The sequence below is a fragment of the Acartia tonsa genome, chromosome 14 (genome assembly GCF_053477335.1).
Source record: "Acartia tonsa isolate MP-2025a chromosome 14, ASM5347733v1, whole genome shotgun sequence".
Taxonomy (NCBI): Eukaryota; Metazoa; Arthropoda; class Copepoda; order Calanoida; family Acartiidae; genus Acartia; species Acartia tonsa.
In genome coordinates this window covers 17040436-17587199 of record NC_137273.1, presented here as the reverse complement: position 1 = coordinate 17587199, position 546764 = coordinate 17040436, and the positions used below count along the sequence as shown (strand labels likewise).

General features: G+C 33.0%; 10 protein-coding genes and 2 long non-coding RNA genes across 18 annotated transcripts; 6 read left to right on the top strand and 6 right to left on the bottom strand.

Annotated features, from left to right (window-relative positions):
• Positions 1-4939: 4939 nt before the first annotated feature.
• On the bottom strand, positions 4940-25478 carry LOC145305914 (uncharacterized). The gene is made up of 5 exons (XM_080147785.1): positions 25366-25478; positions 11470-11553; positions 9327-9416; positions 7423-7537; positions 4940-6897 (listed from the first exon to the last, which is right to left on the bottom strand). Exons 1-5 carry the CDS (start codon positions 25418-25420, stop codon positions 6783-6785), a joined length of 459 nt encoding a protein of 152 aa, XP_080003911.1. The 5' UTR covers positions 25421-25478; the 3' UTR covers positions 4940-6782.
• Positions 25479-46514: 21036 nt separating this feature from the next.
• Positions 46515-67785, top strand: LOC145305913 (uncharacterized). Its single transcript, XM_080147784.1, has 14 exons — positions 46515-46631; positions 52733-52795; positions 55177-55255; positions 57236-57278; positions 57559-57679; positions 58104-58182; positions 61803-61888; positions 62227-62288; positions 62716-62780; positions 64836-64903; positions 65393-65505; positions 66105-66247; positions 67022-67115; positions 67371-67785. Exons 1-14 carry the CDS (start codon positions 46567-46569, stop codon positions 67460-67462), a joined length of 1173 nt encoding a protein of 390 aa, XP_080003910.1. The 5' UTR covers positions 46515-46566; the 3' UTR covers positions 67463-67785.
• Positions 67786-75907: 8122 nt separating this feature from the next.
• LOC145305634 (uncharacterized) lies at positions 75908-80768 on the top strand. The gene is made up of 4 exons (XR_013874652.1): positions 75908-75942; positions 77669-77790; positions 79060-79125; positions 80094-80768. It is a non-coding gene; the product is annotated as an uncharacterized LOC145305634 (long non-coding RNA).
• Positions 80769-84746: 3978 nt separating this feature from the next.
• On the top strand, positions 84747-89610 carry LOC145305652 (uncharacterized). Its single transcript, XR_013874673.1, has 4 exons — positions 84747-84781; positions 86508-86629; positions 87899-87964; positions 88933-89610. It is a non-coding gene; the product is annotated as an uncharacterized LOC145305652 (long non-coding RNA).
• Positions 89611-110574: 20964 nt separating this feature from the next.
• Positions 110575-120668, top strand: LOC145305912 (uncharacterized). 2 transcript variants are annotated; one of them, XM_080147782.1, is made up of 11 exons: positions 110575-110670; positions 110808-110866; positions 111347-111384; positions 113046-113074; positions 114542-114598; positions 116161-116224; positions 116953-117021; positions 118273-118318; positions 119086-119120; positions 119617-119657; positions 120061-120668. In XM_080147782.1, exons 1-11 carry the CDS (start codon positions 110597-110599, stop codon positions 120113-120115), a joined length of 567 nt encoding a protein of 188 aa, XP_080003908.1. In that variant the 5' UTR covers positions 110575-110596; the 3' UTR covers positions 120116-120668. The 2 variants fall into 2 exon arrangements, with proteins under 2 accessions (XP_080003908.1, XP_080003909.1); XM_080147783.1 differs by lacking the exon at positions 114542-114598.
• A 70-nt stretch (positions 120669-120738) lies between these two features.
• On the bottom strand, positions 120739-123993 carry LOC145305911 (uncharacterized). The gene is made up of 3 exons (XM_080147780.1): positions 123935-123993; positions 122929-123032; positions 120739-122236 (listed from the first exon to the last, which is right to left on the bottom strand). Exons 1-3 carry the CDS (start codon positions 123974-123976, stop codon positions 120787-120789), a joined length of 1596 nt encoding a protein of 531 aa, XP_080003906.1. The 5' UTR covers positions 123977-123993; the 3' UTR covers positions 120739-120786.
• Positions 123994-125873: 1880 nt separating this feature from the next.
• RpL15 (ribosomal protein L15) lies at positions 125874-353771 on the bottom strand. 3 transcript variants are annotated; one of them, XM_080147778.1, is made up of 6 exons: positions 353762-353771; positions 129028-129161; positions 128597-128723; positions 128268-128364; positions 127126-127261; positions 125874-126314 (listed from the first exon to the last, which is right to left on the bottom strand). In XM_080147778.1, exons 2-6 carry the CDS (start codon positions 129130-129132, stop codon positions 126153-126155), a joined length of 627 nt encoding a protein of 208 aa, XP_080003904.1. In that variant the 5' UTR covers positions 129133-129161; positions 353762-353771; the 3' UTR covers positions 125874-126152. The 3 variants fall into 3 exon arrangements, with proteins under 3 accessions (XP_080003904.1, XP_080003903.1, XP_080003905.1); XM_080147777.1 differs by lacking the exon at positions 353762-353771 and adding an exon at positions 313780-313789; XM_080147779.1 differs by lacking the exon at positions 353762-353771 and adding an exon at positions 164835-164844.
• On the bottom strand, positions 129158-455877 carry LOC145305908 (voltage-dependent anion-selective channel-like). Of its 2 annotated transcripts, XM_080147775.1 has the most exons (13): positions 455851-455877; positions 134806-134920; positions 134144-134241; positions 133648-133719; positions 132999-133111; positions 132247-132351; positions 131926-131988; positions 131270-131378; positions 130759-130892; positions 130290-130384; positions 130010-130112; positions 129687-129761; positions 129158-129527 (listed from the first exon to the last, which is right to left on the bottom strand). In XM_080147775.1, the coding sequence occupies exons 2-13, from the start codon at positions 134906-134908 to the stop codon at positions 129308-129310; spliced, it is 1290 nt and encodes a 429-aa protein (XP_080003901.1). In that variant the 5' UTR covers positions 134909-134920; positions 455851-455877; the 3' UTR covers positions 129158-129307. The 2 variants fall into 2 exon arrangements, with proteins under 2 accessions (XP_080003901.1, XP_080003902.1); XM_080147776.1 differs by lacking the exons at positions 129158-129527; positions 129687-129761; positions 130010-130112; ... (6 more) ...; positions 133648-133719; positions 134144-134241 and adding exons at positions 136096-136215; positions 140120-140181; positions 140520-140616; ... (1 more) ...; positions 142219-142341; positions 145490-145579 and having other exon boundaries at positions 134918-135840; positions 455851-455871.
• Positions 147201-158712, top strand: LOC145305907 (F-box only protein 47-like). Of its 2 annotated transcripts, none has more exons than XM_080147773.1 (11): positions 147201-147348; positions 148144-148373; positions 148724-149123; positions 149870-149977; positions 150250-150394; positions 150971-151121; positions 151939-152072; positions 152713-152823; positions 157160-157256; positions 158050-158357; positions 158614-158712. In XM_080147773.1, exons 1-10 carry the CDS (start codon positions 147252-147254, stop codon positions 158134-158136), a joined length of 1560 nt encoding a protein of 519 aa, XP_080003899.1. In that variant the 5' UTR covers positions 147201-147251; the 3' UTR covers positions 158137-158357; positions 158614-158712. The 2 variants fall into 2 exon arrangements, with proteins under 2 accessions (XP_080003899.1, XP_080003900.1); XM_080147774.1 differs by having other exon boundaries at positions 158050-158382.
• Positions 158705-193056, top strand: LOC145305905 (RNA-binding protein 5-like). The gene is made up of 34 exons (XM_080147770.1): positions 158705-158793; positions 162171-162374; positions 162748-162963; positions 163181-163380; positions 163692-163818; positions 165740-165797; positions 166290-166358; positions 166799-166930; positions 170752-170802; positions 171285-171381; positions 171906-171975; positions 173186-173259; positions 174575-174645; positions 175024-175063; positions 175350-175473; positions 175875-176001; positions 176502-176587; positions 177217-177272; positions 178999-179069; positions 179584-179658; positions 181279-181342; positions 182192-182281; positions 183310-183380; positions 184171-184264; positions 184804-184884; positions 185217-185354; positions 185735-185847; positions 186166-186253; positions 186713-186792; positions 188044-188139; positions 188325-188433; positions 190491-190584; positions 191929-191958; positions 192804-193056. The coding sequence occupies exons 1-34, from the start codon at positions 158757-158759 to the stop codon at positions 192857-192859; spliced, it is 3189 nt and encodes a 1062-aa protein (XP_080003896.1). The 5' UTR covers positions 158705-158756; the 3' UTR covers positions 192860-193056.
• Positions 210234-213559, bottom strand: LOC145306175 (uncharacterized). Its single transcript, XM_080148179.1, has 3 exons — positions 213507-213559; positions 212581-212684; positions 210234-211917 (listed from the first exon to the last, which is right to left on the bottom strand). Exons 1-3 carry the CDS (start codon positions 213546-213548, stop codon positions 210519-210521), a joined length of 1545 nt encoding a protein of 514 aa, XP_080004305.1. The 5' UTR covers positions 213549-213559; the 3' UTR covers positions 210234-210518.
• sprt (PDZ domain-containing protein sprite) lies at positions 270948-446098 on the bottom strand. Of its 2 annotated transcripts, XM_080147771.1 has the most exons (19): positions 445904-446098; positions 381685-381850; positions 380757-380856; positions 377956-378014; positions 375589-375650; positions 375113-375203; positions 352691-352840; positions 310840-310921; positions 300604-300681; positions 300021-300122; positions 286589-286660; positions 285651-285720; positions 285297-285384; positions 274463-274589; positions 274031-274157; positions 273456-273586; positions 272974-273167; positions 272334-272366; positions 270948-271904 (listed from the first exon to the last, which is right to left on the bottom strand). In XM_080147771.1, the coding sequence occupies exons 1-19, from the start codon at positions 445932-445934 to the stop codon at positions 271862-271864; spliced, it is 1806 nt and encodes a 601-aa protein (XP_080003897.1). In that variant the 5' UTR covers positions 445935-446098; the 3' UTR covers positions 270948-271861. The 2 variants fall into 2 exon arrangements, with proteins under 2 accessions (XP_080003897.1, XP_080003898.1); XM_080147772.1 differs by lacking the exon at positions 272334-272366.
• Positions 455878-546764: the final 90887 nt, after the last annotated feature.

The following is a 546764-nucleotide window of genomic DNA, read 5'->3' as shown; positions in this document are numbered from 1 at the left end:
TAGTGTAATAAACAGCCAATTGTCCCCTCCCTCTCTTTGGGGTGGAATACATTTTGAGATGAAGATTTATTTACCACCCACTCTATTAAAAACTAGCGGCTTTGCCCCTAGCAAAAAAATTAAAAATATATTTTTGTGGTGCTGCCAATTTTATGTGAAGTAGTTTCCCCAGAAAACAATTTTTTTTTGGGGGGGGGGAGGGATTTCATTTTTAGGGGGGTTGGGAATGTTCCACCGCCCAAGAAAATAGCTTAAAACTATAACAGAACCAATAGGTATATACCCTAATCTTAAGCTTCAGACGGATAGACAGACGGACAGACATCAAGCTACTTTGTATTATAGATATGGCTGCATAAACTCTGTTTTTTTCTGACCTTCAACAGGCTAAACCCTTGACCGGGCATATGATATGGGAGGGAGGGATGTTTAAGCAAGGGTGGATTTTGTTAAAGTAGTAATGGAGAGGCCGCTCTAATAATATCATTTAAATAAGGATGACAACATCCATAAAAGCGAAGCATTGGAAAGGTAGGACAAATGGACATTAACACTTGTATAGTGTCAGAACTGAATAATCAGAATATAAATGTTTAAGAGTCGAAGCAAAATTGTAAATAAATTTGTTGAAAAACTGCAGGATAATATTTATGGACATGCTTACATTGTAGAGTTGCCTCGCTTATAATATTGTACTTTGTTGTCCCAGGAATCAATATACCAAAAATTAGAACAATCGGATAATTAGATCACATAAAAAGTTGTTGTTGTTGTTAGTAATTATTATAGAGTTGCTACGCTTTCTAAATCGTACCTAACTACTACAAGAATCACCATGCAAAGTTTGAAATCAATAGGACAATTCTAACATGCCTAAAGTAACGAGAAAAGCTATCCGTCTCGGACCGATGGACGGACGGACGGACAGACGGACGGACTGACCCTAATTATAATAAAGCTTTGCTTTTAATAAGGAAAGATGGGCTTCAAATAGGACCTGGCAGCCGCGCGAAAGCCACAAAGAATTCAACGATTTATAATTTCATTAGTAAGATATATAAACCTTTTTCAATTATAACAATTCGTCTTTTCAAGTAACCTTATAGCGCATTTAGATTGGTTTTACGTGATGGGGTTATGAGCAGTTTTCAAGCCCTTTCTTTAGATCTATGGTTTGTAAAATGAAGGATAAAACATTTAAGTATTGAACATACCTTTAGGGATGTTTTATTGCAACATTTTAACAGACTTAGTCTTAACATGGTTTAAGGCTATTTTGCTTTTTTTCCCTACCCTCTTCGAATTTTCAATTAGAGATTTAGAAAGAAAAGCCAAAAATTTGGGTTGGGATATTTTGCGATTTATCTACGAAGGTCGGTTGTACCCTCCCCCCCCCCCCAAAAAAAAAAAAGTTCAAAAAACCTTCCCATAGCCTATGAGAAGCTACATTATAAGGGAGAACACAGCGGTTGGAGAGATCATTCTGAGCAGACAGACAGACACACACAGATAAACATTCTGTTATTTTAATACTAGAGTTGGCTCGATATAATTATCTCCCTATTGGCTAGTTTTCTATATGCATATCTATTTCTCAATAAATCTATTTTCCTCCCCCGGCATTACTATCTAAAAGAAAGTAAATATTTAAAAATCTAAATGATTTTAAAAAGATTTTTTAAATTATATTTTTTTCTTTACATTACCATCACCAAAGGGTTAATGATGATGATTACAATTTTAGTTTAATATTTGAACACACAAAGTGTCGCCACAATCGAATTCTTTTAAAATAGAGTTTTCTTAAATTTATTATATTATAAATCTAAATTTTCTTTTTTATGATTAGAAATTAAATACATTGATATAAGGTAAATAGCAACATGAAATTAAAAAAAGGAATTTATTTTTAATAAAGTAAAATAATGGGTCTTATCGTTCTGGGCAATGAGAGTTTATTATGGATTATTGGAGCACTATGAGTTTTAAACAAATATTTCTTGGAAAACTTGAGCTTGTTTATAGACATTTATTTCCTATATAGATCTGACATGGATCTTGAAGCAATTAAGCAGGCCATTTTGTACATGTTAAAAATTGGAAGATTTCATTAAATAAAAGTTATCGCAAATATACTTAGTAAATAAGGATTAAAAATATAAATTTCTTCTAGTTTTGAAAGGGTTTTCAAGACTGACATTTTTCAAAACAAGGATGACAACATCAATAAAAGCAAAGCTCTGAAACAGCAGGACAAACGAACATAAACACTGGTATAGTGTCAGAACTGAATAATAAGAATAAAAATGTCTAAAAGTCGAACGAACCAAAATTGTAAGTAATCTGCTAAAATACTGGATATTGTTTAAGGACATACTTACATTTTAAGGACTTGGTTATAGAGATGCTTCGCTTATGACAATGTACTTTGTTGTCCTAGAAGTCAGTATTCTAAAAATCATACCAATCGGATAATTTTATCACATAGAAATTTATAATTATAGAAAAGATGCGCTTTTAACAAGCTAAGTTCCATAATGCCGTCGACATCACGACTAAAATCCAGGATATGATCTGCGGTTTCCCTCATATTAGAATTGGACCACAAATAAACATTTTGTTATTAATTGTAATTGTAAGTTCATCTGTAGATTAGGTTGAGTAAAGGTAATAACCCCTACCCCTGAAGAGCTAGAATTAAGTTTTTTTTTCCAAAAGAGGGGGGGGACTTTAAGTAGTAACAAGGATGACAACATCCATAAAAGTGAAGCTCTAAAATGGTATGACAGACAAACATTAACCCTTGTAGAATGTCATAACTGAATATACAAAATATAAATATATAAGTTTTGACAAAACTTCTTAAATACAGAATAATATACCTTATTGTAATAGGAATCAGTACTCTAACAATTCTAACATGCCTAAATTAACGATAAAAGCTATCCGTTACGGACGTACGAACGGACGGACTGATCTAATGATAGAAAAGCTACGTTTTAAAAATGTATTTTAGTGAAGGATCTTATGTTTATACAGCAGATAGATTGAATTAGATTTAGTAAATGTAATTAATTACCTCGCATGTAAAGATTTATAATTAATTTAATCTCAAATTATTTACATTTAAATAACATATCTTCTGAAGGGTATTTCTTACCCTTAATATCCTATGATATAAAGTAGAAAGCTATTTTTTGTCTGTAGCGAAGGGTCTCGCTAACCGCTGAACCGATATGGTTCTCCTTTACATTGAAGCTATACTTATAGGTCCAGGGAAGGTTTTTAACAATTTTTTGGGCAGAGTAGCTTCACCTTCTCAATAAAACAGTCTTCCCCTTCCACCTTAAGTGCTCTAAAGCCTTCTAGGGGCGTAACCGCTAGTATAATTAATAGTGGTCTAGCACTTAGCATCTAGGGGCTCAGTTTCCAAAGAATAAGGGAATGGGAGAGAAGAAAAACAAAAAATTTCCCAAGATATAAATTGAACTATCATTGGATTTAATTGAAATTTCCTACAATATTGAATCGTTTCTATGGTTAGTGAGATATTAACGAACAAAAAATACTCACTGCTCTTTTTAATATGATATTAATGTAGATGTACTAAGCAGCCGCAATTTTTTATGGTTGCGGATTTTTTATGAAAGGTAGCTTGACCACATCTGGGGATTTTGAAGTTACTGGCTGATTCTAGAAATATGTCGGAATTTTGAATTTTGAGTACCCAGCACAAATTTCAATAGTTGCAGCTGTATTATGGATTGTTGATATATCAGCGGTTGAAAAATGGTACGCCTCCTAGGGACACTTGAGGAGGGGGGGAGTTGAATTCGATAACCCATTATTTAGTTTAGATTTAAAAAGCAAAAGTAAAGAATAATATTTTTTTTTTTTTGGGGGGGGGGGGTCGTTAATTTCTTTTTCTTTGAAGGGTGGCGGTACCCTGCCTTAAAATAGTCATAAACCTTTCTAGGACCAAGAGAAGCTAAACCGTATAGAAGAACCATATCGGTTCAGCGGTTAGCGAGATCCTTTGGTACAAATAGATAGACAAACAAAAATCCTATTACTTTATTATAAGGATTTGCGGCCATTTGTAGAAAATAAGTTTTCAAGTACTTGAACCTGCGCGATTCGGCTGTGGAAAGCGGCTATGATTAATATGTCAAAAGGTTAGAGATGAGCTGTAAGAAAGAGCCGCGTTGAAAATCAAAATTATCTTAATCCACCCAATCAAATATTAAATAAACCAGTAAAACGGCACTTGCACTAAATTTTTAAGTGATTTGCGGAATTAAAAGTTATGTATCGCTTTCTTTGCGTTTGTAAAAAAAACTTATTATCATTTATAATTCAGATTTTTTAAATTCAAATTATAAATCCTTATTTGTTTACTAATGCTGCGCTACTCATTAACATGATATACTATAATATTTTTTGTCTTCTTCACTTTGTTATTTTTTTTTATATTCACCAAACCTTACGATACAAAAATAAACTATAGGTTCAGTGTTTTTTTTTTTTTTGTTAATTTGTATATGTTTTTTATTATTTTTTTTACCATCTTCAGTTAAGATATTCCCATAGTTTCCAATTTCTGAAACTGGTCAAAAGTTTTGCTGATATATCTAATTATTTTGCACACAGTTTGTATTGCAAATAAGAAGGCAATAATAATTGCAATTTCAAATGTTAAATCAATAAAGGCGCTTTCTTGCTGGGGGCCGACATTTTAGAATTAAAGACATTTTTATAACCTTTAAAAATTGCTGGTATTATCATTGAAACAAGTTCAGACTTACTACTGGACCGATTTAGTTTAAGAATCTTCACTCAGGCCCTAGGATGGTTTTAAGCCTTTTCTATGTTGCCTACATCTCCTTTCTTTTGCAGAGCACCTGAATAATAGGAGCGAGGCTAATAATGAATAAAAAGATTTATGTTTTTTAAATGTATATATTCAATCTATATAAAGAAATATATTGACAATACAAAATAATAAAATTATTTGCATATATACTTTTCTACGGGGAAAAGGATAGGTAACTTGAGGAAAAACTGTTTTCCTCCAACTTTTAAAATTGTTACATAATACTTTTTCACCTTAAAGATAAGTAGCATATTGTAATAGTTATTTATTGTAGACAGCTTTCCGCGAAATTGAAAAAGAAATATTATAAGATTAAAACTATTTTTGTCAGCCTCGAGGGGCCGAAGGCCAGGGCTAACAAAATTGGTATTAATTTTATGATTCTTATTTCAATATTCGTGAAAAACTGTTTATAATACGATGATATAAATGATTTTATAGTATAGCTGAGAACATTTTCTAATCCAGTGGATATGAATTGGTTTCCAGGTCATATTGGAATATTTGTTCTCTTCAAAGAAAAGAATAGTTTTCTTTATAAATAAACTCTTAGACTTGGCTAACGGATAAGTTGGAGGCAAATAAATTTTTCATCAGTTGCCATATCTTTAACATTTACAACCTTCATAATCATTTTAAAGTATTCTTTATTATTATAAAAGGTAAAATTATTTATTAGGAACTACTTTTTAGAATTGGAGATATTATTATTCTTTAATATAAAATGATTAGAGATTTCCCTCCAAGAGCTTTTCGAGCACAGAAAATCCCCCCTCTTATTAATAAAATATCTGAAAATAAGGGGGGGGGAGGGGATTTTTTTCTGGGGTTTTTACATGCGTTGCCTGAACACTGCGGGGGCTACCATGTACTTAATACAACCTAACCTAGCCTAAGATAACAATTAACATTAGAAAAACAATTACCCGCACTTTTATTTCTATTTTGTTGCAAAATATGGGAGAGGATCTAAGTGCTCGACTAGATACTTCGAGAGAAACCGCCTATAAATGCATAGGTTTATTAGCATATAAAACAAAAATCTATTTGGAAGAACATATGAAAAAATGTACATTGTGCTTTATTGAAAGATAGTGGGTAAAAATATTATTTTAGGAACATCTTTATTTTTTGTTCATATTACTTTTGATGATTTTATTGTTATATTAAGTTACAAAAAATGACTGTTATTAAAAATGCAGCTACTCTTTAATAGTTTTCAAACTTGTAAACATATAGTGCTAATGTTAGAGTCGTTTTTAGGGATTTATTATCAACACTGATTGAAAATTTCCTATATATACATGGCAAAATTTGATAGAACTTTATTGTTGCTCCACTTATGGACATGATTTTTTCTTGTTGTGCTAAAAAATTATTGCAATATAATAGCAACTTAAATGGATACATTATTTTTTGGCAATATATGAGTTTTAAAAAAGGATGACAACATTCATCAAAGCATAGCAATGTCTTCAATATCCAAATATAGTACGAATTGTTTTATAAAACCCCTAATCGAAGATATAATTAGGTATGTTATGAAACAATTGAAAGTGTCATGTATGACGTCATGGAATTACCCTTAAATCCATCCCTTTTTTAGGGGTTTCCTTTCTCTCTTCTTTCCTCATCACTTTTTAGACGTATTTTTATGACGTCACACATAACATACTCCAGCGCTTCATATGTGATATAAAAATTTACTCAATTCGTTGAAAAATTTCTAACAATCAACCAAATGTTTAAAGCTTATAATTCGATAGACATGTAATTTTTCCCTTCATACGTACATACATTCAAATCCTAATTATAGACAAGCTTTGCTGTTAAAAAAGGTATTATTGATTAGATTCCTCATTTGACAATGATTATACCAAACAAAAAGTTATTTTTCTATGGATTAAAATCAAGTAATAAAAGAGGCGAGTACAATGGATACAAAAATAATATTTGATTTTATGTTGTTTGAATTATTACATCCGTCTATTTCATTACAGTTCTGCACGCAGCCGTTTACATATCTAAAAAAAATAACACATTTTAGTATTTAAGGTAACTTTTGAAGACTGATTAGTTTTAATGAAAACTTTCAACAAGAATGACAACAAAGCACAAAATAATTATTCATGGACAACCCGACAAAGAGGAATAAAGAGCAGTCATTAAAAAAACAAAGGGAGAAAACAGAGGTAGAATAAATATAAAAAAAAACACAAAACCTTTTTTTAAATATTGTTTTTTTGCCCAGACTTAAAGACAAACTAATCAAATAAGCTATACACTGCGTAAAAATTCGTAAAGATTCGAAGAAAAATAATTGGGAGGGAGGGGATTTTTTTGTTTTTGGGGAGGTAGGGGGTGTCTCATCCCCCAAAAAAATAACCTAAAACCACCGCAGGACCAGTAGGTATATTCCCTGAAGAGTAGAATCCGATCGGTTCAGTGGTTACAGAGATCTTAAGAGACAGACGGACAGACAAACAAACATCCTGTTACTTTATTAAACGGATAGAAGGACTAAATCATAAAGGAAGCCAGCATCGTACCTGTCATTGAAAAAGAAAGAGCCACAATGTGACATTCTGATTATTTCCGTGTCAGTCGTGAGTGTCCCACTGTCCAGGGCGCATCCTCGTATCATTATACTATCTCCAGTATCATCTAAATAATAGTTTTATAGACAGCTTTCCATGGATAGTAACATCCTCGTATCATTATACTATCACCAGTATCATATAGATAATAGTTATATAGACAGCTTTCCATGGATAGTAACATCCTTGTATCATTATACTATCTCCAGTATCATCTAAATAATAGTTTTATAGACAGCTTTCCATGGATAGTAACATCCTTGTATCATTATACTATCTCCAGTATCATCTAAATAATAGTTATATAGACAGCTTTCCATGGATAGTAACATCCTTGTATCATTATACTATCTCCAGTATCATCTAAATAATAGTTTTATAGACAGCTTTCCATGGATAGTAACATCCTTGTATCATTATACTATCTCCAGTATCATCTAAATAATAGTTATATAGACAGCTTTCCATGGATAGTAACATCCTTGTATCATTATACTGTCTCCAGTATCATCTAAATAATTGTTTTATAGACACCTTTCCATGGATAGTAACATCCTTGTATCATTATACTATCTCCAGTATCATCTAAATAATAGTTATATAGACAGCTTTCCATGGATAGTAACATCCTTGTATCATTATACTGTCTCCAGTATCATCTAAATAATAGTTATATAGACACCTTTCCATGGATAGTAACATCCTCGTATCATTATACTATCTCCAGTATCATCTAAATAATAGTTATATAGACAGCTTTCCATGGATAGTAACATCCTTGTATCATTATACTGTCTCCAGTATCATCTAAATAATTGTTTTATAGACAGCTTTCCATGGATAGTAACATCCTCGTATCATTATACTGTCTCCAGTATCATCTAAATAATAGTTATATAGACAGCTTTCCATGGATAGTAACATCCTCAATCATTATACTATCTCCAGTATCATCTAAATAATAGCTATATAGACACCTTTCCATGGATAGTAACATCCTTGTATCATTATACTGTCTCCAGTATCATCTAAATAATAGTTATAAAGACAGCTTTCCATGGATAGTAACATCCTTGTATCATTATACTGTCTCCAGTATCATCTAAATAATAGTTATATAGACAGCTTTCCGCGGATAGAAAAATTGAAAAATAAGATTAATTATATTTTTATTTTTTATGATTTATTATTTATGATTTATATATTATTATTCGTCTATTATAAGACGTGATACAGGATTTTTCAGTATGGCTTAAAACTGGTTCTTATCCAGAGGAAAATAACCGGTTTCGAAGTTCTACTAGAATTGATATTATTATTATGACTGTTTTGCCTCGTATTATAAACGGCTTTCCGTGGATATAGAATGTACAATTATAAGATTAAAACCAGTTTTTTAGCCCCAAAGTGCCGAAGGCACGGGCAAAAAAAATGGTTTTGATCTTATGATTGTACATTTTTATATTCGTAGAAAGCTGGATATAATACGATGCTAGACATTTCGTATGGATGAGAACTGGTTCCTATCCACCGGATTCGAATGAATACGAGAAAATATTTTAAAAGGATCAAAAAAATATTTGATTTTCAAAATTAGATATAAGGAGGAGGGGGTAAAAAAAAAGATATGAGCAATATAAATCAAAATAATAAATTTGATGGACTTTTTCGTTTGTTTGTTAAAAATTCAAGTCAGGTTAGGTTAGGTTTTATTGGGTACTAGTTAGATCTGCAGGGTTAGACATAAAAAATAAATCTCCTTATTTTACAAAAAAAAAAAGTGAGAAGTGGGATATTAGTGCTTAACAGGCTTTTTATGTGAAAGCGCCGTTGAAAAAAATGTATAAAACTCTTACCGTATGTTCCTGTTATTTTGAGACAGTTTGAAGCTGGATACAATCCATCTCTCCCCTTTCTTCCTCCCAAACATGGCGCCTCATATAAACCTAAACATATTAGTTTGAAGCTGGATACAATCCATCTCTCCCCTTTCTTCCACCCAAACATGGGGCTTCATATAAACCTAAACAAAGTTAAATTATTTCTCGTATTCATTCGAATCCGGTGGATAGGAACCGGTTCTCATCCATATGAAAAAACTATGTCGGCACCTCGGGGCTAAATTTACTGGTTTTAATCTTATAATTGTACATTCTATATCCGCGGAAAGCTGTTAGCTGTTTATAATACGATGTGAGAAATAACTATTCACATCTTCACTCAATAAATTAGTTTGTCTTGGTTGTATTATAATTTTAAGAGCTTTAAATTGCAGCTAAACTCAAGGATCACAAAAGATGAGTTATTGAAAGGTAAATAAAAATTATGCCTAGTAGTAGTAGCTGGTAAACTTTGTAGGGGGAGATGCAAGAACGTCAAAAGGGTAAGGGGGGATCAAAGGTGTATTACAAAGCTTGGACGTCATTGGGGATATGGTAAAGAAAATGATAAACAAGCATTCTTTTTTATGGGAATGCTAAGTCATCTATAGTATGAGTTTGTGAAATTTACAGCCTGTAAATTCGCCACAAAAATAGTTGGCTCAAATTAATATTAATGCAAATAATCAAATATATTAATGCTTCTAATAGCATACATCTAAATATTTTAAAATTTACAAGAATCAAATTAAGAAACTCATAAATTCAATTCAAAAGTTTCCTAAACTATATTTTGTTATTGTGTGATAATAAATCTTGAAAAGTTATTTATCGATTCGTATTATAGACAGCTTTCCGCGGATATTACAATGAAGATTTAAACCTGTTTTGTTAGTCTAGAGGGGTCCAAGGCCCAGGCTAGTAAAACTGGTATTATTCTTATTTTTCATTTTATTGTACGTGGTAAATTGTCTGTAATACGATGTTATACATGATTTTTCAGTATGGCTGAGAACTGGTTCTTGGCCAGCGGACATTAATCGGTTTAAAAGCCGTACTGAAAATTGTATTACTATTTATAAAAAAAGAGAGAAATGTAATTTTCTTTTTGTAAAAGAAAAGTTTGCAAAGAATGAAATCTTTTGTTTGCCTTTAATATGTGAAAATTGGCTGGGCGAGAGAGCAAGGGTAGAGTGAAAAAGTTTTATGGCTCTTTTAAAAGCGAAGCTTTTCTATAATTAGGTTCGGTCCGTTCGTACGTCCGTTCCCCCCCCCCCCCAAAAAAAAAAAAAAATGTTTGACTTTTAATATCTAACCCTCCCCCCAAATAAAAAAAATCTTGGATGTCTTTGCCTCTATGATATAAAGATCACCCCCGCCCAAAAATTTTTAATTCTAATATCATACCCCTCAAAAAAGTTTGGACGTCTTTGCTCTAGGCCATAATCTCTATTGTTTGAAAGTAAGAACGGAAAATGTAAATTTGGGTTTCAGATTAACATTACACAAAAACTACAATTTATTTCTTTTGTATTTCTGCTTTTTCTGAAAAGCAACACATTGTGCATTAATCAAATTTACAATAATATAAGTTTTCACGAAAAATTTTGGTTGTTGTCAGTTTAGTGGCATCGCCTCTTAAGGGGCGTTTCGTCGTATTTTCACAGTAGATTTTCTCTGTAAGCCTTCGCAGTTAATGGAATAATTTTCGGTAAATCAATAATGTTAATCTAAGCAATAAGTAGTAAAATAATAAAGTGTCTTTTTTCATACTTAAAGCAAATTGCGTATTTTATCCGTTTTTTTCTTCTCATATTAATATTATGTATGTCTGAAACTAATCTAATCTAGTTACTGTCTGTCAGTCAGGGTACAGCAGCTAATAATTTAATTGATTTTTTTTATTTTGAAAGGAATTTCCCAACATAAAATTATGATCAATAAAAACTACTCTATAAATAATGTATGTTTGTTTGTCTAGGAACTCAAGCAGCTATAGATTTACCTGTGTTTTTCAGCAAAAACTACTCAATAAATGTGTTTTTTTTTCAGTAAAAACTACTCTATAAATAATGTAAGTCCGCCTGTCTGTCTGTCTGTCTGTCCGTGTACTAATTACCTGAGACATTATTATGGAAGGGATCATCACAAGATGGATTATCACCATTCACAGAAACACATTTGAAACATCCAATACTCAAAACTGAAATAAAAGGATAATATAATGTTTCGCTGACCGACACCAAGTACCCTAAAAGTGTACACTATTTTTAAATGTTACCACGAATGTAAAATTCTGATTTCTAAAGTTTTTTTTTATTATTGGTTTTTAAAGATTTTTTTAAAAGCGAAGCTTTTCTATAATTATGGTGTGTCCGTCCGTCCGAGACGGATAGCTTTTTTCGTTAACTTAGGCATATTAGAATTGTCCTATCGATTTCAAACTTTGCATGATAATTCCTTTAGTAGTTAGGTACGGTTTAAAAAGCGTAGCAATCAGAATTACCAGAAAGTCCGTACGTCCATTTTAAACACTTTGATTTTTTACTTTTTTAACAACAAATATTTCTGTGATCTAATTATCCGATTGTTCTGATTTTTGGTATACTGATTCCTGAGATAACAAAGTACAATTTTTTAAGCAAAGCAACACATAATCAAGTCCTAAAAATGTAAGTATGTCCATAAACATTATCCTGTATCAAGAAGTTTTTCAACAAGTTTACTTACAATTTTGCTTTGACTCTTACTCATTTTTATTCTAATTATTCAGTTCTGACACTATACATGTATTAATGTCCGTTTGTCCTACCTTTTCAGAGATTCGCTTTAATGGATGTTGGCATCCTTGTTGTTTTGTAAATAGAACTTTTTTAACTCTTTGTAAAACTAAAAAAAACAGTAGAAAAATATATTTCTATATTTCAGACACTTTATCAAATCAAGCAATATTTTTACTTATGCTTGTTTTTGCCGTTATCAAATTTTTTATTATTTTGATTTAAAGCAACTTCGCTTTTGATGGGTATAGTCCCTTACGTGGTGAAGCCTTTAAAAGGGCGTTTCGTCGTACTTTCACATTAGTTTTTTAGGTTAGGTAATTACCACGCAGGGTTAGAGCCCCCCGCAGGGACTATAAAAATGGGAAAAGCCACTGTGAAAATCGACGAAACGCTCCTTAAGAGGCGTTGCCGCGAAAGGTACTATACCCAATTTTTCTTGATTTCACTTAAGGTTTCTGAGATTGCAGAGGGGTGGGAAGGCTTTATATATGAGCCCCTAGGCACCCAATAATAAGTATTTGCAGAAGCCTCCCCCCCCCACCCCTCCCGGAAAAAGATTAATTGTAGTTTTATAATCGTTTTAGTTTTGGAAAATATCATTAAATTGCTATAAAGTGAAAAATATAATGTAAGGACTTAAATTATAGCAAGTAATTATTATTTAATGATTATCTATATAATTGATTTTATAATTTAGCATTCAGAGTTCTACATTTATATATTTGATTAATTTCTTTAGAAACTCATTACGTAAATGAAATTCTTTTAAAAAGATAAATGAAAAATAAGAATTTAATTCTAAAATATTTTAATAAAAATTTAAGGATTATATTATCCATTAGAAAATTTCCGAGCTATGAATTAAAATAGCAAGGACCAACACATACAGACAGACATACAAGTTGAGCTATAGATTAGACGAGAATAACACGTTTCACTAATGCAAATAACGAAGAGACGGACGGACAAAACCTTTTAAGCCAAAGTACTTTTACATAGTTACAGGGCGACGTATTTACAAACAATAACACTTTTAGAGTAGCTTTGCTTCTAAATATGGAAAGTGTCTGTCCTATTGGTTTTTTATCGCAGCCGTAGGGAGAATGTTCGATAATTACTTTCAAACAACGTCACTAATTAATAATAAAATAGTATTTATATTTAGAGAGAGAGGGGACATTGGGCTGGTTATTAGTCCCCAAAGTTTTATAAATACGTTTTCTTATTCATTGTATTAATAATTTTGAGGACTTTAGTAAATTTTTATTGTTTGGTTCATTAGTTTGAACGTTTCAACTACTAAATATATTCTACAGAAGGGGTATTTTTGTCTTTAGTTATTGGCAATGTACATCACTTTTATCGGCCATTGTCATATCCCTTTATATCCATGTTTTCCATTATAACAAGGATAATTATATCAAGAAGTGCAGCAATAATTAGTTGGTAGAAATTGTTGCAAAATAAAAGAAAATGATTTTAATACAGTGAAAAAATATTCTTGTCAACTAATAAGGGAAGGAGTGAACATTAAATTACACTGGGGTCCAAAATTTTATTCATGCTTTAAACTTTGGGTACTTAAATCTTGATTGGTAGGTTCAAATTAGTAGTATCTCAATTTTTCAACCAATGTTAATGTTTTGTTATTATCATTAGGTAAATACATTAATTTATTGTCCATTGTCTTATCTCTTAAGATCCAAGGTAGAAATACATAATTGAATTTACAGTTTTTCAACAAACATACTAACTTATCATCAGGGAGGGAGGGAACTTTGGACTGTAATGTGCTGGTCCCCAAAGTTGAATTAAAACCTTGGGGACTTATATTGAGTCCCTTTTGGATGTGCAAACTAACAAGGTCCAAACTTTTCTACCAATAATATGGAGGGCTTAAAAATGAATTTTTCATTGTCTTATCCCTGAAAATCTCTGACTATTATCTAAACAAGGATGTCAACATCCATAAAAGCGAAGCCCTGAAACGGTAGGATAAACGGACATTAACACTTCAAAACATTAACACTTATAGTTCAAAACTGAAAAATCTGAATATAAATGAATAAGAGTCAAAGCAAAATTGTAAGTAAATTTGTTGAAAAACTTCTTGATACAGGATAATGTTTATGGACATACTTACGTTTTTAGGACTTAATCATAGAGTTGCTTTGCTTAGAATATTTAACTTTGTTGTCCTAGGAATCAGTATATTAAAAATCAGAACAATCGGATAATTAAATCACAAAAAAACAATTAATAAAAATGTAAAAAAAATCTACATGTGTAAAATGGACGTACGGACATTCTGGTAATGATTATAGAGTTGCTACGCTTTCTAAATCGTACCTTACTACTACAGGAATCACCATGCAAAATTTGCAATCGATAGGAAAATCCTAACATGCCTAAATTAATGAAAAAAGCTATACATCTCAGACGTACGGACGGACGGACCGACCCTAATTATAGAAAAGCTTCGCTTTTAATAAACTTATAACTAACATAAAAGACTTGACAGTGAAAGACATATGAGCAAGAATATACAATAGAATAATACAAAATTTATATTTTGATTACAAGTCTTTTGTGTTATATGATTAATACTATTTCCTTTTTTTCTAGCACAGCAACTCTATAATGAAAGCATTTACATCTATACTATCTATAATACAAAGTAGCTTGATGTTTGTCTGTCCGTCCGTCCGTCTGAAGCTTAAGATCTCGGTAACCACTGAACCGATAGGATTCTACTCTTCAGGGTATATACCTATTGGTCCTGTGGTGGTTTTAAGCTATTTTCTTAGGGGATGGGACATCCCCAACCCCCCCCCCCAAAAAAAAGAAACAAAAAAAAAACATTTTTTCTTTTTTTCTTTTTTTTGCTGAAGATTTCCTTGGTCCTTTATGTTTTGTAGAAGATTTCCTTGGTCCTTTAACGAGTTTCGCCTTAATTTTTATCACCTCTTGGGGCAAAGCCCCTAGAGGCTAGGGGCGAAGCCGCTAGTAATATATATTTATCGTACTGTTTTATAAACAGTTTTCCGCATATAGTAAAATAACTTCCAATAAAAACAAGTTTTAAAGTCATAATTTGTAAAAAAAAAAATAACCATGAAATATTTTCTGATATGAAATACAGATATTAATGATTAATTTACATTATGGTTAGTGGGTAAAATTAAGCAATTCTTTTTATTTAATAAAAACACCCTATAAAATGTATATTCATAACTTTACTAGCAATATTTTGGAAAGTATAAGCTTCATATAAATTAGCTTTCTCGTCTTAATTCTTTTATCTTAAAAACACAATACATACTATATAAAGTATACATAGATAAAGGCACAGGCGTTCAAAAGGAAGGTGTATGAGGGTGTATCTATCCCACTGGCAAAATAAGAGGGATGGACCACCAACTAGGTGTTCATACACCTACACCCCCCTTGAAAAGTGTATGCAGCACATGATACACCCCCCTAATACAGTCTAGTATAAAAAATCCAACCCCATCGAATTTTAGGAAGGTGTAAAAAAATGGCATGTATGTAGTACCTATACCTATATCTCTGTAGACTACCCCTGCAGGGAATAATCTTACATACAATAATTGAATTATCTGTATAGAATCACTCTACTGACTATACCTATATCTCTGTAGACTACCCCTGCAGAGAATAATATTACATAGAATAATTGAATTATCTGTATAGAATCACTCTACTGACTATACCTATATCTCTGTAGACTACCCCTGCAGGGAATAATCTTACATAGAATAATTGAATTATCTGTATAGAATCACTCTACTGACTATACCTATATCTCTGTAGACTACCCCTGCAGGGAATAATCTTACATAGAATAATTGAATTATCTGTATAGAATCACTCTACTGACTTTACCTATATTTCTGTAGACTACCCCTGCAGGGAATAATCTTACATAGAATAATTGAATTATCTGTATAGAATCACTCTACTGACTATACCTATATCTCTGTAGACTACCCCTGCAGAGAATAATCTTACATAGAATAATTGAATTATCTGTATAGAATCACTCTACTGACTATATCTATATCTCTGTAGACTACCCCTGCAGGGAATAATCTTACATAGAATAATTGAATTATCTGTATAGAATCACTCTACTGACTATACCTATATTTCTGTAGACTACCCCTGCAGAGAATAATCTTACATAGAATAATTGAATTATCTGTATAGAATCACTCTACTGACTTTACCTATATCTCTGTAGACTACCCCTGCAGAGAATAATCTTACATACAATAATTGAATTATCTGTATAGAATCACTCTACTGACTTTACCTATATCTCTGTAGACTACCCCTGCAGAGAATAATCTTACATACAATAATTGAATTATCTGTATAGAATCACTCTACTGACTATACCTATATATCTGTAGACTACTCCTGCAGGGAATAATCTTACATAGAATAATTGAATTATCTGTATAGAATCACTCTACTGACTTTACCTATATCTCTGTAGACTACCCCTGCAGGGAATAATCTTACATAGAATAATTGAATTATCTGTATAGAATCACTCTACTGACTATACCTATATCTCTGTAGACTACTCCTGCAGGGAATAATCTTACATAGAATAATTGAATTATCTGTATAGAATCACTCTACTGACTATACCTATATCTCTGTAGACTACCCCTGTAGAGAATAATCTTACATAGAATAATTGAATTATCTGTATAGAATCACTCTACTGACTATACCTATATTTCTGTAGACTACCCCTGCAGGGAATAATCTTACATAGAATAATTGAATTATCTGTATAGAATCACTCTACTGACTTTACCTATATCTCTGTAGACTACCCCTGCAGAGAATAATCTTACATAGAATAATTGAATTATCTGTATAGAATCACTCTACTGACTATATCTATATCTCTGTAGACTACCCCTGCAGGGAATAATCTTACATAGAATAATTGAATTATCTGTATAGAATCACTCTACTGACTATACCTATATCTCTGTAGACTACCCCTGCAGGGAATAATCTTACATAGAATAATTGAATTATCTGTATAGAATCACTCTACTGACTTTACCTATATCTCTGTAGACTACCCCTGCAGGGAATAATCTTACATAGAATAATTGAATTATCTGTATAGAATCACTCTACTGACTATACCTATATCTCTGTAGACTACTCCTGTAGGGAATAATCTTACATAGAATAATTGAATTATCTGTATAGAATCACTCTACTGACTATACCTATATCTCTGTAGACTACTCCTGTAGGGAATAATCTTACATAGAATAATTGAATTATCTGTATAGAATCACTCTACTGACTATACCTATATCTCTGTAGACTACCCCTGCAGGGAATAATCTTACATAGAATAATTGAATTATCTGTATAGAATCACTCTACTGACTATATCTATATCTCTGTAGACTACCCCTGCAGAGAATAATCTTACATAGAATAATTGAATTATCTGTATAGAATCACTCTACTGACTTTACCTATATCTCTGTAGACTACCCCTGCAGAGAATAATCTTACATACAATAATTGAATTATCTGTATAGAATCACTCTACTGACTTTACCTATATCTCTGTAGACTACCCCTGCAGAGAATAATCTTACATACAATAATTGAATTATCTGTATAGAATCACTCTACTGACTATACCTATATATCTGTAGACTACTCCTGCAGGGAATAATCTTACATAGAATAATTGAATTATCTGTATAGAATCACTCTACTGACTTTACCTATATCTCTGTAGACTACCCCTGCAGGGAATAATCTTACATAGAATAATTGAATTATCTGTATAGAATCACTCTACTGACTATACCTATATCTCTGTAGACTACCCCTGCAGGGAATAATCTTACATAGAATAATTGAATTATCTGTATAGAATCACTCTACTGACTATACCTATATCTCTGTAGACTACTCCTGCAGGGAATAATCTTACATAGAATAATTGAATTATCTGTATAGAATCACTCTACTGACTATACCTATATCTCTGTAGACTACCCCTGTAGAGAATAATCTTACATAGAATAATTGAATTATCTGTATAGAATCACTCTACTGACTATACCTATATCTCTGTAGACTACTCCTGCAGGGAATAATCTTACATAGAATAATTGAATTATCTGTATAGAATCACTCTACTGACTATATCTATATCTCTGTAGACTACCCCTGCAGGGAATAATCTTACATAGAATAATTGAATTATCTGTATAGAATCACTCTACTGACTATACCTATATCTCTGTAGACTACTCCTGTAGGGAATAATCTTACATAGAATAATTGAATTATCTGTATAGAATCACTCTACTGACTATATCTATATCTCTGTAGACTACCCCTGCAGGGAATAATCTTACATACAATAATTGAATTATCTGTATAGAATCACTCTACTGACTATATCTATATCTCTGTAGACTACCCCTGCAGGGAATAATCTTACATAGAATAATTGAATTATCTGTATAGAATCACTCTACTGACTATACCTATATCTCTGTAGACTACTCCTGCAGGGAATAATCTTACATAGAATAATTGAATTATCTGTATAGAATCACTCTACTGACTATATCTATATCTCTGTAGACTACTCCTGTAGAGAATAATCTTACATAGAATAATTGAATTATCTGTATAGAATCACTCTACTGACTATATCTATATCTCTGTAGACTACTCCTGTAGAAAATAATCTTACATAGAATAATTGAATTATCTGTATAGAATCACTCTACTGACTATATCTATATCTCTGTAGACTACCCCTGCAGGGAATAATCTTACATAGAATAATTGAATTATCTGTATAGAATCACTCTACTGACTATACCTATATCTCTGTAGACTACTCCTGTAGGGAATAATCTTACATAGAATAATTGAATTATCTGTATAGAATCACTCTACTGACTATACCTATATCTCTGTAGACTACCCCTGCAGGGAATAATCTTACATAGAATAATTGAATTATCTGTATAGAATCACTCTACTGACTATATCTATATCTCTGTAGACTACCCCTGCAGAGAATAATCTTACATAGAATAATTGAATTATCTGTATAGAATCACTCTACTGACTATATCTATATCTCTGTAGACTACCCCTGCAGGGAATAATCTTACATAGAATAATTGAATTATCTGTATAGATTCACTCTACTGACTATATCTATATCTCTGTAGACTACTCCTGTAGAGAATAATCTTACATAGAATAATTGAATTATCTGTATAGAATCACTCTACTGACTATATCTATATCTCTGTAGACTACCCCTGCAGGGAATAATCTTACATAGAATAATTGAATTATCTGTATAGAATCACTCTACTGACTATACCTATATCTCTGTAGACTACCCCTGCAGGGAATAATCTTACATAGAATAATTGAATTATCTGTATAGAATCACTCTACTGACTATATCTATATCTCTGTAGACTACCCCTGCAGGGAATAATCTTACATAGAATAATTGAATTATCTGTAGTGAATCACTCTACTGATTGTGTATGCTTAGTATTACAATATGCTGTATCTATTCACGTCTGTCTTTAAATGAATCAAAACAAAGTAACAGGATGTGTGTCTGTATGTCTAGTAAGTTTTCTTAAACGGCTAAACCGATCATTTTACAATTTTCCGAGAAGTTAAGTTTTCTGAGCAAGTTTTATTTTATGAAATAACCGAAGCACTTTATAGTGCCTATAAAAAAGGAATTACGTCATATTGGAATAATGGACTATTCTGATATGACGATAATTTTATAGGCACTATAAAAAGCTTCGAACTAACAAAAAAAACATTGTCAAATGCGTTGTTAAGGTCATGAAATAATGAATAATAGTTCCTGTTTTACATTTGGGAGGTGGCTTTAATTGTTTTTTCACAATTTTTTTTCAAATTTGCGATAGGTTAGTCATGCATTATTTTATGCTTAATTTTGTCTTGATTAATTCCAATAAAGATGTGGATTGTGGACTGCACCTACAAATACATAATGTATATTCAATATTCATTAGAAATACTGTCTCATGCAATTCTGTAAATAAGTTTTAAGAATGCTATATTCAAGTGAGAAATCAAATTTTTATCCCAAATTGATCCAAAGATATAAAGTAGTACGGTTTTTTGTCTGAAGCTAAATTTCTTGGAAATTACTGGATCGAATTTGTTATCATTTCAGGTAAGATTTATAATTACCTTGAGTTGGTTTTAGGCCATTCCCTCCCCTAAAGGCTAAGGGCGAAACTAGCATATTTTTTTTAGAAGCAAATGTACTCTTTAAATGTTCGTGTCTGTTTGTAGCACCTCTCTCTTTAGTGAGTGCGGAGGAGGAGTGGTAATTATCCCCCGTTTGTAAGATTTATTCATGGGTTAAAATTTAAGAGGGGTAAAACCAAAGCGCTATCTCCCCCCCTTCCTAACAAACCTGAAGCTCCCCCCCCCCCCCTAAAAAAAGCTTGGACGTTCTTTAGGAGGTATTTTTCTTTAACATAATGCCAACATGTTAATATAATTACATCATATATTCATTACTTAAGTGCCATTGTCCTCTCCCTTCCTCTCATAAATTATTACATTGTTTTAAAATTTAAAATGAAATAATAATTAATTATATAGGAGGACATGAAGTAAAAAAGTTTAAATTTCTATGCATATACAGAAAAAACAAGGATGATAACATCCATAATAAGCAAAGGACAGAAATATATCTTTAAAAGTAAAGAAAAAAACGGCCCATTTGAGGTTGTAAGTAAATCCCCCAACCAAAAAAATGAGGACAGAAAAATCATATTTTCCAAAACTACGGAAAGCGACTGGAAGTCTCAGGAATCTTAAGGGATAAGACAAATATGATAATTTGATGATGTAGATCCCCGAAAAGAAACATAGTCACTCCTAGTAAAGATCATTTAAAGTCATTTATTAAAAAGTTTGGGCACAATCAGCATGAAACCGACCAATCACAATTGAACAAAAGTACCCAAAATTTTGAAGCTAACGATTAAAATAACATGGTTATAAAACTTGGTTACCAGTGAAATTTACAGTCCAATGTTCTCTTTCTCCTTGGTAATTCTAGAGTAGCTTTACTCTAACTAAATTCTCAGAAGGCCCCGAACATAATTTATTCTCAAATACTTTCCAGAATAAATTAGAAACACGAGAATTCTTTAATAGATTAAACTTACATGATGTATTTAGTTCGCGCATTTTTTTATCCGACAAAAAAAGCTGAATAACCATAGCTCAACAAGGATGACAGCATCCAGAAAAGCGAAGCTCTGAAACGGTAGGACAAACGGACATTAACACTTGTATAGAACTGAATAATCAGAATATAATTTATAAGAGTCAAAGCAAAATTATAAGTGACTTTGTTGAAAAACTTCTTGATACAGAATAATGTTTGGTTTTTTTCCGGATAATTAGATCAAATAAAAATTTGTTGTTAAAAAAGTTAAAAAATCAACATGTTTAAAATGGACGTACGGATATTCTGGTAATGATTATAGAGTTGCTACGATTTCTAAATCGTACCTAACTACTACAGGAATCACCATGCAAAGTTTGAAATCGATAGGACAATTTCAACATGCCTAAATTAACGAAAAAAGCTATCTGTCTCGGACGGACGGACGGACCGACCCTAATTATAGAAAAGCTTTGCTTTTCATAAGAGCGGATTCGCTACATGTTGAGCCACGGTCAATCAGAATAATACATTAAAAATTAGATCGTATAATGTTTAACTAGAAGAAAAATATAAAAAAAGAAAAACTTATGTAAAAGAAAAACAATTCCTAAAAGAAAAAAAAGTTGTATTCTTTTATGAGATGTAGAGAAATAAGATTTAATTAATTAAACTTTGCAACGTTTTATAATCTGACAGTTAGAACCATTGGCGTGGCAAGGGGGGTGTATATACCCCTCATGGTTCCACCCACATAATACACCCTCCTAAAACAGCCAAGGGAAGCATCAAGCTAAAAAAAATTAACCCCTCCCCCCCTTACCCACCGTTAAAATCAAGTGAGATGTGAGGAAAAAAAAATGCGCGCTTATGATAGTTGTATTACAACCCTCTCGATTTTGTTTTAAGGGGGCTTTAAACGTTTTCAACCCCCCCCCCCCCCCTTAGAAAAAACCTGTGCCACTAGTTGAAACAGCAAATAAAATAAATACAAGAACAATAATGACCTGAAAGGTGCACAATATTGGAAGTTATCAAAATCATGGATAAAAAAGATAAAATAACTGTTTTTTAATAATGTTTGTAAAATTAGGAATACTTTTACATTGTGACCGATAGACGGACGGACATACAACAATCATAAAAATGCTGCGCTACTGACAAAATTTTCCTACATTTTTCCCGTCTTTAAATAGGCTCGACAGTTGAATCAACAATTAAAGTCAAAATAATTCTTTTTTAGTCTTCAAAAGTGATTTTAAAATTTAAATTGTAGTTATTTTTTGAAGTGGCCATAATTTTTTTTAAAGAAGGTGTATCAACTTTTTCACTTTTTATTTAAGATAGCTAGCCGGCTCTTTTAGTAAGTAGTAGATGTAAAATTTTTCATAGAATTCAGATATGCAATCGGTTTTTTTGTAGACCTCTTATTTTTTAAGTAATTTAAGTTTTTTAAAAACATAATTAAGTCGGTTTTAAGGTACTAAAACGCAACAAAATAAAAGAAGAAAATGGCCAGTATGAATAAAAATAGTAAGATCTTTAATTTGACACCTTACTTTTAAAATTCTGTTGAGTAATTATTGAAAAAATCTAATTTTTTTAATCTCCGTTTAATAAAAACTTTAAACCTAAATATTTTATCAAACAGACATAAAAAATATGGGTTCATATATACCTTTAGAATCAGAAAAATATTACGAATCCATTCTAAGCGAAATTGAAAAAGTTTTAATAAATTGTAATAAAAAATAAAAAAAATAAAAAGTTTATTTTAAGAATTGTAACTACTAAACTAGCCAATCACAAATCGCGAAAATTGACGAATCGCGAAGCTTAACCTTTAAAGTTAACCAATAGAATTGCCAAAAAAAAAAGGAAAACGTTCATACAATAGATACTACAGTAAATATAGTGATATTACAGAACAGGTAAAGAATGAAAAATTATGAACAAATATGCATCAGTCTGTTTATAAACTTCAAAACAATGCAGTTAAAAATACATTATTGTTTCTTGTGTTCAAAAAATATCTGCTACATTGCATTGTCTTTTGTTTAGGTTTTGTTCAGGTTTTATTACAGCTAACCCTTTAAAGCCAAAAATTATGATACTTAAAATAAACTTATATTTTTTATTTTAGTTTTATAAAAGTTTTTCAATTTTGCTTAGAATGGATTTGTATTATTTTTCTCATTCTAAAAGTATATATGAACACATACTTTTTATGCCTGTGAGAGGACATTTTTAATTTCAAAGTTTTGATTAATCCGAGGTTAACAAAATAGATTTTTTCAATAATTACTTAACAGAATTTTAAATGTAAGGTGTCAAATTAAAGATCTTACTATTTTTGTTCATACTGGCTATTTTCTTCTTTTATTTTGTTGTGTTTTAGTACCTTAAAACCGACTTAATTATTTTTTTAAAAAACTTAAATTACTTAAAAAATAAGAGGTCTACAAAAAAAAACGATTGCATATCTGAATTCTATGAAAAATTTTACATCTACTACTTACTAAAAGAGCCGGCTAGCTATCTTAAATAAAAAGTGAAAAAGTTGATACAACTTCTTTATGAAATATCGTATTTCTTATTTTCTACCGGATGCGCTCCAGACCTCTATCTTTTGAATAATAGATCAAATTTGCCATTGGCTTACAAATAGATTCTCCTTAAAAAAAACTTACTTCTGTATGAAATACTAGCGGTTTTTCCCTTATAGACCTCTAGGGGCACTTGAGTAAAGAGAGAGAGAGGGGAGAAGTCAACCACTAACTTTCAATTTTAGTTTTAAAAAGAAATTTTAATAAAAACAAATTAGAAGGTGAATAATAGTTATCTATTATAGAACGCTTTCCGCGGGCAAAAATAACTGGTATTATTTATAGTTCGTTGAAAATTGTTTGTAATACGATTTAGTTTTTTACTATAGCAGAGGACCGATTCTGGTCCAGCGGATATTAATCGGTGTCGAAGCCATATTGGAAATTTTATTTAATTTTACTATTGATTTCACGAGTTTGGATAGCATTTTAACTTCCTTTGTTTGACGTAGTTTATTACAGATTCTAACCCACGTTCATGTTTACACCTAGTTTACAAGTGTACTTGAAGTCTCTATGTTAAAAGGTGATAAAATGCTGAATTTGCAGAATTTCAAGTTTTAAGTATCAATTAACTTTTCAAGTTTGCAGAGGATTTGTTGTTCTGTTAGTAATGCAATTTTGGTGTATAGTCCCTTTCTTGGCTACGCCTCTTAAGGAGCGTTTCGTCGTATTCTCACAGTGGCCTTTCTATTATTTCTAGCCCCTTCGGGGGAGCCGTGACACTGCGGGGCAAGCATCTAACCTAACCTAAAATAACCTTTCAAAAGCTCTTGTGAAAATACGACGAAACGCCCCTTTAAGAAGCGTTGTCACGAAAGGGATATACCCCAACTATTTACATTTAGAACATCATGTTTCAAATATAGATATCAAAATCAGTAAAAAAAAAAAAATTGTTATAGACTTTTTACACCTTCTTGATTATACTTCACTGTAACAGAAATATTCTATAATCTATAGAATATTTAAAATCAAGGGGACGTTCCTAACATGCCTTAATTAACGATGAATGCGACCCGAGATGGACGGAGGGACCGAATTTAAATATAGAAATGCTTTTTCAGTATGGCTCCGAAACCGATTAATATCCGCTGGATTAGAACCGAATCTAAGACATACTGAAAAATCATGTATCGTATCGTATAATATCCAGTTTTCTACAAATATAAAAATGTACAATCATAATATTAAAACCAGTTTTGTTACATTGGGCCTTCTGCCCATAGGGTCTAACCAAACTGGTTTCAATCTTTAATGATTTTTCATTTCAATATCCGCCGAAAGGTAATTATAATACGATGCGATAAATAACCATTCAAATAATCTTGGCCTACCTTGTACACACGATATTGCAAGAATGACACCCAACAAAAAAGATTTTTCCTCCATTTTTAGCCAATTATGATTTTTTTATTATTTAAACATTATGATTTCATTTTGCTGATCTAAAACAAATTATAAGATCACTTTTTATACTTAATATTAAAATTTGATAATTCTATTTAACACTTTTATCTATATACTTACTTAAAATGTACTTACTTAAGTGTCTGTCTGATTATACAAAAGGATCTTGCTAACCGCTGAACCGATATGGTTCTCCTTTACAATGTAGCTCCTCAGTGGTCTAAGGAATGTTCAAAACTATTTTTGGGTGAAGGTCACCACCACCCTTTCTAAGAGAAATCGACCCTAGAAAAATTACCCCCCCCCCAAAAATTTTTTTTTTATATTTTTAAAAAACTAAAATTGATAGTGTAGGTGGGGTTATAGACTTCCCCCTTACCACCCTCAAATGACCCTATAGGCCTATAAGGGCGTAGCCACTAGGAATAAATAACTTACTTATAAACATTATTTCTAATCCCTAATTTCTACCCTTAAAATGTAAACAAAGAAATAAAATGTTCTAAAAAAAATAATCTGTTTACTAAAAACACTTACTTACAATAATAAAATATATATATATTACTAAATAACTTAAGTATGTTTAACATTATTATTATAGTAGTATAGTACAAGAAATACATATTAGTATTTTTCTTTTTATCTTTTGTTATTACAAGTCATGTTCTCTTGGCTTGGCTTTGTAATATACACATAATTATTCTTCACTTAGGCTCTCTTCTTTTCAGCCTCTAATGTTTAACAGAACGTAATAGCAACACCGAAATAGAGAATGGGGGAGAGAGGAGAGAGAGAGAGAGGGGGGGGAGGGGAGAAAGAGAGAGAGACAGAGAGAGAGAGAGAGAGAGAAAGAGAGAGAGAGAGAGAAAGAGAGAGAGAGAGAGAAAGAGAGAGAGAGAGAGAGAGAGAGAGAGAGAGAGAGAGAGAAGAGATAGATGGTTTGAGAGCCTAAATCTTGGAGCAGCCTCGGAGTTATTTCTCTGGATATACAAAACCACTTACTCACCACTCTCCTTAATATATCTCTAGACAATTTTTATATTCTTTATGTTTTTAAAAGCGAAGCTTTTCTATAATTAGGGTCGGTCCGTACGTCCGTCCGAGATAGATAGCTTTTATTCGTTAATTTAGGCATGTTAGAATTGTCCTATCGGTTTCAAACTTTGCAATATGATTCCTGTAGTAGTTAGGTACGATTTAAAAAGCGTAGCAACTCTATAATCATTACCAGAATGTCCTATGTCCATTTTAAACATGTTGATTTTTCTACTTTTTTAACAACAAATTTTTACGTGATCTAATTATCTGTTTGATCTGATTTTTGGTATAATGATTCCTGGGACAACAAAGAACAAAAGTATAAGCAATGCAACTCTATAATCAAGTCCTAAAAATGTAAGTATGTCCATAAACATTATCCTGTATCAAGCAGTTTTTCAACAAATTTACTTAAAATTTTGATTCAATTCTTTCGATACTTTTATATTCTAATTATTCAGTTCAGACACTATACAAGTGTTAATGTCCGTTTGTCCTACCGTTTCAGTGCTTCGCTTTTATGGATGTTGTCATCCTTGTTTCATTTTATATTTTGTAGAAAAAAACCGGATCTTTCACCCATAACTATAAATGTACATCAGAAACTAAAAAGTTCTTCTGGGTACCTGAGAATTGAGCATCAAGATTACATTATTAGTATCTCATTTTAAAACTAGCAGCTTAAAAAATCCATATTTTTTGTTTTTGGTGGAAGTTTATTTTCTCTTTCCCCTGTAAATAAGCTCAAATCTGCCCGGGGGGCTTTTACAAAAGAAGATGATATAATGACCTATCAAACGCTTTGCTAAACTCAAACCAACACAAATTGAGATAATTTTTAAAAAATCTTCGAAAGTTTAGTAAATGTTTAATATGTTGTAAGGAGTATTGTATGTTTGAATTATTTACCTCCCCAGGATACAGGTACAAATCTCTTATAACTAGGATGACAACATCCGTCAAAGCAAAATAAGACAAGCGCACATTGACAAACATAGAGTGAATCCACTTTTAATATTGATGAAACAGAATAATATTGTAAAAATTTGCTGTAATATTTGGTTAAATGGCTAAATCACGTAAAAAATTGTTGAAATATACATATGTAAAAAAAACATGTTTAGATGAAATTTTTAATCCTATTATATAAAGTAGTAAGCGTTTTTTGTTTGTCCCGAAGGATCTCGCTAACCGCTGAACCGATATTGTTCTACTTCACAGTGAAGTTTCTTATAGATCCTGGGCAGGTTTTAAACTATTTTTGGAGAGGGTGTCTTCACCCCCCTCCCACCAAAAAAAATTTTTAAAAACTCTTTTGAAACTCAAATTCAAAATGGGATGAGGTCGACTTTTTCACCTCCTACCAGTCCCCTAGAGGCTTCTAGGGGCGTAGCCGCTAGTAATATTATAAAGTTGCTAAGCTTTCTAAATTGTACTAAACTGTTTTAGAAATGAACGATTAGGTTCAGTTGGACTGACCCTATTTGTAGAACAGCATTGCTTTTATTAGGACGGGGATAAAGATTAAAAGAAAAAATAGATATATTTAAGCACTTTTGTGGACGAGAGTGGGGGGTTAATTTTATCTGAAAAACAGCCCTTTTTGGTCTAATATAAATTTGGTATAAGAATTATACAAAATTTAGGAGAACAAAAATTTTTCGCTGATATTAAAATGAAAAATTTTAATGTTTAAACCAGTTTTGTTAGTCCCAAAGTCGTGAGCCAACCAAATTGGTTTTAACTTTATGATTTTCATGTTAATATTCGTGGAAATTGTCTGTTACACGATGCTATAAATGATTTCGTAGTATGGCTGAGATACAAGTTCTAATCCAGCGGATATAAATCTGTTTCGAAGCCATGTTGGATAAAAAAAATAATATAAGCTTAATTCCATTATCCCTGATAAAGACACATGATTATTTATCTCTATTCTGCAAACAAATCAGGGATCTAAAGGGATAAGACAACGGCCGATAAATTGATATACATCCCCAATTGACGAAACTTAAAACTACCTCTTCTGTAGATTAAAATTGTTGGTTGAAATGTTTGAACACTCAACAAAATAAACCAACCAATTAAAATTCAGTAAAAGTCCCCAAGGTTGCTAGGCAAACAAATTAGAAAACTTTATTATAAAACTTTGGGGACTAGTATAATAAACAGCCCATTGTCCCCTCATTCTATGTAATAAATATATGATATATATTTACATTTTATAGTAAAACAACGTTTTTGACTTCAATTTTATTTATCTATAAAGCGAAGATTTTCAAAAATTAGGATGGGTCCGTCTGTCTGTTCATAACGGATAGCTCTGATTTGAGTATGTAAGAATTATCTTATCGCTTCCAAACTTTGTATGATGATTGATGATTCCTGAAATAGTTTTTTGGTTGAACACATAACAGTTCTAGAGTAGCCGCGTTACTCATAATCTACAAATAGAATAATATAAATTAGAATGATGTCTGTCTGTCCATCCCTTAAGATCTCGGTAACCACTAAACCGATCGGATTCTACTCTTTAAGGAATATACCTACTGGTCCTGTGGTGGTTTTAGGCTATTTTCTTGGGGGGTGGGACACCCCCAACCCCCCCCAAAAACAAAACAAAAAAAACCATTTATTTTTTTTTGCTGAAGATTTCCTTGGTCCTTTTTTTGCTGAAGATTTCCTTGACCCTTTTACGAATTTCGCCAAAAAAATTTTTGATCACCTCTTGGGGCAAAGCCCTTAGAGGCTAGGGGCGAAGCTGCTAATTTATCTATAAAATAAAATATTGAATAATGATTTTATCTTAAACACAGAATGTTTTTTATTTTAACAGAAAAGGTCTAAAAAAACATATATGTATAACGTATATAGGGCGTAATGTATAAATTGTCCTATTGTTAAAAAGTTAATAAATTCGCAAAGTAGGCAAAAAAAAGAATGATTTATAGTTCTAAATTTGACTAATTAATATTTCCACTGGTTTTAAGTTTTTCAAACTAATTTTTGATCAGAGTCTACTAGATATTAAGATTCACTCTATTTATTTATATATTCCACCCTGTAAATTCTAAATATGTTAATGTTGTCCATTTAGATTCTATCACCGTACTACGCTTAATGTCTATAAAAAGATAGGTGCAAACAATGTAACAAATAGAATATATGTTTTTAAAAGTGAAGTTTTTCTATAATTAGGGTCGGTCCGTCCGTACCTCCGTCCATCTGTCCGTACTTCCGTCCGTATGTCCGTAACGGATAGATTTTTTTGTTTTTAAAAGCGAAGCTTTTCTAAATATAATTAGGGTCGGTCTGTCCGTAACGGATAGCTATTTTATGTTAGGCATGTTAGAATTATCCTATCGATTTCAAACTTTGCATGATGATTCTTTTAGTAGTTAGGTACATCTGTACGTACATATTAAACATGTTGATTTTTAAATTTTTAACAACAATTTTTTATGTTATATAATTATCAGATTGATATGATTTTTGAAGTACTGATTCCTATTACAATGAGGTACAATATGATAAGCGAAGCATCTCTATAATCAAGTCCTAAAAATGTCAGTATTTCCTTAGACAGTATTCTGTATTTCAGAACTTTTGCAACAACTTAACATATATTTTGTCACAACTTACATATATCCATATTTTGTAAATTCAGTTCTGACACTCCACAAGATTTAATGTTCGTCTGTCATACCTTTTCAGAGCTTCGCTTTTATGGATGTTGTCATCCTTGTTTTATTTTTCTTAAAGCAAAGATTTTTACACTAAGGGTCGTTTTATTAATACGTCCGTAAAATTTAGTCCAAAGCAAAGGGGTGAGAAAGGAGGTTTCAAGTGTTTAACCACTCCCTGACAAAATTAAGAGGGGGTGTATAGATACACCCCCTTAAATTTTAATGAGCGTATGAAGATGAAAAATAAAATGCTCGTTTCGCGCGTCAATTTTTCAGTTAAAGGACGCTTCACGAACCTCCTCGCAAAATCCTGTGCACGAAGCTGGTCCTTAACGCTAATTTAGACATGTTAGAATTGTCCAATACATTCTAAACCCTACATGGTGACTCCTGTAATTTAAACGATTTTAAGTTCATTTTCTATTAAGGCCAATAACAAAAGTAAAAGAATGTGATGAAAATAGATCATTAAACAATAAATTTATTGCAAGGAGAGATGCTCACGAAAATACAGAGTGACGTATTGACGGTATGACGGGCAAACAAACATTCCCTGATTATAGAAAAGATGAGCTTTGATAAAAGAGTGATATTAAATATAAAGCCCTTTTGCTTTGCTAAATTTGATTTTATTATTTTTGTATGACCACTCTAAATGTTTATTTAGAATTCATAATTTTTCCCAGGCAGATGTAAACAAAACGTCTTTAAGTAGTTTAGAGCATTTTATTAGATTTTATCTAGAGTATTGCGATGTTTTATGTTTATAAATGTTCTTCTTCTGATTTTGTTCTGAACCAGCGGTTGTTCCCTAGCTTCTAAGGGCTGTAGAATTTCTAAAAATCGCCCCAAGACTTGAATTTATTTCCTTATATGTTCTTCATAAATTTTTTTTCTAGAGTAAATTTTTAAAAGCGAAGCTTTTCTGCAATTAGGGTCGGTCAGTCCGTAACGGATAGCTTTTTTCGTTAATTTGGGCATGTTAGAATTGTCCTATCAATTTCAAACTTTGCATGATAATTCCTGTAGTGGTTAGGTACGATTTAGAAAGCGTAGTATCTCTATAATCGTTACATAATGTTATTTTTAAACATAATGTTTTTTTACTTTTTTACCAACAATTTTTATGTGATCTGATTTATTAGCGAAGCATCTCTATAATTAAGTCCTAAAATGTCCTTGAACAGAATTCTGTTTTTAAGAAATTTTGCAACACATTTACGTATATTTTGCCGACACTCTACAAGAGTTTATGTTCGTCTGTAATACCGTTTCAGAGCTTTGCTTTTATGGCTGTTGTCATCATTGTTTTTTCTACTCTTCAATTTTCATCTCATTTCATTTTTATTCTATGATATACTAAACTATCCAATTTGTAATAAACATTTGGAGTATAGTCCCTTTCGTTGCATCGCCTCTTAAGGGGCGTTTCGTCATATTTTCACAGTAGCTTTTGATAGGTTATTTTAGGTTAGGTTAGGTGATTGCCTCGTAGGCTTATGCAATTTGCCCCGCAGGGTTAGAGCCTCCCGTATTGGCTGGAAATATGGGAAAAGCCACTGGGAAAATATAACGAAACGCCCATTAAGAGGCGTTGCCACGAAAGATACTGTACCCAGAATTGGGTTGGATCCTGCCTCTAGGCAACATATATTTATACGTACAACTTCTTGTGTATTAAAATAAATAGAATAAGTAAAAAATATATGTAAACAATATATCTATGTGTAAATATTCTGATATTATGTATTATGTTTCAATATGTTGATTAAAATAAATATTTTGATTTTATATTAATAAAAAGGTTTATAATTATGAAAAGCAAAAAAAGAATTCATTTAGTACATTATATTATCTAGTGTCATCTTAATGTAGATATAAAAAGTCTCAATCCTATCCTATTATACAAAATAGTAAGGTTTTTTTTGTCTCAAGCTTAAGATCTCGATAACTATTGAACCGATTGGTTCTCTGTTTTAGATAAGTCTTACATCGGTCCCCTGATAGTTTTAGGCTATAGTTTTTAGATTCAAGGCTGGGGATGGTTTTAGGCTATTTTTGTAACCCCTATGTGTACCTTTAAATACAGAGCACCTAGATGCATAGTTATATTATAACTTGCGGCTTCGCCCCGAGCCTCTAGGGGCTTTGCCCCAAGAGGTAATTTTTTTAAAAAATCAGTACTACTAGTGCTGCCGCCAGTAGTTTTATGTGAACTAACTTCCCCATAAGAAAAAAAAATTGGGGGGGATTTTTTTTTGAGGGGGGGGGGGTGTCCCACCCCCCAAGAAAATAGCCTAAAACCACAGGACCAGTAGGTATATATCCCTGGAAAATAGAATCCGATCGGTTCGGTGGTTACCGAGATCTTAAGGGACAGACGGACAGACAGACAGACAGACATCGTTCTACTTTGTATTATAGATATAGTATATATTGCTGAAAAATAAAGCTTAGTCAGTTCAGCAGTTACTGAGGTCTTAAATTTCAGACAGACAAAACGTACGGACGGGCATACATAGTTCTATATTGCATCCTTATATAAAAGAGACAGGACGTCTGAATGTATGTATATTTATATGTACCAAAAGTTTTCTCTAACTGTTATTCTATCCTATTATATAAAGTAGTAAGCGTTTTTTGTCTGTCTCGAAGGATCACGCTAATGGCTGAACCGATATTATTCTCCTTTACAGTGAAGCTTCTTATAGGTCCTGGGAATGTTTAAAACTATTTTTGGGGAGGTGTCTTCACCCCCTCCCCCCCCCCAAAAAAAATTGGTTTTTTTACTCTTTTGAAATTCAAATTTAGAATGGAATGAGGTCGACTTAAGTGCCCCTAGTTAATTATAAATCAAATTAAATTTTACTTTTTCGAATGTCGTCTTTTGAGTTTCATATTTTTACTGATAGCCCTTACCGTTAATTTAGCCATGTTAGAATTGAGTTATTGATTTGAAACTTTGCATGATGATTCCTTTAACAGTAAGGTACTAAGTAGAAAGCGTAGCAATTCTTTAATTATTACCACAAATTCAGAATGTTCATAAACATGATAGCATTATCATAACATTTTATTCAGAGATGGAGGGGACAATGGGCTGTTTATTACACTCGTCCCCAAAGGTTTATGATAACGTTTTCTTAATTGTTGGCTTAACAACTTTGGAGACTTTTATTGAATTTCGATTGGTTGGTTTGTCATATTTAGTGTTCAAACGTTTTAACCTAATCTATAATTTTGTTATCATCATTGGGGATGTTTTCAATTTATCGGCCATTGTCGTATCCCTTATAGATCCATTCATACAATTACTCTTCTTTTGGAATATTGATTCCTATGACTATTTGGCACAATGTTGTAATCGATGCATCAGCTCTTTAATCAAATATAAAACTAAAATTTGAAAATGTTTGCTTAATAAGCTCCTGTAGTTATGTTATTTTACGGTAGATTTTAATAATATTTTTCTCGTATTCATTCGAATCCGGTGGATAGGAACCGGTTCTTATCCGTACGAAAAAAAACTATGTCTAGCATCGTATTATGTCCAGCTTTGAAAATAATTTGTTGCAAAACCGCTTAAGTACAGGATACTGTTTTAGGACATACCTACATTTCAAGGATTATACAAAATTTGCGAAAGAGAAATATTAATTAGCATAGTTATTTATTGCATCGTATTATAAACAGCTTTCCGCGGATATAAAAATGTACAATTATAAATTTAAAACTAGTTCTTTAGCTCTGAGATGCCGAAGGATTGTGCTCCCTTTGCTGGATATTGCTTGGCGGCTTATTTTGCGGCTGCGGATCAGGTAAAAAGCCGCTATAATAAGAAGATGATTAAAGTCCCTCCACAGATTATGACGTCATCCGATAGAATAGCCAATGAGAGGCCAGCGTAAATTTCACCAATGGTCAATTATAGTGTATTCTGGCCTCTCATTGGCTATTCTATCGTATGACGTCATAATCTGTGGTGGAACTTTAATAATCTTACTATAATAACATAACATAACATTTATTTAGATAATGGGTTTCAATAATATTATTTCTCGTATTCATTCGAATCCGGTGGATAGGAACCGGTTCTCATCCATACGAAAAAACTATGTCTAGCATCATATTATATCCAGCTTTCTACGAATATAAAAATGTACAATCATTAGATTGAAACAAGTTTTTTGGCCAGTGCCTTCGGCAACCCGGGGCTAAAAAAAACTAGTTTTAATCTCATACACTCTATATCCGCGGAAAGCCGTTTATAATACGATGCGAGAAATAACTAATCCACCCGGAAATAAAGTACCATTCATATAGCATAAGACCTTGAAAATTAATTCTTTGTTTAAACAAGGAAATGTACAAAATAAATGAGTGTTTGTTCATAAGTTTGCAACTTTGCTCCACAGAGGTGTATCCGTCCGACGTAATCCGCAACCTTGGATTACCACGCAGTACATCCGCTTGTCATCGGGGAGGTGAGGAGTTCAACACCGCGTCATAACTAAAAACGTTCAAAATTGTTCCCAATACTATTACCCCAAAATCCACGATATTAATACACAGAGTAGATGGAATGCCGTGGCCCAAAATAACTACAATTCTGTTACATAATCAAAGGCCTCGAGTGTTTGATGTACCCTAAGGTCAAAGGTTTTTAACAAATCAAATCTTTGATTGGAAGTCTTAACTAGGATGGTAATAAGTTGCGCGTTTTTTTTAGGCCAACGCTCTTACCCTTAAAGTCACGCTCCTTACCTTGAAAATAATCCAATACCTGGCATTATAAATCAACCGGATATCCGCTATCCGGATATTTTAAATGTCCGGGGTCCGGTCGGATATTGAAAATGGCCGGATATCAGGCCCAATCCTAGTGTGGAGGTATATAGTTAAGATAGGTAAAAATTAAAATTTCTGGAACCTGTAAGAAGCTTAACTGAAAAGGAGAACATTATCGGTCCAGCGGTTAGCATGATCTTAAGCTACACCCACACAAAAAAAAGACATCCTGTTACTTTCATATAAGAATAATTATATACAAACTGCCATATTAAAACTTGACGGAAAACAAACACTAAAATCATTAAATCATTCTTAAACAAACTTTCTAACAAAAAAAAGTTATTTTTATTCATGGAAAATTAATGAGCCATCGTTTTGTAGAACAATTTTTTGGGCATATGACTGTTAACACATAAACCTTGGAAGCTCACAGCTAAAAAAATAATAAATGAAAGAGAGGTTGAAAGGACCCACGACCGTGGCTCAATACGTAGCTCAATACGTAGTGCTCTGCCGACCCCCTCCCTATACCTAAAATTAATGATAGATTCTGACAGCCTTAATATGGTTTAGCTGTATTGTTAATTCCCCCCACCCTTTCCAGGGATGGGGGATCATTATTGCCCAAACTGACTATTGTATATGTATTATATTGATTCTGTTTATGATTACTTATTCCTATCTGTGTATTTATTGTTTGTTGTATATAACTTTAGTAAACCTTAGACCCTGAATAAAGGAACAACTGAATAGACTCTGTTTATTATTTAGTGATTGCTAGAGAAGCGTAGCTTCTCTATAATATAGGTGTCCACGTCTGTTCGCACTGCCGTAGTCATTTGAACTCTGGTGTCTGCCATTTAACCTAGGCGGATACCACAACTTTTGGTGACAGCTGTGTGAGATTACGGCAAACCACAAGTGTAGAGCAGACGCGCAGCTGAGGCTACGGTACTCCCAGCAGTGAAACTGGCAAAACTGACACAAGCAACCTGAATTACCCACCCTGGATAGCAAGGTCTAACTCTGTATCCGGCAGTTGTGGAAGCAAAACCTAGCGAAAGACCACTAAGTGTGGCGGAACCCGAGCTTCGGAGAGTAGCGAAATCGGACGAGAGACTGCGGAGAGCAGCGAAACTTGACGGAGAACCGCGAGAAGCGTCGACATCTAACGGAGGATTGAGCGCTCAAGGGCTGAAACAGGCCTGCGGACGGGCTGAAACAGGCCAAATAAGTGCAAACGGCTGAAAATAGGCCAACATTTACTGCAAGAGATAGCAGGATCCGAACCAGCGGCGCTGCAGGAAGGGACATTCCCTGCCGCCACCAGCTGGATTCGGATACACGGCGCTGCAGGACGGGACATTCCCTGCCGCCGACAGGCTGAAACAAGCCAAATAGCTGCGAGCTGTGAGCGAAAATACATTTTAGGGATTACCACCCTAGTGTGAAAGCTGAACAATAGATTTATGGGCAAGGCTTGGTAAACAAATTTGTTGTGTATTGTGATAAAGCCAAAAATAGAACAGGCTTGGTAAGCAAATTTGTTGTGTATTGTGATAAAGCCAAAAATAGAACCTAGATGTAATATAACAATGCATTGATAAACAATCTGACCCCCAAGCCTTCAGCACAACAAATACACCCCTTATCCCAACGGAAGGGGAGGGGCCCACCATAAATTGAAGCAAATACAATTGAGGTGACATAACAATAAGCTCAGGATTAAGGAAAAGGCACAATTACCTCACCACCCAGTTACTTCAAACCTACAGCACCCCCCTCCCCATAGGGGGGAACGGACGGTTTTACCCCGTCCCCTCACGCGCTCCCCCTCCTACCCACACTTGAATAAGTCCGCCCACGGTGTGGATATAGCGACCGGGAGAACAGAGCGCCATTTACGGGTCGTGCAGCAGAGCTTGGGACGCACAAAAAATTCAACGGACGAATAAGACAAAGCGGACCAATGAGAGAGCAGATTGAGGGATAGGTGCGCGTTTTACCTGTGTGCGCAAATCTGACGGCGCGTAGGCGCGTTGCAAGGAAAGGAGATTTCACGCACACAAACACACACACAGGAGCGGAGCTACTCCATAGCATCCAACAGAGATATTTTTAGAAAAAAAAGACTTGCAAGCTCCTCCCTCCTATCTATAGTATGATAAGGAAAACCAAATCAGTTACTGACAGCAGTTCAGACCCTCAACAACTATCTACACCTACCAGCCTACTCTACAACTCAGAAGTTAGTGACAAGTACTCTAGGTACACCTATAAATCTTTGTAGTTAAACTACCAACCTAGTGATAAACAGTGTTGGCTGCTAGGCTAGAAAGCCTCAAGTGTAAACCACTTATAGTATTGACTTAAAACTTCGTGTCCCGCCGCTGTACCTTTGACCCAATGGAGCAGCCACAAGCGCAAGGAGGCGACCAGCTCCAAGGATGGCTCCAGGACGATCCCCAGCCGGCTCCAGCTGAGTACCGCAAGCTGATGCTGAGTAACCTGCCGGAGTACCGAGGACCGCCCAAGCAATCCTGGAATTCCCACATCCGGAGATTAGAAATGTCATGGGCGGCTTACCGTGTGCCCCCCCATGACACACTAAATCGCCGCAACGCCCTTTTACTATCCCTGGCGGGGCAAGCGGCGGAGATGGCCTCTCATCTGTTTGGCGAGGCAGGCCAAGCCTTGACATACGAACAAGTCAAGGCCGAGTGTGAAATGTTATTTCGTCCAGCCTATGAATCTCAGACCCTGAAGCAAGCCTTCAGAGATTATAGGCAGCACTCGACAGAACCTATACAAGCATACATATCCACAAAGTGTGCATTGTATAGGGAGGCCTATAGCCACGAGGACCTTGAGTTATTGATAGACGAATTAAATCGTGGCATTCGTAACGCTAATGTGAAACGTGAAATGATGGGTCATGAGATCGCCTCGGTACCTGAGTACACGAGGCGAGCCATGTTTACCGTGACCATGATCACCAAGCAGCTGAAGGAGGGTGTGTGCCTAGTGGACGCCACCGACGGGCTCACGGGATCGGCCAGCGTCCAGTTGCCCCAATATGATGAGTCGGAGCCAATGGAGATTGGCGCCTTGGCTCCGGGTCTCCACCAGATGGGGAAGGTCGCCCCAGATGACAAGATTCCAGGCCCCTGCTATCGCTGCCATGGGAAGGGCAACCGAGTCAGAGACTGTCCTACGCCTATGGAGGTCAGCCTAGAAGAGAGACGCACCCAGCCCCGCCGTGACCGTCCTGCCAAATGTGAACGTTGCCATTACGCAGGCCATACGGCAGCCGAGTGCAAGGCTGACTGGGACCAGGTAGCCGGCCGGAGACGCGTCGCTGACAAGGGCGCTCCCTCAGGAAAGCCCAGCAGAGTAGCCAACATGGAAGGGAGCGCGCCCCCAGCAACACTCCAGCAAGCAGCCGCCCCCAATGCAACGGGCCGAGCCGAAGGAATGCCGCAGTTTGGAACCATCCCAGCTAGGATCAACGTGCTGGGAGGAGCGGCTGAACCCAATCGGGTTGGCCTGGGCTTCAGCCTCAACCACTTGGGACCGGAGTTCGTGCAGCCCATCAACATTGCAGAGCCAGAAGTCCTGAGGCCTCAACCCTTCAGCCTCAACATGATGGGGCCTGCCAGACCGAGTCTACCCAGCAAGAGTGGAGGGGCGCTACCCAGCGCCACCGAGACAGTGTACGGGGAGGCCCTGGCGGCCGCTGAGCGAGAGAGGCAAGAGGCGCTAGCCAGCGCATCGGAGTCGATGTATGGGGCTCCATCCGGCGCCGCCACCTGGGAAGGACGAGAGGTGCGCCCCCGCACCCCCAAGCTGATGTCTGGGGCGGCAACCGCCGCCGCCACCTGCGATGACTGGGGGGTGCTATCCAGCGCCCCCACCCTGGTGCCTGGGGCGACTACCGTCGCCGCCACCGAGATACCTGGATCCTGGAACGAGCCAGCAGCCCCAGAGGGAGGGGTGACATCTGTCACCCCCAGTCAGCCAGCGCCACCAGCCAGCAGGGAGGGTCCAGCTATCCATCAGCCAGCGCCACCAGCCAGCAGGGGGAGCCCAGCCATACACCATCCAGCGCCCCCTGCCAGCAGAGGGAACCCAGCTGTCCACCATTCTCAACTGAGCCAGGATAAGTTAAATTTGACAAATGTATTGTATCCAAAGTATTGTAACCCTCCAGCCTTGCCTGTGCCTCCCGCACCAGAGGCTGGGGAGATTGAGATTTGGGATTATAAGGACTTGCCTGTGCCACATGCACCTGAGTTCCTAGGGCAGGGGAGGGATGTAATACAGGGCGAGCCTGTGCCACACGCACTGCAGCCCCATGCCACTGGGCATGCCATGGACAAGGGAAGGGACCCCTTGGGGCTAGGGGAGCCGACACCCAGGCAGGCGCCAGTCGCCTGTCAGTCTGTCATTGGGGAGGGTATCGGGATGCCCCGGGCACCCAAAGATAACGCTCAATGGAAATTCATATCTAGCCAGGAGCAGCCTAGCAGTGTCCAGCCCCAAGAAGCAGCTGTGGCCCGAGCCGAGGATCCCGAGATGCGTGCGCGAGGTCGATGGCTGTCTGGTAGGTTCTCACACTGGTGGATGGTCCTGTGGGGCCTACTGCTCGCAGCTGTGTGGCCTACAACTAGCTATGTCCTGGTAGGGTGGGACTGTGCCAACCCCACCCATGTCACCGCCTACAACAAGGAGCAGATGTGTAGCAAGGAGCCGCTACCCCAGGAGGTGCCCTTGGGCCATGAGATACATGTCCTGCAGCAAGTCAAGATTAGGGAAACCACGGGATATAGCTGTCAACTCACAGTGTCCCAGTGGACATTTAGGTGTGGAGTATGGGGCCACCTCAAGGTGACCTCGGTCCCCACCCTCATGTGGCCAACCAAGATTGATCCAGAAACGTGCCGAGACCTGGCCAGGAACCGAGTCTACACTCTGCCAGGCAAGACCCAGCCATTGACGTTTCAGCTGAACCACCCCCTGTTCTTCACCCTCGATATGGTGGGCGCCTTGGTCAACAGCCCCGAGGGGGTGGGTTGTGAAGGGGAGGACGTCCATTTCGAGGGCCAGCTGTACCGCAATGAATTAGTGCTCCAGGAGCGACGGCTGCTGGTCAAGGAAGAGACCTATGTAGTCGAGAATGGACGGGTGGAGTCCCAGTCTGACCACCTGACCCTAGAGTGTCCCCATTCCGAGCTGTCCTGCATCACTGGAGAGGCCACCTACGTGTGGGACCACCTGGGAAGAGATTGCCCCTTGAGGCTGATCTGCAGCCTCCAGCCCAGCCTGGTGATGGATGCGTTTCTGGTTGACCATCAAGCCCAATTCTTCATCAACATGACTACCCCCACCTCAATAGTGAACTGCGACTTTGAGGCCCATGCCACCAACCACCCAGCATTGTTCGTGGCAGCCGACCCGGCCGCGGCAGCGCTGCCCAGAGTATCGGCCAGGGACGTGGATGTCCCCCTGCAGGCCCAGATACATGCAGGTTACATCGGATTTACCCTGGAAACTCGAATGAGAAGCACCGCAGCAGAAGAAGTAGCGGCCAATTGCTGGAAGCTCCAGCAGCTAGACCCGGCCCATCCGGTGCGTGTCCAGGGGAGCACGTTCTCTGTGTTGAGGGGAGATGTATTGCGCCAGCTTACCTGCCAACGCAATAAGTATGTGGTCAGGGAGAGCAATGAATGTTGGGACAAGGTGCCGGTGGAGCCCACAGGATTTGTAGATGCCGTGACAAAGGTGTATAGCGGCCACGCCACCAAAATTCCCTGCTCCTCCACCTACCCCCTAACTGTACACGCTGAGGAAGGATGGATAGAGCTGACCCCCGCACCTAAGAAGAGGCCGCCCCCGCTGGATACACCCAAGCAGCTGCTGACCGAGCCCTTGGATGACTTCAGTTCGGGAGGATTGTATTCGCAGGCTGAGCTGAACGACTGGCAGCAGCTGCTAGCGTTCCCAGCGTATAAGGCCGCCATGCTGACCGGCCTGTCGTATGGCTCATGCGTCCAGCAAGGTAGCTGTTCAGCCACCGGAGACCATGGGATCGTGTCCTACGATATTGACCGACTGGCGGAGGAAGGAGAAGCAACCCTGGATGTCTGGGCTGGGTTCAGACAGGCTATTCACGAGTGGGGAGATGGCGTAGCCATACTGTGTCTGCTGTTGTTGATCCTCAAGCTGCTGGGAGACTTAACCATCATTTCCCTGGCAGCCGCACAAGGAGGTGTACGGGCCAATGAACGCGATGTCACAAGTATTCCTGTACCACCCAACCTTGTATCGCAAGGCCTTGGCCAGAGCCAGGCTCACCCATGCCAAGTCCCGGGACTTTTCAGTAGACTGGGATGCCATTCCTATCGGCCGGGAAGCAGCCGAGGAAATGGTATCCATGCAATCAGCCGATAGTGGGAATGACCGCCCAGGCAGGCCTGGGCCACACTCTGGAAAGCCCGCGGCCCCTCGGGAGGCCAGGCTGTCGCCCAGACGGTCAACCTGGTAGCCAGTGCCCCAGCCGCTGCCAACAACCACCAGAATGCCCCGTTACTGACCGGCCCCGCAGCGGCTGTGCCCCACGCCAACCTGACACCTGCTGGCGCCGAGCTACGTGTCCAACAAAAGCCAGCCTCTACCTTCTATCCCACGTTGGGGGCCCATCAGCCCTGAAAATCACCACTAGGATTCCATTGAATCGTTATCGCTTGTATATAAATTAGCCCTAAGGAGCGGGCCGAAGGCCTCAACCACTGTCGGAAGTCTGGCAGGGAAACCCCCTCCCAGCCTTCCGAGGGGAGAGTTGTGGTATTCGGCAACCGTGAGCCATGCCTATGGCAACCCTGACCTGGGTTCGGGGAAGGGCCGAGGGCCCTCCCCCGAGTCCTGGGGAAGGGGTCTGCCGACCCCCTCCCTATACCTAAAATTAATGATAGATTCTGACAGCCTTATTATGGTTAAGCTGTATTGTTAATTCCCCCCACCCTTTCCAGGGATGGGGGATCATTATTGCCCAAACTGACTATTGTATATGTATTATATTGATTCTGTTTATGATTACTTATTCCTATCTGTGTATTTATTGTTTGTTGTATATAACTTTAGTAAACCTTAGACCCTGAATAAAGGAACAACTGAATAGACTCTGTTTATTATTTAGTGATTGCTAGAGAAGCTTAGCTTCTCTATAATATAGGTGTCCACGTCTGTTCGCACTGCCGTAGTCATTTGAACTCTGGTGTCTGCCATTTAACCTAGGCGGATACCACACATACACTAGACTATTTAATAAGGCAATCATTCATCTAATAGAAATAAGTATGTAATTGTACGTACACTTAATCAGGGATCTAAAGTGATAAGACAATGGCCAATAAATTAATGTATATTTGTAATGATGATTCACAAAATAACCCATTCTGTAGATTAGAATTAGTAGTGTAATCGTTTGAATACTCAACTTAATGAATCAAAAAATCAAAATTTACTAAAGTCTCCAAAGTTTTGAATCACCGAATAAGAAAATGTTTTTATAAAATTTTGGGGACTTTCGTAATAAACACCCTTTTGTCCCCTCTCTCTCTCTGAAACTTAATTTATAATTTCAAATTTATTTACTTAGAACTATTAATATCAGAAAATATATAAAGAGCAAATACTTCTGTATAGAAAGGTACGTTATAAAAAAATTTTAGAATATTAATGATTATTAATTTAATTAATTATAGGTTTATATTTAACCATTTTAATGATTCAATGTACAAACAAGGATGACAACATCCATAAAAGCGAAGCTCTGAAATCAGAAGGAAGAAAATCTGAAACAAACAATAAATTTTGTAGTGTGTCAAATCACAGCGTATTATAAATTGACGTACGGACTTTCTGGTAACGATTATAGAGTTGCTCAGCTTTTCAAATTGTACCTAAATGGCATAGGAATCATCATGAAAAGTTTGAAATCGATAGGACAATTTTAACAAAAGTAAAAATCAGTATGTTTTAAACGGACTTTCTGGTAACGAGTATAGAGTTGCTACGCTTTCTTATTCGTATATATCTGTTATAGGAATCATCAAGTTTGAAATCGATAGAACAATTCTAATATGCCTAAATTTACTTAAGGGCTAACCGTTACGGTCGGACGGGTGGAACGACCCTAATTATAAAAAAGGACGATAGGAGACACTTGACTATAAATTATACTGGTACCCAAGGTTTTATGACCAGTTTTTGTTATTTTTGGCCCCAAAATTATGATTTTGAATGTAAATTATACTCGTTCTCAACGTTTTTCTTAGCCCCAAAACTTTGGGTATTTCGGTGAATAGTATTCGATTATCTTAATATAGAGATTGAATTATTTTGTGTATCATCATTGGGGATGTACATCAACTTATCTTCCATTTTCTTATCTTTTAATATCTGAAAGCTATATATATTTTGAAAAATTTTCAAGGGTGCGGCGATTAAACTTCATTAGTTTTAACTTGCGAAAAAAAGAATTTTATAATGATCAAACACCAGCCAAACTTAAATAAATGTTAGTAATTTTTACCGCTGTAGAACCCATTAAATTACTTAATTTTTTTACTATTTTATAATGTAAAAAATAAACGATTTACGTAGAAAAAAATGAAGCAAAAATTATAGTAATTCAAAACTGGTTCAAACAGCTAATTCTAATTAGAAATAACAATAAAAATTAGTCAGTACTCGTAATAACAACCAAAGAAATTAGTAGGGATAAGAGAAATTTACAAACACGTACTTTTTAAAAGAGGATAGCTCTTACCATTTAGCTTATTAGCTCTTAAACACTATCCTCTATTTAAGCAATTTTGGAACAAATTTACATACAATTCTGTTAAGACATATACATTTATATCCTGCTTATCAAGTTCTAACAGGCGTTAATGTTTGTTTTTCTTACTGTCGGATTTTATGGATGTTTACAGAAAAATGGTGTAACAAATAATAACTCTTTAATTCTAATACATTCCAAACTATTATAAAAAAAATTATTTTCAAAAGAGGCTTTTCCTTTTAATTAGATTTATTTCGGAATAGTGACATCCAAGCCTTTTATTTTGAGGGGGTCAAATCAAGGTATTTCAAGGCAGTTCAAAGTTTCCTGGAGTCCTGAAGAATCAAGCTTTGCAGGATCATACCTGGAACCTAAAGTTGACTTTTATATTTTTTACACTACTTTTTATTATTATGGAATATTTTAGAACTAAACTTCAAAGAGGAAGGGGGTGCAAAGGGGTGTTAATCCCTTCTCAAACTTTGAAACCCCTCATTTTAATCACCTCAAAATTTTATAAACTACATCCCCCCCCTCCCCTGAAATATTTCAAACAACACCTCAAGATTTACTGAGGTGTCAAGTGCCCGCCAGGATCACAATAGTAAAAAGTTACAACACTTACAAGTCTATCAATAAACAGAAAAACCGAATAGGTGGGTGTCTTCGTAACCTTTAATATATTAAGGTTATTTAACAGGACGGACAGAAGATCATATTGAGTTGTTAAGCAGATATTCTCTAGTCACATGTCTAGTCACATGAGATTATTCAGACAAAATACCGCTGTCTACTATTAGAAGTACTCGTCTTTGTATAAGGAAAGTAGATAAGTAAACTTGAAATTTTGATATATTATTGTATTTATTACAGTTAATTTAAAAAGATAGAGATGGGTTCGATTCTCGGCCTGACACCGCGGCATAACATATGACGTTAAAAATGGTTCATATTGCTACTATGTCAGGTGCGTGATATAAATAGTTAGATTAGGGGGAATACCTTGGCTCATAAACAGGAGCAGCTCATTACCATGCACAGTTAGGACTTCTCAAACAAAGGTCGTGCAATCAAAGGGTTGGTTGTCTGATGGATGTTACTTAACCTAATATCCACCAGTGGGCGTTAGAGTATTGCATCCCATTACAAGCGGATTCTGTCCTTGGGTTCTCTAGATGATCACTTGATATCAAAAGAGGATTAATTAGGTAATACCCAAAACGAAAAAATATACCTTTTTCACAAAGAAAGTATATAATAAATTATTAAATTTTGTTAAAGTGATACTTATTTACATACATAAGTGCACTGGTTATATTACGTTCCTTTTCCAGTAGCGAAGCTACTCTAAAATTATAAATGTCTAACTGTCCATCCGTATGAAACGGTTAGAGGGGAAACATGATCTTATCAGCTTCAATTCAAGCTAGACGGTAGAAACTTCTTGTCAACAATTTCATCATTATCGAGCTTTTAACAGCTCTTTAGTCGCTTTGATATTTAACATTAGAGTAAAACACTAGAGGGAGAAAGGTTTAAAAAACTGTACCTCCCCATCGCAACCATCTTGTGCAATCTTTCTAAGGGTCATTGAAAATCAACCAATGTTATCGCTTATATTAACACAGCCAAGCAGCAGAAAATAATTTAGAAGCAGACGAAAGAGGTCTTTGAAAAATGAAGGGATTTCCACATACCGTTGGTGTTTTTGGTCCGATTACAAAAAATCTATAGTTTAAGAATAAATGGTGCTTAGCTGGCTATAGATGTTGTCATCCTTGTAAAATTAATGCCTTTAATTAAATGTTGAGCATACAAAGTTATAACAAAAAAACATTAATTGAACATATTTTTTCGGTGATACTTCAATTTCGCATTCATATAACATTATAAGTTATAGGGAAAATAAATGATTATTTGAGTTTTTGAGATCAATTGAAAATAAAGGGGGGGGGGGGCGTTTTTCGCATGTAAAAGTTAGGTAAAGTGTAGGCTTGCTGGTTAAGGAAACCACAAGTTTGGGTCTCCCAACAGGGTTAAAGGATACCGAGAAAAAATACACTTAACTATATAATTTATTTATTTGAAAACAAAAATTCTATCATCGCTGGGCACTTTTAATGAAAGAATACATTTGGCGGATATTTGAAGGCTCTAAACTATATATTTACTTTTAGGTGCTTAACTAAATCAACATAATTAACAAGGATGATAACAAAAAATGTTTATGGTGATTCGGAAAAGGGGGTTAAAAGAGCACAGGTTAAGTGGTCGTAAATCAAGAATATTTTTTTTAAATCACACAACCTTACATATACGTTATAGTAAAAAAAGGTTAAAAGGCTACCCTTTCTAAATTAAGTCAAACTTTTACAGGAAGCATCTTGACAAATTTTAAATCTTTAAGACAATTCTAACATGCCTACTAACAACTATCCGTTATGTATGGACTGCCGCATGGATGGGCGGAACATTTTTTTTAAAATTAGCTTTCTAAATGTATAAAACAAATATTTGTAATATTGTAAGGAACATATTAAAATGAAATATGGGGTCAGTTGAATTAGAGTTGCCGATTGTGTTCACAGTTTCCTCATCCTATCTCATTATTTACTACTAGCTAAAAAAGTTTGAAGCTTTTTTAGCTAGTAGTAAATATTGAGATAGGATGAGGAAACACCGAGGAAACTGTGTACACAATCGGCAACTCAAATTCAGCTGACCAAATATGGGGAACCATATGGGCAACCATTAGGAATTATTCAGTCACAATGGAAGCGGCAATAAGAAATGTTTTTCTTATTATCACAACATGCCTATTCATTTATCAAATGAGGTAAATTAAAAGTTTGGGTATAGTCCCTTTCGTAGCAACGCCTAACCTAATATAAAATAACCTCTCAAAAGCTACTGTGAATATACAACGAATCGCCCCTTAAGAGGCGTTGCCACGAAAGGGACTATACCAAAAAGTTTTCATGGGTCTATTTAGTAAAACATAAAATTGTTTTTCTTCATTGGTTTGTCAAATAAATATAATCTAGATACATACTCTCTAAATAAGCCTTTTCTGTAGGAAAACATTGGAGGAACAATCTGGCCATAATATTGGTTATAAAGTACATATATTTTGTTACAAAAGGGCAGCTATTTTTTTCGATCGCATAATGAGTCGGCAATTGTCGTATTTTAAAGAAAAAATCCTTTTTTGGGCATATAATATCGTGTAATGTGAAGCATATGACAAAACATATATAATAAGTCAGCCATGAAAAGTTGAATTTCTTAGAAACAAGTTGGCTTTCGGGATATTTTATTATCAAAACATTTCATCGATTGTATTATTGGAATGCCTCTGGACATTCAAAGAATCACCAAGAATTTCTTTTGACCATCTAGATCTGCTATATCTACAGTGGTCTTGGACAAAAAAAGCCTCGGACATTATAGCCTCGGCACAAAATAGTCTCAGGACAAAATAGCCTCTTTAGGAAAATAACCTCAACTGATAATAATGATCTTTGCCGCAGCGCTCGGCTCCCTGGCCTGCCTAGCCGCGGGCGCTCGGCTCCCTAGCATTATAACCTAACCCAACCTTTCCAAAAAATTCTAAAAACAATTGTAAAAATTTTAAAAATATACGAACTACTTTTTGTAAAATCCACGAATTTCTAAATCACCACAGTTGAGGCCAGGTGCGTCCAAGCTTTTTTTTTGGGGGGGGGGCCGGGGGGTAGAAATTTTTTAAGGGGGGGGGGTAATTCGTTTTTGGGAGAGTAATCCGCACTTTACCCCCCCCCCCCCCCCACCTTGGACGTCTATGGAACTTGAGGCTATTTTCTTAAGTAAATGTCCTGAGGCTATTTTGTCCTAGAGGCTAATATGTCCGAGTTTTTTGTATAATTCTTTATTGAAAAGCGCAAATACAATTTAAGTTAATCAATTACATCCGTGATATGTGGATTGAAAACTACCTGCGCTCTAATTGGTTGAATGATGTACGACACATATCCTTCTTTAATCAGATTAAATCAAAATTAATTAACTTAAATTGTATTTACGCTTTTAGAATAGAATAGAATAGAATTTATTAACTAATGCAATACATTTAAATTATTAAATATACATATAAAATCATATTTTAAAAATTGCATAGCAAGGAGTAATTAAGCCTTGGAGTAGGCCGTAAATTTACCCCTTTTATTGATTTCTTTTATTATTTTATTTATAGCGAGAATTACAAAAATTATTTATTATATAAAGATATTTACACAAATTTAATAGATCAATAATTAAGTGGGTTGACTAAATAACTATTTACAGTTACAGAAGTTGGTACTGATTTTATTTCTTACAGGAAAAGCATTTTCTTTTGTTGCAATGAAATGATTTATAATTTAAAAAATAATCTTTTTTAATCATGAACAATGATTTCTTTACAGAGTCTGAAAGCCTTATTTCATTTCTCAAGTTATTCCAAAGTTTTGGAAATGACACTGCTGGAAAATATTCAAGATGTTTTGTTATAGGTATACTTATCAGTAACTTTTTTTATCTCTGAGAAGCAAGAACTTTAAACATGTTATCAAAGCTTTCTGGGAGTTTCTTATGAAAAAATTTACTTATAAAATTTAAAATGTTTAAATTTACCAAATCATCAAATTTTAAGATTTTAGATTGTCCAAACAAGATTTCAGTGTGTGCATTATAATTAGCACCTACAATAATCCTTATTGCCCTTTTTTGTTGTTTTCTTATTTGATCAATATTTTTACTTTTAGAGAGACCCCATGTGATATTAGAATAATTTAAGTGAGGCAAAATCATTGAGGAATAAATCGTTTTCAAAGTTTTTGATGGGAGAACATTTTTTATTTGATTTAATGCATATAGAGAACTAGAAACTTTGTTTTTTACCATTTTTGTATGCTCATTCCAATTGAGAAATTCATCAAGATGTACCCCAACAAATTTAAAAGACTTTGTTTCATTTTCATTGCTGATTCTCTCAACTTCCTCCCCATTAATGAAGATTCTAAAATTATTATTGACAGGTTGCATACTGCTAAGTCTGAAGACCATGTATTTTGTTTTAGATACATTTAAAGAAAGTTTATTTGCCCTAAACCATACTGATGCCTTATCTAATTCTTCATTTAATGATGTTTTTATGGTTTCTAAATTACTTGAGGTTTTACAAAAGATTGTGTCATCTGCAAAAAGGCTACAAAATAAGGTTGTTGAATTTGGAAGGTCGTTTATATACAACAAGAACAAAATTGGTCCAATGACTCCATGGTGGTACTCCATGGGTTAATACTTTTTCTTCGGACTTTACATCATTTATTTCAACATACTGTTTTATATTAGTTAGATAATTTTCAAACCATTTTGCAGATACACCTTTAAAACCATAGTGTTTTAGTTTGGATAGTAAAATTGGAATATCACACGTGTCAAATGCCTTTTTAAGGTCAAGAAACACACAGGCACTGTATTCTGATTGGGGCTTATTCAGTCCGTCATTAACTTTGTTGATTAAATGTATCAGTGGTTGTTGTGTATCTCTTGACCTTCTGAAGCCATATTGATGTTGATATAACATTTTGTTTCCCTCAAGATATCTAATCATTTGAAAAGCAACAATTTTCTCAAGTAATTTAGAGAGGGCTGGAAGTAAGGAAATAGGACGATAATTGTCAAATCTATCTCTTTCACCAGCTTTGTAAATAGGTATAATTTTTGCACATTTATAGTTATCAGGAATGTAGCCAGTGTTTAAAGAGAGGTTAAACAGGTGAATGATAGGCTTTACAATTATTGGCATTATTTCTTTTAAAAGTTTCATAGAGATATTATCATTACCTACACTTGATTTTGATTTTAATTTGGACAAAGTTATATTGATAATAAAAGAGTTTACTTCCTGAAAGTTAAATTCTTCATCATATTGATCCCTGAAAGATTTAGAAGATTGAGGTATTGATTCAGAAAGTCTTGGCCCAACATCAACAAAAAAAGTCATTAAAACCATTGGCTATCTCAGAGAAAGTATTATAGGATTTTTGTGCATCTGTAAAAACACAAGGCACGTCATTTTTACACTTTTTTTTCTTGACTATTAAGTTAATTAGCGACCAAGTCTTTCTGATATCAGTAACACAATCTTCAAATCTTTCATGGTAATATTTTTTCTTCTCTTTTCTAGCAAGTTTTTTGAATTTATTATTTAGGCATTTAAATTTATTTTCAGCAGATTCAGTCCTATGTTTAAGTTTGTTTTTAAAGGCCCTATTTTTGGCTTTTCTGATTTTTAATAACTCCTGTGACATCCACGGGTTAATAGGAACTTTTCCTTTGTTAACACATTTTTCTTTTAAAGGGAAACTCTCTTTAAAGTACTTTTCTAATATGTTACCAAAGCTGTCAAAGGCAGTTTTCGGAATATTATCATTATTAACACCTTCCCAATTTTGTGAAGAGAGTTTCTCTTTAAAGTTTTCTATGTTATTTGGACTCATATCATAATAATATTGTTTTTGGTTTGAAGTATTTTTTTCACAAGTTACATTTAAGTAAAAAATTGGGAGATGATCAGAAATAGAAGATATAATTAGGCCGCTTTCATAAAATTCTTGCTTTTTATTGCTAAAAATGTTATCAATGAGAGTTGCTGAATTTTGACAAATTCTAGTAGGTAGAGTAATCATTGGTAGAAAAGAAGAGGATATTAATAGGTTCAAAAGATCATTTGTTTGGTTGTGGGAATCAAAGTTTAGAAAATTTGCATTGAAATCACCCCCAAATATAATTTCATCAGATTTTTTTAAAACTGGGTCAGTTTTAAGAAATGTTAATTTTTCTCCAAACCATTCTATAAAGTTATTTAAGTTACCACCAGGAATTCTGTAAATGTTGCCTATAATCTTAAATTTGTTCTTACCAAAAAATACTTTTATGAATTGAGTCTCAAATTCGCCCTCTAAAATATATGATAATTCATCAATAATTTCATAACTTAAGTTTTGCTTAAGATATATTCCTAAGCCCCCACCCCTTGTTCCTTCCCTTGTTTGTAAGATAATATCTTGATAATTTTCTAATCTAGTGGTCTGTGCGTTATTTGCTGCCCAAATTTCTTGAAATAATAGAATACTAAAAGAAAATTAAAAGAAAATTTTTCAGTTTCTATCTCCGATAATAATTCTTGTATATCGTCGATTTTATTATTTATACTTCTAATATTCTGACTATAGACTGAAAACTTTTCCTCCCTCTTTCCAATAAAGTTTACAAATTCTTGGTTTTCAAAGTAAGAACACGAATGATTTAAATTTGAATCTAATTGCAAAGAATTATGTCCAAGATTATTAACTAACTCATCATCCATTTTTAATTTGAATGCTTATATTATTTTTGTTTAAATGTACCAAAGAAAAAAAAGCATTAAACAACCCATTTTTAATGCTATGATAATTTACACAGAACATATACATAGTAAAATAAATATTAAGTGATAACAGATAGAGATTAGTTTAAAATTCGGGTTTTTCAAAATAAAATAAAATATTCAACCCATTTTTACACCATTATATTCTAGTTTGATTCACTTTCGGATTGTTTATCATATTTTACAGGAGACAAGTTGGAGTAACTCACCCACATAGTAAGTTTTAGAGTTGTCATTTTTGTAATCCAAAGTTAGCCGTTTAGGAGCCGCTCCTTTGCTCAAAGTGACACTGATAACACCATTTTCATTAGTAGTAAAATGGTTTATCTTTCCATCCCTTTTAAGCTCCTTTAGTTTTCTGATTAAATCTGAACGCCTTTTTGTGAGTTGGAAAGTTAACCAAAAGTTAGGTCGTTTTACCTTTCTCACCTCCTCTTTCTGGGCTCCTTCCACTGATGCCTCCCCCTCCATCGCTCCTCCCTCCATCTCGTTCCCCTCCATCGCCCCTCTCTTTCTTTCCCCAGGTTGACCTACAATCTCCTCCTCTTTCTTGGGCTGTGATGGCTTGGGCCCTTTCAAAATCGCCGAACATAGTTTAGCATATGCTGAACCCATCCTTCGATTATTAAACCTTATAATACCACAACCTTTGGATGTAGGGTGGCATGCTTCAATATCCAGAGCTGGGTCAATATGAACACCATAATACTTCTCTATAGTGGCGCATATTTGCTGAGTGTATGGTTCTTCTCCAATTTCTTCTGGCTCTTTTAGAATAGACTTAAGGTTCTTGGCTGCATTTTCTGGTGAGGCAAATAATAAAGTACCTTTCATTGCTCTTTGTTGGTTCTGGTCAATGTGATCGCTGTTATATCTGACCTGTGCCTGTATGTTGGTGGGAACACCATTTCCTTTCCATCTGTTGTTATCTCCTCCCCCTCCTCTGGGCAAGTTTGTACCATTCTTCCCCTTTCCACCCTTTACTTCCCACTCTTCCTCGTCGCTTGAACTCTCACTTCCTTCCTGACTCTTTAAGCTTGGTAATTTCATTTTTAAGTTGACCGATAGTTTTAATTAGGGTGTTTAAAACACTTTTAACAGAATTTTCATTTAATGTCAATTTATTTACATCAACTTTTAACTCACTTAAAAATGCACTAGTGACTGGGTCCAATTTTACTTGAGTCACTTGAGGTGGTTTGTTAGGGATCTTTTTTGGTCCCATTTTACAGCTATAACTTTAATTTGTTAGAGATTTATATATTTTTTTGAATCACCCTTGTCCAAATCTAATCACTTGAAAACATGTGTACAGGACAAGATACAAAACTAGATAAAGAATTATACAAAAAACGAATTTTATAAAAAAAAAATCCTTAAAATTTGATGCAGATTTCAAATCTCCCTCTAACATTAAAATTCTTTCCATCTTATATATCTTAATATGGATATGAAGGAAAATAACATTTATATCTATATTCATTCAGTATAGCTTTAAACAATCTGTTGAATCCACCCTGGATTGATGTCAGTGAAATCAAAGATGTCAGGAACAATATTTTCTTATGAATTGGTGTAAGAAATTCCAAAGGAGAGAAACAAGAATGACAACATCCATAAGTAGGAAATCATTAATGGAAATACGGACAAGGAGATTTAAAGAGCATGTGTTAAAAACAAGATAGAGTATGTGAAGAAAGTTGCTAAAAAATCAGCATGTGACGTCATAAAAATACGGGATTATCCTTCTCTTTTTAAGGGGTTTTCTTTTCCACTCCTCCTCTCCTCACCCCTCATTTTTATGAGCTACTTTCTTCGTGTAGCATGACTTAAAGACCAGCAGACAAAATTAAGTACTAGATGATCATTTGTATATCACACAAAAAAAATATTCTTCATTTTATGAAAGCAGTTTAGAAAATCACTTTTCCACCTTATTGTTATAAATTTATGAACTGACGGACAGACCGCCATTGTGAATTATAGAGTAGCTTAGCTGATTAAACACAAAATAGAAAAATTGATTTTAAAGATAATATAATTTACATAATAATGTGTGTATATGGAAACATAATAATGTGTGTATGTGGAAACATAATAATGTGTGTATGTGGAAACATAATAATGTGTGTATGTGGAAACATAATAATGTGTGTATGTGGAAACATAATAATGTGTGTATGTGGAAACATAATAATGTGTGTATGTGGAAACATAATATTGTGTGTATGTGGAAACATAATAATGTGTGTACGTGGAAACATAATAATGTGTGTATATGGAAACATAATAATGTGTGTATATGGAAACATAATAATGTGTGTATATGGAAACATAATAATGTGTGTATATGGAAACATAATAATGTGTGTATATGGAAACATAATAATGTGTGTATATGGAAACATAATAATGTGTGTATGTGGAAACATAATAATGTGTGTACGTGGAAACATAATAATGTGTGTATATGGAAACATAATAATGTGTGTATATGGAAACATAATAATGTGTGTATATGGAAACATAATAATGTGTGTATATGGAAACATAATAATGTGTGTATATGGAAACATAATAATGTGTGTATATGGAAACATAATAATGTGTGTATATGGAAACATAATAATGTGTGTATATGGAAACATAATAATGTGTGTATATGGAAACATAATAATGTGTGTATAATTATATGAAAACATAATAATGTGTGTATGTGGAAACAGCGCATTGTGTCCAATAAAAAATTACGTCATACGATAGGCCAGTATACAATGTACCATTGGTCAATTACAATGTAAACTGGCTTATCAATTGTCATTTGTATTGTATGACGTCATTTTTAATTCAACACTTTATGCTGTTTCGTGTATGTGGTAAAAAGATTGACATTGGAAATAAGAGAGAAAAAAATGGACTGACAAAGGGAGTAGTCAACAGAATTTACCAAAAGACCAATGAACAAATAATGTCATGTTAGGAATCTTCATTAAAAATTTCAGCTTTATATCTTAACCCTTACAGATCGGGCCCCAATTCCCACCTTAATAGATCGGGGGGGGGGGGCTCTTTGAGCCCCCCCCTCTATCTCGGCTCCTGGTACAGATAAAGACGTAAAATTTTTTTCTGGTGGTTCATGTGTATTTTTAGAGAAAATTACTTTTTCTTGTCATAGCGGCCAGACCGCTCCTTAGCCGCTTTTTAGCGGCCAGCCGCTAAATTTTAAAACAGCTGTAGAGCGGCCAATTTTGCAGCTAGGATGACCAAATTTTAGGACGAACTTTTATTTTTCATAACAAAAAAATTATTTTTTCTGATCATCGCCGAAAAACGGAAAATAACGGAAACCGCCATTTTCGGCGGTTACGTCGGTAAAACGGCGGTTGGCGGCACAAATTAATATTTTATCTGTTTATAATTGCTCAAGGATTTACCAAAAAAAATTATAGGTCTCTAGCTGTAATAGAAGCCACGATATTCATGATTTATATCTGTAGTAAAAGCCGGACAAAAATCGGTCATAAAGTCGGTCAGGGAGCGGTCAAACGGTCATAACACCACTTTTCTCAGAAGGTCATTGATATCTAAGTATTCACCAAAAAAAATTTAGGTTTCTACCTTATACACAAAAGTCATAATGTAGAAATTAAGATTTATTACAATTTTTTCTAATTTTTTTTGCTACCCAACCGACTTTGACCGGACACCACGACCGACACAGACCAGATATCCTAATAAAATCAACTCTTGCCGACGTATAATTACTAAACTTAAAAAGTCATGAAGTTACAGCTCTCCAACTTACCTACAAAAAAAATGAGATTGAAAAAACTAGAGGGGGGGGCTCTTTGAGCCCCCCCCCCCCCCCCGATCTGTAAGGGTTAAATAAATAGCTTCACTATCCAAAGTAAGAAATTTTTGTCCCACCCAGAAATGTGACACCACCTCTGATAACTATCTGTCCTATCCAGCAATATGATGAAATGTTTGCAAACGGTGACACCAACCAGGTAATTGTTCCTAAAGCTATATAAAAATCATATTTTATCACTTGTAAAAATATTACGTTTGAAGTTTTTACAACACAGAAACTGTAAATGTTTAACAACTTCAGAATGTTCTCCAATTTTTATTTAATTATGTTATTTGTACACCTTAAAAGAACCATGCAAGAAATATCCCGCTTTAGCTGCTGAAAACCTGCCAGGAGTAAACCCAATACCCAAAATTTGAAGCCTCCAGCTTCAATAACAAAAAAAAGTTACAGACATTTCAAAATGATTATTTTAGTACAATGAAAATTTTGAAAGTTTTTCATTGCTAAAAATAAAATTTTCAATATTAAAATACGTCATCTGGAAGCTAAATTAATAGCTTATCTTTGTCAAAAAACTTAGTAAGTAACTGCCAGTAACTGATAAGATTTTTACAATAAAAACACCCCTATTATAGTCAAACTGTCTTTTTAAAAAATCGGTTTAAATTGCATTTGAAAGCGTATAATCATAGCGGGAGAAAAGAAACTAATTGAAGTAATACAGATGCTCAGTTGTGATTGGTTGTTCAGCGGACTTAGCAAGTACTCAGACTTCTGATTGGCTAGAAATCCTAAAGGCTGGCATTCTCACACTACAGTACTCTCAATACAACAAAAATTAAACTGAATTTTTAAAAATGATTTTGACTAAAAAGAAGGGTGTTTTTATTGTAAAAATGTTATCTGTTATTGGCATCCTAAGATTCTGCCAAAAATAAGCTTATAATTTTTTTTCTAGGCGACGTATTTTAATAATGAAAATTCTGTTAATAGCAATGAAAAACTTTTAAAAGAAGGTTTATTAACTTTTATTTTTATAGCTAGCCGGTGCTTTTAGTAAGTAGTAGATGTAAAAATTTTCATAGAATTCAGATATGCAATCGGTTTTTTTGTAGACCTCTTATTTTTTAAGTAATTTAAGTTTTTTTTTAAAACAAAATTAAGTCGTTTTTAAGTTACTAAAACGCACCAAAATAAAAATAAAAATGCCAGTATGAACAAAAATAGTAAGATCTTTAATTTGACACCTTACTTTTTAAATTCTGTTGAGAAATTATTGAAAAAAATAAATTTTTAAAATCTTGGTTTAATCAAAACTTTAAACAAAAATATACTCTACCACAGGCATAAAAAATATGGGTTCGTGTATACTTTTAGAATCAGAAAAATATTACAAATCCATTGTAAGCAAAATTGAAAAAAAGTAAAAAAAAAATATAAAAAAAAATGGCCTAGCATATTATTTTGTACAGGCAACACTATTTTTACCCGCTCTTTACCCCCTTCCCATTTTTACCCCCAAAACAAGGTTTAAGATGGTTGCCTGTATAATATAATATAATAGTTTCATATAATTTCTTTTATTGTAGTTTATTTACTATTTTGTAAACTTTTTATTTCAATTTTGCTTAGAATCGATTTGTAATATTTTTATGATTCTAAAAGTATATATGAACCCATATTTTTATGCCTGTGGTAGAATATATTTATGTTTAAAGTTTTGATTAAACCGAGATTTAAAAAATCGATTTTTAAAAAAATTACTCAACAGAATTTAAAAAGTAAGGTGTCAAATTAAAAATCTTACTACTTTTGTTCATACTGGTATTTTTTTCTTTTATTTTGTTGCGTTTTAGTACCTTAAAACCGACTTGATTATTTTTTTAAAAAACTTAAATTACTTCAAAAATAAGAGGTCTACAAAAAAAAAACGATTGCATATCTGAATTCTCTGGAAAATTTTACATCTACTACTTACTAAAAGCACCAGCTAGCTATAAAAATAAAAGTTAAGACACCTTCTTTTCATTGAACTAAAAATATGATTTTAAAATGTCTATAACTTTTTTGTTTTTGGAGCTGGAGGCTTCAAATTTTTTGTATTGGGTCTACTCGTGGAAGTCTTTTAGCAGTTAAAGCGGTTTATTTCTTGCATGGTTCCTTTAATTTTAAGGTTGGATACTTGCATTGGATGGAACTTCTAGTGGGTAATCCTGGTAAATTAAATTTTTATTTTTCAAAGTAAGAAAATAGTCTAAGGATATCTTAACCTGAAGTAAGGTATTAACTCAATATTTAGGAATTATATTATCGAATACAATTTTTGTGTGAGTGACAGTGTAAAGTGCCTCAAAACAATGACGTCAAAAGATAAAATTTACAAATGAGATGCCAGTATAAATATTACCTTCGGTCATTACAGTGTATACTTCTTTCAAACTCTTAGACCAACAGAGCATTATAAATATCTTAAACTTATTTTTTATTGATTTCTAGGTTATCCCTCAAAACAAGAGTCTATTACTTATGGAGGTCTTTATGCGAACATGACTTTTTTGCAAGTTCTCAAAGCCAAGCTGAACCTACAGCCAAGAAGTGATTTACAAATCATACAAAAGTAAGTTATGTAGATAATTATTATTAGTCACATAACTATGCGTAAATGGGATTTTCAGACAAAGAGCAAAAGAGTGGGTGTCTAAAATATGTATGAGGGGTGGGGGGGGGGGGGAGTGAGGGACTTAATATCCAAGTAAAATATTTTTTTTTATGATTAGTAAAGAATTGGTTCAAATTATCACAGTGTAGATTTCAAGTACAAAAGTACTTAATTTTTTTCCTGTGTTATTCAGTGGAAACTTTGTAATTAGTGGCAATGACATCTTACCTGACTAATACCGCATTTAATTTTTTTTAGTGAAGCTACTATATAATTTACTGTGTGTCCGTCCAGTCACACACAATTACATAATTTTACCAAATTTTATTAAAATTTGTAAATGATTTTTTGCTAATTTTGTGAATATTTGTGCTTGTTTTAGTGATAGAGATTCAATAACTCCTACTCTAGTCACTACTGGGGAAGAAGTTTACTATCCTGTTTATGGGTTCTGTTGGCAGGTAACTAAATTATTTTCGCTTCAAAAACGATTAATATCCGGTAGATTAGAACCAGTTTTCTACGAATGTATCCGCGGAAAGCTGTTTATAATACTATGTGATAAATGACTATTCTATCCTCCAAGCATCTTAAGGGTTGATACAATGGACAATAAATTGATGCATATCCCCAGTTATAATAGCTAGGAAGTGTCTTTAGATTGGAAGAAGTAAATAAGAGAGTAAACCTTTTCAGTAGATTATTAAAATCAAAGTACCCAACCAAAAGATGTGTCAAAAGTCTAATGACCCATCCCTCTGTATATATAAACCAGCTGCTATGCACCCTAGATGCCTCTAGTGGCACTTAAGGTGGGAGGGGAATAGTCGACCACCCCCCCCCACCAATTTTCAACTTGAGTTTTAAAAAGAAAAGGGTTTTTTTTTTGGGGGGGGGGGCTGAAGAAAACCTTCCCTAAAATAGTTTAAAAACCTTCCATGGACCTATAATGAGCTACACTGTAAGTAAAGGAGAACCATTTCGGTTCAGCGGTTAGCGATATCCTTCTCTACAGACAAAAAAAAACCTTACTACTAATAGGATAAATACATATATGAAAGCTAATTAGTCATATTGGGGATGATATTTGTTATTTCCACTTTTTAATAGTTATTTCTCGCATCGTATTATAAACGGCTTTCCGCGGATATAGAATGTACAATTATGAGATTAAAACTAGTTTTTTTAGCCCCGAGGTGACGAAGTCACCGGCTAAAAAAACTAGTTTTAACCTTATGATTGTACATTTCTATATTCGTAGAAAACTGGATATAATACGATGCTAGACATAGTTTTTTCGTATGGATGAGAACCGGTTCCTATCCACCGGATTCGAATGAATACGAGAAAAGTAATTAATAAACTTTACGAGTTTTTTTAAAAGCGAAGCTTTTCTATAATTAGGGTCGGTCCGTACGTCCGTCCGTCCGAGATAGTTAGCTTTTATTCGTTAATTTAGGCATGTTAGAATTGTCCTATCGATTTCAAACTTTGCATGGTGATTCCTGTAGTAGTTAGGTACGATTTAGAAAGCGTAGCAACTCTATAATCATTACCAAAATGTCCGTACGTCCATTTTAAACATGTTGATTTTTCTACTTTTTTAACAACAAATTTTCAAGTGTTTTAATTATCCGTTTTATATGATTTTTGGTATATTGATTCCTGGGACAACAAAGAACAATATTTTAAGCGAAGCAACTCTATAATCGTTACCAGAATGTCCGTACGTCCATTTTAAACATGTTGATTTTTTTACTTTTTTAATAACAATTTTTTATGTGATGAAATCATCCGATTGATCTGATTTTTTGATTACTGATTCCTATTACACTGTTAAAAATACTTTTTAAAAGCGAAGCTTTTCTATAATTAGGGTCGGTCCGTCCGTACGTCCGTCCGTCCGTCCGTACGTCCGTCCGAGATAGATAGCTTTTATTCGTTAATTTAGGCATGTTAGAATTGTCCTATCGATTTCAAACTTTGCATGATGATTCCTGTAGTAGTTGGGTACGATTTAGAAAGCGTAGCAACTCTATAATCATTACCAAAATGTCCGTACGTCCATTTTAAACATGTTGATTTTTCTACTTTTTTAACAACAAATTTTCAAGTGTTTTAATTATCCGTTTTATATGATTTTTGGTATATTGATTCCTGGGACAACAAAGAACAATATTATAAGCGAAGCAACTCTATAATCAAGTAAAAAAATGTAAGTATGTCCATAAACATTATCCTGATTTTAAGCAGTTTTTCAACAAATTTACCTACAATTTTGATTCGAGATTTATACATTTATGTTCCGATTTTTCAGTTCAGATACTATACAAGTGTTAATGTCCGTTTGTCCTACCGTTTTAGTGCTTCGCTTTTATGGATGTTGTCATCCTTGTTTTATTTAGTATCAATTGATACTCTGGAGAGTATTGGAACCGTAAGTACGCTACAACCATATAATTAATATATAACACTATGTAATACTATATAACAGTTAGGGAGTTGAATCCATTTTTATAGAAGCAGAAATATAATCTATGATTATGGTTTGGATCCTCTAAAACTTTAATCTACCCTTCCACTTTCCCCTCTCTTGGTGAAGATATCTTCAACGCCGATACAATTTTTGAAATATAAGATTCCACTTTTGTCTCTCTTGTTGAAGATATCTTCACCAAGAGAGGCAAAAGTGGAATCTTAAATTTCAAAAATCGTATCGGCGTTGAAGATATCTTCACCAAGAGAGGGGAAAGTGGAATCTTACATTTCAAAAATCGTATCGGCGTTGAAGATATCTTTACCAAGAGAAGGGAAAGTAGAATCTTACATTTCAAAAATCGTATCGGCGTTGAAGATATCTTCACCAAGAGAGGGGAAAGTGGAAAGGTAGATTACAGTTTTAGAGGGTCCAAACAATAATCATAGATTATATTTCTGCTTCTATAAAAATGGATTCAACTCCCTAACTGTATAACAGAACCCATACATTTTTTTAGTATCGATTGATACGCTCTAGAATACTGGAAAATACGGTACAGAAATGTTTATTAAAATAGTACTATTTGATAGACTCTAGTGTACTGGAAAATACGATGTAGAAATGTTTTTTAATTTAGTACTATTTCATACGCTGTAGCGTATCAGACAATATGCAAGAGAATGGTTTATTAAAATAGTAACTATTCATACGTTCTAGGGTACGAATCCGTACTGTAAAGAATAATTGAAACAGACACCATTGGTGTATACCTCTCATGGAAGTGTTTCTGCTTGGTCGTTTTAGACAAAGATGAAATGTTACTATTTATGCTCAGATTTATAGTTTTGATTTTTGTAATTATGACTGACCATAGTTTTTATTTTTAAGGATCATGTTTAGTCCTAAACATCTTTAAAGTCATTTTTTTTACTAAATTTACATTTAATTAATGTTTTATTGCTCTGCTTGGTATGTTTGTTGATATAACAAAATGTATATGTACATATAATAATCATATATTATAAACTGATCTTTCATCCAAAGTAAAACAGTTTCATACTCTACAGAGTATCAAAAATTATGATAGAGGATATGAAAAATTGCAAAGGAGAGTATTAAAAACTTACTTCTACCGTATTGAATATTATTCCAAAGAGTGTATTGGATAATACTATACAGACAAATACATTATTTAGTACTACATGTTACTCCATAGAACACTAAGTATTGCTCAATACAGTATTGGAATCTTCCTTGTATTGTAATAAGGTTTTTTTCCTATAACGTATGGATTTATACTATACATTAATGTGAAGAATATATAGTATTATCTGATGCTAAAAAAAAAATTATTTTTAACAGTGTACAATAAGGTACAATATTATGAGCGAAGCATCTCTATAATCAAGTATTAAAATGTCAGTATGTCCTTAAACAGAATTCTGTATTTAAGAAGTTTTGCAACAAATTTACGTATAATTTTGTCACACCTTATATTTTCATATTTTGTATATTCATTTCTGACACTCAACAAAAGTTAATGTTCGTCTGTCATATCGTTTCAGAGCTTCGCTTATATGGATGTTGTCATCCTTGTTTTAGTTTAGAGAATATAAGTTGCATGAGTTTGGTTTGAAGGTTCCAACACGTTTCAACAGGTCTCAACAGGAAGTTCCTCAAAATTTAAGGTTTGTAAAAGTTAAGTCATAACGAAAATGTGATTGAATGTTCAACAATATCCCTAAAAGTGCATTTCCATCCCCACCCCACGCCCCATTTTTAAGGCCATCTTTCAGCTAGTAAGACATGAAGTGTGGGAATATTTTCTCGGCTCCTGTTAAAGATAACAGTCTGAAACTCATGTCAATATTCCCCCATAATTATAAAGAATAATTAACAATAAAATATGTATGGCGGATGGACTGCTTTTTAGCTGGATTTTAGCTATTTCTATATTATTCACAGTTTCCCGTTTCGTTCTAAGAAACTTATTTAAATGTTAATACTTTATCTTTTAAAATTTTAGGATCTTTGTAACAGATGTAGAAAAAACCACTTATTTTAGCATTGATCTTGACTCTTCCTCAGGTGAATATATCAATGTAAAATAGGTATAGGGAGAAAAATAAGACTTTTGACGTCATAAAAATGAGGGATTATCCATCTCTTTTTTAAGGGATTTTCTCCCCATACCTATATTACTAATGCCTTACTACCAAACTTCTGCAATTCTACTATGTTGCATTTTAAAATGCAAATCACATGTTACTTATGTGTCACACATTTTAAAAAAAGCGAAGCTTTTCTATAATTAGGATCGGTCCGTACGTCCGTCCGTCACGGATAGCTTTTTTTCAACAAATTTACTTACAATTTTGCTTTGACCCTTATACATTTATATTATGATTATTCAGTTCTGACACTATACAAGTGTCCATGTCCGTTTGTCCTACCGTTTCAGTGCTTCGCTTTTATGGATGTTGTCATCCTTGTTTATCTAAATGTGACTGTTTAGGTATGGTGGAAGTGCAACCAGCTGAAGGAAAACTTCAATCTATTCTTCTCACAATTAGTAGAAAAGTATTAATTTATCTTATTAATAAATGATAGATAATACAATGGTTGATAAATTTATGAACACCCCAATGTATTGCCCCTTCTGTAGATTAAACTGCAGTGGCGTGCGGTGTGTCTACTGTCTAGGTGGGGGAGGGGGGGCATTTTAAACATATTGCAAAATTTAGCCCCCACCCTAAATCATTTGGAATGGACACTAATTTATCAGCCATTGTCTTATCCCTTTAGATACCTCACTTTTCCTACATATTTTAAAAATGTAATGATAATAATTCTTAAATTTAATAGGATTAATTAAGTTTAACTATCTCATTAGCGCGAAGTGCCAGAAAATTTTGGGTAATTCTTAATCTTGTGTACACACTGGGACAATTTTGTTTTTTGGAGTTGGGAGGGGCAAAATAGGGCATTTTCCAATTTTTTTTTTTGGGGGGGGAGGCATTGGCTAGGAGGGGCAGGGGACGTTTTAGACGTTAGGGGGGGGGGTCAATTGCCCCAAGTGCCTCCTTTGGTACGCACGCCACTGTAAAACTGCAGGTGAAAATTTGGGTTCTGGTTAAATTTACTCTGCCTTCCATAGTTTTCTCCCTTCAATAAAACTATAAATAACAATGTGTCTCAAAAAAACTGCGTTTTCCAGTTTTGGGAATCAACCAGAAGGAGCATGAAAAAAAAACTTAAAAAGTATAGGTCCATACTCTCTGTAAAAATGTACATAACACTTACTTAAGGTTTTTTACTATATCTCTAAAAATGTGGCTGTTTTGATAGCCACATGAAGGGTAAAAGTGACTGATACTAAAACTGTGATAACTCAAATAACTCAATTGTTTTGCAACATGAAGATTGAAAAGTTCAATATTAAAGTAATGAAAGGTTAAATCAATGACCCCATTTGAGTTTTTTATATATATATTTTTTTGGTATAATTTATTGGTCATTGACTTATTCCTTTAGATCCCCCTGTCATAACATGCTTAGCCGAATTCAAATTGTAAGCATTACACTATTGTATACACAATATTGACGTAAGCTTGTTATTTAATTTCAATAAATTATAAAAAGAAGCCTTGCTCAAAAAAAAATAATTAATGATGATCAAGCATTGATAAAAATTCAAAGAAATATTGATTTATCAATTATTTCCTATAATATTTCTTTTGAATACTAATTGGGAAATTTTTGTATGCATTCACTACAAGAACGTCCAAGAGGAGGGGGGGGGTGTGAAGGGGTGATTACCTCCTCTCCCCCAAATGAAAATTTTTATTTTTCATTTTTACCCCCCCCCCCCCCTCCTGCCTCAAATGAATTTTGGGGGTACCATTTAAAAAAAAATTACTTCCCCCCAAATAAAAAATCTTAGACGTCATTGATTTCACTGTAATATATAAGTTTTATTTTTATTTAGAATTTATGCTTAACAAAATTTGTTCTTTAAAAATAACTTTTAAAAAAAATTTAATAGTTATTTCTCGCATCATATTATAAACAGCTTTCCGCGGATATAGAATGTACAATTATAAGATTAAAACCAGTCTTTTTAGCCCCGAGGTGCCGAAGGCATGGGCTAAAAAACTGTCTTTAATCTTATGATTGTACATTATTATATTCGTAGAAAGCTGGATATAATACAATGCTAGACTTGGTATGGATGAGAACCAGTTTCTATCCACCGGATTCGAATGAATACGAGAAATTTTTTAATAGAATATTTCGTTGAGCATGCTATTATGTCGTTTTCAAGTAATAAGAAAAATTTAGTTAAACGTTATAGCCCTAAATTCTACAAGAATAAAGCAACACACATACGTTTTGAATTCTTTAAGCTCTTAAAAGCACTATTATTTTAGGAGATATTAAAAAAACACCTTTTTTAATTGATCCATATTTTAATAGAGAATAAGAATATATAATTAATTTTTCATACTTCTACTGTTCGTTTCCCTAAACCGGAAAACACCCTGTAAATGAGGAATATCGTATTAAAAAAAAAATTTTTTTGAATAATATTTTTAAAAATCTTTAAATCAAAAACAATAATACTTTTATAATTAGGAAAACACACCAGCCAACGACAATTGTGAGCCCTATGATATGGAAACCTATTCTCAGTGTATTGACAGGTTAGACACGTTAGTACAGAAATATAAACCATTGGCATGCTCCTAGAGGCCTCTAGTAGCATTTAGGTGGAGGGGGGGGGGGCTAGTTGACTCTGTCTATTTTCAATTATTGTTTTGAAGAAAATGTATAAAACATTATTGCTATTTGTTTAACAGAGTATCTTGGTGAACACTGCTAACACCTCCACCCCCTTATTTTGAAATAAATTAAAAATCAGGGTAGGTAGTTTTTCGTTTATTTATTTATTACTTTAGGCAAGGTTAAGTTAGGTTTTATTGGGTATTGGGTTGCCCCACAGGTATTGGTTAGGGTTCCCCGCAAGGATTAGGCATAGGGAAAAAAAATAATCGCTCCTCCCCACCTCTTAATTTGATTTATTTAACAGTGTTCAACCGGCACTTTGTGTGAAGAACAAAACATTATTTTAGTAGCATAAAACCGTATTTCAGAGCTTTCATAACAGATAATAATGCAAACCAACCTTTTAGGGCTGTACAAGCTGACATCCTGCAGTACATGCCTTGTGTCCCACCTTGGTTATCAGATAATAATACTTGTACACAAAAATACACTAATCAGTCAATGATTCAATATATGCAAGGTAAATATGAGGGTTGGGCCGGATATCCGGACATTTTTAATATCCGGCCGAATACCGGATATTGAAACTATCAGGATACCGGCTTTCCAGCTGATTTATAATGCCGGATATCCGGTAATTTAACGGATATCGAACGTTAAGGACCCTGTTAACAAAATAACAAAATAAGGACCCTGTCAACAAAAATAAGGAGAGGGCTGGTTGTCAGTGCCCAAGAGGCTTTTTGTGATAGCGCAAGTGTTGCGGGGCCGTTTGATTTTGGTGCGGCTTCGGCTAAGAATTTGGCTCCGGCTCCGACCGAAAATCAAGAAAAACTTAACATATTTTTTTGCCAAGTCTAACTTTGACTTTTGAAGGTTTTAAAAGTTCAATTTTTGATTAAATGGACTTTAAAAACTTGAAAGGTGCGTTTGCACACGACACAACAGAGTAACCAAATTTAAATTAATAAAAATCTCTGTTTTGAGCTAACCCGGAGCCGGAGCTGCTTTTTAAGGAAAATTACGGCTCCGGCTCCAGCAAAATATGGCGGCTCCACAGCTCCCGGCTCCGGCTCCACAACGCTGGATAGTACCGTATTTATTTTCAACGAAATCTAGGTCTTTTTAAACTGAATTATGCCAAGCCCCTGGCATTCTTTGACAAGGCAAAAATCCTGCACGCCTGCCCTCGCCCGTGTAACAGCATGAACATTGCCTTCAAAGTTTCTGGAGAGAGCCTCACTGACAAGAAATTTTCTCAGGTAAATAAAGATAACCTACAAACATACTGTCTAAATGATGCTGTGAGTATTGGTGCAAAAAATGGGACACTATTACTGTGTTCCAAAGGAGGTTTAAAGACAAACTGGAAGCAGCTAATAGTGTCTATAAAAAAATGATTTCATACTATACAAATAATCAATGATAGGTCAGTATACGTTTTATAATTGGTCAAGTATATCAGCCTTACATTGATCAATTTGTATAGAATGACGTCATTTTTTATAGGCATTATAAGCTGCTTCGACATACTGATGGTCAAAGTAAATTACATGCTGAAAGCTCTAAACAACGGAAAACTTTATTTGATATTATAATCCACAAAGAATTTGGATTAAAAACGTCAAAGAAATGAAGAAATATGTGAAAAATAAGAAAAATATACTTGTCCTTTCATATATAGATACAAAAAAACCTTATAACGACGGGAAATTTAATTTTAATACCCTTATCTACCACATTTTTTCATATATGATATAGTTCATGATAGGTTAGATTATATTTTGTACAGGGTAGCCCCATAGGGTTAGAACACTGCAGATGTAGTCCTAAAGGGTTACCAATAAATTAAAAGAAGGTGCAATTATAAACTAATTTGTACCTGACCTAATTTTGAAATCGATAAGATAATACTAACTTGTTAATTTTGCAATAGGAGCTATCTATTACGTAAGGACGTACGGACGCACTGACTATAGATAAGCTTCGTTTTTTATAAATAAACTACCAAATGATAAAATTGTACTTTTTTTTAGGTTCACATGGTGTTCAGGCCTGAGGTTTTGGTACAGTCAAAAATAATTGGTTACACCTTCTACGATTTTCTCATTGACGTTGGCAGTTCTCTGGGTATATTTATCTATTAATCTATATGTCTATCTATCCATCCTTCATTCCATCTTACTTATCTATCATTCAAGTTTGGTTATACCTTGTACCATTTTCTATCCATCTATCTATATAACTATTTATCCATCTATCTATGTATATATCTATCTTTCTGTCTATCTATCTAATCCATTTATCTCTCTATTTATTCCATATCTATCTATCCATTTAAATAATTAACAATTCATTATTTTATGAATATTCAATTTTTTTCAGGTTTTTGGGTTGGATTATCTGTCCTAGGCATAGTGGATCTTTTTGGCGATGCCTTTTCTTGTATCAAGAAACAATTGAAATATGAGAAATGATAATTTTCTTTGAGCTTATAGTTTTCAGTTATTTATCTTTAATTTAAGCTCTTATCTTCATGTTTGCTTTATACATTAATTTTACTTACAATCTTAAAGGGAATTCCTAGTAGAGCTCTTTTTAACAAATGCTAAGATCACATCACGAAACCCTAAAAAAAAAATTATATGCAAAAAGTTCTTGATAAATATATATTAATGAAATTTCAGTTTTAAAAAAATTAATTGGTATGTTTAATTTTTGAAATCGGACCTATTTAAAAAAATGTTATTATTATCATTATAATTTCTAATTATAATAAACTTATTATTTAATACTTATATTTGCGGGAACTTTTATTTAATGAAATATTCCAATTTTTAACACTTACAAAACAGCCTGCTTTTATTGCATCAAGATCCATAACGGATCAATTTGGAAATAAATATCTATAAATGAGCTCGAGTTTTCCATAGGACAAGTGTTTAAAACTCATACTGTTTAAATAATCCATAATAAACTCTCATTGACCAGAACGATAAGACCCATTATTTTACTTTATGAAAAATAAACTCATTTTTTTTTATTTCATGTTGCTAATTGAATTATATTGAAGTATTTAATTTCTATTCATGAAACAGAAAATTTAAATTTGTTATACAGCATGACCCTCGAAAAAGTATTTTTAAGCATCTGCAGCCCTTATTTCTTAATGAATTATTAAAAAATGCATATGTCCTTGTTCTCTATAGTATTCCACGTAAGTAGATATAGAAATATTTTTTTTACCTCCATTAACAACGGAGATTTTTAGTGCTAAAGTTTTGAAAAAGTGACTGAGGAAAAAGTAACTTTTAACATGATACGACTTTTTTAGCAAAATTAAGCTAGAAATCCTTTTATTTTTGTTACTAGCAGAAACTTTATACAAAAATGAAATAAAAAATTTAGTTTTTGAGTAAAAAGCATTTTTTTACACATATTTTTTGAGTCTTTTTAGTTTAATGATATTTTGAAAAACTTACTTATGAGGCAAAATTGTTTAAGATTAAAAAACCAAATAAATCTTTATGAATATAGCAGGAAAATTTTTTTGTTTCACAATCCTAACTACAATAACAAAAAAGTTATAAAGAAAATAAAAATAAAACATAATGATTTTTTAGTCTAAAAAGCTTAATTTACCCCTTATTAAATAATTGAGATGTCAGAAAAGTAGGCGGAGCAACTGTCATAATTAATCCTTTTCTATAAATAAGGGTTGATAAATAACCTAAAATTTGCAAATAATCAATTCATTCAGTAGTATTTTTTGCCATTAAAAATTTATATTTTTTGGTGGAATAAAAAAGAAATATTTAGTTAACTTGTTTTTCTTTGTGTCTCATTATTCAATTGCCAGAAAAACATAATATAACCATCCAAAAAATAAGAGAAACAAAAAAAATTCTTTTTCTCAGTCACTTTTTCAAAACTTTAGCTCTAAAAATCTCCGGTGTTAATGGAGGTAAAAAAAATATTTTTATATCTACTTACGTGGAATACTATGGAGAACAAGGACATATGCATTTTTTAATAATTCATTGAGAAATAAGGGCTGCAGATGCTTAAAAATACTTTTTCGAGGGTCATGCTGTATAGTAAATCAAAGAAAACTTAGTTTTGAAGTATTTTGATACTAGTGACACTCCCGTAATGTGTTCAGAAAACAAAACTAAAAAATTGCAAATATTTTAACCCTGTAAGGGCGGTTATTTAAATTTTAAAAAAGGATCCCATAATATTTTAAAGAAAGAGATACAAAATCATAAATTTCATAAATTTTTAAATAAAATTAATGAAATTCAAAAAGACAGAAAAAATGGGAAGTAAAAGAGAGAGGGACATTTGATCTTGAAAAAAAACAAAGAAAATATTTTTATGCAGGATGTTCAATCGTGTATTGTATCAAAGGGTATGAAAATAAAACAAATTACTGAAATAATCCAAAATATTCTTACATAAGTAGTTGAAATTTAAGTAATCTATAGGTGAAAGTTAATATATTTATATTGATTTTCTAATATTTCCCCTGTGAATATACATTGTCCCCCCCCCTCCCAAAAAAAAAGAATTGTCAGGGAAATGTTAACAAAATTCCTATTTCTATCTTAGATAAAATGATAAATAAATTTCATAAACTGGCGGATGCGTACCTGTCATCTAAGGGGCTCTGTAATAAAAGGGGCTAGAAAAATAGCTTTAAACCATCCCATGAGCACGAATCTGAAAATGTAATACAATCATGGGACAAATGTGAAGCTCACCTAAAATAAAGAACCCAATCACTTCAGTAGATCTTAAGCTTCAGACAAAAAAAACTTTTTATAATATTAGCGGCTGCGCTCTATCATCCTGGGGCACTGTATTCAAACGAGCTAGCTTAAAACCATTCCAAGACTTTAAAAATGGAACAACCTAAAATAATCACAGGACCTATGTTACGTTTATCTAAAATAGAGAATCCAATCAGTTCAGTAGTTATTGGGATCTTAATTTTCAGACAATAAAACGTTTACTACTTTATACAATACGAGATCTAAAGCTTCAGACGGACACACGGACGGACAGATAGATGGACAGACATCAAGCTACTTTGAATTATAGATAATTGCAGCTTTGTAGCTTGAATAGAAGATAAATGACTCTAAAAGGTCTACTGACAGATCGACGGACAAAACAATGTATACAATAAAATCATTGAAACAAGGATGATAACTTCCATAAGCAGCGTAGCCCTTGAATTTAAAAAAGAAAACAACAAAGCAAATGAATGGGAATAGAATTAGTATTTAAATAATGATGTAGAGTGGTCATACGAACCTTCACACAAAATTTATCTTTGTAACAGCTAGGAAAATGAGCCGTCTTTCTAGAATAGCAATCGAGAAAAATATGTTTTTTTTCAATGTAAATCAAGTGACTGTCAGAGCATTACTCACAGAATTGCAGACTAAATAAGATATAGAGTAGATGCTCATCGCTCAGTTAAATTTTACTCGGCAAAAAGTCATCATTCTATCTAGAATAGCCTATGAGTAAATAAAATTTTGCCAAAATAAACCAAATGACCATCAAAGCATTACCGATTGGCTGTGGAGCCAGGTAAATAATAAAATGAATGCTCTTTATTATAGGACCTATTAGAAGCTACATTGTAAAGGATATTAATTTTAGAACATATAGAATTTTTAAGTAATTTGAAAGCTTTACAAGGATGACATCATTATGTCCTTATTAAAGCTAAACATGAAAATCTTTAGAATAGAATTTAGACAAATATCTTTGTTAGCAGTTGCATATCAAAACACTTCAACAGACGGACGGACAAAGTAAGTTATGGATGCTAATCAGTATGGGGAATTTTATTTTTAAATTCTAGCTGTTGATCATTAATAGCTGAAGAGAAATTCATGTTAACCCCTAACGGTTTCTTACAGACAGGCGGACTGACATTTACTTAGAGAAGCTAATAAAAATCTAACAAAATAGACGGACAATGTGGTTAAAACATTAGATGTCAAATCGACATAGAAATATATACAGTAAACTTTAAACATGTATCTCTAATAGCAGTTGATTAAAAATTTAATTACTAAAACTTTTGCATAATGGACGGACACAGTTAATTGAATATATTTAGTCAGCAAAATCCTCACAGACAAATCAGCTTTCTATTTCTATTTTTGAGTAAATCATAATTCTGTTTTTTAACAGACCTAGATACACAGTTTGTGTAATATTTATGCTAAAATAAATTTTTTTTCACATACCTCGGACCAAATGGCGGTTTTTAACCGCCGCTTTACTAGTCAATAATATTTGTACCACTTAATTTTTACATTTCTTTTATCTTAATAAATAATACTAGCCTAATCAAGAATGAAAGTGCTTTCTCCAAAATCTGAAAAACGCCTTTTGAGAGCAGTGCTTTAATAGGTTTTGTGACTAAAGCACTAAATATATATTTATATTTACCCACGACCGTAGCTCAACACGTAGCGCATCCGCTCGACGTCGGGAAGGTGATAGGTTCGAATTCGGTCCGACACCGCTTGTTAACTTAAGACGTTAAAATGGTTTCTACCGCTGCTATGTCAGGTGAGCGACATAAATAGTTAGAGTATGGGGAATGCCTTGGTCCAAAACAGGCGCAACTCACTACCATGCACAGTTAGGACTTCTCAGCCAAAGGTCGTGCAATCAAAGAGTTGGTTGTCTGATGGGCAAATGAACGCATTACAGCGCAATCCTAGGGCTTCGGGCTGACAACCCTATCCCACATCCATAAAAAGCCACATTGTTACGGAAACACTGACAAATTGTCAGTGGCCTATGCTCCCCCTGTGGAGTGAAAAGGGCTTGTTACTGTTTTTTTATATATTTTGAGCTGACAAATAATGGATATTGTCATACTTGTAATAATTTTTAAGTTAATTCAAAGCGCTTTTACATAAAAATTTTTCGTCAGCTTAATCTTTGCAAGAAAAATCCAGAAACTTTTGAGATTTAATTGTAAAAAGATTAAATTAGTTTTCAAGGAATTTATAGAAAAAGGAACGGATCTATAGTATAGATGTATATACAGAGAACTACCTCCCTTCCCTTTTCAAAGACCTTCTTCGTCAACTTCTAAATTATTTTCTGCTAATTGGCTGTGTTAATATAAGCGACACCATTGGTTGATTTTCAATTACCCAATAGAAAGGTTGCACAAAGTGGTTGCGACGGGGAGATACAGTTATTTAACCTCTAGTGTTTTACTCTAATGAAAAGGGAAGGGATAACAGCTGCCTTTTCAATTCAATATTTACATGCTAATAGAGGCAGAATGAAACAATATATTTAGAATTTAAGAGAAGAGATAAATTTTATATTCCAATGTCATATCTCTGTTTTCCTGTTAAAATGTACTTTATTCATCATTGTTACATTTTCATCAAATCGTAGCTATTCCATAAATTATTTGGTCCATAGACTTTCATACCAAGGACGTCCGTTCAAGCTCTATATTTTGGGGGAGGTGGTTGAGACAGATATCAATAGGGTAGGAGTTGTTTTTTGATAATTAAACTCATTTGTATGGCGAACCAATAAATGTATAAGTATAGATGTATTATATAATCCAGACAACTACCAGCCCCAAGTACTGGAGACACTTTTCGTTTGCTAGCAAATTGCTTTCTTTTTCCTTTGTATGGACTTGGCTGTGTTTATATTTCCAACGCTATTGGCTGATTCAATGACCCAATACAAAAAGGGACAAGGTTCCCACTAGGGTAATAAATTACGATTTCCGCATATGAGCCCTGCTTTGCGAAGCTTTTCTATAATTAGCGTCGGTCCGTCTGTCCGTCCGTAACGGATAGTTTTTTTTAGTTAATTTAGGCATGTTAGAATTGTCCTACCGATTTCAAACTTTGCATGGTGATTCCTTTAGTAGTTAGGTACGATTTAGAAAGCGTAGCAACTCTATAATCATTACCAGAATGTCCGTACGTCCATTTTAAACATGTTTATTTTTCATTTTTTTAACAACAAATTTTTTTATGATCTAATTATCCGAATCAAGTTATAAAAATGCTGCGCTACTTATGGACTAACTTATCCTTGTTTAAATTGAAACAATGTGTGAGAGTTTATTGTATAAGATTGATACAAATTACATCAGTTACACTTTTTATTTCTTTAAAACAAGGATAACAATTTTTGTAGCAGTTTTAGGCAGCTGCCCATTTTGATATGTGGCTCGGTAGATGCACACTTTCGAAACGACTCAGCTGCGGTTTTTTTGTTAAAAATGTGGCAGCAGTTTAATTTTGGCTGCCAAGAGATGCAAAATCATCCTCATAATGGTTAACACAGCTGTGGATTACTGAATAACTTGCGGCTGCGCCTTATGCTACAAATTGTTAAAAATATGGCGGTTCGCTTAATAATAGCGGCTAAATAAGCACTTTATAATTTATTCAAATAAGTGAAAGTAATAATTCGTGTCAGTATGGGTTACAAAAAGGATTGTAGTTAAAAGACGCAAATAAATTTTGGTTTTATTTTAGTGAATGGCGAGGAAAATTATACAAATAATAGGTATTCATGAACACCGTATTAGTGTCTTAGAAATTATCAGTGTGACGTAAAAATAATAGGATGTTTCGATAGTATGAAGATTTTAAGAATTGTTAATATAGCTCCGAAATTAAGATTTTTTTGCTTTTAAAAAATATAAAAAAATATTTAATAAATTGTATAATATTTTTGCTTACTTTTTATTTAACAAAATCAACGTTTTTTGCAAAAAATTTTTTATTATAATATCTTTAAAATTGAAGGTTAGTTGAAACAGCTGATTAATGTTTTGATTTTTGAATCCGGGGATTTGGCAAGAAAAACAGACCATTTTTGTTATACATTTTAAAGCAAAGCTTTTCTATAATTAGGGTCGGTCTGACGGTCTGTCGGTCCGTCGGTCCGTGACGGATTGCTTTTTTCGTTGATTTAGGCACGTTAGATTTTTATATCGACTTCAAATTTTGCATGGTGGTCCCTGTATAAGTTAGGTACAATTTAGAAAGTGTAGCAACTCTATAATCGTTACCAAAATGTCCGTACGTCCATTTTTAACATGTTGATTTTTCCACTTTTTTAACAACATATTTTTATATGATTTAATTATCAGATCGATTTGAGTTTTGCTATACTGATTCCTGGGACAACAAAGTACAATATTATATTTTTGCACACACTATTCTCCAATATTTTTTAATATACTCGCAAGTCAATGTTTACGTCAGTAGGGACATTTTACTATGTAGCTTCCTAACTATATGTAGAAGTTAAGAGGAATCATTCTTATATTTCCAAAAAAAAAATAGTTTGCATTTCAGTAAAAAATGGGAAGAAAGTCTTTATACAATGAAAAAATGGCGGAGTTAAAAAGGAAGGAAGAATTAAACAATTCACTCTTCATGGTATGTTAAGTTTAATATTATTTGGTGAGAAAGTAGAGACGTTCCAAAAAAGGGGGAGGTAGTAAATGTATGCTAGCCAAGGGTCAATTGGTTAGTGCCCGCGCATCTGTGTGTATTTCGACAGACAGTGTTTTGGTCTCAGTATCAGTCTGTACACAATTAATGAGAAGATATTTGTGAATTATATACAGTTTGGATTATTGTATAAAATATAATTTTAAAGGTACAATGTCAAATTTTAAAACAATTTTTGTCTTAATATCTACAAGCAAATTAAAATTTAAGTGTAAAAACGGTTTAGTTCAGAATTAACTGTTCATATTTGTATTTTCATATTATTTGATATATGTATTTGTAGTTTGTAGATATATTATATAGTAAAACAACGTTTTTAAAACCGAAGCTTTTCTATAAATAGGGATGGTCCGTCTGTCCATCCGTCCGTCCGTACGTCCGTCCGTCCGTCCGAGATAGATAGCTTTTATTCGTTAATTTAGGCATGTTAGAATTGTCATATCGATTTCAAACTTTGCATGATGACTACTGTAGTAGTTAGGTACGATCTAGAAAGCGTAGCAACTCTATAATCATTACAAGAATGTCCGTTTTAAACATATTGATTTTTTTTACTTTTTTAACAAATTTTGATTTGATCTAATTATCCGTTTGATCTGATTTTTGGTATATTGATTCCTGGGACAACAAAGAACAATATTATAAGCAAAGCAACTCTATAACCAAGTCCTAAATAGGTAAGTATGTCCATAAACATTATCCTGTATTAAGCAGTTTTTCAAGAAATTTACTTACAATTTTGCTTCGACTCTTATACTTTTATATTCTGGTTATTCAGTTCAGACACTATACAAGTGTCCTACCGTTTCAGTGCTTTGCTTTTATAAATGTTGTCATCCTTGTTTACTTCAATTTTATTTATCTTTAACTTAAAGTATCACGCTTTCGCAATCTTCAGAAAGATACTTTTATTTTTTTTATAATGCATTATTTATAGCAGATGTCGCCCATGGAATGAACAACTTGTATCCTCCATTCCAACAACTCAACGCCAAGCGGGTGGTTTCAGGAAAAGAAATTAATTTGATATAAGTTGCATCATATTCAGCAGATATTAAAATAAAAATGAAAACATTAAAACCAGTTTTGTTAGCACCTAGAAAAAACTAGTCTGTAATACGTGTATGGTTAAGAACTGGTTTTAATCCAGCGGATATCAATCAGTTGCGAAGCCATACTGGAAATTCATTTTTTTTCTTTATACCAGCGCGGCGGCTCTGTTCCTTTAGTCTACCCTACACTTTCTATTGTAGGTTTTAAAATGGGTTTTTCCAGAAGGCGATTACATTTGGGAGGGTGAAGGTACCCTCCCTCCAAAATAGTTATAATTATCTTTCGGTACAAACAAAAACATAAATCAAAGTAATTTTTTTTTTGCGGCAGGATGAAGTACAGGTTGAGTTTCGATCTACAAGGTAGTAGTTTTTATTGCATAGTATTATAGACAGCTTTCCGCGGTTGGAAAAGTGTAAATTATAAGATCAATTCCAGTTTTGTTTGTCTCTTAAATTTTTCGTAAAAAATTGTATAGATTCAATGCACGTTTTTTCATCATGGCTAAGAAGCGGTTTTAATTCAGGGATAATAATCGGTTTTAAAGGAAATGTAACTTTTTACAAAGATTTTACATAGTGATGGAGGGGACACTGGAATAAGAATTATCTGGGTGCTCAAAGTTGTGCAATATCCAAGTATTAATATATCTTTCTCCATAATATGGAAAGTGTCGCACACTAAAACTAATCCTTGTTATTGGGGTTGGGCCGGATATCCGGCCATTTTCAATATCCGGCCGGATACCGGATATTGAAACTATCTGGCCGGATATCCGGCAATATAATCTTTTATATTTTACAACAAAAATCTCTGTTTTTTTTAATCTTAAATAGAAGAAATTTTTTTTCTGAATATGTTTATCTTTATGTAAAGGGGTAGGTAGTTTCACGAAATGCATTTGAACTCAATTTAGTGAACCGCATATTTTTTCCTGGTTAATTGGTTAAACTACATTTATATGGCATATATTAGAAAGAATTTAAATTTTCTACTACGTAGTTTTGAAAATATCATGACTTGAAAATCGTCTTTTTGTGATATATGCACTTTAAAAAGATGATTTTCTAGTCTTGATATTTTCAAAACTACGTGGTAGAAAATTGAAATTCTTTCTAAAATATACCATATAAATATAGTTTAACCCATTAACTAGCAAAAAAATATGCGGTTCACTAAATTAAGCTCAAATGCATTTTGTGAAACTACCCCTTTTATATTAGAAATCTCAATACATAAATTTTGGCGGTGGCAGCAATACTTGGCAGCTGCCAGCCGCAAACCGACGGTTGGCAGGTAAACGGCAACGGATTTTATGAAATTGTAATATGTCATGAAGATATATAAAAAAGCCTACGTTTAAAATTTGAAATCTTTAAGTAAAATTTTGCAGTCACAGGAACCGTTTAAAGATTTCTGGAGACCTGGAGTTTCAGGACTTGGAACACCTATATTACATATGAGGATGTACGACCATAGGATATTTTAGTATTAGATAACATGAAATGCTTTGTTTAAGTAAAAATGTAAATATAAGCTTCTTATAGGTCCCAGGGTGGTTTTAGGCTGTTTAATTTTTACAAAAAAAAAGTCGTTGTAAGGTTTTAAGTTATTTTTCTGCACTTTCATGTCCCTTCTAATATCCCTAGATACTAGGGACGCAACCGCTAGTATAATATAAAACACCAGTTTATGAAGAAATTTTTTTGCGGGTATAGTTCCTTTCGTGGCAACGCCTCTTAAGGAGCGATTATTCGTATTTTCAAAGTAGCTTTCCTCCTATTTCTAGCCCCTCGCGGGGGACTCTAACCTTGCGGGGCCAATTGCCTAACCCTGCGGGGCAATCACCTAACCAAATATAACCTAACCTAACCTAAAATAACCCATTAAAAGCAATTTTAAAAATACAACAAATCACCCCTTAAGGTGCGTTGCCACAAAAGGGACTATATCCTTTTGTGATACTTTGATATGTAGTAATATGGCCGGTTATCCGGCCGGATATCCGGTAATTTGGTCGGATAACTAGATATTTGCCGGATACCGGCGTTGACCGGATATCCGGCCCAACCCTACTTGTTATTTCAGGCCTAACCTAACATCCAGTGTGCAACGTTATCACCCTCATATCTGCAATGAAGCTTGAGCGAGCGGTTCCAATTTTCTGGTTCACCTTGTACGTCTATTCAGAAGTAGATGCAGCTAGCCAGGTAAAATATTATATCAGGGAGAGAGGGAGGGAACATTGAGAAAGCATCGGACACATGACCGTGAATTTACTCTTATTCTTTGGTATAAAAACATAATTGACATTTATAAAATATTTATTGGAACAAAAAAAGCATTGTCAGAACTTTTCCACCAATAATTATAATATTTTTAAAAGTAAATCTCAAAAACAAAAATGAACATCCAGTTATTCAGTAATAGTCCCTTTCGTGGCAACGCCCCTTAAGGGGCAATTCGTCGTATTTTTAAAATGGCTTTTGATAAGTTATTTTAGGTTAGGTTAGGTTAAATTGAGTTAGGTGATTGCCCTACAGGGTTAGGCTATTTATCCCGTAGGGTTAGAGCCCCCCGCAGGGGCTAGAAATAGGAGAAAAGCTACTTTGAAAAAAACAAAGAAACGCCCCTTAAAGAGCGTTTCTCTGAAAGAGACTATACCCAGTTATTCTAATAAAAGTAAAAGGGGACTATCCACGAACAAAAGCAAGTGATTCTAAGCACCTTCCAGCATTGATCCATAAAATTTTTAATATTTGGTTTATCGACTAAAAATTGAGGTTTCATCATAGTATTATATGGAGAAAAAAAATTGAAATGTTAAGCATCTTTTAGTGCAATATCATAAAATTTTATGAGTTCTAAGTTCAATATTTTAAACAGTTTAATTAATGTACTTTTAAAATTTACAGCATTTGATGCTTTTATTTTATTTTGTCCTTTGAACTCAACAAACCATTTGATGATATTGCATCAAAAAATGCTTTACATTTCAAAGTTTTTTCATGTAAACAATGGTGAAGCATAACTTTTTAGTCGATAACCCAAATACTAAACATAAACCTAGTATATTCACTTGCTCTTGTTCGTGGATAGTCCCCTTTAACATAAAAAAGTCATAATTAAGACAATTTATGATGTATTTGCATCTAACATGTTATCCTTATAAAAAAGAAACAGGATATCTAGCTATGAGTATGTACCGAGGGATCCTTAACCACTGAATTGTACAACAGTTCTCCTTTACAATGTATCATCTCCTGGGTCCCTAGAAGGTTTATATCTATTTTATGGGAGGCGATCAAACCTCAAAAAAAATTAGGGGGGATTTACTTATCTTTTTACAATTAAAATAAAAGAGAAGGGGGTCGAATTCAATTAAAACCACCCCAAGTGGCCCTAGAGGCCCCTGGGGACGTATAGCTGTGCCTTTGCTTCTCTTTCCATGAAACAGACTATAAAACTTACCTTTTCAGGTACGCATGAATCAGAAAGACAAATACAGGCGAACAACAATACTTTGGAATCTAATTTAGAAACAGGTACAGTAGAGATGGGACATTGTATTGTAAATTACATTGGTACCCAAAGTGGCAAAGTTTTATAACTATGTTATCATTTTCGTTTGCACAAAAAATCCTTGGGTGCCTTTATCGAATCAGGGTAATTTTAATTTAAAGAATGAATGATTTTGTGTATCATCATTGGGGACATATATCAATTTATCTTCCATTGTCTTACCCCTAAAGATTTCCGTGTATAAGTAAATGTAAATAGACGATAAATTAATTTTCCCCCAACATTTTAAGCTAAGACAGATATCAGTAAGGTTTATTTCTATTAACAAAATCAAAAGGGCACTTATTTGCTGGTCTTTGGATGCCAAATTCAGTGACATTGAACAATAGAAATCATAACTTTACAGGTAGATATCGTATATAGGTTTCCAAATTACTGGCTTATTAATCAAAGAAATTTCGGTTATAGTCCCTTTCGTGGCAACGCCTCGTAAAGGGTGTTTTGTCATATTTTTACATTAGTTTTTATAGGTTGTTTTAGGTTAGGTTAAGTTAAATAATTGCCCTGCAGGGATAGGCAATTGTCCCCACAGGGTTAGAGCCCCCTGCAGGGGCTTGAAATAGAGGAATTGCCACGAAAGGGACTATACCTGAAATTTCAAAAAGTGTACCCTCTGTTTCTATGTCAATCATGCAAACAATATAATAAAGAATGGTGCTTTCAAATTGCCTAGCGAGAATAGAAACTTCTCCTTTAAAATTTTAGATAGTTTAAATTGTGAGGGGTTATCTTAAACCCAATACAACCTAACCTAACCTAACCTAAGTTAGAATAAAATACTAACACACCAAAAACTATCCCATACTTTATTTTAAAAATTTTTCCAACTAATGGGGTGTTTCTGCTTGACTGGACACTTCAAGGGAATCCTCAAAAAAATATTGAATTGAGTAAATATTATAAAATGTTGAATATTATATATTTTTTTCAGAAAAGCCACCCAGAAGCCGTGGGCGTCTCTCCCTTTTTTAACATTGCAAGTAAAAAAACATCTAAACCTTTTTAACTATTTGTCTCAGGGTATGAAAACAATGCATTTTCTTTTTTAAAAATTATTTTTTTATTAAGAACTGATTAAAAAACATAGACAAATCTAACTTTGCATTAAAAAAAAAATAAAGAAAAGTTCCAAATGATAAAAACAAAAAAATGTACCTTACAAAAACAAACCAAAAAGTCTTTCCAAGAAATCTGAAGTTGTGTTCTTTAGATATGTTTGCCTTCTATTTTAAGTTTTACTTTTTTTTATCCATTTTTTATTTAATTGTCAAAATCTAGGTGATGTAAATATTTATAATTGTTATGTTTTTTCTATTGTGATAAAGTATAAAATGTTGTATTTTTTGTGTGTATATTAATAGTTATATATCTCATCGTATTATAGTCAGATTTCTGTAGAAAATAAAAATAAAAATATTAAAACAAGTTTTGTTAGACCCAAGGGGCCGAAGGTCCCGGATAACAAAGCTTATATTAATTTTTGATGTTTATTTAAATATCAGTAATTAAGAGATTTTATGGTCTTGCTGTTATGGATGTTGTCATCTTTGTTGTTAAATGTTGAATACACTACAAAATTTATTAAAAATAAAAAAATGTTTGACTGTATAATTTCATCTTCTTATCCTTTTTAAAGCGAAGCTTTTCTATAATTAGGGTATATACCTCGGTAACTGTTAGCTTTTTTAGTTAATTTAGGCATGTTAAAATTGTCCTATCGATTTCAAACTATGCATGATGATTCCTATAGTATTTAGGTACGATTTAAAAAGAGTAGCAACTCTATAATCATTCATTATAAACGTCCATTTTGAACTTGTTTATTTTCAACTTTTTAGTAACAAATTTTTATGTGATATAATAATCCGGTTGAACTGATTTTTGAAATACTTATTCCTAGGACAACATAGTATAATGTTATAAGTGTAGCATCTCTATAATCAAGTCTTAAAAATGTAAGTATTAAACATTCAACAAAACGTACAATTCGACTTTTATACATTTATATTCTGATTATTCAGTTCTGACACTCTACATGTATTATTGTTCGTTTTCCTTCCTTTTCAGAACTTCGCTTTTATGGAGGTTCATCCTTGTTTTGTATTTGTTAAACTGAATCATTGAAATATATAAAAGAAATGATCTAAAATTTTTAACCAGTTACTCGCTAATACTGATTCCTATGACAACAAAATACAATATTATAAGCGAAGCATCTCTATAATCAATTCCTAAAAATGTTATTATGTCCTTAAACGATATCCTTTATTTAAGCAGTTTTAACAAATTTACTACAATTTTGTTTCGACTTTTATACATTTGCCCTTAACAGTCGGGCCCCTTGCTGCACCTTAATCGGTCGGGGGGGGGGGGGGGGGGGGGGAAGCACCGTTAGGGGTTTATATTACAATTTTTCAGTTTAATTAATGAATGTTTATGTTCGTTGCTACCGATTTAGAACTTCGCCTTTATGGATGTTGTCATCTTTATTTTTTTCCCCAAAATTTAGGGAATATACAAAGGGGTTACATAAAAAGAGAAATATTCGCTGAAGAAAGCATACACTATGTTTCAAACTTGCTAACCGCTGGACCGATTTGGATCTGCTTTAAATTTTTGTATATGTTCCCTCAATGTAAATCGCCGCTATTAAAACAATACGTTCCAACTAAGCGGTTTCCCCTTCACTCCTCTTCCCTCATATAATGATTTATATTTGTCATAGATATTATGCTGACAGAAGCTTGATAAATTATACAAATGACTATGTTTGCTCGAAAAATTTAAATTAATCTATGCATTGAAAACAATAATATAAAAGCTAAATTGCTATTGCTTATTCTAAAGGGCGATTTGTCGTATTTTTAAAATGACTTTTTATAGGTTAGGTTAGGAGTAAAGCTACTGTGAAAAATACGAAGAATCGCCCCATAAGGTGCCATGTTACGAAATGGACTATACCCGATATTTATTTATAGAAAATCTATATTAATTCTTCTTTGGAAGGAAAAATAAAGAAAGATAAAAACATATTTACAAAGAGTATAAAAATTATAGTATTTTGTACTCTTTGTAACATTATTTCCTAAATTTTCTTTATAAATTATAAATTATCGATCAGTCCTATTTTCCATCCCACCAGTTCTATTATCCATCCCTTTTTTAGGGGTTTCCTTTCCCACCTCTCCTCTCATCCCTCAATTTTTTGTTACGTCACTAAGTTGATTTCTAAGACAGTAATACGGGGTTCGGTATTGAACACCGTATTAGTGTCTTAGAAATTATCAGTGTGACGTAAAAATAATAGGATGTTTCGATAGTATGAAGATTTTAAGAATTGTTAATATAGCTCCGAAATTAAGATTTTTTTGCTTTTAAAAAATATAAAAAAATATTTAATAAATTGTATAATATTTTTGCTTACTTTTTATTTAACAAAATCAACGTTTTTTGCAAAAAATTTTTTATTATAATATCTTTAAAATTGAAGGTTAGTTGAAACAGCTGATTAATGTTTTGATTTTTGAATCCGGGGATTTGGCAAGAAAAACAGACCATTTTTGTTATACATTTTAAAGCAAAGCTTTTCTATAATTAGGGTCGGTCTGACGGTCTGTCGGTCCGTCGGTCCGTGACGGATTGCTTTTTTCGTTGATTTAGGCACGTTAGATTTTTATATCGACTTCAAATTTTGCATGGTGGTCCCTGTATAAGTTAGGTACAATTTAGAAAGTGTAGCAACTCTATAATTGTTACCAAAATGTCCGTACGTCCATTTTTAACATGTTGATTTTTCCACTTTTTTAACAACATATTTTTATATGATTTAATTATCAGATCGATTTGAGTTTTGCTATACTGATTCCTGGGACAACAAAGTACAATATTATATTTTTGCACACACTATTTTCCAATATTTTTTAATATACTCGCAAGTCAATGTTTACGTCAGTAGGGACATTTTACTATGTAGCTTCCTAACTATATGTAGAAGTTAAGAGGAATCATTCTTATATTTCCAAAAAAAAAATAGTTTGCATTTCAGTAAAAAATGGGAAGAAAGTCTTTATACAATGAAAAAATGGCGGAGTTAAAAAGGAAGGAAGAATTAAACAATTCACTCTTCATGGTATGTTAAGTTTAATATTATTTGGTGAGAAAGTAGAGACGTTCCAAAAAAGGGGGAGGTAGTAAATGTATGCTAGCCAAGGGTCAATTGGTTAGTGCCCGCGCATCTGTGTGTATTTCGACAGACAGTGTTTTGGTCTCAGTATCAGTCTGTACACAATTAATGAGAAGATATTTGTGAATTATATACAGTTTGGATTATTGTATAAAATATAATTTTAAAGGTACAATGTCAAATTTTAAAACAATTTTTGTCTTAATATCTACAAGCAAATTAAAATTTAAGTGTAAAAACGGTTTAGTTCAGAATTAACTGTTCATATTTGTATTTTCATATTATTTGATATATGTATTTGTAGTTTGTAGATATATTATATAGTAAAACAACGTTTTTAAAACCGAAGCTTTTCTATAAATAGGGATGGTCCGTCTGTCCATCCGTCCGTCCGTACGTCCGTCCGTCCGTCCGAGATAGATAGCTTTTATTCGTTAATTTAGGCATGTTAGAATTGTCATATCGATTTCAAACTTTGCATGATGACTACTGTAGTAGTTAGGTACGATCTAGAAAGCGTAGCAACTCTATAATCATTACAAGAATGTCCGTTTTAAACATATTGATTTTTTTTACTTTTTTAACAAATTTTGATTTGATCTAATTATCCGTTTGATCTGATTTTTGGTATATTGATTCCTGGGACAACAAAGAACAATATTATAAGCAAAGCAACTCTATAACCAAGTCCTAAATAGGTAAGTATGTCCATAAACATTATCCTGTATTAAGCAGTTTTTCAAGAAATTTACTTACAATTTTGCTTCGACTCTTATACTTTTATATTCTGGTTATTCAGTTCAGACACTATACAAGTGTCCTACCGTTTCAGTGCTTTGCTTTTATAAATGTTGTCATCCTTGTTTACTTCAATTTTATTTATCTTTAACTTAAAGTATCACGCTTTCGCAATCTTCAGAAAGATACTTTTATTTTTTTTATAATGCATTATTTATAGCAGATGTCGCCCATGGAATGAACAACTTGTATCCTCCATTCCAACAACTCAACGCCAAGCGGGTGGTTTCAGGAAAAGAAATTAATTTGATATAAGTTGCATCATATTCAGCAGATATTAAAATAAAAATGAAAACATTAAAACCAGTTTTGTTAGCACCTAGAAAAAACTAGTCTGTAATACGTGTATGGTTAAGAACTGGTTTTAATCCAGCGGATATCAATCAGTTGCGAAGCCATACTGGAAATTCATTTTTTTTCTTTATACCAGCGCGGCGGCTATGTTCCTTTAGTCTACCCTACACTTTCTATTGTAGGTTTTAAAATGGGTTTTTCCAGAAGGCGATTACATTTGGGAGGGTGAAGGTACCCTCCCTCCAAAATAGTTATAATTATCTTTCGGTACAAACAAAAACATAAATCAAAGTAATTTTTTTTTTGCGGCAGGATGAAGTACAGGTTGAGTTTCGATCTACAAGGTAGTAGTTTTTATTGCATAGTATTATAGACAGCTTTCCGCGGTTGGAAAAGTGTAAATTATAAGATCAATTCCAGTTTTGTTTGTCTCTTAAATTTTTCGTAAAAAATTGTATAGATTCAATGCACGTTTTTTCATCATGGCTAAGAAGCGGTTTTAATTCAGGGATAATAATCGGTTTTAAAGGAAATGTAACTTTTTACAAAGATTTTACATAGTGATGGAGGGGACACTGGAATAAGAATTATCTGGGTGCTCAAAGTTGTGCAATATCCAAGTATTAATATATCTTTCTCCATAATATGGAAAGTGTCGCACACTAAAACTAATCCTTGTTATTGGGGTTGGGCCGGATATCCGGCCATTTTCAATATCCGGCCGGATACCGGATATTGAAACTATCTGGCCGGATATCCGGCAATATAATCTTTTATATTTTACAACAAAAATCTCTGTTTTTTTTAATCTTAAATAGAAGAAATTTTTTTTCTGAATATGTTTATCTTTATGTAAAGGGGTAGGTAGTTTCACGAAATGCATTTGAACTCAATTTAGTGAACCGCATATTTTTTCCTGGTTAATTGGTTAAACTACATTTATATGGCATATATTAGAAAGAATTTAAATTTTCTACTACGTAGTTTTGAAAATATCATGACTTGAAAATCGTCTTTTTGTGATATATGCACTTTAAAAAGATGATTTTCTAGTCTTGATATTTTCAAAACTACGTGGTAGAAAATTGAAATTCTTTCTAAAATATACCATATAAATATAGTTTAACCCATTAACTAGCAAAAAAATATGCGGTTCACTAAATTAAGCTCAAATGCATTTTGTGAAACTACCCCTTTTATATTAGAAATCTCAATACATAAATTTTGGCGGTGGCAGCAATACTTGGCAGCTGCCAGCCGCAAACCGACGGTTGGCAGGTAAACGGCAACGGATTTTATGAAATTGTAATATGTCATGAAGATATATAAAAAAGCCTACGTTTAAAATTTGAAATCTTTAAGTAAAATTTTGCAGTCACAGGAACCGTTTAAAGATTTCTGGAGACCTGGAGTTTCAGGACTTGGAACACCTATATTACATATGAGGATGTACGACTATAGGATATTTTAGTATTAGATAACATGAAATGCTTTGTTTAAGTAAAAATGTAAATATAAGCTTCTTATAGGTCCCAGGGTGGTTTTAGGCTGTTTAATTTTTACAAAAAAAAAGTCGTTGTAAGGTTTTAAGTTATTTTTCTGCACTTTCATGTCCCTTCTAATATCCCTAGATACTAGGGACGCAACCGCTAGTATAATATAAAACACCAGTTTATGAAGAAATTTTTTTGCGGGTATAGTTCCTTTCGTGGCAACGCCTCTTAAGGAGCGATTATTCGTATTTTCAAAGTAGCTTTCCTCCTATTTCTAGCCCCTCGCGGGGGACTCTAACCTTGCGGGGCCAATTGCCTAACCCTGCGGGGCAATCACCTAACCAAATATAACCTAACCTAACCTAAAATAACCCATTAAAAGCAATTTTAAAAATACAACAAATCACCCCTTAAGGTGCGTTGCCACAAAAGGGACTATATCCTTTTGTGATACTTTGATATGTAGTAATATGGCCGGTTATCCGGCCGGATATCCGGTAATTTGGTCGGATAACTAGATATTTGCCGGATACCGGCGTTGACCGGATATCCGGCCCAACCCTACTTGTTATTTCAGGCCTAACCTAACATCCAGTGTGCAACGTTATCACCCTCATATCTGCAATGAAGCTTGAGCGAGCGGTTCCAATTTTCTGGTTCACCTTGTACGTCTATTCAGAAGTAGATGCAGCTAGCCAGGTAAAATATTATATCAGGGAGAGAGGGAGGGAACATTGAGAAAGCATCGGACACATGACCGTGAATTTACTCTTATTCTTTGGTATAAAAACATAATTGACATTTATAAAATATTTATTGGAACAAAAAAAGCATTGTCAGAACTTTTCCACCAATAATTATAATATTTTTAAAAGTAAATCTCAAAAACAAAAATGAACATCCAGTTATTCAGTAATAGTCCCTTTCGTGGCAACGCCCCTTAAGGGGCAATTCGTCGTATTTTTAAAATGGCTTTTGATAAGTTATTTTAGGTTAGGTTAGGTTAAATTGAGTTAGGTGATTGCCCTACAGGGTTAGGCTATTTATCCCGTAGGGTTAGAGCCCCCCGCAGGGGCTAGAAATAGGAGAAAAGCTACTTTGAAAAAAACAAAGAAACGCCCCTTAAAGAGCGTTTCTCTGAAAGAGACTATACCCAGTTATTCTAATAAAAGTAAAAGGGGACTATCCACGAACAAAAGCAAGTGATTCTAAGCACCTTCCAGCATTGATCCATAAAATTTTTAATATTTGGTTTATCGACTAAAAATTGAGGTTTCATCATAGTATTATATGGAGAAAAAAAATTGAAATGTTAAGCATCTTTTAGTGCAATATCATAAAATTTTATGAGTTCTAAGTTCAATATTTTAAACAGTTTAATTAATGTACTTTTAAAATTTACAGCATTTGATGCTTTTATTTTATTTTGTCCTTTGAACTCAACAAACCATTTGATGATATTGCATCAAAAAATGCTTTACATTTCAAAGTTTTTTCATGTAAACAATGGTGAAGCATAACTTTTTAGTCGATAACCCAAATACTAAACATAAACCTAGTATATTCACTTGCTCTTGTTCGTGGATAGTCCCCTTTAACATAAAAAAGTCATAATTAAGACAATTTATGATGTATTTGCATCTAACATGTTATCCTTATAAAAAAGAAACAGGATATCTAGCTATGAGTATGTACCGAGGGATCCTTAACCACTGAATTGTACAACAGTTCTCCTTTACAATGTATCATCTCCTGGGTCCCTAGAAGGTTTATATCTATTTTATGGGAGGCGATCAAACCTCAAAAAAAATTAGGGGGGATTTACTTATCTTTTTACAATTAAAATAAAAGAGAAGGGGGTCGAATTCAATTAAAACCACCCCAAGTGGCCCTAGAGGCCCCTGGGGACGTATAGCTGTGCCTTTGCTTCTCTTTCCATGAAACAGACTATAAAATTTACCTTTTCAGGTACGCATGAATCAGAAAGACAAATACAGGCGAACAACAATACTTTGGAATCTAATTTAGAAACAGGTACAGTAGAGATGGGACATTGTATTGTAAATTACATTGGTACCCAAAGTGGCAAAGTTTTATAACTATGTTATCATTTTCGTTTGCACAAAAAATCCTTGGGTGCCTTTATCGAATCAGGGTAATTTTAATTTAAAGAATGAATGATTTTGTGTATCATCATTGGGGACATATATCAATTTATCTTCCATTGTCTTACCCCTAAAGATTTCCGTGTATAAGTAAATGTAAATAGACGATAAATTAATTTTCCCCCAACATTTTAAGCTAAGACAGATATCAGTAAGGTTTATTTCTATTAACAAAATCAAAAGGGCACTTATTTGCTGGTCTTTGGATGCCAAATTCAGTGACATTGAACAATAGAAATCATAACTTTACAGGTAGATATCGTATATAGGTTTCCAAATTACTGGCTTATTAATCAAAGAAATTTCGGTTATAGTCCCTTTCGTGGCAACGCCTCGTAAAGGGTGTTTTGTCATATTTTTACATTAGTTTTTATAGGTTGTTTTAGGTTAGGTTAAGTTAAATAATTGCCCTGCAGGGATAGGCAATTGTCCCCACAGGGTTAGAGCCCCCTGCAGGGGCTTGAAATAGAGGAATTGCCACGAAAGGGACTATACCTGAAATTTCAAAAAGTGTACCCTCTGTTTCTATGTCAATCATGCAAACAATATAATAAAGAATGGTGCTTTCAAATTGCCTAGCGAGAATAGAAACTTCTCCTTTAACATTTTAGATAGTTTAAATTGTGAGGGGTTATCTTAAACCCAATACAACCTAACCTAACCTAACCTAAGTTAGAATAAAATACTAACACACCAAAAACTATCCCATACTTTATTTTAAAAATTTTTCCAACTAATGGGGTGTTTCTGCTTGACTGGACACTTCAAGGGAATCCTCAAAAAAATATTGAATTGAGTAAATATTATAAAATGTTGAATATTATATATTTTTTTCAGAAAAGCCACCCAGAAGCCGTGGGCGTCTCTCCCTTTTTTAACATTGCAAGTAAAAAAACATCTAAACCTTTTTAACTATTTGTCTCAGGGTATGAAAACAATGCATTTTCTTTTTTAAAAATTATTTTTTTTATTAAGAACTGATTAAAAAACATAGACAAATCTAACTTTGCATTAAAAAAAAAATAAAGAAAAGTTCCAAATGATAAAAACAAAAAAATGTACCTTACAAAAACAAACCAAAAAGTCTTTCCAAGAAATCTGAAGTTGTGTTCTTTAGATATGTTTGCCTTCTATTTTAAGTTTTACTTTTTTTTATCCATTTTTTATTTAATTGTCAAAATCTAGGTGATGTAAATATTTATAATTGTTATGTTTTTTCTATTGTGATAAAGTATAAAATGTTGTATTTTTTGTGTGTATATTAATAGTTATATATCTCATCGTATTATAGTCAGATTTCTGTAGAAAATAAAAATAAAAATATTAAAACAAGTTTTGTTAGACCCAAGGGGCCGAAGGTCCCGGATAACAAAGCTTATATTAATTTTTGATGTTTATTTAAATATCAGTAATTAAGAGATTTTATGGTCTTGCTGTTATGGATGTTGTCATCTTTGTTGTTAAATGTTGAATACACTACAAAATTTATTAAAAATAAAAAAATGTTTGACTGTATAATTTCATCTTCTTATCCTTTTTAAAGCGAAGCTTTTCTATAATTAGGGTATATACCTCGGTAACTGTTAGCTTTTTTAGTTAATTTAGGCATGTTAAAATTGTCCTATCGATTTCAAACTATGCATGATGATTCCTATAGTATTTAGGTACGATTTAAAAAGAGTAGCAACTCTATAATCATTCATTATAAACGTCCATTTTGAACTTGTTTATTTTCAACTTTTTAGTAACAAATTTTTATGTGATATAATAATCCGGTTGAACTGATTTTTGAAATACTTATTCCTAGGACAACATAGTATAATGTTATAAGTGTAGCATCTCTATAATCAAGTCTTAAAAATGTAAGTATTAAACATTCAACAAAACGTACAATTCGACTTTTATACATTTATATTCTGATTATTCAGTTCTGACACTCTACATGTATTATTGTTCGTTTTCCTTCCTTTTCAGAACTTCGCTTTTATGGAGGTTCATCCTTGTTTTGTATTTGTTAAACTGAATCATTGAAATATATAAAAGAAATGATCTAAAATTTTTAACCAGTTACTCGCTAATACTGATTCCTATGACAACAAAATACAATATTATAAGCGAAGCATCTCTATAATCAATTCCTAAAAATGTTATTATGTCCTTAAACGATATCCTTTATTTAAGCAGTTTTAACAAATTTACTACAATTTTGTTTCGACTTTTATACATTTGCCCTTAACAGTCGGGCCCCTTGCTGCACCTTAATCGGTCGGGGGGGGGGGGGGGGGGAAGCACCGTTAGGGGTCTATATTACAATTTTTCAGTTTAATTAATGAATGTTTATGTTCGTTGCTACCGATTTAGAACTTCGCCTTTATGGATGTTGTCATCTTTATTTTTTTCCCCAAAATTTAGGGAATATACAAAGGGGTTACATAAAAAGAGAAATATTCGCTGAAGAAAGCATACACTATGTTTCAAACTTGCTAACCGCTGGACCGATTTGGATCTGCTTTAAATTTTTGTATATGTTCCCTCAATGTAAATCGCCGCTATTAAAACAATACGTTCCAACTAAGCGGTTTCCCCTTCACTCCTCTTCCCTCATATAATGATTTATATTTGTCATAGATATTATGCTGACAGAAGCTTGATAAATTATACAAATGACTATGTTTGCTCGAAAAATTTAAATTAATCTATGCATTGAAAACAATAATATAAAAGCTAAATTGCTATTGCTTATTCTAAAGGGCGATTTGTCGTATTTTTAAAATGACTTTTTATAGGTTAGGTTAGGAGTAAAGCTACTGTGAAAAATACGAAGAATCGCCCCATAAGGTGCCATGTTACGAAATGGACTATACCCGATATTTATTTATAGAAAATCTATATTAATTCTTCTTTGGAAGGAAAAATAAAGAAAGATAAAAACATATTTACAAAGAGTATAAAAATTATAGTATTTTGTACTCTTTGTAACATTATTTCCTAAATTTTCTTTATAAATTATAAATTATCGATCAGTCCTATTTTCCATCCCACCAGTTCTATTATCCATCCCTTTTTTAGGGGTTTCCTTTCCCACCTCTCCTCTCATCCCTCAATTTTTTGTTACGTCACTAAGTTGATTTCTAAGACAGTAATACGGGGTTCGGTATTCATAGCATCTTATTAAAGACATCTTTCCGCGTATAGTAAAATGAAAAATCAATGAAATAATTCAAGTTTTCGTATCCCCGAGGGACTGAAGGTACTGACCAACAAAACCGATAATATTGTTATTATTTGTATTTTATTATGCGTAGAAAATTGTCGATAATACGATACGATATATGATTTTTAATATGGCTTAGAGCCAGTTCTAAACTTCATTCTAATCTGACCAAAAAATTAAGTATAGAAACATTCTCCCATTGCAACTTATACAAATTATTTTAGTTCATGAAATCATAGAGTAGGATTTTTATTGTTTTCAGTAGCGAAACTACTATATATGTGTCTGTTTTTAAAAGCGTCCGTACGTCCGTCCGAGATAGATAGCTTTTTTCCGTTAATTTAGGCATGTTAGAATTATCCTATCGATTTCAAACTTTGCATGGTCATTTCTGTAGTAGTTTGGTACGATTTAAAGCAACTCTATAATCAAGTCCTAAAAATGTAAGTATGTCCATAAACATTATCCTGTATCAAGCAGATTTTCAACAAATTTACTTACAATTTTTCTTCGACTCTAATACTTTAATATTCTGATTATTCAGTTCTTACACTATACAAGTGTTAATGTCCGTTTGTCCTATCGTTTTAGTGCTTCGCTTTTATGGATGTTGTCATCCTTGTTCTGTTAGTATAGTTAGGGCAATTTAAGGCAAAATAAATTATTTTTTCTTCTGTTTAATATTTTAAAATTGTGCTTATCTATAATACAAAGTAGAATGATGTCTGTCCGTCCGTCCGTCCGTCTGTCTGTCTGTCTGTCCGTCTGTCCCTTAAGATCTCGGTAACCACTGAACCGATTGGATTCTACTCTTTAGGGAATATACCTAATGGTCCTGTGGTGATTTTAGGCTATTTTCTTGGGGGTGGGACACCCACCAACCCCCAAAAAAAACAAAAAATCCCTCCACCAATTTTTTTAAAATTATTTAAAATAGTGGTGGAGTAGGGGCATCTCCAGGTAATAAAAGATGTAATTATACGCTATGGGCGAAGCCGCTAGTAATTTTAAAAGGCTCTGCAACTATTTTACATAATGGTCCTTGTTAAAAACATGAAATTGTGATATTTTTAAACATGTTTTAAAAATAAATACAATCCACACAAATAGCACATAGTGTGTAGTGATTTTAGATTAATAGGAAAGTATAACAAAGACAATTTTGTTCAGCAGATGCGTGACCTGTTAATATTATCAGCAAAAAATAACAGTAAAGTGTAAAACAGTGAAATTACATCAATGATAGTTTATTATTTGTGACAAACCATACCTCCTTGATGTTAAAATTTGAAAATATGAGGGTTACTTTTTTTCTGTGCCTTACACCTATAGGGGTTCTATACCTGCGGTGACATAACCCTGCGAGGCTACCCAGTATTACCTGACCTAACCTAAGTAATAAAAAAAGACTACTAACCCTTCAATTTTTAATTTATTCTAAAGATATGGTGTGGGGGAGTGAGGGGAGGATTTTCTTTCAAACTATTAATCAGACCACTTTTTTCGCCAGATGGAATAATTCACGGCACTGTTGTTGAAAAGAGACTATTCAAGGAAAAACACACAGCTCAATTGTAGAAATATATTTCGATTAAATCACATCTAATCCTTGTCAATCTGCACAAAACTAACCATATTTCATATATTTATAATAAAATCAGATACATATTTTTAATAATATAGATTATTTTAAAGTAAAGAAACAAAAAAAATAATGAAAAAGTGCTCGAAAATACGTAATTTTTCGCCAAAATTGAGACATAGCAAATTTGCCACATTATGTATAAAAACGGACCTATATGGATGTTGTCATCATTATTTATACTTGAGGTGGCATAATTTGTAATGTTTTTAAAGTCATATCACCTTTTTACACTTTTAGAAAAAAAGCTGTTAATTTTCTTGGATGATTTGATTTTAAGGGCGAAGCTACTCTATATTTATCTTTATCTGTCAGTCCGTAACGCTTTTGGGGAAATGTGATTTTCTTGGCTTTTAAAGATAGACAGCTGAAATTTTTAGTAAAGATTTCTATGACATTGGCACAACTAATCTATAAATTATCATGAATCAACCTCATTTTTTAAATGTTTTGTGATCTTTTGAGTTTTTGTATATTATATCTCTTTCTTTTCTTTCTTATGACAACGTTATCCTTGTTGACTTTTAATGTTATTAAGCGAAATTTTTTCTTTAAAATTCCTCTACTACTGTTTTGTGTGGTATTTCCTGGTTATTTATGAATAGCAATTTACTGTTATTTTTAACCAAAATGTTAATTTCATTATTTTATATTTGCGGTTTCTGCAAGTGTAGGTTTGTAATTTTTTCCTTGTTTTTATTGTTGACCACACAATTGTCCTTGGGCTTTTTCCTTGCCAGGCCTCTCTACAAGGATGACAACATCCATAAGTAACAAAGTCTAAATTCATTCCTGATAAGCAGCTTATAGTGCTTATAAAAAAATAACGTCATACAATACAAATAACCTATGATAGGCCAGTATCCTATTATATAAAGTAGTAAGCGTTTTTAGTCTGTCCCGAAAGATCTCACTAACCGCTGAACCGATATTCTTCTCCTTTACAGTGAAGCTTCTTATAGGTCCTGGGAAGGTTTTAAACTATTTTTGGGGAGGGTGTCTTTACCCCCCTCCCCCCCCAAAAAAATATTTTTTTTACTCTTTTGAAACTCAAATTTTAAATGGGATGAGGTCAACTTTTCTCCTTCCTATTGTATTTGTATTGTATGACGTCATATTTTATAGGCACTATGAGCTGCTACTATTTTGAGTGTTATTCTAAATAACAATTTAATGTTATTTTTAACCAAAATGTAAATTAACTAGCGGCTTCGCCCCTAGCCTCTAGGGGCTTTGCCCCAAGAGGTCTGATCAAACTAATTTTTCGTGTTTTAGTTTTTAAAGAAAATAAAAAAAAAATTTGGAGGGGGGGTTAGTCGACCCCACTATTTTAATTTTAGTTTTAAAAAAATTGGGGGGGGGGTTAGGGGTGTCCTACCCCCCAAAAAATAGTTATAAACCTTCCCGGGACCTAAGAGAGGCTACCCTGTAAAGGAGAACCCGATCGGTTCAGCGGTTAGCGAGATCCTTTGCTACAAACAAACAGACAGACAAACAAACAGACAGACAGACATCGTTCTACTTTGTATTATACTAGCGGCTTCGCCCCTAGCCTCTAGGGGCTTTGCCCCAAGAGGTGATAAAAAAAATTAATATTTATTGTTTTTAGTGAGAGAATGTTACTATTCTTTCATTCAAAATAAATGCTGGAATAAAAAATAATAAAAAGGGCAGCCTGCGGCAGCCTGTACCAGAGCAAAATAAAGAATAAGGGGGGGATTTTTTTGTTTTTGGGGGGGTTAGGGGTGTCCCACCCCCCAAGAAAATAGCTTAAAACCACCACAGGACCAATAGGTATATACCCTCAAGAGTAGAATCCGATCGGTTCAGTGGTTACCGAGATCTTAAGCTTCAGACGGACGGACAGACAGACAGACAGACATCATACTACTTTGTATTATTGATTTATATTGTTTTATATTTATGGTTTCTGCATGTGTAGGGCAAATGATAAGCAGCTTATAGTGCTTATAAAAAAAATGACGTCATACAATACAAATGACCACTGCAAGTCCAGTATACATTTTAATTGACCAATAGTAAAATGTTTACTGGCCTATCATTGGTCATTTGTATTGTATTCTTTTATAAGTTGTTTCAATTCCTAGACAATTGAACTAAGCGAGTTTAAAATCAGATGTTCAATTTTATATATAGAAAACTATTTGAATCTTCTCCTCAAATTATAATTGAATTTATCCATCCTTGATATCAGACTAGTAGTAAGGATCTTTTTGTCTTAAGCAAAAGATCTCGAAAAATGATGGTCTAAATTGATTGAACTTACAGAGTGGGTTTATAAAGAGTTGTTTATATCATGCAACCATAAGGAAAAAGGATAAGAGGATGAATACTCACCCCTTTTTCATGGTAAAATACTACTTCCCCATCCCTAAATTTAGAAGCAGACAAAAATCAAAAATCGCCCAGGGCTTTTTGTAAGTCAATCATAAATAATAATGTGAATAAAAAGAAAAGCGATATTTAGCAAACAGCCGTGGGCGGTCAGAATCAGCTGAATGTTCATTATGAAAAAAAATTTCCCCCTTTTTAGAAATAGAATGATTCATCTTTCATGAACAAATTTTTTAAATAAAAATAACATTCTATGTAATTTTTAATTAAAACATTAAAACGAAAATATCTAATCTAATATTCTTGCCCTAAATATGGAAATGGTAAAAAGTAAAAAAATATTTTTTTAAAATAAATTTTAATCCTCCCATTTGAAAAGTAGTGGAATAGCAATAAATTTTAGCGCGGCAACAGCGCTGAGTAGGCCTCTAGGCCCACTGCCTATTTTCATCTTCTAGTTGCTTCGATTCCTCTCTTTTATTTTTTTCTCTATGCATGCAACCCTTTTTAAAAGCGAAGCTTTTCTATAATTAGGGTCGGTCCGTACGTCCGTCCGTTCGTCAGAGATGGATAGCCTTTTTCGTTAATTTAGGCATGTTAGAATTGTCCTATCGATTTCTAACTTTGCATGGTGATTCCTTAAGTAGATAGGTACGATTTAGAAAGGGTAGCAACTATAATCATAACAAGAATGTCCGTACGTTCATTTAAAACATGTTGATTTTTTTCACTTTTTAACAACAAATTTTTATGTGATTTAATCATCCGATTGTTCTGATTTTTGATATGTTGATTCCTGGGACAACAAAGTATGATGTTATAAGCAAAGCATCTCTAAAATAAAGTTCTAAAAATGTAAGTATGTCCAAAAACATTATTCTGTATGAAGCAGTTTTTCAACAAATTTACTTACAATTTTTCTTCGACTCTTATACATTTATATTCTGATTATTCAGTTTTGGCCCTATATGAGTGTTTGTCCTACCGTTTTAGTGCTTCGCTTTTATGGATGTTGTCATCCTTGTTAAATGTACATTGAAACTAATCCTTATAATAAAGTAACAGGATGTCTATTTGTTTGTCTGTGTGTTTGTCTGTGTGTTTGTATGTTTGTCCCGAAGGATCTCGCTAACCGCTGAACCAATATGATCCTCCTTTACAGGGTAGCTTCTCATAGGTCCCGGGAAGGTTAATAACTATTTTGGTAAAATTTTTAAATTTACGTACAGACTTGAACGCAACATAGACATATTTGAAATAAGGAAACAAACATTGAAAGTGCCACTGGAGGCCTCTAGGGGCGTAGCCGCTAGTGTACTAATAAAATAACTAAAAGATGATAAAGGTTCTAGGATAGGAAGGGAGGGGGGGGGGGTTAGATTGTTTATCTTTTTTGTTTGTAAATTTGACCATTTGTCAATCAATTTTTGCAGCTTTTTATTCTTACAAAAAAGTACATTATAACAAGTAGATTATAGATAAATTATCTTTGGATATCTGGAAATAAATAACGCAAAAATCAGAGAACGTTTTGTAGAGTAGATTCGCCACTAACATGGCTGTTTAAATAAGAATGACTAAGTATTATTATGAAAATTTTTGAATTAAGTGACAAATTTCGTATAATTTATTGAAATTATTCAAGCTTATGACTTTGTTTTCATTGTTGCATAATATTAACATTAATAATTCTAACGCCAAAGTTTTTTTTAATTTCGTTTAAGTACGTTTGTATTGCTTTTTATTTTAAAGAATTATCGAAAAAAATTTAATTTTTGTAGTAATCAACTCAAAAGCGTCCTGTTGAGGCAAAAAAAACTCTTTTTGTGAGGGGTGGGGGGGGGGGGGGGGCAGAGTAGTTTCCGGTGGTGATTTATTTTTATAGGGTGGTATTACCCTTCCTCCAAATAGATATAAACCTTCCTAGGACCTTCGAGAAGATTCACTTTAAAAAGGAATCCAAATCGGTTCAGCGGTTAGAGAGATATTTAGGTACACACGGATAGACACTCACTTAGGCTAATAGATATCCTGTTACTTTTATATAAGGATAACTTAAAATGCAGAAGCTGTAGCTAAATTAAAATTTTGGCGGCCTACAGCAGATAAACTTACGGCTCTCTCTAAGCCAAATTGGCTGGAGGTAACTGTTTACTGCACGGCTAAGAAGCTTTGATGATAGCGGCTGCGGCCTCTTAAAGTTGCTGTTGTCGATTCCTGTCCAAGTTTATACAATTTTTTTAACTTTATTATTTTTAGGAATCTAGATGCTTTGAAATGGATTGCTTGATTGTTAAAAGCGAAGCTTTTCTATAATTAGGGTCGGTCCGTCCGTCCGTCCGTCCATCCGTAACGTGTTTTAAACATGTTGATTTTTTTCACTTTTTAACAACAAATTTTTATGGAACCCAGTAATAGTGTCGGACTGATTATGACGTCAAAAAACAATTAGCCAATGAGAGGCCATTATTCACCAATGGTAAAATTTATAGTGGCCTCTCATTGGCTAATTATTTTTTTTACGTCATAATCAGTCCGACACTTTTACTGGGTTCATTTTTATGTGATTTAATCATCCGATTGTTCTGATTTTTGATATGTTGATTCCTGGGACAACAAAGTATGATGTTATAAGCAAAGCAACTCTAAAATCAAGTTCTAAAAATGTAAGTATGTCCAAAAACATTATTCTGTATGAAGCAGTTTTTCAACAAATTTACTTACAATTTTGCATCGACTCTTATACATTTACATTCTGATCATTCAGTTCTGTTACTATACAAGTGTTAATGTCCGTTTGTCCTACCGTGTCAATGCTTCGCTTTTATGGATGTTGTCATCCTTGTTTTTGTTTATTTTAATGTGTTAAATGTTAAACATTTGAAAGTTTAATTTATAACCCAATGTTTGTTCAAAACCAAGCCCTCAAAAAGCATTACTTATAAAATTGTGAAGTTGTTATAAGTTTTTATATTATATAAATATACCTACAGGGTCTAACAACATTGTCCAATCTTTTTTTTAAAACAATGATTTTTCTGGTTTCTAATTTGAATTAACTTTAATAAGTTTAAAATTGCTAGGACGATCATATCATATCTAAATTGATTGTTGAAAAGCTTTGTGTTGATAATTGTAGAAAGCAGTGATGTGCAGTAGGCGGTGTATCCACTCGCCTGGTAAAATTAAGGGGGATAGATACACCCTTCAATTTATCCACCCCCTATGACATGGTGCTAAGCCCACCTGTGATGCAAGCCCTTAATACATTCAAGGGGGTGTCAAGGGTTAAAAGCCATATTAAAAAAAATTGGAAGGTGTTGTTAAAAAAATCTGCGCGCTTCGCAAAACTCTCTACACGCCACTATTAGAAAGTGTTAGAGAATTTTCATACAGTACCCTGTAGATGCCTAGTGCAATGGATATGATATACATATGGATAATATGACAGAGGAAATGTTATCGCCAATTTAGGTTGCCACTATATTCCTCATTTATTGGTCAGTACATCCTCCAGTAGGAGTGTAGGGGGGGGGGGGATGGAGTTAAAGTTTTGGATATATATTAGTCATCTGTAAGTAAAATTTTATGAGAGTAGGCGAAAATATGGTGCAATATCCAAGTTATTATACATCGATTCCTAGTGGCCACCCAAGCGTGCGCAGATTATGTATTCTTCTTTTAAAAGCTTTTTTGTCGGTGTTCTATCATTAATAGCTAAATTTTTTCAAAAAATATAATCATAATGTTTTATTTTGAATCTTAGACTTCCCAAAGATTTATATAAACCTAAAGCGTTAGATTTAAATCAGCTTTAATTTTTTTACTTCAACTTAAGTAAGTCATCACAAATATGTTCTTTTTTATAAAATTAAATTAGATAAAGGGTGGGGGTGTTTCTCTCTCTCTCCAAAGATTTTTTTAAAACGTAATTGACAAATTGTTATCCTTATAGTAAAGTAACAGGATGTCTGTCTGTCTGTTTGTCTGTACCGAAGGATCTCGCTAACATAGGTCCTGGGAAGGTTTATAACTATTTTGGGGGAGGGTACCACCATCCTTACAAGAGAAATCGCCCATGAAAAACCCTCCCAAAAAAAAATTTAATTATAATTTTTTTAACTAAAATAGAAATAAGTGGGCTTTTTTCCTTATTTATGAAATAAAAAAATGGTTATCAAATTCAACCCCACCTTCTAAAGTGTTCTAGAGAACTAGGGGCGTAGCCGCTAGTAATTAAAAATTTAAGACATGATTGGTTGCGTGCGTTTTAGTGCAGAGTTTTGCAGATAATTATTTTTTTATTTCATTGTATGAATCTTTTTTTATCGGACCATGCCCGTTGGGACATTAGACAAATAAAAAGAAGATATTTTTCTTATTTTTTAGGAAAACTGTTTTATTATTTGCTCCAGGGTAGCTTATAATAGGTCCCATGAAGGTTTTTAACTATTTTCTTGGGGGTTGGGACACCCCTCCAAAAAAATTCCCTCCCGCCCAAAATAATTTTTTTAAACATTTTTCTTTTAAATCTAAAATACAAAAAAATAGGTTTATCAAATCTCTTGGACCCCTAGAGGCAAGGGGCGAAGCTGCTAGTATTTTTAAAAAGTAAGACTTTTTTAGATTTATGGTAAGTCTGCCTATCCGTTACCCAGTTATGTATAGCTATGCTCTTTAATTTGTTAGAAACGTTTTTTTGCATTATTATTATTGCAAAAGTATAAACAAAATTGTAAGTAAATTTGTTGCAAAACTGCATAAATACATAATACTATTTAAGAGCATACTAACATTTTTAGGACTTAATTATAGACATGCTTCGCTTATAACATTGTGCCGTGTTGTAATAGGAATTAGTATTCTAATCATTTAAATCGGATAATTCTAACATACAAAAATTTGATGTCAAAAAGTAAAAAATTTATATGTTTTAAATGGACATATGTACCTTTTGGTAATAAATATAGAGTTTCTACGCTTTCTAAATAGTACCTAATTACTACAGGAATCACCATGCAAAGTTTTGAATTGATAGGATAATTCTAACATGCCTAAATTAACGAAAAAGCTAACCATGACGATTTCTGCGTTTTTAACAATTACACATCAACCGTTATTTGCAATTTTTCTAAAAATTATATATGATTATTAAATAAAAGTCATGTACTTTTTATGCAAATTTATAAAAGCTTTTGTGTTTTAGGAACGACAGAAAATATCAAAAGATTATTTCTAGCAGGGAGGATGGAAGAATAAGAATGTAATTAAACTAATTAAAACTTTTCTACGAATAATTTTGATTTATAAAAGCGACATTTTGTTCATTGTAATTGGTGGTGTACATCATTGTATTATTCCTTGAGATCCCTCATTCACTTTTTTACATTGCATTGCATACTATTTGACTTTTATGGGAATTTTGTACAACCTGTATAAATACAAGTACAACCCCTCCCCAATAGGTTAATTTTCCCGAACTACATATGATATGAACTTGTTTTGTCCCCCCCCCCCCCTTATTCTTGTACCATAACTGGTGTTTATACAAATGCGCCAATTTAAAATCCCCCCCAAGTTTTTAAAAAAATATTTCTTATTAAAACATAAATTAAAAAGTAGAAGGGCGGTTGACTTATCTTCCTCCCACCTTAAGAATACCTAGAGGCTTCTAGGGGGCGTTGCCCCTAGCCTATCTTAAAATAAAAGCTATATCTTGCATTTTTTTCAATTAGGTGTTTGATCATGAATTGCATTGCATATAGTAAAAATATTTTTCTTATTTAATTGCTATCCTAATAAGATAAAAGTTATACTTGAAAATTGTTTTAATAGCTATTATTATATGTTGTATTTTAAAAAAAAAAACACGAATATTGATCAGAAATTTTGTACATATTTGCGTCATTTCTATTTTCAGATTTTTTAGAGAAGCGATCAATTTCCCTTTTTAAAAGCAAAGCTTTTTTATAATTAGGATCGGTCCGTCCGTCTGTAACGGTTTCGGTTAGATTTGTCCTATCGATTTTAAAATTTACTTGATGATTCCATTGAGTCATTGTTCGTTTTTTTTCTTCATCCATCTAATTTTAGAGCTTTGCTTTTATGGATATTGTCATCCTTAAGCTTTCTTTAGAATTTATTGAGATTTTTGTGCGCAAACGGTAACAAACCCCATCCCGTTGTACTTTCCCATTTCACAAAAAAAATATTGTAAAATTTAAAATGTCTTTTTATTGACATGTTATTGCTATAAAATGAAAAAAAAATGGTATGGTTATTCTAGTAGTCCATAGTGATCATTCTAATGTATACTGCTTGTGTGTATGATCGTGCATTATTAGGTGTCCAACCAAAACCACCAGTGATTTAGGCTGAAAGTAAGCAACTTGTACCTTTAGAAAAAAGCTTTAACTTGCAATAACAAAAGTTATATTTGAAATAAAAGAGATTAAATATTTCTTTAAGTACGCCCTTCTATTAATACTTGTTTAAAAATATTTGCTCTTTTTATTTTATTTATTTTTTTTTTTCAAAGTATCTTTAAGTGAAGTTTTGTTTAGCTGTTTTATATAAACCCACTAAGCAAACAAAATTGAAACGTAAATATAGTTTTAGTAGAATATAGTTAGTTGTGAATCAACCTTTAAACTGGCAACAATGACAAATAAATTGTCTTTTAAAACAGAAGTGAAACTTTGAAATCCTGTAACTTAATTCTTATTTTTTTTTTATTTCGGATTGATGATATTAATTTTCGTTGCAGTCACCAGAATTTAGGGATCCTAAGTGATAAGACGATGGATATTATCTCAATTAAACTTTACTAAAATAACCAGTTATGTACAACAAATTTATTGCTTGAAAAATGTATACTTTGTACTGACAAATAATGAATCAACCTAGACCCCCAAAGTTTTTAAACAATGAAAACTTTGGGGTCAGTATATTTAATGTTAGTAGAAGTGGAAGAAGATTGGATTGTCGCATTTTTGCTTTTTTTACTGGCTATGGAAAGGATTATTCTTTATATGTTAACTAGCGGCTTCGCCCCTAGCCTCTAGGGGCTTTTCCCCAAAGGATTTGATCAAACTAATTTTTTGTTTTTTAGATTTAAAGAAAAAAAAATTTGGGGGGGGGTTTTGGGGGGGGTGGTATTTTTCATTTTTTGGGGGGGGGGTTAGGGGTGTCCCACCCCCCAAGAAAATAGTTATAAACCTTTCCGGGACCTATGAGAAGCTACCCTGTAAAGGAGAACCCGATCGGTTCAGCGGTTAGCGAGATCCTTCGCTACAAACAAACAGACAGACAAACAAACATCGTTCTACTTTGTATCATAGATTATCACCCAATCATTACATGATTAAATTGAATAGCCACTCTGTCCACCCACTTTTGTTAAAAATGGCTCATTTTGGTTTATCTACTTTTATCATTACTAGCGGTTACGCCCCTAGAGGCCTCTAGTGGCACTTTAAATGTTTTTTTTTATATTTAAAATATGGCTTTTGACGTTTATTTTTCGTTGAACTCTCTTTCTAAAAATCGATAAATTTAAAAAAAGTTTAATTTCTCTAGGGAGGGTGGTGGTACCCTCCCCCAAAATAGTTATAAACCTTCCCGGGACATATGCGAATCTACCCTGTTAAGGAGAACCCGATCGGTTCAGCGGTAAGCGAGATCCTTCGGTACAAACATACAAACACATAAACATCCTGTTACTTTATTATAAGGATTAAACGCGAAGCTCTTATACGTTTTGGGTCCCGGTCTGTCCGTCTAATCGTTAGCTTAAGCATGTTTATACTCAGCTTTAAGATTCCTATAACAGTTAGGTATAACTTTGTTATCGTAGTAACTCTTTTAAGAGAACCTTTTCATATTTATGGTTTAAAGTGTTAATTTTTTTGATAGTTTGTTATACCTATGTTATTTTATTTAGATACTAGCGGCTTCGCCCCTAGCCTCTAGGGGCTTTGCCCCAAGAGGTTTGATCAAACCAATTTTTCGTATTTTAGATTTTAAAGAAAATAAAAAAAAATTGTTGGGGGGGATTTTTCATTTTTTGGGGGGGTTAGGGATGTCCCACCCCCAAGAAAATAGTTATAAACCTTTCCGGGACCTATGAGAAGCTACCCTGTAAAGGAGAACCCGATCGGTTCAGCGGTTAGCGAGATCCTTCGCTACAAACAAACAGACAGACAAACAAACAACAAACAAACATCGTTCTACTTTGTATTATAGATTTACATACAATTCTTTTTCTTTAACATTTGTATTATTGACCGACTTGTTGGGCTTCGCTCTTAAGTTAAAAGTATGTTATCATCCTTGTTTTAAACTAGATGCAAGGGGCGCAGCCGCTAGTTTACACATAATATATTTAAATTTTTAATCACAAATTTAAATATTAATACATTTTTTTTCAAAGTACAAAAACTGCATTTGTTCATGATCATTGATTTTACTTGCCGAGTTGACGAGCTTCGCTCTTAGGTTTGTTATCATACTTGTTTTAAACCAGTGTTATCAAACAGGGATCTAAAGGGATAAGACAATGGCCGATAAATTGATGTACATCCCCAATGATATTACACAAAAAATAACCTTTCTGTAGATAAAAATTAGTGGTAGAAACGTCCGAACATTCAACTAAGTGAATCAACTGATCAAAACTCAAAGTCCACAAAGTTGTAACGCAAACGAATAAGAAAACGTTATTATAAAACTTTGGGGACTAGTGTAATTAACATTCCATTGTCCCCTATCTCTGATTATCAAAAGTAACGTTCACTTGTGAGATATGGAAAACAAAAGGTTAGTTTCAGATTCGTAGTGCTCAGTGAAAGACAGTTTTACTAACAACAACAAAAAAACAAGGATGACAACATCCATAAAAGCGAAGTTCTAAAAATAGACTGTAGAACAAACGAACATTAAAGAACTTGATAAGAAAAAAATAAGTTAAGATAATAATTTAGATTAAATGTTTCGTTACAAAATTTGTACCTTGTTATCCTAGGAATCATTGTTCCAGTAATCTGATCAATAGGATAAATTTATCAATTATCAAATTGTAAAAAAGTTAAAAATCAGCCGGTCTTAAATGAACCTACTTTCTTGCAACGATTATAGAGTTTATATCGAACATAGCTATTACAAGAATCATATTGCCAAGTTTGAAATCGACAGGACAATTCTAACATGCCTAAATTAGCGCTGAAACAGCTCTCTGTTACAGACGGATGAACGTACGTTTTCTCGAATAAGCATGATCGTCTACTGAATGCCAAGAATTCTATCAATCATCTATCAAATGAGTAATATTTATTAAGAAAAGGTTTTATGATCAAGGTTTACTTCTGCAAAATTAATGCTTACTTAAATGTTGCTATTATAATTTGCAATGGAGAAATGTGCGTTTTAGCAAAACATTATGATATAATCTAATCATGCAATTTTCTTTTTGATTTTATTAATTTTTGTCAAAATTAGCGGCTTCACTCCTAGCCTCTAGGGGCTTTGCCCCAAGAGGTCATATCAACGCCCCAAGATAGTGGCACTTTAAATGTTTTTTTTGTATTTTAAACGATAGTATACATATTAACAGATTTTGTCAGATTTTTTCTATGTTGCGTTAAAGTCTCTAAGAATAAAAAAAGATTTCTCTTTGGAGGGTGGTGGTACTCTCCTTAAAAATAGTTATAAACATTCCCGGGACCTACCCTGTTAAGGAGAACCGTATCGGTTCTGCGATTAGCGAGATCCTTCGGTACAAACAAACAGACAGACATACATCGTTCTACTTTGTATTACAGATTTCCTTTTTAAAGAAAAATTTAAGGTTGCTTATTTAGAAAGTATGTACATATGTATATGGCTTTAAAAGTCAAAACAAAGTGCGTTGTTGTTGTCAGGGATTTTAGGGGATAAGACAATGAACAATTAATTGATGTACATCATAAATGATGACAAAAAAAATACCCATTCTTTAGAATAACATTATTGGTTGAAAAGTTTGAGTACTGCTAGGTTAATCCAACCAATCAAATACTTTTTGGTACAGTCTATTCACAGTGCGTTCGAAGGTGCTTTGACTTTTGTGTTCAAAATTGTTCAAAATTTTAAATCAATAATCTTTGCTTTTCTTGTCATGATTATGCGGTAACTCCTAGGGGATGAAAATTGAACTAAAAAATTTCAATTCTAATTTTCTCAAAAACGGCTGCATTTTAGATTTTTTTGAAAAGTGAAATGAAGTTACCTAACCTAGGGTAATGCAATGCACTATGTCCCAATTTAGGTTCTGACTCAAAAGTCAAAGCACCTTTGAACGCACTGTGTATAAGCAGTCCATTGCCCCCTTCTGCGCTTGTATGGCGTAAAAACCAAAACATGATAATTGTCATGTTTTAAATTCCACATATTTCAGCGTACGTAGTTGCGTCAAACTTGATTTTGACTTTTTCTTGGTTTAAACAAGAATGAAACAAAACGTTTTCTGAAATAAAATTACAAAAATATGATATTTAAACTAAATCTAGACCTGGATTAGCCTTATAAATAAATTAACAGGCTGTCTGTGTGTGTGTGTGTGTACCAAAGAATCTCGCTAACAGCTGAACCAATATGTTTCTCCTTTACAGGGTAGCTTTTCATAGGTCCCGGGAAGGTTTATACCTATTTTCGGGTTATACCCCCACCCCTCAAAAAAAATTAATTAATAGGGGATTTTACTTTTTCTTTTTGACACTAAAACTAAGAGGGGGGGGTGGGACAAATTTAATTCGTCACCTAAAGTACCCCTAGAGGCCTAAAGGGGACGTAATTTCTTGAAGTAACACAGAAAAAAACAAGCTAACATTTTTGATGAAAACGTCTTGTCAATGTAAGCTATTTAATTTTCGAGATCCAAGTTTTATTATACGTAATTTTGACAAACTAATGACGGACGGACATACAATAATTTTAAGGTAGATTCGCTACTTTTGTTATTGCTGCAGAATAATTAACAACAGGGAGGGAGGGGACATTGAACTTTAAATCATATTGGTCCCCAAAGTTTTATAAATTCTTTCTCGTATTCATTCATTCGAATCCGGTGGATAGGAACTGGTTCTCATGCATACGAAAAAACTATGTCTAGCATGCAGTGTATTATATCCAGCTTTCTACGAATATAAAAATGTACAATCATAGGATTAAAACCAGTTTTTTTAGCCCAGAGATACCGAAGGCACGGGCAATCTTATAATTGGACATTTTATATCCGCGGAAAGCCGTTTATAATACGATACGAGAAATAAATATTTTTTCATTCCTTGTGTAGATCAATTATCTTATCCCCTGAGATCCCTGACTAAACAAAGACATAGATAAGGAGTACAATATTTGTTACTAATATTGCAGGGATCTGAAGGGATAAGACAATGGCCAATAAATCAATATACATCCCCAATGATGATGCACAAAATTACATCTTCTGTAGATTAAAATTATTGGTTGAAACGTTGAAACACTCAACTTAATTAATCAACTAATCTAATTACTAAAGTTGTTAAGCCAACGAATAGGAAAGTGTTATTATAAAACTTTGGGGACTAGTGTAATAAACAGCTTATTGTCCCCTCTCTCTCTCTCTGCTAATATTGTGTTGCTATCATGATTGCCCATTCTACTTTTACAAGTTTTGGTCATTAGCAACGTATCATCTTCTCTCAGGGATACTGGGATCTGGCAATAGTTTGGGTCAGTAGCAACGTATCATCTTCTCTTCAGGGATACAGGGATCTGGCAATAGTTTGGGTCAGGAGCAACGTATTATCTTCTCTCAGGGATACAGGGATCTGGCAATAGTTTGGGTTAGTAGCAACGTATCATCTTCTCTCAGAGATACAGGGATCTGGCAATAGTTTGGGTCAGTAGCAACGTACCATCTTTTCTGCAGGGATACAGGGATCTGGCAATAGTTTGGGTTAGTAGCAACGTATCATCTTCTCTCAGGGATACAGGGATCTGGCAATAGTTTGGGTCAGTAGCAACGTATCATCTTCTCTCAGGGATACAGGGATCTGGCAATAGTTTGGGTCAGGAGCAACGTATCATCCTTTCTGCAGGGATACAGGGATCTGGCAATAGTTTGGGTCAGTAGCAACGTATCACCTTCTCTGCAAGGATACAGGGATCTGGCAATAGTTTGGGTCAGTAGCAACGTATCATCTTCTTTGCTGGGATACGGGGATCTGGCAATCCTTTTAATAAAGTAACAGGATGTGTTTGTATGTTTGTACCAAAGGATCCCGCTAACTGCTGAACTGATATGGTTTTCCTTTACAGGGTAGCTTCTCATAGGTCCTGGGGAGGTTTTTAAGTAACTATACTACCACTACCCTCTCAAGAGAAATCGCACACTTTTGTACGATATATCTAACTATCCTTCCATCTGATTTTTGAAACAATGATTTCTTGAACAACAAGGCACAATATTTTAAGTAAAGTATCTAAAATGTAAGTATGTCTTTGAACAGAATAATTTTTTAAACTTTCAAATTAGAATTCTACTTATAAAGTTTTGACACTCTACAAGGGTTAATGTTCGTTTGTTTTACCGTTTGATTTCAGAGCTTCACTTTTATGTATGTTGTCATCCTTGTTGCAAGTGATTGTCCTTGTTTATGGTATTATTTTTATTGCTGGGAACCTTAGCATTTGATTTCCCTTGTTCCAAAACATAAATCTTTTGACATGAGTCATCATGCTTGTGGGTTTGGGTTAAAAAGAAATAATAAAAAATATCTTATTGAGATAAAATTGGTTATTTCTAGATATAAAAAAAATCTACAAGATATTACTCATTGTCATAGCATAGGTTTCCAAGTAATTCACTGCATTGGATATAGAATACATGCATATTGTGAAAGATTCTTGCATAAAATGTTTCTCTAAGCTGGCTAACGATACACCCCTTTATGACTTTACCCAATCCCCTCCCCTTACCCAAATATCTGAGGGCTATATTAGCAGCCTAAATATCTGAGGGCTATATTAGCAGCCTAAATATCTGAGGGCTATATTAGCAGCCTAAATATCTGAGGGCTATATTAGCAGCCTAAATATCTGAGGGCTATATTAGCAGCCTAAATATCTGAGGGCTATATTAGCAGCCTAAATATCTGAGGGCTATATTAGCAGCCTAAATATCTGAGGGCTATATTAGCAGCCTAAATATCTGAGGGCTATATTAGCAGCCTAAATATCTGAGGGCTATATTAGCAGCCTAAATATCTGAGGGCTATATTAGCAGCCTAAATATCTGAGGGCTATATTAGCAGCCTAAATATCTGAGGGCTATATTAGCAGCCTAAATATCTGAGGGCTATATTAGCAGCCTAAATATCTGAGGGCTATATTAGCAGCCTAAATATCTGAGGGCTATATTAGCAGCCTAAATATCTGAGGGCTATACTAGCAGCCTAAATATCTGAGGGCTATATTAGCAGCCTAAATATCTGAGGGCTATATTAGCAGCCTAAATATCTGAGGGCTATATTAGCAGCCTAAATATCTGAGGGCTATATTAGCAGCCTAAATATCTGAGGGCTATATTAGCAGCCTAAATATCTGAGGGCTATATTAGCAGCCTAAATATCTGAGGGCTATATTAGCAGCCTAAATATCTGAGGGCTATATTAGCAGCCTAAATATCTGAGGGCTATATTAGCAGCCTATCTGGATATTTCGAGGAAGTTTTAAAACTTTTGCTAATATTTGTATTGATAATAATGGGAGGGATATTGATAATGTAATTTTTGAACGTCCAAAGTGAATTATAGAGTAGCAACTATTCTAGTAGTATCAGTAATTGACAAATATATAAAAAAATATCATTTTTATTGATAAGGAAGGACTAGAAAAGACTTATCACATATCTTTGGCCTAAAGTATTTAAAAAATATTACAAACAAAAGAATAGAATAATACAGTAATATCAAGATAACAAAAATGGCCCAAAACCATCAAATTTGCATATCCCCCCCCCCCCCCCCACCCCTTAAATATTTATGTAATAAAGTCTAAACCAAGATATATCTATCTATCTGTCCATCCATCCTTTTATTTATCTATCTAACAATTGTTGATTATCATTGGGAATCTACATAAATTTATCGGCCATTGTCTTATCCCTATATATCAGTCTATCTATCTATCTATCGATCCTTTTATTTATCTATCTATCAATTATATTTATCATTGGGAAATAAAGAAATTTTTACATTTGAAGAGAATAATAAATGATAAAAAATATCTAATATATCTAATGGTTGAAAAGTTAAAACCGGGTATCTTTACTCGCGCCGAGCAGGGCAATAAAACTAGCGGGTATTTTTACTCACGCCGAACCGGAGTTATATAGAACATAATTAAACGATAAAAAAATCATATAAAAAAATAATAATTTGAATAAAACGATTTCACAAATGAATGTAGTTGCCAATAAACTTTAAATTTCACGAAAAAAATCACTAACTTTACTTCATAAACAAAAAAGTTAGAAGGGGTATTTTAAATCACCTTGTTTTTCTTGGTTCACCCATTTTCGATGAAAGATTGTGGCCGACCGAATAGATAGAAACGCTTCTCTCTGGGGGGAATTGAAAAACAGCGCAGTAAAGGGTAGGCTCATGCGAGCATGATGCAATCCTGAAACTGAAAACCGTTTTTTTTCGGCATTTTCTGGAACCGGGCGTTAAAAGCCGGTTCGTCACTAATGGGTTAATTTAGGCACGTTAGAATTGTCCTATCGATTTCGAATTTTGCATTGTGATCCTTATAGTAGTTAGGTACAATTTAGAAAGCGTAGCAACTCTGTACGTTCATTTTCAACATTTTGATTTTTTAACTTTTTTAACAGCAAATTTTATATGATCTATTTATATGATTGATCTAATTTTTGGTACAATGATCTGTATCAAGCAATTTTCAACAAATTTACTTACAATTTTGCTTCGACTCTTATACATTTATATTCTGATTATTCAGTTCTGACACTATACAAATGTTAATGCCCTTTTGTCCTACCGTTTCAGAGCTTTTCTTTTATGGATGTTGTCATCCTTATTTTTGACAAGGACTATAATTCCCATAAGCAGAGTATAACAAATTTTAAAACTTTTTTGCGTTATATCGAAGCTGAAACAATCTGAAATACTTATGTATGTTTTATAATTTAATTTTATTCCTTTTTGCAGTAAAATCACTAAAAAATATATAATTTGTTTTCAGATTTAAAAATGATGTTGACAAAATCTGGAATGGTTCTACTGTTGGTGAATGTCGTCACAGCCTTTGACTGGGTTGATCACAAGTAAGAAAATAATAATCATAATAAAAAATCAGGGTCCAAAAGCCTTTCAGAAGCCTCATAAGCCGCAGCCAATCTTAGCCACGTAGTACTCAATTAAAAAAAATTTCTAAGAGGATAACGCCTTTAATTTTATTTAGAAACGCGCTAGAGAGCCAAGTGGTGACAATGGAAAGAAAACACATCTGTCATTTTATAGGTTAGTCTAGCTTTTACATTATGACGTCATACAGTACAAATGACGCCATACAATACAATTCACCAATGATAGGCCTATACACAGACTAAATTACCAATAACTGACCAGTATACATTTTAATTGACCAATGGTAGCGAAGTATACGTCATTTTTACATTCCTTATAAAAAGCTTCAATTCTTGAGCACCGAAAACGCTCCTTAATTTAAAACGCCTGATAAAAATCTAAATGGAAAATAAAAGGGTATTTTTATTGGGGGCTTTATCGCTGAGGGGCCTATAGTATTAAAAACCTTACATTAAACAAAACAATTCCCCCCTTATTTCAATTTTTCCCCAAAAATTTAGCAGTGCTCAACAATGAACTTTATTTGAAAGTGCCAAAGCTTTTTCTAACTCCCACATGGGGCTGTAACCCTGTGGGGCAATTACCTCTACAAATTCTAATTCAATTCTTGTGTTCAAATTCAATGTTTTGTAGATGCTAATGGCAGAGAGTATATTGGTACAGTCAGAAAGGTAAAGTGGTAGTTTCACGAAATGCATTTGAACTTAATTTAGAACCGCATATTTTTTGCTAGTTATTGGGTTAAACTATAGTATATATTTATATGGCATATATTTGAAAGAATTTAAATTTTCTACCACGTAGTTTTGAAAATATCAAGACTTGAAAATCGTCTTTTTGTGATATATGCAATTTAAAAAGACGATTTTCAAGTCTTGATATTTTAATAACTACGTGGTAGAAAATTTAAATTCTTTCAAATATATGCCATATATATAGTTTAACCAATTAACCAGGAAAAAATATGCAATTCACTAAATTAAGTTCAAATGCCTTTTGTGAAACGTGAAAATGTTTATCACGCAAACCGTGTTCTACAAAGTTTAACACTTCCTTTACTAAGTCTGTATAGTCCTAACTTTCTTTAAATAGTCGCAAAAAACGCGCGGCTAGAGCTATACTACACACACAACAAGAACAAACTTCATGGTAGAAAATATATTTCGCTTTATTTAACCCTTCTAATTCTAATCGTTTGAGAGTTTCTTTAAATATTACATTGAATAATTTTTATTCCAGTATCGCTTTGAAACCGGTTAATTTCCGGTGGATTAGAACCGGTATTTAGACTGAAAAATTATGTATAGTACCGCATTATATCCAGTTTTGTACTAAAAATATTCAATCATAAGATTAAAACCAATGTATATTTTTATACCCGCGGAAAGCTGTTTATAATATTATGCGATAAATACCTATTCTGATTTAAGGAAATTTTGAACCATGGCGTAGTAGTTTCGATGTCTTGCAATATTTAAACAATACTCCATATGAGTGCATTGTCCGCTAGTCTGATCGTTCATAAAACTGTGGGGACGAGTTTATTTTGCAGATTTCTTGTAAATATTCTCCTAGACTAGAAGTAGTTTGCCATAAATTGTACGTGAAGAATGTCGCTCAAAAAATCAGCATTGTAACGTCATTAAAAATGAGGGATTATCAGGGTTTTTTTCCTACTCCTCCTCTCCTCATCCCTCATTTTTATGACGTCAGAATTTTTTGAGCGACCTTCTTCACGTACCATAAATTTAAAACCTTGGGTGTTTTTTTTCTTATTTTTGGACAGTGTTTTCATATTTTTGTGTTTCGATTTTAATGTTTTTTTTAATACCGAAGCTACTTTGCAATGCAATTTGTCTGTTCGTCCGTCAGTAAAGTTATGGCGAAGATACAACTACAACTTACTTGGTCCGTCAGTCTGTCGGTCATTCTACAAAATATCTTTTATAAATGTTTCATGGTTTTCTAATACTTTTCATACTCTGTTTTAACGGCCACTGAACTATAACATATTACTTTTTCCGTTTTCAATTTATGTTTTTTTTTGTGCTATGCTATTTATGGATGTTGTTAAAATTGTTTTTCTCGTATTCATTCGAATTCGGTGAATTAGAACCGGTTCTCATCCATACGAAAAAACTGTCTAGCATCGTGATATATCCAGCTTTCTACGAATTTAAAAATGTACAATCATAAGATTAAAACCAGTTTTTTTAGCCCGTGCTTTCGGCACCTGGGGGCTAAAAAAACTGGTTTTAATCTGATAATTGTACATTCTATATCCGCGGAAAGCTGTTTATAATACGATGCGAGAAATAACTATTATTTTCAGGGAGGAGATGTGTGTGAGGGTGTCAGTCGGTAAGATTTTTTCAGGATTTAGGGATATGACAATGGACAATTAATCTATCATTGGAGTCAAAGCTTATTTTTTTCTTGAGAAAATAAGAAAGGTTGCATTAGTTCTTAAACACAACTCAGTTGAAGAGAGCCATAAAGTAATTTTGCATCCATTATCCCATCCCTTTGATCATAGTTTTTTTAGAACAAAAATTGTGTTTATTATACAAGGGAGATATGAAAATTGTAAAGATCTTGTAATCCAAGTTCACATAGTTTTACACGACACTCGACAAAGTGGCTGAAAAAATTGGCCGTGTGACGTCATAATAGGGAGAGTTGAGAGGAAAAGTGGGAAAGGAAACCCCTTAAAAAGAGATGGATCTATTGACGTCACACGGCTCATTTTTTCAGCCACTTTGTCGAGTCTCTTTTTACAAACGTTCTCATATGCGTTTGGTTCCAGGACAAACGCAGGAGGCGCAAACGTCGAGTGGACAAACGCAGGAGTGTAGTATTTCTATACAGATTAGGCTAGGTTAAGATATAAATGTACAAATAAGCCCCTCGCAGGGGTTAGACATATTAAAAACCTATAAGATGGTCTAAATTAGGTTAGGTTAGGTGTCCACTCCGAAGTTTGTTATAGGACCCTTTTAATAAATCTTGATTGGGTTGGAAACTAGCAATGCCTAAATTTTACCAACAATTTTAATCCTCAAAAGGGTTAAGTTTGTTTATTGTATTTGTCTTTTCCCTTAAGAACCCTGGTTTTCACTAGTATTATTTTACTTTGTTGAGTGTTTGTTAGTGTACCCAAAATTTTGTTTGCAAGATCTCTACAATAATCACCTCTCCAAATAAAAACAGATTAAAACTAGAATAGGAAGAAGATTAAAAAACAAATAGTAGAACAGAGCAGGTGGCTGTGTTTATTGCCCTAGGAAAATGGGGATTGATGTCACAGCTTTTGGCCTACCTATTCTATTGACGAAAGAGAAAGGGAAGGGGTAAAAACGGGATGGGGTATAGGGTATCGTCAATAGAATAGGTAGGCCAAAAACTGTGACATCTGTCCCCATTTTGCTAGGGCACTATGGACAGCTAAACAGGGCAGATAAAGGTTTTAGTACAGGTTCGTTCAAATTTGGATATTTTGTTATAATCAGAAAAAACGGGTTATATTAGGGATTATATAGTATTTGATTGGATTAATTTTAACTTATCCTCTAACAACGAACGTGTTACTTAAATCTCTGTCAGTCCAGAGGTGGATTCTTAATAAAGAAAATTGAAGATTCGGCTAATTAGAGAATAATCGCAAAATAAAAAATGTGTTTGGTAACAATTTAAGAGTTTTAAATTTAAGTTTTAAAAAATTCATTAAATTGAAAGATGAAGAATTTTTTGATTGTGCAGCGACACTAAGGCCGATTCTTTGATTCGTTTTTTTAAGAAACCAACTCTGTTCAACTATTTGTTTTTTAGACTTTTTGTCCCTGTCCCTGGGTCTGAGGCAAAACTTGTTAGAGAAAAATATGCAAGGTTATTTTTTACATCCACAATTTGAAGGCATATATGTAGGTAGCAGCTAGCTGCCAAAAAGCTACTAAAAAAGCTGTAACTTAACTGTCATTTCGCGGCTTAAAATTTTTCAATGAGGCAAGGATGTTTAAGCTTTTAGTTTTTTTTTCTGGGGCTGGGTTTATTTTTTGGGGAATTAGTACCCACGGGTTGTTTTGGTACATGATGCAAAAATAAGACATTTTAGAGCATCCAAATGATTTACAGGTTACTAGCTGCTTCGCTCCTAGCCTCTAGGGGCTTTGCCCCAAGAGGTAATTTTAAATAAGTATTTCTGGTGCTGCCATTTATTTTAAAATAAAACAAGGATGACAACATCCATAAGTAGCGAAAAACAAAAATTGTGGATGGGAATACGTAGAAGTAGATTTAAAGTGTATTTATTAAAATCAAGAATAGATTTGTTGGAGAAAATAAACACGAAACCTTGTTTTATTTTGTATGATGAAGACGGTTAAAGTAAATTACATACTAGATGCACATAACAATGGAAAAAATATGTTGAAACTGTTAATGCAAAAAAGTTTTAAAATTAGACCAAAAATACCAAAGATATGGGGAAATATGTCAAACATATAAAAATAGCCAAAAACCTGCTAAAAGTCAGTTTGGCCGCCATTGTTTCTTTTCTTAAAACGCCAGGAAACTTAATTTTGATATCTTTAACAGAAAAAATTTTGAAAATCGGACCATAAACACCAAAGATATGGGTAAAAATGTGAAAAATATGAAAAATAGCCCAAAACCTGCAAAAAGGCAGTCTGACTGTCATTGTTGTTTTCTTCAAACGACAGGAAACTTAATTTTGATATCTTTAACTGAAAAAATTTTGAAAATCGGACCATAAACACCAAAGATATGGGGAAAATGTGAAAAATATTAAAATAGCCAAAAACCTGCAAAAAGGCAGTCTGACCGTCATTGTTGTTTTCTTCAAATGACGGGAAATTTAATTTTGATATCTTCAACTGAAAATTTTTTGAAAATCGGACCATAAACACCAAACATATGGGGAAAATTTGGAAAATATAAAAAATAGCCTAAAACCTGCTAAAAAGCAGTCCGATCGCCGTTGATGTTTTATAGTTAATTTTGCTCCTTAATGATGGGAATGTTGTCAAAAAATTTAAGCTCTCTATCTTTTATAGGAGCCGAGAAAATCACGTTTCCCCCAATTCATTAATTACGGACGGACGGACAGACGGACAGACGGACAGACGGACGGACGGACATTGTGAATTATAGAGTAGCTTCGCTACTAAAAATGGTGGGGGGATATTTTGTATTTGGGGGGTCCCAACCCCCAAGAAAATAGCCTAAAATCACCACAGGGACATTAGGTATATTCCCTGAAGAGTAGAATCCAATCGGTTCAGTGGTTACTGAGATCTTAAGGGACAGACGGACGGACAGACATCATGCTATTTTGTATTATAGATGGATTTATGATTTCACTGCTGGTGTTTAGTGGCCGCCAAGGCAGCCGTTTAAGAGACATTTAAAATCATCTAAGTTTTTTTTAGGGGAGATGGATTTAAAGTGAAGTCAAAGCACACTTTTTCTGTTTTTTCAAATACTAAAAACGAGGTAATCTTAATTACTTTTTACTTATTTACATTTTTATTGGCCTGCACTATTAGAAACAAGTTGAAATTTTAAAATCTTTTTTAATTGTGTATTTCCTTAAATCATATTTTAACCAGTAAACAAAGTAAATTTGTAGCAAAATTACTCAAATACAGGATACTGTTATGGACATACTAACATTTTATATTAATATTATAGATATGCTTCGCTTATAACATTGTACCTTGTTGTCCTAGGAATCAGTATTACAAAAATCAGACGAATAGAATAATTATATCACATAAAAAAATTATTGTTCAAAAAGTTAAAAATCAACAAATTATAAATTGACGTATGGACATTCTGATAATGATTATAAAGTTGCTAAGCTTTCGAAATCGTACCTAATTGTTAAAGGAATCACCATGCAAAGTCCAAAATAACGAAAAGAGCTAACCGTTCCGGACAGACCGACCCTAATTATAGAAGAGCTTCGCTTTTATTTATAAATCCCTAATTTTTTTACTCGTATTCATTCGAATCCTGTGGGTAGGAACCGGTTCTCATCCATACGAAAAAAACTATGTCTAGCATCGTATTATATCCCGCTTTCTACGAATATAGAAATGTACAATCATAAGATTAAAACCAGTTTTTTTAGCCGGTGCATATAATTGTACATTTTATATCCGCTGAAAGCCGTTTATAATACGATGCGATAAATAACTATTAACAATTTTTTAATGTAGAATATTGGATGGAAGTATTGCACTGGAGGCCTAAAGCCAACAAGAGCCATCCCCTGTGATCTAAATAAGGTAGTTTTTAACTTTTTTTTTTTTGGGGGGGGGGGGGGGGTGGTGACAAAAAGGCTTATTATTCCAATAAAAAAATATGGATGCTCTGGATCGGTGATCTTCTGTGTGTCTTTTGCACTTTAAACTTATCTTAACCCCTTACAGTCGGGCCCCTTGCCGCACCTTAATCAGTCGGGGAGGAGGGGGGGGGGCAATCAACGCCCCCCATGTTATCTCAGTTCCTATTAGAGCTAGAGGGCTAATTTTTTTTTGTGTAAGTCCCCTGTGTTATGATGAATTTCCGACCTTAAGTAAGTCAAGGTCAATTTTCGCTTCCTTCACCCTTTTATTTAACAACCTTTGTTTTTAGGTCCTTTTTTACTTAAAAATTTCAAACGGCTGTAATTTTTTTATTTTTGAAGCTAGAATAAATTTTTTTTGCAGAAAATGTTAATCTTTATGTAAATTTTATATTTCAAATATCAAAATATAAATTTCAGCGGCCGCAGCTGTACTTAGCAGCTTCCAGCAGCCGCAGTCGGCGGGAAAACGGGGGCGGATTTGAAATTTTATTATGAAATTTTAATACGTTATGTAGACATGTAAGAAAAGCTTAAGTTTAAAATTTTAAGTCTCTAAGTCAAAAATTGCGGCCACAGGAACCATTTAAAGATTTCTGGAGACCTGGAGGATCATACCTGGAACCTGAAATTGACTTGAACACCTGTATTTAATATGAGGATGTACTGCTAGAGGATATTTTAGTATTTTGGTAAGATAAAATGCTTTTTTCAAGTCAAAAAAATATTTTTGCTGTTTACCTGGATGACCCTGCCAGGTTTGCTGGCATCCTGTGCCCGCCAGGATGGAGATATTCAAAAAATTTCAACTCTCAGTTATGTGTCATACCCAAACTTAAAAAGTCACGCAGTTTGGGCTCTTTATCTTTCACACACATAAAATGAGATAGAAAAAAACGGATGGGGGGGGGGGGGGGGGCGTTCAACCCCCCCCCCCCCCGACCGTTAAGGGTTAAAATTCTGTTTAATATGAAAAACTAATATTTTGAAGGCTTTATTTGTGCTTTTCCTTAAATTGACAGTCGAGAACTATGATCCTTAAATAGTTTTAAAATAAATTGAAAATAAGTGGGAGGTGTAGTTTTTTTTACTTGCGATGCCCTAACTCTTAATAGGGAAGGCCGGCGTATTTGTGCTCAACAGGGCGCTTTGAGGGAAAACTTCCCCTTTTGTTCAATAATTTATTCTGTAGGGTTATGGAGAAGGAAACTGCTTCCTTGGACGTGGAGTTTATGGAGGTAATGTACGTTTATTTCCAACATGGCGGGTTCTTGGTCATACTGAAAAATCATGTATCGCATCATATCCAGTTTTCTATGATTATATAAGAATGTAAAATCATAATATTAATACCAGTTTTGTTGGCATCTCGGGGTTAACAAAACTGGTTTTAATCATTGTAGATTTTTATACCCAAAAAGGCTATTTATAATATGATGCGTTAAATGACTATTACAGTATAACTAGCCAATAAATTAAATTATTATAGGAAATATATTATTTATAATCCCTACCATGGCAAGTAATGAATATTTTTTGCCTAACAAATGGAACGATAGCTCATCCCTCTTTTGACCTTTGCTACTATTGGATGTTGACATCCTTGTTATTATTTTATTCGTTTATTTCCATCTTCATTTAATTTAGCCCTTAAGTTTAGTGTAACATAACAAATAGCTTAGAAACTACTGGTCAAAATCATACTTGCTACCTATTCATTTATTTCTATAATTTAATTGTAATTTTTGAAAAGTAGGTGTAAAGTTTTTGCTTAGCTTTTCTATAATAAGGGTAGGTCCGTTCGTTCGTTACGGTTAGCTTTCTTCGTTACTTTAGACATGTTAAAATTGTCATATTGATTTTAAACTTTGCATATGAATTATATAACAACTTTCTGATACTCTACAACTGTTAATGTTTGCTTGTCCTACCATTTCAGAGCTTTGCTTTTAAGGATGTTGTATCCTTTGTTTTTGAATTTTTAAATAAAAGTGTGATTTTTTAGATGGAATCTGCTCAGAGGAATTTGGTTTCATCCAGGTAAAAAAATAAATCATTTCACCAATAATTATTGATTTCATCAAATAATAATAATAGCCCAGTTCACAAAATACAAAGATGGACCTATAGAAGCTTTAGGTTGACCGATTATTTAAAGGTATTTGTGGGTTGTACTTGTTTAGGTTGACCTATAGAAAAAAAATCAGTCGACCTTTAAAAGTTATTTGTGAACCGGGCAAAAGTCTTATAATTAACAGTGTGGTTTCAAGATTGATTAATATCCGGTAGATTAGAACCAAAGGATCTAGCTAACACCTAAACCATTAGGGTTCTGCTTAGAAATATAGCTTCTCATAGGTCCTAGAAAGTTTTATGTCTATTTTAGAGGAGGGAACCTTATCCCTCCCAAGAGAAGTTGCCTTTGAATAAAAAAGTAAAACAACCCTCATTAAGTTTAGTGTTTCAAAGAAATTTTTTTTTTTGCATCTTATGACCATTTCAGATTCTGTTTTATTGACAATTAATTTTATTTCAGGGTAACTTGGTCCATATGGTTAATCATGGAAAGCACTCGAGGTAAAATAGTTTGTGTTTGTAGCAATAGGATTTTCAACATTTGAATTTTTGTACTGAAGATTCTCTATAGTTCAAATATCAGTTTGTCCGCAATAAACGGTATAAGTATAGGTACGTTGAAATGTCTCGTTAGATGATTTTAGTTTTTGGCGAAAATTTCTCCATATTAATGATCACCAAATATACAGGGCGTTTTACTTTGTCCGTTGGTCTATCAGTAATGCCTTTTCTTCATTTCTTTAATTGGTCTTTTGGTAGTGTTTTTTTCCCCCTGAGGACATCATTATCAATTAGCTTTGTTTCTTATGGGTGTTGTCATCCTTGTTTTCTAAATCAGTATAAAACTTCATTTTTACTTGTATGTCAACATTTTTTCCATTTAATTAAAATATTTTTTTTTCAGGTGCCCATTCCGTTACTATATGGTAGAGAAATCCGAGCCATCAAAATGTGTATGATATGATTATCCTGATATTATTAAATTATAATGTATTTATATTAATTATTTAAGAGTTGCTTTAAATGCTAATTTTATTGAAAAAATCTATTATTTTGTATTAATTGCAGAAAAATAAGTGATACCGTTAAGTACTACTTTTCAGCTACCTAAAATCTTAAGAGATAAACAGTACAAGAATTAATGTTAACTTTGTTTCTGAAAACTAGAGCTTTCAATCATATTAATGGAATACATTTCATTTTTCTACTTTTTATGCAAGCTTAAAAACTGAATTTCTACTAAAATCTACATTTCTAGCCACTCTTTATCACTTAAGTTTTCATTCTGTAGTTTTAAGTTTAAAATAAGATTCATTCCTTATTATTTAACTTATATATTTCGTATTAAACCTATTTTAGCTTTAAGTTAACTTAATATTTTGTATTTAAAGTTTATCATTATTTTATTTTCAACTAATGTACCATGTACATTTATATTTTTGCTTTTATTTTTTACATTTATTACACATATTGTAACATTGTCAAATTTTAAAAAATAAATTTTGAACAGAGGATTATTTTTTTATTATCTTTTGTGGCGCAGCTACTCTGGGGTCTTTGGGTATATAAAGTAAAAAGTAAAGACTATATAAAAAATATATTTTAAATTGATAGTGTTACAAAAAGTAAACTAAAATTCAACTTTTTTCTTGAACAATTTCGACATCGTTACTTGTACAGGGATTTCACTGGTTCCAATTCCAGCTAATGCTACAGCTGTTCTTTCTTCCATGTTTTCCAAATCAATCCTTTTTAGAATTGGCAGCTTTAAGCAATTGATGACAGATAGATTAAGATTATTGATGTACACCATTTTTAGTTCTTCAATTGTATGTAAATTATCCTGTATCATCTGTAGAACTAAGCCTCCATCACTATGATATGCAAATTCTAGTCTTTTCAGTTTAGGCAAGTTTAAGTCGTGGTTGCCAGTTTCATGTAGTTTTTTACAATTATACCACTTTAGATAACTTATGTTTTCTTTGGCAGCTTGAATAAAAGCAAGAGCAGCTAGTGTATTTATGTCATTAATGTCTATAAATTTAAGATTTGGCACGCTCAATTGATGAATAGCACCAACATTAAGATTGCCAATGCTATGTACTTTTAACTCCTTGATTGTATCTTTGCAACTTTGTAATATTTGCAAAGCAGTATTACCTTCAGTAAAGAGTAATTCAAGTTTTGAAACATTTCTTAGCTTGATGTCAAAGATTTCAGTCTCATTAAAAAATTCAATACTTTTTAAACTTAAATCAAATATAGTATCTTTGCCAGCTTTGATAAGTTGTAGAGCAGAATAAATAGTTATATCTTTAATAGCATAATTAGTGTTAGATAAAGAAAGTCTCTGGAGGCTTGGTAGCTGTAGATTTTCCATTTCAGGTGCATTGAGATTTTTCACATTTCTCATGTCTAATTCTTTAAGAGTATCTTTGCATGACTTTATCAAAGCTATGATAGCAATTCCATCAACTATTCTCCATAATTGAAGCCTTTTCAAGTTTGGTAGGTGTAGATCTTGGAACTTATCTACTTTTAGGTCATTAACATCAAACAGTTTCAATTCAGTTATGCTACTATAACACATTGTAATAAGAGCACCTGCAGTTTTTCCATTGACTGACTGTAGCTCTAATGTATTTAGATTTTGGTTGGGCGTAAAGTTACCAATGTCCTGAAAGCTTAATCCATTGATGGCAAGATGTTTAAGTGAGACAGCATTTCTCTCTATTAAATCAAAACAAACATTTGTTTGAAAACTGGTTCCACTCGAAAATTTCATTCTTAAAAACTGAAGGTTTACCGGAAAAAATGGCTGAAGAAATTTCATTTCTTCGTTATCACCAAAAGTTATGTTTAAGGAGAAAATATCTTCATAGTATTTTGAAAGAACTTGTTTCTTTGTTTCATTTTCCACTTCCCAATCGAATTCAAGGCTCAAATTGACCACCAGTCCGTAAGGTCTTTCAATCGCTGTGGTGAGATTCGAGACTAATTCATGACATCTCCAATTTTGAAACTTGATTTTGTAGGTTCCAAAAATAGCTTTATATTCCTCAGATACGCGTTCAAAAAACCTTAAAAAATAAAGGAATATAATTTTAAGCTTGTTTCATGCACTTATCGTAACAACAAGTCATTGATCTAAAGGGATAAGACAATGGCCGATAAATTGATGTGCATTCACAATGATGATCATCAAGATAACCCCTTTTCTATGTTACATTTAGTGGTTACAATGACCTATCAATCAAAATTCAACAAAAGACCCAAAGTTGTAAAGCCAACTAATACAAAAACCTTATCATAAAAACTTTGGAATAGTTATATACAGTCTAATGTCCCCTCCCTCCCTGAACATAAGTACGTTTTAACATCATTGGGACGGACAACATTTCTAAATATTCTGTTTCGGTAATACTAAAATAAACTCTTTATTTTTCAACGTTTATTTGTTCATTTGGTGATGCTGACCTCTTAAGGGATCAGTGACGCGTTGGGTACAATTCCTCTTCACGTCCCATACTCTGCGCCTGTTTTGGGACAAGGCACTTCCCCTTCTCTTACCATAAATTTCGCGCATCTGATATAGCAACAGTAGGAACCATTTTTAACGTCAATAGTTTCTACGCAGTGTTGAGCCGAGATTCGATCCCCTCACCTCTCCGACGGATGTGCTACGTGTCAAGTGGCGGGCATTTGAAGGTTGAGCCTCGCTTATTTGAAAGTTGGCTTCCTTATTCATTTACGTATCCGCGGCAAAACTTACCAAGGAGAAGCCATTCTTAACACTTTTAAATCTTTGACTGTTAAGAAGGATAAAATATTTGCAAATGCCACCAGAGGAAGGGTTTGAAATATGTCTCTTTCATCCTAAATTAAGGACAATTATGCAGGGATATAAAGGGATAAGACAATGGCTGATAAAATGATGATACAAAAAATTTATTAAAAAGTCCCCAAAGTTGTTAAGTCAACAAATGAAAAGAAGTTCTTAAAAACTTTGGGGACTAGTAAACAATTACACAAGTCCACGAGTAGCGTTAGCGGCTATAAAAGTATAAAAAAAGAACATTACACTATACTAAACTAACAGGATGTTTGTGTGTCTGTTTGTACCGAAGGATCTCGCTAACCGCTAAACCGATCGCGTTCTCCTTAACAGGGTAGCTTCTCTAAGGTCCCGGGAAGGTGTATAACTATTTTGGGGGAGAGTACCACCACCCTCCCAAGAGAAATAATAATAAATCGAAGTTTTTATTTTTAGTATAAAGACTCCTACGTAACATTGCGAGGTATTGTATAAAGAGACTTACGCAACATATCGTAGATACTTGAACGCAATAAAAAAACCAAACATTTAAAGTGCCACTAGAGGCTTCTAGGGGCGTATTACTTAATAAAGTAACAGGATCTCTGCCTGTCTGTACCCAAGGATCTGGCAAATCGATTATTTGTTTCTCCTTTACAGTTTAGCTCTCATAGGTCCTGGGAAGGTTTATAACTATTCTGGGAAAGGGTACCCCAACCCCCCAAAGAGAAATCGCCCCTAGAAAAATGAACCCCCCCTAAAAAATATTATGCTAGGTCGCCTACCTCCTCCCACTTAAGGGCCGCTAAAGCTTTTAAGGACGGAGCCGATAGTCGCATAGTATTAATGAAGTAAGATATTTTTTGCCAGCTACAAGTTTCACATGATAATCTGGTGTAAGATCCAAGTAATAATAAATCCATAACATGGGATAACTAAAATTAATTGAGTACCGTAGCTTTACCTGAAGATCTAAGAGAAAAGCGTCATTAATAACATCAGCCATTGCAAATTTAATGACAAATATCTGAAAGAAAAAGTTTTGAGGTAAAAATCAATAGAGATAATCTAGAGACATACTCTCTCACTCAGCCAATAGGAGAACAATGGAGGTACATTCCAGATAAGTCATTTGTTCTTAGAACAAATGAACATCTGTACGGTTGACTCTATGTTCTTCGCCAATTTAGATGTTTTGATCGTTGTTTTAAAAACAGATTCTCATTGAAGTATACACTTTGTTAAAATTGATTTTATTTGTACTTTGTTATACTAGGTATCAGTATACCAAAAATCAGATCAATCGGATAATGAGATGACATAAAACATTTGTTGTTAAAAAATCAACATGTTGAATATGGACGTCCTGGTAATGATTATAAAGTTGCTACACTTCCTAAATCGTACTTTACTACAGGAATCACCATGCAAAGTTTGAAATCGATAGGACAATTCTAACATGCATAAATTAACGAACAAAGGCTTTCCGTCTCGGACAGACGACCAACCCTAATTATAAAAAAACTTCGCTTTTAACAACATGTGTTTTATGTTCTGTCACAAATGATAAATTCATACGAGCGACTACGTTATTGGATGGATGTAGAATATACGTGGATATTTTGACAGGGGAAAATTTTGGTTGCAACATCCCCTCACAATTATTGATTGGGCCGTTTATCCAGTAGGAGAGGAGGCGATGGGGGTAAAGAAGGTATAATATAGTTATATTAGCTAGCTTCAGAATTCACTTTATTGTGTAGAACATGAATAAATCCATTGTTAATGGACGATAAAATTCAAAGCTAGCTCAATTAAATTTTGCAATTTCTCGGAAACTAGACTAGACATGAGAGAAGAAAATTTTAGGCTTTCAGACCGATAATACGGCCGGATTGTTTCTAAACTTCTTCCTCTTGTCAGATTTAGATAATATGGATCTAGATCATTTGAATTAATTCACATTCCAAACGAACACACCATAAACGTAGAAATATTTGATTGTAAAATAATTTAACTTATTGCAAATATCTAAACAACATTTATATGTTGCTTTAGGACAAAAAGATAAGACTAACAAAGATAAACTAATTTCATAATGCTAAACTTTGTTATCTTTCATTGGGCTCTAATGCAGTTCAATCTTTAAACATTAAAGCCTGCTAACGGCCAAACAATCAACAGACAAAAGGAGGCCTACAAACAATCTGGATAGTCCCATCTCGTAGTGTACATAAATGCGCGAAAGAGACTTGTACTAAGCGTTTTTCTCAAGTGAAACTTTCCCTGTGGACCATTGTAGCTTAGCTCTTCCGGTGTGTTTACTAAGAGATATAAGTTTTCCGGAATTGTAATGTAGGGAGTAGATTTGAAATCTGCATCAAATTTTAAAGATTTTTTTTATAAAATTCGTTTTTCGTATAATTCTTTATCTAAAAGCGGAAATACAAATTAAGTTAATTAATTTTGGCATCTGTATAGGTGGATTAAAAAATCTGCGCTCTGATTGGATGTCGTACATCATTCAACCAATTAGAGCGCAGGTAGTTTAAAATCCACCTATCCTATTGGTCAAAATTAATTAACTTAAAATGTATTTTCGCTTTTAGATAAAGAATTTTACAAAAAACGAATTTAAAAAAAAAATCCTTAAAATTTGATGCAGATTTCAAATCTACTCCCTACATTAAAATTCCGGAAAACTTATATCTCTTAGTGTTTACAGAGTCTTCTGATATCGCTGAACACAGTACATATGTTTAGATGCTAAAATTTGCTTCAAAACCAATTTATATCCGGTTGATTAGAACCGGTTTTCAACAAACAAAAATTAACGTAACTATAGAGTAGCTTCGCTATGTATAACATAATATATATAAAAAAAATTTTAAAAAACGTACCAATCTCAGTCAAAAAAGTATATTTTCACAATTAATGTATAAAAATATAAAACAATGACACGAGAAAAAAAACTTTTTGGGAAAGTGTGTATCACAGGAATGCGATGTTACATATATATTTGTACACGACATGTTTAGATTACAAGATGGTCAGAGGTGTACACATACAAAGCACATTTCTTTACAGCAATACAATCAAATAATTGCCATAACATTGTTGCCAAAGTAGAATGCAAAAATAAGAATATTGCAGAAATGCGCGGATGTAGGTTGACGGGTAGATTAGCGGGAAGGACGCTTGCGGTGGAGCCTGAGGGTGTTCTTTGAGATCCATCTCTTGCGACGGGAACCTCCCTTGGTCTGGTTGAAGCGGGAGCCGTGGCCCAGACCTCTATGCTTCTTACCAGCGGAGGTCAAACCTCTGCACTCACGCCTCTTCTGCTTCTAAATAAATAATTATATATTAAATAAAGGATGTATAAGATAGGACAAACAATGTTCTATTGTTAGAATCTTCTTCCCAATACTGAAGTAATAGATAAAAAAAACGTGGATACTGTGAGAAATCTTCGTGCAACCTGGTGAAAGGATTCTTCCAACTGGCTAATATAGCCCCCCCCCCCCCCCCCCTAAATATAATAGGAACGCATTTAACATAATGAAAAACAAAGGCAACCTAAATTAACAAAAATTCCCCTCATTACAAAATCCTCGTATTTTAAATCCATTAATAAATTCTACTTGTCGGCTCAGCCGTTTAGCCGTTGTTTTGCCTATTTTCAGGGCAAATTCATCATTAATTACGTAGGAATCAACTTTTTAAAACATATTTTTGGTTTAATTCATGTTAAATGATAGCAATAACCATTTTTTATATTTCTAGTACAAACAGCTACCGGCTAGAACCGTTTGATAAGGTTTTTGGGCTACAAAATGTATATGTGGAAATAGGTTTCGTGACTAATTTGCTTTTAAGATATCCAAAAAATGGAAAAAGGCTGAGCCGCCAGCCGTTACTTTTCCAACTTTTTGTTCGATTTAGGGAAAATAGACCTACCAAGAATTATTCATGCAAAATTTCAGATCGAAATTCGAATTCTAACTGCCATTTAATCATTGATTACGAGATGGTTGCATTACCCCCCCCCCCTTATAGCAATAGAATAATGTTAAATCCTTTTCAAATTAGCCCAACGGCAATTGATAAAATGAGACACAATAAACTTCTATTTCATGAAACTAACGAAAAACTTACGGCCATGCAAATCCAGTTCATGTGGGGGTCATTTCTGATTTGTGGCTTGGTCACATCAACCATGATAACCTCGTAGTACTTGTAGGTGGAATCCTGGGCAACCCAGTAGCTGTTCAATACTCTCAAGCTCTTCAGCCTTAATAAAATTATAATTAATTTTCTCGTATTCATTCGAATCCGGTGGATAGGAACCGGTTCTCATCCATACGAAAAAACCTGGTTTTAATCTTTTGATTCTACATTTTTACATCCGCGGAAAGCTTTTTATGAGACGATGCGTTAAACAACTATTATCTTTGATAGTAAAAAAGGAAGAACTCATCCATAAGTAGCGAAGCACATAAGTCAACAATGGGATTTCAAAAAGCATTTGTTACAAGACCTTTCTAGGGTATTATATTTTTAAAAATATTTATATTTTGAAGCAAGAATGACGAAACGACGGACAAATTAAATTGCATAATGGATGCTCATTGGTATTTTTATCTCCATACACTGTGGGCTAGAATTGAATCAAGACAAAAGTAAGTGCCGAGCCCTGAGACCTATGTATGGTGAAAATAGACATAAAACCATGATGATTCCAGGTAAAAACAAAATATTTCAGCGGGGGCTTTTTGAGAAAATTAGATTTGAAAATTTCAAGTTCAATTTTCACCCCCTAGGAGTTGCCGCATAATCAAGACAAGAAAAGCAAATATTATTTATTTTAAATTTTGAACAACTTTGCTTCTATAAAGTTCTTCATAAAACCACTCCTGAAGGAAGTTAATAAATGGCCATTTTTATCACTTGCTTTGCAAAGGTCACGAAAATTCAGCCTAAAATAAATCATATATAGAGAGGTTTTAAGAAGGACTTCATAGAAGCAAAGTTGTTCAAAATTTAAAATAAATAATATTTGCTTTTCTTGTCATGATTATGCGGCAACTCCTAGGGGGTGAAAATTGAACTCGAAATTTTCAAATCTAATTTTCTCAAAAAGCCCCCGCTGAAATATTTTGTTTTTACCTGGAATCATCATGGTTTTATGTCTATTTTCACCATACATAGGTCTCAGGGCTCGGCACTTACTTTTGTCTTGATTCAATTCTAGCCCACAGTGCATACTTATTCTAGCCTTTTAACTATCCAGACCTTACCTGTTACCAACCCTCTGCTCGGCAATAGCCTGAAGGTTTCTGTATGGCTTCTGCTCGTTGATAGCACCAGAAGTCTTGGGCTTACCGTAAGCGCAACCTAAACGAATAAAACAAATGTATAGTTGTTATTAAAGCTAATAACACAAAATAAATAGTTTTTAGTTCGACCAAGTATATTAGGAGATACCCTTTTTCGTATCCATAACAGAAAAAAATCAGAAAACATTTCATTAAGACATACAGAAGAATATTTATCGAATCCGGAGCCTTCGTATTAGATTCTTGGGCATCTATAGTTAGCCACGCATACAATGTCTTATTTAACTCACCCTTGGGGACGGGACGTTTTCTGCCACCACGACGCATGCAGACTCTATAGATACAGAATCCAATCTTGTTCTTGTAGCCCAGACGTCTGGCTTTGTCAGGGCGGGTAGAGCGAGGGGCACGGTGCACCTAAACAAGGAATATAATTACAAATACAGGGGAGTATATTCTTTAGCAGGGGATCCCATTAAAAAATATACACCCCTGCAAGAATTACGATTAAACATACAATGTAATCTAAATGACAGTTAAACCAATGGTAGTAAAGCTGTTTGAAATTGCAATTGAAAGAACGCACACAAAGAACATAGTTGACCACTTAGTTAAACTACCAATCAAAATTCACTTTAGTCCTTAAAGTTATAATGTCAACAAAATAAGATCGTACTATAAATATACTAGTGTAATAAAGAACCGGCTAAAAGATGCTTACCCTAGTTAGCTGGCGGTAATGCCAGGCCCTGATACGCAGCAGGTACCTCATAACATCGCTCTGCTTCTTCCTGTATAACTCCGACACATACTTGTACGCTCCCATTTTGGTACCCTACCTTAACGGAGACTTCTGAAATGTAAAAAAAAATAACAAATTTAAATTTAGCATATTATCAAAGCATATTACATAGAATATCACAATTTTAATGGGTTTCTTTCCAGTATGAATTTTATAACTGCATAACTCAATCAGTAGATGATTAAATCATCTCAAAATCTTAAAACATTGCAGCTTGTGGCGGTTCCGCCATTTCAACATCCCTGCACTTGCTGTGTTCCAGCTCCCGCCTTATTTCTGGTGTAATGGAGGAGTGATAGTGGATCTTGCAAATTTCCAGCAGGGCATGCTTCTGCTCGCTGGAGACGTGTTCCTTGTACCGCTGGGCAAAGGTAAGGAAGCATTGGTACCATAGCACAGGCAACTCACGCTTTTCTCCCCTAAAAGTAATAAACTTTATTACTCAAGGAAAAACCTACACTATAAAAAAAAGTGGGTTAGGGTTAAGCTTGTATTAACGAGTAAAATATTGAAATCAGTTAAGCTGAACTAAGCAAAACAAGAAAAAAAATAAGAGAAAATTGGGTAAAGTGACTAACCTGAAACCAAGGAAATGGAAAACGACGGCATCAACAACTCTGAAGGGCAAGGCATACTTCTTGTCCAGTAATACTCTAAATAAAAATCATAAAATAAGGCTACACGTATTGTATATACATACTAGCGCTTGCACCCCTAGCATCTAGAGACTCCATATTCGAATGGATATGACTATAGTAAGCCATACTTTTTTAAAAAAAAATAGCCTCATACTATCTCAGGGCCTATGAGAAAAAGGAAGGATATTTTGTCTGAAGCTAAAGATCTCGTTAACTACTGAACCGATTGTGTAAATTTAAATCGCATCACTCAAATTACTCACCTCAAAAATATAGAATTAGCACCACTGTATTCCATCTCAGCAATCTTCATGATAGCCGCACAAGAATGGAGGATGGGAATAGAACATTTAGCCAATACTGAACCTAAATTAAGAGGTTATTATATATTTAAAAAGTATTCTATCTAATGTATAATCAAACTAATGTGAAAAATTAAAATAGTCATCTAAAAGTGCCCAACAGAAAATAAAGAGGCTACGAAACAAAGATTAAATAATAATTTCTCTATCGTAGACAAAATAACTCAAATTAAATTCTTACCGATAATAATAGATTCTCTCAAGGTACAATTTCTTTCTTGACACATGGGCAAAAGAAATCCTTTGAAAAATGCGCCTGGCTTAAACAGAGCTTTCCTGAAAAGTTAAGATTAAATTTAAGATTCAATAAGTATATCAACAAACACTCAACGATAAAACTTTTTGTAATTAAAATTGAACTAAGTTTTCAATTGGACACAGAAAAATTGTAATCTAAAAAGTAGTACGGTTTTTTTAATCTGAAGCTTAAGATCTTAATAACCACTGACCGATTTGATTCTTTATTTTAGGTAAACTTGACACATGTCCTGTAGTAGTTTAAAGCAATTTTTCAAGCTCCAAGATGCTAAAAGGGTAGCCGCTAGCAAACTTATCAAGAGGCTTATCGGAAAAATAATATAGTTGCGATTTTCAAAAATATGAACTTAATTTAGAAGTTAAATGATTTTAAAGCATGAAAAACTACTAACCTCATAGCTTGATAGAGATGGAAGTTTAGCTTCTTAAATTCATCAATATCATCTCTAACACGAGGCATAAGGATCAGATTGAAGAATCTTTGTGCCATTCTCTCCTTCAAGGAGGAAGCAAAAATTTTTGTTGCCTAAATAGAAACTTTGTTTACGGAGCAAAACAAGACAATTTAAGTAAAATAAAAAACGAATAGCAAACTTTAATTTTTGGGCAGGGATCAAAAGGGATAAAACAATGGCCGTTAAATTGATATACATCCACATTAATAACACGAAATTACCCAATTTGAAGATAACAATTTGTGGTTGAAACGTTTAGACACTTAATGAATCAACCAATCAAATCAAAGTTGTTTAGCCAACGAATAAGAAAAGTTATTAAAAAGCTTTAGGGACTGGTGTAATAACTAACCCAATGTCCCCTTTTCCTCCCTGATTTAATAGAAGAAACCCCTCACCCACATACACATCTCATATCAACCCTTTAACTACCGGCCCCTCACCTCACCTGAAACATGGCAGCAGCTGACCATTTCTCTGGGTTGGTCAGGTACAACAACTGTTCCCAGTTCTTGAAGTTTGCGATAACTTTGAAAGCTTTGGGTACCTTACCAGATCTAAAAATAAGGTTCTGTAAGTAAAGATATTTTGGGAAGAAAGGGAATAACCCGATTTTTCACCCCTTCCGTGCATTAAAGTACTATTTTCAGTTAATTTTCATTGCTACACAAGTAAAAAATTTGAAGGAGTGTAAAGGGGGGGGGGGGGGGGGGAAAGTGACACTTTTTGAAACCAAAACTAATAGTCAAAGGAACTCAACTAAAAAAAAGAGTTACAGGTCTGACATTTTGCATGGCAGTTGCTTTATAGGGGCACAATATGGAACTGAAGAAACGGCGGCGCAACCGCCGAAAACCGCCGAGAAAAGGCACACAAAATTTCGGCGGGAAACGGCGGTTTTAGGCGGTTACGCCACTGTTTCTTCACAGTTCCATATTGTACCCCTATAGAGCAACTGCCATGCAAAATCTCAGACCTGTAACTCTTTTTAGTAGAGTTCCTTTGTTGACTTTTAGTTTTAGTTTCAAAAAGTGTCACTTTCGCCCCCCCCCCCCTTTACACTCCTTCAAATTTTTTACTTTTTACTTTTACAAAGATTGATACCTATAAATTGCCATCACTTCTCCAACTTCTGTATACATCTCCACAACCTTAGGATCTAAGTCCCTACGATAAAAATATTAAGTCAATGCAAAAGAAAGAATTTTAATTTGGAATTTTGGCAGATTCTCGTGATTTTGGGGGGAAACATTTCACAATCACACTTAAGACTTCTTGTATCGCCCCCCAAATACTATTAGATTTATTTCGCTAGTTGGCTTTACCTTAATCCTAAATAGTAACCCTGTGTTGCAGACATATTGACGTTGTAGCACACAGACTAATTTGTATACGAAATTCGCTGTAAATTAAACACAAACTTACTTTGTAACTTCAGTATTATCAGAAAACTGGGTCAACAGTTCAGTTTTTCTCTCGTTGATTTTCTGCATGATCAGATCTCCTAGGGTAACCCTTGGTGTTACATCCCTGAAAATTGTAGGGTTAGATTAACAGAATATTAAAATTTTATGGGATCTATAAGGATAAGACAAGACGATAAATTGAAATACACCCCCAATTGGAATAGTTTTAAGGGGGAGGTTATAGTTTAACAGGCAAAACTTTAATAACCAGAGCTGGATCTTTAAATCATTTTAGTGGTGAGCCAATTTTCCACCAATGCAATGAGAGCACAGCATTTTATGAAATGCCGCGCTGTGATTGGCTGAAATTCTGCTCACCCCGATCTGGCTCACCACATAATGATTTAAAGATCCAGCTCAGTGTAATCTACAGCCTAGTGTTTTCTCTGGGATTACTAAAAATTATAAAGTTAAACAGATATGAAATTGTGAGCTTCACTAAAATATTAAGTAATCCATAAGGATAAGACAAAAGACGGAAATTGAAATACACCCCCAATTGTGACAGTTTTTTAAGGGGAAATTTTCAATAACAGGTAAAACTTTAGGAACCAGTGTAATTAAGTCTCTAGTTTCCTCTAGGAATACTATCAATCACGGGTGCATTTAAAGTAATTATTAAGAGCAGGACAACAAACAATTTTTTTGTCATGGGACGAGGTGTAATAGTTTAAGCTAGCAATTAAAACCAAGCAAAATCTTAAGTCTTACTTGCTCATAAACTTCCTTACAGCCAAGTCATCATCAGCATTGACCTCTATTTCAGCATCATCAAATCTGTGAATCTCTAGATCATCGTCAGCCTGGTCATCATCGGAATCGTCCTACATAAAAGAAACATGTAAAACAAGATGAGAACATCCATAAGTAGCGAAGTTCAAAATTAAGGACAGACAACCGGAAAAATGAACTATTGTGTAAACCAAAGTCATAAAAAATAAACATAACTGTTAAACAATATATCACGAAACCTTTTAAAACTTAAAAAGTGTAAATCTAGGAATCGATCTGGCACCCCAATTAATTGACAAATCTTATTGAAATTTGGTCAAAATAAGAAAATATAAACTTATTCAATCCCTAAATATTTCAGCCATCTATCTCAAATAGGAGTCGGAAAACCACGTTTCCCACAATTAGTTTCTGACGGACATACGGACGGACGACATTCAAATTATAGAATAGCTTCGCTACTTAAAAGGAAAATTACATCCAATACTAGTTTAACCGTGAGATAAAGGAAATAACAAAACAAAACACAGGGCGAAAATATCATGTGATTACATAAAAATAAGGAAATTCGCACACGTATCAAATATCGTCTTCATTAGTCAAAATTCCAAATAAATAAAATACTTACGCTCATGTCTAAGTTGGTGGATTTGATTTTAGGTTTGGTGTCGATTCCCAGCTCCTTGTTGACTTCCTCTGCCTTAAATCACATAAAAGTTTACAATAATGACAACCAGGAACGTCATTCGGGGGAGGAGATTGTTCTGGGATGTCCCAACGAACCCCCCCCCCCCCCACATCATATCATACATAATCATAATATCCCTCCAACATATTCTTTTATTTTTTTTCACCATAGAGGGAAGAAAAATGGGAAAAATCTTTCAGTTTTCGAAATTTTTACTCCCCCCCCCACCACATATTTTTTTTATTTTGGTTAACCCCCCCCCCCCTTAATCAGGGTCAAACTTGCAGAATATAAACCCCTGACCACAACTTAATAAGTTATTAAATGATTGGACGGACAAAACAACACCGTCGAAAGGTATTTCATTCTAAAAGATAATAAAAATGTATACGATCGTTGAACGTAGCTTCTATACAGTTTGAGTACTATTACCAACCTGCAAAGAAGCTTGTCTCAAGATGCTAGCACTCAATTTTCCTTCCACAAGTGTCTCATCGCGGATTTGAATATCTCCCTTATACCGCTTTACACGACCTAAACATTTAAATATAGATTATAAAAAAGTTTGTTGACTTAAATTTAAGTAGTTTAACATATCATAACTTTCACTTTAGAGAAGTTATGGGCATTTTAAAATAAATATTTGTTTTTTAATTAAAGATGTCGTGAATGATAGATTTCAATGACCTAACTTCTCAGAAAACGTGCTAATTAACTGTAGACATGATGCGGTCGAAAGATTCTTTGATTAGCTCACAGTGATATAATAGTTATTTCTCGCATCGTATTATAAACAGCTTTCCGGGGATATAGAAAGTACAATTTTAAGATTAAAACCATTTTTTTAGCCCAGAGGTGCCGAAATTATCTAGTGAAATAACCGTGTCTAAATAATGGATTGGTTCAATTTATATTGAAAAGTGTAGAAATTCTGAAGAAAAAAAAACAACTTCAGCAAGCAATTATTTTTAATATTTTTATCCTCTCATCTTAAAGCGCGCAAACTTTTGTATTAAAAGTATTTCCTTTAATTCATCCGTTAAATTAATTTTACATTTGATCCATTGAAGGGTAGTGGAAAAAAACACTGTTTCTAACCTGTGGGGACAGCAAATTCTCCCTGTTCAATCTGTTGGCCCAGTGGGACCAGATTAGCATTCTGCTGCCTCGACGTCACTTTAAACTTCTTGGCTTTCCCCATTTTAAAATATCTATAATAAGGAGTAACTTTTGTAGAATTAGAATTATGATAAGGATCACTAAAATATGTACCTTCAGAATAAATTCCAAGACACACATTTTTGCGAAAAATATCATGATAAAACTTTTAAAATTATTTTAAAGAGAAGTAAAAGGTTTGCTCTAAAGAGAAGGCTCTAATTTTTTTTATACGTTCAATCTCCATGAAATTATCAAGTTAGGCATTTCATGTAAATCAAACTGGATTGATTTTATTCAAAAAGTGCAATTTTAATCTATACAATAACGAACATTCCATGGCCTTTTGCTCTTAAACTTAACAATTTTACAAGCAAACTTAGGAAAAAAAGTGTAAATTCTTACAGATGTATCAAAGAGGAAGGAAAAAGTGACTAATAGCAAACTATTTGATACACTTAAGATATTTCTATAGAACCAAAAAAAATACTCGATGTCCAAAACAGATTTTGAACAAATCCAAGCAAAAAATGCGGTATTTCTATCTCATTAAAAATATTGAAACACAATCTGCTCTAAAATTGCTTCACATTTCTTACTTATATTTTCATCTTTTGTAGGTGTAGCAAGTTCGATTCTCTCAGGTTCAATGCAAAGGCAAATTTCAGATCAATTGCGGTTCAAATATATAATACATAATAATCATACACATAATATAGAATGAGGTTAAAATGAAGTAACATATGTATTATTAAATAATAGCTTCGTTTGTGTTTTTTTTTTGGTGGATTTTCTAAAATTTTGGAAGATTTTCTTTGACCAAAACCAGGAAGGACAAAATATAAAGAAGTGGAGACAGTAAATACACTGGAGGCACAAGACCAAAGCTAACACAATAACATCTACATGATCAACTACCCAAAATGTTGTGGTTTAAATATTAATATTTCATCGGCTGCGGCTGCCAGTTTAAGCCTGAAACAATCATGGATATAGGATTCAGTCAATGTAACCAAAGAACATTTAATTTTGTCAGTCAGTAGCAAAATTAATTTAAGAAAAACAGGAAACCGCTAAACAGTAATAATTCAGAACTTTGCGAGAGTTAATGCTTTAGAAAATTTTTAGAATGACTGTGATTCAGCCAATTAATTCAAAATGAAATTGCCGAAATACCAGTTTGCGCTACAATACAAATTAATCATTGAGCAAGAACGATTATATCCATGCCTGCATCTCGAGGGCGCATCCGATCTTGTGGCCGGGCTGGTTCAGCTTGGTGCCATCCAGCAGAGCAGACAGAGTCATAGTGATACCGGGTCTCAATGACTGCTGGTAGCTCAAACCAACCTAAATTTCGTAAATTGTAACTTTGTAAAAACAAAATGTATTAAATAATTTGTTCTTATTTTTAGGGTAAAGCGGGGCGATCTCGGTTTTTAGGTGAAGTCGGTATTTTTTTGACCACCTTCATTAAATGACATTTTTCTCCATGTTCTAATCGACTGACAGAAAAAACATAAAATCAAATTTGTTCCTTATTAAATTGCCTACAAAAAAGTATAAAATGAAATTTTTGTGAGATGAATTTTTAGGGTACTTATTTGGTCTTAAAGTCGGACGACAAAAATTTTTTTTTTCGATTTTTTTGCTTCGGTCGGAAAAACGGTAAGTTGGACAAAAACTGGTAAGAGCTAGAGCTTAGACGTCTTCAGGGGACTTATTAAGAATCTAATAGGCTATCCATTTCCGTTTAAAACTTTAAAAAATCTTGTATAGTTTTTTCTTAAATCGACTAAAAGTGAAGCGGGGCGAATTCGGTTTTTTCACTTTTTATACTAACTTTTTCAATTTTATATAAAGAAGTGAAATTTTCGAGAAAAAAAGTCAAATTTCTCGTACTTAGAAAATATTTTTTTTTTGTAGAAAAAATTGTCCGATCTTCATAATTTTTTTTGTGAATGTTCTTTAATACATTTAGCAACTTTAACCTTTAGGGCATGCTGTAATTAAATTACTATGTCATAGGTTTTTTGAAGCTGGAAAATCGACCACAGATTTTGCCAAACTTTTCTCTTTTTTTCAACTTTATTTTTTTAGGAAATTTTGCTAATAGAACTAATTTTTTTTTGGCCAAATTTATTCAAAATTGCCTGAATTTTAATGATCAGGCCTTTAAAGTCATAAAAAGTTATTTTTTCTAGTAGTATTTTTATGTTTTTTATCAACGAAAAATTTCGATAAAAAAGTCAAATTTCGCGTACTTCGGAAAAATAATTTTTTGGTAGAAAAAATTGACCTATCTTAATAAAATTTGTTGTGCATACTCTTTATTACATTTAGCAACTTTTACCTTTTGGGCATGCTGTAATAAAATCAATACGTCATCGATTTTTTGAAGCTTGAAAATGCCCTACCGACTTCGCCTCAAGGCGGGGCGAAGTCGGTGCCGTTTTAGAGATCAATTTTGACAAACTTCCCAAAGTCCTAGGTTTACGTCCTTTTAGGACCTGATCGACTTTTCCGAGATCTTTCTACTGGTCTTGGTCCCATTTAAAAAAAATAATTTTTACGATTTGCAGGTTCAAAAAACTGAAAAAAACACAGAGTTCGCCCCGCTTTACCCTAGTCTTAAAAATTTAACAAAATCATCCTTTTTATTCAGGGTGGGGGAAAAAGAGTAACATCCCCCAAAATCCTTATAATAAAGTAACAGTATGTTTGTGTGTCTGTGTGTTTGTACCGAAGGATCTCGCTAACCGCTGAACCCTCCCTAGAGAAATTAAATTCTTTAAAAATTTCTCAATTTTAGAAAAAGAGTTCAACGAAAAACAAACGTCAAACGTCAAATTTTTTTTACTTTTTCTTTTAAAATCTAAAATAAGAAATTGAATTATTAAATTCGACTCTCTCCTCAAGTGCCCCTAGAGGCCTCTAGGGGCGTAGCCGCTAGTATATGTTATAAATTAGAAGCTACATTCTAAGGGAGAACTGATATGGGTAAAAAAAGAACAATGATCCAGCAGGTCTTTAATAATTTTTTTTAACAGAAAGTTTCCTTATAGTCCACTCATATACGACAATTGGAATAAAACTTGAATTAATGCAGTTTGTAATAGAGACAAATAAAATAAACTTTACAGGAAAACCAAAAAATATATTAACTATTATTAAGTAAGCTACTTTTAACTATACATAAGCATGAATACAAAGAAATCAAAATGAATATGCCATGAAATATATATGACACGCAAATGGGACAAAGAAGCGCAATTTTTTGTGTCAAAAATATTTCGAACGCAAAAATGCACGTAAGACCTAATTCTATTTTGAAACGAACTATGTCAGATATTTTTAAGTAAGAAATGCATTTTTCCACAAATAAATCAGCAGGAAATACTTGTGTGTAAAGTCGTAGTAAAGAAAGCTATTTATGCTTTCCCCCTCTCAGGGACCATAGGATAGGTTAATCGAAGAATTTTTTTTGCTTTACAATAAATAGTAAATCTAAAGTTTTAATGATATTAGAAATTTGTGACAAAATTATGCACAATTTTGCTGTCCCTAACACCGGATTTTCCCCTCTTAAATATGTAGACTAAACGTGTAAATAAAAATGTAAACTATTTGACTTTCTAGAGGAAGTAAAAAGCTTTCAATTAAAATATATTTAGCAGGTCTGTTTCATCAAAGTTTAGACACGAAGAAAGCTTAATCATTTATCAGCGAATTGGCCAATTTTATAAGACTTAGAAAACATTTGCAATGTCGATAACAGCTAAGCTTTTCTGTAATTAGAGTCGGTCCGTCAGTCCGAGAAGGATAGCATTTTTAGTTAATTTAGGCACGTTAGAATTGTCCTATTGATTTCAAACTTTGTATGGCGATTCCTGTGGTAGTAAGGTACGATTTAGAAAGCGTAACAACTCTATTATCATTACCAGAATGTCCGTAGTTACAATTTTGCTTCGACTATTATTTATATTCTGATTATTCAGTTCTGACACTATACAAGTGTAAATGTCAGTTTGTCATCCTTGTTTCAATGTAATTATGCTACATTTCCCAAGATATTACATATAAAAATATATTGGGAAAAATCAGCTGATAAAAAATGTCTAGAGTGAGTAAAAAGAGAGAATTGATGTGGTAGTCTATTTGGGGGGGAATAGAAGATTGTCCTCTGTGTTCGTACAATCCAACAGCAAAAAAATACACAACTTGGGAAAAGTGAGAAGAAACATTTTAATTTTCTTTATAAAACCATAGAATAAAAAATACTTCATAATTTTTAAATAAATTATTCATGGATGGGTTATATTGAAAGAACATACATGCAAGCAGTCTTATATAACTCAAACTTTTCCGCAGAAAAAGTAAGACATTCAAACATTTGTTTCTTCAGGGGGGCATTAATAGAACATCTAGCAAAGTGTATATTATTTATCAATAGATTTTTAAGTGGCTTACTTATACTATAAAAAACCCTATACAGAAGTAAAAAATAAAAAAAAGTTTTCTTTTACTTGAAACTATTCATCTATTTTCATTACATAGATATTTCTATTTAAAACTGGGCCAGAGGGAAAATGAGAAAGGGGAATAGAAGATTACAATTTGGCCTTGGAGCCAAGCAAACCAATACACTGGCCGAAAAAAATTACTTGAGAGTTTTGATAGGTTTGAATATTGTACACAATGAAGAGGAATCATTTAGGTATTAGAAGTTTAAAGTAACCGAATAAAATTGCGTACGTCCATTTAGATAAAGGATTTTTTTTATAACAGCCTTAAACGGAAAGTACATCTAGACATTTTAAACGAAGGATTGAAATATAAAAATAAATGAACATATACAACTGGAGTTCAGAGAGAACTTTGGCCAATGACCCAAAAGATAAACTTCCTTTTTATCATACAAAAATATTAACTATATAAATATTTATGTCATACTTTATAATGTAAACGAAAATTATTTAGAGAACTCGTAAAAAACTTTAAAAATCTTAAATCCAACTTGTGAAGAATGGGCGTGAATATAAAAAAATCTAATTTTATAACTGAACAGCAAAATTTATTTCTCACATCTTATGGTTAACAGCTTTCCGCAGATATATAATTAACGGTTATTATACAGCTTATATTCGTAGAAAACTGGATGCAGTACAATGCTAGACATAATTTTTTCGTATAGCTGGGAACCGGTTCAGGATATTTATCAGTTTCGAATGAATACGAGAAGTAAGATTCTTACCTTGCTGGAGTTATCAACCTTAGCTCTAATGCTGGCATCATCACCGAGGTTATACTTGCAACCTAAATTAAAAATTATACAACAGGTTAGAAAAAATATGAAACCGATTAAAAATATTTTTAAGAGCTGTTTAGAGAGGGATTAAGTGAATGCCTCCTTATTCACTGACCCCATCCAGACTTAAATAAAATTCCCTAAGGGGGATATGTGTTCCATGGCGGTTTAGAGGAAGTTACAGGAATTTAAAATGTTAATTGTCTTCATTCCTTTAGAATCACGACGTAACAAATTCCTTAAGCTATAAATATTGCATTGCGAAAAATTTTAAGTGCTAATGTACAATCTTACAAAACGTAGTATATCTTAATATCTGCTTGACAAACAAATTGTCTATCCTTACCAATTCCGAAGTCTGTGTTGCCGGCAGCGGATGTGTTGACGGTGACACCGGTTTCGAGTCCTGGCCTAACCTTGTGGTAGATACCACCGCCGAAGACCTTAATACAAAATATAATTACAGAGAGGTTAATGTTAACAAAATATTTTATGTATTCCTAAATAATTTTAGTTTAGTAATTCCTCACATGTATAGCTCAAGTAAATTATAGTATTGATTGAGAAATTAAATATTAATGCTACAATAATGTATTCAACTACAACAAAACATAGAAAACTTCAGAAGAGTGCGAGAATAGTGAGGGGGTGTCAACTCTTCACGAATATTTGGGTAATAATTCTTTTTTTGAACCCCAAAAGATTTTAAATATTCATGTGGATCGCTGAGAACACCATTAGATAAATTACTATTCTTACAATAATAACAAAACAAGTTTATAAAGCATACAGTTGACAGACATGTAACGTAAAAAGTAGGTCTTGTGAATAAGGGGGGGGGGGGAAGTTTTGACACATTTGCGTAAACAGGGAGTATAGGCTTTATCTTTGGACTGAGAGTATAGGTTATTAGGGAAAAAATCATTCTTATATGATGAATTTTCCCAAGTTTTAAGATTTTTTGGATAGGCCTCCAGGTTCCGGAGCTCCAGGCCTCCAGGTCCTCTCTGTACAGGTAAAAATGAAGAAAATTTTTTTTTTTTGAAGAGTTAGAAGTCAACTTATGAAACAAAATATGCGTTTTTTTCTTCAAATATGTGAATAACATTCAAAAAAATGCATATTTTGTTTCATAGGTTGACTTCTAACTCTTCAAAAAAAAAATTATTTTTTTAATTTTTACCTGTACTGAGAGGACCTGGAGGCCTGGAGCTCCGGAACCTGGAGGCCTATCCAAAAAATCTTAAAACTTGGGAAAATTCATCATATAAGAATGATTTTATCCCTAATAACCTATCCTCTCAGTCCAAAGATAAAGCCTATACTCCCTGTTTACGCAAATGTGTCAAAACTCCCCCCCCCCCCCCCTTAGGCATAATTTATTAAAATCTGTCTTCAAGCTGTTTATTTAATCAGTACGTGGCAAAATCTTAATTTTCAGAACAATCCATTTTAAGTAACTACAAATAATCTGAGCTTTCCAAGCTACAAATAAATTTTAATATTATAGTTTCTGTACCTTAGCGTCATTAGCAGTAACGTGGAGAACCATATCATTAGCAGAGTATCCAAGAGCAAGGTTGTTCTTGACAATAGCAGACTTGCCGGTGTCGAAAGCAGTGCTGTAGCCGAGAGCCCATGGGCCATGTCCAACGCTGGTGCTGCAGTTAATAACGGGGCTGGCGGCGAGTCCCATGTCGGCGGTAAAGAGAAGCCTCTCGTGTTTGTACTCAGTCTTCAGCTTGCCGGCAATTCCACCGCTGGCGGGCTTGAAGGTGCTGTCCAAAGTGACCTTAAGGCCGGGCATAAGCTTGTCGGTGACGTCAAGGCTGGTGTTCAAAGTGTTGTCGGTGTTCCACTTCTCGGTCACGGTAACTCCATAATCGGAGCATTTGTACTAAGAAAAAGAAAATATTAGTTTAAAATTAAATTAAACTTTTAAAAGCTGTAGACTTAAATGTTCTCATTCGAGATTGTACAGCGATAAAAACATAATTACAGGTGTCCCTCAAATATGACGAAAGTGTGAAATATGCCTATCATACCTTGGTCTCAAGGTTACCAGAGACAACACCGCTGTCAACGGGAGAGCTTCCGCCGCAGGTGAATTCAACGCCGTTGCTGGCCTTTGACTTGACCTCCAACTTCATCAGGCCAAAGTGGTAGCCCTAAATTAAAATTTGAATTAGAAAATCTTACATTTACATAAACACAGGTCTCCTTAACAAAACTTTAGATTAAAAAAAATCTCGAAAGAAACGGACAGCAGGGCCTTCAAATAGGGTACAGTAGTGGTCAGAATCCGTTGGAGATTAAATCTTAGCTGCTCCTTCTTGCCAGATATTGCATTTTGAAGTTTTGTGGTAAAAATGCCTAAAATTACAAGAATTCCAAGGATATATGCATAAGTAAACACCTTAATTCATCAAATAAAAAGGGTGAGTTTAACATTTGAAGAGTTTATATGTCTCTGCATATGTAAACTACACAGTCCCTCCCCATTTAGAAAATTTTGTTTCTTTAAAGAAATTATTTAACGAAAAAGGTACATTGTTCTGTTTACAACTTTAAGCTAGAGGCTGTTACCCTGGAACCAGTAAAGAAAACCTCAGTTCTAGTTTACATATAGCTAAGGTTAATATTTGAAATACTCTCAACCCCCCCCCGACCCCCTTCAACCCCCTCCTGCAACCCATAAATTTTAGGGGGGAGGGCAAAGTAATAGTATTATGTTTTACTCAAAACTTCTTGAAGTATTGAAAGAAAACATTATATGTAAGATTTTTAGGCCCAAAGTTTCTGGAAATATTGTTGACTACACCTCCCCCCCCCCCCCTAATTGGAAGGGGGTAAAGAGGCAGAAGAGTTCTTTAGATATATATAAGCTTTAGTACTTAAACTTTAGTAGGCATCAAAATCTCTTGCAAATATTGCTGCAATCAACCCACTCCCTCCTTCTTAGACCACAAATAATTAGGAGGGGGGCAGTGGATATGGAAAATATTCTTGTGTTACTTTGAAATAACTGAATTATATTAAGCAAACTTTGGATTTAAGCTTTTTTGGGATATTAGTTACTTTTACAAATATTGCTGAATTCCCCCTCCCCCCCTCCATCCGTTGGAAGAAGTGGCTAGTGGCATAGGTAAATAATATTGTATATTATTTAGAAATCTCTGGAGATATTCAGGGTTAATATTTTAACTTATGTAGGCTAAATTTAATTTTATAAATATCTATTTCAACTACAACTCTCCCAATCTAGTACAATTATTTTGCTATATAATCTCCTCCAGCCTATTGGACTAATAAAAGAATTATTGTCAACCCATTGCTCCTTCCCCAAACATTGAATAGGTAATACATATAAAGCAATTTGAAATCTAAAAGTTTTATTCCAATGTTTGCTCCTTATTGCTATAGTGGTTTCTGAATAAAACACAGGTGGTGAGGTTGTATGGAGGGTAGCTGGAGAGGGAGGGGGAGGGAAAGCAATATTTTGATATTTTTTTATGGGGGTGGAGGAAATTGAGCGGCAATATAAGTTTTCTGGATGGGGTTGGTTGAGGTTGGGGAAAGGTCAGCAATTTTTGTTCAATTATGAAGTAATTATGGACCTACTAAAGTTTAAATCCAAAAGCACTCTATATCTTGAGTAATCTCAAAGTAAATCACAAGGGTATTGCTATACTCCCTTCTATTACTTATTTGGAGGGAGGGGGGGGGGGGGGGGGAGATTGTAAAGCAATAGGGAGGGAAAGGGGGCTTGGAAGGAGGTTTCAGCAAAATTTGTTAAAATTACTTTTGACCTACCAAAGCATATTTGCTTTGCTGCTACAATTCTATTGGTTTCTTAGTAACACACCATAGTAGTAACCTTTCAACTGCAACCCAACCATTCTCTCTTTACAAAATTTTATGTTTTTGATTTATGAGGGGAGGGGAAGAGGTCAGCAATATTTGTAAAAGTGCTTTGGGTCCCACAACAATACAAATCCAAAAGCTTTATATGTATCTCTAATATTTTCTTAAACCACATTGGAATGATCTTCTGTCACCTCCCCCCCCCCCCTGAATTATGTCATGACAAGGGGGAGAGAAGGTGGTCAACATAATTTTTACAAAATTTTGGCCTTAAAACCTTACATAAACATTTTTCCACTATACTTCAATTAGTTTTTGAGAAACACATAATAGTATAACTATGCTCCCCCCCCTCCACCCTAAAGTTTGTAGGTTGTGAGAGTATGGGGGGGAGGGGGGAAGCAGAATTACGAAAAGTAACTAGGGCCATATGTAAACTTAAACAGAAGTTTTTTCCAGGGTAACAGCCTTTAGGATAAAGTTGTAAAATGGGCAAACCTCTTTAAGCTTATAGTACCTTATTTATTACTCTTATTGAAGTTAAAAACATCACTTATAGTGGTAAAAATTGTTCTAAATGGGGATGAAGTGTGTAGTTTACAAATGAAGAGATATCTAAACTCCTCAAATGTTAAACTCGCCCTTTTTATTTGATGAATTAAGGTGTTCACTTATGCATATATCCTTGGAATTCTTGTAATTTTAGGCATTTTTACCACAAAACTTCAAATTGCAATATCTGGCAAGAAGGAGCAGCTAAGATTTAATCTTTAACGGATTCTGACCACCACTGTACCCTATTTGAAGGCCCTGCTGTCCGTTTCTTTCGAGATTTTTTTAAATCTAAGGTTTTGCTAAGGAGACCTGTGTAAAAACATTAAAAATTATAACGGGTCCGACACGTTGTTTTAAGAGGCGTCAAATCGGACTTTTATATAATATTAAACCTCCAATGCATTCAAAGTCATAAATAGAATGAAAACCCCGGACGTACCGTCATAAACAAATATGTAAAATAGGAAGGCCCTATTGTCAAAACTTTAGTTCGATTAAATACTACATCGAACGAGTTCTCTATTTTAGGGAAGCTTTACATTAGTTCACGGATGGTATTTGGGGATAATGTCGAAATGTGATAGTTAAGATCGTTTTATTACACTTAACTTCCATATTAAATACAGATTCGCTATATACTTAATTTAATAAATAATAGTAGACCAAATAATTGAAGGAGACAATAATTTAGGCGATTACAAATATCAAAATAAAGCATTTGTTGGAAAGCATAGACATACGATATTTTTAATGCAACACATACGTACATGATACAAAGTATCTTCTGATGAAAAATACCAGGAAATAGAGAGTACTAAAGTTAAAAATCAAATGTTCCAAACCATCTTTAATTATCAAAGTTCCATTAAGAATTAGGGAAGAGTAAATAATAATTACCTTGCCAAAAACATCGCGGGACTGCTTGCCGATGTCGGAAAATGAAGGAGGGGCCATTGTAAATTAGGTAGTTGATATAGAGTTAAGTCTGAAACCAATTCTTGTATTAAAATCAATAAAAGGTGGCCAATAATAACAACTTAGATATTACCAAATGTCACATATTAGAATCAAATTTTATCGATTGAAGATGGATTCCTATCGATAAGACTAATGAAATTATTGGAAAACTTTAGAAATAGAACTAATTTGCTTTAACAGGATTATTCCAGATAAAAACTTATGATACAATACAAACTATGATTGAGAGTATTAACTAAAATTCACAATTGAACAAGAACAATACATTTCAGTTGTCAATAAATAATTAAAATCATATAAAATAAATTAAATTGAAAGTGTGTGTGGTATAATATTAATAACTAGCGCATGGAGGCTGTGCTATATTGCGAGGCAGAGAGAAGTGTCTGCACTACACACAAACATGGCGGCAACTCCAGCTTCCGCCAAGTCGATCAGCTGATCAACAGCGTTCCCGAATTTAGGAAAATTATTTTTCACATTTATCTTCATTTTTGAACAAAATTAAAATTCGCGCATTTTTGTTGTTTCAATTTCTAGTTTTAAAATATTTCAGCTAAAAACAGAGCTAATTTAATTGAAAAATGCTAATTTAGATCTTTAAAACAGCAAAAAAGGAATTTCATTATGTTACAGTTGGCTACTTGAGCAGGAAGTGTATCACGAAACCTCGAAAAAATAGGCTTTTTGTAAAATTTATTAAATATAAATATAAAATTGCTCTAAAAACCGGCGGTAAAAATATTTTTTTTTTATATAAATACTTTTTTTTCAAGAGTAAGGAAAATATTTGATTTTTTTTAGATATGAGGCATCAAAATTAATAATTCTCTAAAACCCTTATTTTACTAAAAGCCATTATGAATTTGCGAAATTATGCCGCGTCCATTATTTTGATTGTTTATTTACATTAATTTCCAATGCGTGAATGATTCAATGTTTTAATTTTTATTATGATTGTTATGTGTAAATTAAGTAACAATTTATGAATGATAGTCCATTTCAAATGTTAGAATCTGTCATTTTTGATTTTATTCCGCATATGGATAAGAATATGAACGTAAAATTGATGTATATCCTTATTAATGATTACAAATATTTTTAGTAGGGTTGGCAATCCGTCTATTTTTTGGACCGGATTCGGATTCTTACAAGAATCCGTCCTAAAATAAAACGGATTTTTCGCGGATTCCTGATGCTTATTTTTTGGACGGATTCTGGATTTGATCCGGATTTTTGTAATATTTTAAAAGGCTAAATTAAGAGTTGAAGTATACCGGGATCGAGTACTGGGAAGAATCCTGATCTCTCCACTTAGTGGTGTATGTGGGGAGAGATGGGGGGGGGGGGGGGTTGTGGTGATCTTTGCCTTCAAAGAGTGGGGGTTGAAAGAAAAACTCAAGACGCTAACTTTAGCCTAAAAATTAAGAATCCAAATCCGCTATATAAAAAACGGATTCTGGATTCCAAAATTGGGCGGATTCCGGATTCGGATTGCCTTCATAAGTTTTAAATTAATGTTTGAACATATAATTTTTAACCATCCATTCAATATTGGTTAAAAAATATCGCAGAGAATTTGAGAAGCATTTTTATTAAACTATTCATTAATGTGTAATTTATAGTCCAATGTCCCTTCCCTCCATGGAAATAAGCTGAACTAAGGAAATATTAATTTCAGATGTCGAGTAGACAGCATGCAGGTGGCGAAGGAGGAGGCTACTGGTGGAAAGTGGCAGATTTTAAGAGTCTTCAGAAAATAAACTCCCTTAGATTAGGTATCTACTATTTACAGTTATGTTGTAAGAAAGGGGTATGGAAAGTAAAGATCCCGTTCCTTAAAAACGTCTTGGAAAGCCACAAAATCATATATATATTCAATTAACCATAAGTACGTCTAAGGTGATCAATTGGAATGAAATATCTAAATGTCATTCTTACCCATTACTGTTTTATTATACGCATCAGTAAGTAAACAATTATATGCAACAGTACTATTTCTTCAAATTTCCCGTCCTTCTAAAAGTTACAAATGAGCAAGAATTACCATATTAGTTAGTTAACTCAATTTATATTAGAATTTTATTGTATTATTAGACCACTTATACTTTTGTTTAATATGATATTATATAAACCAGGGTTTCGGATCCGCATTGATTTTATGCGGATCCGGATCCGGATCCTCAAAATTTGGTCAGTGCGGATCCGGATCCGGATCCGGATGCGGATCCGGATCCTACTGGATCCGGATCCGGATCTTTGACAATAAAAATAAAATCACCAAATTTTTCAAAAAAATTTTATTCTTTAAAGTTTAATTCGAAGTCAAAAATACTTTTAATTTTCAAGTCTGAACCTAAACCTTAAAGATTGGCTCTCATCAAGAGAATGTCTGAGATTTTATATAAATTTAGGTAGATTTTTCCATTTTTTCCGCATTTTTTGGAGTCTAAGGATCCGGATCCGGATCCTTGGACTCAAAAATATGCGGATCCTTGCGGATCCGGATCCGGATCCAGATCCGGATCCGAAACCCTGATATAAACTAATAAATTAGTAACTATCTTTTTTAGAAGAAAATCTGAACACACTATCTCCTCAACATCTATTCCACATCTACCGCCATCTCGACCTGACATCTCTTGGAAATTTGTCGTTGACTGCCAGAACTTTTTCATATTCCATCGTTAAATACTTGCTAGAAGAGGCAAAGCTTAAGCAAGTCTTGTACAGCTTTACTCAGTTTAAGGGAAATGTGGCTTCCACTAGTCAAGCCCAGCTGTATTTGGCAAAGGCAAATAAGGTAACACGCCAACAAAATTTACCAGTAAAAATAATAGTAGATTATAATACAGTAATAACACACCTACAAATATAAAACAATTTTATTTAATTTTTATTTCAGTCAGCATAGTAAAATACAGTAGGAGGATCAAAATATTTTTTTTTTCAAATTAAGTGTTAGTCACAGAACAAGACAAATACCTACTAAGTAATGTATAAATAAACAACGCAACGTTTAATACCTAATAGATCTTATTAATATTTAATTTTCAAATGTACATTCTAAAAACAAAATACAACAAAATTAATGTTTAGTTATATTCAAACGAATATTTATACATCTGATAATCTGTTTCGCTAATTATTTAGGTGGAATTCAATATACAGGGTGATATTTCTGTGTTCAAATATTACCAACTAACATCTCCTGTAGATGGGAGGAAAAACTTCAAAGAACTTGGCATAATGCTTAAGCGGGTCACCATGCTAAAATCTACCAAAGACCGTATGCAAATAATGCTGCAGATTGTCAACAAATTCATGCTGATACCACAACAGTCAAACAAGGAGATTTGTGAGATGTTCGCTCTGTTCCTGCACATGTTTGTATTGGGATGGTTTGAGGGCGAATGTCTATACGCCTTGAATACATTCGTACGTGCTCCTGTGACACAATCTTATGCAATCCGTGAAAATGGACTGGAGCTAAATATTGGAACTGTTATGGATGAAGTTGTGCGTATTACTGCAGATGACTACACGTTTGGAGGTAGTCAATTCTTTTTTAGAACCTTTGTTGACCCTTAGTTGTTGTTTTTTTTCTTAACTTTCGATCGGTTGTATTAAGATTACATAACAATATTAGTTTTCGAATATAACAGTAATTAGGTTCTTATATTCTTTATTGTAGGTTAACTTTTTTAAAGGGGGGGGGGGGAGCGGAAGTGACATTTTTGAAACCAAAACTAAAAGTCAAAGAAACTCAACTAAATAAAGAGTTACAGCTCTGAGATTTGACGTGGCAGCTTCCTTAAAGAGGTACTATATGGAACTGTGATGAAACGGCGTTGGAACCGCTGCTACCGCCGAAAATCGCCGAATTTATTTTTGCCTGTTCTCGCCAAATTAGACAATTTTCAATCATCTGAGAAAAACTTTTTTTCATAAAAATTTCCCTTTTATTGACACTTGTAATATTTCAAATATGTTAATATTAAAAAAATTCTAATATAAGGAACGACAGGAAAGTGGAAGGCTGCTAATGCAGGAAAGAGAAGTGTGGTTTTACTAGAAGTATGATGATGCGGTTCCACCGCCGTTCTTTCACAGTTCCATATTGTTAATATTTAAATGCCATGCCAAATCTCAGAGCTGTAACTATTTATTTAGTTGAGTTCCTTTAACTTTTAGTTTTGGTTTCAAAAAAGTGTCACTTCCGCCCCCTCTCTTTGTTATAGTTTATCAAGCAAATAATACATTATACATCACATTTTATAAGCAAATACAAAAATTTAGATGATCTGGAGAGAGAGAAAAACCTTCGTAATTTTCTTCATTCTGTTTTCTTCCCTCCAAGTTCTGTTAAAGTTGACCGTAAAGTGTGGCTCAAATTGATGCTTCAAGGAAAGCATATTCATTTTTTTTGTTTAAATGAAAATTATTTGAATTTTCTTATTTTTATAATTGACTATTCAAAACCTAAGGGGACGCTATGAATTATCCCTAATAAGCAGAGACAATAAAGTTAAGCTTTCACCATGGCAAACAGGCAATACGTCGGTTTAATCTTCGACACAAATGCTTGCCTAGAAAATATACCCCAATTAGATTTACTAGGTTAATTATTTTTCTTCAAACTTAACCTTACATTATAATAGAATATGCTTTTGTATCAGTATTTGCACCTTACGGTGATTGCAGCTGTATCAGCAAGTTGTTGTTAGTGGCCACTGCTCCATTTAAAAAATCTGAATGCGCTAATCTGCAGTGGCAGGACAGTGTGGAAGCAGTTCCTGCCTGTGTACGGGTGGCAACTTTCAGGTATTGTAAAGTGAAAAAGGAGGGGGTGTGGGGGGGGGGGGGTGGTGACCCGTAACACGACATACCAGCAATTTTATTTTGGGTGCTAATCCTTTAGTTTTAGAGATATAATGATTGGGTAAAATTTCTTTGGTTGTGTCAACAGTTGCCCCAAGTTTTGGTATCTTTAAAATAAAAACAGCGGCGGGACCGCCGCTCCCGCCGTTCACCGCCACTGCTCAAAAAAGTACTTCTCCTGTGCTTTTGAAGATATTGAAACAAAATCTTTTTAGGTTGGTCAGTAAAAAATATTTGGAAAAAAACGGCGGCTGGGATGTCATGTTTCGAGTTACCACATTTCCCCCTCCCCTTTAACGTATGGCTTCACCCCTATATTATTTTGTTGCAATAATACATTTATACATGCTTTATTTTTCGTTAACCCCAAAACCGATTGAGCTCTCCATTATATGAAATCTATTCACGTGTCCTTACATGATTTTAAGCTATTTTATTTTAAAATTGAAGTCCAAGGTTGGTTTTAGGCTATTTTTCTATTGGTCTACGTAGCCACTTTGACATTTATTGCTAATTTAGATATGACGCGTTGGTGAAATCCGTATTGGCTCTATCCAGGATGCCCAAGTACAGAGAAATGATTGTCAGAGTTATCATGTTCATCTTTATTGAGCCTGACCAATGGCTGCCAGAAAACAAGGCCAGCTTCCTACTTCTTGCTGGTCCACAAGTAAGTGGTATATATATGAATTTCTAGAGGATACACTCCTAGTAATAAACCTACAAATATGCATAGATGTATAATCATAACTATAACTATAACAACTACCTGAATCCCCATGTTGGGGACCTTGTTTCGTCTGCTAGCAAATTGCTTTCTTCTACCCCTTCTCCCTCTATTGTTTTTCTTATATCTCCTAGTGGCCTCAAGGGACACCTAAGGTAGTCGACCATCAACTATAAATTTTAGGTTTAAAAAGAATTATTTTTAAAAAATTTGGAGTGTGTATTCTTTGGGAGAGGGGATATACCCTTACATCTCCAAAAAATAAATATTCTTATGATACCTATTAGAAGCTTCACTTTAAGGGATAACCATACCTTTTCAGCGTTTAGTTAGATCCTTAACTACAGAAAAGCCTGTTTCATTTTCATAAAGATTGACCCCCTCTCTTAAAAAACTTCCTTTAATGCAATACGTTTACTGGCTCTACTCTTTTTTTCCTTATAAACAGCCAAGCCTTTGATTTTACGTTTTTTCACTTTATGTGCCAACAACCCATTCCAACCCAGGCCTAGCTATTCTAACAATCAATTCTTTAAAAATTACGAAACCTTTGAAAGTATTGTAGGGGTAGGTATATTTTTTTATGTAACTGAAGAGGGGTGGGTAAGAAGGGGGAGGAAAAGGGAGAGGGGGTTGTGGGGAAATTTTCCTTTAGAATTGTTTGTCAGAATATCATTCCCTTTTCTCTGACCCCAACCGCTCATTTTTCACTATAACTAGTAATAGAGTACAATATTTAATATATGAAATGTTTTTGTAGATAACGAAGGTGTATCTGATGTTTGTAGTGGACCAAAACCTTCTGTATGTAACTCAGAATGGCAAACAAATAGAAGAAACAACATTTCGGTCTGTTGGAGATATCTTCATGGGACTCTTCATGATGCAGTCTAGGTTATGATATACGAAAAGCTAATATTAATATTAGGGTTGGAATTCTGTCCCAATTTTTGGACCGGATTCTTATTCTTACAAAAATCCGCTCAAAAATGAAACGGGTTAATCCGTAGATCACTGATTCTTATTTTTTGACGATTCCAGATTCTAACAATTTTTAAAAGGCCTTTTTAAAAATAAAGTAAGGGATTAAATTTTACAGGGTACTGGGAAGAATCTAAAACGGCGTTTATTCATTTTTCTTAGTAGCTTTTCTTCTATTTCTAGACCCTACAGCGGCCATTATGACTTTGTTAAGAAAATTAAAATATATATTCGGACCAAAAAAAATAAAGACGCTAACAATTAACAATCCGAATCCGCTATTAAAATAACGGATTCCGGAGTTCCGATTGCCAACCATAATTAATATATAATCTCCGAAATCCCCCACCCCATCAATTAGAATTGGCTATGGCAGATTTCGCAGTATCTCTCACAAATTATCAAAATATTAGTCTCTAGTAAAAATTAATAAAAAAAACTTCACCGATAACTTTTTTAATATTGCAACAGGTATTTAAATTTTAGTAGTTTTAATGGACAAAGTAAATAGTGGACACACATTTAACTACTTGTAAAGCAGAATATTTTTTAGGTTTAAACGTAGCCTGGAACCTGTGTTTACACGGCTAGATGAATTGCTCTGCCATATTCCTCAAAGTGCTAATCAATTCTTACTGAAAGCAGTTTGGAAAGCTTTGACAAGGTAAAAATCTTCTTATATGTTAAAATATATTTTCTTTTGATAAATAGCTGTTCTAAAACTTTTATTTGGTTAATTAGGTTCAATAAACAAAATTTTGATGATATGGATTCTACACTAAAAATTTTCATGAATTGATGTTAGTTAAATGGATTTAAAATACGTGGATAATGCGGGAGATTTATGCATAATACACTGAAAATATGCTACTTCAAACTATCTAATATAACGATACCCCCCATTCACACTCTACCCCATCCTCTTTTCTCCTTCTTTAGAGGAACGAACTGGCCAATAAATGAGGATTAAAGTAGCAACCTACATCCCGACACAATTTCCTCTGTCTAATATCCCCGAATTTTATATCCATTTCTATAGATGATATTTTTTCGTGAAGATTTTCTGAACCAAAGACCATTCAGTAAACTTTGTTCGTCGGTTTGTCAGTCATGCTATGCTTTAATATAAATGAATACTTATGTTTATAAAGGCTTCCAGATTATTATGATTCACCTCATGTTATTCCCTCTTATTCTTATGAAAACTTAAAAACGAAAATCTGCTAAATAATTCACTTTGTCCGTTTGTCCATTTATGATTTTATTCTGCTCCAATACTAATGGTTGCTTTCATCCTTGGTCAGGGGTGTATATTCTGCATGATTGACCCTGCTCAGTGCTAAATGGGGGGAGGGGGAATAAAATATAATATGTGGTTGGGGGAAAAAAACTGAAAATATTTTTTCCATTTTTCTCATCTCCTTGGTGAAAAAAAACTACAAGAATATGTGGGAGGGGGGATAATATGAATAAAATAAAGAGCTCTGAAAATATTTTTTCATTCTTTCCCTTTCCTTGCTGGAAAAAAAAACTGGGAGGGAAAAGAAATAAAAAAATTTGCAACAAGGTAAAAAATGAACCTTGCGCAGAATATAATACACCCCTGCTTTTTTATGAAAACTGAACAATGAAAATTTACTACATAATTCACTTTGTCCGTTTGTCCATGTCCATTCATGATTTTTTGTGCTCCAATACTGATGGATGTTGCCATCCTTTTTAGGATGACTACTGTTCAGGCGCGTCTCTCTTTTGGACTGTGGAGTCCAGAGAATATGGCCACCCTGCTCCTCCATGAATTCCTTTTTTTGGCAAGTGCTTCAGCTTCTCCCCATGTTAATTCCAAATTAAAGAGGTCCTTTTCAGTGCTCCGCCTCCAGGTCATTTTTGGTTGTCCCCGTTTACGTTTACCAGTGGTGGGGTTCCATTTTAAGCACTTTTTTGGAAACCTATTTTGTTCCATTCTAAGCACATGTCCTAGCCACCTTAGTCTTTTAAATTTCACTTCTGCTTCAATACTATTGCACTTGGTCTTAGCATACAGCTCAATGTTAGATATTTTGTTTGGCCAGAATATTTTGCAAATTCTTCTTAGGCAGCTATTGTGAAATGCATTAAGTTGATTTGTTTCAGTTTTCACAGTTCTCCAGCATTCAGCTCCATAAAGAAGAACTGATTTCACATTACTGTTGTAAAGTCTGATTTTTGTTTTCAGAGCAAGTTTCTTTGAATTCCAAACGTGGTGTAGACTGTTGAAAGCAACCCTAGCCTTATCAATCCTGGTTTTAATATCAGCTTTTGAGCCATTTTCACTGCTGATAACACTCCCCAAATAGGTGAATTTGTTGCTTTGTTTCAATTGTTCACCATTTATTGTTATAGTTTGATCAGGGTTTGTAGGTATATTCATAATTTCAGTCTTCTTGACATTAACAAGGAGCCCGACTTGTCCTGCGTATTTGACTAGTCTATCTGTCTTAGCTTGTAGATGTTTAATTGTTTCTGAAATCAGTGCCAGGTCATCAGCAAAGTCCAGATCTTCTAGGTGTCCTAGTATGCCCAGCTGGAGACCACGTTTTTTGTCCTCTGTGGTTTTCTTCATCACCCAGTCAATGACCAATATAAATAGAATAGGTGATAAAATGCATCCCTGTCTAACTCCAGTGCTTATTTGAAAGAAATCAGATGTCTTATTGTTTCCAACTGAAACACAGGCTTGGAAGTTGTCATAAAATTTAGTTATCATAATTATCATCTTTTCAGGTATACCATAACTTCTTAGTATTTTCCAGAGTGTTTGTCTGTGTATGGAGTCAAAGGCCTTAGAGAAATAAACAAAATTTACATGGAGTGGCTTGTTAAATTCAACACATTGTTCAATAACTGTCCTAAGGGTGAAAATTTGGTCAACACAGCCTCTTCCAGCACGGAATCCAGCTTGTTCTTCTCTTAGTTTATTGTCAATTTTCTCATCAATTCTGTTTAAAATAACTTTACATAGGACCTTGCTTGGGATAGAAAGCAGCATAATTCCTCTCCAATTATCACAATTGTTCAAATCTCCCTTCTTAGGTAGTTTTATGATTATTCCTTTAGACCAGTCAGTTGGTATCTTTTCTTGTCTCCAAATTTTATCAAAGAGATCAGTCAGAGTCCTAGCAGAAAGATCTATGTCTGCCTTAAGCATTTCGGCAGTTATCAAGTCAGGTCCAGGTGCTTTGTCATTCTTTAGACTATGTATAGCAGCTTTAACTTCTTGAATAGTTGGTGGTCTTGTGTCTATGTCTATTTCATGTCCTGGTTCTGGTTCTGCAGTAATTTCAGGTTCAGGTCTGTTCAACACTTCTTCAAAATGCGATTTCCACCTTTCAGCAACTTCTTTTTCTGTAGTGAGTAATTTACCATCTTTAGCCTTGATAGTTTCACCACTCTTTTTGTTATATTTGCCACTTAATTGCTTGGTTATGTTGTATACTGTTTTCATGTTACCGAAGTCAGCTGCTCTCTGGGCCTTTTCAGCCATATTGTCAATGTAATCTCTCTTGTCTTTCCTTGTGCGCTTTTTGACTTCTTTGTCTTTAGCAGTATATTCAGCTCTTAAATTGCCCATGTCAGCCAAATGTTGAGCATTATGAATTTTGTTTTTAAGCTTCTTTCTCTCTTCTATTTTGTTCCGTGTCTCTTCAGAGATCCAGTCCTTTTTCTCTGGTTTCTTGTGTCCTAGGATTTCCTTAGCAGTAGATTGAAAGTTTTCTTTAATTGAAGTCCATGTGATCTCAGTCTCGTCATTTAGGTCCTCTAAGACTTGAAATCTATTTCTGAGATTTAAGACAAATTCATTCTTTATCACTGGGTCCTTTAATCTTGAAGAATCATATTGTCTACCAATCTCACTCTTTTTATCATGGCCAGTACGCTTCAGCTTTAATTTAATCTTACTGACAACTAGTTCATGGTCACTGAATATGTCGGCTCCTCTAAAGCTCCTACAGTCTTGCATTGACTTGACCCATTTTCTATTGATCATAAAATGGTCAATCATGTTTCTTGTTTGTCCATCAGGTGTTGTCCAGGTATATTTGTGAATGTTTTTGTGTTGGAATAATGTACCTCCTACGACCATATCATTATTTAAACAGAATTCAAGTAAAAGTTCTCCATTTTCATTTCTTGTACCTATGCCAAAGTGTCCCATTGCATTTTCCACTCCAGTCCTGTCAGTTCCTACTTTAGCATTCATATCTCCAAAAACTAGACACATGTCATGTTTGGGTACTGAGTTTCTGATTGATTGCAGTTGATCATAAAACTCTTGTTTTACTTCTTCACTTTTGTCATTTGTTGGGGCATAGCATTGGATAAGGGTCAACTTGCAGTGCCTTGATTGGAATCTAGCCTTAATTATTCTGTCTGATATAGGTTTCCAGTCTATTAGTGAATTGACATGTCGTTTTTGAACAATTATAGCAACACCATACATGTGTTGGCTTTCATGACCAGAATAAAGTATTAGGTGGCCATCTTTGGTTGTGGTTTGTCCTTGTCCTGTCCATCTACATTCTGCAATTCCAAGTATTCCAATATTGTAACTTGTCATTTCTTTAACTATTTGGGCTGTTTTAGTTGACTCATACATTGTTCTAACATTCCAGGTTCCTATCTTACAGCTTTGCTTAGAACTTATTGGTCCTGTCATCAAGTTGATAGCTTCCTTTCGGATTTCACCATCATCTTTCATATTCTCAGTAAACTGACTACTGACTAGTATTAAAATGCCAGTCGTACGTGGTCAGGCGTCATGCTGGAAGGGTGACTAGATTTCGCGAATTAAGAAAAATGTATATTATAGCGAATTCAATAATCTTGCAAGCATTGCTTTTATCTTTTAGAGAAAAATATTAAATCAAAAGCGAAAAGTAAGATCTGAAATTTGTGTCACCCTTCCAACATGACGCATGACCGCGAGAAACGGCAATTTATTCTTTGTCATTCTTTCTTAGAGAGTTGAGCGATGTGATAGGACTGGAGGATGAAGAGGATGACCAGCTGAGCAAGGACTCAAGACAGCACCTCAAATCAATCCTCACTAGACTAGGAAAACTTTACTTTTCAAAAATTCATAATATTTATTCATCTCTTCGTATTATAGACAGCTTTCCGCGGATATTAAAATTAAATTTAGAAGATTTAAACAGTTTTGTTAGTCCCGAGGGTCCAAAGGCCTGGGTTAACAAAACTGGTATTAATTTTATAATTTTTATTTTGATATTTGGGAAAAAATTTATTGTAATACGATGATATACATTATTTTTTATTATAGCTAAAAACCGGTTCTAATCCACCGGATATCTATCGGTTTCGAAGCCATACTGGAAAGAGTATTAAACTACACAAGTAGTAAACCTTCAAATTCTTCTTAAGGTAGATAATTTTTCCATGAAGATTATTTTTTAATTAATATACGGCTAAGATGTATTGCTCATACACCTCATCAATCTCAAGATGACAAAAGGGGGGAGGCGGTTGTGACACTTTTTGAAACCAAAACTAGAAGTCAAAGGATTTCAACTAAAAAAAAGAGGAAATTGGTATGGCAGTTGCTTTAAAGAGGTGCAATGTGGAACTGTGAAGAAATGGAGGCGGAACCGCCGCTATCGCCGAATTGTTTTTTTTTTTGGCGGGTAGCAGCGGTTTCACTAACTTTTCTTCACAGTTACACATTGTACATCTTTAAAGCGACTGTCATTCCAAATTTCAGTCCTGTAACTCTTTTTCAAGTTAAATTTTTGTAGTTTTGGTTTTAAAAAGTGTCACAGCCGTCCCCTCCCTTTCATCACATAAAGTAAATTTTATTGTTCACATATTTGTAAATAAAGTTATTATGACAGGAGTGCGCATCACCATAAAAGCATTTGGAAAGAAAAACGACAGCTGTCCCAACCACAGATATAGTCATGAAATGGACACAGAAGAATAAAAACCTTGATTGATAAATCGTGACCTTTTATCTATAAAATATTACTCAACTATTACAAAATTCCAGTGATCTCTGAAACATTTTTAATTATTGTAATTTAGTCATAATTTGTGAAAATTAGTTGTATTAATTAACTCCTTAGTTTTATTATGTACCTATAATTGTTATTGTTCTATTATAGAACTTATTTGACTTAATTTCTTCTAAATTTGCTGTGATATGTAACTAGAAAATTTTTTTTATTAAGTCGGGAATACGAAAATAGTTTTTCTCCTACTTTTTTTGGTCTATTCTCACTAAAAAAAAGGTACACAAAAATTGTAGTTTTATTTTTGTGCACTGCTGTATGCAGTTTTTTTTTTGTAGAACTTGTGTAGCCGGAATTTTTTCTTTATTAATCCAGTGCTGCTAGCTACTTTTATAGCTGTCGAAAAATTTGCCTTTCTTTGTGTTGACGACATAATCTAAATAATCTAGTACTTGTACTGACTGACCTTTTTAAGAGTACCTGACCACATAACCAAATTCTCTGTGATAATGAACCCCTGTGCCAGTAATATTGTAATATCTTTCAGATTCAAGTTATGTTATAAGTCAAATTAAAGACTAGACACGTGAAAATGAATCGTGGAGGAAATAATTTCTACAATAATGACGGTAAGTGTTTCAAGTATGGTTGGCAATCCGAATCCGCAATCCGTCTTAGACCCAGAATCCGAATCCGCAATTTTAATTGTATTTTTTTATGACTTTTGTAGCACTTAACATTTTTTTGTTTAAAATGTTGCAGACAAAATCCAAAAAAGTATCTTATTGGTTTTTAATTACAAGTAAAATGGTGGGTAGCATCCATAGTTTGTTTTTACTATTTTATTTTCACAGTAGCTTTTCATGCTTATTTAGTTTTGGTTTAGTAAGGGTTAGAAAATGTCCGCTGAAGGGGCTAAAAAAATTATAGAAAGACCTTAAAAAATATTGCTGGTATCCACAATCCGCAAAAAAAACAGGAATCCTCATTCGACGGAATCCGCCAATCCGGTATATTTTTTGGCGGATTTTTGTAAGAATCCTAATCTGACCCGAAAATTCGGCGGATTGCCAACCTCAGTTTCTTCAAGTGCATACATTATTATTTATTAGCGAAGCTACTCTATAATACACTTTGTCCAATCCCAATGCAATTGGAAAAATGTCAATTTTTAGTAGCGAAGCTACTCTATAATTCACTTTGTCCGTCCGTCAGTCCGTAACGCTATGGGGGAAATGGGATTTACTCAGCTCCTATAAAAGATAGAATGCTGAAATTTTTTGACAACATTTCCATTATTAAGGAGCACAATTGTCTATAAAACATCATTGGCGGTCGGACCGATTTTTAGCAGGTTTTAGGCTATTTTTATATTTTTCACATTTTTCTCCATATCTTCAGTGTTTATGGTCCGATTTTCAAAATTTTTTCAGTTATAGATATCAAAATTAAATTTCCCGTCGTTTAAAGATACAACCATGAAGGCCAGACTGCCTTTTTTTTTGCAGGTTTTAGGCTATTTTTTATATTTTTCACATTTTTCTCCATATCTTCAGTGTTTATGGTCCGATTTTCAAAATTTTTTCAGTTATAGATATCAAAATTAAATTTCCCGTCTTTTAAAGAAAACAACTATGACGGCCAGACTGCCTTTTAAGCAGGTTTTAGGCAGAGATGGGAAAAAAACAGGTTTTTTTAAAAAAGATCAAACCAGTGTGGTTTATTTGGTTTAAACCGGTTTTTATTGGTTTTTATTAATAAAAACCAGGTTTATTTGGTTTTTTAAATAATTTTTTTGGTTTTTTTTAATAATATCCAAATTAAAGTATTCTAATTTAGTATAAAGGGGTAGTTTCACGAAATGCATTTGAACTTAATTTAGTGAACCGCATATTTTATCCTGGTTAAATGGGTAAACTACATTTATATGGCATACCTATATTTGAAAAAATTTCAATTTTCTACCACATAGTTTTTGAAATATCAAGACTTGAAAATCGTCTTTTTAAATTGCATATATCACAAAAAGACAATTTTCAGGTCTTGATATTTTAAAAACTACGTGGTAGAAAATTGAATTTATTTCAAATATATGCTATTTAAATGTAGTTTACCCCATTAACTAAGAAAAAATATGCGGTTCACTAAATTAAGTTCAAATGCATTTCGTGAAACTACCCCTTTAGTATAAAGATTTAAACTATTAAAAGAATTTTGAATTAGGTATTTATGTTTTTGACTGTATTTTTTACATTATAAAAAGACTAGCGGCTAGGCCCCTAAAGGCCTCTAGGGGCACTTGAGGAGGAGAGAGTCGAATTTAATAATTGAATTTTTTATTTTATATTTTGTAAGAAAAAGTAAAAAAAAAATTTTTTTTGGGGGGGGGCGAACATTTTTTTTGGGGGGGGGGTTGCCCCCCCCCCTAATTTTTAAATTTAGTTAAAAAAATTAAAAAAAAAAATTTTTCGGAGGGGGGGTTGGGGGTGTCCCACCCCCAAAGAAAATAGTTATAAACCTTCCCGGGACCTATGAGAAGCTACCCTGTTAAGGAGAACCCAATCGGTTCAGCGGTTAGCGAGATCCTTTGGTACAAACATACAAACACACATACAAACATCCTGTTACTTTATTATAAGGATATAACTGGAAAGATAGGCCTTTGTATTAAAAAAAACATTTAAACCATCCCACCTTGGTTTTTTTTGTTTTTTTTAGCCTTTTTTTTTGGTTTAAACCACTTGATTAAAACCACGTGGTTTTTATTTTGCCATCCCTGGTTTTAGGCTATTTTTATATATTTTACACTTTTCTTCATATCTTCAGTGTATATGGTCCGATTTTCCAAATTTTTTAAGTTAAGGATTTAAAAATTAAATTTTTTTTTCGTTTTAAGAAAACAACCATGCGGCCAGACTGCCTTTTATCAGGTTTTTGGCTATTTTTATATGTTTTACATATTTCCCCATATCTTTGTTTATTTTGATCCAATTTTCAAACTTTTATGGGATATCAGTATCAAAATAATTTTTCCCATTGTTATGAGCATCTTTAATATAATTTACTTTGACCATCGTCATCATACAAAATAAAACAAGGTTTCATGTTTATTTTATCCAATAAATCTATTCTTGATTTTAGTAAAAACCTTTTAAATATACTTGTACGTATTCCCATCTACGATTTTTTGTGCTTCGCTACTTATGGATGTTGTCATCCTTGTTTTCTTATTAATTATCATTAATCTATATAATATTTTGTCTGCTCTATCTCTAGATTATAGATTATATCATTCAACAACAAGTCTCTATCGTGTTTTGTTTGTTGGAATGTCCTAAAAAATAAGGGGGTGGGGGGGGGGGGTTAATGCAACCATCTTGTAATCAGTAAGCAAATGGCACTTAGAATCGAACAAAAAGTTGGTAAAGTAACGGTTGGCGGCTCAGCCGTTTAGCCGTTTTTTTGCCTATTTTTAGGGTAAATCCAACATCAACTTTTTAAAACATATTTTTGGTTTAATTCATGTTAAATTATAGCAATAACCATTTTTAAAACTTCTAGTACCAACAGCTACTGTCTAGAACCGTTTGATAGCGTTTTGGAGTGGCAAAGTGTATTATGTGTAGATAGGTTTCGTGACTAATTTGCGTTATAGATTGGCAAAACGGCTGAGCCGCCAACTGATAGCCGTTACTTTTCCAACTTTTTGTTCGATTTAGGGAAAATAGACCTACCAAGGATTACTCATGCAAAATTTCATATGGAAATTCGAATTCTAAGTGCCATTTGCCCACTGATTACGAGATGGTTGCACTAAACCCCCTCCCCCCTTATTCTTAGCATGCCAAAACCTAAAAGGTTTTTAGAACCTACAAAAATACCTACATATTCTTATCTTATCTTAAATTGAAATGTCCAAGTAAAAGTCAGAAAAGTTGTGTTAGAACTTATTGTGCAACGTTAATGTTATAACATTAACCATAACATTAATCTACTTTCATTATAGGTTATCGAGGTGGTGGGGGTAATCAATGGCGTGGAGGGGGAGGTGGAGGCCCCTGGAACCGAGGTGGCGGTGGGGACTATAACAGGGGCGGACGCGGCGGTGGTAATTTCGGAAGGGGCGGCCCTCGTGGCGGGGGCCCCGGCGGGGGTTATGGAAATAATTGGAGGAATAATTGGGGGGGAGGTCAAGAAGACGACTTTGACGGTAAGTGTGTTTGTGTGTGTGTCCATGTTCGTGTTTTCAATAAATATTTACAATTAGGTATAGGTATATTAATTCATTGTATCGATAAAGGTTGGACCGGATACATATTTGGCCGGTTATCCGGCTGATTCATAATACCGGATACCTATTGAAGTATTAAAAAATGTTAAAACTTTAAAAACATCTAAATGTCCGTCTATACGTCTGTAAGTCCGTTTATCTGAAATATTAATAAGTGTTATTTAATACACATATAAGTACCAAGAATTTAAGAAATATCGATAAATACATACTAAGCTAAACAATAAAATGTTAACAAATTTTAGATGATTTTTAACCAACATTTATGTTTTATTTCCCGTTTATTTTTTAGGTTCCTGTTATGATGAAATGGGAGGAAACGGTGGAATGAGGGGTGGTATGATGGGGGGTCGAGGCATGATGGCGGGAGGAGGTGGCGGCGGAAACTGGCAACAAGGAGGCGGAGATGGGGGTATGATGGGAGGTAGTGCGGGTATGATGGGCGGTAATGCGGGTATGATGGGAGGAGGGGATCAAAATCAGCAATGGTATTCAGGCAATTATCAAGGTAAAAACTTTTATCTTGTTTTTAATTTTGAAACAAATAAAAAAATTTTCCAGGGATTAGGGAATGCTTCTTACCCCCTTCCCTTCAGTTACATAAAAAACAAGTTTTACGCCAACAAAATATTTAATTTTGGTAATTTCAAATTGAATTAATTGGCTGAATAGCAGCCCCTGAAATTTTCAAAGTTTTTGTGCATTTTTTATTTTCACTTATTTAGGAAATGGACAGGGCGGAAATTACGACCACTATGGCGGTGGTGGTGCTGATTATTCCAACAACCAACAGCCGGCCCAACTTCAACAGCCGTTCCGGAGATATGACAGTGGCAGCAACAATTCTTATGGGGGTAATAATCAACAGGATCAATATGGAGCTAATAATGAGGGACAACATGATGAGCAACAGAAATGGAATCAGGAATGATTTAATAATTTTTTTAGATGTTGGATTTAATAACTTTCTTTTCTTAAAAAGCTATAAAAACCTACCCATGATCAATGTTGCATTTGACCAGTGAAAAGAACAAACAAGTTTAAGGGAATGCTATTCTAACAAACAAGTCTAAAATTTCCTCACAACCTTCTTACCTTCTCACAATTTCAAATGAATTAATTGGCTGAATAGCAGCCCCTGCATTTGACAATCTACCTTTTTTTATGATTTAATTTAGTCTGGCAAAAAAAGTTTAACTCTCAAAATGTAAATTAAAAAATTATTTTATCAAGCAGCAGTCAAACCAAATGCAGCCGCGACTCAATCCTGCACCACCCGTTGACAAAGATTCACAGGAAGCAGGACCGCAGCCGCCCAAACCGCCGGAACCGCCAGCTGATAACAGGACATCCCAAGATCAAGGTATAAACTTAACCAAAATAGATTGAAGTAATTTTTTTAAAATAAACAAAAAAAACTGCGTAATAGTTTTTCGTTCATTCAGGGGTGTGTATTTTCCAACCTAAGGGGGGAGGGGGGGGGGGGGAGTTTGTACGCTTAAAGTAAATGAAAATTCAGTATCAAATTTTACCCTGACATTTTGGGCTTGTTTTTATAGTTATCAACCTAATTCTTTTTGTAAATCTCATATGATTGGATCTACCTGTAAAACTTTGAAAATTGAATTTTGGGACTTAGGGGCTTAGGGGCTAGTGGGGCAAATAACCCATCCAAACACTAAAATTTTAAGTACTGAACTTATTTTTAAAGATATCGAGTTGATTTTTTTATTGGAAACTATTTTCACATAACTGAAATAAGTAGTAACTACAGATTTTATTTACGCACTATCCTTCTAGGGGCTTTTGGGGTAAAACAACCCCCCCAAATACAAGATTTATAAGTTTTGAGGTTACAAGCCCCTAGAAGTAAAGTGCAAAAATGTAATATAAGGTGGCTAATCAACTCAATTATGTAACAAAAGATTCCATTTAAAAAATCATCTCGATATCTTAAAAACTTAAAATTTTAGTGTTTGGGGGGTCTATTGCACCCCTAGCTCCTAGAAGGAAAGTCCCAAAATTGAATTTTCAAAGTTTTACAGGTAGATCCAATCATATATGAGAGTTTACAAAAAGAATTAGGTTGATAACTATTAATACAAGCTCAAAATGCCAGGGCAAAACTTTATACTGAATTTTCATTTCCAATAACTGTACAAACTTCCCCCCCCCCCCCCCCCCACTTGAATTTCTTTCTTCCTACCCCTCACTATTTCTTTAGTAAAAATTCGAATTTTTAACATCCATGTAAAAATATTCACCCCTTTTATATTCATAAAAACTTAGAACATCCAACTAAACTCAAGACTGATGAGGGTGCAATGTCCACCGAAATATATTTCAATAAATAGCTGGGAAGTATCAAAGACTTTTTCACTTAGTGAATTTATCATATTAGAAATCAAACATAATGCAATCTATAATACAAAGTAGCTTGATGTCTGTCCGTCTGTCTGTCTGTCCCTTAAGATCTCGGTAACCACTGAACCGATCGGATTCTACTCTTCAGGGAATATACCTACTGGTCCTCTGGTGGTTTTAAGCTATTTTCTTGGGGGTTGGGACACCCCAACCCCCCCAAAAATAAAAAAAATCCCCACTTCCAAAATTTTTTTCTTAATTTTTTTAAAACAAAAACCAGTAATTGGGGTGGGGGAACCCCACTGCAACATGGGGCGAAGCCCCCATGAATCCCCCCCCCCCAAAAAAAACCAAAATATATTTTTTTTAATTTTTATTTTTGTGTAGGTATGCGAACAACCTAGGTCTAATTTTTATGAATTGAAATTTTTGTGTATACGGCAAACAACCTGGGTTTAATTTGTACAAATTAAAATTTTTGTGCATAAACTGCACAACCTGGGTTTAATTTTACCACAGAGTAATTAAACAAAGAATAATTTTTTGAATATTTCTATTAAGGAGGGTTGACTTCCCAAAACTATATAGGGCAAAGCCCCTAGAGGCTAGGGGCGAAGCCGCTAGTCTATAGTATAAAGTATAACGATGTCTATTTATCTGAAGCTTAAGATCTCGGTAACCAATGAACCGATTGGGCTCGACTCTTCAGGGAATATACCTACTCAACTGGTCCTGTAATGGTTTTAAGCTCTTTTCTTTTAAAAAATCCCCCTCCCCCCCCCCCCAAAAAAAAAATTCTTACTTTTTCTTTTTAAATCTAAATATGAAAAATTAGGATGATCAAGACTCTTGGAGCACAGCCCCTAGAGGTTAGGGGCAAAGCCACTAGTTATATTTAAAGCAACTTTGATCCCTTTTAGAAATTGAAGAAATAACACCATCAGAAAAATCTTCAAAGAAAAGCAGAAGTAGAAGCAGGTAAAACAAATCTCTTTTTTTAAGAAGATTAGCGGCCACGTCCCAAGAGGCCCCTAGCGGAACGTAAAATGTTTTCTTAGAAATCTATGTTAAGTTCAGCTGTTTACCCAAAAATGTTTAAAAGCTCGCTAGGCGTGACTAGTTTTGCAGAACATGATTTTTTGACGATTTCTCTTGGGAGGGTGGTGGTGCCTTCCGCCAAAATAGTTTAAAACCTGCCCAAGACCTATGTGAAGCTGCACTGGTAAGGAGATCCGTGTCAGTTCTGCAGTTACAAAACAGACAGACAGACATAGACATGTTATTTTTTATATAAGGATTATTCTGTACAAAATAAAAATATTACCTAAATAAAATAACTCAATAATACAATCTACGCACAATAATCCTAGCTAAATATATAGCTGCCGAGTAAATCACATAGGTGGGACAGAACGAGAGAAAAAGTGATTTATAGAGTATCTTCACTTCTTAAAATAATTCTAATCTTAGATCTCGAGACAGGAGACGTAGAAGGTCAAGGTCTAAATCACACAGCAGACGAAGATCTAGATCAAATAGGTAATTATATAACAATATTAAATGCGTAGCAACTAATTTATGATTTTAAAAAAGGGTTCTTTATATTTGAATTATGTAGTTAGTATTATAACCTTTTTAAAGCGAAGCTTTTATTTAACTTAACATTTTTAGTGTAATATAGGTAATAATCCTATTCTTCTGATTTGTGTAATAATGATCCTTAGGACTGCTAGTTACAGTATTATAAGCGATGCATCTCTTCAATCAAAATGTAAAAATGAAAAGTATGTCCTTCTATTGTATCATTTATTTACACAATTTTATAACAATTGCACAATTTTGTCTACAAATTATGTACTGGATATTAAGTTCTGACACTATGCAAGAGTTATTGTTCGTTTGTCCTTTAATCTGATGTTTTCATCCTTGTCTTAAGTTATATTTTTTATTAATGTTGATAATTCTTGCTAATGTTTTAGGAGGCGAGGAGGTCGAAATACTGGTAGTCGTAGTCGCAGTCGCAGCAGAGACAGACGCTCACGCAGTCGTAGCAGGGATAGCAGAAGACGGAGGAGGTCAAGATCTAGATCTAGATCAAGAAGTAATAGAAGGTATGAAATAAGAAATATCTATAATACAAAGTAGAACGATGTCTGTCTGTTTGTTTGTCTGTGTGTCTGTTTGTTTGTTTGTAGCGAAGGATCTCGCTAACCGCTGAACCGATCGGGTTCTCCTTTACAGGGTAGCTTCTCATAGGTCCCGGGAAGATTTCTAACTATTTTCTTTGGGGTTGGGACACCCCCAACCCCACCAAAAAATAAAAAATACCCCCCCCCCCCCAAAAAAAATAAAATAATTTTTCTTTTCTTTTTAAAACTAAAATTTAAATAGTGGGGTCGACTAAAGGCTAGGGGCGAAGCCGCTAGTCCTTATACTAAAGTAACAGGATGTTTGTCTGTCTGTGTGTCTGTCTGTACCGAAGGATCTCGCTAACCTCTGAACCGATCGGGTTCTCCTTAACAGGGTAGCTTCTCATAAGTCCCGGGAAGGTTTATAACTATTTTGGGGGAGGGTACCACCACCCTCCCAAGAGAAATGACAAAAAAATCAAAAAAAAATTAAATTTAGGGGAGACTTCAACGTCAAATAAGGTGGTATCGTACATAAAAAATTAACTTTAACAAACAACAACATTTAAAGTGCCACTAGAGGCCTCTAGGGGCGTAGCCGCTAGTAATATATAAAGTAGTAAAAAAGATTTGTCTTAATGTTAAGATTTCAATACCTACTGATCCGATTGAGTTCTCCATTTGAGGAAGCTTGACATTTGGCTGGGTTGTTTTTGGGTAGGGTTGGGCCGGATATCCGGTGTGGCCGGATATCCTGCCATTTTCAATATCCGGCCGGATACCGGATATTGAAACTATCCGGCCGGATATCCGGCAATATAATCTTTTATATTTTACAACAAAAATCTCTGTTTTTTTAAATCTTAAATAGCTGTAATTTTCTTATTATTGAAGATAGAAGAACAATTTTTTCTGAATATTTTTATCTTTATGTAAATTTTATATTAGAAATCTCAAAACATAAATTTTGGCGGTGGCAGCAGTACTATGCAGCTGCCAGCCGCAACCCGACGGTTTGCAGGTAAACGGCAACGGATTTTATGAAATTGTCATGAAGATATATAAAAAAGCCTAAGTTTAAAATTTGAAATCTTCAAGTAAAAATTTGCGGTCACAGGAACCGTTTAAAGATTTCTGGAGACCTGGAGGGTCAGGACTTGCAGGATTATACCTGGAACCTGAAATCAACTTGAACACCTATATTACATATGAGGATGTACGACTATAGGATATTTTAGTATTAGATAACATGAAATGCTTTGTTTAAGTAAAAAATATTGGATCTACTGCAGTTCACGGTAAAATATTGCTGGTAACGAATATTGCTAAAAATCTATGAATTTGAAAGGCTGCTAGCTGCCAAACGGCTGAACGTACAGATCATACCCGCACACCATTGTAAGCGGTATTAGAAGGCCTGCAAATAATCTGGAATAGCCAAGATCCAATGATGCACAGGGAAAGCTTCACGGAAGAAAAAACGCATAAAATAGGCCTTTTTCGCTCATTTCTCTGCACTGCGAGATAATTATGCATTATTGATTTATGGCTATTCCAGATTATTTGTAGGACTTCTTATGCCGCTTAAAACTGTGTGCGGGCATGATGTGAACGTTCAGCCGTTTGGCAGCTAGCAGCCTTTAAAATTCATAGATTTTTGGCAATATTCGTTACCAGCAATATTTTACCGTGAACTGCAGTAGATCCAAAATATTTTTACATTTTACCTGAATGACCTTACCAGATTTGCTGGCATCCTGTGCCCGCCAGGAAGGAGGTATTAAAAAAATTTCAACTCTCAGTTATGTGTCATACCCATATTTCGAAAGTCACTTAGTTATAGCCCTCTACCTTTTATACACAGAAAATGGGATAGAAAAAAACAGAGGGGGGGGGGGGCAGGCATTCAACGCCACATCCCCGCCCATCTTCCAACCGTTAGGGGTTGATATTACAGATTGAGGGAAGTAATAGTTCATTAGATTTATTTGCTAAGAAGAAAGATTTTAATACTTACTTAATTTTTAAGTTTTAATCTTAATTTTATCCTATTATACAAAGTAGTAAGCTTTTTTTGTCTGTAGCGAAGGATCTCGCTAACCGCTGAACTGATATGTTCTCCTTTAGAGTGAAGCTTCTTATAGGTCCCAGGGTGGTTTTAGGCTGTTTCATTTTTATAAAAAAGTCGTTGTAAGGTTTTAAATTATTTTTCTGCACTTTCATGTCCCTTCTAATATCCCTAGATACTAGGGACGCAGCCGCTAGTATAATATAAAACACTAGTTTATGAAGAAATTTTTTTTGCAGGTATAGTCCTCTTTGTGGCAACGACCCTTCAGGAGCGATTATTCGTATTTTCACAGTAGCTTTCCTCCTATTTCTAGCCCCTTGCGGGGGACTCTAACCTTGCGGGGTCAATTGCCTAACCCTGCGGGGCAATCACCTAACCAAATATAACCTAACCTAACCTAAAATAACCTATTAAAAGCAATTACAACGAATCGCCCCTTAAGGTGCGTTGCCACAAAAGGGACTATATCCTTTTTTGATACTTTAATATGTAGTAATTTGGCCGGTTATCCGGCCGGATATCCGGTAATTTGGCCGGATAACCGGATATTTGCCGGATATCCGGCGTTGGCCGGATATCCGGCCCAACCCTAGTTTAGTTATGCAAAATTCCAAACCAAGTGCATGTATTAAGATTAATATATTTTCGCCCTAAGTTGTTTTACCATATTACTTACATAGCCTACATACCAAAGAAGATGTCCTTAAATCATATCTGAAAATTTAATCCCCTCCAAACTATCGTTGTATATTAATTTTAAAACAAGGATGACAACATCCATAAGTAGCGAAGCACAAAAATTGTGGATGGGAATACGTAGAAGTAGATTTAAAGTGTATTTATTAAAATCAAGAATAGATTTGTTGGAGAAAATAAACACGAAACCTTGTTTTATTTTGTATGATGAAGACGGTTAAAGTAAATTACATACTAGATGCACATAACAATGGAAAAAATATGTTGAAACTGTTAATGCAAAAAAGTTTTAAAATTGGACCAAAAATACCAAAGATATGGGGAAATATGTCAAACATATAAAAATAGCCAAAAACCTGCTAAAAGTCAGTTTGGCCGCCATTGTTTCTTTTCTTAAAACGCCAGAAATTTAATTTTAATATCTTTAACTGAATTTTTAAGAAAATTGGACCATAAACACCAAAGATATGGGTAAAAATGTGAAAAATATGAAAAATAGCCCAAAACCTGCAAAAAGGCAGTCTGACTGTCATTGTTGTTTTCTTCAAACGACAGGAAACTTAATTTTGATATCTTTAACTGAAAAAATTTTGAAAATCGGACGATAAACACCAAAGATATGGGGAAAATGTGAAAAATATTAAAATAGCCAAAAACCTGCAAAAAGGCAGTCTGACCGTCATTGTTGTTTTCTTCAAATGACGGGAAATTTAATTTTGATATCTTCAACTGAAAATTTTTTGAAAATCGGACCATAAACACCAAAGATATGGGGAAAATTTGGAAAATATAAAAAATAGCCTAAAACCTGCTAAAAAGCAGTCTGATCGCCGTTGATGTTTTATAGTTAATTTTGCTCCTTAATGATGGGAATGTTGTCAAAAAATTTCAGCTCTCTATCTTTTATAGGAGCCGAGAAAATCACGTTTCCCCCGTTTCCCTCAATTCATTAATTACGGACGGACAGACAGACGGACGGACGGACATTGTGAATTATAGAGTAGCTTCGCTACTAAAAACTGTCAATTTATTTCAGACGACGTGATAGATCAAGATCCAGTGGGGGCAAAAAACGCTCTCTTGACAGGTTAAACGAATTTTAGCACCTCTGCAGTGATTGATGTTGTTTGTGTATCTGTCCTTCTTTCTGCTCTCTATTCGGTTCTCTTTTTTTTCCTCGCTTTTTTTTCTCTCTCTTTCTCTATTTTTCTCTTTCTTTTTCTTTCTCTCTCTTTTACTCTCTCTTTTTTTTCTCTTTCTTTCCTTCTCTCTTTTTCTCTCTTTCTCCCTCCCTTTCTCTCTTTCCTCTTTTTTTCTCTCCTTCTCTCTCACTCTTTCTTTCTCTTTAACTTTCTCTCTTTCTTCTATCTCTCTCTTTCTCTGTCTATCTCTCTGTCTCTCTCTCTCATTTCTCTATCCTACTATCTTTTTATCACTATAATCAATCTATCCCTTTTTACTTTCTCTCTCTTTCTCTCTCACTTTCGCTTTCTCTATCTCTCTCTCGCTTTCTCTATCTCTCTCTCACGCTACTTTTATTTAGCCGTAATCGTCCTTGTTTTTGTTTAGGAGTAATGAGAACATGGGGCAGGATGGTGGTGGTGTTTATGAGGGTACAAACACTGTTATGATCAGAGGCTTACCTGTCTATATTCTGGAACAAGATGTAAGTATATCATCCTTATAATAAAGTAACAGGATGTATGAATGTCTTTACCAAAGGATCTCGCTAACCGCTCGCGGCTCAACCGATATGGTTTACTTTACGGGTAGCTCATCAAATGTCTTGGGAATGTTTTCAACTATTTGGGGGGGAGAGGGGGGAGTACCATTACCCTCCCAAGAAAAATCGCAAAAAAAACATACCTGACAAACCGCAAAATATATTTTGGTAAACAAATGTTCTAAACATTTATTAAAAAGAAAACCTAAAGGCCTCTAGGAGCGTAGCTGCTTGTAATAAATAGCTCAATCACGGCTTTTCAATGACTTGGCCATGTTAGTAGGTATTTATCTTTTGTTTTTGACACCTTAAACTCAACAAAGCATTTAACGTTTTTAAGACATTGTAGGTAGTTTTTATGAGGTTGTAAGAATGAATTGTTTTATTAAAATGAACGGGTTTATTAAAAAATAGGTTAAGTCTACTAAGGTATAAATGGTATTTGATTCTTATTGTTTTTATTTAAGGTGATTGACAATATTCTGACGCATGGTCTCGAACCTAAGGAGGTTCGTCTGATCAGGAAAAAAGATACCGGTAAGTACCTTTTTTTGGGTCAAGACAAGTCCCTTCCGATATGTGAAAATCTCAACCCTTAAAAAATTAAACTAAGCAGTGACCTCGTGTTTTAATTATCCATTGGCGTTTTGGTCATGTTGTTGTTTTACTTTCATAGATTTTTTAAAACTTAAATTAATATCTTTTTAATGAAATACCTATGATAAATCTCTATGAATTTAAAACAATTTGATAACGTGTACGAAAAAAAATACAGTCAGTTAAGATTTTTTTAGTTTTGAGGTTTAATGTGCACTAAAAAATAATACCTAATGTTTAAAATTCCTAATTTCGACGTGTTGGAAATTTATCTTTCGAGTCTAAAATTTTGCAATGTAAGCTATAGTAGTATTTGTACATTACAACAGAAAGTTTTTTTTATAGGTAAATAAAACCTTACGTTGAACTATGCTAAACTCTGAGTAAAAAACTGACATGTAAAATACCAATTTAACTACCCTTTAAATGACACTAGTCAACATTTGATTCTATGATATATAAAAATTTCTGTTGTACTGTATAAATACTACTGACTTCAAGTTATTGGTGAATAGAGCAGTAAACTGAAGGAATAACAATTGAGTTCATTTAATTTTAAATTATTAAATAAAAGGCTACCTATTGCTTAAGATCGTGGAATTCATTTAAAGATACTTAAAGACTTTAATGCATTTTTGGTAATCCGTGTATTTTTACATCATTATTTCTCCCCAAAAAAATCTTTCAATTTATTGCTATTATTTGACCAAAGAGGTAAGTTTAGTATTTAAAAATGCTATCAAAAAGGTCACTGCTTAAAATAAAAATTAGTCATATGATACAACTTTACATAAAAAAAAGTCAAAAAGGTAAATTAAGTGCCTTTAGTGGGTCTCCACTTATATATATGATCCAGGGTCAATTGTATTACGTTTAAAAAAAAAAATATATATTCCAGTACAGCGGTTACAGCTTTTATATCATATTAATCTAAGCTCTACGGAGTATCAACGAAATATGAATTCTACGCGCCATTTAAATATTGATTCTACGCGACGCTAGTTGTGAATTCTATGCACAATGCAAATATTGACTCTACGCAATTCTAGCTAAATACATGTGACTTTGAAATAACTTTCTATCTATCCCTGCCTCCCTATCTATCTATTGTTATGAATGAAATTAATTTGGTTGTTGCTCCACAACTTAGGAGAATCCCGGGGCTTCGCATTTGTTGAATTCTCCAGCATTGACGAGGCCAGAGAGTGGATCGAGGCTGAACAGGTATACACAAACACACGTACGGCCATGATATCTAGATGTCTTTTTTGATGTCTACATCAGGTTCTTAAAGACTAAGACTATTTAATACAAATTACAGTTTTTAATTACAATTCTAAAGGACCTTTACTTATTTCAAAATTTGCAAAGTACAAATATACCATACATTACTTTTTACCATGCATTTTTTATTGGAAATTTGCAAAATTGTGTTTTAATAAAATCACCAGTTTCATGTAAGATTATATAGCATCCAAACCATGCTTATTTATTCAATCAAAACACATTGATTCTGCCCACCCACCTACTGAACACTAAGAAGAACCACTGAGCACAAATGCGCATACTCAAACATATGAGGTGATCTCTTCTGTTCTCTGATAAAGCAATGAAAAATAAGCGCAGGAATATAATTTGAGAAGGCTTGTCCACAGAATATTGATATTTGTACGGGTAAATAAAATCTTTTAACACTGCATAAAAATATTTCAATCTGATTCTACGTAGCTCTGAAACTGCGTGGAAATCGTGCTTGAATATTCTACGCAGTTCTGGCTATTTTATTTACGGCAATACTAGTATCCATATTTTGTCTGGACAATTTTTCGGGACCCGTGTCCTGGGCTGTTAATTGCAGGGATTTGAACTCGCTGTCCCGTGACAGGTTGGAAAATTGGGGCCCATTACTGTCTTGAAGGTTCAGGATTAGATAATATACCTAAAATCAGTTTTACTTTTAATAGATCATTTAGATAACAAGTTCAACAAAATGCGCGAAATTTTTGTACTCAATAAAATATAAAGATAAATAATGAAATTTTACTGAAGTTTACAACAGTAACGGTGTAACTATGAATAGATCTTTTAATTTGTAGGTACTAATAGAGCTGTTTAAAAATAAGGGTTAATGCAAATGTTTTAGGTATATTCTCTTTCGTGACAGCGCCTCTTAAGGGGCGTTTCGTCGTATTTTCACAGTAGCTTTTCCCCAATTTCTAGCCCCTGCGGGGATAATCACCTAATTTAATCTAAATAACCTTTCTAAAGTTACTGTGAAAATAAGACGAAACGCCCCATAAGAGTCGATGTCACGAAAGGGACTATGTCCAATGTTTTGTTTTCAAGTTATGCCTTTATTAAACAAGTTCTTAACATGGTCTTTACACCAAAAAAATCTTTAAATGTATTAGAATATTATTTATCTTTGATAAGGCACCATAAGGCAAATGACAAGCACTAACATGAACTGGAAAGGATAAAGGCAGTTGGTGGACCTCTGCTTGGTGATGATTGACTGACACTATGCTCCGTGTTTCAGGGCATGCTCCAGTTTGGCACCTGGAAGGTTACTATGCAATTCAGCCAGAGCCAGTCTGAGGACATTCGCAGGAATGGCTGTCCAGAATTTTTGTAATAAGATTTGTGTGCTTCTAAAAATCAAAATACCAAAAGCGTTATCTTGTGGGTATTTGATTTTGCAGGCGGCGAAATATGTAATTTTTTCGAAGGACCTTTTTATAACTATAAAAGTTTAAGTCTAAAATAGCTTTTCTTTTTCTAGAGTAACACACCCTCCCCCACTCTTTTTAAATTTACACCTACCGTCCATAAAATTAGGATTAAGTATCGTTCTCTACATCAGTGGGCCATCTCAATTTCAATACAGAATTTCATAATTGTAAATCTCTGTAGGGCCCAAAAAGTGTAAAAATTAATGAGCTTACATATTAAATGAAATAAAATTCTGACACCCATTATTTTCAACAGAGAACCGGCCAGAAATCTGCAAGACTGGTATTGCAAAAAGGTGAGATTCTGTTTTGGTCAAATTTATATGAAACTAGAATACCTAATGTGTGAGAGGGGAGATAATATAAATAAAATAAAGAGTTTTTCAATTTTATCCCTTCCTTGCTTGAAAAAAAACAGAAGGAAAAAAAAATTTGCAGCAGGGGAAAAAATTAATCTTGTGCAGAATATACACCCCTGTGAAGAGTAGAATCCGATTGGTTCAGTGGTTACCGAGATCTTAAGGGACGGACAGACGGATAGATATCATTCTACTTTGTATTGTATTATTTACTTTCTTTTAGTGTGACATCCAGAACTTTAAGAGGCGCGAAGCGTGCTTCAAATGTGGTGGTAGGAGGCCAGAACCGGAGGTGCCTGCGGCTCTACTAGAGGAGGAAGACGAGAGTAGTCCACATCCTTCTAAAAGTGAGTCCATAGATAGATAAATAAACATTGATAGATAGGCAAACAGACAGACACATGGATAGATAGACAAACAGACAGAAACATGGTAAAGATAGACAAACAGACAGACACATTGATAGATAGACAAACAGACAGACACATGGTAAAGATAGACAAACAGACAGAACATGGTAAAGATAGACAAACAGACATATTGATAGATAGATAAACAGACAGACACATGGATAGATAGACAAACAGACAGACACATGGATAGATAGACAAACAGACAGACACATTGATAGACAGACAGATGGACACATTGATAGACAGACAGATGAACATCTCGGGGCTAAAAATACTGGTTTTAATATAGCGGAAAGCTGTGTATAATACGATGCGATAAATAACTATTATTTTAGCCTTACTCTTTACCAACCTGGACCCGTTGACGGTGGAGGACACAGTTTGGGAATCTGCACAGAGTTTCAGCAGACAACCAATCAAAAATGTCACAATTCCAAGAGACAAACTTACTAATATGTCAAGGTAATGAGATGGACCATGCAAAAAGTTGTATCATTGGATATGTAAGCATTATAAATCAATCTGCCCATTTATTTATTTTTTTTGGGGGAGGGGGGGGAGGGAGGAGAGGGGTTTATTTATCCAGAACATTCCCTGGTCCAATACTAAACTTCCCTGAATTTTTTTTTTGAAGCTATCTGTCCAGGCGTTTACGAGTACTTAATCACAACTTATTACATTACAATATAGGAAAATTCATTGAAATGCAATATAAACGTGCGAGTTTTCCTAGGTGAACTTTTATTAATATTCTTAACCTTTTTTGAAAAAATAGAACTACTTGACCAAATATTTTTTTGCAATCCCAGTACAGACTTCGAAGTTAGAGTCGTGCAATCAAAGGGTTGATTATATCTCCCTTCTACAGACATGTAAAAATAGTACCTACCTTAACATTAGACAAATATTTTACACATTTGCAAACATAATTTGGCGGATTTTTTTATTTTTAACATTTTCAGGGGAGTAGCACATGTAGAGATGCACTCAATAATGGATTCAATGATGTTATATAAAAGGCTAACAGAAACTTCAATCAATATTGATGGTAAAAATTTAATTAATATTATAGAAAATTACAAAATTATTACCTATACCTATTTATTATCTACTAGCGGCTACGCCCCCTAGAGGCCTCTAGGGGCACTTGAGGGGGGGGGGGGAGTCGAATTTGATAACCCAATTTCTTATTTTAGATTTTAAAAGAAAAAGTAAAAAAAAGTTTTAGGGGTGACATTTTTTGGGGGGGGAGGCCAAGGGGTGTGACTCCCCCCTCATTTTTAATTTTAGTTAAAAAGAATTAAATTTTTTTGGGGGGTATTTTTCATTTTTTGGGGGGGTTGTGGGTGTCCCTATGAGAAGCTACCCTGTTAAGGAGAACCTGCATTGGTACAAACAGACGTTCTGTTACTTTAGTATAAGAATATAATGAGATAACTCCTATATTAGGGACCCTCCAATTTTAATTCCAGGACCTGCAAAAAGCTACACTAGTTTTTCCCCAAGGATAGGAAAAAATAGAAAAGGTTTTAAGTACCCAGTCTTAATTTTATTCATTTTTCCCTACTCCTACATATTTTTCTAGTTTTTTCCCTAAGGAGGGGAAAAAATGAAGAAAAAATTCAGTTCTTATGATCCGGGGATCTCATGCAGAATATACACCCCTGAATTATTTAGGACGAAAGTTGATTGTTGCATACAAGCGGTCGGAAAAGAAACAGGAAGAAGAACCGGTAAGTTCAGGGATTAAAGGATAGGATAATGGACAATAAATTAGTTTTATAAACAAGAAAAGCACACATAAAACTTGGCGGAAATTGTGGTTTTTGGCTGAAGCGGCAGTTTCACCGCCGTTTTTTCAAAGTTCCATTATTGTACCTCATTGTTGCGAGACAAATTATACGTTAGACTCCTGTTATAAAATGCATTAATAACCCCCCCCCCCAAAAAAAAAAAAAAAAAAATTGCATATATCACAAGAATACGATTTTCATGTCATAATATTTTGTAAACTACATGATAGAGTATTGAAATTCTTTCAAATATATGCCCTATAAATGTAGTTTGATCAATTGAACAGGAAAAAAATATGCAGTTCACTAAATTCAAATTTAAATGCATTTCGTGCAACTACCCCTTTTGGAAAATTAATAGTAGGTTTGTATGGTTTGAGGCAAAACTCAATCACTCTGCAATGAATTATAATGATCTTGAAATCTGAAACAGTTAAACTTCATTAATCCTTCATGATACATATTCTTAGAATTGCAATGACATCAACTTTCAATCAATCAATAATAGTATAAATTTTTCGTTTTCTTTGACTTACTAATTCCTATCTATATCTTGATTACTCTATGTTATTTCCCGTTACCCTTCTTATCTTAATTTTTCTATGTTATTTCCCGTTACCCTTCTTATTTTGATTACCCTATGTTATTTCCCGTTAACCTTCTTATCTTGATTAGTCTATGCTATTTCCCGTTACCCTTCTTATCTTGATTACTCTATGCTATTTCCCGTTACCCTTCTTATCTTGATTAGTCTATGCTATTTCCCGTTACCCTTCTTATCTTAATTACTCTGTTATTTCCCGTTACCCTTCTTATCTTGATTACTCTATGCTATTTCCCGTTACCCTTCTTATCTTGATTAGTCTATGCTATTTCCCGTTACCCTTCTTATCTTGATTACTCTGTTATTTCCCGTTACCCTTCTTATCTTGATTACTCTATGGTTTGACTTTGTACTAGGGTTGGCAATCCGTCCAATTTTTGTGTCGGATTCGGATTCTTACAAAAATCCGCCCAAAAAAAAGCGGATTAATCCGTGAATTTCGGATTTTCGGATTGGGGATTGCACATTCTAGCAATATTTTAAATTGTCTTCTTGCAAATAAAACAATTCTGGCCCCTACAGCGGCGGCCATTTTCTAACCCTTACATAACCTAACTTAACCTAAAATAACCATGAAAAGTTACTGCGAAAATAAAATACAAAAAAAACTTTAATCGATACCAACAATATTACCTGAAGTAAATACCTATACAGTAAAAAAAATTCTGCCACATTTTAAAAGATTAACAATCCGAATCCGCATTTCAATAGCGGATTTCAGATTCGGATTCTAGGTCAAAAAATTGGTCGGATTGCGGATTTTGGATTCCGGATTCGGATTGCCAACCGTACTTTGTACATGACTTTGCTTGCTTGCTTGATTGATTGGTAGGTATATGATGGCTTTGATGAATCTTAAACAAAGACATTATTACTGATCAGCGGGGAGTAATTAAAACGTTTAGATTGATGAGAATAGTTATTTCTTGCATCGTATTTTAATCTTATGATTGTACATTTTTATATTCGTAGAAAGCTGGATATAATACGATGCTAGACATAGTTTTTTCGTATGGATGAGAACCGGTTCCTATGTTTTGTTCTATCCTATGTTTTTTTTAGAGTGAAGAAAACGTTGCTTTAGAAGAGGAAAGGAAAAAGGCTGGACGTTCTTTTACAGAAGAAGAAATAACGTAAGTGTCGACTTTTTTGTTTGTATCGTAGCAACTCTTTATTTTTAATACAAAATATGGTTGTAAGTAGCGAAGCAATAACAGACTAACATTTTGATAACAATGCTAAGTAACTTTAACAAAGGGGGGAGGCGGATGTGCCACTTTTTGAAACCAAAAGTAAAAGTCAACAAAGGAACTCAACTAAAAAAAGAGTTACAGGTCTGAGATTTTGCATGGCAGTTGCTTTATAGGGGTACAATATGGAACTGTGAAGAAACGGCGGCGAAACCGCCGTTTTCCGCCGAAATTTTTTTACCTTTTCTCGGTGGTTTTCGACGGTTGTGTCGCCGTTTCTTCACAGTTCCATATTGTACCCCTATAAAGCAAATGGCATGCAAAATGTCAGACCTGTAACTCTTTATTTAGTTGAGTTCCTTTGACTTTTAGTTTTGGTTTCAAAAAGTGGCACATCCGCCTCCCCCCTTTGAAACAAAACATACCTAATTAAATATTAAGTTTTACTTTTATTTAGAAAAATGGCGGAATTTTCTGCGGATTTGTACGCCAAACATGCGGCTGAAAGGGTCTCATTCATTGAATATTACAAGTAAGTTTTTTTCTATCTTTTTATTAAAATGTAAAACAGGACATATTAACATATGTAGATTTAGATACAGAGATAAAAGTAGGGATGGCAATCTGTCAAATTTTTTGACCGGATTCGGATTCTTGCAAGAATCCGTCCAAAAAATGGCGGATTCTCCGCTGATTTCGGATTCTTATTTTTGGCGGATTCAATTCCGGATTCTAGCAATATTTTAAAAGGCTTTTTTTTAAATTAAAAAATTTAAGTGCTACATTGTCCTAAAAATTAATGTTCTTGGTGTTCTCTAATTCACTTCCTTGAATCGAACCAGATTTTAAAAGATATTATATATAATGATGATAATGACAAGTATCAAAAAACTAAGACGCTAATTTTAGCCTACCAATTAAAGAAAGCATGCAAGAAATACCACGCTTTAACTGCTGAAAGACTGCCACAAGTAGACCAAATACCCCAAATTTGAAGCCTTCAGCTTCTATAACAAAAAAGTTCTAGGCATTTTAAAATGACATTTTATGTACTATGGAAATTTTGAAAAAATTGCAATGCTCATGTTGAAAACTTTAAAATTAAACTACGTGGCCTAGAAACAAAATTATAAGCTTATTTTTGCCACAAATTTAGGTTTCCAGTAACTAATTATATTTTTACAATAAAAATACCCATTTTTATAGTCAAAATCATTTTAAAAAATTAAGTTTTACTTGCGTTGTACCGAATGTACTGTAGCCAATCAGAAGGCTGAATCAGCTTAACAACCAATCACAGCTAAGCTTGTATTAGTTTACCCCTTTGTGTCCGCTATGATTTTCGTTTAAAAATGCAATTTAAATCGATTTTTTTTCATAGATTTTGACTATGAAATGTGGTGTTTTTATTGTAAAAATGTAATCAGTTACAGGCAATCTAAGTTTCTGACAAAGATAAGGTTATAATTTTATGTCTAGGCAACGTAATTTAATATTGTTTTTTCTTTTATGACCATTGGAAATCTTTCAAAAATTCCATTGTACATAAAATGTTATTTTGAAATGCCTAGAACTTTTTTGTTATTGAAGCTGAAGGCTTATAATTTGGGGTATTGGGTCTTCTTGTGGCAGTCTTTCAGCAGTTAAAGCGTGTTATTTCTTGCAGGCGTCCTTTAAGAATCCTATTAAAAAACGGATTCCGGATTCGGATTCCAAAATTGGCCAAAAATTGGGCGGATTCCGGATTCGGATTGCCAACCCTAGATAAAAGAGAATCAAATCATGAAATAAATTTGGGAAATGCTAATTAAAACTTTTTGCAATAATGATTGTAAAGAAATATACGAAAACTTAAGAAAATCAAGTTTGTGTCTATTGAAGCATAACCGACAGACAGACGGATAAAACTCTGTGTAGAGTAGATGTGTGTATGTCATAAGAATCTTCACTAAAATTTTTATCTGTATATCTTCAATAGAAGCTGAGAAAATTACATTTCCCCCATAGCGTAACGGATTGGCGGACGGACAGATAGACAAATTGAATTATAGAAAAGCTTCGCCACTTACAAGGTTGCATTAATACTATACAATATAGGTTCAAATAGACAATAATCAGTTTGAACAATAATTAATTAATTTTTCTTATTTAGGAAATATTATCGGGAAGGGGGGGATCCTACACCCGCTCTGAAAGCTATTTATGGAGATAAAAAGGTTAGAATAATTATTTTTTTTTTAATTGAAATGTGGGGGTGGGTGGTCCTATTTATTTTTCTATGTGTTACACCTGCAGGGCTACCCTGTACTCAATTTAACCTAACCTACCTCATCTTATTTTAATTTATTTCAAAATTTCAGTGCTTAACTAGAGAAAACGTCGAATATTTTAATTTGGTCATCAGATTAAATTAAGTGGGAGGGGTTTTTAATGCAACCATCTCCTAATCAATGATTAAATGGCACTTAGAATTCGAATTTCGATCTGAAATTTTGAACGAATAATCCTTGGTAGGTCTATTTTCCCTAAATCGAACTAAAAGTTGGAAAAGTAATGTCTGTTTGCCATTTTTTCGCTATCTTAAGAGTAAATTAGTCACGAAACCTATCTCCACATAATACTTTTTGTCGCTCAAAAACCTTATCAAACTGTTCTAGCTGGTAGCTGATGGTACTAGAAATTTAAAAAGTGGTTATTGCTATTATTTAACATGAATTAAACCAAAAATATGTTTTAAAAAGTTGATTCCTACGTAATTAATGATGAATTTGCCCTGAAAATAGACAACAACAAAAAACGGCTTAACGGCTTGATTATAGTGTTCGACCATATTCTTTAGTTAATAGTCAATTGTCAACATATTTATTTTTTTGTCACTTAGCAGTGTGATACTGCAACATTAAAAATAATAGTTCTAATTTTTTCTTTCTTTTTTTCCCCCTTCCTTGCTTGACAAAAACCAAGAGGGGAAAAAATTAATCTTGTGCTGAATATACACCCCTGGATTAACAAGAAATCGACTTATATTTTGTTAATCTTTAAATCCTGCAATTAATTTGTTTTAGAAAGCCGCAAACAATTTAGCGGCCAACGCAGTCGGAGCTGGCAATGCAATGGGGGCAATGCAGGCGGCTGCAGCCGCTTTACAACATCAGGTACCTAGCTGCTATTTCAATTTATATTTTCGGATGATGAAAAAAAAACGAAGTTTCGGGTTTCGTCGTATTTTCACAGCAGCTTTTCTCCTATTTCTAGCTCTGCGGGGAGCTCTAACCCTGCAAGGCAATGATTAATATTTACCTATCTTAACCTAAAATAACCTATCAAAATTTGCCGTGAAAATACGACGAAACCTGCTACTTTGTTTTCTTTCCATGATTCATATTTTCACCAAAGCTTCTAATTTAATTGTTTTCATACTAGTCATTCTTAACTTTTAAGACATTTAAAACTTTTTCAAATATTTCTTTTGCCAAATGCATTCAGACTATAACTTATGTACGCAGTTGGTTCTTCAGTTTTTCCAATTTCCAATTGCCATCCAATGTAACGTTTATCTTCTATCGTTTCTGGTGTTGAGTTTAAAACATAACATCTACCAGTCTACATTGTTCTTGTTAAAAGTTAGCTTTTTTCGTTAGTGTAAACAAATTAGAATTGTCCTATCGATTTCAAACTCTGCATGGTGATTCCTGTAGTAGTTAAGTACGATTTAGAAAGCGTAGTAACTCTATAATCATTACCAGAATATCCGTACGTACATTTTAAACATTTTTACTTTTCTAGGTACTTTTTTAAAAAGTAAAAACAAATTTTTATGTGATATAATTATCTAATTGATCTGAGTTTTGGTATATTGATTCCTGAGACAACAAAGTACAATATATATTATAAGCGAAGCAACTCTAGAATCAACTCCTAAAAATGCATTTATGTCTATAAACATTTTCCTGTATCAAGCAGTTTATCAACAAATTTACTTACAATTTTGCTTCGACTCTTATACATTGATATTTTGATTTTTCTGTTCTGACACTATGCAAGTGTTAATGTCCGTTTGTCCTACCGTTTCAGTGCTTCGCTTTTATGGATGTTTTCATCCTTGTTTGTGTGTAGTTATCACTCTTGTTTGTGTGTAGTTATCACTCTATATATATCTACTATCTATCTATTTGATTATTAGGAGAATAACAGCCTTGGAACAGTATGGGTCAATGGTGTTGAATATAAAAGATACCCTCCCCCGGATACAAGGTATCTACAATCCTTATGATAAAGTAGTAAGAGTTTTTTGTCTATCCCGAAGGATCACGTTATTATAATAAAGTAACAGGATGTTTGTCTGTTTGTGTGTAACGAAGGATCTCGCTAACCGCTGAACCGATCAGGTTTTCCATAACAGGGTAGCTTTTCATAGGTTCCGGGAAGGTTTATAACTATTTTGGGGGAGGGTACCAATTGAAATCGACCCTAGAAAAAAATTACCACCCCCCCAAAAAATTATATTTTTTTAACTAAAATTAAAATTGGGGGTGGGGGGCCTCCCCCAACAAAAAAATATCCCTCCCCTTAAATATTTTTTTTTACTTTTTTGAATCAAAAAAATAGATTGGGTTATCAAGTTCGACTCTCCCCTCAATTACCCCCTAGAGGCCTCTAGGGGCATAGCCGCTAGTTATTATGGAAAGTAATACAAAATAGAAAGCCAGAAACCACTGGATTGGTTATAGGTTTTGGACGAAGCCGATAGTCAAAAAACTAAGATCCAAATGTGATAGTCAAGTAAGGAGAAAATTAGGGTTTGGCCGGATACAGGATATTTAAACTATCCGGAAATCAGGCTTATTTCTAATGCCGTATATCCGGTATCCGGCCCAACCCTAGAGAAAATGTTACAGTTCAAGTTGGTTTTTCTCGAGTTTTTACAATCAAAGATATTCTCAAAACTAAATATTTTACCTAACTATTGTTTTCAATTCATCTATTATTTTATTTAATTGAACTAAAACTTAACCAAAATTCCTAACACACATTTTTATTTCAGTAAATATCAATACGACGAATCAAGTGGATATTACTATGATCCTGTATCAACACTGTACTATGATGCTAACTCACAATATTATTATAACTCAAAGGAATTCAGCAATTTTAGAGAGAAAAAATTTAGCGGGGAAAAAATATCCTTCACAAAAAATTCCTATCAAAGTCTTTGATTGCACGACCTTTGTCGATAAATGGTAATGAGTTGCGAGTTTTTGGCAGTATTATTTCACCTCTACTCTAATTATTAAATTCGTGCATCTGACATAGCAGCAGTAGGGACCATTTGAACATCTTTGTTTATGTTTAAGTAACAGGGTGTTCGTCTGTGTGTTAGTATGTTTATACCGAAGGATCTTGCTAACCGCTGAACCGATAGGGTTCTCCTTAACAGGGTAGCTTCTCATAGGTCCCGGGAAGGTTTATAACTATTTTGGGGGAGGGTACCACCACCCTCCCAAGAGAAATCACAAAAAAATTGCCAGGTGTCGTAGAGACTTGAAAGCAACATGGATACTGATAGGTATCGTAGAGAATTGAACCAAATAGCCAAACATTTAAAGTGCCGCTAGAGGCCTCTTGGGACGTAGCCGCTAGTTCAAGAATTAAATAGTAAAATTGCTTTGGTACTCAGACAAGTTCATTCTGTTATTGGGACGCGACACACGAAACTTTCTTGCCGGCACCAGATTCAGCCAATCAGAACACAAACCAGGTATATAATTTTACAGCATATAAAGACAAATAAAGAATCAAATAATAATAATAAAATTGTCCGATTCTTCTGTTTTTTTGAAAACTGATTCCTATTACAACAAAGTACAATGTTATAAGCGAAGTATCTCTATAAACAAGTCCCAAAAATGTAAGTATGTCATTAAACAGTATCATCTATTTATGCAGTTTTTCAACAAATTTTCTTACAATATTGTTTGTACTGATGCATTTAATATTCTGCTAATTCAGTTCTGACAATCTACAATGTTCGTTTGTCCTTCCATTTCATAGCTTCGCTTTTATGGATGTTGTCATCCTTGTTTTTTCTAGGGAGATGGAGAGAAAGAGAAGAAGGGAGGAAAGGACAGCAAAGTAAAAACTGCCAAGAAAATTCAGAAGGATATGGAGAAGTGGGCCAAACAGTTGAACCAAAAAAGTAAAGGAAACACCTCGTCCGCCCCTGTACAGGTATTGTTATTTAATTTTTTTTAAAATTTGTGATTGGGATATCCGCCATTTTTTTTTTGTGGGGCAGGGTTAATTTTTTTCTTCTTTGGCCCTAAAAATGGTGTAGATTCCCCCCTTCCACATAAATGAGCCACATACCAAACCAAACTTCTTATTTGCAATTAAAAAAACATGTTTCTAGGGCACTATTTAAGGGGGGGGGGGGATCTTCTAACCCTTGGTTTAAGTTAACCTAAAACAAGTACCTACAAATATTTGGTATTTTTATAAAAAGTATTTTGTTTTCTATATGCTATAACTGCTAGGTAAAACACTCTTTTTGTGATATTCATAAATTTTTCTATAACTTTTTATTTTTGATTAAAAACTATTTATTATAGGCCCCAGCACCAATGATGGAACCTGCAGCCCCAGAAAGATCTGGAGGAATGGAGGATGTTGCATTCTCGATTCTCCAGAAGAAAAATATTCAATCCATAGCCGCAGAGCAAGGGTAACATTTTGTTCTTGTTTTATGTTTATTAAGTGTCAAAGAAAACAAAAAAAAATTTCGCATTATACCGTAATGTTGTGTGAAAAATTCCAGTCAAATGCGCTTATTGGGCAAAACCGTGCCATGCGTTTAGTCAAAATTAAGCAGCTTGACCTAATAAGTGCATTTGACTGCAAGTTATAACGCGTTGTTGGGTCGAGATTCAAACCTATCACCTCTCGGACGACGAGCAGATAAAGTACGTGTTAAGCCATGGTAACCCTTTTAAAAGCAAATCTTAGGCGATGCAATTAAAAATATAATTTGAATTTATTTCAGGGTTGATACAGATGACTTTTCTGCGTTAGAAGCTCAGTTTTCTGATTGGGCAAACTTCACCTGTCTTCTCTGCAAGAGAGCTTTCCCTGTAAGTATTCTATTTAGGGATGGCAATCCGTCAAATTTTTGGACCGGAAGAATCCGTCAAAAAAATGGCGGATTCCCGCGGCTTTCTTAAAAAATTAAAAAATTTAAGTGCTACATTAAGGACATATGTCCTAAAAATTAATGTTCTTGGGCGGATTCCGGATCCCGGATTCGGATACGGATTGCCAACCCTAATTATATCCTAAAGAAAAGTAACAGGATGTCTTTCTGTCTTCTCTACTGAAGTATCGCTGAACTGATACGGTTCTCCTTTACAGCGAAGCTTCTTATTGGTCTTGAGAAGGTTTATAACTATTTTGTATCTGTACCCTTCCAAGAAAAATAGTCCATGGAAGAAGAAAAAAAACCTCACCCCACCATTTCTTTTCGAATCTAAAATTTGATAATGAAGGAAAGGGGGGTCGTCATTCAAGAGATCTTAATTTGAATGTTTTTTTAGTCAAAAGAAAAACTGATGAAGCACAACAATGTTTCTGATCTTCACAAAGAGAATATACAAAACTGGCGCACTGAACAAATGTAAGTAAAGTACACTTAGAATGTTAGTTAAAGTATTTCTAAATCTACTCTGGATATAACCTTATATTGGTGTTCAATTTACATCAGTTCAAACTTAATTTTTATTCTTTTAACTAAGGGTGGCCCAACAGTTAAAACTTGGGTTTAGGAAACAAAATAAGGGGGGGGGGTAAGTTCTGACACTTGCATAAATTAAACAGTGATTATAGGATTTGTCTTTGGAGTGAGAGGATAGATTATTTTTGGGATTTAGTCTCCTATTTTAAAAAAAAATTGGAATTGGCCTCCAGGTTCAGGTCTGGCTGGCCTCCAGGTTGTCTCTGGACAGGTAGAGATGAAAAAAGAATTTGAAACAAAATATGCATCTTTTATCTTCAAATATGTAAATAACATTCAAAAAGATGCATATTTTGTTTTATAATTTGACTTTTTTTCTTGTTTCCTAAACCCAAGTTTAACTGTTGGGCCACCCTTAAAAGAATGAAAATTAAGTTTGAACTGATGTAACTGGAATATCAATATAAGGTCATGTCCAGAGTAGATTTAGAAATACTTTATTTGAGATTTAGCATCTACGCCCCTAGAGGTCTCTAGGGATTCTTAAATTAAGGGGCGGGGGGGTGTCTATGTCTAATATTTTAAAATTATTTTATTTTAAATCCTTATAATAAAGTAACAGGTTGTCTGTTTGTCTGTCTGTGTGTCTGTTTGTTTATGAGTACCGAAGGATCTCGCTAACCACTGAACCGGTCGGGATCTCCTTAACAGGGTAGCTTCTCATAGGTCCCGGGAAGGTTTATAACTATTTTTAGGGAGGAAACCACCACCCTCCTAAGAGAAATCGCCCCCCTAGAAAAAAATTACCCTCCAAAAAATAATTTTTAAAATTTTTTTTTTAACTTAAATCAAAAATGGGAAGGGGACACTCACAAAAAAAATTCTCCTCCAAAATTTTTTTTTTCTTTTTCTTTTAAAATCTAAAATAATAAATTGGGTTATCAAATTCGACTCTCCCCGCTCAAGTGCCCCTAGAGGCCTCGATGAGCGTAGCCGTTAGTATAAAAATAATTGGAGGGCGTTTTGTTTTAAAAGTGTGGTGGTACCCTCTCCCCAAAAAGATATAAACCTCCAGAGGACCTATTAGAAAATGAAAAACCATATCGGTTTAGCGGTTAGATCCTTCGATATATACAGACAGAAACAGATCATGTTAATTGTATTTAGAATTGTTTAAAATATGTTTCTATTAAGTGAGAAGAGAGTTGCCTTGGCTGGTAGTGGATACAGAGATAGGGCCGCTGAAAGGAGGAATAAATATGGTGTCGTAGATGAAGCTCCGCAGAATAAGTAAGTTTATCAATTAAACAAGGATTACAACATACATAAGTAGCGGAGTAAAAAATCTGGAAGGGAAAACGGCCGGATATCCGGCCGATTTCTAATACTGGTTATCCGGTAGTTTGCCGTTGGCAAGATATCTGGCCCAACCTTATTAATTAGTTTTTTTGTTTGTATTAATTTTTTTTTTATAGATTTAAAGACAAATACAACCGAGTGATGGAGCACCTGTCCAGTTCCTCGAAGGGGGGAGATGGAGAAACAAAGATTCAGGAGGATAATGTCGGCAATAAGATGTTACAGGTAAACCATGATTTAACTGTCTGTCTGTCCGTCTGTCTGCCTATTAGGAGAAACCAAGGTTCAGGAGGATAATATCGGCAATAAGATGTTACAGGTAAACCATAATTTAACTGTCTGTCCGTATGTCTGTCTGTCTGTCGTATGTTTGTCTGTAGAAAACAAGATTCAGGAGGATAATGTCGGCAATAAGATGTTACAGGTAAACCATTACTTAACTGTTTGTCTGTCTGTATATCTGTCTGTCTGTCTATTTGGAGAAACCAAGAATCAGGAGGATAATGTCGGCAATAAGATGCTACAGGTAAACCATAATTTAACTGTCTGTCTGTCTGTCTGTCTGTCTGTCTGTCTATCTGGAGAAACCAAGATTCAGAAGGATAATGTCGGTCATAAGATGTTACAGGTAAACCATAACTTAACTGTCTGTCTGTCTATCTGTCTGTCCGTTTGTATTTCTCTCTGTCTCTCTGGAGAAACCAAGGTTTAGGAGGACAATGTCGCCAATAAAATGTTACAGGTGAAACCATTACTTAACCGTCTGTCTGTATCTATCTGTCTGTATATCTGTCTGTCTGGAGAAACCAAGATTCAGAAGGATAATGTTGGCAATAAGATGTTACAGGTATTTTAAGACCTGGGCTGGCAATTCGAATCCGCCCAAATTTTGGACCAGGAAACCGAATCCGCAATTTAAAATGATATTCGGATTTTTAATTTTTATGACTTTTGTAGCACTTCAAAATTATTTTAAATGTGGCAGACTAGAACCAAAAAGTATTTCATTGTTTTCTTTACTACAAGTAAAAAGGGGGGTAGAATCCAATTTATTAAATTTTATTTTCACAGTAGCTATTCATGATTTTTTTTATGGCAATCTAGGGGCTAGATTTTTTTATTTATAAAAAAAAACTTTAATAGTTATTTCTCGCATCGTATTATAATCAGCTTTCAGCGGATATAGAATGTACAATTATAAGATTAAAACCAGTTTTTTAGCCCCGAGGTGCCGAAGGCACGGGTTAAAAAACTGGTTTTAATCTTATGATTGTACATTTTTATATTCGTAGATAAACATTGTTCGAGGCTAGACATAGTTTTTTTCGTAAGGATGAGAACCGGTTTCTATCCACCGGATTCGAATGAATACGAGAAAAATATTGCTACAATCCTCAATCCACGAATTAATCCGCTTTTTCATTTGATGCAAGGACGTATCCACCATTTTGTTATATAAATTTGTAATTTTTCTGTCTGAAGCTCAATATATCAAAAAAAAACAGTTCTCTATTTTTGGGATGCTTTACCCAGGTTCATAGTTGGTGTAAGTCTAAGTATGGTTTTGTGCTATTTTTCTACCCATCCCTTCGAATACAAAGACCCTAGGTGCCAGGGAATCATACGCTAGTTTGTAAAATAGTTGTGCTACTCTGAGTTTGCAATCCGAATCCGGAATCCGTTTTTTAATACTGGATTCGGATTCTTAATTGGTAGGCTAAAATTAGCGTCTTGAGTTTTTTCTTTCAACTACCCCTTTTTGAAATGCAAAGATTATCATCATTATATATAACATCTTTTAAAATCTGGTTCGATTCTCGGAAGTGAATTATAGAGAAGACCAAGAACATTGATTTTTAGGACATATGTAGCACTTAAATTTTTTAATTAAAAAAAAAACCTAAAATATTGGTAGAATCCGGAATCCGAATCCGGAATGCGCCAAAAATAAGAATCCGGAATCTGCGATAATTCGCCTTTTTTTTCTTGTAAGAATCCGAATCCGGTCCAAAAATTTAACGGATTGCCATCCCTAGTGTTAAGATTAAGAATTATTTTTAAAATCGTTCCACTTTCCTTTTATGTCTGTCCGTCTGTCTTTACGAAAGTCATGACTCAATAGTACACAGAACCGGTTTTCAATGGGCTTCCCAAGCGCCGCCGGTGTTGAGTCACGCACATTGCTATATTATTGCAAATAATGTTCAGGTATATCATTCCAATCAATTTCGCTACTGTATGACGTAATCATCCTTGTTTCTCATGGCAATTTTATAATTTAGAAAATGGGTTGGAAAGAAGGCCTTGGTCTTGGTAAAGATAACCAGGGCAGAACTGATATCATAAGAACAGATGATGGAAGAACAAATAGTGCAGGTCAGTAGGGAGGGAGGGGACATTGGGCTCTTAATTACACTAGTCCCCAAAGTTTTACACTAACATTTTCTTATTTGTTGACTTAACAACTTTGGGGACTTTTATTGAAATTTGACTGGTTGTTGTATTAAGTTAAGTTTCTTAACCATAATTAAATTACAGTTGGGGTAATTTTGTTTATCATTGGAGGGGATGAACATTAGGGCGGATTCATATCGGAATTAGACAAAGAGGGGATATGCAACAGATAAAATTAACCTTTAAAACATTTCTGACCGAAAAAGAATTTTAAAAAATTGAGTTTTAGAACGCGACCACTAAAAAATATATTTGATTACTTATTAATATGCAAAGACGACATTCAAAATTTTTTTTAATCAGAACTATGGCTTCATGGTGCTACTTGGAAAGGCCTTGAGGAGCTGAATCAGGAACTTTTGTCCGTTTCAAAATATCTCGTTCCTAGCCTTAGAAATCACTAAAAAAACACATTTTAAGGTTTATTGAGAATTGTCCAATTTGTAGAGGTTTATTAGTTTTTCTCAGGCTAGGAACGAGATTTTTTGAATTGGTCAAAAGTTCCTGATTCTACTCCTCAATGCCTTTCCTGGGAGCACCATGAAGCCATAGTTCTGATTCAATAAATTTTTGACACCCATTTACAAATAGCTTTACAATTGAATGTCTGGTCGTCAGCGGTTTTAAGACTTAGGATAAATTTTAAATCATCCAGAGGTGTATTATACTCATACAAATCATTTGCAGATCCCCGCTTTGGCCTCAGAAAAAAATGTCCAAAATCGACCCACCCTAATGAACATCCATTTTCTTATCCCTTTAGACCCCTTGGTAGGTCAGTGTCGCGTCATTGAAAGTATCAAAAGTATAATATGGATGATGTTGGAAGTACATTTTTGTTTAGTTTGAAGGTTGGCCGAATATCGTTAAACAGAAAACAAGGATGACAACATCCATAAGTAGCGAAGCTCAAAAATGATCAAGATATATCGGGGGGGAAATATAGAGCAGTGCCATACAATAAACATTAAACTTGATAAAATAGGGAAATTACGAAATCTTCAAAATCACTCAACCTGACTGACTGACAGACGGACGGACGGACAGACAAAGTGAATTATAGAGTAGCTTCGCTAATAAAATGGATTAGATAAGTCCAAACACAAGGCTATGCAAAAACCGCCTACGATGTTCATTTTACAGTATAGCTTTCAAATTCTTTTTTTCAGTGGATAAAAATATACTTTTACAGGAATTATCTCTATCATTTCTTTTCATTTTTATCCGCGGATAACTGTCTACGTCTTATTTCTATTATTTTTTCAGGCCTTGGTGTGAAGACAGCTCGTTTGTCAGGTGTTGATGATTATAGAGTTGCTGCTAAAGCCACACTTTTCAGCAGATTTAATGAACGCTGAAAAAATTAATACTTAAAAAATGCTATCCTCAACAAGATTTTTTATATTGACAGGGGTGTTGTATATTTTGCATAGGGTAGAAAAAATTAAATTTTATTAATAATGTATTTAATAATAGGAAAAAGAAAACTTTATTAGCTGACTGCCTTTAGGGAAGGAAAGGGCTACTACTTTGTTTTTGGAGTGAGAGGATAGATTATTTAACAAAAAAGTTTTCTTTTGGGATGTAGTTTTCCTATATTTAAAAAAGTTTTGGATTTGGCCTCCAGGTTCAGGTGCTGCAGGCCTCCAGGTGATAAAGAAAAATTAAGAGTTAGAGTTCAACTTATAAAACAAAATATGCATCTTTTATCTTCTAGTGAATAACATTCAAAAACATTCATATTTTATTTTATAATTTGACTTCTAACTCTTCTAAAAATAATTCTTTTATTCATTTTTTTCTGTCCAGAGGAAACCTAGAGGCCAAATAAATTTTTTTTTTAAATATGAAAACTACATCCCAAAAGAAAACTTTTTTGAAATAATCTATTCCAGATTATACTAATAATAATTTGTAAAAAAATCACGAAACCTATACGTGTTTTTCAGCTGTTGTTGGGGGGCAACACATCGTAAAATTGATGACCTCTCCATTTGCCCCCCAAATATTATTTTAGATTTATTTTGCTAGTTGGTTATACCTTATTCCTGAATCTATTCTCTCACTCCAAAGACAAAGCCTATAATCACTGTTTACGCAAAATCAATCAATCTTTGTAATCATCGGCTTGCCTGAATTAGATGACTACCGGGTGGCGGCTAAAGCAACATTGTTCAGCAGATTTAATGAACGCTAAGAAGAAGTAAAGAAAAGTTATAATATCCATTCAGATTTATATAAAAAAAATTGGGTATAGTCCCTTTCGTGGCAACGCTCCTTAAGGAGCGATTCTTCGTATTTTTCATAGTGGCTTTTCTTCTATTTTTAGCCCCATGCGGGGGGCTCTTACCCTGCAGGGCAATCACCTAACCTAAAATAAAATAACCTTTTTAAAAATACGACGAATCGCCACTTAAGGGGCGTTGCCACGAAAGGGACTATACCCAAAAAATGTATTGAGATACATTTTAGATCAGTTAGAAAAACTTACAAGTTAAAAAAACACTGATCTTACTATTTAATTTAATTAAAAACTCGCTTGTATTGATTCTTGTTATAAAAATGGCTGAAGTAATAAGCATGAAGCATGCTCATAAACAATGAAATAAAGTTATAAAAAGCTCTGGAAGACAAGAGTAATCCGTGTCAGAAAAGCTGCGAAAGCTACACTGTTCAGATTTAATGAACGATGAAAAATTCAAGAATTTTCTGGGAATATCTAAAACATTTTTTTTATGTTAAAAAATCATTAATTAATGTAAGTAGTTCTAAGAAGTGCATTTCAATAGTAAATACTCTTTAAATAGATTTAAACATCATTGATGAAGATATTTTGTCTAATAAAGATATTTAAATTAGGGTTGGGTCGGATACCGGATATCCGACTGATTTATAATGCCGTATATCCGGTTACGGCCGGATATCTGACCAACGTTCGATATCTGGCAAATTACCGGATATCCGGCATTATATCCGGATAGTTTCAATATACGGTATCCGGCCGGATATTGAAAATGGCCGGATGTCCGGCCCAACCATAATTTAAATAACCATATGCACATTTTGTGACTACCATGCTATAACCTCCCTTTAAAACAGAAAAAAATATTTCCCATATAATGTAACAGGCCCAAGATTCTCTTTTTCAGTAGAAAAATGCTTTACTTTAGGAATTCCTTGCATTTTATTTCTGTAATATTACTTCTTTACTACAGAAGTCTATTTTTTTTAAGAAAGGGATAAATTTAATTTGATTTACTATAAGGTATGCTTCTTTATTATCTGAGAAAGTTAATTTCTTTTCATAGAGACTACCTTACGTTATTTTTGTGCATGTTTGTTACTTAAGTATAACTTTTTAAATCCTGTATTATATTCTGTATTCAATTATTATCAGTTGAATAAATGTTTATTTAATTTCATATTGATTTTTATTGGTATTGTTAAATGTTTGATTGTGATAAACACGTATTTCTAGGCCTTTGGTTAGGTTAATATGAGTTGTGAGGATCAAGTCTATGACGTAACGAACGTACCTAAAAGTGGGCTGGTTATTGGAAGTATAAAGCCTATAACACCGCGACCATACCTATGGAAAGGTAATATTAGGCACTAGTCTTTTACCCATTCTAGCATACTGAAATACACATCTAAAACAAGTATTTTATTAGGACATAATCATTAAATAGTAACACATATATATTAAAATAAGTACTGACATTATTTTCATATATAGAACAAATGTAGATGGTTAGTAGCGTTCTGTAGAGGATCCGGGTTTGCTTTCCTTTTCCTATTATATAAAGTAGTAAGTTTTTTTTGTCTGTAGCTTAAGATTTTAAAGACTACTGAACCGATTGAGTTCTCCACTTTATGGAAGCTTCTTATAGGTCCCTTGATGGTTTTAGGCGATTTAATGCTTATATCTGGGTTTAGTTTCAGGCTATTTTCCTTACTCCTTCGAATATAGAGCTTCTAGATGCTAGGAGCGAAGTCGCTAGTATATTATATTAAAATAAGTACTGACATATTATTTTCATATATAAAACAAATGTAGATGGTTAGTAGCGTTCTGTAGAGGATCCGGGTTTGCTTTCCTGTAATGTAAATTGTGACATATTGTTCACTTTGGTATATTTTATTCTCATTAGGTTCCATATTGATGGGAATTTTGACTAAAAGTTTCAGCCATCTATCTTAAGTTGTAAACGGTAAAAGCGGTTAAAAAGCTGCTTAATGGCAGTCCAACTGCCATGAATGTTTTGATGGGAAAGCTGACAAGAAGTTTCAGTTATCTTTCTATTATTTGATCCGAGAAAATCAGACAGATATATCAAATTGTTGATGAGACCATAATTAATAATGTAAAGTGTCATATTGACGGACATACCAGAATACTCTAGAATAAAATAGCTGCACTACTTAATAAAGTATTCCTTTAAAAACAGATCTATAGTATAGATGTATATACAGTTAACTATCCCCCCACTCCTCTTTTTCATAGACCTTTTCGTCACAAGATCATGGTGATGGAGAAATACAGTTATTTAAACACGTGACTTTTGTTTGAATGTGCCACCCCGCCCCCCCCCCCCCCCATTTTTTATTTTAGTTTAAAAAATTATTTTTTGGGGGTTATTTTTTTTCAAAGGGCGATTTCTCTTGGGAGGGTGGTGGTACCCTCCCCCAAAATAGTAATAAACCTTCCCGGGACCTATGGGAAAATACCCTGTTAAGGAGAACCCGATCGGTTCAGCGGTTAGCGAGATCCTTCGGTACATACACACAAATAGACAAACAGACATCCTGTTACTTTAGTATAAGGATTTTCTTGCTATAGCTGCGAATCATTGAACATACCTAAAAGTTCTTGATTTAGGAAAATTAACCCTTGGTCAAAGTTTCAAGATGACTTAACAATAAAATGTTATACTATTACTTTGCTAAATCAAACAAAATATACCATTTTTTGCAGAGCCAAAGAGAAGAACCATATTTTTCTTGTCAAAAAAGTTCTGGGTGTTCAACAGCAAAAGATTGAAAAAATAAAATTATTTTTTTTTGAAATTTTTTATGGTCGAATTTATTAACAAAAATTAATATTTTTTTGAGATATATCAAGACAAAAAAGGGGTATAGCCCCTTAAAGGGCGATGTGTCGTATTTTCAAAATACAGGGTCATTCAAGAGAAATGATTATTTTCAAAACTTAATTATGCATAGAAAATAAAACAATTATGTAAAATGCTTTATATATTTGGAAAACCTATTACGAGACATTTATGTCAAGTATTTAAAAATCATTATTTCAACAAATTATGCCCTAAAAACCGGTTTTTCCAAAGGCCTTTTTTTTCGAAAATTTGTGGATTTTAAGGTTGTGCAAAAAATACGCACCTTTTTCAAATTAAAATTGCTCGGCTTGTGTTCATAGTAGAAAAATGTTATGAATATCGTTGGAATCGTCATAAGCTCTAGTTTCTTAATATATAAAAACCATTCCTGTGATACGTACAGTTTAGAAGCTACGTGGTGAAATGTTCCAATTACTTAAAACTTTTCAACCTTTTTCTCAAATTTTTCAAAATTGCTCCTTAACTACAAATAGCACTAAAACAGTACTTATATTTACAAAAACTAGAGCTTATGACGATTCTAATGATATGTGTAACATTTTTCTACTATTAACACAAGCTGCGCAATTTGAATTTTAAAATGTGCGTATTTTTGCACAACCTTAAAATCCATAAATCTTCGAAAAAAAGGCCTTCGGAAAAACCGGTTTTTAGGGCATAATTTGTTGAAATAATAATTTTTAAATGTTTGTAACATAAATGTCTTGTAATAGGTTTTCCAAATATATAAAGCATTTTACATAATTGTTTTATTTTCTAAGTATAATTAAGTTTTGTAAAAAATCATTTCTCTTGAATGACCCTGTAGCTTTTGATAGGTTAGGTTGTATTGTATTAGGTGATTGCCCCGCAGGGTTAGGCAAATTGCCCCACAGGGGCCAGAAATAGGAGAAAAGCTACTGTGAAAATACGAAGAAACGCCCCTTAAGGGGCGTTGCCACGAAAGGGACTATTTTGAGGCCTAAGTTGCATACATTTAAAGCGAATCTTTTCTTCTATTAGAGTCGTACGTCCGGAAATATCTTATCGTTAAATTAGGCTTATTTTATCTTTGGAACAGTGACGACTAAGTGTTTATTACGTACGTTCTGCCTGATTTTAGAACTTTGATTTCATGGTTGTTGTTATCCTTGATATTATTAAATTTATTGTTATGCCTTTTCTAACATACTGTCATAAACCCACATTATTTCATGTTAGCTTTCTAAAATGTTTCTCTAAGATTTTTGGGTGTTAACAATAAAGAATTCACAGATTTGTACAATGTTTCGGGGATTTTAAGTACTAAGACAATAGACCCCAATTACAATAAACATAATTACCCCTTTTGTAGTTTTTAATTATTTGTGAAAAAGTTTGTACATTTGATAAAGGTCACCAAAGATTGGTAGCCTACGAATGAGAGAAAATTTTGAAAATACTTTTGGGACTATAAAATAATTTTCAGTATAATGCCCTCCCTACTCGGGGATCTTAAGGGATAAGACAATAGGCAATAAAGTTTGCCCACAATTATAATAAACAAAATTACCTCTAGTAGGTTCTAAATTATTGGTTGAAAAGTTTATACATTAAAGGTTAGAACAACTTAATAAAGGTTTTTGGGAGCCAACTAATGTTATTAAAAATACGTTGGGGACTATATTAAAAATGAAAGGGATAGTCAATCCTTATAATAAAGTAACAGGACGTTTGTTTGTCTGTCTGTCTGTCTCTTTGACTGTGTGCTAACCGCTGAACCGATCGGGTTCTCCTAAACAGGGTAGAATCTCATAGGTCCTGGGAAGGTTTATAACTATTTTGGGGGAGGGTACCACCACACCCCCAAGAGAAATCGCCCATAGAAAAAAATTAACCCCCCCCCCAAAAAAAAAAAAATTCTTCTTTTAAAAAAAAAATCTAAAAAAATAGATTGGGTTATCAAATTCGACTCTCCCCTCCTCAAGTAGCCCTAGAGGGGGCGTAACCGCTAGTAGTCGATAAATTGATATATAATAAAACTCCAATTAAAATTTCTCCATCTTTGGGTTATAATTATTGGTTGAAATGTTTAGACATTGAATATTTTCACAAAATAAAAACATTTTTAAAAGTAACTAAAATTTTTGAAGAAGATTGATTGGAATTATTTAACATTTTAGGAAATTTAGAATGTTACCATATTTTAAGGTGGATCATGAGGCCCGAACAAAATTTGGGGTTGATATTTGCAGGGATGTGGGGATGGTATTTGGAAATGATAAGAAAATCGCACATGTTGGGACTTTAAAGATTTTATTCTTTTTACTAGCGGTTACGCTCCTAGGAACCTCTAGGAGCACTTAGATTGGGGGAGGGGGGAGAAGTCCAGCCCTTCCTATTTTCAACTTATGTTTTTTTTTTAAATTAGGGGGTTATGGATAATTTTTTTAGGAGGGTTAGGTTACCCTACCCCCAAACAGTTAAAAAACCTCCCTTGACATATAAGAAGCATATCGGTTCAGCGGTAAGCAAGATCCTTCGATACAAACAAAAAAAGCTTACTACTTTAAAGTCTTTTTATAGAGAAAGGAAATAAAATCAGTTTTGGGGTTACCCAAATAAAATGCCCCGAATCCCCCAAAAAATTAATATATATTACATAGCCTCATCCCACCGAAAAAAAATCGATCTTAAATTAGTTAGCTTAAATTCTTTGGAAGAAATGTTTGAATAATAATTTATTCAAATCTTAAGGGGTAATTTGGGTTATCATAATTGGGAGGTACATATATTAGGGTTGGGCCGGATATCCGGTGTGGCCGGATATCCGGCTCTATAATTTTTTATACTTTACACTAAAAATCTCTGCTTTTTAAAATTTTAAATGGTTATAATTTTCTTATTATTGAAGCTAGAAGAACATTTTTCTGAACAAGTTTAACTTTATGTAAATTAACATAAGATTTTTGAAGAAATTTTTTTTTGCTACTATAGTATCTGGTAATTTGGCCGGTTATCCGGCCGGATATCCGGTAATTTGGCCGGATATCCGGCCGGTTACCGGATATCCGGCGTTTGAAATCAGCCGGATATCCGGTATACGGTATCCGGCCAAAAAAGTATCCGGCCCAACCCTAAACTGTCATATATATTGTCCATTCCATTGATCCCTGATATAATACATAAAGGTTAAATTATAGGGTTACAGTTTTATATCTTGGAACAAGCATAAAGAATAGTTATTTATCACATCGTATTATAGAGAGCTTTCCGCGGATATTAAATTAAAAAATTATATGATTAAAACCAGTTTTGTTGAAAACAGTAAAAGTGTCGAACTATGACGTCAGAAAAATTAACAATTAACCAATAAGAAGCCAGTATTCACTGTGGTAAAATATATAGCGGCCTCTCATTGGTTAATTGTTAATTTTTTCTGATGTCATAGTTCGACACTTTAACTGTTTTCGTTTTGTTAGCTATGTGAGGGGTCAAAGTCCTGGACTAACCAAATTAGTATAATTTCAATATAAATATTTGTAGAAAATTGTATATATTACGTTGGTTTACATGATTTTAAGTTTGACTGAGAACCGATTGAAATCCAGCGGATATCAATCGGTTTCATAGCTAAACTGGAAATCAAATGATTTCATTTTATAAAACTTTAAATTTCTTCCCTTTTCTATTTTAAGTATATGATATATTAGTTATTAGGCTTTTGAAATTTTATAAGAAGATTTCCCTGACTAATAAGCAACTGCTTTTTTTTGCTTTGTTCGTCCTACTATTTATTGAGATTGTACCGAAGGATCTCGCTAACTAACAACTAATCCGATGTGGTTCTCCCTTACAGGAGAGCTTCTCATAGAATTCCTCGAAGGGATCATAATTGAAGATGATTAAAGTCCCTCAACAGATAATGACGTCATACGATAGAATAGCAAATGAGACTGTAATTGACCAATGGTATAATTTATACTGGCCTCTCATTGGTTATTTTATCGTATGACGTCATAATCTGTTGAGGGACTTTAATCATTCTTCATATAATTTTTGTTGTTGTGGGCACCATCACCATATAGAGAAATCGCAAAAAAAAACATAATTAACCCCATCTAGCGCCTGAGAAATTTTTTGGTAAACAGCTGATTAAAGTATTTAACGCAAATTTAAAAAGAAATATGTTTAACGTTCAACCGCTAAAAATAGATAAACTTGTTAGAATTTCAAAATAATATCAATCCATTGATACTCAATAATTGTAAACGTTTATCTGTTCCAAGGTCTTAATACCTGTACGTGATAATAAAAAGATATGATGCTAGTTGGCTTTATTCAAGTCTTTGCCCCACTGTGAAGTAGACAATTACTGATTTGGTTCGCCTATTTTTCAAAAATTTCGCATGAAAATTGGACAAATGGTTAATGGATATATCATTACTTGAATCTTACACCAGATTTTCATGTTATATAATTAAAACTTGCAGCTGGCTAAAATAACAATTCCCCTAGCAACCCTCTTTACCCCATAAACCCCCCTCCTACTGGATGAACGAACTGACCAATAAACGAGCTCCATGTTAGCAGGGTAAAATGACGATAATTTTTCATCTGTCATAATATCCACACATATTCTACATCCATTATTGGACAATGGAATTTCCTGAAAAATTAAAAAGCACAGAACAACATGGTTATGCGAATTTAAATATGCTCAGGGCATTAAAAAATTATACTTCTTTGAATAAAATTCAAAAAGGAAGATCTATATAGTGCCTATAAAAAATAACGTCATACAATTCAAATGACCAATGATACGCCAACACACAACAGACTAAATCACTAATGGCAGGCCAGTATACATTTAAATTGGCCAATAGTATAACGTCATTTTTTTTATAGGCACTATAAAAAACTTCCTTAAAAAGTCCTCATAATTCCTATATAAAAGCAACAGGATATCTCTCTGTCTGTCTGTGTGTACCAAAGGATCTCGCTAACTGCAAGAACAATATGTTTCAGCTTATCAATGTAGCTATTCACAGGTCCTAGGAAGGTTTATAACTATTTTGGGGGAGGGAACCACAACCCTCCCAATAGAAATCGCCCCTACCAAAAAACTACCCCTCCCCCCTCCTACCTGCAATAAAATTTAATCTAAGGAGTTCGACTGCCTATAATCAAGTCCTGAAAACGTAAGTATGTCCTTAAACATTATCCTGTTTTTAACCAGTTTTTCAACAAATTTTGCTTTGACTCTTATACATTTATATTCTGATTATTCTGTACTGACACTATATAAGTGTTCATGTCCGTTTGTCCTACCGTTTCAGTGCTTCGCTTTTATGGATGTTGTCATCCTTGTTATATTAAAACTATTGGTTTAAAAGTTTGGACAATACCATTATGAAACTAATTTCTATTTTTGCAAACATTTTAGGCCAAAGAATCAGTTAACGTGGTAATAAAGCTTTGGGTACCAGTGTAATTTACATCCCACCCCCCCCCCACCCATGCATATAACAAAATGTGGAAATGTAAAAATGGTTTTTACATTGAAAATTTCATAATTGTCCTGTTCGCATTAAAACATTAGACAAAATATTCTAGAGCAAGCGCTCAATCCTTTTTAAAAGCGAAGCTTTTCTATAATTAGGGTCGGTCCGTCCGACCGAGAAAGATAGCTTTTTTGGTTAATTTAGGCATGTTAGAATTGTCCTATCGATTTCAAACTTTGCATGGTGATTCCTGTAGTGGTTAGGTACGATTTAGAAAGCGTAGCAACTCTATAATCATTACCAGAATGTTCGTACGTCCATTTTAAACATGTTGATTTTTCTACTTTTTTAACAACAAATTGTTGTGTGATTTAATTATCCGTTTGATCTGACTTTTAGTATATTGATTCCTGGGACAACAAAGTACAATATTATAAGAGAAGCAACTCTAAGTCCTAAAAATGTAAGTATGTCCATAAACATTATCCAGTATCTTTCAGTTTTTCATCAAATTTACTTACAATTTTGCTTCGACTCTTATACATTTATTTTCTGATTATTCAGTTCTGACACTATACAAGTATTAATGTCTGTTTGTCCTACCGTTTCAGTGCTTCGCTTTTATGGATGTTGTCATCCTTGTTAAAATTAATTCTTTTATTATTGAAAGCGGAGGTTATCTATATTCAGGAATTGTACGTCAGTGCAACTGTAAAGTTTAGGTCTTTTAGATGATGATTTCTGTAACAATTAGGTTAAATTTAGAGAGAAATTTGATACGTACATTTAAATTTATTGAAAGATATTATTTTTCTATTTATTTTTAAAAGCGAAGCTTTTCTATAATTAGGGTCGGTCCGTCCGTCCGTAACGGATAGCTTTTTTCGTTAATTTAGACATGTCCATTTTAAACATGTTGATTTTTTTACTTTTTTAAATAGCTTTTTTCGTTAATTTAGGGATGTTAAAATTGTCCTATCGATTTCAAATTTTGCATGTTGATTCCTGTAATAGTTAGGTACGAGTTAGAAAGCGTAGCAACTCTATAATCATTACCAGAATGTCCGTACGTCCATTTTAAAAATGTTGATTTTTCTAACATTTTTAACAACAAATTTGTATGTGACCTAATTATCCGATTGGTCTGATTTTTGGTATACTGATTCCTGGGACAACAAAGTACAATATTATAAGTGAAGCAACTCTATAATCAAGTCCTAAAAATGTAAGTATGTCCATAATCATTATCCTGTATCAAGCAGTTTTTCAACAAATTTAATTACAATTTTGCTTTGACTCTGATACATTCGTATTCTGATTATTCAGTTCTGACATTAAACAGTATTAATGTCCGTTTGTCCTACCGTTTTAGAGCTTCGCTTTTATGGATGTTGTCATCCTTGTTGGAACAAAGATTCCTAGCGCACCTAGGTACAATATTTTAAGTGAGAAATCTCTAAAGTCATATCCTAAAAAAGTAAGTATATGTTATATTTAGTATCCTGTATTTATGCAATTTTCTAAATTTCTACTCAGTTTTGTTGATTTGATAACCATAGGCCTCTCTCTGAATGAATACTCTTTTTATCTCTAATATGTACATACAAAATTTCATGAAGATATGAAGAGAGAGAGAGAGAGAGAGAGAGAGAGAGAGAGAGAAATTAGGAAAGAGAAAGATAGAGAGAGAAGATAGGAAAGAGAAAGATCACACAAAACACATATCATGAGAAAGCAAAGCAAATTGTTATAACAGTTGGGGGTTTTACAAACAGACTTTGGGGGTAAGATTTATTTGATTTTTACTTTCCCAACTGTTAAGATCACTGCCTGCCAAAACTTTGTAGCCGATTCTTAAATTCTATTATTGCCACTTTTATAGACAGCTAACCTAAAAATTACTCATCTTTTTAGCGCCCCCATATCCCTCAATTAACTAAACCTAAAATAAGGAAATTGATACATATATTTTTAGCAGTAGTGATACTTTATGATTTTTATATATCTGTCTGTCTATCTCTATGTTAATATGCCTGCCTGTCAGCTATCCATTAAGATCACTGCGTGCCAAACCTTTGTAGAAGTTCCTAAAATAATGTTATTAAAGTAGGGGGAGAAAGTCACTCAAAAATCAGATATGTGACGTCATAAAAATGAGGGTGATGAGAGAAGAAGTGAGAAAGAAAAAACCCTACAAAAGAAAATGATAATATTAATCCCTCATTTTTATGACTTCACATGACTGATTTTTGAGTGAATTTCTCCCCCTACATTGTTGAATCTCATACTGACTGACAAAGGTTCTTGCCTTGCATGCTTATAGCCTTAACTTGATATAAAAAGGATTAAAATATGGATTATAATATATATATTCCTTAAAAATACTGTCTGGCTGCATGTCACTCCTTTAAAATGTAAAAGTATTATTTCAGTATTTTAATTTAAAAGGTTATTTTATTTTATTACAGGTTCTCAATTTAATGAGACAATAATAAGACAATGGCCAATAAATTGATGTACATCCCCAATCATGATTCACAAAATTACTCCTCGTGTAGATTTCAATTAGTAGTTAAACCATTTGGACACCTAACTAAATGAACCAACCAATCAAAATTCAATAAAAATCTCCAAGGTTGTGAATAAGAAAATATTAATTTAAGTCTTTGAGGACATGTGTAAGACACAGCTCAATGTCCTCCCTACCATGCTTATTTTCACCCAAGCTATTGTTAACTTTGAATGCTGCGTTACTAATGGACGTGATATCCCTTGTTTTAAATTTTTAAAAATTTAAATTGGGCACAGAATGGACATTTTAAAATAGACAACAAAACCAGGAAGGGGGGGGAGATTGGACTATTAATTACACTATTCCCCAAAGTTTTATATTCATCTTTTCTTACTCGCTGGAATAACAACTTTTACAACTTTTATTGAATTTTCATTTGTTGGTTTATCAAGTTGAGTGTCCACACATTTCAACCACTAATTATAATTTTGTGTATCACCATTTGGGATGTATATCAATTTATCGGCCATTGTCTTATCCCTTTAGATCCCTGCAACAAAACCACTTTCAGCTTCCCAACTGCTAGATTAATCCATATACATTATACATGTGAAAGCAGTTGAAAGGTTAAACGAAATTGGGCAGTGGAGCTTCCCTGACAAACTTAGAGGTCTAGTACTGACATATTATGTCGACAATAAGGCATATAAGAAAGTGTTAATAACTGACATAAGGGCGTCAGTCTGGATGATATTTGCGACATTAAGCACAACCATATGCTGTTGATATAATAACAGCACATAATTTTAACATGGATCTTTTTTGGTGGGAATATAGTTTTCAATTTGAAGGGTTGGTAAAATAGTAATTATTGCCAGGGAGGGAGGGGACATTTGGCGGTTTATTACATTAGTCCCCAAAGTTTTATAATAACGTTTTCTTATGCGTTGACTTAACAACTTTGGGGACTTTCATTGAATTTTTATTGGTTGGTTAGGAGTCCGAACGATTTAACTACTAATTATAATCAACAGAAGGGGTAATTTTGTGTACCATCATTAAGGATGTGCGTCAATTTAACGGCAATTTTTTAATTCTTGAATTTTAATTTTAATCTTGTATTTTAGCGAAAAAATGCAGGGAAAGGTTAATAGAAAAGAGAATTATATCTTTCAAATAATCAGAATTAAAACAAAGAAGACAATTTCCTTAGTTTAAGTAGCGAAAACTGAAATTTAAGATGGAATTATGGACAAAATAGAATTAAAGAGCAGGTGCTCAGTGGTTATAAATCAAGAAGAAGAAAAAATAGAGGTTCTAAAAATCTTAAAATGAAATAGACTAAAACCATCGAATGTCTAAATGTCGATAAAACACCAATTGATGAAAAACAAAAGTTGAATTTGCATCTTATGTAATCGGGACGTATCAAGCTTATAACAACAGAGCTATTCTATAGTTCATTTTGTCATTCAGTTTATCTGTAACAATGTGGGGGATATGTGACTTTCCCAGCTGCTATTTAAGATAAACAGCTGACATTCCTGACAAATGGGCATCTACTTAGTCTAGAAAAAGTGGCACCAAAAATATGACGTAATACAATAAAGTTGACCAATGAGAGGCCAGTATATACTATAATTGACCCAAGGTAAAATTTATACTTGCCTCTCATTGGTTATCTTATGGTTAACGTCATTTTTTTGGTGCGCTGTCTCCTTAGTATAAACATTGTTTTGTCCGTCTATCTGTCTGTCGGTCATGATTAAAAAATAACACAATCATCTATAATACAAAGTAGAATGATGTCTGTCCGTCAGTCTGTCTGTCTGTCTGTCCGTCCGTCCGTCCGTCCGTCCCTTAAGATCTCGGTAACCACAGAACCGATTGGATTCTACTCTTCAGGGAATATACCTACTGGTCCTGTGATTGTTTTAGGCTATCTTTTTGGGGGGTGGGACACCCCCAACCCCCCAAAAAAATAAAAAAAAATCCCCATAAATTTTTTTTGGATGATGCAGATGATACCAACTATTTGGTGCTTCACCACATGTACTACATTTTTTTAAAATTACCCCTGGGGCAAAAGGTGTGTGTTTCCAAGGTACTGACAAAGTGAATTATACAAAGGTTATCTATGATACAAACTAGAATGATGTCTTTCCTTGAGATCTCGATAACCACTGAACTGATCGGATTCTATTCTTCAGGGAATATAACTACTGGTCCTGTGGTGGTTTTAGGCTATTTTCTTTTAGGGTGGGACACCCCCAATCCCCCCCTAAAACAAAAAATCCCACAAAAAAATATGTAATTATACCTCTTGGGGCAAAGCCCCTAGAGGCTAGGGGCGACGCCGCTAGTAGTCCTGATAAAACACTAAATGATAAGGTGGGCGGGGTTTTAATGGTCGTGTTAAAGGTAAAGTGATAAGTAATTTGGATTTATTAAGGAACTATTTTACAAAAAAAAAAAATGTACCTACCTAATATAACCAACCTATCCTGACTAAAAGTAAAACAAAACAGCTCACCAGCCATTGAGTCGATGGGTGTTTTTTAAAACTGTTTCACAGCTCCCTACTGCTATTTTGATTTAAAGATCCATGTTTTCTTGGCAGCACTGGCAATGATTTAAAGATAAAACTATGTACTTATATAAGTACTTAGAGGGAACCTGCTCATTACCTATATCTTTATCCATGATTACGGAGCATCAACAATTTTGATATTAAAAGAAAACATGTTATTACACTTGTGATATTTGGAAAAGATAACAAACTTTAGGTTTATTAAAAACTGCAAGAATTTTTCTTATAAAGGCAATGAATGTAAAACTCTATTAATTTTTTGTTAGGGGGGATAGGGGGAGGGCCAATCACACCTTACCCCCCCCCCCCCCCCATTTTAAATAATAGTTTTTTTGAATATATATTTTTAAATGGAATAATTTTTTTTCTTGGGGCGGGAGGGTGGACTGGTAATACCCTTCACAAAATAGTTATAGGACCCATGAGAAGCTACAATATAAAGGAGAACCAGATCAATTTAGCAGTAAGCGAGATTCTTCAGTACAAACAGACAAATAGACAGACAAACATTCTGTTACTTTATTATAAAAACAAGCGGATACGCCCCCTAGAGGTCTCTAGGAGCACTTGAGGAGGGTTAAGTTGGATTCAATAACCCAATTTAATTTTATTTTAGATTAAAAAAAAACAAAGTAAATAAAATAACCCCAAAATAGTTATAAACCTTTCCAAGAACTATGAGAAGATACCCTGTAAAGGAGAACCATGCCGTTTCAGTGGTCAGCAAGATCCTTAGGTACAAACGAAAAGACAAACAAACAGACAGATACACATCCTGTTACTTTATTATTGTTCTGCAGATAATATTTCAGCCATGACCACTTTTTATAGTACCCCAAATGTCGACATGAATAATCCTTCCATGAAAATAACAGGATGTTTGTCTGTAGCGAAGGATCTCGCTTACAGCTAAACCGATATGGTCGTGCGGACAGACAGTGAATTTCCCAATTTATAAGGAAGCTTCAAAAAAAAATTTGTTGTTTCAAAAAAACAATTTAACAAGTTCAAGTGTTTTCAAAATTTTTATAATTTTCTATCTTTAACAAATCTGTCTAAATTTTTGTAATACTCAAGTGCATAAAATGTTTTATTTCCTTTGTTAATGTCATTGTAGGTATTAAATAGCATTTTTTAGTAGGTTTATAATTCCAGGTGATTTTAAAAATAATAAAAAAAATAATTTCCCTGAGGCTTTAAGCTAGGCGACTGACATGTATCTGCTGAGCCAGGGGGTAATGGAGGGGACAATGGATCGAAAATTAAATTTTAGGAGTCTCAGACTTTGGGTACTGGCTTAAAGGGAATGTGCAAGAATTTAGCAGGTTCTGACTGACTTTATGTACTAGCGCATCATTGCCGCTAACTTGATGAGTTAGTTTTGAATATGGCAGACAAATATCAATAAACTTAATTTCTAACAGACGGCAGGTTTTTAAAAAAATTTTCTCCAAAAAATATCATTACATAGATAAAAACTTTATTGTGATATTTGTGTAATAAACAATCTAAGAACCCTTAAATTAAATTTTTGTATATAGCGGTATTTTTAAATTTAGAGATATGGGGTGAACGAGTTCCAGGGAGATTGTTCTAGTAATTAATTACAGAATGGTTACTTCAGTCTGATGTACTGGTAATTTCAAATGAATGGTTTTTTTTCTAATAACTTTTTTCTTATTTTATAGTTTTTCTAGATTTGACTAACATACCCTTTACAATTTTCTTTATATTTTCTGGATAAATCTGGATTTCATGGCCTTTCGTTGAAAACTTTTAAATTGAATTAATTGCCCATTGTCCCCTCCCTTACACCCTGCTCTTGAGTACTGATTTTTAAATTAGAAAATCAAACGCTGTATGAAACTATATCAAATTGTTATAAGCACATCAGACACAATTAAACAAGAACGACTAAATTCAATAGTATTTTAGTACACAAGCGAAGCTTTGTAAATTAAGACAAATAGTATAATTTCTCGAATCGCTATGAAACCTATTAATATCCGGTGGATTAGAACCGGTTCTCAGCCATACTATTAAAATTATGGCTAGCATCGTATTATATCCATTTTTCTTAAGAGATCTTAAGGTACATAAACACAGACTGCGCTACTTATCAGTTATCTAAAGGGATAAGACAATAGCCGATAAATTGATATACTCCCCTAATGATGATACACACAATTCCTCTTTCTGTATATTAAGATTAGTGGTTAAAACGTTCAACTTTGAACACTCAACTTTATGAATCAAAATTCACTAAAGTCCCCAAAGTTGTCAAGCCAACGAATAATAAAACGTTGTTATAAAACTTTGGGGACTAGTGTAATAAACAGCCCATTGTCCCCCCATCTCTCTCTCTCTGACTGGATGACCTACGGACCAAAACAACTAAGTCGTAGAGTAGCTTTGCCGCTGTAAAAATATTATCAGCGTAGAAAATCTTTTTAAAATGTTGCTTTATCATGAACATAGTTTTAGTAAAAATGAGGTAAAAAATGTCTTTTTTTTGTTTTAAATATCATACTCTATAATTCACTTTGTCTATCCGCCAGTCAGTCTGTTTCACCGTTTCAGAGTTACACTTTTATGGATGTTGTCATCCTTGTTAGTTATAAGAATCAAAAATAAAACAATTATACTAAAAAATAATATATATTTATAAATTATTTACAGATATTAAAATATTTATTTACAAACAATAAGATTAAACAATATGAATTCGGCAGCCGGCTTCAAATCAGCTCTTTTCAGGCAATTGGCTGCTAAAAAAGCGAAATCTTAAAGTAATATGTTTTTACGGTGTAGATTTTACATAAATAAAAGGACAATTCATTCAATCAAAAAGATGCTAAGATAAAAAGTGAGGGAGAAAACTAGAAAGATAGGCTTATCATAATTTAAACAGATAAAATTTTTAGTAGGTATGGAATAAAGTTAAGGACAAGGTCAAGGGAACGCCAGTCAAGTCAACAATTCTAGGAAAATCACAAAACCTACTCTGGTAACCTTCTGGAGCATATAGCGAAAAGGAAGTTGCAAACTACTTGTATTTTGTACTATCGTTCACTTCAGGGGGTATAACACATAAGCTATCACCAAACCTCATTATCTCACAATAATTGTCTGATTCTAGAATCAAAACAAAGCTTTTTTACTAAACAATTTTGAATTATGGGGATAAAAAAATTTTTGAAAATACTTCCTAAAATTAAAATCTTTGAATTTTTTCTTATCCATAATATTTGTAACTGTTTAAAAACAAAAACAAAATATTTTGACATATTTTTCATCCAAAGCATTTTCAAAAACTTTAATTAACCCCTTGAAGCAAGTTAAGTCAAAAGTTTCAAAATGATTAAATTACTAAAAAATATCTCACTTCATGAATCTACTAGCAGCTTTGCCTAAAGCCTCTGACGGACAGACATCATTCTACTTTGTATTATAGATACAAATGAAATAGGACAAATTCAACCCTAACAATTTGAATCTTTGCTTTTTAAAAAAACAAATAACCCTTAAACAAAAAATACTAATTTCTTTTTGAAGATGTCAAGAGATACAATTTTTTTTTTAAGTTGTAAAGGAAGGCAAAATTAAACTACAACAAATATAATAAAATGTATGATTGGGAAAAGACATAGTTATGTAGTTCATAATTTTAGGTGTTGTAAAAACCTTTTCTTAATTTTAATTTGTAGATGAGATAGATATTTAAACAATCTTAAATATTTTTCAAAGTATTACAGCTATTCACTAATTTTTAATGAATTTCATTCACTGTTTAACATATAATCTACGAGTAGTTTATGATTTAGATAAAATATCAAAAACTTGTAAAAAAAGCTTTATATCTGGTTATACATCTTTAAACTAAACATGCAATCAATCTCTGAAATCCTTTTTGCAGGGCTTTGAGTAAAGAAAGCCAAAAGTGAGTTTCTTATCGAATTCTGCCAAAAGGTGCTTAATCTCATCATCACGTTTAAACTAGAAATCAATGAAATCAGCTCTAAAGCATTGTTTTCCAGAATAGCATTCCCTTGTACCTGGTTAAGACTATTACATAAATTAAATTTCTCATAATACATTAATAACATAGAATTATATTACACATGGTTACAATTCTATTTTGTAGGCACTTTTTAAATTTATTTATAAAATACTTTTTTGTAGTATTCAGAATATTCTGAATAGTCAAAATCGTCATGATAATCATATTCCACAAATTGTATTTCAAGTTTTGGCAGCTTGATATTGTTAATATCATCTTCACTTAGATTTTCAATGTATTTTACCTCTAATCTAGTGATAGAATCTTTACACGACTTTATCAATGCTAGAGCAGCATCTACATCCATTTTAACTAAATGAAGTATTTTAAGATTTGGTAACTGAAAACTGTTGATAACAGCTACATTTATATCATCCATTTCTATTATCTTTAATTCAGTGAGAGTTTCTTTGCATGACTTAATCAAAGCTAGAGCAGCATCTCCATTGATACTAAATAAATGAAGTAATTGAAGATTTGGTAACTGAAAACTGTTGATATCAGCTACATTTAGATAATTAAATGCATCACCTACTCCCAACTTTAATTCAGTAATCATTTCTTTGCATGACTTAATCAATGCAAGAGCTGCATCTTGATTCATCCAGAATAAATAAAGTATTTTAAGATTTGGTAACTTAAAACTGTTGATTACATCTACATTTAAGTCATAAACCTCTCTTATCTCCAATTCAGTAAGAGTTTCTTTGCATGACTTAATTAATGCTAGAGCAACATCTCCATCGATCCAGCGTAAATATAGTATTTTAATATTTGGAAAATGAAAACTGTTGATAACAGCTACATTCAAATTATCAGTATTTGCTGTCTTTAATTCAGTGAGAGTCTCTTTGCATGCCTTAATCAATGCTAGAACAGCATCTCCATCCATGTTAATTATATGAAGTATCTTAAGATTTGGTAAATGAAAACTGTTGGTATCAGCTACATTTAGGTCATTTATCTCTAATTCAATAAGAGTTTCTTTGCATGACTTTATTAATGCTAAAGCAGCATCTGCATCCATATTGTATAAATCTAATGATTTGATATTGTTCAAGACAGGTAATTTAAGAATAGTATCACAAAGATATCTGCTAAGACCAATATGTGTTAGAGAATTTGCATTGTTCTCCAAAACATTTTCAACAAGTTCTTTTGTTTTATTCTCCAAACTGAAACAATTATATTTGAAATCTACAGTAATTGATTCAAGTTCTAAAGGAAAATCATTTTGTACAGATTGACTTTGAAGATCATTCTTATTAATATCAACATCTAATACAGTGATATTATCTCTGAATTTTGACAACAATTCTCTCTTTGAAGCTGAATCTATCTCTCGAATTTTAAGATTTAATTTGTTATCCAGCCCATAAGGTCTCTCCATAGCAACTTCCAGAGTTCTTTGAATCTCTTCAAAATTCTGTCTGGACACTTTTATTTTGTAAGTTCCAAAAAGCTGCTTAAATTCATTTGATACTCTCTCAAAAAACCTAAATTGGATTAGTTTTAATGAAACTTTACAACAATTCCCTCCTCCCCCCCTAATTTATTGAAAAATAAGTAAACAGAAGAAAATAAACCAAAAGTTCATATGAAAACTAAAAGAACTAGACAGTGAAACAGAATGCTTGACTTGAAAACAAGGATGACAACATCCATGAAAGCAAAGCTCTGGAATGGTAGGACATACAAACATTAACACTTTTAGAGTGTCAGAACTTAATCAGAATATAAATGTATTTAAATTGAAACAAATTGTAAGTAAATTTGTTGAAAAACTGCTTAAATACAGGATAATGTTTTCGAACATACTTACATTTTAAAGACTCGATTGTAGAGTGCTTAGCCTAAAACATTGTGCTTTGTTGTTTTAGGAATTAGTATTCCAAAAATCAGATCAATCAGATCATTTCATCACATAAAAATTAGTTGTAAAAAAAATTAAAAATCATCATTTTTAAAATGGACATACTGACACTTTGGTAACAATTATAGAGTTTCTACGCTTTCTTAATTGTACCTAACTACTACAGGAATCACTATGCAAAGTTTGAAATCGATAGGACAATTCTAACATGCCTAAATTAACAAAAAAAAGCTTTCTGTTTTGGAATTATAGAAAAGCTTCGCTTAAAAAAAAGTAAATATTTTACCATGGTGAGACCCTTCTCAGTAGTTTTATTTCCTTAACAGTTAGGAAAAACAGAATCCTTCTGAAGGCCACCAGAGGAAGAGTCTTAAACTCATCACCAGCATCCTTAATATAGGAATAGTTATATTTAAATCGTTTTATAAACAGCTTATTAAAATGTACAATAATAAGATTAAAACCATTTTTTTGCCCTGAGATGCAGAAGGCACAGGCATTTATATAGGCAAAAAGCTGTCTATAATACGATGCAATTACTATACAAAAAAAACACATTCTACATATCAAGCAAATTATATCATGCTTTCCCTCGTCCATGCTCCTCATTCATAATATGAGTGCCATTAATTTTGGTGCCTTAAGATGAAACACCTGCCAAAACTCTAGGCTTGGGTGATGTAGTAATAGAGTAGCTTCCATGGGAATGGATGGGTCTGCTTAAATATAATGAAACATAGAATGCACTCAGCTATGCGCGAAGGTTGCAAATCTATGATTTGCCAAAGGATTTTCACCTCCAATCTCCGTGTGCATCTAAATCCTAACTTCACTATCACCTATTATTTAACTAATTCTCCTTCAATTTCATCTAGAGAACCCTATGGCATCATCCAAATGTAATGGGATGCAACACTCTATCACCCACTGTTAGATATTAGGTAAGGTAACATCCAACAGACAACCAACCCTTTTTATTGCACGACCTTTGTCTGCGAAGTCCTAACTGTGCACGGTAATGAGTTACGCCTGCTTATGGGCCAAGGCATTCCCCTGTTTATGTCGCGCACCAGAAGTTGGAGCTCTTTTCACGTCTTTAGTTAGAACGCAGTGTCGGGCCAAGATTCGAACCTATCACCTACCCGACGACGAGCAGATGCGCTACATGTTGTGCCACTTACAAACACTATACTAAAATTTAAAAAAACAAACCTCTAAGTGAAGAAGAAAATTATGATTAAGATTTTCAGCCATGACAACAAACAATACCTTAAAATTATATGATAATTATTTCTAATAGCAAAGCATTTCTATAATTACAGTCGGTTTCTCCAATCCCTCTATGTTACCCTAATAGTTATTTCTTGCATCGTATTATAAACAGCTTTTCGCGTATATAAAAATGTACAATTATAAGATTAAAAACCAGTTTTTATAGCTCCCAGATGCCATAATAATATGATACGATACATAATTTTTCAGACTAGTTCTAATCGGGTGGATATTTAAAAGGAATATATTCCTATTTCTATAAAAACAATTAAAAATACATATTATATAATAAGTACGAAGAAAGAATAAAAATTACCTCTTTTATTGATTATGAAGTTCAGTTGATAAACTGAGAAAGATAAAAAAATATTCATATTTGTAAATTTCTTATCTTTTATATTTTTTTTCTCGTAAGTATTCGAATCCGGTGGATAGGAATCGGTTCTCATCCATACGAAAAATCTATGTCTAGCATCGTATTATATCCAGTTTTCTACGAATATAGAAATGTACAATCATAAGATTAAAACTAGCTTTTTTAGCCGGTGCCTTCGGCACCACGGGGCTAAAAAAACTAGTTTTAATCTTATTATTGTACATTCTATATCCGCGAAAAGCCGTTTATAATAACTATTCTCGTATTCATTCGAATTTGATTAATATCCGGTGGAATAGAACCGGTTCTCATCCATACGAAAAAAAACTATGTTTAGCATCGTATTATATCAATTTTCTACGAATGTACAATCATAGGATTAAAACCAGTTTTTTAGCCCTACATTTTATATCTGCGGAAAGCTGTTTATGATACGATGCGGGAAATAACTAATCTCTCATCATTTGCGCTTGAAACCTGCTGAGATGGGTTTTTGAAAGAAGAATGCCGCGTTTTTATTATGAAAATATTATGAAAATGCCTCGTAGGATTTAAACAGAGTATATAACTATTTATTTAATTATTTCGCTTTTGTTGGTACGGCTTTTATAGAAGAAAAATAAACAATCCTAAATCCATTTTTGCTGTATATTAATTAATGCATCTTTTTAAAGCTTTATTAGACATTATACAAATGGCTGAAATAGTAATTGAAAAAATTTGAATTCCTAAGTTGTATACTCTACGAGGCATTTTCGTAATAAAACGCGGCATTCTTCTTTCAAAAACGCATCTCTGAAAAGCAAAGTTTTTTATAATTGGAGTCCGTCCATCCGTGCTAGAATTATCGTATAAATTTCAAACTTAGTATGCTGATACCTGTAATAATTAGGTACGATTTGGAATGGGTAGCATTTCTATAATATTTACCAAAAATTCTGTACAAGTTGATTTATTTTTTTCTCGTATTCATTCGAATCCGGTGGATAAAAAACGGTTCTCATCCATACGAAAAAACTATGTCTAGCATCGTATTATATCCAGCTTTCTACGAATATAAAAATGTACAATCATAAAACTAAAACCAGTTTTTTAGCCCGTGTCTTCGGCACCTCGGGGCTAAAAAAACTGGTTTTAATCTTATAGTTGTACATTCTATATCCGCGGAAAGCTGTTTATAATACGATGCGAGAAATAACTATTATATGATTTAATCCTATTCATCTGATTTTTGGACGGACCGACCCTAATTATAGCTGAGCTTTGCTTTTAAGAAATTTTGTCTAGCTTTCTTTGTATAAAACAACGACCATAAGAGCAAAGCATAGCCTTTCTAAAATTTATTTGTTATCTCTTGCACAATGAGATATACATTAATTATTTAAATTGTTATAGGAATCATTAACGAAAAGAGCCTACTTTCCTGGAAGGACTGACCGACCCTAATTACAGAAAAGCTTTGCTAAAAAAATGAATAATTCTAAACTTCAAATTTTTCAATTTAGGTGAAAATATGCATTTTTAATACCCCTACCCACAAATCAAAAAGCGTAGACGTCCTCGACATGTTTATAATGACGTACAGACCATCATTGAAGAGTAGCTACGCTATTCTACAAATGTCTGTTGCTCTGTTGTAGTACAAATTACTCTTTGTGTCTTTAATTTAAAAATATGTTGGAAAGGCAACAAGGATAGCATAATGAAAAATAATTTATTATTAACCAAAAATATTCGATATCACTATAATTTTGTTATTTATTTGAAAGTTTTTGACGCTGCTGGTTTAAAAAAGTTAATAAAAATTAGATTTAAAAGAAACTTAAATTTTCTAAAACTTAAACATTGGTTATAAAATTTGGCTACCAATATCATTTAGAATTTAATTTCAGAATCAGAAATGTTAATGCAGGTGGGAAGGGATTATTGGAAGGCAAATTTAACTGGGGCCCAAAGTTTTTTAAACACGTTATCTTAACTGTTAGATCTTTTGTGAACTTTTATTTAACTAATAATGCTTAATGATCTAATCAAATGATTTAAATCTGCTGAAAGGGTTATGATTGGGAATCTAAATCAATTGATCGTCCTTAAGATCCATGAACAAATGTCTTTAAATGGCAAAGCTTCTTTGTATTTCGTTACGTGTTGGTTGGTCTATCATACATTCCATTTAACATCAACTACATAAAAAACTAATCACATTTTGACCCCTTGGTTTAAAACTCCAATAACTATGGCTTAATCTTTTTTTGGTCAATTTTGTTTTTATTTTTGAAAATCTCGTGAGGGAAGGGGGAGGGGGATTTCTTATTACTTATTACACTTCCTTTGCCATTAAACCAATAAAGTCTGCTAAGACTGTAGAGAAGCATTGCTACTACAACAAATCAGGGGACAATAGACTGTTTATTACACTAGTCCCCAAAGTGTTATAATAACGATTACTTTTTCGTTGGCATAACAACTTTGGGAAATTTTGATTGAATGACTTATCAAGTTTAGTATTCAAATTTTTCAACCACTGATTTAAATCTTCAAAAAGTGTAATTTTGAATATCATCATTGGGGATTTACTTTAGTTGATCCGGCCATTGTCTTTTCTCTTTAGATCCCTGACAACGAATAATTCCGTCATATTCAAATTGAAATATTATAAAACTTCCAGGAACAATAGATATATGACCTAATTTAAACTACATTCCGGTAAGATAAATTTTTTTAAGTGTTTATGTTTTTATGTCTTTTATGCTACGCTTACTCTATCTGCATTATTCTTGTTAATAGTTATTTTGTATAAATACTAGCGGCCACGCCCCTAGAGACCTATAGTAGCCCCTGAGGGGGGGGGGGAGGCCAAGTAGACCTAACCCACTTTCAATTTTAGTTTTAAAAAGAAAATAAGGGGGTCATTTTTTTCTAGAGGCGATTTCTCTTTGGAAGTTGGTGGTATCTTTTCCAAAAATAGTTAAAAACCTTTTCTATACCTATAAAATGCTTCACTGTAAAGGGGAACCATATCGGTCCAGCGGTTAGCGAGATCCTTCGATACAGACAAAAAGCTTACTACTTTATAGGATGGACTTATTCTATGAGCCAATAAAATGTATGATAGGGATCCTTTCTTAAATACAAAACAAAAGGAATCCGCTATACCCACACTATTGTGTAATTAGTAGGGATAGGCCGGATACTTTTTTGCTAGATACCGGATATCCGGCTGATTGATAATGCCGGATATCCGGTATCCTGCCTGATATCTGACCAACGTTCGATATCCGGCAAATTATCGGATGGTTTCAATAACCGATATCCGGCCGGATATTGAAAATGGCCGGATATCCGGCCCTACATTAGTAATTAGTGGGTTAGGCCAAACTGTAGAACCACACTCAACCAATATAGTTGGTGGCGAAGCCAAGGACAAAGCCCAATCTGTCCTACTTTTAATTACTGTGATGTCAAAAAAATGATGGAGATGAGAGGAGAAGTGGGAAAGAAAACCACAAAAAAAGAGATGGATAATCCCTCATTTGTATGACGTCACAGGAATTAAAAGTAGGACAGATTGGGTTTCGTTGGAGCCAACTCATATACCTATAATATATCATTTTACCTAGTAATGGCATATTCTTCTAGCAGTTATTTGTTTACTATTGATTAATAAACTTGTGATTACTTCAAACCTAGTGTGTTGTTTTATACTTTGGGAGTAGAGCAGCTTTCTTTTATATTTGTAAAGACAGATATTTAAATCATAGTAGTTTGTATAGATGCAGTATCCCCTGCCCTTGAAAACTCCTTTGAAAAAAATTGAAATCTAAATAATTCAATTATCACGGATTGAGACAATTTTTTGGAAAACAAAAAGGATGCAATAACTAAAAAATATTTTTTTGTTGAATATACACCATATACAGTTCATACGCAGTAGCCTTTTTTTCTACATAGGAACAGAAAATATTACACACAATTTGTGTTAGATTTTTAAAAATTATTGAGTTGATAATTATAAATATAATAGTCTTAGCATATTTTGATAATTTGAAACGAGTTTTATTATTTTTATTTAAGAATACATACCCTTCTCTAACAGTTATATACTTGAATAGATTACTCTTTACCGAAAAAGCATTTTATTTCTATACGTACTTTTTAAGACTTCTTCTTTTCTCACTAGTTTCTAGGAGATTTATTTTGAAAAGTTGTCTTAATTAGCCTAAATATAAAAAGCTTCTAAAACTTCTAAAAAAAGCTGAACCGCATTGGATCAACTGTTCAAAGTAAAAAAAATGTGTATTTAGGAGTATCAATATACTGTCGATGTGTCGATATGGTTCTCCTTTACAGGGAAGCTTCTCATATTTTCCACCCCTTTCCAAGACATATCTCCCAAAATGACCAACGTCTCTCTTTTGAATTGAAGTTGAGGATCCGCCCCCTTTCCCTTAGATGCCTCTAGGGGCGTAACTGCAAGTAGTAATAAACAGTAAACTATTCGAGTACCTAACTATCTAATTCAATTATAATACTACACGAAGCGGAGATATCTAAATCAACATGAATTCAATACACCTGTTTTTTAAAAAGCGTAGCATCTCTGTAATTTTCCACTTCCCTCACTGAATTACTCTTTCCTTCAAACATAAAATACCGCTATTAGAGTTTATGTCACAAAAGCGCCATTAGAATCAAAACTAATAGAGTATTTTAATATATATGTAAGATAACAATCTTTTATGATTCTACAATAAAAACCTGTTCAGTATTTTTACCTATTTTTTTATTGTACAAATATCCCAGGAGGGATGGGACAATGAAATTTCTAAAAAAGATTATTTCTCTCTAATATAAGGGATCAAAAGGGATAAGACAATGGCCGATAAATTGATGTTCACACCCAATTATCTATAATTCAAAGTAGAATGATGTCTGTCCGTCCGTCTGTCTGTCTGTCCGTCCCTTAAGATCTCGGTAACCACTGAACCGATTGGATTCTACTCTTCAGGGAATACACCTACTGGTCCTGTGGTGGTTTTAGGCGAAGCCGCTAGTGATACACAAATTTACCTCTTCTATAGATTACAATTGAAAGTTAAAGCGTTTGGACACTCAACTTAATGAACCAACCAGTAAAAATTCACCTAATGTTCCCAAGCAGTTAAGCAAATGTATAAGAAAACGTTATTATAGAACTTTGGGAACTGGTGTAATAAACAGCTTAATGTCCCCTCCCTCCTTGCTCTAATATACATTGTTAAATTCATAAACTGCTTTCTCCTTTTAACAAGAATGGCAACATCCATAAGTAATGAATCACAAACAAATCCTTGATAGACAAACGGACAGAGTGGGTTATAAAGCATATGTTTACTGGTCAAAAGAAGGAGTGATACAATAAGATTAATAACAGAAAATCACGAAACCTTAGGTTTAGGGTTGGGCCGGATATCCGGCCGGTTTCTCATGCCAGATATCCGGTATACTACCGGATATTAAAAAAGGTCCGATATCCGGAAAATTACCGGATATCCGGCATTATAAATCAGCCGGATATTCGGTATCCGGCCAGATATTTAATAAAAGCTAACTGACATGCAAACAGACAAATTGAGTTGAATACTGGAAGCATTTTCTCAATCTCCTAAGGCCTGACAGGCCGACGAACAGGTAGCTGGACAAAGTGTCTAAAAAAAATCAGCCCTGTGACGTCATAAAAATTAATTCATTTTCTTTCTCACTTCTCCTCTCATCTCCCTTATTTTTATGACGTAACATGGCTGATTTTTGAGATACTTTGTCCAGCTACACAAACGGACGGACAGACAAAGTGAGTTATAGAATAGCTTCGCTACTTATAATTTGTTTTCTTAATTTTGGCACTATTTAAAAAGCTTTCCAAGCTGAAGGACATCGTTGTTCTTGTTATATTTTGTAAATGCATAAATAGAATTATTTCCTACCAGATTATACAAATAAAAATATAGAAGTTGCACCCCATTTTATTATTATTTATTAACTTTAGTAGCGCAGCTACTCTATTGATTTATCTTGGATATGTACGTACATTCATATTTTTAATCAGTCCGAGTAAGGTAGGTAAGATTTTTTTCCATTTATATACGTCGGATTATAACTCATCCTTACTGAACAATCTTTTGATATAAAGATTACCTAATATACAAGGAACAATCTATCCATCTGTTTTCGTGATCTTATGACACAGGCGCATATACTGAAGAAATAATAGTCTAATTGTTTTAAATAATAGATTTAATATACAAATAAAACACGCAACCTCTCATTTTTTTTAAAGTCCTATATAATCAACCGCTTGTACAGTGTTTTACAAAGGGTATACAATTCATCTGAGTGTTTGAAGGTGTAATTGAATTATTCAGGGGAGGGGGTAAAGGGGTTGTTTTCAGCACCCCTTTCATTGCACGCCCCTGCCTTCAAGTCTAATGATTTGGACTTAACTTCGTAATGATGCTATGTTTTAGGGTGTTTTAGTATTTTAGCTAATGAACAGTTTAACGTTATTTGTATAACAGATCTACAGTATAGATGTATATAAAGATAACTACCTGCCCTCCTTTTCCAAGGACCTTTTACGTCTGCTAGCAAATTGTTTTCTGCTACTTGGCTGGGTTAATATAACACTATTAGTTGATTTTTAAAGGCTTAATGGAGAGTCAGCACAATGGCACTTCTACGTGAAGATACAGTTCTTTAACCCCTTTCCTCTTATAGTGTTTTACTTTAATAGGCAGATTATGCCAATATTTTGACAAGTAAAGCAAAGTAGGCCAATATTGTAAAAGTAATGCAGAGTATGCCCAGGGAGTAAGGGAGGGGACAATGGGCAATTAATTCAATTTAAGAGTTTTTGAAGAAAGGCCATGAAAACCAGAATAATCCCGAAAATATGGTGGAAATTGTAAAGTGATTGTTGATTAAATCTAGAAAACCATAAACTAAGAAAAAAGTTCCAAGAAAAAAAGCAATCATTTGAAAATAAGATTACCAGTATTACAGACTGACATAACCATTCTGTAATTAATTACTAGAAATATCTCCCTGGAACTCTACAGATGACAGGGAAAGAGAAAAGAGATTTGGGGGCAAGTGATGTGAACATGGAAAAAAGGGGCAGGCAGGCGTGTAGCTGGATGGGCAAGTATATGACCCGCACGCCTTCCTGCCCCTTTTTATCCTGTTTATTTCCCCCACCTCCCTTCTCCATTTCCCTTTCTCGTTTACTTTTAAAAAGGAGGTGGGGATGAAGGGAGTGAAATATAGTATGGGAGGGGGGCCGTGTATTTATATTTGAACTACTCTCTGTCTGCAAAACTATATATATTCAAAACTAACACAGCGAGTAACGGCATTTCTTGCGCAAGTCCCCAAACTCAGTCAGAACATTCTCAGAACATTCCCTTTAAGCCAGTCCCCAAAGTCTGAGACTCCTAAAGATTGAATATTCGATCCATTGTCCCCTCCCTTACTCCCTGGAGTATGCCACAACAATATTCTGCCTAACTTGGTCCGAATAATATTTTTGTTTATTGACTGCAACATTTGCTTTACTACGTTACCTTTGAAAATAATTGTCCTTGTTTAAATTTTAAAACACCTATCTAAATGTGGCGAGTGTTTGGGTTTTTACACTTTTTACACACCTAGAGTTAATAACAATGGACTATAGAGCCCTAACTTATGCCCATTTCTTAGTTGGGTATGTAAGAAAACTTATTGTAAGATATCTTATTTGAATTTAGTTAGGTATATAATACAATTCATGTAGGTTAGAAATGTAAAAACATTTTACACCTAGAATTAATAAAATTGGACTTTGAGGCCCTACCATAAGCCTAGTTCTTAGTTGGGTTTATAAGAAAACTTATTGTAAGACATCTTATTTTAATTTAGTTAGGTATATAATACAATTAATGTGCGACAAAAATGTTTAAACATTTAACACCTAGGGTTAATAACAATGGACTATAGAGCCCTAACTTATTCCCATTTCTTAGTTGGGTATATAAGAAAACTTATTGTAAGACATCTTATTTGAATTTAGTTAGGTATATAATACAATTCATGTACGTTAAAATGTTTTCCAATTAACACCTAGAATTAATAAAATTGGACTTTGAGGCCCTAATGTAAGCCCATTTCTTAGTTGGGTATATAAGTAAACTTATTGTTAGATGAATAGTTTGTATTTAGTTAGGTATATGACACAATTCATGTAAGATTGAATTTTCATCTTTTTCACAACTATAGTTAATAACAATGGACTATAGAGCCCTAACTTATGCTTATTTCTTAGTTGGATATATAAGTAAACTTATTGTAAGATATTTATTTATTAATGCTTTGAAAATGATTAAAAATGGTTTTAGTATTGTTTAAGCATTTAAAGCCGCAAAACCTAGGGAGGGGACATAGTGCAGTTTATTATACTATACCCCAAAGTTTTATGATAACGTTTTCTAATTCCTTTGTTAAACAAATTTTGGGACTTTTATTAAATTCTTATTGGTGGGTTTATTTAGTTGAGTGTCCATATGTTTCAACCACTATTTACAATCTACAGATGTGGCAATTAAGTGTAGCATCATTGGGGATGTGCATCAATTTATTGGCCATTGTCTTATCCCTTAGAAACCCATATGGTAAAATGTCGGGGACCCCTTCCAAAGAAAGTTGATAGGCTATCATAGGTCATTAAATACCTCCCGGGGGGGTCCTCTTTTGTTTACACAAATAGAAAAGTGCATGCAATTTTGTTTTTAAGGCGCAGCTACTCTATAATTATCAATTATTTGTTTGTCTATCTGTAGACATGTTTATCTGAAAATTAAATACCTCCATGAGACCGAGTTCTCATTTTTTTACAAAGAAATGTTATTGCTAAAAAAATTCATGTTTTTTTTGCGACGCAGCTTTTATATAATAATTAAAACTTATTTGTCTGTTTTTTGACAAAGCCCAAATTGTGTTAAAATTGTATCAAAAATGATCCATGTGACGTAATAAAATGAGGGAGATGAGAGAAGAAGTGGGAAAGAAAACCAGTAAAAAAGAGATAGACAATGCCTCATTTTTATTACGTCACATGGATGATTTTTGACACAATTTTAACACAATTTAGGCTTTGTCTGTTTTTTAGTAATTGGCTCACATGAGATCCAATGAAAGGGGTAAAATCTACTTTTGAGTACGTATCTTCTCAGTAAATATGAACTTATGTCCGTTTAAGTCAATTTGGTAGAAAAAAAATTATATCTTAATCAAATCCTAAAAACTTTTCTTTAATTAGGGTAACGGATGTTCGGATATTTCCTACTTAACAAGGATGACAACATCCATAAAAGCGAAGCTCTGAAACGGCAGGACAAACGGACAATAACACTTGATAAGGAATAATGTTTATGGACATACTTACATTTTTAGGATTTGATTATAGAGATGCTTTGCTTATAATATTGTACTTTGTTGTCCCAGAAATCAATATATAAAAAAACAGAACAATCAGATAATTAGATCACATAAAAATTTGTTGTTAAAAAAGGAAAAAAATAACATGTTTAAAATGGACGTACGGACATTCTGGTAATGATTATATAGTTGCTACGCTTTCTAAATCTTACCTAACTACTACAGGAATCACCATGCAAAGTTTGAAATCGATAGGATAACTATAACTTGCCTAAATTAACGAAAAAAGCTATCTTTCTCAGACGTACGGACGGACTGACGTACGGACGGACCGATCCTAATTTTAGAAAAGCTTCGCTTTTAAAAATTATATCTTAATCAAATATCTTAAAAACCTTTCTTTAATTAGAGTAGTAGATGTTCGGATATTTTATATTTAAAAAGTATACATTACTGTGCTACTTATAACGAAAACAGTAAAAGTGTCTGACTATGACGTCAGAAAAAATTAACAATTAACCAATGAGAGGCCGCTATATATTTTACCACAGTGAATACTGGCTTCTTATTGGTTAATTGTTAATTTTTTCTGACTTTATAGTTAGACACTTTTACTGTTTTCACTTATAACCTTTTACTTTCTTTTAAAAGAAAATCTGACAATTTCACACAATTTACCCTTTTGAGCACTGATAACCCCCCTCCCCTCCATCCACCTTATTTTTAGATAGATTGAAAATAAGGGTGGTGGTTTTTTGGTTGTTTGTTTATTACAAATTTTTTTTACCCCCCCCAAAATTTTTACCACGGGGGTAAAATTTGCTTGGGGGGGGGGTAATTAACCCCCCTGAAATCTGTTTGCAGGGGTAAATTTAGTTTACCCCCCCCAAAATTTACCCCCGGGGTAAAATTTTTGGGGGGGTAATTTAAAATTTATTAAATATATAGTATTAAAAATGCGCGCGAAGCGCGCAAAATTTTTTTTTATAAGAGATTTTTTATTTTGGGGGGGGTATTTACCCCCCCAAAATTGTTTGGGGGGGGGGGTAAATACCCCCGCCTAAATGGTAAGGGGTGCCTACGGCACCCCCTGGGTAAGGGTAAATTTTAAATGGGGGGGGGGGGGTAAAATGATGCCTGCAGGGTTAGGGCATTGTAGATATTAGGTATAGGGAACAAACTCCCCCCCACCCTCCTCCTATTTATTAGTCTATTTAAAACGAAGCTTTACAATTGTCTAAAAAATCATAAAAATGAGGGATTATCCATCTTTTTTTAGGGGTTTTCTTTCCCACTTCTCCTTTTATCTTTCATTTTTATGACGTCACAAGGCTGATTTTTTAAGACACTTTGTAAAGCTTCATTTAAAACAGATTGAGGGGGGGGGGGGCGGGGGGGGAGTCAGTGCCCAACCGGCACTATCTGTGACAGCAAAAAAATGATGAAAAAGCCAGAGCGGATAGAGGTAAAAGTAATATAAATCAGTTTTACAAATTATACCTACGTCATAGAACCAAAAAGAGGTTCTTCAAAATAGCATTGACAATCACGACCAATTGGTTAGTATCGCAGCTACTCTAAAATTTGGGAGTGTCTTGTATCTAAAAACTTGAGGCCGAATGATCCCTAATGACGTCATTTTTATGATAATCAACTATTCTTATATGGCGTCATTTAGAATACTTTGGCCAAAAGTATTATAAAAATTTATTTTGTAGAACTACCTTTTAAAAAACGCGAAGCATTAAATCATCTAAAATTCAACCCTTATATAAAATACTTCGTGTAGGGGTATTATTTCACATGTTGTTTTTATGTTGCAACAAATTATTCTTTTTAGCATAGATATTTTGAAAAACGAAGCTTTTCTATAATTTGGGTCTGTCCGTACGTCCGTCCGGATCGGTTAGCTCTTTTCGTTAATTTAGACATGTTAGATTCGTCCTATCAGTTTCAAACTTTGCACGATGATTCCTATAACAGTCAGGTATAATTTAGAAAGCATAGCCACTCTATAATCGCCCGAACGTCCATTTTAAACATGTAGGTTCTTAAACATTATCCTGTATTTAAGCAGTTTTTCAACAAATTTACTTTACTTTTGTCTAGACTTTCAAAAAATTTATATTCTTATTATTCAGTTCTGAGATTCTACATGATTTAATGTTCATTTGTCCTACCGTTTTAGAGCTTCGCTTTTATGGATGTTGTCATCCTTGTTATAAGCGCATCTACTTTTTAAACTATCCTTATTAGTAACAGGAGTTTTTGTGAGTTTCTATGTCTGTCTGTCTGTCGTTGTGTACCAAAAGATCTCATTCACCGTTGAAAAGCAATCACCCCTAGAAAAAATAACCCCTTCCCATTTTTTTTTATATTTTTGTACTTTTTCTCATTAATTCTAAAGTTAAAAGTGGGAAAGGAAAGACTGTGTCCAGTGTCCATCCCCCATTTTAAGGCTCCTAGAGGCATGTAGGGACGTTGCCGCTAGTCAATGAGAAACAAACAAAACGAGACAGCGTAAAGTGCCACCATAAATGACGTCAAACAATTAAATTGACCAATGAGAGGCCAGCATACACTGTAATTGACCAATGGTAAAATTTGTAAATTTTTTTATTTGTAAATTGACCAATGAGAGGCCAGTATACACTGTAATTGACCAATGGTAAAATTTGTTTTTGTAAATTTGTAAATTGACCAATAAGAGGCTAGTATACACTGTAATTGATCATATTGGTAAAATTTGTACTGGCCTCTCATTGATCAATTTTATCGTATGACGTCATTTTTTTGGAGGCACTTTACGCTGTCTCAAACAAAACATCACTAAAATTCTACCTCATTAAAAATAGTTGTTTCGTATACACATGATTATTTAATTTTGAACAGGAAAACATATTTCTAAGTGTATAACAGTCCCTTGCATGGACGGAGGGGACATTGGGCTGTTTATTTGCACTAGTCCCCAAAGTTTTGTAATAACGTTGGCTCAATAACTCTGGGGACTTTTATTGAATTTTGATTGGCTGGCTTATTAACATAAGCGTCTAAGGGTTTCAACCGCTAATTCCAATCATCATTGGGGATGTACATCAATTTATCGGCCATTGGCTTATCCCTTTATATCCCTGAACAGTCCCCCCTATACTTTTAATAAAATAACAAGGACAATTATTTTTAAAAGTTTTTTGAGCACAATAATTATTTTCTCCCTTTTATAACAGAAAAAAGATTTTTTTTTATCAAACCCCATCCTCTTTATTCTCCCTATAATAGGCCAAGGCATTCCCCATTTTTTGAGAAAAACTTATTCTTTACATGGCCCAAAAATGTTTTTTGTTGTTTATGAGAATACTGTTCCTTGCCCTATACATCAACCCTTGCGAAATAGGCTTTAATTGGGAAAGAAACTTTCATTTTCTTGAACCCCCATTTTTTAGATGATTTATTTAGATTTTCGGCTACACTAAAACTCACATATTCCCGCGTTAATAAAAATAATAAAAAAGAAGAATAGCCAAATAATTTTCCACGATAATTAGAATAAAAATAATAAAATTCAACCCCTCAGCTGCAAATAAAAATGATTATGATTTTATAATTTTCATTTGATATCCGCGGAAAGCTGTCTATATATATATACCTGTTTCAGAAATGACATGATAACGAACGAACATACAAAGAGACTTATAGATTTTGCTACATTTTTTTGCTAGTTGATAAATATTGGGCCCAATTTTTTTTTATCAATTGTAGACATATAAATTGCAGGGACTTAAAGGATATGACAATAAACGATACGCTAATGAACATCCCCGAGTTTGATAGACAATATTACCCCTTCTACAGCAGTTTAACGGTTTTTTTAAATCTAACATTAAAGATTCTAATTAATAGCAAAAGTTTTAAAGCCAACAAAGGAGAGAACATGTTTACAATACTTTGGGTACCAGTATAATTTACAGTCCAATGTCCCCTCCCTCCCTGGATAAATTGTCTTGTTTGATAGATAATGCTAATTTACATTTTGCAGAGGTGTATAGCAGGGAAGGAGGGGACAATGGCCTCTTTATTTCCCTAGTCCCCAAAGATTTATAATAAATTTTCTTGGGAACTTTTATTGAATTTTGATTGATTGGTTCATTAAGTTGAGAGTTCAAACGTTTCAAACATTAATTTTAATTTACAGAAGGTTTGATTTTGTGTATCATCATTGGGGATGTACACAAATTTATCGGCCATTGTCTTATCTCTATATAGACATGATTTTGATGAAGATGAGATATATTGTGGGAGGGTACAAACACCCTCCCAAGAGAAATCGATCTTGGAATATATGACCCTCCTCAAAAGAAACTAGTGCCCCTAGAGGCCTCTAGGGGCGTAGCCGCTAGTGTCTAGTATATAGCAGTAAATCGTCACGACAACTTAATACTAAATACTGTGTCGATAATAATTAATAATTTTTTCGATGTGAACAATAATACATCTTTTATGGGGGGAGGAATGATTTATCTTTAATTTATCTCTCCCTGAATCCCTGTCAAACAAAAATGACAAATTGACCCCTTTATGCCTCAACCTTGACAATCAATGCATAGGTGATCCTACAAAACGACCAAACAAAAATAGACATAGTATATCTAGATTGACCAACCCCATAAGACGTCCAAATTAAAAACATAATTTTTGCAGACAGAAACTGTTGTTTACATTTTGTTATATACTAGATACGGGCGACGAAATTTGAGACGAATTTATTCAAGGATATAATTTTTAGAAAGATAACTTTATCAAAAGAATACTTCACAACAGATCTATAGGATAGATATATATATACAGACAACTAACTCCCTTTCTTTTTTCAAAGACCTCTTTCGTCTGCATCTAAATTATTTTCTACTACTTGGCTGTGTTAATATAAGCGACACAATTGGTTGATTCTCAATGACCCAATAGAAAGTTGCAAAAGGCGGTTGCGATGGGGAGATACAGTTTTTTAACCCTTTCTCCCTCTAGTGTTTTAACTGCTTCACATTAAAAGGGAAGAAATTTATACACGAATTAATTTACCCAGGAAAAACTAAATCCTAATATATGCGACAATTTGTCATGAATGTTCCTTCAGTATTCTACTATAGGTCCATTTATACAATATGTCTCTAATCAAACAGAGAACAAATATTGAAAAGCAAAGTTTTGATCAGTAGTAGCTCTGTAAAGCATTATGTTTTAAATATGTGGTGATTTGCTCTGAACCCTTCCCCTTTTTTGAGTATATTAAAGATAAAACGATGGTAGATCTTTTCCTTATGCCTAACCCTAAAACACCTTAAAATTGAACTTTTATGTACAATAAAACGCAGATAAACTTTCAGGCAAAAATAAATTTACTGTACTGTTGAAACTATTTCATATTAGAAAGAGAATTATTGTCAAAGATTTTGTGTTAGTGTATCAAAAATTAAAAGAATGAATTTATTAATAAACTGTTGGTCTGTCGGTCTGTCTATATTTTATTCTCTCATCTTTTGTAGTAGCAAAGCTACTCTACTGTACTGTTGCGTGTCTGTCTATATTTTCTTTTTGTTGGTAATTATAAACAGTTACTCTACTTTTGGACATAATTTTCTTATTTACATTCTAAATATTTATCTTTAGATTGCATATTATAATAATATGAAACCATTCCTATATTTGTTTTAAAAGCTTTGCTACTATCCAAGAGATAGGGGACAATAGGCTGTTTATTACACTGGTCCCCAAAGTTTTTCTTATTCGTTACTTTACAACTTTGGGGACTTTAGTGAATTTTGATTGGTTGTTTAATTAAGTTGAGTGTTCAAACGTCATCTACAGAAGGGGTAATTTTATATATCATCCTTGGGGATGTACATCAATTTATCTGCCATTGTCTTATCCCTTTAGATCCCTGATCAATATTAGCAAAATCTAGATCTAGATATTGCCAAATTATAGATAACAATTTTACAAATTGTGCACACTCCGCGGAATTTTATTGTAAATTGTTGGTCAAATTTTCTGTAAATAATAAATCTACAAGCAATTATTGGTAAAATTTTATAATTCAGGATAGAATGTGTAAATTCATCTAAATTAAATTTAATTAAAATATTATATTTACTTTTTTTAAGAAACAAATGTGAATTTCATAAAAAAAACACATTATAGCTGCTATGTAAAAAGAAATAGCCTATAAATGGAGTTTTGATATAAAGAATATCCAATAAGTTTTATTGATATAAAAAATAGCCAATAAGTAAAGTTATCTAGGTGTGCTAATATAAAAATTAACCAATACATAAAGTTAGTTGGGTGTGTTGTAGTATATACATATATGTGGTGTAGTTGTCTAATCAAAACACTATTTGAATCTAAGATCCAAATTGAAAAATTAACCAAAATGTGAAGATAGCTAGGTGCAGGGGCTTCCAAGCTTTGTTTTTTTATGGGGGGTAAAAATTTTTAAGGGGGGGGGGAGTCAAATTTTTTTGAATCAGAACTATGGCTTCATGATGCCCCCAGGAAAGGCATTGAGGAGTAGAATCAGGAACTTTTGACCATTTCAAAATCTCGTTCCTAGCCTGAGAAAATCTAAAAAATCTCTACAAATTAGACAATTCTCAATAAACCTTAAAAAAATGTGTTTTTTAGTGATTTTTAAGGATAGGAATGAGATATTTTGAAATGAACAAAAGTTCCTGATTAAGCTCCTCAAGGCCTTTCCAGGGAGAACCATGAAGCTATTGTTCTGATTCCAAAAAAATTTGAATGTCGTCTTTGCATATTAATAAGTATTGAAATATATTTTTTAGTGGTCGCGTTCTAAAACTCAATTTTTAAAAATTCTAGTTTGGTCAGAAATGTTTTTAAGGTTAATTTTATCTGTTGCATATCCCCTCTTTGTCTAATTCCGATATGAACACACCCTAGTAAATACCCCCTCCTAAATGGTTGGGGGAGGCTACGGCACCCCCAGGGTAGGGGTAAATTTTAAATTGGGGGGGGGGGGTAATCCCCACTTCCCCCCCCCCTTGGACGTCTATGGCTAGGTGTGCTAATATGAAAATTAACCAATACATAAAGTTAGCTGAGTGTGTTGTAGTATATATGTGGTGTAGTTGTCTAATCAAAACACTATTTGAATCAAAGTTCTAAATTGAAAAATCAGCCAATAAGAGAAGTTAGCTAGGTGTGTTAATATCAAAATTAACCAATACGTAAAGTTAGTTGGGTGTGTTGCAGTATATATAGGTGGTGTAGTTGTCTAATCAAAACATAATTTGAATCTAAGATCTAAATTGAAAAATTAATCAATAAGTGAAGTTAGCTAGGTGTGTAAATATGAAAATTAGCCAATAAGTCAAGTTAGCTGGGTGTGTTGCAGCATATATATGTGGTGTAGTTGTCTAATCAAAACACTATTTGAATCTAATGGGATCATTATAGTTGATTACGACAAGGACAGTGCAGGAAGAATTGGAACTAGAGTGTCCACGCAAAAATAACACACAAATTAAGTGTTATCCTCTTAGAATTTATTTTTGTACATCCCCAATTATGATACACGTAATTACCCCTTCTGTATATTACAATTGCTGGTTGAAACGTTTGACACTCGACTTAATAAACAAACCAATCAAAATTTAATAAAAGTCTCTAAAGTTGTTAAGCCGACAAATAAGTAAACGTATTATAAAACTTTAGAGACTAGTGTAATTAACAGTCCATTGTCCCCTCCCTCTCTTACTATTTGAACTACAGACGCAGGTTCTAAAATTTTTGAAAATTTGCTAGTGTGGTTTTTTTCCGTTTAACATGAACACTTTTGAATTCAACTCTAATCAGAGAATGAAAGAATGTTGAAAAAAATCACATTTTACTGAATTATACTTTTAACAAGGATGACAACATCCATAAAAGTGAAGCTCTGAAACGGTTGGACAAACGAACATTAACACTTGTAGAGTGTCAGAACTTAATAATTAGAATATAAACGTATAAAAATCAAAACAAAATTCTAAGTAAATTTGTTTAACAGGATACTGTATAAAGATTTACCTACATTTTATGACTTGATCAAGGAGATGATTCGCTTATAACACTGTACTTTGTTGTCCTAGGAATCAGTATAATAGAGTATTCATATCTAACTACTTCAGGAATCATGATAAGTTTGGAATCGATAGGACAATTCTTACCTGAGCTGGATCTTTAAATCATTTTAGTGGTGAGCCAGATCAGGGTGAGCCAACTTTCCACCAATGAGAGCACAGCATTTTATGAAATGCCGCGCTGTGATTGGCTAAAATTCGGCGCACCCCGATCTGGCTCACCACTAAATGATTTAAAGATCCAGCTCTGTTTAAATTAACGAAAAGAGCTAACTGTTTGTGTCATGTGACGTACGGACAGACCAACCCTAATTAAAGAAAAGACAATTTTTAAGTATTTTCACAGAAGATTTGGAGAATTTCATGCGTGGTGTCATAAAAATACGGCTAAATCCATTTATTTTTTAGGGGTTTTCTTTCCCACTTCTCCTATCATTCCTCCTTTTTAGACGTTATTTGATGACGTCACACATGACACCTTTCATATCTCCATTTTCAAAAGCAATTTCGATGAACAGCAAAAAAAACTTTTCTTGCTTATCTTAGGTTAGGTTGAGTATATGTAAAGGCAGTCTCACAAGGGTAGGACCTCCACAGGGAAGTATGGACAGACAATGTCAATTTTATCATTTCCTACACATGGACGTACGGACATTTAGAATTATAGGTTTGGTAATGGAAATTAGAGAGAGAGGGGACAATGGGCTGTTTATTAAACAAAGTTTTATGTATAATAACGTTTTCTTATTCGTTGGATTAACAAATTTGGGGACTTCGTTGAATTTTGATTAGTTCGTTCATTAAGTTAAGAGTTACTGTTCAAACGTTTCAACCACTAGTTTTTATCTCCAGAAGGGGAAAAATTTGTGTATCATCATTGGGGAAGGACATCATTTTATCGGCCATTATCTTATCCCTTTAGATCCCTGAGTACAAATACAAAATATATTTAAGTAAAGGAATAATGTTTACATCGTGTAAAAAAATTGTGTCCTCAAAAAGGTTAATAAGTACTGTTTTTAAAAGCAAAGCTTTTCTATGATTAGGGTCGGTCCGTCCGTACGTCCGTCCGACACAGAGAGATAGCTTTTTTCGTTAATTTAGGCATGTTAGAATTGTTCTATCGATTTCAAACTTTGCATAATGATTCCTTTAGTAGTTAGGTACGATTTAGAAAGCGTAGCAACTCTATAATCATTACAAGAATGTCCGTACGTCCATTTTAAACATGTTGACTTTTTTACTTTTTTAACAACAAATTTCTATGTGATCTAATCATCCGATTGATCTGATTTTTGGTATGTTGATTCCTGGGAAAACAAAGTATAATGTTATAAGCGAAGCAACTCTATAATCAAGTTCTAAAAATGTAAGCATGACATAACATTATCCTGTAGCAGTTTTTCAACAAATTTACTTACAATTTTGCTTCGACTCTTATTCATTTATATTCTGATTATTCAGTTCTGACACTATAAAAGTCCGTTTGTCCTACCGTTTCAGTGCTTCGCTTTTATGGATGTTGTCATTCTTGTTGCAAGTACAGAAACTTTAAAATTTTGACTTGTATGGCCGTAGAAACTCAGGGAGGGAGAGGACATTGGTGACACTTTTAATATGAACCTAGTAAAAGTGTCTGACTCTGATTATGACGCAAAAAAATTAGCCAATGAGAGGCCAGTATACACTTTAATTGACCAATGGTACAATCTATAGTGGCCTCTCATTGGTGGTAAATTTTTTTGACGTCATAATCAGAGTCAGACACTTTTACTAGGTTCCTTAATATTGACTAAAATCCTCATAAAAAATAACAGGATGTTTGACTGTGTGTAGCAAAGTAACTTGCTAACTGTAGGGCCGATATGATTCTTCTTTGAAGTAAAACTTCTTAGAGGTCCAAGGAAGGTTTATACCTAATTTAGGGAAGAGTAAATCCAACCTCTCAAAGATTGATTTTTTGGATAGTGGACATAATAATGCCACGGTCGTAGCGGTTATGCGTCAGGTTGGAAGGGTGACACAAATTTCAGATACCAGATTTGGCGATTTGAGAAAAATTTATCTTTATATTATAGCGAATTAGATAACCTAGCAAGCATCGCTTTTATCTTATAGAGAAAAATAGTAAATCAAATAGCTAAAACTAAGATCTGATATTTGCGTCACCCTTCTAATATGACGCAAGACGCATGACCGCTACGACCGTGGCATTATTTTGTCCACTATCCAAAAAATCAATCTTTTAACCCCCCCCCCAAAAAAAAAAAATTAATTACCCTTCCAAAATGATCAACAAACAAAATTACTGGTGGAAAAGTTTAGATACTGCTACTTTGCATAGACCAATCATAAGTACCAATTAGAACTAAAAAGTATTTGAGCCAATGAATACGAAAACGGGGTTTTTAAAACTTTTGGTACTAGTGTAATTTACAGCACAATGTCCCTATATCCTATATATATCCCTATAACCTATTCGAACCTAAAATATGACCGACCTACAAACGTCCTGCCATTTTTAATGTAACGAATTTAAGACCGTTAAGCTAAAATTTATTTTTACTTTCTTAAAAAGCAGCCTTGGGCGATTTTTAGCGTCTCTTCTGTATATAAGTACACTATTTCATATCAAAATATTTATCTTAAAAATTACGTGTAAGAATAAGATAAAAAAAGGATGACAACATCCATAAAGGCGAAGTATTGAAACGGTAGGACAAACGAACATTAACATTTGTTTAGTGTCAGAACTGAATAATCAGAATATAAATGTATAAAAGTCGAACGAAACAAAATTGTAAGTAAATTTGTTAAAATACTGATAATTAGATCACATAAAAATTTGTTGTTAAAAAAATAAAAAAATCAACATGTTTAAAATGGACGTACGGACATTCTGGTAATGATTATAGAGTTGCTAAACTTTCTAAATCGAACCTAACTATCACAGGAATCACCATGCAAAGTTTGAAATCAATAGGACAATTCTAACATGGCTAAATTAACGAAAAAAGCTATCCATCAGGGACGTACGGACGGACGGACAGACGGACGGACGGACTGACCATAATTATAGAAAAGCTTTGCTTTTAAAAATGACAATTTTAACCGTAAGTAGCGCAGCAATGACAAAATGCAATGCATAAAGTAATACTATATAATACTGAATTATAATTATCGTATATTATTGACGTTTTTTTTAAATTAACCACTGCACTGGAGCAATAATGTTCTATATTTTACGGAAGCTTCCTTTTAGTGCCGGGATAGTTTCATTCTATTGTATTGCTCTAATAATGAAAAGTCGACATGAATCAATGTAATTAAAGTAATGTCATGTCGTTAATATGTCAGCCACGATCACTTTTATTTAATGCTTTGATATAACAGAAAGGTTTACAGCTAATTTGGTCATAGAACAACATACAACTGACGGCCAAAATAAGTTATTAAGTTGGTCTCAGAACGACATACAACTGATGGCTAAAATAAGTTATTAAGTTGGTCTTAGAACGACTTACAACTGATAGCTAAAATAAGTTATTACGTTGGTCATAGAACGACATACAACTGATAGCTAAAATAAGTTATTAAGTTGGTCTTAGAACGACATACAACTGATAGCTAAAATAAGTTATTAAGTTGGTCTTAGAACGACATACAACTGATAGCTAAAATAAGTTATTAAGTTGGTCTTAGAACGACTTACAACTGATGGCTAAAATAAGTTATTAAGTTGGTCTTAGAACGACATACAACTGATAGCTAAAATAAGTTATTAAGTTGGTCTTAGAACGACTTACAACTGATGGCTAAAATAAGTTATTAAGTTGGTCTTAGAACGACATACAACTGATAGCTAAAATAAGTTATTAAGTTGGTCTTAGAACGACTTACAACTGATGGCTAAAATAAGTTATTAAGTTGGTCTTAGAACGACATACAACTGATAGCTAAAATAAGTTATTAAGTTGGTCTTAGAACGACTTACAACTGATGGCTAAAATAAGTTATTAAGTTGGTCTTAGAACGACATACAACTGATGGCTAAAATAAGTTTTAAAGCTGCTGCGCTTCCAAATGGGCCATTTGAATGGAATGTGTGGCGAAATTGAAGTACGTAAACAACATGTTTATGTTTATTAAGCCGCGCAGCTACTCTATAATCCTTGTAATAAAGTAACAGGATTTTTGTTTGTCTGTTTGTTTGTACCGAAGGACCTCGCTAACAACTGAACCGATATGGTTCTCCTTTACAGGGTAACTTCTCATAGGTCCTGGGAATGTTCGTAACTACTTTGGGGGAGGGTACACCACCACACTTCCCAGAAAAATCGACAAGAAAACTTTGCAATTAGCTAAACAAAACCTAACTAACACCATATAGCGGCGAAAAAAATTATATGATAAATTAATGAAAAGAACAATTTTACGTGTCCCTAGAGGCCTCGAGAGTCTAGGGACTATAAAAGTAGACGGATGTCTATCTGTGTGTATCGAAGGATCTCCCTAACCGCTGAACCAATATGTTTCTTCTTTACACTATAGCTTTTAATAGGTCCTGGAAAGGTTTGAATCTTTTTTGGGGTAGGGTACCAACATATTTATGTTTATAAGTAGCGGAGCTACTCTATAATTCTGATATAAAATCCTCTAGTTGTGTGTACCGAATGATCTAGCTAACTGATAAACTGGGTCCTAAGACAAACGCAGGAGTCCCAAACGTCGGAGTGGACAAACGTCGGAGTGGATACTTTACCTAACCTAACCTATTTTAGACCATCTTATAGGTTTTTTAAATGCCTAACCCCTGCGGGGGGCTTATTTGTTCTTTCATATCTTAACCTAACCTAATATGTATAGAAATACTTAATAAAATTGATATTTTAACACTCCTACGTTTGTCCACTCCGACGTTTGGGACTTCTGCGTTTGTCCTGGAACCATAAACTGATGTGATTCTCCTTTACATAGTCTAGCATGTCCTATTCTAGGGTAGGGTAGCACAACCCTCCTAAAAGAAATCGACCCTGGAAAAACAATCCCCCCCCCCAAAAAAAAAGAAAAATAACATTGTAAATAAGAGGGGGGAGGGGGTGAGTATCTGTATAGTAACCTAACCCAACCTAACCAATACTTCAATATTATCATATTTCAAAATTCTGGAGGGATTTTACAATATAGAAAAATTTATATTTTCCCCCAATAATGATAAACAAAATTTCCTCATTGGTAAATTAACATTAAGTTTTTAAATTGGTACTTTGTACCATTTAATCAATTTCATAAATAATTTATTTTTCTCTATAAATCTGTTTAGTACTGCGAGGTAGTTGAATGAAATGGAAAACATATCGGTTCAGAAGGAAGCCAGATCTAAACGGACAAACAAAAAATATTTTTCTCGTATTCATTCGAATCCGGTGGATAGGAACCGGTTTTCATCCATACGGGAAAACTATGTCTAGCATTGTATTATATCCAGCTTTCTACGAATATAAAAATGTACTATCATAAGATTAAAACCAGTTTTTTTAGCCCATGCCTTCGGAACCTCGTGGTTAAGGTGCTCTATATATTCGAAGGGATATGAAAGGGTAAAATAGCCTAACCATACCCAGACTTATCTATAAAATTAAAATAGCTTAAAACCATCCAAGGTTCAGCGGTTAGCAATATCCTGCGCTACAGACAAAAAAGCTTACTACTTTTTATAATAGGATATGAAATATGCTTTTTTTTATAGGATATCGTTATGTAGTAAGGGGTTGCATTTCTGACACCCAGCAAAAATTTGTTCAAAACTAGCGAAGCAAAAACAAATTGATAATTTTTTTTTCTAAATGCTATAAAAAATTGTTTGTGTTTTGGAACAAGGCCAGGGGTCTAAAGGGATAAGATAAAAGACGATAAATTGATGTAACTCTAATTTAATCCTTACATAAAAGTAACAGAATGATTGTCTGTGTGTTTTACCGAAGTATCTGTCTAACCACTGGACCGATTTGGTTCTCCTTTACAGTGAAGCTTATCATAAGTCTAGCTAAGGTCTAAAACTATTTTTGGGATGCCTCCAACACAAAAAAATCTTTTAAAACTACAAAAAAAAGATATTTTAAAACTAACCTTTAAAAACTAAAGGATGGACTCCCTCCCTCATATTTCCCTAAAGGCCTCTAGGGGCATAGCCGCTAGGAAATTATGAAAGTGTAATGATGGACAAACAATCCATATTTAAAGAGTAGCTGCGCTACAGAAACTGTTTTAAAATATTGTAATAAGTGGAAAATTATTAGTTACTTTTTTCTATTTTTATCATGCAATAATGTTTATTTTATTTTCTCTTTTTAGTAGCGAAGCTACTCTATAATTCACTTTGTCCGTCAGTCCGTCCGTAACGCTATGGGGGAAATAGGATTTACTCAGCTCCTATGAAAGATAGAATGCTGAAACTCTTTGACAACAATCCCATCATGAAGGAGCACAATTAACTATAAAACATCAATGGCGGTCTGACCGCTTTTTAGCAGGTTTTAGGCTATTTTCATATTTTTCACATTTTTCTCCATATCCTTGGTGTATATGGTCCGATTTTAAAAATTTTTTAACGTGAGGATATAAAAATTTAATTTCCTGTCGTTTAAGAAAACAACCATGGCGGTCAGACTGCCTTTTAGCAGGTTTTGGCTATTTTTATATGCTTTTCATATTTCCTTATATCTTTTTTTGGTCCAATTTTCAAACTTTTTTTGGATATCTGTATCAAAATAATATTTCCCATTAATATGAGCATTATTCATGTAATTTACTTTGACCGTCGTCATCATACATATAAAACAAGGTTTTGTGTTTATTGTGCTTCGCTACTTATTGATGTTGTCATCCTTATTTCTCTTTTTATTTATGTTTTATTTCTTTTCTTAAGTTTAAATCTAAAACGTTTATTCCCTTTCTTTCTTAGAATATTATTTAGTTTTTACTCTTTTTTTCTGTCTGTTTTTTTACCTTTTTCTCTCTCTTTCTTTCTTTTTCTCTTTTTACGACCAATTTTCTTTTTAATATATATTTTTTCATCTTATGTTGTGTGCATGGGTGTGTGTGTGTGTGTTTGTCCTAAAAGATCTCTTAAACAGCTGAAAAGTTTGTTACATCATTTAAAGAAAAATATAAGAAAAGTTTTCAGAAGTTAGATGATGGGGCGACACTCACCCTCCCCCCGAGAAAAAGAATACTCGCCACCATGAAAATATTTTTTTTTATGAAAAATATTGAGGTTTTTGATCGGGGTAGGTATCCTAAAGGCTATGGGCCAGGCCACTATTAACTTAAAAGTGAACCAACATAGTTCACTAATAATGCTATCATGCTTAACCGATATGGTTCTCATAAGGTTTATAACCTCTCCCCCTAAAAAAATTGTACTTTTTCTTTTTAAAAAATTACAATTGAAAGTACGAGTGAGATTAAATCCCCCACCCCCCTTTTCTCAAGTGCCTCCAGAGGCCTCTACATCCATAATGATGACACATAAAATTACTCCTTCTGTACATTTATTGGTTGAAACATCTTGAAACTCAACTTAATGAACCAACCAACGTAATTCCATAAAAGTTTCCAAAGTTGTTAGGACAACGAGTAAAAAAAAACAGCATTATAAAACTTTGCGGACTAGCATGATAAATAGCGCAATGTTCCCCACCCTCCCTAACATTTACTAATACAAAGATGACAACATCCCAAAAAGAGAAGCTCTGAAATGGAAGTACTTACGAACATTAACACATGTAGAGTGTAAGAACTGAATGAACTGAATATTAATGCATATGTCTGTCTATACAAAATTGTAAGTAAATTTGTTGCAAAACTGATTAAATACATGTTACTGTTTAATTACATACTGAAATTTTTAGGACTTGATTAAAGAGATGCTTATCTGATAACACTATACCTTGTTGTAATAGAAATCAGTATGAAAAAAATCAGATAAATAGGATGATTTTAACATTCAAAATTTGTTGTCAAAAAAGAAAAAAATCAGCATGTTTTAAATGGACGTACGGAATTTCTGTTAACGATTATAGAGTTGCGACGCTTTCTAAGTCGTACCTAACTGTTACAGGAATCACCATGCAATTTTTGAAATCGATAGGACAATTCTAACCTGTTTACATTAACGAAAAGAGCTAACTGTAACGGACGTAAGGACGGACCGACCCTAATTATAGAAAAGCTTCGCTTTTAATAATTGCATGTTGATCCAACAAAACCCAAAGTATAATCTTAACGCCTTTTGGGAAACCTTCGTTGTGTTTTTATCCTTGTTTTTTTTGCCTTCTTTACAAAAATAAAGTAAAAGTAGTAAGGTCTTGGAAGTTTTTCTTGGCCGTTTTTACATGTTCATTGGCTCCAGGGATCTTAAGGGATAAGACATCGGAAAATGAATTATTTTACACTGTACACTCCTAAAATGATAATAGTCAATTATCGCATTGTAGTATATAGACAGATTTCCGAGGATTTAAAAAAAATACTCATAAGGACCAAAAATAACAAAACTAGTATTAATTCTATGCTTCTTTTATTATTCATGGACAATTGTCTGTAATAAGATGCTATACATGATTTTTAAGTATGGCTGAGAACTGGTTCTAATTTAGCGGATATTAATCGATTTTGATATCAATATTTAGGAAAAGTCCCAAATGATAGATTGAGTTTAAAAATGTTTTGGTACCCCTCCCTGATTGGCCCACATATGTACAAATTTAAGAAAATAAAATTATTACTTATTAAATCTTTTTAACATATGGATAAATATTCTTAAAAAACAATTGTTAAGGAAAACGTTTCATTTGTAAAAAAAATCTTTACACAGCCGGAAGGATAGCTTTTATTGTAAAATTAAACATTGGTGGAAAGTTGGCTCACCCCGATCTGGCTCACCACTAAAATGATTTAAAGATCCAGCTCAGAACAAGGGTTTTAAGGGGATAAGACAATGGCCAATAAATTGATGTACATCCCCAATGATGATACACAAAATCACCCCTTCTGTAGGTTAAAATTAGTGGTTTGAACGTTTAAACAACCAATCAAATTTCACTAAAGTCCCCACATTAGTAAAGCCAACGAATAAAAAAACGTTATTATAAAACTTTGGGGACTATAGTATAATAAACAGCCCATTATCCCCTCTCTATCTGATCGATTCAGAACACTTATCCCTGGACGGACCAACTAAAACTTACTAAAATCATCTGAAATTGTTATATTCAGAATACATATCCATGCTAGATGGACGGACCAACTAAAACCTACTAAAATCATCTGAAATTATTGTAATTTTCTTGTTATCGTCGTCAAGTGGTCATGGATTGAGGGAATGGTCAATAGGAGACAAATTTATACGCCACCCTTAAAATATTATTTCTAATATATAATCAACATGCTAACATTTTTAGGATTTCAGTAGAGATATTTTTACCTATAATTTTTTACCTTGTTGTCCTAGTAATCATTACTAAATAATTCAGATAAATATAGTTTCTATACTTTCTAAATCGTACCTTACTGTTATAATGAATCATCTTAAAAAGATTAGAGTAAAACACTAGAGGGAAAAAGGGTTAAATAACTGTATCTTCCTATCACAACCGTCTTGTTCAACCTTTCTATTGGGTCATTGAAAATCAACCAATGGTATCGCTTATATTAACACAGCCAAGTAGCAGAAAATAATTTAGAAGCAGACCAAAGAGGTCTTTGAAAAATGAAGGGAGGTAGTTGTCTGTATATACATCTACTATAGATCTGTTATAAAAAGTTTAAATTTCTAGAACAATCATAACATGCCTGAATTAACAATAAGAGCAATCCGTTAAAGACGCACGTACGGACCGACCCTAATTATAGAGATGCTTCGCTAATATAGTCGCCATCTAGCCGTCAAATACCATTTTGAATTTAAAGAATAATTTATCTTCAATTTATTTATCCCTGTATCCTATTAAGATTGTAGAGTATATAGACTACAATTGTCTAAAAACAAATTACAGTTCTCGATCATAGAAAAATTATACTTTAGAGAACACATTAAAAGTTAAAGAACATATTAAAACCAGAGAGAGAGAGGGGACAATGGGCTGTATATTACACAAGTCCCCAAAGTTTTCTTATTTGAATTTTGATTGGTTGGTTTATTAAATTGAGTGACCATACGTTTCAACCACTAATTGTAATCTACAGAAAGGGTTATTTTGTGTATTAACATTGGGGATGTACATCAATTATTTGGCCATTGTCTTATCCCTTTAGATCCCTGGATTAAGACCCAAGTGGCATGATGAAACATTTCATGTTTGTTCTTCTGTAGCTTAAGATTCCGCTAATCACTGGATCAATAGATGACCTCGTTGAAGAAAGTTGTAGGGGGATATCGCCCCCCCCCCCTTCCCTTCTAAATCTTATAACAAAATGATTTATTGTCAAATAACTAACCAATTTAAAGAAAATTTTTGAGCAAAATTGTAAAAAAATCATTTAAAAGATTATGTAATACATCAAAGTTAAATATGAATTAACAGACTTTTTTTGATAATAATTATTAATTTCTAAGATTATGCCCCATTACATGAATCTCTTTAGGTAAATTAAGTACACTTTCAAACATAAAAACAGTTTATTTCTTGAATTCATTTGAAACCGATTAATATCCGGTGGATTAGAATCTAGAGGCCTCAAGGGACACGTAAAATTGTTTCTATTCAATCTATTTCAAAATCAGCTATTTACCAAAAATATTTTTTTCGCCGTTATATGGTGTTAGTTATGTTTTTAGCTAATAGCAAATTCGTCCACAGGGCGGCGTTTTTTTATCTTTTTTTTATTTTTGTCGATTTCTCTGGGGAGGGTGTTTGTGCCTTCCCCCAAAATATAAACCTTCCTGGGACCTTTGAGAAGCTACCCTGTTAAGGGGAACCCCATCGGTTCAGTGGTTAGTGAGATCCTTCGGTACAAACAGACATCCTGTTACTTCATTATAAGGATTACTTCCAAATATTTTGCAAATAGAATATTATCTATAATACAAAGTAGAACGATGTCTGTCTGTTTGTGTGTTTGTTTGTGTGTTTGTCTGTTTGTTTGTAGCGAAGGATCTCGCTAACCGCTAAACCGATCGGGTTCTCCTTTACAGGGTAGCTTCTCATAGGTCCCGGGAAGGTTTATAACTATTTTCTCGGGGGGTGGGACACCCCTAACCCCCCCCAAAATGAAAAATACCCCCCCCAAAAAAAAAAATTTTTTTCTTTTTAAAACTAAAATTAAAATATTGGGGTCGACTAACCCCCCCCCCCCGAAAAAAAAATCCCCCCCCCAATTTTTTTTTCTTTTTTCTTTTAAATCTAAAATACGAAAAATTGGTTTCATCAAACCTCTTGGGGCAAAGCCCCTAGAGGCTAGGGGCGAAGCCGCTAGTAATGTAAATTGTATTTATAAAATTTTGAAATATCTACCTAACTAACCATCTAAAGTCAACCATCTGTGTAAAGAAATTTAAAAGTTTAAATTGATAAGTCTTATTATTTTCAACTAATAGAATATATCTCCATACAAGCTTATGAAATTATGCGCTATTTAGAAAGTAGCTGGAAGATAATTAAAATCTCGGAAATGGACAAATCTTTGGACCAAGGCAAGTTTTAGGCTATTCTACGAGTATTTATTACAAAAGTTACTGTAAATAATGTCACAGAATATTATCTATTATGTATTAAAGCGCAGGTAGATCTAAAAAAATTCTTAATACACATTACACATCTAGGGCAGGTTTAAGGCTATTATAGAGGTGTAATGCAAAAACTTCTTAAAGAAAGAAACAAATTATTTGGTGACCTCGATTTTTAAACTTTTAATGTTTTTATATTGAATAAATGATGTATATGTTAAAAGAAAATTGTACATAAATGCGATGAAAAACTGTTAAAATACAGGAAAATGTTGAAGGACATACTTACTTTTTATGAATTTGGAGATGCTTTGCTTATATTATTGTACCTTGTTTTCCTATGTTTTAAATGAAAGTATGGACTTTCTGGCAATAATTAAAGAGTTCCTACTGTTACAGAATCTTAATGCAGAGTTTGAAATTGATAGGACAATTCTAACATGCCTAAATTAACGATAAAATCAACTGTTACGTACTGATTGACCCTGATTATTGAAAAACACTATTTTAGAAATTATCGTTCAAGTAACATGTAATAATCAGTAAATGTAGTTTGATGTGCAAGGAATTAGTAAAAAAAATTACGAAAAAACGCGGCTACTTTTGGACTTAAATGGTCCCTGATATGATTCGCATGCCAGTTACTTTTGATCACTGGAAAAATATTCAAGATTTTTAGGTAAGGTTTAGTCTTTATGTCTAATATAATATTATTTTTTGAACAATTAAATTGTCATAATAAAGGGGGGGGGGAGACATTGAACTGTAAATTACAATGGTACCCAAAGTTTTATACTAATTGCATGCATATACTTTTCTAACCAGTGAGGAAGAGGATTTTGGGCTAGTCCCCAACGTTTTATAACAACGTTTCCTTATTTGTTGGCACATCAACTTTGGGGAATTTAATTGTATTTTGATGGGTTGGTTAAATAAATTGAGTGTCCAAACATTTCAACCAATAATTTTAATCTACAGAAGAAAAATTTTGTGTATCATCATTGCACATCAATATATCGTCTTTTGTTTTATTCTTTAGATCCCTGCTCAAAACATTTTTACAATATTTCTAAGGGACTTAGTCAGTGAGGGTAGCAGAAATTGTCTTATCCCTTTAGATCCCTGCAATAACAGTATACAACACAATATTTAACTAAACCGTCTTTAAGAACCTTGATTAATAAGAAAAATTCAAAGGAGCGTGCGACTTTCAGAAAAGCATCATCTAATTTTTAATGCAATTTCCAATAAATTCGTGTTAAGCAATTTTTAATCCCCCTTTTGTCCTTAAATTTAGCTAAACCTGACCGACTTTAATAAGCTTGGGTTGAAGGGGAGGTCAACCAACCCTTTCATGACCTAACATTTGTCTAGAGGTCCTAACTCTGCTTGGCAATGTCATGGTCATGATCCTGCTTAGAAGCCAAAATATTTTCCTTTTTTTTAAGCTATGATTTTCGCATCAAAAATATTTAACGTCTCTAGTATGATAAAGTGTGGCTCTGAATCGCTCCTGCCTTATAGCAAGCAGGTACGCAACCATTTACACAAATACCATGGGCTATAACCAACATTTTAAGAATAGATTGATACTTAATTTATGATAAGGTTGTTAGGGGCGTCCTCCATAGCACTTAAAGCTCTGTTTTCAAATAGAGGGAAGGGGCAAAAGGAAATAAAATATTTGGATTTAAATAAAATAGCCTAAAACCATCAGTGGAGCTACGTAAAGATTTCCAACAATGTTGAAATTAAACGGTAGTAAGAGAGATCTTAACGGGCAATATTATAGTACTAGCGGCTACGCCCCTAAAGACCTCTAGGGGCACTTGAGGAGGGGGGAGTCGAATTTGATTTTAGAAATATTTTGGGGGGTGAAAATTTTTTTTTAGGGGGGGGGTGCCCCCCTATCATTTTTAATTTTAGTTAAAAAAATATTTTTTTTTTTTTTGGGGGGGGGGGTATTTTTCATTTTTTGGGGGGGTTGGGGGCCCAAGAAAATAGTTATAAACCTTCCCGGGACCTATTAGAAGCTACCCTGTTAAGGAGAACCCGATCGGTTCAGCGGTTAGCGAGATCCTTCGCTACAAACAGACAGACAAAAAAACAGACAGACAGACAAACAAACAGACAGACAAACAAACAGACAGACAAACAAACAGACAAACAGACAAACAAACAGACAGACAGACAGACAGACAAAAAAACAGACAGACAGACAAACAAACAGACAGACAAACAAACAGACAGACAAACAAACAGACAAACAGACAAACAAACAGACAGACAGACAGACAGACAAACAAACAGACAGACAGACAAACAAACAGACATCGTTATACTTTGTATTATAGATTCTCAGGAAAGGGGGTTTAAATTTGAACAAATAAGCTTTATAGGAAATTGCTAGGATTTTTTTCAACATCCTGACAGGTTCATCAAACAAGAATGTTTTACATTCAAAGGTTTTAAAGACTAAGATATCCTGTTAAATTGTGAGACATTTTATTGTTAGAAAAATAGACTTAAAACTTGATTCTTGAATTAAGTAGCCTAAAACCATACTGGTAAAAATGTAAAGATTAACTGATAAGGAAAACTGAATCATATTAATATCTATTGAAATCTTAAGCCTCAGACAATAAAAACTTACTTCTTTATATAAATGGTTATAGAATATACGTGGAGATTATGACAGGGGAAAAATTGTAGCCAATTTAGGTTGCTAACATGGACATTATTTTTTGGTCCGTTCGTTCATCCAGTAGGACGGAAGGCTATGGGGAAACGATGGGGGTATCGTTATTTTAGCCAGCCTAGAGTTTCACTTTATTAGGGAAATTGAAAATCTGGTGTAAATTCCAATAAATCATATACATATCTCGATTTTATGAAGAAAATCTGTATAGAACATATTCTGCGTGTGAAAAAAAATCCGCTAGGGATTTTGCGAGATAATTTTCTCAATAACTGAAACATAACAAGTTTTATTAACATGTTGCCAAACTAATATTTTGTATACCCAAAAAAATGTTGGACATATATTTAAACATATCTAAATTTAGAGTATATACTTATACTAAAGTAACAGGATGTCTGTTTGTCTGTCTGTTTGTGTGTTTGTACCGAAGGATCTCGCTAACCGCTGAACCGATCGGGTTCTCATTAACATGGTAGCTTCTCATAGGTCCTGGGAAGGTTTATAACGATTTTGGGGGAGGGTATCACCACCCTCCCAAGAGAAATGGCCTTAGAAAAAAATTACCCCTCCCAAAAAAGAGACTTGATCGAAACATAAACCAATTATTTCTCTAATTAGATATTTGAAATAAAAAAGGCATTGAAAGTGCCACTGGAGGCCTCTGGGGGCGTAGCCGCTAGTTGAATATAGACTGCTTACTCTTTAAGTTTGAAGATCAATTATTTCGTTGTATCAAATTGTTCTAGGAATGAAAATATGAATATTTGTGGATTTTTGAAATGGTTATAGAGCTGCATTGCTTTTTAGAATGGATCTTGTTGTTACTGGAATCATATTGCAATGGTATTAAATTGAAAGACGTGCCTAATCCATGCGGAGGGGTCCAACCGTGTGGAGCATATACCTGCGATGCCATAACGCTGCTGTGAGATTTTCAATTGATTCTTTTTTAAAAGTATCATTGTCTGTCTGTCAAAATGTTGCCAACCGCTAAATAAATATAATTCCGTTTTACAATATAGCTTCTCATAAGTCCTAGGAAGTTTTATAAATATTGGGGGAGGGTACTAGCCCCTCATCTTTTTACCTTTTCTTTTTAAAATAAAGATTGGGGGGAGGGGGCCAAATTAAACCTGCACCACATCAAGTACCGCCTTTAGGCCCTCTAAGGGCGTATCCGCTAGCAATAGGAATTGGAACAATTTCTTTTCTCGTCTAGGCCCCCTGAAGGATTCTGCAAACGATTCAATAAATTTAAAATGGTATTTAATTTATTTTTATTTTGGCGGCTTAGTTAATTTTCTCAGATTAATAAGTAATAGTCTTTCAATTAAATTTTAACTTGGGAAAATTATTAAGACAGGAACAGATTTATAGAAATCTAAATCAATTTTGATAACATAATGTTTTTGCATAGTCCCATTTTTAGTCCACTCTCAAACTATTTACTATGTAACTCTATTATTAACTTTGTCCGAGCGTATGTTAATCCTATTGTAGAAAGTAAATGTATAGTCTAATTTCTGAACTGATTGAGTTCTCTTTTTACAAAGAAGCTTTAGATAGGTCCATGTATGGTTTTAGGCTATTATCTACCTTTTCTTACACAGAGACTCTAGATATCAAGGGCGCAACTGCTAGTTGCGCTTTAAAGGAAAACTGTTATATGGAAATTTTTATACGTTGGATTTCTTGAATTTCTTTTAATTGTGCGAATATCTGTCCCTATGTCAAAAGTCGGAAAATCCACTAGTTATGCAATTAATGCCAGGGAACGTACAATAGATGATAAATAATATTTCTGAAATCAAAAGGAAGAGAGGGTACATCGAACTGTGAATCAAACTGAACCCATTCTTTTATTAGGTGTCTTTGAGTACTATAATTATCCTTATACTAAAGTAACAGGATGTGATTGTTTGTCTGTCTTTGTGTCTGTCTGTTTGTACCGAAGGACTCGCTAACCGCTGAACCGGTCGGGTTCTCCTTAACAGGGTAGCTTCTCATAGGTCCCGGGAAGGTTTATAACTGTTTTGGGGGAGGGTACCACCACCCTCCCAAGAGAAATCACACAAAAGGTATCGTAATATTTAAAAAAAAACATTTAAAGTTCCACTAGAGGCTTCTAGGGGCGTAACCGCTAGTCTAATTAAAATAAGCAGTGACCAAACTTTTCAACCAACTATTTTACTCTACATAATGAGTAATTGTATTTATTATAATTGGGAATGTATATTGTATATTAATTTATTGTTCATTTTCTTGTGATTCTTGGGGTAATATTGTTTATTTTAATTAAAAAGTACATTAATTTATGGTCAATTGGACTATCCCTTAAGATCGCTAAAAAACAAGGAAATGAATTTGAAATAGATAAGTCTAGAGATAGAGTGATAAATAAAAGGTAGATAGATTAATTCTACTCCAAATAAAAATACAAATCAAATATTTGGAAATCCAAAATAAAAGTAAAATGATCTCTGTCTGTCTATCTGTATCAAAGGATCTCGCTAAACGCTGAACTGATATGGTGGTCCTTTATACGGTAGCTTCTCATAGGTCCTGGGAAGGTTTATAAAAAAAAAATTTTTTGTGGGGGAGGGGTACCAACACTTTCCCAAGAGAAATCGCAAAAACGCAAAAAAATAACCCCATCTAGAGGCAGAAAATATATTTTTTGGTGAACAGCTGATCTTAACATAGATGGAATAGTTATTTCTCGCATCGTATTATAAACGGCTTTCCGCGGATATAGAATGTACAATTATGTAATATAGAATGTACGGGCTAAAAAAACTGGTTTTAATCTTATGATTGTAAATTTTTATATTCGTAGAAAGCTGGATATAATACGATGCAAAACATAGTTTTTTCGTATGGATGAGAACCGGTTCCTTTCCACCGGATTCGAATGAATACGAGAATAATAATTCCTAGGACAACAAGATAAAATATTATTTAGGGAAGTGTTTTAATATTTTTAAGAATCCAACTCCTTATTTTAATTAAATTAGATCTGTCTTCATTTATTAAATAAACTTTGTATGGGGTAAAAAGGTTAAATTAAATCTTAAATTTTAATGAAACCCGGACATGATATAATCAAGGAGGGAGGGGATAATGGGCTGTATTTTACATTAGTCCCCAAAGTTGTTCAAAAATGTTTTAAAATCATTTGGAGATTATTATCGGTTAGTTCATTAAGTTGGATGTTTAAACATTTCAGTCACTAATTTCAATTTACAGAAGGGGTAATTTTGTTTATCATTATTGGTAATGTACATTATTTTATCAGCTATTGTCTTATCCCTTGAGATCCCTGGATCTAATTAAACTTAAACCCAATTTAAAACCTATGAACACAGTGGCGTGCGAAGCACTTTGTCTAGGGGGGGGGGGGATTTTGAAGATTTTGCACAATTTTGCCCCCCACCCCCCTAAATCAAAGAATTCCCAGGGGGCACTTAGCTTTAGGGGGGAGGGGCATTTTGATTATATATATACTAATTTTAAATAAGGGCGTTTATTTGATTATGGGCCTTCTAGTCCTTATCCCTTCTTCCCCATCCCTATTTCCCACTTCTATCCCCCATCTCTTCCCCCACATCCCCCTATCTCTTCTCCCCCATCCCTTCTCCCCACCCTGCAATGACTGCAGGGATGGGAGCTAGAAAGCATCTTCGAAAAAAAGTACAGAAGATGATTTAATCTCCCCCCCCCCCTCCCCACCACCACAAAACATTTTTTTATGGGTGAAGGGGGATGTTATAAAATCTCAGCAAGGAGGATGAATAATATCATTGTTTCTTAAATTTTGGTAGCTGTTATTACAGAATGTTTACTTCATTGTGATGTACTGGTAACCTAATTTACAAGTAGATATTTTTTTTCTTGTAACTTTTTCTTATTTTGGAGTTTTCTAAATTAGATAACATAAACACTTGATTTTCTTCACATTTTCTGGATAAATCTGTTTTTCATGGCCTTTCGTTGAAAACTCTTATATTGAATTAATTGCCCATTGTCCCCTCCCTTACTCCCTGGGTTTATGACGACTAAATGACTGTGATATAAAGTGGTCATAGCTGACCTGTTATTTTAAAACTATTTTAAAAATATTTTGTAGTCATGTAACAAAGTTTTAGTCGATAGCCTAATCAGTAAATGTTTAATTAAAGTAAAACATTAGAGGGAGAAAGGGTTAAATAACTGTATCTCCCCATCGCAACTATCTTTTGCAAACTTTCTATTTGGTCATTGAAAATCAACCAATGGTGTGGCTTATATTAACACAGCCAAGTAGCAGAAAATAATTTATAAGCAGACGAAAGATGTTTCTGAAAAAGGAAGGGAGGTAGTTGTCTGTATATACATCTATACTACAGATCTGTTAATGTTGCTTTCTGCTCTTTTGTAGCGACTTTGCTGTGTTTATATTACCGACGCTATGGGCTGATTTATAAAGACCCAATTGAAAGTCGGCACAGGGTCCCCACCCCGGTGTGTAGATTTGCATGTATCTCGTGCTCCCTCTATTCTTCACTTTGATGCCTAAGCCAAGAAAATTCCAATAAGAAATTATTTGTTTTATTTACGATGCCTTTCTTTTTTTCGTTCAAGTCGTTAAACACTTGCTAACCACTGAATTGTTTCCCATTTCAGGGAGGCTTCACATAGGTTCCAGGATATTTTAGGCTATTTTCCTCCCTACCCCTTGAAAACAGAGCTCCTAGATATTAGAGGCGCATCTTCAGTTAATATATAAAGTAGTTTTGTTGAACTGAACCGTTTTATGGATGCTTCACATAGGTCCTAGGATGGGTTTAGGATTATTTTGTTTTAGCTTTCAGTCTAGGGATGCTTTTAGACTATGTAGTTGTAATAAAAATATTTGGAAAGGAAGCAGCTTACAGTGACTATTAAAAAAAGACGTCATATAATACAAATGACCACTGACATCCCAAAATACATTTTACCTTTATTGGTAAATTACAATGTATACTAGCCTATCATTGGTCATTTGTATTGTATGACGTCATTTGTTATTAGGTACTATAAGCCGCTTCCTTGGAAAGCTTTCTGAAATTCTTTGCAGAGATAAATTCCAAGAATTTGTCAACCAGGAAGCGAGGGGACAATGGGCTGTTTATTCCACTAGTCCCCAATGTATTTTAATAACCTTTTATGTTCGTTGACATAGCAACTTTAGATACTGTTATTGAATTTTCATTTAGTTAATTTATTAATTTGAGTATCCAAACGTTTTTATGTATCATCATTGGGAAAATACATCAATTTATTGGCCATTGTCTTATCTTCAAGATCCCTGAGTGACAACAATAAAAGTGTGCAATTATTCCCGCAAATATTTCAAATTATCAATTCATCAGAAACGCATATTATTACAACAGCGCAAACTATCCATTCCAGGGATCAAAAGGGATAAGACAATGGCCGATAAATTGATTGAGCCCTCAACGATTATTCACAAAATTACCCCTTATGTAGTGTAAAATTAGTGGTTGAAACGTTTAAACATTCAACCTAATTGTGTTTTTTAACAGGAAGGGAGTGAACATTGGGCTATTAATTGAATTTAAAAAAATGAATAATTTTATTTAATTTTGATTGGTTAATTTTTTAACCAATGATTGTAATCTACAGGAGGTGTGGTTTTGTTTAACATCACTAGGGAACATGGATTCCCCCCATGATTTTTTTTTATTTTTATCCCCCCCCCCCCCGAAATAAAAAAGCTTGGACGTCCTTGCTGGGAATTATTATTCAAGTATAAGATCTTTTGGGGGTATGCATAACATTTTGATCATTGCGTATTTATTAATTTGTTTGAATTTTTGGGGAATCAATCGAATAACTCTACAACATATGTGTAATGTATGATTTTATCTATGAGAGATGGTCACTCATCATTGGTCAATTTCAGTGAGAGAAAGAGAGGGGACAATGGGCTCTTTATCACACTAGTCCCCAAAGTTTTATAATATAATTATTCGTTGGAATAACAACTTTGGGGACTTTAATATTGCTTTAAATACCACTAGCGGCTTCGCGCCTAGCCTCTAGAGGCTTTGCCCCAGATCAACCTAATTTTTAATATTTATTTATAAAAAGACAAGGATGACAACATCCATAAAAGCGAAGTACTGAAACGTTAGGACAAACGGACACTAACACTTGTATAGTGTCAAAACTGAATAATCAGAATATAAATGTATAAATGTCGAAACAAAATTGTAAGTAAAATTGTTGAAAAACTGCTTGATACATACTTACATTTTTAGGACTTGATTATAGAGTTGCTTCGCTTATAATATTGTACTTTGTTGTCCCAGGAATCAGTAAACCAAAATCAGATCAATCGGATAATTAGATCACATAAAAATTTGTTGTTAAAAAAGTAAAAAAATCAACATGTTTAAAATGGACGTACGGACATTCTGGTAATGATTATAGAGTTGCTACGCTTTCTAAATCGTACCTAACTACTACAGGAATCACCATGCAAAGTTTGAAATCAATAGGACAATTCTAACATGCCTAAATTAGCGAAAAAAGCTATCCGTTACGGACGGACGGACGGACGGATTTACGGACGGACGGACCTACCCTAATTATAGAAAAGCTTCGCTTTTTAAAATTTTAAAAATAATATTTTTTTGGGAGGAGAGGTTAGTCGACCGCCCTTTTTAAATTTTAGCTATAAGAAGAAAAATATTTTTTTTTGAAGGGTGGAGGGTTGTAATTTACATTTATTATTTTTTTTTTTGGGGGGGGGGAGGGGTGGAGGTCTCTGACTCCCACCCCCCGTAAAATATCTTAAAACCATTACATGACCAGTAGGTATATTCCCTAAAGAGTAGAGCCCAATCGGTTTGGTAGTTACTGAGATCTTAGGCTTTAGGCAGACAGACAGATAGATATCGTTCTACTTTGTATTATAGATAAATTAGAAAAAGCATTGAAATATTTTATAGAGGCAAAATCTAAAATTGGATAAATGTTTCTATCTAAGTGTTGTAATAAGTGTTTTTCATGACACTTATCACTGACAACTTTGATAAAAATCTTAAAATTTGTTTTTACCAAAATCATCCAGAAGTTCAGAAATTCTTTTGTTGCAATGTCAACTTTTAACGTCTTTAAGTAGTTTCTACTTATCACATAATTTCTTTTTAGTAGCGAAGCTACTCTATATAATTCCCTTTGTCTGTCCGTCAGTCTGCCATTCCGTAACGCTATGGGGGAAACGTGATTGTCTAGGCTCCTGTTCAGGTATTCAGCTGAAATTTTTAGTGAATATTCCTATAATATAAGCCCATCTAATCTATGCATTGCTTTGTTCACCTGTATGTTAATTGGGTTGCTAGATCGATTCCTAAATTTTCGCGCTTTTTGTAATTTTCTCGACTCCTTTTCAAGATAGACGACTGATATTTACTGGCATTAAATAAGATTACATTCTGCATTCACAAAGTTTCATTAAGATTTGTATGTTAATTGGGGTGCTAGATCTTATACTCTGTTAAAATCGTACGGGGCATTGATCTTCAAGATACAATAAGGTTTTTAACAGAGTATACAACTTAAGAATTCAACATTTTAAAATTATTATTTTGGCCATTTGTATAATGTACGTCTAATACAGCTCTAAAAAGATGCATTAATAAATATGCAGCGAAAATGGATTTAAGTTGTATTAGACATTATACAAATGGCTAAAATAATAATTTTAAAATTTTGAATTCTTATGTTGTATACTCTGTGTTGAAATCCCATCGTCTTCGTTCAATCAATCAATGTCTAAAAAATTGTCGAAAAAACGCGGCATTTTTTAAAACCCCATCTCTGAATAAGTGAATGCCGTGTTTTTTCATTATCATTTTTTGACTGTTTCAAGATCAATGCCCCGTAGGAATTAAACTGAGTATACAACTATTTATTTAATTATTTCGCTTTTGTTGGTACGGCCTTCTCTAAAGAAAAACAAATTATCTTAAATCCATTTTTGCTGCATATTAATAAATGTATCTTTTTAGAGCTGTATTAGACATTATACAAATGGATAAAATAATAATTTAAAAATTTTGAATTCTTAAGTTGTATACTGAGTTAAAATCCCACAGGACATTTTCATAATAATGATTGATTGAACGAAGACGATATGTCTAAAAAAATGTCGAAAAAACGCGGCATTCACTTATAAAAACCCATCTCTGCTCAAGTTTATAATTACAATAAGCGTTGATTTGATCTAATTACTATCTATCATAATTACTCAATACACTCACACACACACACACACTAAAATACATACACACACACACACACAAACACACACACATACACTCATTAACACACACAAATACCTACCCCAACAGTAATTATATTATTCTGACTTTACTAAAATAAGGGATTGTTAGTGCTCTAAATTAAATATTAGGCTTACTAAATTTGAAATTAAAAAGTTTTTAAGCCAATGAATAAGAAAACATTTTCATAAAACTATGGGGACAAGTGTAATAAACAGCCTATTGTCCCCCCTCTCTCTCTCTCTCTGGGTTATAACTATTTCTGGATTTAACATATTAGTAAAGTTACAATGTAATGATTAAATATGGAGCGCTTATTTTATCTGATAGTTATTATAACTGTTATTAGTGAACATTTGATAACAAAGATCTAACTACTGTTGCAGTCAGAGAGAGAGAGAGGGGACATTGGGCTGTTAATTAAACTAGTCCCCAAAGTTTTATATTAACGTTTTCTTGACAACTTTGGGGCTTATACTGAATTTTGATTGGTTGGTTTCTTAAATTGAGTGTTCGTTTCAGCTACTAACTTTAATCTACAGAAGGGTTAATTTGTTTAATATTAATGGGTATGTACATCAATTTATCGACCATTGTCTTATCCCTTTATATCCCTGGATGCAGGAAAGAATGGAATAATTACGATTAAAATAATCTACAACTCTTTCTTTCCCTGTAAAATATAAATTATTGTGTCCATATTTCCAGGGAGGGGGGGGGGGGCATTGGGGTGTTTATACACTAGTCCCCAAAGTTTTATAAGAACATTTTCTTATTTGTTTGCTTGACAACTTTGGGGTTTATACTGAATTTTGATTAGTTGGTTTATTTAATTGAGTGTCAATACGTTTCAACCACTAATTTGAATTTACAGAAGGAGTAATTTTATGTGTCATCATTGTGGATGTACATCAGTTTATCGGCCATTGTCTATTAGTCTAATCCCTTTAGTTTTCTGTGCCAGGAGGGAGAGGATAATGGCAGTAATTTGATAACAACCCTTTCTTTCCCTGTAAAATATGAAATATTGTGTCCATACTTCTAGGGAGAGAGGGGACAATCGGCTGTTTATTACACTAGTCCCCAAAGTTTTATAATAACGTTTTCTTATTTGTTTTCTCAACAACTTTGGGAACTTCTACTGAATTTTGATTGGTTAGTTTATTAGGTTGAGTGTTCAAGCGTTTCAACCACTAATTTTAATCTACAGAAGGGGTAATTTTATATGTCATCATTTTATCGGCCATTGTCTTATCCCTTTATATCCCTAGATGCAGGAAAGAATGTAATAGTGACGATTAAAATAATCTACAACTCTTTCTTTCCCTGTAAAATATGAACTATTGTGTCCATATTTCCAGGGAGGGGGGGGGGAGGGGAGGGACATTTGGATGTTTATTACACTAGTCCCCAAAGTTTTATGATAACGTTTTCTTATTTGTTTTCTCAATGAGCGTGGGGACTTTTACTGGATTTTGATTGGTTAGTTTAAATTAAGTTGAGTGTTCAAACTTTTCAATACTCGCGCTATTCAAAATAAAGATACCCACCATCCACCCCCTTTACCCCATCCACCTCCATCTTACTAGATGAACTGGCTGACCAATAAATAAGGTCCATATTAGCAACCCAAATTGACGACAAAATTTTCCCCTGTCAATATATCCACGTATATGATAAATCCATTGCTGAAACACCGTTTATTAATGTTAAGGTCAATTTATGTCCTTTAGCACCTTAATAAGTGTCATTAGCGTCAGAACTATGGTAATAGTTATAATTTTAGCAAAACTACTCTATAACTCATTTTGTTCGTTTGATTTTCTTGCATTATATTGAACTAGCGGCTACGCCTCTAGAGGCCTCTAGGGGCACTTGAGGAGGGAGTAGTCGAATTTGATTTTAGACTTTTAAAAAAAAGTAAAAAATTTTTTTTTTTTGGGAGGGAAGGTATTTTTCATTTTTTTTTTTGGGGGGGGGGTTAGGGGTTTCCCACCCCCCAAGAAAATAGTTATAAACCTTCCCGGGACATATTAGAAGTTACCCTGTTAAGGAGAACCCGATCAGTTCAGCGGTTAGCGAGATCCTTTGGTACAAACAAACACACAAACAGACATCCTGTTACTTTAGTATAAGGATATATTATGTTTATTTTTTTTGTAAAGATTGATATGACCTATACACGTCCATTATATACATTGTTTTGTCAGTAATGCTTTGAGAGTCATTTCATTTTGTTACAGGGAAATCTTGATCTTCTCAACTTCTAAAACAATTTAAAGCTGATTTTTTTTGTGTAGATTATCTTTTCTGATCTCCTTTTTTTAATTTTTTTTTAAAACGTGTTAAGAAAAATAATAATATTAGACAAGAAGTTATTTTCAGCAGAAATACTTTTCCTTTTATTTATAGAAATGTAATTATAATTAGCAAGAGGATGTCTTAATCAAGTTTTCACTGTTTATACATAACAGACAAAAATTAATGTGGAAAATACGTGGATACTATGACAGGGGAAAAATTTTCGCCAATTTAGGTTGCTGACATTAACATCCTTTATTGGTCAGTTCATTCAAAGGGAGCGGATCATGTAGCAGAACAAAGTGTCTCAAAAATCAGCCATGTACCGTCATAAAAATGAGGGAGAGGAGAATTGGGAAAGAAAACCACTAAAATAGATATGGATAATCCCTAATTTTTATGACGTCACATAACTAATTTTTGAGACACTTTGTCCCGCTACGGGGATCGTTATTATAGCCAGCTACAAGTTTTACTTTATTATAGTATATGATAATATCCAAGTAATGATAAATTTATTTAAACAAATATTAAGTTTTTTTTCTGAAAATTTACAAAATGTAAAGATTCATATGAACTTTTTTCAGTAAGTCTTGAATATACTTGTTTGCAAGAAACGTATTTTTTTTAGTCTACCCTAACTATTATTGTCAAGCATCTGATATAGCAGGTTTTTTAACGTCTTCAGTTATGACATAGATTGAAGAGCAGGAAAGTGTCGTGTGTGACGTCATAGAAATACGTCTAATTCTATCTCTTTTTTTAGGTGTTTCCTTTCTCATCCTCTCATCCATACTTTTTAGACGTATTTTTTATGACGTCACACATAACACTTTCTATCGTTTTCCACAGATATCCAAAATTTTAATGTAACACCTCCTCTGCAAACTAGTAGACTCAATAAATATTTTGCTAGAATTGTGGTTTCACAAATTGGGTGTTTTGTACAAACGCCAAAATTATTACAAATGCTCATTCTCTCCAGGAACCTAAAGGGATAAGACAATCGCCGATAAAATGATGATATATCCCCAATGATGATATATAAAATTACCCCTTTGTAGATTACAATTAATGGTTGAAAAGTTTGGAAACGCAACTGAATGATACAACCAATCAGATGTACTAAAAGTCCCCAAAGTTGTTAAGGAAACGATTACGAATAACGTTATTCTAAAACTTTGGGTACTAGTAAGTCAGGAAGGGAGAGGACATTGGGATGTTTATTACACTAGTCCCAAAAGTCTTACAATAACGTTTTCTTATTCCTTGGCCTAACAAACTTGGACTATCATTGAATTTTGTTTAATAGGTTCATTTTATTGAGTCTCCTAACGTTTCAACCACTAATTGTAAATTAAAGAAGGTGTAATTTTGTGTATCATCATTGTGGATTACATACATTTTTCGAATGTTAAGGGATAAGAAAATGGACGATAATTTGATGTATCCATTGATGATAAACTAAAATACCCTTTCTATAAATTAAACTTATTGTTTGAAAAGTTTGGAGACTAGTTTAAAACCAAATTCATTAAAAGTTCCCAAAATTTTTGAGCCATCGAATATGAAAATGTGGTTATAAAACTTTGGGTACCTGCATAATTTACAGTACTATATCCCCTTCCTCCCTGGTAGTTAGTGGGTTTATTGTTGCAAAAAAATATAGCAAATACTGAAAATCATTTCAATTTGCGTAGCAACTCTATAAAAATGGCACATCCTTACGTCCATATGTCTGTCGCAAGACTACGATAACTGTCTTTGTTTGAGTCTAATATTAGTGCCTTATATCTATAATACAAATTAGCTTGTTGTTTCTGTCTGTCCGTCCCTTAAGATTTTGGTAACCACTGAACCGATCTTATTCTACTCTTCCAATTATATATTTATTCGTCCTTTGGTGGTTTTAAGCTATTTTCTTGGGGGGTGGGACACCCCCAACCCCCCCAAAAAACAAAAAAAAATCCATCAATTTTCTTAAATTTTTTTTTGATGATGCAGATGATACCAACTATTTGGGATGATGCAGATGATATCAACTTTTTGGTGCTGCACCATTATGTTGCACATGTACTGCAAATTTTTGTAATTACCTCCTGGGTCAAAGCCCCTAGAGGCTAGGGACGAAACCGCTAGTATGCTACAATTAGCTACAATTTAAATTTTTTTTGATGATGCAGATGATACCAACTATTTGGTGCTGCACCATGAGCTTCTTATAGACCCAGTAAAGTTTTATTTTTTAGGGGGGCTCAACTACTGCCCCGCCTAGAGATATTGCCCCTAGAAAGCATACCAACCCTTTTTTAAAACGGTCCTAGAGGCCCCTAATCGACGTGTTCGCTAATTAGAATTTATTGTACAATACCCTAACCGAATAATTAGGGTTATACTCGTAATAATTCTCACAGTATGACCCATTCTAATTATTCGGCTATTTATGAGTCTTGCTAATTATTTTATAAATGGAAGCTAAAAATGCTAAAATAACAGCATTTTTATAGACATTTGTAAAAAGGCATGATGAATATTAGTATTACTAGAGGATTTTTGGGAAATTTGTCTTGCTAATCTAATCGGTACTATTTTTGAAAATATTTTTGCTTAAAACTTTTTAAAGACCAGTAAATTGATATACATTCATCTCCAATGATGATAAACAATATTACCCCTTCTGTAGATTAAGATATTTGGTGGAAAAGGTTGAACCAACAAATCAAAATTGATAAGGTGCTAAAATTTTTGAGCCAATGAATAAAATAAAGTGGTAATAAAACTTTGTGTGCCATTGTAATTTACAGTCCAATGTCCTCTCCCTCCCCGGTTAATCCACTTTTTGAAGCTATCATCATAATTATAACATAAATATTCTTTGTTAGAAGTTATAATTATCAGAAATAGAGTTATTACCGTTTAGAAATAGAATAAGATCGATACGTACACTAGTAGCGATGCTGTTATTGTACAATACAGTCTGTACGTCTGGAACGGATAGCTTTTTGCGTTAATTGAGGCATGTTAGGATTGTCCTATCGATTTTAAACTTTGCATGGTAATTCCTGTAGTAGTTAGGTAGGATTTAGAAAGCGTAGCAACTCTATATTCGTTAGCAGAATAACCGTATGTCTATTTTAAACATGTTGATTTTTTTACTTTTTTAACAACAAATTTTTATGTGATACATTTATCTGATACAGTATCCTGTATTTATGAAGTTTTTAACAGATTTACTAACAATTTTGTTTCGATTTTTTATAAATTTCAATTATGATTATTCAATTCCTTGTTAGGGTTTTTTTTTGGAGGGGGGAAGGGGGGGTTAAAAATTCTTCTTTAGATCTAACCCTATTTTCAAGCAATATTCATTGCTTTTAGTTATGACTTGGATATATTTAATATTCATAGAAAACACTTTTTGTTCACTTATTTTTGCACCTCTGAATGTTGTCATACTTGTTTTTGCTATATGATCAGAGAGAGAGAAAGGAAAATGGGCTGCTACATTACACTAGTCCCCAAAGTTTTGTAATGACGTTCTCTTATTCATTTGCTTAACAGCTTTGGGGACTTTCGTGAATTTTGATTGGTTGATCCATTAAGTTGAGTGTTCAAAAGTTTCAACCACTATAATTAATCTACTGTGATTTTCTGTATCATCACTGGGGATATACATCACTTTATCCGCCATTGTCTTATCCCTTTAGATCCCTGTATATGGTGGTCATTTTCTACAAATGGATTAAGTCAAAGGTAACCTTCCCCCTTAAAACATACAATTCTAAAAGAGAAAGAAAAAGAAAAAAAAGAGATAAATTGAAAGTAGTTAAAAGAAAAAAGGAAAGAAAAGAAAAGAAAAAAAGAAAGAGAAAGATATATTTAGTAATACAGTTTAATATTTAAGTATCATTCCATTTGTGATAAGTGGAAAAATTTTCAAAATAAAGATAAAACAAGAGATAAAAAATGAGGACGGAATGAAAATGTCAAAAAGAGAGAAATTGATAGAAAGTAAAAGAAAAAGAAAGAAAAAGAAAAGAAGAAAGAAAAAAGAAAGAGAAAGAAATAGCAATACTGAGTAATGTATGATTTTTTTTGATAACAACATGTTTTTGGAAAAAAAAAGTTAAAGCACACTTTGACCATTTGGTGATTTTTTTTTTTGGGGGGGGGGGGGTGACACACACCCTACCACAACTTACTACCAAAGCGTAACATAGTTGGTTTTTTTGTGGGGGGGGGGGTATTATTAATATTGTTTAAATGAAACATTAGTAAAAAACAAGGGCACTAAGAAATTAGTTATCGAGATACGCCCTTGGTGGGGTCTTAAACATTATTTTATCATCTTTTTGCATCTAAAGAAAGAGAGTTTTGCCCTTAACTTTTGTTTATAAAAAGGCCTCTAGTGGCAATTTAAAGAGTTAGGCGACGTTCCACCACCTGTAGAAAAAAGGACTTTATAATTTGGTATGATGGAGGTACCATTCTCCAAAATAAATGTATATTAGTAGGTGCTTTGCACTTAGTATTGAGGGGACAGAAAAATAGGTCAGGAAAAAGCCTAAAGCCATCCCTCATAGACGTCCAAGGGGGGGGGGGGGTAAAGTGGGGATTACCCCCTCATTTAAAATTTACCCCTAACTGGGGATTTTTTATTTTAGGGGGGGATATTTACCTCCCCTAAACATTTTTTTTTTTTTGGGGTGGAGGGGTAAATACCATTTTACCCCCCAAAAACGACTTACCCCCCCTTAAAATTTTTTTTACCCCTCCCCCCCCCCCCCAAAGAGCTTAGACGCCCCTGCCATCCCTATATATTTTTAAAGCTTCCCTGAAACGTAAATTAATTCGTTCCACTAAGAGGCTTTTCTGTAAATGAAAACCATTCCGAGATCTTTAAGGACATAAAAACAGACAGATATACAGACATCATGTCTATTTTATGTACAAAAAAAACATTTAGTCTCGATAAAAAAAAACTTGCTGAAATAGTTAGGACCTTCCAAAAATGACATAAAATCAAAAGTTTAATAACATTGGTGTGCACAGCAAATAATAAGGAGAAGGGGGGGGGGGGGGGTAAAAAAAAGGAGCAGAAATGACTTCACAATTTTTAAGGGGGGTGTTACATCCCCCCTACCGCACACCAATGCATTGCAATGGTTGATTTTCTTATACAATTTTCTCATATTACAGTAAAACACTAAAGGAGGAAGAGGTTAAATAACTGTATGTCCCCATCCCAAAGACCTTGCGATGACTCTCAATTGGGTATTTGAAAATTAACCAATAGTTTCGGGAATATTAACACAGCCAGTAGTAGAAATCAATTTGCTAGCAGACGAAAAAATGTCCTTGCAAAAGGGGGGTAGGTAGTTATCTGTATATACAGCTATTCGATAGATATGTTTTACTCAAAATAGTTTTAAAAACTGACACTTTATAGCCTTTAAACTGATTTGAAAAAGTACCAGGCTGAATATTTAAAAAAAAACTCAGAAATCGGGGATAAGACAATGAAATATAAATCAATCTTCAACCGAATTTTTATTTGGAATTATAAAATACTGCTTTATCTTAAGTTTAAGTAGAAAAAGAAATAGTAATAAATTTGCTTTCTCGTATTCATTCAAATCCGGTGGATAGGAACGGTTCTCATCCATACGAAAAAACTGTGTCTAGCATCGTATTATATCCAGATTTCTACGAATATAGAAATGTACAATTATAAGATTAAAACCAGTTTTTTAGCCCCGAGGTGCCGAAGCTGTTTATATTACGATACGAGAAATAACTATTCCATTATGACTTCGAAACCGATTGATATCCGCAGGATTTGAACCGGTTCTCAGCCATATTGAAACTGTATAGCATCGTATTACAGACATTTTCAACCGAATATTAAAATGAAAATAATAGGATAAATACAAGTTTTGTTAGCCTAGGCATTCGGCCCCTCGGGGCTAAGAAACTGGTTTTGACCATATGATTTTTCAGTTTAATATCCGTGGACAGCTGTCTATAATACGATGCGATAAATAACTATTCCTCAATGTTTAAAACTTTAGTAATTGAGTATTTTTTATTAATCAAACATCATCAAACATCAAATATTTATTTCAGTCAACATATTAAAATACAGTGATAATTACAGATTAAGAATATATAGACAAATAGTAGAGTTTAAATAAAGTATTTCGTTGTTTATCTGAGCTTGATCTTTAAATCATTTCAATGGTGATCTAAACCACCCCGCGCGAAATTTCAGCCAATCACAGCGGCGCATTTAAAAAATTTTAAAAATGCGCCGCTGTGATTGGCTGAAATTTCGCGCAGGGTGGTTTAGATCACCATTGAAATGATTTAAAGATCAAGCTCTGTTAAAATTTCAAAATCTCGCTATCTGTTGAAACAAATGGACTGTTCTTTAAAGGAGGTTGCATATTGGTCATAGGTTTTTTAAGTTGTGGGGGAAATCCAGCTTAAAAAATCCTAAATTTATAACTTTAGGAGACGGCGGGAAAGGTCCATTAAAATGTATACTGGCCTGGCATTGGTAATTTAGTCTGTGTATTGCCCTATCATTGGTCATTTGCATTGTATGACGTCATTTTTTTTATAGGCACTATAAAGAGCTTCTTACTACCGAAATCTTTAGCTTCCGACAAATCTTCTTTTTGGTTTTTCCTAATACTTGTATCTATGGATGGTAAATGTTCAAAACAAAACGGAACGCCCTAATTTAAATTATGGCTAAAAAGTGTCTTTTAATCAGGGGTACAGGTACACGACAATGGCCGAAAAAATGATGTATCTCCCCAATGGTGATTCACAAAATTACCCTATCTGAAGATTACAATTTATGGTTGAAACGTTTTGATGCTCAACTTAATAAACCAACCAATCGAAATTTAATAATAGTCTTCAATGCTGTTAAGCCAACAAATAAGAAAATGTTATTAAAAAACTTTGGGGACTGGCGTAATAAACAGCCCATTGTCTACTCCCTCCCTCCTTCCATGGATACAGGGAAATGATAATGGATGAAAATTTAAACTTTCCCCATTTGTCCCCAGTAATTTAGACATTTACAGGTTACTGATAATAGCGTATGCGCCTTTAGTTTCTAGTAGCTCTCATAAAACGGCAATGGAATAAAAAATAGCCTAAAATTATTCCAATACTTGAATCTATCAAGGATGACAACATCTATAAAACCGAAGCTCTGAAACGGTAGGACAAACGAACATTAACAGTTATATAGTGTCTGAATAATCAGAATATGAATGTATAAAAGTCGAACTAAACAAAATTGTAAGAAAATCTGTCGAATAACTGCTTAAATACAGGATATTGTTTAAGGACATACTTAAATTTTTAGGACTTGATTATAGAGATGCTTCGCTTATAAAAATGTACGTTGTTGTCCTACGAATCAGTATTCCAAAAACTAGACCAATCGGATAATTAAAATTCCATCACATAAAAATTTGATGTTAAAAAAGTTAAAAAGCAACATGTTTAATTAAGGGACGTACGAACTTTCCGGTAACGGTTATAGAGTTGCTTCGCTTTCTAACTTGTATACCCTGCTCCTATTGGAATCATCATGCAAAGTTTGAAATCGATAGGACAATTCTAACATGCCTAAATTAAAGAAAAGAGCTATCTGTTACGAACGGACCTACCCTAATTATAGAAAAGCTTCGCTTTTGAAAGCCTGAAACCATCCCGGGACCTAATAAATCTGAAGCTTCACACTAAAAAACCTTACTACTTTATATAATAGGATATAGGGACTAATACATAAATAAAAACTACAAGAATCACGAGCAAAACTACCCCTCACCCCCTGCATATGAAAATTATTGGTTGAAAAGTTCTGACACTACTAGTTTGGAACTAACCAATCAATATGCAGTAAAAGTACAAAAACATTTTGAGCAATTACATTGTAAAAGTTATAAAACTTTAGGTACCAGTGTAATTTACAGTTTAAAGTTCCCTCCCTAAATTGTAATTAAAAATAAGAATGACTAAAAAGGTGTATACAATGAATAATTGAAATGTTATGTAGATTAATTTTTCTTATATTATCACATCCCTCAAATCCTAAATTTTCAAATACAATTATTTTTCATTACCTTTTAAAGTTGGTCTGTTAGGTTATAAAACTGGATATATTTAGAATGCTTAAATTTTGTGATAAGGAAATGTTTAGGTTGCTCATATAGTCCTCAGATATTGGTCATCTCAATACGTTACTACGTGGTCAGGGAAGGGGATGGGGTAAATTCCTAAGTAGGAATGTGGATGGGAGGAATCGATACATTATCCAGCTGGGAGAAACATTATATCAAGATTCATTGTATACAATAATCTCTCATTATATCTACTGTTATAAAAAATGAGATAGAACAATGAACGTTCTTCCCCCCCTATTTTATTCAAATTCTTCCAAAAGTAACCTGTACTTTTTGAAACAGCGTGTAGTGTCCAATAAAAAATGACTTCATACAATATAAATGACCAATGATAGGCCAGTATACATTGTAATCGACCAATGGTAAATTGTATACTGGCCTATGATTGGTCATTTGTATTGTATGACATCATTTTTATTGGACACCAGACGCTGTTTCGTTCTTTTTGTTAAACAAAAAAGGTTTTTGATTAATAATTCATTATTGACTTACATATTGATAGAATAACAACATTTTCCTAGTTAGGACTGGCATAGTAGCAGAAGTTATTACGAGCGTCTAAAATGAATTTAAATAATCTTTTTATTGTACCACCCATTGTCTTGAAGTCCTAATTGTCAGGGATTGATTGATTGATTGATTAGCCATAGTTTCTTAGGGTTTGGGCCTAAGTAGTCATGGAGTAGGCCGAGACACTTTTGTCTAGCCACAAGGGCTATCAAGCTCCACGTTCAAGCACATTATGACTTGACCCGCTGTCTCATGAGAGCTACTTATTATTACCTCACCCTTGCCGAATATGGCAGGTGTCCCAAATTAAGTCACTGTAATGAATGACGCTCTCCGCAGAGAAGCTTGGGATAAGGGTATTACTGATATTATGTACGTGACTATTGAGTATCCAAACTTACTCAATAATCCCCTTCTAACACAACCAGGGGAAGTTGCGTGATTATTATTGCGAATGAGAAATTCGAGTCAACACACGGAGAAATTAACTCAAACTCTCACCACCGTAGTTCAGTGTGTTACCACTGAGCCACGGCGCCCCCAACTGTCAGGGATGGAGAACATTGGTCAGTACATATACCAGTATTTCTAGCAGTGTCTACATTTTAATCTCTAAACAGGGTAATGTTGTTTATAATCATTGGAAATGTAAATCAATGAATATATTATTGTCTTATCCTTTTGAATTCCTGTATGAAACGAAGACATTTCAAGTATTAGGTATATTTTTCAACGTTTCTAGCATGACGCATTGTGGTATAGACTTACCGATTACGCTAATGCCGCGAGCTACTCAAAATCAGCCATGTGACGTCATAAAAATGATGGAGATGAGAGGAGAAGTGGGAAAGAAAACCCAGAGAAAAGTTATGGATAATCCCTCATTTTTATTACGTCACTTGGCTGATTTTTGGGCCACTTTGTCCCACTACTCGCGGGTAAAACTAACAACCATATTAAATTTTACTTCTGCAAAAAGCTTTTCATTCATATAACAACTTCCTTAACTTACAGCCGTTTCTGAGATATTATATTACAATGCTATGACATCACAATATCGACCCAATCTTAAAAGAAAACATACTGTTATTATATAAAATAAAATAGCCTTAGGAATTTTCTTTATTTCCAAACACTTACTCCTATAGTTTATGTGGGTTTTGTTACGATTTCCCCTATATCATTTTATTATGTCGTAATAATAGAATTGTAAACAACTTCCCGCGGATAAATAATGTACAAGTATAAGTTTTTTAGCCCTTGCCTTCGGCATCTCGGGGCTAAAAAAACTTGTTTTAATCTTATGATTGTACATTTTTATATTCGTAGAAAACTGGATATACTACGATGCTAGACATCGTTTTTTTTCCGTACGGCTGAGGACCGGTTCTAATCCACCAGATATTTTTCGGTTTCGAATGAAAAGAAAAAGTTTTATCATTTCCAGGGATCTAAAGAGATAAGACAATGGCCGATAAATAGCACTATGACCTTTGAAATCACATTGCGACAAAATGCTTCACATTTCGAAAGGGAGCAGTAAAACAGCCTAAAACCAATCAAAGACATAACTTTAACACTAATACTAAAATATCTTACAACCATCCATGGACTAATAATGTACAGCTTCCTTGAATAAGTGCAAGAGTTAAAGAGATCTTAACGGACAAACAAATAAAATCCTTACTACTTAACCCAACCTAATCCCTAACTAATGACTATTTTGCAAAATAGTTTAATATTTTTTATTTCGTAGCCCAACTTTACAAAAGTCAAATAGGTTTGAATATTAATCCGTGAAGCACGTCTATAGTTCGTCAGGGAAACAAGGATGGGAAACTGGATATTATTCTACACCCCTTTCTTTTCCTAATCTCTATATTTGTCGCATTCTCAAGGAATATTATCACTTTATTGGAGTTAAATATGAAACTGGCAGCATTTTGTAAAAAAAAATACGATATCAGTGGTTTTTTATGTGATATAATAATCCGATTTATTTGATTTTTGGAGTACAGAGTCCTTGGAAAACAAAGTATGCACTGTTATAAGCGAAGCATCTCTATAATTAAGTACTATTTATGTAAGTATGTCCTTAAAATAATATCCTTTATATAAGCAGTTTTTCAACAAATTTACTCACAATTTTGTTTCGACTGTTATACATTCATATTCTGATTATTAAATTCTGATAATCTACAAGTGTTAATGTTCGTTTGTACTCCCGTTTCAGAGCTTTTCTTTTATGGTTGTTATTATCCTTGTTTCAACTAAAAATATGGCATTGGATAAAAGTAGTTACGAGTAACATATTAATGACAAAATGTTATTTGTATACCTTATGCGTATGACTTTTAATTAATAATCAATTTAATATTCCTTGTCTTATCCCTTTTATCCCTGAGTTTAAACAACATTCTATGAAATCAGGGATAAAGTAATGTTAAAGTAACCAGAAATTAATAAAATTGCATCTACTTGTTGTATTTTGTCGTACCTTTTTTAGGTCAAGGCACTTTCTACACTATTCGAACTACACGTGTTCTGCTACTAATTAAACAGAATTAGGTACAGTTTTAACTTTTTTACGTATTATAAACAGCTATCCGCAGAGATAATAATGTACAATTATAGGATTAAAATTAGTTTTGTTAGCCCAGAGATGCCAAAGGCATTATTAGTTTTAATATTATGATTGTACATTTTTATATTATAAGAAAACTGTACATAATACGATAGGATACATGATTTTTTGGGTCATGTGAAGAAAACGAAGTTGTGGTTTTCGTCATATTTTCACAGTATCTTTTCTCCTATTTCTTGCGGGGGGCTCGAACCCTGCCGGGCCAATTTCCTAACCCAGTGGAGCAATCCTCTAACCTTACTTAACCTAACCTAACCTAAAATAACCTAAAGCTACTGTGCAAATACGACGAAACCCACAACTTCTTTCTTTCACATGACCTGATTTTCAGTATAGCTGAGAACCGGTTCTAATCCATCGGAAATTAATCGGTTTGGAAGCCATACTGTAGATTCCTATCTCCCTGAAGTATAGTGTAACATTCATATTCATGTCAATTCAAGTACATGAAAAAAAGATTTCCATACAAACTTTTCACCATTTTGTTCATACGTTTTTGTATAACGGAGTAAGTTTTTTTTGTCTAAAGCGAAGGATCTCGCTAACCGATGAACCGATATGGTCCTCCTTTAATGGTCTCGGGAATGGGATGGTTTTCGGCTATTCTATTTTTATAAAAAGTCTGGGTATGGTTTTAGGCTGTTTTTTTTGCCCTTCCATATTCCTTCGAATATAAAGCTATTGGTTCAAAAGTAGTAAGGTTTTTATGTCAGATGCTAAAGATCTCAGAAATTGTTGGTCCAAATGGGTCTTATTTTTAAGCAGAGCTTTATAAATGTCCTGAAGTGGTTTTAGGCTATTTTCATAACCTCCCACGCTCTCCCCTTGAAGCTAGGGGCCAACCAACAAGTGTAATATAAAGTAGTAAGTTTTTTTTTGTCTGTAGCTTATGATTTTGATAATTACTAAACCGATTGGGTTCTTGATTTTAGAAAACTTTACTTAACTACTGGGGAATATTGATGAGCATTATATACTAAGCTAAACATCTTTTTATATTTATCAACTTTAAAAGCTTTAATGTTCGTTTGTCTCTCTGATTTGTTGAGCCTTTTAAAGATGTTGTTAAGGACCAGAAGGGATAAGACAATATGCGTAAATTGATGAAAATCCCCAATGATTATACACAAAATTACCCCTTTTGCAGAGTAAAATTACTGGTTGAAACTTTTAAACACTAAACTTAATGAACCCACCAATCAAAAGCTCCTAAAGTTGCAAGGCCAACGAATAAGAATTCGTTATTATAAAACTTAGGGGACTAGTGTAATAAACAGCTTATTGTCCCCTCTCTATTTTGTTGTACCTATCCTAAGAATCTGAGTGTGTTGATATGAAAAGATCATGCATGTTATTTTTAACAAGTACGCCTTACCAGGAATCTTAATGGACAATGGACGAAAGAAAATTATTATACTCCGAATTATGATAAACAAAATTACCCCTTGAATAGATTAATTTTAATTGGTAGATAAGTTTGAACACTTAGTTTGAACAACTAATTCAAAATTTAAAAAGCTTTTTAGCCAGAGATAGGTTTTTGAATCAAGAATGCCGCATTTCTTCGACATTTTTTAGACCGATTGTCTTCGTTCAATCAATCATTATTATGAAATTGTCTCGTAGGATTTAAACAGAGAATACAACTTAGGAATTCAAAATTTTAAAATTATTATTTCAGCCATTTGTATAATGTCAAATAAAGCTCTAATCAGACGCATTAATTAATATACAGCAAAAATGGATTTAAGATAATATTAGTAGTTGCATACTCTGCGGCATTCCTGATTTAAAAACCCATCTCAGAGATACATACATACATATCAGACATATCAGACAATGGATGATAAAATGTTATACATTCCCAATGATGATAAACTAAATTACCCCTTCTGTAGATCGATGAAATGTATTGGTAGATAAGTAAACACATCCAAACTTTAAAGCCTTTTAGCCAGGAAACTTAAGGGATAAGACAATTAACAAAATTTGATGTACATCCCCAATGATGATAAACAAAATTACTGCTGAAAATCAAAATCATTCATGAAAAATATTTTATATTAATCTCCAAATATTTATCCAACGATGTGAGGAAGGTAATTTTAAACATTGGTAACCCATTTGATATACCTTCCAATATCCCCTCCCTTCCTGATCAAGCCTAACATAACAAGGATGAAAGCTGCCATAAAAGCACAGCTAAACAAATAAGACAAACGAACATTAACAATTATAAAGCAAGAACCAGAATATTGTCTGTAAGTCTAAACTAAAAAATGTCTTTATTTTAATGATTGTATAATTGCTACGCTTTCCAGATTATATTACAGTCATTACAGGAATCATTAGACAAGGTCTAAAGTCAATAGGCCCATTTTAACATGTTTAAACCCACATAATAAGCTATCCGTTACAGGCGGACGAACGACTTCTGACACAATCTAAATGTAGAAAAGCTTTGTTTTTGATAATATAATCTATAGCAAAGCTTCTGTGTATATACATTATATCAGTCTGTATGTCCATAAATTTTCTGAATAATAAAGGGGGAGGTAGGTTGTGCTAAAATTCCGTAAAGGTGTGAGTTTTAAGGCTTAAAACAATAGTAGAACGATAATATTCTTTAAATATGTGTATTTCTTATTGAAAAGAACTACAGACAATTTTTTTTTAGGTTAAAATAAATTTTATCGTTCTACTACTGTTTTTAAGCCATAAAACTCACACCTTTACGGTTAAGCCTTTATAGAAAAACATAGATTACAACATCCATAAATCAGATGGTAAGACAAACGAACATTAACACTTGTAGAGTGTCAGTACTTAATAAGCAGAACATGAATTTGGCCAATTTGTTGTAATATTACGTAAATACATTTTTAGGAATTAGTAATAGAGATACTTTTTTGATGAAACTGTACGCTGTTGTCCTAGTAATCATCATTATAATAATCAGATGAATAGGATAATAAAAAAATCTTTGCTATTGAAAGAAATTTTTTTTTTCTAATAAAAATTTATTTATTTTTTTTTTATAGATAATACATAATATATTTAAATTGGAGTATATAACATTGAAAAATAATATAATAGTAAGGAATAATTCATCTGCAAAAAATTGTATTAAAATATTTCACTACATAAAACGTTATTTGTTTAAAAACAGCTGTTATTAAGACCATCGAAAAAATAAAGGCATTAAACTGGGACGTCAAAACTTTGTATTTTGATGGATGTAAAATGTTGGGTTTTAAAGGGTTTTACCTCCCATGTTTTAAAAAGAGCTGATTTATAAAGTTTAAAAGGTTATTTTCCCTGGAGGCCTAAAGGCGGCTAATTTTTATTGAGTTTTAGAAAAATATATAAATATGAAATATGAAATAATGGTATCTACAAAATAATTAAAACATATTATATATAGATATATCATATATAGGTAAAATAAATGGCAAATCAACAAATTGTGAAATTATCATAAGTAGCGTAGCTAAAAAAATTGAATAACATGTCAAATTTAGGATTGTAGTAATTAAAAGGATTTAAAAAAAGATTAAACTTGTTATAGAGCAGCTTTGCTATGATATATGACATAAAAATTAGTGGCTATGCCTCTAGAGGCCTCACAATAACTTTCTTTATAAATTAAAGAAATATTTGTAACATATTCTTGAAAAAATAACACATAATTAATGAAATATTAATAAAAAAAAACATAATATAACATCAAATATTAAGATGAACTGGTAAAAATACTCACTGTATAAGTGTAGTTTAAATGACATTTGGTAAATATGTATGTGTGTCCTTTTTCACTATTTTTTATTTTAATTAAATTTGGTATTCACAAAAAATCTTCGAAAATTTTGGAGAAAAATCTTCATGTTTTGAAATTTTTTGTCCACGGTTTTATTTACTGAAGATTTCCAACTATGGTGTTTTGCGTCTGGGGGCCCCTGAAATATATAAGTTTGATTAAGTTATTTTCTCGTCTGCTATTATAGATAGATGTCATTTTTTTGGGGAAATTGAATGAGTATCCACTCTGTAAAAACTCACATTGTCAAATATTATCAATTTTTGTTTATTGGATGTTGTTATCCTATTAAAGCAGAACCCAGGGATTTTAATGGACAAGACAATGAACGATAACTTTATGTACATCCACATTGATGATAAACAAAGTTACCCGATCTGTAGATTTGAATTATTGCTTGTTTGAAACAAACTAATCAAAAATAATTAAAGTACCCAAAGTGTTTGAATCAAAAAATAAAAAGCTTGATTATAAAACTTTGGGTACCAGTATAATTTACAATCCAATGTTCCCCATCTCCCTGACAAATTATTTTTTTTTAACGAGAAAAAAGTGTAAAACTTCTTACATATAGGTAGATGTTGTGTTTCGTACAGTGTATCTAAAACGATACAATAGTAAAGAAAAACACTTAAAATTGGGAAAGAAATGTGCTTTAGAGGCCTTTAACATATTGTAAATAGTTTTCTCGTATTCATTCGAATCCGGTGGATAAGAACCGGTTCTCATCCATACGAAAAAACTATGTCTAGCATCGTATTATATCCAGCTTTCTACGAATATAAGAATGTACATTACAATCATAAGATTAAAACCAGTTTTTTTAGCCCGTGCATTCGGCACCTCGGTACTAAAAAATTGGTTTTAATCTTATAATTGTACATTCTATATCCGCGGAAAGCTGTTTATTATACGATGCGAAATATAACTATTAAATTACGACAAATATTATGAAAAAAAACAATAAATATAACATGTTTAATGATTTTGAGTATGTAAAAACTTTCAAAAATAAGTTTGAGCAAGACTGACAGACAGACGGACAAAACAAAGTATATAATAGATGTGCATAGTAATTTTCAGTGATAATCTCATCTTTATATCTTTAATAGCAGACGAGAAAATCACATTTCCGCATTAGCGTTACGGAATGACGGACAAACAAGTTCATAATAGAGTAGCTTCGCTACTAAAAAATAGCTTAGTACCTGGAAAATGGCAACTTAACCAAATTAGAGAGCGTAGCTACTCTAGAATTAGCCCTCTCCAGGCCACCGCCGCCGCCTCTCCTAGTGTCCAGTGTCCTCTCCCCGACCTCAGACCGCCTGCTGTCTGCCAAGTCTGACCGCCTTGTGACGTCGAGTGACCTGTCCCCGCCCCTTCGCCGTTCTCTTGCCTTGTCCTAGAAAAATATTTAGTTAATTTTGGCATGAAGGTTTATAACTATTTTTTTGGGAGGGCAACACCTCCGTTTTGAGAGAAATCGCCCCTAGAAAAAAAATACCCTTGATGTCTTGATATTTTTTAACATTCTTATAAAAATATATGCCCTTTAAATGTTACTTAAACCATTGAACAGAAAAAATATGCAGTTCACTAAGGTCAAGTTTAAATACATTTCGTGCAACTACCCCTTTAAAATTATTTAAACCATTGATTAATTTGATTTACTAAAAGCGTATATAATTACCTGATTTACAAGAAGCCTAGCAACATGATGGCTGTCTGGAGAATTGCTCCCCTCACTCCCCGCCCCACTGTACACGCCGGAACTGCTGCTCACCGTGTCTAGGGGCACCTCAATACTGGCCATGTGGCTACCTGAAATAATTACTGAGTTACAGAGAGAGTGGGGGATGGAAAGGTGTGTAGAACAATTATCGCAATATGAAATAAGTTTATAAGCCAATGTATGCTAAAAACAATATCAGAGTTATGAACAAGATATTCAGAAAAGTAGTTGCGTAAAAAAATAATTTGGGAAACGCCTTTTTGACCTCCTCCATACATGGATGCCATGTGACTATCTGTCACTAAGGGGAGGGGGTAAGTTCTGACATATTTGCGTAAACCTGGTATAAAGGCTTTATCTTTGGACTGAGAGGATAGCTTATGGTATAGGTATATGGGCCAATGCAATTCCATACATATGATTAGGTACAAATATTTAATATGGCGACAATATGACGTTAGATTGTTATTGCTGGCGGCACATTAGCAATATTTCATTGACAACAAGTTGATGCAATAACTACACAAAAATACCTCTTTGATAGACCAGGTTCTGTAGGCCCAGGGTGTCCAGCTTGTGCAGGGTGTCCTGGATTTCTGTGTTCAGCGTCCGAGACAGGGAGTCACGCACCTGGCGCAAGCTTCGCTGCAGATCATTCACCTAAATGCAAAAAAAGATTAGATTTCGTGAAAACTTAGTCTTTTTAAATGAAGAATTGCCTAACTCACTTATAACACTTTAATGTCAGGTTTAGCAACCATGGATAACTAAAGGGTGCCAATCTCTTCTTTTCCTTCCAAATACCTTGGGTATTGGGTAAAGTAATACGCAACAGACAACCAGACATTTGATGGTAATGAGTATGGCCTGTTTTGGGCTAAGGCAATCAACATACTCTATATATTAATGTTGCGCATCTGACATTGCAGCAGAAGAAATGTTATTTGTGACTGTAAAACACCTACCTGTTCTTCTAGATAGAATATTCTGTGGTTCAGTCTTGTGTTCTCCCTCTCCAGGTTTTCTTTTTCTTTGGACACCATCCCCAACACTGTTGACACATCCCTACCCTCCTTTAGCTTCTCCTCCAATCTAAAATTAACACGGATATTAGTCCCCAAAGTCTCGTGTTCTCCCTCTCTTTTTCTTTGGACAAAATCCCCAACACTGTTGACACATCCCTCCCCTCTTTCAACTTCTCCTCCAATCTAAAATAAACATTGATACCCAAAGTCTTAAATTACCTTTTTTCATATTTACTTAACAACCTTGGGGACTTAATTTATTGGAATTTGATTGGTTAGGTCATTTAGTTGAGTGTTCAACCGTTTCAAGCACTATTTGTAATCTACAGAAGGGGTAATTTTGTGTATCATCATTTGGGATGTACATCAATTTATCAACCATTGTCTTATCTTAGATTCCTGGATAATAGAGGGGTAAGACAATGGATGATAGTTTGAAATACATCCCCAATGATAATAAATAAACTATATTGAAGCTTCTCCTTCAATCAAAATTAGTAAGGGAGGGAATGAACATTAGGCTTTTTAAAATAGTAACCAAGGTCTTCTCAGGCTACTCTGATCAAAACAAGCTACCCCACTCTTTATCTACAGTTATCTATAAGTCCAAATAATTCTCTAATGAACCAAATAAGAGCCTTAACCCCTTAGCCTATTTTGTGTCTTTTTCATTATCCCATTTTCTTATTTTGACAACTTTCAACTTTTTTCAAAATCTGAGGTTAATTCTTAAAAAAAACCTTTTGCCAAATTAATCCTTAATCCAAGCTAAATCTACTAAATTGACAGACAGACAGACATACAAAGTTTCTAAAGGGTTCAGAATAAGATATATAGATATTGTTGTCATTGTGTTGTTATAGATATTTTCATGGAAGGAGGGGACATTGGACTGTAAATTACACTGGTACCCAAAGTTTTATATTCGCGTTATCTTATCAAAGCTTTTGGTACTTTGATTTGTTAGTGTTCAAACATTTCAAACAACGATTTTAATCTAGAGAAGGTTTAATTTTCTTTATCATCATTGGGGATGTACATGAATTTATCATTCCTTAAAATCCCTGGTTGTTTCGGTGTATATGGGGAGTAGAACTATGTTGGGGGGTTGGGGTCCCCCTGGGGTTGGAGAGGGTTGACCTTGTTGCCTATGAATATATATTTTGTGTTTTGTGCTAAATATTAGAATGGGGGATATTTGGGGGTGGGGTGCATAGGATGTTTCTTCAAAACAAAATAAGTTTTTAATGATAGGGATAGCAATATTTTATTCAACAGAATTAAACAATTAGGTCTTGTTTAGGTACACTTAGACCAGATAACCGTTGGGCCAATATCCTAGAGCGACAAACCATTTGATTGTAAGACCTTTGAAAGAAAGTTCTAACTGTTCATGGTAATGAACTTGGCCATTATATTGGCCAAGGCATTCTCCTTTTCTTACAATCTGCTTTAGCTTTGACGTTGACATTTTTTTAATGATTAATTTTTGAATTTTTGCTTTTTTGTGTAAACAATTTGAGGCTTATATTCGTGTATTTTTAAGGCTACATAATGACAATATCATAGTTAAACTTGAACCTATAACCCACGGAGTGGAGCTACTCTATATAACCTATAACCCGGAGAGTTTGGCTACTCTATAATATCATAGGAAGGATGACATTAATTTGTATGTCTAAACAAAATTGTATGTTAATTTGTAGCAAAAGTGATGTAATACTTTCATTTTTAGGATTTGATTTGTCAAACTTATAATATTGTAGTTTTTTTTTCTAGGAATCATGTTTTCGATGAACGTGAGGACTGTCTAGTAACGATTATATAGTTGCTACGCTTCCTAAATCATACCTAAACCTATTATAGGAATCATAATGCACCATCCTTGTTTATTGTACGACACTGCGGTTTTTATATTCCCAAACAAACCTAACCCTCAAAAACTTGACATTGACTTTTGGAGAAATAATTTTAGCAGTGAATCTACTTTACAAATTGTCTGTATGTTTTAGGCTGATAGTCTCCTCCCTCTTTCATTTGCAAATTCCTTGCTTTTTCATTGAAAATCTCTATCGAAGCGATACGTTTTATAGACAACTTTCCGCGGATATTAAAATGAAAAATTGGTATAATTTATTTTATTTTAATATTTGTAAAAAATAGTCTGTAATATGAAACTTTACATGACTTTTTAGTATAACTGAGAGAGAACTAGTTCAAATCCAGTGGATATTAATCTGTTATGAAGCCATACTGGAATAAATATTATTTCATGCTTATCTTTGCCATATTGAACTGCAAATTAATTTTAAATTTCATCATCCATGCTAAATCTGTCTTTAAACATACTTTTTTCTATGGTTAACAGTTACTCTACTGATTGTCAAAACTGTGCAATCATTTCCGCAAAAATATAAAAGAGAGTGGGTATATTAAGCTGTTTATTACACTAGTCCCCAAAGTTTTTAAAGACTTTTGACTTTTATTAAATTTTGATTGCTTAGTTCATTAAGTTGAGTAAGGGTAAATTTGCAGGGATCTTAAGGGATAAGACAATGGCCGATAAATTGATGTACTTTCCCAATAATGATACACAATATCACCCCATCTGTAGATTAAATTCAGTGCAGTGGTTGATACGTTTGAACAATCAACTTGTTGAATCAACCAATCAAAATTCACTGAAGTTCCCAAAGTTGTTAAGCCAACGAATAAGAAAACGTTATTATAAAACGTTGGGGACCAGTAAATAAACAGCACTCCTTCTCTCTGGGATATAAGGCTATTAATTATACTATTCCCCAAAGTTTTAAAACAACTTAATCTTAATTCGTTGGGTAATTGTAATCTAGTGAGGGGTAATTTAATGAATCATCATTAGATATGTACTTGTACGTACATCAATTTATCGGCCATTGTCATATCCCTTAAGATCCCCACAAAAAAGACACAATATTAAAAATCTATGAAGGGTTATTTGGTGATAAGAAGGGGCAGTTTGTTCTGTTGTAATAAAATGCGATTATGATGTTTTTATAATATAATTAATGTGCAGAAGTGATTACACATAATTGTCAATAATGAGGCTAAAGTAACTTCGGAAAGTTGAAAATATTTTTTTGTTAAAATTGAAGTATGACAGAATCGCTTCATTGATTTAAAACATAACTGTTATGTTTAACAAATAGCTCAAAGAGTTAACAAAAATAAGTGTAATTTTCTTGTTTATCGGCAAATTTTAAAATTGCGGAACGTCCTGCGTAAAAAAAGAATAACGTCATAAGAAGCAAAGCACAAAAAAACATGGATAAACAACAGATCTATAATATAGATGTATATACTGATAACTACCTCCCTTCCTTTGCCAAGGACCTGTTTCGTCTGCTAGCAAATTATTTCTGCTACTTGGCTGTGTTAATATTTCCGAAAGTATTGTCTTCAAAGACCCAATTGAGAGTAGGCTCACGGTCCTTGGGATGTGAACATACAGTTATTTAGCCCCTTCCCCTTCTAGTGTTTTACTTTATTGGATGAACAAACGAACAGACAAACTAAAATACATAGTAGCTTCTCTCCTAAAAAGTGTATTATTTAGTAGCTTCCCTACTATATAATTTGTCTTTCTGGATATTAATATCCGAACTTATTTGCAATTTTGGGACCTAAAAATACAATATTTATGAGTTTCGAAGCTATAAATATATGTTTTTCATGTCGTAAGGCCATTTAGTTGCACAAAAGTTCAATATTTTTGCAATCAATATCTTGGATAGATGGATAGATACAGAGGCGTGTAGAAGGGTGACGTATCCACCCCCTGGTAAAATAAACGGGGGGGGGGGTGAATACACCCCGCTAGGAATGAACCCCCTGATATATAAATTGTATGGGGGTTTGATTTAGGTTTAAGGGGTGTTAAAAATTGTACGGGACTTGTCAAAAACCCCTGTGAACACCACTGGATAGATAGATAGATAATATGGTCGATAAAAGAAAACTAAGTAGCGGGTTTCGTCGTATTTTCACAGTAGCTTTTGTTTATGTTAGGTTAGGTAAAGGTTAATGATTGCCCCGCAAGGTTAGAGCTCCCAGCAGGTGCTAGAAATAGGAGAAAAGCTACTGTGAAAATGCGACGAAACCCGCTACTTCATTTTCTTTCCATGATCCAATGCTTTTGTGCTTTTTATTTACAAAAAAATTCAAACATCTTTTTGTCCTTTTATAAAAAGATATTAACTTATTTTAAAAAGGAAATTTCTATTGTTAATATTTGATGACTAGAAAATTAAAATTTTTATCAAGTAAATGTAAATAGGGCGTCTGTCTGTTTTTCATTAAAGATCTCTAAAATAGTTGGATTAATGTTTTAAAATAAGAGAATTAATCTATAATACAAAGTAGAACGATGTCTGTCTGTCTGTCTGTCCGTCCGTCTGTCTGTCTGTCTGTCTGTCTATCCGTCCGTCCGTCCCTTAAGATCTCGGTAACCACTGAACCGATCGGATTCTACTCTTCAGGGAGTATACCTACTGGTCCTGTGGTGGTTTTAGGCTATTTTCTTGGGAGGTGGGACACCCCTAACCCCCCAAAAACAAAAAATCCCCCCCCTCATTTTTTTTGTAGAAGATTTCCTTGGTCCTTATTTCGCCCAAAAAATTTTAGAGGCTAGGGGCGAAGCCGCTAGTATTCTTATAAATGATAACTAAGCTAAGTTTAAATTAAAGGGCATGTTAGGTTGTAAGAAGCGAAGCTACTCTATAATTTTGAAATGATTTACTCAGCTACTATCAAAGATAGGTATTTTTTGGTTGATTTTGTTATTGTCAGTCCGTCGAGATTTGTTTTAAATTTCTTGGCTTCGCTAATTAAGACTGTTGTCACCAAGAAAGTCCACGCTTTTTTAGGGAAGTAAACTAAGGGATTTTTAATAGTTTAAGGAGTGTTATCGATTATTTTTTCTAATTTCCAGGGGGATGTAAAATGAGGTATTTTAGTGTGAGGGGGGAAACAGCCATTAACGCCCCTCTCTTGGTTGTCATCCTTGTTATTTCATTTTCTTTTATAAGTTTGTTTCTCCAAAACAAATTAAAATTGAAAGTTAATTTTATTTAGAAGAATTAATGAAAACAAGGAAGAAAACGTTATTATAAAACTTTGGGGACTATTGTAATAAAAAGCCCATTGCAAAATTCAGCTCCCTATCTTTGAGAGCAGCAAAGTAAATTACATTGTATCCATTGCTTGTAAACGACCAACAAACAAACAAACGTACATATATTTTAATAACCATACGAAAAGTGAATTATAGAGTAGCTTCGGTACTAAAAAGAAACGATTATACGGCCTCTGATTTCTAACTGAACAAATAGATTGATTTTTAAAATAGAATTAGATATAAGTACTCTAGTAAATAAATTGTGGAAAAGTAAATTTAAGGTTAAAATTTCCTTGTATTAAAGTAAGTGGATGTCTATCTGTATGTATATAACTAAGGATCTCGCTAACTGCTGAACCGATGTGGTTCTCTTTTTTTATGTACCTTCTGATAGCTCCAGGGAAAGTTTATAACAATTATTGGGGAGAGTACCGCAACCCTCCCAAAAGAAATCGCATCTAGAAATAAAAGACCCCCTCCACATAAAACATTTATAACTTTTTTTATAGTTATTTTAGGGGAGGGTACTACCACCCTCCAAAGAGAAATCGAGCCTTGAAATAAATGACCCCCTCCATAATTTGTTTTTACTAAATCTTTTGAAAACTAAAATAGAAAAAGGGGAGGGGTGACTTCCCCCCTTGCGCCTCCAGGTGATCCTAGAGACCTATAGGCCCGTAACTACTAGTTTTAAAAATAATTGACAGATTATATGTTCCTTTCCTTTAATTTAAAGATCAATGCCAAAAAGAAAAGAATTTAATTATTTTAATTACAACAATGTTAATTCACTAAAAGCCACAGAAACAAAGTTTTGTCAAAGTGAAAGGGATAGTTTCATATTACGCCTCCCAGAGGCCTCTAGGGGCACTTCAAGAACTGGGGGGGGGGGGGGGGGGAGGTGGATTGGGTTTAGAAGACCCACTACTTTCAAATCCTATTATATAAAGTAATAAGCTTTTTTTGTCTGTAGCGAAGGATCTCGCTTACCGCTGAACCGATCGGGTTCTCATTATTAGGGTAGTTTCTCATAGGTCCCGGGAAGGTTTTTAACTATTTTGGGGGAGGGTACCATCACCCTCCCAAGAAAAACCACAAAAAATCAAAAAAAATTTTACGTATAGACTTAAACGCAACATAGACATGTTATTAAAAAAACATTTAAAGTGCTACAAGAGGCCTCTAGGGGCGTAGCCGCTGGTTAGTATATGAAGAAAAAGTAAAAAAGAGGGTGCGGGTATTTTTTACGGGGGGTTTTCTCTTGGGAGATTCTTCCCAAAAAAAGAATTATAAACCTTCTCAAGACCTATAAGAAGCTTCACCAGAAAGTATAGTCATGTAGATCCAGCGGTTAGCGAGATCTTAAAATACATACAAACAGACAGATGGATATATATCCTGTTACTTTTATATAAGAACATGTTAAAATTTTACAATATATGCTGATTTTCAGCCGATTTTATAGTGCTTATTAGAAAGCTACGCGTGAGTATATTACGAAGACCAAGAAAGTCTCTCAATAAATCAGCTAGCATGTTACGTCATAAAAACGAGAGATTATTTAACTCTTTTTTAGGGCTTTTCTTTCCCACTACTTTTCTCCTCATTCCTCATTATAATGACGTCATTGAAGGACTTTCTTCGTCTTCGCGTATTACTGACAGACTGACAGACCACAACATATAAAGAATTGTAGAATATCTTCGCTACTACACAACAACAAGATCGAGCCAAACACAAAGCCCTATTGACCTTTAGCCCCGTTACTATTGTATTTTTAAAAGCGAAGCTTTTCTATAATTAGGGTCGGTCCGTCCGTACGTCCGTACGTCCGTCCGTCCGTCCGTACGTCCGTAACGGATAGCTTTTTCCGTTAATTTAGGCATGTTAGAATTGTCCTATCGATTTCAAATTTTGCATGGTGATTCCTTTAGTAGTTAGGTACGATTTAGAAAGCGTAGCAACTCTATAATCATTACCAAAATGTCCGTACGTCCATTTTAAACATGTTGATTTTTTTACTTTTTTAACAACAAATTTTTATGTGATCAAATCATCGGATTGATCTGATTTTTGGTATATTGATTCCTGAAACAACAAAGTATAATGTAAAAGGCGAAGCAACTCTATAATCAAGTCCTAAAAATGTTAGTATGTCCATAAAAAAATTATCCTGTATCAAGCAGTTTTACAACAAATTTACTTACAATTTTGCTTTGACTCTTATAAATTTATATTATGATAATTAAGAAACACTATACAAGTGTTAATGTCCGTTTGTCCTACCGTTTCAGTGCTTCGCTTTTATGGATGTTGTCATCCTTGTTATTTACTAAGTATATTTGCGATAACTTTTATTTAATGAAATCTTCCAATTTTTAACATGTACAAAACGGCCTGCTTAATTGCTTCAAGATCCATGTCAGATCTATATAGGAAATAAATGTCTATAAACGAGCTCAAGTTTTCCAAGGAATATTTGTTTAAAACTCATAGTGCTCCAATAATCCATAATAAACTCTCATTGCCCAGAACGATAAGACCCATTATTTTACTTTATTAAAAATAAATTCCTTTTTTTAATTTCATGTTGCTATTTACCTTATATTAATGTATTTAATTTCTAATCATAAAAAAGAAAATTTAAATTTATAATATATTAAATTTAAGAAAACTCTGTTTTAAAAGAATTCGATTGTGGCGACACTTTGTGTGTTCAAATATTAAACTAAAATTGTAATCATCATCATTAACCCTTTGGTGATGGTAATGTAAAGAAAAAAATATAATTTAAAAAATCTTTTTAAAATCATTTAGATTATTAAATATTTACTTTCTTTTAGTTAGTAATGCCGGGTGAGGAAAATAGATTTATTGAGAAATAGATATGCATATAGAAAACTAGCCAATAGGGAGATAATTATATCGAGCCAACTCTAGTATTTTTATATAATTAAGGTCGGTCCGTCCGTACGTCCGAACGTCCGTACGTCCGTAACGGATGGCTTTTTTCGTTAATTTAGGCATGTTAGAATTGTCCTATCGATTTCAAATTTTGCATGGTGATTCCTTTAGTAGTTAGGTACGATTGAGAAAGCGTAGCAACTCTATAATCATCACCAAAATGTCCGTACGTCCATTTTAAACATGTTGATTTTTTGATTTTTTTAGCAAAAAATTTTTATGTGATCTAATCATCCGATTTATCTGATTTTTGGTATATTGATTCCTGGGACAACAAAGTATAATGTAATAAGCGAAGCAACTCTATAATCAAGTCCTAAAAATGTAAGTATGTCCATATACATTATCCTGAATCAAGCTGTTTTTCAACAAATTTACTTACAATTTTGCTTTGACTCTTACACATTTATATTCTGATTATTCAGTTCTGACACTATACAAGCGTTAATGTCCGTTTGTCCTACCGTTTCTGTGCTTCGCTTTTATGGATGTTGTCATCCTTGTTTTTACAAGCATAACTTCAATATTATTATAGTTATCTGTTCGTTTGTACATTTGTATTTAGTTTGTTCTGTTTAAACATTTAGCTAATTTAAAAGGGGTAGTTGCACGAAATGCATTTTAACTTTAATTTAGTGAACTGCATATTTTTTTCTGTTTTATAGTTTAAACTACATCTATAGGAAAAATATTTGAAAGAATTTCAATTTTCTACTTCGTAGTTTTAAAAATATCAAGACTTGAAAATCATATATTTTGGAAATATGCAACATAAATGGATGTCCTGTTACCACAAAAAAAAGCATGATGACTATTTTCGGGGTGCCTAATTGATTGCTTTTTATTGTAATACAAAATTATATATCTTGTAATTTATGCTTGCAATCAAACGTGTTAAATGCACTTCATGCAACTATCCATTTTGATTTCTTTAGAAAAATCTTGGTTTTAAGATGTATCTATATGGGAAAGGAAATATAAAGTGGGTTTGATTGCAGGTAGGGAGGGGACAAATTAAACAGTAACACTGGTACCCAAAGTATTTGTTGGCTCTAAAACTTTGGGTACTTTTAATTCATTTGTTCCAAACCAGTTGTGTCCAATCCTTTTAACTAATAATTTTAATCGCCATTATGGGCAATTTTTGATTGATTGATCGATATCACTCCAAATTATTGTTTATCCCTTGTCCCTGGTTATTTCAAATTAATCATTTATGTAAGTCAGGTATCTATATTTGTCAAACCTATTACATAAAGTAGTAAGGTTTTTTTGTTTATCAGATAATATCTCTCTACCACTGAACTGGTCGAGTTCTTCATTTAAAGGAACCTTCACGAGGGTCCCAGGATAATAGTCGGCCTTTTAAGTTTTTTGATGGTTTTAGGCTATTATTATACTGGCCCCTTTCTTCTCCTTCAAATACAAAGCCTTCAGATGCTAGAGGCGCATAATCTAATAATTTATTAGATTCGAAATTAACAAGCACATTATTCAAATAAACTATTATGGCTGCGCCACTCTTGTATATTGTCTAGTATCGTCCTTGTTTATTTAGCATTTCAATTGTTGTTTATTGAATCTATTATTAAAGTCACGGCTCTATATTTAAATACTAGCGGCTACGCCCCTAGAGGCCTCCAGTGGCACTTTAAATGTTTTTTTTAAAATAATACGATACCCATCTATATGGCTTTTAAGTCTTTACGATACCTTGCTATGTTGCGTTCAAGTCTCTTAAGGTAAATTTTTTTTTGTGTTTTCTCTTGGGATGGGGGTGTTACCCTCCCAAGAGAAAACACAAAAAAAATAGTTTTACACCTTCCCGGGAGCTATGAGAAGCTACCCTGTTAATGAAAACCTGATCGGTTCAGCGGTTAGCGAGATCCTTTGGTACAAACACACAGACACACAAACACACAGACAAACAGACAATATAGACATCCTGTTACTTTAGTATAAGGACTAGCGGCTGTGCATCTGGCCTATAGAATTAATGCAGATACAGCTTTGTAATTTAATACTATCGGCTGCGTACCTAGCCTTTATAATGATTAAAGTTACGGCTCAGTATTTAGATAAGTGCGCCCATTGCCTTTTAGGATTATTTAAATATTAAAGGATGCGTCCCTAGCCTTTAGAATTTTTTTTGGGTTTTGTCTAATTAATCCTATTATATAAAGTAGTAAGGTTTTTTGCCTGTAAGGAAGGATCTCGCTAACCACTAGACCGATATTATCTCATTTACAATGTAGCTTCCCATAGGTTTAAAACTATTTTGGGGGAGAGTAACACCACTTTTCCAACATAAAAAAATGACACCACCAAAAGTGTCCCTAGAGAGCTTTAGGGGCGTAGATGCTTTCCCTCAAAATGCCTAAAGAGCACAGAAATCCCTTCCCCTTATATTTGAATTGAAAATAAGAGGGAGGGTAGTTTGTTTTAATAAAACCCCTGTGGGGGGCCTATATCTGCAGTACCCTAACTCTTCGGTGCTACCCTGTACTTAAATAACCTAACCTAGTTAAAAGCAACAATTAATACCACTAAAAAACGCCCACTTCCCTTTACCTTAAATCTGATTAACTTTAAAATAAAGGAGGTTTTCCGTGATCGACTAGGAACAACGAGGGAAACCGCCCGTTGAAATCCTACCTTGATTGAATGAGAGCTATGTCTTGTTGTAGACCTTTCATTTCTGCTCCCTCCTCATTACTTACAGAGTGGCCTCCCTCTCCACATCCTAAAATATATTAGATTAGTAAAAATATACAACAAAATAATATGTATAAATCTATGATATAAATTAGTAAGCTTCTCCCTTAAGATTTACTGTGCAGATTGAGTATTCTTTGTTTCAAATAAAACAAAATCCTAGATGCTAGGGACGAAGCAGTAATATTTTTTTTTAAACTTTCCGTCAAACATTAAAACCACTGTTAAATTTTCATACCGTCTTGCATTTCTTATGATTTGCTTTTATGGATGTTATCATAATATATAGAGTACCTGTATTATCATGGCCAGGTCCTGGTCTAGCCGCCACTAGTCTCCAGGGAAGGTTCACGCGATCCTTCACCTTATAAAAAGAAAAAAATGTTTTTTAATTGCAGTTAGAATAAAAATGTCTGTCTGTCTAACTGTCTGTCTGTCTATCTATCTATCTATCTGTCTGTCTGTCTGTCTGTCTAACTGTCTGTCCGTCTGTCTGTCTGTCTGTCTGTATGTCTGTCCTGTCTGTATATCTAACTGTCTGCATGTCTGTCTGTCTGTCTGTCTGTATGTATGTCCTGTCTGTCTGATTGTCTGTCTGTCTTTCTGTCTGTCCATCAGGCACTAATTATTAACTATACCTGGAGCCAATCCTCTTCTATCTGTATGGAAAGCATACTCTCTCCATTAAGTTCCAACACGTCTGTCTGTCTGTCTAACTGTCTGTCTGTCTTTCTGTCTGTCCATCAGGCACTAATTATTAACCATACCTGTTGCCAATCCTCTTCCGTCTGGATGGAAAACATACTCTCTCCATTATAGTTCCAACACGTGTATCTGTCTAACTGTCTGTCTGTCTGTCTATCCTGTAGGTCTCTCTTGTATGTCTGTCTATCCATCATGCACTAATTATTAATCATACCTGGATCCAATCCTCATCTGTCTGTCTGCTTGTCTGTCTGTCCATCAGGCACTAATTATTAACCATACCTGGAGCCAATCCTCTTCTATCTGTATGGAAAGCATACTCTCTCCATTCAATTCAAACACGTCTGTCTGTCCTGTCAGTCTGTCTAACTGTCTGTCTGTCTATCCTGTCTGTCTGAATTATACCTGTAGCCAATCTTCTTCTATCTGTATGGAAAGTATACTTTCTCCATTTAGTTCCAACACGTCTGTCTGTCTGACTGTCTGTCCGTCTATCTGTCTGTCTATCCTGTCTGTCTGAATTATACCTGTAGCCAATCCTCTTCTGTCTGGATGGAAAGCATACTTTCTCCATTAAGTTCCAACACAATATCTCCCTCCTGAAAAAAGAAAAATTATATTTATAAGATTTACTTCTGACATAAATTGTGATGAATCCCTTAAAAACAAGCAGGACAGGATCCATAAAAGCGGAGCTCTAAAATCAGAAGAAAGGACAAACCATCACAATATCTCCCTCCAGAAAAAAACATCATTTCCAATAATTTAAAGAAAAATGGGATTTATAAGCTATACTTCTGACATTTCCGTGGAAATTCCTTTAAAAAGAAACATCTGATAAATAGATTGCTTTGTCAGCGCGTCTGTCAATTATTTACTCGAATGGTATTTGATGTAGACAACTGATTTGTTATTGTGAAGATTCTACATGTTTAATGAGAAAAGAATAAAACTTATTCTGTAAATAGTAGGTTAAAAATATTACGGGGGGTTCGTGTAAGGTATTTATTTGGGCAAGGAAAAGAACCAGTAGGCTAGAGACGCAGCCTTTGGTGTGCAATGTATTTTCCTGGAAAGTGTTGGGCGGGGCAGGGTACTGTACACCCTTCAGCCGCACGCCCGTAGTCGCAGCATTAACATTTTTTTTTGCTTTTTTAATAATAAATTTTTGAGTACCTGAATATTTGAGGTTTATAGCTGAAAAAATTATTGAAATTTACACCCCAAATTATTTATAATCATTTTCAACAAGGTTTTATATTATGAAGGTTGGAAAATAGCAGGACAGGGCAAACTATGATTAATTTAAAGTAACAGGATGTCTACAGACGTCTCTGTTTCTCTCTGTAGCTAACAAACTCTTCTTACAGGTTAAGGGAAGGTTTATAACTGTTTTTGGGGAAGAAGGGTAACTATAGAAAAATAGCCACTAAAAAATATACCTCAGGCCCCCTCCCCCCCCCCCAAAAAAAAAGTCTTTTTCTTTTGAAGTAAAATTTAATGTTCCCCCCTATTAGGGTTGTATATCAATTTATCGTCCATTGTTTTATCACTGCAGAAAACACACAAATTTTTTTGGTGCTTTAGGCCTTATATCACGGATTTTTTAGGGGATTGGTTTTAAAACATTTAAAGGAAGTTCTGTAAAATTTTTTTAAAAAAGGATAGCAATATACATAAAGTTTTTAGAACATTGTTATGTCGATAATTTGTCAGCTATGACAACTTTTGTGTCATGTCATTTAGTCGACATAAATGTTTAAAGTCTGTAAGTTTTTATATGTTCGATCATATATATAGCCATAAATGTTAAAAAATGCTTACAATACAGACCTTTTTCGACCTAAAATGCATAAACAGCTTATTTACAAGCCCAAGTGATCATACATATTTAAACTTGGGCTTGTAAATAAGCTGTTTTAGTATCTGAGGTAGAAAAAGGGCTGTTTTATAAGCATTTTTTACACAGTTATAACTATATATATGATCGAACATATAAAAACTTACAGACTTTATATCTGAAAGGTTAATAAAAAAGAAATACCGGTAAATAAAAAATACCGGTAAATACCGGTAAATAAAAAAGAAATACCGTTAAATAAAAAAGAAATACCGGTAAATAGCTAACCGTACCGAACAGATAGGCATACTCATTTACTTATTAAAGAATTTTTTTTGATAATTTAATTATTTCTTAGGGGCAAAAGCTGTCATATTTTGTTAGTTTTACTTCATATATATAATACTTTTTTTATACTAGTCGCTTCGCAGCTAGCCTCTAAATGAGGGCGAAGGATTTATGAAAAATAGCTTAAAACCTCTAAAAGACATTTATAAAGCTTTCCTGAAAAGTTTAACCATTTAATTTATATAGTCGTATCAAGAGTAGATACATCGTCCATAATGGATAGTTTTGATCAATGATCAATGCAAAATGATTCCTGTAAAATGTAGGCATAATTTGGAAAGCTTAGCAGCTTTTTGATATAAGAATTTTCATGATTTTCAATTCTATAATAGCAAATTAATTGCAAAGTAGCTTCGTTAGTAAAACTGCAAAGTAAATAAAAAGAGAAACCTATTTTTATTGTGTCATTACAATCGATTTATAAAAATTGGATGTTGCACGGGATTTTCATGTACTCTAACAAAGTGTTACTTGCAGCGGGCTAAAATAACGATACCCCCATTCAACCACTTTTCTACTGCATGAAGAACTGACCAATAAATGAGTTCCATGTTAGCAACCTAAATTGATGATAAGTTTTTCCCTGTCATAATATCCACGTATATACTATATCCGTTGTCATTACTGAGTTTGATAAACATAGAATATTACATTTAGATAACTTACAACCAATCTATAAATGTCCCTGCTTCTTTTTTTCATATTCCAAAAGACTGTGGGGAGCAAAAACGCTGTTTGGCCAATAACTGCGGTGCCCAAATCCCAAAATTTCCATATTTCCTATCGCCATATGGCAATTTATTTAGAATTTTATGCTAACCAATGGCAAAACGAGTTTTTTGGGTGGCAATAATTTTTAAAGTCTATTGCCCCATCCCTCTCTATCTTTTGGCAATCATTCCATTTATTTTCAACCTATGTCCATAAATCAGGGAGAAAGGGAACATTGGGCTGTTTATTACACTAGTCCCCAAAGTTTTAAAATAACGTTTTCTTATTTGTTCGCTTACAAATTTGGGGACTTTTATTTAAATTTTATTGGTTGGTTTATTAAGTTGAGTGTTAAAAAATTATAATTAGAAAAGGGGTAATTTTATGTATCATCATAGGGGATGTACATCAATTTATTAGTAATTGTCTTATCCCTTTAGATCCCTGGCTATAAATAAATAAGTTGTAATCCTTCAAATTTCAAATGGATGACTTGAGTATTTTGTTTGCACTGTTTATAGCCCTGTCAATCTGTTATGTTATTCTTATATCAACATAAAACTATTGTTATCATGTCATTTCATAGAAAAGCGGGTGCTTTCCCCCAAGGTAACTGTCAAGAATTTTTTTTATTCCCCCCAAAATTTTTACCCTGGGGGTAAAATTTGCTTGGGGGAGGGGGGGTAATTACCCCCCCTGAAATCTGAAATTAGTTTACCCCCCCCAAAATTTACCCCCGGGGTAAAATTTTTTTTTATTAGAGATTTTTTATTTTGGGGGGGGGGGTATTTACCCCCAAAAAATTGTTTGGGGGGGGGGGGGTAAATACCCCCTCCTAAATGGTTGGGGGTGTCTACGGCACCCCAAGGGAAGGGGTAAATTCTAAATGGGGGGGTAAAATGAAAAAAAAAATTTTGGGGGGGGGGGTTAATCGCCCCATTACCCCCCCCTTGGACATCTATGAACCCCCCTCCCACATTAATTTTTAAAACAAATTTAAAATAAATGGGGGGGGGGGGGGGGAATTTTTCTTCTTACAAACGAAAAATTCTTATTTTTAATTTAGGGGAAGGGTTCAATTTTTATTAAGGTACTTTAATTAAAAACGTCGTTAGAAATAGTTTGCATAGAGTAACTGTAAGTCGACAATATGTCAGCCGTCACCACTTTCATTCAAATTAAATTTATAATGTATATCAAAAGAAAACTCCTTTAGTTTGTCTGGGTGATGAGTTGTGCTTTATAGAGAAGCTTAGTGTCAAAAGTAGTCAATCCATAAAATATTGCAAATCATTGAGATGAAAGTATTAAGAGAGGAAGGGAACATTGGGTTGTTAATTACACTAGTCTTATTATAACATTTTCTTATTCTTAGGCTGAACAACCTTGGGGCCTTTTATTGAATTATTATTAGTTGGTTTATTTAGTTGAGTGTCCAAACCTTTTAACGTACCACTAATTGTAATCTACAGAATGGGTAATTCTGTGTATCATCATTGGGTATAATCAATTTCTTATCCCTTTAAATCCCTGATTAAGATGAGAGTTTGTTTGTTCATCGGTTAGTAAATCAACCCTTTAAATGGTAGAAAAATAGCCCAAAACCACCGAAAGCCACTTGGTAAGCTTTCCTGAAAAGCAAAATAATAATTAAGATAATATAGGCTAGTTGCCTTACCTATAGGTGCTTCTCGGGACACTTTAAAAAGAGGGATGAAATTAGATGAAAAAAATTTCCTCCAAATAGTTTAAAACCTTCCTAGGACATGATATGCTTATTGTAAAAAGAACCAAATCTGACGCCATTAGCGAGATCTTAAAGTACAAACAGACATATGTAAATATGTATGTAACTTTTTATTAGATTCATAATAAATAATATATGTAATTTTGTAAATGTTTGTTCCAAAACCTGTACTTTTAATCATTATCAAACAAGGATAAATTGTAATACAGTAGCGGAGCGATTACAAAAGCAAGTGGTTTAGGTTGGTATTTTTGTGCAAAAAGGGAAGGTATATTTATTACAGTAGCCCCCAAAGTTTTATAACAACGTTTTCTTATTCGTTAACTTAATAACTTTGGGGTCTTTAATCGAATTTTGATTGTTTGGTTCATTAAGTTGAGTGTCTAAAGAAGGGGTAATTTTGTGCATCATCATTGGAGATATACATCAATTTATCGGCCATTGTCTTATCCCTTTAGACAAAGACAGACAGACAAGAATTAATTGAAAAGTAGGTCTACAGCTAAAAATGCATAATTTTAAAATTTATGTTTGTTTTTTCGTGACAGCAGAAAAAGGACCTACATCGTTTTGACGTTTAAGTAAAAATGCTAAAAAAATCTACCAAGAACGATTATGCCCATAAATAAAAGTAGACATGACTAATATATTATCGACAAAACGATAGGCAAAACTTTTGCAGCAAAAGACTCTATGGCTATATATATATTTACACAAAAGTCCTTTTTTATTACAGCATGCTATTATTTAATTAAAGGTTTGTCTGAAGCTTAAGATCTCTGAAAATGCTGATCCCAATAGGTTGTACTATTTAGGGAAACATTACAATTTTCTTAGGGTGGTTTTAGGCTATTTTCCATTACTTTCCAGCTCACCCATCTAGAGGATACAGGCGAAGCATCTAATTGTTCAATAAACTGCAGAGTATAATACTGAAGACGAGAAAGTCCCTCAAAAAATCAGCATGTTACGTCATAAAAACGAGGAATTATCCACCTCTTTTTTAAGGGTTATATTTCCCACTCCTCCTCTCATCATCCCATATCTTTATGACGTCATTGAGGGACTTTCTTCGTCTTCATAATACAACATTTAAAACTGATGACGATATCGCTAAAATAAAATATTTCTACAATACAAAAACATAAAATTCATCTCATTATTTAATTGATTTTAGAGACCGTTAATTCAAGTCAAAAAAATTCTCAAATTGGAAAAAAAGGCAATTATAAAAAATCAAAGCTTTTTGGTACAGGACAGGGATCTAAAGGGATCTAAGACAATGGCCGATAAATTGATTTAAATTCCCAACTATGATACACAAAATTAACCCTCCTGTAGAATAAAATTTGTAGTTGAAACGTTTGGACACTTAACTTAATTAACTGAACGATTAAATTAGTAAAGGCAACGAATAAGAAAACGTTACTATAAAACTTTGGGGACTAGTATAATAAACAGTCCAATGTCCCCTTTCTCCCTGGGTCCAGGAATAATTTAAATACAAGCAAGGATGACAACATTCATAAAAAGCGAAGCTTTGCTTATAACAATGTTTCTAATAGTCCTTGGATTCGTCATTCAAAGAACTTGTTAAAGAGAAAAAATACTTAAATTGGTGTTTTTAGAATTGAATTTCATATAATGATCTAAATCGTACCTAACTATTACAGGAATCCTTAATCATGCAAAGTTAAAAACAAATAGGTAATTCTAACAGAGGTATCTGTTACAGACTTGCGAACGAACGTATGTCCCGACGACAACCTACAGACCAACCTACCCTAAATGTAGAAAAGCTTCGCTTTTAATAAGCAGAACAAAAGTTCAGTTAATTTAGTTATCAAATATTTGGTATCTAAACACTGAAATAGCTTTAAGTGTGAATTGTAAGATCTCATGAATGGCTATATCGGTAGATTCACAATTTTCAGTGAAGCCTAGAATTGGCAAGGAGGGAGGGGACATTGAATCATAAATTACACTGGTACCCAAAGTTTTATAACCACGTTACCTTATTCTTTGACTCCAAATTGTTGACTACTTTTTCTGAGTTTTGATTGATTGGTTCCATACTAGTAATGTTCAAACTTTTAAACCAATAATTTCAAGAAGGGGTGATAATTATTGTTTATAATCATTAGGGATATACCTCAATTTATCGTTCTTTGAATTATCCCTTAAGATCCCTAAGAGTTGGTCTTGGAAAAGTTAAAATATATTTTGGGAGGTGTAAATTGACCCACCCCCCTGAAAAAAAAATGTTGACCTTTCACCCCAGTTGAGGGTGAACTCTCAACCTCTAAAGGATCAAAGCTCCTTAAGGCTGGGTCGAAGCCATATTTAAAAATGTATTATATAGACCTATATGTAGTAGAATGTAGATAGATAGATGGATGCATAAATTTAATATATGGCAGATTTTATTGATCACTTATATGCAAATTTTAAATTACGAGTTCTCATTTTGATTTTAATGTTATGCCAGGGATCTAAAGGGATAAGACAATGGCCGATGAATTTATGTGCACCCCCAATGATAATACACAAAATTACCCCTTCTGTAGATTACAAATAGCATTAAAATTGCATGGTTTTAAGCTATTTTTCAGAAAAGTAAGACACTAAAGGCTAAGGGTGCAGCCGCTTGTTAATTTATAAAGTATAGCTGCCAATCTTAGAAAAGACAGTCAAGCCAATAACCAGGGCTCGGCAGCCGCCGATAAGCCGCCTATTTAAACACGCTTGGGTGGTATTTTTTTGAAACTTACAATATTTATATTGACTTCATGGCCTTATTAAAAGAGATTTTTAACAGGATTTTTTAGATTATAAAACAGCTGCCGAGCCCTGAATCTAAATCTATGAAATTTGCCAACGACAGTTTGACAAATCATGATGTCAGGTGAAATTGATTTTTAACTTCTTACCACGGAGAAAGTTATAAGTAAATACATTGTATAATTTAATTGTCTATATGTATATTCAATAATTTATGTTGAATATCATATTACATAAATAAGGTTTTTTGGTCTGAAGCTGAATATCTCAGAAAAGGCTGTCTGAACTGATGAACTTATTTGGAAAGCTTTATAGATGTTTATGGGTGGTTTAGGGCTATTTTCCTGACCTCCGTAGCTCTTCCTTAGCGGCTAAGGACAAAGCAACCAGTTTAGCATTAATAATTGCTGGACTAGAACTGGTGTTCAGCCATGCTGAAAAAATAATGTAAAGCAAAGTATTAGTGACAATTTTCGACGAATATTAAAATAAAAATCATAAAATTAATACCAGTTTTCAAAGCTCGGGCCTTCAGCCACTCGAGCTAACAAAACTTGTTTTAATCTCCTCATAATTATTAATTTTAATATCCGCGGAAAGCTCTCTATAATACAATGCGATGAATAACTATCAAGTGTCATTTTTTTTATTTCAGGAAAGATTTGCCTAGTCTTTTATCTCTGGCTCTTTTGCATATTGACTTATAGAGGTGTGTATTCACTTCTGCACATGTATTATATTATCAAATCAGCAAAAACTGCATATTATTACAATATCACAAACAGTCCTTTTTTAATTGTTTTTTTTTCTTCCCTGTCAAAACTATTAACATTTCTGTCGGTGTACTATGAAAACAAAACGGCCATGCACAATGACATTATTATTAATTTGTTGACAATACATTATGAGTAGAATTTTAAAACCATAGCAACTAGGATCTTCGTATTCAAAGGAGGAGGAATGGGATGAAAAATAGCCTATTATTCTAATATCAAAATAAGGATGACAACATCCATAAAAGCAATGAAACGGTAGGACAAACGGACATTAACACTTATATAGTGTCATAAATGTATTAGAGTCGAAGCAAAATTGTAAGTAAATTTGTTGAAAAACTGCTTGATACAGGATAATGTGTATATGGGCATACTTATATTTTTAGGACTTGATTAAAGAGTTGCTTTGCTTATAACATTATACTTACCAAAAATCAGATCAATCGGATGATTAGATCACATAAAAATTTGTTGTTAAAAAGTAAAAAAATCAACATGTTTAAAATGGACGTACGGACATTCCTGTAATGATTATAGAGTTGCTACACTTTCTAAATCGTACCTAACTACTAAAGGAATCACCAAGCAGAGTTTGAAATAGGACAATTTTAACATGCCTAATTTAACGAAAAAAGCTATCCATCTGTGACGGAGGGACGTACGGACCGACCCTAATTATAGAAAAGCTTCGCTTTCAATAAAAAAAAGACAACCATCTAAGGGCCCATGTTAAGCTTCCCTTAAATGAAGAACCTAATCTGTTTAGCTGCTGTTATGGATATCTTATCTTAAAGAAAAACAAAGCCTCTATAAGAGTAAAGGAAATTAAAAGGAATTGAAAGGAAAACATGCGTAAGTTGATGCACACCGATATATTGACATGTGCCCTCATAAATAATTCATTAGAATTTCTTTGGGGTCCACGAGGAAGGGAGGGGACATTGGGAAGTTTATTATAGTAGTCCCAAAAGTTTTATAATAATGTTTTCTTGGTTTAAAAACTTTGGAGACTATTTTGATTGGTTGGTTTATTCAGTTGAGTGTTAAAAAGTTTCAACAACTAATTGAAATCTACCAATTTGTTTACTATCATTGGGTATACACAAATCTAGCATTCTAGAATTCTTAGAAGTTTTTTAAAAAGTTTTTTAAAAATAATTTTGCTATATAAACCTGTAAATAAACTAAATTTTTTTTTTATTTGCCCCACTGCACCGTAAAGTGATTTAGATTTCACTTAACGGTTAGAAGTTTGTAGTCATAATGTAACAAGGATGACAACATCCATAAGTAGCGAAGCTCAAAATTATGAATGGATATCGGGAAAAATTACTATAAAGCAGTGTCATACAATAAACATTAATCTTGATAAAATAAGGAAATCAGGAAACCGTAATAATCACGCAACCTTAAAAACCACAAAAATTAAAATATCAAAGAATCGATCTAGCACCGCAATTTATAGACAAAATTTTTTAATGAAACTTGATGTAGAATATGCGCATATTCAATCTCTGATAATTTCAGCTGCCAATCCTAAATAGGAATCGAAAAAACCATAGAAAACCTAAAAATCTAGGAATCAATCTAGCACCCCAATTAATAAATGAATCGCAATAAAGCTAAAGGAACTTATGTAGATTGTAAATCTAAGCAATCCCTGAAAATTTCAGCCCATTATCTTAGAAAGGAGTTGAGAAAAACAAGAAAACATGAAAATCTAGGAATCGATCTAGCACCCCAAAAAACAGACAGATGGACAAAACAATGTATAGATTAGATGGGCATATGTTATGAGAATCTTCAGTAAAAATTTCAGCTGTCTATCTTTTATAGGAGCCGATCACGTTTCCCCCACTTTGTCTCAGACGGACGGACAGACGGACAGACGGACGGACATTTCGAATTATAGAGTAGCTTCGCTACTAATAATATGTCACCCATTAACACTTTTGTTAAAAGCTATAAAGTTAACATAAAAAAAGTTACTAGAATAATTAAGTCATTAATATGTCAGCAATGGGCACTTTTATTAAATGTTATAACCTTATATAAAAGCAACAGGATCTGTGTCTGTGTGTCCATTGAACCGATATGGTTCTTTTTTTTTTACAGTGTAGCTTCTCATAGGTTCAGGGCAGGGTATTTTGGAGAATGGTAAATAGCTTCCAGAAAAAATCTTCACATCCAAATGCTTTTTTACTTTTTTAAAGCTAAAATTAAAAGAAAAGTGTTGGTCGACTTCCCCCCCCCCCCCCTACATAAAATGCCCCAAGAGGCCGCAAGGGGCGTAGCACATCGACAGAATGAAAATTTTAATACTCTTAAAGTTTATCGCTGTCCGCGAGATCTTAAAGAAGAAAAAGATATCATAAATCGTGAAAGGCATGTTTAGCGTGTGTTAATGTCAAACCATTTTTAGCATTGGGGGGGAGGGGGGGGTCTTACAGTTAATTTTTATTCAGCTAAAATCAACTACGAAATTAATTCGGGAAAAAATCACGATTTTCAGCTCTCGTTGGGGTGCAACAATTAGTAGAATTTACGACCTTTTTAACTGCCCCCCAAATATTATTTTATATTTATTTCGCTTGTTGGCTATACCTTATTCCTGACTTTTATCAAGCAGCGAATTACTCCTATAATCTAGGGACTCTGTATTCGAATGGGGAGGGAGGGGTAAGAAAAATAGCTCAAAACAGCTCTAAATCTTAAATAAATTATGAAAATAAAATAGCCTAAAACCATTACAATAACTTTGTTAAAAATTACCTCATTATATTAACAAGTAATTTTTTTGTTGTTGTTGAAATCTTAAGATTTCTATACCTGAAGAACTGATTGAGTTGTTTATTTTAGGGAAGATTCACATTAGTCCCAGAATAATTTAAGCTATTTTATTTTTAGATTCAAGTCTTGGGTGGGCTTTAGGCTATTTTCTCTGCTCCCATCCTAATTCCTTATATTCTTTTAAGGATTATTTTATTATATTTTTGCTGTCTTCAAATGGCTGGCTTGTTCCCACTGCTTAGCTTTCCTAACTCTTACGAGTGCCTGTATAATTTTCTAAGATTGTTAGAGTGACGAAAATACAAAATTGGGATTTGAAAATCTATGTACATATGTATTAATTAACCAAGGTAAACAGAATGATAGGTTATGACGGAGTGGAACCCATCCCCCTTGATTAAATTTTGTTTTAGAATTTAAAAGATTTTCATTTTGGGAGGGTTGAGCTACCCTTCCTCAAATAGATGAAAATCATCACACAAAGCAATATAACCCTATCGGCCCAGAAGTTTCAAAGATCTTTTGGCACAGACATACTCACATTTTTACTTTCCTTAGCAGGGAAGTTTCTCATAAGCACAGGGGAGGTTTTAATCTATTTTAAACCACCTTTTTAGATAATTTGCCCAACCCCCTTAAAAAAATAACCCCTCAACCAAAAAAAAACTTCCCTCAACCTCTCCACAAGGGGCGTAGATACTAAAGTTTAAGATAATATTGCTTTCTATGTATATATAACTATAGTAAAAATATTTTTAAGTAAAATTATTCCACCCAATATTTGCATATGTGAATATCATATTAATACGGGGACTAGGATAAATCTTACCCCAAACAAAAAAAGAGGGGATTAAGGGATGTAGATTAGGTTAAGGGGGGGTTGTGATCAACCAGACACTTATATATTATCCCATAATTTTCTTTAAGACTTTATATTTCTTATTGATCACTTTTACGGAATACTATATTTTTCTTAACTAGCGGCTACGCCCTAAAAAAATTTTTTTTTTTTTTTTTTTTTTTTTTTTGGGGGGGGGGGGTGCCCCCCCCCCCCTATAATTTTTAATTTTTGTTAAAAAAATTTAAAAAAAATTTTTTGGTGGGGATTTTTCATCTTTGGGGGAGGGGTTGGGGGTGCTCACCCACCAAGAAAATAGTTATAAACCTTCCCGGGACCTATGAGAAGCTACCCTGTTAAGGAGAACCCGATCGGTTCAGTGGTTAGCGAGATCCTTCAGTACAAACAAACACACAAACATCCTGTTACTTTAGTATAAGGATATAGGATCCATTAAAACAAGAAAGTGTGGCTCTATGCTATCTTTCTTTATGAAATTTTGCCCAATTGTACAAGAAATCATCATTCCAAAAATTAATTCATTTTATTTTAAAAAGCAAAATTAAATATTTAAAATGGAAGAAAAGTCTTACTAGTAATGATTATAGAGTTTCTAAACTGTACCTAACTTTCATAGGAATCATTATGATTATTTGGTACTTTTGTATTAACATAAAAATTCAAAACTATTTGTTAAAAAGAAATTTCATTCAAAAACTTGAATAAAATTTTCTTAAATATGTAGATTGACTTATTTTGAGTGAATTTAAATATAATATTATGCCGAAAAATATGACATTGCGGTTTACTTCATATTAAAATAAAGGAAAGGGATAACTTTAGCTTAACTAAGCATCTCACCAACCGCCGCGCTGGTCCGATATGGTTCTCCATAACAGTAAAGCTTCTTACAGGTACAGGTAAGGTTTTTAACTATTTTTAGGCAGGGTACCTATTCATCCCACTTTGTACATCTCCTTGTATGGATGTCTGTCCGCATATTTGTCTGTATGTATGTCTGTCTGTCTGACTGTATGTCTGTCTAACTGTATGTATGTCTGTCTGTGTGTCTGTCCTTCTATATGTCTGTCTGTATGTCTGTCTGTATATCTGTCTGTAAGGCTATAAAACGCTTACCTTCAAATTAAAAGTTGATCCTCATTTAGTACAATTTATTCTATATGTCTGTCTGTATGTCTGTCCTTCTTTATGTCTGTCTGTATGTCTGTCTGTATATCTGTCTGTAAGGCTATAAAACGCTTACCTTCAAATTAAACATATCATGTCAAATTATAAGTTGATCCCCATTTAATACAATTCCTTCTGTCTATCTGTCTGTCTGACTTTCTGAATGTCTGTCTGTATGTCTATCTATCTGTCTGTCTATCTGTAAGGCTAGAACGCTTACCTTCAAATTGAACATATCCTGTGCAATGATAAGTTGATCCCCATTTAGTACAATTTATTCTGTATGTCTGTCTGTATGTGTGTCTATCTGTCCTATAAATCTGTATGTCTGTATGTCTGTCTATGTGTAAGACTGTAACGCTTACCTTCAAATTAAACATATCCTGTGTAATGGTAAGTTGACCCCTATTTAGTACAATTTATTCTGTATGTCTGTCTGTTTGTCTATAGGTCTATCTGTATGTATGTCTTTCTGTATGTCTGTCTGCTTGTATGTCTGTCTAAAAGTCTGTCTGCATGTCTGTCTTTCTATATGTCTGTTTGTCTGCCTGTCTGTATGTCTATCTGTCTGTATGTCTCTCTGTATTTCTGTCTGAATGTCTGTCTGTCGTCTGTCTGTCGTCTGTCTGTCGTCTGTCTGTCGTCTGTCTGTCGTCTGTCTGTCGTCTGTCTGTCGTCTGTCTGTCGTCTGTCTGTCGTCTGTCTGTCGTCTGTATGTCTGTCTGTTTGTCTGTCCTTCTGTATGTATATCTGTCTGTCTGTCTTTAAGGCTGTAACGCTCACTTTCAAATTGAACATATCCTGTGCAATGATAAGTTTGTCCCCATTTTAATTAGTACAATTTATTCTGTATGTCTGTCTGTATGTCTGTCTGTATGTATGTCTGTCCTTCTTTATGTCTGTATGTCTGTATATTTGTCTGTAAGGCTAAAACGCTTACCTTCAAATTAAACATATCCTGTGCAATGATAAGTTGATCGCCATTTAGAACAATTCCTTCTTTGCTCCTCAACTCACGGCTTTGGAGGCTGATTCCAGGGAACTAAAATATTGAAAGTGTTCGAACCTTTAACATCAATGTGCATCATTTTCCAGATTAGAAACTTAAAACTAGTAGGTATGTAAGTCTAATAAAGACGTTTAGGTCTAATATTAGCAAAACAGAGAGAGAGTGAGAGAGAGAGAGAGAAAGAGAGAGAGAAAGAGAGAGAAAGAGAGAGAGAAAGAGGGAGAGAAAGAGAGAGAGAGAGAAAGAGAGAGAGAGAAAAAAAAAGAGTGAAAGAGAGAGATAAAGAGAGAGAGAGAGAGAGAGAGAGAGAGAGAGAGAAGGGGGGTGGAGGGGAAATGAAAGAAAAAAGGTGATAAATTAAATTAAAGAAAGTAAAGAAGTTTATACTGTAAGATAAACAAACAGATATAGAAACAGGCAATGTTATAGAAATTAGTGTTACAGAGAACCGAACAGAAAGCAGCATTACAGAAGGTAGAATAACAGACAGACCGAAGCTACTTAAAATATTTACCTTATTAGTGAGAGTAAAAAGAGTGTCCGTATGAATTCTTGATTCTCTTTCCAACGCTGTCTGTAGCTGTTGAATTTCCTAAAAAAAATATTTTATAGTACAGTCTTTTTTTAGAAGCACATCTTCTCTTTAATATGAGTACGTTTAGAGTTGTTCAACTATTGTTAATTTAAAGATCTTTCTAGTATGGCTTCAAAACCGTTGAATTGGAACCAGTTATAAGCCATAAAAAATCATTTAAAGCATCGTATTACAGACAATTTTTCACGAATATTAAAATAAAAATCATAAAATTAAAATCAGTTTTGTTTGCCCCGGGGTTAATCGTATAATTTTTCCTTATAAATACGATACGATAGATATTCCGCGTAGAATAGGTTAAACTAGCGGCTACGCCCCTAAAGGCCTCTAGTTTATGTTTATTTTTTTGGTTCAAGTCTCTACGATACCCATTTATGTTGCTTTCAAGTCTCTACGATACTTATCTATGTTGAGTTGGAATCTCTCAGAGTAAAAAAAACAATTCGATTTTTTATGTTTTCTCTTGGGAGGGTGGTGGTTACCCTCCCCCAAAATAGTTATAAACCTTCCCAGGATCTATGAGAAGCTACCATGTTAAAGAGAACCCGATCGGTTCAGCGGTTAGCGAGGTCCTTCGGTACAAACACAGAGACAAACATACATCATGTTACTTTATTTACAAGAAAGAATTGTACAGAAACTCTCAAACAATTAGAATTGAGAAGGCTTGAATAAAGCGAAATATATTTTTTTACAAAGAAGTGTGTTCTTATTGTGTAGTACAGCTCTAGTTGCGAGTTTTTTTAAGGATAACTTCGCAGTCTAAGCAAATGACACTTTTACTTTAGTACTTTCAATTTCAATTCTAGCATTACTTAAGCTTTTCTGGGAAGGACTTTCATTTTTAAATTAAATTAATTTTGTTAATTTACAAACAAACAAATAGGAGAGTGTGTTTCTAGGAATTCTAAGACAATATTTAGTAGCGAAGCAACGAATTGAATTAATACAAGATGAATACATCGGGGAGGGAGGGGATATGGACCTGTGAATTACACTCTTACCCAAAGTTTTCTAACCACGTTAGTTGATTCGTTTGCTTAACAACTTTGGGTTCTTTTATCGTTCCCAACTTATCATCCAATAATTTTGAAGTAAAGATTACATATAAATTTATCTGTGTGTGAATGTACTAGTATATACAAGTGCGTGCGGGACTAATTAACATTGTGTAGGAGCAGTGTACTTTGTAAAAAAGGTAGACATTGTTTATTTCATTAAATTTACTTTACATAATGACGTTAGGACGTACCCTAGATTTAGTGTAGCTTCGCTACTGACAAAGTGAAAGGCAAAGTGTGTAACAGTGATCAGGGAGGGGACAACTAGCTGTTTATTACACTAGTCCTCAAAGTTTTATTTACACTGGTCCCCAAAGTTTTATAATAACATTTTCTTAACAACTTTGGAAACTTCAATTGAATTTTGATTGGTTGGTTCATTAAAATGAGTGTCCAAACGATTCAACCAATAATTTCTGCAAAAGGGTTAATTATGTGTGCCATAATTTGGGATGTAAATCAATTTATCGGCCATTGTCTTATCCCTTTAGATCCCTGCAGAGTAAGTAAGAGTGATAGACATAAGTGTGTAAAAAAGTGAAAGGGGTGGAAAAAGGATAAGTTTTCTTAACGAGAAAAAAAACGCCAATGTATAATAACGAAATTGTAGGGTCCACTAAGTTGGGTTTTTTTTGTAGTTATTTTTAATCAATTGAATATTGATTAGGTTATAAAAAGTAACAGTGTACACTTTTACCACCATTAAGTGTTTCTTATTATAATTGAGGGGGGGGGGGGAGTGATTAATTGAACCCCCCACCCTCTTTTTAAAAATTATTTGGTGTAGGTGGGGAAGGGGTTGGACAGCTCAAAAAAAGTAAATTGTGTGTAAACACCTAAAATACAAGGATGACAACATCCATAAAAGCGAAGCTCTGAAACGGTAGGACAAACGGACATTAACACTTATAATGTCAGAACTGAATAATCAGAATGCGAATGTAAAAGAGTCAAAGCAAAATTGTAAGTAAATTTGTTGAAAAACTGCTTGATACAGGATAATGATTATGGACATACTTACATTTTTAGGACTTGATTATAGAGTTGCTTCGCTTATAATATTGTACTTTGTTGTCCCAGGAATCAGTATACCAAAAATCAGACCAATAGGATAATTAGGTCACATACAAATTTGTTGTTAAAAATGTAAAAAAATCAACATGTTTAAAATGGACGTACAAACATTCTAGTTATAATAGAGTTGCTACGCTTTCTAAATCGTACCTAACTAATAAAGGAATCACCATGCAAAATTTGAAATCGATAGGACAATTCTAACATGCCAAAATTAACGAAAAAAGCCATTTAAAAAAGTAAAAAATACAATGGACGTACGGACATTCTGGTAATGATTATAGAGTTGCTACGCTTTCTAAATCGTACCTAACTAATAAAAGAATCACCATGCAAAATTTGAAATCGATAGGACAATTCTAATATGTCTTAATTAACGAAAAAAGCTATTCGTGACGGACGAAAGGACGGACCGACCCTAATTATAGAAAAGCTTCGCTTTTAAAAATTCAAATTAAATGTCTCCTTCCCCGATAGAAATGCAGAAAACTAAAAATGTTCTAGTTGGCCGAGTTAAACATTTTCATGAAAAAAAGAAACAGTAAAGTGTTATACAGTAATAATTTAGAAAATAAGGTCTTATTTTGAACAGTAAATTTTGAATTGTTTCTAATGTTATTTTTGGATTTATGTCGTCTATAAAGTATTAAATTAAAGTGGTCATAGCTGTCATTTTATAAACATCCTTTTATTCAAATTATTTTATTGTCATTATTCATATCGACTATATGACAAAACATGAAAGTAATCATTGCTGACATACTACTGACAAAACATTATTCTACCGACGTTAAAACGACATATTTATGTAAACAAAATTGTGAAAAATATCACCGTGTTCTGATTAAATGAGAGAAAAGGTGTAGATACTGTAGACTAAGGAAAAGACTGCGAAATTACTTTTAAAGGTTCGTTTAAAATATTATGTACTGCTGCAATATCAGGCGTGTTAAATAAATCACAATAGATATGCCAATGAACAGTGGCAAATCGTTAACATTAACGGTAAGGACTTTTAGAAAAGATCGTGCAACAAAAGTGTCTGTCGGATGTTAATTTCACCTAATAGCTTTTTTTATTTGTCAAAGCTTTTATGTTCATTGATCGAAGGATTGACTAATTAAAAAAAAAACCTTTGCTGCAATTGAATTTAAGTGTCCTTGCCTAAATTTGCCGAGTTTTTTTTTTTTACTTTATTCGTGGAGCTTTCGATTGTGTGCTAAAAATCAATCAATCAATCAATGTTACTTGTTTTTCTTAGTAGCGAAGCTACTCTATAACTACTTACTTAATTTATGGGGAAGAAATGATATCTCAGCTTATATCTAATATAGAAAGATTAATTTTTGTTTGTAAGGGCAGGAGGTACTTCTTGAAGTACTGGGGGATATTGACGTCCCTCCCCTTACCAGTCACCCTTCCTTCCAGGGATATGAAAGGTTTGCGTAGGACTAACTATCCTACCTGTAAAAAAAATCTGTTCAAGAAAACACCCACAGAACCTCAAACACTTATGGCTTTCACACAGCCAGAGGTGTACATGAAACAAGAACTGTTGGAACTGATGCTCAGTTTACTGAGAATATGAAAGATGATGGTCAAATCCGAAAGGAAGCTATCAACTTGATGACAGGACCAATAAGTTCTAAGCAAAGCTGTAAGATAGGAACCTGGAATGTTAGAACAATGTATGAGTCAACTAAAACAGCCCAAGTAGTTAAAGAAATGACAAGTTACAATATTGGAATACTTGGAATTGCGGAATGTAGATGGACAGGACAAGGACAAACTACAACCAAAGATGGCCACCTAATACTTTATTCTGGTCATGAAAGCCAACATATGTATGGTGTTGCTATAATTATTCAAAAACGACATGTCAATTCACTAATAGACTGGAAACCTATATCAGACAGAATAATTAAGGCTAGATTCCAATCAAGGCACTGCAAGTTGACCATTATCCAATGCTATGCCCCAACAAATGACAAAGATAGAGAAGTAAAACAAGAGTTTTATGATCAACTGCAATCAATCAGAAACTCAGTACCCAAACATGACATGTGCCTAGTTCTTGGAGATATGAATGCTAAAGTAGGAACTGACAGGACTGGAGTGGAGAATGCAATGGGACACTTTGGCATAGGTACAAGAAATGAAAATGGAGAACTTTTACTTGAATTCTGTTTAAATAATGATATGGTTGTAGGAGGTACATTATTCCAACACAAAAACATTCACAAATATACCTGGACAACACCTGATGGACAAACAAGAAACATGATTGACCACATTATGATCAATAGAAAATGGGTCAAATCAATGCAAGACTGTAGGAGCTATAGAGGAGCCGACATATTTAGTGACCATGAACTAGTTGTCAGTAAGATTAAATTAAAGCTGAAGCGTACTGGCCATGATAAAAAGAGTGAGATTGGTAGACAATATGATTCTTCAAGATTAAAGGACCCTGTGATAAAGAATGAATTTGTTTTAAAACTCAGAAATAGATTTCAAGTCTTAGAGGACCTAAATGACGAGACTGAGATCACATGGACTTCAATTAAAGAAAACTTTCAATCTACTGCTAAGGAAACCCTAGGACACAAGAAACCAGAGAAAAAGGACTGGATCTCTGAAGAAACATGGATCAAAATAGAAGAGAGAAAGAAGCTCAAAAACAAAATCCATAATGCTCAACACTTGGCTGACATGAGCAATTTAAAAGCTGAATATACTGCTAAAGACAAAGAAGTCAAAAAGTGCACAAGGAAAGACAAGAGAGATTTCATTGACAATCTGGCTGAAAAGGCCCAGAGAGCAGCTGACTTTGGTAACATGAAAACAGTATACAACATAACCAAGCAATTAAGTGGCAAATATAGCAAAAAGAGTGGTGAAACTATCAAGGCTAAAGATGGTAAATTACTCACTACAGAAAAAGAAATTGCTGAAAGGTGGAAATCACATTTTGAAGAAGTGTTGAACAGACCTGAACCAGAAATTACTGCTGAACCAGAACCAGGACATGAAATAGACATAGATATAAGACCACCAACTATTCAAGAAGTTAAAGCTGCTATACATAGCCTAAAGAATGACAAAGCACCAGGACCTGACTTGATAACTGCCGAAATGCTTAAGGCAGACATAGATCTTTCTGCTAGGACTCTAACTGATCTTTTTGATAAAATTTGGAGGCAAGAAAAGATACCAACGGACTGGTCTAAAGGTATAATCATAAAACTACCTAAGAAGGGAGATTTGAACAATTGTGATAATTGGAGAGGAATTATGCTGCTTTCTATCCCAAGCAAGGTCCTATGTAAAGTTATTTTAAACAGAATTGATGAGAAAATTGACAATAAACTGAGAGAAGAACAAGCTGGATTCCGTGCTGGAAGGGGCTGTGTTGACCAAATTTTCACCCTTAGGACAGTTATTGAACAATGTGTTGAATTTAACAAGCCACTTCACGTGAATTTTGTTGATTTCTCTAAGGCCTTTGACTCCATACACAGACAAACACTCTGGAAAATACTAAGAAGTTATGGTATACCAGAAAAGATGATAATTATGATAACTAAATTTTATGACAACTTCCAAGCCTGTGTTTCAGTTGGAAACAATAAGACATCTGATTTCTTTAAAATAAGCACTGGAGTTAGACAGGGATGCATTTTATCACCTATTCTATTTATATTGGTCATTGACTGGGTGATGAAGAAAACCACAGAGGACAAAAAACGTGGTCTCCAGCTGGGCATACTAGGACACCTAGAAGATCTGGACTTTGCTGATGACCTGGCACTGATTTCAGAAACAATTAAACATCTACAAGCTAAGACAGATAGACTAGTCAAATATGCAGGACAAGTCGGGCTCTTTGTTAATGTCAAGAAGACTGAAATTATGAATATACCTACAAACCCTGATCAAACTATAACAATAAATGGTGAACAATTGAAACAAAGCAACAAATTCACCTATCTGGGGAGTGTTATCAGCAGTGAAAATGGCTCAAAAGCTGATATTAAAACCAGGATTGATAAGGCTAGGGTTGCTTTCAACAGTCTACACAACGTTTGGAATTCAAAGAAACTTGCTCTGAAAACAAAAATCAGACTTTACAACAGTAATGTGAAATCAGTTCTTCTCTATGGAGCGGAATGCTGGAGAACTGTGAAAACTGAAACAAATCAACTTAATGCATTTCACAATAGCTGCCTAAGAAGAATTTGCAAAATATTCTGGCCAAACAAAATATCTAACCTTGAGCTGTATGCTAAGACCAAGTGCAATAGTATTGAAGCAGAAGTGAAATATAAAAGACTAAGGTGGCTAGGACATGTGCTCAGAATGGAACAAAATAGGTTTCCAAAAAAGTGCTTAAAATGGAACCCCACCACTGGTAAACGTAATCGGGGACAACCAAAAATGACCTGGAGGCGGAGCACTGAAAAGGACCTCTTTAATTTGGAATTAACATGGGGAGAAGCTGAGAAACTTGCCAAAGACAGCAGGAATTCATGGAGGAACAAGGTGTCCGTATTCTCTGGCCTTCACAGTCAAAAAGAGAGATGCGTCTGATGATGATGAATTTTTGTTTGTCTACAACTTTTTCCGTCCGACTATCGATCATACTAAAATTTCTTTCATTTTAAATGACCATTGAAAATCATGTTTTTGGTCTGTCGGTCTTCTGTAATGCTGTGGAAACCATATAAGTAACTTTCTCGGCTATAGCACAAAAACAGATGGCTGACTTTTACTGTGATGAATCTGTTGACTAAAGTACATCTAAAGACACATTGCCCATCTGTCTGTTGTTTTAAATTCACGAGCTTTGTTACTTATGGATGTTGTTTATTTTTCAATATTGTGGTTGCACTTTTACTTTTGAATCGCGAAATATACAAATTCATCATATTTTAATGAGACCAAAAAAATTGGAAAAATGGAAAGCAACACGGATTCTCGTTTAATTCAGGGATCTAAAGGGATAAGACAACGCCGATAAATTAATTTACATCCCCAAATATGATAAACAAAATTACCCCTAGTGTATATTAAAATTAGTGGTTGAAACGTTTGGACACTCAAATAAATGAACAAACGAATAAAATTTAAACCCCAAGGTTGTTAAGTCAACTGAAAAAAAAGAAAATGTTATTTTAAGACTTTGCGCGGACAAGTGTAATAAACAGCCCAATGTCCTCACCCTCACTGCTTTAAATTAGATCTGTTTGTACGTTACTACGTCAGGCAGGCAAAAAGTCTTCTTTATTACAAAGTACAACGCTTTCTTCTATAAACTTACAAAAACTTTAGATCTACTGCAGTTCACGGTAAAATATTGCTGGTAAGGAATATTTCTAAAATTATTATCTATGAATTTTAAAGGCTGCTGGCTGCCAAACGGCTGAACGTACAGATCATACCCGCACACCATTTTAAGCAGCATAAGAAGGCCTACAAGTAATCTGGAATAACCAAGATCCAATGATGCACAGGGAAGGCTTCACTGAAGAAAGAACGCGTAAAATAGGTCTTTTTCGCGCATTTCTCTGCACTGCGAGATAATTATGCATTATTGATTTATGGCTATTCCAGATTATTTGTAGGCCTTCTTATGCCTCTTAAAACAGTGTGCAGGCATGATCTGTACGTTCAGTAGTTTGGCAGCTAGCAGCCTTTAAAATTCATAGATTTTTATACTGGCCAGAGATCTTAAGGGATAAGACAATGGACAATAAATTGATATACATCCCCAATAATGATAAACAAGATATCCCATCTATAGATTATTTGTCGATATTTTTTTACTGTTTTTGAACCAACCAGTCAAAATTAATGAAGTACCCAAAGTTTTTGATCCAACGCATAAGATAAACGAGTTATAAAACTTTAGGTACCAGTGTATTTTGTTTATAAGGAGCGCAGATACTTTATGGTATAAGTTTGTACGTTAGTTCGTCACTGGCTATGCTATTGAATGGATATATTTGTCCATGTTAAACATTTATTATTAAGATAAATTAGATGCTCGCGGAAGCAAAACAATTTAAGTGGAGAACAAGAACGAGTAGATACAATAGTAGCGATTCTAGCGAAACCTTTACAACAACAAAAAATGTTTTTAGTTATTTTGATCCTTATAGACAAGTAACAGGATGTCTATCTGATAATCTGTAACTTAAAATCCCCCTAATCGCTTTACCCATATGGTTCGCCTTTAGGGTGAAGCTATTTATAGGTACACGTCAGATTTATAACTAGTTTAGAGAGGGTAACTCAACCCTTCATTAAAGTACCTAAAAATACCTCTAAGGGTGAAGCCGCTAGTAACGGAAAAACCAACAACCACACAATAATTGCAGAGTAGCCTGGCTACTACCAAAATAATAACATAAAAGTTCATCAGTATCTGTCTTATTTTTAGTAGCAAGTCTACTCTACAAGTTATTTATGTTAGCGTGTCGGTCGGAAATGCTTTCAAATAAGTTATAATTTGAAAGGGTAAAAGAGTTTGGACAAGGCACTTAAAAGTTAAGATTTTATATAGGACATCTATAATACGAAATAGAACGATGTCTGTCTGTTTGTTTGTCTGTCTGTTTGTTTGTAGCGAAGGATCTCGCTAACTGATCGGGTTCTCCTTTACAGGGTAGCTTCTCATAGGTCCCGGGAAGGTTTATAACTATTTTCTTGGGGGGGGGGGGAGGGGTGGGGGGGTGGGGGGGTGGGGGGGGACACCCCTAAACCCCCCAAAAAATGAAAAATGCCTTCCTTCAAAAAAATAAATTAAAAAAAAAAAAATTCTTTAAAATCTGAAACACGAAAAATTAGTTTGATAAATCCTCTTGGGGCAAAGCCCCTAGAGGCTAGGGGCGAAGCCGCTAGTTGAGTATAAACTAAACTACCCCTCATAAAAAGCTCTCTTTGGGAATGAAGGCTTGTAGATTTACTTTTCTTTATTGATACCACTTAAAGCACATTAATGAACTTACAAAATATAAAATTGCTTCTTTGGTACTTAAGCATTCCAACTGTTTTATCTAATTTGAAGATTTTTAAAGTGCCTATAGAAATATTACGTTATACTGGCCTACCATTGGTCAATTTAGATTATACTGTCCTGCCATTGGTAATTCAGTCTGTGTATTGGCATATCATTGTTTATTTGTATTGTATGACGTATTTTTTTCATGGTCTTATCCCTTTATATACCTGACTATAAAGAGCTTCATCTAATTTGTTATAGAATTACCCAAGTATGAAATAGAAAGTATATGTTTTGACTTTTTATAACATCATTAATTTAATTTTTGATAGCAAAGATTTTCTATAATAAGAGTCTGTCCGTCTGTACGTCAGTACGAAGCTTTTGTAGCTAATTTAAGCATATTAGAATTATTCTATAGATTTCAAACTAATGCATGACGATTCCTGTAACAGTTGGATTTGATTTAGAAACGTAGACTCTCTATAATCAAGTCCTTAAATGTAAGTATGTCATACCTATATTTAAGCCATTTTGCAAAAAAAAGTATAATTGTTGGCTGACAGAAAAGGTACAGGTAAAAGAAGCTCTTTACAGTGCTTTATAAAAAATGACGTCATGCAATACAAGTTACCACTGATAGGCCAATACACAGACAAAGTTACCAATGGCAGACCAGTATACATTTTTATAGGCACTAAATAAGCTTCCAGGTAAAAAAAAACAAATCATGAAATATTTAACCACTGCGTTACTACAAACAATAGTTATTAATCGTATCGTATCATGGTCAGCTTTCCGCGGATATTAAAAAATTAAGATTAAAACCAGTTTTGTTAGCCACAAGGGACTGAAGGCCCAGGCAGACAAAACCGGTATTAATTTTATGATTTTTATTTTAATATTCATGGAAAATTGTCTGTAATTCGAAACAATATATGATTTTACTATGGATGCGAACCGGTTCCAATCCATCGGATATTATTCGGTTTGGCAGCCATACTGGAAATGTCTGACCTGTGAGATCCCCATAACCTCAACTTGTTCCCTCTCAATAGTGAACTCCAATTCCGCAGCTGAGATACACGCGTCAATATTCCTGAAAGTAAAATAATTGTTTAAAATTAAACGCGGCATTTACTGGAACTTCTGCGCATTTATTAATATAAATAATGAAATGTAGCATTTTAAGGCAGAGGGGACAGTGGGCTGTTTATTATACTAGTCCCCGAAGTTTTATGATAATGTTTTCATAATCATTGGCTTAACACTTTTGAGGACTAGGGTGAATTTTGTTTCTACAGAAAGGATAATTTTGTTTATCAACATTTCGGGTGTACATCAATGTAATGACCTTTGTCTTATCTCTTTAGATCCCTGGCATCTGTCACATAGACGTCCAAGGGTGGGGGTAAAGGGGTGTTCAACTCCCTCAAACTTTGAACCCCTCATCTAACCCCCTAAAAATTATAAAAAAATACTTAAGGTTAGCCACCTCAAACCTTTGAAACACCTCAAAAAAATACGTCCTTGACCAACATACTAAGTGAGTATAAAAGTAGATGCTTTATAAAGAAATTTTTGGGTGGTGTAAATTCCTTAAAAATATAATTACAATATTTTGACCTAAAATTATCTTATGAAATTTTTCACACTTTCCCCTGTGTTTGGGATTGGAAATAAATATGATGAAAAATATATTTTTAATCATGAATTCTAAAGGATAAGACAATGGCCGATAAATTGATGTACACCCCAAATTATGATAAATAAATGTACCCCATTTATAGATGTAAACTACTGAGGAAAAATTCTGGATACTGCTAGTTTATACAAATCAATCAAGAATCAATAAAAGTTCCTTACAAAGTTTAAATCAGCAAGCGAGAGGACGTTTTTATAAACTTTGGAGACTAGTATATGTAATTGTTTATCAAATAAGAGTTTTTGGAAAAGAAATATTAATGGGACATAAAAGATTTAAAGAAAGGTTCCAAGTACAGTCGATAGAAAATTTAGAAAGAATTATTTTTAAAAATTTCTGTAGAAATCTTTTTAGGAACACATATCTTTAGTATTTCTTTGAAAACTGACTGACAAGTTTGTCATAGAATAAATTTGTTCAACTTCATAGCCATTTATTTATCTATCTTTCTATATTTTTATCTATCTATTTATCAAAGTTTCGAATCCATTCGTGGTCGAGGATGTGCTAGGTTTGAATCCCGGTTAAAAACTGGGGGAAAACTAGAGATGTTACTTTTTACCTTCTGCTGTTATGTCGACAGTAAGAATATGGAGAATGCCTTGGCCCAAAAAAAACAGGCGTAACTAAGGACAATAAGGAGTTTTGACAAATGTCGTGCAATCAATGGTTAGGATATTAGTGTCCTGGGTCTAATGTAAAGGTCTTTTATATTTTTCCTTTAATAACCTTAATATTTCTTGCAGTTTCTATCAAAAACTATGTGTACTTAAAATATAAGGACATAAACAAAACAAAAAGTTGTAAAGACAGACCTTAAAGAAGTCTTTAAAAATGACAAATTTTGAAATTATTTTAAATTTTAAAAGAATATGATTTGAATGCAAGATACTTAATAAGGACATACTTATAATTTCATGACTCTATTATAGAGATGCTTTGCTTAAACATCAATATAGGAATCATCATTCCAAAAATAAACAAGATAGAAGGATGATTTTATATATGCTTTCTAAATTGTGCATTGTTGTTACAAGAATCATCAAATAAAGTTTTAACGCGATTGGATGATTCTATATCCTATTTATGGCTAATTTTGAAAAGTTAAAAGTATCGTGTCACCACTCTGTTTGAATGCAGGGAGGGAGGGGACATTGGACTGTTTTTTCACTAGTCCTCAAAGTTTTATGATAACTATTTATTATTCATTGGCTTTACAACTTTGGGGACTTTAATGAATTTTGATTGGTAGGATCATTAAGTTGAGTGTTTAAACTTTTCTACCTCTAATTGTAATCTACAGAAGGTGTAATTTTATGTATTATCATTGGAGATGTACATCAATTTTTCAGCTATTGGCTTATTCCTTTAGTTTCCTGATTTGAATGTCCGTCTGTCCATCCCATGTCTAGAGTGTAGATAATCTTAAAATCTGCAAATCATCTGTCTTTCTAACTCTCACCCTGTTGCTATTTTTTGTTCTTACAGGGTGCCAAAATTAAATGCTCCATCTAATATACAAGTGTAATTTGACCTGAAATCTTAAAATGGCAATATCTCGCAAGAAGGAATGGCTAGGATTTTATTCTCAACTGATTCTAACTACCACAGGGTCCTTTTGAAAAAATAAAATATCAAGCCACTAAAATTAGGGTTGGGCCAGATATCCAGCCATTTCAAATATCCAGATGGATACTAGACTATAAAAGTTGGAAAGATTTTTAATCAATATAATAGATTTGAAATCTGCATAAAATTTTAAGGATTTTTTATAAAATTCGTTTTTTATATAATTCTTTATTTAAAGGCGCAAATACGATTTAAGTTAATAAATTTTGACCAATAGGATAGCTGGATTGGAAACTACCTATGCTCTAATTGGTTGAATGATGTACGTCACTTAAGCTTCTCCAATCAGAGCGCAGATAGTTTTCAATCCACCAATCACATATCTCAAAATTATTTAACTTAATTTGTATTTGCGTCTTTAAATAAAAAATTATGTAAAAAACTAATTTTATAAAAAATCCTTAAAATTTTATGCAGATTTCAAATCTATTATATTGATTAAAAATCTTTCCAACTTTTATAGTCTAATGGATACCGGATATTGAAACTATCCAGATACCAGATATATGCTGATTTATAATGCTGGATATCCGGCATTGGATGAATATCCGGCATTGGATAGATATACCTTTTCAGTTTTCAACAGACAAAACTCTCTTTCATTATGTTCGTTTACTATCTATTTTAGTGAAGCATTTTGAGTATTATAGTTGCTTGATATTCCTAATTTTCTTTAAAAATGTCTAAATAATAAGTGTTTTTCTTCTAAGCAAATGGGAAGCTCTTCATAGTGACTATACAAAAAAATGATGCCATATTGGAATAGTCCATTATTCTAATATGACGTAATTCGGGATTTTTCAGCAAAAGTTGTTAAATTTATCCCATTTTTTATAGGCACTAAATTTTAAAATTCCTATTTGGAGGAAGAAAAGGTTGTAAATTTAACCATCTTTAGTCTTAATTGTTTTGATAGTTTGATGCTATCACCCTGTAATTTCAGGATTTTGAAAGGATAATGTTTTTTTTTGTCCATTGTCATGGTAAGTTTTGAGGAAACCGTGTAATTTAATTGTATACACACACACCCACACCCACACACACACACACACACCCACATATGTATGAATCCCTCATACCCAGTCAAAAATTTTGATGTTATTGTATCAACACCGAAAGGAATATTGATTTCTGGTATTATTGATGATTGTCGAAGAGAATTTCATGCTGATAATATGTTAACCATGGTCACATTAATCCGCAGGTTTTTTTTAGCATATGTTGTTACACATTAATAATGCAATTTGGAACTCAAATACAAACAGGAAATAAGAGGCAACTTAGATGTTAATCAATTTTAGCCCATTAACAACATGTTAACTACACTTTTTTCCACCCAAAAATTTTAAACAAACAGATAAAGGATTTTTAGATATGTGAATTTTTTGGGGAGGGGGTGAGATCGGTTATCATCCATTATCCTATCCTGTAATCAATAGGGAAGGTTTACTACTAAAAAATTTAGTCAGATGGACTAAGTAGGGGCCCAAGGGGGTTAAACCAGCTATAAAAATAAACATTGCATAATAAAAGCATGACTGTTCCTGTCAGGTACGTCAGGAGGTTGTACGTTCATTCTCACATGCACAAAATAGCTGTTGTCGCCATTAGTGTGCATTTACTTCCGCAGATTATAACATTTAGCGTTTCATATTAGCTTAAAACATGCTAGCTTAATTAATTGCTTACATATATAATGGTAATATTGAATAAAGGGGAAATAGTTAGCTGTTATAATAATAGCGATTTGATAATTTTATCATGTGCGGAAGAGATTGCATACCGTAGCCGTAATTATTTAGAAAACATGATTTTTAAAAATTATTAAAAATATACTTTTGTCATGGTAATCACATGTACTTCAATTTAACATAAATTATAAATTAATGGATGGATAGATAAATACAGATATATAAATAAACAGATACATCCTAAACATACAATTTTTTTTGTCTAATGCTAAAGTTTTGTTTGTTTAAAGCTAAAGATCTCAAAAATTGATGGACTAAATGGGTCTTTCTTTTCAGGATAGCTTTGTAAATATTTTTGATAGTTTTTGGCTAGTTTCATTGATAAGACAATGGCCAATACATTAATGAACATCCCTGATGATCAAATACAAAATTACCCCTTCTCTATATTACACTAAGTGGTTGAAACGTTTTGACACTAAACTTAATGAACCAACCAATCAAAATTCAATAAACGTCCCCAGGGTTGTTAGGCCAACGAATAAAAAATATTAATAGACTTTAGGGACTAGTGTAATAAACAGCCCAATGTCTCCTGCCTCCCTGATATTTGCTACTAAAAAAATAATATTAAATACTGTCCTTTTTTGATGAAAACATTATTGTGTACACACTTAGATGTGTGCAAAAATACATTTATGCACAAAAGTATACACATTAAAAAGTGTACAATCAAAAATGTAAAAATGATATTTAAATAAAAAGACTAAGATGAAAAAAAGAAAAGTAAATTGTAAAACAAAATTTTTTTGCTAAAAATCATGTAGTATTTATAAGAGTAAAACACTAGAGGGGGAAGATGTTAAATATCTGTAATCTGTATGTCCCCATCCCATGGATCTTGTAACGACTCACGGTAATATCCTCTTGAAAAAAAATTTCTAAGAGGAGAACGCCCGAATCTCAATTGGGTCTTTGAAAATCAACCAATGGTGTCGGGAATATTAACACAGCCAAGTAGCAGAAAAAAATTTGCAAGCAGACGAAAAAAGGCCCTTGGAAAAGGGAGGCAGGTAATTTTCTGCATATATACATCTATACCATAGATCTGTTTGGTATACATCATCTGTTTGTAAGAACGTACAGATAAACTAGCTATAGATAGCTGCGCTGTTATAAAGTCTTTTCGTCATATTAAATCGTCATACGGTCGCTATACTCAATATTTCAAGCGTAGCAACTCTATTAATTCAGGGATCTAAAGGATAAGACAATGTGCGATAAGTTGATGTACAATGTACATCCCCAATGATTATTCAACAAATTAACCACTTCTATAGATTACAATTGGAACGTTGGAATTAGTTGGAACGTTTTTGGAACTTTAGTGTTTAGGACACTCAACTAAATGAACCAACCAATCAAAATTGATTGAAGTCCCCAAAGTTGTTCAGCTAATGAATACGAAAGCGTCATTATAAAATTCTCTCTCTGCTACAAATTAGTTGTGTTGTTGGAACATTTATATTTTACATCCTTGAATAGCGTCAACAACAAGTTGAGGAAAGTGTGGCTCAAAAATAGCAAAATTATTTTTTTTGTAGCGCAGCTACTCTATATTTTTTTTTATTGATAAAATGTCTGTCAATTGAATATTTTACTTATATCCCCCTACTTTTGTCAAAGATGACTGCCTGTTTTACCCTAATATTTACTATTTTTGTTACTTGCTTGACTAAACAGTAGCATGTAACATTTAATATCTTAGTTATGACAAGGTTTCACCCTTAAAGACCATTACAGACAACTAACAAATTAGTTGACACATTAGTTATTTTGCTATTTTGTAGCCACACTTTAACTATCTGCATTTTTGCAAGAAGATGAGTTCTTTAAAAGGTGTTACTGCACAAAAACAAAAAATTTTGGTTAGTTTTGTCATGAAGTAATTAGATTAATAATTAACGATATATATATTTTGTTTTTGTAAAAGAAATGAATTGATTTTAAGAGAAACCAATTTTTTCTTTAAAGTAGTTTCCAAAATGAAAATAATATTTGATATTATTGCACAACCTTTATCTTAAAGTTTCAGTTGTGTAGTAATAGAGTAGCACGTGCCAGACATAGCAACAGTAGTTACCATTTCTGACATCTTTATCTACTCACAATTATGGAAGAGAATCAAAGCCAACACTTCATCGTCAGTGGGTGAGTGTGCTACGTTATAAGCTACAGTCGTTGACTGTTAAATAAATTAATGTTGCACTTTTAAACGCACATCTATTGAAGTACATTTTAAGCCTTTAAAAAACTAACTTCCTCTAGCCCCCCCCCCCCCCCCACCCCCCAACTTCTCTAAAAAATACCATAATTTGCCCATTCCATAGATAACCATGAAACAGGGATAAGGCAATGGCTGAAAAATTTAATTCTCCTTTGATGTTAAAATGAGAGATTTCATATTTAGTATCTTTAGGATAATAATATAAAGGGGTTGTAATTTTCAAACATTTTATATAAAATTCATGAAGAATCTTGCTCACCACTGAACCGATTTAGTAATACCCTATAGAAAAGCTCCATGTAGGTCCTTGAATGTTTTTAGGCAATTACATTTTAAATTTTAAAAAGTCTTGGGGTGGTTTTATGTTATTTTTCACAACCCCCTTATAAATTACTGTGCACGCCACTGTTATAAACCTTAAATTAGGACCATCTAGATGCTAAGGGCGAAGCTGCTAGTCATAAATACACGACGAAAAAATTATTGACATGGTAACCCTGAAATGTTTATAGAAACAGAATGATAAAGCGAATTACATTATTCGCTGCGGACGAACATTTAGGAAATATTTTACCAGGGAGGGAGGGGACATTGGGCTGTGTATTACACTAGTCCCCAAAGTTTTATGATAACATTTCCTTATTTGTTGGCCTAATAATTTTGGGGACTTTTATTTAATTTTGATTGGTTGGTGCATTAAATTGAGTGTTCAAACGTCGCAACCACTAATTGTATTCTACAGCAGCAGGGGTATAATTGTGTATCATCATTAGGGATGTTTATCTATTAATCTTCCATTGTCTTATTCCTTAAATCTCTGCATATATTAAATTATCGAAGAAGATTTTTGGAGAATTCATGAACTTTATATTACAGAATGATCTTGATTAATATAATTGGTGGAAACGTTTAGTCACTGCTAGTTACACAAACCATTCAAGATCTAATTGAAGTCATCAATTTGTTTAACCAACGAATGAGGGAACATGCATATAAAACTTTGGGGACCAACTAATATCCCCTCTACCTCTGGATCAATAGAATGTAGGGATGAGTCAATGGTGGATAAATTTAATCTTCAAATAATTCTTATATATTTTGTATTATTTTGCTACTAAAATTCATATTTTTTATTTACTTAATGCTTAAACTAAAAAATTTCTAAATACAAGTCCAAATATTTTGCCCTTTGGACAATACAAAACGATCTATTAACATAAAGCTAAAGGCTTTTTAAATCAAGGGATAGGATAAGGTTTTTTTTAAATAAAAAGGACAATAATGTCAAAATGTGACGTATCAATGAAAAGCTAATAAAACAGATCTATAGTATAGATATATGTATATTACATATACAGATGATTACCACCCCCCTTTTTCCACTGCTAGCTAATTGTTTTCTGCTACTTGGCTGTGTTAATCTTCCTGACACTATTGGTTAGTTTTTAAAGTCCCAATAGAGAGTCCACATTGGGATAGTGTAATACAGTTATTGCCAGCAAGGGTTAAGCAATTGACCCCGTAGGATTACAGGGGCTAGAAATAGGAGAAAAGCTACTGTGAAAATATGACGAAATCCGCAACTTCGTTTCCTTTACATGACCCATTTTGGGCCATGGAAATTTGAATACAAACATTAACTGACCGTCAAATAACCAAAGAACGGACAAATATATTGTAGATTTGCTGAACTAGCCGAGAAAAAAACGTTTTAATGACATTTTTCCAACATTCCACATAAGATTGGAGTGTTTACTAAAAAAGGTTTGGGCATGTTATAAAAAAAAAGCTTTTACCCCTAGTGGGTAATGGGTTTTTATAGTAGCAAAGCTACTCTATATATACACGATAGTGTCCGTCAGTCTGTCTATCCTTCCTTTTGTCTGTATGTCGCCTGTCCTTCTGTCTGCCTCTCTTTTTTTCTCCCTTTTTCCCTCTTTTCTTTTTATTTATTCTCTCCCTTTTTAGTGCATAAGTACAATCCCCATCGCCCTATCCTATTTGATTTACTAGTTTCTTCTCTAGAGGATGGCAGGAGTTACCAGGAAAATATTCTAAAACCATCCAGATACCTAACTATGTTGAGTATTACTAAAATGGAGAACGGTTCGATAGTTGTTGATGTATTAAGCTTAAGACATAAAACCTATACTACTTTATATAATAGGATGTAATTAAATTGCTACGTTAGCTGTTACATTTTGCATCCTTGTTAAAAAAAGGAATTTTGAATATATATGATAATTTTATTAATGTGAAAGCCTAGAAAAAGCTTACCAACTTCTCAGGGAGGGAGTGGATATTGGGCTGTTTATTTTACACTGGTCCCCAAAGTTTTATAATAACGTTTTATTATTCGTTATGGACTTTTATTGAATTTGGATTGGTTGGTTCATTAAGTATCCAAACGTTTCAATCACTAATTATAATCTACAAGGGGGGTTATTTTGTGTATCATCAATGATGATGTACATCAATTTATCGACCATTGTCTTATCCCTTTAGATCCCTGCAAAATCTACTCTTTAACGCCCACTTAAAATAGATATTTAGAAATTTTTCAAGAATAAATGAATAAAATAAGGATGACAACATTTATAAAAGCGTAGCGCTTAAAATTATTGAAGACGAAAAAAGTCTCTAAAAAATCAGCATGTTACGTAATAAAAACGAGGGATTATCCATCTCTTTTTTAGGGGTCTTCTTTCCCACTCCTCCTCTCATAATCCTTCATTTTTATGACGTCATTACGGGACTTTCTTCGTCTTCTATAGATTACTAGGGATCTTAGGAGATAAGACAATGGACGAATAAGTGATGTACACACAAATGACGTTAACAAAATAACCCTCTTCTGGGAAATTTTTGAAAAGTTTAAACACTGTAATTTTGTACCAACCAACGAATAAGAGAACTTTTTCACAAAACTTTGGGTACCTGCATACTTTTCATTTCAATGGAAATATCCCTTCCCCCCCTGCGCGCAATATAGACGTAGGATATATAAGTTGGAAGGAATTTTAATGTTAGAGGGAGATTTGAAATCTGCATCAAATTTTAAGGATTTTTTTTTTATAAAATTCGTTTTTTGTAGAATTATTTATCTAAAAGCGGAAATACAATTTAAGTTCATAAATTTTGACCAATAGGATAGGTGGATTGGAAACTACCTGCGCTCTAATTGGTTAATGATGTGCGACACTTAAGCTTCTCCTATCAGGGCGAAGATAGTTTTCAATCCACTAATCACAGGTGTCAAAATTAATTAACTTAAATTGTATTTCCGCTTTTAGATAAAGAATTATACAAAAAAAGAATTTTATAAAAAAAAATCCTTAAAATTTGATGCAGATTTCAAATCTCCCTTTAACATTAAAATTGTTTCCAACTTATATATCTTAATATAGAGATAGTTATATGCTTGTTATTTTGGTTAAAGAGGCAAAAATGGATAATGGACAAATTTTAGAAGAAAAAGTTTCAAAGAATTTTACATTACATATAAATAATTTACGATAAATACCCTGTGAATAAAATTTATCGATATTATCTCGCCATCAGCTTGTAGTTATAATGTCATTCGATTAATATGTCAATATTATGACACCCATGGCTACTTTTCATGTCGCTACTATGTCAGCCGCGACCAAGGGGTAAGTTTGATTATTATCATTGGGGATGTTTGACATCTTTGTCATAAACCTTAAGATCCTTGATTAATTTTTAGTTCATTCCTTTTTCCCATTAAATTTTATTTCTATCTTATTACAACACTAGCGGCTACGCCCCTAGATGCCTCTAAAGGCACTTGAGGCGGGGGGAGTTAAAGTTGGTAACTAGTTTTTTAGATATTATTTTTAACTAAAGAAAATTTTTTTGAGGGGGGGGGTATTTTTTTCTAGGGGACATTTCTCTTAGGAGGGTGGTGTTAATCTTCCCAAAAATAGTTATAAACCTTCCAAGGAACTATGAGAATCTACCCCGATCAGTTCAGCGGTTAGCGAGATCCTTCGGTACAGACAAACAGATAGACATCCTGTTACTTTAATTCAATTAAAGCATGTCCCTCTCCCGGGCGTAAAGCCTAATATTTATTTTTTGATGTCTTTGACAAAAGATTGTGAGACGGCAGAAAAATTGTTTATATCATACTTCCATAAACTTCCTGTTTATAGGGAATCTACTCTACAAATAGGGTTGTCCGTTTTTTCTTCAAAACAAACGGTTAGCATGCACGGGGGAAGGTTGCGTGATTGTATCGCCAACAAATTACAACATTGAAAAAGTTTATTTGATTATACTGCCCGCCCTTTAGTTTGTCGTAGACGTTTAACATTGGCAAGGGAATTTTATTTTAAGGGGAGGGTGATCTATAACATTACCTAGTAAAACCAAGTGTTGTACTTCATAACTAAAGACGTTAAAAATGGTTCCCAAATCATGTGCACGCCCCTAATAGTTAAAGTAACGGTAATGCCTTGGCCCAAAATAGGCGCAACTCTTTACCATACACAGTTAGGATTGGTAATCTGAAGGGCGTTTGACAATATAACCATGCATATCATTATGCATGATTTGGTTAAATTTTATGAATGTTGTCATCCTTGTTAGCATAAAAAAATCTTTACAATTCCACTGTATGTGAGGAAATAATAATTTTTTTATATATAAAAATCATTAGTTGGTATCACAGAAAAAGCGACAAATAAGAGAAAGAGTAAACTACATAACTTTTTGTGTCGTTGTGAAAAAGACGATTCCTGTGACGTCATAAACATTTCGGAAAAGAAAATGGGAAGGGGGGAAGAAAATCTCTTCCAAAGAGATGGGAGAAAAGGGAATCGTCTTCCTCAAAAGTGACACAAAAGTTATGTAGTTTAGTCTTTCTCGACAAACAAAAGTGGTCATAAATGACAAATATTATTGACATGCTTTTTTGTAATGTCATGGACAGGCCAACGAACTAATTGTGTTCTGGATACGCATCTGATTAGAAAAACAAAATGATTTCTGGCAGAGGGACAGACAAACAAACGGGCATTTTGAATTACGGAGTAGCTACGCCGCTAGAATTATGACGAATATGTAAAGGATATAACTGAAATTTTAAACAAGGACATTTAAATCCATAGCTTGAAAGTAGATCAGTAATTATGAAGAAAAAACACACAAAATGTAATTATGATTTATAGCATCATATTATAAACAGTTTTCCACGAATAGTAAGATAAGACGATAATAAATTAAATCATATTTTAAGCCCCGACGTACACAAGGCCCGGTCTAACAAAACTGGTATTAATAATATTATCAATTCAATGTGTAATTGTAGAAAATTGTTTATAAAACGATACGCTACATGTAATTTCAGTATGGCTCAAAAATCAAAATAAATCAAAATAATAGAATATTGCTGAAAGTAAGAAAAAAACAATTAAATACTGATGAAGTGACGTTATAACGTACATACCCTAGTTATAGAGATGCTTCGCTCTACTAAAATAAAGGAATTAGTGACGTAATAACGTACATTCATATCATAGTTAAAGAGATGCTTTGCTGGGAATAGTCCCTTTCGTAACATCGCCCCATAAGGGGCGATTCGTCGTATTTTTAAAATGGCTTTTTACAGGTTATTTTAGGTTATGTTTTGTTATATGGGTAAGGTGATTGCCCCACAGGATTAGGTTATTGGCCCCGCAGGGTTAGAGCCCCCCGCAGGGGCTAGAAATAGGAGAAAAGCTACGGTGAAAAATACGAAGAATCGCCCTGTAAGGTGCGATGTTACGAAAGGGACTATACTCGCTTTGCTCTACTTAAATTAAGGAATAAGTGACGTCAAAAACGTACGCTTATACCTAAATTACATAGATGCTACGCGCTACTAAAATTAAGGAAATATCACACTGCGAGTAATTGGGATAAATAACCGTCCCGTTTTTTACAACAGCTTAATCTAATTTTGTGTATTTTTAGGTGCGAAGCTACTCTATAATTTGAAATAATATGTACGTACGTCCGTCCGTCAAAACATCACCCAAAGTTCGTTACTTTGCTTCACAGTCTAAATTCAAAGTTCAATAAACACGATCTCTTATTTGTTGCATTTAAAACATTTGTTTCTTTTCATCAAATCATGATTGGTTGGTCCAAACTATTCAATGAATAATATCAGTCTTCAGATGGTGAGTTGTGTTGATCATCATTTGGGATGTACATTGTACACCAATTCATCGTTTACTGTCTTATCACTTAGGATCCATGATTTTTTCTGATATTACTGCACAGCTATTTAAAAGTTCGTGCGTTTTTAATGAATGTTGTCATCCTTGTTGTATATTATAATCTAAAAGGATAAGACAATGGCCGATATATTGATGTACATCCCCAATAATGATACACAAAATTACCACTTCTGTAGATTACAATTTATGGTTAAGACGTTTGAACACTAAACTTAATGCACCAATCAATCAAAATTCAATAAAAGTCCCCCACAGTTGTTAATCTAACGAATAAAAATGATATAATAAAACTTTGGGGACTAGTGTAATAAACAGCCCAATGTACCCTCCCGCCATGATATATCTACCTAAAATTGTCAAATTCGATTTAATGTCTATCTATAATTTTCAAAAATAAAACCCCACCTTTGGTTATGTTTAATCAAAAAAAGGCATGATTTGGAGAACATTAAAACTGTTTTGTGGATTTTTATGCAATTTCGTAATTTAAAAAAATATACATTTATGTGGATTTTTTTTTTCAAAAAAAAAGAAACAGTTAATAATAAGATTAGTTTTTACGAAAATGATAATTTTTATTTATCGCATCGTATTATAGACAGCTTTCCTTGCATATTAAAATGAAAATTATAAGATTAAAACCTTTTTTTAGTCTAGAGTGGCCGATTGCCCGAGCCAACAAAACTGGTATTAATTTTAAGATTTTTATTTTATCATTCGTGGAAAATTGTTTGTAATACGATGTTCTACATGATTTTTACGTATGGCTGAGAACCGGTTCTAATCCAGATGATATTTATATTAATCGGTTTCGAAGCCATAAATTGTTTTTAGTAACTTAAAGCTAAATCAAAACTAGCAAATCTGATGATAAATATGAAGATTCCCAAAAAAAGACATACATACATACATCCTACTACTTTGGATCATAGACGTCGAATTACTGACGGAAAACCATCAAATAATTAATAGCCACGCTTGTGTGATATAAAGGAAATCAAATCAACGAACTGAATCAACAAGATCTCAATAAAAAAAAACTTAACAAAAAAATGGGTGCTACAATTTGTTTATAAAATTGTAATAGCTAATGAAAAAAAAATTATTATATAAAAGGTTTATCATATTAGTCCCCAAAGTTTTATAATAAACTTTTATAATTCGTTAACTTAACAACTTTGGGGACTTTAAGTGTAAAGTGTGAAATCGTTTCAACCAGGTAATTTTGTGTATCATAATTAGGGATGTACAACAACTTATTGACCATTGTCTTATCCATTCAGACCCCTGAAAGAAAGCTCTTGTTTGTAAGACCCCTTAGCAAATTTATATTATGGCCATTTCCGCCACCCCACCCCCCTCTTATATAATTAGGGATATTCAGTTATCTAAGCTTTTTAACATTAATGCTTCATCGTCTTAGGGATCGCCATTCAAAGAATCAATATTATAAGATAATTACATCGTGTAAACGTAGTTAAGACGACTCTATCATACAAAAATAACCTTTAGACGGATGGACCGACCCTAATCATAGAAAGCTTCGCTTTCAACAAATTAGGTAAACATTGATGACAGGAAATCATGAATCAAATGTTTGATCAAATTTGGTTATAACAGTATAGGTACTTAATATCTAATTAGTACAGGTTTATACTTTACTATCGGCTACGCCCCTAGAGGCCTCTAGTGGCACTTTAATTTTTTTTTTTTTTTAATTAATACGATACCCATCTATGTTGTTGACAATACATAGCTATGTTGCGGTCAAGTCTCTATAAATATTTTTTTGTGATTTTTCTTGGGATGGTGGTGGTCCCTCCCTCAAAATAGTTATAAACCTTCCCGGGACCTATGAGAAGCTAACCTGTTAAGGAGAACCCGATCGGTTCAGCGGTTAGCCAGATCCTTCGTTACAAACATACAAACACACCGACAAACATTCTGTTACTTTATTAGTTAGTATGTAATGCAATTGTATAATGGCGATCATCCCAAAATAGCCTAAAACCATTCTAAGACCTAGGACAAATCTTCTAAGATTGAGAACTAAATCGGTTCTCTAGTTACCGAGATCTTTGGACAAACAATCCTTACTACTTTTACAATAGGACAACACACACAAAAAATTATTATTCTAAAAATGTACTTTTTTAATAAAGAAGTTGTATCAACTTTTTTTTTTATAGCTAGCCGGTTCTTTTAGTAAGTAGTAGATGTAAAATTTTTCATAGAATTCAAATATGCAATCGGTTTTTTTGTAGACCTCTTATTTTTTAAGTAATTTAAGTTTTTTAAAAAAATAATTAAGTCGGTTTTAAGGTACTAAAACGCAACAAAATAAAAGAAGAAAATGGTCAGTAAGAACAAAAATAGTAAGATCTTCAATTTGACACCTTACTTTTAAAATTCTGTTGAGTAATTATTGAAAAAATCTATTTTTTTAACCTCGGTATAATAAAAACTTTAGACCTAAATATTTTCTCAAACAGACATAAAAAACATGGGTTCATATATACCATTAGAATCAGAAAAATATTACGAATCCATTGTAAGCAAAATTGAAAAAAATTAAAAAATTAAAAAATTACAGAAATGGCCAATTATTTTTTTTGTTCAGACAACACTATTGTCTTCCCTTTTTTACCCCCTCTTTACCCCCTTCCCATTTTTATACTCAATTGAAGAATTAAGACGTTGCCTGTACAACATAATATGATATTTTCATATAATTCCTTTTATTGTAGTTTATATACTATATTGTAAACTTTTTTTTTCAATTTTGCTTACAATGGATTCGTAATATTTTTCTGATTCTAATGGTATATATGAACCCATATTTTTTTATTTGTGAAATAATAAAATTAAGTTCAAAGTTTTTATTCTCGTGGGTTTAAAAAAATCGATTTTTTCAATAATTACCTGACAGAATTGAAAAAGTAAGGTGTCAAATTAAAGATCTTACTATTTTTGTTCATAATGACCATTTTCTTTCTTTTTTTTGTTGCATTTTAGTACCTTAAAATCGACTTAATTTTTTTTTTTTAAACTTAAATTACTTAAAAAATAAGAGGTCTACAAAAAAACCGATTGCATATCTGAATTCTATGAAAAATTTTACATCTACTACTTACTAAAAGAACCGGCTAGCTATAAAAAAAATAGTTGATACACCTTCTTTACAAATGTCTCTTTCACTTCAATTAAAAAATTCATTTGTCACAAAATTTTGTCATTTAAAGACATTTTCTAGAGCTTTAATTGTGTCTTACACAGATTAGTGGATAGTTTTTCATAAAATTAATGTAAAATTATTTGCATGTCCTATCAATTTCAAATTTTGCTAGATTATTCCTGTGACAGTTAGGTATAATCTGAAAAGCATAGCAACTCTCAAGAAACAACTATATTAAAATGTTTTAATATAAGGGGGGTTCATTTTTCGTTTGATTGTTTATTACTGAATGTTAGGTTAGGTAATATTGGGTTAGGAGGGGAGAGGGGAAGGTTATAAGTGCTAAATAGGCAACACACCTTATTTTTTTAGCTTCCCTCCATAGAATTTCTCATACTTGTTATTTGGTTGCCATATGGGTATAAAAAGTAGAAATAAAACACAAAAACATAAAATGATTAAAATATTTGAATCTGTGTCATTGTTTATATGTGTGACAAAAACAGCATGGACGAAAGGAAAGCAATGGGGGGGGGGGCAGATTCTAGAAATTTTGTATTTTTGGTTTTTATGTAAAACAGTCTCTAAGCAGTTTATCTGAATTAGTAGCGAAGCTTCTCTAGAATAGGGTTTTTATAAGACATCAATTCAGGTCCAGGTCTAATTGCAATTATTGATATTAAATTGTATTTTTGTGTATTTTTAGAATCTACCCCCTTGGCGTAATTTTGCACTTACGGATTCAAGACATGAATAAAGTTTCTAAATTTTTTTTTGAATTTTAAAACAATTTAAAGGACAATTTTGAATTGTTCATTATTATCATTAGCATAACAATTTTGATATCGGCCACACCACGTCATACTAGAGACGTTAAATTGTTAACTACTGCTGCTATGTCTAATAAGTGACAATAATATTGATAGTTGGGGGGAATGCCTTGGACAATAAACAGGCACAAATGATTGCCATGCACAGACAAAGATCGTCCAATCAAATGGTTGGTTACTAATTGACAGGGATAATTTTTTTTCCAAGAATCTGTATACAGTCACGTGACTCAGCACGCACGTCACACACACTGCAGAGACTCAGGGAGGGAGGGGATATTGGGATGTTTATTACACTAGTTAGTCCCCAAAGTTTTATACCAATGTTTTCTTATTAGTTGGCTCAACAACTTTAAGGACTTTAATTGAATTTTTGTTGGTTGGTTATTTAAATTTCAACCCCATAATTGTAATCTATAGAAGGGGCTGTTTAGTACGCAATTCCCCTTAGTTTTCGTCATGAGGTTTTCTTATTCGTTGACTCGTCAACTTTGGGGACCTCTATTAAATTTTGATTGGTTATTTAATAAAGTCGAATTTCAACAACTAATTGTAATCTTCAGAAGGGGTAATATTGTGAATCATCATTGGTGATTAAGAAGACAAAGAAAGTCCCTCAAAAAATCAGCATGTGACGTCATAAAAATTAGGGATTATTCATCTCTTTTTAGGGGTTTTCTTTCCCACTCCTCCCTTCCTCATCTCTCATTTTGATGACGTCAGAATTTTTTTTGAGAGACTTTATTTGTCTTCGGTGATTAAACACCAATTTATCGACCATTGTCTTATCCATTTGTATCCCTGGCAGAAACTACAAGCAGCGTGATCACACACACATACACACACATACACACACCCACACACACACACTGCAAGCAGCGTGATCACACACACACACACACACACACTGCAAGCAGCGTGATCACACACACACACACACACACACTGCAAGCAGCGTGATCACACACACACACACACACTGCAAGCAGCGTGATCACAAGCATTAAAATTGTAATGACTAATAAATCTTATTTAGTTCCAACTTTTACAAATTATTCAGGGATATACAGAGATAGGACAATGGGGGGTTAATAAATCTTTCCACAAACCAACCAAAATAAAACCTTAAGTATTTTTTAAAATTTTCACTTGACTTATTTCGAACCTAGTAATAGTGTCTAACTTTTTATCTTTGTGACGTAACATCTCTTTTTTAGGGGTTTCCTTTCCCACCTCCCCCCTCATCCTTCGATTTTTGTTATGTCACAAGGATAAAAAGTTAGACACTATTACTAGGTTTCTTATTTCCTTAAGTTACATTTACGTAATAAGCAATATTATTTTCCATTTCAATACTGTAATATGGTTTACTACTATTCTTCGAAAGTTAAAGCCACTTTCAAAGGTTTTTGTCGACTATATATATGAAATTAAATAAAAGTGGTCAAAATTGACATTTAAACCCTTTGTTAGATAAAATTCTAGGTTTAAGGGTTTCTAGGGGGGTGGAGGGTTTTATTGTAAATGTTAATTGGGGATAGTTATTAGGGTGGGTCGATTTTGGAATTTCACATTAGTAGACATTGGCAAGGGTTACTGGGCCAATATAAAACCCTGTGAAACTTGAAAGAGGTTTTTAAATCCAAAAACAACGGGCGCGCGGGGGGTATAAAATGTGCCCACTCACTTTTAAAACCAAAAATTGAAATTCCTTCAAACACAGGCATGTTGCATATCAAAATGACCGCATTGAAATGCTGATCACAGATCTGAAAACCGTTTTGAAAAATATTGATTCAGTCTGAAATGATTTTCAAATAACCTACCAAAATGAACATTTTTGACTAAATCAGCTGTTTTAGGTACTTAATGAGATCTTATTCGAACTAGGAGCAATATTTTTTAAAACGGTTTTCAGATTCGTAATCAGCATTTCAATGCGGTCATTTTGATATGCAACATGCCTATGTTTGAAGGAATTTAAATTTTTGGTTTTATAAGGGGGTGTGCACTTTTTATACCCCCCGCGCGCCGGCAGCCATAAGAGCCAAGTCAATTTTGAAACTTGAATGGGGCTTATCATACATATATATGACTTCCGCAACTTATGATAACAGTAAAATCTAAAAAAGAGTGAAATGGACCCACCCTAATAGTTATATGATATTCATAAAAAAAACAAGTGGAGGAGATGCTATTTGACTGTTATACTGGTACCCAAAGTTTTATAAACATGCCCACTCATTCATACAACACAAGGGGTAATAATGCATATAATCATTGGGAATGTCTATCAATTCAAAGTCCATTATCTTAACCCTTAAGGTATAATGGTAAAATATGAATTATTTAATTTCTACATTTATCATATATCGCTATTCTAAGAATGACATAATTATGACTATAGTATTATGTTGATACAATAACATCCTAAAAAAAAGAAGATTGACAGGGCCAGCTAAAAAAAATAATAATCCAACTGACAAGCGGCCTTCGAAACATATTTGTTCTACTGTTGTTTTGATTTTCATAGATACGGACAAGTATTCTTCAATTTTGTATAGTAGTTATTTATCGCTTTGTATTATATACAACTTTCCGCGAATATTAAAATGAAATATTATAAGATTAAAACCTGTTTCGATAGCCCTTATGGGTTAAACTGGTATCTAACTGGGCTAACAAAACTGGGATCAATTTTTATGATTTTTATTTTAATCTTCGTAGAAAACTGGATATAATATAATTTTTTCGTATGGATGAGAAACGGTTCTAATCCAGCGGATATTAAATCGGTTTCGAATGAATACGATAAATATCTTTCCCTAAGCGCTGTTGTTGTGTTGTTATGTGTTGATAGTAGTATTTTTTTGCCATACAGCCAATTTTTTGCTATTTTTAGTAGCGCAGCTACCCTATAACTAAGGTAGGTCCGTAGGTACATAGTATAATCTACTTATTTGAACAAAAAAAGCCAATTGTTTTAGAAATAGCTTAAACCATATCGTGAGAACCCTAGGAAGGTTAGGTGAACAAAATAAAAATAAAAAGTAAAAAAATGGTGGGTGTCTTTTTTTTCTTGATGCGATTTCTTAAGAGAGGATGGTGGTAGCCTCCCCCAAAATAGTTATAAACCTTTCCTGGACCTATAAGAAACTACATTGCAAAGGAGAACCATATCGGTTCAATACAAATTTGTCCAAGTTGATATTATGATTCGGCATGTTGTAATTTTATGAGAGGACAAAAATTGTGCGGGAGCGTAGAAACCCTACAACACACACACGTCAAAAATTGGATATTGGCCAAAATTTCGGTGCCAAATGGGAAAATTTAATTTTACGCCTGATCAAAATAAATTCAACTGTGTAGCTAACAAACAGGGGAGGGAGGGGACAATGGGCGGTTTATTACACTAGTCCCCAAAGATTTTATTAAGTTTTCTTATTGGTTGGCTCAACTACTTTGGGGACTATTAGGAAATTTTGATTAGTTGGTTCATCAAGTTGAGTGTCCAAACGTTTTAACGTAATCTACAGAAGGGGTAATTTTAAGTGTCATCATTAGGGATGTACATCAATTTATCGGCTATTGTCTTATCCCTTTAGATCCCTGGTAGCAAATAGTTGTTGCCCTATTAAAAATGGTGGTATTGTGTTGACTATTTATGTCGATAATATGTCAGCAATGGCCATTTTTTCTAATGATCGACAGAGTCGTTATTAATTATTCTTATTAATGGATTTATATTACTTGGAACTCACACTAGATTATCATGTTCTCTAATAAAGTGAAACTTGTAGCTGGCTAAAAAACGATAAACACATCCCCTTTTACCCCAACTCTTCACTCTTACTGGATAAACGAACTGACCAATAAATAACAGGGGAAATAGCAACCTAAATGGACAACAATTTTTCCCATGTCAAAATATCCACTTACATTCTATATCCATTTTCTTAAAAATTATATGTTGATATTTTATCAGCCATGATAACTTATAATAATAACAACTAATCGACTAAGCTAATAAAAAGTATGTCAACGTAATAATTCTTGGTTCAATAGGATAATAATAAGGGGGGGAGGGTTGGTATTTAATAATATGTTTAATGTGTAAAATTTATTTCACCATAAAAGGTTTAATAATCAATAAATATAATATTAAAATAGTAGAAAGAGAGATAAAGAGAGAGAGATAAAGAGAGAGAGAGAGAGAGAGAGAGAGAGAGAGAGAGAGAGAGAGAGAGAGAGAGAGGGAGAGAGAGAGAGAGAGAGAAAGAGAGAAAGAGAGAGACGGAGTTAGAGTTAGAGGTAGAGTGAAAGAGAGAAATGAAAGGAGAGAAAAAGAGATATTAAGAAAGAAAAAAAATTTTATTAAGGGAGAAGTAATTTTTTTTTCTCGTAACCATTCAAATCCGGTGGATAGGAACCGGTTCTCATCCATACGAAAAAACTATGTCTAGCATCGTATTATATCCAGCTTTCTACGAATATAAAAATGTACAATCATAAGATTAACCAGATTTTTTAACCCCGAGGTGCCGAAAGCACGGGCTTATAATCTTATAATTGTACATTCTATATCCGCGGAAAGCTGTTTATAATACGATGCGAGAAATAACTATTATCGTCATCAGAAATGTACATCAATTTATCATCCATTGTCTTATCCTTTAAGATCTCTTAAAACTTTTTCTAAAGTAAAATAATATATTATTAGAATCTTAGGGGAAGCCATAATTCTTATGTAACAAATACAATTACTTCCAAAACTAGCGAGCGACGAGGCCAATACAAGCTAGAGTGTTTTCAATCAACAGTAAACCATTGTACAGTAAAAATATGAAAAATAATATTGGATAAAGGATAAGACAATGGCCGATATATTGATGCACATCCCCAATGATTATACACAATATTATCCCTTCTGTAGATTTATACAAATAATGATTAAAATGTTTAAACTCTCCACTTAATGAACCAACCAATAAAAATTCAATAAAAGTCACCAATGTTGTTCATGAAAAGGTGAAGAAAAACCCAATTATAAAACTTTGGGGACTAGTGTAAAAAACAGCTCAATGTCCCCTCCCTTCCAGCTTTATTTGGGATTATAAAGCAGCTACACTACTTAAAAATTGTGCATTTTTTTCAATTAATCAATAAATCACTATCATAGCCATATTACGGCATAAATCAATGATTAACCTAATAATTTTATAGAAATCCAAATATTTATTCCGTTAGGGTAAGGACAATGGCAAAAAATATATAACTTTTCTCCATTCTACAGGTTTTTATTTTTGAGGGATAAGACTATGGACGATAACTTAATGTACATCCCCAATGTTGCTTATCAAAATCACCTCTTCTGTGATTTAATAGCCTCATGAACAAGTTCTTTTATTCGTTGGCTTAAAAACTTTGGGTATTTTATTACATGGGGTAATTTATTGAATAGGTATGTTAATTTATCGTCCAATGTCTTATCCCTTAAGATCCCTAAATTTTCCTGACTACAGAACAATACATTGTAAATTTTAAAAGCGAAGCTTTTTAAAAAAGTTTGTCTGTAGGTATTACTAACGGATAAATCTCTTAAATTAAGCAATCTAAATTATGTTTCTTGAAGAATTTCGTACAAAAGCGTTGCTACTCTAAAATTTATTTGTGTATGTGTCTCTTTATTTTGTTTTTAAAGATTAGAAAACCAGGGGATCTTAATGAATAAGAAAATGGACGATTAATTGATGTAAAATCCCAATAATTATAAACTAAATTACCCCTATCGTAGATTGATTGAAAAGTTTGGATACTGTTAGATTGAACAAACATGTAGCAGATTTAATAAAAGTGCCAAAAGTTTTAATCTAGCGAATGGTAGAGCCTTTATGTAAAACTTTGGGTACCTTCATTTATTTATTCAATGCGAAGACTCTGATTACCATTGCATTGCGCTACTTTTGGACAAACATGATATTGTTAATTTCTCAAAATTACTCAAAATTCCCATTGTTTAAGAAGACCTTGGGTATTTTTAAAAGCGAAGCTTTTCTTCATTTGGTTAAATCCATACGTCCTTTCCGTAATCTTTACTTTTACATGGTAGAATTGCTATATACTTGTCAAACTTGGTATGAAGATCCAAGAAACTATGATTATCATATCAGCTATACACTTTAAAAACTATGATTCCTTTACCAATAAGGCACAATGTCATTTCATAGAATTTGTTAAACAATTATAGTGTTATCATTCAGTCATGGTTAAACTTTTCTGATTTGTTTAACTTCGCTTTATATGGACGTTGCCATTCTTGTATATGCTATTCATAAAAATGTTACTTTTTTGATGTATAGATTGTAAATTTAGGCCCTTTAAACTGTACACAATTTACCAATGATTGGCCAATGAAATATAAAATAATCTGTATGTCAAATTTTCGTATAGTTTATGTAGTCAGAATGTCAATGGTTAACATTATGTCGATATTATGTCAGCTATTACCACTTTTTATTAAGCTAGTGGCTACGCCCCTAGAGACCTCTATTGACACTTAAAGGAATGTTGGGTGGGGTAAGTCGACCCTTCTTTTTCGAAATTTTTTTTTTTTAGGGGGGTCATTTTTTTGGGGGGAGATGGAGATACCGTTCCCCAAAATAGTTACAAAACTTCCCTAGACCTATAAGAAGCTTCCCTGTAAAGGAGAACTATAGGTACAGTACAGTGCATCGGTTAGAGAGTTCCTTTGCTACATACAAAAAAAGCTTACTACTTTATATAATAGGATACAATAGGATTCGATATCCTAAGAAGGTGAGATTATTTTATTGTCCATCGTCCTATCCCTCAATTCATATTACGACATATTATTGCTAATGTGGTAAAATTCTGAAATGTTTTTTTTATTGATACTATTTCAGATTACATAACCAATAAATATCCTGAGTAGCAAAGCCTCTCTAAAAGACCTTTATGTCCGTTTTAACTAGGGTTGGGCCGGATATCCTGTCTGGCCGGATATCCGGCCATTTTCAATATTCGGCCGGATACCGGGTATTAAAACTATCCGGTTACATGATATCCGGCTGATTTTTGACGCCGGATATCCGGTTATCCGGCCGGATATCCGGTAAATTGCCGGATATTGAACGTTGGCCAAATATCCGGCCGGAACCGGATATCCGGCATATCCGGCCCAACCCTAGTTTTAACGTCGTTCAGTAAATTGTAAATTTTACAAATTTAGGTCGGGCATTATATTTTGAAATAAAAGTGATCATGTCTGATATATTATTCATAATTATTTTATGTCTACTATTTGGCATTATCTTAATAACTCAACCGATTGGGTTCTCTAATTAAAGTAAGCACCATATAGGGCATGTGATGGTTTTAGGTTATTCTATTTTCATATTTAAAACTTGAGATAGTTTTAATCAATTAGTTAGAAAATGTATATTATCATCCTTGTTTAATCAAAATTACAAATGCATTTTAATAAATAAAGAAAGTCTAGATACACAATCTATGGACCAATAGGGACACAGTGTAGGAACAGTGCTATCATATTATTGGTTAGAAAGTGTACATTTGGTACGATGTGGCATTATTGTGGCTTGTATTATGTCGGGATCTTAAGGGATAAGACAATGGACGATAAATTAATGTACATCTCCAATTATCTTTGCTAAACAAAATTACATGTAGATTAAAATAAGTGATTGAAAAGTTAAGACAGTATTAGTTTTGAACTAATCAAATCACTATCCAATAAAAGTACCCAAAGTTTTAGAGCCAATAAATAAAAAACGTGGTTATAACACTTAGGGTACAGTTTAAATTTAAGTTCGATGTCCCCACCCTCTATAGTATCATTTATAATACAAAGTAGAATTATGTCTGTCCGTCTGTCTGTCTGTCTGTCTGTCTGTCTGTCTGTCTGTCTGTCTGTCTGTCTGTCCGTCTGTCTGTCCGTCTGTCCGTCCCTTAAGATCTCGGTAACCACTGAACCGATTGGATTCTACTCTTCAGGGAATATACCTACTGGTCCTGTGGTGGTTTTAGGCTATTTTCTTGGGGGGGGGGGGGGGTGGGACATCCCTAACCTCCCAAAAAACAAAAAAATCCCCCCCCCCATTTTATATTTTTTTTTTGCTGAAGATTTCCTTGGTCCTTTTACGAATTTCGCCAAAAAAAATTTTTGATCACCTCTTGGGTCAAAGCCCCTAGAGGCTAGTGGCGGAGCCGCTAGTGTGATAAATAATATGTGACTAAATATAAACAAATGAAACTCCCCATAAAGTTGTTTGGGTTATTGTGTCATAATGATCATCTAGGGTCATACATCTATTTTCATGTTATATTGTTATTATCAATAATGTTTATCTATACATCACAGATGTTTGTTCTATTAAAATATTTTATTCATGGGCTAAAATTGGACAAAAATTTTGTGTTGATTTTTTACAAAGTATATTTAAGATTAGTCCGTACGTCTGTCAATATGTTATGTCTGTATGTTATTATTATGTCTGTAACATATATTTAGCTAAGAGCCCCAACTTTTCTGTCTATAACACCACCTGTAGGAGTAATATTTTTTCTCGTATTCATTCGAATCCGGTGGATAGGAACCGGTTCTCATCCATACGAAAAAACTATGTCTAGCATCGTATTAAATCCAGCTTTCTACGAATATAAAAATGTACAATCATAAGAGTGAAACTTGATTGATCTTACAATTGTACATTCTATATCCGCGGAAAGCTGTTTATAATACGATGCGAGAAATAACTATTCCAGTAGGACTTTGAAACCAATAAATATCTACTTGATTAGAACTAAGATTTTTTTTAGATACCAGTTTTTTTAGTCCAAAATTGAATTAACTGGAATTAATCTTATATTTTTCCATTTTACCATCCACGGATAACTGTCTATAATACACGATGCGAAAATAACAATAACAATTGCATGTCCTAGTTTTTTTTAGCCCAATGTGATTTGCATTATACTTTCACCAGTGTTAATGCATTCTTTTTAATAGCCATTTAAATCCCCTAATCATTTTCACATATACATTTTAAAACAGAGAAGCTTTTATACTTTAATATCCGGTCAGTACGTCCGTCCGAAACGGTTAGCTCTATTCACTAATATTTTTTTAGAGAAGTTTTTATTATAAAACAATCATTTTAAGGTTTATAAACACGTTCTATCCTTCGTTGGATTTACAGGGGGGGGGGGAAGGCGGGGTATGCAAATTTATACAAAGCAGTACGATGTCTGACTGTCTGAAGCTTAAGATCTCAGTAACCACTGAACTGATTGGGCTCTGCTCTTCAGGGAATATACCTACTGATCCTGTGATGATTTTAAGCTATTTTCTTGGGGGGTGGGACACTCCAACCCCCTCCCCCCAAAAAATAAAAAAACACTTCCCCCCCAAAAAAATTTTATTTTTATTTTTCTTTTTAAATTTAAATAACACAAAAATTAAAATTCACATAAAATCAAACATCTTTGGGCAAAGCCCCTAGAAGCTAGGGGCGAAGCCGCTAGTAATATACAAAGTAACAGTGTCTAAACTTTTCCACCAATGATTTTATCAAAAGCATGAAAGCATAACAAGGTACTGAAAGGGTACAGGTACGGACAATTTAGATCGTAAATTTGATTATGTTAGAATCATCCTGTAGAGTTCGAATTTTGTGTGACAATAGGAAATTAATCTTGGCATTATTTTTTCCAGTCCCACGGATCCAGATGAAATGCGCGGCGAATGTAAACGCGTATGAAATCAGTTGATAAAAATATATTTTTTTAAAGAATCGAATCATTACATTGGAGTAAGCATGTTAACGAGGTGGGAAAAATACCTCCCCAACCCCCTTCAACCTTAATTCTAAATTTCGTCCAAATGAGGGGGGGGGGGGGGATCTGCTTTCTATGCCCTTTGAGGGAAAACGCCAAAAAATCAGCTGTTTTAAGAATCGAACCATTACCATTGGAGTAAGTATGGGAACGTGGTGGGAAAAAAAATTCGGGAAAATTTATTTGCTTCCTCTTCTGCTTGGGGGCATTTTATTGTAGTTTTTATTACAGGGAGGGAGGGGACATTGGGCTGTTTTTATTACGCTAGTCCCCAAAGTATAATAAAAACGTTTTCTTATTCGTTGTATTAACATCTTTGGCGATTTATTTATAATTTGATTGGTTGGTCCATTAAGTTAAGTGGTCAAACGTTTTAACCCCTAATTGTAATCTACAGAAAGATTATTTTTGTGTATCATCAATGTGGATGTACATAAATTCATCGGCCATTGTCTTATCCCTTTAGATCCCTTTGTTTAATTGCAAGGGGTGAGGGAGGGGGGTTGTTGAAAGAAGAAAGAAGGAATAAGAACGATAACGTCCATTGGTAAATTAATAGAATAGTAATTAATATCAGGAATCTTAAGGGATAAGCCAATTGACGATTAATTGGTATACATCCCCAATGATAAGAAGCAAAATTACCCCTTCTATAAATTAGAATTTTTGTGTAAAAATTTTAGCCACTACAAGTTGGAAACCAACCAATTAAAATTAAATTAAAGTACCTAAAGTTTTTGTAGCCAACATGGTTATAACTTTGGGTACCAGTATAATTTGCAGTCACATGCCCCCTCCCCCTCATTTAGGAAATAATTTGCATCTAATATGCTTTTGCATAATGTTTTGTTTTTAAACGCACATATAGAACTGTATTGTAGAGTTGATACGGTTTTATTACACATAGGGAGACACGGTCTTTTATATCAATTAGAGGGGTTCTTATATCATAGAGGCTTTAGGGAGAGACAAATATTCTTTTAAAAAAATAGTTGTATGCTTTTTTGTCCAGTAAAATCGTGTAAAGGGCTGGACCGATCCATCCACAATTTTCTTAAGACCTTGGCAAGTTTAAGGCTATATTTTGAAGAGGGAAATTAAACAACTCCCTTAATGATAATGCACAAAATTTTCATTCTGAAGAATGAAATTATTTGTTGAAAAGTTTAAACACTACTAGTTTAGAACAAACTAATCAAAATTAAATTAATTAAATTTTTTGAGCCAACGAATAAGAAAAACAGACTTACATTAATTAAAAATCACAATTTTTACTATTTGATTTGTTGAATACCTGTTCTTTCGTTTATAAATCTTAAACAAATTATATATTTCCGGAAAAATTTATACTTTTTTTTCATTGTTCAATGATATAAGAAAATATAATCAAAAGCAGAGCAGCAAATTTATATTTTCTCCATCCCTGTATTTTGGGAGGACAGGACGTTTTAGTTATTTTGTCCTTATAATAAAGATCATAACTCTTTTAGACGGGAGAGAAAATATGGTCCACCCCTTATAATAATTATGGTTTAATTTGTTAGCAATTTGAAATCCAATGACTTTTGAGATCTTAAGTGATAAGACAATGAACGACAATTTATATACATCTCCAATGATGAGAAATAAAATTACCAGTTCTATAAAATAAATAAATGTTCTTTAAAACTTTTGGCACTGCTTATTAACAAACCAACCAATCAATACTTAATAAAAGTACCCAAAGATTTTGGGTACTTTCCTTCATTGTCCCCTCCCTACCTGGGCAAAATTAACATCCCCCCTAAATTAAATCACCCTCATTTCCCATGTTTTATTATTTCAAATGTTTTGAAATTCTTTATTTTATTTTTAAAAAGGATATCATTTATTCTATTTAGTTATGCCTTTAATAACAAGTGTGACAACATCCATAAAAGCGAAGCTCTAAAAGTGTCTAAAACTAAAGTTTGCTATCTTTATCAATTGTTGCTAAAAATTACTGTATGATATTTTGCTGTTCTTTTATTTAATGATTTTATAAGAACCTCCAAATATTGCTACCAAAGGCTAAATTTTACAAGTAAGAAGTGGGGGAAGGGGTAATGAACATATTCATGTCCCCCCTCCCCCCCCCCCAAAAAAAAAAAATGTCTCAAAACTTTTTCTCATAGATTTTTTTATGACCGGATATCAAAATAAAATCCAGCATTTATATTTTAACCCTTCCGCTGAGCCTTTTTTTAAAAGCGAAACTTTTCTACAATTAGTTTCAGTTCGTTTGTCCGTCCGTCAATTTAAATTTTTGCCTAGTGATTCCTGAAACAGTTTGGTATAATTTAGATAGTTCAGCAACTCTACCAAAACGTCAATATGTTTATTTTGAAAATAATTATTTTTTTTTCATAATTTATATCAAACTTTTTCGTAATCTAGTTGTCCTATGAACAAGATTTATAAAATGGTGATTCATAGAAAGATTAGACAACATGAAATGAGCAAAGCATTTCTATGACCAAGTTTTTTAACAACTTTATCATCATGCTTACAGTTCTAAAGAAGACCTCTAAAACGATGGTTAGTATGCAAAGAAATAATATTGCCCAAATATTACCAATAAAAGTCTTGCTAAATAAGATTATACTATTCTCCAATTTCAGTAAAAAATTCTTGTATAATATTTGGTAACAATAAAACCAAATTTGTTTGGACAAAATTCCTATTTTTTTATTCGCACCCTTCCTTTAAAGTACTACCTTTTTGGATACAGACAGGGGACTGTCTCAACCATGACACTTTGGTTGAGCTTGGACTTCCGAATTAGCGGGAAGTTCACGAGATCAGTTGGCGAACATACAAAACCCCCAATACCAGGAACCATCAAGTTTCAACAGCAGGTTTGAATATAGATTTATTGATGAAATTATTTCAAAGACCTGAAATTACAAGATCAATTAATAAACAGAATAAAATATTATTCGTTATCTTAAAACTTTGAGCACTAAAAAAATCTTTTTCTTTTCTTATGGTTAAAGAATCTTTGGAAACTTTGGCTTTTTAAAGGAAAATTATTTGGTTTAATAAATCATTGTTAAATGCAACAATAAGGCACACAAAAATTACTAAAACATATATTAATCATAATTAAGTTTCATGCTTAGCTGGCTAAAGCCTTTTTAAAACTACATATAATCGTCCTATACACCATACTTCTTAATCAAATTAACAAATTCTACCTGAAGCTCTTATGGTTTCAAATCCCTGATATACTAGGGTCGTTCGCACATTATGAGACCAATGATAGGCCCAATTTTGTTCTCCGAAATCTTCACACACTCATGTCCCTTCAAAAGTGGAAAACGTGGGCGCATATAAACAATCCATGCTGCGTCACATTATGAAAGGAAAGCCCTAAAAGACGACATTTGCGCTTTGTTTTTGGTTTAATGATAAGGAATTTAATTTCGAACTTGATAAACACAAAGCTTCCTCGAAAAGAGGTTAAGACACACCCCCCGTTTGAAAGTCAAATTAACTTCCTTAACGAGATTCAAGGTTTTTTTCGCGCTGAGCACTAGCAACATTTCTCACTAAACTCAACTCACCATAATCACATGAGAATGGCCACATCCCGAAAACGTGACAATTTTGCTCCTAACTAAATGAAACCCCGTGAAATGCATACACAATATTATACTCCTCACTAGGACTCATAATACCTCACATTTTAGGATAGAAGGATGGGGATTGGTTTGTACCATACAACATTCCATGCACATGACAATCATAAGATCACATACACAAATCCTAAAATGGATAATCCTATTAATCATGATGTTGTAAATATAACAACTTATACTAAATAATAATCATTTCATAATCAATAGGTAATAAATCATTATTAATAAATCAATAAGTACCTACGAAATCAGGTCGAAATGTAAACAATAATGGTAAAATAAAACGAAATAAATCTTAGACAAGAAAATTAAGATTTATAGGTACTTAAAACTAAATTTGTTAAGCATCAAAAAGAGTAGTAAGAAAAAATGTTTCAAAATCCTTGGGCAGAAAGTTTTTCAAACTTAATGAATAAGAACTGTAATATCTTAATCAACAATAAAACTTTTTAATACTTAAAGAATAGCAAAATAATAATATCTTCGTTAGAATTTTCATTGAGATTATGAAAAAAAATACCAATTTTTCTTTGTAAAAAAAATATGAGACTTTAAATATGAATTTTCAATCATTCCTTGATCTGAATAAAATGTTTTACTTGATTGAAATTCCTATATAATTTTTTTTAAAAAAAATCTGCTAAAAAAAATACTTGATTTTTTCTTAGAATAAATATCGAATCACGCAACCTCGACACATTTATTCCTTTTTGTTAAACTTTTCAGGTAAGTTTTAAAATGAATGGTACTTTTGAAAAGAAATTAAACTCAATAAAATTAAATTTGAGTATATGAAATAGAATAAAAATTAGTCGCATTTCATTTGATTCTTATTTTAGGCATAAAATAGGCATATGAAAATGTGGCTTTTTACTAAAAAAAATGTTCTCAATTTTCATAAAATAAGAATCAATTATTGATCAAAAATTTTTTTTTTTTTAAACCGCTTTTATTTCAATATCTGCGATAAAATGAAGGAAAGGTTAATTTAAAATATGCATAGTTTATCTTAAATTAATTCTGTGATATTCATATAAATAATAATCAATATTTTAATAATATCATACATCGTGTTCATTACTATAAATGCTTATCTCATAGAAAATAGAGTTTACATTTTTAAACATGAACGAAAATATATATGTACCTAAGAAAATAATTGCTATAAATACTTTCTCAAGGTTTAAATTTGTCCGAAGTCGCTAGGTACATATATTACTACGAATCTCTGCTCTCGGAATGAAGAAAATCTTTACGCGTGGATTATTAGGAATCCTTGCCTCCGGAGTGAAAGAAAAAACTTTATTTGCTTACAAATTAAAACAAATATCTTGATTTTTTGCGATAATCTTTTTAAAATAATAATCAGAAATATTTTAAACATTATCATAATAATTTTACATGTTGTGTTCTTTACTTTAATGCATTATCTCATATGAGACTCTGAGAATAACATATTTAAGCAACCGTGAACCATGAAAAAAATACCTCGAAAAATACTTTTAAAAAATCTATTTTTCTCAATCTAAAAAAATCTGCAAAAATCACTTTGTAGTTAATACACACAGACTTTTGCTTTTCAAAATCATACTTAAAGAAACAAAATCTTTTAAATCTGCTTTAAAAGTCTAAACAATTTTGTAGAATTTTTGTGCTTAAATATGAACAATAAAATTAGTTGAATAATGAATACTTATTCTTTGCAGAACCTTTTTAGGTTCCCTTCACAAGCTTAATATATAACTTGTAATATTTTTTCTTTAAAGATCATTTTCACATAAATAGTTTGTGTTGTAGATTAGATATGTGTGGTTTGAAATTTTTCAATGACTTTCTGGCGGCAACACCCGCCATATTTCCACCCGCCATTTGCAGGCCTCTTACCCTGTATCAGGCGGCAAGGTTGGCAGCAGCCAAGTCGATTCTTGATTCATGACAACACCAGGGCAAGTAATAATAGTGTGACTGTCATAAAATTTAGAATCATCTACCGGCTTTTGTCCGGCCGGAACCGAAACTCCCGTCGGCTCTTGTCCGGCTGGAACCGAATCATTCAGCGGCTCAATACCCGCCGTAACAATATTCTCAACGGCTACAGTATCGTTACCAATATCATCAGGAATAACTGCAGCACAACTAACATCAACTGCAGAAGTAACAGGTTTCTCAATAACAGCATCACAAGCAGAACCAACAGGTTCATCATTAACAGCTACGGCAGACCCAACCGGCTCATTATCAACAGCTACGGCAGTACCTACCGGTTCATTATCAACAGCTATGGTAGTACCAACCGGTTCATTATCAACAGCTACGGTAGCTTTAAACGCAGATTTCTGCTGACCAGCTCCATAGTCAGCACTTGTACAGATAAAACCACTACCAAAAATGGTTCGCCACAACATAGACTGGCCCACTTTCTGGTAGGTTGATGGAAACACGTCAGGATGTGTATTTCCAATGATGATATCTAAGCCTCCACTGATATATGTAAATCTTTCTGGCGGCATCTTAAATATTTTGGCGGCGGTTTCCGGATGGACCGAGCGCATCTCGTTGCCACCTCCGAGGTTAGGCATAACAGCTGCCTCAAATTCTCTCAAGTTACCATCCCTGTCCTTCAGATAGAACACCACATTGCGGCAGGATGATTCTCTACCATCAGCAACAGAAATGTTTGTATATCTGCCGGTAGATTTCAGCTTCAACTTGTGGGACATCTTCTCAGATATAAGTGGTAGACTCGAACCCGAATCAAACATGACGGCGGCATGGCAGGCGCCGCCGCCAGGTGCTACAACTGGAACTATTTGCAGCAGGAAGGTACAGGTGCTAGGCGCAGAACTTGATTTGTAGACTGTATTCACACTAGCACTAGCCTCATGCAACATACGACTATGATAACCGTTGCAATTATTGGTGCCACAGACACCAAGCTTATCCGATTTATTACAGTTGTCAGCAGTATGACCATCACACAAGCAGAGTTCACACAACTTATTCTGCTGGACAACTTTTTTTCGGTCAACAACATCCATCTTCTTAAATGTGGGACAACGGAAAATAGGATGTTTATCCTCGCAATTTTCAACAGGACATGCACTGTTCCACTTGGAAGCCTTGTCCTTTCCAGCCTTTCCATTCTCATTGTCACTGCGGCCAGACACTTGCGCGGCGGCAGCTCTATCACGATTTCTCTTGCCGGCGCCATTGTCATAGGACATATCACCGGCCAACATGGCACCCCTGGTCCTCTCCAGCAGTTCTACAATCTTCTGGATGTTTGGTTGGTTCATGCTACCTAGCTCCATCATAATTTTGTCTCTCAAATTTTCAGGGCACTTGTCTTTAAAAATATGAATAAGAGTTAGGTGATTGTAATCCTTAGCTGCAGAACCAACGATGGCTTCTACCTCCTGCATCATGCTCTTGAAGGTAGCAATTGCGCTAACCACGTCCACAGGTTTATCCACAGGTTTCATCTTGTTCAACTTAGTTAAAATCCTCATGAACCGGCGAGTGTTTGATAAAAACATCTGATCAAGAAACGCCCATTGTTCATTATGATCTCTAATCGCTGACACTTGCTTGCGTAGTTCCGGGTTGGTTATCACCTTCTCCATACACAACATCAGACTTAACCTCTGGTCAGCAAATCCATAACCAGAGCATAGATCTTTAAAGACCTGTTTAAAGTTTGGGTAATCCGTGTCAGTACCGTCGAACGACGGCAACAAACTGTTGTCCCAGCGCCCATACTGCGGGTTGGAACTCCGAATATCCACGGCAGACATACTTCTGGAGAGAATGGCAGGTGTCCCACTCTCATCCAAATTAGATGAACGACGTTCCATCTCTCTAAGCCTTCGGTACATATCACGTACTTCTTGGCGCAACTCCATGGAAATTTTAAGCACTCCCATGTCCATCTTCACCTTCTCAATGACGTCGAGGTTCCTGGCGACAGTGCTTGACCTCGCGTCGTCTGAATCATTGTCAAGCCAGTACAGAATTTTTGTACACTGCTCCAACGACGCATAAACTTTATCTGCAACAGTTTTCTGCTCACTAGCTTCATCCAAATCACGCTTGAACTCGCGCAGCTCACTAGTATCCACGGCAGGTTTTAGACTTTTTATTAGGTCAGATTGGTCCTTGACCTCACTAAAAATGTCACGAATTGATTTTAAATTCACATTTTCACATGAACTAAAACTTTGGCAGGCTTTTAGATTGTCATAAAACACTTTTAACTGTTCATCAAAAACTTCTAGCCTTTCACTGCCAATAGCGATAGCTCGCTCAATTTTCTGCTTTTTGGTTAGTGGCATATTGATTCACTAGGTAATTATTTCACAGAAAAATTGTCAATTTGAAATTGCTTGTGCAGCGCCTTCAACCATCAGGTTATTTGAAATTCGCTTGTGCAGCTCCTTCAAACTCCATTCATTTGAAATTGCTTGTGCAGCTCTTTCTTTTTTGCATCAATAATCTAGATGCTATTGATCTCTTGATGAATGCTAACGCCTATTCATCAGATATTTTGAAATTGCTTGTGCAGCTCCTTCAAACATCAGGATATTGAAATTTGCTAACGCCTAAACTTCAAGTCTTTTGAAATTGTCTCAACCATGACACTTTGGTTGAGCTTGGACTTCCGAATTAGCGGGAAGTTCACGAGATCAGTTGGCGAACATACAAAACCCCCAATACCAGGAACCATCAAGTTTCAACAGCAGGTTTGAATATAGATTTATTGATGAAATTATTTCAAAGACCTGAAATTACAAGATCAATTAATAAACAGAATAAAATATTATTCGTTATCTTAAAACTTTGAGCACTAAAAAAATCTTTTTCTTTTCTTATGGTTAAAGAATCTTTGGAAACTTTGGCTTTTTAAAGGAAAATTATTTGGTTTAATAAATCATTGTTAAATGCAACAATAAGGCACACAAAAATTACTAAAACATATATTAATCATAATTAAGTTTCATGCTTAGCTGGCTAAAGCCTTTTTAAAACTACATATAATCGTCCTATACACCATACTTCTTAATCAAATTAACAAATTCTACCTGAAGCTCTTATGGTTTCAAATCCCTGATATACTAGGGTCGTTCGCACATTATGAGACCAATGATAGGCCCAATTTTGTTCTCCGAAATCTTCACACACTCATGTCCCTTCAAAAGTGGAAAACGTGGGCGCATATAAACAATCCATGCTGCGTCACATTATGAAAGGAAAGCCCTAAAAGACGACATTTGCGCTTTGTTTTTGGTTTAATGATAAGGAATTTAATTTCGAACTTGATAAACACAAAGCTTCCTCGAAAAGAGGTTAAGACAGGGACAATGGGCTGTTTATTACACTAGTCCCCAAAGTTTTAGAATAATGTTTTTATAGATTGTTGGCTTAACGACTTTTATTGAATTTTGATTGATTGGTTCAATAAGTTGATTGCCTAAACGTTTCAACTACTAAATTGAATGTAGAGAAAGGTTAATTTTGTGTAGCATCAATAGGGATGTATATCAAATTATCGGCCATTGTCTTGTCCCTTTAGATCACTGTGATACAGAGCTATGGCAATTGATAATAATTCCCCCCCCCCCATATTCCATTCTTACAATGAAATGCTTTGATTTATCAAATAATGAAACGATAGATAGATAGATAGACAGGAAAGCTAGAATAATAAGTCATATTTAACAACTAGAGCTTTCAAAAACTTAGAAATAAATTGTTTACACTTTGAACTTGCGTCCATTAGTTTTCATATAAATAGTGTTCTTTCAAAATACCTAAAAATTGTGATTCTAATTTTAACGAAATATGGAAATTGTTATTACTAGTGAGGCTGTAGTAACAAACTAACTTGTTTTTCTAAAGAGAATTACGAAGATTAATTTCTAAAGAATCGTGTTTAAATCTTTTTAAAACGAAAACAGAAAATAGGCTATAAAAATTTGTATTTTTTGTATGAAATCTTGGCAGAGACAAAAATAAAATAATTATTATTTCCGTTCTATTTCTGTATTTGGTTCAAGTATGATTAGATAACGCTATTCTTGTAATTATGCACTTATTAGCCTGAACAAAAGTAGTCTCTGAGGGGCTTTAAGCTAAAGATGCATATTAGTAACTATTAGCTTTAAAAAATAAATGGAAAATAAAAAAATTCGCTAAAACACAAAAAGTAGGGCCAGGTAGTGGGGGGGGGGGGGGGCTGGGTCTGATTGAAGGTTCAATAATTCTTGTGGCAATTCTCTTATGGAGGTGAACCTTAATCCTTAATAGCATTAAACCTACTTTCTTATGTTTACATAATAACAAAACAATTTTTAACAGAGCCCTGATATATGAATTGATCGACATAACTCAATAAAATTGTTTCCAGTATGGCTTCGAAACCGATTAATATCCGCTAGATTAAAACCAGTTCTCAGCCTTACTGAATAATCATGTATCGCCTCCTATTATACATACTTTTCCACGAACATTAAAATAAAAATCTTAAAATTAATACCAGTTCGACAAAACTGGTTTTAATTCTATAATTTTATTTAATATCCGCGAAAAACTGTCTATAATACGATGCGATAAATAACTAATGTTGTTATATTTAATTGTTACATAAATGTGATCCTGAAACCCACTTGGCCCCCTGAAAAAATTTGGGTGTGAGAAAAGTTATGTTTAATTATGTTAACATACATTAATGTATTTGGGTCATTTAAATTTAAATTTCCGAATGTGTACACAGTTTCCTCGGTGTTTCCTCATCCTATCTCAATATTTACTACTAGCAAAGTTTGGAAGTTTGAAGCTTTTTTACCCAGTAGTAAATATTGAGATAGGATGAGGAAACACCGAGGAAACTGTGTACACATTCGGAAATTAAAATTCAAATGACCTGTATTTAGGTATATCCATAGGATTAGGACAATGGAAGATAAAATAACTTATCAAAGGTAAGTTCCGTCCTTGGATAGGTGAAATTATATTAAAATGCCCTCGTCTATTGGATTAAACAATTGACAATAAAATTATGAATATCCCAATAAAGATTTTAAGCATTTGCTTGTTCTGTATATTAAAATTAGTGGTGGTAAAGTCTGAGCATTGAATGTTAGTGGTTAGCTTTAACAAAAAAATTTACTGCTTTATAGAATACGATTTTTTTAATATCCTAAAAAAATCCAAAAATCATGAAAAGCTTCCCTAGAATGAAGAACTCAATCGGTTCAGTGGTTATCTAACCCAATCAAAACAATATTGCTTAATATAACAGGATTTGAAATTTCTTTTCCAAATTATTTTAAACCTAATTTGTGGGAATAATACTTGATGATTTCATTAATGATTATTAATCATATAGAACACTATGGGCGTCAATGTGTTTCTTGACAGGGAGGGAGGGGATATTAGGCTGTTTATTACACTAGTCCCCAAAGTTTTATAATAACGTTTTCTAATTCTTATCTACTTTTAGGACTTTTATGAAATTTTGATTAGTTTGTTCATTAAGTTTAGTTCCAAACATTTCAACCACTAATTGAAATCTACAGAAGGCGTAATTTTGTGTATCATCATTGGGGATGTACATCAATGTATCAGTCATTGTCTTATCCCTTTAGATCCCTGGTTCCTAGAGGTTTCTAGAATCTTTTATTTTAACAGAATAACAGTTCAATATCAGGCTTCTTATAATCCTTATATAAAAGTATCTATCTGTCCCTCTGTATGTGTGTGTTTAAGTGTAACGTAGGATCTCGCTAACTGCTAAGAAAATATATTTTTCCTTTACACTGTAATTCTAATAGGTCCTGGGAAGGTTTAAACCTATTTTGAGGGAGGGTACAACCACCCTCCCAATAAAAATCAACCCCTACTGTTATTTTATTGTATTAAACTATCCTAGAACCCTGAAACTGAATCATTAAGTTTTATAGAAGAACAAGAGTAGTTGGGTGTTTTTTCACTTCCCCAAAAGAAAAATTAGAACTGAATTATCCAGTCTTTAATTGCCAAAAGATGGTAACCTATAGTTGTCCAAAAATATATACCACTAAAAAATGCCTCTAAAGGTTGTATTGATTTTGGTTTTAAAATATCTTTGTTAATTTCTAGTAATTATCTTTTTTAAATTTTTGTAAAATTCGAGAAAAATTAAAAAGAATAGAGTATTTAATGGAAAAAATCATACCCTTAATGTTAATAGTATAGAAGCTCAAACTTTGAATGGCTAAATTTTTAATAAAAGATCAATCAAATATCCCCCAAAAAATAGATTTTTTATACAATATTTTTTTTATAATTTGCGCTGTTAATGTACAATTTAGCGTAAATGAAAACACACCTCTCAAGTTTTTCTTTTGTCTGTCCGTCCGTCTGTCTGTATGTCATTTATGTTTGTGGGAAAATGAGTCAATGAGTAATATTCAGGGAGGGAGAGGTCACTGGCAACTAAAATTAATCACGAACCATTTTATTCAGCCCTTATATTTACTACCATAAAGTAATTTTTACACATTTTTGGAAAAAAATAAAATTATTATCTATTATCATTTCCCTGATTATGTTATAATCAAAGGAAAATCTTGCTTATAATTTAAAGCTCAAATCTATTATTACTTAATTTTAAGAATTTATGAAATGATTGTTTGTCGACTTTTGATGTTTTTTTTTATTTTCTCCTAATAAATTATTTATTTTTATCAGAGCTGGATCTTTAAATCATTTAGTGGTGAACCCTTCTGGCTCACCCCAATCTGGCTAACCACTAAAATGATATAAAGATCCAGCTCTGTACTGATTTTCTACAAATGGGGTTTATCCACCCCCGTACACAACCATTAAATTAATAGCGTTTTTACCAAAAATTAGTTTCTTCTTAAAACTAAATATCATTCTTGAGTAAGTTATTACTAATCTTTAAAAAATGACAGTTCAAAATTTTAAACCAAGCAGCTTAAAGAATCTGCCTTTAAAACCGTCTGCCGCACTATTTTAAGGAAGGCGAAGTTATTTATTTATAATTCGGCCGCAGCTGCAGATCAACCGTGCGGCCGCATATTTAGTTGTTTTAACTGGTCGAGATAAATGTATATAAACTACATGGATATTGTGACAGGGAAAATTTTTGTCTTTTAATTAGGTTGCTAATAAAGTCCTCAGATATTGGTCAATATATTCCTCCATGATCAGGGGAGGGGATGGGGAAAAGTAGGGGGGTATCGTTTTATTAGCCAGCAGAAAGAAACATTTTATCAGGGTATGCGAGAATCTTTCACAATATCCACATATTATATATCCATTATTCTAGATTTAATCTGAATAAAAAGCAAGTTACACACGCTCATCCATTCAAATTTATAAGCCTAGCTACTCTATAAGCTTTAATATTTGTTAGTTTGTCCATTGATAATAAACATTTTTACCCTGTTTATCTTTAGTGCTGGTAATATGTCAAACAATGGTATATTTCAATTTCATCAAAAAAAAGTAATTTGGTTTGTTATTGCATGGTAAAGTTAGGATAGGTTAGGTTAGGTTAGACATATGTATTGATAGAGCCGACTAAGTCCCCGTGGGGAAAGAATTTTTGTAGGTAATCATTATTCTGAAAAAGGGTAATGATAAAAAAAACAGAAGGCAAAAGGGGGTATTTCCAATCCCCTGGTGAAACCCTCTAAGGTGGCCTCCTCTTGATATTTTTTGCCAACACTTCTTTAGACCATCCAATATATATTACATTTATAAAGAGAAATCTGTTCTAATAATGTAAAACTTCATGCTTGTATATTTGAGTTACATCTATTTAAACTTCATTTTAAATCGCGTGTACATGCACTTTAAGATAGACTTTAGGCCCTTGGGAAAAAGGTTCTTTTCAGAAATATAACCTTTTTATTTTTTATTGAGGCCATGGCCTCATTATGTCCTAGAAGTTGATCATCAAAAATTTAATTTAAAAAAGCTTTTTTGTTCAATATCTTTATCACATGGAGGGAGTGGACATTGTACTTTAAATTACACTGGTAACCGGTATCGAAAGTTTTATAACTGCGTTTTCATATTCGTTAGCTCAAAAACTTTGGTTGCCTTTATTAATTGGGGTAAATGTTGAAAGTTTTAGACATTATTAGTTTGGAACCTACCAATTAAAATTTAATTCAAGTTTTTGAGATAAAAGATAACGTGGCTATACAACTTTGGGTAACAGTGTAATAGTCAAATATCCTCTCCTCCTAACTATGATATAGGATCAAATGGATCCTGACAAAAAAGAAGACAACTTTAAAAGTTAAGTGTAGCACACACCAAAGGTGTGGATTAGTTTCCACAAATTAATATTCTCTCAAAATGTTATTTTTTGCAAAAAAAAAAACACAACAGCTTATCTTATAATAAAAAGTATGGAGCTTGCTTTGTGTCTGAAGCTTAAGATCTCAGAAAATGATAGTCCGAAATGTTTATACTTTACAGAGGAGCTTTAAATACCCTGGAGTTGTTTTAGGCTATTTTCTAACCTCCCCGCCCTCGCCTCTAGAGGCTAGAGGCGGAGACTTAGTAAACAAAAAAATGGGGTGTTACATTATAAAAACACTAGTTGCTCTGCCCCTCTAAACTCTAGTGGATTGTCAGGAAAATAGCCTAATACCACCCCAAGAAATTTAATAAACTTCCTTGAATAGTACAAACAATTCAGACCAGCAAATTCTAAGATCTTAAGCTTAGGCTTCAGACAAGCTGTTTTTTAATGCCGGATATCCGGTAATTTGCCGGATATCGAACGATTTACCAGATATTCAGCCGAAACCGAATATCCGGTATCCGGCCAAAAAAGTATCTAGCCAAACCAATAGTCCTGCTTATTGATAATATTTGCGAAATTGAATGCACACCCCAACCAACCATCCTACTGTGCAGATGTATGAATAGTAATTTACAGTTAAAGAGTTAGGCATTGTAGAAGCTTCCCTGATAGGCAAAACTGGACCCACTTAACACCCCTTAAACACAGGGATCTAAAGGGATAAGATAATGGCCGATAATTTGATGTACATCCTCAATGACAATACACAAAACTACCTCTCATGTGGATTACATTAGGTGGTTGAAAAGTTTAGACACTCAACTCAATAAATCTACCAATCTGAATTCAAGAAGTCCCCAAAGATATAAAGCCAACGAATAAGAAAACGTTATTTTAAAACTTTGGGGACTAGAGTAATAGCTAGCCCATTGTCCCCACTGGGGGGTAGAAAACATCCATTTCACAAGAATGGTAAACTTTTGTATACAAGAAAGAAAGAAAGAAAAAAATAATTGAAATTAGACTTCTATTTAAACATAACAACACAATTGTAAACAAGATATAATTATTTCTTTATGTGTATTTTTTTCATTAATAGTTTCTATTTGCTGCTTCGCCCCTAGCCTCTAGTGGAGGGCTGGTATTTGGGAAAAATAGCCTAAAACTACCCAATATAGCTTCCCTGAAAAGTTCATCAATTTATATTATTTCCAGCTTCAGATTGAAAAAAAACTTACTACTTTATATTTTAAGGATACCTAAAGCGGCTACGCCTTTATTTAGGCCCATAGGAAGAAAGCCAATTTCTTGGAGGGGGGGGGGGGGGGGAGGGGTAAAAAGCTTTCCCAAAATGTAAACTCTATTATACCAGTTTTTTTTTTTTTTTTTTTTGTGAAGGATTGACCGACTGACCTATCAAAAAATTTAAAATAAATTTACTTACTCATTGGACTTGATGCGCGACAGCTTTTTCCGTTTGTCGGTCAGGATCCTCAGTTTTCGTTCCCGCTCAAAATTTAGGATTTTCAGCTTCATTTCAATGTTGAGTTTTAGTGGATTTCTTGACGAACTTTCACACATGGCGTGTTTTAACCTAAACAAAAGAAATAAGAATTAGATCAAAATAAGATGTGAATTCATAGAAAAGTTTCCTGGAGACCTGGAAGATTAAAACCTTTTAGTCCAAGCTTTTTATTTTGAATGGGGTAAATGAAGGGTTTCAAAGATTTAAGGGGGTAATCAATTGTATTTTTAAAAAACTTTATGGGGTTTCAAAGATTGAGGGGGATAAATAGTAATACCCTTTTTTGACCAAAACTGTAGGGTTGATATTGAACAAAATTTGAAGCGATTGGTTTTTTTAACACCCTTTATTTGCTCTGTACCATCTTTGCAGGCATCCTATGGCAAAGATGATAATGATATTCAAAAATTAATTGGTTTCTGTCTTTTACTCACAAAAATGGGAAAAAACCTGAAGGGATATTGATTAAAAATGCCCCTTTGATAAGATATTTCAACACAAACAAAAATACATTACTATTTATCCTTAGAAAAGAAATCTTATTTCTGCTAAAAGACATACTCAAACGGACATACGGACGGACAAGTCCTAGTTATAGAGTAGCTGCATTACAAAAAAAATTAAATAACATTCAATTTGAAAAAAACAAAACAGACAATTAAAAACTTGTCAGGAACTTAAAATAAAATTAAATGTTGGGTTTATTAAATAGAAAACAATAGTTGCACGTTCAGAACTATCAGAGAGGGGACAATAGCTCATTTGCAATAAAAAAACATTATGTCAAGCATTTTAAAAACTTTTTTATGGGGGGGGGGGACAAATATTCCCATAAAATAATTCTATAAATGTACAGATAGCTATGTGGGAGGAGGAGACGTTTTTTCATCTTACCAGCAATATTTTACCGTGAACTGCAGTAGATCCAAATAATTCTATAAATGTACATGTGGGAGGGGGAGACGTTTTTTCATCGTGTATTACCCTATCCTTGTAGAAAATTATGGGATCTACTGCAGTTCACGGTAAAATATTGCTGGTAAGCAATATTTCCAAAAAATCTATGAATTTTAAAGGCTTCTAGCTGCCAAACGGCTGAACGTACAGATCATACCCGCACACCATTTTAAGCGACATTAGAAGAACAGCAAATAATCTGGAATAGCTAAGATCCAATTATGCAAAGGGAAAGCTTCACTGAAGAAAAAATGCGTAAAATAGGTCTTTTTCGCTCATTTCTCTGCACTGCGAGATAATTATGCATTATTGATTTATGGCTATTCCAGATTATTTGTAGGCCTTCTTATGCCGCTTGAAACAGTGTGCGGGCATGATCTGTACGTTTAGCCGTTTGGCAGCTAGCAGCCAAAAGGGGCATGTCGATAATATGTCAGCAATGGCAATCTTTTATTTAATGCCATATAGTCGAGATAAACAATTAAGATTCTGTCGATTTGCAATTTCAATGTTTTTGTCGACTAAATGGATTTAGTAAAAAGTGGTCACCGCTGACATAATAACTACATAACTATGTTTTAATGACTTAAACAAGGATTAAAATAATATTGAGAATAACTATTCCTGTCTCCCTAGCTAATAGATATGTTATAACTTAGATGTTGCACAAGATTTTCATTTACTCTGATAAAGTGATACTCGCAGCTGGCTAAAATAACGTTAAACCCCTTTACCCACTCCCCTACAATCCATCTGGATGAACGTACTGACCAACAAATGAAGTCCATATTAGCAACCTAAATTGACAACAATTTTTCTCCTGTCAATATATCCACGTATAATATATTCATTTATCTATTTTGTTCGTGCATGGGCTTTTAAAGCCATTTAAATTTCTTTTTATTCATCCCATTGTATTAAACTAGGGTTTTTTTTACTTAAGCATTACTTTTCTACAATTAAGAGTCAAATGCAGGGATCTAAAGGGATAAGACACTGGCCGATAAGTTAATGTACATCCCCAATAATAATACACAAAATTGCTGTAAAATACTCAGAGGTTGAATTGTTTGGACACTCAATTTAAAGAACCAACTAATCAAAATCAAAGTCCCCATAGAGGTTGAGCCAACGAATAAGAACTTTTTATTATAAAACTTTGGGGACTGTTGTAATTAACTGCCCAAAACCACTCCCACTCGTAAATGCTTTAAATAAACTTAGCTCTTACATACGTATGTCATCCTTGTTTTACTCATTGTTTAAGAGAAATTTCACTTTATATTAAATCTTTTAAATGTTCATGTGGCTTCGCCACTAGCCTTTTGGCGAATTTTATAGAGGAGGGATGGAAGGTCACCCCAACATCTAATCTGCATATTATTATTACAGCACAAACAGGCCATTTCCATTTTAGCTTTTCTATAATTAAGGTCGGTCCGTCCGTAACGGATAGCTTTTTTCATTAATTTAGGCATGTTAGAATTGTCCTATCGATTTCAAATTTTGCATGGTGATTCCTTTAGTAGTTAGGTACGATTTAGAAAGCGTATCAACTCTATAATCATTACCAAAATGTCCGTACGTCCATTTTAAACACGTTGATTTTTTTACTTTTTTAACAACTAATTTTTATGTGAACTAATCATCTGATTGATTTGATTTTTTGGTATATTGATTCCTGGGACAACAAAGTATAATGTAATAAGCGAAGCAATTCTATAATCAAGTCCTAGAAATGTCCATAAACATTATCCTGAATCAAGCAGTTTTTTTCCAACAAATTTACTTACAATTTTGCTTTGACCCTTATACATTTATATTATGATTATTCAGTTCTGACACTATACAAGTGTTAATGTCCGTTTGTCCTACCGTTTCAGTGCTTCGCTTTTATGGATGTTGTCATCCTTGTTTATATAAGCGATTGTGACTTTTTGAGGTAATGAAATACTATGCAGGCAGATGTGTCAGTATACGAAAGTAAATCCTCACACATATAATAAGCTTCCCTGTAAGAAATACTAAATCAGTCTTATTTATACTAATACTATCAATATCATCTAGGGGCTTTGTAGGTAAGGAAGGGCTAAAAATAGCCTTAAACTATCCATGGACTTATGAAAAGTGAAGAACTCAGTAGTATAGTAGTAAAGTAGAAATGCTTTTCTACTTTATATAATAGGATAGTAAGAAAAAGACAGACAAACAGGCACACACACATACATCATACTTTTATTAATAGGAAAGTTTCTTTTAAATGCATGTATTACATTTAAGTAACCCCCCCCAAAAAAAAAACTTTTTGCTTAAAAACGATACATATGTAAAGTTAGATTTTTTGGGATATATGTTTTTCTTAATTTCTTATATCCACCCATCTTTTAACATATTTAAGTGTGGCTAGCAAATAGCAAGTTTATATTTGGCGTCTGGGGCAAAAAATAATATTTTTCAAGTAGCGCAGCTACTTTTTGACTAGGGCCTGTCCATCGGTACGTCCATTACAACGTCACTACGTTGGAGTAAGTTAAATTTCCCTTCTTTACAAATTACATTGCTAACTTTGCATTCCTTTTAAATAAATGAGCTTTAATTTTTAAACGCTTATTCCTTATTGAATAATGATTTACAATTTTGTAAAAGTTTTTAAAAATCAAAATGCTATAAATAAACACACTGACTTTCTAAGTAATGGTTAGAGAGTTGCTATGTTTCCTCTATTATACCCAAATCTAACAGGAATCCTCATAATCTATCGCAAGATTCTAATATGACAAAATTAGAACTATCCGTTTCGGTTGTAGGTACAGACAGACCCATCCTATTATGTTTGTAGCGAAGGATCTCGCTAACAGCTGAACTGATATGGTTCTTCTTTACATTAAAGCTTCATATTGGTGAAGGGAAGGTTGATAACTATTTTGGGGGAGGGTAACTTAACCCTCTTGAGATAAATCACCCCCAAAAACAGCCACCTTTGCTTCGCTATAAAAAATAACTAAGTCCAAATTGTGTCAAAAATGATCCTTTTGACGTAATAAAAATGAGGGAGATGAGAGGAGAAGTGGAAGGAAAACCCCTAAAAAAGAGATGGATAATCCCTCATTTTTATGACGTCACATGGATAATTTTTGACAATTTTAACACACTTTGGGCTTTGTCTATAAAAATGTTTCTCCCTGTCCTCGTAGAGTGCTATATTATGCATAAAAATTATTCTAAACTAAGCAATTATGTAACCACACGTTTCCACGTTTAACTAGGGATGTAGGGATAAGGCAATGGCCGATAAATTGGTGTACATTCCTTGTGATAATACATAAAATTACACCTTTTTTAAATACTAAATTTGGACACTCAACTTAATGAACAACCAATCAAAATTTAAATATAGCCTCCAAAACGTTATTATAAAAAATTAGGCACTAGTGTAATAATTTTATTGGCTTATCTTGAATACATTCTTTGAAATAATTGGTCAAAACTGACATAAAATCAACATACCATTAATTTTAAAAGTGGTCATAATTGACACACAATCGACAATCCTTTACTCTTATCACAGATCTATATTATAGATGTATATATGGATAACTACCTGCCCCATTTTTTCAAGGACCTTTTTCTTCTGCTAGCAAATTATTTTCTGCTACTTGGCTGTTTTAATATTTCCGACACAATTAATTGATTTTCAAAGACCCAAATGAGAGTCGGCACAAAGTTCTCGGGATGGGGATTTACATTTATGTAACCGTTTCTCCCTTTTGTGTTTTACTCTAATATTCTTATGATTAAAATTATCAAACATTAACTATTCTTTGATCCCTGTTAAAACTTTATATGTATTTGAAATTCAAGAATAGCCGAGAGGGACATAACTATTTTCTAAATACCGATACATCACAGTGGAATGATATGGGAGTTTCAGTACTGACAGACAGACAGACAGACGAACAGACAGATAGAAAGATAGACAGACAGACGGACAGACAGAGAGGGACATAACTATTTTCTAAATGCCAATACATCACAGTGGAATAATATGGGAGTTTCAGTACTGACAGATAGACAGACAAATAGACAGACAGACGGACATACAGACAGACAGACTAACAGACTAGAGACAGAGAGGGACATAACTAATTTCTAAATGCCGATACATCACAGTGGAATAATATGGGAGTTTCAGTACAGACAGATAGACAGACAGACAGACATTCACATACAGACAACAGCCTACTGATAGTTAATCTCAAAAACGCGCGGCTATAGCTAACTACACAGTAAGAACACACTACTGATAGTTGAATCATATGGAAGATTTTTAAACTGTAAAATAGTGCCTAAGCCAAACTCATTATTACAGAGACAATAATCATATAACATTACACCTAATCGTAATAGGAATCTCTATTCAACAACAGTTCATATAATACTTTTACAATTTAAAACTTGACATTCATAATACAAATTTAACTAATAGTTTTTCTTTTTATAATTATCCGTTTTTAGAAATTTTTGTCAACTGTGCCAATAACCCAAAACCACTAAAATTTCTAATTTTAAAAATGGATTTGATTTCATATATTTCTTTTTTGAAATGCATAGCATCTCTATAGATTTTTAGACCAGTTACTTTTCAACTTTTTAATATGATATTTTGTGATTTATTTACATACTTGCGGATGCATCCCTAGCATCTAAGAAAGCAAATCATATAAACAAGGATGACAAAATCCATAAAAGCGAAGCCCTGAAACGGTAGGACAAACGGACATTAACACTTGTATAATGTCAGAACTGAATAATCAGAATGTAAATGTATAAAAGTCAAAGCAAAATTGTAAGTAAATTTGTTGAAAAAACTGCTTGATACAGGATAATGTTTATGGACATACTTAAATTTTTAGGACTTTATTATAGAGATGCTTTGCTTATAATATAGTACTTTGTTGTCCCAGGAATCAGTATACCAAAAATCAGACCAATCGGATAATTAGGTCACATGCAAATTTGTTGCTAAAAATGTAAAAAAAATCAACATGTTTAAAATGGACGAACGGACATTCTGGTAATGATTATATAGAGTTGCTACGCTTTCTAACTCGTACCTAACTTCTACAGGAATCACCATGCAAAGTTTAAAATCGATAGGACAATTCTAAATTAACGAAAAAAGCTATCCGTTACGGACGTACGGACGGACCGACCCTAATTATAGAAAAGCTTCGCTTTTAAAAATAGCCTTTAACCATTCAAAGAGCTAAATCTACAATCTTCATGAAGCTTACATACAATGGAGAACTCAAACAGTTCAGTAGTTATTGAAATCTTAAGCTACAGACAAAAACAACTTTATGTAATAGGATAATGATATTTATGTTTAAATTGATTTTCTTATTGAATATATATTTTAGATTTTATTAATTTGAATTTTCTTTCGACGTTTTCCATTCTTGTTAAATGTCCAATGTATCTTCTTTCCGTCTTTACGTCAATCAGCCTTACATAGTTTTAGGAGATTTTTGGGGACATTTTAAAATTGACTTAAAATGTCTTTTTTTCCCTTAGAAATTTTTTTCCAGTATGGCTTCGAAATTGATTAATATCTGCTGGATTAGAAACGGTTCTCAGCCATGCTGAAAAAATAATGTAAAGCATCATGTTACAGACAATTTTCCACGAAAATTAACATCAGTTTTGTTAGCCATGGCAGGGTCTAGTTTTGTGTAATATTATTGGGGATTTACATCAATGTGTCAGTCATTGTCTTATCCCTTTAGATCCCTGTATTGGTTCGCTACTTATGGATATAATTATTCTTGTCATTGTTTATTTAAAATAATTGATATTGTTGTCCTGCCATTTATATTTTATTTACATAAAGCCGTGAAGACACTCCTTAGAAGCAGGGATATTAAGGGATAAGACAATGGGGAAAAAATGAATAACTCCCCTATTTAATATCAACAAAATTACCCCTTGTTACAAGTGTTACATTAAAGTGGTCATAATTTGGTAGCTGTACAAAGTGTTAAAAAATCAGCCATGTGACGTCATAAAAATAAGAAAGGTAAGAGGAGAGGTGGGAAAAAAAACCCTAAAAAAGTGATGGATAATCACTCATTTTTATGACGTCACAAGGCGGATTTTTTGAGACACTGTCCAGCAACCAAAATTTGGGATTACATCATTTTTTCCTTCATTGTCCTATCCCCTCAGGGTGTTACTTTAAGCAGGGATCTAAAGGGATAAGACAATGGCTGATAAATTGATGTACATCAGCAATGATATTATCTCTTCTGTAGGATACAATTAGGTGTAATGAAGCAACCAATCAAATTTCAATAAAAGTCCCCAAAGTTGTTCAGCTAATGAATAAAAATACGTTAATATACAACTTTGTGGAGCAGTGTAATGAACAGCCCAATGTCCCCTTCCTCCCTGATATTAAAAGACTTAAATTGATGATCTAAAATTTTTCTGTAAAACAGTTATGCTCATCTACTATGCCACTCTCATTGTTTAGGCATAAAAAAGGTGTTGTATATATCTTTTTAAAAGCGAAGCTATTCCATGATTCAATATGTCTGTCCGTCTTTTGTCTGTTGTATTTATCTTTTTCTAAGTAGCGAAGCTACCCTATTATTCATTATGTACATCAGTCTGTAAGTTACGGAAGCCCGTTAATTTCTCAGCTGCTATTTCAGATAGATAGCTGAAATTTTTAGTGAAGATTCCCTGTACCCATAAGAATACAGTATATAGTGTTGTCATCAAAAGTAAATGAATTTCTCGGCTAATACTAAAGATAAAAGTGTGATTTTTTGTGAATATTTCCTAAAACAATACTCCGGGAGGAAAGGGACATTGAGCTGTTTATTACACTAGTCCCCAATGATAACGTTTTGTTATTCATTGGCTCAACAAAATTGGGGACTTTTTATTGAATTTTTATTGCTTATTTCATTAGGTTGAGTGTCCAAACGTTTCAATTACTAATTGTAGTATACAAAAGGAATAATTTTGTGTATCATCATTGGGGATGTCCATCAATTTGTCTGCCATTGTCTTATCCCTTTAGATCACCGAACAATACTACTTTGCATCTTAAAATGTCCATCTGTTCTGCAATAATTCGTTTAATCAGTTGATATTCGAGATAGGCTTCTTATTTTTTGTGCTGATTCTTTTTATAATACTTTCCTTTAACTTACTTAGTCTATCAGTTTTTTTATTCAAATTTATGTGCTTTGGTACTTATTGATGCTGTCATTCTTGTTTTGCTTTTTACATGTATGCTATGTTTACCTTTTAAATACCAATATAAACTCTAAACAAGGATGACAACATCCATAAGTAGCGAAGCACAAAAATCATAGATGGGAATACGTACAAGTAGATTTAAAGGGTATTTATTAAAATCAAGAATAGATTTATTGGATAAAATAAACACGAAACCTTGTTTTATTTTGTATGATGACGATGGTCAAAGTAAATTACATTAAAGATGCACATAACAATGGGGAAAATTATTTTGATCCTGATATCCCAAAAAAGTTGGATAAAAAAAAACAAAGATATGAGGAAATATGTAAAACATATAAAAATAGCCAAAAACCTGATAAAAGGCAATCTGGCCGCTATGGTTGTTTTCTTAAAACGACAGAAAATTAAATTTTTATATCCTTAACTTAAAAAATTTGGAAAATCGGACCATATACACTGAAGATATGGAGAAAAATGTGAAAAATATAAAAATAGCCTAAAACCTGCTAAAAAGGCAGTCTGGCCGTCATGGTTGTTTTCTTTAAAAGACGGGAAATTTAATTTTGATATCAATAATTGAAAAAATTTTGAAAATCGGACCATAAACACTGAAAATATGGAGAAAAATGTTTAAAATATAAAAATAGCCTAAAACCTGCTAAAAAGGCAGTCTGGCCTTCATCGTTGTTTTCTTTAAACGAAGGGAAATTTAATTTTGATATCTATAACTAAAAAAAATTTTAAAATCGGACCATAAACACTGAAGATATGGAGAAAAATGTGAAAAATAGCCTAAAACCTGCTAAAAAGCGGTCCGACCGCCAATGATGTTTTATAGTCAATTGTGTTCCTTAATGATGGAAATGTTGTCAAAAAATTTCAGCATTCTATCTTTTATAGGAGCTGAGTAAATCCCATTTCCCCCATAGCGTTACGGACTGACGGACTGACGGACTGACGGACTGACAGACGGACGGACATAGTGAATTATAGAGTAGCTTCGCTACTAAAAAGACTTAATGGACATGATTCTGTTATATATAAAGTAGTAAGCTGTTTTATTTCTTTGTCCATTAAAATCTCGGTAACTACTGAATAAACAAATCTATTATAGGAAAACATTAAAGGGCCAAAGGATGGATTTAGGCTATTTTATAATATTGTTTTTAACTTTGTATAGTTTTAGGCTACTTCCATTAACTCCCCCAGAAATACGCATTCCCCCTCATATTATTTTTTGTTCAATTTCATTGGAATTTTTTAGAGTGCATATATCCCATTTCTTTCTATCTGTGTATTATATACTTTATGCCTAATATGGACATCAATTTTGTCAAACCTATTATCTATCTATATACCGCTAAATATCTACAGGGTGTCCTCCAAAATATTTTAAATTAGATTTAGAAATCAGAGAAACTCTATAATCGTTATCAGAAAGTCCGTTATGTCCATTTAAGACATGTAGATTTGTAACAAATATGATAGTTATCCTATTCATATAATTTTTGAAATAATGATTCCTACGACAACAAGGTACAATGTTATAAACAAATCATCTCTATAATAAAGCCCTGAAAATATCAGTATGTTAATAAAACGTATTCTGTATTACTACAAATTTACAAACAATTTTGTTTAGAAATTTAGATTTATTTTCTGCTTACTAAGTTTTGACACTCTACATGTGCTAATGTTAGTTTGTCCTACCATCTGATTTCAGAGCTTTGCTTTATATGATGTTGTCATCATTGTTAATCTTTTGTGTTGTTATTGACTCTAGAGAGAGAGGGGACAATGGGCTGTTTATTACACTAGTCCCCAAAGTTTTATAATAACGTTTTCTTATTCGTTGCCTCGACAACTTTTGGGGCTTTAGTGAGTTGTGATTGGTTGGTTTATTAAGTTGAGTGTTCAAGCGTTTAAACCACTAATTTCAATCTACAGTAGAGGTAATTTTGTGCACATTATTGTGGATGTACATAAATTTATTGGCCATTGTCTTATCCCTTTAGATACCTGTATTGACCCACCCTGTATGTGTTTTAGACTAATATGGGCATCAATTTTTGTCGCAGCTCTCTGTTTAGGCTTCTACAGGCCTTTTGTTTCAACCAGGGAGGCAGGGAGGGGACATTTCAGTGTACAAATAATACCACCCAATCCCCAAAAATTACAAATCGTTAATTGATTAAAATTCTTCATTGATCGCATATAAGTGACAGTGTTTAAACTAATTCACCAATAATTTTAATCTAAGAGCCTGTAATGTCATATGCATGACATTAATGGCAAGACTAAGGGAAGAATGCCCTGGCCAAAAACAGTTGCAACTCATTCATGTAAGACTTTTATACTGTGGATGTGCAGTGCAATCAAGTGGTTGGATGTTTACAATAGTTGGAATTTAGAGCCTTGGGACCTAACATAAAAGGTCCAACCCTACTTTATTATGTATTGTCTTATCCCTTCAGATCCCTGAATTCTCACCACAAGCCACACATGCACAGACAAAATAATATGCCTGGCACATATGTCTTTATACATTCAAGCAAAAAAAATTGAGACAATAAATAGTTCAATAGCATTTTATTATTTGCAAAGATATGACTAAACATTTTATTTTTTTGATAAAAGTCTAGAACATTTTTTTCGCCCAAAAGCAATTATGAGGCTTGGAGGGAGGGAAACATTGGGCTGTTTATTACATTTTATAATTACGTTTTGTTTTTTTGTTGTCTCATCAACTTTGGGTACTTAAAATTAATTTTTATTGGTTGGTTCATTAATTTAAATATCCAAACATCTCAACCCCTAATTGTAAATTACAGGTGGGGTAATTTTGCATATTATCATTGGAAATGTACATCAATTTATCAGCCATCCCATAAAGATCCTTGCTAAGGATGAGTGACAAGACCTTTAAAAACTAGCCTTAAATCTGGCTACAATATTAAGATTTCTGAAAATTGTAGACAAAAACATACAGATCTAAAGAAAGTAAGAATTCCTTCTACTTTAGAATAGATGATTTAATCTTTAGTAAAGCTTCATATTGACTGTAATGTAAGAACTCTATATATATAAAGGCATATCAATATGACAGCATCCATAAGTAGCGAAACTCAAAATTATGAAATGACTTAGTACAAATTAAAAAGCCAATCATATTAGCAAAACATATTAGAAATCGTTACAAGAAATACCTCATATAGCAGCCGAGTAATCATAGCAATCTCATATTCCCAAAGCGTTACAGACAGACAAATAAAATATAATGATTCTTATTTCATTTTATACAGATAAACGGCTATTTATAATTTAAGAGAAGCTTCGCTGTTAAAAAAGAGAGAGGGGACAATGGACTCTTTATTGCACTAATCCCCAAAGTTTTATAATAACGTATTCTTATTTGTTGGCTAAACAACTGTGAGGATCTAAGTGAATTTTGATTCTTTGATTCATTAAGTTGAGTGTTCAAACGTTTCAACCACTAATTTTAATCTACAGAAGGGTTAATTTTGTGTATCGTCATTGGGGATGTACATCAATTTATCGACAATTGTCTTATCCCCTTAGATCCTTGTAAAAAAAAGCCTCGTGTTATTTGTCTTTACCGATGCATGATAATACGAAAATCAATCAAGCGACAGTGCCTTTAATTTTTTTAAAAATCTTCAAATTTTTTTCAAAATCCCCCAAAATGAAAAATACCCAGAAAACTATAAACAAAAAATTTAAATGTAATTTGTCCAAAATTTGATTAAGCCTACAATATTTTTATTATTTTGTTTATGTCAACTATATGACATAAAATAAAAGTTCTCATAGCTGATATACTATCAATATGCAATTACTTACATTATTTAAGTCGACTACATAGCATTAAATAAAAGTGGTGACGGGTATAATAATATTGAAATAACAAAATTATATTAACATTATGACGTTCCCCTAATTCTAAAATAAGATGCCTTTTATTGTGCCTACAAAAAATAACGTCTTACAATAAAAAAATACCAATGATAGGCCAATACACAAACTAAATTACCAATGACAGGTCAGTATAATTTTAAGTGACCTATGGTAGGCCAGTATGACGTCATTTTTTATAGGCATTATAAAAATCTTACGAAAATAACATATTTTTTTACTGCGTTATACTGTCCCTTTATAAAAGATGAGCTTTCGGGTGTAGAGGCCACCAGGGATCTAAAGGGATAAGACAATGGACGATAAATTGATGTACATTCTCGAAGATGATACATAAAGTTACCCCTTTTGTAGATTACAATTATTTGAACACTCGACTTAATAAATCAACCATTCAAAAATCAAGAAAAGTCCCCAAAGTTGATAACCAAATTAGAATAAAAAAAAACTTTAGGACTAGTGTAATAAACAGCCCAATGTCCCCTTCCTTCCTGACAGGCCACCCTAATAGCTTATGGAGAGCCGCCGACAAAACGGTATAATGTCCATATTAGTCAAAATGGCGTTCTGTCGTACCAACCAAAAATTAATAGCAAAAAATTTAAATATTGAAAAAATCTATGTTTTCAAACTAAGCAATAATAATCATTTAGACAAAAAGTATTGTTATTTCTTCAGCAACATTCTAATCCTAATAAATTTCATTTGCTATATTATGAAAATTATTTACATTATAGAAACAACTTTTCGTGGTATAGATTTTTATCGCGCCAATCTTTTTGGGTTTCTCTTACTATTGTATTATTTTTCCTTTTTATTTTTTAGGAGCGATGATACTCTATAATTAAGATGTGTTTGTAGTCCAACAGTCGTACAGATCAACTTAAGACTGACTTCCAAGGTGATTTTATTCAATTTTTTGTCGAAACTTATCACCCTTAAACATTTTAAAATTGCCATTTTTTCGACATGAAACATTTTATATACATTATAATTACCCTATTCAAGTAATGTTGGAATAATGATTCCTATTATGATTGAACACTATGTTATAAGCATCTATATAATCAAGCCTTAAAATATAAGTATGTCCATGTAAAGCATTCTCTATCTAAAGTACTTGAAAATTATGTTTAGACTTCTATATAATATACTTATTTTTAATGCCATTCTGTACAGGGAGATAGGGAAGGGGACAATGGGCTGTTTATTACACTAGTCCCCAAAGTTTTTCAATAACGTTTTCTAAATCATTGGCTTAACAACTTTGGGGACTTTAATGAATTTTGAATGGTTGTTTTTTTTAAGTTGAGTGTACAAACGTTTCAACTATTAAATATAATATACAGAAGGGGTAATTTTGTGTGTTATCATTGGCGATGTACATTAATTTATCGGCTATTGTCATATCTCTTTAGAACCCTGCATTCTGTTATTGTTAATGTTATTAAGCTTCGCTTTTATGAATGTTTTGTCATCCTTGTTTATGTATTATAAGGGTGTGTTAGTATGTCACATGTCATTGATAAGCTTCCACTTGGTCACTTCTACGGTTAACCTAATTCTAAGGAGCGAAGCTACTCTGCAAGTTAAGTATATTAGTATTTACATTGGGGTAATTGAGTCAACCAAAGCTTTAAGTTCAAGTAATGTATGACTTATTGCACTTTGTCTATTGGAAAAGAATACACAATTTTTTGAAAAGTGACATTTTTTACAATAAAACCCCTCCCCCCTCTTTTTATTTCATTTTTTGAAGAAAAAACACAGTTTTAGCAGAAGCCCTGCGCGGTTCTTCTAGAAACACTTGACCCAACCTGACTTAAAATAAGCACAGTTTTTTTTTATATAAAATGTTCATTTGTGGTCCATTTGTATTACGAGGAAAACCACCAAAATTTACTATCTTAAGAATCAAGTTTGAAATCTAAAGGACAATTTTAATATACCTAAATTAACGATAAGACCTATCCGTTAAAGACAGACAAACATACAGACAGTCGGACCCAACCTAACGTAAAAAGGTGACTTCAACGAAAAAGATGAAAACATCGTATATTCTAAAAGCGGAGCAAGAGGGTAGAAGAATAGCGTAAAACCATTTCAGCAGCTCTAAAGCTTCTCTAAGATTTGGGGATTTGGTCAGCTTATTACACTAGTCCCCAAAGTTTAATAAGAACGTTTTCTTATTCGTTGGCTTAACAGTTATGGGGACTTTTAATGAAGTTTGATTGGTTTGTTTCTAAAATTGAGAGTCCAAACTTTTCAACCACAAATGGAAATCTACATAAGGTGATGTTTTTTAAATTTATTGGCCATTGTCTTATCCATTTAGATCCCTGCCTTCCTAGACAGCCTAATTAGCAGAGCTTATGATTATCCAACAAAATTTGTCATACGCAGAAGAAATTATGCGGGCTAATTGCAGGGATAAGGGAAAAGGACAATGGCAATAAATTAATTCACCCCTCCAAATCTAAATATATAAATGTTGGTTATTATTGGTGAAAAAGTTCAGACACTGGTACTTTAAACAAACCCAAGTATGAGTAACCTTAGCTCCCTCAAAGGTTTACGTTATTTTTACCAGCTTCAAGTTTCACTTTATTTGAAAACATGATAATCTGTAAATGTAAGATTCAAGTAATAATATATCCGTTGCCGTAATAGAATAGCTCATAAAATTTTAAACTAACTAATTCAGAAGAGCAGCAATTAATTAAAAAATACTTTTCTAAAAAAACTAATTTTTGAGACACATAGCACAGACAAAAATTGTATCATTAGAATGTCATATTTAATGTCATAAATTTACCATATAAGTAGGAGCAAACAAACGGATAACATTTATGTTTTTTGTCTCATCCCTTACACCCCTGCTATTTGTTTTTCTGTTTTCCCCCCAATTTCAACTCATTTCTAGCTAGGCCATGTCTGTTTGCTTTCTTGCTTTCTAGAAAGCTAAACAAATGCTCTTCAAAACAGCAAAAAATAATGGTTTTTGTTACAGCAAATCAAATGTAACAGATCTTAAAGTCATTAAACAAAAAAATAATCTTATAAAACGAAACGGTGTTTAAACGTATGGACCATTTATCTTAGACTATTCAAAGAAAATATAAAAAATTACTAAAATTACCATAAAGGGCCAAAGCCTACCCGCCCCCCCCCCCCTCACAACATTTAGTTTTTTTCCGTAAAAAACAACAGGGGTGTTTGGTTTTATATTGAGAGGGGGGAGGTTTAAAGTTTAATAGTTTTAAAACCTAAAGATTTATGTCCAATCTCAATTTGATTATTTAGAATAGAGATTTGCTTTTGCATTCAACAATTTCTAAGTTGTAATGTAAGAAAATCGTCTCAATTGTGACTGCTTGCTACCAAATGGGTGTCCGATTAATTCCGCAATATAATAAATATAATAACGTTTTCTTATCCGTTAGCTTAGCAAGTTTAAGGACTTTAGTGAGCTTTGATCGGTTGGTTAATAAAGTCATGCGTTCAAACATTTCAACCACTTTTTTAAAAATAAAGAAGGGGTAATTATGTGTATTATCATTGGGGTTGTACATTAATTAATCAGACATTGTCTTATCAACTTATAAAACATAATGATTTGATAATGTGCGAAAGTGAATGCACACCTACCCAACTTTGTGTATGCAAAAAAATGAGCTGTTTGTTTTGTAATAGACAACGTAGTATTATGGATTGGCGATTATTTGCTTTTAGAGCAGCTAATATATAATTATGGTCTGTTTATCAAGACTTTACGACGTCAAGATATTGGTATTTTTAGCTTTTGCAACGGCCAACTCAAAGTATCAAACCATGCATTAAATTATTTTCTATTTGTATGCTTATGTTGAGATATACATGACATTTAAATTTTAGTTAAGGCAATTGACTTAATGCGAATTGATACTAGATGTAAGTGAGTCTAAAATAAAAGAGTAAGGTGGGGGGGGGGGGGGGAGAAGGGGCAGAAAAAACATCCCAAAGCATATATCTAAAAATAAATAGCCTTAAACTATTCCAGTACATATGTAAAGCTGTCTATTATCTTATCCCTTAAGATTCCTGCGTTTAATTATAAGAAATATAATTTTTGGTTTAATTGCCGATCTACATCAAGCTACTTTGTCTATGTGTCTGATGTCACGCAATGTAAAAGCAACACAAAATGCAACTTACTGTCTTAGAGTAGGCCGGTTCACAAAATTTGTATTCCCAACAAAGAACAACAACCATATTCTTTTAGATTCAGTAGTCAATTTTTTTCTGTACCCTAAGCTTTTTATAACTAATAAAGTAACTTAGTTTTAGGAAAGCTTCACAGAGGTCTCGGGACGGTTTTAGCATATTATTAGTCCTTACCACTTCTTTGAAACAGAAAATTTTTCATTTAATCTAATTAAATTTTTTTATGGCTTTCTTAATAATCAATTTCTTTATGTAAATGCAGGTGCGCCTCTACTCTTTATGGGTATCTTAAATTTTCGGGAAATAACCTAATACCATCCCATTACCAATAAATAAATTTGCCATAAATAAAAATCTTAATTAATTCATCCGTTAGCGAGATCTTAACAGACAGAAAAAGAACTCTAAATTTTATATTACGGAACAAGCGGCTGCGCACCTAATGCATGCAATTGTCCTCATTGAAATGAATAAGATAAAAAAGATTGAGCCGCCCTATTACTTTTGAGCAGTTAAAAAGAAAGCAGGAAAAGGAGAAATAAGCAAATAATAGGGTTACATCATGGAATCTTAAGGGATAAGACAATAGACGATAAATTGATGTACATCCCAAGTGATGATAAACAAAATTACCCATAATCTAAACACAGTTGGTTTGATCCACCCAATTCAGATTTTTAAAAAGTACCCAAAGTTTTAAAGCCTGAAGAGGTTGTCATTTAAACTTTGGGTACTAGTTTAATTTAGAGCAAAATATTCCCTCCCCTACTGGGTTAGATTACCTGGGAGAGGTTAGGTTAGGTAAGAAGGGGTAGAGAAGGGGAAGGGGGGCAATTTCAAAGAAATGCTATCCAAGAGAAAAAAGACAACTGTTTAAAAAGTTTTGATCTTATTTGCTTATTAACGGGGATCTAAATTAAGGGATAAGACAATGGACGATTAATTGTTGTACATCCCAAGTGATGATAAACAAAATTGCCCCTTTTCATAACTATTGTGGAAAATCTAAACACAGTTAGTTTGATTCACCCAATCCGGATTTTTAAAAAGTACCCAAAGTTTTTAAGTTTGAAGAGGTTGTCATTTAAACTTTGGGTACTAGTTTCATTTAATGTCCTATTTCCTCTCCCTTCCTGGGTTAGATTACCCTGGGAGAGGTTAGGTTAGGTAAGACGGGGTTGAGAAGGGGGAGTGGGGCAATTTCGAAGAAATGCTATCTAAGAGAAACAAACGAATGTTTAAAAAGTTTTGGTATTTGCTTGTAATCAGGGATCTAAAGGGAAAATACAAAGGCCAACAAATTGATGTACATCTCCAATGCAAATACACAAAATTACCCCTTCTGTAGATTATAAATAGTGGTTGAAACGTATGGAAACTCACTTAAGTAAACCAACAAATCAAAATTCATTATAAGTCCCCAAAGTTGTTCAGTCAAAGAAAGAAGAAGAAAACTATTTTTATAAAACTTTGAGGGCTTTTGTAATAAACAGCCCATTGTCCCCTCCCTCTCAAGCTTATTATCCTATAGCAATGTTAAAAAATATAAAGAGGTAGTTTCACGAAATGCATTTGAACTTAATTTAGTGAACGGAACCGCATATTTTTTGCTAGTTAATTGGTTAAACTATATTTATATGGCATATATTTGAAAGAATTTTAATTTTCTACCACGTAGTTTTGAAAATATCAAGACTTGAAAATCGTCTTTTTGTGATATATTCTTTCAAATGTATGCCATATAAATGTAGTTTAACCAATTAACCAGGAAAAAATATGTGGTTCACTAAATTAAGTTCAAATACATTTCGTGAAACTACCCCTTTTAATATTTTTTTTAGTTTAAGTAATTTGTTTCATATTTGTTTAACAATTAAGGGAAGCTACTTTGAACAGTAAATCATACCGGTACTCGAATTTTTTTTTAAAGTTATAACCTCATTAGTTGTCTTGAAAACTTAGGGTACTTTTATGACATCTTGATTGACTGGTCCAAATTAGCTGTGAAAACTTTTTAATTACACTAATTTGAATTTACTAAAGTTATAGTTTTGTTTATCATCATTGGGATTGTATATTAGTTTTTTCTTCCATTGTCTTATCCCTTTAGATCCATGCATTTTAAATGTCTGTCTAATCAGGGAAGGAGTGGGATGAAGATGACAAGCTACAACCTTTTCTTCCCCCAATAAATAAGAGCTAACAATAGTAGACTATAAGGGAAGGGGTGGGAGTAAAAAACAAATGATCGTCCGAGATGGGTTTTTGAAAGATGAATGCCGCGTTTTTTCAACATTTTTTAGACATTGATTGATTGAACGAAGACGATAGAATTTCAACAGAGTATACAACTTAATGTCTAAAACAGCTCTAAAAAGATGCATTAATTAATATGCAGTAAAAATGGATTGAAGATAATTTGTTTTTCTTCTATGAAGGCCGTACCAACGAAAGCGAAATAATTAAATAAATAGTTGTATACTCTGTTTAAATTTCGCGAATAAAAAAACGCAGCATTCATCTTTCAAAAACCCATCTTCGTTGTCCTTTCCCCGTAACCCTAATTATTTAAAAGTAATCAATCTCAAATCAAATCCAACCATAAAAAGTCTCTAATTAGAGCAATAGATGAAAGGCTGGTGTTCTATTATTATCGCTAAAAAATCAAATAATCATAGCCGCTAAATTACAACCAAATGCATTTTGTAAAATTTCTTATCTATATTTCAAACAAATTATGGGTTATTGAAATCAGTTTTAATGAATTTTTTTATAAAATTTTTGACAGATTTTTACACAAAATTAATCAAAAATTATGTAAAAAAAAATACATGACATTGATATTCATATGAAATTAATATGAAATCACATGACATAAGCTTTCAAATAAAATAGCATAAAACAATCCCAGGACCAATGTGGAGCTTATACAAAATAGAGAACTCAATCGGTTCAGTGGTTGGCGAGATCTTAACAGACAAACAAACAAACATATCACTTTTTATAACAGGATAATCGCAAAATATTAAAATAACCAAACATTTAAGTTTATTTTAATCCTAAATTGTTTATTAAGCTACTATTTATGAACACAATGCCGAATCAATATTTTGAAATTGGTGTTAGTTCACAACCGCATAATATCTACATACGCATTTTCGCAAAAAGCCACAAAAGCTAGGGATCTAAAGGGATAAGACAATGGCCGAAAAATATATGTACATCCCCAATGATGATACATAAAATTATCCCTTCAGTAGATTAAAATTGGTGGTTAAAACGTTTGAATACTCAACTTAATGATCCAACCAATCAAAATCCACTCCAGTCCCCTAAGTTATAGGCCTACGAATAAGAAAACGTTAATATAAAACTTTGGGAACAAGTGTTATAAAAAACCTATTGTCCCCTCTGAATGATAATAATAAAACAAAGAGGTGTGGTAATAATATGCAGTTCTCAGGATTTAAAACAGTAGCTACTATTTTAAAATTGTATGATTTCATGGAGTACCACAAGGCTCTGTACTTGGTCAGAGAGGGAAGGGACATTGGGCTGTTTATTACACTAGTCCCCAAAGTTGTATAATAACGTTTTCTTATTGGTTGACTTAACAACTTTGGGGACTTTCATCGAATTTTGATTGGTTGGTTCATAAAGTTGATGTCAAACATTTCAACTACTAATTTATATCTACAGAAGGTGTAATTTTGTGTATCTTCATGGGGGATCAATTTATCTGCCATTGTCTTATCCCTTTAGATCTCTGTGATATCATACAGTAGTACATGTGCGTTAAAGATTGCATACGATTTTGAAATTGTATAATTGATATTCTGTAAGGTTTTTTTGTCTTATAGTCATGCAATATTAATTTTTAATTTTTTGTCTATCTGTTTATCTTTCAGTCTATCTATCTACAATATTCTTCTATATATCTGATCATCTATCTATACATCCATATATCCATTTATCTATCTATACACATAACAATCCATCAATTCATTCATCTATTCATACATCCATACATTCATCTATTTGTCCATTAACCCATCTATCAATCCATCCATACATTAACCTCTCTATTTATTCATCTATCAATTATATTATTATAATTCCCAATAATGATAAACAAAACTACTCTTTTAATTAAAAATTCCAATGTCCTCTCCCTCCCTCCCCCTGGATGATATAAGTGAATCTTACCAAAAAAGGCAAAAACTTAATATCTTCAAAAAAGAAAAGAAAAAATAATTATTTTGAAATTATGTTAAAAATATTCTTTTTTTCTTTGATGATGTATTTTAATTTTAATACAAGGACGCTAACTTTTAATGGTGGAACTTTTTAGCCAAATTGGAAGAAGGGGTAGGAGTAATCGATATATTTTTACTTGGATGTTGCAACCAAATTTTCATATACTCTGATAAATTGATGCTCGCAGCTGGCTAAAAAAACAATATACCCCATTCACTACTAACCTTATCCTCGCCCCTCCTGACCAATAAATAAGGTCCATATTAGCAAGCCAAATTGACGACAAAATTCATTGTTGTTCAAAACTAAGAACAATACCAAACTTTCTTTATAATAAAAAGTGTCAAGACAGCCGTTTAAGAGATCTACATAAAAGGAAGGGAGGGGACAATGGACTGTATATTATACTTGCCCCAAAGGTGATTTATGATTGTTATGTACAAAGTAACATTGTTCTAACTTTTGCAATCATAATATTAATTCGATTATAGAGTAGCTTCGCTAGTAAAAGAAGTATCGATAACAAAATGATCAATCTATTTATAATCATTTTTCAATCTTGAAACACAGACCCTTTGTTTGGAAAAAAAACAAAAATTTAGGCAGTTTCCTATTTCATTTGTGTTGGATCCATATCACCCCCCCCCCCCTCCGTTAGGTGTTTAAAAATAGCTCATGAATAAAAGTATCTTTTTTAAAAAATATACAACGAGCAGTAAATAAAAATCGTTAATTTAGATATGTTAAAGTTGTCCGATCAATTTCATATTTGGCATCGTGATTCCTGCTTATTCAGTTCTGACACTCTACAAGTTTTAATATTTATTTGTCCTACCATGTCATAGCTTTGCTTTTATGGATGTTGTCCTGTTTGTTTTATAGAAATATACGAATTTTTGTCCAAATTAGTGGGGGTGTGAAAAAGGGTGTTAACTATACAACTTTGGATATTGAAATTATAGATTTAAATGTGCCAAAATGGTATAAATTTCAAGTCAATTAAGTCCTATTTTTGGGTATATTGTCTCAGGAGTAGAGGGATTGATATTCAGAAAATATTTTTTCTTTTAGAATTTAATTATTAACTATCCTTTTGTAAAAGTATGTTTGTGAATCTTTTAGTACCAAAGGATCTTGCTAACCACCGAACCAATATGGTTCTCCTGGGTAGATTTATTCTGGGATTAATAATCAGAAAATATTTTTTCTTTCAAATATTTGATTATTGACGTCAAGGGTTCATAATCCCAGCAAATTCTTAACTAAATACCCTTACATAAAAGTAACAGGATGTTTGTCTGTGTACTAAATGATCTAGCTAACCGATGAACCGATATGGTTCTCCTGGGTAGATTGATTCAGAGATTAATAGACAGTAGAAATTTTTTCTTTCAAACATTTAATTATTGACATTAATGGTTCAAAATCCAGTAAATTGTAAGCTAACTATCATTATATACATAAAGTAACAGGATGTCTGTCTGTTTGTACCGAAGGGTCTCGGTAACTGCTGAATCGATATGGTTTTAATTTACAATGTAGCATCTCAGAGTTTCTGGGAAAGTTGATATTTTTTTGGGGGAAGAGTACCATCACACTCCAAAGAGAAATCGCCCAAAGAAAAAAAAGAACCCCCAACCCACTTCGCCAGTGCTCCTATTATAACATTAGTATAATTTTAATAAAATATGGCCAATATACCAAAAAAAAATAACTTACTGTTGAATAAAGTTGTCTTGGATTTCAATTTCTTTCTTGAGTAGGGAAATGTCTTTGCCGTGGTTGGCGACCATGGTATCAGCTGCGCTTACTAAACAGGGTAGCCAAATTTTAGACGATTTTTTTCCATTTTAAGAAGGTTCAATAAATCCGTCCGTCTGTAAGTCCATTTTTTTGTGTAAAATCATTTGAAAATTAGTCTACATACATAATTTTTTAGGGGGGAGGGGTTGTGATTATCTCGGCTGTTATCAGTCATAGATGTCTTTGTTTTTATATTGTTCTGACCACTGAGCAAATACTCTATAGATTTCTTTGTCTGTTGGTCTATCTTGGGAACATTGAACTTCTTTCAAAGAACCAATTGAGAGTCGGCACAAGGTCATTGCAATGGGCAAAACAGTTATTTAACCCTTTCTCCCTTAAGTGTTTTACTCTAATGTCACTCGTCTAAAATTTGGTTGGGGGTGTCCTGCCTGCGGTGGGGGGTGCAGGGTTTCCCAGAGAATACTGGATACTTCGCATCTTCTTCTCAACCCTAGATAAGAGTATTATAACCAGCTTTTCGCGGATATGGAAATGAAAAACCAGTTTTTTAGCCCCGAGGTGCCGAAGGCCCTGGCTAACAAAACTGATATTAGTTTTTATGATTTTTATTTTGATATTCGTGTAAAATTTTTTGTAATAAATATGATGCTATATATAATTATTTGGGTATGGTTATAATCGAGCGGATATTAATCGGTTTCGAAGCCATAATGGAATAGTTATTTCTTGCATCGTATTATAGACAGCTCTCCGGATATTAAAATGAAAATTATAAGATAAAAAAAACCCAGTATTGATTAACTCCGAGGTGCCGAGGCCCAGGCTCTTAAGTTATAAAGCCAAGCAAAATTACCCTTTAAGTAATTTTTGACATTGCTTGTTTGAACTAACCATTCAAAATTTAACAAAAGAACCCAAATGTTTTTTTATCCAACGAATGAGAGAAAGTTGTTACAAAGCTTTTGGTATATTTACAGTCTAATGTCAACACCTTCTCTGGAAACATTGTCCGCGGATAATAAAACAAAAAGAAAATCCTTTTCGTTCAAAATTTCTATAAAACTATGTATGAATTCCAGAACCGGTTTTAATCCAGTGGAAATTAACATTGAACCGTTATGTAAGCAAATACTTAGTATCCAAGTTCAGTTTAAATGTAAAAAAATCGTTTTAGCTGACTGCACCTGTACTTTTTAGCTATTTGTTTTTTTAAAACCACTTCCCCAATAGGTCAAAAATATCATCATAGAGAAAAATTATATAAAAGAAATGTTAAAAATGATAATTTCTATAAAAAGATGATTAATTTCTCAAATGATACACGTTCGCTTTTGGGTGTTTTTTCGTTTCAGCGAATAGCGCAGAATTTTACATCTTTTTACAGATACCTATTTTTTCTCCAAAAGTATCTAGTCAAGAAAAAAAGCATTTCCCATTAACAATGATTCTATTTTTGTAGGATTAAGCTAGTTCCAAATTTTAATATTCGTTGTCTTAAAAACTTTGGGTACTTTTTTAAAAACTTGATTGATTAGTTCAAACTATCATTTTAAACTACAAAAGTGCAATTTTGTTTATCATCATTGGGGATGAACAAAGTTAATCGAATCAACGTCCAATGTCTTAATTAGTGGCGTGCACAGCGATTCGAAGCTGCTCATAGTGCCTGTAAAAAAAGACGTCATACAATACAAATGACCAATGATAGGCAAATACACAGACTAAATTACCAATTGCAGGCCAACATACAATTTATTGACCAATTGTAGGCCAATACACAGACTAAATTACCAATGGCAGGCCAATATACATCTTAATTGAAAAATGGTAGGCCAGTATACATTTTAACTGACCAATGGTAGGCCTGCATGGCGTCATTTTTATAGGCACTATAAAAAGCTTCGTCTTAACCCATAATATTCCTTGTAGCAATGTATAAATCCCGTTCCTTATGAATGCAGGAAAAAGCTGCGAAGCGAAGTTAAAACAAGGACGAATGTATCATTGAATAAGTAGCAAAGCGGTACATCATTAAAAATATGCTTGTTTTGTATTTTAATTTCTAGTTTGACTTTGAAACCGAATCATATCCGCAGGACTAGAACCGGTTCTTGATCATACATAATAAATAATGTATTGTATCGTAAAATAGACAATCTTCTATAAAAAGTAAAATTATTTTCATTTTTCAATTTACTAACCGTGGAAAAATGTCTTTGGTACGTTGCGATGAATAACTAAGTCATGTTTTTAAAATAAGTGACGGACGTTTGTATGCAGAAAAATATTAAGTATAGAGTAGCTTCGCTCCTATAAAATCATCAAAAAGCCGTGTTATCAATCAATGTCTTAATTCATTAAATTAGTTACTAGCCTTTTCATCGGGAAATGGCAACCGCCCGTAAAAAGAAGTTTGTTTATTTTAGGTTAGGTTAGGTTGTGTTGGGCACCGGAGATATAGGCCCCAGAGGTTAATGCTTCCAGCAGTGGTTGTCATTTGTAAAAATTATCAACCTTTACTTTAAAATATTCTAAAAATAAGGGAAGTGTTCAGGATTCTCTTAACAAATTAGGGTCGCTGAATCGCTGGTGAGGCAAAATTGTGTTTGTGAAAAATCCTCCAAAATTACATAAAAAATCTACAAAAATAAATTTTGCATCACCAGCGATGCAGCGACTCTATTTTTTTAAAGAATCCACCGCAGTGCTCTATAAGCACTTTCTAACCTTAGCATAAGTCTGGACGGTGTCCGTTTGTCTGTCTGTCCGTAGGTCTTTACTTTTTAAAGCATTACCTTTCAAGTTTTCCTTCGCTTGTCTTCTTTTTCATTGTCTTTTTATCGGTCAGCGTATTCTAAACAAAAAGGTAATATATTAAACATTATATATAGAACATCTAGGAATCATTATATGTACCGTAATACAAAGTGGGAAAAGCTAAGCTTTTTAAACATACTTGATGTTGTAAAAAGTTATTTACATACGTACTTTCATACAAACGGTAAGCTAAGCTAATTATAACATACTTTGCATGTTAAAATTACAGACATACATACATATTTTGCAAAATTTTGATACAGATAGATAGTCACAAATACAAACAGACAGTCAAACAGAAAGTCATACATACATACACTAATATGAAAAAAATACATAGGTTCAAACAGACAGAGTGAGGGAATCTAATAACAAATATCTTACCATACTACAGCTGCGCCCATAGAGTCCAGGTATGCCTGATACAACACTGGTCACCTTATATACAGACAGACAGACTGAGAGACAAACAGACAAACAGACAGAGGGAGGGAATCTAATAATAAATATCCTACCATACTACAGCTGCGCCCATAGAGTCCAGGTATGTCGGATACAACACTGGTCACCTTATATACAGACATACAGACAGACAGACAAATCTACAGAGTGAGGGAAGCTAATAACAAATATCTTACCATACTACAGCTGCGCCCATAAAGTCCAGGTATGTCGGATACAACACTGGTCACCTTATATACAGACAGACAGACAGACAGACAGATAGAGGGAAGCTAATAACAAATATCTTACCATACTACAGCTGCGCCCATGGAGTCCAGGTATGTCGGATACAACACTAATAACCTACTATACTACAGCTGCGCCCATAAAGTCCAGGTATGTCAGATACAACACTAGTCACCTTATATACAGACAGACAGACGGAGGGAGGGTAGCTAATAACAACTATCTTACCATACTACAGCTGCGCCCATAGAGTCCAGATATGTCAGATACAACATTTGTAACCTTATATACAGACAGACAGACATACAAACAGACAGACAGACGGAGGGAGGGTAGCTAATAACAAATATCTTACAATACTACAGCTGCGCCCATAGAGTCCAGGTATGTCGATATAAAACTAGTCACCTTATATACAGACAGACGGACAGACTGACAGACAGACATACAGACTGACAGACAGACAGATCTACAGAGTGAGTGAAGCTAATAACAAATATCTTACCATACTACAGCTGCGCCCATAAAGTCCAGGTATGTCGATATAACACTAGTCACCTTATATACAGACATACGGACTGAGAGACAGACAGCTATACAGACAGAGAGGCAGATATACAGACAGAGTAAGGGAATAATAAATATCTTACTATGCTACAGCTGCGCCCGTAGAGTCCAGGTATGCATGAAACAACACTGGTCACCCTATATACAGACAGACAGACAGACAGACGGAGTGAGGGAAGCTAATAACAAATATCTTACCATGCTACAGCTGCGCCCGTAGAGTCCAGGTATGCCTGATACAACACTGGTCACCTTATACAGGGCGTTTCAAAAAAAACTGCGTTTTCCAGATTTGGGAAACAACCATTAGGAGTACAAAAAAAATAGTTATATGTCCATATTCTCTATAAAAATATGCATAGAATTTGTTACAGGCGTTTTTTAATATCTCTTAAAACAACAGCGCATTTTAGAGCCCAAAGAATTCGAAATGTGTGTGTGTTATTGTATTCTTAATAATTTTATGCTATAAGGTTGAATTTAATCCTTTTTTTTACTTGAAAACAACATTATAACATAAACTTCAAAATAATCTAATAATTACATTTAAAACTTAATTTAAAATGCCTTTTTTTAAATAAAAAATCAATATTCTTTTTGCTTGGATTTTAATTCTTAGTATTAAAATTGTTCATATTCGTTCCTCTCCCCTCCCCCCTTAATCTCTTAATATCTTAATTTGATTGACAGATTATAAGAGATCATCTTATAAAACATGAGTAATTAATGAAAACGCACTTTTTACGAACAATTTCAAACCATGATAACTTGCTTATTTTTAAAGATATTGAAATGAAATAAAAAGTGACTTGTTTTATTTGTCAATGCCTACAGTATTAATAGAGATTTTTTTCTAAAAATGACTTTGTCATAGAGAAATAGAAAAAAACTAAATTCTGAAGAACCTAAAAAGGTCTTTGCATGGAGCCAAAAAAGAAAATATGTAAAAAAAATTTCATATGGGGACATTGATTTAAGCTTTTACTACTTCGATATTGTACTTTTGAAACAATATGTTGCAAAATATACAAGTTATTTCAATCTAATTGATATCTCATATTCAACATCAAGCATTTTTCCCCTACATGTACCAATCAGTACAGCCGCATTTTTAGAGATATCATAAAACACTTTAAGTAAATCTGATGTACATTTTTACATAGAATATGGACCTATTATCCTTTTTTTCATATTCCTTCTGGTTGTTTCTCAAAACCGGAAAACGCAGTTTTTTTTGAAACACCGTGTATACAGACAGACAGACAGACAGACGGAGTGAGGGAAGCTAATAACAAATATCTTACCATACTACAGCTGCGCCCATAGAGTCCAGGTATATCACCTTATATACATACATACAGACAGACAGACAGAGTGAGGGAAGCTAATAACAAATATCTTACCATACTACAGCTGCGCCCGTAGAGTCCAGGTATATCGGATACAAAAATAGTCACTTTATATACAGACATACAGACAGACAGACAGACAGAGTGAGGGAAGCTAATAACAAATATCTTACCATACTACAGCTGCGCCCATAGAGTCCAGGTATGTCGGATACAACACTGGTCACCTCCTCCTCGCAATCGGAACCGAATAACCGACCCATACCTCCCAACCTTGAAAGAAATATTTTAAAATGTATTATTTTACCTATAACCTAGGAGATACTATGTTGTCTTAGAATTTAAGTGATTGTCTTAAGACCATTTGGCATTGACAAACTAACAGACAACCAATCATTTGAATGCACAATCATTAACCTAAACTTTCCCTATGATTAGTGATACAGAGAGAGAGAGGGGGAACAATGGGCTGTTTATTACACTGGGCCCCAAAGTTATATAATAACGTTTTCTTATTCGTTGGCTTAACAACTTTGGGGACTATTGTGAATTTTGATTTGTTGATTCATTAAGTCAAGTGTTCAAACGTTTCAACCAAACTATGAAAGTGGTAATTTTGTGTGTCATCATTTACGATGTATATCAATTTATCGGCCATTGTCTTATCCCTTTAGATTTCTGACAGTATTACGTAACACTTGCAAGGCATTCCCCCTGCTCTTGCTATTCATATGATGCGGTGTGGTCCAGACTCGACCCCAACACCTTCATGACAAAGAAAGCAGGCACGGTACCAACATGTGTTAAAGTGCAGGGTTCTAAAGGGATAAGACAATGGCCGATAAATTGATATACTCCCCCAATGATTATAAACAAAATTACCCCTTCTGTAGTTTTAAATTAGTGATTGAAACATTTGAACACTCAACTTAATCAATCAACCAATAAAATTCCCCAAAGTTGTTAAGCCAACGAATAAGAAAACGTTATTATAAAACTTTGGGTACTAGTGTAATAAACAGTCCATTGCCCCCTCTCTCTCTCTGGTTAAAGCGTCTGTCAATCTGTCTGTCTGTCCGTCCATGACTAAAAAATTAGTACCTGTTATGTCTATGTTTCCGCTGTTTAACATTAACCACACTCTGAGTCCTTCTCTCCACGCCCGGGTACATGCCCCCGTGACCGATGTGATGACCGCTGTGACCGTTTGTGGGGGTACTGCTCCCCCCTCCCCCACCCCCATCACTGTATATGTCCACTTGCGAGCCTGAAATATAAATTAGTAGTTAGTCTTCATTATGTGTATAGCGTTATCAACAAGCATCTGTCCGTCTGTCCAAATTCTAATCATAGAGTAGCTGCGCTACCAAAAAAAGAATAAACCGGAATTAATTTAGTGTCAGGAAATTTGTTGATTATTTTTGTATTTTCTTGTGGTTCTAGAACTTAATTGTTGTCTAAAGTTTAATAAAGTGAAGATTTTATAAATTAGGGGCCAGTCCGTTGAATAGAGACGACAAAGTGTGTTAAAATTCACCCATGTGACGTCATAAAAATGTGGGAGATGGGAGAAGTGGGAAAGAAAACCACAAAAATCTCCCATTTATATGACGTCACATGGGTGATTTTTAACACACTTTGGTCTTTGTCATCGGAGACACGTAAAAATTGTCCTATCGACTGTAAACTTTGCTTGTTGAGTCCTCTAACAATTAGGTATAATCTTGTCTGTTTATCAAATTAAAACTTAATTCGATAAAATATAATTATATTATCAACTTGATTTAGAAATTGTTTTTCCAAGGATGTACGGCATGATTTTAAAAGTTTAGTATACATCTAATCATAGCTTTAAAAATAAGAATTTTTTTATATCAAAAGGTTTGACACTTCATTATTTCTATTTTTGATTTTGTCATCCTTGTTTAAATTGACAATATTTAAACAATAAAAGTCAAATCACACAAGGAAATCAAACATTTTAGTATAATTTTAGAACGAAAAAAATACATGGTGATTCCTGTAGTAGTTAGGTATGATTTAGATAGTGTAGAAACTCTATAATCGTTGCCAGAATGTCCGTACGCCAAATTAAAACATGTTGATTTTTAACTTGTCACTTAATCAGTTGCTGACACTCTACAAGTGTTAATGTTCGTTTGTCCTACTAATTCAGAGCTTCGCTTATATTTATGTTGTCATTCTTGTTTTTTTTTTTTTGATAAAGAATATACTACTCTGTCATAAATTAAAGATTTTTCAAACCATGAAATAAAAACCACAAATTTCGTCGATTTTTTTAAAGCTTCTCGATGATTTTTATTTACAAATTACCATATGATAGTATTTAGACGATTATATATCAATTAGTACAGAATTGATAACCTACACATAAGAATGAGAAAGAGAGAGAATGAGAGAGAGAGAGAGAGAGAGAGAGAGAGAGAGAGAGAGAGAGAGAGAGAGAGAGAGAGAGAGAGAGAAGGAGAGAGAGAGAGAGAGAGAGAGAGAGAGAGAGAAAGAAAAAGAAAGATAAAGAGAGAGGAATATAGAAAGAGATCATGCAAACCGCTGAACCGATATGGTTCTCCTTTACAGCGAATCTTTTCATTGGTCTAGGAAAGGTTTATAACTATTTTGGAGAGGGTACCAACGACCTCCCAAGAAGAATTACCCTAAGGAAAAAATCAACCCTCCACATTTTTTCTTTTCTTTTTAAAACTAAAATTTAAATGGAATGGTTGTCTATTACCAACCCCCCCCCCTCAATTTTTTTTACTTTTTAAAATCTAAAATAAAAAAGTTGGTTGTCGAAATCAACTTCTAGTTTGCTAAAAATTAGCTAAACTAATAAAAATAATTGTAATAAAAATCATGAATCTAGTTGTTCTTGTTTGAAACCATAATAATGTGTGTTTAATGAAGAAAAACAATACATTAATCATTAATATTCAAAATATTTTAAATAAAAACTTTGTGACAATTAAGGTCCGTACGTCAAGCATTTTAAATTCATAATATTTTCATTTGAAACTTAAAAAAATAGCCTAAAACCCACTCTGTTATGCTATTAGCGAGATCTCTTGCTACATCATTAATATTCAACATATTTTAAGTAAAAACTTTCAAACAATTAGGCTCTGTTCTTCAAGCTTTTTAAATCCATATTAATTTTATTTGAAACTTCTAAAACTAGCCTAAAACCCACTCAGTTGTGCCATTAAAGAGATCTCTTGCACTGTTAAAAATAATTTTTTTATTTAGTATCAATTGATACTCTGGAGAGTATTGGAACCGTAAGTACGCTACAACTATATAATTAATATATAACACTATGTAATACTATATAACACAATAATTATTACTATACAGAACCCATACATTTTTTTAGTATCGATTGATACGCTCTAGAATACTGGAAAATACGGTACAGAAATGTTTATTAAAATAGTACTATTTGATAGACTCTAGTGTACTGAAAAATACGCTGTAGAAATGTTTTTTAATTTAGTACTATTTCATACGCTGTAGCGAATCAGACAATACGCAAGAGAATGGTATATTAAAATAGTAACTATTCATACGTTCTAGGGTACGAATCCGTACTGTAAAGAATAATTGAAACAGACACCATTGGTGCATACCTCTCATGGAAGTGTTTCTGCTTGGTCGTTTTAGACAAAGATGAAATGTTTCTATTTATGCTTAGATTTATAGTTTTGATTTTTGTAATTATGACTGACCATAGTTTTTATTTTTAAGGATCATGTTTAGTCCTAAACATCTTTAAAGTCATTTTTTTTACTAAATTTACATTTAAATTAATGTTTTATTGCTCTGCTTGGTATGTTTGTTGATATAACAAAATGTATATGTACATATAATAATCATATATTATAAACTGATCTTTCATCCAAAGTAAAACAGTTTCATACTCTACAGAGTATCAAAAATTATGATAGAGGATATCAAAAATTGCAAAGGAGAGTATTAAAAACTTACTTCTACCGTATTGAATATTATTCCAAAGAGCGTATTGGATAATACTATACAGACAAATACATTATTTAGTACTACATGTTACTCCATAGAACACTAAGTATTGCTCAATACAGTATTGGAATCTTCCTTGTATTGTAATAAGGTTTTTTTCCTATAACGTACGGATTGATACTATACATTAATGTGAAGAATGTATAGTATTATCTGATGCTAAAAAAAAAAATTATTTTTAACAGTGTGCTACATACATTTATCATTAATATTCATATTTTTTAAAACAACTTTTGGACTTTTGTACGTCAAGCTTTTTAAATTAATAATAATTTTATTTGAAACTTCAAAAACTAGCCTAAAACCCACTCAGTTGTGCCATTAGCGAGATCTCTTGCTACATACATTAATCATTAATATTCAAAATATTTCAAATAAAAACTTTTTGACAACTAAGGTGTGTTCTTTGTATGACAAGCTTTTCAAATCCATAATAATTTTATTTGAAACTTAAAAAAAATAGCCTAAAACTCATTCGGTTGTGCCATTAAAGAGATCTCGTGCTACATACATTAATCATTAATATTCAACATATTTTAAATAAAAGTTTTGTGACAATTTCAAATCCATAATAATTTTATTTAATATTTGACAGTAAAACTTCAAAAACTAGCCTAAAACCCACTCGGTTGTGCCATTAAAGAGATCTTTTGCTGCATACATTTCCAAATAAAAGCTTTATTTTCATGTATGTTGAAATCCTAGATTTTGTCTGTCCTTCCTTCTGTTAGTCAATCAGTCCGTAACGCTATTGGGGGAAATGTGATTTTCTCAGCTACTATTTGAGATAGACAACTAAAATTTTCAGTAAAGAATCCTAAGACCTGGGCGCATCTAACATGTAAATAGTTTTGTCTGTCTGTATGTCGTTAATGCTTCAAAGACATAAATACTTATTTTTTTTTAAATTTTATTTTCTTTATCTTTCCGAATATTGTCTCTTGTTATTTTCTGTTTCTTTGAGAACTGAACATCTGCAATAAAACAAACTTTTTTATTTGGCCGTCCATGATTTTTTTTGTGTTTTGCTATTTAATGATGTTGTCATCCTTTTTTTTCTATGTGTTTTTATGCATTATTTCACGAAATTGTCGTGTATTTCCTTATTTAAGAAAAATATAAAATAATAATAATAATAATATACTAAGAATTCATGCTTTGAATTTCAAACTAAAATCATATTTATTTGCTTCATTAGGCGTTTTAATTCTATATTTTTTGGTTCTACAAGAATAATTGCATTCAATATTTCATTGATAGCGAAGCATTTTAAGTGGGTTAAAGAAAGGAATATGGTCTTTTACTTTTAGTTCAAGCAATAATCTGTCTATCCGTCTGTCTGTATGTTCTGTATGGCCTTCCATATGTCTTCCCTTATTACTTTCTATCACTCTCTTTATCCGTTTGTATGTCTATTATCTATGTGTCTCAAGCTTAAGTAATTTTGGTTGCTAATCTGATTGGCTATTGTCATAAATTGGTCTCTTTCATAAGAGTTGAGACACCCAACCCCCCTCCCCCATTCCACAAGTAAAAAAGGAGCTTTCTTGAAAGCTGATTTCATACATACCTAAGAAAAATTAAGAATTAGTTAAGAAAAATTACAATCTAATATCAATATTAATTGTTTTGAAATTTTCCATGAAATTTTACAACCAAATTTTTTTATCATGCGCATAATGCCCTGTAGTTTTTTTAACCCATGTGCATAATGCCGCGTTGTTTTTTTGTCAAGTTGGCTTACAAGCAGTGATCTTCTGCAGTGAACAATATTCACGATTTTGCATTAGGGTAAAAGTAGTTTTATGGATGCTTAGCCAATGTGCTCCAAAATCTGGAGGATTTTTAGTGGTACAAAAACAAATTTTGGTACTTTCCCATAAATTTCCAATTTGAGCTACAAAATCAAACTTTCTTTAGAACAAAATAAAAAATGTGAAGGGACAAGTTTTTTTTTCTAGATTAAGAATAGAAAATAATCCCCCCTCCCCATTAGATTCACATTTTAAAAAATAAAGTGTAGATTTTCAATAAAAGTTGGAAGTTGTTCATAGATAAGAAAGTATACAATTATGAAATAAACTAATTTTTTGTTGATGCTTATTTTATTTTTCCTTGGCAATATCTAAATCAAAATTATACTATAGGTCAAAACTTACAATCCTCTCATATGCATCTTTTGGGAAACATGTTGCTTGTAGCATGTGCACACTGCACACAAACCCTTTCCACTGCAAAAATATTTGAAATTTATCAGGAATATGGTAATAGGACAATGGGAAATTCATTTTCCAGTATGACTTCTAAACTGATTTATATCCGCTGGACCAGAAACTGACTTAAAAATTATGTTACAGACAATTTTACACAAATTTAAAATAAAAATCATTAAATTAAATTGTGATGGGGCTAACAAAACTGGAAATAATCTTATAATTATTTATTTTAATATCTGCGGAAAGCTGTCTATGTAATACAATGCAATAAATAATATATAATTCATTCTATCTAGTCTGGCAAAACTAAAAAAACGGATTTAAAATGTGGATTAATTTGCATACACCGCAATTTAGCCTCACCCCAAAATATTCAAAATTAGCAAAAATGATAAAAGTTGCATTATCCCACACCCAAAAATAACAAAGATTATAGAATAATTGTTATTTCCCCTATATCCCTGTAAATTCGTTGACAGTTTTTGAAGGATGATAGAAATGGAAAGTTTGCGCAATGTTTGCAAACAGGGTGGACCCTAAAAACTGCCATTTTTAAAAAATGCACTTAGAGGTGCTTGTACGAAAACGGGGAGATAGTGCAATATATAATTTTGATAGTATCTACTCTATTACATTCTACTAGCAGCTGCACTCCTAGAATCTAGTAGCTCTGTAAACGAAGGAATAAGGAAAGTGGTTTAGTAGTTATCGTAATCTTGACCTACAGACAAAAAAAAACCTTACTACTTTATATATATTCTATTCTATTAAAGAAATGTGATGTACTTAAGTTTTTTTGGGGCCAACTTTAATATCTTTTGAGAATATTTCCTTTAACAATGTACATCTACTCTATAATTCATTTGTAAGTGAGTTCTACAAAGAGAATGTTATTTATTATGCGTCTAATATATAACATATGCTTCTGATATTTATTACAATGATTCTCTTGGCCAATCACTTAACTTCTTTTTATTTCTGGGCTTCAGTTACAATATTGTTTTTTTTAAATATATATAAACTTCTAACACATTTTATATCTTAGTGTTTAGTTTATGAACCGAAACACCCTGTAACATTTACAAGCAATGTTTACCTTTAGGGTCCTAGGACCTACCCCAAAGTGCCCTAACCAAAGTACAAAAAATATAGAGATAAATTAAAGGTACACCCTGTATTATTTTTAACAGTGACCTAACCAAGCTACAAAATATAGAAATATATTATAGGGACACCCTGCATTATTTACAAGCATTGTTAACCCAGATGGGCTACAGTGACCTAACCAAGCTACAAAATATAGGGATATATTATAGGGACACCCTGTATTATTTGCAGTCATTGTTAACCCAGATGGGCTACAGTGACCTAACCAACCTACAAAATATAGGGTTATATTATAGAAACACCCTGTATTATTTCTAGCATTGTTAACCCAGATGGGCTACAGTGACCTAACCAACCTACAAAATATAGGGTTAAATTATAGGGACACCCTGTATTATTTCTAGCATTGTTAACCCAGATGGGCTACAGTGACCTAACCAACCTACAAAATATAGGGTTAAATTATAGGGACACCCTGTATTATTTCTAGCATTGTTAACCCAGATGGGCTACAGTGCCCTAACCAAGCTACAAAAAATATAGGGATTAATTACAGGGACACCCTGTCTTATTTGCAATCATTGTTAACCCAGATGGACTACAGTGACCTAACCAAGCTACAAAATATAGGGTTAAATATAGGGACACCCTGTATTATTTGCAGTCATTGTTAACCCAGATGGACTACAGTGACCTAACCAAGCTACAAAATATAGGGATATATTATAGGGACACCCTGTATTATTTACAAGCATTGTTAACCCAGATGGGCTACAGTGACCTAACCAAGCTACAAAATATAGGGATATATTATAACGACACCCTGTATTATTTCTAGCATTGTTAACCCAGATGGGCTACAGTGACCTAACCAAGCTACAAAATATAGGGTTAAATTATAGGGACACCCTGTATTATTTGCAAGCATTGTTAACCCAGATGGGCTACAGTGCCCTAACCAAGCTACAAAAAATATAGGGATTAATTACAGGGACACCCTGTCTTATTTGCAAGCATTGTTAACCCAGATGGGCTACAGTGACCTAACCAAGCTACAAAATATAGGGTTAAATTATAGGAACACCCTGTTTTATTTGCATTGTTTACCCACAGGGTTTCAATATACAATTCCTTACCATAAAACAGTAAAATAAAAGATAAAAGTCACATTAAAAAGACTTTTCTTGGGTAAAATTATTTCTTAATACTATAACAATTTATTTATTTTCATAAATTTTGTGTATAAAATTGATTTTTATTTCAATATTCTTTATGTTTTTCGCTGCATTAAAATATTTTCCCAAGAATATTTTACTATTCATTTTCATCTAGTTTGTAACAAGTAAAGTGGTATTTTAAAATTGTTCTTGTATTATTAGTAATGCTAAAACATATATTTGCTTGTGTGTGTGTGTGTGTAAGTGTGTGTTTGTGTAATGTGTATGTGTTTAAAAACCACTTAAGCAGAAATAAAAATTTGTAATGCATAATTTCTTAAAGGTTAGGTCATATAAACCTTGTTAAACTAAAGATCACTTTGTTGACATATGTTTTATGTCGACTATCCTATGATACAAAGTAGTATGTCTTTTTGTCAGAAAATGCTAATTTTGTTGTACTTTTTAGTTAAGCTTTATTAGTGTCTTGGGGTGGTTTTAGGCTTTTTAATCTGACTTTAGGTAGACTAAAGAAGCGAAGCAAGTCCTATTATACAAAGTAGTAAGCTTTTTTGTCTTAAGCAGTTGCTCGTCTTAATAGGTTTAAATTTTCAGGGAAGCTTTATGTTTATATATATCTTGGAGTGGTTTTAGGCAATTTTTCTGACCTTCACTAGAGTCTGAAGGCGAAGTATATTATAAGTTAAAAGGCTTTTAAACGAAATATGTTGGCAGTTACCTTTAAGTTCCTAGCAAGCACAGAACTCCCTTTCTATTTGGTGTTTAACTTTAGGTTAGGTTATAAGGAGTTAACAAAGTTGGAGCTCCCCGCAGAGGTTACCCATAAAGAAAAATACAAATCCGACCCTCTTTTAAAATAAGGGGGGTGGGCTTGTGCTCGCTAAGAATTTAGAGGAAAAGCACCAAAAATCTAATCTCGAAAAGTTCTTCATAAAAAATTATAGGCCATGTAATTGTAAATAAATCCCTGAATATGACATTTTTTGTATTTAAACTTATCTCGTACCCCATCCCTGTATCCCCTGAGGGGATTGTTGATTAATTTTGAAATCATGCTGAATTACGGCAAAAAAGTGAATTATTTTGGCCCAAAAACCAAATGGATTTTTGGCATGATGTTATATACATTTTAATAGTGGTAAGCCATCAATTTCGCTAGATGTGTCATATAATCTTAATTTCAATGCAAGGAAGTCCAAACCCTTTTTTTCCTGAGGGGCAGGGTATATTATCTTAATAGGGGGATATTAAGTTTTTGGGGATTGAATTAAACCTTGGCGCGGGGCAGGAGGGGAGGGGAGGTTATAAACCCATTACACCCACACCCTTAGACGTGCCAATACCAATGTAAAAAAATTATCGTTGTTTTTTCATTACAAGTATGTACTAATATTGTAAGTATGTATTCATAGGAGTATCAATATGGTAGGGGGGACAAAAAGTCTAAAAAAAATTGCCATGTGACGTCATAAAAAAAGAAGAGATTATTCATCTCTTTTTAGGGGCTTTCTTTCCCACTTCTCCTCTCATCTTCTATATTTTTATGACGTATGGCTGATTTTTTAGTTACTTTGTCCCCATACATCAATATGTTTATTTTATGTCAGCTATGGCAACTTATAGCCTTATAGTCGACATAAACCCCCTGAATTTGAATGTCATTGAATGTCAACAATTTCAAATTATTACTAAAGCACAAAATGCCTTTTTTTCCTTTAATTCATTCTTATCATAAAAAATTCACAGTTTTCTTTCTTTGGCGATTATAAAGCACTTTACGGATGTGATAATAAGCGGTAATGATAACCAACCTCTTAATAATGTATTTATAATAGCGCAGGTTTGTTATATCTAGAGAACGTCCGTATGTCCGTCCGTAACTTATTGATTTTTAAGAGTATATTTTTCTCTGCAAATCAGAGAAGGGGGAGGGGCATTTGACTGTAAGTACTAGCGGAACCACTGTTTATAAATTTATTATCTTATTTAAAACTTTATGGATTTTAATGGTTAGCCTAAACTTTCCTATAAATAATCCTGATAATAAAGTAACAGGATGTGTGTTTGTTTGTGTGTCAGTACCAAAGGATCTCGCTAACCGCAGAACCGATCAGGTTCTCCTTTACAGGGTAGCTTCTGGGAATGTTTATAACTATTTTGGGGGAGGTACCACCAACCTACAAAGAGAAATTGCCCCTAGAAAAAAAATATCCTCCCCCCAAGAAAAAATTTTTAAAATTTTTTTTAACTAAAATTAAAAATGAAAGGAAGTTTTCCACCCCCCTAAATTTTTTTTTTAAATTTTCTTTTAAAATCTAAATAAAAAATTGGGTTATAAAATTCGACTAAACTATGTTTGATAAATCTTTGTCTGACCTGTTCTACTATTGAAAAAGAAAGAAAACCTTAAATATCTAATGATAAATCATAACATTAACAGGTATATATCATATTAAGCATAGTAGGAAGTCTTTTTAATCATTTTCCACCCTTGGCACCGAGTTTTAATCTTAGAAATGTTTATTTTAATATGCGCGGAAAGGTGACATAAAACGATGCGATAAATAACTATTATGTCAATGAAAAAAATCAAACAAACGGACAAACTGAATTATATATTATTTCTGAAACAGGGATGACAACATCCATAAAAGCGAAGCTCTGAAACGGTTGGACAAACAAACATTGATTATAGAGATGCTTCGCTTACAGCAATGTACTTTGTTGTCCTTGAAATCAGTATACCAAAAATCAGATCATTCGGATAATCATATCACATAAAAACTTGTTGTTAAAGAAAGTTAAAAATCGTCATGTTTAAAATGGAGGTACGGACATTCTGGTAATTATTATAGAGTTGTTACGCTTTCTAAATCTACCTATTTACTACAGTAATCACCATGCAAAGTTTGAAAGCTATAGGACAATTCTAACATGCCTTAATTAAAGAAAAAAGCTATCCGTTCCGGACGACGGACCCTAATTATAGAAAAGCTTCGCTTTGACAAGCATTCAAAGCGCATCATAAATTATATTTAAGAAACTTAACGAAAACTTGTGGCCTTAAGGGCTAGCCAGTCAGGGATCTAAAGGGATAAGACAATAGCCGACAAATTAATGTACATCCCCAATGATGATACACAAAATTACTCATTCAGTAGATTATTAAAAGTGGTTAAAATGTTAGGACACTGAACTTAATGAACCAAAATTAATTAAAAGTTCCCAAAGTTGTTAAGCAAACAAATAAGAAAATATTGTTTTAAAACTTTGGGGACCAGTGTAATAAATAGCCAATTGTCCGCTCCATCCCTGGCTAGGCAGGGGGGGAAAGGACAATAGCCATAAGGGCTAGTCAACATCATTATAATATTTCTTCTAATGGGCACATACTATAAGTGGTGTTTTTAAAAGCTGTCAAAAAATTTTGTATTCATTTTATATAAATGATAACTTTGTTTTGGTTAGATTGATTAAAATGTAACTTAACCTGGCGGGACTAGATATTTTCTCAGCATATAAAGGTCCCTGATCTGAATACCCCCCCCACAAAAAAAAAATCGAACTTGAATTTGCCAGTTTTTGGGACATTGTTAAAACACCTAACTCAAGATGGTATATATCAAAGAAATAAAGTAGAGACATATAGATTGATAAAAACGTCTTTAAAAGGATAAAAAAAATCCCATGTACATTTTTAAGTCTATACAGCTAGAAAGAGGAGAACAAAATCGAAAAAAAAAGAGAGAAAGAAAGAAGGAGAGAAAAAAGGTAAACAAGAGAGAGAGAGAGAAAAGAGATGTAAATACTATTTCAATAAAGTCAGAGTATTAACTTTTAATTATTAACAGAATGTCTTTCTTACTAATGCAAAATATCTCGCTTACCACTAATCGAATATAGTTATTCTTTACAGTGAAGCTTCTTATAGGTCAAAGGAAGGCTTAAAACTTTGTTGGGGTACCCTAATTCTCCTTAGAAAAATCAAACACAATTTATCCACCACCATAAATTTAAAATTTTTCACAAGGGGCTTTGCGCATTCTAAAAGAAATTCTATTGGAGAAAATAAGGAATCTACGTAGGGTTATTAATCGTTGTTTTAATAGGGATAGCTAACTAGAAGGTTATCAGGGTTAGGGCAATGAAAGTTAATTAGTTTTCTTCTTACTTTTTTGGGGGGGCAGGGGTTTGTATAATGAAGATTCTTATGGCAGGTATTGAATTTTCGTTATATACCCTTCAAATTTGGTTTCTTTTAAAGTCATAAGCTGGAAGCAATGACATTAAAGTAAACACTAGAGGGAGAAAGGGTTAAATAAGTATATATCCCCATCACAACCAACTTGTGCAACCTTTCTATTCGGCCATTGAAAATTAACCAATGGTGTCGCTTATATTAACACAGCCAAGTAGCAGAATTAATTTAGAAGCAGACGAAAGAGGTCTTTGAAAAAGGAAGGGAGGTAGTTGTCTGTATATACATCTATACTACAGATCTGTTGCAATAACAGCAGGCTACCAAAGCCATGATTTTTACATAAAAAAATTGTCCATTTTCCTATCATTGCATATTTATGAGAGAGGGAGGGGACATTAGACTGTAAATTCATAGGTACCCAACGTCTTTTTCGTTGGGCCATAAAACTTTGGGTACTTTTATTGAGTTTTGACTGGTTCAAACTAGAAGTTCCAAACTTTAACATTTTGTTTATCATCATTGGGGAGGTATATCAATTTAGCGTCCATTGTCCTATCCCTTAAGATTCCTGGATTTTAGCCAATTTTTAAGAAAATTTTTAATGATTTATTATAAAAATAATTATGTTTCTATCATAAAAAGATCCACGAAGTGATTAGATTGGGAAAATGATAAAAACGAATAAATTATTATAAAAATTATAGAAATTTTTTATCTATATAAATTATTTAATAGTTATTCATTGCATCGTATAATAGGCATATTTCCGCGGCTATTAAAAGAAAAAATTAATGATTAAAACCAGTAGGCCCTGGCTAACAAAGCTGGAATTAATTTTAAGATTTTTATTTTAATATTAGTGGAAATTTTTCTGTTCATAACGATTCTAGTAGAGGTATGCATAACATTTTTCTACTATTAACACAAGCCACGCAATTTGAATTCTTGCACATTCTTTAAATAGGTCAGGGTCCCTTAATCTTAAAAAATTAGGTACTTTGTAAATACCGGGTTTGAGGCATATTTTGTAGAAAACCATGAAATGTTTTTTTTCTGATACAAAAGGAAGAAATGAGATATTAATTATTCTCGTATTTATTCGAATCCGATGGATAGGAACCGGTTCTCATCCATACGAAAAGATTATGTCTAGCATCGTATTATATCCAGCTTTCTACGAATATAAAAATGTACAATCATAAGATTAAAACCAGTTTTTTTGCCGGTGCCTTTGGCACCTCGGGGCTAAAAAAACTGGTTTTAATCTTATATAATTGTACATTCTATACCCGCGGAAAGCTGTTTATAATACGATGCGAGAAATAACTATTATTTTCTGTCAATGATAAGTGGGTTAAATTAAGCAATACTTTAGTACCATTAAAAAACCTGTAATATTTATCTTTTAATGACTTTTCCCTGAATATATATACCAATCAACAGCAAACCCCCTAATGATTTCAGTTTTAATTAAATATGAATAATGAGTTCAAATATATTGTTTATAATTAAAACAAGGATGACAACATACCGAAATGCAAAGCTCTGGAATCAAACGGTAGAACAAACGGACATAGACATTTGTAGAGTAACAAGCATAATATCAATTTAAAGGTATAAACTTGCTGCAAATACCAGTTTTGTTGCCCCATGGGGCCAATAGCGAGGGCTTTTTTTGGTGGAAATTTGACCATAATCGATACATGATGGCTCCAAATTGGTTCTATTCCAGCGGATAAGAATCGGATTTGTAGCTAAACTGGCAAGCAAAATATTATGTACAAGTCTTTCATCAATCTATCAAAAACTACGACAAATGCTATTCAAATTTTTACCAATCTTTCTAGAAATCATAATTATAAACAACTAAAAATCAAATTACAATGACAATAAAACTACCTATGTTTTTAGAATTTAAAACGACTTTTGCGATAGTATAAATTTTCTATGTAAATATTTATGCGGAACTGAAAACACAACTAAACAATTAAATGCTATATCCTTAAGCAATTTTGAATAATTAAAATTAAAAGTTTAATTTAATAAATAATATATTATTTTAATGTTTATTTAAATTAATTTTCAAATACGTTTCCGTATTACATTTCTTATAGTAAATGCATGGGCATGTTAAAATCGTTCAATTGGTTGCAAACCTTGAACAAATGCAATAATTTAGAAAACATATTAATTAAAAGTTATTTTTAAAAAGTTTGTTCAAATTAGTCATTTATTTTTTTTATGATTTTATAATAACTTGAATTGAAAATGGTAATTCGTAGTACGATTAGACACAATGTCGTAAGCAAAGTATCGAGTCCAGCAAAAGCATTTTAATTAACCAATAAATTTATAAGAGTTTTGCATAAATTGATATTCATACTTATAAATGATTTCTTTAATTTACATTAAATCATTTATCAATAATATCTGCCAATTATTATGAATTTATAATGGACCGTAAATTATACTTGTACCTAAAGTTTGAATACATAAACACGTTCTTTCTTTCGATAGTTTAGAAACTTTAAGTATTTCTATTCAGGGAGTAAGGGAGGGGACAATGTATCGAATATTCAATTTTTAGGAGTCTCAGACTTTGGGTACTGGCTTAAAGGGAATGTGCAAGAATTTAGCAATTTCTGACTGAGTTTGGGTACTTGCGCATGAAATGCCGCTACTCGTTATGTATGTTTTGAATATTGCAGACGGGGACAAGGGATAAGGGAAGTGGGGGCAAGGGAAATAAACACTCGTTGTGTTAGTTTGGAATGTAGCAGACGGGGAGAAGGGAGGTGGGGGCAAGGGGCAAGGGAAATAAACAGAATAGAAAGGGGCAGTCATATTCTTGCTAGCAGCTGGCCGGGTCCAATAATCTTGTAATATAAAAATCACACCATAAAACCTCAGTATATTTCATCAAAAACAAGTTGTGATTTCACTTTACATGACGCTATAGAAATCTATTATTCAATTAACGATCCTTTTATAATTTCCTACAAATTTATTGGATTAAACTGGATTTCATGCCCTTTCTTTGATAACTCTTATATTGAATTAATTGCCCATTGTCCCCTCCCTTACTCCCTGATTTCTATTGAATCCTGATTGGTTGGTATAAACTAGCAGTGTCCAAAACTTTTTGAAGAATTACAGACGGGGTAATTTTGTTTATTATAAGTTGAGGTGTAAATCATTTTAAAGTTCATTGTCCTATCCCTTAAGATCTCCAAATTTCAGCTAAGCGTCGCTACTATTGCTACGCTACTTATAAATATAATGCCTAGTCCTTGTAGATAACTGTTTATCAAAAATCATGAAAGAACGAGAGAAAAAAAACGAAGAAAGAAATAAAATCAATAGAATAACAAGGATGGCAACATTCATTAAAGCTAAGCTAAATACATAAACGTACATTTTTATCTTTGGGCTTAATGTGGACATACGTACGTTTTAATGTGTTATTATAGAGAGGCTGCGCGTCTTACATTGTTAATAATCGTTCCAGAAATAACCATTAAAAAAATGGTTTGTATTCATAAAGTACTTTAAGGTCAAAACAGTTTAAATTATAGAGATGTTACGCTTTCCGTATTATACCTGATTGATACAGGAGGCATCATGCAAAGTTCTAATTAATTAAAACAATTCTAACATGCTTAATCTATCGATTTTTAATTAAAAACGTACGGATGGACTGACCCTAAATTTAGAAAAGCCTTGCTTTTAAAAACCAGTTATACAATATGTTTCTTTTAGTAAATCATCATTTTTTTAGGGAATAGAATCGCCCTAGGTGTTTTAAATCTTTGATTCGAGTTTTTTAGTTTTCTTATTATTATTGATATGCAGCAGGAATTAGTCACTAGGAGATAAAATTTGTTTCCCTGAAAAAATAGATTGGGGGAGGAGGGATTTATTTAGAGAGTTATAAAGAAGAAAGAAATAGACAAAAAGAGAGAGACAGACAGACAGAGACTGAGTTTGAAAGAAAGAGAGAAAAGAGAGAGGTGGAATAAAAGATATAAACGACAGTTAGAGAAACAGAGGAAATATGTATATAGACAGACATAAAATCAAAGAATGAGAGAGAGAGATAGAGATAGAGAGAAGGAGATATATCCTATAATATAAAGTAGTAAGCTTTTTTGTCTGTAGCAAAGGATCTCGCTAACCGCTGAAACCATAAGGTTCTTCTTTACAATTAAGCTTCATATAGGTCCAGGGAAGGTTTTTAACTATTTTTGGACAGGGTACCTACTTTTCCCCAAAAAATATCTTAATGAAAAGGAAATGGGGGTAGACTTCTTAAGTGCTCCTAGAGTCTTTTATGGGCGTAGCCGCTAGTATATATTTAAAGAAAGGAATACGACAGAAAGAGAGACAGAGAAATATAGATAGACAGACATACATCGTATAATCGGAAAGAAAGAAGGAAACATGCGAGAGGGAGATGTAGAGAGAGAGAGAGAGAGAAAAGAGAGAGAGAGAGAGAGAGAGAGAGAGAGAGAGAGAGATAGATAGAGAGAGAGAGAGAGAGAGAGAGAGAGAGAGAGAGAGAGAGAGAGAGAAGGAGAAATATATATATTTAAAGAAAGGAAAAGAGATATAAAAAGATAAGAGATATAAACGACAGAAAGAGAGATAGATAAATATAGATAGACAGACATACATCTTATAATATAGGGAGGGAGACATGAGAGAGAGAGAGAGAGAGAGAGAGAGAGAGAGAGAGAGAGAGAGATAGAGATAGATAGAGAGAGAGAAAGAGAGAAAGAGAGAGAGAGAGAGAGAGAGAGAGAGAGAGAGAGAGAGAGAGAGAGAGAGAGAGAGAGAGAGAGAGAGAGAGAGAGAGAGAGAAATAAAATGAAGATAATATGATTGATTTTTGATATAATGCAGTTATAAGTTATATCTCCATCTGTCTAATTTTAGCTGTTTTTGATACATTTGGAGGAGAGAGACTTATTTTCAAACATTTTAATCATTTAAAATTAATTTAATGTAATTTTATACATATCATCCCCAAAATATAAGTCCTCCCCCCCGGCCCCCCCCCCCCCCCTTAAATCAAATTTATTGGAAAAAGGAAAATAATCAACAAAGCCTTTTGCGAGAACGGGGAGGGTATCTCCATCCTTCAAAAAATGACAACCTTACCGACTAAAAAAATAACTGAGGGGGTGATTGACTTTGCTCCTTTCACCTTAAGCGCCTCGTGAGGCCTCTAGTATTAAATAAAATAAACAAAAAAGTTTAATTTAATAATATATTACTTAATTCATCAAAAGGTGTCAAAATTGTTTATCTTCCTTGAAAACTTTTCCCGTAATTATCCCATACTTCATTTGCGTTAATTTAGTTTTAAGACTCAGTCTGTCCGTATGTCTGACTGTCGTTATATACGTCATTATATTAAATATCGTGTGTCCCCCAAAGTTTTTTGATAAAGTTTCTTATTGGCTTACAACTTTGGGGCCTTTAATTGCTCTTTAATTGGTTGGTTCATTAAATATGTGTTCAAACGTTTTATAACCACTAATTTTAATCTACAGAAGGGGTAATTATGTGTATCATCATTGGGGATGTACAACGATTTATCGACCAGTGTCTTATCTCTTTAGATCCCTATAAATTTTGATTGATTGCTTCAATAAGTTGAGTGTTTCAACCACTGATTTTAATCTACAGAATGGGTAATTTTGTGTATCATCACTGGGGATATACAACGATTTATCGGCCATTGTCTTACTTATCCCTGTAGATCCCTGCATAGACACACATCTTTTTCGATTAGTCGCGCTTCGCATGGAAATAACCATTCTTGTTGTTTAATTGTTCAATTATGAAAAACAGTTTAGTGTAATGTGAAAAATATAAAGACGATACTAGTAATTTTATATTATCAACTTAAAATGCCAATTAACAATGATTATTAAGACTATTAATAGCAGAATACAAATAAAATATACATAATAATATTTTAAATGCAGTAATAATTCAATGATTTATTCAGTAAATTTGAAAAGTAAGGAACCTCAAGATTTGTTCAAATGGGAATACAAAATCGTAACTGGACAAAGTGTCTCAAAACTCAGCCATGTGACGTCATAAAAAAGGGGATATCCATCTCTTTTTTATGGGTTTTCTTTCCCACTTCTCCTCTCATCTCCCTCATTTTTATGACGTCAAATGCATGATTTTTTTGACACTTTGTCCAGTTACTACAAAAAGCAATGCATAAACTACATTGTTTATTTATACTACCATCAATAACTTTAAAGTTAGCTTTTACAGGGATAAGACAATGGTCGATTAATTAGTGAAAATATAGTTAGTGGTTAAAACGTTTAGACATTCATCTTAATGGACCGGCTAATCAAGTTCAATATAAATAATGTATAACAAACAGCCCAAAGTTCCACTCACCTCCCCCCCCCCCTTGCCTTTTTTTGTTCAATTTTCTGAATATGTTCTGTTTTCCATACTCAAATATAACCAAATTCTTAGGTCCTCTAATTACAAACACACACAACACATCAGGGAGGAAGGGGACATTGTGCTGTTTATTAATTAGTCCCCAAAGTGTTTTATAATAACCTTTTCTTATTCGTTGGCTTAATAACTTTGGGGACTTTTGATAAATTTTGATTGGTTGGTTCATTAGATTTTGTGTCCAAAGGATTCAACCACTTATTGTAATCTACAGAATGGGTATTTTGTGTATCATCATTGGGTTTATACATCAATCCATCGGCCATTGTCTTATCCCTTTGGATTCCTACACACACACACACACACACACATACACAGAAATATTGTCAGTGGGTGGAGTGTGTGTGACATTTCAAATCATAACCCACTAATTTTGGCAACATCAAAAAAAAGACAACACATCCCCAGGGTTTAAGGTATAGGACAATGAAAGAAAATTTAAACTGATAAGATTTAAAACGACCAAGCTAATGTTGCTTGATTCACTTCCACAAGAGATGCGATTGAATATGAAGATTTTTTACTTGAAAGATAATTCGGAATGATAAAGTAAACCATTTCCTTTTAGATTCTGTTGAGAAAGATTTCTAACTAAATGGGTTTTTTGATAAGATTTAGTAAATATTTAATAGAATCATCTTTTAAATTAAATTAATTTAAAAATTCTACTCTAAAGCGGAAGGGAAAAACAAAATATACTTTTAATTTTGTGCCTCGCTACCTAAATTTATTAACCTGTAACGTATTCCTGTATCCCGTATATATTCTCTCTCCTACGTATTTTATTTGGTGGGCCTTCAATTACGTACATTTTTTATATAATTCTCGTTTGTCATAACAACTACTATTATAACAGGTCTAATTTATTTCATATTTGCCTCAAGCGAAGGGTGAAAGGAATAGAATAATAGCCTAAAACCACCCAAAGAATTGAATTTGTGAAGCAAATAGACCTAAAACATCATAGGAAATGTCTAAAGCTTCACTAAAATAAAGAACCAAATCGGTTTAATGGTGAGCGAGATCTTAACAGACAGACAAAAAACAAACTAATTTATATCTAAGAATTGTCATGCACTATCGTTTTTATTTATATAAGCGGAATTGATAAATCACCTTTTTTTATTATTTTTCTTCCGTATTTCCATTTTTAGTTAAGGAAATAAGAAAATAGATCTATATTTTCACACTGTATACTTAGGGAGGGAGGGAACATTGGGCTGTTTATTACACTAGTCCCCAAAGTTTTATAATAACGTTTTCCTATTCGTTGGCTTAACAACTATGAGGACTTTTATTGAATTTTGATTGGATGGTTTATTAAGATGAATGTTCCAATGTTTCGAACGCTATTTTTAATTTACAGAAAGGATTGTTTTTTGTGTATAATTATTGGGGATGTTTATCAGATTATCGGCCATTGTCTTATCCCTTTAGATCCCTGCTGTATACTAGATAGGGGCGTTTACATGGGGGGAGGGGCCATATTTAGACATTTTTTGGGGGAGAGGGGAGGGTGGAGGGAGAATTTTCACAAAGGCGTTTTTGTAAATTTAAGAATGTGCAAAAAAAAAGACGTATGCCCCGTAGATGAAAATTATCTTTTTGTGATTATTTGGAATTGCAGGATTTGGACTTGGGATAATTTTAGGCTATTTCTTTACCCCTTTCTTACCCCTTTGATTACAGATCCCCTTATTGCTAGTGGTGAATCCGAATTTTTGTTATGAGCAATAAAATCATTTTTTCATTTGAAAAATTCACGACCATTTTAAACATCAATTATTTTCTATTTCAAAGCTGAAAAAATTCTTTCAGTACGTCTTTTTAAATTTTAATTAAAAAATGATCAATTTTGAAAATCCTAAAATTTACAAAATTACTTTTACGAAAATTTGAATTTGAATAAATTTAACTTACTGCAGTTAAAAATCGATCGGTAAATCCGACAGACAGACGTTTACATAGAGTAGCTGCGCTACTTTTAAACTTTTTGGGAAATTATCCCAGGACAAAAAGGGCTTTAGTTTATATGACCTGCAATAAAAGTTAGAAATCTACCAGGGATGGAGGGATAAATAACCCCCCCCCCCCCCCCGATCAATTTAATTTTTCTAGTCCTGTCTTTTAGCAGGAAGGGAGGGGATGTTTATTACAATAGTCCCCACAGTCCTATAATGACGTTTTATATTCGTTGGCTTAAAAACCATAAGGACTTTTATTCAATTTTGATTGGTTTGTTCATTCAGTATCCAAACATTTCAACCATTAATTTTGTGTATCATTATTGGAGATGGGCATCAATTCAGTGTCCTAACAATTCCACCCATCAATTTATTATACATTAGGGGTAATTTTGATTGTCATAATTGAGGATGTCTAAATGTATATTAATGTGTATCTTATTCCTTAGATTCCTGAGGAAAACATTAAAACTGGCGAAAAAATGGAGAAATTGTTTAACATTTTAAAAAGCGTAGCAACACTACAATTTACTTCCCAGTATAAATCGTATCATAGACAATTTTCCTCGAAAAATAAAATAAAATTTCAGGAATAATCCCAGTTTTATTGGCCAGTGCTTTCGATCACACACACAAAAAAAGGAAATATTTTTTTTTTTTACCAGCCGCGGAAACTGTCTAAAATAAGGTGTGATAAATAAGTATCAAAATTAATAATTTTCTGTCTAATTTTTTTTCATTTACTTCTAAAAAGCTAGCTGCGCTGTCTTAAATGTTATCGTTTTGGTTACGTGAAAGGCTTCAATATCTAGTAGTAGGTCAGTCAGCAAGGTCAATTAGATCCATAGTTAGCGCAGGAATACCTAACTAACCCAAAGAGATAATGGAAAATGGACTGTTTATTTAATTACACTAGGCCCTAAAGTTTTATTATAATATTTTCGTATTCGATGGTAACTTAAGTTTTTTTTTTGATTGGTTTGATCATTAGGTTGAGAGTTTAAACGTTTTAGACACTAATTTTAATATACAAAAGGGGTATTTTTGTGTATCATCATTAGGGATGTACATCAATTTATCGGTCTTTTTGTTACTGTGACTCGACTATAGATGAAACTCAAGGACGTAAAAGTTTTTTTTACTTTTTCATTGGGGGGGTTGGGTATTTGAACTTTTTTTGGGAAAGGGAAGGATTAAAACCAACACTAGAATTTTAATTTGGTGGGTTTCAGCGGTTTAGTGAGGGTATTATCTTCAATCCCCCCCCCCAAAAAAAAAATGTTATGGAGAATGGTAAGTAAAATCTTATATTTTTGACGGGTATTGTAAATAAATCAAAGTAATTTCTGACATAACTTTCTAATTGACTGACAGACGGACGTATGAACATGCTCTATCTAGCTAAAGAGTAGCTGCGCTACTACAAGGAGAAACAAAAAGAAAGGGGGTAAAATTATTGTTTAGCCCCAAGATAAATATTCCAAAAACAACGCAAGCATTATATACTTTAACAAGCAGGGAGGAAGGGGACAATGGGCTGTTTATTACACTAGTCCCCAAATTTTTGTAATAGCGTTTTCTCTTTTGTTGACCTAAAATCTTTGGGGACTTTTTTGATTGGTTGATTCATTATGTTGAGTGTCCAAACGTTTCAACCACCAATTTTAATCTACAGAAGGGGTAATTTTGTGTATCATCATTCGGAATGTACATTTATTTGTCGGCTATTGTCTTATCCCTTTAGATACCTGTTTAACAAGAACGTTAGCATGTACAAAAATAGATAAGCGAAACATGATTATATCCTAATATATAAAGTCTTTTTGTTTGTAGCGAAGGATCTCGGTAATCGCTGAACCTATATGGTTCTCCTTTACAACTAGGCTTCTTGTAAGCCATTAGATGGTTTAACGCTATTTATAAGTCTGGGTATGGTTTTAGGCTATTTTTGCCCTTTCATGTCCTTTTGAATATAAAGCCTCTAAATGCTAAAAGCAGAGCCACTAGTTGATTATATTATAGTGGGCATAACACAATCAAAAGCAAATGCAGTAGTAAAATTACTTGTAATAAAGGCTAAAAAATAAATTGAGGGGTATAACCATAAGCACCCCTATTTTGGGAAGTGGGGGGTGGTGGTTTTATAAACAATTTTAAAACCTTTAAAACCCATCAAAAAAATATATCAGAAAGTTTTAGGATGGATTAATAAATACAAAGATTTTAAAACTGAAGTTATTTTTATGATTACTATACTTATATACAAAAACAAAACAAAAAGTGTTTGAAATAGCATGAAAAGTGACCGCTAAATAGTCAATTTATTCGGTGTGATTTCACTTCCGCAAGTGTTTCACATTAGCAAATCAACTCAAGAAGAGCCCTGTGGTACTCAGAAAGAGAGGGGACGATGGGCTGTTTATTACAATAGTCCCCAAAGTTTTATGATAATGTTTTCTTATTTGTTGGCTTTACAACTTTTTGGACTTTAGTAAATTTTGATTAGTTGGTTATTTAAGTTGAGTGCTCAAACGTTTCATTTCAACCACTAATTTTTTATGTACAGAAGGGGTAATTTTGTATTTTATCATTAGGTATGTACATCTATTTGTCCTAACCCAGTGTGGTACTTCATGTGTATTACCCCTTTTCTAGATTACAATTAGTGGTTGAAACTTTTGGACACTCAATTTAATGAATCGACCAATCAAATTCAATAAAAGGCCCTAACGTTGTTAAAACTTTAGGGACTAGTAAAATAAAAAGGCCAATGTCCCTTCCTACATTAATTGACATCTTCTTTTTTAATTCCCATTGTTTTTTTTTCGAATATGATAAACTTTGCCCATGTATTTGATCATATGCGGTGGTGAACAAACACCAAATTATTCCGCTAAAACCGCAGGCCGACGTTACACTTAACCTAACCTCACATTTTATGCTTTAATGTGATGTGTAAAATAAGATAAATAGAACATTTTTAGTAGCGAAGCTACTCTAAAGGGTCTATACGTCTGTTAGGCGGTTTAAGTCTGTTAATCAAAATGATAGTTTCTTGTGTAGATTTCCCTTAGATTAGTATATGGTCAGTCATACGAATGACAGACTGGTTGCTTTTTAAGTGCCTATTGTTTGTTTGTGTGTGTGTGTGTGAGGTTTTTTTTGTGAGTCTGTGTGTGTGGGTTTGTGTGTGTGTGTGTGAATGTGTGGGTGTATGAGTTAATCTTTTTAATGCTGCTCTACTTATGGACTTAATTGATCATGTTAATAAATATTTTGACGAAGACTATTAGTTTGCAAGGAGAGGGGGGGCAATGGGCTGTTTATCACACTAGTCCCCAAAGTTTTATAATAACATTTTCTTATTCGTTGTCTCAACAACTTTGGGGACTTTAGTGAATATTGATTCATTCATTCATAAAGTTGAGTGTTCAAACGTTTCAACCACTACTTTTAATCTATAGAAGTGGTATCTTTGTGTGTTATCATTGAGGATGGACATCAATTTATCGGCCATTGTTTTATCCCTATAGATTATATCAATAAATAGATCTACATTGTAAAAAACTGCCTTTTGTAGCCTTAAAATATAACTTTCATTGTCCACACCCTCCCTATTATTAGCCCAAAACATGACTTTTTTGCACGCAGATAAAATTTCTCTGTAAAACATGTAATTGCTATTCTACAAAAACAATGGATGTAGAATATACGTGGATATATTGACCGAGGCAAAATTTGTCATCAATTTAGCTTGCTAATATGGACAACATTTATTGGTCAGTTCGTTCATCTATTAATAGGGAAGTGGATGGAGTAAACGGGTTGGATGGTACCTTTTTTTGCCCGCTGTGAGTACTACTTTACCAGAGTACATAAAAATCTGGTGCAACATCCAAGTAATAATACATCCATTACAAAAAACATTCGTTTTCTAATGTAAAGAAAACTATATAAAAAGTCAATTTAGATACAAAAGTTTCCTAGTCCCGTAGTTTTACAAAAAAAATAATTAGAAAACACGCCAGCAAAATAGGCTAAAACCTGCCCTTATAACATAAGCTTCGCTGTAATTGGACGTTTTTATTTCTGTTTTTGAGAATAATATCAATTATAGCATAAAAACGCTTAATTGCAAATTGGAGGCAGAATACTTTTTCTTTGGACAAAATATCTCCCAAAGTGTTAAAACGCGTTAGAAAGTTTTAAATTACTTCAAATAACTTTGTAATCGAATATTTAAGCAAAAACTCATTTAGGCGTTCCTCCATTTCCGTAGATGTATCATAATATTGAATAATAAAAACTTCTGAAGGTAGAGACATTGGACTGTAAATTATACTGGTATCCAACATTTTATAAACATTTCCACTCATTCGTTGGTTAAAACAATGGATAATTTTGTTAAATATTGATTGGTTGGTTTAAACTAACGTTGTACAAACGTTTCAGCCAATATCATTGATGTACAGAAGGGATAATTTTGTTTATAATCATTGGGGATGTAACATCAAAATATCGTTCATTGTCATATCCCTTAAGATTCTTCAAACTGTATCGACCCCTATACTTTCATAAACGTTCCTTCTTATTTATTTGCTATTTTACCTTTTTTTTGCAAATATGAAATAATTTGCGAAAAAGAATGTATATCAAGTATTTAGGTGGATATTCTCAAAAATAATACTGCAAAAACTCCTTTAATGGGCCTATTAGTTATCGGTCTATGCTATCCGTTTTTGGTCTTAAGGCCTCCAAAATGGTTAGATCTTTAAGAAAAGCTTTGTTTTTGTGCAAAGAAGGTAGCTATTTCTTCCTTCTGAAACAAATAGCTACCCCCCTCACTACAAAAAAAAAATGGCAACACTGGCTAATATAATTCTTCAAATTCCTCAACATATTATATATCTGTACTATACTTTACTGTTTCCATTTTAGTTGTTAAAACATACCTAAAATTAGAAAAATAATTTCAATATGATTTTTAAGAACAAGGCCAATTTTGTCAGAAAACAGTGAAGTAACAATTAAAGCTATTTGTAGAAAAAAATTAGCTTAAAAAAAGATGACAACATCAATAAGTAGCGAAGAATAAGACAAACAAAAAAGTAAGTTTAAAGCAAATATTCAGTTCTCATAAAAATGAAAAATAGAAACAGAATATGCAAAAACTCCTAGAAAAGAATAACCCAAAGACAGACGGACAAACCAATGCATAGATTATATGTGCATTTAGATATATAAGTTGGAAAGAATTTAAATGTTAGAGGGAGATTTGAAATCTGCATCAAATTTTAAGGAATTTTTTTTATAAAATTCGTTTTTTGTATAATTCTTTATCTAAAAAAGGAAATACAATTTAAGTTAATTAATTTTGACATCTGTGATTGGTGGATGGAAAACTATCTGCGCTCTGATTGGAGAAGCTTAAGTGCCGTACATCATTCATCCAATTAGAGCGCAGGTAGTTTCAAATCCACCTATCCTATTGGTCAAAATTAATTAACTTAAATTACATTTCCGCTTTTAGATAAAGAATTATACAAAAAAAACGAATTATATAAAAAATCCTCTTAAAATTTGATGCAGATTTCAAATCTCCCTCTAACATTAAAATTCCTTCCAACTTATATATCTTAATGTGCATATGTCATATGAATCTTCACTGAAAATTTTATCTTTTATAGCAGCCAAGAAAATTACACCCATAGCGTTGAGGGCTGACTAACAAACGAACAGAGAGACAAAGTGAATTACAGAGTAGCTTTGCTTTTAAACAAGGATGACAACATCCATAAAAGCGAAGCACTAAAACGGTAGAACATTATACTTATTACATTATACTTTGTTGTCCTAGGAATCAATATACCAAAATTCAAATAAATCCGTTGATTAGATCGCATAAAAATTTGTTGTTAAAAAAAAAGTAAAAAAATCAACATGTTAAAAATGGACGTACGGACATTTTGGTAATGATTATAGAGTTGCTACGCTTTCTAAATCGTACCTAACTACTACAGGAATCACCATGCAAAATTTGAAATCGATGGGACAATTCTAACATGCCTAAATTAACGAAAAAAGCTATCCGTTACGAACGGACGTACGGACGGTCCGACCCTAATTATAGAAAAGCTTTGCTTTTAAAAACATTAATAAACATATAGCGCGTGTGCAAGATATAAACATGTTAAATTCATAACAAGAAAAAGGAATAGGTACATTATTAAAGTAAAAGGGATGGATACATTATTAAAGTAAAAGAATAGAGAGGGATTGAGCTATATGTAACTCTGTCCACAGGGCGGGGACCCTGTCCCGATTTTGTATTGGGTCTTTAAAATCAGTTAATAGCGTCGGAAATATAAACACGGCCCAGTCCCCACAAAAGAATAGAAAGCAATGTGCTAGCAGACGAAAAGGGTCTGGATTTTACATCTATACATTTATTTAAGATTATTAATGTTTATAATTTTTTTTATTTTAGTAACGTTTCTCAAAAAATCACATTTAGGTAGATACTGAAAATTCAACAACAACAAATATGAATTAGTTTAATTTCAGTTGACTTATCCCTCCCAACAGGGGCGTCCAAGCTTTTTATTTTGGGGGGGGTAAAATTTTTTTAAGGGGGGGGTAATTCGGTTTTGGGGGGGGTAAAATGGCGCGCGAAGCGCGCCGCAAATTTTTTTTACCCCCCCCAAAATTTTTACCCCGGGGGTAAAATTTGCTTGGGGGGGTAATTACCACCCCTGAAATCTGTTGGCAGGGGTAAAATTTGTTTACCCCCCCCAAAATTTACCCCCGTGGTAAAATTTTTGGGGGGGTAATTTAAATTTTATCAAAAATTTAGTATTAGAAATGCGCGCGAAGCGCGCAAAATTTTTTTTTGTTAGAGATTTTCTATTTTGGGGGGGGGGGTATTTACCCCCCCAAAATTGTTTGGGGGGGTAAATACCCCCTCCTAAATGGTTGGGGGTGCCTACGGCACCCCCGGGGTAGGGGTAAATTTTAAATGGGGGGGGTAAAATGAAAAAAATTTTGGGGGTGCCTACGGCACCCCCAAATTCGTTTGGGGGGGGGTAATCGCCCCATTACCCCCCCCCCTTGGACGCCTATGCCTAAAAGTACTTTTTTTAAGGAATTAACATTTGGAGAGAGGGGTATGTAACTCCCCCAACCCAATAATATGCAAATCTAAGTCGATATGTTTATTACCGATAATCTTACTACAATAAGCACCTTCATAAAAGCAGGGAAGCTACTCTATAACTTTAAAGTCGACTTTATGGTTTCAAATAAAAAAGCTTGGACGCCCCTGGAGCCAACGAATATTATAAACTTTGGGGACTAGTGTAATAAACAGCGCAAAACTACATCCCTTTCTGGAAAACCTATGCACAAAATGTTTCCAGCGATATGTTGTGAAAGCTGAGCTACGTATGATTTTTTCTTATTCGTTGGCTTAACAACTTTGGGGACACTTATTCAATTTTCAAAACCAGTAGTGGCCAAACCCTTCAACCAATGATTAAATCTACATAAGGGATAATTTAAAATCATTGGGGATTTATATTGGTTGGTTTGTTAAGTTGAGTGCTAAAACGTTACAGAAAGGGGTAACTTTGTGTACCATTATTGGGGATGTACATCAATTTACCAGCCATTGTCTTATCCCTTAAGATCCCTGATTTTATGCACAACCCCCCCGGAAATCACGAGTTTGCCATGTTTTTAGTTTAGAAAACATTTGTCTCAAGTGAAGTGTTTTATCAATATCGCATAATTTATACTAGTACCCAAAGTTTTATAATAATATTTTTTTATTCGAGAGATCAACAACTTTGAGGACTTTTATTGAATTTTAATTAGTCGGTTCATTATTAGTGTCCAAACGTTTCAACCACTAATCGTAATCTATACAAGGGGTTAATTTGTTTGTCATCATTGGGGATGTTCATAAATTTATCAGCAATTGTCTTTTTAATTCCCTGATAATTTATTCTGGTACCTGAAAGTTTTATAAATATGATTTCTTATTCGTTGGCTTCAAAACTTTAGGTACTTTTATTATTTATTGATTGGTTGGTTCCAACTAAAAGGCAAACTACAGAAAGGATTATATTGTTTATGATAAATGGGGATGTGAATAATTTTATCACTTATAATAAAGTTCATAGCTTAAATCTAATCGTTTTATGTCGACTATATCGCTTTGAATATAAAGTAGCCGTGGCTGACATAGAATCGATATACAAATCTTTGATATTATTATTTACTAAGTATATTTGCGATTACTTTTATTTAATGAAATCTTCCAATTTTTAACATGTACAAAACGGCCTGCTTAATTGCTTCAAGATCCATGTCAGATCTATATAGGAAATAAATGTCTATAAACGAGCTCAAGTTTTCCAAAGAATATATGATTAAAACTCATAGTGCTCCAATAATCCATAATAAACTCTCATTGCCCAGAACGATAAGACCCATTATTTTACTTTATTAAAAATAAATCCATTTTTTTAATTTCATGTTGCTATTTACCTTATATTGATGTATTTAATTTCTAATCATAAAAAAGAAAATTTAAATTTATAATATGATAAATTTAAGAAAACTATGTTTTAAAAGAATTCGATTGTGGCGACATTTTGTGTGTTCAAATATTAAACTAAAATTGTAATCATCATCATTAACCCTTTGGTGATGGTAATGTAAAGAAAAAAAAATAATTTAAAAAAATCTTTTAAAAATCATTTAAATTATTAAATATTTACTTTCTTTTAGATAGTAATGCCGGGTGAGGAAAATAGATTTATTGAGAAATAGATATGCATATAGAAAACTAGCCAATAGGGAGATAATTATATCGAGCCAACTCTAGTCCTATTATATAAAGTAGTAAGTTTTTTTTTGTCTGTAGCGTTAGATCTCGCTAACCGCTGAACCGAAATGATTGTCCTTATAGGTAAAGGGAAGGTTTTTAACAATTTTGAAGGAGGGTATTTCCACCCTCCCAATAAAAGATGACTCCAAACCCAAGAGACAATTTTTTTTACTTTTTTCAAGCTCAAATTAAAATTGGAGGGGCCATGGGGGCATGACTTTTCCCTCTCCCATCTTAATTGCCCCTAGAGGCTTCTAGGGACGTAGCCGCTAGTAGGTCTTGGGATGGTTTTAGACTTTTTTATTTTTGTAGATTGAGGCCGTGAATACAAACTCTTAGATTCTAAGGGCGCAACAAGTAGTATGTATATTATAAAGTAGATTCGCACCTAATTATATAAATTTCATATATTTAAATTTTCATAGAATGCATTCCATTGTATAATATATAGCAAAATTTTACCTAAATATTATTGATAATGATTGAAATAGGGGTAATTCATTTTAACTAGGACAATAACATTCAAAAATGGCGAAGCATTAAGACAAATTTCATTAATTTTGTTCGTCTTATTAGATAACTTGATCATTAGTTTAGGTATGTTAGGATTGCCCCATCAATTTCAAACTCGGTATGATGATTCCTTAAGCAGTTAGGTATAATGAAGTAAGCGTAGAAACTCTTTAATCCTTACCAAAAAGTCAGTATGTCCTAGATATATCAAACTTGTATAGTAGCTTCGCTCCTAATCAATAATCATTAAGTGAAATCTAAACGATTTAGTTGAAGGGTTAAGAGTAGAAATTGGGTTTAACTCTAGCTCTGCGGGGATGGACATGAATGTGTGTGTGTGGGGGGGGGGGGTTGAAGAAAATTCAACTTACAATATTTGAAGAGTCTGTCGGCATATTCCTGCAAAGTCCCTGTTTATTATTGAACTCCCCCCTCCGCCCCCCCCCACTCCCCCTCTTTAGAATAATTTGAAAATAATTTGGGAGGCAGTATTAATTCTGTATGTTTGTTTATTGCTTTTGACATGGGGTAGGTAGACCCACAGGGTTAGGGCTCTGGGGGGTATTTCAGTGCTTAACAGACATCTCGAGGTAAAGTAATGTCGTTATTATTGTTTGGAATGGAATATCACCCCCCCCCCCCCCCCCCCAAATAATGCTCGCCCGCCAATATAGAGTTAATATATAGGTTATGCATATTATGGGTGGGGTTAAACTATTGGTTAACACCCCCCCCCCCCCCCCAAACCAATTAAACATTCTGCATTTCCGCCGAATAAAACGAATGTTCGGAAGGGGAGGGGGATTATAAAAGAAAATTACACAGTAAAGCATAAAATAATGATAAACTACTAAAAAAAATACACAATTTGGTTAGGAGAATCGAAATTCGAAGGGGGATGGAGAGAGGAGGGAGCTAGAAATATAGCAAAACCATAATAAGACTTAAAGCTAAGAGTAAAATAGCTTTAAACCATCCCTAGACTTTACCTAAATTGCAGACAAACTGTTCTGTAGAAAGAATAGTTCTAGCCTCTTAAAACCCCGAAAATGGCTGAGGGCAAAATTTTCTAAATGCATAATATTCAATCAAAGAGAAATTATGAAATACACCCTTTTAATAATATCGCCCATTTAATATCCTTTTTCAAAACAAAGCTTTTCTACAATTTGGGTTGGTCTGTCAGTTTAGGCATGTTAGTATTGTTCTTTCGTTTTAAAACATGAAATCATGATTCCTGTAAAAGTAAGGTACAATTTAGGAAACGTAGCAACTATATAATAATTATCAAATAGTCCGTAATGCATAAATATTACATAAAATTGTTATTATTTAATTTTTGTACAAACTATATACCTGATAGCTGTTTTATTCTGAAGATAAATAGTGCTCAAAAAAGTTTCAAATTTCAAAAAAGAGCGACAAAAGTTTCTAAAATCCCTCAGTATTTCCTGTTTAAAATAATTTGAAAAAAAATCATTTTACTTCTTATAAATACATAAGAAAATGCTTTAAAAGCAATTATTTAGAGTAAAATATCTAACTTTTGAATTATAGCTTTGCCTAAAAATCCATAAAAAAGCGAGTCACAACAAAAATTGACGAAGAAACTGTAAAAAAAAGGCCATAGAGTAGCTTCGCTACTAAAAAATCTACGTAGGTAGATAAAAAGGAGTAAAAATGAAATGAACTAAAAATATTTTAATATTCCATTTGTAATTCCTGTTCCGGTTTGAGCCAGGGAACTAAAGGGATAAGACAATGGCCGATAAATATGTGTACATCCCCAATGATGATATACAAAATTACCCCTTCGATAGATTGCAATTAGTGGTTGAAACGTATGGACATTGAACTTAATGTACCGACCAATCAAAATTCATTAGTAGTCCCCAAAGTTGTTAATCCAACGAATAAGAAAACGTTATTATAAATCTTTGGGGACTAGGAAACCAGGATAGAACAAGGCACAATAATTAGATATTTCCACTATGCTATTGGGTACTAAAATTCTCCATTTAGATGGTGAGACTTTTTTTGAATTTTGATTAGATAATTCATAAACGTGAGTGACTAAACGATTTTACCACTAAATGTAATCTACAGAAGGGGTATTGTTGTGTATCACCATAAGGGATGTACATCAAATTACCGGTCATTGTCTTATCCCTTTAGTTCCCTGTAATTATTCCTTTTTTGACCACACCCACTTTTTGTTTGAATTATTTTAGATTATAAATAAAGATTTTGGACTTTAATGAGGTTTTTAATTGTTTATTTTTTGATTAGCGAAGCTACTGTATAAGTTAACTATGTCTTTACGTCTATCAAAATTCTAGAAATGTGTAATTTTAACGATGGAGTGAATATCAAATTATACGGGTACCCAAAGTATCATGACTATTCTATGGCTCAAAAACTTTGGGTACTTTTGATAAATCCTGGTAAAAACTAGCAACATATTCCACCCATAATTATAATTCGAAGGAGGGTATTTTGTTTATTATAATTGGGGGAGAAGGAAGGTGTTTAAAATCAATTTATTGTCCATTGTCTTACTCCTTAAGATCCTTGGGTATATGTCGACTATATGATATTACATGAAAGTGGCCAAAACTGACATATTTTAATCATAATGTTGTTCTTTTGTTGATAAAATTCGCTTATTCGCCAACAATGTCGTAGTCATCAGGGTTATAGAAGGACAAGACAATGGCCGATAAATCAATGTACATACCTAATGATGATACACAAAAGTTTTCTTCTGTAGATTAAAATTAGTAGTCCAAACGTTTGAACACTCAACTTAATTAACCAACCAAACAAAATTCAATACAAGTCTTCAAAGTTGTTAAGCCAACGAATAAGAAAACATTATCATATAACTTTGGGGGCTAGTGTAATAAACAGCCCATTGTCACCTCTCTCTATACGTTATCGTCCTTGTTTTATTTTGAATTAGATGATAGCGCAGTAATTATGCATTAAAAGCATGATTTATAAGTTTAAGCTTGTTTAATTGCTTTTTATATTTGATTCTCGTTTGAACCTGGGCTCGGCAACATGTAATTCAAATAAACCGATATTTTAAAATTAGCTGGATACCTAAACCAGTATCCAACAAGGTAAACCGTTCTTTAAGCATTCAATTGGTTCAAAATTGCGAATTATGCGCAGCTGACGAGCATTTGTTAAAACGAGGAAAAAATCTATAATAAAATTTATAAAAAGCTTAAAATTATAAATTTTTTTTGCCATGGATCTTAAGGGATAAGACAATGGATGATAAATTAATGTACATCCCTAAAGATGATTTTTCTTTCTGTAGTTCAAAATTATGGGTTTAAAATTTTTAAAAACTTTTCTAGTTTTGAACAAATCATTTCAAAAAATAATTTTAAAAGTATCCAAAGTTTTGAGCCAACGAATAAGCAAATGTAAATAGGGTGCCAGTGTAGTTTACTGGCCAGTGTCCCCTCCCTCAAAAATTAGAAAAATGCAGGATAGGAAATGTGGCCGTAACCTAGTTTTAGTGTTTTTATAGCTTCTAAATAAGAGAATAGTTATTTCTCGCATCGTATTTTAAACAGCTTTCCGCGGATATAAAATGTACAATAACAAGATTAAAAATCTTATAATATTATGATTCTACATTTTTATATTCGTAGAAAACTGGATATAATACGATGTTAGATATAGTTTTTTTCGTATGGATTAGAACCGGTTCTTATCCACCGGATTCGGATGAATACGAGAAACAGAATATATAAAAGCGACATTATAACAAACGAACATTAATTACTGAGACAACACACTTAAAACATTTTTCCTTACCTTATAAGAATCATCATTTCAAATTTACGTTACCATGTTAATTACATCATACGTAATTTTGATAAAAATAAGCTAAAAAACAAAACATACAGACGGACGGACAATGGACACAACTTTGCTATAGAACATTTTCGCATTTAAAAAGAAATCTATATACCTACCTATGGTGATATTCAGGGAGGGAGGGGACATTGGAAAGTTGTATAGAAACGTTTTCCTATTCGTTGACTTAACAACTTTGGGAACTTTCAATGAGTTTTGATTGGTTTGTTTATCAAGTTGAGTGTCCATGTGTTTAAACCACTAATTGTAATCTACAGAAGGGGTAATTTTTTGTATCATGAACATGAATTTATCGGCCATTGTCTTATCCCTTTAGATCCCTAGGTGATATTACACTAAAGTAACATATTTTCACAAAAATTGAGTCACGCCTTGATTTGATTTTGAAAAGAAATGATAATTTATTTGAAATGAAATGACAGTTCAAGTGTCGAAATGATCTACTTTTTAGTAGCGAAGCTACTCTTTAATTTATCATTATACGTCTGAACGTCCAAATATTTTAATTAATCAATATCCTATTACGGAAAGTAGTAAAGTAGCTTAAAATTTCGCTAACTGCAGAACCAATGGAGTCCTCGCCTCTAGTCATGGCTGGTTTTAGGCTATCTTTTATCCTTCGAAGGCAGAGCCCCTAGATAATAGAGTCACAGCCTCAAGTACACCATAATGTATTTAATCATAAAGTCATTGGAAAATCGTTATATCGATAATATGACTTGTAGTAGACATAAAAAAAAGTAAATTATGTTAATGTCGCTACTATGTCAGCCACGAACACTTCTTATTAATACATCTAGTCGACATAAACCGTAAAAATTTCATTCAGACTGCTGTCAGCTTTCACAGGATAACAAACTATATCTTCTTTTGTGATATGTTAACATTACCTGCAAAAAAGACATAATTTTCAATATATCCTGTAGAAATACTTAAGAAAAAAGTATTCTAAGATTTAAATAAAATAGGATTTGAAAATAAAATAGCCTAAAACCCTTCCACGACCTATGCAAAGCTTCCTGAAACAGGTTCAGTGGTTAGCGATAGCTTAACAGACAAACAAAACTTTTATCGCTGCGCCTCTTATAAACAAAATTGTCCTAGTTATATATTTTTATTACATTTGAAGCAGGGTTCGGCAGCCGCGCCTCAGCCGCGCATAAGCCTCAGTTTTAAACCTGCTTGTGAGCAGAAAAAGAAATTTCAGAAAGAAGGATTGTCCGCTAAACAGCAGTTTTATACATCCAGCTGAATTTTACATTGATAAAACGACGATCTACTGTGGCTTAGACGCGGCTTACGCGCGGCTGCCGATCCCTGATTTGAAGAAATATAATGATTAATTTATTTCAATTGTCAAAGAAAAACTATACTACATATGTTTTTAATGATTTTGTAAAATAAGTCAATTTTAGTAAAAATATAATAATAAATTTTACATTTCTGTCCGTCCGTCTGTCTGTTAGTAAAATATGAAGAAATGCGATTTTCCTGGTTGCTATTAGAGATAACTAATATTTTTAATATTAACGCAGTAAACAGACAGTTTTTTTTGTACAAAATTTTAAGGTCTTTTGAAGCATAAGCAGCAGACTGACGGACTTAGTTAATTACATACTGGATGCTCATTGGTATAAGAAATCTTCACAACAAGATTCAGCTGTCTATCTTGAAGAGCCGTCGAGAAATTTACGTTTCCTGGACAGCTGGACGTACAGGCGAACATTTCAAAATATAGAGTAGCTTCGCTACTAAAACTATGTTATGAAATAAATGTAGCCATATATATTTCAGAACATTTATTTTTTGTTAAAAATATAGAACGCAACAAAAAAGTTGTTATACATGACATTATGATACTTTTTTGGCTCTATTTTATTTACTATGTCTATAGTTACATATTTTTCAAATAATTCAGTTACTTTTTAGATATAATATTTTAAATACTACGTAAAAAAACAAGGATGACAACGTTTATAAAAAGCAATAATTTTTTATTTCTTATTTTATTATGCAGTATGTATTTTTGTAGGTCCGTTAAGATCTCGAGGGTGGTTTTAGACAATACCTATCAATAATAGCTTTTTCTCGTATTCATTCGAATCCGTTGGATAGGAACCGGTTCTCATCAATACGAAAAAACTATGTCAAGCATCGTATTATATCCAGCTTTCTACGAATATAAAAATATAAAATCATAGGATTAAAACCAGTTTTTTTAGCCCGTGCCTTCGGCACCTCGGGGCTAAAAAACTGGTTTTAATCTTATAATTGTACATTCTATATCCGCGGAAAGCTGTTTATAATATGATGCGAGAAATAACTATTTTCTCCCTCTCCGAATTAGGAGCCCTTATATTATAAAGAATTTAAATGTGTGTATATAGTAACTAGGATCTCGCATATACGGCTAGGCTTATCGTTCAACAGTCGTCAGGGGGGGGGGGCGGCTGTCAACCCCCTCAGGTTTAATTTTGAATTCCCCCCTTAAAAGTATTTTTTACTAATCTTGAATAACCGGAAGGGGGGGGGGGGTAACTCCCACCCCATCTTTAGTTAAGAAGTCTTTGAGGCTGGATGCAAGCATTTGTCAATGGCGGAAAAGTAAACAACTATTTAATTTATCTTTACTTGTCATACGCCTGTTTTCGTATCTATGCCTATTTTAATTTCCGGCCCTACATAATATAAAAAGAAGAAATAGGTATGCTTAATTAGACTCAAGAAAAGAATAAGTTTTCTTGAAAAAAAGGACAATTGTGTCGATAAAAGCAATGCTTTACAAGCCTAAAAGTCGTACAAACGAACATTAACAATTATATATTAGCAGTGACTCAATGAAACTGGAATCTTATTTAAGGTCTCAGCCTTGATTGCAGATATACTAAACTAATAAGATAATGCCCCATCGTCCAAGGAATTGTCATATCAAAAATCAAGTTGATTATACATTTTTTAGATAAAACTGAGAATGTATAGGTCTTGAATTGTAGAGTTGCTACGTCTTTGAAAATGTACCTAATTGTTATAGGAATCAGCATGCAAAGTTTGAAACCCTCAGAAATCCCAACAATCAAATTTTAACTGACAAAACGTAATCGAACTTTCATACAAAAGTCGTGCAATAAAAAAGTTTGTTGTATGTTTTGCTATCAAAATATACTTCGAAATATATCAAAATATACCTTTTCTGTTTTTTTTTCTTCAGATAACTTTGCCCTGGCTCGTTTGAATTTTAATTAAGAAGTTCTTATACATATTTTCAATCTTCCTCATATATCTATCTATTTCTTTAACATTCCCTATCTGTCTATCTATCTATTTACATATTTATTTGCTTGTCTATCTATTTATCCATCTATTTGTGTAATATCTATATTCTACAGTGTGTTTTTTTTTATGAGAACTTTTTTTAAACCAATTTTACCCCACTTATAGTTATCAGAATTTAATGATTAATGGCTTATTTTCTTCGTTTTGTAATGCAATTATTAGAACATCAAAAAAAATTTTCAGTTTTTATTTAAAAATTACAGTAAAAAAAAATTCAAAACTTAGGTGTCAACATCTAAAAATGGTTTTAGCGCATTTTGCTTATGCTCAAATATTCTACCTTTTGCAAGAATGGCTGCTAAACGCTTCAAAATTGAGATATAAGGCTAAAAATGTCTACAGATACTATTGGGAACATGTACTAGAACATATTAAAGTTTGAAGGTCATATCTCAATCAGAGAGGGAGTACTGGCCCTCCAAAGTCGACTACAGAAAATCCAATTTTTTCCTGCAAAGGGTACAAGATTTGGGCATAAGAAAAATGCGCTAAAACCATTTTTAGATGTTGACACCTAAGTTTTGAATTAGGGTTGGGCCGGATATCCGGTGTGGCCGGATATCCGGCCGGATATCCGGCAATTTTCAATATCCGGCCGGATACCGGATATTGAAACTATCCGGCCGGATATCCGGCTCTATAATTTTTTATACTTTACACCAAAAATCTCTGCTTTTTAAAATTTTAAATGGCTATAATTTTCTTATTATTGAAGCTAGATGAACATTTTTTCTGAACAAGTTTAACTTTATGTAAATTTATATAAGATTTCTGAAGAAATTTTTTTTTGCTACTTTAGTATTTGGTAATTTGGCCGGTTATCCGGCCGGATATCCGGTAATTTGGCCGGATAACCGGATATTTGCCGGATATCCGGCCGGTTACCGGATATCCGGCGTTTGAAATCAGCCGGATATCCGGTATCCGGTATCCGGCCAAAAAAGTATCCGGCCCAACCCTATTTTGAATTTTACATTTTACTGTACTTTTTAAATAAAACTGAAATATTTTTTTGATGTTCTAATAATTGCATTAAAAAACGAAGAAAATAAGCCATTAATCATTAAATTCTGATAACTATAAGTGGGGTAAAATTGGTTTTAAAAAAGTTCTCATAAAAAAAACGCACTGTATAAATCCATTTATTTCTTTAATATTATTTATCTGTGAATCTAACTAGCTATCCATTTATCTATCTATCTGTCTAACTGCTTATCTGCCTGTCCGTCTGTATGTATATCTATAAGTCCATTATCCATATTATCTATTTCTCTAACATTTCTGTCTGTCTGTCTAAAGGGTTTTCTGTACATATACATATATATGGCCGAAAGAGAATTTATCTAAATTCAAACTTAATAAGCTATCCTATTATATCAAACATTAAATTTTTTATTATCTTTTTTTATTATATGTAGATATGTTTATTATAATGGATATAGCATATTAGTGGATATATTAACAGGGAAAAATTTGTCGTCAATTTAGCTTGTTCATATGGACCTCATTTATTGTTCAGTTCGTTCATCCAGTAGGATAGGATAGGATGGGGTAAAGGAGGTTATTTTAGACAGCTATGAGTATCACTTTAGTGTACTTAAAAATCTGGTGCAACATACAATTAATAATATATCGATTAGTATGATACTTAAGATTCAAGCAAAATAGGTAGGTAGTTATTTAGAACTACAGTCATTGTATGTTCTATTTTATTGTTTATTTTCTTAGTAGAAATGAAACTTTATTTTTAGCAGGGAGGGAGGGGACATTAGACTGTAAATTACAATAGTTCCCTAAGTTTTTTCAACCATATCATCTTATTTGATAGCTCAAAACTTTATGTACTTTTATTGAATTTTGATTGGATAATTCATTAAGCCGCGTGTTCAAACGTTTCAATCATTGTATTCTACAGTAGGGGACATTTGTGTATCATCATTGGATATGTATATCAAGTAAACGACCATTGTCTTATTCCTTATAATCCTTGAACCTTGTTATGTATGTTAGAAAAGCAATTAGACCCTACCTATCAATATTGAAGATAACAAATAGTTACAGTGGTGGATATAAACCAGCAAATATATATTTTGCTAATTCATATAAAATAAGAAAGTTAAAAATATATTAGTTTTCATGAAAAACGCTATCTATAAAGTTTTTAATGGAAAGCGGCCAAATTTTATAAAGAATATGACGTCATACAATTCAAATTAACAGTCATAGACCAAAACAAAGACTAAATTACCAATGGCAGGCCAGTATACATTTCAATTTACCAATAGATAGGCCAATATAATGACGTCATTTTTTATCGGCACTATAAAAAGCTTCGTTTACGCCTGTTTATATATCAAGGCATTTCAATATATAATAATATTACTGCGAGTAAATATTTTGCTAAATTACACCCAATACCAAATTAAAAATTATAATGCAAGTAAATATTTTGCTGAATTAAACCCACTACCAAATTTAAAATTAAAATGCGAGTAAATATTTTGCTAAATTACACCCACTACCAAATTTAAAATTATAATGCGAGTAAATATTTTGCTAAATTACACCCACTACCAAATTTAAAATTATAATGCGAGTAAATATTTTGCTAAATTACACCCACTACCAAATTTAAAATTATAATGCGAGTAAATATTTTGCTAAATTACACCCACTACCAAATTAAAAATTATAATGCGAGTAAATATTTTGCTGAATTACACCCACTACTAAATTTAAAATGCACTTGTCTGCAATCAATATATATTTGAACAGAGATAGGAAAATGGAAGATAAATTGATTATCCTTCCCTATTAGTGTTTTAAAAAGCAGATTTTTTATTCTTTTTTCTAAAGCAGGTGTTCTCAACTCCCCCCCCCCCCCTCGCACTGTTGATTCTTAGTATTAATATTGTTAACAAAATCGTAAATTATTTATTACACTAGTCCTCAAAAGTTTTATAATAATCTTTTTCTTATTCGTTGTCTAAACAACTTTGGGAGCTTATAATGAATTTAGATTCATTAGTTCATGAAATTGATTGTTAAAACGATTCAACCACTATAAACCACTAATCGTAATCTACAGAAGGGGTAATATTGTGTATCATAATTGGGGTATTGCCATTGTCTTATCCCTTTAGATCCCTGACACACATATTTTGTAGACTTGATAGCACATTAGGCTTGACTTCAGTAAATAAAAGTATATTATATTGATTTAAAACTTAAGATTATATCAATTCAAGACCCAATAAAAGCAATTAGATTAATCTCTTAATAGATATATTATTACTTGGATGTTAAACCAAAATTTCATAGACACTAATAAAATACTACTCGCAGCTGGCTAAAGTAACGATAGCACTCATCCACTGCCTTCATCCCTTCCCCTCCTGGATGACTAACCAGTATAAGAGGTCCATGTTAGCAACCAAAATTTCCTTTGTCAATATATCCACGTATATTCTATATCTATTGATCTCTTTTACTAGTAGGGATAAGATAATGGGCAATAAATTTATCTACCTCTCAATTCTTGTTATACTAGACACTTAACAATGATAAAAACTGCTACTATGTCAGGCTTGTGGTATATTATGAAAGTTAGGATAAATGAAAAGTCATTCTTAACATTACTGTGAGGTGGATAACAACATTATAATCGTCGCCACCTTAATCGAATTAAGCATGAAGCCTTAGGTCAATCACCGTGTGTGTGTGTATGTGTGAGTGTATGTGTGTTTATGTATGTGTGTGTGCGCGTTTGTGTGTGTGTGTGGGTGGCCTGATTTTATTAAACGATTAATAGTTTATCTAGATACATAATCTTATAATCATCCAATAGGAAATCAGTGGAGGAACGATCCATTCATATTAATGGTCAAAAACTGTACTGATTTTAATACGACAGTGCATTTACCATAATAAACTAGCTATAAATAGTTATATCTCTTAGTATAAACTATAATTTCTTTTTTTTTAAGTTTGACGGATTATGGAGCCACTTTGACCATCTAGATGTTCTATGTCTATTTTTATTATTATTAAAGTGAAAGGGTTAATGATAATTTACTTCAAATTAAATTATAGAGTTAAGTAAATTTCTAGATTTTCATAAGTTACGATTGGGTTTAAAATATTGCCACGGTCGTAGCGGTCATGCGTCTTGCGTAATATTGGCAGGGTGACACAAATTTCAGATCTCAGTTTTCGCCGTTTGATTTTCTATTTTTCGCTATAAGATAAAAGCGATGCTTGCTAGATTATCTAATTCGCTATAATATAAAGATAAATTTTTCTCAAATCGCGAAATCATGGATCTGAAATTTGCGTCCCCCCCCCCCCACCGCCCCCCCCCCCCTAACCTATAATGTTTTGTTTTCTTGACTTTAAATTAAACTCTACCAGATTATAGAGATATCCTAAGTTTTACAAACATGTTTGCTCTTTCGTTTGCATTAAAACGTTGGGATTTTTAAGAATTTTTACACAAGAAATTTTAATCTGTAGAAGGGGTAATATTGTACATCATGATTGGAGTGTATCATCAGAAGAAAGTACATATTCTTCCAACTTTTTCGCTATTCAAAATGTACAATAATATGCTATTACTAATGTCTTAATCTTGAAGTCTGTATTTTTTTATTAGGGTTGGTCTGTCCTGCCGTAACATATAGCTCTTATTTTGGTAATTTGTGAATGTTAGAACTGTAATATTGATTTTAAACTTTGTAAATGATTCCTATACCAAACAAAAACCTCCCACTTATTCCCAAATTTACAACAACAAAACTTTTGCTAGATATTTGATGGACGCAATCCACCTTGTTAAATAGAAATGTAAAAAATAAATTGATAAAAAATAGAATACCCAAATTTAAATTTTGTATGTATTATCAATAAATTACATACAAACGGACAAACGAACAGATATATCCTAATTATTAAGCAGCTGCGATTGCAATAAAAAGATTAATTATCCGTTTAAAATAAATGTAGTTTTTGAGGAATGTAAAAATGGAATAAATTAATCATGAACCCTTTTTTCTTCGTGAATTTATTTTAAGTCAGGGGTTTAAAGGGATAAGACAATGGCCGATAAATAGATGCACCTCCTCAATGATGATACACAAAATTACCCATTCTGTAGATTAAAACAAGCGGTTGAAACTCAACTAAATGAACCAACTAATCAAAATTCAATGAAGTCTCCAAGGTTGTTAAGCCAACGAATAAGAAAACCTTTCTTATAAGACTAATGAGACTAGTGTAATAAACAGCCTAATGTCACCTCCCTTCCTGATTTTAAGCAGTGCAGCTGTTTTAAAATTAGTTGTTTTGTCAGTCTATAAAGTGGAATTATCCAAGGATCTTAAGTGATAAGATAATGGACGATAAATTGATGTTCATCTCCAATAACTATAAAGTAAATTGCCCTTTTTGTCGATAAAAATTATGAGTTGAAAAGTACCCAAAGTTTTTATTCCAACAAATAGTTTATAAAACATTGGGTACAAAGCAGCGTTGCGGAGCCGTTTGATTTTGGTGCGGCTCATGCTCCGGATTTGGCTCCGGCTCCGTTCTGAAATCAAGAAAAACTCAACATATTTTTTTCTACGTCTATTTTTGACTTTTGAAGGTTTTAAAAGTTAAATTTTTGATAAAATGGAAAACAGAGTTACCAAATTATAATTTATAAAAAATCTCTTCATTTATCTAGTACGGAGCCGGAGCCGTTTTTAAACAAAAATTACGGCTCCGGCACCAGCAAAATATGGCGGCTCCACGGCTCCCGGCTCCGGCTCCGCAACACTGGTACAAAGTCTATTCCCTACTTAATAACAAATACATGTTTTTGATTTTAATTTAATAATCATTTACTAATCCCCAAAGTTTACGTATTCTTGTTTGTTGGCTATAATAATTAGGGGACTTTTATTGAACTTTAATTGGTTGGTTCGTTTAGTGTCCAAACGTTTCAACCACTAATTGTAATTTATAAAAAAGGTGTAATTTTGTGTGGATGTACATTAATTTATCGGCCATTGTCTTATCCCATTAGATCTCTGATAAGAAATACATATTTTTGATTAATTCTAATAATCTTCAGACATCTCTGCTGTATTTGAATTCAATAACTACATATAAAGATCGTACAATGTAGCCATTTTTATATTTACTAGCGGATGCACCCCTAGCAACTAGGGGCTCTTTTTTCAAAGGGATGAGGAATGACAGATTATAGCCTAAAACCATCTCAGTGCATATGAGTAGCCTCACTGCAAAGGAGAACCATATCGGTTCAGCGGTTAGCAAGATCCTTTGCTACAGACCAAAAAAAGCTTACTACATTATAAAAGAGGAGACTTGAAGGTTGCTCCAGATTTTCATGTATTCTGATAAAATAATACTCGCAGCTGGCTAAAATAACTTTTGATTTGCAACGAGGGGGCGAAGGAAGGGGTCCGACTATGTATTTATTTTATGTTTTTTTTAATTTTATTTGAGAAAAAGTATCTGGAATACTTGAAAACAAATGAAACAAAGATTTTTGTATGTTAAAAGTATTGTACGATAACCAACACTGAATAACTTAAACTTGAAATATAAAATGTTTTGGTGATCTATCACTGTCGCAAAAAGTAACACGTCATCATCGCAAATTATTGCTAAAGCAAAAATTGCTTCTTTTCTTTTGCTTTAATCCATGCATAAACATCTTATTGGATATTTTCTGCAAATATAGTACATAATTTATTAATATACTATTAGTGGAGGTAATAGTACAATAAATTTTTATTTTAGGGCCTTTAAGCTTAAAACACATAAAGGGAGAGGTTATAAAATTTTTATAGTTAATGTGTGTTTGATATAAATATGGATAGCATTACAGATAACCAACCAGTGCAGTGGCGTACAGAAGTGGGGTGAATACTACCCCTTAGGTGTCCCACCCACACACCTCCATTGACAAGGATCTACACCACCCTTAAACAGCTAAGCTAAAAAATAAAATCCCAACCAACTCTTTGATTGCACAACCTTTTTTGTCAGGATATTCCAACTGTGAATAAATTAGTTTCACCTGTTTATGTCATATTTGTATTACCACTTGTCTGACATGGCAGCAGTAGCAATCATTTTAACGTCTTTAGTTATGACGAAGTTTTGATCCAAACCTTGAATATTTCAAAAAGGCATAATAAATCTCCCTCTCCTATTTAAATGGATATAGAACAAGGGGATATTATGACATGGTAGTTTTTGTCGTCCATTAGTTGCTAATATAGTCCTCAGTTATTGGTCAATATATTCCTCCCATGACCAGAGCTGGATCTTTAAATCATTTTAGTGGTGAGCCAGATCGGGGTGAGCCGAATTTTAGCCAATCACAGCGCGGCATATCATAAAATGCTGTGCTCTCATTGGTGGAAAGTTGGCTCACCCCGATCTGGCTCACCACTAAAATGATTTAAAGATCCAGCTCAGGGGAGAAGGTAGGGTTAAGTCATAAGGGAGGGGGGTATCGTTATATTAGCCAGCTTTGAGAAACATTTTGTCTTGGTATGCGAAAATTTTTCACAATATCCACATATTCTATATCCAATCCCATCTCCCAAGGCCTAAATAATTTTCCATAAATTTGAACTTGGGGATTTAAATTTAACATACATACATTTTTTTTATGAAAAGCCTTAATTGAAAATAAAAACGGCAGTCTATGCCAAAAAGAAGCGAAGCTATTCTATAGTTAGCTTACATTTGTACTTCAGTCTGTTATGAACAAAAAAAATTGGGTAAAGTCCCTTTAGTGGCAAAGTCTCTTAAGGGGCGTTTCGTCGTATTTTTACAGTAGCTTTTCTCCTATTTATAGCCCCTGCGGTGAGCTCTAACCATGTGGGGCCAATTGCCTAACCCTACAAGGCAATCACCTAACCAAATATAACCTAACCTAACCTAAAATAACCTATCAAAAGCTACTGTGATAATATGACGAAACACCCCTTAAGATTTATTCTTAACATTGTTATTTTTACTGTTTAAAGCTATTAAATAACAATAATCAAAGGTTGATTGGGAGGGGGAAGTTGCTCCCTTTTTCTTATCCATATTTATAGTAAAAGTATAATAAAAAAGTTTCTTTAAGTGCCAAGTCCCTTTTTCCCTGTCAAATTATCTAGAAACTTATTAATCTAAAAATACATTGTCTGATAATTTAGCTGTAAAAATTGTTTCATGTCTAAATCAATTTCATTATTTCTATGAATTTTTGCAGAATAGGGGGCATTCAACTAAGGTTTTTTTTGTTTTAAACTTTTAGAGAACTTTTAAAAGTAGCAGTAAAAGTAAATCTATAAAAACAAGGATGACAACATCCATAAAAGCGACGCTCAAAAAACACTGCCTTACCCGTTTTTCACCTTTTCAAGGATTAACCCTAAAAAAAACCCTGTTCACGCCACTGATTCTTCATTTGAACATTAGGAACAGTGTCGGAACAATCCGACTACATTATGGTAACAGCAGACTTAAATTTTCATTTCTGTTATGTCTGTATTCAATTTGAATTAGCTTACCTGAAAAAATATACATTTTAAAATAATTTAGTAAAGGAATAAATAATATTAACTACCTAGCTAGAGTGTTGGACATTGGCCTCTTGTTTTTTGAGGTAGGAGGGGGTGGCGGGTGAGATCAGATTTGAGAAATAAATGAAGATAAATATAACAACCTAAAAGGAGAAGATATTTACGAGATCTTTAGCTTCACACAAAACTTGATGGTATAGATAAACTAGAGTTGGCTCGATATAACTATCTCACTATTGGCTAGTTTTCTATAAGTACATAACTATTTATCTATTTCAATTTTCCTCCCTCGCCATTACTTTCTAAAAGAAAGAAGTAAACATTTAATATTTTAAATGATTTTGAAATGATTTCTTTAATTATATTTTTATTTACATTACCATCACCAAAGGGTTAATATAATTAAAATTTTAGTTTTAATATTTGAACACTATGGAGGTGTCGCCACAATCAAATTCTTTTAAAACAGAGTTTTCTTAGATTTTCTATATTATGAACGTATATTTTTTGTTTATTAAATCAAGATTAAATACTTCAATGTAATTCAAATATCAACATGGATTGAAAACATTCATTCCATAAACAAATAGAATAAAGGTCTTATCGCTTTGGTCAATGAGAGTTTAATGATGATTATTGGAGCACTATGAGTTTTAAACATTTATTCCTTGGAAAACTTGAGCTCATTTGTAGACATTTATTTCCTATATAGATCTGACATGGATCTTGAAGCAATAAAACAGGCTGTTTTGTAAATGTTAAAAATTGGAAAAATCTATTAAATAAAAGTTATCGCAAATATACTTAGTAAATAAGTACATTATAGTCTAGATAAAAAAAAACTCTGCACCTGCTTGACCAATCGAGATTAGTATTAAAGGGAAGCCGTATAATAGTCATATAAAGAAGAAGTCGTGATTAAATACCCTTCTTTAAAACTAATATCACCCTTGTACGGGAGGGGGGAGGTTAATTCGATTTTAACCCCCAAGAATCTATGGACGAAACCACTTGTAATATAATGTTAAATTATGCTATCCATTCTTAATTCAGTTCCGTATTCAACTACAAATTATAATATGAGACTGGTTAGAATCGCCCGTTTAAATTAAAATCAATTATATCCATAAGTAGCGCCGCAATATCAAATTAGATGAAAATAGTGTAGTAAAGAGTACAGTTAAGTAAAATAGGTCCACTTTTAGGGTAAATAAGTGGCAAGTATAGGGGATATTAGACTGTGAATCTAACTGGTACTCAAGGTTTTATAAACACGTACTATCATACTTTGACCACTAAACTTTGAGTACTTTAATTAAAATTTGATTTGTTGGCTAAAACTAGCTTTGTCCAACTTTTCAACAATTATAATTCTCATCTAAAATGGCGTAATTTTGTTTATCATCATAGGGTATGTAACATCAATTTATTTATTTTTATTCAGAAAGCATGACATACGAACAGACTATAATTTAAAGTGGCCTTTGGCCTAATTGAAATACTATTAATTTTTGAGGTCTTGGTTATGAAAATCAAATCTATATGCAGGATATTTTTGGGGGCGAAATATGGTGTCCAATAACTTACGCACATGTACCACATTTTTGACAGAAAAGCTTTTCTATAATTAGTGTCGACCGTACGTCCGTAACGGGTAGCTCACTCGTTACTTTAGGTGTGTTAGAATGGTCTTGCAAACAAGACATGGAGATTTCTGTATATGTTATGTTTTAAAAAGCGTAACAACTCTATAATAATTACCATTGCATGTCCGTTTAAAACGTACCTTTTACTACAATTTTACTGTTCATCTCATCTTTCTAGATTTCTAAGACAATTAGGAACTTTAACAGTATTGGAATGTGATAATAAGTGGAAGTGAATCCACACCGCGAAATATAAATTGATTTTCCGTACGAAATGATTAATTTCAGTTCAAACCAATGCTATATTACTGCGTCGACGTAGGAATGCAATGAAAGGACAATGGCTGATTAATCTACAACTCATTCTTCCCCTCCAAAATGCCAAGAAAGATAAAAATGAACACAATTTGGTGGAAGATTCTTTTTTTCTCCATTGTTATAATCAATGCTTAGCAATACAGGGATAGAACAATGGATAATAAAAATAATATAAAATAATCTACGCTCTACCAAAGGCAAAATTTTACACATACGTATCTAGGGGAATAATCTTTTTAATTGCCCCAATAGTTAGTCCTTTAAAAATAGTATAATGGATGATAAATTAAACTATGTACAACACAAGTTATAAGTAAGAAAATAAGCCTTTGATAGCTTATGTAGAATGGAAGAAAGAATTTGATTTATCTTTAAAATTTAAATGTTAAGTAGAACGATGTCTGTCCGACTGTCTTACTGTCTGAAGCTTAAGATCTCGGTAACCACTGAACCTAAAAGGTTGTGCCAGTGAATATAGAAGCTGTTTTGTGGTGGTTTTAAGCGTTATTTACAAGGTTGGGGCCTAACCCCTAGAGGTTAAGTCCCTAAAAGCCACCGAAATAAAACAGTAAAATATAATACAGTAATGGAGAAAATTTTCTATTTTAAAATAACAATCGCCGCGTGAGTGCTAAGTCTAACTAACTTTGAATGAGGGACATAAACTAAAAAAGCATAGCTATGCTTTTAAAAAAGACTCGTTATTTGTCAAAAAAAATTCAACGCTGAAAAAGTTCATTTTAAGCGTTTTTAAAGCGCTATAATTATGGCATATTTAAAAACATAATTACTTCTTTTGGGCAATTTTTAATTAATATGCGGGCTTTAGTCTAAATTGAGTTTTAAATGTTTTAAAAGTTAGGAAACTTTAAATTTTAATAATTTTTGTATATTTACTCTATTTCATTACTAAGGGTACTCTATAATTCTGTATATCCGTATGTAGCTTGTCTTTAAGAAAGTATTTGTCAACTGCTATTAAGTTTTGATTTGCTTTTTGAGAATATTATAGTTATAAATTTCTGATACTATAGGCAAAAAAATGAAAAATAAAAAAATTCAAGTAGGCAGACACAAGTACATTCTTTGGCACATAGACATCAAATTACTTCAGATAAAAAGACTTAAAATTTTTTTGGAATATGACTCCAAAACCGATTAATATCCGTTGGAATAGAACCAGTTCTAAATCCGATGAAAAATAGCAAAAATAAAAAAAAATACAGTTAGACACACATACATCCCACTCCTTTAACAGTTAGACATCCAATTATACTCTCAACATTTTAATGAACTTTAAATCATAAGCTTCGCTACTTATGTATATTTTCACAGGGATCTAAAGGTATACGCTGATGAATTTATGTGCATCCCCAATGATGATACACAAAATTACTCCTTCTGTAGATTATAATTAGTGGTTGAAACGATTGAACACTCAATCAAAATTCACTAAAGTCCACAAAGATGTTAAGCGATTGAATAAGAAAACGTTATTATGAAACTTTGGGGACCAGTGTAATAATCAGATCATTGTCTCCTCTCTCTCTCTCTCTGATATTTTTATCCTTGATATATTGATTTTTCTTTCTTTATTTTTCTCTTATATAAATGTAACTGTTTCATAAGAGGGGTTTAACCCCTATTAACAGGCTTATAGATTTTTAAATAAAAAATCTGGGGAGGGGAATAAGTTTTCTTTAAACAGTTTTAAAAAGATTTAAAGGTTTGTTTTTATTAAATTTTCAATTAATTATCTTTAAGAAGCTTCCATAAAACGAACAATCCTATTTAAAAGTCTGTCTGCCTATTTGTCTATCCGTCTTCTATATGTCTTTCTATCTGTCTCTCTGTCTAACTGTATATTTGTATATCTGGCTATCTGTACATCTAACCATCTATCTATCTATCTATCCATATCAATATATATCTATCTCTATATCTAACTTTTAATATAGGCCCTTTAGTCAAGCCAAACAAATTCGCTGTACAATTTGATGCGATCGTCCTTGTTTTTTACAATACCCATTCCCTGCAAAAATTTGTACACAGAGCTTTGCAATTTTTTTTTCACACACCCAGATTTTATAATAAAGGGTGTTGGATTATGTCAACTGTTAAAAAAACTAGCAAAACTTATTTTTTACAGTGGATTTAAACATTGTCATGTGTTAAATTATGTTTTGGCAGTTTAATATAACAGGAAAGAGTCAACTGAGTCTGAATATGAAATTTGCCACTGTACCCCCCCCCCCCCTGAAAAAGTCTGAGATGATTCTGCTTGTAACTAGACGGGGAAAGATTGGGGTGTAGATTATATCATCAGATATTGATTTACCATTAGAAATTAAAGGCGGTTTCCCTTCGGGCACAAAACCTCACCATCCCCTTATTTTGAAATAAAATGAAGATAAGGGGGGGGGGGGTAGGTTATTTTTTCGTTTGTTTATTACTTTAAGTAAGGAAAGGTTAGGTTTTATTGGGGACTTAGTAGCCCCGTAGGGTTAGGGTTATACAATGGAAAAAACTACCCCCCCTCCCCTTTTTCGTATTTATTTTAAAAATAAGGTGGAAGCGCTGGAAAAGTGTCATATGTCATATATGTGTGACGTCATGAAAAAAAACGTCTAAAAAAAGGAATGAGAGGAGAAGTGGCATAGGAAACCCCTAAGAAAGAGTTGGATTTAGGTGCATTTTTATGACGTCACACATGACATTATTCAGCGCCTTATTAGGTAGGGTTATTGTTAGTGCTCGATGGGAACTTAAAAAAAACACAAGTTACAGTATAAATTGGCTATTATAGTCTTTTTAAATTGCTTTAAACCCAAAACTTGCTAAAAAAAAATTGTGGTTAATGCTGTATTGGTTTTAGCGTAATACAAACATTAAATGGAGACTCAACATTTTTTTTATTTTTGATACTTTTTTTTCTAACGTTAAAGTTAGAAATAAAAGTATTTCCCTTATTGGTCATGGAAAAGACAATAGGTTACAAAATACAAGGGTTAATGTCCGTTTGTCCTACCGTTTCAGTGCTACGCTTTAATGGACACTCATCATTTTTAAAAATTGTATAGCATTATTTTTCTAGCGTTTAAGTTAGAAATAAATATTATAGTAATTCCCTTTTAACAATGGCAGGGCAATGGGCGACAAAAAAAAGTCTTTATAGTATTTGCCAACCAATCAATCAACGTCCGTACGTAACTTATAGCTCTTATAGTTAATCTAGGTATGTTAGAATTGTAGATATGATATAATTATCCTATTCAATTTATTTATCTAACAATGATTCGTAGGACAACAAAATATATTTTAAGCAAGACATCTCTATAATCAAATTCTAAAATGCTAATTTGTCTTTAAACAGTATATCCTATAGTATATTACTAGCGGCTACGCCCCTAGAGTCCTCTAGGGGCACTTGAGGCGGAGAGAGTCGAATTTAATAACCCAATTTCTTATTTTAGATTTTAAAGGAAAAAGAAAATAGTTATAAACCTTCCTTGGACCTATGAGAAGCTCCCCTGTTAAGGAGAACCCGATCAGTTCAGCGGTTAGCGAGATCCTCCGGTACAAACAAACACACAGACAGACACACAAACATCCTGTTACTATAGTAAAAGGATAATAGATAAATCCTTTAAAAACAAGGATGACAAAAAGAATTAAAGCGATCAAAACATATCATAGAATAAGACAAACTAACATTTACAAATATAGAGTAACTGTACTTTTAAAGGGGGGGGGCGAAAGTGACACTTTTTGAAACCAAAACTAAGAGTCAACAAAGGAACTCAACTAAAAAAAGGGTTACAGGTCTGAGATTTTGCATGGCAGTTGCTTTATAGGGGTACAATATGGAACTGTGAAGAAACGGCGGCGCAACCGCCGAAAACCGCCGTTTCCCGCCGTAATTTTTGTTGCCTTTTCTCGGCGGTTTTCGGCGGTTGCGCCGCCGTTTCTTCACAGTTCCATATTGTACCCCTATAAAGCAACTGCCATGCAAAATGTCAGACCTGTAACTCTTTTTTTAGTTGAGTTCCTTTGACTTTTAGTTTTGGTTTCAAAAAGTGTCACTTTCGCCCCCCCCCCTTTAGAGTAAAACATTACAGGTGGGAGGGGTTACATAACTGTATGTCCCCACCCCGAGGGGTATATTCCGACTTTCAATTGGGTCTTTGATAATCAACCAATGGCGTCGGGAGTATTAAGTATTAAAAAAGCCAAATCGCTACAAAAGAGCAGACGAAAAAGAGCAACTGGGGGATCTAGGGAGTTTATTTTGGACGCTTTATCTAAGAAATCATTATTTTATAAATCAATTTCAGGACAATTCTTTGATACACAATTAAAATGGCGAGTGTACTTTTAAATAAGAATCTACCCATAAGTGTACATTACTGGGTTTACTTTGTGTATTTTTCAGGGAGGGAGGGGACTAGTACTAAAAGTTTTATAATAACGTTTTCTTATTCGTTGGCTTAACAACTTTGGGGACTTGATTCTTTTTTTCAATATTTTGATTGTCCCAACGTTTTGTAAGAAAAGGTAATATTGTGTATCGTCATTGTGGATATACATCAATCTATCAGTCATTGTCTTATCCCTTTAGATCCCTGCTATTGCAGGGTTTACTTTGTGTATTTTTACAGCTAAAAGGATATTTCTAAATTGCAATTCACAAAGGTGTCTGTTCACTTACGCAAAAAGACACAATAACAAATATAAACGAAACAGGATGTTAGTCTGTCTGCCTGTAATAAGGAATCTTTCTAACCACTGAACCGATATGGTAGCTTTTCATAGGTTTTTGGAAGGTTTTTAACTATTTTGGGGGAGGAAAAAAATGATCCTAAATTACTCTAGTGGTCAAAAGGGGAGGAGGTGGTCTTACTGAAGAAAGTGTAGCAAAAAAGAAGTTAGTACTGTTGTAATAATATGCAATTCTTAAGATTTGATAATGTGTTAAATGCACGGCTGTGAATACACATCACAAAAGATGCATTATTATATTCCAATGGATATAGAATACGTGGATGTTATGACAGGGGAAATTTTCTTGTCAATTCAAATTGCTACTTTAGTCCTCATTGGTCAGAGCTTTCCTCCAGTAAGATTGCATTGAGGGTATATTTATCCTTATACTAAAGTAACAGGATGTGTGCCTGTGTGTTTGTGTGTTTGTATGTTTGTGTGTTTGTTTGTACCGAAGGATCTCGCTAACCGCTGAACCGATCGGGTTCTCCTTAACAGGGTAGCTTCTCATAGGTCCCGGGAAGGTTTATAACTATTTTCTTGGGGGTTGGGACACCCCCAACCCCCCCAAAAAAGAAAAATGCCCCCCCCCAAAAAAAAAAAAAAAAAATTTAAAATTTTTTTTAACTTAAATTAAAAAATTAGGGGGTGGGGCACTCCCCCCCCCCCCCCCCCCGAAAAAATATTTTTTTTCGATACCCCAACAATTTATTTTTTTTACTTTTTCTTTTAAATCTAAAATAAGAAATTGGGTTATTAAATTCGACTCTCCCCTCCTCAAGTGCCCCTAGAGGCCTCTAGGGGCGTAGTCGCTAGTATTAGCCAAATAGAAGGACCATTTTATCAGAGTAGAGGAAAATATGGTGCAACATCCAATTAATTATTAAATCAATTATTATATAATTCTAGACCTTTGCCCATCCATAAGAATGACAGATACCAAGAAATCCGTAAATGTACTGTACACAAGTTTTTAAATCACAAGGGCTAATAACCACTAAATAACTGCTAGATTTTACAAATTTATTTTGTCTTAGAATATTTAGAGAATATTTTAATAAAGCTTTGGGGACCAGTATAATATACATTCTACTGTCCCCCCTCTTCAAAGTCAAAAAAAATTGCTACTACTGTATTTTTAAATTGATTGTATAATTATATCCAATTGAAATTAAATTGTAGATAAAATCATTGGTGGAAATGTTTTTACACGGCTAATTTGTACCAACTTATTAAGGTTTGAATGTTTTATTAAAACTTTGGGGACTAGTATGCTATAAATTCTAATATCCCAAATACATCCCTAGCTAATTCTAAAAAATCTTGCTATTAATTGAATGAATATCCCATTGAAATCAAATGGTAGATGTAAATTATTGATGGAAATGTTTGAACACAGCTAGTTTGATAAAAGTCCTTTGTAACAAAAGATAGAATTTTCTAATATAAGTTTTGGGACCAGTATAATATACAGTCCCAGTGGTAACGCACTGAGTTACGGTGATGAGAATTAAAGTTCAAACCCACTTGTGTTGCTATCACAACATGTTGTCTCAAATTCTCCAATCATTCACGCAACCTCCCCCAGTTGCGTTAGAAGGGAGATTGTTAGGTAGTTTGGATGCCTAATAATCAAGTGTATAATACCAACACATCCCTTAATCCCAGGCTTCTCTTATGAGAGCGTCATTCATTACGGTGACTTAATCTGGGACACCTGCCATACTCAAAATCGGCGAGGGTGAGGTAATAATGAGGAGCTCTCATGAGACAGCGTGTCAAGTCATACTTGAACGTGGAGCTTAAGCTGGCCCTGGTGGCTATACAAAAGTGTCTCAATATACTCCAGGAGTCTTAGGTCCAAACTCTAAGAAACTATGGCTAATCAAACAAAAAAAACAGTCTCATATCCCTACATCCCTCCTTTGCTAAAGTCAGAAAGAATGCTACTACTAGTGTCTGTTTTTGGATTGATTGATTACCCCATTGAAATGAAATACTGGTGGCTAGGAACACGGAAGGTGAAATAAACAAAACAAAAAAGGTTGAAAGCTATAAATTGTTGGGTTTATGGATTGTTTTTAGGCTCAGATTTTAAGGGATAGGACAATTGATTACAACTTTATTGCCCCATATTTTGCATGTTGAATTTTGCCTTTTAAAGCTTGGACATTATAGAGGCAAGATATAGTTGTAACTTAATTAAATTGCAAAGGTCTCTATCTCCCTAAATCTCTCATGTAGTCAAGAGTAACAGGTTGATTAAATTGATCAAAGCAATAGAAACTATCTTTGTTTTTAAGACCCTATATCTAATTTAAAGAAAAAGCTAAAAACCAAAACACTTTACTACTTTATAAAACAAGATGAAAACCCTGTAATTTTTTACTAAACCTTGATTTAATAGTTTATGATCTATTTTAGAATAAATTAACTATGAGTAAAACAAATTTTTAAATTGTTCACAATCACTTTAAGTATGAATAAAAAAATGTATAAACAGTTTACGATATCTTAAACCATGATAAAAACAAATTTTAAAAACAGTTCACAATCCCTTTAAGTATGAATAAAACAAATAGACAGCAATCTAAATTTGGACTAAGGAAGTGCTATTGTAAGCATTATAAGATCTCTGAATCATAGACAGATATTCAGCTATTTAAATTATGTAATTTTTGTGTTATTTTTAGTTTTCACCTACTTACAATAAATACAAGATTCACTAATATTCTTATTAGAATAGTTTTTAACGCATCGTATTATAGACAGCTTTTCGCTGATATTAAAATAAATAATTTAGAATTAAAATCAGTTTTGTAAGCCCCTAGAGGCAAAGGCCCCTGGTTACAAAAATGGTATTGATTTTATGATTTTTTGTTTTAATATTTGTTGAAAATTGTCTGTAATACGATGCTATAAGTGATTTTTCAGTATGGCTGAGAAACGGTTCTAATCCAGCGGATATAAATCAGTTTCGAAACCACATAATCAACATTATCTTATTCTTGTTTATCGTAATATCTTCCATTGTCTTATTTCTCAATAGCCCATAATAAGACCATAATGTAGAAATAATATAAACTGTAAGTCAACACAAATCACCCAGACTAACAAGGAACTATTTATTTCCTAGTACACCATATAAAGAACTTTTCATCAAATAAAGTTGCAAAAAAAATATTATAATATTATGATAACGAAAACTTTACAGTCAAATATTATTTGTTCGCGTTACGGAAAAAAAAATACCGAATCAATTCCTGTTTTATTGGCCCCAATTAAGCATAGGATATCAATAGTTATTTATCGCATCGTATTAATTAAACAGCTTTCCGCGGATAATAAAATAAAAAATTACAAATTAAATAATGTGCTACATATGCGGAAGTGAAAACACACCCAACTATTCAAATTCGCAAATGCAATTTTTTTTCTTATGAAGCTGCCAAATTTATTAACAACATTTGCACGACAAAAAAAAGAGATAGGTCAATTGGCTAACAAAAAGTTTTAAGGACGTCCAAGCTTTTTTTTTTTGGGGGGGGGGGGTTAAAATTTTAATAGAATGTTTGAGAAACTTTTCTGGGATCTTGCTGTGTCAAGTATCAACTGTTGGGAATATCAAAGGATGGCTCCATGCAAAATTTGAGCCGGATCCGGCCAAAACCGGCCGTGAATTTTATAAAAAACCGGTTTTTTCCGTTTTTTAGGGGGTATCTGTAAATCGATTCAGCTGGAGCAAAACCGGTTGGAGGTACAAAAAAATTTACTTCACATGAAATTTAACTAATGCAATTGTCTACAAAAATGTACTTCATCATCAACTTGATTGGACAACTCTTTCCCCTCCTAAATGTCCATTAAAACTTCGGAAACGGCAAAAATCGCACATTTCTTTATTTATGTTTCATTCGCCTTCGGCTGACCGTTTAGCCGTTATTTGCCGCCGAAGGCGTGATTTTTGGCGATTTTTGCCGTTTCCGAAGTTTTAATGGACATTTAGGAGGGGAAAGAGTTGTCCAATCAAGTTGATGATGAAGTACATTTTTGTAGACAATTGCATTAGTTAAATTTCATGTGAAGTAAATTTTTTTGTACCTTCAACCGGTTTTGCTCCACCTGAATCGATTTACAGATACCCCCTAAAAAACGGAAAAAACCGGTTTTTTATAAAATTCACGGCCGGTTTTGGCCGGATCCGGCTCAAATTTTGCATGGAGCCATCCTTTGATATTCCCAACAGTTGATACTTGACACAGCAAGATCCCAGAAAAGTGTGGTATATCTACCCCCCCCCCCCCCCACCCCATCTCGTTTACGTCCTTGGTTGACTATTTATATCAATGAAGAATTATAATAATAAAAGTTGTAATCGGGGATCTAAAGGGATAAGACAATAGCTGATAAATTGATAAATTGATGTAAATTCTGAATGAAGATACACAAAATTACACCTTCCGTACATTAATATTAGCAGTTGGAACGTTTGAATACTCAACTTAATGCATCAAAATTCACTATTCAAAAGTCCCCAAAGTTGTTAAGCAAACGAATTAGAAAACATAGTTACAAAACTTTGAGGTCTAGTGTAATATACTGCCCATTGTCCCCTATCTCTGTGTGCACAAAATCGAGATAACATATTTATTATTATTCCTCCTCTCTTTATCTTTAAAATTTTATCTTGTAATCTTGTTCCAAATAATGTGCAAAAAATCATGTTAAATAATGGATCTAAAGGGATAAGACAATGGACGATAAATTGATGTAGATATCATCCAATGATGATAATCTAAATTGATTAACCCCTCTGTATATTAAAGTTATGAGATTGAAAAGTTTGAATACTGCCAGCTTGAACTAACCAATGGAAATCTCTTGAACACAAAATATAAACCTTACCTAAAATAAATGTTAAAAAATTTAAGAATAGAAAATTATAACCTCAAATAGCAAAGCAAGAAAGTGAGACAGAAAGATAGAGAAGGAAGGAGAGAGGGAGAAAGATAGAGAGAGAGAAAGAGAGAGAGAGAGAGAGAGAGAGAGAGAGAGAGAGAGAGAGAGAGAGAGAGAGAGAGAGAGAGAGAGAGAGAGAGAGAGAGAGAGAGAGAGAGAGAGAGAGAGAGAGAGAGAGAGAGAGAGAAAGAGAGAGAAAGAGAGAGAAAGAGAGAAATAGAGAGAGAAAGAGAGAAAGGGAAAGAAAAAAAATTATACTATATAATAGAAAACAGTCATTCTTTAAGATACTTAAAGCACCAAACGGACGGACATACTGGCCTAATTATAGAACAACTGCGCTACAAATCAGTAATGTAAAATTTCTTTTGCACTGCTGAAAATGTGAAAAAGTGACGGCTCGCGGAAAAAATCATCCAAAAGTTCGCACACTTTTCTTCAAACTTTTTATACGTAGCGAAGCTACTATAATTCATTAGATTTGTCCGCACGTCCGTTTCTTATGAACCCCTAAATTTTGTTTACTATCATTAAAGATTTATATCAATTTATCGTCGATTGCCCATAAGATCCCGTAAGTATTTTTTTATAATTCCAGACATAATAATTAACCAAACTCTCCCCCCATCAAATGTGTAAAATTCTGCCTTTGCTAGCTGTTAAAAAAGAGCTATTGACCTTTATGAAGCCTTAAAAAGTGAATCGGTTCAGTATTTTTTAGATCTTAATTATTAAGCTTCAGACAAAAAAAAACGTACTACTTAATCGCAGGATTAAAAATGTAATAGGTAAGTAAAAAAAAATTGCGGCATTTTCAGACAGAATCTCGCATAATTAATAGTTGCTACGCTACCATTGGACAAAATCATTCTTTTTTTCTTTTCTTATGATCTTTGACTTTTGAAATTGATATAAAATCTTTTGCAAACATTTTATTTCTCAGGCCTAACGTTCACATAAAACTGTAACTTTTTTCTAGTATCACTTCGAAACCGATTAATATCCGGGGGATTAGAACCGGTTCTCAGCCATACTTATGATTATGTATAGCATCGTATTATATCCAGTTTTCTATGAATATAAAAATGTACAATCATAAGATTAAAACCTGTTTTTTAACTCGTGCCTTCGGCATCTAGTTTGAATCTTTTATTGTACATTTTTATAACCACGGAAAGCTGTTTATAATACGATGCGATAAATAACTATTATATCACAGCTACAATAAGAACTATATATTTTAATCTTCAGAAGAGGTAATTTTGTGTTTATCATAGGGGATGTACATCAATTTATCGGCCATTGTCTTATCCAGTTAGATCCATGTTTTATTAGGCTGTATTGGGGGCACACCCTCACGGTTTTCTGAGCAGATTATGCCATTAATATGTTTCTAGCAGTGCGATATAACTTCCGCATATTTTCACAATCGCAAAAATTATTAAAGGATACTTAAGGGAAGGGGAAGTGTAGTTTTAAAAGGAAAAAAACATTTGGGAGGGGTGGTTTTAGGGCATTTCCTCTCCCAAAATAGTTTCTTGGACATAAGCTTGACTGTAAAGGAGAATCTTATCGATTCAGAGGTTAATAAGATCCTTTGAATCAACAGCGAGACACCTTTTTACTTTCTTATAAGAATAGTAAAAGTTGTAAGAATATGCGGTTTTGATATTATAACATTTTTGTGGATTTGAAAGTACACCCTTTCTAGCAGTTATATCATAGAGGAAACTAGAACAGTTATGGCCAATAGTAACATATCCTTTTCTATAATTTGAAGTAGTAAGGTTTTTTTGTCTGTACCTTAAGATTTTGTTAGCTATTAGACAGATTGAGTTCTCCATTTTAGGGAAGCTTAACATATTCACAGGCTATTTTCTGCCATTTCCTCCTTTTTACAATACAAACCCTTTAGATGCTAGGGGCACAGCAGCTAGTTTTTATATAAACAAGTATTACTGAATTCACAATTAGCGCAGCAATTAATAAATTGACAAAATTTAGATGGACAAGGACAATTAAGCAGCTGGCAATTTTAAAATAATCAATGCCAATTTTGGCCATAAAAAAACTAGTAAGTTTATGATATGTTTAGTAAATGTTATGTTAAATTACAGTCAGCCAAGTTACAAAAAAAAATTTAGAACAAAAAATGACAAAATATAACGTTTTATTAATAAATCAATATTCACTAGAAAAAAAATCAGAAATCAATAACTAAGGAAAAATTCATAAGCCCTCTTTTTTATTCCTCTGTGTTTTGGTTAAGTTGAACTCTTTTTTTATGCATTTTTTATGAGAATTATAAAAATTGAGAAAGGTTAGATAACTTTCAAATTACATTTTTAGTAGCGCAGCTATATAATAGCCTATTAATCTTTTTCTTATATTTCATCAGTTGCTTCGCCACTAGCCACTAGGGGAGGGCGAGTTAGGTCATGAAAATTAAGCTATAAAAATTGGAAAGAATTTTAATGAATATAAAAGATTTGAAATCTGCATAAAATTTTAAGGATTTTTTATAAAATTCGTTTTTTATATAATTCATTATTTAAAAGCGCAAATCCAATTTAAGTTTAAAAATTTTGACCAATAGGATAGGTGGATTGGAAACTACCTGCGCTCTAATTGGTTGAATGATATACGTCACTTAAGCTTCTCCAATCAGGGCGCAGATAGTTTGTATTTGCGCTTATAGATAAAGAATTATACAAAAAACGAATTTTACAAAAATTCCTTAAAATTTTAAGCAGATTTCAAATCTATCATATTCATTAAAATCCTTTCCAATTTTTATAGCTTAATGAAAATAGCCTAAAATATCCTTAGACATTTTAAGCTTTTCTGAAATAAATAACAAATTTGGACCAGCATTTTCCGAGATCTTTAGCTTCAGACAAAAATACTTTTATAAAAGAAAATTAAGGAATAATATGAAAAATGAAAATACCAAAATAAGATACGTTAAATGATTGAAAACAACTTTATATTTAGGTTATAGCACCAGAAAAAAATCTATTTTGCCTCCAATATTTCAACAAATCTCGTATTTTAGATTTACAATAGAACAATGGAAAAAAATTATGCAATGATGATAAACAACGTTACCCCTTAAAATTATAAAGTTAAAAAGTTTGGACACCTATCAAGATTTTGTAAATCTGCCCCAAGTTTTTTTAGCCAACGAATGAAATAAATTGATTATAAACTTTATAATTCTGTTAGATTCTAGCTTGTTAATATTTTAAGGAATTATAGTTCTGTAGATTAATTTAAGATCAAATGCTCACCCTCCCAGTGAGGGGCTGTTTATTACACTAGTCCCCAAAATTTTATAATAATGTTTTCCTTTGAGAATTTATTGAATTTTGATAGTTAGGTTCATTAAGTTGAGTTTCAAAACATTAATTGTAATCTACAAAAGGGGTAATGTTGGTATCATTATTGGGGATGTACTGTACATCAATTAATAGGCCATTAATAATAGTCTTATTCCTTTAAATTCCTCCCCTAATAATAGTAATCACTTTGAGGTCAAAGTTCTAAATACCAATGAATAAGTTAATTTTCTGTTTTATATATTCTTGAAATACAGCTAATTTTGTTTATCAACCCTTATTATTTTAAAGAAATTTTAAGATTTTAAGTTTTGGCTGGCGTTTTTAATTAAAGTACTCCCCTTCCCCCCCCCCCCCCAACCCTTTCTATTTCTAAAATGAATTGATAATAAGTGGAGTTCTTTCTTTGATCATTACTTTAGGTTAGACTAGACTAGGGCAGCCCCGCAGGTAAAGGCCCTCTGCAGTGGCAACCAGCGTTGCGGAACCGTTTGATTTTAGTGCAGCTCCGGTTTCGGCTCCGGCTTCGCGGATCCGTATGTGATGATGGCGGCTCCGGATCCGGATTTGGCTTCGACTCCGACCTAAAAATCAAGAAAAACTCGACATATTTTTTTCCCACGTCTATTTTTGACTTTTAAAGATTTTAAAAGCTCAATTTTTGATAAAAATGGACTTGAAAAACTTAAAAGGGGCATTTGCACATGACAAAACAGAGTTATCAAATTATGATCTTTATTTATCTAGCCCAGAGCCGGAGCCGTTTTTTAACTAAAATTACGGCTCCGGCTCCAGCAAAATATGGCGGCTCCCGGCTCCGGCTCCGCAACACTGGTGGCAACAATGGCTGTTTTCTAGTAGCGAAGCTACTTTTTAATTCAATGTGTTCGTCTGAAACGCCTCGGGGGAAATGGGCAAAATATAAAGTAAAGACTAGGTACAAAATGATTTCTCATAATATCATTTCGTTGTTTCAAGAACTAGCTAACCCTAATAAATATTGGATTAAATTTATGATGAGGGCAACGGTTTCATTTTATGGAAATGGCCGAAAAATTTATATACATCCCCAATGATGATACACAAAATTACCTATTAGGTAGATTACAATAAATAACACTGAACTTAATGAACCAACCAATTAAATTCAATAAAAGTCCCTAATGTTATTAAAGCAGAGAATAAGACAATGTTGATATAAAGCTTATTATTTTAAACAGCTTCACTACTTATCAGTGTTGCGGAGCCAGAGCCGGGAGCTGTGGAGCCGCCATATTTTGCTGGAGCTGGAGCCGGAGCCGTAATTTTCGTTAAAAAACGGCTCCGGCTCCGGACTAGATAAATAAAGAGATTTGCATGTGCAAATGCCCCTATTAAGTTTTTCAAGTCCATTTTTATCAAAAATTGAACTTTTAAAACCTTCAAAAGTCAAAATAGACGTGGGGAAAAAAATATGTCGAGTTTTTTCTTGACTTTAGGTCGGAGCCGGAGCTGGAGCCGGAGCCGCACCAAAATCAAATCTCTCCGCAACGCTGCTACATATGGATGTTGTCATCCTTGTTTCTTTATCAATGGTCACGCTTCGTATATCGGAAATGAGTCACAGGAAAGTCAGGGATCTAAAGGGATAAGACAAAGGCTGATAAATTGATGTACATCCCCAATGATGATACACAAAATTACTATTTATGTATTTTACAATTAGAAGTTGAAACGTTTGGACATTCACCTTATTGAACCAACCAATCAAAAGTCCCCAAAGTGAATAAGCCAAAGAATAAAAAACGTTATAATAAAGCTTTGGGGACTGGTGTATTAAACAGCTAAATGTCCCCTCCCTTCCTGCACAAAAAAAGGAAATAAAAAGGGAGTTGTTCACAATTATATTATAATCTTAAGTTAAATAAGAATAATAAATGGATATATACTACGTGGATATTGTGAGAGATTCTCGCATACCCTGATAAAATGTTTCTCACAGCTGGCTAATATAACGATACCCCCTTAAGACTCTAAGCCATCACTACTCCTATCCCAAGGAACATATTGACCTGACCAATATATAAGACTAAACTATCAACCTAAATTGACGACAAAAAATTCCCCTGGTACAATATCCATGAAAAATATATCCATTTAATAGTGATAACATCCAATCTTCAAAAATGAAATAAATAGAACATAAGTTTTCAATTAAATGTATGATACAATATATTGTAATTTTAATCATGAAAAAAAACCAGAATTATTTGGTAAATAGAATCTTAAAGTCTTTAATTTTTTAACATAGCGAAGTTAAATAGAATGATGGTCTGTATGTCGGTCCGTAATAAATTGTTCTTAAATCTATTTTATATTAAACCCTGCTAAAGATTCCTATGGCAATAAGGATCCTGGATTTTAAAAATTTCGTTATTCCAGTATGGCGTCTAAAACGCTTGATAATCGTTGGATTAGAACCGGTTCTCAGCCTTACTGAAAAATTATGTATAGCATCGTATTACAGACAATTTTCCACAAGATACAATAAATAACTATTGATGACACTTATAAATTAATATTCTGTTTATTAAGTTCTGACACTTGACAAATATTATTGTTCGTTTGTCTAACTGTTTAAATTTTTGAGCTTCGAATTTAAGGATGTTGTCATCCTTGTTTATTTATTAAAGGAATTATGACTCATTTATTTTTAAACAATTGTTAAGCTTACATAATTTCCTTTCTTTACAAACGTGGCTACTCTATAATTCTAAGTATTATACGACCGTACGTCTACTTTTTGCTTAAAGATTAATACTTATTACAATTTACTGTTATTTTTTAAACTAAGCTTTCAAATAACTAGGATTGATCTGTCTATTTATTTTAGGCATATTAAAATTTGTATGATGATTTCTGTGACTGTTAAGTACAATTTAGAAAGATTAGTAGCTCTATAATTACTACCAGAAGGTCAGTGCGTTCATTTTAAACATGATATTTTTTAGATTATTGAAATATTTTTTTATTAAACTTTAATTTTTGGATTGGCGATTCCTTGGACAATTGTGTACCTATAACACTGAAGCATCTCTATAATCAAGTTTTAACTGTTTAATAGTTGTTAAAGTCTGATTTTCATATATTGAGGTTTACATTTTAAAAATCTTTCATATGAAGATTCATATAGCAATAAGGTACAATTTAGAACACTTAGAAACTCTAAATTCTTAACCAGAAAGTCAGTACTTTTATATGATATTTTTAGCCTTTTCAAAAAATATTTTTTTTTTCATTAAATTATTATCATAATAATATTAATTTTGGATTGGTGATTCCTAAGACAATTGTAAATATAAGTGAAGCATCTCTATAATCATGTTTTAACTGTTTGATAGTTGTTAAAGTTCGTTTGTCATATGTTGAGCTTCCAATTTAAAAATCTTCATATGAAGATTCATATAGCAATAAGGTACAATTTAGAACACTTAGAAACTCTAAATTTACTACCAGAAAGTCAATAATTTTATATGATATTTTTAGCCTTTTAAAAAATATTTTTGTGTTAAATTATTATCCTATCAACATTAAATTTAGATTCATGATTCATTGGACAATCATGTATAAACCTAAATCTATTCAAAATTCAATTTTTGACAGTCGCTTATGTTTTATACTTGTTAATTTTCGTTTTTCTATCTGTTATAGTATATTGAAATTCACCTTTAAAAGTGTTTTCATATAAAGATTCATATAGCAATTATGTACAATTTAAAAAGCATAGTATCTCTATATATAACTAATACCAGAAAGTTTTTAAGTCCATTCAAAGTATATTCGTGTTTTGCTGAAGTAAATTTTTTATAAAAAAAACTTACCTCTTAAAGTTCTGGTTAATTTTCCGAACATTGTTTCACTGTTATAGTAAATTTTCGTAAAAATTTAGAAAACAATAATCACTAAAAAATGTCACTTTTTAATGTATAACTTTTGATATATTTTGTTTTATATTTATATAACTTTAAAAATCACGTAAAATGATGCCTTGACACTCCAACGTTTAAAATCCAACTGAAGTATTATATTCAAAGCAAACAAACCATCCGTCCACCTGTAAGAGTGTGTGTGTGTGTATGTATGGCGGTGTTATCATAAATCCGCCAAATAAAAATTTTCGCGCATTATAAAAAGGAATTTCAGGTTCGTTGCAAAAGCTGTTTGAAATTAAAAAATGTTCACATAAAGAAAAAAAGAAATAAAGAAGGAGAAAGAAAGAAATAGAGAAAGAAAGATAGAAATGGGGAAAGCAAAAAGTGAAAAATAAAGAGAAAAGAGAGGAGGAAAGATAAATGGGGAAGAAAAGAAGGATAGAATAGAAAGAAAAGAAAGAGAAAAGAAGCAAGATAGAGAGGGAAAAATAGATAGAATAGAGAGAGAAAAAAGAGACAAAAAGAAAGAAAGAAAGAAAGAGAAAAAAAGAGAAAGAAAGAAAATGAAAAAAAGAGAAAGAAAAAGAAAGAAAGAGAAAGAAAGAAAAAGAAAGAAAATGAAAGAAAATGAAAAAAAGAGAAAGAAAAAGAAAGAGAGAGAAAAAAAGAAAGAGAACAAAGAGAAAGAAAGAAAGAGAACAAAGAGAAAGAAAGAAGGTAAGAAAGAGAAAGAATGAAAGAATGAGAAAAAAAAGAGAGAAAAAGACGTAAGGAAGTAAGGAGAATGAAAGAAAAAAAATGTGAAAAAGAAACATCACTGCTTTTCTGATTGCTAGCAGATTTTTATAATTTGCTTATATAAACTTTTGCGTATGCGCATAAACATCTCAGTGTGCATCCCCAGCCCCCTTTAGGTCTCTCCTTTTTATCCCTTGCCTTGGGGGGGGGAAGGGGGAGGGGTAGAGGGCGGAAGTGTTGTATTGTAAGAGATGGGGGCCAGACAGATCAACCCACTGACCGTATATGTGTGTAAGCGTGCGTGTGTGTGTGTGTGTGTGTTTTGGCTTATATTGCTTAAACATGCAATTGAAGCAAAGGGGTGAATTTTTGTTTTTTCTTTTGGGGTGGAATTTTCTTTATGGGTGTGTGAAGGGGTTAAAACGGAAGGGGAGGGGTTGATTTTTATGCTTTCACCCTCTTATTTAAACATATTCATAACCAGCTAGGGGAGGGAGAAGTATTTTAACCCAAAAAAACAAGGATGGCAACATTCACGAGAAGCAAAGCTAAAACATATAATTCTTGCTCTTTGGATTGAGGGATAGAACAATGGATTAATATCCGCTGGATTAGAACCAGTCCTTGAGCCATACTGAAAAATCATGTAATACATACAATTTTCCACAATATTAAAATAAAAATCATCAACTGGTTAAATCTTTTAATTTTGATAATTTTAACATCCGTGGAAAGCTGTCTATAATACGATGCGATACAAGCGATACAAGAGCAGTTATCAAAGGGGGAAGACATTTTTTCTTGGGGGGGGGGGTGTTAACACCCCCTTCGCACGCCCACGGTTCACTGTATTTACATAGTTTTATAATCCTTTAAGATAGGGGATGAGGGCTATAAAAGAAAATCTTGTAAAACGAGGGTATTTTATAATAAAGGTGTGTTGGTCAAAAATTAATTATAATGGAATCATCCGTTTAACCTAAATCTTAAGTATTAACACTGGAATGATTTTGAGCGTAATAAGCATCTAAGATTACAAAATGTAAATACTAGAAGCTACGCCCCTAGAGGCAGGGACCTCCAAGAGAGTGGGGATAAAGGTAGGCACCCCCAAATTTTTTATTTTAGATTTTTACCCCCCCCCCCTAAAAAAAATTAAAAAGCTTGGACGTCATTGACCTTTGAGACATTGTAAAGGAGAACCATATCGGTTAAGACTCCGAGACATCCTGTTACTTTTATGTAAAGATCTTTCTGTAATTTTATGACAAATTAACAGAATTTTTAAAGACTTCTAAGCGATACTCGATTTCTTTTCTGATTTATTCAGTCTCGTTTTTATGGATACTGTTATCCTTGTTTATAAACATATTTTTACTTAATGTTTTTTCCTGGATTCAATAATAAATTCTATGCAGATTATATGTTGATTATATGATGCTAACACAAAAGAATTTGAAAATTTAAAAGATTTTCCATAATTAACAATGTTCGTTTGTCCGTACGTTTCTCCGTCCGAAAATAGATTATCTTTCTTGCTTATTGACTGATTTTAAAAAATCTAAAATCAAAGATTGCTTAGAATTTTATTTGTTATCGAACAATTATATCAGTTTTAATGATTTACTTACAATACCGATAAAAAATAAATTGAGCTTATCCTTATAATAAAGTAACAGAATGTGTGTTTGTCTGTGTGTCTGTCTGTACCGAAGGATCTCTCTGGACCGAGCGGGTTTTCCTTAACAGGGTAGCTTCTCATAGGTCCCGGGAAGGTTTATAACTATTTATGAGGAGGGTACCACCACTCTCCCAAGAGAAACCACAAAAAAATCGAAAAAAATTTAATCTTTGAGAGACTTTATAGCAACATAAAGAGGTATCGTATAGACTAGAACAAAAAAAACATTTAAAGTGCCACTAGAGGCCTCTAGGGGCGTAGCCGCTAGTAAATTATAAAACAGTAATAAACTCATGGATCTTAAGGGATAAGACAATTGACGATAAACAGCTATACATACCAAATAAATAATAAACAAAATAACCCCTTCTGTAGATTAAAATTGGTAGTTGCTAGTTCAAAAGTTTGGACACTGCTAGTTAGAACCAACCAATTAGGATTACTTAATGTTTTTGAGAGAACGTGTTTATAAACTTTGGGTACCAGCATAAAATTTTATTTCCATTCTCTTTCTCTCTCTCTCACTCTCTCTCTCTCTCTCTCTCTCTCTCTCTCTCTCTCTGTCTCTTTCTCTCTGTCTCTATATCTCTCTCTCTCCCTTTCTCTCTCTCTCTCTCTCTCTCTCTCTCTCTCTCTCTCTCTCTCTCTCTTCTCTCTCTCTCTCTCTCTCTCTCTCCTTCTCTCTCTCTCTCTCTCTCTCTCTCTCTATCCTTCTTCTCTTCTCTTTTTCTCTCGCTGTCTCTCTCTCCATCTCTCTCTTCACTCTCTCTCTCTCTCTCTCTCGCTCTCTCTCTCTCTCTCTCTCTATCCTTCTTCTCTTCTCTTTTTCTCTCTCTGTCTCTCTCTCCATCTCTCTCTTCACTCTCTCTCTCTCTCCATCTCTTTCTCTCTCTCTCTCTCTCTCTCTCTTTAAACCTTAAAAAATCTACAATTTCTTTCAAATTTAAAATGCAAGTTTTGGCTGCTCTACCAATGAATATACATGAATATAACTGTCCTTGTTTTTATAATTTTAATCTTGTATAAAATCTGCTTTCGTAAGGGTAAGTCACAAACAGGGGAGGGAGGGGACATTGGGTTGTTTATTACACTAGTCTCCAAAGTTTTATGATATTATTTTCTTATTCTTTGGCTTAGCAACTTTGGGGACTATTATTGAATTTTGGTTGGTTAGTTCATGAAGTTGAGTGTTTAAATGTTTCAACCTTTAATTAAGGGGTAACTTTGTATTTTACCTAATGTAAATCAATTTATCTTCCATAGTCCTTTCCCTTAAGATCCCTGACAAATATCACAGTGATAGGATAGGCCTCATTGTTACAAGAATCATCTTGCAAAGTTTTAAATTTTGAAAAAGAATTTTAATTGAAATTGTCTAAATTAACTATTAGAGAAATACGTTTCGAACGGAAGGACGGATTGATTTGTGGAAAATCTTCGCTTTTAAAGATATTTCTCGTATTCATTCGAATCCGGTGGATAGGAACCGGTTCTCATCCATACGAAAATACGATGCGAGAAATAACTATTCTTATTATTATCTCTTATTTTGAAAGGTTTCGTGAATACAATTTTAACACGCAATGTGTTTTCTATAAAACTTCGTCTTCCTCATTCTATCCCTAAGTATTAAAGTAGACAAAGCTCAAATTATGCCAAAATGGTGTCAAAAATCCTCCATGTGACGTCATAATCATGAAAGATTTTCCATCTCTTTTTTAGGGGTTTCTTTCCCACTTCTCCTCTCATCTCCCTCATTTTCATGACGTCACATGGATAATTTTTGAATAATTTTTAAATATCTCTATTAGTTTTGATTTAAGCTTTATATTTTATAATAAGTCTTTGTTTGCCTTTAAGATCTCACTAACCAAGGAACCGTTTCAGTTCTCCAATTTAGGAAAGCTAGATAATGTTCCGGGTTGATTTTAGGCTATTTTATGTATAAATTTAGATGGACAATTTCTTTTGGGAAATTGGTGGTACCCTCCCTCAAATTTTTTTTTTTTGGGGGGGGTGTTAGGGGTGTCAATCCCCCCCAAGGAAATAGCTTAAAACCATCACAGAACCAGTATGTATATTCCCTGATTAGTAGAGCCCAATCGGTGCAGTGGTTACTGAGATCTTAAGCTTCAGACGGACAGACATGCAGAAGGACAGACAGATATCGTTCTACTTTGTATTATAGATATCTGATTAATTATGTTTTCAATAAAAAAAATATATTGGACATGTGCATTTTAATTTGTAATTTAAATTAAGCCAAATACTTGACCTCGATTTGTTGGGGGGTTTTTTTTTTGGGGGGGGGGGGCAATTGTAAGGCTTTTTATGCAAAGTTTGGTAACTTAAAAGTATCAGAAAGTATGTCTGTTTTTAACTTTTTAATCTTCCTCCCTTTCTAATAGTTTGGGGGTAAGGAGAATATTATTTCCCTCCACAAATAGTTATAATCCTTCCCGGGACCTATGAGAACTACCCTGTTAAGGAGAACCCGATCGGTTCAGTGGTTAGCGAGATCCTTCGGTACAAACAGACAGACAGACAAACAGACTTCGTTCTTCTTTGTATTATAGATTGATTCCGTCCCCCAAAACATACAAAGGTAAAGATCCAATTATTATCGTATTTAACCCATCCCAATTCTAATCTGTAGATATTGAATTTAAAAATGTGTACAGATAAACTTGTGAATATTGCCTCTGTGTTATTGGGGTTAGAAGCGAAGCTTCTCCACAGTTAAAACTTAGTAACGCCCGTCCGTCGTGTTCCACTTGTTATGATAGACTAACGGTCAGAAAGTCATATTTACAGTTATACAGACAGGCAGCCATACAGATATACATCCTATAACTTTAAAATATAATACTGGATCACCGAATAGTTAGGTTAGTTTGGCAGGTATGGTATATTAATATTTATTTTCCAACGTTATAAGTAAAAATCCTCTAGCGAATGTAAACTAAGCAAATTTTATCTAAGTGCAACTAAAAAAATGCATGTATTTAGGGCCGAAAGTAAGAAACTTTACCATAAAATCCAGGGCGGGAGGATCCTTAGAAATTACTAAAAGAACATTTTTAGGTTTTTTTGAGAATTGGCCAACTTTTAGAGGTTTTTGAGAACTAGGAACAAGTTATTTTGAAACGGACCAAAGTATCTGATGATATTCCTCAAGGCTTTTTCAGGAAGCACACGAAGCTATAGTTCTTATTCAATAAATTATTGACTCCCTTCCAAATATTGCTATTAAAATTGAATGTGTGATGACCCAAGGACGTCCAAGCTTTCAAATTCGTTTGGTGGGGGTGGGATAATCACCCCCTCCTTGGACGTCTCCTGGTGTGGTAGCCAACGCCAACCCTAGAAATCTCCCCACCTCTAAATATAGATTTTTTTTTTTTTGGGGGGGGGAAGGGGTAAAAAACATATCTAAGGCATAGAAATTTTTGGAGGCTACAATTTCATGTTTAAGTAAAATTAATGATTAAATTTTTGTAAAATCTTATGTGAATATTAAAACTCTTTTTAAGTTTTTGTCAATCCAATTTGTAGATGCTCCGTTTTTTATACTTTTTCTATCATCTTTTGTCGACATAACTTGGGGGCAAAACAATATCTTTTTATCTATAACACTCAATTTTACTAGAAATTAGAGCTTGGGTTGGAGAGGGACAATAATCACTAAAAACTAATCAGATGTGTGCAGAAGAAAGGCCACACACACCTCTTAAATTAAGGGGGACTTTTTATAAAACTTGCGCGCTTCGCACGTCAGTTTACCGATTTCTTGACACTTTCTTGACTTTCGAATAGTTACTACATTCTGAATTTTAATAAGCTTCCCATAGGATGTTTTTTCAGTTTTACTTTTAGATTTTAGTCTTGGAGTGGTTTTAGTCTATTTTTCTGCTCCTCCCTTCCCCTAGATGCTAGTGGCGCAGGGAGAAAAGGGACAATTAACTAAAACAATATAAATATCCCCAGAGATTTGAGGTATAAGACAATGACCAATAAATTAATTTACATCCGTAATGATTATACAAAATTAACTAATTTTTCTTTTGATTTCATTTATTGGTTAAAACGTTTGGACTCGCAACTTAATGAACAAACCAATCAAAATTCAATAAAAGTCCCCAAAGTTGTTAAGCAAAGGTATAAGAAACGTTATTATAAAACTTTGAGAACTATTGTAATAAACAGCCCATTGTCCCCTCCATCCTTGAACACTTTACCCCGATTAATAGCACGGTAGCTGGGAAATTTGAGGGGAAAGAAGGGTTGTAAATTAATTAAACCGACGATAAACCCTCTCTTTAAAAAAAAAATAAGGATGACAACATACATAAAAGCGAAGCTCTAAAACGGTAAGACAAACGAACATTAACTCTTGAAGAGTGTCAGAACTGAATATACAAAATATAAAGTTTTGACAAAATTATATGTAAATTTGTTGCAAAACTTCTTAAATAAAGAATTCTGTTTAAGGACGTACTGACATTTTTAGGACTTGATTATAGAGATGCTTAGCTTATAATATTGTACCATAATGTAACAGGAATCAGTACTCCAAAAAAATTTTGGGGGGGGAATTTTCATTTTTGGGGGGTTGAGGGTGTCCCACCTCCCAAGAAAATAGCTAAAAACCACCACAGGACCAATAGGTATATACCCTGAAGAGTAGAATCCGATTGGTTAAGTGGTTACTGAGATATTAAGCTTCAGACGGAGAGAGCTACTTTGTATTATAGATACTCTGTATGTCAGTCTGCCAGTCATATAACTTTTAATTGATAATTTCTAGTGTCAATCCATGAATTTTTATGCTTCGCTACTTATAGATGTTGTCATCCTTGTTCTATTTATACTCTTTTTATCATCGATAGTAAAGCTTCTGTGTAATTCACTATACTTTACGTTTCACTAGCGACTACGCCCCCATAAGGGCCTCTAGGGACACTTAAGGTGAGAGGGGAAAAGTCGACCCTTCCCCTTTTTCAATTTAAGTTTAAATATGACAAAACCTGCTACTTCGTTTTCTTTCCATGATCCATATCATTTTACTAGCGGATACGCCCCTAGAGGCCTCTAGTGCCACTTTTAATGTTTTTGTTTGTTAAAGTCTACGATAATTCTTTATGTTACGGATGCCTCTTAATGTTACGTTGAAGTCTCCCAGATTTTAAGAAAATTTTCAATTTTTATGTCATTTCTTTTGGGAAGGTGGTAGTACCCTCCCCCAAAATAGTTAAAAACCTTCCCAGGACATATGAGAATCTACCCTGTTAAGGAGAACCTGATCGGTTCAGCGGTTAGCGAGATCCTTTGGTACAGACACACAGATAGACACACAGACAGACACACAGACAGACACACAGACAGACACACAGACAGACACACAGACAGATACACAGACAGACAAACATCCTGTTACTTTAGTATAAGGATAAAAACTTAAAATATAAAAAAAATGTTTCAAATGTAATTATCCTAGGAAAAAATCTTCAAATTTTTAAAGTGTAAAATTGTCGAATCAATATCGTCTAAAAAGGAAAAAATTTTAAAATTCTTTTTAGTTTAAATAAAAGCCGCTAGGCGTAACTTTTTGTAATGAATAGCTATAAATTTTTACTGTTTTAAATACAACAAAATAATATTACTAAATTGTTTTTTTTTTTATTTGAAATAAATTATATCTTATGAATTTTAAAATAAATTTATAAGAATTTATTTAAGTAGATATAAAATTGAATATATGTCTTAGAGTATTTTTTAATCGACTCTTGTTATGTATATCCACTAGCAATAAGTAACTCTACATTTTCTTACTCATTTTATATATGAAGAGCAATCGCACATTAGTTATCTCAAATTTACTGTAAATGCCTTGTTATTGTTTGAACTGAGGGAACTGCGTCCTAGGAAGTTTTACAACTTTTTCGGGAGAGGATACCACAACCCTCCCTAGAAAAAATTACACCCCCAAAAAAAATTTTCTAAAATTAAAAATGGGAGGGAGTCCACCCTAAAAAAAAATTTTTTACTTTTTCTTTTAATATAAGAAATTGGGTTATCAAATTCGACTCCACCCTCCACAAGTGATACTAGAGGCCTGTAGGCCAGGGGCGTAACCGCTAGTAATATACATATAAAATGATTGACTACCAGTATTGCTGCCCCGCTTAAACCAAAATCAAGGAAGGTATTTGATATGATCCCCCAATTATAAATAACACCCCTACTATCCTATTTTATAATGTAGTAAGCTTTTTTGTCTATAGTGAAGAATCTCACTAACCATTTAGATGGTTATAGGCTAATTTATTATTATTAAAAATGTCGTCGTATGGTTTTAGGCTATTTTTCAGCCCTTTTTGTATCCATTCGAATGTCTCTAGATACTATGGACGCAACCGGGGACCTATCTAGTGTTCATAAAAAGATTCCAATGATTATGGCCAAGATATGAATAACTTTAAAATATTTTTAGATAATCATGGATTTATCCCAATTATATATCTACATATAACAATGTTATATGTTGCTTTAAAAAAAATTACAAATTTATCGTCTGTCTTTGACATAGAATATATAAAACTTTATGTTTTATTTAAAGAAAGATATGATATTACCTTAAGGTTACTTCTTATGAAAAATCGTTGCAATAAAAAGATTGTTTAGTGCCATCTAGCGGTAAATTTTAAACTACATGTAGAAAGTGTAAAAATAGCCCACTCCGATTGGCGGAAGTTTTGGAAGATTTTTAATGCTCTGAAAAAAAATTATTATAATCTTTTTTAACAGTTATAAATCTATCTCAACCATCTATAATACAAAGTAGAATGATGTCTGTCCGTCCGTCCGTCCGTCCGTCTGTCTGTCCATCTGAAGCTTATGTTCTCGGTAACCACTGAACCGATCAGATTCTACTCTTCAGGGTATATACCTATTGGTCCTGCGGTGGTTTTAAGCTATTTTCTTGGGGGGTGGGACACCCCCAACCCCCCCAAAAACAAAAAAATCCCCCCCCCATTTTTTTTTTTTTTTTTTTTTTTATTTGCTGAAGATTTCCTAGGTCCTTTGTTAAAAAATATTTTTTATTCCAGCATTTATTTTGAATGAAAGAATAGCAACATTCTCTCACTAAAAACAATAAATATTAATTTTTTTTTTTTTTACAAATTTTACGAATTTTATGAATTTTACGAATTTTACGAATTTTACGAATTTTACGAAATTTACGAATTTTACGAATTTCGCGAATTTAATCGCAAAATGTTTTCCTGCTGGGTAGGTGCGAAAATTTGTGATCCGTTCTGCTGGGTAAGTAATAGAAGATGTAATTATACCTCTTGGGGCAAAGCCCCTAGAGGCTAGGGGCGAAGCCACTAGTAACATTTATAAATTAGTAACTACTGCTGCTCCATAACGAAATATATTTCAAAGAAAAAAATCTTCATTATCAATCGCATCTCTTAGTGAAGTGAATCAAGCAAAGTAAGCTTGGTCAGTTTATTATAATCTTGATGTAATTAATATTGTTAGTTGCATTTACAGGTGTTTAAAAGAATCTCGTATACGGCTTTACCAATCTTTCTCAGTGATTTTATATCTATATATCTAACTATCTTTCTATCTATCTTACTCTCACAATATGGGATTGAAGAGAAATTGGAATGTAAATTACACTAGTACCCAAAGTATTATAATCATGTTATCTTATTTGAAGGGGTTTTCATAATTTGGGATGTATATCATTATATCTTCCATTTTCTTATCCCTTAAGATCCCTGCTGGGCTTAAACCTGCGGGACCAACTATTACCAAGTATGACCTAAATTAACCTGACCTAATGTAATTTAAACCACTTATCTTATGAAATAAAGGTTTTTGTTTGTTTATTAATATCTCGCTAACCACTGAACCATTTGGATTCTATTCTATATTTTAGGGAAGCTTTAAATAGATCCAAGAATGGTTTTGTGTTATTTTGGTATTAAATTCAAGTCTTTGGGTGGTTTTAGGCTATTTTACTGTCTTTACTCTCCCAAATGCAAGGGACACATCTTATTAAGATTAGAATTAATGGTCGAAAAGTATGGATACATAATCCAATCCAGATTTAATATAAGTACCCAAAGCCAGTGAATGATATATCTTGTATAGAAAACATTAGGTACTAAAGTAACAGGATGTTTGTTTGTCTGTGTGTCTGTCCGTGTTTCTGTACCGAATGATCTCGCTAACCGCTGAACCGATTGGGTTCTCCTTAATAGGGTAGATTCTCATGGTTTCTGGGAAGGTTTATAACTATTTTGGGGGAGGGTACCACCATCCTCCCAAGAGAAATGACAAAAAAATCGAAAATTTTAAAAATATATGGGATACTTCAACGTAACATAAAGAGAATTATCGTAAAATAAAGAAGTAATGTAGAGACTTTAACAAATAAAAACATCTAAAGTGCCACTAGAGGCCTCTACGGGCGTAGCCCCTAGTGATGTATAAAGGGAAGGAGGTGACATTAGGCTGTTTATCACACTAGTCCCTAAAGTTTTACAATAACGTATTCTTTTTTTGTTGGCCTAACAACTTTGCAAACTTTTAGTTCTTTAGATTTAGTGTCCATATATTTCAACCAAATAATTGTAATCTACAGAATGGGTAATTTTGTGTATCAACATTTGGGATGTACATAAATTTATCGGCCTTTGTCCTATCCTTAATTAGATTCCTGTATGTGTTGTAATGTAAATTAAATAAGTAAATAAAGAACATTTTGATAACAAGGATGACAACATCCATAAGAGCGAAGCTCTGAAATGGTAGGACAAACGAATATTAACACTTGTAGAAATAAATAATTAAAATATAAATCTATAAAAGTCGACACAAAATTTTCTTGAAAAACTGCCTAGAATAAGGATAATGTTTAAGGACATACTTACATTTTTAGACTTGATTATAGAGATGTTCGCCTACAACATTGTACTTTGTTGTCATTTTAATCAGTATTCAAAAAATCAGATTAATCGGATAATTAAATCACATAAAAAATTTGTTGTTAAAATGATAAAAATCAACATGTTTAAAATGGACGTACGTACATTCTGGTAACGATTATAGAGTTGCTTCGCTTTCAAAATCGTACCTAACTACTATAGGATTTACCATGCAAAGTTTGAAATCGATAGGACAATTCTAACATGCCTAAATTAACGGACGGACAAACCCTAATTAAAGAAATGCTTCGCTTTTAAAAATTGTATATTTTAAGTTTTAGTATTATTTCATGTTTTATGTAGGTGCGAAATTCCTTAATATATTTATATAAGTAGCAAAGCTTCTCTATAATTCAATTTGTTTGTCAGTCTGTTAGGCTATATAGAGTTATGTGATTTTCTAGGCTGCTATTTAAGGTAGACTGATGATTTTATAGAGACGTCCCTATTTATAGAGCATCAATTGTATACAAATCATTTGGTACGTTTGTCTGTCGCGTCGGTCATTTTACAAAAGACATGACAAGTTTTTTTAGGTTTCGTGATTTTCTGTTTTAAACATCCATCTTTCTTTGTCTCTCTCGCTTTTTTATGACCACTGTACATACATGTGTTCTAGGATTAACTCTGTTCGTTTGTTCATCCATGACTTTTTTGTGCTTTACTATTTATGAATGTTGTCTTCCTTGTTTTGTTAAAAAAAAATAACATTCATATCTATAGTAGCGCAGCACTTTAAGTAGGAATTTTGGCAGGTAGGAAGGGGACATTTGGCTGTTTTTTACACTACACGTTTTCAATTATTCGTTGGCTTACTAACTTTGGGGACTTGATTAAATTTTGATTGGTTGGTTCATTAAGTTGACTGTCCAAACGCTTCAACCACTAATTGTAATCTACTGAAGGGGTTATTTGGGTACAACAATTAAATGACTATTGTCTTATCCCTTTAAATCTGTAGTAAAGATTCTAATTAAGGGGCGATTCTTCGTATTTTTCACGGTAGCTTTTCTCCTATTTCTAGCCCCTGCGGGGGGGGGGGGCAAATTGCTTAACCCTGTAGGCAATCACGTAACCGAATATAACATTAACTAAAACAACCTATAAAAAGCCATTTTAAAAATACGACGAATCGCCCCTTAAGGGGCATTGCCACGAAAGGGACTTTTCCCAAAGTCTTAATACGTAATTATAGATATGCTACGCTAATAACAGTATCTAATATCGCCCTGGGAATCACCTTTCTCTAGATGAAAAGACAAAACATTTAAAAATTACGATCGGACATTCTAGAGATTCTCAGGTAATACCTGATTGTTACAAGAATCTTCAAAGCATAAAATTGATAGGACGAGTCTAATAAGCAAAAGTCAATTAGTTACGGGTATTTTTTCATGTAGGGGTAATGGGTTATACCCTAATTATAGAACAGCTTCGAATCTATATAAACAATTATCAAATTATATGAACAGTTACAATAAATTGTTAAGCACTTCCTTATTTTATTGGCAAAGACGTGCAATAGTGGGGGTGTCAGGGGGGGGGTTGAAGGAGTGGGACTGGGGTGTCAGGGGGTGTGCATGGTTTTCAAAATTTTAGAGGGGTAAAATATAGGGTTACAAAGTAAAAGGGGAGTAATCACCCCTCTACCCCCCAATATTGGATTATTTTTATATTGAGTGTCTAAACGTTTCAGATAATAGTTTAAATCTTAAGTAGGGGTATTGTTGTTGATCAATATTGGGAATATACAAAAACTTATCATCAATTGTCTTATCCCCTAAAATCCCTGAGTCTAACATTTAATTTGACCACCAAAGTTATGATAATAAATTATTTTTACTGCAACCAGGGATCTAAGGGATACGACAATGGCCGATAAATTGATGTACATCCCCAATGATGATACAAAAAATTTCCTCTTTTGTAGATCAAAATTTATTAAAACGTTCTAATACTAAACCAAATGAATCAACCAATCAAAGTTTACTAAAGTCTCCAAAGTTATTAGGCCAACAAATTAGACAATGTTATTTAAAACTTTGGGGACTAGTGTAACCAACAGCCCATTGTCTTCTTGAAAAAGGGAAAGTAACAAATAATATTATCAGATATCATCATCGACTATTTAGAATTCATTAAATCGACATAAGTATCTTTATATATAAGTAACAGGAATGCTGTCTATGTGTCTGTCAGTACCGAAGGTTTTCTATAACTGCTGATCAAATATGGTTCTCCTTTGCAGTGAAGCTTCTTACAGATTAAGGAAATATTTATAGCTATTAACATATTTAATTCTTACATAAAAATGCTTTCTTTAAACAACTTCATTATTTTTTTTTTTTTTTTGTAGGCTTTTGGAGGCATCTCATAATTGTTTTTTCATATTCGCAGAAAGCTGCATCTAATTCGATAATAGTTATTTCTCGCATCGTATTATAAACAGCTTTCCGCGGATATAGAATGTACAATTATAAGATTAAAACCAGTTTTTTAGCCCCGAGGGGCCGAAGGCACGGTCTAAAAAAAACTGGTTTTAATCTTTTGATTGTACATTTTTATATTCGTAGAAAGCTGGATATAACACGATGCTAGACATAGTTTTTTCGTATGAATGAGAACCAGATCCTATCCACCGGATTCGAATAAATACGATAGATAACATTATCCCCCATCCATGAAAATGGTCAATTTACAAACACTTTAAAAGTAATTTACATATTTAGCCCAAAACTGTTAAAAATAAAAGAAGCCTTTTTAAACAAGGGTGTTTTTATGCTGCAGTTAAAATAGTTATACCATATAAAGTAGTAAGTTTTTTTTTTGTGCGTAGCTTAGGTTACCGATTAAGCTCAGTATTTTATAGGAAGATTATCTAAGGCCCTGGGATGGTTTTAGGTTATTTAATTTTTAGATTTAGGTTTAGTGATAGTATTATGTTTTTTTCTTTCCATCGTTTCCCCTTCGAATACAGAGTCCCTAGACGCTAGGGGCGTAGCCGCTAGTTTTTTTTAAGCAAAACTTATAAACAAACAGAGTATGGAATTCTAGCTACGCATTAGAAGCTTTTTAATGACGTCTTAATGGTCTACCATTGGTCACTTAAAATGTATACTCGCCTACCATTAACAATTTAATTTGTATTGGCCTATCATTGGTCATTTGTATTGCATGGCGTCATTTTTTATAGTAACTATCAACAGCTTCTACGCACACAGAAAAAACAATATCGCTAATATATATTTGTGTTTTAATGTAAAAACAGCTTTTTAAAAAAAAAGCTAAATATATATATTGTCAAATATACAACGCAGTTTTTTTTTGAAACACCGTGTATGTAAAATGCTTCCGTAAAATTAAATTAATATTTTTCAAAAAAAAAGGATAGTTGAATTCAATAAATTTTTTTTTTCCAGTAGGGCTTCGAAACCGATTAATATATGCTGGATTAGAACCAGTTCTCAGCAATACTGAAAAATTATGTATAACATCGTATTACAGACAATTTTCCACGAAGATAAAGAAATATCTATAATACAAAGTAGAATGATGTCTGTCCGTCCGTCTGTCTGTCTGTCTGTCTGTCTGTCTGTCCGTCTGTCTGTCCGTCTGTCTGTCCGTCTGTCCGTCTGTCTGTCCGTGTGTCCGTCCCTTAAGATCTCGGTAACCACTGAACCGATTGGATTCTACTCTTCAGGGAATATACCTACTGTTCCTGCGGTGGTTTTAGGCTATTTTCTTGGAGGTGGGACACCACCAACCCCCCCATTTTTTTGCTGAATGTTTCCTTGGTCCTTTTACGAATTTCACCAAAATTTTTTTTGATCACCTCTTGAGTCATAGCCCCTAGAGGCTAGGGGCAAAGCCGCTAGTAAAACATAAAATACCAGATTTACCAGTAGTTTTAATATCCATGGTAAACTGTCTATAATACGATGCGATAAATAACAAGCAAACGGCCTCACATTGGTTAGTTGTTAATTTTTTCTGACGTCATAGTCAGACACTTTTACTGTTTTCATATAGAATATACGTGGATATTATGACAGGGGAAAAATTGTCGTAAGTTTAGGTTGCTAACATGGACATCATTTATTGGCCAGTTCCTTCATAACTTAAAGGAGGGGAAGAATTGGATCAAAGGGGATTACATGGGAGAAGGAGATCGTTATTTTAGCCAGCAACAAGTTTCACTTTTTTAGAGTAAATGATTATCTGGTGTAAGATCCAAATAATGATAAATCAATTGTGACAACTATTTTTTGTGGTGATTCCGCCAATCTATGATATTATCCTTAGTAATTTAAAATATTGTAATCCTTGTTGACAAGAAAAATAGGGTATAGTCAATTTCTTGGCAACGCCTCTTAAAGGGCGTTTTGTCGTAGCTTTCACAGCAGCTTTTGTATATTTTATATTTTAGGTTATGTTATGTTAAGTTGGGTTATGTGATTGCCCCGCTAGGAACTAGAAATAGGGGAAAAGCTACTGTGAAAAAACGACGAAACTCCCCTCAAGAGGCGTTGCCACTCAAGGGACCATACCCGAAAAAATATAATTGGAACTAATTTCTTCCTCTAAAAACAACCTATAAATTTAAGAATAGAATAACGCATGATTAAAGAGGAAAACATTTTTCTTTTTCCAAGGGATTTTAAGGGATAAGACAATGGATGATAATTAATGTACATTGTACATCCTAAATGATGATCAACAAAGTTAGTCCTTGGTTAGATTAGAATCATTTGTTGAAAAGTTTATACATTGTTTCATGGAAACAACTTATCGAGATTTCAGAAAAGTACCCAAACTTTTTAAGCCAACTTTTGGGTACCAGTCCAATGTCCTCTCACTCCCTGCTAAATTTTTGGGAGTATTGTTTTTTTGAAAGAAAATAATATATGACCATTTTCTTACTTCAAAACAAAACAACAATATAGTGTAATCCCTGTTAAATATAAATCTAATGTTGACTAAAACGTTGAGATCTATTGTATATACAAGATGTATATATATTATACAAATAACTACCTCCCTCCCTTTTCAATGACCTTTTTCATCTGATATCAAATTGCATTCTGCTACTTAATATTGCGTTAATATTATCTACACCATTGGTTGATTTTCAATGACCCAATTAAGAGTCGGCACAAGGACGTTGCGATGTTATTTAACCCAGCTTCCCCCTCTAATGTTTTACTCTAATGTTGACTATTTATTTTAATATTTTTTGTCGACAATAAGATATTATATAAAGTTGAAATTACTAACTTATTAGAAGGGAAGGAGGGGACTTTGGAGTGTAAATTACACTGGTACCCAAACTTTTAGACCGACGATGGCTAAAATCTTTGGATACTTTAAATTGGTTTGTTCCAAACTTGTAGTGTACAATCTTTTGAATGCATAATTTTAATCTAGCATTAAGGGGTGTTTTTCTTTATCATCATTGTGGATATATGTCTTATCCATTAAGATCCCTGTCAGTGTATATTATTTTAAGAAGAAGTTTTTTGTCTGTAGCTTAAAATTTCGATAACTGCTGAACCAATTAGGTTCATTATTTTAAGAGAGCTTTACTTAGGTTTCGGTGTGGTTTAAGGCTACTTTTTTCTACCCTTCGAAAAAATATTCTCCTTAAGAATTGGTTGATAAAACACAAGCACAAAATCTAACAGTGTATTAATACAATGATAAGTTATAGTATTTACGGTTGTGTAGTTGAAAAAAAAATCTTTCCCTCTTTATGAATATACTAACGGCTACGCCCCTAGAGGCCTCTAGTGGCACTTTGAATGTTTTTTTATTTAAAATATTTAATTAGAGAAATAATTGGTTTATGTTTCGTTCAAGTCTTTCTTTAGGGGTGATTTCTCTTGGGACGGTGGTGGTACTCTCCCCCAAAATAGTTATAAACCTTCCCAGGACCTATGAGAATCTACCCTGTAAAGATCCTTCGGTACAAACACACAGACAAACAAACATCCTGTTACTTTAGTATAAGAATATCGTGAACAACGTAAAGCTAAAGACGTTAAAATTATACCTACTAAAGCTATATAATCTGCACAACATTATCTAAAAATAGAGGAATGCCTTGGCCCAAAAAAGGCATATTTCATAACCAAAATTAGGACTTTCAGATAAAAGTGATGCAATCAAATTGTAGGTTGTCTGCTATAAGTTGGATGATTGTTCTATTGGGTTTAAGGCAAGTTGTTAAATTAAACATATATAATAAGGGATCTTAAGGGATAAGACAATGGCCGATAAATTGATGTACATCCCAAATCATTATACACAAAATTTTTCCTACTATAATTACAATTAGTGGTTGAAATATTTGGACACTCAACTTAATGACCCAACCAATCAAAGTCCCCAAAGTTGTTGAGCCAACGAATAAGAAAATGTGATTAAAACTTTCGGTACTAGTGTAATAAATAGTCCAATGTCCCCAACCTCCCCCGATATAATCAACTCTCCAATATTATTCTAATGTTTAACGAAATGTAGTACAGGTTACTATTATTATTCTTTTTGAGCTGCCCTACTTGTATGGTTGTAATTGTCCTTGTTAAAAAATCTATTTTCATTCTTCTTATCAACAACTATTCATTCTGTTTAACAAGGATGACAGCATTCAACGGAGAGGAAGGACGGAATAGACATTAGACAAAAATTTATGTTGGTACCCAAAGTTTTATAAACACGTTCTCTTATTCGTTGGCCTAAAAACTTTGGGTACTCTAAGTAAATTTTGATTTGTTGGTTGGTTACAAACTGGTAGTTTTAACAGCTTTTAATAAATGAATTAATCTACAGAATAGGTTATTTTGTTTTTCATTTTTTTTTGTTTTTTTTGTTTTTATTGGAGGATAATACAGGGCGTTTCAAAAAAAACTGCGTTTTCCGTTTTTGGGACACAACCAGTAGGAGTATGAAAAAAATGATTATAGGTCCATATTCTATGTAAAAATGTACACCAGATTTGCTTAAGGTGTTTTTTAATATCTCTAAAAATACGGCTTTTCTGATAGGTACATGTAGGAGAAAAATGCTTGATGTTAAGTTTGATATATCAATTTGATTGAAATAACTTGTAAATTTTTGAGAAAAAAGTTTTAAAATCCCATTAATAATATGGTAAATGGTTAAATGAAAGTGCATGTTTAATTTTTTGTCATTATTTCCCTTTTTTTCTCTGAAAAACGCTTTTTAGATCCTTACAAATTGCAATATTTCTTGTTTCTCTTGGTTGAACAAACTTTAGGTGACTAACTCTTTATAGTATTTCAGATTATAACATTAAAATTAAAATACTTTTTATCCCAAGAAGTTATCTTTAAAAACAAAAAAGTTACAGCAGTTTGTTTTATTTACTTAAAAGTGCAACCTACAAATTAATAGCTTAATTGTTGATGTATGCACTTGAGATTTATGGTTTGACCGTAAAAATTAAACATTTGATCCATATTTGAAGGGGGGAGGGGTGGATTATAAATGTCCGTTAAGTAGTTCCAGTTCAATTAGATGCCAAAAGTGGTCGGAGATTTTAAAGTTTGACCGGAATTGTGTAACATTAGGCCCTTAATATATAGTGTTGGAAGGGGGGGGGGGGGGATATAATATTATATTCAGTTTTGATTACATCTTAAAACTATCAACAGTGATACGTGAACAGTTTACTCCAGAACAAAGGACTTTTCTTTTGCTTGAATAATCTAAATTAAGTGAAAGGGAAAAAAACTTTTGGCCAGATCTTCTACAAGGATATATGGAAAGATTTCCTACATCGCGACCACCATCAAAAAATACAGTGAGAAATATTATGAAGAAACAATTATCTAATTGGACTATGCATAATTGTAACAGTAAGAAATCTCCAGGGCGCACTTTTAGTGGCTGTAAGCGCACAGCAGTGACAGAGAGAAACAAGCGAAGAGCTCGCCGTTTGATGGATGCGGATTCTAAAAAAGAATTAAAAAACATTGGACGTGACCATTCTCCAATAAATTCATGCCGTCGAAACAGACTTGGAATTAGTCCAGCAAGCTGGCACAGAATTGCTAAGGAAATAGAATATCATCCTTATAAAGCTGTTAGAACCCAGCGGTTATTGGACACAGATTTTCCTAGACGTGTTAGTTTCAGTGAATGGATTGAGAGAAAATCTGTTCAAGAGATGAGAAACATGTTGTTCTCAGACGAAGCCTATTTTGATTTAAATGGGCATGTTAATTCGCAGAATGTCCGCATGTACTCTTCAAAACGACGAGGGCGGCCAGAAAACCTTGCACATGAGCGGTTTGTTTCCCAAAAATTGCATGTTTTTTGTGGCATTCGAATGTCTGGACTGTTTGGTCTAAGATTTTACCGAAATGAAACAATGAATGCTCCACGATACCATTCACTATTGCAATATCATGTGTTACCTGAGATTAGAGAATCCAATGGTGGCAATCTGGCCAACCTTACCTGGAAACAGGATGGAGCTCCATGCCATACAGAGAGGAGGAATATAGCTTACCTGAGCCGCCAGTTTGGGGGTCGGCTTGTAAGCAAAGGAGCTGATCGTGAATGGCCACCAAGGTCACCTGACCTTAATCCATGTGACTTCTTTCTGTGGGGCTATTTAAAATCCAGAGTTTATTATCCCAAACCTACTAACCTGGATGAGTTGCAGGCAGCTATAGAACGAGAGGTTAGGCAGCTTGATCCTGCAATGTGTTCTAGAGCAGTGTTGGATATTCAAACACGAGCTGATAAGTGCATTGATATGGGTGGAAAATGCTTTGAAAAATAGTCCTGTCTTGATAATAACAAAGCATTTGATATGATATTTGTGATATTTTGTCTATGATAAAAAAATGCGTTTTATGTTTTAGTAAACCTGTAAATAAGTTAAATAAAAATTGAAATGAAAATAAAATATGTTTGTTTATCATTTTAGACAGATAGGAATAGTATTTTTTTATAAAACAATATAAAAAGCCTTAAAAACTGACCGAAAAAATTATCATTCATGCTTTTTAGAATTAATCAACTCTAAAATGCGCCGTTGTTTTTAGAGTAATCAATAAACACCTTTTATAAAATTAATCCATAATTTTATAGAGAATAAGAATATATAATTATTTTTTTCATACTCCTACTGGTTGTTTCCCAAAACCGGAAAACGCAGTTTTTTTTAAACGCCCTGTATATCAATTTTTCTGTCTTCTCCCTTAACTTACGTTATTTGTAGAACATAGATAAAAATTAGACAGAAAGATAGTGAGAGAGAGATAGATATATAGAGAAAAGGAGTTATTTTTAGAACATAAAAATTAAAGATAGAAAGATAAAGAGATAGACAAAAAGAGAAGAATACATAAAGAGAGTGAGAAAGATAAAGATATTGATAATTGGAGAAGAGAGAGATAGAGATAGACAGACTGAACGAAAAATAAGGAGAAAGATAGAAAGATTGATAATTGGAGAAGATAGAGATAAATAGACAGACAGAAGGAGAGGCTGAGAGAAATAAAGAGAGAGAGAGAGAGAGAGAGAGAGAGAGAGAAAGAGGGAGGGAGATAAATAGACAGACAGAAAGAGAGACTGAACAAAAAATAAGGAGAAAAAAAGAAAGAGAGAGATAGGACAATTGACTTCTAAATTATCTTTATTCCTAATTTATTTACACGTTCTGACATTAGTCAATTAAAATTGTTAGGAAGTAAAGTAAAAAAAAAACTAAATATCAAAAAAAAGTTGGGTTTTCATAATTAGTGGGGACATTAATTCATTTCATGCATTGCCTTTTTTCTATTAAAAAATTCCTACATTTTAAACGGACATTAACGTACTACAGATGGTCATACATGCAATACTATAGAGAGGCTACTCTTAAAAAAAAACAAGATTTAGGGTTTTCAAAGTTTCTGCTGTGGGCTCCACCCTTCCTATTTTGATTTTCATGTTGGACCCCTCTGGAAAAAAATCATTTAATTTTTCGCATAAAATATTTGTTATATTATTTCTTGGATGTTGCAAAGATTATTATGTTCTCTGATAAAGTAATACTTGCAGAAGGCTAAAAAACGATACGCAAATTCACCTCTTTGCCCCATACGGTTCTGCTTTACATTGGAGCTTCTTGTAGGTCCTGGGAAGGTTTAGGGGATAGTCCCACCACCCCATTATCCCCCCCCAAAAAAAAAATTTTTTTTACTTTTTCTTGTTTTGTTTTTTCATGTTGGTTCTCTTCAACAAATCTTCTCTAAGAACTCAATAATGGATATAGAATATAAATATACATGGATATTATGACAGGGAAAAAATTGTCGTTAATTTAGCTTGCTATCGTGGAAATCAATCACTTATTTTAGTCAGTTCGTGCATCCAGTCGGAGAGGAGGGAAGGGGGTAAAAGGGGTGGAAGTGATAGGTCGTTATTTTAGCCAGCTACAAGTTTTACTTTATTGCACAACACTAGCGGCTTCGCCCCTAGCCTCTAGGGGCTTTGCCCCAAGAGGTATAATTACATCTTCTATTACTTACCCAGCAGAACGGATCGCAAATTTTCGCACCTACCCAGCAGGAAAACATTTTCTCGTTTAAATAACGATTTCGCAAAATTCGTAAAAAATGGTCTAATGTGTTCTCAAGAAAATTACTACTGGTGCTGCTCATAGTCTAATGTGTTCTCAAGAAAAAAAAAATTTTTGGGGGGGTAAATTTTCATTTTTGGGGGGGTTGGGGGTGTCCCACCCCCAAAGAAAATAGCTTAAAACCACCACAGGACCGATAGGTATATACCCTGAAGAGTAGAATCCAATCGGTTTAGTGGTTACCGAGATCTTAAGCTTCAGACGGACGGACAGACAGACATCAAGCTACTTTGTATTATAGATGATAACATGAGATCCAAGTAATATTAAATCCATTAGAACAACAAACTATTCTAGAAACTCCACACTTTTATTTAAAGTTTTAAAATTGCTTAAATTTTGCCTATACTTACAAATTACATTATTTAATAGGTTTGTCAATTTGTCAAAAGAAAAATATTCACCGATGCATTCGACATATTATCTTACACCAGATTATCATGTGCTCTAATAAAGTGGCTGGATGAAATAACGATACCCCCCATACCAACCCCATTACTCCATTACCTCCCCTCCTAATATGTGAATGAACCGACCAATAAATGAGATCCATATTATTACCAGCAACATGAATTGATCTATATCCATTGTTAAACATTAAATGACAGTCAAACACATAAAAAAAAACAATGGAAAATTATCCACCACTGCAACCGATATATAATTATTTGGATGTTGCACCAGATTTTAATGAACTCTAATTAAGTGATACTTTCAGCTGGCTAGAATAATGATAACCCCAATCCACCCATTGCAACCCATCCCCTCCCCTAATGAACTGACCAAAAAATGAGATCCATATTAGCAATCTAAATTGACCGCAAATATTCCCTTCTCAATATATCCATGTATTCTATATCCATTACCATATAGCACTGGTCAAAATATAAGAGTTTTTACTAAACCAGTATATAATACTCCTTTGGTGCTTTCACTCAAACCTATTAATATGGATCACAGACCCCCTACCCATCTTTCCTTAATCATATTTCTATACTTACAAAAAAATACATTTCTTTTTAGCCCTAAAAAGGCTCTTAGCCTGCAAGGCCATAACCCACAGAGATTTTCTTACCTTTACTTAACCTAACTAACTTTTATTTTCTCCAAAAATTTGTTCATATGCGTTATATGAAACATTCTCTTTCTTTAATTTTTTACTAGCCGCCGCTTACAATGATCATGAAACACTTTTCCAGTGGTTTCAAAGCCGATTATAATCCGCTGGATTAGAAACGGTTCTCAGCCTGAAAAAGCATGTATAGGATCTTATTACAGACAATTGTCTATGAAAAATAAAATAAAAATCATAAAATTAATACCTAGTGTTTTAGCCCAAAGGGACGACAAAACTGTATATAATCTTATAACTTTTTATTTTACTAATCGTGGAAAGCTGTTTATAATACGATGCGATAAACTTTAGCTATTTTTTATTTTGGTTGTTTCATATAATTCCTAAAACTTGTATTTCAGGGATTAATATTATTTTAATGAAAAATGTAGTTATATAGAAACAACTTATCAATTAGACACTTAACCTAAGTGTCCAAGGTGAGGGTAAAGGGGTGTTTACTGTTTACCCCCATCAAACTTTAAAACCACTCATTTTACCTCTGTTGAAACTTTATTAAAAAATACATTAGATTATCTCCCTCAACCTTTGAAACCCCTGAAAATAAAAAGCTTGAACGTCCCTGGTACTTCAGTGCACAACTGAAAAAAACATGGGTTCTATTCTTGCGGGGTCTTATGAATTTTATTTGATCTAACCTAAACTTGACAAGTTCTTTTGGTGTTCAAAAGTAAAAAACACTAGAGGGGGAAGGGTTAAATAACTGTATCTCCCAATTGCAGTGTCCTTTTGCCGACTCTTAATTGGGTCATTGAAAATCAACCAATGATGTCGATTATATTAACACAGCTGAATAGCAGAAAAGAATTTGGTTGTAGACGAAAAAAAGTCATGAAAAAGGGGAGGGAGGTAGTTATATGTATATCTATAATACAAAATAGAACGATGTCTGTCCCTTAAGATCTCGGTAACCACTGAACCGATCGGATTCTACTCTTCAGGGTATCTACCTATCGGTCCTGTGGTGGTTTTAAGCTATTTTCTTGAGGGGTGGGACACCCCCAACCCCCCCAAAAAAAAAATTTAAACCCCCCCCAAAAAAATAAAAAAAAAAGAATTTTCTTGAGAACACATTAGACTATGAGCAGCACCAGTAGTAATTTTCTTGAGAACACATTAGACTATTTTTTTTACGAATTTTGCGAATTCGTTATTTAATCGAGAAAATGTTTTCCTGCTGGGTAGATGCGAAAATTTGCGATCTGTTCTGCTGGGTAAGTAATAGAAGATGTAATTATACCTCTTGGGGCAAAGCCCCTAGAGGCTACGGGCAAAGTCGCTAGTACATCTATACTATAGATCTGTTTGTTCATACGCATCATGAGGGAAACTACCTAATATTATATTATAGAGAATTGGCACACCCCTGAAAAAAATAATAAGTTGCTATCTAGATCTGCATCTATATAATTGAAATGGTCAATTCCTACATTTAGTTTTATTATTATCCAACAGAGGTCTTAAATATCGTTTTTAGATTATTTTATTGTAATAATATAAGTTTTTTAGTCATTTTATTTTAATGTTTCATATTTTTTTATGTATATTTGATTTGATAATTTAGTTAAAAATGATGCTATTATGTTTATATAGGCTACGGGCAGCGATATTTCTATCATAATTGTTTTTGAATTGCTAAAAATTTATAAGAAAGTCATAAATCATAATATTGACCATAAATTCAAGTTTGTTTATTGAGTAGCCTTGCTACAATTATTTTATGATATTATCAACCTTCAAACGTTTTTACATTTAAAGTATAATTAACTCTCTCCTATGATAAGTCCAAAGTTTTAATTTAAGCCAGCTAATAAGAGAACAAGTTTATAGATCTACATAATTTACAAATTAATGTATAAAATTCAAATTGAAAGTTGTCTAATATTAATTTATGTTTTAAATAAAGCAAAACATTTTTTTTTTTACAAATCTTTTTATTTTTAAATAAAACCTTTTTAGATCCCATTTTTCGTATTCATACCCTGCCCTTCCCCCCAAAAAACTTGTTAATATAAAGATAACAGACATGTGTTTTTAAAAGCGAAGCTTTTCTATAATTAGGGTCAGTCCGTACGTAACGGATACCTCTTTTCGTTAATTTAGGCATGTTATAATTGTCCTATCGATTTCAAACTTTGCATTATGATTCCTATAACAGTTAAGTACGAGTTATTTAGAAAGCGAAGCAACTCTATAATCGTTACTAGAAAGTCCGTACGTCCATTTTAAACATGTTGCTTTTTAACTTTTTTAACATTAAATTTTTATGTGATAAAATTATCCGATTGGTCTGATTTTTGGAATACTGATTCCTAGGACAACAAAGTACATTGTTATAAGCGAAGCATCTCTATAATTAAGTCCTAAAAATGTATGTATGTTCTTAAACAATATCGTGTATAAATCAGTTTTTTCAGCCGATTTACTTAAAATTTTGTTTCGTTCGACTTTTATACATTTATATTCTGATTATTCAGTTCTGACACTATACAAGTGTTAATGTTCATTTGTCATATCGTTTCAGTGCTTCGCTTTTATGGATGTTGTCATCCTTGTTTTGTATATACATGAAGGAGCGCACTGAGTGAGTATTAGATATACTATTAATTGGATGTTACACCATATTTTCGGCAATTATATCCCATTTAATCTTCTCTTACTGGTGGAGAGTACTGACCAATAAACGAGCATTAAAGTAGCAATCTAAATTGACGAAAAAATTTCCACTGTCATAATATCCACATACATATATCCATTGAGTGCCTGTATTGATTCACTTACACACACATACACTTACCCACTAAGATAAACACACATACATACACACACACACACATCGACAAAAACTTGTTTATAAATAGTGCTATGCACATGCATTTGTTTAGATGATATTAGTTGTAAAACAAACCGCTAGGAGTAGCTAATCATTGTAATTAAATTTGCATGTTGGAATAAAAACTTTTTAACGTTAATTGAATACTTCTACCACATCAATATTGCACATTTAATAATCAAATTTGATGTCCTAAGAAACTTGAATACTTTTCTAAGAAATGAGTATAAAATTATCAGTGTTTTATCTATATTAATATTTATAAATGTGGCGACATGATGCACAATCCGGTTCAGTACTGGCATGTACTCTCTAATCACTAACAAATTTATTTAAGCCCTCAACTTAATTAGTGTAAGGGCTAAATTCTCACCCAACAAGGCGAAAATCATATTACATTTTCCTTCTCAAAAATATCATAATTCTCAAGGAGTAAGGGAGGGGACAATGGGTAATAAATTCAATTTAAGAGTATTTACAGAAAGACCTTGAAATCCAGATTGATCCAGAAAATATGGATGAAATTATAAAGGGAGAGTAAATACAATACAGAAAACTATAAAATTAGAAGAAAGTTCCAATATTCAAAACTAACAAACGAGTTAGCGGCATTTTGTGCGTTAGTACCCAAAGTCAGCCAGAAACTGCTAAATTCTTGCACATTCCCTTTAAGCCAGTACCCAAAGTCTGGGACCCTCAAGAAAATAGCCTAAAACCATTACAGGACCAGTAGGTTTATTGCCTGAAGAGTAAAGCTCAGTTTGTTCTGCAATTATTGAGAATTTACAAAAAATACAAATGCATTTTTTGGGGGGTGTTTTTTTTACTTTTAGGGGATTGGGGGTGTCTCACCCCCAACCCCCCAAGAAAATAGCTTAAACTCATCTCAGGACCACTAGGTATATTCTCTGAAGAGTGGAGCCTAATCGGTTCAGTGGTTACTGAGATCTTAAGCTTCAGACAGACAGACATCGTTCTACTTTGTATTATAGATAAGAAAACAGTCATAAATAAAGCGCAGTCTATAGTAAAGATGTATATACAGAATACAGATTACTACTTTCCCTCAACTTTTCAATGACCTTTTTTATCTGCTACCAAATTATTTCCTGCTACTTAGCTGTGTTAATATCCTTTACACCATTGGTTGATGTTCAATGACCCAATTGAGAGTCGGCACAAGGACATTGTGAGTGGGAGATTATTAGAGAGTTATTTAACACTTTCTCTATAAAGTTAAGTAAAATTCGGAATACAGTACTTATAAAACTCTTGGAGAAAATATGTTTATGTTAATAAAACCTATTTGGGTCCTTTTTTTCTCGGGATGGTTAATTCATACACTATCCCAAAAAAAAACCTGTAAAAAAGAGATAATAATCAGACAGACACATCAGGCAAGGGACATTGGACTCTTAATTACACTAGAACCCAAAGTTTTATAATCACATTTTCTTATTGTCTTTTCTTTAAAAACTTTGGGTACTTTTCTAAATTTTAATTGGTTGGTTCATTGAATTGGGTGTCCAAACGTTTCAACCAATAGTTTTAATCAACACAAACGGTATTTTGTTTTTCATTATTGGTATGTTCAACAATTTATTGTCCATTGTCAAATCCCTTTAAATCTCAGTCTAACATAAAATTTGACCACCAAAAATCAGATAATTACTTTTACATCAATTTATCGTCCATTGTCTTATCCCTTAAGATCCCTGCAGACAAACCCTCACACAACATACACACACATACCTTGTTTATTCTGGGTGCCCGTGTTGCTCCACTGGGATAAGACAATGGCCGTTAATTAATGTACATTCTCAATTATGATACACAAAATTACCCCTTCTGTAGATTAAAATTAGTGGTAAAAACGTTTGGACACTCAACTTAATTTACCAACCAATCAAAATTCACTAAAATTGTGAAGCCAACGAATAAGAAAACTCTACCATAAAACTTTGGGAACTTTGCGTACTTAACAGCCCATTGTCCCCTCTCTCTATCTCTGGTGGAAAACACACACACATACTTGTTGTAACAAGGCACACTCACACACACACACAAAACTGGTTGGGGAACACACACACACACACACATATACACACATAAAAACACACACGCACACAGTTTCTCTACCCATTACTGGACGCTCAGATAAGAGATAAAAAAAAACACTAGCTCAGATGGAGTCGTAAAAATGCCATTTCTCGCGGTCGTACGTGGTCATGCGTCTTGTTAGAAGGGTGACACAAATTTCAGACCCCAGATTTGGCGATTTGAGAAAAATTTATCTTTATATTATAGCGAATTAGATAATCTAGCAAACATCGCTTTTATCTTATAGAGAAAAATAGTAAATCAAACAGTGAAAACTGAGATCTAAATTCTGCGTCACCCTTTTAACATTACTCATGATAGCGTACGACCGCGAGAAATGGCATTTTCTAAGACTCCATCCTAGCTCACCCACACGCACACATAATTTGACCATCCAACGGACGCACACACTCATACACAAGAAAAACTCAGATAGTTATCTCTACTTGAGAGAATATTAGTTGTGTATTAAACCGCAAGGAGTAGCTAATCATTGTAATTAAACTTGCATGTTTATATAAAAAATCTTTAAACGTTTTTTTGAATACTTTTACTGCATAAACTGACACAGTTAAGAAATTAATTTGTTGCCGTAGGAAATTTAGATACTTTTTTAAAGGAAAGAGAAATGTTAGTCAGTTTTGTATAAATAATATTTAAAATTTGTTGTTTATCATTGCCATTGTTTATCATTAAAACGCCAATGTTGCCTGTAAAATCCTTAATTTTATTGGGGGTCTATTATCTCAGGCTATAGATTACAGACCCTTACTTACATATTGGTAATACATCAGATTAAGAACAATTTTATATCCATTAACCTTTAATAGCAATGTTACGATTCTTCTTTGGGCTTGTTTTCTTTAGACTTGAATCTCCTTTCCAAATTTTGTATCTTGGACAGTGTTGCTTTAAACTAAATAATTGTAATTCAAAAATCAAAGCTTTTCTACATCATGGTCAGCCGTACGTATGTTCACCCGTAACAATTTGTTCTGTTCGGTAATTGTATTTACCCATTCAAACACTGCAGGGGGATTTCTGTAAAAAAAGGTATATATTTTTTTCATACTTAGCAACTCCAACAAGTTCATAAATTTTCGTATGATAATATTACCTTGTTTATTAGAGTAAGACTTATAATATGTTTAATACATTTTCTCGTATTTATTCGAATCCGGTGGATAGGAACCGGTTCTCATCCATACGAAAAAACTATGTCTAGCATCATATTATATCCAGCTTTCTACGAATATAGAAATGTACAATCATAAGATTAAAACCAGTTTTTTTAGCCGGTGCCTCCGGCACCTCGGGGCTAAAAAAAACTAGTTTTAATCTCATAATTGTACTTTCTATATCCGCGGAAAGCCGTTTATAATACGATGCGAGAAATAACTAAAATATTATAAAATTCATAATAATGTATCCAAGCAATTTATGACAAAATTTAATTTTGTCTTATACATATACTAAATCAATAAAGCTTCAGTTTTATCCCTTGAAGGCAAGCAAAAAGCCAACAGTATGCACTATAATACCTGAATTATGTGTGTACAATAAGATCTTGTAAACGAATGCACTATTCTTATTTTATATTTAGAAAAGCTTTCATAGGCTATTTGTCCATACAAGAGGTGGGGGATAGAGTTTTTTGGATAGGGTTCCAGGTTCAGGAGTTGCAGGCCTTCAGGTGGTCTCTGGACAGGTAAAAATCTAAATCAAATTTTTTTAAAAAGAGTTAGAGGTCATTTTATATGACAAAATATCCATATTTTTAAATGTTATTAACATATTTGATGGAAAAAGATGCATATTTTATTTAATAAGTTGACCTCTATCTCTTTTTAAAAAAAATATTTCTATTTTTGCCTGTCTAGAGACCAATTGGAGGCCTGCATTTCCTGAACCTGGAGGCCTATCAAAAAAATCTTAAATTTGGGAAAATTCACCATATAAGAATGAGTTTTTCTTTCATAACCTATCCTCTCAGTCCAAAGATAAAGCCTATGCTCACTGTTTACGCAAACGTGTAAAAACTTCCCCCTCTCTTAATACAATTAAGTGACCCTAATGAAAAATGTTTTTTTATATATTTGCCAAGTTTTTGTGCACTTATTAAAGTCAGGGAGGGAACATTGAATGGTAAAATTAATCAACAACCCTTTTGTCCCCAAAAACGTAATAGCTGAATTTTCAAATATAAATTGGGGAGGATTAATTTATTATCCATTGTCTCATCCCTGCTGTACATTTACTTTATAGTACATTGATAATCTTAAATATAGAAATTGTCCATTAAATGCATTTAACAAGTTTGGAACATAATCCTTATACTAAAGTAACAGGATGTTTGTCTGTTTGTTTGTCTGTGTGTCTGTACCGAAGGATCTCGCTAACCGCTGAACCGATCGGTTTCTCCTTAACAGGTTAGATTCTCATATGTCCCGGGAAGGTTTTTAACTATTTTAGGGGAGGGTACCACCACCCTCCCAAGAGAAATCACCAAAAAAAATTTTTACGTTCTCATTTTTAGAAAGAGAGTTCAACGCTAACATAAACGTCAAACGCAACATATTTTAAATATAAAAAAAAAACATTTAAAGTGCCACTAGAGGCCTCTAGGGGCGTAGCCGCTAGTGAAATATAATAGAAGCTGCGCCCCTATTATCTATCACTAGTGGCTCTGTATTCAATGATTGAAAAAAATAGGGGACAATGGGCTGTTTATACTGGTTCATACAGATTTATAAATACGTTTTCTTATTCGTTTGCTTAACAACTTTGGGGACTTCAGTGAATTTTGATTAGTTGAGTGTTTAAATTTTTCAACCACTTATTTTAATCTACAGAAGGGGTAATTTTGTGTATCGTCATTGGGAATATAAATCCATTGATCATCCATATTATGACCAGGGACTAAACTTAAATCAAAATAGCCTGAAACCGTTCTATTTTAAACTTCAGACAACAAAAAATATCTTAGGATATAGTTTACAAAGAGGATTTAGAATAAAACTAGAAAATTTTTATTTTGTGATTTTTGAAGTACTTGCCTCTCTAATAATTTATATTTTCTTTGGAGCTTCCCACCCCTTTGTATGACCCGTTAAAATCCCCCAAAACAATAAATTTTAAAATCCATTGAGTGTCTATCTGTTAATCTTACAAATTTTAAAAATTTCCGCACGGTTCATGCAACCACTTACAGAAAAACTTATTTTGTCTTAGTAAAATAGATAATTGGTACTGTCCCTCAAAGTGCTTACCGAGCACGGACCTCCCCTCATTCTTATTTTTTAATTTAGAAAAAAAGCTACAAACAAACAACTAAACCGGGGGGGGGGGAGACTTTTTAAATTTATTTCAAATAACAAGGTGATTTCTGTGCTCTGTTGGAAACTTTAAGGGAAACCACCATAAATCTCTAAGAAAAGTCTAGGCCCCCTGATAAGTAAGGAAAAAAGCATTAAAAGAATCATTAGCAATTTTATAAAAGTCTTATCAATTAAAAACCACCTACGACTAAATTAATTTAATGATTTAAAGTACGTAGCCGGACAAAGTGTCTCAAAAATCAGTCATTTGACGTCATAAAAATGAGGGAGATTAGAGGAGAAGTGGCATGAAAAACCGTAAAAAAGAGATGGATGTAATCATTTTTATAACGTCACATGTATCATTTTTGAGACACTTTGTCCCGCTCATTAAAGTACATTCAAAACATAGATTCATTGAAAACAAGGATGCCAACATCCATAAAACCGAAGCTCTGAAACGGTAGGAAAAATGGACATTTACACTTGTATAATGTCAGAACTAAATAATCAGAATGTATATTTATAAGAGTCAAAGCAAAAATGTAAGCAAATTTGTTGAAAAACTGCTTGATACAGGATAATGTTTATGGACATACTTACATTTTTAGGACTTGATTATAGAGTTGCTCCGCTTATAATATCGTACTTTGTTGTCCCAGGAATCAGTATACCAAAAATCAGACCAATCGGATAATTAGGTTAAATTTGTTGTTAAAATTGTAAAAAATCAACATATTTTAAATGGACGTACGGACATTCTGGTAATGATTATAGAGTTGCTACGCTTTCTAACTCGTACCTAACTTCTATTGGAATCGCAATGCAAAGTTTGAAATCGATAGGACAATTCTAACATGCCTAAATTAACGAAAAAAGCTATCCAGTACGGACGGATGGACGTACGGACGGACCGACCCTAATCATAGAAAAGCTTCGCTTTTAAAACGGATAAATTTAACCATAAGTAGCGCAGCAATAACAAGCTAACCACAGTTAAAATCATAAACGGCAGGTCTGATAAAAAAAATAATGTTATTGGGGGGTGAGAATCCCGTAGAGGCTCCCCTATTCAAAAAAATGAAGAAGATTAAACACCCCATCCATTCTTCGGGCGCAGCCACTAGTAATGTACCAACGTTTTAACATTGTTGTTTAAAAGTGATATTTTATTCTATATTTATGTTTACATATAACCAACCTTTACATTACTACAGTATAACGCTATTCTTATTACAAAACCAGCGGCTTCGCCCGTAGAGGCCTCTAGGGGCACATGAGGAAGGGGAGTTGAATCCCAAAACCCTTTTTTAAATTTAGATTTTAAAAGTATATTTTTTTAAAAGGGAGGATTAATTTTTTTCTAGGGGCGATTTCTCTTGGGAGGGTGGTGGTACACACATAAATTGTTTTTTTTCAATCTATTTTAAAAATATGCGATTTACAAAAAATATTTTTTTTCGCCTCTAGATGCGTCACGGACGTACGGACGATCGGACTGACCCTAATTATAGAAAAGCTTCGCTTTTAAGAATGTAATAATCCTGCTGTTGTCTACAATGGTTGAAAAGTATGGACATAAATCTAAAGAAAATAACAGTAAAATTTTATTGCTCGAATACATTTAAATCTTTGCTTTTCTGCTGATAAGCTTATCGGGAAAAATACCATATTTCTGTAGTAGGAGTCCTCCATAACCTCTTTCCAATTTAAGTATGGTTCATCCTGTTTTTGTCTGATACTTAAGATTTCAATAACTACTGAACTAATTCTTCTTTTTTAGGGAAGCTTCACATAGGTCCATGGATAGTTTAAGGCTAGTTTATTTTTAGATTTCAGCCTTGGTATAGTTTAATAGGCTATTTTTCTGATAGCTTAATACCTTCTTTGAATACAGAGCTGGGGGCTAATCCACTGATTTCGTATAAAACTCCTCAAGAATAACACAAATAAACAAAATTTGTTAATAATGAAACTTTTTTGTATTAATAGTGAATATTTTTTGTGAAGATTTATCACATTGGGAGGGTTGACAAGAGGAGAAATTCGGATGGGAGGTAAAATTAATATTGCTTTATCATACCACCCCCTTTATTTTGTGTGAGGGTAGAGGAGTTTTATAAAACTTACTGTTTTATAAAAGTGGATTTTACTGATCATCTCGTCTCATCTTAACACAGTGGGCTAAAACCAGACAAACCAGGCAGAATGTCGACACGTATTTTAATTATGGCACCAATTTAAAGTGATAATAACTGACAAAATATCGAAATGACATTATTCTGATGGGTATATGCAGGAGGCTAAAGGGATAAGACAATGAATGATAAATTGATGTAATTCCCCAATGATAATAAACAAATTACTCCCTTTGAAGATTAAAACTATTAATGGAAACGTTTGTACACACAAAATCTGATAAAAGTACCCAAAGTTTAAAGCCAACAAAAAAAAACATTGTTATAAAACTTTGGGTACTTAACAGTGTAATTATCAGTACAATGCACACCCCCCCCCCCCCCCCCTCCCTCCTGGGTATCAGGCTTTCCAGCAATAAAACACAATAACAATAAAGAGAAAACTCCTAAACAACTGACTAACTTACATTCTAGACTTGTAGAGTAACTTTGCTACTAACCAAATAACATAAAAGTAGTAAGGTTTTTTTGTCTATACGAACGTTAAATTCTCAAATAAGTTTTCAATATTATGGTCCCTACATGCAAGGGGCGCAAATTTAGGCCATTGTGTGATAAAATTTCGGTTACATCAGGGAGGGAGAGGACAATGGCTTATAAATTAATCTATATTCCATTCATTCTTCCAACAATTACCAGTTTCCTAAGGCAGAACACCACATTTTTAAATTTTGTAAAGTATTAATTATTGCCCAATTGTCTTATCCCTGCATTGGTGGTCTATCAGGGAGAAATTTTTAACATAGGTGTTTTTACAAAAATGAAACAATAAAAAAAAGCGAAGATATACTACAATATAGTCTATTTTTCTCATTTTTAGGACTTCCAAAGAAAAGTTATGCAATCAAAGGATTGATTTTACTGCATATACTTTGTATATACAGAGATTTAGGTAAATATTAACAAGGATGACAACATCCATATAAGAAACTAAGCATAAAATCAAGTATGGATGGACAAAGAGACAAGCTGAGTTATAGAGCAGATGTCCAGTTGTCATAAAAAAAAGAAAAAATGTAAAACACAGAAATTCATAAGTATTTATGTCCCTTTAAGCATGACCGACAGACCGACAGACCAAGTAAATTATTTAGTGGTTGGTCATAATTACAGTAAATCTTCTTCATAAATTTCAGTTGTCTATCTTAAAAATCACATTTCTCCCATTGCAATACGGACATACAGACATAGTCAATTATAGAGTAGCTTTGCTACTTCAAAATTTTCCTTTTTTTACATGAACACTTTAGGGTCCATAAAAATTTGATATGCGCTAAAACGCAAATAAAGATGTAAAAAAAGATATCAATTCTTAACATTAGCCACGGTCATTTTGGCAGGGAGGGAGGGGACATTGGGCTGTTTATTACACTAGTCCCAACAGTTTTATAATAACGTTTTCTTATTCGTTGGTATAACAACTTGGATTTTAATTGATTGGTTCGTTAAGTTGAGTGTTAAAAACGTTTCAACAAATTGTAATCGAAAGAAATGGTTATTTTGTGTACTATCATTAAGGATGTATATTGATTTTTCTGCAATTGTCTTATCCCTATAGATCCTGGTCATTTTAATATCTTATGAATGAAAAAGGAAAATTGGATGTCTATTTCTCTAGTACTGCTTATTATTATCAGGGAAGCTTTATATTGGTGTCGTACATATAATAATAATAATAGTACTTAATATTATTATATAAGTAGTTAAATATTACCTTATAATCTTCATTGTTTTTTTGGCGTTATCCTCTTAAAATTTTTTTTAATTTTGAAAATTTGAGTACCCCCACTCCCCTTCCCGACAACGACGTACAACTATTTTAGGTTAGGTTAGGTTTTAGGCTAGGGAGCCGAGCGCTGCGGCTAGGCAGGCAAGAGGCCGAGCGCTGCGGCTAGGCAGGCGGGGCCGAGCGCTGCGGCCAGAGTTCATAGTTAACTGTCAGGGGGGAAGGGGGTACTCAAATTTTCAAAATTGAAAAAAAAAATTTCTAAGAGGATAATACCGTTTTTTTTGTCAAATTTAATTATTGTTAATTAAACTTTTATAAACCGATTAAAATCCGGTGGATTAGAAACGGTTTTATACTGAAAATCATATTACTTTCCCAGTAAACCCCTTCCCTTAAATAACCCCTCCACGCTCTCTCTGTCTAAAACACAAAATACACATTCGTGATTTTAGTTTAAAAATTATCCGCTAGTCTGACAAACTTTGAAGTTTATAATATTTTACTTTACATATTAGGATTAAATAGATAATAATACATAAAATTTATTAAATTGTTTTAGTAATAAAAAAGATTATGAAATTAAATTTGTATAATGTTAATCATTGTAATAGAGAAACTTTTTTTACAAAAATGTATCTTATTAATAATCAAAAACCTTGATACTACACTTATAGCGAATATTTTTATCAAAATTGACTGTTTTATTATTGAGGGACTTGCAATCCTCTATTAGATTATTCGAATCCTGTGACCTAAACATATGAGTCTATAGGCCTCTTGGAATATTTTCAAAATGCTGAAATATGTCTCTTTTTAACAAAGGATCTATCTAAATATTATTGTTCTCCTTTACATGGTAGCTTCTCATAGGTCCCGGAAAGGTTTATAACTATTTTGGGGGAGAGTATCACCACTCTCCCAAGAGAAATCGTCCCTAGAAAAAAAATATCACTCACCCCCAAAAAAAAATATTTTCTTTTGTAATCTATAAGAAAATTGGGTTATTCAATTAAACTCCCACTCTCCTCAAGTGCACTTAGAGGCCTCTAGGGGCGTAGAAGCTAATCTTAATTAAAGTAAGAAAATGAGAAGAGGGTAATTTTTCTAGGAGCGATTTCTCTTTTAAGGGTGGATAAACCCTCTCCTAAACTAGTTATAAACCATCCATGGACCTTATACAAGGCTTAACTATAAAAAAAATAACCATATCAGTTCTGCAATTAACGTAGAGATAGAGAGACATCCTGTTACTTTATGGAATGACAATTGTACCTATCTCTCTCCCTCTCTGTCATTAAAGATAAACGCTTAATTATTAATATTTTAGTTTAAAAATAATCCGCTAGTCTAACAAAGTTTTAATTTTATTATATTTAATTCGATACATCTTTATCAAATATTTTGTGAAACTTATAAAATTATTTTAGAATAATAGTTTAAGAAATTGTGTTATGTATAAAGATAAACATAAACATTATTCGACTTTTCTATAGATGATTTTTCTCAATGTTTCAAAACTATTGAAAAAATCATTGAGATAAAAAATTCTGAAGATTTTTTTTTGAGTAACATTATTTTCTAGAATATTTTTTTTCTATGAACATTGAAAATCCAATCTTCCTTGGAATCTCTAAAATTTTCTAGTATTGGTATAAATGTTTCAAAAAAACAAAAATTTATATTGTTTTGTTATTAAACAACTTCCTACTCTACATACTAAAATAACCAATAACCCTGCATGTTCTACTCTAGTTAATAAATTAAATGTTTTGAATTCTATTGCATCCCACTTTCCTGTAGTCACAAGAAAAGAGTTTATAAATTTAGGAAAACCCCTCATTAACCTAAACAATTTTAATCCACAAATATTTTCTCTACACTTCAAAATCATGTTAAGAAATGAATTCAAAAAACAACATCCTGCAATAAAAACTAGTTTGAGAGATGGTCTATTTTTCCCTGACACCGAGACTTTTGAATTGAGCTTCATTAAATTATTCTCTCTTCCTCTACCCCTATATTTTAAAAGTTTCTTTTTTGAACAAATATGCTGCACCCTTGTATTAAAACGAAAACTAGGTCTTTTTGGTCATTGTGATCCTACTAAATGTAATCTATGTAATGTAGAAAGTAGTATAGAACATTCGTAATTTTTTTGCCTTTACCCAAAATTCTTTATACATGCAATTGCTTTATATTTAGACTATTACTTTAATAATGAAACCCCAGAATTCATTCATCTCAGAATATAAATATACAAAATGGTAAGTAAACTCGTTGCTTAAATACAGGACATAGTTTAAGGACATGCTTACAATTTTTGGATCATAATGTTGCTACGTTTTCTAAATCGTGCCTAACTTCTACAGGAATCACCATGCAAAGTTTGGAATTGATAGGACAATTCTAACCTGTACGGATGGACGGACGGACCCACGCTAGAAAAGCTTCCCTTCGTGAGTTTTTATGTGTTTGGTCGCGTATTCTCTTTCTTTCTGAATATCTTCTCGATAACTCACTTTGTCCGTTTGTCCATCTGACATTATTTGTGCTTTTATCATTTCATTTCTATCTAGATATTTGTATTAAAAGTTTTTCAATTGCAGCACTTTATTTTGTTTATTTCGTTATTCAATGAAATTTTACGGAAATGAAGCAACATGTTGAATTGGTCCCTTGACCTTACAAACAACAATTTTCTAGGCAATTGTTTCAGACGATCAATATGCTGATCAGTAGAGCCTATGAACAATGTTCTAATACACTATACCAGAAATTAAACAATAAACAAACAACAATTTTCTATTGAATTGTGTAAAAGGATCAATATTTTTAATTGTATAGCCTGAGAACAATGAAATTATACACAAAAACAGAAATTAAACAACATGTTGAATTGGTCCCTGGACTCATAACGAACAACAATATCTAGGTAAGAGACAATCAATATCTTAATCATTAGAGACTATAAACATTATTATGATATAATAAGGCTGAATTAGTAATTTTTTTATAGTAGAAAAGCCATGTTTATCAATAATACAAAGTAGAATGATATCTGTCTGTCTGTCCATCTGTCTGTCTGTCTGTCCATCCGTTCGTCCCTTAAGATCTCAGTAACCACTGAACCAATCGGATTCTACTCTTCAGGGATCATACCTACTGGTCCTTTGGTGGTTTTATGCTATTTTCTTGGGGCATGGGACACCCCCGACCCCCAAAAAAATCCCCCCCCCCCTCGTGGTAGACAACAGCCAGCGGTCCAGCCAGCGGTCCAGCCAACGGCACCGCCAGCCGTCGAGCCAGCGGCACCGCCACCGGTCCAGCCAGCGGTCTAGCCAGCAGCACCGCAAGCCGTCCAGCCAGCCATCCCTGGTTTTGTAGGAGATATCCTTTTTTTAAGAATTTCACCTTATTTTTTTTGATCACCTCTTAGGGCAAAGCCCCTAGAGGCTAGGGTCAAAGCCGCTATTTGTTTATATACCATAGCAGAAATTTAACAACATGTCGAGCCTATTAACTTTATTACGATATAATATGACTGAATTAATCATTTCATAGTAGTGCTAATAAAAGCCACATTTATAAACAAAAGCAGAAATTTAACAACATGTTGACCTTTCTAACAACAAGTCACGAGAACAAAATCTATATCAGAATAGCATATGAACTTCATAGCCGAAATTTAGATTTGGATTGGTCTGCTGCCATGCTAACAATAATTTTTTGACAATGTATTTCATTATATTTAGGGTCATTTTATGGAAATTGTTTGTGAAATGGAATAATTAGTCCACAAATTTGACTGTGGCACATTATCAATTTTATATTTTTTGATAAAAATACAACTATGTCTACAACTAACATTAACCTGCAAAAAGAGTTTGAAAATTTATGCGCTGCATTTCAAGGTATTGTGCGCACTATTCTGTGTAATTTTTTGTAGAAATGGATCGTGTAATGGAATAATTTGTCCACAAATTTGACTGTGGGACATGGAACTGTTAAAAGTGTCGCGGCATTCAAAGGTATGGCGGCGCACTTTTGAGGAAATTGATCGTGTGATGGAATAATTTGCCCACAAATTTGACTGTGGGACATGAAACTGCAAAAAGTTGCATGTTTTCTCACCAGTTTTTGTAACGTAGCTACTCCATAAGTAATATTTGTCTGCCGTATTGTCTGTAATGATCACACGATAATGTGTACTACTAAATTTTAATACCTATTTTATTAGGTTAGATTTTTTTAGGAATATTCTATATGTCTGGTAGCTTTACAGATGGTAAAAAAGTAAAGACAATAAAAAAATATTTTGAATGCATTATGAAATTAGGACACATTTTACTTTTTTTTAAATGTTCACAGCTTTTATTCTTTAAATTGTACTAGCGTATGCATCCCAAGTGTTTAGAGGCACTAGTGTGAATCACGAACGAAGATAAGTGTCCCTAATGGTATTTTCTTATGTCAGGCTTATGTAAGCTTTTAGTTAAGTATTCCTATAAAGTTTCTAAGTTATTGTTAAGTATTCCTAAATGTAGTAATGTTAAGTAAGACTTAGGGAAGCTGTAAGGTACCTTATGAAGTTTACTAGGGGTTCCTATTTTGTTCTTAGTTACATTAAGTTATGTCAAGAAAAAGCAGGTTTGATACACGAGTACCTTTTTGGTTATGTCTTAAAACAGCCAATTGTTTTTCTAACTAAAAATTTTAAAAAATATTTCTATCTTTTTTAAGTTTTTGAGCACGGTTCCTTGTAAATTCTGCCACATACATCCTATCTGTGTTATACATAATAGCAATTAACCATCTAAGGCCTCTTTAAAGATATTTTTTTATTTTCATAATTATAAAGAATGGTTACTTAAAAATATTTTTTATAGGGTGATTTTTTTAGTAGAAAATATGGTAAATTAACCTCCCCAATATATATAAAAAAAAAACACAAATCATATTCAAATATTGGAAATGGGCAGGTGTGCTAAACATTTGCAAATTATTTTTTTTCGTTAAAATGAATGAACAACAAAATAGATGTAATTATTTGATTCTACATTTAAAGAGCTATAATTCAAATTTTATTACAATGAGTACACTTTTAGTTATTTATAATGTTTCTTTTTTTCTATTTATGTAGACGAAAAAAACTTTACTCTAATTAAGACTTATCTTTCATATTTTTTTATTTTATTTTTAATTATTTAATTAGGGTTACATAAAATTACTTAGGTATACTTAACATATAAAAGGTATCTTATCTAGTTAAGTCAGGTAGAAAGCAAGTACAAATTCTCATTCAATCCAGGGAGGGAGGGGTCATTGGGCTTTCTTAAATATTACATTAGTCCCCAAATTTGTATTATAACGTTTTCTTATTCAATAGCTTAATAACTTTTGGGACTTTTTTTCGAAATTTAATTGGTATGTTCATTAATCTTAATATCCAGCCGTTTCAACCACTAATTGTACAGGACAAGGACGTCCAAGCTTTTTTTATATGGGGGGGGGGGGAGATCAAAATTCAAAAATTTTGCCTAGGCATCTCAAAATTCAATTTGGGCGGGGTATCAATTTATCTACTATTGTCTTATCCCTTTAGATCCCTGATTTCATCTACATTTAACTGATTGATATATTCATTTATGTTCCTTCATATGCGCTAAAATCCGTATACTAAAGTAGCAGGATGTTTGTTTGTCTGTGTGTCTGTACCAAAGGATCTCGCTAAACGCTGAACCGATCGGGTTCTCCTTAATATGTAGATTCTCATGGTTTCTGGGAAGGTTTATGACTATTTTGGGAGAGGGTACAACCAGGAGAAATGACAAAAAATCGATAATATTTAAAATATATGGAAGACTTCATTGTAACATAAAGAGAATTATCGTAAAATAAAGAAGTAATGTAGAGACTTTAACAAATAAAAACATCTAAAGTGCCACTAGAGGCCTCTAGGGGCGTAGCCGCTATTTTAGAAATAAAGTAAAAGTGAAGGTAAATACAATGGTCATAAAAAAAGAGATATAATCAAGGATGTTTAAAATATCTTGCTAGCTTCTGGAATGAATAGGTTTCTTTTCATGGAAGCTTCTTATATGCCATTAGTTATATTTAAAAAAAAGGAAACTTATTCTTGTTTTAAAAAAACTTTTAAAGATACTAAAAACTGTTTTCATGCGTAGTTCTTAGTCCAGTCCTACACACACAGACAGACATACACCATATCTTTTGGCTACCCCTCTAAAGATATTAGATTTATATGAATTGCTTCAAAATGTTTTGTACAGGATGATTTTTAAAAGCGAGGCTTTTCTATAATTAGGGTCGGTCCGTCCAAGATAGATAGCTTTTATTCGTTAATTTAGGCATGTTAGAATTGTCCTATTGATTTCAAACTTTGCATGATGATTCCTGTAGTAGTTAGGTACGATTTAGAAAGCATAGCAACTCTATAATCATCACCAGAATGTCCGTACGTCCATTTTAAACATGTTGATTTTTCTACTTTTTTAATAACAATTTTTTATGTGATCTAATTATCCGATTGATCTGCTTTTTGATATATTGATTCCTGGGACAACAAAGAACAATATTATAAGCAAAGCAACTCTATCAAGTCCTTAAAATGTAAGTATGTCCATAAACATTATTCTGTATCAAGCAGTTTTTCAACAAATTTACTTACAATTTTGCTTCGACTCGTATACATTTATATTCTGATTATTCAGTTCTGACACTATACAAGTGTTAATGTTTGTGATTTTTTAAAATTAATTTCGTTATTGGTATAAGCTGGTAATAAATAGCCCATTGTCACCTCTTTCTCTATTAAAGTAAAACATGTGATGTTTTATTAGCAATTTTCTTAGCACAGTAAAAAATGTTTTCAGTGTTCTCTTTTCCCTAAATCAACACTTCATAATAGATAGGCGAAGCATTGCCGTAAAAAAATGTAATAAAAAATAAGTCATTTAAAGCTGTCATTCAAGATTTGAAGAAAAAAAGGAACACCAATAAAGAAATTATCAAGTAAGAATTATTAAAAGGTATAATCTAGAAACATACTTCCAAATTCAGCCAACAGGAATACAGGGGAGGATCAATCTACCATATATTGGTTAGAAAGTAAACAAAATTTGGTTAGAAAGAGCAATTATCCTTTGATATCATTCGCAAAATGAATCATCTATAAATAGTCTTTCATAGGATAAGCTTTTGCTTTGGTTAATCATATGGTTAAAAATTTCTTCCCTCGCATGATTTAAAGCATAAGAAGTCATCTTTAAATAGTTAACTTTCTTGGGATAAAGTTACCTCTTTGGATATTCCTTATTAAGTTTCACAACTTATTGGGCTCGATTTACCATCCAGATCTACTATATCTATTGGTTCATTATACTATACTTGTGTACTTTCTTGGTAGAATATTTTTTTAAAGGTTATTATTTAAAACAGCTGTTCTTTTAGCTTAAAAATCATAAAATTATATAGCTTTCATTAGTTTTTAAGTAGTTTCTATTCAAGTCCTGTCTTTGTTATACTTAATAGCTAAAACCTCTCTAAGCTTTAAAGTTGTTAGATTTATAAAGAAAGGTTAAAAAAACTTTTTGTAGAGAGTGATTTCTTAGCTTGGTAAAGGCACCATGTAATATATAGGTAAACACATGACATATAATCAAATATTAGAAATAGGCAAGTTTTGAACCTAAAATACTTTTTTGTTAAAATGTATGAACATCTATATAGATGTTAAAATTAAAATCTACAAAGAGTCACATGTTAACAAATTTTATATGTTTATTACATAGAGTAGCTTTTAGTTCTATATGATCTATCCTTATAGTTTGTTTTTCTATTATAGTAAAATTAAAAATAATCCACACAAAGTTTTGTTGAAAAAACATCAAATTGTCATCCTAAGAAAGAATTTTATTTCTTATTATTTTTAAAATTAGTTAAGGTACCTTTTTTTGATAAGATACCCTAGGATTTTTGACTTGGAGAAGTGGATCAAAAGGGATGATTCATAAGGTAGGGGCATCGAAAATAGGGAGGGGATTAAACTGTTTTTAACCTATTTTTTATCATATATCAAAAATATACTATGACACCAGTAGAAACAGACTGCAGAGCCCAAATTTGAATTAAGTCCCCAATAAACTTTTTTGGGGGGATTTAAAGATTAATTTTATATGTTGCTGTGATCATTTTGACGGAAGCAAAAGCAACTTTTAGTTTGGGGTTAAATTGTTTCTTACAGAACAATTTTATATGATTCAGTTTATATCAATACAATAATAAAAAACTCTATTCTGTTCGATGGAAATAATTTTTTTTCTAAAACAATCAATTTCAGTAAAAAATTTAACATAATACAATAAAACACATTTGCTAAAGTTAAACCAATAAGATTTCTTGTTTCATTTCAATTTTTTATGATTTCCGAAAGAGTGTTTTCACAAAGTGACTTATTTACAATGTAGTTAAATAATTTTTATTTAATTAAAATGAAAAGAATGAAAACTATACACGTAAAAGATACATAATTTTTAAAAATATTTAAAAAAAATAAGTTTGAATAATCTTATTTTATATCATATTTGTATATGTGTCAAAAATAATTTTGTTGTATTGCATAAACATTTGTTGACATCTTGTCATGTTGACATCAAATTTAACCCTTTACAGCCAATTTTTATGTGTTTAAAATAGGTGAACGAACACAAACATGTTAATGTTAATTCATTGGTATATTGTAAAGATTTAACTTTTTAGTGAATTTTTATAGTAAAATCATAAGTCCTAATTTTACTCTATACCAGAGTACAATATTTATGAAGCAAAACACTCTAAAAGCTACGAATTTTACCCAAATAAAAAAAAGACCTTTTGCTTTGATCAAAATGACTACGGCAACAGTAAAAATTAATATTTAAATCCCCCCAAAAAAGTTTATTGGGGACTTAATTCAAATTTAGGCTCTGCAGTCTGATTTTACTGGTGTCATAGTATATTTTTTATATACGTTTTAAAAATAGGTTAAAAACAGTTTAAGCTACCTTTACATAAATAGTTAGGGATTCCTAAACCTTTCTTTGCAAAGAAAGCAGGTAGAAATTAATAGGGAAGGGTGGTGGTGGGGGGGGGGGGTTTGATAAAGGTTACTTTCAAATTTATGTAAGCTTTTTTAGTACAACTTTAAGGTAGGCTTACATTAAAGTTAGCGATGCCTAAGGGTTCTTAATTCAAAAGAAAGCAGGTAGAGGTGGGAAGAGCTTTGACATCCAATGAATAGATATATAAGATCTAGATGGTCTATCTGGCACCAAATTCTGTCATACATATAGAGCAATAAGAAATTAACAGATTTGTTAATTTTTCAACTTTTTTATTTCATGGGTGGGTGATCTCCAACACCACCTTAAATTTTTTTAAAAATACTTTTCTTTTATTTTATATTTTTTGGGGGTTGAGTACCCTCCCAAACCCCTCTTAAATTTAAAAAAAAATTAACTTCCATTTTCAATTTTTTAATTTTTTTTCTTTTTGAATTTTTTTGGGGGTGAGGTGACCTCTCACACCCCCATAAAAAAATTTTATCTGAAATTTTTTAAAATTTTTCTTCCATGAAATGGGGTGACTTCCCACACCCCCCGGTACAAATATTTTTTTCTTCCACTTTTAATTTTTCTGGGGATGGGGTGACCCTCTTAAAAAATGTTTTGTCTTCAATTTCAAATTTATTTTTTTTTGGAAAAGGGGTGACCTTCCAAAGATTTTTCTTGTCAAATTTTTTTTCTTCAATTTTCAATTTTTTGGGGGTTGGGGCAACCTTGCACAACACTCTACAAATTTTTTGTTTAAATTCTGTTTCTTTCATTTCAAAAAAGGAGTTTTAAAAAAATTTCTGGATACCTGGAGCGGGGCGGCCAAGCTTTTTTTGTGGGGGGGGGGAGAAATTTTTTTTAAGGGGGGATAAAATGGCATGCGAAGCGTGCCGCAAATTTTTTTTAACCTCCTTAAAATTTTTACCCTGGGGGTAAAATTTGCTAATTACCCCAACTGAAATCTGTTTGCAGGGGTAAATTTTGTTTACCCCACCCCCCTCCCAAATTTACTCCTGGGGTAAAATTTTTTGGGGGGTAATTTAAATTTTATTAAATATTTAGTATTAAAAATGTGTGGGAAGCGCGGCAAAAATTTTTTTGTTAGAGATTTTTATTTTGGGGGGGGGGTTATTTATCCCTCCTCAAATTGTTTGGGGGGGTAATCCCCACTTCACCCCCCCCTTGGACGTCTATGCTTGGAGGATCAGTACCTTCAGAATCATACATGGAACCTGAAATTGACTTGTATGCCTATATTTCTTACCAGCGGCTAGGCCCCTAGAGGCCTCTAGGGGCACTTGAGGAGGGGGAGTCGAATTTGATAACCCAATTTCTTATTTTAGATTTTATAAGAAAAAGTAAAAAAGTAGGGGGGGGGCGTGCCGGGTGCCCTCCATCATCATTTTTAATTTTAGTTAAAAAATTTAAAAAAATAAAAAAAATTTAGGGGGGGGTATTTTTCATTTTTGGGGGCGTTGGGGGTGTCCCACCCCCCAAGAAAATAGTTATAAACCTTCCCGGGACCTATGAGAAGCTACCTTGTTAAGGAGAACCCAATCGGTTCAGCGGTTAGCGAGATCCTTTGGTACAGACATACAGACAGACACACAAACATCCTGTTACTTTAGTATAAGGATGAGGATGTACTACTACAGGTTTGGGGGGATGTTTTATGGGGTTCAGGAATCCCTACCCCAAATAAAATAAAATGGAGGGGATGAAAAATATATCTCCCAAAAAGTTGTATTTTGTCGTAAGTTTTTTTTTATGTTTTTTTGGTGATCCCCCCCCCTTAAACTGTTTTTAACCTATTTTTAAAACATATATCAAAAATATACTATGACACCAGTTGAATTAAACTGCAGAGCCTAAATTTGAATTAAGTCCCCAATAAACTTTTTTGAGGGGATTTAAAAATTAATTTTACTGTTGCTGTGGTCTTTTTTGATCAGAGCAAAAGATCTTTTTTTATTTGAGTAAAATTCGTAGCTTTTAGAGTGTTTTGCTTCATATATATAGTATTCTGGTATAGAGTAAAATTAGGCCTTTTGATTTCATCTAAATTAATTCATTAAAAACTTAATTCTTTACAATATATCAATGAATTAACTTTATCGTGCTTGTTTTCCATTACTTATTTAAAACACAAAAAAATTGGCTGTAAAGGGTTAAATAGTGAAAGATGACAACAAACGTTTACGCAATACAACAAATTTTTTTTTTCACATATACAAATATGATAAAATATAAGATTATTCAAACTTATTTTTTTAAATATTTTTAAAAAAGCATGTATCTTTTATGTGTATAGTTTTCATTCTTTTCATTTTAATTAAATAAAAATTATTTAACTACATTGGAAATAAGTCACTTTGTGAAAACACTCTTTTTTGAATTGTAAAAAACTGAAATGAAACGAGACTTCTAATTGGTTCAGACTTCAGAATAATATGTTTTATTTTAATGTTAAATTTCTTCTATATAAATTATTGTTTTAGAAAAAAATTATTTGCATCGAACAGAGTAGAGTTTTTATTATTGTATTGATATAATCTGAATCACATCAAATTGTTCTGTAAGAAACAATTTAACCCCAAACTAAAAAATGCTTTTGCTTCCATCAAAATGATCACAGCAACTTATAAAATTGATTTTTAAATCCCCCAAAAAAAGTTTATTGGGGACTTAATTCAAATTTGGGCTCTGCAGTCTGATTCTACTGGTGTCATAGTATATTTTTGATATATGATAAAAAAAATAGGTTAAAAACAGTTTAAGTAAAAAAGGATGTAAAAACAAAGGTTGTTGAATAAAAGTGTGGAGGAAGCTAAAATTGACTCTCACTCACTTAAAGTCGGAAATTCATTATCAAACAGGGGACTTGCACAAATTTTTTTAGCACTCTAGCTTTAAGAGGAGCTGAGATAATGGGGGGGGGGAGCATTGAACTACTGATAAAGGTGCGGCAAGGGGCCCAACTGTTAAGGGTTAAGTCTCACAAATTATGGATCCCGATTGACCATCTAGTTCTATTATATCTATTGGTTAATTATACTGTAGTACGGCTGTACTTCCTTATTATTTTTTTGGTTATTTTTCAAAACAGCAAATCGTTCTTTTAGCTTGAATTAAAAAAAAATATTATGGCCTTAATTAGTTTCAAATGAAGTTTCTATTCAATTCCCACGCACACACAGACATACATCCTATATTTGTTATACATAATTTCGGCTACTTCTCTAAACTTTAAAGATGTAAGATTTATAAAGAAAGATTTTAAATTTTTTTTTGTACAGAATGATTTCTTTGCTTGGTATACAGGCACTACATGAAATATAGATAAATCACGTGACTCATAATCAAATATTTGAAATGGAAAAAGTGCTGAATCTTTGATCCTTTTTTGTTAAATTGAATGAACAACTATGGTGATGTGAAAATTAAATTCTACAAAGAGTTATATTTATAACTTATTACAATGAGTATGATTTAAGTTCTATATGATTCTATAAGATTTTTTTAGGGGTCCCTAATAAACCGTTTGTGATTAGCTTTACTGTACTCATAGGGATGAGAAAAGATAAAAAATAGTCTAAAACCATCAAAACCTAAATCCAGAAATAATAGCCTAAAACCATTCTACAACCCCTGTAACCTTACTATATAATAGGGTTCCACGACAAACGTAAGAGTCCCAAACATCAGAGTGGAAAAACATCAGAGTGGACAAACGCAAGAGTCCCAAACGTCAGAGTGGGACAAACGTCAGAGTGGACAAACGCAGGATTTTTGGGACAAACGTCAGAGTGGACATTTTATAAGTAAAACGTATGAGTCTCGATTTTATAATATATTTTCTTTATAATTAGGTTAGGTTAGGTTATAGGCTAGGGGGCCGAGCGCCCGCGGCTAGGCAGGCTAGGGGGCCGAGCGCTGCGGCTAGGTAGGCCAGGGTGCTGAGTGCTGCAGCCAAAGTCATTTTCTTTATGATTAGGTTAGGTTAGGTTATAGGCTAGGGGGCCGAGCGCCCGCGGCTAGGCAGGCTAGGGGGCCGAGCGCTGCGGCTAGGTAGGCCAGGGTGCTGAGTGCTGCAGCCAGAGTCATTTTCTTTATGATTAGGTTAGGTTATAATTAAAATAGCATAGACTCTGATGTTTTACTTAAGCAATGTCCACTCTGACGTTTGTCCACTCCGACGTTTGTCCCACTCTGACGTTTGTCCACTCTGACGTTTGGGACTCTTGCGTTTGGGACTCTTGCGTTTGTCCACTCTGACGTTTGGGACTCTTACGTTTGGGGTAGGACCTATAATAGGATCTATGCCATTAAACTTGGACTTACTTGGAGTTTGTTTAATAATCAGTTGCACGACTAAGTTCTACAATTTGTGATTCGCTACATATGGATTTTACATTCCTTATTTATTCTAAAAAACTTTAATTTTCCCTTGCCCCTGTTTCATGGGTTTAAAATTTAAACTTTTTTTTTAATTAATAAATAAAAAAATATTAAGTTCTCCTTTTTTGAGTAGCTTCAATTAGGTCCCATGATGGTTTTAGTCTATTTTCTGACCTTTCCCACCCCTTATAATACAGATCCCCTTAGGAGGCATCCGCTAGTATCTTTTATAAAGGTAAATGGTCCGTTGAACAGATTTTCACTCATTCTGATATATTTTCTTAATTTATTTTTTTCCTTTTTAACAAAAAAAGACATCTATAAAGAACATACGTGACTTGTAGAAAAGCTTCACTTCAATTATTGACCAATTTAAAAGTCCTTGATATTCAGTAGATCAAGAATGCACGCAATTTTCGTTAATGTAATTGTACAGTGGTAAATTACCACAAAAAAACTGCTTAAGAAAGATGTTTTTTACATTTTAGTAAATATACTTTTATATAAATATTAATAAACTCGATAAAAACCAAAAAGTACCAAAAAATGCAATGTACAAAATTCGGCCCTAAATTAGCCTATGATTCATTTAAAACAATTTGTTGAACTATAAATCACTGTATTCTGTTTTAGTAACAAAGCTACTCTTGAACCCACAATTTTTATCTGTCTATCTATCCTATAGATATTATAATATGATTTTTCTCGGCAATATTTACAGATAGACGTCTAAATTAGAATCACTGTTGTATAATTGTAGCCAACTGTTTATCTAATACTAGCGGCTATGCCCCTAGAGACCTCTGAAACACGTAATTTTTTTTTCTCAATCTATTTTAAAATCAGCTATTTACCAAAAATATTTTTTTCGCTGATAGATTGTGTTATAGTTATGTTTTTAGCTAACAAAAATGTCCGCAGGGTGGCGTTTTTTTTTATTTTTGTAGACTTCTTTGGGGAGGGTGGTTGTACCCTTCCCCAAAAACAGTTATAAACCTTCCCGGGACACATGAGAAGCTACCCTGTTAAGGAGAACCCGATCGGTTCAGTGGTAAGGGAGATCCTTCGGTACAAACTTACAAACACATAGACATCCTGTTACTTTATTATAAGGATATATAGAGAGAATGTTGCATTTCTAATCATTTTCATATCTATGAGGGAATTATTATTTTGCCCAGTAAAGAAGTTGTAATAGAATTTTATTATCCATTGATTTTAAGACAAATTTTATCTTAAGTTTATATATCCATGGGTATCTAATACCCCCAGTTTTACACGTCCTTTTGTTATATGAAATCTTTATGGCGTTTTCTTTGACATTTTTAGAACTTTTAAAAGGCGAAGCTTTTCATATGTAAGGTTGGTCCGTCTGTTTTCTTTCTATTTTTCAGTTTTCTCTTTCTTTCTTTAACACTCTCTTAATAACTGAATATTTTGTCTATGATTTCCAGAGAGGGAGAGGACATTGGGCTGTTTATTACACTAGTCCCAAATGTTTTATCATAAGGATTTTTATTCGTTGACTTAACAACTTGATTTTTCATTGAATTTTGGTGCGTTTGTTCATCAAGTTGAGTGTTTCAACAACTAATTTTATTCTACAGAAGGGATAATTTTGTGTATCATCATTTGGGATGTACATCAATTTATCGGCCATTGTCTTATCCCTTTATATCCCTGATTACTTTAAACAGATTTACGCTATTATTGCACGTTTTCGTTATTGTTTTACTTAAAACCTATTCTTTAATTGTTTGAAGGGATAAGGGAAAGATAAATAAGTAGACTATTGAATTAATTCATATTAATGAATAAGTCCCTAGTAATCTCTGTCTCAGCAATTTACCTTTTTTTGTGCTTATATAAGCATTTTTGTCAGATTTAAGTAGGACGTGCTCACATCGGGAAAGTCCGCACTTTACAACAAAAGTGGCTTACTTAAATCGGACATGTCGGACTAACGAGCCATTTTCGTAGGTTAATTGCTTACTTGAAGAACTATTATTGCCCTATAAACCCCTAAAAATCCCCAAAACTAAGGGTGGCTGATAAGAATCAGCCAAATCGGACGCTTTTGACGTAAATGTCTTACAGATTAAGATTTTAATCCGGATTATTTTTCCTCAAAATTTAATCCCTTCTCAGCCATTTAGGCTATATTTGTAGTTGATTGCTTACTTAAACAAGCCATTTTTGTGATTAATGTCCTACTTATATCTTCCATTTTTGCTACAAAATCCTTACTTAAACAAGCAATTTTTGTGATTAATGTCCTACTTATATCTTCCATTTTTGCTACAAAATCCTTACTTAAACAAGTCATTTTTGGGATTGATTGCTTACCTAAATCCTCCATTTTTGCTGCAAAACCCTTACTTAAGTAAGCCATTTTTGGGGTTGATTACTTACTTAAATCATCCATTTTTGTTGCAAAATTCTTACTTAAATGAGCCATTTTTGGGGTTGATTACTTATTTAAGTAAGGATTTTGCAACCAAAATGGATGATTTAAGTAAGTAATCAACCCCAAAAATGGCTTATTTAAGTAAGGATTTTGTAGCAAAAATGGATGATTTAAGTAAGCAATCAACCCCAAAAATGGCTTATTTAAGTAAGGTTTTTGCAACAAAAATGGATGATTTAAGTAAGTAATCAACCCCAAAAATGGCTTATTTAAGTAAGGATTTTGTAGCAAAAATGGATGATTTAAGTAAGCAATCAACCCCAAAAATGGCTTATTTAAGTAAGGTTTTTGCAACAAAAATGGATGATTTAAGTAAGTAATCAACCCCAAAAATGGCTTATTTAAGTAAGGTTTTTGCAACAAAAATGGATGATTTAAGTAAGCAATCAACCCCAAAAATGGCTTATTTAAAAAAGGTTTTTGCAACAAAAATGGATGATTTAAGTAAGTAATCAACCCCAAAAATGGCTTGTTTAAGTAAGGTTTTTGCAACAAAAATGGATGATTTAAGTAAGCAATCAACCCCAAAAATGGCTTATTTAAGTAAGGATTTTGCAACCAAAATGGATGATTTAAGTAAGTAATCAACCCCAAAAATGGCTTATTTAAGTAAGGATTTTGCAACCAAAATGGATGATTTAAGTAAGCCATTTTTGGGGTTGATTGCTTACTTAAATCATCCATTTTTGCTACAAAATCCTTACTTAAATAAGCCATTTTAGGGGTTGATTACTTACTTAAATCATCCATTTTTGTTGCAAAATCCTTACTTAAATAAGCCATTTTTGGGGTTGATTGCTTACTTAAATCATCCATTTTTGTTGCAAAAACCTCACTTAAATAAGCCATTTTTGGGGTTGATTGTTTATTTAAATCTTCCATTTTTGCTGCAAAATCCTTACTTAAGCAAGCCATTTTTTGTGATTAATTTCCTACTTTCATGATAAAAATTGGTAAAATTGAACCTATATTGCTGTAAAAAAAAACTAAAAAAACTTTATAAGTCAAATTATATTAAACTACATGATATTATACAGTATTACAATACATTCAAAAATTTTATATTCTTTTCAAGTTTAAAAAATGACTGATGAAAATTTGTTTTAAATTGATACAAATAAGATTTTAAAATCAAATTCATTAGTTTTCTGGATAAATCAATCTTCTGTTTCTGATTTAAAGTTGTGTTATAAAGTTCCAGCAAAACCACTCTAACCACAGACTGAAACAATCTGTCTTTGAAGTGATTCTAATGTACTCTAATGATATTTTGATTGATTGATCAACTCTGTTCTTCAATGAAGTGAACTCCTGAGAAAAAATTACAAAAAATGAAATATATCTTAATATACTGATATGAAATACACAAAACTACTCTTTCTAACATATGTTTCTTTAATATTTAACAATAAATATTCATGAATCACTATTAACATTTAGAATAAATAAATACTAGTAAAATAAAGAAAATATCTAATATAGTATTTGTCATTTGGGGTTAGACTTTTATTCAAAAAATAAATTTAAAGCTATTATATATAAAAACAAGCAATGAAGTGCACTGATGTCTAAGAGGGGAAGGGTGTACAGGTATGTTAACCCCCAACCCTCAATGAAATTTGGCATTCAGGAACTATGACATCATTGTGAAGCTTCTATGAGACACAAAAAGTATTTTTTGGGGTTTAAAAACCATATTACTTAGTGAATCAAAAAAAGTAGCATATGTTCTTGATCTCCATTAGATTTCCCCACAAGAAAATATTTAAAAAAAGAGCCTAAATTTTGAAAAAGTAACTTAAGAAAAAGTAACTTTTTAAATGAAACAACTTTTTTAACAAAATTAAGGTAAAAATCCCTTTATTTTTGTTACTAGCAGAAAACTTACAAAAAGTGTAATAAAAAACTAAGTTTTAAGTTGAAAGCATTTTTTTGAGTCTTGTAAGGTTAATGATATTTTTATGATCCTAACTTTATTAACAAAAAAGATATCAACAAAATAAAATTTCATCAAAAGAGTTTTTATTTTCAAAAGCATAATTTACCAGAGATCTAAAGAGATATGTCAAAAAGGGGGCGAAATAAATGTTGAAATTAATCCTTTATTATACACATTGTAAAGAAAAAATAATATTTTTAAGTTAAAAGCATTTTTCTATTATTGGGGTTAATTATCCCCACAAATTTTAGCCCCAAGGTAAAAAGTTTTGGGAATAAAACAGATTTACAACTTGAAATGGAAATTACCACCCCTTTAAAAAAAAAGCTTGGAAGTCCTTGAAAGTCCTTAAAAATGTAAGAATCGATCTAACACCTCCAAAAAATTGGCAAAACTTAATAAAAATATGAAGATTGTTAGCATAATTATCCCTAAAAATGTCATCTCTTTATCTTTTATAAACCCTGAACCACTTCATTATGCAATTTCCATTTTTCTGGATATTTTGCTATGGTAGTCCATAAGTGTACAGATTTACTATATATTATTTCTATTTGTTAAAGCAACACATATGATAAAAGAAAAATATTCTGTTTAAAGTAAAATGCTTATGTATCGATCAAAAAATAATTTTTTTTGATTTTTTACTGATCCACTTCATTATGCAAATCCAAAGAAAATCAATGGGAAAAGTTTTATTTTGCAATTTTCTCCTCTTTTGAAGATTGAATCTGATAAAATAAAAAATTTTTATAAATAAGAAATATTTGAAAAAAAGAAATTTGACCCTTATCACTTTAGAGGACAGGTGCTGAACCCCAGTTTTATGGATGAAGTTAAATACTTGTTAAAGATATAAATTACCCTCAAAAGTATAAAAAAATGTTTTTTCGTGTGTTTAAAAAAATCCATTTTAAAATCTTGATTTTGAGGATGGTGGCCTTTAAGGTGCTCCTACTGGTGGTGATGGTGAGCCAAATGTTATCAGAGTGCATGCCCATGATGACAACTTATATATTGCACTATGGTCCAATTTTTGTAGTCATAGCAGCCTCAAGCCAAGCAGTAATAAAATAGAAAAAAATGCAATTTAAACTACTCTAATTCATAAGGTAAATATTGTAGTTTTTAGATGATGGTTATATTTTGTGTCGGGAGGCTCCATTGGAGGCTGCTATGACTACAAAAAATCATACATAGGTTAATAGACAAGTTGTTGTAATGGGCATGTACTTAGATAACATTTGGCTCACCATCACCATCACCTGGAGTATCTCAAAGGTCATCATCCTTAAAATCTAAATTTTAAAGGTAATTTTTTTAATACATGAAAAAACATTTTTGTATACTTTTAAGGGTAATTTTTATCTTTAACATGTATTAAGCTACATCCATTAGACTGGAGGTCAGCAGTTGTCCTCTAAAGTGATAAAGGTTGAATTTCTTTTTTTCTAATATTTCTTATTTAGAAAATTCATTAACTTCTACCTTATACTGTTTTTCACAATAATCAATGCATAAATCCCTTGAAAAATTGTTATTTTATCAGATTCAATCTTCAAAAGAGGAGAAAAGTGCATAAAAAATGTTTCTCCATTGATTTTCTTTGGATTTGCATAATGAAGTAGACCAGTAAAAAAATCCAAAAATATAGTTTTTCATTGATACATAAGCATTTTACTTTAAAAAGAATATTTTTCTTTCATCATATGTGTTGCTTTAACAAATAGAAACAATGTACAGTAAATCTGTACACTTATGGACTACCATAGACAAAATATCCAGGAAAATGGAAATTGCATAATAAAGTGGTTCAGGGTTTAGGAGTTGAAAAAATCATGTTATCCCCTTTCTGTCTCAGATGGACGGACAGACAGATTGACATTTCAAATAATAGAGTAGCTTCACTACTAATTATAGAGTAGCTTTGCTACTAAAAATAAGCTCAGAACTCATATTTATAGTTTTAGGGGGGTCTTTTGCTCCACTAGCCTCTATAAAGGAAGTCCCGAAATGAAATCTGTAATGGTTACTTCTTAAGTTATGTTAAAAAAGTTTTCTTTATAAAAATCAGATTAATATCTTTAAAAATAAGCTCAGAACTTATATTTTTAGTGTTTTGGGGGTTCTTTTGTTCCACAAGCCCCTAGAAGAAAAGTCCCAAAATTCAATGTTTACATTAAACAGGTAGTTCCAATCATATAAATGAGCTTACAAGCTATAAAAACAAGCCCAACAATCCAGGGCAAAATTTGGTACTGAATTATAAATATTATTGTATCATTTGCTGCATAACTAAAACACACACACATAGAAAAACTTTTGGGTACCTATATTTTTGGGTACCCCAATGCCATAGAAATGATAAAGGAGTAATAAAAGAATTTTATTTGTGTAAGAAATATATTTAGAAAGTTTTAAAAAAAAAAACAGAGGGGGATAGGAATGAGGATACTTTGTTAAATAGTTTAATGTTGCTGCCCTACTTATGGATATACTTATCCTTGTTTCAAATTCGTAAAGTATAATGTTGCTGTGCTAAATATGTATGTTACTGTCCTTGTTAACATTAGAAGGAATAATGTTGCTGTGTTACTAATGTCCTTGTTAAATTTAGATTATTATAATGTTGCTGACAAACTTGTGGAAATAAATGCACTAGTTAAAATCAGTAATTTACCACAAAAATGGCACAATTAAGTAAGCAATTTACTTTTTTCATAATTACTCCACGAGGAGAGATTACTAGGGACAGCATAATATAATTTTGCTGCGCTATTTATGAATATACTTCAACATCACTTAAACATCACTATTGTATGATATTGCTGCTCTACTTTTATTTATACTTGTCCATGTTAAATTCAGTATAGTAAAATAATGCTGTTCTTCTTATGAACATACTTGTCCTTATACCAGTATTACCTCTAGGGGCTCGGTGACGCTTCGGGTACAATTCCTATCCACGCCACATTGAACCTACTCTGTGTTTTAAATTGTAGTGTAACGCGCTCAATCGCCCATTGTATTAAGTAAGGTAACACCCAATAGACAACTAAATCTTTGATTGCACGAATTTTGTCTAGAGTCCTAACTGCATTTTTAGTCCATTGTCGTATCCCTTACATATCTGATAGTATTGGATAACAATAAAATATAATGTGGAGGGATAGGTCAATAGCAGATAAATAATGCATTAACATTAGTTAAAATATAATTTCCATCATGATAGTTTTATTAACCATGCTACAATGTTACGAGGAGGGATAGGACACTTAGAGGTTAGTTAATATACAGCCATTGGTCAAAATTTTTATGATTAATTATTGGAAGGGAGATTATTTTTATTCATTTTCATATAACTAAGATTTTACGAGTTTCACCAACAACTTGTATCCACCGCAGCGTAAAGATAATAATTTTTAAGCTGTAAGGGACAGGAATCTTAATGGATAAGACAATGCATGATAAATTATAATACTCCCTAATGATAATAACAAGATTACTCCTTCAAGATTTAAGTTATTGGTTGAAAATTTACTCATACAACAAATAAAATAATGTTTTTATAAAACTCTGGATACCATTGTAATTAACAATCCAATGCCCTCCACCTCCCTGGTGAAGGATTATTTATCACATCGTTTTAAAAGCAAGGATACAAAATTTTATCATAAAATTAATTCAAGATTTGTTGTTTTATTCAGAGTTGCTCAGAAATTGTTTTTAAACCGCGGAAATTAATTAAATTCTGAGCCATACGGGAATAGTTATTTATTGTATTATATCATAAACAACTTTCCCGAATTTAACAAGGATGACAACATCCATAAAAGCGAAGCTCTGAAACGGTAGGACAAACGGACATTAACACCTGTATAATGTCAAAACTGAATAATCAGAATGTAAATGTATAAGAGTCAAAGCGAAATTGTAAGTAAATTTGTTGAAAAACTGCTTGATACAGGATAATATTTATGGACATACTTACATTTTTAGAACTTGATTATAGAGTTGTTTCGCTTATAATATTGCACTTTGTTATCCCAGGAATCAGTATACAAAAATTCAGACCAATCGGATAATTAGAACACATACAAATTTGATTTGTTGTTAAAAATGTAAAAAAAAAATCAACATGTTTAAAATGGACGTACGGACATTCTGGTAATGATTATAGAGTTGCTACGCTTTCTAACTCGTACCTAACTTCTACAGGAATCACCATACAAAGTTTGAAATCGATAGGACAATTCTAACATGCCTAAATTAACGAAAAAAAGCTATCCGTTACGGACGGACGGACCGACCCTAATTATAGAAAAGCTTCGCTTTTAAAAACAGTATATGAATTTAAAAATTAGAATTATTTATAGCATCGTATTATAGTTAGCTTTCTGCGGATATTAGATTTAAAAATTTAAAAGTTTAAAACCAGTTTTGTTAGCTCTGAATGGTCGAAGGACCTGGCAAAGAAAACTGATTTTAATTTTATGGTTTTTATTTTAATACTCGTGGAAAATTGTCTGTAATAAGTTGCTATATAGAATTTTTTAGTATGGATTAGAACCGGTTCTAATTCAGCGGATTTTAATTGGTTTTGAAGCCATACTGGAAAAAAAATATTTTCGGTACTAGGGCATACTGAAAAAACATTATATCCTGTTTTTTATGAATACAAAAATGTACATAAGATTAAAACCAGTTTTGTTTACCCGTGCCTTTGGAATCTCGGGCTAACAAAACTGGTTTAAAAGCACACAAAAAAAATGTAAAAAAAATTAAAAATCAACATATTTCAATTGGACGTACAAACTTCCTGTTCATAGAGTTGCTACGCTTCTTAAATAATACACAGGAATCACCACTTACTGTTTGAAATTGATAGGACAATTCTAAATCGACATAGTGTATGAACAGACGGACGCACAGACCCTTATCATAAACAAATAAGATTATTGAAATTACATCACCAGGCCGGGATTTGACATTATTATTGCATCGTATTATAGACAACTTTCAGTGTAAAGTAAAATCCTAATACTAAAGTAACAGAATGATTGTTTGTCTGTGTGTCTGTCTGTGTGTATGTATCTTGCTAACCGCTGAACCGATCGGGTTCTCCTTATCAGGGTAGATTCTCATGGTTTCTGGGAAGGTTTATAACTATTTTGGGGGAGGGTACAACCACCCTCCCAAGAGAAATGACAAAAAAATCGAAGTTTTAAAAAATATATGGGAGACTTCAACGTAATATAAAGAGAATTATCGTAAAATAAAGAAGTAATGTAGAGACTTTAACAAATATAAACATCTAAAGTGCCACTAGAGGCCTCTAGGGGCGTAGCCGCTAGTAAAAAATATAGGAATTAAAACAAAACTGTAAGGTATTAATTTTATGATTTTATATTAATATTCATGAAAAAATGTCTGTAATTTGATGCTAAACATGATTCAGTATAGCCGATAAATTGATGTACATCCTTAATGATGAAACACAAAATTACCCTATTGTATATTAAAATTAGTGGTTTAAACGTTACACTCTACTTAGTGAATCAACCAATCAAAATTCAAATCATAAGTCCCCAAAGTTGTTTAGCCAAAGAATAGGAAAAGTTATTATAAAACTTTGGGGATTATTGTAATAAGCCCATTGTCTTATCTCTCGGCTGAGAACCGGTCTTAATCCAGCAGTTAATCGGTTTCAAAGCCATACTGGAAAATGGATTGTAACTCTTTAAAAGAAAACCTTTTTATAGTCAGGGTCAGTCTGTCCATCAGTACTGGTTAGCTTTTTCGTTAATTTAGACATGTAAGAATTGTCCTATCAATTTAAAACACACTACATTATAACAAGTAGGTACGATTTAGGAAGCGTAGCAACTCTATAATTGTTAAAAGATCTTAATCATCTTATTTTTCGACTACTGATTCCTATGACAACAAGGGACAATGTTATAAGCAAAGCATATCTTTAATGAAGTCCCATAAATTTAATTATGTCCTTATACAGTATCATGCTAATTTAGTTCTGACACTCTACAATTGTAAATGTTCATTAACACTTGACATATCAGCAGTAGGGACCACTTTTAACGTCTTAAACTGTTTTTAACCTATTTTTAAAACGTATATAAAAAATATACTATGGCACCAGTAAAATCAGACTGCAGAGCCTAAATTTAAATTAAGTCCCTAATAAACTTTTTTGGGGGGATTTAAATATTAATTTTTACTGTTGCCGTGGTCATTTTGACCAAAGCAAAAGGTCTTTTTTTTATTTGGGTAAAATTCGTAGCTTTTAGAGTGTTTTGCATCATAAATATTGTATTCTGGTATAAAGTAACATTAGGCCTTATGATTTTACTATAAAAATTCACTAAAAAGTTAAATCTTTACAATATACCAATGAATTAACATTAACATGTTTGTGTTCGTTCACCTATTTTAAACACATAAAAATTGGCTGTAAAGGGTTAAATTTGATGACAAGATGACATGATGTCAACAAATGTTTATGCAATACAACAAAATTATTTTTGACACATATACAAATATGATATAAAATAAGATTATTCAAACTTATTTTTTTAAATATTTTTAAAAAGTATGTATCTTTTACGTGTATAGTTTTCATTCTTTTCATTTTAATTAAATAAAAATTATTTAACTACATTGTAAATAAGTCACTTTGTGAAAACACTCTTTCGGAAATTATAAATAATTGAAATGAAACCAGAAATCTTATTGGTTTAACTTTAGCATTATGTGTTTTATTGTATTATGTTAAACTTTTTATTGAAATTGATTGTTTTAGAAAAAAAATTATTTCCATTGAACAGAGAGAGTTTTTTTATTATTGTATTGATATAAACTGAATCATATAAAATTGTTCTGTAAGAAACAATTTAACCCCAAACTAAAAGTTGCTTTTGCTCCCGTCAAAATGATCACAGCAACATATAAAATTAATTTTTAAATCCCCCCAAAAAAGTTTATTGGGGACTTAATTCAAATTTGGGCTCTGCAGTCTGATTCTACTGGTGTCATAGTATATTTTTGATATATGATTAAAAAATAGGTTAAAAACAGTTTAAGTCATGACACGATGTCGGGTCGAGATTCAAACCCATCACCTCCCAGACAATGAGCGGATGCGCTACGTGTTGAGCCACGATTGCGAGTTACACACAATATTTAATAATTATGTTATCTTATTTGTTGGCCCAGAAGCTTTCGGTACTTATATCGAAGTTTTAGAATCGCAGGAACCTAAAGGGATATGACAATGGCCGATAAATTAATTTACATCCCCAGTGAACAAAAATTAATAGATTACAATTAGAATTAGAAACGTTTCGAAACTATAGTTTATAAACTTTGGGGACTTGATTCACAAACAGCCCAATTTACCATCCCTCCCTGAAAAACGCACGCTCATTGGTCAGTTTGGGTACTTTTTTTTATCGTCCATTGTCTTATTCCTTACAATTCTTGTTATAAACGAAAATTAAGTTTGAAGTAAAGAAAACAAGGATGACAACATCCATAAAAGCGAAGCTCTGAAACGGTAGGACAAACGGACATTAACACTTGTATAATGTCAGAACTGAATAATCAGAATGCGAATGTATAAGAGTCAAAGCAAAATTGTAAGTAAATTTGTTGAAAAACTACTTGATACAGGATAATGTTTATGGACATACTTACATTTCTAGGACTTGATTATAGAGTTGCTTTGCTTATAATATTGTACTTTGTTGTCCCAGGAATCAGTATACCAAAAATCAGACAAATCGGATAATTAGGTCACATACAAATTTGTTGTTAAAAATGTAAAAAAATCAACATGTTTAAAATGGACGTACGGACATTCTAGTAATGATTATAGAGTTGCTACGCTTTCTAACTCGTACCTAACTATTATAGGAATCACCATGCAAAATTTGAAATCGAAAGGACAATTCTAACATGCCTAAATTAACGGAAAAAAGCTATTTAAAAAAGTAAAAAAATCAACATGTTTAAAATGGACGTACGGACATTTTGGTAATGATTATAGAGTTGCTACGCTTTCTAAATCGTACCTAACTACCAAAGGAATCACCATGCAAAATTTGAAATCGATAGGACAATTCTAACATGTCTAAATTAACGAAAAAAGCTATCCGTTACGGACGGACGTACGGACGGACGGACCGACCCTAATTATAGAAAAGCTTCGCTTTTAAAAATGTAATAATAAGTTTTGTGAGCCCCGAGATTCCTAAGGCTAATAAAACTGGTTATAATCTGTACATTTTTCAGTATGGCCTAGTACCGAAAATATTTTTTCCAGTATGGCTTCAAAACCAATTAAAATCTGCTGAATTAGAACCAGTTCTAATCCATACTGAAAAAAATCATGTATAGCAACTTATTACAGACAATTTTCCACGTGTATTAAAACAAAAAATCATAAAATTAACATCCGTTTTCTTAGCCAGGTCCTTCAATTATCAGAGCTAACAAAACTGGTTTTAATCTTATAATTTTTTTATTTAATATCCGTGGAAAGCTGAATATAATACGATGCGATAAATAATTATTTTTTTATATAATCATACAAAGTAGAACGATGTCTGTCTGTTTGTTTGTAATGATGGATCTTAATAACCACTGAACCGATCGGGTTCTTATTAACAGGGGAGCTTCTCATGGTCCCAGGAAGGTCTATAACTATTTTGGGGGAGAGTACTATTACCTCCCAAAAGAAATCAACTCAAGAAAAAATCTCCCCCCCCCCAAAGAAAAAAATCTAAATAAAAAATCGGTTTTGGGATTCAACACCCCCATCCTCAAATGCCCCTAAAGGCCACTAAGGGGCGAAGCCAATAGTGTTTTTTATAAAGTAACAGGATCTATGCATGTCTCTGTTTATCTGTACCACATTATCTCGCTAACCGCTATAATTCTTCTTACAATGTAGTTTCTTATAGGACCTGGTTAAGGTTTATAACTATATTAAGGGAGGATACCAACACCCTCCTAAAAAAATTGCCCTTACACTTTTCTACAGAACAAAATTAGTAAATTATCATATAAAACTTTGGGTACCAGTGTAATTTATGGTCCAATGACGCCTCCCTTCCTTATTTGCTCATAGATATACATCAAACGTTTTAAGTACCAAACATCAACCTATTTATATTATTATGCAAGTTCGTAATCGTAACCTTCCTTATATTTGTCTCTTATATATAGTAAATGTAAATAACAAAATGGATAGCTTATGAAAATGTAGAAAGCTTTGTGTCAAAATAGTTTTTAAAACACACGCACTTATGGACTATATGTACTGTATATCATATATTACTGAAATAAAGTAATGCTCAAATGTGATCCAAAAAACAATAAAAATATTAATCTTTTAGATTCCTTGTATCTGCCGCTATCGCCGTAATGGTGCGTCCTACGTGGATGCTTCTGATAACCACTTTTGTTGGGCTCTAGGAGTTCTAGAAAAAAGTATTTCTTGGTCAAGTCCGTAAAATGACTCCCAGGACTACTTCAAGGGGTTGAAAAGGTTCGAATTAAGTAATGGCCAGAATAAAACAAAATTTGGGTATTTTGACGGATTTATAGCATTTACTTTATTTCAGTAATATATGATCATTTTAAACTTAAGAAAACAGAGACTTACCTTAAATTTAATAGAACAACTATAGTTTCCTTTCAATAGAGCTTGGCTTGGTTAAAATTATGTGTTGTATTGATTTAACTTTACGATTTTCTACAATTCAAATATTCTTTAAAGTATTATTTAATAGATAGAATATTGATCTGTTAGAAAAATGTATAGTTAAAATAGAAATATAATTCACTTGAGAATATTTCTTTTTTTATCAAATAACTCGTAACTGTAGAAAATAAATTGCACAGATTTACATAACAAATACATCTTTACTCTAGGAGTAACTTTGACTTACTGACGCGCGGCTGACCCGACACGTTAGCTAGTGTCTTGACCCAATCGATGACCCGGCACGACACACACACACATATACACTTACACACACACGATCATACACACGGAAATACAAACACATACACAGATTTCAATTTTAGGTTTGGTATTGTAAGGGAAAAGACAATTGACAAATAAATTTTACTTAAAATTTAAAGCAACCAAAATTTGTCTTTTTAGTTATATTTTGGTGCTTTCACAGAAAGTACTTGTTGAGCACTGCCACCCTTTTATTTTGTAATAACAATTGTAAAACTACCTGGCCTCACCCCAATATAATCAAATATTAACAAGGATGACAACATCAATAAAAGCAAAGCACTGAAACGGTAAGACAAACAGACATTAACATTTGTATAGTGTCAGAATAATCAGAATATAAATGTATAAAAGTCGAACCAAAATTGTAAGTAAATTTGTTGAAAACTGCTTGATACAGAATAATGTTTATGGACATACTTACATCTTTAGGACTTTATTATAGAGTTGCTTCGCTTATAACAGTATACTTTGTTGTCCAATGAATTAATATACCAAAAATCAGATCAATCGGATGATTAGATCACATGAAAATTTGTTGTTAAAAAAGTAAAAAACAAGGATTACAACATCCATAAGTAGCGAAGCATAAAAATTCGTGACGGACTGACAGACAAAGTGAATTATAGAGTAGCTTCGCTACTAAAAACGACATGTTTAAAATGGACGTACGGACATTCTGGTAATGATTATAGAGTTGCTACGCTTTCTAAAAGCTACCTGTTACGGACACTGGACCGACCATAATTATAGAAAAGCATCGCTTTTAAAAATAAGGGGCGAGGTTGAGTTTCAGTGCTTAACAAGGATCTAATAGTAAAAGTGCCATTCTTATTATTTTTGGTTTATTTACTATGGGTAAAAGAACTTGGACACTGATATTCTGTCACAAAGCAGTCAAAAGTCAATGTAAGTAAGTACCCAAATTACATGGTTTTCAGGAAGACCGGACATCTTAGGCTTTTCATTACACTTGTCCTCAAAGTTTTATATTAATGTATTCTTAATCGTTGGTATACTTTGGGGACTTTTATTGGAATTTGATTAGTTATTCATTAAGTATAGTGTCAGTGTCCAAACATTTCAACCACTAATGACAAACTACAGAAGGGGTATTTTTGTGTATCATTATTTGGAATGTACGTCAATTTATCAACTTTTGCCTTATCCCTTTAGATCCCTGGAGGTTAAAATTTCAATTAACGTTTCAAAAGCTTTTATGCCAAAGAATAAGGTAAAGTAGTTAAGAAAATTTGTACATACTTTAATTCAGGAATCTTAGGGGATAAGACAATGAACGTATAATTCTACAATGATGTTGAATCAAATAACCCCTGTTGTACATTAAAAATTACAGGTAAAGCTTTGGGCACTACAAGATATAAAATCAATCAAAACTCAATAAAAGTATCAAAAGTTTGGGTATAGTCCCTTTCGTGGCAATGCGCCTTAAGGGGCGATTCCTCGTTTTTTTTCACAGTAGCTTTTCTCCTATTTCTATCCCCTACCGGGGGCTCTAACCCTGCGGGGCCAATTGCCTAACCCTGTGGGGCAATCACCTAACCTAACCTAAAATAACCTATCAAAAGCCATTTTATAAATACGACGCATCGCCCCTTAAGGGGCGTTGCCACGATGGGGACTATACCCAAAAGTTTTTAAGCGGACTAAAGAGCGAGAGTGGTAATAAACCTGTGTAATCTATTGTCCTTCTAACTTCTTTACAGCCCAATGTTGTCTCCCTCCCTGGGTATAGTAAGTGTTGTCTACAGGGAGGAATAATGGATGAAAAATGAATTAAATTCTATCTTTGATATCACGAGAAAGATAAGAAAAGGAGAGTATAAATATCAGAGAGAATTTTATTTCTCATTGTCCAATCCCTTGTGAAGCTTCTCTGTAACGTCTGTTCATTTATATTATGTCATAATTTTCCTATAGATTCAAACTTCAGGTAATGATTCCTGTAACAAAATTTAGATTTGGAAAGCGAAGCATTTCTATATCATTATCAGAAATTCTTAACTTTGTTTTGTTTTTAAAGCCTAGAGTGCCGAAGGCCCGGTCCAACAAAACTGGTGTTAATATTATGATTCTAATTTTACTATTGCTAGAAAATGTCTATATTATGATACAATACATGTTTTTTTCAGTATGGTTAAGCACCGGTTCTTATTCAGCGGATATTAATCAATTGTGAAGCCTATTGTAAAATCAAATAAATTACGGACTAAATGATGGACAGGCAGAAAAGTGAATTGTAGAGTAGCTTCGACTTCTATTCTTTCTTAGTTGTTTCCAGAGAGGGAGGAGACAATTGACTGTTTATTACAATAGTCCCCAAAATTTTACAATAACGTTTTCTTATTCGTTGGTTTTGGGGATTTTTACTGAATTTTGATTGGTTGATTAAATTGAGTGTATAAACATTTGAACCACTTATTTTAATCTACAAATGGGGTTATTTAGCGTGTCATCATTAGGGATGTGCATTAATTTATCGACCATTGTCTTATCTCTTTAGATTTTAATCAATTTTAGGCATATTTTTTGGTGGTATCTAAATTTTTTTTGCTTGTGGACAGGCCTTTTAAGTGAATGCTTTTCATTACACGACAACAAATTCAGTTTTAAGTCCCATGTATGTGTTATAACATACAATATAGGCCAACGTTAAAATTTATCTGGAAGTGATGGGACAATGGCAGATTGATTATTATACCTTTATAGATAAAAATGAATTGGTTTGGCAAAGATAATTAATATTCCATTGTCTTTAACCATTATCCCAGAGTTAATTAAATCTACAGGCATTTGAATCTAATTTATGAAGCTATTTATAATTTAAAGTTTAAATCTATTTTTACAGTTTTGATAAGCAACAAGAGCGGGAAAATGTTGCTTTATCAAGATGACTGAAGTAAATAAATTTAATGTGTAGTAATTTTTTTCTGTATCTATGACTGTTTCTTGTCTAGATGAATTTAAATTTGAAGCGATTTTTTATACTTTTTAGTAGCGAAACATCTCAATAATTCAAAATGTCCGTATTTATGTCCATCCAATTTTTCACCTGCCTTGTTTGTTCGTCCGTTTGTCTGTCTGTCCGTCTGTCTGTCTATCCGTCTGTCTGTCTATCTGTCCGTCTTTTTGTCCGTCTTTTTGTCCGTCTTTTTGTCCGTCTTTTTGTCCGTCTTTTTGTCCGTCTGTTTGTCTGTCTGTCTGTCCGTCTTTTTGTCCGTCTGTCAGTCTGTCCGTCTGTTTGTCTGTCTGTCCGTCTGTTCTTCTGTCTGTCCGTCTGTCTGTCCGTCTGTCTGTCTGTCCCTATTTCTGTCCATCTGTCTGTCCGTCTTTTTGTCTGTATGTCTGTCCGTCTGTTTGTCCGTCTGACTGTCTGTCTGTCTGTCTGTCTGTCCGTCTGTCTGTCTGTCCGTCTTTCTGTCCGTCCGTCTGTCTGTCCTTCTGTCTGTCCTTCTGTCTGTCTGTCCGCCTGTCTGTCTGTCTGTCTCTGTCTGTCTGTCCGTCTGTCTGTCCGTCTGTCTGTCCGTCTGTCTGTCTGTCCGTCTGTCTGTCCGTCTGTCCGTCTGTCTGTCTGTCCGTCTGTCCGTCTGTCTGTCTGTCTGTCTGTCTGTCCGTCTGTCTGTCTGTCTGTCTGTCTGTCTGTCTGTCTGTCTGTCTGTCTGTCTGTCTGTCTGTCTGTCTGTCTGTCTGTCTGTCTGTCTGTCTGTCTGTCTGTCTGTCTGTCCGTCCGTAAGAAACAAATTAGGGAAAACATGATATTCTTGGTTCCTATAATAGATAGATAGCTCATAGCTGCTTTATTTCATAGAAATTTTTAGTCTTTTTTCTTATTTTTTCTGTAGTGACGCATCAGGTACAAGTCCTCTCCATTTAACCAACCCTTTGATTGCAGTACCTTAGTCTGAAAAATCCTAACTGTGCATGATAATGAGTTGGGCCTATTTGGGCCAAGGCATACCGCTTACTATTTATGTTGCACATCTCACATAGCAGCTGTGAGAGCCATTTTTAATGTCTAGATATGAAGTGGTGTTGTACCGAGATTCCGTCACTTCCCGACAACAAGTGGATGCACTACCTGTTGAGCCATGGTCGCAGTTTTCTCTTATTTAAAGGGCGAATATAGATTAAACATGATATGGCCTCAAAAAAAACGTGCCATTCCATAGATTATAAATAACTTAAAAATATTGACATATTCAATTGTATAAGTCTGTTTATAGCTTAAAACCCGTCAATCTGAAGAAAATATTATGTAATTAGTGTGGTTCCCTAAGAACTCAAGCACTCTAGCATCACACAAGGCTTCGTGGCAAGGTTGAATTAAAAAGCTTTCGTTAAATGATAGTCGTAATAACGTGGAAACCAATTAATCAGGGGTAAATATACCCTCCTTCTACCTTCCTAAAGTAAAATATTTAAAAGTTAAAAAAACATCAAATAATGTAAAAAGTAAAAAAAAATAATCGATAAAATTTTCTTGGAGGAAGAATGATTTCAAATCCCTGTTTTTTTGTGGCCGTGTGTGTGAATGTTGAAAATGCGTACTCAAGGGTGTTTATATCATCATAAATTAATCAAAGATCTCTGTACTGAAAATAAACTTTAGGACGTATTATTTACCCTGTCAATACTCCTGACGCCCTTCTACGCAAATTATTTTTACGCTTTTTAAAAATTAATTAAACTAGTATATAATCTAAAATAATAAACATTTAAATTATCTTTTAAGGTGCGTGCCACTGTAATAGTCAATCAAACTTAAGCAAAATAGTCAAAAAAAAGTCTTGTAAAGGGCTAAAATAAACGATTTTGTCGGCAATCTGATTTATTATATGTTCAATTGAAACAGAAAATTGCAAAATCTACTTAAGGATTTTTTTGAATTTTTAAATTTGGCATAGATATTCTAAAAGTATGTAATGGCACCTTTGATATAAGCTCATATCATATCGAACCTATATTTGCCCTTTAAATGAAAATAATTATTTTTAAATCTATTATCCTATTCTTCATATAAAAGCAACAGGATGTCTAACTGTTTCCCCTGTATGTCTCCATGTCTGTCATGTTAAGAACTTTGCTAATTTCTGAACAGACATTGTTTCTCTGTATGGTTTTTTAAAATGATCTTCTCATAAGTCCTAAGAAGGTTTATTTCTATTTGAAAAAGGTACTGCACTCCTCCAAAAATTAATTGTTCCTAGAAAAATTATTCTCCCCCTCCCTGATTTTTTTAACTTTTTTCTTTTAAAACAAAATTTTGGGGGAAGGCCAATTTACTATTTTTATCACCTTTCAAGTGCACCTAGAGGCCTCTAGGGGGCATATCTTTTGATATACAAAAAGGTAGGGATGATGATTGTAGGCGAGCTTGGTGATGTTTTGAGCACAAGTTCTATCCAGGTCACCTTTGAACATACTCTGCATTTTGAATTTCAATGTAACCCACTCAATCGCATCAGATAACCAACCCTTTGATTGCAAAACTATTGTGATTGATTGCTTGTAAGTAATTTATCAAAAATTTGCTTGATTTGGTATATAAGCCAACAAAGCAATAATTTTCATTGATTGCTTATGAGAAATTTAACCAAAAATTGCATGATTTGGTATATAAGCAAAATAAGCCTTTATTGTGATTGACTGCTTGTAAGTAATTTTTAAAAAAATAGCATGATTTGGTACATAAGCCAAATAAGCAATAATTTTCATTGATTACTTATAAGTAATTTATCAAAAAATTGCATGATTTAGTAAATAAGCAATAAATGTTATTGATTGCTTGTAAGTAATTTATGAAAAAATAGCATGATTTGGTATATAAGCCAAATAAGCAATAATTTTTATTGATTACTTATAAGTAATTTATCAAATAATTGCATGATTTGGTAAATAAGCCAAATAAGCAATAAATGTAATTGATTGCTTGTAAGTAATTTATGAAAATATTGCATGATTTGGTATATAAGCCAAATAAGCAATAAATGTGATTGATTGCTTATAAGTAATTTATCCAAAAGTTGCATAATTTGGTTTATAAGCATATATGTGATTCATTGCTTATAAGTAATTTATGATATAATTTTATGATTTGGTATATAAGCTAAAGAAGCAAAAAATGTGATTGATTGCTTATAAGTAAGGGGTGTCATAGCTCAGTGGTAATGCATTGAGTTATGGTGATGAGAATTCAAGTTCTAGTCCCCATGTGGCAACTCTAATTACTCAGTTGAATACATTCAGGCAACTTCATCTGGTTGACTTAATTTGGGACACCTGCCATACTCGGCAAGGGTGAGGTAATAATGTGTAGCTCTCATGATATAGCAGGTCAAGTCATAATGTGCTTGAACGTGGAGCTTGATAGCCCTAGTGGCTATACAAAAGTTTCTCAGCCAACTCCATGACTACTTAGGTCCAAACACTAGGAAACTATGGCTAATCAATCAATTTCTTATAAGTAATTTATGAAAAAAATTGCATGATTTGGTATATAAGCCAAATAAGCAATAAATGTGATTGATTGCTTATAAGTAATTTATCAAAAAATAGCATGATTTGGTAAATATGCCAAATAAGCATTAAATGTGATTGATCACTTGTAAGTAGTTTATCAAAAAGTAGCATGATTTGGTATATAAGCCAAATAAGCAATAAATGTGATTGATTGCTTGTAAGTGATTTATGAAAAAATGGCATGATTTGGTATATAAGCTATATAAGTACTAAATGTGATTGATTGCTTCTAAGTAATTTATCAAAAAAATGCATGATTTTGTATATAAGCCAAATAAGCACTAAATGTGATTAATTGCTTATAAGTAATTTATCAAAAAAATGCATGATTTGGTATATAAGCCAAACAATAGGTTTCTAAGTAATATCTTCTGTTAATTTAAAATATAGTTAATAATCAACCATTAAGAGTTATAAAAAAAAGTGGTAATTGCTGGGATCTTGGACAAAGTAGCCTTGGACAAAGTGACCTCTGGACAAAGTAGCCTCTAGGACAAAGCTCTTGGGACAATTACTTTAGAAAAGTAGCTTCCTAAGGAAAATAGTCTCCTAAGGAAAGTAGCCTCCACTTTTAATAAAGGTCATGGCCACAGAGCTTGGCCCCCTATAAATTACTTAGAAGCAATCAATCACATTTATTGCTTATTTGGCTTATTTACCAAATCATGCAATTTTTTGATAAATCTATAATACAAAGTAGCTTGATGTCTGTCCGTCTGTCTGTCCCTTAAGATCTTGGTAACCACTGAACCGATTGGATTCTACTCTTCAGGGTATATACCTATTGGTCCTGCGGTGGTTTTAAGCTATTTTCTTGGGGGGTGGGACACCCCCAACCCCCCAAAAAACAAAAAAATTCCCCCCCTTTTTTTTTTTTTTTTTTTTTTTTACAAATTTTACGAATTTTAGGAATTTTAGGAATTTTACGAAATTTACGAATTTTACGAATTTTGCGAATTTAATCACAAAATGTTTTCCTGCTGGGTAGGTGCGAAAATTTGTGATCCATTCTGCTGGGTAAGTAATAGAAGATGTAATTATACCTCTCGGGGCAAAGCCACTAGTTACTTATAAGTAATCAATGAAAATTATTGCTTATTTGGCTTATATACCAAATCATGCAATTTTTTGATAAATTACTTATAAGTAATCAACAAAAATTATTGCTTATTTGGCTTATATACCAAATCATGCAAATTTTTGATAGATTACTTATAAGCAATCAATCACAATAAATGCTTATTTGGCTTATATACCAAATCATGCAATTTTTTGATAAATTACTTATAAGAAATGAATCACAATAAATGCTTATTTGGCTTTTATACAAAATCATGTAATTTTTTGATAGATTACTTACAAGCAATCAATGAAAATGATTGCTTAATTGGCTTATATACCAAATCATGCTATTTTTTTCATAAATTACTTATAAGCAATCAATGAAAATGATTGCTTATTTGGCTTATATACCAAATCATGCTATTTTTTCATAAATTACTTATAAGCAATCAATGAAATTAATTGCTTATTTGGCTTATATACCAAATCATGCAATTTTTTGAAAGATTACTTATAAGCAATCAATCACATTTATCGCTTATTTGGCTTATATACCAAATCATCCAATTTTTTGATAGATTACTTATAAGCAATCAATCACAATAAATGCTTATTTGGCTTATATACCTAATCATGTAATTTTTTGATAGATTACTTACAAGCAATCAATGAAAATGATTGCTTAATTGGCTTATATACCAAATCATGCAATTTTTTGATAAATTACTTATAAGAAATGAATCACAATAAATGCTTATTTGGCTTATATACAAAATCATGTAATTTTTTGATAGATTACTTACAAGCAATCAATGAAAATGATTGCTTAATTGGCTTATATACCAAATCATGCTATTTTTTTCATAAATTACTTATAAGCAATCAATGAAAATGATTGCTTATTTGGCTTATATACCAAATCATGCTATTTTTTCATAAATTACTTATAAGCAATCAATGAAATTAATTGCTTATTTGGCTTATATACCAAATCATGCAATTTTTTGAAAGATTACTTATAAGCAATCAATCACATTTATCGCTTATTTGGCTTATATACCAAATCATCCAATTTTTTGATAGATTACTTATAAGCAATCAATCACAATAAATGCTTATTTGGCTTATATACCTAATCATGTAATTTTTTGATAGATTACTTACAAGCAATCAATGAAAATGATTGCTTAATTGGCTTATATACCAAATCATGCAATTTTTTGATAAATTACTTATAAGAAATGAATCACAATAAATGCTTATTTGGCTTATATACAAAATCATGTAATTTTTTGATAGATTACTTACAAGCAATCAATGAAAATGATTGCTTAATTGGCTTATATACCAAATCATGCTATTTTTTTCATAAATTACTTATAAGCAATCAATGAAAATGATTGCTTATTTGGCTTATATACCAAATCATGCTATTTTTTCATAAATTACTTATAAGCAATCAATGAAAATAATTGCTTATTTGGCTTATATACCAAATCATGCAATTTTTTGATAGATTACTTATAAGCAATCAATCACATTTATTGCTTATTTGGCTTATATACCAAATCATCCAATTTGTTGATAAATTACTTATAAGTAATCAATCACAATAAATGCTTATTTGGCTTATATACCAAATCATGTAATTTTTGATAGATTACTTATAAGCAATCAATCACATTTATTGCTTATTTGGCTTATATACCAAATCATACAATTTTTTGATAGATTACTTATAAGCAATCAATCACAATAAATGCTTATTTGGCTTATATACCAAATCATCCAATTTGTTGATAAATTACTTACAAGCAATCAATCACAATAAATGCTTATTTGGCTTATATACCAAATCATGCAATTTTTTGATAGATTACTTATAAGCAATCAATCACAATAAATGCTTATTTGGCTTATATACCAAATCATGCAATTTTTTGATAGATTACTTATAAGCAATCAATCACATTTATTGCTTATTTGGCTTATATACCAAATCATACAATTTTTTGATAGATTACTTATAAGCAATCAATCACAATAAATGCTTATTTGGCTTATATACCAAATCATCCAATTTGTTGATAAATTACTTACAAGCAATCAATCACAATAAATGCTTATTTGGCTTATATACCAAATCATGCAATTTTTGGATAAATTACTTATAAGCAATCAATCACATTTGTTGCTTATTTGGCTTATATCAGCCAAATCTTCTCTTTTTTTCATAAACTGCTTACAGGAAGGAAGGGATTAATTATTACTCCTCCTTCTTTTTCTTCACTTCAACTTATATAAGCCACTTTTACTGTAAATGACTGAGTATTTATTTACTCCACCCTCTTTTATCTCACAAGTAAGACCAAATTGTTGTAGAATGCTGATATAAGTAAGCAATTAGTATTCTTTATGGCTTATCAGTAATTTACCACAAAAATGGCACAATGGCACATTTAAAGGGCGAATATAGGTTTGATATAATATGAGCTTATTTCAAAGGTGCCATTATATAGATTATAAATAACTTAAGGATATTGACATATCTAATTGTATAAGTCTGTTTATAGCTTAAAACCTTTCTAACTCAAGATAATATTATGTAATAAGTGTGGTTCCCTAAGAACTCAATTACCCTAGCATCACACAAGGCTTCGTAGCAAGGTTGAATTAAAAAGATTTTGTTAAAGGATAGTCGTAATAACGTGGAAACCAATTAATCAGGGGTAAATATACCCATCTTCTACCTTAATACAAATTATATAAAGTAAAATATTTAAAAGTTTAAAAAAACATCAAATAATGTAAAAAGTAAAAAAAAATAATTGATAAAATTTTCTTGGAGGAAGAATGATTTCAAATCCCTGTTTTTTTAAGGTTCGTGTGTGTGTGTGTTAAAATTGCGTACATCAGGGTTTTTATATTTTCCAGAATTAACCAATGATCTTTGTACAGAAAATAAACTTTAAGACGTATTATTTACCCTAGTCAAAACTTTTACGCAAATTATTTCTACGCTTTTTAAAAATTGAATTAAATAGTATATAATCTAAAATAATAAACATTTAAATTATCATTTAAGATGCGTGCCATTGTAATAGTCAATCAAACTTAAGCAAAATAGTCAAAAAAAAGTCTTGTAAAGGGCTAAAATAAACCGTTTGTCGTCAATCTCATTTATCATATGTTCAGTTGAAACAGAAAATTGCAAAATCTACTTAAGGATTTTTTTTGAATTTTTAAATTTGGCATAGATATTCTAAAAGTATGAAATGGCACCTTTCATATAAGCTCATATCATATCGAACCTATATTCGCCCTTTAAGTAAGCCAAAAAAAATGTTAATTGCTTACTTACACGTTTTGAGATTACTAGGGAGTAGTATGATGATCTACAGCCGGTAGAAAAGCCGAACTTCGGCAGTTTGAAAACTTTTCCTATATGGCCTTAAAACCGATTAAAATCGCAGGTTTAGAACCGGTTCTCAGCCATACTGAAAAATCTTGCGTATTACAGATAATTTTCCACGAACATTGAAATACAAATTCTAAATTAATACCAGTTTTGTTATCTCAGACCTTCGGCCCATTATAATTTTTTTTTAATATCCACAGAAAGCTGCCTATAATACGATGCTATAAATAACTATTTTTATCTCCCTATTTCTGAGCATTTTGACATATTTTACAGAATTATAAGGTAAACTGAATTGTAGGAAAGGTTACAGTCAGTGCAGGGTTCGAACCAAACCAATATGATTTAACAGAAGCAGCAATATGATAATAACAATATTATAAGAAATGTTTTTTTCTAACTTATGGGAGAGCATGGTTTTTCTTATAAATCTTTGGACCTACATAATTTACAGTCTAAAACTAAAACTTACTAAACTGATATCAATCACATAATTTTTATTTTATTATCCACGGAAAGCTGTCTATAATTATTTCTCTCATCGTATTATAAACGGCTTTCCGCGGATATAGAATCTACAATTATGAGATAAAAACTAGTTTTTTTAGCCCCGAGGTCCGAAGGCACCTGCTAAAAAAGCTGGTTTTAATCTCATGATTGTACATTTATATATTCGTAGAAAGCTGGATATAATACGATGCAAGACATAGTTTTTTCGTATGGATGAGAACCGGTTCCTATCCACCGGATTCGAATGAATACGAGAAAATTTATTCTTCTTTTTTGGATTTTAGTTTTAGGTTTCGAGGTCATTAAGGCAAAATATTGATTTGGGGGTTACCCAATTCTTTTAGTTTCTACACAGATCCCTTAAAGGTTAAGGGCGAGGCAAATGTGTAAATAGATCCTTGTTTGAAGTCAAAATACGTATATACAAAATAACAAGGATGTCATGTCATCAACCAAAAAATCGAACTTAAACAAATAAAATATAGCATAAAACCTGCAAAGGATCTATACTTGAATTTTCTGAAAATTTCAAAATGATCGACCAATCTGTTTGTGAGATCTTAGAGAACATAATCACAACTTAACATGACAGTATATTATTAGTATTACTTGCATGTATAAAGTAGTGAGTTTTTTTTTGTCTAAAGTTCAATAACTCAATAACGACTAAACTGGTTAGATTCTCTATCATAAATAAGTTTCCCATAGGTTTTATTCTATTCTATTTTCAGATTTAAGTGTTGGAATTGTTTAAAGCTATTTTTTAGGCCCCTCTCTATCTCTTCAAATACAGAGCCCCTAGATGCTAGCGGCGTAGCCACTATAAAATCTGATAAAATCTTCTAAAAAGCACTTTTCAAATCGTTCCTATATTTAGGAAGCTTCGCTTCCAGCAACAAAGTGTCAGAGAGTCAGGGACAAGGACGTACAGCCACATATATACATACATACATAACATCACTTATTCTTTTGAGGCTTTGTCAAGAAAGCTTTGGAGCCCTTTCATGTAAAATCATACGTTAGAATTTTTTTGTCAAACTAATAGATACAAGCATAATAGATAACCAATTCTCAATCTCTAAAATTGTTCATGATGAAAAATAAGAACAAAATGAATTGTTTTTAGCAATCCTTTTATATAAAAAAGTAGTAAGCTTTTTTGTCTGCAATTAAAGATCTAGCTATCAACTGAACCAATATAGTTCTCTTTTACAATGAGGCTTCTCATAGGTCCAGAGACGGGTTTTAACTATTTTAGGGGATGGTTTCTTCACCATTTCCACCTTCAGCGCCCCTAGAGGTTCTAGGGGCGCAGCCGCAAGTATAATAAAGTAGTAAGGTTTTTTGAAGCTCTATACCTCAATAACTACTGAACTGACTGATTCTTATTTTTTGAGAAGCTTCACTAAGGCCCCTGGATTGTTTTAGGTTGTTAGTTTTTAGTTTTAATTCTTGGGATGGTTTTAAGCTATATACTAGGGCAGGGGCACAGCCGATAGTAATAATAAATAAAAAACTTTTCGTTTATCTCTCATATGAAAAATTTATAAATAAAACGGCAGAAACATAACAAAACCAATTATTGATTATTTATTAAATTTTAAAAACCTCGTTAAAAAAGTACTCTATAACTAAAATGTCTATTGTAGAAAAACCTTAAACTTGAAGAAGATAGCAGAAAGGTAAAGGTCAATGAAAATTAAATAAATCTTCAAACCTTACTTCACCCTTTATTCACTACCTCATTCATAATAAAAAAAATTTAATTGGGGGGAAGATTGATTAATCTTCCTATCCCTGATCAATAAGAAAATGCCATACTTGTCATATATACTTGTCACGGAGGGAGGGGACATTGGGCGGTTTATTACACTAGTCCTCAAAGTCTTATAAAAACATTTTCTTATTCGTTGGCTGATCAATGATAGGGGGACTTTCATTAAATTTTCATCGGTTGGTTCGTTAAGTTGAGTATCCAAACGTTTCAACCATTGATTCTCGTGTATAGAATGGGTAATTTTGTGTATCATCATTGGGTATGTACATTGTATATCAATTCATCGGCAATCGACTTATCCCTTTATATCCCTGGCTAATAAGAAAATGCCAAACTTGTTCACATAAAAAGTTTGTGTTGTTAAAAATGTCAGGGATCTAAAGGGATAGGACTATGGCCGATAAATTGATGTACATCCCCAATGACTGATACATAAAATTACCTTTTCTGTAGATTGAAACGTTTGGATACTCAACTTAATAAACCAACCAATCAAAATTCAGTAAAAGTCCACAAAGTTGTTAAATCAACGAATAAGAAAACATTATTATAAAACTTTGGGGACTAGTGTAATAAACGCCCCAATGTCCCCTACGTTCCTGCAAACTTGTTCATATATAAAGCTTGTGTTGTTAAAAAATGTAGAATGGTAGAATTGTCCTATCTAAGAAGCTCATTTAAGTGCCTATGAGAAATGACGTCATTTAATACAAATGACTAATAATTGGCCAATACACAGACTACTACACCAATGACAGGCCAGTATACATTTTAGTTGGCAAATAATAGGCCAGTATGACGTTATTTTTCATATGCCCTAAAAAAAAGCTTCACTTTTTAACTTTTATAAAAAGTTTAAACACGGGATAACCTTTTGAAAGGTGACTCTTAACAACAACAAAAAACAGCAGTCTTTAAAAGATTTTAAGAAAATCACATTTCTCCTATAGCGTTATGGACTGACGGACGGCCCGAAAATTATATTATAAAGAGTAGCTTTGCTTATGCATTAAATGTCAGAGCTGGATCTTTAAAAGCGTAGCTGTGGCTGTAGTCGTGGTCAGAGTTACAGCCACCAACCTAATAGCGATCTTTAAATCATATTAACCACGCGTAATCGTGGCCTAAAAAAAAAATGCGATCTTTAAATCATATTGACAACGCGTAGTTGTAATCGGAGCGTGGTTAACCACGCTAAAAGTGACCACAGTCTGTTGGTGTGGCTAAAGCGTTGCTAAAGCCACGAAGACAGCTGCTTTTGATAATTTTAACGTAAAACTATTGAAAACGTAAATTATAATTGTTAAATGAATGTATGAATAATTGTACGGGCATGGAATATTTTATTTAAAAACTATCATAAAAATATTTTAATTGTGGTTTTTATAAATAATAAAATAAAAGTAAATTATAAAAGTTAGGATGTAGTTTATTTATATGATGTATAAAATAACGTACGGGCATGGAATGATTTGTTAATATTGAACCGTCACGTATGGGTATTGGGTAATACTAATAAAGTATGTTGCCTGTGTTACATAAAGAGACAGTATTTAGGAAATTAATATGATAAAACTATAAATATACTTAAATTAAATTAAATTCTTTTGGGGATTTATTACTGCAATATTATTGATAAGGTTGGAATATGATTACATTTTTTAAATTTTAGTAATTGAATGTATTTTTTTATTTATATTGAATTTATTGGACTCTCCCTTTGTCTTGTGTGTAGTGGCTGTCTGTCCAGCCGTGCTGGGCAATTGGCCGGGCGTGCAATGTCGTGCTGTGCCGTGCCCCAGCACGATATAGGCCATGCCAGCCGTAGTACCAACTACATTGGCTCAAAACCCTTAATAATATGTAAATATTACAAACATTTAAAATGTGTTATTAAAATAGTAATTTTGTATAAAATATAATTTCATTTCTCTGATGAAAATAATTTATTTTTAGGTGGGCCATAAAAGATTTTAGATATCCATAATTCTAGGATAGCCGGCATTGCACTTCTGTAAAATCATTTAAAAATCCATGTTTTATTAGCAGCACTGTGGCGACGACTACGGCTACAGCTACAACCACAGCTACGCCTACGACAACGACTACAACTACAACTACAGCCATGACTACGGCCACGGCTACAGCCACGCCAACGGCTACACATTTAAAGATCCAGCTCAGGGATCTAAAGGGATAAGACAATGCCCGATAAATTGATGTACATTTTCAATGATTATAAACATAATTATACCTTTTGTAGATTGCAATTAGCGGTTAAAACTAACTTAATGAACCAATCATTCAAAATTAGAAACTAATTGAGAAACAGTTAAGCTAACACCTAACAGATAACCAGAGCTGGATCTTTAAATGTGTAGCCGTTGGCGTGGCTGTAGCCGTGGCCGTAGTCATGGCTGTAGTTGTAGTTGTAGTCGTTGTCGTAGGCGTAGCTGTGGTTGTAGCTGTAGCCGTAGTCATCGCCACAGTGCTGCTAATAAAACATGGATTTTTAAATGATTTTACAGAAGTGCAATGCCGGCTATCCTAGAATTATGGATATCTAAAATCTTTTATGGCCCACCTAAAAATAAATTATTTTCATCAAAGAAATGAAATTATATTTTATACAAAATTACTATTTTAATAACACATTTTAAATGTTTGTAATATTTACATATTATTAAGGGCATGAGCCAAAGAGTTTGTACTACGGCTGGTATGGCCTATATCGTGCCGGGGCACGGCACAGCACGACATTGCACGCCCGGCCAATTGCCCAGCACGGCTGGACAGACAGCCACTACACACAAGACAAAGGGAGAGTCCAATAAATTCAATATAAATAAAAAAATACATTCAATTACTAAAATTTAAAAAATGTAATCATATTCCAACCTTATCAATAATATTGCAGTAATAAATCCCCAAAAGAATTTAATTTAATTTAAGTATATTTATAGTTTTATCATATTAATTTCCTAAAAGCTGTCTCTTTATGTAACACAGGCAACATACTTTATTAGAATTACCCAATACCCATACGTGACGGTTCAATATTAACAAATCATTCCATGCCCGTACGTTATTTTATACATCATATAAATATACTACATCCTAACTTTTATAATTTACTTTTATTTTATTATTTATAAAAACCACAATTAAAATATTTTTATGATAGTTTTTAAATAAAATATTCCATGCCCGTACAATTATTCATACATTCATTTAACAATTATAATTTACGTTTTCAATAGTTTTACGTTAAAATTATCAAAAGCAGCTGTCTTCGTGGCTTTAGCAACGCTTTAGCCACACCAACAGACTGTGGTCACTTTTAGCGTGGTTAACCACGCTACGATTACAACTACGCGTTGTCAATATGATTTAAAGATCGCTTTTTTTTTTGTGGCCACGATTACGCGTGGTTAATATGATTTAAAGATCACTATTAGGTTGGTGGCTGTAACTCTGACCACGACTACGGCCACGGCTACGCTTTTAAAGATCCAGCTCAGCCCTTTGTCGAGAAGTTTCTACTACTTTACATGGCAATGAATATAACCTTTGTATAAGTCAAGGCATGCCCAAAATACTTAATTAATATCGCACATTTTATATCAGTAGCAATTACCAGTTTGATGGCATTAATGACATATTGTTGTTAGATTCGAACACGACACCTTCCCAACGAATCCTTTGAGTGAATTGGCAGACAAACAAACATCCTATAACTTTTTATTTCAAACAATAACGGTATATGTTGTTTGAATTCGTGTATCTCAAATATTACCGTTTAAATAAATCCGCAATTGAACCTATTTTGTTAGCTAATCTGTTCCATAAACCACTTTGTATATTTCGTTCGTCAGTCTGTAACAATGCGTGCAAAATGGGATTTACTCGTCTGCTTTTAAAGATACTGGTATTTTTTTGTATTAACTATGTTCGTTTGTTCAGCTGCCTAGATTATATCCTTGAATATAAAGTAATAAGGTTATGTTGTCTGTTGCTTAAGATTTCAATAACTATTGAACTGATTAAATTATCCATTTAAAAGAAGGTTCATATAGGTCTCGGGATTGTTTTAGGCTATTTTTTCAGGTTTGAGTCTTGGGATGGCTATTTGTCTGTCTTTTTTCTGTTTGAATATAAGATGCTAGGAGCGCAGCCGCTAGTTGAATAAGAAGAAATATCGAAGCAAGGAGGTTTTAATGCAACCATCTCATAATCATTGTATAAATTGCACTTAGAATTCGAATTTTGATTTGAAATTTTGCATGAGTGATCCTTGGTAGGTCTATTTTCCCTAAATCAAACAAAAAGTTGGAAAAGTAGCTGCTAACGGCTGGCGGCTCAGCAGATTTCAAATCTCCCCCTAACATTAAAATTCCTTCCAACTTATATATCCTATTACTCATGCAAAATTTCAGATCAAAATTCGAATTGTAAGTGCCATTTATACATTGATTACGAGATGGTTGCATTAACCCCCCCCCCCCTTTAATAATCTTAGCTTCACCATTTTGATATTTACAAATATGTTACAATTTGCGTAATTGCTAAAACATAGGAAACATGGATTTTAAGGGATAAGACATATAATTGACGATAAATTAATGTACATCTTCAATTATGATAAACAAATTACTTCCTTTTCAGATTAAAATAGTTGGTGGAAAAGTTAGAACACTGATTGTTTGTACCAACCAATCAAAATTTAATAGATCCAAGCCAACGAATGAGAATACGTAGTTGAAAAACTTTGGGTACCAATGTCCCCTTCCTTCCCTGAAAAGAATGGGTGCCCTTTAAACATATAATAAACAATGGTCCATTTCAAAATAACAACAAAATGATATAATACAAAAAGCCGGTAGTAATACATAATAGGGTAATTCAGGGAAAAAGAAATAAGTATGTAGAATAAACATGGATATTATGACAGAGAAAAATTGCCGTTAAGGTAGCTTGCTATCATGTAACTCGTTCATTGAAGGAGGGTAGGGGATGGGGAATAGGGGGGGAATCATTATTTTATTTTAGCCCGCTGTGTGTTTCAGCAAGAATGACTTCGTCCAATAGTAACAAAGATGACTTAAGTTGACATAAATTAATTCATTGAGAGTAAGAGATGAAGAGAGAGAACCGAATAGAAAGCAGAGCAACACTAAAGGAAGAACAAAAAGGTCTTAACCCTTACAGATTGGGGGGGGGGGGCTCCAAGAGTCCCCCCCTCTAGTTTTTTCAATCTCATTTTTTTTGTAGGTTAGATGGAGAGCTGTGACTTATGACTTTTTAAGTTTAGTAATTATACGTCGGCAAAAGTTGATTTTATTAGGATATCTGGTCTGTGTCGGTCATGGCGTTCGGTCAAAGTCGGTTGGGTAGCACCAAAGTTAGAAAAAATTCTAGATAAATCTTTATTTCTACATTATGACTTTTGTGTATAAGGTAGAAACCTAATTTTTTTGGTGAATACTTAGATATCAATGACCTTCTGAGAAAAGTGGTGTTATGACTGTTTGACCGCTCCCTGACTGACTTTATGACCGATTTTTATCTGGCTTTTACTACAGACATATATCATGAATATCATGGCTTCTATTACAGCTAGAGACCTATAATTTTTTTTGGTAAGTCCTTGAGCAACAATAAACAAATAAAAATATTAGTTGGCGCCGCCAACCGCCGTTTTACTGCCGAAAATGGCGGTTTCCGTTATTTGCCGTTTTTCGGCATTGATCAGAAAAAGTAATTTTTTTTTATATGTAAAATAAAAGTTCGTCCTTAAATTTGGTCATCCTAGCTGCAAAATTGGCCGCCCTACAGCTGTTTTAAAATTTAGCGGCTGGCCGATAAAAAGCGGCTAAGGAGCAGTCTGACTGCTACAACTAGAAAAAGTAATTTTCTCTAAAAATACACATGAACCACCAGAAAAAAAATTTATCTGTAACAGGAGCCAATCTATTAAGGTGGGAATTGGGGCCCGATCTGTAAGGGTCAACACTTTGATTCCCCCCCCCCCCACTTCCCCCAAGTAAGACATTAGATTCCTAAAAAAAATCTAAAAAAACTTTATTTTACTGCATCCTCCCTACCAGAAAAAAAATTAGACGTCCTTATTTACTTATCCCTACAGCACTGACTAATATTTGCCTATGCTGTTATTTTTTTTGTCAAATTGGGATCACTTCATGCCAACCCAATAATATGCAGGGGTAAAATGATATGGCAATTGAGATTAAATAAAACTTTTCATTACAAGGTTTTGGGTTCGAGTCATATTCTCTGCTTTGTCTTTTTTTTTTTTAGTAGCTAAGCTACTCTATAATTCACAATGTCCGTCCGTCCGTCTGTCCGTCCGTCTGTCCGTCCGTCTGTCCGTCTGTCCGTCCGTCCGTCTGTCCGTCCGTCCGTAATTAATGAATTGGGGGAAACGTGATTTTCTCGGCTCCTATAAAAGATAGAATTCTGAAATTATTTGACAACATTCCCATCATCAAGGAGCACAATTAACTATAAAACACCAATGGCGGTCGGACTGCTTTTTAGCAGGTTTTAGGCTATTTTTTATATTTTCCAAATTTTCCCCATATCTTTGGTGTTTATGGTCCGATTTTCGAAATTTTTTCAGTTAAAGATATCAAAATTAAATTTCCCGTCATTTGAAGAAAACAACAATGATGGTCAGACTGCCTTTTTGCAGGTTTTTGGCTATTTTTATATTTTTCACATTTTTCCCCATATCTTTGGTGTTTATGGTCCGATTTTGGAAATTTTTTCAGTTAAAGATATCAAAATTAAATTTCTGGCATTTTAAGAAAAGAAACAATGGCGGCCAAACTGCCTTTTAGCAGGTTTTGGGCTATTTTTATATGTTTGACATATTTCCCCATATCTTTGGAATTTTTGGTCTAATTTTAAAACTTTTTTGCATTAACAGTTTCAAAATATTTTTTCCCATTGTTATGTGCATCTAGTATGTAATTTACTTTAACCGTCTTCATCATACAAAATAAAACAAGGTTTTGTGTTTTCCCAATAAATCTATTCTTGATTTTAATAAATACACTTTAAATCTACTTTTACATATTCCCATCCACAATTTTTGTGCTTCGCTACTTATGGATGTTGTCATCCTTGTTTTTGGAACAATCAGCTTTATGTCAGATAATAGTCAGATAGTGATAATGAAAGTAGTGGAAAAGGCCTTGGGCCAATAGACCATACATAGGTGCATAATATTTCTATGTAAAATTAGAACTTACAGATAAAGGTCGTGCAATTAATAGTTGGTTGTCCTTTAGGCCTTAAAATAAATCAAAAAACTTAAAATAAAAGGAAATTGTCACTTTAAAAGATTATTAAACCTTAGATTGTGGTAGATTTACAAGTTATAAATAAATCTTCTATATTCCTATACCTGAATTCCTGAAATTGTGGATAAATAACCCAATTTACTACTACTAACTAGACAAAGTCTTTCTACTTGTTATCAGGGAGGGAGGGGATATTGGACTGTAAATTTACTACAACTAACTAGACAAAGTCTTCCTAGTTGTTATCAGGGAGGGAGGGGACATTATACTGTAAATTAACTACTACTAACTAGACAAAGTCTTACTAGTTGTTACCAGGGAGGGAGGGTATATTGGACTATAAATTTACTACTACTAACTAGACAAAGTATTTCTAGTTGTTATCAGGGTGGGAGGGGATATTAGACTGTAAATTTACTACTACTAACTAGACAAAGTATTTCTAGTTGTTACCAGGGAGGGAGGGTATATTGGACTGTAAATTTACTACTACTAACTAGACAAAGTATTTCTAGTTGTTATCAGGGAGGGAGGGGACATTGGACTGTAAATTTACTACTACTAACTAGACATAGTATTTCTAATTGTTATCAGGGAGGGAGGGGACATTGGACTGTAAATTTACTACTACTAACTAGACAAAGTATTTCTAGTTGTTATCAGGGAGGGAGGGGACATTGGACTGTAAATTTACTACTACTAACTAGACAAAGTATTTCTAGTTGTTATCAGGGAGGGAGGGGACATTGGACTGTAAATTTACTACTACTAACTAGACAAAGTATTTCTAGTTGTTACCAGGGAGGGAGGGGACATTGGACTGTAAATTTACTACTACTAACTAGACAAAGTATTTCTAGTTGTTATTAGGGAGGGAGGGGATATTGGACAATATATTTACTACTACTAACTAGACAAAGTATTTCTAATTGTTATCAGGGAGGGAGGGGACATTGGACTGTAAATTTACTACTACTAACTAGACAAAGTATTTCTAGTTTTTATCAGGGAGGGAGGGGACATTGGACTGTAAATTTACTACTACTAACTAGACAAAGTATTTCTAGTTGTTATCAGGGAGGGAGGGGACATTGGACTGTAAATTTACTACTACTAACTAGACAAAGTATTTCTAGTTGTTATTAGGGAGGGAGGGGATATTGGACAATATATTTACTACTACTAACTAGACAAAGTATTTCTAATTGTTATCAGGGAGGGAGGGGACATTGGACTGTAAATTTACTACTACTAACTAGACAAAGTATTTCTAGTTGTTATCAGGGATGGAGGGGACATTGGACTGTAAATATACACTGGCACTTTCATTGAATTTTGATTGGTAGAATCTTTTAGTGTTCAAAATTTCCAACTATAATAATAATCTAGTATTATTTAGATGTATCCCTAATTTATTATACATCTAGCGAATGCTCACCTAGAAAAATCAACAAAACTCTAAAATTTATCTTTAATAGCAGCTGAGAAAAAAAAATTTCACTTACAGATATTTGATATCTTCAGAGCTTTACAGACAGACCGACGGACCAAGTAAGTTTAAGAATTAATGTTCAGTGCTCTTATAATACGCATGTTCCTAAAATTTCGTCCTTGTAGCACAAGTTTGTTGTTGATCATTAAAAAGTTTGAAATCCAAGCCGAGAAAATAAAAAGGATTAAAATCAATTATTTTTTGTTTGATTTCATAAAAATAAAAGTGTTTTCCCACAAATTACCGGTTGAGCACTAATAAACTCCCCCATCACATTCCTTATTTATTATATTAAGGGGTGGGTTAATTTGTATATACCTAGCCCCGGTGGGGCTATTTAGAACCCGATACAACCTAACATAACCAAACTAAAGTAATAAACAAACAAATGAAATCCTACCCCCAAATATTTTTAATTTATTTGAAAATTAGAAGGGGGGGGGTATAAGTGCTCAAGAGGGTACTTTGTGTGATAGCGCTAAAATAAATAATTATACATATTTTTTTTATTGTTTTCCTCTAATATTTTCATTTCTATTAATCATTAAGTTTAATAATTAAACAAGAAAAATGATGTCGTATAAAAGAGCTTGTAATAATAGATAATAATAGATTTTTTATTACTTGGATCTTATTAAGAAATAGAATGGATAAAGAATACGTAGTTATAATAACCGGGGAAATTGTCGTCAATTTAGCTTGCTGATATGGGCCTCATTTATTGTCCAGTTCGTTCATCCAGTAGGAGAGGAAGGGAGTGGATGGGTAGTATCTTTATTTTAGCCAGCTTTGAGCATCACTTTATCAGAGTACATGAAAATCTGATGCAACATTTATGATACCGATTTGATTGTCAGTTATGTTCAGTTTCATTGACTTCAACATTATTGACTAAATATTATATTAGAATCACGGCATTGCAATAATAGGTCAGTCACAACCACCTTTTCATTACTGCTTTGAAAATGCTGAAAATCCTGTATAGTATCGTATTATAGACATTTTTCCACTAATATTAAAATAAAGATCATAATATTAATACCAGATTCGATAGCCCAGGACTTCGGCCCATCGAGTCCAACAAAACTGGTTTTAATCTAATTATCTTTCATTTTGATATCCGCGGAAAGCTGTCTAAAGTAAATCAACACGTAATCAGTAAAGTATTTTTATGTCCATCAATTTTAAATGATTTCTTGAGTAATGATAGAAATTTCATTGAAAATGAAAAACACGCGCCATTACATTCACATATAGCGAAGGATAAGACATTGGAGGTCAAATATATGTACAACCCAATGATGATAAATAAATTACCCCTTAAGTAGATTAAGTTTTTCGTTTTATGTTTGGACACTGCTAGTTAATAAACTAACCAATCAAGATTTAATGAAAGTACCCAAAGTTTTTAAGCCAATACTTAAAATTATGTTTTTAAAACTTTGGGTACCAGACTACCAGTGTAATTTACAGTGTATTGTCCGCTCCCTAACTTGATGTTATAAAAATAGGGTGTATATACATTTAGAAATGGAGGAAGAAAGAAAAAAAAAAAATTTTTGTTAGCATCGCTTCATAAAATTTCATTGAAAAAAAATTATTATAAAAAAACATTTGTTTTCATCATTAAATTTGTCTTAATTATGTCAAACACGGTCAAAACCAGGGATCTAAAGTGATAAGACAATGGCCGATAAATTTATGTTCATCCCCAGTGAGCGTTATTATAAAAGTTGGGGTCTAGTGCAGGGGCGTCCACGCTTTTTATTTGGGGGGGGGGGGGGTGGTAACATTTTTTTAAAGGGGGGGGGGGTAAAAAAGGGTAAGGGGGTAATTTTTTTGTTGGGGATTTTTTTTATTTTTTTTTGGAGGGGGGGGAGGAAAAACCCCCTTCTAAATGGTTGGGGGTGCCTACGGCACCCCCAGGGTAGGGGTACATTTTAAATGTGGGGTTAATCACCCCTTTACCCCCCCCCCCCCTTGGACGTCCTTGGTCTAGTGTAATAAACAGCCCATTGTCCCCTCCCTCCATACGACAAAACCCCTTTAAAGTTCATATCGATGAAATACAAACAGTTTGAACGAATTGTGACAAATATCTGATACCCAAGGTTTTATAACCACGTTATGTTGTCTTAAAAATTTTGGGTACTTTTATTGAATCTTATTTGGTTGATTTAAACTAGACGTTAAAATATTTCAACAAATAATTTTAATCTGCGAAAAGGTTAATTTTGATTATTATCGGTATGTAAATCAATTTGTCGTCCATTGTTTAATCCCATAAAATGCATGGGTAATTTTGAAGAGCCAATTTAAACATATTGTTTAATGAAATACTAGCGGCTACGCCCCCTAGAAGCCTCTAGGGGCACTAAAGGTGGGAAGGGAAAAAGTGGACTTCATCCCATTTTAAATTTGAGTCTCAAAAGATTATTAAAAATAATATTTTTTGGGAAGGAAGGAGATGAAGACAGCCTCCCCAAAAACAGTTTAAAACCTTCCCAGGACCCATAAGAAGCTTAACTGTAAAGGAGAACAATATCGGTTCAGCGGTTAGCGAGATCCTTCGGAACAGACAAAAAAACGCTTACTAATTTATATATTAGGATGATTCATCGAATTTTGTTTGTTCATTGTTAAGCTTCGCTATTATGTATGGTGTCATATCCTTGTCCGTATATAAACCTCATAATTTTGATTCTGAGAGAGAGAGGGAAAAATGTTCTGTTTATTACAGTAGTCCCCAAAGTTTCATGGTAACGGTTCCTTATTTGTTGGCATAAAAACTTTGGAGACTTGAGTGATTTTTGATTGGTTGTTTCATTGGGTTGAGTGTGCAAAAGTTTTAACTACTAATTTCAATCTAAAGAAGGTGTAATTTTGTGTATCATCATTGGGGACGAGCATCAATTTATCGGCCAATGTCTTATCCCTCTAGATTCCTGGATATCCTTGTCTGAATATAAATCTAATAATTTTTATTTCACTTGGAATGGTTTTGATAATGGATGTAGGATATAGGTGGATATTATGACAAGGGAAAAATAGTTGTCAATTTAGGTTGCTAACATGGACATCATTTATTAATCAGTTCGTAAATCCAATAAGAGAATAAGGTATGGTGTATAGGAGGTGAATGGGGGGATCATTATTTTAGCCAGCTACATATTTCACTCTAGAGTACATGATAATCTGGCGTAAGATCCAAGTAATAATAAATCTATTGTAATGATGATGTAACGCACATTTACAAGGGCGTTGGTGTTCGTGGAACTCAGCAACATTTATTTTTCTAGCAATTCTTTAATAGTTACTAGCAATTACGCCCCCTACAGGCCTCTAGTGGCACTTTAAATATTTTTTTTAATAATATCTATGTTGCGTTTAAGTCTCTACAATACCTATCTATGTTGCGTCTAGACATGTTTACTCTTGGGAGAGAGGGTAGTTCTCTCCCCCAAAATAGATATTAACCTTCCCAGGACCTATAGGAAGCTACCCTGTAAAGGAGAACCCGATTGGTTCAACATCCAATTATAATACTAATACGATTTAGGAGATACATAATGAGCGTTGGTTGCTCATAAACAAACACAAAATAAATAAGTAGAGTATCCTCTACATATTTACATTATAATAGAATAAGACATATATTTCGTTTTTTATCTACTCAGATTATATTCTCATATATTTATTCCTAAAATATTTTTATTTTGAAGTATTTAAAACAGTAGAAAATATGTAATTAATAATTTTTAATAGTTACGCCTAGCGGCCCTTATTTAAACTAAAAAGAATTCTAAAATTTATCCCTTTACAGACGATTTTAATTTGACTATTTTATACTTTGAAAATTTGAAGATTTTTTTCCTATGATAATTGAATTATGAAAAATTTATTTCTAATGATTTGATTTTAATTTAATATTTTAAGTTTTCGTTTAAACAAGTTATAATTTTTGGATTATAAAAAGAAAACGAAGAAAACGGGTTTCGTCATACTTTCACAGTAGCTTTTGATAGGTTAGGTTAGTGTAATGCTAATGATTGCCCCCACAGTGTTAGAGCTACCCTGTTAAGGAGAACCCGATCGGTTCAGCGGTTGGCGAGATCCTTCAATAAAAACATACAACCACACAGACAAACAGAGAGACATCCTGTTACTTTAGTATAAGGATTTATTGCATCACAGGACCAGCAGGTATATTAACTGAAGAGAAGAATCCGATCGGTTCAGTGGTTACCGAGATCTTAAGGGACACACCGTCGAACGGACAGACGGACAGACATCATTTTACTTTGTATTATAAAACTTGTCGTTGGGGGGCAACACTTGACGAAAAAAAATTGTTTTCGGAGGGTGTTGGTACCCTCCCCTCAAAATAGATACAAACCTTCCCAGGACCTATGAGAAGCTACCCTGTAAAGAAAAACCATTTCGGTTCATAGGTTAGCGAGATCCTTCGGTACAAACAGACAGACCAATAGACAAGCAGACAGACAAACAGACAGGCAGATAGACAAACAGACAGACAAACAGATAGACAGATAGACATCCTGTTACTTTGTTATTAGAATTATTATGGGGACACTATTTGGAAGGCGCAAAGGTCATGAACAAATAAAATATATTTAATGTGGTTTTTTAGATTTCTATGTCTTTACAAAATATGATTAATTGTTGTTCTTATGAAACCACAAATATTTTTTTTCTCTGGCTAGCCTGTTCAAAATGTATTGCAAAAAATATGTGTATTTGTTTATATTTCTTTCTCTTACGATCTCTCAAACTGCAGCAGTAGAAAATTGTTCCAAAGCAGGTTCTAATCTTTTTTTCTATATGGCCCCGAAATTCCTTTTATTTGAATGGCTGCGCTACTAATCAAAGAAATTCTAACAATTTTCTATACCGATAAAAATCCAGTGGATAAGAACCGGTTCTCTTCAATACTGAAAAATCATGTGTAGCATCGAATTACAAACACTTTTCAACGAATGTTAAAATAAGTATCATAACTTTAATCCAGTTATTTTAGCCCAGGCCTTTGTCTCCTCGGGACTAACAAAACTGGTTTTAATCTTATAATTTATCATTTTAAAATCCACGGAAAGCTGTTTATTATACAATGCGATAAATGAATTTTCCAAAAATTTGTGTAATCATAGAAACACTAATATTATATGATTAATAATAAACCACAATTTGAGAGAATCTTCAAAGTGTGCGTTTTTCACAGCAAAACTTTTTTTCCGTGAAGAAAAAAATTTAGTCGGTCAGTCAGTTGGTATGTCTTTCCTCATCAGTCATTCTAAAAGTGGGGTAATAAATAACACCTATGATACAACCAACCCTTTGATTGTGTGACCTTTGTCTAAAACTTCTCACAAGACTGATGTATTATTATAAAAAGAAAATATCCAAAATAGCAGCAGAGGAAAGCAAAATTGTCTTCATTAATTTAATGTTCTTTTTAGCATTACCAATATACCGACAGACCAAGTAAGTTATTTACTAAGTATATTTGCGATAACTTTTATTTAATAGATTCTTCCAATTTTTAACATTTACAAAACAGCCTGCTTCATTGCTTCAAGATCCATGTCAGATCTATATAGGAAATAAATGTCGATATATGAGCTCAAGTTTTCCAAGAAATAAATGTTTAAAACTCATAGTGCTCCAATAATCCATAATAAACTCCCATTGACCAGAACGATATGACCCATTATTTTACTGCTTGAAGAATAAATTCTTTTTTTATTTCATGTTGCTATTTGAATTATATTGAAGTATTAAATTTATATTCATAAAACAGAAAATTTAAATTTATAATATAGTAAATAAAAGAAAACTTAGTTTTAAAATAATTTGATACTAGCAATACGTACGTAATGTGGTCATATATTGAACTAAAATTTAACAGTTACCTAAACATTTTAACCCTTTCGATAATTTAACGATAATTTGAAATAAAAAATATCAGGATCCTAAAATATTTTAAAGAAAGAGGAAATACTTTAATACTTTAAACAGGGATAGGACAATGGAAGAAAAATATTAATATTCAATCTAGCTAATAGCGAAATAATTTTAGAACGCCACCTCTAGTACACTATATTGGTATATGGAATCACCACAAAAAAATAAGCTATTTATCTCATAAAGCAGCTGAGATGTTAGCGTTTTGCCCAAAGTGTTTTAGATGACCATTTTAAATTACTTCGCTTCCAAAAATACTAAGGAAGCAAGATATTGTGTATTTAGTCAGGGACCTAAAGGGATAAGACAATTGCTGATAAATTGTTGTACATTCCCAATACTTATACACAATATTTCCCTTCTGTTGATTACAATTAGTGGTTGAAACGTTTGAAAACTCAGCGAAATGAACCAACCAATCAAAATTCAATCAAAGTCTCTAAAGTTAAAAAATTTGAAAAGTAATTAAAAAACTGTGTGGACTAGTGTAATAAATGTCCCCTCCTTCTCTGGTATTTAATGCTCTTTACATTTATGTTGGGATAAATCTACACCCCCGTCACCCCCTTTCACCGCATCTCGTAACCACAGAGTTTTTAAAATTGCACAAATTACGAGATTCTTCTATAATTGGGGCGTGTACGTGTGTTTTGTTTTGTTTTGAAATTTTCTTGGTGAAATCGTCTTAGCGAATTAAATGTTTACAAAAGATTTTTATTGAATTTTTGTCGTTAATATGTTAGAATTGTCGTTTTGATTTATAACAATGACCAAATCAAAGCAGATTTATTTTAGAACATTAAAAATAAATAGGTGCTTTTTCTTAAATCAATTCCCTGAACACTACTTTTTAAAAACGAAGCTTTACTATAATTAGGGTAGGTCCGTCCGTCCGTACGTCCGTCTGTCCGTCCGTCCGAGATAGATAGCTTTTTTTCGTTAATTTAGGCATGTTAGAATTGTCCTATCGATTTCAAACTTTGCATGGTGATTTCTGTAGTAGTTAGGTACAGGGGCGTCCAAGCTTTTTATTTTGGGGGGGGTAAAATTTTTTTAAGGGGGGGGTAAATCGTTTTTGGGGGGGGTAAAATGGCTCGCGAAGCGCGCCGCAAATTTTTTTTACCCCCCCCAAAATTTTTACCCCGGGGGTAAAATTTGCTTGGGGGGGGTAATTACCCCCCCTGAAAACTGTTGGCAGGGGTAAATTTAGTTTACCCCCCCCAAAATTTACCCCCGGGGTAAAATTTTTGGGGGGGGTAATTTAAATTTTATTAAATATATAGTATTAAAAATGCGCGCGAAGCGGGCAAAAAAAATTTTTATTAGAGATTTTTTAATTTTGGGGGGGGTATTTACCCCCCCAAAATTGTTTGGGAGGGGTAAATACCCCCTCCTAAATGGTTGGGGGTGCCTACGGCACCCCCAGGGTAGGGGTAAATTTTAAATGGGGGGAGTAAAATGAAAAAAATTTTGGGGGTGCCGTAGGCACCCCCAAAATCGTTTGGGGGGGGTAATCGCCCTATTACCCCCCCCCCCTTGGACGCCTATGGTTAGGTACGATTTAGAAAGCGTAGCAACTCTATAATCATTACCAGAATGTCCGTACATTCATTTTAAACATATTGATTTTTTACTTTTTTTATCTGATTTAATTATCCGATTGATCTGATTTTTGGTATATTGATTCCTGGGACAACAAAGTACAATATTATAAGCGAAGCAACTCTATAATCAGGTCCTAAAAATGTAAGTATGTCTATAATTATTATCCTGTATCAAGCAGTTTTTCAACAAATTTACTTACAATTTTGCTTCGACTCTTATACTTTTATATTCTGATTATTGAGTTCTGACACTATACAAGTTTTAATGTCCGTTTGTTCTACCGTTTCAGTGCTTCGCTTTTATGTTGTCATCATTGTTTTTAAGAAAAAGGGTATTTTTTTATTTGCAGGGTCCTATTCTAAATAGGGAACTATCTTGTAACCTTACATAAATCTACCTAAAATAAGCAATGAAAATACGTTCAAAAGATTTTTGTCAATGTGAAAAATGAGATTTTCTATAATTATTTTTTAGATTTTGATTCCATAATTTAAACAAAATGTTTCGTTTTTGGATGGGGTAGTCGACCTACCACCCGCCCCTTTAAAAGAGTATGAGAGTCCACTAAGATAGACCTTCCTTGAAAAGAAGAAGATAAGGGCCATTTTATTGCAGTTTATGAGATATTAGGGTACAGACATGTAAACAAAATCCTTTCTTTTTATATTTAATTTAAAATGAATTTAAAGGGACTGTGAACGTAAATTTTTCTCATCTTAATATCAAATCTTAACATTATCTCATTCATAATATCTCACAGATAGAGCAAAATGCGCTTTTGTTTGCTTAAAAAACGGCTTTTTCCGACGATTTTTATAAGGTAAAGGGAAAGGAAGGAAATATCCGTACTTTAGATGGCCCATCTCTCGCCCACCTTTAATTACAAATTTGTAAATAATAAAGACGCAATATTCTTTATAAACAGTCTGATAAAAGTGTAAACTAATTCTCCAAAGTGGGTTATTTATTGTCCAACACAATAAAAAAGGATATTATTATTTTAAATAACCTATGAGATTCAACCCTTTGTAGACAGTGAGGTATTTTTTTTGTCAATAATACGAATTTAAAATGGGTCTTTATTACCTAATTACTATGTTATAAAAAAACTAATTGGCAATTTTATATCATAAAATAAATCCTTAACAGTAAGTAAATTGTTTCAACTATATATGACAAGTTAAATATCCCTACAAACATTATAAGAAACAAAAACGTTTAGATTTTCCCTGTTTTTTCCTTTTTCCCTCCTAAAATACCATAAAATCAAGGCATTATTCCTGGATATTTTTGTTAATAGGACGTTTTTGGTTGACCAGTGTAGTGAAATGTGCTTAGAAAATGTTAAGATTTGATAATCAGATGAGAAATTTTTACGTTCACACTCCCTTTAAAGGCAGGTGCTATTAATATGTATCAATTACCACAAATCGAGGCTCGGCAGCCGCGCGCAAGCCGCGTGTAATCCTCAGTGAAATTGTCATATTATAACTTTAAATTCAGCTGGATTGGATGTCTAAAACTTCTTAATAATACGAGCGACAAAATTGTAAATGATTTATTTTTCCGAAAACTAGATTTATTCTTCTAAATTCAACTAATTATTAATATTATTGTGAATAAAATGGAATAAATGTGTACATTTTCAAATCAATGATATTTTCTGATTATTCCTTTTATATGATCAAATTTACTTAAAAGGGATATGGAACTACTATATATAATACAAAAAGAAAAAAGTAAATATATTTGTAATCGTATTTGGTAATATAACAAAACGACCAACAGAACGACCTTTATAGTAGCTACGATACCAAAAATATCAATAATAATAAATTTGATTAAACATATGTAAATATAGTAATTAATAACAAAGCTACTCTGTAACTTGCATCAGACTCATTAATAAAGCGTGTCTACTCATAAACCGATTTAAAGGGATAAGATAATGGACGATAAATTAATGAAACGTTAGAATAATGTAGAATATACGTGGATATTATGACAGGGAAAAAATTTCTGTCACTTCAGCTTGCTTACATGGAACTTATTTATTGGCCAGTTCGTTCATCCAGTAGGAACGGAGGGAATGGTGTAAAGGGGGTGGAAGGAAAATCGTTATTTTAGCCAGCTGTGTGTTTCAGTTTATGAGAAAACATTAAAATCTGGTGTAATAATATATCCATTGCTTTGATCATTAGCCATAAAGTCAACGAAACATTATACAAATGTTTATTTAAAAAATAGCATGTCGATATCATGTCAGCCATGCAAGGACGTCCAAGGGGGGGGGGGGTAAAGTGGTGATTACCCCCCCACAAAAAAAAATAAAAAAAGCCATATAGTTGACACAAAACCATCAATTTTCATATGGATAAAATGGCAACCTTTTTTGATAGACACAATTTAGACACATCTAGCGTAATACTTTTTACGAGGATTTCATTTTCTAAATATGCCTAAAATTACGTTAATTTTTACTGTTATAACAGTTTACTGTTCTTTTTCATCCAATATATTATTGTTGCTATGTTACTTATAAAAATTATTGTTCTTGTCTAATTATGAATATATTGAATTTGAAACATTTATTTATGTTATTTCACTATTAGTAAAATTTAACAATGAGGACAACATCCATAAAATATAAGCCCATTTAACAGAAAACTAAACCAAATTTGACGTTAGTAGACATATGGGGTGCTTACATTTTAGACATAATTATAAAGATACTGCGTGATTCCTTATCGTTTTATGAAGTTTAAAATCAATAGTATGATTTTTACATACTTAAATTAATTTTATTGACGTATGGACTGTCGAACCTTATTTGTATAAAAGCTTCTCTGCTATTAATGTCATATTCATTTATTACCTTAGACCAACTATTATAGGGGTTGGATAATTTTTTGGAGGGTGGGGATATTGGACTGGAAATTATAATGGTATCCATTCATTTAAAGACACTCTTCTCTCATTCAAAGTCCTTAAAATTTTTGGGACTATTAAATCTGGAATTGTAGCAATTGTAGCAAAGTAGCAATTATAAACTCTTTGCAAGAAACTGGTCAAAGTGTGTCAAAAATCAGCCATGTGACGTCATAAAAATGAGGGAGATGAGAGGAGAGGTGGAAAAAAAACCTCTAAAAAAGAGATGGATAATCACTCATTTTTATGACGTCACATGGCTGATTTTTGAGACACTTTGTCCAGTTTTCCATCAATAATGATTTTACATCCTAGCTTTTTTCATTTTTATGGATGGAGGATTAAAATTTTAAACTCTCCTCCCCCCCCCCAAAAAAAAAAAAATTTCAATTTAATAGTTGAATTATTAACATCCGATACATAAAATATTTTATTAATGAAGGGCATATTCTAATTTGATTTCTATAATAAAGTAATTTAGTTTAAATATTTCTATGTATGATATAAAGTATTTTAGTTAAATTTTACAGTGAAAATGTTTAAGTAAGTTTTAAATATAATAGTTTTAAATTTAATTTTTTAATGATGTTTTGTATATTTGTTGGCTTAACAACTTTGGGGACTTTCATTGAATTTTGATTGGTTGAATTATTAAGTTGAGTGTTCAAACTTTTCAACCACTAATCGGCCATTGTCTTATTCCTTTAGGTGTCACAACTACTCTATAATGTGGTTAACCCATAGATCTAAAAGTTTACTGGCTGATTTCTAGGCATAAATTGGTTTATATGTGATAAAGTGTCCTTAAACAAGGATGACAACATCCATAAAAGCGAAGCTCTGAAACGGATGGACAAACGGACATTAACACTTGTATAGTGTCAGAACTCAATAATCAGAATATAAATGAATAAGAGACAAAGCAAAATTGTGAATAAATTAGTTGAAAAACTTCAAGATACAGGATAAAGTTTATGGTCATACTTACATTTTAGGACTTAATTAAAGAGGTGCTTAGCTTAAAATATTGTACTTTGTTGTCCCAGGAATCAGTATACCAAAAATTAAAACAATCGGATAATTAGATCACATAAAAATTCGTTGTTAAAAAAGTAAAAAATCAACATATTTAAAATGGACGTACGGACATTCTGGTAATGATTATAGAGTTGCTTCGCTTTCTTAATCGTACCTAACTACTACAGGAATCACCATGCAAAGTTTAAAATCGATAGGACAATTCTAACATACCTAAATTAACAAATAAAGCTATCTGTCTCGGACGGATGGACGGACCAACCCTAATTACAGAAAAGGTGTGCTTTTAGAAATACTGACTATTAACTATTTTGATAACAATTTTTGAATAGTATAATTATCCTATTGATATGATATTTCTAATAATTATTTTAGGACAACAATTTATGACATTGTAAGCAAAGCATCTTTATGAAGTCCTAAAAATGTAAATATGCCCTTAAGCAGTATCCTGTATTTAAGCAATTTTGCAACAATTTATATACAATTTTGTCTAAATCAATAAATAATAATATTCTGCTTATTCAGTTCTGACACCCTACAAGTGTTTATGTTCGTTTGTCTTACTGTCTGATTCTGGAGCTTCGCTTTAATGGATGTTGTCATCATTTTTTTCTTTTATTTATGCTGTAATACAGTTTTACAGTATCGCTTCGAAATCCAGTGGATTAGAACCGGTTATCAGCCATACTGAAAAATTATGTATAGCATCGTATTATATCCAGTTTTCTACGAATATAAAAATGTACAATCATAAGATTAAAACCATTTTTTAAGCCCCGAAATATAATTATACATTTTCATATCTACGGAAAGCTGTTTATAATACAATGTTATGAATAAAAGTTACTATTCTTTTAATTTTTGTTAATTTTCCTATTAATTTTAGGTTAGAAGTGTCGAAAACAGAAAAATTACAATATCTTCTTATAGCTTTAGGAATTTGACTTTTATATGATTTTAGTAGCGGAGCTGCTCTAAATCATTTATTGTGCGTTAAATAAAGAGACTAATGTCAAACCCTTGGGAAAGTTTTACCGATTCCAATGAAGATTAGGTTCCCAATGTTTTAAAATTTTAAGTTTTTTTTTAAATCTTTAAGAAAAATAATCTTCGAATTTAAAAAAAAATCATTTTCAATGTCAAAAATGAAAAAATCTTCCAAAGAAAACATCCAATAAAGGTTATGGTAATCTTTCTTGTTTGTGTCCGTTCAAATCTTGCAAACCACTTAAACAATTAAGTTCACAATTTTAGGAAAGCATAACATAAGTCTCAATAAGTTTTAAAGTTTATTTTTAAAATAAAGTCTTGTGATGGTTTATATCTTTATTAATGCCTCTATCGCTCCGGCCCTGTAAATAGAAGGCTCGGTGCGCAGCCCCTATAAATATCTTATCATAATGACAACATCTATAAGAAATAAACTTAGTTTCGGCTGACGAACTGACCAACAAACTGAGTTATACACTTGATGCTAATTTGAAAAAAATATCTAAAACAAGGATGACAACATCCATAAGTGACTAACAGACAGACAAAGTGAATTATAGAGCAGCTTTGCTTCTAAAAATTGTAAAAATATAAAAGTCTAATAATTTCAGTTATTTATTCGCTTGTGTATATCCATTGTAATCCAGGTAAGGAAATTAAACCCATGGATGGAGGGGACAATGGGCTGTTTATTACACTAGTCCCCAAAGATTTGTAATAAAGTTTTCTTATTTATTTGCTTAATAACTTTGGGGACTTTTACTAAATTGTCCAAACGTTTCAACCAATAATTGTTATCAACAGAAGGGGTAATTTTGTGTATCATAATTGGGGATGTAAATCAATTTATCGGCTATTGTTTTATAACTTTAGATCCCTGTAAAAAAAACAGCACGATCAATAAATGTCATTTAATTAAAAGTTTAATTTAATTTTTGTGAAAATCTACTTTAATAATGTATAATAGAAATAGTACCTTTATTTAATGTATATACATAGAATACGTGGATATTGTGAGAGATTTTCGCACAACCTAATAAAATATTTCTCCCAGCTGGCTAATACAACGATATCCACCATTTCCCCCTTATGACTTTACCCCACCCCCTAACCTGACCATGGAGAGTCGTATTGACCAATTTTTGAGGACTATAAGAGCAACCTAAACTGACGACAAAAATTTACCTGTCATAATATTCACATATTCTATATCCATTATTTGAGTTTGAATCCTTAAAAGTAACAGGATGTTTGCCTCGACGGGATGAAGGCCCGGGTTAAAAAAACGGTATCAGTTTTATCTCATTTATTTTAATATTTGTGGAAAATTAGCTGTAATACGATGCTATACATGACTTTTCAGTTTGGCTTTGAACCAGTTCTATTCCAGCAGATAATAAACAGTTTTGAAGCCATACTGGAATAGTTATTTCTCGCATCTAGACATAGTTTTTTCGTATGGATGAGAACCGGTTCTTATCCACCGGAATCGAATGAATACGAAAAAAAAACAATCTAGCAATCTTTAATCTATTATCTACTTTTAGAAAATTTGAGCATAACTTTGATCCAACAGACATTTATCAGGTAATTTTATTCAATTTTTTAAGCAAAATGTTCTTATAGCGAAAGTAAAGCGAATAACGGATAGCTTAACAATTTAGTCGTATTAAATATTAAAAGCGTAACAACTTTATAACCATTAAAATTCTTTATACCCATTTGTATTATGTTGATTTATTAATTTTATATATACAACTTTATCCTATTATTATTGGTTGTTTAACAAATTATTCCCAGGTTGATTAGGCTCTAGTACGGCAGGTGACAATAAAATAAACGGTTGTGTTTAATAGGACGAAGCCCAATCTCTCCCACCTTTGAGCAAGACGATTCTTTTTTCTCCCATCTCTTTTGAAGAGATTTTCTTTCCCCCCCTTCCCTTTTTCTTTTCCCTTTATATGACGTCATATAGGAATCGTCTTGCTCAAAAGTGGGACAGATTGGGCTTCGTCTTTAATAAAACAAAAGTATACCTTGATATAATTAACAACTATCCTTTACAGAAATACAAACTTGATAAACTCCCCAAGCCAATTATAAAAATAACATAGTGGATTTTCTTGTCTGAAGCTTAAGATTTTAGAAACAGTTGTTGTAATTGAGTTATGATTTTGTAAAAAGCCATGTACGTCACTATTTTGATTATATTAATATAGCAACAGAACAAAAATGTGTATTTAATTTTAGGTCTAATCTGGTCTTAGAGAAAGAAAATTTATTTTTTTTAACTTCACAAGAAAAAATTATGTCCGAGAGAATTCACCTTCTCAAGGAAAGTTTATGCTTAAGAAATACGTTCCAAAGGACTAATCAATATCAGTGAGGTAGGGGACACTGGGCTGTTAATTACACCAGTCCCCAAAGGTTTATAATAACTTTTTCTTTGGCTTTGGAGACTTTTATTGAATTTTGATTGGTTGGTTCATTAAGTTGGATGTCTATACGTTTCAACCGCTAATTGTAATCTACAAAGGAGGTAATCTTTTATATGAATGTACATCAATTTATCAACGATGTCTTATTCCTTTAAATCCATGAATTAATACCTTTCGAATTAACCTTTGCAGATGATATTAAGATTTTGATTATGCTAAAGCATCTTCCGCTTGCTGTCTAAAATGGTCCAAAAAAGGGGACAAATTTCAAATTGTTTTGGCGTGTGACGTCATACCCCCATCTCTTTTCTAGGGGGTTTCTTTCCTCCTTCCCTTTTCTTTCCCCTCAC

Bases quoted from the DNA above. Each gene is read 5' to 3' on its own strand.
- LOC145305914 (XM_080147785.1), bottom strand. From the start codon at position 25,420: ATGGAGGAAAAATCTTTTTTGTTGGGTGTCATTCTTGCAATATCGTGT. The intron at 11,554-25,365 runs GTAGGCCAAGAT...CTTTTATTTCAG, and splicing joins TGCAATATCGTGTGTACAAG to TTTTGAGTATTGGATGTTTC. The intron at 6,898-7,422 runs GTACGATGCTGG...TATTTTTTTTAG, and splicing joins TCTTTCTTTTTCAATGACAG to ATATGTAAACGGCTGCGTGC.
- LOC145305913 (XM_080147784.1), top strand. From the start codon at position 46,567: ATGGAAGCGGCAATAAGAAATGTTTTTCTTATTATCACAACATGCCTA. The intron at 61,889-62,226 runs GTTTGTAAAAGT...TTAAAATTTTAG, and splicing joins GAAGTTCCTCAAAATTTAAG to GATCTTTGTAACAGATGTAG. The intron at 66,248-67,021 runs GTAAATAAAGAT...ACTTTTTTTTAG, and splicing joins CTGACAAGAAATTTTCTCAG to GTTCACATGGTGTTCAGGCC.
- LOC145305912 (XM_080147782.1), top strand. From the start codon at position 110,597: ATGATGTTGACAAAATCTGGAATGGTTCTACTGTTGGTGAATGTCGTC. The intron at 110,671-110,807 runs GTAAGAAAATAA...AATTTTATTTAG, and splicing joins TTTGACTGGGTTGATCACAA to AAACGCGCTAGAGAGCCAAG. The intron at 116,225-116,952 runs GTAATCTTAATT...TTTTTAATGTAG, and splicing joins TTTCAAATACTAAAAACGAG to AATATTGGATGGAAGTATTG.
- LOC145305911 (XM_080147780.1), bottom strand. From the start codon at position 123,976: ATGGCTGATGTTATTAATGACGCTTTTCTCTTAGATCTTCAG. The intron at 123,033-123,934 runs GTAAAGCTACGG...TCCTTAATTTAG, and splicing joins CTTTTCTCTTAGATCTTCAG to GATGAAAGAGACATATTTCA. The intron at 122,237-122,928 runs GTAAGTTTTGCC...TTATTTTTTAAG, and splicing joins TTAAGAATGGCTTCTCCTTG to GTTTTTTGAACGCGTATCTG.
- RpL15 (XM_080147778.1), bottom strand. From the start codon at position 129,132: ATGGGAGCGTACAAGTATGTGTCGGAGTTATACAGGAAGAAGCAGAGC. The intron at 128,724-129,027 runs GTAAGCATCTTT...TTCCTTGTTTAG, and splicing joins ATTACCGCCAGCTAACTAGG to GTGCACCGTGCCCCTCGCTC. The intron at 128,365-128,596 runs GTGAGTTAAATA...TTATTCGTTTAG, and splicing joins AAAACGTCCCGTCCCCAAGG to GTTGCGCTTACGGTAAGCCC.
- LOC145305908 (XM_080147775.1), bottom strand. From the start codon at position 134,908: ATGGGGAAAGCCAAGAAGTTTAAAGTGACGTCGAGGCAGCAGAATGCT. The intron at 132,352-132,998 runs GTAAGACTTAAG...TACAATTTTCAG, and splicing joins GTAAGGAAGTTTATGAGCAA to GGATGTAACACCAAGGGTTA. The intron at 129,762-130,009 runs GTGAGTAATTTG...ATTTTTATTTAG, and splicing joins GCTAATTCTATATTTTTGAG to AGTATTACTGGACAAGAAGT.
- LOC145305907 (XM_080147773.1), top strand. From the start codon at position 147,252: ATGTCGAGTAGACAGCATGCAGGTGGCGAAGGAGGAGGCTACTGGTGG. The intron at 148,374-148,723 runs GTAACACGCCAA...CTAATTATTTAG, and splicing joins ATTTGGCAAAGGCAAATAAG to GTGGAATTCAATATACAGGG. The intron at 157,257-158,049 runs AAACTTTACTTT...ATTATGACAGGA, and splicing joins CAATCCTCACTAGACTAGGA to GTGCGCATCACCATAAAAGC.
- LOC145305905 (XM_080147770.1), top strand. From the start codon at position 158,757: ATGAATCGTGGAGGAAATAATTTCTACAATAATGACG. The intron at 182,282-183,309 runs GTACCTAGCTGC...TTTGATTATTAG, and splicing joins CAGCCGCTTTACAACATCAG to GAGAATAACAGCCTTGGAAC. The intron at 186,793-188,043 runs GTAAGTAAAGTA...GTTTCTATTAAG, and splicing joins AACTGGCGCACTGAACAAAT to TGAGAAGAGAGTTGCCTTGG.
- LOC145306175 (XM_080148179.1), bottom strand. From the start codon at position 213,548: ATGGCTGAAAATCTTAATCATAATTTTCTTCTTCACTTAGAG. The intron at 212,685-213,506 runs GTTTGTTTTTTT...TCCTATATTAAG, and splicing joins ATTTTCTTCTTCACTTAGAG to GATGCTGGTGATGAGTTTAA. The intron at 211,918-212,580 runs GTAAAATATTTA...AATCCAATTTAG, and splicing joins CTGAGAAGGGTCTCACCATG to GTTTTTTGAGAGAGTATCAA.
- sprt (XM_080147771.1), bottom strand. From the start codon at position 445,934: ATGTTCGGAAAATTAACCAGAACTTTAAGAG. The intron at 286,661-300,020 runs GTAAGCGTTTTA...TTCTTTTTTCAG, and splicing joins AGGATATGTTTAATTTGAAG to GAGGGAGATATTGTGTTGGA. The intron at 271,905-272,333 runs GTAAGAAGTTTT...TATATATTTCAG, and splicing joins AACACAACATCTACCTATAT to GGGCCCCCAGACGCAAAACA.